This window comes from Canis aureus, chromosome 6, assembly GCF_053574225.1.
Source record: "Canis aureus isolate CA01 chromosome 6, VMU_Caureus_v.1.0, whole genome shotgun sequence".
In the NCBI taxonomy this organism is placed as follows: Eukaryota; Metazoa; Chordata; class Mammalia; order Carnivora; family Canidae; genus Canis; species Canis aureus.
The window spans coordinates 31,158,041-31,734,756 of NC_135616.1; the positions used below are offsets into that span (position 1 = coordinate 31,158,041).

At 35.7% G+C, this 576,716-nt stretch overlaps 3 long non-coding RNA genes and 1 other non-coding gene across 11 annotated transcripts; 1 reads left to right on the plus strand and 3 right to left on the minus strand.

Moving 5' to 3' along the window:
* Positions 1-93,905: 93,905 nt before the first annotated feature.
* Positions 93,906-114,688, plus strand: LOC144315675 (uncharacterized). Its single transcript, XR_013381424.1, has 4 exons — positions 93,906-94,145; positions 103,258-103,445; positions 106,936-107,019; positions 114,453-114,688. It is a non-coding gene; the product is annotated as an uncharacterized LOC144315675 (long non-coding RNA).
* On the minus strand, positions 110,555-419,775 carry LOC144315674 (uncharacterized). Of its 4 annotated transcripts, none has more exons than XR_013381423.1 (4): positions 419,135-419,775; positions 332,027-332,233; positions 262,334-262,426; positions 257,980-260,264 (listed from the first exon to the last, which is right to left on the minus strand). It is a non-coding gene; the product is annotated as an uncharacterized LOC144315674 (long non-coding RNA). The 4 variants fall into 4 exon arrangements; XR_013381421.1 differs by having other exon boundaries at positions 257,980-260,301; XR_013381422.1 differs by having other exon boundaries at positions 257,980-260,331.
* LOC144316587 (U6 spliceosomal RNA) lies at positions 302,592-302,693 on the minus strand. Its single transcript, XR_013382533.1, has one exon. It is a non-coding gene; the product is annotated as a U6 spliceosomal RNA (small nuclear RNA).
* A 22,645-nt stretch (positions 419,776-442,420) lies between the features above and the next one.
* LOC144315676 (uncharacterized) lies at positions 442,421-539,252 on the minus strand. Of its 5 annotated transcripts, none has more exons than XR_013381426.1 (11): positions 539,109-539,252; positions 533,542-533,660; positions 526,310-533,215; positions 525,867-525,910; positions 523,263-523,358; positions 469,032-469,197; positions 459,327-459,383; positions 458,135-458,277; positions 450,108-450,331; positions 446,355-446,436; positions 442,421-442,723 (listed from the first exon to the last, which is right to left on the minus strand). It is a non-coding gene; the product is annotated as an uncharacterized LOC144315676 (long non-coding RNA). The 5 variants fall into 5 exon arrangements; XR_013381427.1 differs by lacking the exon at positions 442,421-442,723 and adding an exon at positions 443,047-443,305; XR_013381428.1 differs by lacking the exon at positions 442,421-442,723 and having other exon boundaries at positions 445,410-446,436; positions 526,310-533,081.
* Between the last annotated feature and the right edge of the window lie 37,464 nt (positions 539,253-576,716).

Sequence of the window (576,716 nt, forward strand, 5' to 3'; positions counted from 1 at the left end):
CTTTCATTTATAAATAAATAAATAAATAAAATCTTTAAAAAAATAAAAATAACCAAGGCCTTTTTAATTTTAATTGGATGTTTATTATTGGGGGGATCTTTGTTGTTCACTTATCGACCACTATTTGGGGATTTGTTTCTTTTATTCCTATAATTTATGCTTTTAACTTTAGTGATTTTCCCTTTTCCATTTTTGAGTTTATTTTGTGGGTTTTTTTTTTTTGAGTTAATTTAATAAGTGCACCTATTTTCAATTTTTCTTCTCTCTTGCACATGTTTTTTTTTTAATAAATGCACTTGAAACTGTAACTGTCTCTTCAAATATCACTTTGTTGAATAAAACAGAAATTTCATGTTTATTTTGATTATTTTCCAAATAATGGTATTTTCATTGTTTAATTTTTATTCCCAGATATTTGATTTTTTTTTAATGTCTAACTGTTATCCTGAACAAAACATGCTGATATCAAATGTTTGGTATTTGTTCAGATCCCCTTTATGCCCTTGAACTCATTTCATTTTTATGTAAGTTCTATGTTTGTTCTAAGTTCTATTTGTTTAAATTTCTACAATATCTTTACTCATTTTGGATCACTTTAACTGTGAAATTCTTATTTTCTATTTTAGTTTTTTAAAAAATATTTATTTATTTGAGAGAAAAAAAGCAAGCATGCTTGCACAGTGGTGGGGAGGGGCAGAGGAGGAGAGAATCTCAAGCTGACTTCCCATTGAGCTCAGGGCTTAATCTCACAACCCTAAGTTCATGACCTGAGCCAAAATCAGGAGTTAGCTTCTCAGAATTCAAATGACTGAGCCACCAGGCACCCCATTTTTTACTTCTCAGAATTCAAATGACTGAGCCACCCAGGTACCCCATTTTTTACTTTCAATTTTTATCCATTTCTCTTAGAAGTTCAAGGTTTTTCTTTTTATCCTCATATTTTGAGACTATTTTGTTAGATACCTAATGACTTTTGATTTTAATGTTACTTGTGAGTTGGAGTTTAATAAACATCAGCTATTTAATTCTACTCTTTTTAATACTTCATATAAAAATAGTATTTTGTATATAATTACAGTCCTGTTTTTTTTTCATTAATAGACTTTATATAATTTTATTTGTCTCTGCTCTTATCTTTAGCCCTGCCCACCATTCATTCTAATTTCATCTAGAAATGAATTCTATGTAGCTACTGATGTGCCTTTGAATGAGCTTTCTATTGCATTATAACAAATTACCACAAACTTAGAGGCAATGCAAATCTATTATCTCACAGTTGTATAGGTCAGAAGTCTGGGGTACTGAGCTGGGTACTCTGCTTAGAGTCTCACAAGGCTGAAACCAAGGTTTTGGGGGAGCCTATGCTACTTCCTGGACGTTCTGAGGAAGAATCCACATCTAGGTTCCTTCACATTGTTAGCATTTATTTCTGTGGTGGTAGGACTGAGGTTCTCATTTCACTGGCAGCTAACAGCCAGTGGTCATTTTCATCTTCTAGAGGTTACCATCCCCTTTCCCTTCTCCTCCTTTACCTGGTTTATCTGCAGATCTCTTTCATCTTCAAAACCACCAATATTGGTAGAATACTCTTCACACTTTGAATCTTTCTGAACTCCACTTCTGCCTTACATCTCCTGCTTATAGCTGGAGAAAGCTCTTTGCTTTCAAGGATTCACGTGATTAGTTTATAGCATCATAATACATCTGCAAAGCAACTTTTGCTCTGTGACTAAACATATCTACAGATTCCAGTGATTTAAGGTAAACATCTAAGAGAGGTCATTCTGCCTACCAAAGCCCTTTAACATGGAAACCACATACCACACCAAAATACTTATATCACTATGACAGCAATTCCTTCATGGGTCCTATAATTCTAATGTTTCAGTAAGTTAATCAACTACAAATACCCACAAAATCTAGAAGCCAAGGACCAAGTATGACTGCTCCAAGAAGCTATGTGCAAATTTCCTTAAATATTATTATTTTTGGGATGCCTGGTGGCTCAGTGGTTGAGCACCTGCCTTTGGCTCAGGGTGTGATCCTGGAGTCCTGGGATCTAGTTCCACTTCGGGCTCCCCGTGGAGTAATTATACAAATTATAATCTTCCCTTCCATTCCATGATGCTATATTATTACACGGTGAATTGGTAGAGAACGCTATAACTTCTATGGCTTTGGGTGAGTTATTTAATCTCCTTAAGTCTCATACTTCTCAAGTAATTTTATAATAATTCGTAAAGAAATGCATAAAATAATGTATGTGAAGCATGCAACATATTTTGTGATGCATAGGAATTGCTCAATAAATGATAGCAATTGTTATTTCTTGGTCTTAGTAGACATGGATGGCAGTCATCTTTGTTTCTGGTTCTACTCCAATATTCTCATTTATTTCAAGATTTTTTGATCATTTGAATGGGTATTTAGGAGGGAGGAAGTTAAAATTTATGGTTTAATCAGCCACTTAGAAATAGAAACCTTGACTATACATTTTAAGAACATAAATCCGTAGCTTATTAATTATTATTTTAATCATATGCCTTCTGTTCTTCTAAAATGCATCTAAGCAGTTAAAATCAGGTACCATGTATTCTTTACTTGTTATTCTCCACCGTACTTGGCATAGAGGTAGGGATATAGCAGGGTCTCAATGAATGTATGTTGAATTAAACCACAACCAAAGCAGTTAAAACATGCTAATTTTCCTCCCAGCATTCATACTCGGGTTCAGTCTCAAACTAGATGAATAGTGTAGTAGAATCATTATCTTCCCAGGACTGTTTCTCGGAGGCATGTGAAACATATCAGAGTTTCAACTCTGTTCCCAAAAGACAAGTGTACAGATCACAAAACACATTCACTTGCCCTTCTAGTTGTCAGCCTATGCAGAGGATCTAAGGATGGAATAGGCCCCAAAGGCAAAACTATCTTCTCATTTTCAGTGGCAACTAGGGCCAAGGTTGAAGCAGATTAACGGAGGTGGTACAGGGCTAGTGCAATTGTCCTCTGGAGAAAAAGAAATTCATTTCTAAGACTTGTCAATCACACTCATGAAAGCTGTATCTGCTCCTGTTAAAAAGAGAAAATCAACCTATATAATTTTCTGATATTTGGTTTCAGATTGACCAATTTTCTGTGAATTTTAATGTATGTACTTCAACCCAATAAAGTAGCAATAGCCTTAGGATAAGGCTTTATTGTGTGTGTAACATTTTATTTTTGTACTATTTCATACTTCAAGAAAACTTTCAAGAATAATACAGGGAATTTGATTACACTGGTTTTATTTCTCCAGAATAACCAGTTGTTTTCCTTTTGCCTCATCTGTTTTATTATTCTCCTTCTGTCTGCATGTGTGTGTATGTGCCCATGTATACATGTACATGAATTTAAAAACATTGGTATCATAATCCTTTACAACTAAATATTTACATTTAGTTTGTTTAAAAAGTATATTCTCTTACCTTACCAATGTACAGTTATCAAAATCAGAAAACTTAACATTAATCACTTTATCTAATCAATTATCTAATCCAGTCTATGTTCATTATTTTTAAATATAATATAATATTATTTCTTTTGGTGATCAAATTGCCCTAGATTTGACCAACACAAGACCCTTCATTCAATCCTACTTCTGTTTTCTTCTCACATCTTTAATCTTCTTGAGCTCTTTCTTAACACAGAATTCATTATCTTCCCATTTTATGATGTCAATCCTTTCTCCAGGAGTGACAAATATGATTCCCACTAACCTTACTATTTTCATTTATTTTCTTAAGACCAGATAAACCTAAAGTAGTTTCTGAATTGCTGAACCATACCATCATTCCACTGAAAAAATAAACATACAAAATAGAGTTCAATAAGTAAAATATGAATATCAAAAAATGCTAATATATTTTGTAAAGTTGACATAAAGTGAAATGCATCAGTCTTGAATGGATAATTCAGTTTCAAAAATTCATATACCCGTGTAACCCTTATCTAGATAAAGCACATTCCCATTGCCTCATTAAACTGTCCTGGAATTCCTTGATTAACCTTACTTGTACATAGTGTTCTATCCTTTTCATATATTGCTATATATAATTGCTAATATTTTTTTAGTTTGCATCTACATTTATAAGATATATTAATGAGTAATTTCCTTTTCACTTATTTTGATATCAGGCTTATGCTAGTTTTACAAAATGAGTTAAAAAGTGCTACTACCTTCTACATTTTCTGAAAAAAAAAAGTGTCATTAAATTGCTATTATTTCTTAAATATTTAACCAGTAAAGCCATCCTGGCCTGGGGGATTCTTTGGGATATTTTTAATGATTAATTTACTTCATTTAATAGATACAGAGCTATTGATATTTTCTATTTCATCTCATGCCAAAGTGTAAGTGGTGCTTTCTTAAGAATTTGCTCATTTCGTCTAATATTTCAAATGTATTGGCAGAATATTAATAATACTTGTACTATATTATCTTTTTAATGTCTGTAAAATCTATAGAAATATCTAATTTTTCTCTCTTGTTATTCCAATTGATCGTCTCGTTAGCTATTAATCTTCAAATAGACATCTTTTGATTCAACTTCTCTAAATTATCTTCCACTTTATTATCTTCTGTTCTTACATTTATTGTATCTCTCTACTTTGGTTTTAGTTTACTCATAAGGTGTAAGCATTGATAATTGATTTATCATAATTGATTTATCATAATTCTTCTTTTAATCAGGATATTTAAAATATAATTTTTCCTCTAAGCACTATTTAGCTACATCCTGCAAATTCTTTTATGTTCTATTTTATCATTTGTTTGGAACATCTAATTTCTCTGTGATTTCTTATTTTCATGTAGGTCATTTAAAAGTGTGCCATTTAGTTCAAATATATTTGGGAATTTTGTTTCCTAGGTTTCTATGACTAGTTTCTGATTTTTTTCATTATAGTCAGAAAATATGCTTAGAGAATTTCAAATGTTTCAAGTATATCAGGCCTTCTCCTGTGGCTTGGCACATGATATATCTTGGTGAAAATAACATTTGCACCTGAAAACAATGTATATTTTACAGTTACTTTCTGATGCTTTCAAAAACTATCAAATAGGTTGTAGTGTCTAATTGTGTTATTCACATCTTCCATCCTTACTGATTTTTGTGTGTCTAAATTTTCTATATCCATCACTGAGAGAGGTATGGTAAATACTTAATTCCTGATAAAGTAAACTTCTATTATTGTTAAATATTTCTCTTTATCTCTTAACAATAATTTTTGTCTAGTAGTTTATTTTGTCTGATATTAACATAGTGTATCCAGCTATTGGTGGGCATAGTAGTGGCTCAACAAAGATGTCCATTTAGTAATCCCCACAGACTGTGAGCATCCAAAGGGGAATTAAGATTGTGGATAGAATTAAGGTTATTAATTAGCTGACCTTTGACGATCAGATTACACTGAGTTACCTGAGTGGGCCCAATGTAATTATAAGAACTCATAAATGAAAGAGGGAATTGAGAGGGTCAGAGTCAGAGAAGGAAAAGTAGCAGGACACATGAAAAAGTCAGAAGGATTTAATTGCCTGCTTTAAAGATAGCAGTAGGCCATGAGAAAAGAAATGAGGACATTTTCTAGAAACTGAAAAAGGCAAGGAAATGAAGTCTCCCCTAGTACCTCTAGAAGCAATGCAGCCCTGCCTATACCTTAAATTTAGCCCAGTAACACCCACTTTGGACTTCTAACCTCTAGAACTGTAAGATAATGCATTTGTATTATGATAAGGAACTAAATTCATAATAATCTGTTATAGCAGTGGTAAGAAACTAATAGACCAATCTTCTTATGCTTACTATTTTTATGGTATGTTCCTTTTTATCTTTTTATTTCTAGCCTATCTGTATCATATCTGAATGCACATAGATGAACTGGTTTACATCTAATTTGGCAATATCTGCCTTATAACTAGAGTTTTTTAGCTTAATTACATACAATGCAATTACTGATATTGTTGGATTTAGTTCTTCAATTTTCCTATTTTTTTCTAATTCTTTTCTTCCGTTTATCCTTTATGTTTTCTTTTGGGTTAAACACATACTGTTTTCATGTTCTATTTTAATTTGCCCATTGGATTTGAGCTATAGCTCACTGTATTCTCTAGTAGTTGCTCTGAAAATTTTTAAATGTATCCTTAAAAAATAACACCAAATTTAGAGTAAATATTGTAGAACTTTATGTATTGTAAAAAACTTGTAACAGTATTGTTGCAATGATCACTCCTTTCACTATTTTTGCTGTTATATGCATTGCATCTACATATGTTGGAAAAATCATCACTCACAAGAAAGTGACATATTTTTTTCCTTAGAAAGTCTTATGTCTTTAAAGAATTCTTTAGGCTGAAAAGAAACATTATCAGATGAAAACCTGAACCTACAGAAATGTATAAGCAGCACTAACAATGACAAATATGCACATAAAAATGAAAAAATATATATATTTGTTAATCTTTTAATTTCTATTCTTCTACTGGATCTTTTTTACTGACTTCTCTACACAAATTTGCTTGGTATTTTATTCTGCTTTCACAAGTATGCAAAGTCTATCTGGGACTTTTTCCCCAGACATTGTAGTTTCTCCAGTTCTAGGAATTTCCATTTGGTTCTCCTTTTTTATAGTTCCCATTTCTCTTTGAAATTCTCCATTTAATCATTCATTAAAGTATATTTTCATTTAGTTCCTTGAGCATATTTATAATAGCAGTGTTAATTTTCTGGCTCAATAATTTTAATATCTAGGTCATCTCAACATAAGGCTCTAACAATTGCCTTTTCTCTTGACAATTGGTCACATTTTACTGTTTCTTTATATGCTTAAAGATTTGGATTCTATATTGGGAATTTTGGAAGGTATGTTGTAGAAATTCTGGATTCTGGTATCTTCTAGAAAAATTCTAATTTTTATCCAGCAGATGGTTAACTTGCCTGTACCTAAACTCCAAACTCTTTAATTCCTTTGGTGGGCAGTAACTTAAGTCCCTATTCATTTATTCGAGATGTTATTTTCTGCTAGGCCCCTGGATTCTTCTCTGTGGGTCTGTCAATGAAAACTTGCTTATTGAATTAGGCAGAGTTTTCCACAAATTTTGAGACACCTCTCTCTGTAGCTTCCATTCTGGGATTTCCCCTGTCAATTTTCAGACACTCTGGCAGTCTCAGATTTTATCTTCTAACTCCTTATTCCAGAAAGAGAGTAGCTTTCTGCTTGAGCCTCAATTATTCAATATAGCATAGAAATGTATTCTCAACTACTTTGATACAGTCTAAATTAATGACTACAGAATCCTGATCAAGAAAACACAGAGCCTACACAATCAGATAACATCATTCTTTTAGAGATGTTGGATAGTAATATGGCCATTTCAGCAGGATTAAGCATTTTACAGAACTGGCTCCAGTCTTCCTATATGACTTCACTTTAATATGTGCAATAATTCATAATGAAATGAATTTTAATACCTATCAGGAAACAAAAATGAGCTGATACATTTTTATAAAATTGAGTTTGTTAATTTGGGGAAGAGGATAGAAGGCTAGAAAAGACTGCAATTAAGAAATTGAACGGTTAGGGAACAATGTCAGATAAGAAATCATGTTACTTGCTCTTAAAACCTGCAATGTAGTGTCGTCATTGAGAGCAAATTGCTAGATTACTTTATTCCACAGGATGCCAATAACTAGGTAATTTACTCTGTGGATATACTGTAATTGCCATGTAATTAGAATAATTGCATTTTGGGGGCAGGATATGCACTTAAGTTAGGTTATGATTTCACTCAATAGTCAGCCTGTGCAATTTAGTTTTCAGATGTTGAAAACTTAAGATTAGGTCAAAATTTCTTTTTATCTTTAGCTTCAGACATTTTTCTCATTGCTAAACTGATACCATTTTGCAAATCTTATTGTCCTATTTCCGGAGTGTCCTCCCCTCACTGGAACAACATCAGCCTTTCATGGTTAATGCAACTAAGTTTCTACCTATTTTCAGCTATTCTTCTAGGTTCCATTTATGTTTCTTATCCCAAAACATATCTTTTTACCTCAATCTCTTTCCTGAGTTCCAAATTTAAATATTCTAATATCTTCTCAATGTCCTCCCCCCAAAAATCTAATATACATTTCAAAATTAACATGCCTAAATTCTGGATTCCTCCTTAGGAAACTCAACGTGTCCTTCACAGGTTTTTCCATCACAGTAAATGTATCATTAACCCAGATGCTTGGACAAAAAAATCTGCAGGTTATTGTTGATTCCTCCACCTGCTATTCCTTCATATCTGACAAAAAATACACATGTTCCGAACCTGGGAAATTTTTGCCTCCTTCACTACTGCTTCTTTAGCTCAAGCCACTATATTCTCCTTTCTTGATTGCTGCAATAAGTCTTTTAATCTTCTTCTTGTCTTTGACATATCCCCTCTACAATAAACCAATGATCTAAATAATATATAAATTATATCATAGCACTACCTATTAAAACTCCACCATTTATTTCCCAAAATGTTTAGAATTAATTTGTAATTTTTAACAAGACCTAGAAGTCCCTCATAATCTTGTTTCTACCTATTTCTATAACATCATATCCTTATTATTTACCTTTTGACTCTGTAAAACCATAGTCCTCTGAGTATTTTTTTTTTGTTTTTAAATGCTAAACCAACTTCTACCTTAGAGCCTTTCATTTCTTTTTCTGCTGATTAAAATGCTCTTACCCTTCATATTCTTTACTCCCTTGCTTCATTCAGTTTTATCTTAAATGTTAACACATTAGAGATGTCTTCATTCCAGCCTACCTGGTTCCATCCTCATCCTACTGTGCTCCATCACCTGTCTCTTTTATTTTTCTTCACATCATTTATCACTTGAAATGATAAATGAATAAACAGTATGTATTTGTGTAAATATATAGATACATAAATAAATACAGATATAGTTTGGAGATTTTTTTTTTACTTGTTTCTTCTCATACTCCTCACCTAGAATACGAATTCTACTACAAACCTGGAATCCTGTATCCATTACAACTGTATCCTCAGTTCCAATACGTGTATCTAACACATAGGAGATGATACATACATTTTTTTAAATCAGAATTAATTATATGTCTTGAGCCAAGAGATCTAATAAAGATAATAGGCAAAATTATAATGCCATTCCTCACATAAAAACCCAGCATCACTACCCAAATGGAAATGAAAAATGACCTCAGACTCATCTTACCAAAAGTGAAGGTATGATTTGCATGAACCATTCATAGGAAACACACTTTCTCATAAGACTTTTGTAGTAGTCAATTATATATTATATTTTAAGTAGTTTTTATAATTACAAGTATAAAAAATACAAATATAATATGTACTGTATTTGTGGGAAAGGATTTTGGAAAATGTAAAACTTAGGAGAATCAAAAGGAAGAATTTTAGTTATAATTTCATGATCTACAATGAGAATTACTTGTAAACAATGCTACAAATATCCTGCGTTTTCTTTTTCATGCAGTTTTTGTGTATTAAAAATTGTACCACTCCACACACAGATATTTGCTATGCTTTTTGCATGGAATTTTATATCATGAGCAGTGTCTCATGTATTTTTTAAAGTTTGAGTTTTGATTAAACATGTTATCTCATCTTATGGATATCATATACCCCTGTGTTTCTGCTTCTTCACTGGGGGGTATTTAGATTTTTTACCAATTTTCATTTTAAGCAATAATAGAAAGAATATTCTTTGAGAAATCTTTGTAAGAATATATATTTGCTAAAACACTGAAGTTGTGAATATATTCTGAGCGTCTGATACGAAGTACAAACATACACCTGTACACAGACACACTACAATTTTGCAATAAATTTCACATTTCTAATATGGGAAAAAGAGGGACAGATCTCATGACTTGGGTTTGTTTGATTTTTAAGTGACTTATGATTTTTGTGTTCCTGTTAGTGGGCTGATGCATTTAATTCATCTTAGCCCAACTCATCTGGTGTCTATAATTTACATGGAAATTTGCCAGTCTGAGTATTGGAACAATGGACACATTTCCTTATGGTCCCTATTTATCTTCAATATAGATGCCTATACCTTATTTGTTACAAACAGAAATGGAAATCTTTGGTCATAAGACAGTTTTCAACACTATTTCTATCTTCTTTCCCTCTATGAAGCTCTAATTCATTTACACATAGGAAAATGGAAATGGAAAATAATTGGTCTGCTTTCCATCTATAATCTCAAAAAAACAATGACTTTCTTATATTTCTTACATGTGCTGAATGTGATCCCAAAGTTTTTAGACATCATTTCCTAAACTTTATAATGTAACTCTACCTTTAGGACTCACAACTGAAAGGATTCAGACAATACATTTTGTGTATGATGGCCCAGAATTATTTTCTAAAAACTCTATCAAGTTAATGAGAGGATACACCAGTTTTATGCTTTTCATAATGTTTCATCAGTAATAGCATTTGTTTATTAATATATCAATATTAGCCTAATTATACATGACTCAACATAATTTGGAAGTAAATGAAGAACTTAAATTTCAAGAAAATAATATAAAGAAACCCTATTTAGGTAAAATTTATGTTTTATACTGTGGATTCCTCTAAAGAAATAGACATTACAAGGGAATCTGTACCCAATCTCTGAAGAAGCCAAGAGATTATTTTGAAGCAGAAACAAAAAATCATCTTTCTAGACATTTGAGAATCTGTTAGGTCTTTAAGTTTTACTTCTTCAGGGAAGGTTTTAACAGATTGCATTTATAACACATTGCTGATGCTAGCAGTTGTCTCTGTATATGATGTCCATTTGTCTCTTCTCCAAGGCAAGCTGTAGGCTTTGCTTCATCAGGGATAAGTTACGCAAGTTTGGGGGCTCCCTTATGTTATGTTCTGGTTAAGCTTCTTTCTCATAAATATCGCAAATAGATAGTTTCTCCAGTGTGTCCCAACTACACACAATGGCTATCGAATTAGGCTGGGTATTATCCAGGATTATGGAGAATTGTGCTTTTCTTTTCCCATTCTAGGGCAAAGCCTAACCAGGGCACCTTAAACCAACTATTTCCATGGGTCTTGTCTTTTCTAATTGATTGTTTTGAGTATCTGAGTAAGGCTCTAAATTGGCCAAATACTGTTCTAGTGATTAGATTTTTATATCACACACACAGAAATAGAAAACTGGACATTTCCACCTTATTTCAGTTAAACATCACATGAATCCAGTGAGTGGCAGTGGTCAAAACCATTGAGTTGATTTTTGCTTGACAGACTGACTTGATTATTTTTTTGAAATTGAAATTAATCCAATTAAAAGCAGATTCCATTGCCTCTGGCACATTAAATTATTATTTTTTTTCCATTTTTTATTTTTTATTTCTTTAAGAAATCTATTTAAATGTCCCTATGGAACTGCTATGTTTGGGGTTGCATTTATTTTTTTTGTTTGTTTGTTTTTTTTTTTTTTTTTTTTTTTTTTTTTTATTGGTGTTCAATTTACTAACATACAGAATAACACCCAGTGCCCCTCACACATTCACTCCCACCCCCCGCCCTCCTCCCCTTCTACCACCCCTAGTTTGTTTCCCAGAGTTAGCAGTCTTTACGTTCTGTCTCCCTTTCTGATATTTCCCACACATTTCTTCTCCCTTCCCTTATTTTCCCTTTCACTATTATTTATATTCCCCAAATGAATGAGAACATATAATGTTTGTCCTTCTCCGACTGACTTACTTCACTCAGCATAATACCCTCCAGTTCCATCCACGTTGAAGCAAATGGTGGGTATTTGTCATTTCTAATAGCTGAGTAATATTCCATTGTATACATAAACCACATCTTCTTTATCCATTCATCTTTCGTTGGACACCGAGGCTCCTTCCACAGTTTGGCTATAGTGGCCATTGCTGCTAGAAACATCGGGGTGCAGGTGTCCCGGCGTTTCATTGCATTTGTATCTTTGGGGTAAATCCCCAACAGTGCAATTGCTGGGTCGTAGGGCAGGTATATTTTTAACTGTTTGAGGAACCTCCACACAGTTTTCCAGAGTGGCTGCACCAGTTCACATTCCCACCAACAGTGTAAGAGGGTTCCCTTTTCTCCGCATCCTCTCCAACATTTGTTGTTTCCTGCCTTGTTAATTTTCCCCATTCTCACTGGTGTGAGGTGGTATCTCATTGTAGTTTTGATTTGTATTTCCCTGATGGCAAGTGATGCAGAGCATTTTCTCATATGCATGTTGGCCATGTCTATGTCTTCCTCTGTGAGATTTCTGTTCATGTCTTTTGCCCATTTCATGATTGGATTGTTTGTTTCTTTGGTGTTGAGTTTAATAAGTTCTTTATAGATCTTGGAAACTAGCCCTTTATCTGATATGTCATTTGCAAATATCTTCTCCCATTCTGTAGGTTGTCTTTGAGTTTTGTTGACTGTATCCTTTGGTGTGCAAAAGCTTCTTATCTTGATGAAGTCCCAATAGTTCATTTTTGCTTTTGTTTCTTTTGCCTTCGTGGATGTATCTTGCAAGAAGTTACTATGGCCGAGTTCAAAAAGGGTGTTGCCTGTGTTCTTCTCTAGGATTTTGATGGAATCTTGTCTCACATTTAGATCTTTCATCCATTTTGAGTTTATCTTTGTGTATGGTGAAAGAGAGTGGTCTAGTTTCATTCTTCTGCATGTGGATGTCCAATTTTCCCAGCACCATTTATTGAAGAGACTGTCTTTCTTCCAATGGATAGTCTTTCCTCCTTTATCGAATATTAGTTGCCCATAAAGTTCAGGGTCCACTTCTGGATTCTCTATTCTGTTCCACCGATCTATGTGTCTGTTTTTGTGCCAGTACCACACTGTCTTGATGACCACAGCTTTGTAGTACAACCTGAAATCTGGCATTGTGATGCCCCCAGATATGGTTTTCTTTTTTAAAATTCCCCTGGCTATTCGGGGTCTTTTCTGATTCCACACAAATCTTAAAATAATTTGTTCTAACTCTCTGAAGAAAGTCCATGGTATTTTGATAGGGATTGCATTAAACGTGTATATTGCCCTGGGTAACATTGACATTTTCACAATATTAATTCTGCCAATCCATGAGCATGGAATATTTTTCCATCTCTTTGTGTCTTCCTCAATTTCTTTCAGAAGTGTTCTATAGTTTTGAGGGTATAGATCCTTTACATCTTTGGTGAGGTTTATTCCTAGGTATCTTATGCTTTTGGGTGCAATTGTAAATGGGATTGACTCCTTAATTTCTCTTTCTTCAGTCTCATTGTTAGTGTATAGAAATGCCACTGACTTCTGGGCATTGATTTTGTATCCTGCCACGCTACCGAATTGCTGTATGAGTTCTAGCAATCTTGGGGTGGAGACTTTTGGGTTTTCTATGTAGAGTATCATGTCATCGGCGAAGAGAGAGAGTTTGACTTCTTCTTTGCCAATTTGAATGCCTTTAATGTCTTTTTGTTGTCTGATTGCTGAGGCTAGGACTTCCAGTACTATGTTGAATAGCAGTGGTGAGAGTGGACATCCCTGTCTTGTTCCTGATCTTAGGGGAAAGGCTCCCAGTGCCTCCCCATTGAGACTGATATTTGCTGTGGGCTTTTCATAGATGGCTTTTAAGATGTCGAGGAATGTTCCCTCTATCCCTATATAGGACCTGTGAGCTTGAGCTCTACAGGGGAATGGAATAGTATTAGCAATTTATGAGAAAACATGGTTGTGTGTTCAATACAATCCTAACCTCTTACTAGTAATATAGTTTAGAATCCTGGAGAGTCTTTTAATTTACCAATCTACCAAATGTTTTTACATATGTTACTTAATTTCCAATAATCATCACCACCACCACCACGAAAAAAGCCATGTTCATGTGTAGATAACTAAATAAAATACTAATCTAAAAAAGAAAAAAAAACCTACTAAACAGTTGGTAAGATGTGAAGAAACAACAAGCTAGTTTATAGTACTACAAGTATCAGCGTAATTGGCTTTTAATTTTAAATAAGTTCATTATTTTGTTTAGTTTTCTAATTTATTAAGATAAATTAAAACTATAGTAATTAATAATCTTGAAAAGTTAAAATAACTTCAGAATTGGGGGCAGCCCAGGTGGCTCAGCGGTTTAGTGCTGCCTTTAGCCCAGGGCCTGATCCTGGGTCCCCAGGATTGAATCCCACTTCAGGCTCCCTGCATGGAGCCTGCTTCTCCCTCTGCCTGTGTCTCTGCCTCTCTCTCTCTCTCTCTCTGTGTCTCTCATGAATAAATAAATAAAATCTTAAAAAAAATAACTGCAGAATTAGAGATACATAGATAAAGTATGTATCTAGGGAAAATCATCAGCTTGAAAAGCAGCAACTGAGTCATAGTTGTGTCCCTTTCCCTGCCACGTAACAGCAATTTGCTAAGTCAAATTCATCAAATATAGAAAATGGATACATTCATTAGGTTTTATTCATTTTTTTCATAAAAATATTCTTTTAAAATGTTCATGGCAGTGATAGAAAATTAACTCTGGATTGAAAACATAGGTGTTAAGTTTGAAAGGCAGAGTTATAAGAAATTATATTCAGCCTTACTATTTTTCTTCTGCTTTCTTTTAACACCTCTTTTGCCCATGACTAGCTCATAGCTCTACAAAAATCATCATTACAGTAGCAGACAACTCTGAGCTAGAAGCATATGGATAACCTAACTCCTGGTGCAGACACAATATCAACAAACAACCCCTGGAAAATTGGCCTAACTATGCACTGTTTCTCCTGATATAGCACAGGGTCCCAGACAACATCCCTCCTGATGACATCCCCAGAGCTCTATGGAATAGGATAAGCGTATCACGTATGCCAATCAAATTAATGTGTGAATACATAGAAATATTACTCATAGAGTTTCTAATTGGCTCTTGATAATGCTTAGCTATGAACTCTCAAATGTGCAGAGTGATTGAAAAGTGCTAAAATTAACTATTTTCATCCAGCTACATGTCTCCAATTCATTCATAGCAGCACGTGAACTGCACTTCAGATACATCATCATCCTCTGTGATGAAAATCAGTAGGAAAGATGCCACAACAATCTAGTGTGGATAAGGTGAGAAGGGTCACTCAATGACCTAGAAAAATAGTTACTACACTTGAGAGAGGTCCTATCCACCGGATAAAGAAAACCAGGAGACTAATGCTAAGGAATTGACCTGAGATACAAATGTCTCTTTGTAGTTTAAGAGACTCCATCTAAACATTGCTATCCTATCTAATAGTATGCTATTTATTCTTTGTATGTTGGGTTATTATTTTAAATCAAGGATGGTATAATCCCTCTGACCAGCCTCAGTGTATGGCAGCCTGAAGCCAAAATGTTTTATTCATGAATGCTGTCTTTTTTTAATAAACGATAAAAATGTGAAACAATAAAAGTGATATATACCTAATAATGAGTGAACCAATAAACCCACCAGGCAACTTTGCTCTGCAAGTGGAAAAATTGACTTTGTATAACAAATTGCAGAATTATTAAACCTGTTTGAAACCCTTTTTATATCACACCATTTACTTTAATTCTTACTAGTTTGACCATTATCATACATTATGCATTTTTCTTTGTACTTTTTGGGAGGGGGAGTGGTGACTAAAGTATACTCCTGAACTTTCAAGGCCTCCAAGCAAGTTGAGGGGAAGGCCCTCACCAGCTGGCAAAGGGAGAGGAGAGGGAGGCACCGGGCTGTGGAAGGCTCTTCTGACATCTGGACTGACAGAAACCTCCAGTTTTCCTCTGGAAGGATGCTCTTCTCCAGGCAGGGTGGCAGAGAAGCAAACATTAGAAATAAGCAGGTGCTTGCCTCCAGTGGCTTCCAGAAGGTTTATTGTCACACGTGCCAATGGAGATTCTTCTATAATTAAATAAATAATTAGGGATAATACGAAATCCCTGAGATTTTAAAGAAATTCTGAGAAACTATGTAGGTTTAAAATCTATACTAAAAAGTTAGCTACCTTGCAAAATTTTGCAATGGGGAAAAAGAGAAACACTGAAAACTTACAGTGTCAACACACTCTGAGGGAGGGCTATTAGCAATGCAAATATGAAACTACCTAAACTTGCATTGATGAATTAGAGTGAGAGAGGTATCACAGAAGTGTTGGCTGTCTGTTAAAAATTTTACATGTTTTGAGAGATGTAGATCCTATCCACCTATTTTCAGCAGCATTCTCAGCTTGAACCTCAGTTATATACACCCTAGGTTTTAGATTTTTGTCAGATGCGTGGCACAGTGAGCACCCCTGGACTCACCCACCAATATAGAGGGAATCAAGGGCAAAATATAGGGTAAAGTGGGGAACACATAAGATATGTCTGTTTCTCAGATTCCCAGAATTGTGGGATAAATGGGCTATCATAGGAGAGTAGAAATAATTACAAATATATATTTCATTCCCTCTGGGCATTGTCAGCATACAGTGCAGTGACATCAGTGCCTATAGCCCTGAAGGACTTAGTCCTCTCACTTCAGGCCTGGAAGAATGATACCTGCTTTTGTGGGTGTTCCTGTATTGCAGTCATTCTGTGCAACAGGAGAGATGCACTGTACACCCAGAGTGGGAAAAGTAAAATTGGCAAGATGACAACAGGCTGGTTTTGCAAGGGCTTTCTATAACAGTCTTGAGATTATCATTGGAATCTATACTTATTCCCATAATATTGTAGCCCAAGAAACCTGTGCTGCATACTCATGTGGAATGGAGCCCTGGAAGGATGAAGTAACTTCTAAAATGATCACCTATCTGAGATAGTGTCATGTCTGAACTACAATTCTGCTCTTCTGATTTTATAAGACTTTTAATATATTCTTCAGGCTCGAGTTTGTGTATAGGTGTATTCTAATGCATTGACTCATTCAATCATTAAGTATATATTATCTACTATGTATTAGACTCTCTGAACCTGGGAAATCAGTATTGGCATCATGTGATTTATGTTCTAGTCTGACTGACAACAAAATGACACCACCACATGATGATATAATATGTTAGGCAGTGAAATTTTATGTGCAACAAAAGGTAAAGCAAGAAAAGGAGTTTGAGTATGCCAGAAGGATTATTTGTGATAAACTAATCAGAGAACCTTTGTTCAGGAGGAGAAAATTCAGCAGAGACATGAAAACAGTGAGAGAATAAATCTTGCAATAATTTGGGTGAAAAGACTAACTAGTAAGAGGGAAGAGCAAAGATAGTGGAGGAGGACAGGGCTCAATTTACCTGAGAATCAATCAATAAGAAAGCTGGTGTGAAGGAAGACATGAAAGTGGGTGGACAGGGCCAGATCATGCTGGGCACCCTAGGCAATTGTTCAGGGTTTGGATTTTATATTAAGTGTTATAAGAAACCATGGCAACTTGAGGGCAGGTCATTGAAATGATCTGCTGTGCAATTTAAAGGGATTACTCTAGCTACTGGTGGAGAACAGAGACTCAGGGGCAAGGAAGGGAAGTGAAGGGACCAGTCAGAAATCTAATACAAAAAAAAAAGAAATCTAATACAGTTGCTTAGTAGACAGAGGACAATGGTGACTTGTATTAGACAAGTAGCTATGTAATGGGTGAGAAGCAAATAGATTTGGGATGTGTAATGGGGAAAATGAGTCTACACTGTTCACTGTTTTATGTGCAAGGTGGTAGGGGTAGAAAGAATCACCTATGCAACTAGGTGAACTGTAATGCCATTTATTGAGAGAAAGATAAGTGTTGGGGGGTTAGAGTACGTAAGGTTTGTAAGATTTATCTTAGATATGCTGTGTTTCTGATACTTATTTGGACATCTAAGTTACTCATGTACAAAAGGGTTGGTTTTCACACATAAATGGTAATAGGTATCCCTATAATATTTTATATTATTGGCAGAATCATACATTCAAATAAAGCCAACCTTAGAACATAATATTTCTTACCAAATACTCTGGGTATTTCAGGAAATAGAATCCTCCATTTCTTTAGTAACATAAGGAATGTTTTCTTCCTTCCGTCCTTTCTTCTTTCTTTTCTTTCTTCTTTCCTTTCTGTCCTTCCTTCCTTCCTTCTTTCCTTTCTTCCTTCCTTCCTTCCTTCCTTCCTTCCTTCCTTCCTTCCTTTGATTGATTGATTGATTGAAGATGGAGGCAAGACAGATGGGAAGGAAAATATTCAATAATGTGCTGCTGCTTCTGGACACAATTCCCAGTAGACTGTCATTATAAAAATATGGAGAACACAAGCCTGTTCATAAACCATAGATACCAGTAAAAATTAAAGAAAAAAGTTTCATGTACTTTTAGCTTGCAGGTTTAGATATATTGTGGCTGAATAGCCTTACCATGTGAGTATTCAGATGTTGTGACTTCACTGGCATTTTGGTGATACTTAATTACCATCTCTTCTTTTCTACACACAGTTACAAACCCTATCCCAAAATGTTTGATGGCACCGAGGATACTAAAACCAAGGCCCAAAGAGCCCTGGTAAATACACAACTCTCTGTATATAATATTGTTTATTGTATATAGTATATTTAACTATAATTATTTGTTTACTAGTTCATGAGTTTCATTAGAGAAGAGAATTTATGCTTTCATCCAGGTGTCCCTAGAGTTCATCATAGTGACTAACATAGCATGTGTTCAATGCACAGTTTTTTGTGTACACAAATAAAGAGACTTTAATGAAAGAAACCAAACTTCAATGAAAGAATTAGTGAAAAGGAATGTAACATTATAATTCCATTCCAAGTAAAATATGAACTTATTTTATATTTTAACATTTTTTAAGATTGTATTTATTTGTAATTTATTTATTTTTAGAGAGAGTGAGGGTGGGGGAAGAGCAGAAAGGGAGGGAGCAAGAGATAAGGGGAAAGAATCTCAAGCAGGATCTGTGGTAAGTGCGGAGCCCCACACTCTATTCAACAATCCTGAGATCATGACCTGAGCCCAAACCAGGGGTCAGATCCAGGTGCCCCATATTTTAAGATTTTTAAAATAAAAATGGAACAATTCAAGTAGCTATGATGGTGACACAGAATTTGTTCACTGACATTAATGAGGATTTGTATTTCAGCAAGACCTAATGTTGAGGGCTCATAGAGAAAAAAAGAAAAAGATTTAGTATCCATAGATAATAGGAAGAATTTTGAAAGTACAATGTGAATCCATATTTGGTAATAAGAATTTAGACTGCATACATCTAATAAACATGTTTAAAATGTAAGTGGGTACAGAAATCATTTAGATAAGTTCATGGTTTCTACCAATATTGTACATAAAATTTCAAAAACATGTGCCATGTGTCTGAGATATGTCTTTAATAAATGAGAATAATTTCAGAGAAAATAGAATACCAGGCCTTCCCAGATATATAATCCTTCTCTGAAGGGACATTGGATCTGAACCATTGTGTCATTTTTCCTTTTCTTATGTAACACAGACTAGCACTTCATTCCTGCCTTATTTTTACCAATAATCAGTATATTTCCATGTCTCGTGCTTTCTGAAAGATCCATTTCTTAGACCCCAGTTACCTCTTCCTCAACCAGCAGCATCTTTGAGTGAAAGAAGATGAGATATTTTCCAATTCAGTTCTTTTTATATCCTTTGCAATCTAATATTTCGTATGGTGCAGGATAGGTCTGGGTTTTCAGAGGAAGGTTTGTAAAAAAAGATAGTAGCAGATATAACCACATTGTACACCAGCCTAGGAGGAAAATTTACTCATTTCACTTTAAGACAGTCATTTTCAAACAGCTGGGGGAGAGAAACACAAACACCTTCATTTTAATAACTGCCTTTCAAAAGTATTTATTTAACTTTTCTAGAGAGACGAGTTGAGGATGATGTTCGTTTTCATGAACTACTGAAGATTTAAGGGTCTGAATCTATCCTTTGGTAAGTTTTATTCTTGCTTCTCACAGTCTAATCTATTTCACTATGGCCACAATAGGGATATCCTGTGGCAGAGACAGAGCTGAACAATTTAAGGCAAGGACCTTGCCCCTAGACAGACATGGTTCAGCACCTTGGACCAGCAGCTGAAGTGATTTGCATGTATTTTCCTCTGGCTGTAGTGGGCAGCTGGCCAAATCTTATGCATATTAATCTGTTAATATTGCATGGTACATACATCTTATCATGTGCAACAAATAAACTTAAAAATTTTCGTTCAGCAAGCAAAGAAATCATCCTACTATACTCTTTAAGGACTAATGAAAAATACTAAGTGATAGATTTGATTTCTGAAGTTGTCAGGAGTGGGAAGGTGTTGGGGAACTTGCCCTTCTGGAAGAAGGAGGATATAATGCTCTTCTGTTAGAGCAAAACAAAATACTTTATGGTTCTCAAAGTTCCCAGGGGGATCACCATTAAAGCCTGGAAATTATGTTTTATCTACATCATGAGAGGGGAGTAAGGGCAGAATGGTATTTAATGCTTTCCCTTTCAGGAAAGTTTGTAGCATTTCGAAGCCTTTGGTGTCTCCAGCTTAAACTAAATCAGTACAGCCATAAAAGTGTACCTCCTCCCCCACAAACCTTCACACTGCCTGTTTTAAACCTACTGCAGTGTGTAACATGGAAAATTTAAGACATTTTATGTATTTGGACAATGAGTTTGAATGCAGATCTTTATAAGACTAGAAAGGTACATGAATTAATAACCTTATAATTTTATTGTCTAGGTAAAAAAGTGGAGGTATGGACCATGGCAAGAAAATTCATGACTGAACTTTAAACCACTAATCAAGGGCTGTCCCTCTCACATGAAAGCAAAGCACAGGCATAGCCTATGGAGAAAAGAATATGTTGTTATTTGTGGTTTGATTTCAGCACAAACTTCCTAAAACACTTTTATCTGTTTAAACCACATTTCCCTGAGTTACTTCACACCAGTGACACAAGAGAGAAGTTTGAGGGAATCGTGAAATGTAGTTTTTCCTTTTATTAGGAAATACTTCTAACATCTCGGAAAAAGGGGTTCCATTTAAGAGAAGCTAGGTGTCTTTCTGTTCTCCCTCCCAAAAATCTGCCTTCCTGTTCCATTTAGATGTGCCTAGCCTTCTCTTTCCCTGCCCTGCCATGTGACACTCAACGACACATCCCACGTCTGAGTTTTCTTTCACCTTATCTTCGCACACTTTTCCTTATATTGGTTCCCCTCCATGGAGTTCTCTTCTTCCTTAAATTCAACTGACCTTTCACTTCTCTTTGAGGTTTTCTTAATCATAATCAAAGGTACACATACCCAATGTCTGTTGACTACCCTCTAAATGTAGGCCACAGTGTTTATTTGCAACATACTTAATTGTAAAACATGATTCTGAATTATATATGTACTAAGTGTAGACATTACACATACATACATTATACATAATATAGTATAGAAATACATACAGAGAAAGGGAGACAGTTAGAAAGACAGTTCTTCCTTTGTATTCTTCATAGCACCAAGTTCAAGAAATAGCATGCAATCATACCAATTAAGCCTCTGTTACCAAGCCAAGGGTTTCTCCTAACTAAGCATCAGGGGCATTGGTATATTTATATGACCCAGAAAATGAAACGAAAATCTAACAAACTCATACATGCAGAACATATTTTTCTGTGATATGTTATTATTTGAAAATTGAAATGGGAAAAGTATTTAAGGTTAAATAACATTGAAATTATGTAATTAATGTATTGTCTCAAATAGTAGAAGGTCAGAATGTTAAATATACTAGTCATCACCACCAAATCACAATAGCAAGAAGTTACTGGGAAGAGGGAAACATTAGGATTACGGGTGTGAGCTTTTCTTTACATATAGCCCAGCGGAAGCTATAAAATGTTAGAAAAGGGATATATGTTGACATTTATAAATCATTTACGTTTTTCTCTCACACTGTATCAAATGGGATTATAGTGCTTCTTGTGTTGCGACATCCATACCCAAGGAAGCATATAGCTAACAAATGTGCTTATCCGCATATTTACAAAGCACTAGACAGTGTGCATGTATTTGTGTACATGCACACATGCATATGCGTGTGTGTTTGTGATTGGGAGTGAATTTTATTTCTAAATCTTTATTTACACAAACTTGAATTTTCCCCAAAACAAAGCAAAGTCTCATTGTGCAGCATCTTAGGCTGTTAATCTTACTGGCAAGAAGAGGAACCATGCAGAATTGGAACAATCTTGGGGAAAATATGGAGCTTGAAAATTATCAAGCTGGTCTGCAATGCGAAACAGAGGACAATGTAAGCAGGGCTTCTGTCAGATGATATCTTCCACTCCACAGAACATGTTATTTAGTTCAATTTTTTGAAGCAAATTATGGAGAAATTGTCAAATATGCCATTTGCCTTCATTTCATAACAGTAGAAAACCATTGTGAGATTAGATGGCTTCTATTCACATGCTTTAGTCACCATCACAAATATCCTAAGACAGAAACATCCATTTCCTTTTGAAAAAGATGCTTTACTGGAAGGATATATTGGAGGTGGAATTCTACTGGAACAGTCTTAGGAAAGTGTTTATTTTTATTGATTTCTCTGCAGCCAGGAAATTCAGATACCTGTAAACACTGAAGAACTATTTGGGCATTTCTGTTCAAAAGACCTTAACGATGTTCTTTGACAAGACTCAGACTCATTTTGCAAAGAGAGATATGAAAACTTTTTCTTCATTTGCTAAGAATAACCTTACTTTTGTAAATCTTGGATTTATCCAAATTAGTTCATCAAAATTTGTTGTCATCAAAGTAATGTTAGTATGGATTTTTTAAAGTGATATGTCAATTTGTATGTCAAAGATCATATTAAAATTTTAACTTTTTTGCTTTGGTAAATTTGAAATTCACTTTTGTGTAATTGCATCTGATATTTTACCTTACTTGCATAATTTTGTTATATGCCTTTTTTTCAAAAAATGTCCATTTTTTAACAAAGACAAGAGTTAGAGAGAATATATGCACAAAACTAAAGAAAGATAACATTTATGACATAAAATAAAATAGAGTTCATAATCTCACATGTCATAAATGCTAATACATATTCATAATTTTTAAATAAATAAGTGAGAAAGAAAAGGCAGTTCTTCAGTAAAGTCAAGTTCCATATATAAATGTAAAAGGAAAGAGGGAAACAGAAAATCACCATAAGATAAACACCACAAAAATTGTCAGACGAGTTCCACTAAAGGATCTAAAATTAGTGGATTGTTAAAGGTAAAAGGATAGACACATTCTCAGAATATTTCCCCCAATTTATTCACTGAGTACAGTGAAAAAATGGTAATACTACAGTAGAGAAACCCAAAACACACCAGTTTAATCAAGTGAACACAGTTAATATTGCCAGTAATAAGACATATCAACATCACGAATTTCTTGATAACTGTGTATTGAGAAGGACACAACTTAATTTGGGGGGTATCACAGCTAAAAATACATGACTTCATCCCAATTATGATAAAATATCAGATACACTCAGTTTTAGGAACATTCTACAAACAACAGTTTGGTACTTTTTAAAAGTGTTAAGATAATGTACGTCTAAGGAGCCATTAGAAACTGGTAGAAACTAGGGAGGAATATTGGTAAATGCACTGTGGGGTCCTAGAGAGACTCTTGAAGCAGAATAAGGACAGTAAAGGAAAAACTGGTAAAATTCAATTAGGTTTATAGTTTAGTTAATAGCATTATACCAATCCTCATTTCCAGATTTTGATAATTGTGCAATGGTTATATAAGATATTCCCATTGGGAGAAGCTGGGGAAGAGTATAGGAACTCTGTGATTTTTTGCAAGTTTTCTTAAATTTAAAGTACAGCTGGCCCTTGAACAATGTGGGTTTAGGGGCAAAAACCACTGCACAGTAAAAAAAAAATACATATGTAACTTTTGATTCCCTAAAAACTTAACCACAGATAGTCTGCTTTGACCAGAAGCCTTACCAGAAACATACACAATTAATAGATGTTTTTATGTTATTTGTATCATATGCTGTGTTCTTACAATAAATCGAAGTGTATAAAAGAAAAGAAGAAAACGTTATTAAGAAAATCATAAGGGAGGGAAAATACCTTTACAGTACTGTGCCATATTTATGAAAAATATCCACATATAAGTGGACCTGTGGAGTTGAAACTCACGCTCTTCAAGGGCCAACTGTAGCTCAAAAACTTAAATTTATTTGAATTAAACTGTCAGTGAAAAAAGTTTACCATTGTGTATGTCTGTATGTGTGTATACCATAAACCATTTACCAATAGATAATATTTTTTGGTTTTCATCTTACTTGGGAGAAGTTCTTATCTTTCTTTCATCAGATTTTGAAAGTTGATCTCATGTTTTAAAAATCACTTCTCTGAAGACAAGATAATTGTGTTCAACGTTTGACTTTATAGAACAACTTTTCACATTCCCCAACACCTTCTGATCTTTCCCACAGCTCTTACCATTCTTTAGGTGATTTACTATGTCTGACCTTATGAATTATTGAATGAAACCCAAGGAATAAACTATGGGTTAATTTGTATTTTATATCTTTAATTTCCCAGAATAAGGGTCTACAAAAAATACGTGTTCTGAGAGAAACACGTATGTCACGTTTGACATGTCTGCATGTCAAAGGGATGTGGATCCAGAAGAAATGGTCTTAGCATTGCAAAGCAAGTAAATGTAACTACAGATGAGAACTCCTCACTTACAATACTGGCCCTACTTTCAATTTGCTATTTAACCAGCCAATCTCTTGGGCCTTTCTGTTTTACTATGTAACTGCCAACATCTTGTAACTCTGCAAAGCTGCAGTTTCCTGTCTATTAAACAGGAATAACACCTAATATGCACATTATTGTGCATATCAAATGCAAGATATGGAAAAAAGCACAGTCCAGGGAAATGGCAAGTGATAAGTAAAGCTCTTTATATTTCCATTTGGTATCCTTAAGGACAAAGTCAGAGACAAAATTAATTAAGGATGGCAAGACTTTCTAACCACTCTTCGGGTACATTTGACAGTAATTGGTTGACAAGCAAGCAGTATGGGTATATGTCAAAAAAGGAAAGATGTTTAAGCTCAGGGTTGAGTTTTCTGAGGCCAACCTGCTCCTGGAACAGGTAGGGGTGAACTAGGTGCTCTGCGGTAGTCAAACTGTCAAAATGACCCTTATTGAAGTGGCTGCCATGGCAGGCAGTATCAGACTTCTCCCTTTTGGTCTTTTCTCTATCAGAATCAAGAAATTGACCTAGACTCAGGCTACCGCGTCATCATCACTAGATCATCATCATTGAATCTGTTGGGTGTCATCACTGGCATTCTCCTTGATGATAATTATCCTCATAGTCTATTCTGTTGTCTGGTCAAGTAGTACCTGACCAACTGTTGTACAGTCCATTAAGACTTCCCTAAAGCATTTAACACCCTGAAAATACAAACTTGATGACAGATATGTACTCTTCCACAGAGGTTTAGGAGCAGCCTTTCTTTGATACTTTTCCAGTAAACAGAATCTCCTGTTTAAAGATCATGAAACGGCTGTTTAGGAGATGTGGAAGGGTAGAGTTAAGCTGTCACTGACAATACTAGTATAATACATGATTCTTGGGGATCCCTGGGTGGCTCAGCAGTTTAGCACCTGCCTTTGGCCCAGGGCGTGATCCTGGAGTCCTGGCATCGAGTCCCGTGTCGGGCTCCTGGCATGGAGCCTGCTTCTCCCTCTGCCTGTGTCTCTGCCTCTCTCTCTCTCTCTGTCTATCATGAATACATAAATAAAATCTTTAAAAATAAAATCTTTAAAAAAATACATGATTCTTTTATTTTGCCATGTCTGCATGTCAAAGGGTAGAATCCACGATATAGGTCATGAAATACTTACATGCATCTGTCTTCTAGTCCCAAATTCCTAGGGAGATAACTCCCATGCCCAGAAAGGTGTGGACTGGATGGCTACAACAGCTAGGGTCATGCTTTTGGCTAGGGTAGTTCAAGAGTTTCTGAGTTTTGCCAGTCTCAACTCAAGAATACCATTGGTTTGGGGCACCCGGGTGGCTTAGTGGTTGAAAGTCTGCCTTTGGCTCTCAGGTCCTGATCCCAGGGTCCTGGGATTGAGTCCTGCATCAGACTCCCTTCAGGGAGCCTGCTTCTCCCTCTGCCTATGTCTCTGCCTTGTTCTCTGTGTCTCTCATGAATAAATAAATAAAACCTTTTTTTAAAAAGCCATTGGTTCTCTTAACCTTTCTAGAAGATTGTGGGTGGGTTAGGTAGTGTAGTTTTTGAGTAACAGGAAAAGCTACAAATTTATTCTGTAGTAGTTCCTAAATAATATGTGCCTCCATTAGCTAAATAATAGTTTGTCTGCTTCAAGTTGAAATTATAAAAGAAAGCAGCATTTTTAAATGGTGAGGGCTACAGCTTTTCAGCAAGGAAATATTTCAATTTAGCCATAGCTTAACATTTGAAGTACTTACTAATACGTGGATTAATTGACAAAAGTCAGGTAAACCAAAGTCATAAACCCTGTGCAGCTTTTCACTGACTAGTCTGTCTTTCTGAGGCTTAGGAAAATCCCCCCAAAATGGCTTTTAATTATTCCTACGACCAAGGTTTAAATTCAATTGTGAGGACATTCTAGGCTCATGACCTGAGTGGATTCATAAAAGGAATTGGAAGATAGAAGTAGTAGAAAGCTTGTGATGAAAATTCTCAGGAAACAGAGAGGGAATAGGCAGTCCTGAAAAAGTATAGTGAGAACAAGTACAGGTTATGAGAAAGAGTGAGGTATACAAGGGGGAGGGGGTGTGGTTTTAATGGGGAAAAGTTGTCCCTTGTTTAGGATCATCAAAATCTTGTCTAACATCAGCCAAAGAGTCTTGTAGAGAAGCTTATTTGGACTTGGAATGTTACTTAGAAAATTAAAAATTTTGCTCATTGGGCCACCTGTGCAATTTTATTCCCCCTTTTTTTCTAAGATATCTCTTAAATGAATAATATTTGCTAAATGAAACTCTCTCCAAAGTGACATTGGAGACCCACTTCACTGGCATTCTCTACATGGCACTGGTGACATTCTGCCATTTAGAGAAATAAGCACAAGACTTAGAATTGTAATATTACATCTAGAAAGCAGTTTTCTCAGAGGTGGAGGAGGTTTACATTAAGAAGAAACCATGAGAGCTGCCCATACTCAGTGGAAAGTAGTTAGTTGCTTGGTGTGTTTTGTGTCTCAAGCTCATGAAATAAGAGTTGCCTCTAAACAAAGATTTAACAATCTATATCCCACTCCTCCCCACTAGTGGAAAATCAAAGGGAACACTCTCTGTGGAATGAGATTAAGCTCTTGGGATGAATAGTTAGAATGGAAGGAGAATCTCATCCAGTTTTATTGGTGTTCAACAGCAAAGGTTTTTTGTTTTGTTTTGTTTTGTTTTGTTTTTTGTTTTGTTTTTTAATCCTCAGAGGACACAAGTTTGGAGAAAATCACAAAATCCTCAGCCTGAGAGTTGGTTGGAACAACAGATTCATACCTTGAGACTCTCTTCTCCTTATGACTGTACAATATTTAAAGGAACAGCAAGCAGAGGCAGATTACCAATGATGTAAACCACACAGGAAACTTCCAACACATGCAAATACCCAGGAATGAACAAACAAACAAAACAGCAGAGGAACTCTTATTCAAGGAGAGTGGACCTAGAGGAAAAGACTGACTGTTTTGGACAATTGAAGGAGCAATTGCAGCTCAAGCAGCCTGGGTGAGTACCACTCCTGTTCAAGAGCCCAAGTGTGCATCACAGGTAGATATAACAGGATCCAAGTATGGCACTAAGACAACTGTCAAAGACAAAAGTAAGACCTCAACAAAGTTAACAAAGGCTATATATGTGTAAACATACTGCCAGGGTACCTGTCTTCCATCACTTTCATTTCAACAGGGGTCCGAAAGTGTTACAAGGGATAGTAAGCCTTACAGGATAAAAAGAAGAAATATTGAGACCATCTCTGATTGGCAAGTGTTCCTGGCAATGGGATTTTCAGAAGTGGGGAGATTTTCTCATTGGTGTTCTGGAACATGTGGTTGCCCATGGCTGACTGTAAGAGAGCAAGTGAGCAGTTTGGGGACATTTCAAAAGAGGAAAGATTGTTTAATGTTAGGACAGAGGGTTTTCTGTACCCAACCATTTTGTGAAAAAATTAGGGGTTGATGGGATGCTTTTTTTTGCACTGTCATAATTGTCTTCAATTAAGGGGTGGCTGTGATGTCTGGTAATTTCTCAATATCCTATTACTGTAATATTATATAGAGTTACATAGAAATAAACATTCAAAATCTCAACTCCTTCACTGAGGATAATTAGAAAATGCATATTTCTCCTTCTTCTGGCCATTTTCTTCTTTTTATCTGATGAACTTTTATATCCTCTCTAAATTAAAGTTGTCCTTTGGATTAGATTTTATATGAAAAGAAAATGCTGATCTGATTTTCAAGACATCTGATTAGATCTTGCCCATATCTAGGAGTTTGTACAGACTTTTCAAAGAGCAATATTACTGAGTTCTAAGAAATCCAATGGCCACAGCTACTTGCCTGGATGCCTTCCAGCCCACTTCCAATTAAAACCAACCTGATCATAAATAAGAGACTAAGCTTTGCTAATGTGCTCACTAAATACTCCATCTTAAAATGATGTACTCTGGAGGCTATATTTCTTGGACAGCATATGCCTTTCCTGAATGATGAAGCCCCCAAGTATAATGTCACAAAATGATTTATTCATAATACTATTTTACATTTATTATCATTTTACAAATTTACTTGTTTTTGCTGTTTTCCTAAATAAACTGACACTTGCATAAACCCTTTCCTTTCACAATGTTTAACATAATACCACCTATTCCTGGCAACAATATATGGGGAGAAAAATAGTGGGTTTTTTTTGTTTGTTTGTTTTTTCTCCCGTATTGATTTGATGTGATAATTGGCTTTTTTTTTCCCCCCCTTACTCAACCTGATAAAATAGATGACTACCTTTAGGATTATTTGTTTTCTTCTTCTTTTCTTTCTTTCTTTTTTGGGGGAGATTATTTGTTTTCTTTAAAATATATTCTGCTACATCATGCTTTTAACTCTTAACAGTTGAATTCTGTTTCTCTATTCTGTGTCTGGGAACTAAGTTTCTACAACCAAGATTGGAACAGAAACTTCCTCAGTGACAGGATTTTATTGAAAATGGGCAAGTGCTTATAGCTATTATATTTTTCCTCACAGAGAACCACAAATTCTTATTTACTAGCATTTCATTTTTATGGTTTAAGGTTTGGTTACCTTTTAAAAATACAAATACTACTTGGAGAAGTAATGGTTTAAGAGGAGTCTGGGAACATACCTCATCCTTTCTTTGTAGTACTAGAATATTTTCAATATGTCTCTAAGTTTCCTCAACTGCAAAGAGGGTGCACACAATTTGTCCCTATGTAATAGAATGGTTGGCCTAACTAATGCATGTAAATATACATGATTCATACAAAATTTTTTAGGACAATGGCTGACATGTAATAAGTGTTTATGGTGGACATGAACACTATTCACTGGTATTTCTAGTTCTCCTTCTTCCCACATAAACAGAAGACTGCTTATCCCTCCCTGAATTTAGGTGTGGCTGCATAACTTTCCCTGGATAATAAAATATAAACTCAAGTGAAGTGTGTCTTTTACAAGCAGATATATCTTAGAATAAATGCAAGAGTCTCTCTTCATAGTAATCACTAGAAAAAATATATATATATATATTGGAATGCTCTGTGCTATAGAACCAAAGTGATGTGGAAAGCTGAGGCAAGATCTGGAGGTTGGCTACCCTAAAGAGGTACACAGCCCCAGAGCATACTGGGAGTGAAGAATTTTTTTACTTAGGTAACTAATATTTAGGATTGTTTGTTCTCACAGCATAACCCAGCCTACAGTAACTAATATTATAATAAATATAAGCTACTATTTTTATTTACACAATAGGTTTTGGAAGGGGAGAACAAATAGAAAGGGAAGGACTTGTGGATAAGAAAAAATATAAGGAGAACTTAAAGTCTGAGGCCTTCAAATGTGAATTTCCTTCAAGTTAGAATAGCTTCAAATGTTCCTGTCACTTCATTTCTTTTTGAATTAAGTCACTTAATTATTAATCAATCAATCAACAGAAATAACTGGTTATGTTATGTGCAGCAAACATTTTCCTCTGTCCTTACTAGATTTTTTTTCTCTACTTATTTTCACTAAAATTTCCTTCTTCTATCAGGTTACTTCATTGCTTCCTCTCTGTCTTTTCTTCACCTTATACATATTTGTAGGGGAAATCTACATTTAATTTTATTTACAGATGAAGAAAATAATGTCCTACTCACAAAACAGCAGAGCCTTACTAGTAACAATGACACAAATTTCAAACACCTTAATCTGTTACATAAGTTATTTCAAAATCAGACTCCCCACTTGCCTTTCAAACTTATTTTCAACTACATCCATTCCAAGTCTTCACTTGAACTCACAACACTTGACACATGTTATCAATGATAGCCAACTTCTATTCCACTTCATGTCGCTTATTTTAACATCTTATATGGTCTCACATCTAATTTTACTATCTAAGTAAACTATATTAGTATAATATTACATTGCATGCCTTATTTTGCCTAACACACTATCTTAAATTTAACAATTTTTTAAATTTAAAAATGTATTCCATATACTTACTAATTGAATGAACAAATGAATGTTAATTTATAAATAAGAGAATGAATGGATTTAAGGTTTCTCAGAAAGTCCTCTAACCACCATAAAAACACTGTATTTTGTTACCAAGTTATTTCCCTGATTTGAAATTTAAAACATCACTTTCCTTTCTTTTAAATTACAAATGATTGTGGGGCAATATTTAAATAAAAGACACTGCTGAAATGGCCAAAGGTAGGAAAATTAGTAAGTAAAAAATCACTGAGATCACAGAACTCACTGAGAAATAAGGTAAGATACAGTTCTTTAAATTTCAAATCCTAAAGTCACAGTGATTCAAACTGAGGTATGTTCATTGGTCTATTAGTCAAATACCTGTGTGTTTAGCAGCATGGCACATAGAACCTAAAGGTTTTTACTCCAAACTTGTGTCCTTTCAGTGACACAATAACTTCTGTAATTGTCTTTCCTTAAATTTATAATATGGATTATATTTGACAAACCCAATAATTCATTTGATTTAAAAGAGCCCTGAGATGTTAACAGGAAGAACTGTATTCCCATTTTACAGATCAAGAAATAGACACAATGAGATCAAAGCTATCTATCTGAATCCCCGCAGGCAATTTCCACCAAAGATCTTGATAGTTGCAACCATTCTTCTACAACAAGCTCCTTATGTGTTCTAAACTGTCATTCTGCTTGACTTTCCATGAGGAATTATAATAAACTCAGGGCCAAAAGGAAAGATTCAGCTAACAGAAAAGCAAAACTAAGCATGAAGGCTGCCCATCACGACCATTATTCTATTATTTCAGAAACTAACTGGAGGAAGGGTCAAATCTAAAGTATTATATTGTATGTTTAATAGTACTTTAGGTATATCTGTGAGAAATGTTTGACTTTTAGCTGTAGGCCATCCAACAGAATCACTGTGACTGCCTCTCTACCTCATGATGAACCAATGTAAACTCATTGAATAGCTGGAGCAAGACAGAATGAGTAAGGCAGTTCTGCTGCAGCAAAAGTGATCAAATACAATCTGAACACAATTGTGAATAATCTCTTTTTCTTCTCATCAATCATGCAACTGTTCCTCTCTATTAGCTCATGTAATTGAGAGTCAAATGTATATGCAAAGAATGACTATTTCAACACTGAAATTCAGATTTTCTCAAGTTACACTGTTTTGGATAGAATAAAATAACCACCTAGAGTCACCAACACATGCATAATAAAGAACAGTCAATATCAATTTGACTTCATGACTCAACTTGGCCTTCCAGAAACCTTTCAATCTGAAGTATTTAAATAGTCACTGCTTCTAAAATCACATGAAGGACCTGGAAGTATCCAGTCCATAGTTGTAATATAGACTAAAGAAGAAAATATTTTACTCTGAACATGTTCTAAAAGTATTAACTTCAGACCATAGGCATTTAAAAATATGTGTGACTTTTGTTTTCAACTTTTCTATCACTCTATCTGTCCTCTTACCTTCAGGCTATGAGATTTCAACTTCTTGTGTTTTATTTATTAAAACCACATTAACACTCTTTTAGTCAAGCACATTATGAGTAAAAAACAATAAAACCCTCATAATACATGAAAATTATTAATTATAATTTAGTCAAGAGAACTATACTTTCAACAAAGATTCTTCTGTTTCAAATTCAGAGAGATTTATTTATGTTTTCTTGATTTAATTGGCAAGTTCCACAGTGCTTCAAAAGTTGAAAAATGAAAGGAGGAAAAAAAAGAGAAAGCAACAGCTCAAGGATGGTTTTGCATAACTTCACACAACAAGCAGGTGTTTGTAAGATCAATTTACAACAGGGACCACAGTACCCACCTAGTTTGGATGACTTCCAACCCATTTCCAATTAAAACTTACCTGATCATAAATAAGAGATAAAAGCTTGCTAACCAGTACAGTAAATAATAGATCTAAAAATAATGTATTTGGGGCTATGTTTAGAGACAGTAAATTAATTCCCTTTAGGTCAGAAAGTGTTAGAAGGGGATTTGAGGTCAGGATTCCCAGGAAGCCAATAGAATGTTGCCTTTTTCAGCATTGACTCTGATATTTTACAATATGAACTGCTGAATCACTACGAAGTTTACAGTGTGGGCTGTACCTGCCAGACACTGCAATGAGGTGGTTATTTTTCAGCCCCTATGAAAAGTTCAATAAATGTAGTTGCCTGGCAGTAAACAGGTTTGTAGTGGGCAGCATGATATACTATGGTCAAGCTGGGCAGGAGGCCTGTACATATTGACTGCTATAGCCAGGGTTCCTCGTATTTTTTATTTCCTATTCAAAAGAGCAGTTCGTATCATTTTCATGGGAATGCTATTAATGACAAAGACTGGGAGAAGAAATATAAGTGGAAAACCTGCCTTCCTCCATACATTGGGAAACAGTCTTGGAAGCTGGAGGAACAATGAGTATCATGAGTATCACAAGGAAGGAACAGAAGGAAAGGGAAAGTCTACAACATTCACATCCTTCCTATTATGGATGGAATTGTATCCTCTCAAAAGATATGTTGAAATCTTAACCCCAATACTTGCGAATGTAACCTTCCTTATTTGGAAATAATTAACATAAGGATATTAAGGTAGGCCTTAATCCAATATGATTGGTGTACTTATAAGAAGAAGAAAATTTGGACACAGACACCAAAGGAAAACAACTGCATGAAGATGGGGACAGATCGGAGTTATGCTGCCACAAGCAGAACCAAGCCTGGGTCCACTAGAAGGTGGAAATATAAAGCAAGGATCCTCCCTTACAGCCTTTAAAGAGAGTAGGGCCCTATTAATGCTTTTGTTTCTCACTTCTAGCATCCAGTTCTGTGAGATGCTAAATTTATGATACTTTAAGCCATCTATTTTGTGCTATGTTGCTATGGCAGGCTTAGGAAACTAATGCAACTCCCTTTAATATTCTATAGACTCTAGAAAGACTGGCGTCAAGACCCACCCAATTTGGCTGGAGCATTTCAAATCATATTTCAAACCAGAAGACTTTGGCTCACATGGTGACACTGCTTTAGAAACACTGTAACAACAGGTCCGCAACTGATATCCCAGCACTGATATCTTTATTGAAAGACTTGTTGCTCTTTCATCTTTTTCCAAAAGGACTTGACAATTGAAGGCAAAGAATCCAATATTCTCATATCAGCCAGAGTATTATCTTGAAAACATAAACTTGTACATGTTTCAAGTCAAAGGAATTTAAGATGAGAAACACATTACACAGAGAAACATGTTGCAAGAGCTAAAATGCAAATCAGAGGACAGTGAGGCAATCCAGTAACTGGCAACAGTGGAAAATTGCTCAGTACTCTAGGCCTGATAGGACGAGCTGGTGTTATTGAAGCCTCGGCTTGGTAGGAGATGGAGCCATGGAAAAAGTGAAAAAGGAGACAGACACAATGACTGCTTATTTCCTGTGGTTCTTGCTTCCCGTTGGCCAAACCTACTCATTAGACAGCCGAGTTTGGAAAATGCAGTTTGTAGGCAGATCCTATGATAAGAATGAAACAGGGAAAAGGCAGAGATTGAATCTGAAAGCAAGTGAGCAATGAAGGCACATTCCCTCTTCTGTAATAGTCTTGCTGGCTACTTAATTTCCACATAATTTATTCAACAAATATTTATTGAGTGCATATTATATACCAGGTATTGACAATTTACAGTCATCAGGGGAAAAAAGAGAGAGAGAAAGAGAGATAATATATGTTCTCATGGATTTTAATGTCTATTATAGAAAGTAGACGTTAAAAAAATAAATGCCTAATTATATGGTGAACAAACTTTATGACAATTAAAAAGAAAGGATACTCTGGGAATAGATAATTTGGAGAACCTTATGGACCTTGGTGAATCAAGAATGTCCTCACTAAGTAAGTGATTCTGAAATATGAATCTAAGGTGTCCCATCAATGGTTCAGCAATTTTATGTGTCAATATTATGTGTCAACTTGATAGGGCCATGGGGCACCAAGATAACTAGTATTTTTCCAGGTATTTCTGTGAGAGCTTTTTTATATTAGATTAACATTTAAATCAATAGACTAAGTAAAGCAGATTACCGTCTTTAATGTAGGTGATCCATATCCCTCCCATTGAAAATCTGAATAGAACAAAAGGCTGCCCCCTCCCCTGAATAAATTCCTCCTGGTTGACTACCTTGGAGCTGGGACAGCAGTTTTTTTTCCTGCTTAATAGACACAACCAGAAACACTGGTTCCTCCCAGGTCCCAGCCTGTTGTCCTTCAGATAGGAGCTTATACCATCAGCTTTCCTAGATTCCAAGTTTGCTAACTTGGAATCTTGGGAATTCTCAGCCTCCACAATCATGTGAGCCAACTCCTTGATGTGTGTGTGTGTGTGTGTGTGTGCGCACGCGTGCATGTAATGGAGGATAATCAGAAGAAAGGCAAGCAGGGGCAAGCCACACTCCTTGCCCCTCATCCTAAAAGGAAACTACACTTACAAGGAAAAAGACCCCATCCTGTTACTCTCTGCCCTTCCCCGTGTAAATAATTACCTGATAGGTAGATAAGCACATGGGCAAAAACCTGACTGGGTGACAGGTGCCATCGAGGGTTCATCAGATTAAAACAGCCCAACAACAATCTCATAAAACCCCTAGATTTCAAACCTCCAGTTGCAACTGTCTCAGGTCACCTTCCTCTTGGAGAGCTTGGTACTATTGCTCAATAAACTTTGCTTTGCTGCCCACTACTCTTCCATCTGGTCTCCCTCTTCATTCTTTGAAGCAGCATGACTCAGACGCACAAGATGATACTGATGAAGTACAAAGGGCCAAATCATGCAAGATCTGTTGGTGGTAGTTAGCAATCTGGATTTTATTCTACTCATAACAGTGAAACAATTTAATAGTTTAAGCAAGAGAGTGAGGTGAAATCAATTTTTAAGAAATAATTCTGAACAACAACAAAAAATAATTCTGAATGCATTAAGGAAAAAGGATTGTACAGGAAGGATGTAGGAGTTGAAGCAAAGAAATAAAAAAAACAGGTACTGCACTTGCCCAGGTAGAGAATGATGGTGGGTAAAACTAGGGTGTAAAATATGGACAGAGTAAATAGAGCTGCAACATATTTTCAAGTAAAATTAATAGGATTTGATGGATCCAAATGAATCTCATACAATCAAATTCATATAGTCATAGAGTTAATATATAGTAAACATTTTCACAATGCTGCAAAAATTCTAAGGTTACTAGTTCCTCACAAACTCTGATGTGATCACCTGTGAGAAAGGTAGATGTTTTTTTGTTCCACAGGATATAGTTCTCCAGTTGATTCAGTCTATTGAATCAAATCATTAGTCTTATCAGTTGCTTTTCTTGAATCAACCAACCAGTTGACTGCATTTTGTTTGCAAATTAGATTTTTAAATAAATATTGGCTAGATCTCAGTTTTTCATATAAATTATTTTAAGCAATATATTTACATGTATTGAAATTCTCTGTTCACTGTTATATGAAGAAACATGCATTCCCATATAATTTGACCTGAGAGGTAATAAAAAACATGCACTTCAACAACTCAGTGGAAAAAAGTTAAGATTAGTCTACATAAGAATAAATAAAATTTTAGAATTTCTTTGAGATGAATTACACTTTTTAAAATATTCTTATATTGATTGACACATTTTCAATTGAATATCCTTTTAAAATCTATCATTTTGCTAAATGTTTTCTATTCCATTTTTTTTAATTTCTTTTTTGTCCTTTCCTATTTTTTCTGAGGTCAACTGATCATTCTTATTATTTACTTTTATCTTTTTTATTGACATAAATGTGTTTTTCCTTTTTTTTTTTTTTTTTTACTCTAGGGATTACACATTTTTAAATTAACCTAGGATTACCTTCAAGTAATATACTGCTTCATGTGTGCTCTAAGGATCTTACAACAGTGTATTCCAAATTCCTACCTTAGGTTCTATGCACTATTGCTGTCACATATTTTGATTTTACATATGCTACAAACAATAATAGCTACTATTTTTGCTTTAGATGATTATGTTTTAGGGTATTTATATAAGAAAATTAACTTTTTTCCATCTCCAATGCTCTTTATTTCTTGTATGTGTCATTCTCTTTTATCATGTTTCTTCTTCTTGAAGGACTCCATTTAACATTTCTTATATAGTAAGACCATTGGCACTGAATTCTATTTTTGTTTCTCCGAGCAAATTTTCATTTCTCCTTTACTTTTGACAGATATTTTTGCTGGGTTGAGAATTCTCAGTTGACAGCATTTTTGTTGTGTTTTCTTTTTCATTTCAGCATTTTAATTGTCTTATTTATTTATTTTATTAAGTAGGCTCTATGCCCAGCATAGAGCCCAACACAGAGTTTGAACTCATGACCCTGAGATCAAGACCTGAGCTAAGATCAAGAGTTAGATGCTTTTAATTATAATATGTTGCTTCATCATCCTCATATTTGCCTGGATTCTGATGAATTTCTGACAATGCTTTGTGTTGTTCCTCTGCAATGCGACCTTTTTCTTCTGTTTACTTTTAATATTTTCTTTCCATGTTTGAGTTTTTGCATTTTGAACAAAACATGCCTAGTTATATGTGGGGGAGAGAGAGACCATTTATTCTACTTGTAGGTCTCTGAATTGTTGGATCTATGGTTTGGTACAGTCATTAGTTTTAGAAAGTTCTTAGCCATTGTTTCTTCAAATATTTCTTCTGTTTTCTACCTCTTCTTCCTATAGAATCTATCTATCTATCTATCTATCTATCTATCTATCTATCTATCTATATATCCATTTGATATCCATTTGATATTGCCCCACAATTATAGGATGATTTCTTCTCTTTGTTTTTACTCTCCCTTCTCACCTCTTCTGTGTTCCAGTATGGATAAGTTATATGGACTTACCTTCAAATTCACTTAATGATTTCATCAGTTGTGTTGATGTGTTTCATCTATTGATGAAGCCACCAAATACATTCTTTGTTTTTGTTAATATGTTTTTCATTTGGGGAACTTTGATTCTTTTTTAAAGAGTCTATCTCTCTGCTGCAGTCACCCACCTGATGGTTGTATCTACCTTGCATTAGAACTTTTTAATATTTTTATAACATTTACTTTAAATGTGTCTGTCTGATTATTTTAACATGTGAAACATATCTGATTCTGGTTCTGGTGATTATTTTATTCCTTGAGATTGTTTATTTTCTGCTTCATTGCATGGCTGATTTTTTTTTTTTTTTTAGTTGAAACTCAGACATCTTATATAAGACAGTAGATACTCATGTAAATCCTTTATCTAATGCTTGGAGATGAACATGACTTTCCTAGGGCTACATCTTCTGTGTGAACATGTGTGCCTATTTTAATATAGTCACGAGTTAGGTTGTGTTTGAGTTTTTCTGGCCCTATTACTACCCTCAGGGACCATGGGGTTTATATTTCTCTAGCAATTACTTATGTTTAGGGCACTGGCTGCATTCATAAATTATTTTCTCAATGTCTGAACCTCACTCTTAGCTTTGTGTATTCTCCTTTGTGCTCTGACCCTGTGACCCTCTTGTATCTCTCCCAACTGTATTCTACATCTATCTTTATTCTACGCTTGTTAGTCTGGTGGAGAAGTGTGGGAGAGGGGGAAGTTCTCTAACGCTTTGATTAAGCAGCAGTCTTAGACAAACACTATGTCAAGGTGAGGCTCTCACAACTTTCTTGCCCTGTGGAACTAGGCTAACACATATTCTAGTTCATTCTGTAGGGAAGAGTTTTTTCCCTTATTCTTCTGCTATAGCTCTTGTGGGTTTCCATCAGTGTCTTAAGACTTTTGCCCTTGAGGAGAGATACGAAGTGTTTCTTTAGTGGCTGCTGTTCCCCTTCCCCGGTCAACCCCACATACCCCAAGGGGAGCTGTTCCAATATTCTTGCTGAAGTTCTTCCTGACTTCCTGGTGAGATGCGTGGAATAAAAAGTCTTCAAGAGGAAACAAAACACCCTTGTATTTGTGATCCATGGGGACTTCATACTCTCACTCTCTCTCATGGCAATTCATTAAAATTGTTAGCTAAATTGGCCTATTTGGTTCCCAGTAAGCAAATATTCAAGATCCGTTTCTCCTGAAGCACCTGTCTTTCTCAGATTTTGGGTTAGTGAGGTGCCCTGGCACCTGAGTTCTCCAACGGATTCAGAAAAACTGTTACCTTGCAGTTTGTTGCTCAGCTTTTTTCTTGTGTAAGGGTGGAAATGAGGCCCTTTCTAACTCTATACTTCCAGGATAAAACCAGAACACCAGATACCTTTTTAAATATTAATTTATGGGCAGCCCCGGTGGCCCAGCAGTTTAGCACTGCCTTCAGCCCGGGGTGTGATCCTGGAGACCCGGGATCGAGTCCCACATCAGGCTTTCTGCATGGAGCCTGCTTCTCCCTCTGCCTGTCTCTCTCTCTTTCTCTCTATCTCTCTGTCATGAATAAATAAATAAAATCTTTTTTAAAAAGTTAAAAAAATAAATATTAATTTACCTCTCTGTGTGTCTCATAAATAAGTAAATAATAAATGAATGAATGAATGAATGAATAAATAAATATTAATTTGGAGGACAGCTGAAAGGGTTTGTAGGATCTTTTTTCAAATAGTTGGTACCCAAAAGATTCAGGTTTCCTGTGTTCATATTTGAGAAAGCCAGAAATCACACAACCAGGTACTAAAATCTTCCCCCAAACACTTGCTTTTCCCTGTTCCCTGGTTGCTTATCTCTCTCCTCTCGGAGATGATGCAATGCTTGTCAGTCACGGTAATGGGGAAGAGAAGAATGGAGAGAGACTGTTTATCTAATGAGAGCAGAACTGCTTTTGCTTTGGCATCTTTCTTCTCTAAGATACTGTTTTGTTTTCTGTCATTGCCTGATGACCTTGCAGTTCCTCTGATTTTCATTCATGTGCCACACACACAATTTTGAAGTGAAGGCCAGAAAGGGTGTAGAGGTCAAAAGCGTTTTAGTAACAAAAAATTTATTTTTACTAGGAGTTTTCTCAGTTAGTCACAGACAGGAACACAAGGAATACTGCAGATTTGGTCAGATAAGTACAAAAACATTGAGGGCCTTATTTCATATTCTTTCCTATGAATAGGAAATGGAAAATGACTGGACTAGTATGGGTAAGGGACCAGTATTTGTCCAGTAAAGACTGGACTGACTCTGTGTCTTCTATGTTTTCTCAACTTATCTGCTATGGGATTCCTGTCATTTGAAAATTCAGTTGTTTAGGTATAGTATGGTTTATATTTGTGAAAGGGAACTGGATTACTTCATTAGACTTATTGTAAGCCTCCTTAAAAAATATTATTGACATAGAAACTTTTTCTTTAATGTGAAGTGGGAATCTGGCCAGAGTTGAAGGCAATTTACCCAGACCCTGATTTTACATTTGGTTTAACCAGCTGTATGACCTCAGAAATTGAATTAATCACTCATTAACTCTGCTTCAAAACTGATCAAATGAGAAGAAAGTATCTATCCTCTCTTTTTTGTCTCATACATCTTATTTCCATGATGCTAGCAGTCTGGTTGAAGAGTAAAGTTTGAAAAACAAACCCACTTCAACAAGGACACTCACTGATTTATCAATCCAAATTCCTATTCAGTGAATCTTTAAGTTATGGGTTTTTTGAGGTATTAAGGCAAAATTTGCATTGATTATCAGACTAGATTCCAGTTTATTTTTTAAAAATTTCCATCAGGGAAATACAAATCAAAATCACAATGAGTTACCACTTCAAACCAGTGAGAATGGGGAAAACTAACAAGACAGGAAACAATAAATGTTAGAGAGGATGTGGAGAAAGGGGAACCCTCTTGCACTGTTGGTGGGAATGTGCACTGGTACAGCCACTCTGGAAAACTATGTGGAGGTTCCTCCAAGAGTTAAAAATAGACCTGCCCTACGACCCAGCAATTGCACTGCTGGGGATTCACCCCAAAGATACAGATCCAGTGAAATGCCGGGACACCTGCACCCCGATGTTTATAGCAGCAATGTCCACAATAGCCAAACTGTGGGAGGATCCTCAGTGTCCATCGAAAGATGAATGGATAAAGAAGATGTGGTTTATGTATACAATGGAATATTACTCAGCCATTAGAAACAACAAATACCCACCATTTGCTTCAAAGTGGATGGAACAGGAGGGTATTATGCTGAGTGAAGTAAGTCAATTGGAGAAGGACAAACATTATATGGTCTCATTCATTTGGGGAATATAAAAAATAGTGAAAGGGAATAAAGGGGAAAGGAGAGAAAATGATATCAGAGAGGGTGACAGAACATAAAGACACCTAACTCTGGGAAACGAACAAGAGGTGGTGGAAAAGGAGGTGGGCAGGGGGTTGGGGTGACTGGCTGATGGGCACTGAGGGGGGCACTTGACAGGATGAGCACTGGGTGTTATGCTGTATGTTGACAAATTGAACTCCAATGAAAAATATACAAAAAAATTTTAGAGACTCATAACATGGAAATTTAACTACTTTTTGGAAAATCTCAATCCCAGGCAAAGGAAAAGCTAAAAAAGTAGCATAAATCAATAAAAGGCAATGCCCTTATTATCAAAAACTTGCAGTTTGGGAAAACTCAATGAAAATCTATAGTTGGAAATACAAATTGCTACACCTATATTGAATTTTCATAAGCAATTCAGAAACAAAGGCAAATTGACCCTAAAATAATCTCACCATACTAGACACAGTCATTCCAAAAGCATTACAGGATTATTACCTTCTGGTCTAAAATCTGGTTATGAGTCTTTATGTTCTGTCTCCCTTTCTGATATTTCCCACACATTTCTTCTCCCTTCCCTTATATTCTCTTTCACTATTATTTATATTCCCCAAATGAATGAGAACATGTAATGTTTGTCCTTCTCCGATTGACTTACTTCACTCAGCATAATAACTCTGGGAAACGAACTAGGGGTGGTGGAAGGGGAGGAGGGCGGGGGGTGGGGGTGAATGGGTGATGGGCACTGAGGGGGGCACTTGACGGGATGAGCACTGGGTGTTATTCTGTATGTTGGTAAATTGAACAACAATAAAAAATAATTATTTAAAAAAATCTGGTTATGCCACTTAATCTTTTATCTTTGATGAAACAAACTAATATTCAAAAGGAAGAAACGTGAAAAATGGGTGTAAATCATTTGTATTCACAGTATTAAGGAATGGCATTCACAGACAAACTTCCTGAGATAACCATGCTTTCTCTCTAGAATATCCACTATAAAGAAAAACCTCTCCTTCACTTTGTACCCAAACTGTGATTGATGGGTATGCCAATCACTTCATGGTGCTTGTTGATGTTTGCTGTCATGACTGAAGCTCTGTGAAGTTTGTAATAAAGTGACAGGAAGGATTTCAGCTTGTTGGTGGTTTTCCTTAAATAAGGTGGGATCTAGTGATAAATGGGACTTAAACTAGAGAAAGCACCATGAACTCCAATGGGAATTCCATCAAACCAAGTTAATATCCACACTGAAACTGTACTAAGGCCAAATTCTCAGGATGAGGAACCTTTTGGCATCTTTTGGTTGAGGTGAAATATTTTCTTGGCATTTTAAGAAATTTGATTCAGAGACAAGTACCCCATGATCTTTTTATATTCCAAAAGACTTATTTTCTTGACAGTCCATGCCCATTACTTACTGTACCAATATTAAATTAAAATTAAAATTATTTATTATCATTTTTATAATTATATTTTTTATAATTATTAACCTATTATTAACTGAATACTTATAGAATTTCAGGGACCTTGGTAAATGCAAATAAACCATTATCAGTGTCATAAAGTATTTACTATCTAATAGTTATAATCTATATATAAATATGTGCTATGACACAAACACACTTCTATGAAGAGTACAGAATAGGATCCATTAATTCTTTCATGGAAAGTAGAAATATTTCCTGATTGGTCAATATTTGACATAAATTATAAAAGTTTGGAAGAGTTCTCTATACAGTACATAGGGTGTGTATATTTGACCTGAAAAAAAACAATTTAAAATGTGTAGGCCAAAATTTGCATGAGTGAGGAATGATATGCTAAATTGATGTGACGGGTATATATAGAGCATAAAGGTTTATTAACCATATATAACTGTGGTTTTCTAGATTTAAGTGTTAAATTTCATTGTCAAGTCAAATATTACATTCTTTGTTCAGAATTGGGGTCTGAAAAAATAATGGGATGAGCAAAGAGGATGAAAAGGTAATCTAGAATTAGATTGAGAAACATCCTGACTTTAATTCCAACAAGTTTTTAACTTAATTTTGCAGTTACAGGCAGAATCAATGAGGAAGAGCTGTTGCCTTAATTGCTACTCTTTTCTGATATGAACTCCCTGCTCTTTTAAGTTCCATCAATGAAAAAAAAAAAAAATAGCACCTACAACTCCAACCACTAATATATTTTTTTTTCCTCCATGGCTTTGATCATATTTTTTCTCCTATTTACAATGGATTTTTCTCTTCTCAAGTAATATCAAATCCTACTCATCCAGTAGGACTGAACATCCAGTTCAGCCGGAAAGCTGGTATCTTCTTCATATTCCTCTTCCAGAAGGTAGATCCCATCACCAGCATGAGCACTGACCAAAGTGTAGCTGTGAGGAGTATGGATGGAACTTAGACATGTGAACTGAAGTAAATCTATGCCTACGGAAGATGTGTCTCTGGCAACACAGTCCAGGGCCAGGAATGAACAGAAAAAGATGTAACCTGCTACAGAATATGGGCTGGTGTGGGCTCTTTCCGAGTCTAATATTCCAGCAGACCAACAGGGACTCTGAGAATCCCAAACTCAGACTTGGCCTTTCAGTTTCTTATGAATGTTTAGAACTTCTAAATGCTTAGATACATGATACGTGGGGTCATTTACATGACTGTCCTACTCCCTGAAAATATTATGTTGTTTCTGTGCACAACTAAACACATGTAACATTTATTCTTACCCTGTTTTATATGATAATTTACCTGATTCTATTATAAGACTCTATTTCCTCAAATACAGTTGATGTTCTTGGAAGATGGAAACTATACTGTTCAGAACCCAGCAAAGTCATATCCATATAATTCTTAATCAATAACTATTTTTACTGAACTAAGAAAAATATTTTACTGGTCAAGAGCCTAAATTGTACAATTGTACACTATGTGGATGCTTTATAGTACTGGGAACTTTCCTTCTGTTTTATACATACATTGGAACATTTCTTATAAAGACTGCATGCAGAAAAACTACCTATTTGTTTAAAAAATAAACATAGCTTCTCTGTTATCTTAGGGTATTGAAAGAGTGGAGAGGAATCTTAATAGAATGAATCAAGGCTTCTAAGTGTCAGGAGAATAGCACTTAGATTAACATTCTTTTCATTTTGATGGAATGAACATTTAGATTAGTAAAGACATGGTTTTTATTAAAATTCAGCCTCATTATTCATAATACATCTTCAGTTTCTATTAGTTCCATTTTATATAAAATAAGAGGAGCTAGGTACCTCTGTAGGGTCATTTCAGGGGTATTTTGAAGGACTCTTTTCAGCAGTATGTCTTACAGTCTAAAAATTTACTAGTATATCTTTCAGTACCTTTTCTCTGCTGTCTTCCATAAAAATACAAACAGGCAAGAGAAAAATACACTATAATGTTATTGTTCCCTTGGCTTGGGGGTGCTTATCATATATTCTGAGTATCTTGAGGAAATTAGAGAGCAGTGTGCTGGAGTTGCAGTTACAAAGGCAATGGCATCACAGGATATAAGCAAATGTGATGGTAAGTCCAAGTCATCATGATAGATCTGGTTTCAATCTCTGGGACATAAATGAACAAGTAATAAACATGTCTAATAATTAGAAGATAATTTTCTACAGCTATGACACAAATCCTATCACACATGGTTGATGGTATTATAGGGACTAAAAATAGACATAGTGCTTTATGATTAACATAACCAAAATATGATTTCACAAATGTGAACAAAACAGGACAGTTGCCTTTCCTGTTCTAGGGGTTACACTTCTACTACTGCAGCCTAAAATTAGAAATCTCTCTCTCTCTCTCTCTCTTTTTTTTTTGTGTGTGTTTTTTGTTTTTTTTTTTTGTTTTTTTTTTTTGTTTCCTTGCCACCATAATTACCTGACCCTCCAAGGTTTTCACCAATGCCCCCAAGTAAAGATTGGCTCTGTTCCAGTTCCCAAGATAATTATGTTTAAGGAACTTTTCCAGTTATTTTTCCACTGCTTCTCATTTGCCCAAAAAGACTTAATGTGATCTCTCTTTCACATCTAGGATCATAAATGATCATACTAAAGGATTTTCAATTTTAAGACAAAATCTCATACACACATACTTTGATTCTTTAACGTTTCACTTAAAATTCACTGACACATTTTCTTCGACATTATGCTGACTAATTTTATATGTGAACTTATAGAGGCAGTGAGGCCCATGTTCCCTGAAATAGCCAAGCTGTTTTTCACCAGGGTTGATAGTTTATAGAAAAGTCTGTAAGCCTTGATACAGATTTATACTCAGCCAATTATGCTAGATGGCTTTAAACACTGGAAATCTACCAGAGCTACCACTGAGTGATAAGTAGACCTGCTGTCCTGCCTTATTTTGTCCATCATGCTAGACATAAGACTTTTTCATATGTTCTTCCTAGTCGCTTGGAGACTAGGGGTCTGTTGTTTCTCTAAGAACATAACTGCATTTTCCCCAGTCCCCTACTCAGATGTGTTACTATAGTTAGTTTCTATATTCATTTCCTATATCACTACCTTGTCCGAGGAGGCAAGTACCATGTCAGGTCTCAAATACCTCCCCACCCTTCCCTGACCTAGCCTCTTAGAAACACATTTAGAAGCAAGCATAATGCATTATGGGTAAATCCAGAGAGCAGTATATATGTGTTTTTAAACTTTATTTTTTAGAGCAGTTTTAAGTTCACAACAAAATTAAGAGGGAAGTACTGAGATTTCTCATATACTATTTGCCCTCACACATGCATAACTTCCCCAGTTATCAATATCCTCCACCAGATGGAATATCTTTTATCAAAGATAAGCCTACACTGACACATCATAATCACTTAAAGCCACATTACAGTTCACTCTTGATGGTGTGCATTCTATGGTTTTGAACAAATGTATAATTACATATATCTACCCTTATAGTATCATACAGAGTATTTTCACTGCCTTAAAAATCCTGTTCTTTATCTTTTCATCCCTCCACACACAACCCCTGGCAATTACTGATCTTTTAACTGTCTTCATAGTTTTGCCTTTTTCAGAATGTCATCAAGTTGAAATCATACAGTATGGAGCCTTCTAGATTGTCTTCTTTCACTTTGTCATATGTATTGTTTCCTTTATGTCTTCATGGCTTGATAGCTTGCTTTTTCGTGTGTGTTTAATAATATTCCATTGTCTGGATAAATCATGGTTTATCCATTCCCCTACTGAAGGACCTTTGGTTCCTTCTACGTTTTAGAAAATATGAATAAATAAACATGCAGGTTTTGTGTGGACATTACTGGATAATATGGTAAGAGTATGTTTAGTTTGTAAGAATGAGAGCTTTTGTGGCTCCACATCCTCTTCAGCTTCGATGTTGTCACCAACCCTGATTGTGGCTATTCTAATGGATAGCAGTACACTTTCTGAGAAGTATATTTTGAAAAGCATGTTGCACATTCGGTACATATTGAGAATGTCGTAAACTAAAAGGCTTTTTTTTTTTTTTTTGAAACATTGGCTTTTAAGCCTTCTGTATTTATGCTGTGTTCTTGTAATTTATTTTTTTATTTTAACTAAATGCATTTGCTGTGGCTATATTTTGCTTTGACCAAGATTACCAGCCCCTCAAGAAGTTTTCTCTTCCTATATTTCTTTTTTCTTTTCTTTTGTTTTTGTTGTTTTTGTTTTGTTGTGTGTTAGATCTATTCTCCATCCAGACCACTGTAGTTTACAGGAAGGGGGGAAATACCCATAAAAAACCCAAACTACTATTTTAATTCTTTGTGTTTTCTGTTCCTTGAAACAGAACCCATTCTTACCAATCCTTATATTCCTTTCCCCTTCTCTTACTTCTGGTTTTGAGTAGGCTCTTTTTTGTTTGTTTGTTTCTCTTTTTTTTTAATAATAAATTTATTTTTTATTGGTGTTCAATTTGCCAACATACAGAATAACACCCAGTGTTCATCCCGTCAAGTGCCCCCCTCAGTGCCTGCCACCCAGTCACCCCCGCCCCCTGCCCTCCTTCCCTTCTTCCTATATTTCTATTTATCCCTCCTACCAGGCCTCAAGTCTAGATAAAATATGATACTTGGACTTAGACTCAAGTTACATGTCTACCAACTGACTGGCTGTGAATCTTCAAGAAGTTACTTCTCATCTGTGAATTGAGTTTTCTTTTCTTTAAAAGAGGACTAATACCACAAACTCCACCGGGCCTGTTATCAAGGGCCATATGAGATAACATATTCATAACACTGAACAGAATACCTACTTAATGACAGTAAAAAGCATAATGAGCTAACAAAGTTATAATAATCAAAACAGCTTATTTCCCAAACTACAAAATATGCATTATTCTTTTAATTATAGATATAACACTTTATGCTTCAGCATAAAGGGGACTGGAATATATAACCCCAAATCATATTGGATTAATTTGAGCTGAAGGTGACTGAGAAACAGCAGACATAGGAAAAGCTCTTTAGCCTCCTCCTAACTGCCTAAAAACAGAACATAAAATTCTCTTCCATAAAGGAAATCTCCATTTATAAAGGTGTCTTCTTCTCCTGTGCCAAAAAAAAAAAAAAAAAAAAAAAAAAAGGAGAAAGAACAGAAGACAACTTTCATCATCAGAGATGAAATGGGTTTGCATGATGAACTTTACCGAAAATACTGAATATATTTACCATATATTTTCAACTCATTTTCCACACTTTGTTCAAATGGTATATAATTCTCTGGGCTAATGGCTTCTTTGTGTTTTCATTTTTGTAATAAACCCCTTTTTCCTACTAATCTGCCTTTAATTAGTTTGATTTGTGGGCCCCACCCACTTAACCAAGAGGGTAGAGATAGAACATTTTCCCTTCCCTATAGTAACTAGGATTTACTTTTCTCTTAATGGGTTATGTGGTTTCTACTTCCTAAAATTCAAGTTCTCTCCCTTGACTTCAGTGCTTGCCCTTTAACTTCTCAATCACTGTTATACTACAAATTCCTGCACCTTTCAAGGTAAATAGCAAGCTTTGTCCATCCTAGATTTCTTCTCCCATCAGTCTGGGCTTAGTTAGCCTTCATCTAGTCTTTGTATACAAGGTTACTAAATTCTGCAGGGAGGGGAAAGAGTGTGGAATAGAGACAAAGTAATCTCAGAAAGACATTTTAGGGTTGTAAAACCACAGATTGGATATCATATTTTAATTAAAGTCTAGTTTTATTTAGAGTCTTCTTATGGTTTCTCTAACAAACACTAAATTTATAGTGCCAACATTTCCATATTTTTTATCCCTAATTAATGTACTTTATATCATTCATTATGAGAATCCTGTATGAAAACTTCCTGCAATAAACAGGTGTGTCTGTATGAAATCTGTATGAAATATGAACTTGAGTCTTCCTCCGTCTGCCCCCCATCCCTCATGCTTCCCCATCCTGTGTCTGTTTGAAATATAAACCTGAGTTTGCCCCAACCCGGGTTTTCCCCCCATCCTGAATTATATCTTGTCATCATTCAGAGGTTTTGACCAAGTCTGCATAAATTACTTTGTCTTTCCTTACTCGTGTATATCTTTTTTAAAAAAGAGTATACAGTGTGCCTACTCAGCCTTTGAAGATTATTTTCTTAAGTGAGCATTAATGAAAGGAGAATGCATCATTCTTCATCAGCCGATGGGCTGAAAATTGCTGATGGCAAATGTTGTTAATAAAAACACATTAAATGGAAGGAATGAATTTGGCAGTTAAGTGAATGATTCTTAGTGGAAGGGAGGCCTTATTTGTTGGATGACTAGAGAAATTAACATTTATCATATACAGACTGGCATCAGAAATAAACCCAAAGAGGGCTGCTTTTCCCCCCTTCATTATACTTATAGATGGAGAACAAAAATATCACCTGGGAAACAGCTAACCCAAATTTCATTTTTTGTCATTGTTGTAGCTGTTTGTTTCAAAATGTTTTCCCCAGGAGAGCTAGCAATCCCTCCCTATCCTGAACTATCAAGTTGCAGACTACAAGTTTTCAATGGCAGCCAATCTGGAGAGTTGCATATATCTACCCCTAGACAGCTGCATTATGGAACTAAAAGAACTGCATCTAAATTCATGAGCCGATAAAAAGTAATCTGGCTAAAGTCTTTTTTTATACCAGAATATACAATGATAATCACACCCCCTTGAATTACAAATGTTCCATAACCATTCAAACTGGTACTGAGTTACTGACATTATTTGAAGTAATGACATAATAAAACACATTTTAAAAGACAAACCCATAATTTACTTACTTCTTGCTTAAAAAATGTTTCAGAAATCTTTTGAGATCATAATTGATAGAATACCATGATTTCATAGACCATCAAAGACTTGAATAGGTTTTAATAAACCAGAAGAATAAAAGTAGCTCTGGCTTGCTTGTGAGCTATATTTATTCTACCTTCTTCTAGCCTTTTTAACATCTAAAATTACAGCTAAAAATTCATTAAAATGTATAGTGACCTGAAGCTTTTTTAATTAACTAAGTTTTTTTTTTCTAGAGGGAATGCAATAAATCACAAATATCTCTATTCTCTATTTAAAGTAATTTTTTAGAGTAATATTGTAGAGGGTACCTAGTCCAGGCAAATTAAGCATCATAAAACACAGAAGCATCCATTCAACAAATTGGAATGCAAGACAGTTGACAAAATGCATTTATAATTCCCCTTATATTCATATTTTCATGGCTAGAAATTCAAACTTTAGTATTAAATTATTTTTGGAAATAGCAAGTCATGATTTTGTCACTAGCCAAAGATTGTTTGGGGAATCTTTCAGTGGCTATAATGATTTCATTGTCTGGTTGAGCTGATTAATTGTGCTGAAATATACTTAATAATTGTGATTTCCAGGGATTTATTTTATAGTTTTGAGCTGGGAGTTTAATTTCAAACAATTCTCTCCTGTCATTCCAAATAAACCCAACGGAGCAAAATTACCTTCACGAGGTCTTTAATCCTTGAAGCATAGGTATGGTTACAGTGAATATGTGTCATGTTCATATGCCTCAACTCAAAGCAATATAAGGGAAGCACTTGACACAGCTGAACCTCAAAATTAAAATCTATGATGTTAAAACTGGAATTCAAGATCTGTCGTTAAAAATATGATACACATATAAACAAAATAGGCATATGGGGAAAGGCAGCAGATCCATTGAATAAGGACAATTAAAATATGAGGAATCAGATTTCTGCTCAAGCTCTTCTTTGAGCAGTACCAAAGCAATAACTAAGGCTTAAGAATGTTCAAAAACACCTGGTTAAATACCTCTTGAAAGAGGAAGGAAACAGACATCAAGGTAAATACACCAAGGAGTAAGACATTTAGAACCAAAATGAAATGAGTAAAATATGAACTTAATGGGGGGCAAGAAAATAGGTAAGATACAGGAGAGACCTCAGATGGAGCAACCATCAATGCTGTCATTTACTTTAAGGAAAATAAGCTTTCAACTTCCATTAATTTATTACAAGGATTATATGTTCTACTGACTAGACAAAGACCATTTGGAAGAAGCAGAAAACCAACCCTTTTCACCTAAGTAATTAGAAAAGCTTAATTTCAGCCATAAAGCTGTAGACTGTTTACTCTAGATTTCTTTGAGGAATATGAAAAACTTTACCAAAAATAGTTAAACATTACTTACTATAAGCTATGTAAGTAATATAATTGAAGGTAAGAAATAAAATGGAGGCCTCTAAATCTAACCACAACCGGAAAGCATAGGTATGTATGCCAGGAAGCAATCTTAGAGACAAACTAGTCCAACTCTCCCATTTTACAAACAAAGTAATTGAGCTTAGCCAATGAAGTGTGTCTTAATATCAGAGATTAGAAGGATTAGAAGTCATTTGGGTCACTAATAATCATGAAGTTTACAAATAACATCACACTCACATTTTCATACTATAATGAAATTGCCCTCTGATGTAGGCTATCTCCCTACAAATAAATCATAAAATTTGTGAGTTTCCTAAGCACCTATCTCCTAGTTTTTTTTGCATTCGTCATAGCTAGCAATAGGTCCAGTGATGGGCATACAATGGAATTCTTAATTTCTTTTCTGTGAATGATTTGAAGGAAGACAGAGGACACTAAAAAATAGGTGAAAACAGTTCTAGGATGTACTTAGTAGGAACAAAACACCAATTGAGAAGGAGTAAGGAAAAAAAAATAAAAAAAAATAAAAAAAAAAGAGAAGGAGTAAGGAAAATAAATATGCTCATTAAATATAAATATCAGGCTCTGGTCTAGTGTCCCAATGTTCTAAGCAGAATTAAAAAAAAATAGATCACATTGATTTTTAAACCAAACACTTTGCATCACAACCTCCTACCTAACTATTCCCCTTCTAGCTGTATATTTATCAGTCAGAACACATTCTTAGAATGCAGTATTTTTTTTCTCCTGTGGGAGTGGAAGTTTGTAGGTCTCTCTGATCTCCTTTTTCTGGCATGAACACATGGGCTCTCTGGAGACTGTCCCTGAGAGACAGAAGCAATGGTTGAGAGCACAGGCTCGGGAACCTGAATCTGCCTGCAAAGTGCAGCTTGTAACAATCTCGCTGTGCACTCTGGGACATGTTACTTTAAACCCAGTGCTTCAGATTTTTCATCTATAAAATGAGCATAATAACAGTGCTTACCTCATAGAATTGGTGTGAAGAATAAGCAATTTAATACTGATGAAGTTCATAACACATTGTAAGCCTTCTACAAATGTTAGCTGGCATCTTCCAAGAACTCCTAAAATCTTCTGGCACTCTAAACGGTAACTTTAATTTCTGAAAACTTAGACTTACAAAATAGCTTTTCTATAATTTTCAAAAATTTCAGCAACTGAGAAGACAGACTCATATCTTCAAATATCTTGGTCCATTTATCAAGAGACAGAAGGGCAGAAATCATTTAATCGAATACTTTGTTTTTTTTTTTAATCAAATACTTTGTTTTTGTTTGTTAATTTGTTTTTGCCAGATGAAGGAACAATTCCAAGGACATTCATGACTTGATTAAAACCACCCAGTGGATCCGTAACAATGCTTCCTCCCATAAGATACAGTTTCTTCTCATGATCATAGTAAATTGCTGAATCCAGAATTCAGTTTTATTAGACAAAGGGATCGAGTAAAATTCATGAATCGAGTTAAAATTAGATCTCTAGACTTTTAGGAGTTACAGAGACTGAGTTTTAATTTTATGGTGTAAATATAGAAAACCCTTAAAAAGCTTAGGTCTTTCTGTCTACCAAGTGCATTGACATGCTACAGCCAATTGAGAACCTCGCATGGACTTCACTGCATAAAGAATTATAATATTTCTTGGGTAGGGTTTTTGCGTACAAGATACAGAGAATAAGAATTCTTTACACTTAAGGAGAAAACACTGGGTAAGGATAAATCGAAACCCCATTCAATCCTACACAGATTGAGAGTTCTGTGGAATATAGATCTGGCACGGACAGAAAAGGTGAGGATTTGACTCCAGAAAACCTGACAAGGCAGGAAGCTTTTTTGGTACTGCTACAAATAGAAGTATTCCCAAATCTACCCATTTTTATCCACAGTTTGAGTCTCCTAAGATAAAATGGTGTTATAGAGAGAAAGACTAATGTAACTCTGAAACTTTCTATCTTCTCGATTTCTATTGAAATGCCAGGTTCCAGGATTCTGTATTGGAAATATTTCTATTTTGGGGTATAAAGTTTAACAGATGCTTAATAGTTATTTACTCATCACACAGAACTTTGCATGATATAGAAAGATGAGAGAAGTTTAGGTCAGTGGGCGAAGCACTGTGCAAATAAGAAATCTGAACTGTCATTGCAGGACTGTTAGAATTAATAATGATACTGGCAACAATTTCACAGCTTCTCTGGGCTTCAGTCTCTCACTCTAGAAATTGAGGAAGTTGGATTACTAAAGCCCATTTCAACTCTAATATGTTATGAAAGTTAGAGTGGATGGAGCACACTGTAAAGAGCAGTGTTATTTTAAGCCAAGAACTCTATCTCAGGCCTTCAAACTAAATTATTGTTTGACCTTAAATCAGTTATTTAACTTCTACAAGACTCTTTTCTTCTCAATTGCAAAATGAGGTGTTTGACTATTTGATCTCTAAAGTTTCTTGTAGGTGTAAAAATCTATGATTCAATTCATGACCCTGTCCTCAAGGAGCATTCCATCCAGTTAGGGAGACAAGATATATACATAAAAAGGTCAATAGCAATATCAGCCAAAAATAGAACAGATGTCACAAGGCAATGGATGCCTTAATGCCAAATAAATGAGGCAGATAGTAAGTGATATAAATGTGAGGCAGGAGAGATCATTCTAGGTTGGAATAGTAAGACAATTATTCATAAGAGTCAGTCTAGCAGATCCTTAAAGGGTAGATTAGGTCTGCTACAAGCAGAAGCTGATGTGGGACTGGGCATTATAGTGAACAGAAGCCTAAAGGTAAAAAAGAACATCCTGAGAGTGGGGAAAAAAGACAATGAGATGTCAAAAAGGGAATGGTAACGTGGTCAAGGAATTTTTTTAAATGGTGCTTTAGAAGGAATCATCTGAAAGTAATATGCAGGATGGATACTGCTTTCACTTCTTGATTAAACAATTGCCTATTGAGTAACTATGTGAAGCTGGATTTTGTATGAGACCAGGTACAAAAGGTAGAAGTTAGAACTTCATTTGTCAGTATTATTGATGACACCTCTTATGTGCTTCATGCATTATTTCTTCCAAATACTTAAAATTAATTTTTACCTACAAGGATTATTCAGTCCAAATGTAATTTCCAGCTAACTTCAGACCAATACAAATGACAGATTTTCTGAAGCTGGAGAAGTCTACTGTTTGAAGCAAACTGTACTAGGAATTTACATGCAAGTATTTGTTTGACAAACAAAAAGGTGGTGTAGCCCTGAGGTTTATGGTTGTGATTTCACAGCCAGTGGACCTGAAGCTTTATATCACAGGGAATGGAATAAAGTGGTGTTTTATAATGTTGGTAGAAAATCACAGTGTCTGCGCTTGATTTCTTGAAAAAAGTTCCTTAGACCCATCTGGGAGGAGTGCAACATATTCTTTGAATGCCATATGCTGAAACAAGGTTGTCGCTTGGGCAGATGCTTCATAAGATAAAAGTATTTTATTCACTCCTCTCAGATAATTTGTCTAATACATCTCTGGCTCCAAACCAGGCCCTTGATTCAATAACCAACCTCAATCAGAGATATCAAAAGTCTCCCCCTGCCCTAGAGTATAAATTGAACTTTCAACCTCAGAAGCTGTCCACTCTGTTAACAATGTATTCAAATTGCAAGCAAGCATTTAATGAACGCTGAGTTTCAGAGCAACAGCATGAAGGCTGGAAGAGCCTTAGGAGTTGCTGAAATAAAAGGGCTTTTCTCTTAGTTTCAAATATCAGAAGACTTGAACAGAACATGGCATCTTAGCCATCTGAGCTTTTTAAATGTGACATTGGCAGACGTACAATGCTCAGCTCTGTGGTACCTGAATAATTGAGGCTTTGAAACATCAAAGTGTTGACACCTTCAAACACTCAAGTAGCTTTATTTGAAAGATTCTTCTCACAAAAGAAGACTAACTCTGCCATTTGAGATCAATGCATTTCTCTGAAACACAGTGTCCCTCCTTTATATTGTAATAAACTTGTTTACCACATATTGACTAGCTATGTCCCACTGCAGAAGATATTTGATTAAATACATTTATTTGTGATAATATAATACCCAGCAGAATTAAGAATGACTTAGAGGGGGCGGGGGGCACGATAACAGCATTACTTATTTTCTAAGCAGTGAACTTTCTCAGATCTCATGTTATTCAAGAAGTTAGAATGAGTATTGGAAGATAATCAAGTTCACATTAAGGATTATATATTCAACAAAAACGATAATAATAACAACATGATTCTACTGATTTACTTTTTCAGTGATAGCCAGTGAGAACTCACTATATCTTGGACATTGTACTAGGGTCTGTAAATACAGAGAAAAACAAGATACAGTAGATATTGTTCAAATTGAGCTTGGACTGTATTAGAGGATATTAAAAAGTACATAGAATACATCACCCAGCATAGTAGTTTCCTAAGTAGCTGGGTATAGTGATGGGGGAACTACTTGGTTCCCTAAGAACCACAAAGGAACCCCACAGATCAGGGCATCTGATAGATTTCCTGGGAAATAAAATCAAAGCTGCAGTATAAGGATGAGAAAAAAAAATCTAAGAAAAGTGGAAAGGCATAATTAGGTGGTAGTTACAATCTTTTGAAAATGTGCAGAGTTGGTAGAGAGATGAAACATTGCGCCACAAAATATCAGAAGGGTTAGGCCATCTATTTCAAAGACCCAGAGCAAGAGATGAGGCTGGAGAAGAAAAGGAAGGCCTATATCAGAAATGCTTTTGTATATCATGATTAAAATTTAGAGTCATTGCAGTTCTTTAATCATGGTCAAGGAAGAGATTGGTTTTCTGTATTTTTAAGATAGGAGATCTGAGCACATGTAAATGTTTAGGTGAAGAATTTGGCAAAGAGGGAGAGAGAAAAGCTCTAAAAAAATAATGGGAATATCTGATGAACCCAGATGCAGAGGAGGGATAAGGGAGAAGTAGAGGTAAGAGAGGAGGAAAGGTAAGAGATGAAGCAAGAGAAGAGGAAATCTATCTGAAAGTGTTTTCACCATAGCAAAGGCCTCAAATACACAGCTGTTCTTTAATTCCTTGTACAAATACTCTGCATATGTACCATGTGCTGAGTACTATCCTAAATGCTGGGAATACAGTAGTGAACAAAGCACACAAACTTGCCTCCCTTGGGGTTTTTTTCTTTTTTCTTTTCTTTCTTTCTTTTTTTTTTTTTTTTTTTTTTTGAGTTACACTCAAATGTAGATGGTCAAAATCTTTGTGGAAATGACTGAGAGGCAAGCTTATATCTTTTCCATATAAGAAATTGATATTTTTTACCAGGAGCTCTGGGAAAACACTCTACTACAGTTATCTAATTTATAGGATACTTAACATAGTGAGTCAGGCTAGTGGGAGAGGGATTTGGAAGAAACAATGTGATAGCAAGAGGTTAGTCACCAACTCTATGTGCAGGACTAGACCTATGTTTATAGTGGGAAATATTAAAGAGAGCCTTTAAAAGTCAGCTGTTTCCCTTACAGGAGCCATAGAATTTCTTGCCAGTGGCATTCAAGTAATTGCAAAGTCTCACTGCTTATTCCATACAAAAGTTAAAATCCATTTTTGTTATGTGCACTAGTATATGAACAAATATGTATCAGTGCAAAAAAACTGAAGAGTGTTTTGATAAACTTCAGAAAGCTGTTCTGAGAAAACTGAACACTCACATATTTGCCTATTTCATAGGCACCTTGAAGCTAATGATAGGACTCCAAGGGGCCTATTGATCCCAAGGTAAGAACTCTAGACCTATTGCATGATGGCTGCTTTTCTGGAAGAAGAAAAAAAAAAAAGAAAAAGAAAAAAGAAAAAAAAAGATAAACTAATTACCACAGGATTAGATGTAAGCAAGAATGGATAAGATAAGAGAGAATGTGAGGAAATGAAAAATGCAATAATAGAATTAAAATCTATAGCCAACATAATAGAGCACATTCACATCTAAATAACTCAAGGCACTGCAAATTCATCATTCCCTGGTTCTTTTTCAGGAACATAGCCAGTTTCTCTTTTTGATCTCCTGATTGCTTTAATTAGCACAATTATAAACTGCCCAGATCTTACTGTTACAGGGAGATTTCTCGATGTTGAAGATACGCTCTCTTAGACTGCAGTAACACAATGAAATTCTGAATTGAGGGTATGTTCTAACACAGTAAACACAAACAAACAAAAATCACAAAGAATGTTTTTCTTCTCAGTGCAGAGATCATTTTCATCAGTGTTTAAAAATAAAAATACTGGGACCCCTGGGTGGCTCTGAGGTTGAGCGTCTGCCTTCAGTTCAGGGGGTGATCTCAGGGTCCGGGACCTAGTCCCACATCGGGCTCCCTGTTAAGAACCTGCTTCTCCCTCTGCCTGTGTCTCTGCCTCTCTCTCTGTCTCTCATAAATAAATACATAATTTTTTTAAATTAAAAAATAAAAATATTAAAGACAGAAGAATTTATAATTCAGCTTGAATTTCAACTTACTGACAGAGATGTTTATATTGTTTTCTTAATTCAAATCTAAATCACAATTCAGCTGTTCATAAAAATAAAGCCTATTCACACAGGCCATCCAACTCCTATAATCATTATATCCATGAGTCTAATATCTTCTTAAGCCTTTTACAGTTTGCTAATAATTGTTGCTCTGAAATTCCTCTTGCTTCTCTTTCTCTTTTCAATTTCTGTCACCAAAGCTTTGGTTCAAATAAAATATGGTCTCTTTCACTAAAGACTAAAATAGGGCCCTAATTTCCCTTTTTACTCAGTTTATGCATTGAAGTTAATCTTCCTATAGCACTGAAATTAATTCTATTTGTGTGTGTGTGTGTGTTGTATGTTTTTATTCTCTTTGTTAAATTTGTGGGAGTGGAATTGCTAGATCACATGGTAAATGTATCTATTGACTCTATGAAAACCCATTAGTTGTTATGCCCCCAGCAGTATTACAGAAGAATTCTAGTTGCTCTACATCCCAATGAACATGTGTTACTGTTAGTCTTATTAATGTTTGGTGGTATTGATATAGGAGAGCTAGGTTTTTGTCTCACGGAGTTGAAGAATGAATCTTGTGGACAATGGAGAGTGAGTAAAGCTATAGAAGTTTATTAAGCAAAGATGCAGAGAAAGCTCTCAGAAGTGAGAGAGGTCCTGACAAGGTTGCCTCCGAAGGCTTGTAGGGTGGTCTTTTATTGAGAACCTAACCAAGGAACTCATGGCCTTGAGATTTCTTTGTGCTGTCTTGAGTGAATGACATATGTCTGCTTTTGGGTCTGCTGAGTTTCTGTGATTGCTTGGTAACCATCAAAGGGAGATACTCCCTAACAATTTTGGAGCTAGGGAGCCAGCCAGGTTTATTTGTTTATTTGGTTTGGGTTGTTATTTTTTCCTCTGTTTTTGCTGCCTTATCTCGGTTCCCTTGGGATGGGTAGGAGCCTGACTCTGGGGCCTATCAGTGTCCTTGGGGTTTATGGGAGCCCAGAGATTTATGGGAGCCTGACTCTGGGCCTTTCTTTTATCTTTCCCTGCTTAGCTCCATATGCGCCTAACTCAGTATCTTATTGTGACATTAATTTGCATTTCCTTGAAATGACATTGCACATTTTTTCACATGCTTATTAATCCTTTTTCTATGTTATCTTATGATATATCTATTCAAATCTCTTCTTTTTCTTTCTTTTTTTTTTTTTAAGTAGGCCCCAGCAAGGAGCCAAACATGGGGCTTGAACTCATGACCCTGAGATTAATACCTGAGCTGAGATGGAGACTTGGACACTTTTCCAAATGAGCTACCCACACGCCTCAAATCTCTTATTTTTTTTATTACGTATTAGTCTGAGATATACAATACAGTGATTCAATATTTATATATACTATAAAATGCTCATGATTGGTCTAGTTACTATCTGTCACCAAAGTTGTTGCAATATTATTAACTATTTTCCCTATGCTGTGTATTACAGCCCCATGTCTTATTTTGTTACTAAAAGGTTATACCTTCACTTATTTCATCTATCACACCCATGCCCCACCCTCTGGCAATCATCTGTTTGTTATCATATCTACAAATCTGTTTCTATTTTGTTTGTATTGTTTCTTAGATTCCACATGTAAGTAGAGTCCTATGGTATTTGCTTTTGTCTGACTTACTTCATTGAGCATACTATTCTCTAGGTTCATCTATGTTGTTGGAAATGGCAAGATTTAACACTTTTTTGTGGCTGAATAATATCCTATTGTATATATATGCCACATCTTAGATTTTTTTTTTTTTTAGATTTTATTTATTAATTCATGAGAGGCAGTGCCATAGGCAGAGGGAGAAGCAGGCTCCATGCAGGGAGCCCGATGTGGGACTCGATCCTGGGACTCCAGGATCACACCCTGAGCTGAAGGCAGATGCTCAACCACCACCCGAGCCACTCAGGCATCCCAGATTATTTTTATTTAAAAAATGTGAATGCTCCCAAATAATTAGCCTTTCACCATAATTCCAAAGCAACTTTTTAATCCTCTTTTACTTCTCTTTGAAATGGACCCTACAGATAAGATTACATAGACAAGGCAGAGCTCTCCTACCCTATCCTTGCTTCATACAAGAACAATTGTTTAGAATGCATTTCCTCCATCTCCCGTACAACCATATGCGGGTCTCATAGATAATACTAGTCATTTCTGCTTCCTAAAACATATATCAAATTTTACTTTTTCCAGGAGGACTCCTTGAATCATCCCAGTTGAAATAACTCCTTAATTTCTAAACCATTTATTAAATACTACCTTGCCTCGAGATACAGAACACAAGTGACTGTCTTTAAATATTATTGCAATTTTTAATCTATAATTTTTATACATTGCATGTTTCACTGAGAGGATTTTTTTATGCATATGCTTCTTGAGGCTTTTCCTGCTTCCATGTGATGACTATGCTGATGACCATTCAGACGACAAAGCAATCAGGCTAGGCGCTAGATCTCTGGTAAGCTATCTCAAGAAATAAGAGCCAATCACATGACTTTGGCCCTTTACAATCCAATTCTTTCCCACTAGGTTTTAAGTGCTGAGTTCAACACACTTTTCTTGCTGACTTAAAGTACTGATGGAAGCATGGAAGCTTTATTGTAGTGTCCTACCCCAAGGATGTTATTGGCAGACAGATGGAATACCAGTAGATTTGCCAAGAGTGGCACGGGTTGTCATTGTAGCACCAGGGTGCTATTATATATTGCCTACATGAACTAAGTGTTTTCTTAATTGTGGTGGGAAATCAGATGGTAAGACTTTTTTTTTCTCTCTCTTTTTCTTGGTAATAACTATTCCCTAGTACACATTATATTATAGCTTATGGGCTTAAATGCTGACATTAATCAACAGTTTTGTTTGTTTTCCTGGAATAAAAACTATTCACTAAAGAATTGACTTTGCAGTTCTGGAGATTATGGACCACATTAGGTCACATTTGGTGACTTACTGTATCTTTAGGGTTGGGTGATTTTGTCATTATGGTATTTTACTTCCATTCATGACAAGCTGAAGATAGTATCAGTATTATTTTAAAATTAGGAAGATCTCTGAATAAATAATATATGTTACTAACTACTTCTAAAAAGTTAAAGTTCATTAAAAACTAATTATATGCCTTGTGGAAAAATAAAAAAATAAACAAATTATATTTCAACAATTAGAAATGTTTGTGTTTTCTTTTTTCAAATAATTCTTTTCTCTGAAACAAGATCAGACCTGAAGTAGAAAAGAAATATGAAAGCCAGCCAGTTTTGGTAGGCGTGTAAATTCAGAATATTTTTCTCAGTAACATTTTAAGACTTCACACTGCCCAACCTGAATATGAGTTAACTGTGTAGTCATGTATAGCCTTTCTTTTATGGATGTCAAGAATGTAGTGCTGTCACCTGAATGATGTCAAGGTCAGATCAAAGATGTGGATATTTTCGGAAGGCAAACTGCACAGTAAAACCCTAATACTGGAGAAATCATTGTAGGAATATTTACAAAACACCTGTCCAAGTAAATATCACTGAAGGGAACAGGGTTAAGGCAACAGTGCATTTTCTTAAAAGATAAGTACTTGTGCTTCTGCTTAGAATTCTTGACCACTACTTTTTTTATTTTAAACAGGTCATGGCACCACCACCAAAAATAACATCCTCAAAAATCAATTCATTAAATTTCAAAGTGAATAGAACTCTTTCTTTCTTCCTTTTTCTTTCTTCCTTTCCTTTCCTTTCCTTTCCTTTCCTTTCCTTTCCTTTCCTTTCCTTTCCTTTCCTTTCCTTTCCTTTCCTTTCCTTTCCTTCCCTTCCCTTCCCTTCCCTTCCCTTCCCTTCCCTTCCCTTCCCTTCCCTTTTTTCCCCTTTCCTTTCCTTCTTTTTCCTTTCAATATAGGATATTCCTTAAGGTGGATAGGGTTAGCCTATGGTGGAGATGGGAGAACTGACCAGGTGTCAAAGTTCTGCCCCCTATGTTTTTCTCACCCTTCCATTTACTCATTTAGATTCTCTTGATAACCTTTGGAGATCATACCTTGAAGAAAGCTTTAGGAAACCTAGAGTACACAAAGTGCCCTCTCTCAAATACCTCCAAACACTGTGCTCAACAGAAGAGTCTCACAAGAGCAAGAGTTAAATTGAATATATCTGCATAGGGGAATTTTTATATTTCTACATTTGAGAAGTAAAATTTTCTCTTGAAGTATTATTTTATGTGTATAAGGAGAAACTTTCAGAAAACAAATTGCGTAAGGCATCTAACATCCCAGTAACTACCATCTTTCATGGTCTCCTTTTGCGAGCGGCTGACAATGTTTTGTTTTGGGGGTTTTTGGGGATCTGTAATTTTTTAAAATATTAGGAAAAAAAACTCATTTTCAATATTAAAGAATAGTTAACATAGGCCAACAAAAATAATAGTTCATTAGATGTTTCCACTGGAGATAATAAAAGAGCCAGAACCTCCTTCTCATCTCCATCTTCTCCCCACAACTTTGCTAGTTCTTTGGTCTTCGCAGAGGCTCAGTTATATCAAGACATTTGCTGGGGTGCCTGGGGGGCTCAGTCCGTTAAGCATCTGACTCTTGATGTCAGTTCAGATTGCAGTCTCAGGGTCATAAGATCAATCCCGGAATCCCCTGTTGGTTCTATACTGGGAGTGGATCCTGCTTAAAGATTTTCTCTCTCCCTCTGCCCCTACCAACATCTCCCTTGCACCTCACTTGCAGGTACATGCATACATTCTCTCCCTTAAAAAAAAAAAAAAAAAAAAAAAGACAACTACTTAGTCGTATTCCTGATTAAGTGAGCAGTGTTAACCTTGGGAGCCCTGGGCCTGAGTCTGTTAAATACTAAAACATACTACCATCATGTCAAAGGACAAAGCAATGTGGGTATTAGGTAGATGTCATTTGGTGGCATACTTGAGAAGGAATAAAAGATGATTCCAACATTTTGACCAATCCATATTGTTTGAGTATCCTGAAATTTACATTTAACTGCATTTTAAAAAGCGTATGATACTATCTGGCCCACAGAGATTAGACAATCCTGATCTGGGCTGGTTCTTACATATATCTATCCACTGAGAGTATACTCTGTCCATTTTGAAGCTGTCCTCCATACATTAAGTAACTAGATTTCTATCAGATACACTGATATGGAAAAACCCAAGGGAATATTAGCCAACAAACAAAAATCCTGAGAGCATCAGCAGGCAATGATTAGAATGTTTCATGGGAGATACTATTTTTTTAAATGTCACTTTTATTTAAAGTTGGAAGGAATGGTACTTCAGCTCAATGTTATGATAATTATCAATCCAATCACTGCAAATAGCAATCTGAAGATATGTCCCACCTGAAATCATTACACTTCCCTGCAACAGAAGTAACAGTCCCCACCTCTGTGTTCACATAGTACTACTTATGTACTAAGTTTCTAATGGTATATATAAAAATAATACCTTGTTGTAGTTATTTTCTATTGATGGCACAGGCCATTCCCTATTTTAATTATTCTCCACTGTGAATAACTTTAAAAATAAGTGTATGAGGGATGCCTGGGTGTCTCAGAAGTTGAGCTCTGCCTTTGGCTCAGGGCATGATCCCGGAGTCTGGGATGAGTCCCAAATTGGGATCCCCACAAGGAGCCTGCATCTCCCTCTGCCTATGTCTCTGACTCTTTTTCTGTGTCACTCATGAACAAATAAAAAAAAAAAAAGTACATGATAACATTTTGTTGGGCGTACTTGAATTGCAATAGACTGAGTCTTCTCATGTCAAAGTGAAATGGAGACATAAAAACCAATAAAATCCATTTTGACTCCTAGTATGTCTAAGATGTATGCTAGTATTTCATCTTAAACAATAGGTGTTTCCATAGAGGATGTGTACATAGGTTTCCTAAGACCTCCTGCATGGTGATGTGGTCAATGGAAAAATCTGAATCTGGAACAGGAGGACTGTCTACCCAGGTGGCTAGCAGATGTCTAGCTAGCATGCTTTACCACAATTTTAAAAAGACAGAAAGAGGCAAGATTTCTAATGAAAAAAAGAATAGCTTCTGTGGAAAACTGAATTGAAGCTGTTTAGCAGAGGGATAGAAAAATTATGCCACAATCTAATAAGGGAAGCAGTTAAGCCATCTGTGGGTATGTGTTAACCAGAACAGGCTGGGCAGAAGGAGAGGCTGAGGTATATTGCCAAGTTTTGAGACACAAGTGAGGTTAAAGTAAGATACAAGATCTGGAACCAGTGGTTTTCCAGGTGAACCGCTACTGCTGATCAGTTGAATGATATTAGAGAAATTATTTATTTTTCATAGGCTCAGTTCAACTGTTCATAAAATATCAGGTTTATGTAGCTGGCTTCCAAAATCACTTTTAGTTTTAAAATAATTTGAGTCTCTAACAAAGGCAAGATGTTTTCTACATCCTTTAAAATTCATTCTGAGAAATAGTGCAATCTTGGATAAGTCAATTAGTTGAGTTTCTGGGAGAAAAAATTATTTCTGGGGACTAATTTACAAATTGTACTTCATAAGAAAATGAAAGTTATGTATCATAATGTGTTTCCCTTTTTTTACTTTAATTTCTAAGAAACTTAGAAATTAGATTAGATGTTAGAAATTTTATAGCAACATGAAGCTTCCAATAATAGTAAGAATCGCTTCTCAAGAGCTTTCTTTTGCTTCTGGAGATAGGATTTTATATTTTAAATGTACATGTTTTTCATTTTCTATTTTATTTAGCTGCAAGACACTTTCATGTTTATTAATATGCAGAAGTGTAAATAAATAAACAAATAATTATTTAATAATGGTTCTAGAAAAAGAATGATTAGAAAAAATTGCCACATCTCTAACATTAATTTCTACAACTTTCCAGTGCTCGCTTCGGCAGCACATATACTGATATACTGATTTCTACAACTTTTCTATATTTTGCCATTTTCATTGAGATGCATTGTCTAATATACTAATAAAGTTATGTTTTTGTAAAGGATCTTAAATCCACTATCTGACTCAAGACTATTTATCTCCAAGACACCATGAGTAAAATCAAAGCTCTAAATTACAATGCCATGAATCACCTGATGGTATCTTCTTAGAAGTGTAGGGTTCAAAATATAAGATAAACAATCTTCAGATGGGCATTTTATAAATCTAAATCATCTTGAAAATGGGAAAATTTGGTATTTGCTAGAGCCCCAGGTCCTTGCAAACAAACTTTCTTCGCACACTATATTATTCCCCCACTTTATAGTTCTATTTGGTTATTTAGTTAAGAATTAAAGTTAACATGGGCGAAAGGAACTGACAATTCCTTGTTGCTAGTTCTTCTGCTGGACTTACATCTACTTTTTCTTTTTTTTTTTTCTTAATTTGGCAATTGGGCTTACAACCAACAGAGATTCTACTCTTACCTCCATTAGCAAATCCTGACTTGCAGAAATTGCATGCTATGGAGATTATTTTGCTGGATTCAGATTTTTAATTCATTACACACTGATTTCTCCTAAGAATTTTAGGTTAACTTATTTTGAATACCTTGATATTCATAAAACTATGTTTTTGTACCCATTTGTCATTTTGACCATTTCATTAAATAATGCATAAAATATTTTTGAAGCTAACTTTCTTAGAAAATATTATTTTAATAAAAATCATGTATTCAATATACTTTGATCTAAATGATATGTGTGCACAAATAGAGGCAACTGGATTTATTAAAAAGCTAATGATTGGCCTTATTGGATATGGCACAGGAACCAATGTTATAATGCTAAGCATGTAAGATGAAATGAACATGGCCACATCAGGGACAAGGTGAGATTAAATTCATCATTTCATATACTTAGCATGGCTTTTTAAATGGTTTTTAACTTACATAATTTTCACAAGTAAAACAGAAATTCCAGAATCAGAAGCATTCTGCTCCAATCTACAGTGAGAAGGGAGGCCTCTAGATCTTGGATTTTTTAACCTTAATAAGACTTCTTTTTAATAAGATTTTATTTATTTATTCATGAGAGACAGAGAGAGAGAGAGAGAGAGACTGAGAGAGAGAGGCAGAGACACAGGCAGAGGGAGAAGCAGACTCCATGCAGGGACCCTGAGGTGGGACTCAATCCTGATCCTGGGACTCAGGATCCCTGAGCCAAAGGCAGGTGCTAAACCGCTGAGCCACCCAGTCATCATCCTTAATAAGACTTTTAAAACTCGACTCATAAGTAGTGCATTTGGCCTTAAAGATATCAGGTGACTGATTAACACAAAGGTTTTCAAAACTGGTTGATTTGCCAGTTCAATCAAAAGGGTTGATCAGGAATCCCCATCAATCTTATCTTCTAAATTTCAATTTCACCTACAAAAGGCAAAACCATTTACAATGTACTGATTGAAATTACTGGACAATAAGAAATGTCCAAATATAATATGATCTATATATGTACATGATTCTTCTCCCCAAATAGAAGAGTGCCAGCTAAATTAAACACTTTCTTTTCCATCCTGTTAATTTTGAAAATATTCACTGGATTTTCATGTTTCTCAGATTTAAAGGAGATTTATGAAAAAGAAATGGAAGGTGCTCATTTTCAACAGGGTTGATATTATTGATTAGCTGATAGTCAGTCCTGAGGCATTATTTTCATTGTGCAAAATAAGCATAAAAATACTACAAGCAATTAATTGCCTGCTTTTCGTATCATGCTTTGCAATGGCCTATCAGCCTTTTATTAATATTAATGAGGAGAATTAGCACGGAAGATCAGGGAGCCACGATCGCGCCGAGAACCTGTGAGGACCCTACGGCTCTCATGCTTTATTATTTTTTAATCAAAGTAGCTGACTTGAAGGCACAAAATTAAAGAACTGAGTCTTTTATGATTCCACAATGATTCAAATTAAAATGATCTATACTTGCATAATTCCCGTGAACCATTTTGTGCTTGTTAAAAACAGTTAAAAATTGCATAAATTCATGATTTAAGGGCTATGGTTTTCTTTTCTTAATGAACAGTCCACTTTATGTGTTTCTCCCAACTCACACATGTGGACATAATAAAGCAAAAGAGGGTGGGCAGAATGAGCAAGAGAGAATTTAAGCTTATGATTTACATTAAAAGAGAAATGCTCATTTGTTACTTCTTCCAGCTCACTAGAAACTCTTGGCATTAATACACGGCATTACTGAATGTCCTTGAAAAACGTGTGTAAAAGAAAAGTGCTGGGAAAGCCCATTTTTCAGAAAGAAGCACAGAAGCTGAGCCATTGAAGACAATGGTTCCAAATCCATTCTACTCAGAAATTTAGAGCCCAATGGAGGAGCTTGATTGCACCTATAAAAATTATTTTCCTTTCAACAACCAAAAATTAAAGTCTCTAAAGAATTTATATATTGTTTAATATATTGGGCAGCCTGGGTGGCTCAGCGATTTAGCACTGCCTTCAGCCCAGGGCGTGATCCTGGAGACGCGGGATCGAGTCCCGTGGTGGGCTCCCTGCATGGGGCCTGTTTCTCCCTCTGCCTGTGTCTCTGCCTCTCTCTCACTCTCTCTCTGTCTGTCTCTCATGTATAAAGAAATAAAATATTTTTAAAAAATAAATAAATAAAATAAAATATTAAGGTCCCAGGACAATGTTACGTAAAAATTATCATGCTATACATAAGTTTTAAGACTACTGACTTATATTAGACAAATAATATAACTGGAAACACAGAAAGCCATTGATTCTTTTAAAATCATCATAGCAGAGCACCTGGATGGCTCAGTGGTTGAGTGTCTGCCTTTGATCCAGGTCATGATTCTGGGGTCTTGGGATAAAGTCCTGCATCAGGCTCTGTACAGGGAGCCTGCTTCTCTCTCTGCCTCTGCCTCTGTCTCTGCCTCTCTTTCTGTGTTTTTCATGAATAAACAAAATCTTTAAAAAACATCACCATAGCAATGTAGATATCTGAATGTGAACACTATGAAAGACTATATATTCATTTTAAAAGGATAGGTCCACTCTCTATTAACAGAATTCAGAATTCAAAATCATTCATGAGCAAGAAGTTGCTGTGGCCAAGTTCAAAAAGGGTGTTGCCTGTGTTCTCTTCTAGGATTTTGATGGATTCTTGTCTCACATTTAGATCTTTCAACCATTTTGAGTTTATCCTTATGTATGGTGTAAGAGAATGGTCCAGTTTCATTCTTCTGCATGTGGCTGTCCAATTTTCCCAGCACCATTTATTGAAAAGACTGTCCTTTTTCTAGTGGATATTCTTTCCTGCTTTGTCAAATATTAGTTGCCCATAGAGTTGAGGGCCCATTTCTGGGTTCTCTATTCTGTTCCATTGATCTATGTGTCTGTTTTTGTGCCAGTACCATAATGTCTTGATGATCACAGCTTTGTAATACAGCTTGAAATACGGCATTGTGATGCCCCCGGCATTGGTTTTCTTTTTCAATATTCCTCTGGCTATTCTGGGTCTTTTCGGATTCCATACAAATTTTAAGATTATTTGTTCCAACTCTGTGATGAAAGTCCATGGTATTTAGATAGGGATTGCACTGAACATGTAAATTGCCCTGGGTAGCATAGACATTTTCACAATATTTATTCTTCCAATCCATGAGCATGGAATGTTTTTCCATCTCTTTCCATCTTCCTAAATTTATTTCAGAATTGTTCTGTAGTTTTTAAGGTATAGACCTTTTACCTCTTTGGTTAGGTTTATTCCTAGATACCTTATGGTTTTGGGTGCAATCAATTATAAAGGGGATTGATTCCTTAATTTCTTTTTCTTCAGTCTCATTGTTAGTGTATAGAAATGCCACTGATTTCTGTGCATTGATTTTGTATCCTGCCACGTTGCAAGATACAGCTATGAAGGCAAGGGAAACAAAAGCAAAAATGAACTATTGTGACTTAATCAAGACAAAAAGTTTCTGCACAGGGCAGCCCCAGTGGCACAGCGGTTTAGTGCTGCCTGCAGCCCAGGGTAAGATCCTGGAGACCCGGGATCGAGTCCCATGTTGGGCTCCCTGCATGGAGCCTGCTTCTCCTTCTGCCTGTGTCTCTGCCTCTCTCTCTCTCTCTGTGTCTCTCATGAATAAATAAAATCTTTTAAAAAAAGAAACTTCTACACTCAAAAAAATAAAAGACAATCTATAGAATGGGAGAAGATTTTTGCAAATGACATATCAGATAAAGGGCTAGTATTCAAGATCTATAAAGAACTTATCAACTCAACACCCAAGAAACAAAAACTCCAATCATGAAATGGGCAGAAAACATGAACAGAAATTACTCCAAAGAAGACATACACATGGCCAACAAGCACATGAAAAAATACTCCATAGCACTTGCCATCAGGGAAATAGAAATCCAAACCACAATGAAATACCACCTCACACCAGTAAGAATGGTGAACATTAACAAAACAGGAAACAAGTGTTGGAGAGGATGTGGAGAAAGGGGAACCCTCTTGCACTGTTGATGGAATGCATACTGGTACAGTCATTCTGGAAAAGAGTGTGGAGATTCCTCAAGAAGTTAGAAATAGGGTACCTGGGTGGCTCAGTGGTGGAATGTCTGTCTTTGGCTCAGGTCGTGATCCTGAGGTCCCAGGATCAAGTCCCACATCAGGCTTCCTGCAGGGAGCCTGCTTCTCCCTCTGCCTATGTCTCTGCCTCTCTTTCTCTCTGTGTTTCTCATGAATAAATAAATAAAATATTTTTTAAAAAGAATTTAAAAATAGAACTCTCCTATGACCCAGCAATTGCCCTACTGGGTATTTACCCCAAAGATACTGATGTAGTGAAACTCCAGGACACCTGCACCCCAATGTTCATAGCAGCAATGTCCACAATAGCCAAACTGTGGAAGGAGCCATGATGTCCTTCAACAGATGAATGGATAAAGATGTGGTGTATATATTCAATGGAATATTACTCAGCCATCAGAAAGGATGATGTGGATGGAACTGGAGGGTATTATGCTGAGTGAAATAAGTCAATCGGAGAAGGAAAATGATCATATGGTTTCACTCATATGTGGAATATAAGAAATAGTGAAAGGGATTATAAGAGAAAGGAGGGAAACTGAGTGGAAAAAAAATTAGAGGAAGACAAACCATGAAAGACTCCTAACTCTGGAAAACAAACAAAGAGTTGTGGAAGGGGAGGTGGGCAGGTGGTTGGGGTAACTGGGTGATGGGCACTGAAGAGGGCACTTGAGGGGATGAGCACTGGATGTTATACTATATGTTGGCAAACTGAATTTAAATTTTAAAAATGTAAAAAAAAAGTTATTTGCAATTCAAAAAAAATTCATGACCAATCTCTTTTATAAGACTAAAACAATATGAAACATATAACATATAACAATAATGAAATAATTAATTTCAAGGAGAGAGATTTCTCATAGTGGTAAAAAGGCAGGAGTCAGTGTTAAGTTTAGAGTCACCAAAGGGAAGTTTCTATGTATCCAAAGAAGACCAGACTGCATTAGAGGAAGGAGAGCTCCAGGACAGAAGGTGTGTTGGAAATGGCAGGAGGTAAGTATCAAATTAATCTAAAAGAAAATCTTCCTGATAAGTGTTTCTCAAAGTTTGGTCTGGACCACATTGTCAACCCAAAGAATAAACTAAAATAGATTATTGGACCCTTACTTCAGACCTATCAACTGTGATCTCCAGAAATTTTGTCTTTGCATTCTAAATAATTCTTAGATGGGAAATCAGAATGGTGATGTTCACATTAATATATATATGTATATATATATATTAATAATTATATATATAATAATATATATAATATATATAGTCCTCCTCTGCACACAGCTGTACCTCAAAAGCCATGAGAAACTTCCCAGGAGCCCTTTACCACGAGGATTTTCTTCCTCCTCCTCTTTGAAACCCTTCCAGTCTTCTTTACCTTACAGCAGCAATCCAAAGAGAACATAGCTGCAATGCCTGATTGATCTTGACTTGGTTTTATATCATTTTATATCAACTTTTATATCATTATTTGCATGAGTATTATAGATGCCATTCAAATTACTCTTGGCTAGAAGTTCAGTATGTGGACTCTATACTGGCAAAGAGATTTGTATTATCCAAGACACATCATTGTTAGATGTCTCCAAGGATAAACTATATTCTTACCTGGAGTTCCTTCTCTTTCTCCTGTCAAAATTGCATCTGCTTTACCAGAGGCTCATTTTCTCTGGGTGAGCTCTATATAAAATAAAATTTCATTTTGACATTTTACATTTATTTAAGAAAAATTAAAAATATATATGATATCTCATGCTGTGAGAACAATGCTTATGTTGAACTACACTCAATGAGAAATTCCTGTCTTAACTGAACCCTGTTTAATCTTTCTTCAACCAACATGCTCCAGAAATTTATTCTGTCTTTTCTTGCTCCAAAGGTCAGCACCCACTTTCTGGTTTAGATAGCTCTTTAATTGTGGTGAGAAGTAAGATGTAATGTCCCTAATTCTGCAGTCCTTGTCCACTAACATTATAACTGAAACTTCATGCAAGTAAAAAAAAAAAAATTACTACTAACAGAAAACATATTTATAACTGTATGTAAATGACTTCATGTGAGTGGTAGTGAATGGTCTAAGGACCAAGGGCAGCTACCAGAAATGGACAGTAGATACAAACTGCGCAGAGTTGACACCATGATATAGAAGGGATTTGTATTTGTCAAGGCTTAGCACAGTACATGGTATATGCTCAGCAAGCATCACCTGCTACTATTGCCCTTTATTATTACAGTTGATGTTTTCATTAGTGACTTCTAACTTCTAAAATAACCAGTGCTTCTTACTGCCATCAAACCTATAGACTAAGGTCCATCACCCACAGAATTACTGTGAGGTTCTCTCTAATACTGTCTGCCTGTCCCACCAAGTGAGTTTTACACTTACCAAAACTAATTTGTGTTGGTTGCCGAAAGTATTTATGTCATCAGTAATTTATTAATTTGTTTAAAGTTTCTGCAGTATGTGTTTAAAAAATAATTCTAATTAGAATCTTTAGAAGAAATGGATAAAGTTCAGAGAAAAAACATTAGAAGTAACAGAAAATGTTATATATATATGTGTATATATATATATATATATACATATATATATATGTATATATATATATAATAGATTTCCAGCTCAAACTATGCTTTGCAGTTAACTAATGAACATTATAATAAGAGGGCTCCCATTATATTATCATCATCATGAGGACACTGAAAAACCTGGATAAAGTAATAACACAATGGACAGGGAGCTAGATGGAAGGAGACTAGAAACAAATGCAGATTTGTGTGCATGGCCACCTTGAGTTTGCAAAACCTCTCTTTAAGAAAAATAATGTTAGCTTGATTTTAATTATTCTCAAAGATAACATTGTTGTTATTTTCCCTAGATACTTTTCTTATAGCTCACTGGACTTAATAGTCACGTTGCAAAAAAAAAAAAAAAAAAAAAAAAACCACAGAGAGAGAGAGAGAAAAAGAAAAATCTTTTTTAAGTTACTTTGTTAATAATACTGCAGGCAAAGATTTTTTAAAAATGTTTTTCTTGTTACACTGTCTTTTTTAAACCTAGGAAAATGTATTGCATTATGTTGTATTGCATTGTACTGTATTGTATGGTACTGTATTGAAACTTATACTATTGGATTTTCTTACTCAGAATTCTTACCTAAAGTTACAAGTGAAAACGTGCTTCAGACTGATTCTGAGATGAGAATATTCATAGTTTCTTCCTTTAGAATATGGTAGGTGAATTGGGAGAGTGAAAGAACCCTTAGCAAATCTCATGTGCGAAATTGTAGTGTGTCATTGTCATCACACTTAAGATTTAAAACCATCTACATTTTAATCAGAAGTGAAAAATTGCAACGGGTATTCATGGGTCTTCCCTTGCAGGGAGAGTTTGGTACATTCCGTCCACTCCCAAGGTGCTAGGTAATCTATAAAGACTGAAGAGTCTGCTCAGACTAGGCCAACTGCCTAATGCATCTGAGGGCTGACAATACAAATAAACTTCATGATAAACACACAGGGCCTACCTTAATTTTTCAAACTGCATTTTGCATTTTGATGAGGAAAACAAAATCTGAAAGTGAGGGCAAAGCAGGGAGAGCAATGGTGGTGTGCATGCTACATTTTTCATCTTAAACAGCATGATTTACTTTAGCCATTTCTGGAGTAACAAATCCTGTAACTGAAATTCATGCTGGGAATGCCTTACAGAGTTGCAAAGGCAAGTTGATTTTTTATCTTATAAAGCTACTCTGGTTAATTTGGTCTTGATAAGGGATGGAGGAAAGGTAGGATATCAGGTGTGGGTAAAATACACTCATTTCTCTATTTGAGGTTCCAGCCTTGAATTTCATTGTATATTCAAAACCCACATGTATTTTTCACATGCTTGAAGCATTCTCTTGGGTGGCAGAGACATTTTCTTTTGCTAACTCTACAACAAGGACTTCTTAGTGTTTAAATAACAAGTTATATTCTGGGAAATACTACACCAAAATCAGAATCTCATTTGCACCCTTTCTACCAATTACTAGTGGTGATAATTATTATTATTGTTAAAATAATAGTTAATAACATGTGAGTAAAAACACCTAAACTACTGCCACTCTAGAATATACCATGAACATTTTCACAATCCTTTCACACATCCTCATAAACCTCATAAATGATTTATTACATATGCTGTTACTATATGGATTAGTTGACTTTATTTCTTTGCTTACCTTCACAGAAATTATCTTCATATACTAGGTGACAATAATTTACTATTATATGTTCTCCACATAATATTTATATGTGCATTTATGTATGCAGACAGATTAACATGCACACATAAACAGAATTTTTTCTTTGTTAATGTTTATTCTATCAAAATGAAATCTCCTACTTGCATCTTTCTTTTTTTAATAATATGTAGAATTTTCTCTCAACAGGTTGAAATCTAATTCATTCATTTAGGCGACTGAATAAGATTTCTTGGTAAGGATTTACCACAGCTTAGTCAATCCTTTTTTTTTTTTTTTTTTTTTTAAACCTTCATTTTGTTGGCAAAATATTGTCACTAATGGAACTTTTTATTTTTAGGAAATAGATTTCCAGGAATGAATATCTAGGCTGAAAAATATCTGTATATTAATTTTAAGAAATGCTGCAAAATTTCATTTATTCTCTTAGCTTTCTCCATCACCCTTATCAGCAGCTTATGTCTTCTGTCCTTATTTATTTTTTATCCCATTGGAAGAAATAATTCTATGAGAAGTAAGGTTGTATCCATGCTCATTGCTGTATCTTCAGCGCCTGCTACATATCAAGCATGTAATTAGTGTTTGTTGAATGAATAAATCATTATTTTAGAACTGCTAAAATCATGATGATTAAATATGATTTTTAATGAAGGGTCTCTCCTTTTTATTTCTGATTTAATGAAAATGGCATTGTTCTTCCATTTAAAATAACATTTAAATCATATGATTAAAAACTCTTTATAAAAACCAGCATGCTTTTCTTCGGTTCCTCTTTGCTTAGAGTTTTTTGTTGTTGTTGATGTTTTAACGAGGAATGATGGATATCATGAAACAACTTTTCAGCATTAACTACTTAATTACATTTTTTCTATTTGAATTTACTTATGTATTACATACACTGATTGATTTCCTAATACTGAAGCATCTTTGTGTTCCTGGAATAAATATCATTGAAATATAGCATTTTTATATATACTATTGCATTAAGTTTATTAATAATTTATGAAGAATAATTCCCTTCATACGTATAATTAAGATTGTTCTAAAGGCTCTTGTTCACTTGATTTGGGGTTTCATTTTTGTTACGTTTTTAGATTAGAATTGTACTGCCTTAATAAAATGACTTGACAAGACATTCATCTTTTTATAACCCAGAATATTTTAGATATTGTTGGAATTATATATTCATTAACACCTCATAGAATTCACAGTGAAACCACCTGGCCTTTGGCTATTTTAATGGTAGATCTTAAATCAACATTCCAGTTTCTGCTAAAGTAACTGTTGTATGTAAGTTACCTATTTCTCTGAAGTTAATTTTGATAATTTTTATGCTTCTAGAAAATTGTTGACATTTCAAAAGTTTTTAGAGTTATTGCCAGAGAATTGTATGTATCCCATTCCATACCTTTAGTTTTAATATCCTTCTACATTCCAAATTACATTATATCTAACTTTTTTTTCTCTCTTTTTTTCGAAAGGAGGCTAGGAAGTGATTATCTGTTGAATTATTCTTTTCAAAGATTTACACTTAAATTTATACACAAATACAGACATATATATGCATACTTTTATGATTCTAAATAAAGCTTTTAATATCTAAAAATCAGTTCCAGAAGCCTAACCTGTGTTTTGAACACTGGATTTCTGTATATCCCTATATATAGAGCCTATAGGAAGTATAGGAAGTCTAGACCATTAGAAGTTCAAAGACACACTATATGAGTGTTTATTTAGTGAGACAGAGCTGATGTACATTCTTGGTTAAAGTATTTGAAATCGCTTGACCAGCATTTACATTATTGGGAGAGAAACATTTCCTAGATAGTATTATCTTTTATATATCCTAGACAAATAAACTATTTCACAAACTCAGCTTCATGATTCTTTTCTGCCAAGAATGCTAAAGAAGATGGGGCATAAGTGACATAAATTCACCTAAAGTTGAGTGAAAACACTCTAGGTGTTTTTACTATACATAATCTCAAAGAAAATATCATGCTTAATAACATATTCAATTAAATGCAGAAGTAACGTCATACATCTCCATAAAAATTATCATCTCATTGGAGGTGTGAATGTTGATATGATGATTCCCAAGGTCATTGTGTCAACTACTTTAAGTGACAAGATTTAATAAACTTACTGCAGTGAATTAGCTCCTATCTAGTTTTAATTTTGTCAAGAGATGACTATATATGCCAAATGATGTACAGGGTTTATTCTGGGGTGGAAAAAGCAGCATTTAATTGACAGATAAAAGGGTATAGAAAAGGTAATTTCATTTTCCATCAGTAGAAGTAAGGTTTTATTGTTGAGAATTAAATTAACAGCACATGAAATTGGCTTTTCTTGAGTTCATATTTTTTGAGGAAAAAAAAAAGAGGGGAGCACCCCCTAACCAAAGTAGAGCTATAAAGCGCCCACCAATGAACACAGTTATTGCATTTTCTTTATTTATTAAAAGGGAAAACTATAAAACTCCTATAAATGTGTTTGTAAGGTTTTTTCTTAGGGTCTGGCTATTTTCTACTTCTGTAGTACTAGGAGGTTTTGCCTGTGAATGCAGCCTGATTTCTTTCCACTACTCATCACTCATCTTCAACTGTTTTTTTGTAAGCTTTGCCCCTTCTTTAGCTGAAACATGTTGCTTACTCTATGCTATGGTTTTCTAAGCAGATGGTTTGTTTACACCTTACTTAGAGAGGGGGGATATCTCTTTGGTCCTGCAAAAGTATATGAGAATATCAATTTGTGAGTATTCCATATGATTACCACCAACAGTTAACCAGGAACTGAGGCAATGTAACCCATGAGGAGCACCATACTTAAAAAATGTAGAAATATATTGTGGAAAGTATTGTGGGTTTTTTTGTGGGTTTTTTTTTTTTACTTTGTTTTCTTTTACTATATGGAAATACAATAGTAAAATCCTCCAGAAAAAAAATTGAAAACAAAATTGTTTTTATAGTGCTAATTTTATACTCTTCATAGCTTCTAATGAAATTAAAGGTGAATGTTTATTTTTTTTTTAAAAAGCAACAGGGTATGGTCAGTGGAAATGGACCAGTTAGGGACCTTCAAAAATTCTTTTCTTCACAAAAAAAAAAATGAGAAAACTGACCAAAACTGTCAGAATTAACTTGTTTCAGAATTCTAGAAATAACCAAAGTCTTACAACTGTCTTACAATCTGAGGAACAGAATTCAAAGACACCTACCAATTTTTATTAAGAGCAGCAAGCCTTGTGTCATTTCAACATGTTCTTTTCCTATTCCTCCCCCCACCCCATCCAGAACACTGTAACTTTGAAAATCAATAGCCTGTAATCATGGTAAAAAACCAGCAGCAACCAAGAGGGAGTAGAACTGGCATTAAAACTCTTTCAAAGCTTCATTTCCAGAGAAGTATTCTTTGACCCAGCTGGTGATTCTCTGAAAGACATAACTTGCAAGTTTGTCTTTATTAACCTGTAATAGAGCTCTCCCAATGTGAGTATCTTTTTCCCTATGCATCTGTCAAAAACAATTAGAGACAATTGATTCACTTTGAAAAAGTCCAACATATTTCTGGGTATCCAGAAAGCTGTGCACATACATGTGCATGTGCAGAGCTATGTACATGCTCAGAAAAGACGTGAGAGGGCCCTAGCCTATCAAAAAGCCTATTTATCAATACCATCACTTTTTTTCACTGCCTTAGGGGCTAGATTTGAATATAAATTTAGGGTATAAATTTGGGGGCACAATTATTCAGAATGTAATATATATTCAGAATAAATACAAATTGGTATGTATGTATGTATGCATGCATATATGAATGTAATTGGTTCATGAAATTATGGAGGCTAAGAAGTCCCAATACCTACAGTCAGCAAGCTGAAAACCTGAAAAGTCAATGGTGTAGGCCCAGTCCAAGTGCAGAAGACTGATATCCCTGCAACATCAGTGAGGCAGAGGAAGTTCCCTTCCTACTCAATCTTTTTGTTTTTTTAGGGCCCTGAATTAATAGGATGAGAGCCACCCACATTAGGGAGGGCAATCTGCTTTACTCTATCTACCAGTTGAAAAGTTAATCTCATCCAAAAACACCTTCACAAGCACACCCAGACTAATGTTTGACTAAATGTCTGGGAACCCTATGGCCCATTCAAGGTAACACATAAAATTAACCATCACAAGCTCCATAACTAGTCATAATAATCAAAGTGTTAAAAGACAAAGTGTCAAAAACAAAATATAAAGAATTTTGAAAGCAGCAAGAGAAAAATGAAAGAAAATCTCAAGAAAATTACCAATTAAGTACTCATCAGAAACCATGGAGATCAAATGCAGTTGGAGGTCACAAGGTGCTTAAAGACATATTCAAAGTGCTGAAAAGTGAGTATGTCATAAACTAAAAACGATATATGGTTGCAAATATACATTGTCTACTTAAAAAACCCTATCTTTGGCCTTTCTGACAGCATTAGGCAGAAGCTAAGCAAGCTCTAAGGTGTTAATAAGGGAAATGGGGAATTTCCATCTCAAAGTACATATTAGTCATCTTTACACATCATAAAGCCAACAACATATTCATTTTATTATAATATATCCATTTGCTTTGACCATACTAGATCCTTATAGAGCAAATAATTTTGATTTATAATCATGTTGTCTTTATTTGCTAACAGTAGATCATAACAAGTAAACTCTTCTTTAGTTTTATTCTCTAATCCTATTTTGGTGAGATAGTACCAAAGCTGAGTCTTAGATCATTTTAAAAATTCATGAAGAGTTACTTTATATTGTTAATTGAATTTTTTCAATTATGATTTCTCTTCCTCTTTGATTTAGAATAGTGATTCTTATAGTCACATCAGTTACAAAGTTATCCCCCATATTCCCTAGCCCAGTTCTCCTCTTCAAAGTTAGATCAGAAGGAGAATGGATGTTCTTCAAGATGCAATCTCAAATTTACACAGATCATCAAAGCATTTTATTTTCTTGTATTTTACTCCTTTAACTCATCAAACTCACTTTTAATCTACTCACATTTTTTAATAGAATTTTAGCATTGTGCTCCATTGTGCTAGGAGAAACATTATTTTATTTGTAAAAAAAAAAAAAAAAAAAAAAACTCTCATCTTTCAGAGTCAGTGCCTGTTCTTAGATTTGTTATTCCATGGTGAATTGATCATTCTAGTCTGCACATTTTCCCTATAGGCATTACATCCACATTCATTCCCTTTCAATAACTAGGTTCAGGTACTGACATAAAAAAAGAGCTGTGGGTCTATCCTTATGGAAGTTATAGTCTAATTAGGGAGAAAACAACCAGTATACTCAGGCAAGTGAGTGTTGATAAGCACCAAGAAGGAAAACAACAGAATGCTGTGAGGCATAGTAATAAGGAACCCACTTACTACTGAGTAAAAGAGTAAGTCCTCTAGAGGTAAAAATGAGCTGAGGTTTGAAGGATAAGAAAGATCCAATTAGGCGAACAGTGAAGGATGCTATGATTGGCTAGCATGACTTAGAGCTTCAATTTTACTAGTATGAGCTTCAATCATCTCCATGTTATTTTAAAGTCCAGAGTAAATGCTGATTTGCTTTAGAATTTACAGATCAGGATCTCACTGTTAGACATATCATTGGCAGGGAACATGGCTTTTCTGGTGCCAGGGAGGAAGTAAGAAGGTACATCTCTAACATTCTCTTTAGGAAAATGAAGCTACTTCTATCTTCATAGTGAAATACAGATATCTCAAAACTGTAGAAAGATTTGAAAGGTATTCTGTCAATGTTTCCAAAGAAGAGAGATGAATTTTTTTAAGAAAGTCACTATTAGCCAATCATTTACCTTTTTTCCCCCCAGGTAGCTTGCATTTTTAAGAAAAATTTTTTTTTTCCTAATTGTAAGTTGATGAGGTATTTTCTTTGTACCAAGATACAATAAGTGGTATAATTATTATTTTTTTTTGAAAGGGTAAGAGAGGACATGATTTAAGGTGCAAAGCTTTTGGTTTTCCCATGAGAATAAACTGAGGTAATTTGTTCTTTCATGTTCTTTAAACAAACAAATAAACAAACAAACAAACATCAAGTATCTAAATCTCATACTTAAAAAAAAAAAGATTTTATTTGTTTTTTCATGAAAGACACACAGAGAGAGGCAGAGACATAGGCAGAGGGAGAAGCAGGCTCCCCAGGAGGAGGAGCCTGCTGCAGGACTAGATTCCAGATCCTGGGATCACATCCTGAGCCAAAGGCAGATGCTCAACCGCTGAGCCCCAGGTGCCCCAAGATTTAGATATTTGTATGATGAAGCAACTGGGTACAAGTTCCAAATTAGCAGTTCCTCCTGAAGTCACACAAATCTGAAAAATATTACTATAAAATTATTTTTCAATGCATATTTGCGTAACTTTGGAACAGTAAAGATTTGTAAAAGGGGAGTTACAAGTTCCAAAGCTAAAATATCTGAAAAGTTACAACAAAAAGAGATGTAATTTCTCCCCAACAGACAAATATTTTTCCGTCATGATAGAACAGTAAATCAAAAGAAAGACAACTTTCATATGTTGGTGGTAAGAAGCTAACTCAGTACATCTTTTCAAGGGGAGACACTTGGCAATAATCAAGTTTAAAATGGCTATGTTCTTTGACCCATAATCATATTTTCAGGAACTTATTCTTAGGACATTTTAGATATTGCTAAAAAATTGTGGGCAAAGATATTTATAAATATGTGTTTTATAGTCTCATAAACTTGGGAATGAATTATACCCATATTAGAAACTGCTTAAATACATTATGGTATATTCATATAATATAATGCAAGTGTTACAGTAATATGATTAAAGGTGTTTATTTTTGTTAAAAGTATTTATAACATATGTTGGGAGAAAATTAGTTCATAAATCATGGTAAGATGGATTTAGGGGGTTCTGATTAAAGATTGGACATAGGAGGATCCTAAACATACCTCCTCCATGAACACATTGAATCTACAGTTATCTATGGAAAAACTCTCTCTGAAAGAAACCCAAAAGCTAGTTGGTAACTCCTACACATTGGGAAAATGAGAAAAAGAAACCCACATCAAAATGAGTAAGAAAGGCTGAGACACAATCCTATCATAGACTCCAACCCTGGCAAGGTGACCTACAAATAGGAGAAAACACAAGTCCCAGACTTCTCCTGAGGAGCAAAGGTTTTGAAACTTATATCTGACACTCCATCTTTTAAGACCGACCTCTAAGAGATGGGCCCCAAAACATCCATCTTTGAAAGCCAAGGAAACTTGCGTCCAGGAAATCCACCATGCTTTATTGAATTTAGAAACAATTCTTAAAGTGCTCATGTGGACTCAGTGTGGTTAGCCACAAGGCATGACTCAGAGGAAGCTGAAACTCACCCAGTCTTTCTGTTTATCTTAAAAGCTTTAGCCTGAGGGTCAGGGATCTAATTTAACACACATCTAGGGGCCAGCTGAAATATTCTCCAGAGATTGCAGAGACCAATCCATGCCATCTTTGGACTCTCCCTCTACCTTACTCCAGGTTACCAATATCTCCCAGAATGGAACTTATGCACACATCTGGGGCCCTGGTTTTTGCAGCTGCCTCTCAGGGGACACCCCTTGACCTCCTGGTTCTGATAGCAGTAGGGCTATCATTACAGGTCCACATTTTAAAAATGGGAAAAAATTACTTCCTAATCAGCTACTCCCCATCCCACCAGGGGGTACAGTGCAGAGGGAGCGTACAGAAACAATCTTTCCATAAAAGAAGGCTATTAGCTGATTTTCACAGCTGTGACCTGAGGGGCAGATTTCTCATTGAAAACACCTCCGGGGGCTGTCTTCAATCTTCTCCAGAGACTGGGAAGGCTGGTGGGAACCATCTTCATGCTCTCTCTCTGTCCCACCCTAGTGTCTCTGAGAAAGGAACTTGTGCATACATCTGGAGCCCTAGTTTTTATGGTTGTCACCTAGAGAACATCACTGGATAGCCTGGCTCTGGTGGCCAGTGGATTTGTATTCACAGGTTGAGCAGGTTGATTCAAACAAAGAAACCAGTTCTTAATTGTCAATCACCTCAGGACTCAGTGCAGTGGGAGTAGACAGAAATGCCCATCTCCCAGTCTTCTCCTGGAAGAGGTATATTTGCATACTTTATTCTCTTTTACATACTTTGAAAGTTGCTGCCTGACAGCCAGCCTTCCTCAGCCTGAATCTAAGCACTGAAGGAGATAATCCCCTTTGGAGCACTGACAAGTCTTGGCACATCCTTTACCACTGGGGGCTACTAAGAACAAAGTCAGTTTCTTGGAAAATCTCACAGGTTTGAGAGACAACCAAAAACTAAGGCAGGGTTAAACAATAAGTTACATTTCTTACATGAGGCCACTCCTTCAAGACTGGGAGAGTTGGCTGTTTTATCTAATGGATAGACACCAACAAGAGTGTCAAGGAAAATAAAGTAGCAGAAGAATAACGTCCCAAATGAAGGAATAAGATAAACCTTGAGGGGGAAAAAAGATCTTAATGAAATGGAGATAAGTGATTTACACACAATAATGGCCAAAAAGATACTTACCAAACTCAGGAGAACAATACTTAGCAAAGTTAGAATTTCAACAGAGATAGAAAATGCAAGAAAGTATCAAATAGAAATTATAGAAGTGAAGCATATAACTGGATTGAAAATCTAACAGAAAGGTTCCACAACAGAATAGATAAAGCAGAACATAAGATCAACAAGTAGAAAACAGAGGAGCAGGATTCATCCAGTCAGAGAAGCAAAAGGGAAAAAAAAATAGACATCAAGTGAGCCAATTTTCTCATGAAAGTGATCCCATAGCATACAGAGACAGAGAAAGGGGCACCAAATTTATTTGACAAAATAATAGCTGAAAACTTCCCAAACCTGGGGAAGGAAATAGATGTTCAATTTCAGGAAACACAGAGAGTTCCACAAAAGATGAACCCAAAAAGATTTCCACCAAGACACATTATCATTAAATTGCAAAAATTTAAAGATGAAAAAAGTCTTAAAAGTAGCAAGAGCAAAACAACTTGTACACATAAGGGAAGCTTAAGGCTATCAGCATATTTTCAGCAGAAAACTGTAGGCCAAAAAAAAGGTGGCACAATATATTCAAAATGCTGAAAGAAAAAAAAAAAGTGAACAAAGAATACCTGGCAAAGTTATCATTCAGAACTGGAGAGATAAAAAGTACCAAGCAAGACTTTTTTTTTTTTTTTTTTTTTAATTTATGATAGTCACAGAGAGAGAGAGACAGAGAGAGAGACAGAGAGAGAGAGAGGCAGAGACATAAGCAGGCTCCATGCACTGGGAGCCCGATGTGGGATTCGATCCCGGGTCTCCAGAATTGCGCCCTGGGACAAAGGCAGGCGCCAAACCGCTGCGCCACCCAGGGATCCCAGCAAGCAAGATCTTAAGGAGTTCATCACCACTCAACCAGCCAAAACAAAACAAAACAAAACAAAATGAAAAAAAGTTCAAGAGATTTTCAAAGCTGAAACAAAACAGCACTAATTAGTAATAAGAACATATGAAATTGCATATATTGCTGGTAAAGGTAAATTTTTAATAATCTTCAGAATTATCTAATGTTGTAAAGGTGGTGATTAATTACAAATCTAGTATGACAATTAAAAGTCTAAAGTAGTCAAACCATGAGAAACTCAACTTAGGGAAACAAACTGAGGGTCACTGAAGAGGAGGTAGGTGGGATGGGGTAAGTGGGTGATGGGCATTAAGGAAGGTACTGCGATGTGGTGAACACTGGGCATTATAGCCATGTGGTGAGCATTGGGCATTATATTCAACTGACGAATTATTAAAAACTACATCTGAAACTAATGATGTAGTATATGTTGGCTAATTGAATTAAAATTTAAAAAAAGACTGAAGTAGTAAACATAATTATAAATAAAATAATTTGTTAATGGATATAGAAGACAAAAAATAAATCGTGACTCAAAAACATAAAACATGGCAGGAAGTATAATAATGTAGAGATTTAGAATGCATTCAAAATTAAGCTATCAATTTAATATAAACTCTTATAAATACAAGTAGTTTTATGTAAGCTTCATGGTAATCACAGGAAAAAACTATAGTAGATACACAAAAGAGAAAGAGAAAGAAATCTAAGTATACTACTATAGAAAATAATCTAATCATAAAAAGGAGAGAATAAGAGAAGAAAGGAACAAAGGATTGCAAAATATCCAGAAGACAACAGAATAACAATAAGTCCATACCTATCAATAATTACTTTAACATAAACAGACTAAATTCTCCATTCAAAGGATATAGAGTAGCTGAATGGGGCAAGGAAGGAAGGAAAGGAGGAAGGAAGGAAGGAAGGAAGGAAGGAAGGAAGGAAGGAAGGAAGGAAGGAAGGAAGGAAGATGCATTTATATGGTGCATCCAAGAGATTCACTTCACAAAATGAAAGTGAAGGGACAGAAATAGATATTCCATACAAATGGAAACCAAAAGAAGCCAGTATAGCCACACTTATATCAGACAAAATAAACTTTAAAACAAAGAGTGTAATAAGAGACAATAAAGGGCATCCCATAATGATAAAGAGATCAAACCAACAAGAGGATATAATATTTGCCAATATTTATGTATCAGTATAGAAGCACCTAAATATATAAAGCCAATATTACAGAAGGAAGGAATAGAAAGGGAGGAATAGAAAGCAATACAATAATACTATGGGATTTTAATATTCACTTTCATCAATAGATAAACCATTCAGGCAGAAAATCCCTAAGAAAACATTAGCCAAAAAAAAAAAGAAAAAAAGAAAACATTAGCCTGAAATAACATGTTAGATCAGAAAAACTTCACAGACCGTTACAGAACATTCCATCCAAAAACAACAGATATACATTCCTTTCAAGAGCACATGGAACAATACGCAAGATATATCATATGTTAGCCCACAAAGTAAGTCTTAATAAATATAAGAAGACTGAAATTATATCAAGTCTTTTTTTTTAACCACAGTAGTATGAACTAGAAATCAGTTATAAAAAGAAAAGTCACAAATATATGGAGATTAAACTACATGCTATTGAACAACTAATGGGTCAAAAAAGAAATCAAAAGATTAAAAAAAAAAAAACTTGAAACAAATTAAAATAGAAATATAACAGACCAAAACTTGTGGGATGCAGCGAAATCAGTTTTAAGAGGGAAGTTCATAGTGATAAATGCCTACATTAAGAAAAAAGAAAAAACTCAAATAGCTTAACTTTATACCTCAAGAAACTAGAAGAGAAGAGCAAATGAAGCCTAAAGTTAGTAAAAGGAATAAAATAAATATGAGAATGGAAAAAAATGAAATATAGCCTATTGTTTGAAGAATAAATTCAGTAAACAGATTAAACACTTAAGTGTAAGACCTGAAACCATAAAACTCCTAAAAGAAAACATAGGCAGTGTGCTTCTTGACATCAGTCTTGGGAATGATTTTTTTGAGATTTGAGACAAAAAGCAAAGGCAACAAAAGAAAAAAATGGGACTTTATCAAACTGAAAAGCTTCTGAATAGCAAATGGAACCATTAACAAAATGAAAAGGCAACCTACTGAATTGGAGAAAATATTTGCAAATCATATATGCAGGGTTAATATCCAAAATATATAAAGAACTCATAAAACTCAATAGCAAAAAAAAAAAAATCCAATTGAAAAATGGGCATTGGATCTGAATAGACATTTTTCCAAAGACGATATACAGATGGCCAACAGGTGGGTAAAAAAGTGCTCAACATCACTAAGCATCAGGGAAATGGAAATGAAAACCACAGTGAGATATTATCTCGTACCTGTTAGAATTAATTTATCCAAAAGATAAGAAATAACAAGGTTGGTAAGGTTGTGGCAAAAAGAGAATCCTTGCACACTGTTTGGTGGAAATGTAAATGGGTGCAGTCACTATGGGAAAGAGTATGGAGGTTCCTTGGAAAATTAAAAATAAAACCATGTGGGCACCCAGGTGGCTCAGTCAGTTAAGCATCTGCCTTTGGGCTCAGGTCATGATCCCAGGTCCTGGGATCAAGCCCTGCATCAGGCTCCCTGCTCAGCAGGGAGTCTGCTTCTCCCTCTCCCTCAACCCCTCTCCCCTTTCCTGCTCTCTCTCTCAAATAAAGAAAATCTTTTAAAAAATAAAATAAAATAAAAATAGAAATAGAACCACCATATGATCCAGCAATTCTACTTCTGAGCATTTATCCAGAGGAAACAAAAGCACTGTCTCACAAAGTTATCTGCACGTCATGTATGTTGCAGCATTATTTACAATAGCCGAGAGATGGAAATAACTAGAGTGTCCACTGATGGGTAAATGAATAAAAAAATATATATTTCATATGTTTCTTTCATATACATGAAAGGATATTAAACGACCATAAAAGTAGGAAATCTTGCCATTGTGATAAAATGGATGGATCTTGAGGACATGATGTTAGGTGAAGTCAGATAAAAATATATACTATATTATCTCACTTACATGTGGAATAAAAAAATAGCAACAACAAACCCAAGCTCATAGCTGTAGAGAACAGACTGGTGGTTTCTGGAGGTAGAGTTGGTAAAATGGGTGAAGACTGTCAAAAGATACACATTTCCAGTTATAAAATAAATCCTGAGGATGTAATTATTGTACAGCATGAGGACTATGATTAATAATACTGTATTGTATATTGAAAGTTGTTAAGAGAATAGATTTTAAAATTTTTGATTAAAAAAGGAATTTTTAACTATGTGTGGTGATGTTAATGTGGTTGATGAGGTGATCATTTCACAATATACTATGCTTATATTGAATCATTATATTGTACATCTGAAACTAATGTAATGCTTTTTGTCAATTATTTCTCAGTGAAGGTCATTTTTAAAAGATAAATTTAATAGATAAAAATTGTAGAAAAATTCCTAGAATGAAACATTCACACTAATGTGTGTGTTTATAAATACATGTGAGATAAGAAGTAATTTATTTCTTCTATGTTTTGATAGATAACATGATATCTATGTTTTTTATGATAAAAGATTTTTATGATAAAAATTTTTTATGATAAAAGATTTTTCAGTTAACTTTCTTTTTTTTTTTTTTAGTTAACTTTCTAATGTAACTTCCAATAAGAAGTAAAATGACACCACCAAATATAAGGTTAGGATGCTTTCAAATTTTGCTTTCAAAGTTTTGACTAAAGGTTTTAAGTGCTAGGGATGCAAACTTTTAGAGTAATATTAAGAATATTTTTTAGAAAAGAATATTTTTTCCTGTATTTCCAACTTCTGAATCATATTCATAGGTTAAATACTTATTTGTAGCATTTTATGACCAGATACATGAAAGAAGTATTATTCAGGATTTAGTTAAGCCTTACAAAATACCTACAAGATGCAGTTTTCATATGGAAACAGATTTGGAAATAAAAAATTATTGTGTATTGTTTTCTCTTATCTCTGTGATGTTTCCTCAGGTGGTATCTATCTTGGTTTTATTATTATAAGACTGTAATGTCTGTACAAATGTTTATACCTTTAGTGCTAGTTTCATGAGTGATTTTTTTTTTCAGTATTATCCCATTCAAGGTGAATTCAGAGATTATTCAGGTGCATTGCATTTCCCAGAAGGAAGTGGGCATTTGAAGATTGATTGCTATAATTTTTTTCTTAAAAAATAAAATAAAAATATAAAAGTTCCATGATTTGAAGAAATTTTCAGAACCATTTACTTATGATCCAATGATTGTCTCCAGTGGCTTTGTGGAATGCTGCAAACGGTACTTCTCTTTATCTGAATGTTTAGACTGGAGAGTGGACAAACTCCTTTAAATATCTTTTCACAGATGGAAAAAACCTACCAGATGAGTAACTGCAGGTAACATAATGTATATTTTCTCTTAACCCAAAATTTCTCTGGTATATTAATACAGCATCTTATTATTTTTTACCATTGTTTGAGGGCTATTAAATAAATGAGATTTATACAACAATTTCTAAAGCTAACAATGGAAACCAACAAGTTCAGGTGCTTCAAATCCTGCATGTGTGTAATATCCTTTAAGACTTCTAGCAACCTCTGCAGGGGGTTGAGGAAATAGTGTTTCATTTACTGCTGAGGAAACTTCGACTTAATCCAAGATGAGTCACGGTGAGAAAGTGGGAAAATGAAATTGCAACCGGATAGGCGATTTTTCCTCCATTATTTTACATCTCTCTGCCTATCTATCTGAAAAATCAAACTTCCCTCTAAAAATAGAAATTACCTTCTTCATTAGTGTTCAGAAATCCCTGAGGGATTATTTTTGCTTTAGTTGCAGAAAGTTGGAGGGAACATCCTTGAAAGCAGAGAAAGAGATGGGGAGGGACTAGCACATTGAGATTCTTTGCTGGCACTTTTCAATCTATTTACAGTTGCTTTTCCCCTTGAACTGTCTGGCAAATTGTTGATTTTATTGTCATTGATATTTGTTTCATTTTCCCCTCTGATTCTTGTTGTAAACTGCATATGAAATAAGAAGCAAGAAAACAAATAGCTTTGGTGGATGGTCTATTCTTTAGTCAGTATGATTCATACCAGAAAATTTCAGATGAGTCCATGGTTTTAATCAGTGCTGAACTGACATTCATGTATAATTCTAACTTCCTCATTTTCTCATTTGTGTTTCATTCACATTGGGGCTGAATAAGGTAGGAACACTTTTCAGAGGTGTGGATTTTTCTTCCTGATAGGATTTCAGACATAGAAGAGGATTACTAGATTTAAGCAGATGGATGCTAAAGCTGAATTATAAGAGAACCAATGACACTTTTGAGGGTCATCTATTTTGTAACTAAAAAAAGAATAAACCTCATATGCTGGTATAAATTATTTTAATTGTTTATATTTTTTAGTGAAAGGACATATTTTTTAATGTTGCAATTGATTAAATACAGAGCCATATCATTAGACTTTTAAATTGTTCATGATTTGATGTGCTATTAAAAATCATGGACCAAACCATCAAATTCTATCTTGATAACTTTTCATGAAGTCTTCTTACTAGATCCTATGAATCTTGGATAAGCAATTAAAACACAGTTAACATAAGCGGGGAATAGCTGGGAAAGTATTAAAATATGGCATTCAATTTTAGATCTGAAATGAACTTTGAAAATGACATGGCTCAACATGATATCTTTTCATAAGAGGAGAAGCTCAGAAAGCTCAAATGACTTATTGAGGTCAGAGAAATCATTTGTGGAATGGGTGGGAATAAAGCCCTCTTCATTGCATTTCATATGTAGAGCTTTCTGCCACTTCCTTGAAACGACTAGTATTCCCATCTATTCTCATCTATGTGTAAACTTCTGAGCATGACATTTTATCATGTAACATTGATCCAAAAAGGAGCTTAAATAATTTTGTTGTTTGACTCTTGTATTCACTAATTGTATGACTTTGAACATCTAATGTAACAATTCTACACTCCGTTTCCTCATTATATAGGATATAAAATAAGATACAATAGAATTTTGGTGAAAATTCAATGAGAGAGCTCCCCAAAATAGCCTGGCATATCAACTGGCATTAAACTTGGTGTTATTTAAGTTGTTATTGTTAATAATGATTATATTCAGACTGATAGAAGCACATCACAATGAGGAACTGTCCATAAGGAAAAAATATATATATATATAGGAGAATAAGTCTGCCCAGAAAATGATCTTTTTGAAAAAAGAGTCCATAAGTTTGAACTTATATGATTAAAATGATCTCCATGGATGAATGCTCAAAACATATACAGCCAGAGAGTAGAAACAACCCAAATGTCTATCAATTGATAAATGAACAAACAAAATGTGTTATATACATAGTGTGGTATGTTATTGAACCTTAGATATATTAAACACATGAATAAGACTTGAAGACATTGTGCTAAGTGAAATAAATCAATCACAAAAGGACAAAGTCTATGTGATTCTGTGGTATCTGGAGTAGTCAAGTTTATAGAGGCAGAGAGTAGAATGGGGGTTGCCAGATGATGGAAGAAGGGAAAAATGGGGAATTGTTTAATTACTATGGAATTTCAGTTTGGAAAGATGAAAATACTGGAGATGGATAATGGTGATGGTTATACTACAGTGTGAATGTACTTAATACCACAGAATAGCATATATTTTAAATGCTTAAAATGGTAAGTTTTATGTTTATTTTATCACCATTAAAACAAACAAAATAACAAGGAAAGGAGGTTGCACTGAAGTGAACAAATTTGAAGGTCTGTATAGTAGAGATCTTAAATTACTGATTAAAGAGCTGCAGTATGCAGTAGCAGAATAATGGGTGCATGAGAGAAATGTGCATCCTTCACAACATACTGGTTGTTATTATTATGATTATTAGTGCACAGAACATACATAGAAGTTATCATGGTTCAGAAATGCTAGGGCGTCTCATATTTTCCAAGCCAAGAACAAGGAAAAGGTGGCCAGATCAGTGGTTGATCACCTAACTAAAAAAAAAAAACCAAAAAAAAAAACCAAACAAACAAAACAAAACAAAAAAACCCCAGAATTTGAAAGAGCGGAGTAATTATGGTTGTTCAGTTTTATTCAGATATTGAAAAAGAAGAAGAGTTGAAAAAAAATTACTTTCAAAGCTTTCTATGTATCAGGATCATGATGGTTACTTTATATAATCCGAAGTCTATGATAGATTCAGGAATGCTGAATGTTTTTAGGAATGGAATAGGTCATCTGTCAGGAGCAAATATTCAGCCCAAAGTTTCTCCCTCATAGTCTAATACATAGGCTAAGTATCTACCATTAGAACTTGAAATGTGTCGTGTGTGTGTGTGTGTGTGTGTGTGTGTGTGTATGTGTAGCATTATCTTCTAAAAGGACGACACTATAATTTCTTATGAATTTATTTATTAGTAGCCACTTACGGGCATGAGTTTCTGAAAGAGGTAAAAAGAACTACCTAGTTCCTTTCAAGAGGGCTAAGAAATGACACCTTAACACTACTTCTCCTCTGCCTATAGACTGAAAGCCATCAAAACTGGATAGGTCAGATACTAAAGGACACAGTTCTGGAAATTAAGATAGGTTCACTGATGTGGTCCACAGTCCTAGCTGGAGACCAACTGGCAAGTGTGGATGATAATTACTGGGGCAGGCTACCCAGACAGAGCTCAAAGGGAGAATCTCATAAGTCTGAGATTTACCATTTATTCTCTAACATTGCACACTTCACTTAATTTCTTTATGCTTCAATTTTCTCATGTCTGAAAGGAGGATTTTAATAGTACTTAACTCAGAGGGCTCAAGGGAAGATTAACCACTAAAATAAGTAAGACATGGTAAAGTCATATAATGTGTAAATACATTAATAAAGGTTATTGATAGGGACGCCTGGATGGCTCAGCAGTTCCTGCCATGATCCTGGGGACCCAGGATCAAGTCCCACATCGGGCTCCCTGCATGGAGCCTGCTTCTCTCTCTGCCTCTCTTTCTCTGTGTCTCTCATGAATAATAAATAAAATCTTAAAATAAATAAATAAATAAATAAAATAAAGGCTATTGATAGTAATAGCTAATGGCAAAATATTCAATAATAATATATTTATTAATATCAATTATAGAATTACTATTACATCTAATAACAATAATTATATTGATTATATAGTATTAATATTCATAAGGCATATTACTTTTGTGTCAGGCATAGTGCTAAATGTCTTATAGCTATCACAGTATTAAATATTGCCAACAATTTATAAGGTCTGTATTATTATTTTTATCTCCTCCCCCTCCATACTGTGAGTAGGACATAAGACACAAAGAAGATAAATAACCAAAGGCCATTAAGTGGCACAGTAAGTTTCCAATTCAAGTGGTCTGGCTTCAGAGCTCATGCTCCTAACAGAGACATATATGTTCAATGAATGGTAATCAATGGGACTAGTTGTATCTTATCACACCAGCAAGTCATTAATTTAAAGAGGAAGGAGCATAAGGCATATTAGCATATGCAAAATGTCATCAATTGATTAATTTCTTCTACTTCTATTTTTAGTTTTAAAATTGCTGTATTTTATTTCTACTAGTCTTTTTATAAGAACAGTAGCTCTTTGATACTACTACTAAAAACAGACCTGTTCTTATATACAAAAACAGGATATGATGCCCACTTGGTACAACAGGATTTCTCCTAAATACCTATCAAATTTAACTTGTAAATCCAGATCTCAAAATTGGGAAGAATTGGGGAACTTGTAAAAAAAAAAAATGATGTAGAGGACAAGTTATTAGCACAAAGAATGAGAAGGCAGGGAAAATGAAATTATTTTACCTGCTTCAAAGTTATCTAAATTGTTGAAATAGATAGGCTTACAGCAAATTCTCTAGACTGAAAAAACTACAGGTAGGCAAAATAATTCTAGGATAGAGAAAAAAGGTTATGGCATAGTTTTTGGTTTGGAGAACAATCATCATTACATGTGGTTGCAACCATGTTTCACCAAGCCAAAATTCCTACTCCTATAGTGGGAATAAGGCTTAGCTTTAGGAAGGGATAGGATTAGTGTTCTTCCACATAAAATTATATGTTTGAAGAGATCTTCTTGGTTACATAACATTATAAAACAAAACAAGAATGTCACTCAGGATGTTAAATGACCTGTCCCAAGTCACAGAGCCCATGAGTGTGGTCTTAAACATCCCCAACTCCTTTTCCTTCTACATATCTACTTTTACTATATGTCTCATTTTCACTTTACCAGTTTACCAGGGAGCAGACATCAATCATTGAAAGGTGCCGCATACACAATTTTCTATTTCAGAAAACTTAATAAACCATTATCAATGAGGTGGCTGTATTTTTGTTTCCCATAAACCATTACATTTTTAAGAATAGAAACTGATCTACATTATAGTTCTCCCTCCATTACTTTTTCTTAGACCAAAATGCTGGCAACTAGAAAGCTGGATGCAGCATCTATGGGTAGTCTTTATTTTATTTTACTTTTATTATTTTTGGTTGTCAGCCCTCTTTATTTCATTTCATTTTAAAGATGTCCCAGAAATGGTCATCTCATGGACTACCACAATGTCTTCTGGTATTCTATTAAGTGCATCCTTGCTAATAATATCATGGGGTCTTCTTTTTATTTTATTTTGGTTTTCTCTCTGTGTTAAGAGGTTTCATGGCAAAATCTAGCAGATGTCCCTATCAACTTGCAAATCACTATGTTAAAGAAGCAGAATCTATTAATATAAGAATGCACAAGACAGTCTTAAGACAATCTCAGCAATGCAGATGGTAAAAAAAAAAGGAAAAAGAAGATACCATGAAAACTTTCAGCAAAGTATATTTATATATAAAACTGAAATTACTATGAAGAGTTATTAAGAAACAGAAAACACATCTTTGGGAAAACACTGCTTATATTGTTGAATTGCTCTACAATTTAAAGTGTAAATTTGTTTTTTGCTTTTTCATTCAAAAGAAACCATTTGGCATTCTGTGTAAAACATAAATGTGTTAAAAATGTGTGGCAACATTCATTAAAAAAATATAAGGGAATAAAGGTTAGGATTAATTTCCCTTTTCTCTTTTTATTTGAGGGCTATCACTAGGGCATTTCAGACGGGTTAAACCAGATTCAAAAAGCTTTCACCAGTTAACACAAATGACTAAGAACTCAATCAGCCCATATCGTTTAAATACATTCAATAGAGGAATTAGACTGTTCATTGCGTTATAATTTATAGGGTTTTTGTTTTTGATTACATAAGGGAAATGCATTTTTTATGCCTTAAAAGCATTCTTTTGTGATGTCAAAAATGTATTACATTATCGTTCAAAAAGTCGTGTTTCAATTTGGTGGGGGAGTCTAAGATCACCAGAGTGGAAAAGATAACAAGTAGATTCTTCAAAGTCTTACCATTTGTGATTTTTTTTCTTCCAAAGCTCTTTTCCTTGGTTACATAATGAGTGCAGCTCTGCTCAATGGCATCTTCCAGTTCTTTCTAAGTGTTTAAATCGTATATTTAGTATATTTGTGGAAAGGCAGTTTAAACAGGATTAAAATAAGTAGTTACTATTCCACACAGGCATAAGGAAATAAAATTATGTTGAAAATAAAGTTTTTGTATTTTTTCTTTTATTCTTTTACATTTGGTGGTAGTATAAAAGTAATTCAATCTCTACTTGGATAATACCTGAGGTAACTATGTGGATCAGCTGTTCCATCAAAGATGATTACAGGAAATAAACTGCTAAAGAAGAAAAACAGCTTTTCTTATAGTAAAGTTTATCAACACACTAAAGAAGGATAATTTTCTGAAGAGAAGGCCCCTTGTAACTATTTTCCCCCTCCCTCAAATGGCAGCCCATTTCTCTCCTAAGCAAGCCCCTGTGGCCCTGTCTCTTCTGTTTATTCCTCTGATTGCCTTACACACATTTATCATACTCTTAACGAAGACAATAAAGAATTGCTGCTTATTCTGAAAATATTGTGAACTCCTTATCAGTCAAAAGGAAAAGGACACTTTCCTTTCACTGGGAGTTTGCTGTAGTGACTCTTTTTGTAGGTCAGCCTAGGAGAGGAAAGCTTTCTTTTAGATTGTATCCTTCATTGTTCCGAGGAGAGCTCAAAATCGAGATACAGTTATCATTCTGAGAAAGGAGATACCTAAGTCATACATATCCCCTCCCTCACTCTCTTCTCCAAAGGAAAAGATTTGCATACACATGTTTCCTTCTGAGCTTTGTCCAAGGCTGCTTTTGACAGATGCTATCTGGAAAAGTGACTGCAGAGGGAAAAAGAGTACATTAATCAGGCATTGCCAATGTGGGCTGGGCAGAGCAGAACTCTTCACTTCTGAAGAGAAGATGACCCTGGGGAAACATCTGCCCCATTCCAGCTCCTGAAGACTTCTCTAGATGCCTTTAGAAAGAAATTTGCTCTGTAAATGCTGGTGAGTAATGTATATTAACTATAGTTGTACTTATTCATTCAAAATTAATTTGACTATAAATGCTCTACATATTGTGGGGTTTTGAGGCACAGAAAAAATAGTATGTATGAAATTGTTTTGAGATATAATTATAAATCCACAAATATAAAGAGTTGTTGTCCTTAGCAAAGCAGCTTGAACTAGTCTCAAAAGTCCTAGCTAGCTAGCCCCACACTTCCAACTGATCTTTAATATAAAAATATTCATATACATGTTTATATGTGTAATATTTGTTTAGCTAATAATCTCTCTAAAATCGCATCCTGTTATCCTGACCTGTGTGAAAACAGAGGCAGATGCTATCTTTTTATTGAAATTACACAAATAAATCTACCTATGCCTTGCTTTATTCTAATGTCACATCCTGCAAGTACATACTTCTAGTACAGTACTTGTTACTGTGTCACAACTAAGCTAGTCTTTACACTAGTGCTTTTCAAATATCTTAAACTGTGCAATTTTCAAATGATATCTCATTCAGAACTCCAAAACATAAAACATAAATAAAATTGTTTCATTAGCAATAAGTAGATTTAGAATATGGCATTTATTTTTTAAAGACTTAACCATTGGGATCCCTGGGTGGTACAGTGGTTTGGCGCCTGCCTTTGGCCCAGGGCGCGATCCTGGAGACCCGGGATCGAGTCCCACATCGGGCTCCCGGTGCATGGGGCCTGCTTCTCCATCTGCCTATGTCTCTGCCTCTCTCTCTCTCTCTCTCTCTCTGTGACTATCATTAATAAATAAAAATTAAAAAAAAAAAAGACTTAACCATTGAAGCAATGCTACTGTTTGGTAAGGACAAAAACTGCAACATTTTAAAATCAGTTACTATGGGAGGACCTTTTTTTTTTTTTTTTTAATTCTGTCTCTTGAACTAATAATTTCTAGATGTATCTACTGAAAAGCAACAATTCATTTGCCTGTTTGTCCTCCAGAATCTGGCCTCTTTCTTCAAGCTCCAACATGAATCTTTTCTGTCCTTACAGAGCCATTGGATGGGTCGTTCTAGGCAGCATATTTAGCTCTCTCTCTGTCCCTCGGCTCATCATTTTCCCTAATACAGAGAAAGCAAAACCTTTAGATTTGACCTTTCTGACATGGCTATTGTGGTGCCTCATAATATTAGTAAAAGAAAAACAAACATTTGCTGAACTCTTACTGTGTACCAGGAACAATGCTAACTGACAAATAACGAATCTTTCAATTAAAAAAAAAAGTTATATCAGAATATGAAACGCTTATTTTATTACAAGTCTTATTATATTTTTATTCTATTAATAAATGTGCATTAGACATCAGTGACCCATTTATAGATAATATGAGATATGAACCTGAGAAACCATATTCACAAGGTAAATCAAAAAATGCTCTTGACTCTAGAGGGATCATTTGTTGGCTGGAGAAATAATTGGCCTTCACTGGGTGTAATCCGTCAATTCTCTCAAAGAACTGGTTAATTGAAGAAAATTTCAATTTGTCAATCTTACAAATTCAGCCATACTTAAGGGCATGAAAATCACATCAGAGTCCTGCTCTTTGCCCCTCTGCATCCATTTATCCGTGCTAAAAAGGGGATATAGAGATGTTGTCATGAAAATCCATGCAAAACTTCCAAACAAATCATACAACTAGAACATTTGCAGTCATGTTACTTAATAAAATGGCATTTGTGTACATGGTTATAAAGTACACATATATCTTTACATGCCCATATGCATATACATACTATATATGTACTATATGTGTTAATAGGTGTGTATATAAGTATATACATTGTGTTTGTATGTGTATATATAAATATATGTATATGTATGGAAGATATCTATATCTTCTATTACTTGGCTGGCTGCCTTAGGACACATTTTGCTAAATGAACTCATACTTGCATTGACATTTAAAATATATTAGTGTATAGAATTTTCCTCAAAATTAACATAGAATTTGAAATAGCAATTGACAAATTAAGTGAAGAAATATCTAGGATCTATTTATTCGCAGAAATAAACTTCTATTTATTACTGTTCCTCCTGGTGAGCAGAAGTGGGGGAAATATTTATAGAAGATAACTGCAACCTTCAAAGTGTCTAGCTATCAACATGCATTAGAAAATGAAGAAGGCTTTATTCAAGGTAGGGTATACTCATCAAAGCTCTCAAGTGACTCAGTTATGCTGTTAAAAGCTGACAGGAAGAACCCCAAAGGTAAGGTAATTATTTTATAGTCTCATGTCCCCTGTATGTGGACAAGTTGTGGGAAAAGCAGAAATATACTCTTTATGAGAAGATCAACTCAAAGATAAAGTTTTCTTCCTAAAAAGTGACTTTTCCAAGCTGCCTTGATCCAAACAACTGGCATTTGGTGCATTTTGAAGATGGATTGGCAGCTGTGCCCCCACAGCTGTGAGAGTCTGACACACTAACTCTCTAGCCAGCTACCAGGAAGACAGATACTGTCATTTGGGGGGGGTGGATCACCCACAGATGTTTGGAGGAGGAGAAGTGTCTACATCCTTTGGCAAGCTCATCAAAATCAACCTCTTACACACAGGCACAGAAAGAACTGGAATCACTGCCCAGCCTGTCATCACATTACCCAGAAAACTTTTAAAAAACCCTTTCATTCATCCAGAAGTGGAAAATAAATAGCTTGAGATGAAATCTTTGGTCTTGGAGCAGATGGCACCATATACCTCCCTGTGAGGGAAACTCAACACACCTGGATTTTTGAGCCCCAAAGTTCCTTAAGAGCAACTGCATCCTATAGAAAGCCAAAATCTAATTTTTTTTTTCACTCTAGAAGTATTCCAAATGCAGAATTCATGTTTGCTTATGAGTAAATTTTTGTTCTCTCCTTGTCCTATTGTAGTGGTACAAAACCTATTTGACACACATGTAGATACTTGAAATCTTTTGTTTGTTTAGGATGGCCTTGTCACCTAAAAAGAATGATATTGTGAACCAAGAGATCCACTCCTAAAGAGATAATGTAGAAAATTCTTCATTAAAAGGAAAAGGCCAGAAACATTATTTCCACAGCCTGCTTAAGTTCATTAATAACAACATATAATGGTCACAAGTAAAAACAACACTATACTAAGAGCATCCAGCACCAGATTTTTCTTTCCCTAGTGACTGCAGACCTAACTACCTCTTTCTTTTAAATGTTTGAAGTAACAAATGACTTCAAGGCCAGGGGCCATTTTGACTAGCAGAAATACGGCACTGTAGAAACATGTCTCCTTAGTCTTTTTTTTTTTTTTTTTTTTTTGTCAGAATTCTTTGTTCCTGCAGACAGTTTGCTCTTACCCTTCACCATAACCCAAGTATAACTATTCCACTCTCAACTCTACTATTCTTAGAAGTTTCTTGCCATAGCTAGTTGAGCTATTTCTCAGGCTCAACAGAAATTCCTGGAAGACAGAATCTGACTGGCTCAGCCTATTTAATGCATTAGCTTTTCCTATGTCAGATATTCTCTTTCACTCCAAACAGAAGTGGCCAAGAAAGGACAGTCATATGTTACAAACATGGCAACAAAAGTCTATTTTATGAGTAGTTTACAAAGGAACAATGTGAGTATTGGGTAGGCATTCTAAAAGTTTCATTATCAGCTACTTTGTAAGCTAGGTCAGCAAGTAGTAGGATAAGCAAAGAATAAAATTTCTATTGCTTGTTTTGCAGATTAGGGACAGAGTTGTAATTATTGTATGTATATTCAATTGACTCATCTATCTTGTCACTATTTAAAAATCTAGACAATTCTACCCATAGAGTTTAATCATTCAGAATTTACACTCTGGTCAAAGTTCAGATAAATGGTATTATATCCTTATGTCTTCACACCCTGTAAATGCCTGAAATATGGGGTTTATGTTTGAACAAACGAGTTAATAAAACTTTTGAATGAGTATATGTGGTCATACAGGCATTGAACCATGATATTCTAAAAAACTCGAAAGAAATTCTCTTCCAAATGGAACACCGGAGACATTTCTTTTGTTGTTGTGGTTCCATCCAGCAGTAACTATGCATTTTTTTATTTTGTCTGCTCTGAATTTAATTGCAATTTACTTTTATTAAGAGAATATGTGCTACTCTTTCATTTTCACTTTTTGAATATGTGTTGTTATAAGAGGGATCATTCACACAACTGGATTTTTTACTTAAGTTTTCATTTAGATATTGAATATGTAGAGATATAGTATGATTTCAGTCCTCTTCTTTTTGTTATTGGCATCTAAAGGCCTAAATCTGACTTGTTTCCTTCAAATAGCAACCAGTGATCTGGGCTTCAGTGAGTATATGAAATCAAATTTTCAACTGTTTGAATTTACTTTTTCTGTAAATGATTATGACTTAGGTCTGTGTTGCCTATTATCAATTATAGTTTGCAAGATCAAGAATATATTGTTTCCTGTTATATTTGAAAATGTACCCCAATGCTTTTAAATGCTCAACTTGGCCAAAATACTGTAAGCAAAATAAATGAAGTGGAAACTTCCTGTCAATCGAGCCATTTTATCCCAAAACTGAGGCATTTTTGAGCAGAAGTTCTCATCTAAGGATAAAATGATGGCCAAAGGAGCTTGTTTTTTAAGTATGACTCTTTCTGGAAAGTTTAATGGATGATGAAGAGAACAATGTTTCTGCTTTGAGAAATAAACAGTACATTAAACTAGCCGCCTCAGCATAAATGATACTTTGTATGTGTCACTTCATATATGTGTCTTTCCTATTACCTAAATATAATTCCAAATTACTCAGATTGATGTGACATTCCTCAAACTGGTCCTCTTCTACATTTACAACTTTGTAGAGAAGCCAGTCTTTTCATTATCCTACCTCTCAATTTCATTCCAGATTTGAGGCATTGCTCATCACTCTGCTCCTCATTCTACAGTGAATCCCCTAAATGACCCACTTAAATGATTCCAGATTTCAGACCTACCTCAATTTTCAGTCTCTCTCTGAATGTATTGTTTCATTATTTTATTTTATTTTACTTTATTTTTTGCCTTTCCAGAGAGAATTAGTGGTACTCCACTGAATACCATTAATTCATAGGATTAGTAAAGAGTATATGTATTAGTGAATCATTTGGTATGATTGTTATAAGTATCAAATGCCCTTTTATAGAGGCAAACATGGGTTCTTTTTTTTAAGATTTTATTTATTTATTCATGACAGAGTTAGAGAATGAGAGAGAGAGGCAGAGGGAGAAGCAGGCTCCGCAGGGAGCCTGACGTGGGACTCAATCCCTGGTCTCCAGTATCACACTCTGGGCTGAAGGTGGCACTAAACCGTTGGGGCCATCAGGGCTGCCCTAAACATGGGTTCTAATTGGAAAATGGTATACCAGAAGAATTAGTCTTTTATTTATTTATTTTTAAAATTAATTAATTTATTTATGATAGTCTCAAAGAGAGAGAGAGAGAGAGAGAGAGAGGCAGAGACACAGGCAGAGGGAGAAGCAGGCTCCATGCACCGGGAGCCTGACGCGGGACTTGATCCCGGGTCTCCAGGATCGCGCCCTGGGCCAAAGGCAGGCGCTAAACCGCTGCGCAACCCAGGGATCCCAGAATTAGTCTTTTAAAATGGGCATGGTTCATGAAAGGCAAGTTTCCTCTCTGCACGTCCCCCACCGGCATTGCAAGCTATTTATTAATTAGTGTTTATATCAGATAGTGGTTTACATTGTAAAATACTAGCATGTTTTGAACTAAGTGATCATTTTTTAAGCTCATAACTACTGTTTATGTTTTTGGCAAATGTAAAGTGCTTAGTTATTAATACAGAGAGGAATGTTTTAAGGGTGATCAATAAGTTTTTTTAAAAATAATTTTCTTTGCCTGAAGGGTTCCCTACAAGGACCTTAGCTCAATTGTTTTGTTACTATACTTTGCTGAGTTAACTATTACTCAATAGCTTGGAATTACCTCCTGTCCTCTATTCACCTAGACCAAATTCTCCTATCTTTCAAAGTTACATTTACTTCTCACATCTTCCGTGAACCTTTTCCTAAATACTGAAATGACTTCTTGATTTTTTACAGTAATTTTGGGCTTTACAAAGGTTTATTTATTTTAGAATTTTGGATCTAGAATGGATATTAGAGATTATCTAGTCCCGTTTATAATTTTACAATGAAAAAACCGAGACCCCCACATTTCCTTCTGTTCTATGCCTGCTCTGCAAAATTCAATGTTCTTAATATACTTCAGCTTTAATTTTTAAAAATAATTATCTACCATATTTTTTTTCTAAAATGCTTTTCTTTGAATATTGTTATCATTCTCTTTGTGATACGTATCTTTTACATATATAAATTTTACATATCTATGCATGTAAACACATATGACAAATGTACATATATATTAGATACATAGATGATAGGTAGATAGATAGATTAAAGCTTCTATATTATAGAAGAAATTACTATACTAAGAAATTTCCCTATCAACTTAGGGCTCCTATTAGTTTGGTTAGCAATGAAAGTCTCACATCTCAAGAAACCTCTCTCTCATCCCAGGAAAACTGGGATTGTTGGTCTCCGTCCATCAATGATGGGCTTCGTCTTCTTTGTAAATAATTTTAATGCCCATAATACCTCATTAAAGTATTGTACAGTATTTCACTTAACCATTCTTCCAATGCTAAATACTCAGTTTTTTCTAAGTGTCAAATAACACCCAGCTTTTTATATTTTCCTGAATCTGAAAACTCTAAATTGAATGACATGGACAATTCAAGGGCAAACATGTTCCCCTAGGCCTGAGCTAATAGAGTAGGGATGAGACATCTGCGGCTATTGAACAATCAAAATGTCACTAATCCAAATTGGTATGTTCTGTGAGATTTCAAAGACGTAGTATTATAGGAAGAATATAGGATACCTCATTTATATTTTTATACTGATTATGCATTGAAATGGTAATAGTTTAGATATATTACATTATATAAAATGTCATCAAAACTAATTTTACCAGGCAAAATTATAGAAATGGAAGATAAATTAGTAGTTGTAGGGGATTAGGAATGTGCAACACAGAAGTGAGGAAGAAAATGGCTGTGGTTGGAAAAAGGGAAGCAGGAGGGTTCCTGGAGGTGATCTACCTGGTGTATCTTGACTGTGTAGTGAATATATGAAATGACATGTGATAAAATTGCAAAACTCTATTTTTTTTCTCTCTCTCTCTAACACACACACAGATGAGTACAAGTAAAATTGGGAAATTAAGATTAGATTGATGAATTGCATCAATGTTAATGACCCAATTGGGATACTGCACTCTAGGTTTGTAAGATCTTATTTGTGGGGAAACTGGGTAAAGAGTAGAGAAATCTCATTCTTAAAACAGCATGTAAATTTATTATCATCTCAAAACAAATTGTTTAATTGAAAAATCATTTTACTTTTTTCTTGGTATATTTTTGATCTGACTAGAAAATTTAGAATTTCACATGTGCAATGCATCATACTTCTGTTGGATAAATGCTGCCTTAGAAAAATTGTGTAAAAAAAAAAAAAAAAAAGAAAAATTGTGTATTTACCACCAGTAATTACTCAAATATTTTGTTGGACTAAGTCACACTTTATTTACCATTCAACCATATATATATATATATATATATATGGTTGAATGGTAAATTCAACCAAATATATATATATATATATATTTAATAATTCCCCTCCTTATTAACACATATATACATTGTGAGGGGGTATACCATAAATATTATGGTGAGAGTTTATTTGACATGGTCAGTCCTTAGTTTTTATGCCAATAAATTAATAATTGTTTTAAATTTGGTTTTCTCCTAAAAATTCTAGAAAAGGGAGATCCTGAAATTATCTCTGTAAACTTACACCTAAGCTCCATATAGCCCATCTTATGTCTTTATAATTTCAGAGCCTCATTCCTGTCGAAAAGACTTATGTTTACTCCACCTAAAAAAGTTCTCAAGATTACCTGATCTAATGCTAAACTCCAGAGAGTCTTCATTCCTTTCAATACAAAAAAGAACAGGATACTATTCTGGGAAGGCTCAAGTCCTGCTTTGTGAACTGACTTATTTATCTAACCTAATGACATTCCTGCCCCAAATCTTCTTGTCTATTTTATTTTGAGGGCCTATCACTATGGAAAACTAATCTCTTTGGTGTATAGAGTCCAATAGCCTTCCTCATTAAATGGCCATATGTCTCACAATTATCTCACAATATGATCCTTTCCAAATTTCCCATCTACTAAGGGCTTAACTGGTTTGCCTTTTTCTCACCAGTATTCCTATTAGAACTAAACAGGCCTATCTTTGCAAGTTAACTATCTTTCCTATCAAAGAGATTTGGGGATCTTATTTATATATTTTGGTTGAAGTGAACTGGCCCAATTCTTTGACTGCCATTTAGGCATAATCCATGTTTTTATATAGTCTTAAAATGTGTAAAGATTGTTTCCTCTCAGACTTGATACAAAGATAGCTCACAGTCTGTAAAATTATTATTTTGAACAGCATAATAGCATCCTAAATGCAAAGACTCTATTACATTATTTGACTATAAGAGACATAAAATATTATTCATAATCTCATCTTTGAGGTATTTTAATCACTTTTCCTTTTAACAATTGTAAGGCAAAACCAAAGAAAAAAATAAAACATATCAAGAATAAACAAACAGAACAACAAAAACAAAATGCTTTTGACAAGAGAAAGGGTAAGCAGATTATATTTACATCAGTTAATCAGATCCTAAGTTTATAGAGTTCTAATTTGTATTAACTTTACAATAAGATAGAAATGAATGAATTAAAGTTTATATTACTCCTGTAAATGTATATACAAGATTTCAAGGTGTATTTGTCAAAGCTATCTTAACTTGTCAGCTTTCTGACTTTTAAATACTACTTGTACCCAACATTGATTAATTCATTTTAGATATTCAACAATCTGGGTTGGTAATGACACCCTGGTTGAATAGGGAATTTCTTCTCCCATCAGCCAGAGCAAGCAAGTACCCACTTGGCTAGGCTGGAGTAAAATAAACCCAATGACATGTATTGTGTTTGAAGGTAAGATGTTGGAGCCACAAGAATGAGTACATAAACAAGGAGAAGATGAATGCTGTTGTGCCCAAGATTGCGAATCCGAGAAACCACCAAGGAGCCGACACTGATGCAAGTACATGAGGGTTTATTAACAAGCTCGAGCTTGGGTCCAAGTATACTCAACACAGCAGAGCAGGGACTTGGACCCCAAGGTGGGTTACAGCTGGGTTTTTATGGGCTGGTCTAGGGGATTTTCAGAAGGGATGGAGGAATTTTTTCATTCCAATATGAGGAAAGGGATGGGGGAGTTTCTTAAGATCTGTTTTCCTTCCAACACAGGACTTTCTGTCCCTGTCAAGGGCATTTTGAGCTCTGTTTTCTTTCTGATATGGGACTCTCTTTCAAGGGTGTTCTGCGGTTTTTCCTGTAAAGTTCAGCTCTTATTCACAGGGGCCTGAGATGGCTGTACTTGTGCTAATGCTAAACTTGAGGTGGAATGGCCTTCATTTTCTCGGCCTCCACAATGCCATGAACACCTAAATAGGAGGAAGGAAAAGATGGTATGTGATGGGGTGGAGGAAATTCACAATTGTTGAGCACCACCTGGTGTACTAGGCACTTAATTCTTTTTTTTTCTCGTTTAATCATCTCAGTTAACACCACAAAGTAGACAATGTTATATTGGTTTACAAATGAGGAACTAAATCTCAGGTCACACACAAGACCCAAATAGCATTTAAATATTTGAACTCAATTTTTGCCTGACTCCAAAAGTTGTCCTTTATCTACGCTACTACAAGGGTTTGTGGGAATATTGCTTTCAAGGTCACTCTTTAAGAAAGAAAGAAGATCCCTCTCCATTCTGGCTATTAAGGAAGTGGCAACAAGATTATACCCAGATCACTGGAAGAAGTAATTTTACCACACATGGGACTGTTTAATCTAGTAGTCAGACAGCTCCATCAGCAGAAAGAGGCAGAGGCAATGACTTCAAAAGGGTGGTAGTACATTCTGTCAACTTTTCCCTTACTCAACCTGCTAGTTATACTGATGGATGTTTTGTCCATCCCAGGTGGTGGGAACTGGGGAAAACAGGTATCAGCAAGCTCTACACAGTAGACTCTAGAACTCACCATGCCAGTGGTAAAACCCTGGCATCTGCAGGGATGTAACAATCTTCTACTTTCAGCTTTTCTTGTTTTCTTGTGTACTCTTTTATTTTAAGAGTGGAGATTTTATCATTCTGCTTAATTTCATAAGTCTCTTGTCAAATCTGATCATGCTTAGCCCCTGAAAAAGTCATTATTTGTATTCATAATAGATCTACAGCATTTGCCATGGTTTAAGTATTATTTGCCATTTGGACTTCATTGTCTGTATTCAATTCTCTCAGATGTTAACACTTAATCAAGAAGAATTCACAGAATGTGCATACTAGTTGGCTACCATTAAGGGCTACATGTGTAACTAGATTAATTTCCCCATTCATCATCCTGTCCCCATTCAGCCTCCATTTTTTTCCCCCCTTCCCTGCTCCTATGGTTGACATCCTAACATTCCATACAGCTAAGCCTACCAAGACAAGGCAGGGTCAAATGGATTGACTCAAAGTATTGTGTTCAAAAGGGACAAGAAAGAAGACTGACAGCAGTTAGATGTAACTCCCTTCTGTGTCCCGATGTAATACAGCAGATAGATTGCCATTGGCAAAGCCACGGGCAAAGTTGTTAAATTTTTGTTTTTAAGTTTTTAGGAGAATTGATCTTAAAGTCTTCCAAGTGAAAACTCCTCAACAATCTAATGTTTCTTCTCTCTCTCTCTCTCTCTTTTTCTCTCTCTCTCTCATATATTTAGGTGCAGATTTCAACCAAGAGACATGCACTAACTTTATAAATGTAAAGAGTCCTTAGAGTACAGGTTTTATTTTTTTTATTATTATTTTTTTAGAGTACAGGTTTTAACAGTACCCACATTGTTGTGAGGAAACACTGTCTGCAAGAAAACTACATGTGGCATTCCATAGGAATCTCATGGATATGGCATGCTTTAATTTCAGTCCATTTTCTTTCTCGTTTCTTGATGTTTTGGTTCCAGTAGTAGTCAGAGTTCTCCAGAGAAACAAAACCAATAGGATGGATGGATGGATGGATGGATGGATGGATGGATGGATAGATGGATATATAGATAAGAGATTTTTTATGGGAATTGGCTCATTTAATTCTGGAGCCTGAGAAATGCCATTGCATGCCCTCTGCAAGCTTGAGAACCAGGAAAGCCAGTGTATAATTCAATCTAAATCCAAAGTCCCAAGAACCAGGGAGCCTATGTGTATCTCCTAGCCCAAGACTAGAAACTTTATTTTATTTATTTATTTATTTATTTATTTATTTATTTATTTATTTATTATTTTTAAGACTAGAAACTTTAGAATGTAAGTCCTGGAATCCAAAGGCCTGAGAACCAGGAGTTCCAGTTTCTGAGAGCAGAAAATTATGAATGTCCCATGTCAAGAAGAGAGAGTTTGCTTTCCACCATTTCATTCTATTTGGGCCCTCCATGGTTTGGGTGATGCCCGCCCATATTGATGACGGCAGATATATTCTTTAATTCAGTCTATTGATTCAAATGCTAATCACGTCCAGAAACACCCTCCCAGAGACAGCAAGAAATAATGTTTTACCAGCTATCCAGGCATTCTGTTAGCCTAGGCAAGTTGCTATATAAAGTTAACTGTTCCAGTTCCCATGCTATTGTTTGTTTCTTATCACTGCTTCTCTTGATCTCCTATATGCAATTAGCACTCTTTTGCCTGCTTTCTGGCTTCTCACTTTGTCTTAACCCCTTTGATATGATAACATACCCCACAAAACCTATGGGCTTGTAGTTATCTTAGTGCATCTACTGTATTACCCAACTCTTTCTACTTTTGTAATGGACAAGCTGAAGTAAATACAGCGAGGAATGGTTGGGAGGAAAAATGCATCCAGGACCCAGGCTCCTTTCTTCCCACTAGTTTGAGCTTTCCATTGATATTTTCTTCTTCCTCTTTCCCCACCCCTTCCCCTTTGTCATCCTCTTCCTTTCTCCTCCTTCCTCCTGTATCTTTTCCCTCTTTGAAATAAAGGTAGTTATAAAGTTCTCAGGGTTGAATTTCTTTTCTTCATTCATTCAGGACAGTCTTCCTATCTTAAACAAACAGATAGTCTTTTTTTTTTTTTTTTTGGCTCTGTAAAATGAATTATTTGAATGAGAGTCCATAATGAATTTTTCTTGGTCTTAATTAGATCATTAAACCAGGGGTTGAGATCATAACATGTCATCCTAATGATATCTATTTAATCAAAATGTCCATTTGTTTTCATTACACCAAGTTTAGAAAGCAATTCCAAAGTGCTTTCCAGGGTGTTAATTGGTCTTTTAGGTTTCTTTCTTTATGTGGAAATGAAGAATGTGCTGCAATGGACAAGAAAAGAATGATTTTATTAGGTCACTCAATGATTCTCCTTTCTTGTCTCTCAAAATCCTTCTGTTCTTCAGTGTTCATCCAAAGTGTCAATTTTTCTTAGAAATCCACACTAGAGTTGTCTATAATTTTTAGCACCCTACAAAACCCCTAGGACCCTATTTATCTACCAATCTGTAAATGAGCTAGTAAGGAAAAAAAGCTCCCAACAGAAGAAAACTTCTTAATGTCTCTTTCAGAAATGACCACACATGGCAGCAGATATGTTAGCTATCCCAGCAGAGAAAAGGACCACATTGGCTGACAAATGAACTTATGCTGAGGTGAGTTTTGGTTATCTTTGTGCAGTAAAACAAGAAATATGCTCTAAAACAGAGTTTCTCAAAGTTTGAACCCAAATCAGTAGCAACAGCTTCAGCTGACGGCTGGTTATAAAGTCCCACATCAGACCTGTTGAATCAGAAACTCTGGAGATTTTTTCAGAACGCAGGCTAGAGTTTGAGAATACTGTATAAGAATGCACTACCTGGGATCCCTGGGTGGCGCAGCGGTTTGGCGCCTGCCTTTGGCCCAGGGCGCGATACCGGAGACTCGGGATCGAATCCCACATCGGGCTCCCGGTGCATGGAGCCTGCTTCTCCCTCTGCCTGTGTCTCTGCCTCTCTCTCTCTCTCTCTCTCTCTCTCTCTGTGACTATCATAAATAAATAAATAAATAAAAATTAAAAAAAAAAAAAAAAAAGAATGCACTACCTGGGTCGTAAAGTGTTCCATATGCTACACCTATATATAGTGGCAGGCAACTTCTGCCATGGCTCCTTGTGATCACCGATTCCTCGCATTTATACCCTTGTATAATCCCCCCTACCTTTGCATATCAGCTGGACTTAGCCACTTAGAATAAATGAGAGTATGGCTACAAAAGTTTATAACTTTTATTTTGCCAGTACTCTCTCCCTGTTTTTTCCTCACTTGTTTACCTTCATAAAGCAAGCTGGTGAGTCACATGTGGTGAGGAACTGATGGCAGCCTCTGGACAATCACTAGGCAGGAACTGAAGCTCTCAATCCAATAGTTTACGAGGAATTCAATCTTGCCAGCAACTCTGTGAATGAGCTTAGAATGAGTCCTTCCCAATTTGGCCTTCAGATGGGTCTGCAGTCCTGTATAAGACTTTGTCATTGATCTTAAAGCAGAGGACCTGGCTTATCTGTGTCAAAATTCCTAACTGACAGAAATGGTCAGATAATAAATTCATGTATTGTTTAAAACTGTTAAATAGTGAGGGGACTTGTTGTATATAGTAGATAATTAACAGACACAAGCACACAGATATACACATATTCCATATATGATTTATTCATAATGTAATTCAGCTTAATATATATTTAATGAGTACATACAGCATTAAGCATTTGGTTCTCCAGTAATTAGGGTAAAGATATTAAGAAATATTACCTACTCTTTAAAAGAAAATATTTCATTTTAAGAAATAGAAAATTTTACTTAAATCGCATACTTAGGATAGTAAAATATAAAACAATAAACAAAGCTAAATAGCAAAAATCTAATGGCATAAACAGTAAAACTAGGATACCCAAGTATCTCAGGGTCATGAGATTGAGCCCTACATCAGGATCCATACTCAGCACAGAGACTGCTTGTCCCCCCTCTTTGCTCTTTCCCCTACTCTCTCTCTCTCACACACACACAAATAAATAAATAAACAAAATCATTTTAAAAACAGTTATGTGAGAGAATTGTTTTATCTATTTTCAGTAAATAGTCTTATATGGAACAATATCTATGAGCTAAGGATTTGATCTTTATGCCAATCTTACTACATATTTATCAATAATCCCATTTTTCAGATGAAAAAGAGGCAATTTAGACTAGAAAAAGAACTTATCCAAGTTGTTTATATAGCAGAGCCAGGTTTCAGATGCAGGATGTCAGACTCCAGAACTTACACCCTTAACTGGCAACATTTTCACTCCATGATGTAGAGGTGGAATTTATCTTGTTACCTACATCTATATGTTGGGACACAGCTGGGAACAAGATATGTATATATATGTGTTTGTATATATATACATGTATGTGTATAAATAATGTACACTTGGTATTTTTTTAAGAATGAATGAATGAAACAATAGGATCAGTTTGAGACCAGCATTACCAGCAAGAAAAAATAATTCTTGTCTCTTTGCTTCTCTATCCAGAACACTTTTCACCTACTTCTTAGATTTCTATGTCAGGAAATAATCTTACTGCTACACCACAGAGGCGTGTACTCAGCTGAAAGTTATGATGCTTCATTCAAGGTTAATTCAAGGTATCCTCTAAATATCAGTTCATCAGTATGGTTCTCAGGTATTGGTCTACATTTGAATCACCTAATAAACTTGTTAAATTTACAAATAGCTAGACTTCATCCTTGAGGTCTACATCTGAATCACCTTGTGAACTTGTTAAAACTATAAACATCTAGCTCCAGCCCTGAAGATTCTCATTTTATAGTTCAGTAGTAGGACCTGGGATCTGGAATTCTTTTTTAAATGCTCCCCTAGAAAATTCTGATGGACAACAAAGTTTGAGACTTTTTTTAAGATAAAAAAAAATGCTTTAACAGATCTACATAGGCAATTGTTTCAGCTCTAAGGCAAAAAAATATAGGCAAATTAAATGGATATGTAAATAAAGTGGGGGAAGTCGTAGTCTTTCCTGTTGTAGTCATTATATACATACCATTTTCAGGACCAAGTTACAGGTTCTTTATAATCTTTCATTGAGATATAAAATATACTGAAGATTAATTAGAGAATATCAGATTGCAAGATTGAGAGAAAAATGCCTAGTTTTAATTAGGGTTGATTATATTTGGTATCACTTGCACTAATTGAAATACACTGGTCTTTGTTAACTAGGTCAGCCAGAGGTCAGAGAACAGGTGGTTGAGCACAATTTCAAAACCACCTGTTTAATATTTGGCTCTGCAATTTCCCTGAAGTTGATCAAAGTGGGGATATTGTCATTACCCAAAGATTATTTAGAGAGATTGAGCCTTGACTGATGAAAAAGAAACTAATTAGAAATCAGCTTCCAATCAGGAAAGTAATAGTTTAAATAAGAATGGCAAGCAGTGGACTAACCTGATGAAACCAGACTCTTGCCATTCTTCTTGTCCCTCCTATAACCAAAGTTTTTGTCCATATTTTAATTTAATTATCTCCTTGCTCTATTAGAATGCCCACTTTTGTTTCCTATTCCCATTTTTTCTCCTCCTTTTTGAATAACTGGATTTAACACTGCTATAAATATTTTAAAATTCAAATAGATTGCATACGTTGTTTGTTCTTATGCACATGTAGATTTGTCTTCTTTAATACCTTTAATAGGTTATTTGCACAATTTTTTTCTTTATATAACTCATACAGCTTTGATTGTAAGAGGTATTGGGAAGATCTCTAGTCTGGAATTCAATATATAATGAACACTAATGTTCTCTTTTTTTAGTTTCAGTAACTACATAGGGAAACATTTTGAGAATTAAATATTGTGAAATATTATGAAAGTTTAGCATATGGATATCTCAGCAAGAGTTTGAAAATGAAGTATAAGAATGACTGACAGAAGAATATATTGAAGATTTGTATCTTTTTACACTGGAATTAATACATTTTTTAAAAAAGTATTATACATGATTAAAGTAGCAAATTATAATAAATTTTTTTCTAAAGAATTAGAACAAATTGCAGTGATGATAATACTATTTCACTTTCATCAGCTTCTGAATGTCTTAAAAATAATCACCATATTTTATCAAAAATTGCTAAGCTCTAAGCAAAGAAACCGCTTGAAAAAAGGAGTAAACTTAAAAAAAAAACTTTTAATAGAAAATCATATGGTAAATTCCCATTATGGGAAATTGGAAATAAGAGAGAAGAGTAAAGAGGAAAATAACAATTACAGGGTTATACACTTGGATAACAACTTCAGCATCTGGCATCCCATCTCAGGGCTGAAGATTGATGACTCCTACAAGGAAATCCAAATGTAAATGTAAATTTTTCACTTTATTTTCCCCCTTTATTGCTGACATAATTAATTCAACAAATATTTATTGAGGACTAGCCAATGAAGCTATTATATAAGAGAACCAACAGTAAAAACCCTGCCCTCATAGCACTTACATTCAAATGAATTAAAGGTAGTAAGTTTTATATAGATGAACTTAATAGATTATCTTATTCATCTTTTAGGTAAAGTCTCTGAAGCAGAGTAACCAGCCTAGTCAAGGAAAAAGTAGTGTACCAAACTAGTACAATAAAGAAGATGGTTCAAGAGACCTTGATATTGGTAAAGCTCATGAAATTCGTATGAAGAAAGGGTATACTTACGGTAAATGATGAGAAGATAGTATACTAATTCAAATCCATTAAAAAATATCTTGACAGGTATTAATGAGCTTATATGGCTTTTCCATGGCCAAAGATGTAAATGAACCAGCATCTCTACAAAGAAAATTAGGGTTTATTGGCTGCCAAATAATACTAATGTATATTTAACTAAAGTATTTTGAGGCAATGTATAATGAGGTCTGGATGGAAATGAAGGGCTGTGGGAAATATAAGTGGAATATAGAATGTGACCTCTGATATAGAAAGTGTTCACTTGCACTTTGATTCAATGTATAGGCACAATTATGGATCAACATTTTGTTTGTTTATTGAAGGAGCTCTGAAAAGGCCAATTGTGCTGGTCAGTCAAGCCTTGCATATTTTAGAAAAGGGGTTGTTTATAAGCTTGTAAGGGTTGATAAAGTCACAAGTGGTGAAGAAAAACAATTCTTGGTTCTGTTGATGAGAGCAGAAATAGGAAACTCTAGGAGGATACAAGTGTTAGAACCTCTCCTGTTGAAGGAGAGAGAGAGAAACAGAGAGACAGGGAGGGGTGAAGAGAGAGAGAAAGAGAGAGAGATCCAGAGAAGAGACAGAAGTGAGAGGGAGTGGAACAACATTTTTTATCTTACATGAATAGAGTCTGACAATTATAAATTCAGATATAAAGGACTCCCTCTTAAGGATTCTTTTGGAAGGTGGCTGATGTATTGGAGGTTATGGGTCTGGAAACAACTTCCCAATCTTCTTCATTTTATTTTTCATTTTTGGCCCCCATATGCAGACACCTATCATCACTGGCTTTTATAAGGTCTTCATTTTATTAATTTTATCTATTATGCCTTATCTATTATGTCTACCTAATTATCTTCCAATACACATATTATGTACCTATTCTTCATTTTCCTATTGAAGTCTGTATTGGTATGTCTGTGTATATTTTTAAAAATATAGTGTATATTGATTTTTTCAAAATGTGTAAATGATATTGTGCATGAGATCTCACTCTAATTTTTGTTTCAAATACTCAATACTATATTTTTAATATGTATCCTTGATCCTGTATATGTCTATTTTGGGACTTCATAAATGTTTCTGTTCTGTAGATCCCTTCAGCAATCTTAACTCTTAGAATAATCTTTCAGAAACTCTATGTCTCTCTTTTTTTAAGATTTTATTTATTCATGGAAGACACAGAGGGAGAGGCAGAGACATAGGCATACTCCCTGCAGGGAGCCCAATGCGGAACTCCATGCCAGGACCCTGAGATCATGACCTGAACCAAAGGCAGATGCTCAGCCACTGAGCCACTCAGGTGCCCTGAAACCCTATGTCTTTAATAACTGTGATAAACATAGTCATACACTGGATTGCAAAATAAACCAATTAAACTGAAATACAGTTATCAAAATACTAAAACAACAAACGTGTGGTATAACAATATATGTGCTTATTTTCTTATATATCAAACAATATAATTCAGTTGCCAGTTTAAAAACTACCGCATTCCATTATGGTGATTAGCATACAAAATGTCTTCAGATGTATGAAACAAAAAATTTGTAAATAAATGTGACTTCTGTTAGTGATAAAGTCAAGGTATTGCTAACAGAACTGTGGTTTCTTGACTTCATTCTTTACATAAAATGCTAAATATCAGTTAGAGATTTATGAATTTAAGAAGTGTTTTTTTTCCACCAAAATTCATTGGCCCCTCAAATTCTATCTACCATAACCCGGGTTAGCAATTCTTGTTCCAATATACTGATTCTATTTCTACACAATCCATTTTCCTGATTCATTCCCTTCTTGATGAGCACCTAGGCTGCTTCTGACTTCCCAACTCCACAAGCAATATTGCATTTTATTCATCACAAAGATGTAGTTATATTTGCAGTTATGTAATTATTATTTTTGTATGAGGGGTCCAGTTCCTCCACACCCTCTCCAAACTTGGTATAGTCAGCTTTTACAATTTTAGCCATTCTAATACATATGTAGTAGTATCCCATTATGGTTTTAAGCTGCATCCTCCTAATGACTAATGATGTTAACCATCTTTTCCTGTGCTTATTTGCCATTCATATGTATTCTCTGATGAAATATTGGTTTAAACCTTTTGCCCAGGTTTTCAATTGTTTTGTTTTCTAATTGAATTTTGAGAGTTCATTATATGTTTACTCACTTTGTATTTTATAAAATAATTACACATATAAATCCAGTTCAATAAATATTATTATATATTATCCTACTTAATTTCCCCCATAAGTCTAAGAGTGAATTACCTTGACCATGAGGAAAAAGGAAATTCACATCTCATGTATCGAAACCACAAAATTCCAACAGCCTAAAAGCATTAATGTAGGCATATCGTTGCGCATAGTATGTGCTACTGATTTTTTATTGAAATATATATGCATAGTATTTTAAAATGCTAATTATCTCTGGAAGCAACATTTTTGTGTGTGTAGATAAAATTGACAGTTACTAATTTTAGAATAATATCAAAAATGGCAAAGTAAGTTTACATATATACACACATGGTTATATATGATAAAATATACTACAATTAAAAATTAGTAGTAATGGAACTTGACAATTTTTATTTGGTGAAATTGGGACTTGTTTTACTTATTCAAAAACCCAAGATTAATAAGTGGTGCTGAGGGGTGCCTGGGTGGCTCAGTCCATTAAGTGTCTGCCTTCAGTTCAGGCCATGATCCCAGGTCCTGGGATAGAGCTCCATGGGCTCTCTGCTCAGCAGGGAGCCAGCTTCTCCCTCTTCTGCTCCCCCTGCTTGTGCTCTCTCTCTTTCTGTGTCAAATAAATAAAATCTTAAAAAAAAAAAAAGTGGTTCTGAAATATCAAATATCCAAATGCAAAATAATAATTATTACACCTCATATCATACAAAAACTTAACTTTGTGTTTCCAAAATCTGCTGTTAAAAAAATGAAAAGATCATCCACTGCCTCAAAGAGAATATAATATATATAATGTTTATTTAATTAGATTAATATATGTAACTTTTCATAAAATATGAAGTGCTATATACACATATAGTAGTTCCCATAGAGTTTCTGACTCTGACAGAGATCATAAAGGCGGCCATTGCAAGGAACACAGGGCCTAGGCAGCTGTTAGTCAACCTTTGGGGCCTGGGTAAGACAACTAACAACTTTAACCTTTTAATCCACTTCTAATCAACTTTTAGTTTTAGCATAATTTAGAGCTTTTCAGAGTGTTGAAGAGATTCTCTCAGTCTCAAGACCAGGTTGTCTGACATGGAGGGTGTTCCTGGGTGTTCTGGGTCAGAAATGTCAAATCAACGTCCTTTACTCTGTTTCCGTTTTTCAGGAGAGCCACTAAAGACCTAATTTCCAATGAAGGTAGTGAAACTGATAATTGCTGAAAAAGAAGAAAATGTTCCTCTTTGTTTTAGGCTGGTATTACCATTACTGACTTAAGCATTATGTACTTAAAATAAAAGAACAACAAAAACCTTGAGCTCTAGGTCCCAGGCTTATCTGCCCACCTAGACATCCAGTCAGGCATTTGGAGAGTAAGGTATCAACTTGATGTGGGAAAAGAAAGTAATCAGGATGACTATTTCTGGTCTAACCTAATCTTGACCTTACTACCATCCCAACCTGGGATCAGTGACATCATGATACCAACTTTTGGGAAAAAGTAAAACTCAAGACCAGAAGGCAAAGTATGAGAAAATGAAAGCCAGGCCTGCAAACTATCTGTTTCATTTGGCCTCTGACTGAATCTTCACTTGCTATGAAGTGGTGGCTTCAGGAAAGGCTCAGAAATTCCAGCACTGATGGTATTGGTCACCTGGTCTAGAAGACCAGAGCTACCTCACCTCTTCTGCTTATACTCTACAAGCCAACTGTTCTTAAAACTAGGCCCAGAGTGATCATAGGAGGTAAATAATCCACTCACTGTAAGAAATAATTCTCTAACCACAACCCTACCTTCTGGGAAAAAATCCTGCATGTTGTTGATGATCCCAGACCAGCTGCCGCCTTAACCCTCTCCTGTGTCTTTTCTCTCTGATCCTTGGCTGACACCTGTGTTAGATTTAGAACCCCACATTTTTCTCCTCACTCCTATCTCCCTTTGCTGCCTTCCTTGATGAAGATTTGCTTCTTATTTAATGCTTCTAAGTTCGAACAGAGTGCCTGGCTTATTTGGCTTTTTAACCCCTCTTAGGAAGAAAGCCCACTGCATCCTTTGAGTCACCCAGTGCCTCTGATCACCCTCTCCTGGATGCTGAATGACTCTTAGGTCTCCCCCAGCACAAAGGCATGAAAAGAATATAGAGAAGTGGGACAGGTAGATGTGAGCTTCTGATGCAGTGTGTGGTGGTTGAGGAAGAGAAGGAAGAGAAATTAAATATAAAACTGACAGTTCAACAACACAACACTGGGCTGACTTTACCTTGAGGTCTCTAATTTCAATACTAACTCTAATAACATCTAAAGCAGAAAAGTAGAGTTTAAAGAGTCTTTAGAGTTCCTGTATATCTATCTTTTAATTTTCAGATTAAAAACAGGTTCCAAATATGTCTAAGTTTAAACATGGAAACTTAGTTTATTTTCTGCATCATTTACACTGTCATTAAAAAAGTAAATGAGAGACAGGACAACAAATTGTAAAGAGAAATATCTCTGGAATAAGAACCAAATTTCAATTTGAGCTCTGTTCAAATGACTTCAACTTTCTCATCTGAAGATAGGAATAATCAAAGAACCTTAAAAGATTATTGTGATTGTTAGTGAAATAAAATATGCAGGTGCTTGGCATGAAGTCGCCTCAGTTCTCCTCTCCTCAAAATATATTCAAGTTTAATATCATAATGGTACTCCTATATCTAATTATCAGGAATTGCTCTGGATTCTTATTTCTTATGTATCTTGTCTTTCAAATCATATTTTAGTGTCTTAAGGGTAATAACCATGTCTACTACTTAATATCTCTCTTTATAATATCTAGCTCATAATGGGTTCTAATTAAATATTATTTTCCATTATCAATATATTATATATGAATACCAAGGAGTTATTTGGAATAAAAGCATCATTTCTTCATACACATAAAATCATGTATTTGACATTTTCACTAATATTCTGATAGGAAGTGTCAATCAAACTGACACAAATCAAGCTTGCTCCCTTTCTTTCTGAAGTCTTTATCTCACTGTTCACGTCTTTTTTTAAAGGTAAAATCATTTTAAGCCCAAATCTGATATCCTCATTGTTGAATCATGGTGGGGAAATATTTAAAAAGGGTAGCCAGATGGCCAAATCCAGGTGTGACAGAGAGATTTGGAGAGGTTCTGATGAGAATTCAGTTAAGGACCTTCAAATTAGTCTGCTAGCACTTGGGAAATCTTCTAAAATCACTTCATATATATTTTTCACCTTAACTCTCTATCTTTCTAAAGACCATCTCAATATTGGGTCAGATTACGCATATTAAGGGATCTGTAAAAGCCATGCTAATTTAAACTGCAAGCACTGTGCATTACAAATGACCCACACCAGTAAAGCCTCTAAATCTATGCATATGTGACTCATCAACTTCCAGAAAAATCGGGTCAGGAAATGCTCAGTTTAGAAATTAAGTCTCTGCAATGTAACAATAGCCCTTTAGATAGAATGCTTAGTGGTATCATAGGGCTGCAACAGATTTTAGAGTTCAAGTCTTTTCCTTAACTTGCATGTAAAACCTTTCCGAGATAGTCACTGTTGTCCTTTTATGGATTATCAGAGAACACTCTACCTCCCACCCTTGGTTTATTATGTATTATTCTGTTATCATGCTAGTTCTATATTCCTCCTTTGATTAATGCTATCAGAGTAACTGGTGAAGAAAAGAATACATTCTGAACTGTAATCTGACATTGAAGGTCTTTGGCAATGGGACCCCAAAGCATCTTTACAATTTCATTCATTAAATATTTAACTGGCAGTTATTACAGGCCAACCAGTTGCTACAAGTTGCTACAGTCCAGTGGAAAAGATAGATGAGTACTCAAGAAAATACAATACAATGTCAGCACAAACAGATAGAAGATATAATTGAAAACAGTGTTAAAAGAACCCAGAGGAGGGAACCTAATGAAAGCTAGGGCTTTAGGGAGAGAGTTTAAGATAAAATATCAGCCAAACAGAATCTTGAAGGATGAGTAAGAGATAAGAAAGGGTAAATGGCATATATTCCACTCAAAGAGAAGGACATATATAGAGGAAAACATAACAAGCACATTATCTACTTTGGAAATTGCAATGAATTCGGAAGGGTTATAATATAGATTACAATGCTTAGTGTGTCCAACAGTGGAAGCTTAGCCTAAAACAACAATAATGATTTGTTATCTCACAATCTGTAGGTGAGAAATTTGGAAGCAGCTTAGCTGGTTGGGTGTTTTGTTTTGTTTTGGTTTGGTTTTGGTTTTTTTAGCTGGTTGGTTTTGATTCCAGATCTTCTCCTGATGTTGCTGACAAGATCTCATTCAGGACTCCTGTCATCTAAAAGCTTGAATTGGCTGGAGGATTTGCTTCTGAGATGGCTTACTTATGTGGCCATCGTCAAGAAACCCTCAGTTCCTCACTTCATGGACTTCTTGATAGAGGAAAGGCACAACATGGCAGCTGAATTTCCCAGAAACGATCCAAGAGAGCAGGAGAGAAGCTGTATTATTGTAAGCTACTCTCAGAAGTCACACATTATCATTTCCATGCAATCCTGTTAGTAATACAGGTCGCCCATTTAGTGTGATAGGGGACAGCAAAAGGCACAAATACCAGAAGGTGGGCCATCTTGGAGGATAACTGCCACTCTAGGAAAGGTGACTAGTCAACAAAACTCAAAGACAACCTACAGAATGGGAGAAGATATTTGCAAATGACATATCAGATAAAGGGCTAGTTTCCAAGATCTATAAAGAACTTATTAAACTCAACACCAAAGAAACAAACAATCCAATCATGAAATGGGCAAAAGACATGAACAGAAATCTCACAGAGGAAGACATAGACATGGCCAACATGCATATGAGAAAATGCTCTGCATCACTTGCCATCAGGGAAATACAAATCAAAACCACAATGAGATACCACCTCACACCAGTGAGAATGGGGAAAATTAACAAGGCAGGAAACAACAAATGTTGGAGAGGATGTGGAGAAAAGGGAACCCTCTTACACTGTTGGTGGGAATGTGAACTGGTGCAGCCACTCTGGAAAACTGTGTGGAGGTTCCTCAAACAGTTAAAAATACACCTGCCCTACGACCCAGCAATTGCACTGTTGGGGATTTACCCCAAAGATACAAATGCCATGAAACGCCGGGACACCTGCACCCCGATGTTTCTAGCAGCAATGGCCACGATAGCCAAACTGTGGAAGGAGCCTCGGTGTCCAACGAAAGATGAATGGATAAAGAAGATGTGGTTTATGTATACAATGGAATATTACTCAGCTATTAGAAATGACAAATACCCACCATTTGCTTCAACGTGGATGGAACTGGAGGGTATTATGCTGAGTGAAGTAAGTCAGTCGGAGAAGGACAAACATTATATGTTCTCATTCATTTGGGGAATATAAATAATAGTGAAAGGGAATATAAGGGAAGGGGGAAGAAATGTGTGGGAAATATCAGATAGGGAGACAGAACGTAAAGACTGCTAACTCTGGGAAACGAACTAGGGGTGGTAGAAGGGGAGGAGGGCGGGGGGTGGGAGTGAATGGGTGACGGACACTGGGTGTTATTCTGTATGTTAGTAAATTGAACACCAATAAAAAAAAAAAAAAAAAAAAAGGAAAGGTGACTATCTAAAGAAGTGAGTGGTTCTCAGTGTAAAAGAAAAATATTATTTGATACAACTGCAGATTATTTTTCCATTTCAAATTATCAAGTTAACTTCACTATTACATGCACTCTTTTTTTAACTATTATTTTTTCTATTTCTCTCAACTAAAAGTCCTTCAACTTCTTCCCCATTTCCATTCTCCAAATCCTTATATTCCCCAGTCAACCTCGTAAGCAAATTCCTCTTTGTTATTTAATCTGAGAAGTCACTGTGATCTCCTCTAACTCTGAGCCACCCTGGTACTTTCACTTATCATGCATTTATTTACAAATAGTTATTCAGCATTGTTTATATGTCAAGCCCTAAACTAGGGTGTATGGACACAGCACTACACAAAAAGAAAATTCCTCAGTTTATGAATCCTATACTCTAGTGATGCAAAGGAAAACAAATAATAGATTTATGTAATAATTAAGCTAGAAATATATACTATGACAAAAAATAAAGCAAAGTTATGGGAAACAGTTGAGTAGCAATGTGTATAGATAGACTTGACAGGATATACACCTTTGAGGAATTAAGTTTTGAGAAAAGTCCAAATGAACTTAGGGACAGGAAAATGTTTAGAAAAAAATAACAACAAAACAAAACCTGGTGTATGCATCTATTGTTACCTAACAAACCATCTCCAAACTTAATGCATTTACATTTTAAAACAATCAGTTTTTGCCCACAGATCTGTAATTTGGGGAGAGCCTTACTACAGTGGCTTGTCTGTGCTCTGCCAGGGTCAGTTCAAGCACCTTGATTGGGGCTGGAAAATCCATTTCCAGGATGTTTTACTCACATGGTTGGCAAATTAGTGGTGGCTGTCAGTTGAACTTTTCAGTTGGGAGTCTTAGTTCCTTTCTACATGAGGCTATTAGTGGGACTAATTAGGCTTCCTTATGGAATGCTAGTTAGGTTTCAAATTCAAGTATTTAAAGAGGTAAGAAATGTAAGCTTCCAATCTCTTAAAATCCATGCCCCACTGAAGTGGCAGTGTCACTTCCACTACATTCTTTTGATCAGTCAGAGGCCACTCAGATTCCAGAGAACGTAACATTTAAACTGCTATAATTTTTTGTATATTGTTATTTATTATTTCTTATCAAGAGTAGTTCCCAAACTAAACTATAACTTTCTTAAAGGCAAGCACTAGCTTATATTCTGTTTAACACAACACTGGAATAAAAGAGTGTTATAAATTTCAAAGGCATATAGGATCAAACATGACTGTATTGAGATGAACATTCTTAGAAGTATTAATTTTTTTAAGATTTATTTATTTATTCATGAGAGAGAGAGAGGCAGAGACATAGGCAGAGAGCGAAGCAGGCTCCTTGCAGGGAGCCTTATGTTGAACTTGAATCCCGGACCCAGAATCACGCCCGAGCCAAAGGCAGACGCTCAACCTCTGAGCCATCCAGGCATGCCAGAAGTATTTATTTTTATTGTCTTACTTCAGCTCCATCATTTGAACAAATATGGGAGCATAGCACCAGACAAACAATTCATTAATTAAAAGGAGGACAGAGACAATGGTTGAAGAAGCACAGAAGTGAGATCAGAGAAGACAAATTTTAAAAGTGTTATTACATATCTAGAGAATGCCCTATTGAGGTTATGTTGGGAAAACAAAAATAGGTATTTTGAAAAGGGAAATTTTAGTTATATAGTTACAAAGTATCTCTACCAAATCTGCTTTTATTTTTATTTTAAGCGAAAGATTTATGAGCCATATGTTTTGTCAAAGTAGCACTATACTTGGAGTCTTAAACTCAATGACTTCTAAGGCTATTTTAGCTTTAAAAGTCTGATTATGAGATGTGGGTTCAAGTTCTCACTATACCACTGAACTTCTTTGAGATATTGGGAAAAGACCTTCACATTATTTGGTCTACAATTTTTTTTTTTATCTATAAGGAGAAATCATAATAGAGGGCTACCTTAGGGAGTGGTATGAGAGACAGATTGGAAAAAGAATTAATACTTTCTCTATCCTTTCAGATTCACCTTCCTCAGCAAGTCCACTCTATGGTAATTGGTTGAGGATGAAATTAAATAACTCAAGATTCAGGGTTCTCCAAAGACTGACCCATCCTTACCTGCCTTACCTATGTAACCCTATCTTTTACATTCTCAAATTAAATGTTCCATTGTGCCTATGCCCATGTATCCTGTGCATATGGGACAATGTCCCTTTTGAATCTAAAATGTTGTACCATACAATTACAGGTAATTGAAAAGTTTAGGATTGAAAAGGTCCACAGAGATCACTGTCGTATCTCCCCTTGTTTTACACATTAAAACAAAGAAAACCCAAAATAACGATAAACAAATACAAACAAAACAGAAGCTCAGAGATCTTGAGTTGCTCAAGGTTGGAAGTTTAGAATTTAAATTTCTGAATTCCAGGAATAGTGCTTTTATTATTCTATCATGCTGTCAATCTGTATTTCTTGCTAGAGTTCTATGTAAATCTTTCCAAATAATAATAAATAAGTAAACTAAAATGAAATGAAATAAAACAAAAAAGGTACATCATCTAATTCCTACTTGACCTTTTAGTTTAGAATGCACTTGTAACAAAATTATGGTGATGACCCTTCGGCTTCAAACATACGTACGTTTATGGCAGCACCTACTGCTTTACCACCTCTCGTCAAATTGACCTCAGATAATATCTGGCTCTCCTTTATTTACAGTCCAGCATGAATGTGAGCTATTGGAATGTGGCATCAGGAAGAAAATATTTTCCCCACAGTAAAGTAATTCCTTTAAGAAAGTAAACAAAAGTATATTCTAAGTGGACCCTTTCCTAGAAAACATAAAGGCACACCACTGTTGGTGGACATATATTTGGTCTTCCCTCCATGATCAGTGTCACAAAATAAGAAACTATTTCATTTTGAATAAATCTATGTTCCAAGCTAGCTATGTACTAAAATTTTACTTTGTCAGTATAAGGGTATGTGCCTGATGCATATAGGACTCCTGAGTGAGCAGATAAAGTAGGAAAGAGGAGAGAGACTTAAGGGAACTTTTATTTCTGACAATGATCTTACAGATACTAAACAAATAATACATAAAGCTGTAAGACCTACTAAACTCATCCAAAGCTCAAACCTGCTCCTGCTTGAGGCTTTCATTTCATCAAGGCACATTTACAAGCACAATCATATACTGCTTGAGTTTAAAAATAAATTCTCAATCATGTTAATGTTAATGATATGTTCTATAATAACTAACTTCCCCCTGTGGACAAGTGACCTCACTGATGCTCGAATTTCCAATTTCAATTATTGCATTTATGTATTATTTTTAATCACATTTTAACATACTTCCTCTGCCTCCCCTCCCTGAGCATTGCCATTATGAAAGTCTCTCTTAGGAAAAAAATAGTAATACAGTATCAAACCTAGAATTTATGATTAACCATTAAACATGATTCAATCATTCTTCATTGTTATTTTGTTGTTGTTTTTGTTTAATGGATGAAGATATTAAGGTCTGGAGAAGCTACCTGGACATGCAAAGTCACATGGTAAGATACAGGAGACATGGAACCAGAAGCCAGGCCTGGGCTTCGGTTTTCAAGACAAACTATAACTACTCACAGCTTATCACCCAATTTAATTCAGCTGACTTATGCCCTACCAGTCCATTCTGACTCCACTTAGATTTTATTTCATCTTTTCAATCAATATCCAATATTTATAACTCCGTGATTGACAGTGGCATCATACCAGTGGGCTAACAGGCATGAACACGGTTCCCAAGTCTACTAGGATTTTGCTATGTCCTCTATGAAGATTAAAGAGCAGATCCCATGGTTTCCTGAGACTCTCACATTCCTGCAGCTACCCCCATTCACCTTGTTCTTGCCGTTTCTCCATCACCAGAAGGCCCACCTATTGCCTCACCTGGCTCAGACACTTACTCAACCTCTTTTTCTGTCATTTATACAACCCTCCCTTGATGGCAGTTGCTGGCAGCTTCTTTTGCTCAAGGTATTTCAGTCTGGAAAAAATTAAAAGCATGGAAGAGTGCCTTGAGCAACAGTGGCTGCTGTTAAGTGCTTTGGCAGTTTGTCAAGATTTAGCCACCTGCCTGGAAGAAGTTTTATTCACCAGCAAATGCCACCCCCTCTGTCACCTCTCTGTCTGCCTCCTCCAAAACTCAAACACTCATAAACACTGAATCATTTCTGTATTTATTCATTACGATCTTCATGAAAGTCAAAGGCATTTGACTCAAAAACCACTATGGCAAAAAACCAGACATTTTTTAATCTCCAATTTATTTTCTTCCGGATGACTGCTTTCCAGCATTCCTTCAAACTCGGAATCATCGTTTGCCAGAACACCTGATGGTTATGTAAGGACAAATCCAAGTGCAAACAGACTCATCCTCTTTTCAAATTCTCCTCTCTTCCCCAATGAAGTTAAAAAAATAAATAAATAAAAATAAAAACACACTAATGGAAAATAATTTAACTGAATCTTAAGATATTTTGTAAAGAAATAATTTTGACTGATGCTAAAAAATCCTCCCCTCTTGCCGAACTCCACACAATAATTTCGTTTATTTTTTTGAAAAACAATTTACAGAGGAGAGGTCTCTTTTTAAAGATGTAGATTCTTGAAGGGAACTATATGAAATTTCAAAGAAAAGGGCAGACACAGTTTGGAGCCTAGAACTCTTGGGATTTTTTTTAAAGAGGGAGTAAACAATGGACCCCAGCATCTGAGGAAAGTGAAAGTAATCATTTTAGAATTGGGCCACTCTGCAACCCTGAAAAATTAGTTTTTGCTGTGTGGAACACAACAAACATTCTATGCCAACACCTCAAGTACTTACAGAACTGGTTCATTAGTACAGCCACATGAGTTACACCAGTTCTTTACTGGGTCATCTATACATTTGTATTCATGGTGATGGTCTCATTGGGACTAATTTCACAGAGGTAGGAAAAGGAACAATAAGAGAGGTGTGGTCTAAATAGTAAGTTCTATGGCTTATGCAAGGAATAAAAGAAAGGAACGGTGATGTTTGAAATCAGGCCAGAAAAGCAAAGAAAACAATATTCTGCTTCCTTTAGTGTTTACCTTTAATCCTATTTTTTACCTTGTTTTTATAAATTCCTTGAGGAAAGAGAGCACACAATACATTCATTTCATAATTCCCAGTTAAACACTGACAACTTCCATGCCCAATATCTCAGTGGTGGGTCAAATTTTCTGTAGCGCGTATAGAACTGCAGAAGTAGAAGGAAGCAAATGGATAGAAGAATACAAGTCCTTTGTTCTCCAGGAGAAACCAGACCTCCAGGCAAAAGGTCTATGGCCAGTTTGTGGCAGAGCAAGGACAGGTACACGAGTCTAAGCTTCATGCTTGTCCAGTGCTAGTCTGACTCTGCTTTCCTTCATGGTGGGCTGTATTTGACCCGACCCAAACTACATGCTTGTAGCTGCAAGTGTTTATATTTGACTAGGTAGTCTTTTTTTTTTTTAAGATTTTATTCATCCATTCATGAAAGACACAGAGAGAAAGAGAGAGGGAGAGGCAGAGACACAGGCAGAGGGAGAAACAGGATCCATGAAGGGAGCCTGACGTGGGACTCCATCCCGGGTCTCTAGGATCATGCCCTGGGCTAAAGGCAGGCGCTAAACCGCTGAGCCACCCGGACTGCCCTAACTAGGTAGTCTTCTATCTATTGTGTCTTCCTTCATGTTTCTGCTTTCCTGAATCTTGTGAAACTCAGAGAAAGCCCCATCTCCTTCCTCAATTATTCCATCACCCAGTTTTCCATCCCAGCCATCATTCATCTAATGGCTAGGGATGGCCTATGCCTCCCTGATAGAAATTATGACTGCAGAAATCCCCACTACCCACTGGCTGGTGCCAGCAAAGAGAGAGTGGCCTCCCTTACATCTTTCTTTTCCCTGCCTTTTTACCTCTACTGGGAATCCCTCCTTAATCTTGCTATGATTGGAAAACATTTTGAAATATTTAAAAAAATTATATTTTATTTGTCTTCCACATTCCTTCCTTTTTCCTTTCCTTCACTCAACTAGTTCTCTGATTCTACTGTTATCATGCTCAGGGTGAAAGGCTAAGATAGCCTACAGCTGTTTCTACCTTTTTTTTTTTTTTTTTGAAAGGTTAAATCCTTCAGAAAAGCTTTAATGTTTTCAAAAATCAAGTGACATAGGGGTATAGTCTGAAAGAAGCATTAAGAAGGGATGTGAAAAGAGAATCCTTCCCCATAATAGAAAGTTCTCCCTAGCTGGTTTGGAACTGGGGAAAGAAAATTCTGGAGGTCCCAGAGCAACAAGCCTCTGGTCCTTAAATCCAGGCAGCATTGCTGGTTAATGGCAAGACCCTCCAATTAAAAAGGCAACTGGGTGTGTGGGCTCTAGGCACAGCATTCTCAGACCTATTCAAAACTCTGGTCTCAAGCATGGATTGGAGGCAACATAGAACCTGAGGACCTAAACAGATCAGTAACAGTGGATGTCCCTGAGGTAATCTATATAGAATGATGATGGGGTGTCAGCATCTCTTCAAACCTTCAATCTACACATCAGATCTTAGACTCTCATCCTATGCTAGGGACATTTCAAGAACAACTAAAATAAATTTTCCAAAACCTGGTGGAATATAGAATCATATTTAGAAATGAAGTTGAGTTAAAGAAAAATAAGAAAAAAGATATTTTCTTATATACCTGAGGTGGTACTTTGAAATGTATCCCTCTGTCTTACCCTGCTAGATTCTAGAATCAATTTAGGCATTATAGGGGCTGAACTAACTGTGGTGAATGATTAGGACCAAAGAGAGGCTGGACAGAAATAACATCCCTTGAACAAAACCTTTCTTAGTGTAGTGGTTTCAGGGTATCCTTGTCTCAACACTGGTCTTCTCTCAACACTGGTCTTCTCAGCAGCATTCTGAGGCCTCATTCCTTTTGAAGAAACTGTCATCACCTCATCACCTGTGAAGCTCTTTGATCTTGGGCAGTGCCTCAGTTTTCTCATCTGTACACAAGGGTTAAGAATTATACTTATGGTTTAAAATTATTTTGAATATTAAATGGTTAATACATGCAAATTATTTAAGGCATCATGTGGCACAGAGTATGTAATCAATAAATATGAACTGTTACTATTATTTTTTATATTAGTGTGTTATCCTCTCAGTTCTCTGACTTACTGGATAGGAATGGCATGACTGGTTCTGTTTGTTCTTTGAAATGTAAATTATTCTGCATAGATTTTGGCTTTTTCTCTAGGGTTTAAGCTGCAACATGAGAAAATACACTGAGGGAAGAGGAGATGGGAATGGAAGTAGAAAAGGAAATAGCCTTTTCTTCTGTATCTTCCTCGCCTTCAAATAAGTAGTTAAAAAAAAAAAAAGCAAACAAATCTTAAAAATTCTTAAAAGAAGTCTGCAATCCTTTCAGGGATATGCTAAAAGGAGAGAAAAGTTGTGAGGCCAGTCCTGGGGGAGAGTAAGAGAAACTCATCCTTTTCTTAGGGTACATAAATGAAAAACCACTCTGTAACCAGGGACTGGCCAGGCCAAACCATGACCCCAGGGATTAATACAGACCAGAAGCCCCAATTTCTCAAAATTCATCAACATCGTGCTCTGATACTTCAGTACCTACCTCTATACATCTCTAGGCCCTGGCCTGCTGAAGCTCTGAGTAGAAATGAAAGAGGCCCCAAGGACTTGGAGTTAAGATAACTTCCTACCCACTACCCCCTTCTTGGAGATGCAAATTTAAATTCTGAATGCATTAACCCACAAAAACATTGGTAGGCTTTGTATTTAGTTTCCATAGTGTTATTAGGACATTACTATAGTTCAGCTACAGTATGACTTAAATAGGCTTTTGTAAGTGGCTTGGGAACTAAAACACCATGTCTAAACACAATTCTACAGGAAAAATGCCTCCCAACTTCAAAAATGAACTTGTAAATCAAATTTCCTGTCAATGTATGAGAAGGAAACTATTGGTAATAGCATATGTTATGCTTTTATTTGAATGTGTCCTATAACTCGAGGTGAAATGCTAAAGGGTAGATTTCTCCAGAACCTCTTTATAATACTCCACCTATAAATATCCTCCAGCATTTATATGCATGGCCAACATAGTTTTTTGTTTGTTTGTTTGTTTTTTTACATAGGTGTTCAATTAATATCAGTTGAAACTGACTCATTAGGCCTGCCAGAGCTGGCTTTTCTAAGAGACTGCTCTCGGAATCACCTAAACAAATTTCCTTGTTAACTAATTTGTTTTGATTGAAATTTATTTTTCCCAAAGTTATTCTTATTTCTAATATCCAAAAGGAGACAAACACACACAAAAAAACTGTACCCCATTTGCAAGAAACTACTTGCTTGAATAAAAGCAAATGGCATGGGCAACAACAAGTCTTATGTTATCTGCATACTGGCTGGTGTAAGAGACCACTAGGAATTACCTCTAATGATATTTCATTTCCTGCTCTTTTGTAAAAGGGCAAAACCATCATGGAGGTCACTTCTGACAAACCTGTTTGTTTTTCCCTTCTCAATGTTTATCTCCACAATTGAGACCCAACCTCCCCTCATTTCCTCCACTCAACGCCACCTCTCCTCCGTACCCTTTTCCTCCTCCTCTTTCTTTTTTTCTTTTCCCCCCTTTGAAAACTCTAATGACTAGAATAAACCAAAATGTCAACATTTGCAATTCTGGAGCTTCATTTAAGCAATAAAAATAATAATTAAAAGGGTAAAACCTTAGAGAGATTTCTTCATTTTATATGGTTTGCCAGTGATGATACACATTCAAAAAAGCCAGTAAAAGAATTAATTAGAAACAGCCAAAGCTCAACAAGCTCTGCAAGTTAATGAAGCAGAGAGGAAAATGTCATCTTTGAGACCCAGAGCTGCATTGGCTTGGATAATATCCACTCCTGCCTTACTCTCCTAACTAAACCTCTTTTAATCTCTCCTTGAGAAATCAATGCTAATGACACGGATTTACCAAGAAATGACAGCAGATAATACCACGAGAGCTGCTCCTGTTTAATGTAACTTAGTTCTGATGGGAACACTCAGAGTTTCATTCTGACAGCAAGTTGTTGTTTTGCATGCTCCTTATGGGACTGAAAATAATGGAAGAGCTTTGTTTTATTTTATTTTGATTCCTTCCATTGCGAGTTTGTTTTTTATATTGCTCCCTCTATCCCTCTTTCCAAAGCAGCTTTTTCTTCTCTAGCCATAAGATTCCCACTCCTGCCATCCCCATCCACATTCTACAATCCAGTCTTATTTCGTCTAGCTTCCTTCGGAATGCTTCTCTTGTGGCCACAGGTGTCATTGTAGCATATACAGTTTCTTCTCCATGTCTCTCATGCAAAGGGTAATTTATGTGCATACACCTGTTTATTTGTGTTTCTATTTCATGTATCTGTTTGGTTGCTGTGGTCAAAATATATATGATACCCCAAAAATACGTGTAGAATACACAGTTCACATACATTTAATGAATATCAGTATTTTATTTCAAAACATAAATGTAATGTTCATACTACATAGCAGTGCTGGTCTTAAGCACATCATACTAACAGAGACATATTCCACAGGGTATTTACTGCACCTGTAAAGAACTGGGAGCCATAAAGAAGTGAATGTTTCTATTTTGCCACTTACTAGATAAGTGACCTTGGGAAGGAAATTCAATCCTTCTTGATGTTTTCTATTCTGTAAAAAGATATGAATAATATGTATTATGCATTTCTCTGTCCATAAGAAATAATGAGAAAATGTAAAGTGCTTGGCATATATTTGGTCCCCAATAAACCTGCTTTATTTCTTGTTCCCTTCTCTAATTCCTTCTTTTGGAGTTACCAAAATATACTGTATTTCACTTTTGCATGAGAATCTATCAGTCTTTTCAACACAGCCACTGCAGCCACATAGACTTCTTTTTTGGCATAAATGTGGTAGAAGTGTCAAGCATCCCTCTAATGACAGAGATATCAGAGCAATTTGTCCCTATTCCTCTTAATTTAAAGCTCCACAAATGAAAATGATACTTTCATGGACAGATTAATTAGTGAAAATATAATATTTAGTTCTATGGCCTTTCTAAAGGTATGGTCAGGTATAGCTTTAGGTTTTGTAACCTAAAGCTTACATAACTGGGGGAAGGGGTTTCTCTCTTAATAGAAAAAAATACAAAACTGGATACAATGCTATGGATGAAGTTCAAAGTTCATTTAGTTTCACAAAAAAAGAGCAAATCACACAATTCCCTCCCCCACCACACACACCACACCCTACAGGCACATTAGGTGAACCCCTAAAATTTAGTGGAAATTCAGAAACTGGTGGCAGGAGGAGAGTTAGGGATGTCCTTAGTGTATTAAGATAAAGTTTCTATCACCTAGTGAAATGTGACCTAGAACTTTCCTAATATGAATTCAGTATGGTTTTAGAAAAAGAAAGCAGAAAGCTACATTTCTAGAAAAACTGAATGTATAACCAGAGATTTATGAATACACAATAATTTCAGATGTTTCTATAAACACAAAGAGGAAACAGATAGAATGCCACTGATGGAAAGTTCTAGAGAAATGGTGGTGTTGGGGGAATGGTGACCCTAGATTGGGATGAGGGAGAGTAAAGTTGAGACTCTTTTTTTTTTTTTTTTTTTTTTGAAGTTGAGACTCTTGAAGGATGAGAAGAGTCAGCTATGCCAAGAGGCAGAAGAGGAGGCCTAGCAGAGGAAATGAGTAGCACAGAGACCAGAAGTCTGGAAAGACTAAGGAATGCATACAAAGAAAAAGGTTAAATGGTATCAGGTTAGTTTAGAAGAGTTGTATCTCAGCTATTCAACAAAATGAAAACTGTAATGTAAGTATCAAAAGACAACAATGTCCTTTATCTGTATCTGTTTCTTTCATTTAATTCTGTTAGAGTCTATACATGGCTTACCTTTCTATTACAAAGTGAGTTAGTGAAAAAACTGATAGTGGATTTTGAAATTTAGGTGTACAACTTTATTTATAGCGAGTACAGTGATTACCTAAAGTCTACAAACTCTTAAACTCTAAACTAGTTGTCTCAATAAATACACATAGTTTAAATAAATTCTCTGAAAATTGTAACATGTTAATTGTTGGCAGACATCAGTGTTACTCAATTTCTCTCTGACTTTCAGCCTTTTAGTTATACCTTCCTTCACAGATTATACAGCCTAAAATTCAAAATTCAAATGCCAAGTTCCTTTTAAAGGAGGCTAGGTCCCTTCCAAGACACATTACTGTGGTTAACTTCTCTTAGCCAAATTTGGAATCAGGAGTTTGATGCTTGGAACATCAACACACGAGAATAGATGAGTTACAAAGATGAGTGCTGACTTCACACTGGAACAGAATCTACTCTATTTGGGGGTGGAGGGAGGGACAGAGAGTGAGGAAGAGAATCTTAAGCAGGTTCCACGCCTAGTGCAGAGCCTGACACAGGGCTCAATTACATGACCCTGAGATCATGACTTGAGCTGAAATCAAGAGTTCGCTGCTTAACTGACTGAGCCACCTATGCGACCCTATATTTTAACAGAATTTAAAGAGCTCAGAGGATAGCAGCATAAATATTATGTGGCAGAGACACTTCACTGTCTACCAGTTTCATTTTTCCCTTTTATGTTATTGTGTTGTTGCTAGTTAACAATTATCTAGCCAGGAACTGCAATTCCCAGTCCCCTTACTCCTATTTCATGGATTGAGGAGGGGTTGACTGGTTTTTGTCAATAAGATGTATACATAGGTGATATAACCTGAAGCAGGTTAACTAGCCAATATGTCTTCTCTGTCCTAATTTAATGGCAGAAAACAAAGGCCCATTAGATGCTAGAGCCATCTTGGACAGTTACATGAGAAAGAAATAAGTGTCTATCGTGTTACGCAGCTGAAATTCTAAGATTTGTTTGTTATAGCATCTTACATTGGCCAATTAATACATGAGGTCCTCAAAATTATTGATCTATAGTAAACTCTGTTGACTATGTAGCCTACTAGAAGGGTAAAATTACATTTAAGAATTTAATTTTATTTTTGTTTTCTCTTCTCAAATGATGAAGGTGGCAGAAAATCTTCTGGACATGGTTGAAAGTGGCTCTCCCTGAAAGTTAAGTATGAAATTTATTGGAATTATTTTAGAAGACTTTCTTAGAAAAGTAAATTATTCCAAGTTCAAATTCATTTAAGTTAGCCTCCCATAGAAGGACAAGGGAGTACCTACACAGAACAAGGAATTTAGAAGTAAATCTTGCTCCTCTTGAGAATGTGAATTGATAGACAGGGAAAAGGATGACTATTAATGGGTTTCTGGTGTGGTTGATAGTGGACCTGAAGTGACTGCAGTCCCTAGGGCCTGGTTGTGTCCAGAAGATACAGAAATGTAAGTGGAAAGAATGTAAAGAAAATATTAGAACTTTCTAAGAGCTGCAGTCAATGCAGAGCACTTGGTTGACTTTAGCATGAGTAGGATCATCCTCTCTGGAAAGCCATGGCAACATGATTGGAATATCTGCAGTGGCCCAGCACAAGCTGGTAAACAGTGTGCAATCAATTTTTAACAGCAATACCATGTCACAGCAATAAATTCTGGCAGTGGTGGACTGATTAACTTCTAGCTCTCTCCCAATTATAAAGTGAAAACCATACAGTTTCTTCTTAGAACTGTGTGTCTCCCATTGGATGTTGCTAATAGTCAATAGGGAGACACTAGACTTTCTGCCAATAAGATGGTTGGGCAATTAAGCCATTCATAGATGTCTTTTATAAATAAAATGTGAAAAGAATCTTTAAGATTTTATCTATTTGGAGATTTTTCAACACATAATATTCCTAATATTTGTATAACTTCTTATAATTTAAAAAGGATTTCACAGGCTTTCTTTTATTTGACCTTCTTGGCAACTCAATAAGGTAGATATTATCATTTCAATTTTATTGATAAGGAAACTATGGTTCTTTGAGATAAAGTAACTTGCTCAAGATTACACTAAATTAAGAGGTGAAGACACAATTGAAATCCTGAATCTTATCTAACCTGTAATCTTAAACTTTCTCCTCAAAACTATGATGTAACCAACTATAAGCCAGATAACCAATATTTCAAAATTTATTCTTAAATCTTTTTTGTAAGTGCCTTATAGCTGTCTCTGTGAATCCTTTACTCCATTATCTCCTCTGATTCCTAGCATAGAAGAGGCTATAACATCTTTACTCTGATTTCCTGCTCTATTTGTTTATTTCCAAAAATATGGCTAATAGCTAACTGCATTGATTTAAGAATTTTATTTAAGTGGAAAAGTATCTTCTATATATGCTCACACCTCCCCACATACATACCACAGAGATACTTGATTTAATACAAAATAAGCTCATTGTTTGAATTCTAAATTGATAAATGATTGACAGTATTTTACTGAAAATAAACAATGACTAAATACTTATGTCCAGCCTCTATTATAATAGATTCAGATACAACTCATGGAGCTGAACATGGTGGCAGATGAGATAGAAAGCAAAAACATTTTTTTTTTTAAATCACAGAGTTTCCTTTACCCTTGCATGAAGGAGAAATCAAATCGCAAAGGAGTTTTGTGCCATTTAATCCTGAAAAAAATCACAATACTTTGCAATATTCAAGTTTACTCCTTGAAAATTATTTCAGTGCTTTAGCCATTGCCCTGAATTCTGAAATTAGAAGAGATTATCTTCTAATTCCCTCACAAACTAAATAGCTAAATAGTATATATTTTTCTCACGTGGTATGGATGACCCAACCTCTGGGTGAGGGAATGAGAATATATAAAGAAAAGCTGGATTTCTTTTATGCCAAAGGGCCAATGGGGATATTTTTTTTCCTTACAGAAAAAAAAAAAAAAAAGTTTTATCCTGTATCAGCATCAGAGAATGGTCCCCATGCAGCAATTTTCTCAAATAGTGACCCTTTGGGAAATGATGGTCATGAAACTAATTTACAAAAGCCTGAGATAAATATTAAAATAGAAACACTGAAGGTTTTAGCCTCCTGCAGGTTCTAAGAAAGTTGGGAGTAAATATTTACCTTGACTTTTCTGCCATGGAATTACTTTGTGAATCTTACCATGAAGAAGATGACTTTTTTCCAGTTATTCTCAATAGCATTTCTCTCAGGGTGATCACTGCCTTTTCTTTTTCACACTCTAATGTTATATTGAAAATGCTGTAAGCGTGCTCACATACTGTTGTGAATTCAAAGGGGTACTTATGCCAAGAAACAAAAGATATTCTCTTTCCCGATGGCTTCCACTACCCTTACTTGGAAAGGTGATAAATTGATCCTTTATGAAGGCTTCATTTGAAAAAAATTAAAATGTGGAGATTTATGTGATAGGGGTTGGGAAGAAATCTTGGTTTTATAAAATGAATCTTTTCACCTGAGTCTATAGACAAGAACCCCATCAACTGTAAGCAAAAAGTCCAAGTTTGTCAGAATGCTTTTTCTATGTGTATAACTTGACAGACACCTAGGTTAATGGATTTTTTATACTGAGTAGAGTGGCTGTCTTTTAGTTTGGGGCAGCAGTGTACTGTCTCTGGGAATTTGCTCAATCTGTTCATATGCTCATCACTTACATCTTTGCTCAGAAATGTATAGGATTATGGGTCTACTGTGCATTTGTTTATATGAGTAGTATTTTATCTGCTGTGTATATGTGTGCACCTATGTGTGTTTACCTGCCTATTGGGCCTTTACCCTTTCTTCATGATACCTGATGGTTCCTCAAGTTGTGTCTCTTGTGGAAAGAAGTTATTGCAGCGTTTCAAAGAAATGGTCACTTTCTAACCAAACCAAGCATGTAATAATACTGCTTTAATATTTAAGGTAGTCAAGCATGCCAAGGTAGCTCAGTCAATTAAGCATCCAACTCTTGGTTTCTGCTCAGGTCATGATTTCATGAGTCTTGGGATCAAGCCCTGTGTTGAGCTCCACACTCAGCAAGGAGTCTCCTTGAGATCTCCTCCCTCTGTCCTTCTCCCTGTTCATACTTGCTCACTCTCTTCTTCTCTCTCTCTAAAATAAATAAATCTTTAAAAAGAACATTTAAGCTAGTCAGTCATCAGGTATTACATATCCAAATATGTATCTCTTTTCTGTCCAGAGAAGAGAAACTTCCTCCAGAAGAAGTTAACTCTTCAGATAACCCTTCTTCAATCCTCCATATTTTTAATCTTTAGCTTCTTATCTTCAGGCACATACTGTCAGCATTGCAATGAGTAATAACACAGACAAGTTTCTTGACACAGCTGCCCTTACTTTTTGCCTAATATCCTACTCACAGCTCTAAGCAAAGCAACATGTCATTTAACTGAATGACTCCACAAGGAGGACCTGATATCGAATTTCCAGCCTCCAGAACTGTAAGAAATAAATTTCTGTTGTTTCTAAGCTACCTAGTCTATGGTTACAGCACCCTAGCAGACCAAGGCACTACCCCAGTGAATGGTCCTTTATCCATCCAAGTGTCCCAGAAAAAACCCTGATGACTCCTTAATCCCCATTCCCTACCAATCACACAGTCTTGTTTCTCAAACATCTTTAGAGCTCTACCATATATCTAACTCTCTCCATCTCTACTATCAAAACTTTAACTCAGATCTCCATCATCATTCACTTGGATTGCCATATGAATTAAGTATGGCACACTAGCTCTATGAGAACAGGTCCCCAATTTTCTCTTTGCTCTTACTCTCCGACCTCATTCAATTCTCCATGCAAACTGTCCTGCATGAATTACCACAGATACAATATTCTTTTCCTCACTTCTGGGTCTTTTGGATTTTTTTTGTTCGAAATTGGATTATCTTTCTATCCCCACCACACATAGCATTTGTTGACTATTCATCTCTAAGATCCTGCTTACATAGCACATCCTCTGGGAAGATCTTCTGATTCCTCCATAAATGCCTCTGTGTCAGATTACCCTAACTTTATATTGATCAAGTTTATTTACTTGGCTATTTTTTTCAACTGAAATGCAAGTTCTACAGAGAAGGCCCTACTGCCCAGCAGAAAACAGTACATAAAAAAAGTATTGAAACAATCTGTATAAATGAATGAATACTTAATATATGCTTATTATTTCATTGTGTGTCTATAAATATCCTTTGTGTACAGGTCAGGAAAGCGAAGTTTACCATGGCTTAATGTGGCTTAATGCTATACATCGTTTAAGTCTCTTATTATAGTGCCCTTTATCTCCTAATATGGTATATAGCTGATAAACAACACTAACGTATCTCATTTGAAATGACAGACTTCTACGAAGCTGCCAGTTCTGCAAACCTTCACAATACACTCATGTACATATGTCTGAGATTGGTGATTATTTTGGTAACAGAATGATAATTACCATAGTCTTCAATATCATCCTTAACCCTCCTATCCCACCCCTATAATTGCTATTTCCACAAAACTCTTCAAATAGCTGTGTTACTACTTGAAGATCTACATATAGGCACAATTTTCCAGGTGATTCCAATAAGAATAGATGGCCTCTCCTTTTCCAGGACTGTTTTTTTGTTAATCATTGAAAGATAGGCTGTCTGCAAATACCTGCAGTTTGTTCATTTCATAGTTTTCCAGATGGAACACCCAACCACTTTTATCTTCTGTGCTTAGATGTAATCAGGGTTATTATTAAAGGATGTTTACTAGTACAGTAGGCTCTGTCTCAAAGAAATCATTTCAGTGAGTACCAATATTCTCTTGATATCCACACTTTTTTCTGTATATTAATCAGTTTAACTTATCACAGAATTTTCGCACTTGAAAGAACTTTAGAGATCACATATTTTAATTATTTTTCCTCTTAGTTTTTTTCTTATTTTAAAAGTAAATAAACTAAAAGCTTCAGAATATAAATTGCACACCTGTTAGTTCTTGAAGTGAAGTTTAGAACACTCATTGGTAAGATTGAAAGTTTTATGGGGACATCTATGACACCACATCAGATTGAATGTTCTGAGTAACATTCAATCGATTGACTATTTACCCCTCCCTCCTTCTTAAAATAAACTTTTCCCTTGACTTCTATTGACTACATTTTCTGATTTTTTTTCTCAATCTTCCTGATTATTGCACCCTAGCCCCTCTTATAGGATTCTTTTCTACTTTCTAACCAAGAAATTGGTATTACACATTATGGAAGGCCTGGTTAAGTGTCCTTTTGTCACTCCTGACTGCATGGCTTATTATTCTTTCAGTGGTTTTGAGCTTGGCAATGGAAATATGGTCCATTCAGTTACACAAAGAAATTGGAAGGTTTTCTTCTACATCTTTATTTTCCTTTTTCCTCACATCTAATACATCACTGACCTAATTGATTATTGGTCCTAAAAAAAAAAAAACCTAAACAGATTATCTAAACAGATAATCTCCATTATCACAACTGTATTCCAAGTCACCAAAGTATATTTCTAGGACTACTGAAATCTCTTGGTTGACATTGTTTCACCTTCACTTTTGGCCTTTGGCCATCCATTTCCACTATAGAGGTCAGAATAATCTTTTAAACACCAGCTCCCTTCACATGCACAAATCATATGCATTCTCCCCCCGCCTCCCCAACCCCCGCACACACAAATGCATTCCTATACTACATAAGCTTAAAATCTTTAAATGACTTTTCATCATCTCCATAATATAAATCCAAATCCTGCATATATATTTCAGTCAATTCAGTTTTCCCCATATCTCTCTCTTGCCTCACTTAAATTTTCTCCATATTTCAGCTGCTGTATTCTTCTTTAATGTTTTAATAACACATTTTATTTTCATGATTCAACTTTTTTTTTACATGCTGTTCCCAGTGCTTGCAATATCTGCCCTTAGCCTTATTTCTATCATCTCTTATTTCTATTTGGCAGTACAGCCATTATGCTCATTAAAAACTTGGTATGGAATCAGGCAGACAACATACAAATTTCAGTTTCACCATTTGATAGCTGAACAATTACAACTAGAAATTATTACCTTTTTGTTCTTTAGTCTCCTTACTTGAAATATGAGAATAATAATTACTAACCAGTTCTTAGGGTTATTGTGAGAATTAAATGGATGAATTCACAGAAAGTGCTCAAAGGAGTGCCTGATACTCATAAGCAGTCAATAAAAATAGACATTAGTATTATCACATTCAGCATCATCGTGTATCACCATTTTGAGTGTCATCACCTTCATCACCCAGGTACAAGAATTTCCATTAGAAACCTTTCTTGACCTCTAAACCAAATCAGGCTTTCCTCTTTGTATCTCTGCTTCATAGCTCTTATCACAGTTGATGAAAGGAAAGGCATATTTCTCCCTTATCAGTCTATATCCTGTATGAAGTCAATAATCATGCCTTAGCACATTTAGAGCATTTACTGGATACTCAATAAATATGTGTTAAATGAATGAGAATAAATAAATGTCATACTATCTAAACACTAATAGTGACATACATTGTCAAACCAATGCTTTATATATGTGTCCATATCTCTAACACTATGATATATCTGGTCAATATACCTCAAGAAAGTTCAAACAATGTTAAGTGTCAAAGATTAAACAGAGAATCACTGATTACATGAGAACTAATGGTCTTAAAAAGGGTTTATACTCATCATTCATCAGATTATAAAAGTAACAGAAGAAAGAACTCTGGAAATTTCAATCAAACCAGAGTGTTAGAGTATAAAGAAGAACTCATACACTAATCTTAAAATAAAAATAGAGTAGATGATGGAAATACTATTTTTCAGGGTCTAGTAAGCATATGAAAGTCCAAAAAGTAATATAAGCCAAAAAGTAATATAAGATAAATACACAGATTTAGAAAATTTTCAGGTATATCCATATATAGATATATATAGTAAGCACCACTGATACATGAAAGAAAAGATGAATATTTAGAAAGACAGTTCCATTATAAAGGACAGTCTCACACTCTCACAAATCGTGCTGGGATTGTCTGACAGTGTTCATTAAGATTTCTTCTTTGCATACATACCTCAATTTTTAAAAATTACAATATGCACTCCCCACATGTGTATTTATTTATTTATAAAAGTCTTATGTAAAATATTATACACATTATTGAACAGATTCCCAAATAAATAGAGTGAGTAAAAATCGAACTGATAAGTTTTAATACTTTATTTATATGCCCTAATGTATTGCAAATTTCCTGGGCTTTGCATGCTGTATTTTAACAACTCCTGGAGAGGCACAATGGAGCACTAGACTGGAATGTGCCCTGATATGATCCAGAATTACTTTTTTTTCTTTACCATTATCATTGCCACTTCTCAGCAGAATCTTTTCCAAAGATGTTAATTCCTTCATTTCTTTCTTAGCTCTTTTCCCACTTTCTACATGTCTCTGATGAAAAAAGTCATTTAAACTTGAGAGCTGTGGTACGTTTTATTCAATATCAGGAATTTATTAAAAAGTATCAAGCCTGTACTTTCTTCAAATTAAGATACTCCTTGTGGTTCATTTCCAGTGATAGGTAATCCCCATCTCAAATCACTTTGCCAGGAACATTGGTATTTGATAAATACATTTGCAGGGAGTAGTTATCTTCAAACTCCACTCTCATCAAGCATTGTCCCACCACAAAATATGATCAAAGATTAAGGACTCTGGGGACTCATGGGCTCTGAACTCATCAGCCTTGAATCCTACTATAAATTATCCAAATGAGGCACTTGGCAAGATCCTTAACTTATTGTGCTATTCGGAACACCTCCATTTCAATTAGAGGTAACCATGATACATGACAGCAGAGAACAAAACTAATAATTTCACTGATGTCAGGAAAGGTTATAAGACTTGAGGGAATTACAGCAAGTGTTTCAAGAAATGCACGTTCACAGCAGCATTCTTTGTCCATGTGTCTGCTTCCTGTATAAGAAGCTTTCATTTTAGTTTCCTTGTTCCTATCAGATAGGTTCAAAGAATAACCATACATAGAAGTCTTGTTGTCAGGGAACACTGGTATGCTAAGGACTAGGAAAATAAATACTGAACACCCAAATTCTAAACCCCCCAGGAGACCAGATGTGTCTTCAATTTTAATCCTGACTCTGGCATACAATATGTAGGCAGAGGAAGCACCCAACTATAAAACTATTTCTCTGATAGACATCAGAGAAAGTAAAAAGTTTCAGGGGTCGCAAATATCTACTCCTCCTGCACAAGTAGAAATCTTGAAATCCCCACTTAATGTTATATCATAACATTTTAACTGGGTGAATCTGAGCAGTATATCACATTGGCTAACATAATAATTTCCTACCTTTTAATACTGTCCTGAATATTAGCTTCCATGAATTTTTGAGATTTCCCTAAACAGAAAATGGATCAATTCCTTTCTAAGATCAAATTGTGGGATTTGAGAAACTACACATGCCACATACCAATAGAAAGCAATTTGATTCATTAATTTTGGCATAAATATGGAAGTCAAGGAAACCTATTTTCTTGTCCTAACTGAATTATCAACTTTATGACTTGGGCCTCTTTTTTTCTTGACTCTGATTTTAAATATTAAATTCCCTACTCTTCCTTCCAGATAGTGAATATTTTAAGAATTTAGTCACTTTTTAATTAATTCAGTAAATATGCAGTCAGTACCTACTATCTAGAAAACATTTTATTAAAACATTTTATTAACATTTTATTCTTTAAAACATTAAAGAATAAAGAAATGAAAAAGACATTCTTTCTTACATCAAAGAGCTTTTGCATACTCTAGTAGAAGAGATGTTATAACAAATAAACAGAACTAACATCCCCTGATATGACTTCACCTCTATTGTATTTCTCCCAAAAGTCCATAATCGAGCCTAACCATAAGAACAGTATCAGACAAACCAAAATTGAAAGACATTCTATAAAATATCTAATGAATTCTCCTCAAATTGTCAAGGTCACAGAAATCAAGGGAAGATTGAAAAACTGTCACAGGGGATGCCTGGGTGGTGCAGTGGTTTAGCGCCTGCCTTTGGCCCAGGGCGCGATCCTGGAGACCCGGGATCGAATCCCACGTCGGGCTCCCGGTGCATGGAGCCTGCTTCTCCCTCTGCCTGTGTCTCTGCGCCTCTCTCTCTGTGACTATCATAAATGAAAAAAAAAAAAAAGAAAAACTGTCACAGACCAGAGGAGACTAAGGAGACATGATGAATAAATGCAATGTGGTATTCTGGATTGGATGCTAGAACAGAATTTTTTTAAAAAGACAATAGTGAAAAAACTGGTAAAATCAAATAAGATCTGGAGTTTAATATACCAATAATGTTTTCCTAGTTTTGACAAAATGCCATGGTACTGTCAAATATCGACATTAGGGGAAACAAGGTAAGGGTTTTATGGGAACTTTCTGGTACTGCTTTTGCAACTCTTCTGGAAATGTAAAATTAGCCCCAAATAAAAAGTTTAAACAAAATAAAAATCACAAAAATAACTATAGTATGATGCAAGATATGTCAATTTCCACAAGAACAAATTTCTGTCAGACTTTGGAAGTGAGGGATATGCATCTGAGTGAATGGAAGATGAGTGCTTTTATAGAGTTTGCAACATCTATTTTGGAAATTTACCCCAATCTTATCCCACCTATCTCTACAAACTCAAACTACCTCAGGGATCAGTTCTGAGTATCCATCGTTAGACATAATGGGAAAACGTTTTTGTAGAATGAAAGACACAGAGACTCTGTGTTCCTCTGGCTACAACAGGTATATAGAAGCAATGGGGAGAGAATGTTGTGGGAGAACACACTGTACAGGCAACAAGGGAGTACTCTTTCTCCAAAATATTTTCTTAATAATAAAAGATGATTAAAAATGGATATTTTTTCAAATATTTATTTATTTAGTTGAGAGAGAGAAAGAGAGAGAGAGAGAGAGAGAGAGAGAAAGTAGGGGGGAGGGGCAGAGGAAGAGTATTTCAAGTAGATTCCTCACCTAAAGTAGAGCCCCAGTTGGGGCTCGATCTCATAACCCATGAGATCATGACCTGAGCCAAAATCACAAATTGGATGCTCAACCAACAGAGCCACCCAGGTGCCCCCAAAGCTGATGTGTTTTTTATTATCACCATCCATCAGCAATTTTAAACAATCTCCATAATAAAATATTTCTCTCCTTTGGGGTGGATCAGTTTCACCACCAGCCTCCTCCGAGCTTTTATATTCCACTGCCAGGCAGTTATATCTCTGTAATAGAGGCTGGTTCCATTTTGTCAAGTTTGCCTGCTGACAGTTATTATGCTTCACCTTTCCTCTTTCTCTTATGTATCACATTTGGGCAAGCTGATGTAGAAATCTAGACATAGGCACTCACTTCCTTGGCATAGGTGAGAAGTTAAAATCATGCAGTCTTCTGCACATCCATATAAACCCTCATCCCAGCTACTTTTCCCAAACAACACAAAAATCTAAAGTCAATTTTTTTTAATCTCTCAACTTTCAAGTCTTCTTGAGAGCCACCTTGTTCTCCTCAGAAAGCCTCATTATTTGGGGGAATTAACCTTTTCATTCTTTCTTGGTATGTGTGTGGTGGGGGAGGAAGTATCATCAGTCTTGATAGTGGGAACATTTTATATAGGGGTTTATTTTGTGTAGCTAAAATAGACCCACAGAATCCAGAACTGGTAACACCATTTGAGACATAATATACAGAAATCTCTTGAAGTGGAGATTACGTTGGCCCCTGCCCCCCCAAAAAAATCTATTCCTGTCAGCCTCCTCTTATTTTCTTTAGAGTTTGCTTCCAGTCTTTGTCCTTCCTTTGGTAGGCTTCCCTCTCTTTCTATTTAGTCTTTGCAGGGCCCCTGCTTCATCACGCCAGGTCCCCTGTGTGGAGCCAGTAAATCCCATTCATCTTGAAATCTCACATTTTTCGAAACAAACAAAACTTTACTTTTCCTAGCTAAAACTGATTGCTTGCTATTATATCATCCATTGCTTTACTGTGCAAAACATTCTCTCCTCTCAGTGTGAAGACATGAAAGTGAAGGCTAGGAAAGTGGCAGAACACTCTAAGTCCTATTGCAGAGGATACGCCATCGCAACCTCTTGTACCCCCTTAATTCCATTTGGTTTCCAATACCAATCAAAATTACAAGAGTAGCAGCCAGTTTAACTCACCTCCTGACCCTTACAAGGTATTTGAGGAACGATTCATATACAATGTCAGGTAAAGAAAGAGGCCTTTTTTAGTGTCACTCACCAGTTCTTTGGAAATTATAAGTCCTGTAACATAGGTGTTACATAAAGAGTAAAAAGGAGTAAAGAAAGGTAGAAAAGAGTACATCTATTTTAAAATTCAGTTTCAATCCTGAACCAGATGGTACAGGTACAGAATGATGGAGAGGTAAGTCCTGAAAGATTGATTCCATCTACTTTTGGTGTTAGTAATATGAATTTTATTTTATAGACAATGAAGATGTACTGTTTTTGAGGAGGAAAATCAGCCTCCTGAAAGTAAGTTCTATCCTCTTGAGATTTTTTTGTTGTTGTTAAATGAGTAAATAACAATGGGAGAAGATTCGGAAAATTTTTATAGTAATAGAAGGAATAATAGCAATAGAAATGGGGTTTCAGATATAAGAAACATTGAATGGGTAGAATAAATAGAACTTGGTAACTAATCAACATGGCTTCTAGGATATAAGCATGACTAATTAAAAGAAGGAAATAAGGCAAAGGAAGGGATTGCTTTGAATATTGGAACACTGGAAGTGAAAAATGTGATAAATTGGTAATAGATGTCAAAGTCCTCTAACTATTTAGAAGCATTTACAAATATGAGTTATCATTCTTGCATCTTTCTCATCTGTATATTATATGTTGCCATTGTGCATATACAACACGGGGGAAAGATCTGACTTCATAACAAATAGGTGGACTAGTAAATACATTTTAAAGACATTACATTCTATTTGGTAACTGCTAATGAAGTGCAGTTTTGCTTCATATAATGCTATGGCAACACTAAAATGCCCTACCAAACTGAGATGTGCATGCCCAACTATAGCAGAACTAGTATCTTTTTGTCCTTTGGGCTTATGGTCCTCTAGGACTAGGACTTTTGTTACAATCCAAAAAAATATGAAAGAACACATTTCAGCACAAAAGTAGCTCTTTTCTTTGCTCATCAATATCACCAGCCATTGTAGAAGAAAAATTGAAAAGGAGATTAATCTCTGGTTCTTGGAGTTGTGATGTTAGGCCTTTCACGCCACTTTACAAAAGTTCATGAACGATTTGGTCATCACAACATGCAGGGAATTACATGACTCTTTTATTGGATATATATATATCAACTGACCTAGAGAGGAAAGACAGTGTCTACTAGTAGAGTCAACACAAGGAAGTTTTAAGCCAGTTAGATTAAACTGTAATATATATACATATATATATATATATTCTGTGCCTTGAACGTAAGGCTGGTTTTTTTTTTCGTATACACATAAATAACTAAAACATATCTTTGGTAGAGAAGATGTAAAGAAGATAATTTTTTGTTTCATATTTTCACTTGGAAATGGAAAAAGTTTAAGTTTTCTACCAGGTGACTTAGGGGAGCATATTACACAATACAATATTTAATGATGCACTTTTTTTTATTTTTTATTTTTATTTATTTATGATAGTCACACAGAGAGAGAGAGAGGCAGAGACACAGGCAGAGGGAGAAGCAGGCTCCATGCACCGGGAGCCCGACATGGGATTCGATCCTGGGTCTCCAGGATCGCGCCCTGGGCCAAAGGCAGGCACTAAACCGCTGCGCCACCCAGGGATCCCTGCACCTTTTTTTAAAAAAGACTTTATTTATTTGAGAGAGAGAGAGCATGCACAAGGGCGGGGGGAGGGGAGTGGGAGAGGGAGAAACAGACTCCTCTGCTGAGTAGGAAGGCCAACATGGGGCTTGATCCCAGGGCCCTGGGACCATGACTTGAGCCAAAAGCAGATGTTTAAAAAACTGAGCCACTCAGGTGCTCCAATGATACACTTATTATACAATTTAGCATCTTAGTTTTATGAGTATTAGAATGGCAGGCATTTTGCTTTGTAATTCTCTTCAACCTTTTATAGTACCCTCCTCTACCATCATGGGACTGGTCAAGAGAAGTTTTTGCTACATGTTTGGTAGAGAAGATGGATTAAGCAGTCATTTAGCCTCTTTTCCAGATTATTACCACTTCAGTAGCAAGAACATTATATCTGAGGACTTCTTGTATACCTACAGTTTATAGAAAAGATCACAATAATGCCATTTTATTGATTAAAGTTGCTTCAATTTCATTTTGTTGTTACTGAGACAAGTTTAGGCAATGGACTGATATATTACTAGTTACCAGCTTTGAACTGCTAATACAAGATGGTATCTAAAGAAGTACTGGGAGAAGGAAAAGGAGAGAGCTTTGCAAGTCTATTCTAAAATGGATCTAATATCAATAAGATAAGTGTCCTATCTATCAAGTTATCATAGAACTTAAGACACACCATCAATTAATTAATAACTCTTCAAGGAAAAGAGAAACACCAACACATAAATCAAATATAACAGTTTTGAGACACTGCCAGTGTTCAGACAACTTGTCATTTTAAAATATCTCTGAATGAGCTTTCCATGTTATATTGGCTCCACAACCTTATCTAGGAAGATAATACCAACATATTACCAGTTAGTAACAATTAAATTATTATTTTTTATTTTTTCAAAGCCCACTCCATTTCTTTTCCTACAAATACTGACCATATTTGACTGTCTGAAATCTACTAGATTTGTAAGACAAATTCAGGTTTTGTAACTGATGGTTTTGACCTTAGTGATGGCCTTGTGTTAGACTTTCAAAAAGTAAACTAGGGTCCAGAGCCAGCATTATTAAACCCTATATCAAAGCACAGATGAGCAAAAATAAATAAATAAATGAAGGCTGAGGCAGCCACAGGGCAGGGGGAAGGCATAAGTTGATGGCATGCTTTTCTGCATCTGGGCTACATTCAAACTCTGCTTAGTTCTGCTCACTGCCACATGCCACTGTGCTTTCCCGTCCCCCGTTCACACAACTATTGCAAATGGTATCATTTTGCAACTAATTTACTCGCTTAGTTTTGGCCATTAGTCATTCCCAATATCCTCAATCTGCAGGTAATTTTCCACATTATTAGTTACCCACCTGTCTTATTAAACTGGACTTTCTGAAACCCTGTGTGCCTGCATTTTCTGCACCTTTAGATCAAGCAAATAATTGCCCGTACCTGGATGGAAGAATTTAATAGGAAGATTATAGTTGATTCCAAAAGTTAATAACTATAGCATCTGGTTTCCCTTTTTAACATTTAAATGATAAATTCAGTGTTCATGGAGAGAGAGAGAGAGAATAAGAATGAGTCAGCTCACTAGAGTCTAAAATCTTCTTAATCTTTTGTGGTTAGGTTAAATATAGATGGGCAGAAGGTAAGTTTTAATCTCCTCACTAACGTACTTCATCTTTGACCCTAAGGGACCCATCTTGATCATATTAAAAGAAAGAAGCTCTTTTCATTGATAGGAAACTTAGCTCCCTGATAAGGAAGATGGCCAAGTCTTCTGTTTTCATGCAGCGTCTCTGATGTCTTTGGTTGCTCTGAATGAGAGACTACAGCTGCTTTGAGACGTCTTCAACTCATTTTCATTCACATCTCCATAAAACCATCTGCACAGGATGCCTTTTTAAATATTGCTGGGTGAAACTCAGAACATTATTTTCTAAACCAGGTCAGGAAAATCCAGCACGAAAAACCCAAACTTTCAGCACTGAGGGCCAGGATTGCAATTTGCCATGAGTCTAAGGAGAGTGCCTCATTTGCAATTAAATTGACATTCATTTTTATCAAACATAAATGTGCCTGGCCACAATATTTGCTTGGAGTTATAAGTTTGATTTTTAGCCTAAAAGGAGTTCCATATTTGCCCATAATGAAAACAGAAAGCCAATGTATTTCCGTGAATTGTCACACATGTTTTTCTTAAACAACACAATCATCAAACTCTGAGGCTCACGGGCCCCAGTCTGGGATACATAAAATAGAGAAGATAGCAATTTCACAAACTTCATATATATGGTACTTTCAAGTCTATTTAAGCATCAACTTAAATTTCAGAAGTCCTTGATTTTCTGTATCTTCCTTCTAGACTTTTTCCTCCTACCTCTTCTAAAGAAAAATGTACCCTCCTTTGATAGTGAGGGATACTTACCAGGAAAGGGAACTACTTAACAGAGGAGAACCAATAATGATAGTGCCTTTTAGGATTACAGAATTTAAATGAACACCAACAATCCTATCCATGGCTCATGTAAAATATAATTATTTTTCCCAAGTATTGATTGCTCCTCTGAATTTTCCCAGGTCTTATTATCTCCACTGATGATTTGGTTTTTATCATGCTAATACCTTTAATTGTCCCTTTACATGGTTCCATATCTACCCAATTAGACTGCAGACTTACTGTACCCAGGAGTCTATTTTTGTAAATAAAGTTTTATTGGAATTCAGACACAATCATTCATCATATATTATCTATGGTTGCTTTTTTTCTGCAATAGCAGAGGCTATATGGTCCCCAAAGCCTAAAATATTTACTTTCTGGCTCTTTGCAGAAAAGAAGTTTGTAGTCTTTGGCCTATACTATACTAGAATACTATTCTTTCAGCCGCCAGTGAAACACTCTACCCCTAGCCACTCAGCATGTTCTAAAAACACATTTTAAGGTTCTAATACACATCCATTCTCTAAGATATATTTGTGACCACATAATATTAGATATTTTATTATGCAGAGAAATTGCCTCCAAAGTTTAGGGAATATGGCAAAGTTTTCAATCTAACCCTCCTCAAATTGGGGACATGGTTCCCAGAATCAGAAGTGCCAATTTCAGTGTACTTTCCCAAATCTCTTTCCCTGAATCAGATATCCATGTGACAAAGGGAAGGAGGGCAAAGGAACATTATCAGGATGGTTTATAATCTTAACCTTTGATCCTAGAAGATCTCTAATCTTGTCCTTATAAATTATTGACACTTTATCAATTCAGTCTCCATACGTGAACATTAAAAAAAAAAAAATCAAGTCTTTCATAGGACATCTGGTCCTCTCTTCCAAACCCCACCCATGATATGTCCCTTAAAGCTTGGACATGTACATGTAGGATAGATTGACACACAGTGCAGAATCACACCCACTGCCTTATTTATAAATATCTAGCAGCATTTGTTTGTTTCTTTAGAGATATTCCAACTCCACTGGGGTGGAAAAAGAGAAAGGAAACACAGATGTTTCAACGTTCAGATCCCTTTCATCCAAAGAGAGTTTCTAAACTGAATGTGGACATTTTCCCAACAAAATTCACATCACCTGTGTGAACCTCTCAGGAATAAAATTCCAAAAGTGAGATAAGCAGAGCCCTTATGGCACTAATTGCCACACCCCAGGGAAAGCAGCTGCAATGTTCCTGATGCCAAGAAGAGGTGGGGAATAGAAATACTGAATTTTAGCCTGCGTTTTTTTTTTTTTTTTTTTTTTTTTACATCTGATTGTTGGCCTCTATTCATTCGAATCCATAAAGCATCAAAGTTTGAGTTTTCTGCCTCATAGGAGTTCGTGGCTAATTCTTTTTTAATTACTAGACTTCAACACAACCAATATTATAACTTAACACATTTGATCTGAGGTTGTTGGGGCATCTGATTACTTGGTTGAGTGCATCACATGAAAATCATTAGTTACAGGACACTGTTTAGATGTTGTTACGCGGTATGGTTTTGTTAATTGATAGGTACAGACATATGCCTAGAGTTTACAGAACTACACTGTCCCTTCCCATAGTCATAGGCTTATGGCAAAATGTGAGAACCAGGGAAAACCAAAAATCTGCTTGTCTTCCCAAAGGTACCTATGTAGAAGCACCCCCCCTTCTTTAAAATAATGCCATCCTTTATTTCTGATTCTCATTCCTAGAAATCTGGTGTTTTTTTTTTTTTTCCAACTTCTTAAACTGAAGCAACCTGTAGCAAAGCGGCCTCTGACATCCTGCCAAGAGCCAAAACTGAGCAACTGTCAGCCAAGAACTGGGAGAAAAGGAACAGAACTTCAAATGAGAAAGCAGTTGTCTGGAGCCTCTGGGAATCCACTGGCATGGAACCAGAGGAACTAAAATCCACAGGTCTGTTTCCTGCATAAACAGGTGAAGACAGGGCTGGGAGAGGTGTGAAAATAGTTCTTCAGCCACACTTTATAATGTATGGTTCCCAAGGTGCCCTCCTACATCTGTTCTGCATTTTGGCAGGAATGCATGCCAGGCACTGACATTCTGCAGTAGAACAGGCAGGTTATATAAGGAAAAAAGTAGTGAAATCTTGATTATTTCCTTCTTCAAAGTTAATAATATATATTTCTTTTGAATTCTTTCATTTCATTTTATTTTCAAATGAATTTAAATATAGAAAAGTAAACTATTACCGTCAAGCTTCTATTGGGTGGAGATTTCAACTTAAAAAAATGTGAACTTCAAAAATGAAATTAAATATACAATAAGGCTTTGGATTTACATATGTCCTAATATCTATAGTCTTTTGGGAAAATATTATGATGTGATGGGAAAATGCTTTCCATTTTCTTTCATTTATATCATTCAGAGAGAGAAAAGACAGAGAAACAGAAACAGATACAATACCCTATGCTAGAGTAGTATGAAAGGTTATACAAAGTGAGTAATTCATGGCCTATGTTCTCCAGGATTATACTTACACTGAGCAATGGGAAGTTCCCACTGAAAACACTACATGGAACATAGTCACCAAAGGAGCTACTAAAATAATGTGGCTGAAAAATTAATAAAAACAAACAAACAAAAAGCCATGAACTAAGTAAGGCATTAGCAGTAATTTGGGGGAAGAGAAAAACATTTTAACAATATTTTATTTTGTTTTCCCATCACAGAAACAATACATGTTCATACATATTCATTGTAGAAAAAGTAGATGATAGTGTAGAAAAAGTAGATGATAGACATAAGCTATATAACAAGAGAAATTTCCACATTTTACCACTCGGTGTGTGGTATGTCTATGTGTATCCATTTTAGAATTTATGTCTAAAATATAAATACAAATGAGCAGGAATTGACAAACTTAGAATTAGATATGCAGAATGGGGTGGAGAGAATTATCAAAGATGATTTGTTACTATCATGTCAATCTGAGTATTAAACAACACAGATAAAATCAGTAGGACTTGCAAGCATGTTTCTGTCCTTAGTATTACAGGACTGCAATATCTATAACCCCTTCTTGAAGAAATAACAATATTATTAATGTCAATAATATCTAATACATTTGAATATGTTCTATGTGCCAAGTGCTTGGTTAAACACTTTCCCACATTGTTCTGTTTAATCTTCACAATGACCACATGATATAGATGTTTTTTTCTTCACTCTGTGGATGAGATGAAGCATCCAGGGCTCAAAATAATTTAAATAGGGATATATGACTAGTAAATGGCAAGCCTTTATCGATATGTGGTTAATACTACTCTAGGATCCAAATTCTGAACTGGTAAGTTCTAAGGCCTAAAATCAATATTATAGTTTCCTGTTATTTTCCTTTCTTTCTTATTTTTTAAATACTTTTGGGTAATTTTTCCCTGGCTTCATTGTAAGTTTCTACATTTCAGTGCCATATTATATATTTGTTCTCTTCTTCTGTATTTCTACCATGCCTGAGAATAAATATTTTGAAGGATTGCTCTATCACTGGCAAAAGTTTAAACATGGGTAGGATAACCTCAGAGAATCAAAGAATTTTAACTTTAACATTTTAACTACTGGATAAATGTTATCATTAGTTAGCATTTTACTCCTACTGTTATGTAGCATGTACTGCAATTGAAATCTAAATTTTCTGGCAAATTCAATCAACAGAAATATTCAGAATACTTAATTCAAGGCATAGAAGCCAAAGAATTTTGAAAATAATTTGTTGTCACTGATCATATTCTATTGGTACCCTTCCGAACTTTATTTTGTGTTAGCCAACACAACCCAAAACTAGTAAAAGACTGAAATGAAAGCATTGTCTCTCTTCTCTGAGTCTGTTAGTGCCTCTCAGGTATGAGGGCACTGTCTGTTTAGACACAGTGAGGCTTCTGTCCAAAGGTATTAGTGTATAACCCTCTTCAATCTATTTTTAAATTTATGGGAATACAGTCAAAGGGGTGAGACTATGTGAGGTCAAACACCCCATTCTGATGATCATTGCATTGGTGGTCTTGCTGACTATATACCCAATGGTGCCCAAATAAGCTATGATTAGATAGACAAGGAAGACAAGCAAGTTTTCCAGATCTCTTAAGAACATATTTATTTTGGCATAATCTCACTGTTAGGCTCTCCTTCTTGGATGCCAGCTGACATAGGTGGGCCCTTCCCTTTGACTCATTACCCTGAAAATAAAATTGCCATGGCTAAATTCCCCCACAGGTTACTCATGTCAGTGCCTTGACTACTCCACATCTAAAAACACGTCTTGCCATCCAAGAGCCTGTCACCTCCTACCTTGACGGCAGCTGCTTGTGTTGGGAGCACACTATTTAGTAGTGAGATTCTGATGAATACTGGGAAGAACAGTGACAAGCCTAAGTGCTGTTTTACACCCCATTTAACCAGGGGAGACACATCTGTTTATTTTCTATCAGTGGAAGCACAAGCCTTAGTCTTTGTGACAAGGTCATGAGTCCAGCCCTAGGATTCCTTGTGGAGAGATAACCAAACTTCTCCAGACACTCAATAACAGAACGCCAACTGCGAGTTCTTCAAATAGAGATCCAAGGACACAATTGTGTCTGGCTAAGATGGAACAGGCCCAAATACAGAACAAGCATGAACAGTCCTCTTTTGTCTGCAGGCTCACAGTCTGTCCTGCTGTTAGCCCTAAAGTTCTCATTTGGCAGAAAGCCATGCTCCTACTTCATGAGGCCAGTATTTTTCAAATGCAGAGAGGTATACCACTGACTACAGGGAGCAAAATAATACATTTCCTTTTTCCATATTTTGTTCAAATATGTGTTTCTCAAGAGTCATCTCTTTACAAAGTGCAAATAATTCTTCACACTCAGAGCTTAGTTATCAAATGGACTTTCATGATGCTTCACAGTAATGCTCTGTACCTATAGGGACTCTGAAGTCAAACGGCCTGAATTTAAATCTGACCTCCACTACCTTCTACATTTGTAGAATGTCTGTCATGTTTGGCAGGTCACTCCACTTTCTGTGCCTTAATTTCGTCATCTATAACACAATAAAAATAATAGCAGGTTAGTATGAGAATTAAACAAGAAAATATTGGTGACAAGTTCAGAACTATTCCTGAGATAAAATTAGCTTATAAATCCTAGTTTTTTAAAATTATTGATAAGTTTTTGTCTGTTATGTTTACCTTCACAAGTCACTGTGAGTAAAGAAAGTAGTCCAGTCTAAATCCACTATGATTTGAAATAAAGTACAGCTCAAATTAGTCAAAAATATTTTAGCAGAGTAAGTTTCAATTATTTTTTTCTTTCACTAACTCTATCTTACCTGGTTCTTCTGTAACATGAGACAATGTATTCTGAATTTAGAGAGGGTAGCAAAGCTACCTTAGCCAATCAAAATTTTCCTTGAGAATTTCCCCATTTATCTGGTTATTTCTTTTGGGGTATGGAGTTTTATGATATGAATTACTACTTGATTTAAGAATATCAGTTTAAACTCTACCAATTATTTATAATATATGTGAACAATTAATATTTTTGCTATCAAATTTTGAAAGGAGAATTAAAAAGAGTATGTTGTTGGTGTTTATATTTAGAGAAGAAATGGAAGCACACAGAAATGGGACATAATCCTGTGACAGAAAATTGCACAATACAAAATTCTGGATGCAGTCAATTTTTCCATGAAAATACTTACTAAGTGCCTATTCCAGACACTTGTCATAGTACACTGCCCTCACAGAGTTAAAGCTGGTTACTGTACTCGAAAGGACTATTTTTGTCCTGCTGTTTCACTACAGGATTAAATGATGCAATAATATCACATTCAAGTGACAGAATTCTTCAGGGCCCTTTCATCCAAGGATCTGAGGTGCTTCATAAACATTAATTAATTCTCCTAACACCTATATGAGGAAAAAAGTTATATTTTTTTGTAGTAGTTAGACATGCTAAAGAAATGCCACCAGCATGTAGACAGAATCTAGGCTACAGAACAAATCCAATCCTTTTGTATTAAGTAAAAATGTTCTCTAATTGGGTCCATGGTAAGTAAGGTGAGGAAAGGGACAGAGATGTTAAATGCATCACAGAAAGGAGCCACAGCAAGATTCACAAACCCAAGGATCCAGCAACTGAGCTGAACCTTCTCAGGGTACCCTCAGTGGCAGCATCACAGAGGGACAATGTATTGAATCAAAAAGAAAGTGAAAAAAATAAAATTAAAGCACATTACAAAACAGCCTTTCCATAACCACCAACAGTCCCTATACTTCATATATCCTGATTATTGCTATTAAATATATCCAGAAATGTTTTCCCTCTTTTAATTCTTTCCTTAGAAAAGACGGATTTTGTGGTGGGGATAGGGTGGGGAATTCTCTTGTCTTCTTTTTCTTCATCCTCTTTCTCTTTTTACCAAGCTCTACCATTTGGCATCTCTGTAGTAATCTTATCTCTTGGTAGTAACTGATCAGTACTTAAGAGTTTGAGAAGTTTTCCTTAGAATCTTTTATGTATTTTAAGACAAGCTCTCTTAAATGAGATGTTTGATTTTATAGAAAAACTAATAATTGTCTTTTCAATTGTGGCAGAGGTGATTAGTGCTTCTACATAAATTGATGTCTCTTAAATGAACAAATAGAAGTGTTATAGTTCGGAACTACCATCTATAACTTTGCTTGAATCAATTTCTACCAGGCAGGACTAGAAAAAGAAAAATAATTCTTTCTCAAGAATGAATGAATAGGCTTCGAAGGACAAAAATACATATATACCTTTTTCTCTAAATTTGAAGAAAATAAAAAATAATATTAGGTTTGTATTTTCTTTAATTTTATATATATATATATATATTTTTTGTTTTCATTTGAGAGAGAGGAAGAATTTTCAGAAAAGATCAGACTAAGAATAAAGACTCCAAGTTTTAGCTCACTCTGTCTATAACTAGTTATATCTCAGTTTCCCCATTTGTTCAATGTTATTTATATATATCTTACAATGTCAACATAAGAACTATAATTTACAGTATTCATATAAGAATAAAGATCCTATTAATATATATGTAAAAGGCAGTATTAGATGGTACAGTCATAAATTAAATCTATAACATGCATTTTCAAAAATTAGGAGTATGTCTAGGCCAAATAAAAATTTCAGGCTTCATCCTGAGTGCAAGAATTTATTAAACAAAAAAAAAAAACTTTTTAAAATCTAGTTGCTGTTACTCAGCTTTGAAGAAAATCTTAAATTCTATCATTTATTGACTACCAACTATATGTCACACATTGTGCTAAATGCTTTACATTTTAATCATCACAATTCCCCTGCAAAATATACACAATAATTCAATTATATAAATTATATTGAATAAATTCAGAAAGGTTTAATAACTCCAAAATTACCAGAAATAAGTTGTGATGTCAGAATTAGAATCTAACTCCTTTCACAGAAAGTCCATGTTATTTACAAATACTCTGAATGACTACTACATTTATTTTTCAGATGAAATTCAGAGTTGTACATTCAAGTTCTTAAAAAGCAAAATAAGCAAACTATTTATTTGACTGTAGTTAAAATTTCCATTCACTTTTAAATAACTGGGAAGATTTCACTCTTTATATAATTTAATCATTCCACTTAAAAACATGATGGACTTATCCACTGATTCAAACATTTTTTTTTATCTTTATATTCAAAATCAACTTTTTAAATTCGTTAAGCTTTACTTGTGGCCTATGATATAGTGTATCTTGATCAATGTTATCTGGTACCTCAAAACAATTTATATTCTGAATTGGTTTGGTGGGATAGTCTACAAAATGCCAATTTAATGTTATGAATTGATACTGTTTTCTACATTTTTGCTGATTTTCTATATAATTGTTCAATTGTTGAGAGACAGATGTTGATATTACTTATATATTTTTGATACAAATATAATATTACATATATATGCATATAATTATGGGCTTTTTTTATTTTTCCTTTTAATCCTATCACTTTTAGTTCAACATATATTGCAGCTATGTTGGTTGGTGTGCACACATTCATGCTATATGTTCTTTGTGGTGTATATGTGACAGCATTCCAACCAGTCTTAAGGGTTAACTTTCTCCAAACTTATGCATTCCTTGCTTGCTGACCTAAGCGCCTTAGTTTGTAGCAGAACTAACCTACTTTCCTTGAGATTTTGCAGACCACTGGCTTTGAGGAATGAAGTACCAGACTTTCCTGAAAGATAAGTCCTGACCCCATTCAAAAACAGCCACCACTGATGCCAGCAAGTCTGTTCAGGCTCATGTGAACATATGATTAACCACCTCAGCACCAGCTTCTTCTAACTCCCATAATTTCCTGCTCTTTCCCTTTTTATCTTATTAATTTTTTTATAAAGATTTTATTTATTTATGAGAGACACAGAGAGAAAGAGAGAGATGGAGGCAGAGAGAGAAGCAGGCTCCACACAGGGAGCCCAATGTGGGACTCGATCCCCGACTCCAGGATCACGCCCTGGGCCAAAGGCAGGCACTCAACCGTTGAGCCACCCAGGGGTCCCATCCTCTTTAAAACTCTCCAGCTTTACCTGGGCTGGGAAGATGGTCTTTGGGACATTAGTCTATCATCTTCTCAGGTTGCCATCTTCCTGAATAAAGCAACCTTTCCTTTCCCACTATCATTTGTCTCTCAAGTATTGATTTTCCAGCAGTGAGCAACCAAACCCAGGTCTATAACATATATACATTTTTATACATTTAGGATGGCTATATTGCCTTCTTAGATTGACCCTTTTATCATTATATAATATTTCTCTCTTTCTATGGTAAATTTATTTGCTTTGAAGTCTACTTTATCTGATGATAATAAAACCACTCTTCTTTTGATTAATGTTTGCATAATAAATCTTTTTCCATTCTTTTACTTTCAATCTGCCTATATTCTTATGTTTGAAGTCAGTTTCCTCTAAATCATATATAATCAAGTTATGTTTATTAATCCACTCTGCCAATCTCTGTCTTTTAATTGGTATATTTAGACCATTTGCATTTAATGTGATTGTTGGTATTTGGGGACTTAATTTTGCCATTTTGTTTTGTTTTGTTTTCTGTTATTTTTCTCCCTCTAGTTTCTATTTTTCTGTTTAATATTTCCCACCTTCCTATTGGGTAACTTGAACAATCTTCAGAAAAAAAAATGGAAAACAAAATGTAGAAATCTATAGGTTTATGTCTTTTGTCAAATATGGGAAGTTTCAGCCATTATTTTTCCTATGCATTTTTCAGCCCTACCCCCTTCTCTCTTTATGAAACTCTGATAACATGAATGCCATATGTTTTATAATAATCCCACATGTCCATGAGACTCAATCTATGTTTTTACCCAGTTTATTTTCTTTCTCCTATTCAGACTGGGTAATTTCTTTTACTTTCTACTTCTTTTATTCTTTCTTTCCTTTCTGTAGCCTCCATTCTTTCGTTGAGATCATACACTGAGTTTTTTATTTCAACAATTATATTTTTCCAGTTCAAAATTTCCATTTGTTTTTTTTATAGATCTTCTATTTCTTTTCTGAGGCTTTCAATTTTTTCCCAAGCATGTTCATAATTGCCCATTGAAGTATTTCTATCATGACCACTTTAAAATCTTTTTTCTGATATGCTAAAATCTCTGTCATCTTGTTGGAATCTATTGATTGTTTTTCTTTTTCTTAATTCCCCTTTAGTTTGAGGTCTTCTTGTTCTTTGTATGATGAGCAATGATTTTTTGTTGCAATCTGGACATTTTTGTATAATATCTAAAGACTCTGGTTTTAGGTGAATATCCCTGACACCACTCTCATAGAAGTATGGGAGTATTGTCTCACTGGAACAGGAGAAGCAGAAGTAAAGGTCTCCCCTCAGCCTCTGATGAATTATTGGTAATTTGATTCTAGGTGGGTCCCTTTTAAAATTCATGCCCTGTATAATTTTTGATGTGTACGACTGCTCACTAGACTCTCAAGTACTAACAAATGTTCATCTAATGTAGTTGTACTTAAATGATAGAGGATCATATTCTAATCTAACTTCCATGTTTTTTGGCAGTCTGACTCAACAATTTATGCAAAAAGTGGTGTCTCCTACATTAAGTAATAACAGGCTCTTCATATTCCTCCATTTCCTTTAATAATCTATTTATGGGACTACATATTTCCTGGAATGATATATTTTATCCTCTTTTCCCACACTGCTACCTGTGCTGGTTTTCAAGTTATTTCCTCTAGATGGGGAGTAAAAGGTGACAGCAAGGGAAAATCAACACAATGGACACTGAGAGAATAAAGTACCAGAATTAATTTAATACCTGCCAATTTTTCCGTTTGGCACAAACTTTGCCTTTCTGGACTAAGGACAATGAGTTTGTGAAATACTATTTTTCTTCATATCTTCTTACTAGTAGACATAGACACTTTATTTCAGAAATATATCATAGGCACCTCTGACTATAATTCTTAATCTAGTTTTAGCAGTTCTCACAGTATACATGTTTAACTGTAATGCAAACTCATTCATTTTAGGTGAACAACATAATAATTCAAATTCTCTATATATTATGCTATGCTCACCACAAATGTAGCTACCACCTTTCATCATACAAAGCTATTACAATATAATTGACTATATTCTCTATGCTGTGCCTTTTATTTCCATGGCTTGTTCATTCCATAACTGGAAACATGATCTCCCACCCACCCCCCATCCATTTTGTCCATTCTCCCATCCCCTACCCCAATGGAAACCGTAAGTTTTTTCTCTGTATTTATAGATCTGGTTCTGCTTTTTGCTTCTTCAGTGACTTATTTCACTTAAGAAAATACCACCTAGGTCCATCCATGTTACTGCAAATGGCACAATCTCATCCTTTTAATAGCTGCATTCCTCTGTGTATGTGTACATGCACGCATGTGTGTATATCACATCTTTATCCACGTGTGTATCATAAACTTTTAAATTCTTCCCCAATTGTATTTCATAGATTTGTTTTGTTTTGTTTTGAAGAGCAGCTGCTGCACAAAGCACAATTAACCAAATGCCATTTTTAACTTAAATAACTGCTGATGCAACAAAATGTCATGGGATGCTGATAAGGAAAAAGTCATTTAAAGGCCATCATATTTAGGAATGAAAGGTCTCATACCCAGATCAAGGGCAGACGAAGTTAAATATCCAGTGAAGTTAGCTAGTTGTTCAGGAGAACCTTCTAATAAAGAGAAATATTACATCATCTTTACTAGATGGAATATGAAAAAGGAATATGCAAAATTAACATGCTTTGACATTGGGGTTAAATCCCAGAAACATGAAAAGGAGTTAGTCAGAATGTTACCTAAGGACCTCAGTCATGTATATGATTAATGCTAAAACTCAAGCAAACCTTAAAAAAATCTTCAACAAAGGATTACAAGCAAAACAAAACATATATAGAACACTTTTCATCCCTTTAATTAAAACAAAATGCATTTTAAAAAGTGGATGAGGATAGCCTGGGTGGCTCAGCGGTTTAGCGCCTGCCTTCAGCCCAGGGCGTGATCCTGGAGTCCCGGAATGGAGTCCCACATGGGACTCCCTATGTGGAGTCTGCTTCTCCCTCTGCCTGTGTCTCTCATGAATAAACAAATAAAATATTTTAAATAAATAAATAAATAAATAAATAAATAAATAAATAAATAGTGGATGAAACTATGACTACAATGTACTAAGATTGACAAGAGTTTGAAAAGTTCAAATAAAAGCAAACTAAGGGAGAGGGCAAGATGGTGGAAGAGTAGGGTCCCCAAGTCACCTGTCCCCACCAAATTATCTAGATAACCTTCAAATCATCCTGAAAATCTACGAATTCAGCCTGAGATTTAAAGAGAGAACAGCTGGAATGCTACAGTGAGAAGAGTTCGTGCTTCTAACAAGGTAGGAAGACAGTAGGAAGAAATAAAGAAACAAAGGCCTCCAAGGGGGAGGGGCCCCGCGAGGAGCCGGGCTGAGGCCGGGGCAAGAGTCCCCAGGACAGGAGAGCCCTGACCCGGAGAAGCAGGAGCTGCACCAACCTTCCCGGGCGGAAAGGGGCCCGCAGGGAGTTAGAGCAGGACCCCAGGAGGGAGAGGGGGATGCCCTCAGGCTCCCTGGGACACTAACAGACACCTGCGCCCCAGGAAGAGCGCCCTGAGATCCCTAAAGGGCTGCAGCGCACAGGGCGGGACCAGGAGCAGCTCGGAGGGCTCGGGCAGAGGAAGAGGCTCCGTGTGGAAGCGGCTGCACAGCTCGGGGAACAGCTTGGAGGGGCTCGGGCAGCGGCTCCGCGGAGGGGGCTGCGGGCGGGGGCGCTAATCCAACAGCGCAGGCCCCGGAGCACTGGGCGCCCAGACACAGCCCAGGATCCGGCCTCACCCTGGGACAGGCAGAGGCCGGGAGGGCCCAGAACAGCAAGGACGCTCCTGCCCCGAGCTGAGCAGATCATGCCCCCCCCCCCCCCCCCCGCGAGCCTCCAGGCCCTGCAGACTGAGAGCTCTGTAGTTACTGCGGGAGCTGACTCCAGGGCTCCAGAGCTGGCCCCGCCACTGCGGTTGTTCCTCCTGGGGCCTCACGGGGTGAACAACCCCCACTGAGCCTTGCACCAGGTAGGGGGCAGAGCAGCTCCCCCAAGTGCTAACACCTGAAAATCAGCACAACAGGCCCCTCCCCCAGAAGACCAGCTAGACGGACAGGGGAAAAACAAATTATTGACCAAGCAGCACTGGAAAGTTCCAGGGGAAGTCAAGGGACTTACAGTATACAGAATCAGAGGATACAGAAGATACTCCCCCTTGTATTTTTTGGGGGTTTTTTTTTTTTGGTTTTTTGGTTTTTTTTGCTCTTTGATTTCTGTTTGCTTACCCAACAACTTTTTTCCCCTTTCTTTTTTTTCTCTTTTTCTTCTTTTTTTCTTCCTTTTTTCTTTTTCCTTTTCTTTCCTTCTTTCTCTTCTTTCTTTTTCTCCTTTTCCCAATACAACTTGTTTTTGGCAACTCTGCACTGAGCAAAATGACTAGAAGGAAAACCTCACCTCAAAAGAAAGAATCAGAAACAGTCCTCTCTCCCACAGAGTTACAAAATTTGGATTACAAGTCAATGTCAGAAAGCCAATTCAGAAACACTATCATAAAGCTACTGGTGGCTCTAGAAAAAAGCATAAAGGACTCAAGAGACTTCATGACTGAAGAATTTAGATCTAATTAGGAAGAAATTAAAAATCAATTGAATGAGATGCAATCCAAACTAGAAGTCCTAACGATGAGGGTTAACAAGGTGGAAGAACGAGTGAGTGACATAGAAGACAAGTTGATGGCAAAGAGGGAAACTGAGGGAAAAAAGACAAACAAAATACCATGAAGATAGATTAAGGGAAACAAACGACAGCCTGAGGAAGAAAAACCTACATTTAATTGGGGTTCCCGAGGGCGCCGAAAGGGACAGAGGTCCAGAATATGTATTTGAACAAATCCTAGCTGAAAACTTTCCTAATCTGGGAAGGGAAACAGGCATTCAGATCCAGGAAATAGAGAGATTCCCCCTCTAAAATCAATAAAAACCGTTCAACACCTCGACATTTAATAGTTAAGCTTGAAAATTCCAAAGATAAAGAGAAGATCCTTAAAGCAGCAAGAGATAAGAAATCCCTGACTTTTGGGATTCCTGGGTGGCTCAGCGGTTGAGCGCCTGCCTTCGGCCCAAGGCATGATCCTGGAGACCTGGGATCGAGTCCCACATCGGGCTCCCTGCATGGAGCCTGCTTCTCCCTCAGCCTGTGTCTCTGCCTCTCTCTCTCTCTCTCTGTCTCTCATGAATGAATAAATAAATAAAATCTTTAAAAAAAAAAAAAAAAAGAAATCCCTGACTTTTATGGGGAAGAGTATTAGAGTAACAGCAGACCTCTCCACAGAGACCTGGCAGGCCAGAAAGGGCTGGCAGGATATATTCAGGGTCCTAAATGAGAAAAACATGCAACCAAGAATACTTTATCCAGCAAGGCTCTCATTCAAAATGGGAGGAGAGATAAAGAGCTTCCAAGACAGGCAGGAACTGAAAGAATATGTGACCTCCAAACCAGCTCTGCAAAAAATTTTAAGGGGGACTCTTAAAATTCCCCTTTAAGAAGAAGTTCAGTGGAACAATCCACAAAAACAAGGACTGAATAGATATCATCATGACACTAAACTCATATCTTTCAATAGTAACTCTGAATGTGAACAGGCTTAATGATCCCATCAAAAGGCACAGGGTTTCAGACTGGATAAAAAAGCAGGACCCATCTATTTGCTGTCTACAAGAGACTCATTTTAGACAGAAGGACACCTACAGCCTAAAAATAAAAGGTTGCAGAACCACTTACCATTCAAATGGTCCTCAAAAGAAAGCAGGGGTAGCCATCCTTATATCAGATAAACTAAAATTTACCCCGAAGACTGTAGTGAGAGATGAAGAGGGACACTATATCATACTTAAAGGATCTATCCAACAAGAGGACTTAACAATCATCAATATATATGCCCCGAATGTGGGAGCTGCCAAATATATCAATTAATAACCCAAATTAAGACATACTTAGATAATAATATACTTATACTTGGTGACTTCAATCTAGCTCTTTCTATACTCGATAGGTCTTCTAAACACAACATCTCCAAAGAAACGAGAGCTTTAAATGATACACTGGACCAGATGGATTTCACAGATATCTACAGAACTTTACATCCAAACTCAACTGAATACACATTCTTCTCAAGTGCACATGGAACTTTCTCCAGAATAGACCACATACTGGGTCACAAATCAGGTCTTAACTGATACAAAAGATTGGGATCGTCCCCTGCGTATTCTCAGACCATAATGCCATGAAATTAGAACTAAATCACAACAAGAAGTTTGGAAGGACTTCAAACAAGTGTAGGTTAAGGACCATTTTGCTAAAAGATGAAATGGTCAACAAGGAAATTAAGGAAGAATTGAAAAGATTCATGGAAACTAATGAGAATGAAGATACAACCATTCAAAATCTTTGGGATACAGCAAAAGCAGTCCTGAGGGGGAAATACATCGCAATACAAGCATCCTTCCAAAAACTGGAAAGAACTCAAATACAAAAGCTAACCTTGCACCTAAAGGAGCTGGAGAAAAAACAGCAAATAGATCCTACACCCAGCAGAAGAAGAGAGTTAATAAAGATTCGAGCAGAACTCAACGAAATTGAGACCAGAAGAACTATGGAACCGATCAACAGAACCAGGAGTTGGTTCTTTGAAAAAAGTAATAAGATAGATAAACCATTAGCCAGCCTTATTAAAAAGAAGAGAGAGAAGACTCAAATTAATAAAATCATGAATGAGAAAGGAGAGATCACTACCAACACCAAGGAAATACAAACGATTTTAAAAACATATTATGAACAGCTATACGCCAATAAATTAGGCAATCTAGAAGAAATAGACGCATTTCTGGAAAGCCACAAATTACCAAAACTGGAACAGGAAGAAATAGAAAACCTGAACAGACCAATAACCAGGGAGGAAATTGAAGCAGTCATCAAACACCTCCCAAGACACAAAAGTCCAGGGCCAGATGGCTTCCCAGGGGAATTCTATCAAACATTTAAAGAAGAAACCATATCTATTCTACTAAAGCTGTTTGGAAAGATAGAAAGAGATGGAGTACTTCCAAATTCGTTCTATGAGGCCAGCATCACCATATTCCAAAACCAAAGACCCCACCAAAAACGAGATTTATAGACCAATATCCCTGATGAACATGGATGCAAAAATTCTCAACAAGATACTAGCCAATAGGATACAACAGTACATTAAGAAAATTATTCACCATGACCAAGTAGGATTTATTCCCGGGACACAAGGCTGGTTCAACACTCGTAAAACAATCAATGTGATTCATCATATCAGCAAGAGAAAAACCAAGAACCATAGGATCCTCTCCTTAGATGCAGAGAAAGCATTTTACAAAATACAGCGTCCATTCCTGATCAAAACTCTTCAGAGTGTAGGGATAGAGGGAACATTCCTCAACATCTTAAAAGCCATCTACGAAATACCCACAGGAAATATCATTCTCAATGGGGAAGCACTGGGAGCCTTTCCCCTAAGATCAGGAACAAGACAGGGATGTCCACTCTCACCACTGCTATTCAACATAGTACTGGAAGTCCTAGCCTCAGCAATCAGACAACAAAAAGACATTAAAGGCATTCAAATTGGCAAAGAAGAAGTCAAACTCTCCCTCTTTGCCGACGACATGATACTTTACATAGAAAACCCAAAAGCCTCCACCCCAAGATTGCTAGAACTCATACAGCAATTCGGCAGTGTGGCAGGATACAAAATCAATGCTCAGAAGTCAGTGGAATTTCTATACACTAACAATAAGACTGAAGAAAGAGAAATTAAGGAGTTAATCCCATTTACAATTGCACCCAAAAGAATAAGATACCTAGGAATAAACCTCACCAAAGAGGTAAAGGATCTATACCCTCAAAACTATAGAACACTTCTGAAAGAAATTGAGGAAGACACAAAGAGATGGAAAAATATTCCATGCTCATGGATTGGCAGAATTAATATTGTGAAAATTTCAATGTTACCAGGGCAATTTACACGTTTAATGCAATCCCTATCAAAATACCATGGACTTTCTTCAGAGAGTTAGAACAAATTATTTTAAGATTTGTGTGCAATCAGAAAAGACCCCAAATAGCCAGGAGAATTTTAAAATAGAAAACCATAGCTGAGGGCATCACAATGCCAGATTTCAGGTTGTACTACAAAGCTGTGGTCATCAAGACAGTGTGGTACTGGCACAAAAACAGACACACAGATCAATGGAACAGAAGAGAGAACCCAGAAGTGGACCCTCAACTTTATGGTCAATTAATATTCGATAAAGGAGCAAAGACTATCCACTGGAAGAAAGACAGTCTCTTCAATAAAAGGTGCTGGGAAAATTGGACATCCACATGCAGAAGAATGAAACTAGACCACTCTCTTGCACCATACACAAAGATAAACTCAAAATGGATGAAAGATTTAAATGTGAGACAAGATTCCATCAAAATCCTAGAGGAGAACACAGGCAACACCCCTTTTGAACTCGGCCACAGTAACTTCTTGCAAGATACATCCACGAAGGCAAAAGAAACAAAAGCAAAAATGAACAATTGGGACTTCAACAAGATAAGAAGCTTTTGCACACCAAAGGATACAGTCAACAAAACTCAAAGACAACCTACAGAATGGGAGAAGATATTTGCAAATGACGTATCAGATAAAGGGCTAGTTTCCAAGATCTATAAAGAACTTATTAAACTCAACACCAAAGAAACAAACAATCCAATCATGAAGTGGGCAAAAGACATGAAGAGAAATCTCACAGAGGAAGACATAGACATGGCCAACACGCACATGAGAAAATGCTCTGCATCACTTGCCATCAGGGAAATACAAATCAAAACCACAATGAGATACCACCTCACACCAGTGAGAATGGGGAAAATTAACAAGGCAGGAAACCACAAATGTTGGAGTAGATGTGGAGAAAGGGGAACCCTCCTGCACTGTTGGTAGGAATGTGAACTGGTGCAGCCACTCTGGAAAACTGTGTGGAGGTTCCTCAAAGAGTTAAAAATAGTCCTGCCCTACGACCCAGCAATTGCACTGCTGGGGATTTACCCCAAAGATACAGATGCAATGAAACGCCGGGACACCTGCACCCCGATGTTTATAGCAGCAATGTCCACAATAGCCAAACTCGAAGGAGCCTTGGAGTCCATTGAAAGATGAATGGATAAAGAAGATGTGGTTTACGTATACAATGGTATATTACTCAGCCATTAGAAAAGACAAATACCCACCATTTGTTTCAATGTGGATGGAACTGGAGGGTATTATGCTGAGTGAAATAACTCAATCGGAGAAGGACAGACATTGTATGGTCTCATTCATTTGGGAAATATAGATAATAGTGAAAGGGAATATAAGGGAAGGGAGAAAAAATGTGTGGGTAATATCAGAAAGGGAGACAGAACATGAAGGCTCCTAACTCTGGGAAATGAACTAGGGGTGGTGGAAGGGTAGGAGGGCGGGGGTGGGGGTGAAATGGTGACTGAGGGGGGCACTTGATGGGATGAGCACTGGGTGTTATTCTGTATGTTGGTAAATTGAACACCAATAAAAAACAAATTTATTATTAAAAAATAAAATAAAAACTTAAAAAAGCAAATTAAATAATTAGAGATATTAGGACAATGTGACATAAGATAAATAAATTTTCATTTTTCAGTTTGAAAAACTGAATATTAAAAGAAACAGATTTAATTTTTATTTTTTTAAATTTGTTTAAAAGATTTATTTATTTGTTCATTATATATATATAGAGAGAGAGAGTGAGAGAGAGACAGAGAGAGAGAGAGAGGCAGAGACACAGGTAGGGGGAGAAGTAGGCTCCATGCTGGGAGCCCAATGCAGGACTCGACCCTGGGACTCCAGGATTGCGCCCTGGGCCTAAGGCAAACTAAACTAAACTAAACTGCTGAGCCACCCAGAGATCCCCCTGATTTAGTTTTTAAACTACAAATGGTACTTATATTATTCTATATTTTTATCATTGACATAAATAATACAAAGATTGCATTTAAACACAAATATTTATTTAAATACAAATAAATGTGTCCATTTTTATACCTATATAATAATAAACCTAATTCCTTTCTTTACAGGTGTCAGTGAGAGGATACATAAGTTAATTCATTTATTCATTCTACAAATAGGTACTGCATACCTATTGATTAGGTGCCGAGGATAGAGGGATAAATAGAACATACCCTGACATTATAGAACTTACTGGCAATAAAATAAATGACCATACCAAGAATCAAATATTATTTCAGAGTGTGAGAGTCACTCTGAAGAAAAATAAAGCAAGTAAAACCGAGAGAAATGGAGAAACTGTTTAAATATGATGTGGCACAGGGCCTCATGAGGTAATAGTTGAACAAAGACCTGAATAAAATATAGTAAGAATAGGATAGCTAGAGAACAAAGAATGTGAAGGCCCAAAGTTAGGAAAATGCTTATACTTAGGTAAAGGTATTTTGGCTGGATAGGAATGAAAGAGAAGGTAGTAGAAAACACTAGACATGAACTAGGTCAGGCTGACTGAAGTGAGAATCTTGGATTTTAATCTGTGGTGATGAGAAACCATTAGTGGTTATCTACAGGGAAATGACATGCCAAATATACTTTTTAAAGGATATCTCTGACTGAGGCATGAAAAAAAATATGGAGGAGACTGATTACAACCAAGGAGACCAAATATTATCAAATTCTGAAGAATATTGTCAGTGTCTTAAGCAAGATGTGGTAAAAGTTGAGGTAAAAAGATATCAGTGGAATAAACATGATATAGCTGAAAGCATCTGTTGATGTTTAGAAATGTTCTTCAAGAGAAAGAAGAGTGGAAGATATCCCTAACATTTTTGGCCTGCACACTCAAGAAAAATTCATTCTAAAATGTTTGAATCAATGCTAAGTTACAGCATCAAGGATGACTATTAGGTAAACCACAAATACCCACCCAACACTTAATTATAACAATACGGGAAGAAGATAAAAACATTCTCTGCCCCCACCCCTCCAAAAACTCAGAAAAACAAGCCCTGCTGTGTAATAACCATCAGTTTCCAATTTGCGAGGATATTAAACTATATTGAGTGAGTCTCACCCATTGTGGTGAGTGTCAGATATGGTAGATTATTTTCAATATGTTGGAGAGATATAGAATAATTTAATTTAAAATGTTGCTTTTAAGTAAAATTGACATATAACCTTTTTTATATATGCCAACTCTCCTTTTACAATGAATGCTGTGTATAGAAAGCAGCAATGTTTTGCATTTGATGATCTATCAGGATAGTGTTTCTCTCCAAAAAGCCATCTCTAATATGTATGGACAGGATATTTATGTATGCTCAAATAAATAGATATATATCTCAAATAAATATTTATTTGCATACATAAATACAGCTTATTTTACATAGATTAAAGCATTATCCTAGAGGGCTAATATCATGACTGGAAATTTTGTGGGGGTTATTTAACTTTCTTATGTACTTGAACATTAGTCTATAGACCGTGTATTTGTCAGCTGTCACAAAAATATATTATTTCTAAAAATCAGTCCACAGTGAAAGGCATGGATAACCTTGGTTAAGCCTTCTCTGTGAAACTCCTGAAAGAGGACTCCCTGAACTTCACTGATATAGAGTAATCATGGTATTGAAAGAGAGCATTTTAAAAGTCTATGGCTTCTAACGGTGGAGTGAAAAAACATTTGTCAATTCTGGAATCAACTTCTTATTTTTCATTTTCTGCTTTAAGTAAGTAGTGACATTTGTTATCTTCCTTAATTAGCTCACAAAATCATGGGCACTTCTCAGATTGTTTCATCTAAGTGCAAACATTTGTTATTTATATTTTTTGCAAATGAACTGAATTTGTGTTCTCTTAGATGCGTGAGGGTCCTAGTTAAGACACCAAGTTTATTTAAAATATTCAAAAGCAGAAGTATCATGCTTCCTTTATCAAATGATAAGAAAATGTTAGATATATTTATATAATGGTTGAACTGGAAAGGAACTTATCTCAGAATCTAACTCCATTTTCCAGAGCACATATTACAAATGCACCGTTAGTGTCCAGTTGGATTTTATAACTTCTTTTTCTTCCCAGCTGTAGAAACTGAGGCCCTGTGAGGTTAATTGAATTGTTTAAGTTTACATAATTATTCATTGGCCAAGTAAGATTATGTAAAATCCAGGTCTTTTGAGTCCAACTAAAGTGATCTTTAAAATTTATGCTTCAAATTAATAAATAAGCAAATAAATCCCAAAGATTCCTTTCCAACAAACATCTTACAATTTTATCTATTAAAAACAACAAAAATATAAGTGAGAAGAATAGGTACAGATACCTATGGGAAAGGTACAGATTTTAATCAGCTTTTGGAGACATTTAAGTAATTATCTTTACAAAGGCAAGGGAATAGATTAACAGGATAGTCATTCCCTTTGAAGTTTGTACTCCCTGACTACAATTTTTTTTTTCTTCTATGTTTCTGCTCTATCTGGTTGATTAATGCATCTGATATTATATTGAGACCTTCCAGAAATAAGAGACAGTGCCCGTATAACTTGTTAGTTACTATTAGGTAACTACAAACTGTTTTTGCCAGAACCTGTTTGATGTAGTGTGAATGAGAGATATTTCAAAGGCTTGATTATGACCTTCAAAGGACCTTTATTATTTAAGCTATAAGATGTGACAAAGAAACGATAGCTAAAAAAAATCAACTAAAAGGAAGAACATATGCAATGACTAGATTATGGTATAGGTATATTTAGTGGCAAACTATTTCAGGAAATTGGTTGATTTATCAGAGTAGATCAGGTTAGACATGGATTCACAAGCTCATTTCAGTTGACATTTGAAACAAGAACAGGTAGAATTTATACTGACAGAAAGTGAGGAAGCAGTGGTTCTTCAGGAGGAGGGGGTCAAGCACAGGAAAACATCAGAGTGACTATGACATGTGCAGGATATAAAAGCAAACTACCTGTTGATTTTCCCTAAGGATTCATATTGAAGAGCAAATGAGATCTTTGCTTTACATAGGCATCATATCATCTCAAGAAACCAAAGCCCATTCAAACTTGTTCAATAAAATGAGTTTTTTTTTTATTTTATTTATTTGCTTATTCATATAATGGACACTGAACTTGCAGCTTCGGAAGTAGACCGAAACTTCATGTGACGTTGATTATGGTCCCAAAAGTGATGATAAGTAGTCATTGATGTATGATACTGATGTATGTGATGATGATAATGATGGTGATAATAAAGTTGATGACAAATATTTATTGAAAGCTTTCATTTACTGGCTCTTTCAAAAGTATTTACAAACATTTTATTTACTTAAATTTTAGAACAGCCTTCTGGAATATATACTTATTTTTCTCATTTTGTAGAGAAAAAAAAATTGGGAAGGCTGAAACGTAAAATTGCTGAATGCAGTTGTTAATTACCATTCTGTTCTGCATTTGTGAGTCGTTTATCTCAACCAACTACCTACATGGGACTGCATTTCTTTATATTTTATTTCACAATATAAAAGAAATCTAATGAGTTAAAAGCTAACCAATGGGTAGAGTGACCCAAAATTTCTCACTTGACCAGTGCCAGAGTACTCAGGCTTTCTTTGTGACAGGCCCTGTCTATTCCTTACACAAAAGTTACTGCCTCACCAACGATGTTTCACCTCTTTAACTGAACCTTTATAGCTAGGTGTTGCCTTTTTCCCTCGTATTGAAAAGTTATGCCTTTTAGTTAGAGTGTTTAGTTCATAACATTTAATGTAATTATTACTATGGTTGAATTGAAGCCTATTGTTTTTTGTTTGCTTTCTGTTTGTTGGCTTTGTTCACTCCTACCCCTTGAAATTATTGGAATAACTTTTTAGAATTCCATTTTAATGCAACTACTGCCTTTTTAGCTCTCCTATTTTCATTATATTTTTAGTGGTTGTTAGTGATAAAACATACATCCTTAACATTTCACAGTCTATTTAGAATTAATATTTTTTATTATTTTGCTTAAAATATAGAAACTTTAATCCATACAGATCTATTTAATACCCATTAGGCATTGTGTATGCTATTTTTGTCATAGATATTATTTCCATATATCTCCATAAACAGCACTAGATAATACTTTACTTTAGTCATTTGCATTTTTAGAAATTAATAATTTTACATTTGCATACTCATATTTATGAATTTATATATATTGATTTACAATATATACATAAAATTTTTCTTATTTTGTCCTGAAGATCCAAGTTTCCCCTAGATCCCCAAGTTTCCCTTTAGTATTCACCTTAAGGTAAGCAATTCTTTTTTTATAGCATTTCTTCTAGGCCAGTCTGCTGTTACAAAATTGTCTGTTTTCTTTTGAAAACATTTTCATTTTTCTTCTGTTCTATATCTCCGAATATAGAGTTCATGGTTAACATTTTTTCCCCTCAGAACTTTAATGTTTTACTGTCTTCCTGGTATCCCTAGCTTCTAGTTTCTGATGAGACATTTACAGTCATTTTAATTCTTGTTTCTTGTATGTGATGTCATCTTCTTCCCAGTTATTTCAATATTTTATGTTTATCACAGGTTTTCAATCATCTGACTATGTTTTGTTTAGGCATGGCTTTATTATTATTTATCTGATTTGGATTTTACTGACCTTTTAAAATCTATAAATGTATGTCTATTACCAAATCTGTCAAGTTTTTGGTAATTATTTCTTCAAATATCTTTTCTTCCTTATGTCCCTTTCCTTTGTTTCTACAACTATAGCTTAAATTATGTGAGGTATTTTTATATCATCTCATAAGAACCTGACAGTCTTATTTGTTTTCAGCCTTTCTTCACTAATTTTCTTCAGATTTGAGATCACATATATCAAATATATATATCATATATATAGATATCAAATATATGTGTATATATTTATGATATATAGGATCTATATATCATATATATTTGATATCATATATGATATATATGAAATATATATGATATCATATATATATATATCATATATATTTCATATATATCATATATATATATATATATATTTACTTCAGGGTCATTGACTCCTCTTTCATCTCCATTGTGTTACTGATCTAATCTAGGTGATTTTTTAATTTCGTTTTTTTCTTTTAAAAATTATATTCTTGGGATGCCTGGGTGGCTCAGCGGTTGAGCATCTGCCTTTGGCTCAGGGAGTGATCCTGGGGTCCCAGGATCGAGTTCCATATCAGGCTCCCTGCATGGAGCCTACTTCTCCCTCTGCCTGTGTCTCTGCCTCTCTCTGTGTGTCTCTCATGAATAAATAAATAAAATCTTTTAAAAAATAAAAATAGAAATAGAAATTATATTCTTATTTAACATATTTTTTGTTTCCTTTATTACAACGTATTTTCCTTTATCTTATTTAGCATTTTTATCATAGCTTCTTCTTGTCTGATAATTCTATCATCATCTCACAATTGCCCTTTGTTGATTGTCGTGGCCTTTGAGAATGAGTCACATTTTCCTATTCCTTATGTTTTAAGTAAATTTAGATTATATTATGGATATTATGACTACTGAATTGTAAAGATTCTGTATTCTGTTCTAATCTTTCAAGACAATGTTATTTAAACATTTTTTTTTTTAGCAATTAACTTCAATGTATAACATAGTAATCAAAATCTGCCTCATCTAGACTGGGCGATTCAAATATCAGTTAAATTCTTTCTATTAGCTATAAGTTCCTTTGAAGTTGCTTAGCTCACTCATGATATAGGGATTAGCCAGATATTTGGACAGAGTTTATTCAGACTTTGGGGCTCTGCTTTTCTGTTTACTTACTTTAAGATTTTCTCCTGACCCTAATGTTTTGATATCCATGTTAACTCTGGCCCTGAACCTGCCAGGGTTTCTTGAGACCACAAAAACAGCAGGTTTTCTATAAGAATTTTATCCACTGTGGGCCATAATACTCCATGTCTGAGGTCTGCCCTCACACTAAAGTTGTAACAGTGAAAAACTCATACCATGATGTCCTTTTCTTCTAATTTTAGATTGTCACCAAAATTAGTCTGTTTTTGTTCATTTTCCAGAGCCTCCAAGTAATTCTCTTTGTATGTTATTCAGTTTACAGTTGTCATCTGTGGTCTGTTAAAAGCTGACACCATTATACTGAAAACAGAACTCTATTTCTCTTATATTTGAATCATGTCTTCTGATCTATTCTAGCAAAGTAAGTGTATTTCCTCAGGGGCAGAAAAATAAAATAAAATAAACCTGCTTTGCAAATATTCTTTAAAATCTATTATTTATCTTTGGAATTTGGGTTTTAAAGCTCAACAGACAGAAATTAACTTTCTTGGTCATTTATTTGTGTGATGTTCTGTGGTGGCCTGTCTTTTCTTACAGTCATGGATAATAACATTTGTTTTAAAAGATGAGAGTATTAGGAGAGAAAACTGTATATGAATAGAAATTATTGACATTGAAAACCATACCCATTAAAATGTATCAAAATATTTCTACTACACAAGTGAATATGTGATGAGATTAGAATTCAATGGTGGTTATGGAAATGTAATGAATGGAAAAATATATTAAACAAAACAACAGAACGGAATTTTTCATAAAAATGTGTTGATAAAGAAGAGGATTTCACAAATAACTCTAAGGATTTGCTTCCAGGCAACATAAAATAAAGTTAATATTCACAATGATTGAAGCTTCTGGGAGACACTCAAGACATTGAAGGAAAAATATTTTAGATATTTTCTAACAATGATTTTGACCTATTAGAACATGCAGATAGATATAGTTTGTGGGCAGATGAAGTAAAAATCTAGCGTAAAGCCTTTGTCCTGTAGATCTTAAAAAGTGACTAAGTTGAAAAAACCACACTGTTTTTACCATCATGAGCTTTTTAGAGGATAAAAATTTAGGGAAAGAGTAAAGAAACAAAAGCAAAAGATTGAGGTAAGGTGGAAAGACTGCTATCTGTGAATTACGATCTTTTCTATCCTATATACTTGCCTCTACAACCAATGATGCATGCTTCAAATAGCTATCTTCATTTCTCTGAGCTGCAGTTTACCTATCTAAAAAATGATCATGTTGGGTCACGTACTTTAAAGGGGGGACAGAGAAGCTAATATTTATTGAACAGCACTACTCACTACGTTTTTGATACAATTAAAAAATAGGCCTGGGTATTTCTTTTATTTTACCCTTAAAACAAAATATCTTTAAGGAAAGTATTATTCATTCCATCTTATACAAGAAAATATTGACACTGACGACCTAAGTAATTGGTTAGATTACCAACAAATAAGGAAATGAGTCCCATAAGGACTTCATGTATGCTGATCATAGTTTCCTGAGTGCCTTCTTCCATGTAGCTTTGCCTGTCCTCTATTCAAAGCATAGCCAGTTAGAATGAAATCACAGATGCTAAGGAGAAAAGCTAAAAGAAAAGCTCAGATTTGCAAGCCGAGATTTATCAGTCTCTGTGGGATTGGAATCACCCCAATTTAATATGATCCACAATTTCATGTATTTCTAATTAAAATATTAAATAAGGCAAGATTTAGCATTCACACCTTTCCCAAATGCATATATTGCCATTTGACATTACTCTGACTTTTCTTTCTCAGTCAATTCTTGGTTGAAGTGATTTTTTTTTTAAATCCCAAATAGCTTTAAACTAATTTGCAAGCAAACTTTTATAAAATCCTGTATCAAATGATGAATTAAAACCAAATACATTTCATACAGTTTCCCTTTTTCATCAGTTCATTTTGTGACCCTTCACCTGATACAATTTATGCTTCATATATTCAGTCTCCCCTTGGCTTATAACATGATTTTCTGCTTCTCCCCCCACACACATCCTCTAATTCTTAGCTGCATTTTGTTAAATAAAATTGGATAATAACTTCTTAATTTGTCGGTTCTCATGCCTGAAATTCTTTTGCAATTATTTTTTTAAAAGGAATTCCTAAAAATTCTCTTTCATCCTAATAGAAGCTGATTTGCAAAACTGATTCCACTAAATGCATCCAAACAGGTTGGTGTGACCTTTCTCATTGTGAGGTTTCAGTACACAAGAAATAATTTTTTAAATTTTTTTTTTTAATTTTTATTTATTTATGATAGTCACAGAGAGAGAGAGAGAGAGAGAGGCAGAGACATAGGGAGAGGGAGAAGCAGGCTCCATGCACCGGGAGCCCGACGTGGGATTCGATCCCGGATCTCCAGGATCGCGTCCTGGGCCAAAGGCAGGCGCCAAACCGCTGCGCCACCCAGGGATCCCCAAGAAATAATTTTTTAAATATATGGATCCAAAGTTGACCATTCTTCTGTAGGTTCATAAGCCTTTTAATAGCACCTTTGTTCTGCTTTTTTTTTTTTTTTTTTTTTGGTAAACAAGTGGATGTCTTTAATATTGTTCATTGTCCTACTTATTCTCTGAATTAGATAATTCTCAAGAAGATAATAAAAATGCTTGCTTTGATGTTCAGGCCTGATAATTGCTCTTCATGATTTCTAAGTTTCAAGCCATCACTGTTTTATCAGAAATAACTCCAGAATTTATGATTTTCTCTGTCTACACTCCTTCACACCATGCTCCATTGCCCACCTGTCTTCAATTATTAATTATTAATTAATAATTAATTAATAATTAATTAATTATTAATGCATTTTCCTTCTTTCAATCTCCTCTAAATTTCCCTCCACCCAGCCCTTCATATGGATGGCTTTCCTGAATTTGCTTTGTTCTGTCCTTTGCCTCTCTTCATTTGAGCCAGGGGATGAGTGATTCTGCAATGCAGACATGATTCAGCAGATGTGTATACATACATAGAAGGTATGGATGCATGAGACTGAGTTTGATGGTGGGGATGGGATCATGGTCTAGTCAGTAAGTTCAGGCTCCAAGTGTCTGGAATAAGGAGTCAAAATAGAACCTTCTCTCTGGAGAAATATAGGAGTGTCTAATTGGAGGAACATGGGAAAATGAAAAGGAGAGAAGAAATAGGAGAAGAGTAGATAGAAAGATTCATGTTAAGCTGTTTATTTTTTCATCAGTTTGAAAGGTGACCTGGTAGGGAATAAAGAGGGCTAAAACAACTGAATAGAAAGAGACAATAGGCAGATATTTACTCCTTGAGTAATTGCAGTTTCTCAGTTTGCTTGCTGGTTGTTGTCATCTTCATTTTGAGAAGCTGTAAATTCTCAGAATATCAGAAGCATACTATATTTGAATACAAATATAATGTATATTTCAATTTTTAGTCTGTTTAAGTAAAATAACCTGAACTTTTGCGTACCTGGACCCTTATGCCTTTTATTAGTGGTAACATTTAGAAATGAATATGTTGGGCCCTTTTAAACTAGTTCTAAGACTTATGGAAATTCCATTTTGAAAGACAATTTTCTAACATGTAAAAAATCAGGTGAAGCAAGTCTAAGTGATCTAAAATTATTTAAAGTTGTGTTTAATACTAAATCCATTAACTGTATATAAATTTAGGATATATCCAAATATATACACACATACCTATGTGTGTGTGTGAGTGTGTGTGTGTGTGTGTGTGTGTGTGTGTGTATGGATTTAGGGAGATAGAAACCTTACTTCATGCAGAGATTATATATTTACAATGCTAAATTTTACTTTTAGAATGCAGTATAAGGGAATTGTTTGATTAAAAAAATGATTTTTATCTACTTGGAGGGCTTAGCAAATTAAAAAGTTTAACTTCAAACAAAATTCAAACAGAAGCAACTATGATCTGTTTTCATCCTGTCTGTATGTGATCCCAAATCATCAACAGATGAAGCTTTTTTATTTCTTATAACTTTCAAATAGCAAAAAGAAATAAAGTTACCTTTCATTTATGAGTTATCATTTTTCCTCTCTATATTTTGACAAATAACATGACAGAAAAATGATTAAGTTTCTCCTTTTGCAATGTGACTTATGTGTTATTTATTGTCAAAATAAAAGTCACTTTGTGAATCAAAGTTTTTAATCTTTTCCCCCCCTCAATCTCAAAAAAATGTTTTGTCGGGAAAATGGTTTCGGTAAATACCCCCCCACCCACCTAATGACAGGTAAGTCCTTTTAAATGACTCATTGCTAATTAGTTCAGAGCAACATTCCAAAAGAATATTTTATTTTTGGAACCTCATTTTATTGATTTTCTGCTCCAGTAGCGTGACTAATGCACATCACAGTTAGAGCTCTGCAAAATGTTTGCAGCAAAACCCCAAACCAGGTGATAATCACCTGATATTTACCTGGTTTCTTTACTATGTTATCAACCAAATCATCAGGCTCAATTCCTGAAAAGGTTCTTGGCTTTTACACGAATTCGTGACAATACTGGGCATTCTTCTGTATCAAGATCATTTCTCTTGGAAATTCCCAAATTCAATCTCAAAATGAAATGAGATGCTATGGTTTTGGCTGTTCTTTGCTTTTTATTTTTGGTTCACTGATGCCTGAAAGTCAAAATGAAACTGAAGTACAGGCCCTTGGGAGCCCAAATGAGTAATTTAAATGAATATCAATGAATTCAACATGCTGAATTTTAGCAGCACAGGCATTTCCAGAACCACAAAGTGTCCATAACTTACTCAGGATGGCAACTGGTTTTTTCAAGATCAAGATGGAGAAAAGCAAGTTGCTTTTCTTATAACAAGCTATGTCTATAGGAGTCTTTTTGTGACTTTATCACAAACTTCCCATTTGTGGTCATATATACTGAATAGTTCAGTAATTCAAAATCATTCATTTTTCAGGACTGCTGCTTACCTTGCCACACAGGAAATAATGTTTAAATTTATCAGAAAAATTACCTTGTGATACTTCTTTCTCCATATTTACTCTCAGTTAAAAAATCAATAAGCATTTACATGCCTTTTATTCAATTTATCGCCCCAAATGTTTACAATAAATGAAATGCATAAATAGTTTATTCAAAATATAATGATTTTGAAAACAAAATTAAATGTAATAGCTATTGATTTAGCAGCTCTAAAACTATGTAACTTGGGGAAAAAAACAAAATTGTTAGTAAAAAGCAAAATTGATGGCTCTAATGAAAGCTAATGAATGCTGTGACTCCTTTGGGAAAAAAGTGTATATTATATAAAAATATACACTATTTCAGCGGATTCATAGATTCAAGGATTATAAATGATGATCTTGTAAAGAAATCTTTATTAATTATGAAATTAATTAAGGTAGTTTATAGTCTCTATCCTATCAATAATTTTTAATAAAATTCAGCATTAACAGCAAACAAAATTTTTAAATTAAATATACTTTTGACTTATGAAACTTTTTATTTATTTATACTTTTGAGTTACGAAGCTTTGACTTATGACTCAGTGTTTTAAAATAGAGAAAATGAATCAATAGTGCTTTGATAGGGAAAGTTTACAATTCAAAAATTTTATACCCAGCTGAATTACTTGCATGAGTAAAGGCATTAAAAATAAATATTAAATGTGTAACTATTTAAATTATTATCATTCATTACTAATTTTGAAAAATATTACTAGAATATAAGCTTTAGGCTAGAAGTTCCCAATCTTTCCCAGAAATGACACCCTATTATCTCAGCAATTTTTCACAGTACCCATATCAAAATAAATACCTAATAGTTCTGTTTATTTATAAATTAGATTAAATAACTTAAGTATTTATGCCTTAAAACTTAGAGATGTCTGAAAAAATAATATGCATAAATTAAATATAGTAATATTTTTATCTCACTATTAAATAGCCACCATTATTTACTAATGGGATATTTTCACCTATTGGGTACTATGCAACTTTAAAATGTTAGAATCAGATTGCATAATATCACTACTCTTATACCCAGTGAAATCATTTTTTTGCTTTTCATCACAGCATCTGCTGAGAAACCCAGTTTTATAAAGCTATATATGTGATCTAATATTGAAGCTATGAACTACTTTGATCTGACAGTGTTTAACAGATGCTGCTGTATTTCTCTGAAAATTTTTAAATAACTGAGGTGTCCCTGTGAGCTAGCTGTGGCAATGTGGGCAGCACAGTACACAGTTTTGTAACCAAGGTTTTAGGGAAATAAATATTAGAGACTCAGAAATGTAGAAAGTCATTTTTTAAACAAACATAGGGTTATCCCTTACATAATACAGACACTAATTTCAGATGTCCCATTAGATTTAGGCTTGTTAGATACATTCTTTAGTATAGAAGTAAAACTGGTGGTAAAGAAAATGTTAAACAGCTTCTTTCAGACTATTTTTGTCATTATGTACTTGTAAATCTAAAAAAAAATTACATAACTTTTATAATACAAATAAATGTATTAAAAAAAACTCCCCATAAGTCCAACATTACATATACCAGTGTTCAAACATGCACAGAAAAAGTTCCAAGAGTAAATGCATCAATACTTTAAAATGTAATTCTCCCCCTGTGGTAAGCTGTGGATGGGGGGGGGGGTGTTAGGATTTTTTCTTCCTTATATTCTTTCCATATTTCTAAGGTTTAATAATCTTCATACTTTCCTTTGTAATAGAGGAAAATAAATTTGTTTTAAAATAGAATTGGGAAATATTAATAACAAAAACAGCTTTAATTAACTGGGATTAATAACAAACATTCTCTGGAAATCAAGAAAGATTATAAAAGGATCAGGAAAAAAAGTAGCTAAAAGGGAAATCAATTTATGGACAAAACCTCAACTGCAGAGTAAGCAATAAATCAGTGCACCATTGGGCAGCCCAGGTGGCTCAGCAGTTTAGCACCACCTTCAGCCCAGGGTGTGATCCTGGAGACCTGGGATCAAGTCCCAGGTCAGCCTCCCTGCATGGAGCCTGCTTTTCCCTCTGCCTGTGTCTCTGCCTCTCTCTCTCTCTCTCTCTCTCTGTCTGTCTCTCATGAATAAATAAATAAAATCTTGAAAAAAAAAGAACTCCCTTTCATGCTTTTTTTCAAAAGTATTTTAAGTCAAATAAAACTATGGAATGTACCAATCTCCTGAAAATTATAAATCTTTTAAAATCTTTTAAAAATCTTTAAAAAACATATTAGTGCATTGTGTATGATAGTTTTCTGATTTTGTTTGTGGAAACTAAATTGGTACATTCCATAGTTTTATTTGACTTAAAATACTTTTGAAAAAATGCATGAAAGGGAGTTCTTTTTTTTTTAAGATTTTTATTTATTTTATTCTTGAGAGACAGAGAGAGAGGCAGAGACACAGGCAGAGGGAGAAACAGGCTCCATGCAGGAAGCTCAATGTGGGACTTGGTCCCAGGACTCCAGGATTACACCCTGGACTGAAGGCGGCACTAAACCGCTGAGACACCTGGGCTGCCCAGGGAGTTCTTTTCTACAAAATAACATGGATATGTGAGATGTTATCATCTCAATAAGTTTAGGAATACGCCTTTATCCTCAGGTGGTAAGGTAAAAGAAGTGCACATCCCACCTTGTCATCAGGCAAGATTTGCTATATTGTGCAGAGACTAAATTGAGTCAGTTGCTGAGGGTACAATTTTATAATTTCTCCAAATTTTAGAATGTCATGGCTTAAAATTAGCCCTAACATCTATCTTAAATATCCTTTAGGACAAACACTACATCCTCCTTATTCTGCCTTTTGGCCTGATTAGAATATCCTGTTTCTCATCTGAGGATGCTATTAAGATATTCAAAGAATTATATAATGAGACAATTATTTTCATCAAACTATTTACAAAAAATGATGTTTGCTTTTAAGATATATTCAATTAAACTAATGGGGAAGGGGAAATGAGCAAATTCAGCAGGGTCAAATGTTAGGTCTTCAGATTTATATCTAAGTGAAAGGAGTTTGGACATGCAAATAGAAACCAAATTTCTTTTTGCTCATGGAGCTTCATTCCTTGTATTGTTTTCCTTTATTTGATATCGTAATGTAAGTAATGTTTGCTATGCAATTTGCTTTCATTTTAGCTTTGATTTTTTCCCCCTGGGTTTCTAATTTCATTTCCATATGTGGATTATTTTACCACCAATTAGTGCTAGATGACATGAATAAGGGTTCCTAAAAACTGTTTTCAATTCTTTTTGAACTACATGGACACATTAGATGGCAATTAGTCTGAATTCTACCCTCATCTGCTAGTCCCTTATCTCATCTTTTCTTCATGGAACAATTAATTACCTGTTGAATAGCCAAAATTTAAAGCAAAAGAAATAAAAATAATAATTACAAAAATTGCTAGTGAACCATAATAAAATCATTTATTTCTTTTAATATTTGTTAAACATATACAGCGTGCTCAACAAGGGTTTATCTTTATAATTATCTTCTAATGATTCACTATGGAATAATTATATATCTTTATATAATGATATATAAGATATGTAATATCTTATATATAAAGATATATAATATCTTTATATTATCTTCTAATGATTCCAGAGTGATATTACAAAATTAATAGTAATTAGTTTATTCCCAAAGCAAAAATAAATAAATAAATAAAAATATTATCACCACAAGGCTTTCAAAAACCAATTTATAATCTTCAGGAGTATTTATCTTGATTATCTGGAAAATAATAACACTTTTAATAATCACTTTAACAGAGGTGCTACTTGCTCCAAATCTGCTTTCAAATATATTATTTTATCAGAATCATAATAGATATCACACAGCTAATATTATTATTTCCATTCTATAGAAGAAAATATAAGGTAAAAATTTAAATGACTTCTCAGGAATCCCATCACTTAAAGTGTGTTCAAGTGTTAGCTGATCTTCAACAGAGTAGCCAGTACTAGAACAAAATTTCATTAGGCACTTTTTTAAATTGTTTGCTTAGACTCTATTTCCTCTTATCAGTTTTCAGCTTCATAAGGGCAAGAAACATGTATATTTCATTAATTAACAAAAGATGAAAGGTATAGTGGCTGTTTAATAAAATGTTTTGAATGAACCAACAGAAGTTTCTAATTCCTGATCCAAATACTTATTTTGCGGGATCCCTGGGTGGCGCAGCGGTTTGGCGCCTGCCTTTGGCCCAGGGCGCGATCCTGGAGACCCAGGATCGAATCCCACATCGGGCTCCCGATGCATGGAGCCTACTTCTCCCTCTGCCTGTGTCTCTGCCTCTCTCTCTCTCTCTCACTGTGTGCCTATCATAAATAAATTTAAAAAATTGTTTTTTAAATATTAAAAAAAAAAAACAAATACTTATTTTGCTACCTCACTATACTTTGATCTAAGGAGTAACACATAGTACCCACAGTCTGTTTCCATGTCCTCTCCCATTTATAAAAATTCTGGATATGGGATACTTGGGTGCCTCAGTGGCTGAATGTCTGCCTTGGCTCAGGTTGTGATCCCGGAGTCCTGGGATCAAGTCTTACATTGACTGGGCTTCCTGCAGGAAGACTGCTCTCTTTCTGCCTATGTCTCTGCCTCTCTCTCTCTCTCTCATGAATAAATAAAATCTTTATTAAAAAAAATTCTGGATACCATAGTATCACAGGGTGAAATGACCACCAGACAACTTTATTCCCTCCCAGTCTGACATGGGTCTCCTTGCAACTTTGTCTTTTGTACTTTGCTTTTGATTCTGCCTCAGATCAGACAGTATCAGAGACATACTAACTTGACTGCAAATGGCTAATGTCTGTTGGGCAACATTTTGATTGATGTCATCAGTAGGAGGAAAATGTCCAGATAAGCCAAGCATGACAACTGTGGAAGAATAAAGCCTGCAGCCTTCACCCCACCATAAGAATGAGGATCCTTGGACAGCCCGGGTGGGTCATCGGTTTAGTGCCACCTTCAGTCCAGGTCCTGATCCTGGAGACCGGGGATCAAGTCCCATGTTGGGCTTCCTGCATGAAGCCTGCTTCTCCCTCTGCCTGTGTCTCTGCCTCTCTCTCTGTGTCTCTCATGAATGAATAAATAAAATCTTAAAAAAAAAAAAAAAAAAAAAAGAATGAGCATCCTGGAGACCAAAGCAGATTCTAAACCATACCAGTGAGATTCCAGTCTCACATTTCATGTACTGAAAGTGATTGGAAAGATCACTCTATTTCTTTGAATTAGTTTTTCACTTATAAAATGAGGATGATAATTGCTATACCTTTAATTAGATGGTTTTTTGAAGAATTATATTAGTATTCATATAATGATGCATAATGTGATACACAAACCCAATGTTATGACTTATCATTAGGATTTTTTCCTCCTGATTCATAAATGAGAATGGTATATAGTTAAGTTTCTGTGATGTGTTTCTATTTGTGTATACAGGCATACCTTGTTTTATTGTGCTTTGCTTTATTATGATTCATACATACTGTGTTTTTTCATAGTTCATGATTTGTGGCAACCCTACATCTAGAAATCCCTTTGGTGCCATTTTTTCCAACAGCATTTGTTCATGTTGTGTCTCTGTATCACATTTTGCTAATTCTCACAATATTTCAAACTTTTCTATTATTATCATATTTGTTATGATGATCTGCAATCAAGGATCTTTGATGTTACTATTGTAATTATTTGGGGGCACCACAAACCACACACATATAAGACAGCAAACTTAATCGACAAATGAATGTGTCCTGATTATTCCACTGACAGGCTGTCCCCCATCTCTCCCTCTCTTCAGGCCTCCCTATTCACTAGGACACAATAATATTAAAATTAGGCCAATTAATAAATCTATAATGTCCTCCCAGTTGAAAGTGAAAGGAAGAGTTGCACATCTCACTTTAAATCCAATGCTAGAAATAATTAAACTTGGTGAGGAAGGCACATTAAAGACAAGACAGGCTGAAACCTAGGCCTCTTGTGTCAGTTATTCAAGTTGTTAATGCAAAGGAAAAGTTCTTGAAGAAAATTAAAAGTTCGACTCCAATGAGCACGCAATTGATAAGAAAGTAAAATATCCTTATTGCTAATATGGAGAAAGTTTTAGTGGTCTGGACAGAAGATGATCAGACCAGCTACAACATTCCTTTAAGCCAAAGCCTAATGCAGAGCAAGACCCTAACTCTCTCCAATTCCAATTCCATGAAGGCTGAGAGAGGTGAGAAAGCTGCAGAAGAAAAGTCTGAAGCTTAGCAGAGATTGATTCATGAGGTTGAGGAGAAAAGCCATCTCCATAACAAAAAAGGTACAGGGTGAAGCAGAGTGCTACATCAGCACTTTGATGTAGAAGTTGCAGCAAGTTAAACTAGTTAAGGTAATTAATGAAATAAAACAACACTGCTTGTTAACCACACTCAAAAAGTTTAGAAAAAAGATAACTAATGAGGATGGCTACATTAAACAATAGATTTTCAATGTAAATGAAACTGGTTTATATTAGAAGATGATGCCATCTAGGGCTTCCATAGCTGAAGAGAATTATTCTAAATCTACTCACTCTGTGATCTACAAATGGAAATGGAAGAACAAAGCCTGAATGACAGCACATCTATTTATAACATGGTTTACTGAATATTTTAAGCCCACTATTAAGACCTACTGCTCAGAAAAAAAGATTCCCTTCAAAGTCTTACTTCTCACCAACAATGCACCTGGTCACACAAAAACTTTGATGGAGATATACAGCAAAATTAACGTTTTCATGCCTGCTAACACAACATTCATTCCTCGGCCCATGGATCAAAGAGTAATTTTGATTTTCAAGTCTTGTTATTTAAGAAATATATCCCATTAAGGCTATAGCTGCCATAGACAGGGATTTCTCTGATGGATTTGGGAAAAGTAAAAACCTTCTGGAAAGAAGTGACTTTTCTAGATATCATTAAAAATATTCATGAGTCATAGGAAGAGGTCAAAATATCAATGTGAATAGGAGTTTGGAGAAGTTGATTCCAGTCCCCATAAATGACTTCGAAGGGTTCAAGACTACAGTGGAGGAAGTAACTGCAGATGTGGAAACAGCAAGAGAACTAGAATTGGAAGTGGAACAGGAGGATGTGACTGAATCATTGCACTCTCATGATAAAACTTGAATGGATGAGGAATTGCTTCTTATGGATGAGCAATGAAAGTGGCTTCTTGAGATGGAGTCTACTCCTGATGAAGATGCTGTGAAGACTACTGAAATGAACACTAAGGATTAAGAATGTTATTGACTCGAATTTTGAAGGAAGTTCTATGGTGGGTAAAATGTTAACAAACAGCAACACACACCACAGAGAAATCATTTGTGAAATCATTGTGAAAGAGTCAACTGATGCAGGACACTTCATTGTTGTTATATTTTAGGAAATTGCCACAGCCACCCAACCTTCAGCAGCCACAACCCTGAACAGTCATCAGTCATTAACACTGAGGCAAGACCCTTTATCAACAAAAAGATTATAACCTGCTCAAAGCTTAGATGATTGATTTTTTAGCAGTAAATTATTTACATTAAGGTATGTACATTGCTTTTTAGACATAATGCTATTGTAAATTTAATGTAAGTATAGTGTAAACATAACTTTTCTATGCACTGCCAAACCAAAAGTTCATTTGACTCATTTTATTGTATTACTTGCTTTATTGTGGACAGGATATAAACCCATAATATTTCCAAGTTATGAGTATATATTAAATACATTAAATATAAAATATTTAATATATATTTAATAATATATAAATATAATATATTAATATTTATACAAATATATGTTAATTAACTTTAAGCTATCTCAAATGAATTGATGAGATCTTTGTAATTTTTTCTATGCCTTGTAATAATTTGAATGATTTGCAAAATTAGAACTCTTAAATCTTTCTGAGTTAGGTGGTCATTAAAATGCCAATTATTTAATAAAACATTTCTATATTTTAAAAATTCTAGTTAGGATTTTTACCTCTTCTTGAAGCAGTTTATATTTTTTATGGAAAAAATCACCTAGATTTCAAATTTATTAACATAAATTTACATGTAATCTTTTGTAATTCAATCAACTTTATGGTTAAGATAAGCAGGTAGGTAGGAAGATATATAGGTACGTAGATAGATATACACATTTGATATTCATGGACATACTTAAATTCTTTTTCACAAAGTAGTTTTATTAATCAAATACACTTTTTATTTTATTGACAACTCACTAATTTTCATTATTGTCATTAATATTCTATCATTTTATTTTGGTTAATTTTGTTAATATTGTTATTTTGGTTAACTTGTTATAAAAGCTTATATTGATGCTTAGTATATTTATTTTCTAACCTTTTTTATTAAAAGTTTACATACTTTTCTTGATTAAATCTTCAGCAACACCTCTAAGTTTTGTCATAAAATAGCCAGGTTATTTTGAAGGAAGAAGTGGTTAAAATCATTTGGTGGTTATTATCTTGTTCATTTCTATCTTTGCAACATGACAATCAGAGAATTTAGACTATCAGTTCTCTACTTTTGAGACTGTATTGAAATTCCCAATTTGACCAAGTACATGATTTAAATCTTTCATATGCACAAAATAATGCATTTCTATTTCTATGTTGACTATCGAGTAGTTACATCTAATAATTGAAAGCATTGTTTCAGCAATTAAAATTCTATATATCCATACTTATGTTGTTTCTTTGGTCTTTTAAATCCTTAATATGAATTAAACTTTCACTTTGATCATGGTTCTGTTAATTTCTCTTGCATTTATAAAATATATTGTCACCTCTATTTTACTGATATTTTGTGTAGGCTATATTACTTAGTGTCTTTATTACAAATATTATTATAATAAGCACTCATTACTTCCATCCCTAAACTTCTATCGACTTTACTTCTGGAAAAAAAAAATTTACCCTCATCACAACTATTTAATTTATTTCATCTTATAGCTGAGATTTACTGTCTCAGAAATCCATCCATTTCACTATCATCCTTTCCACCACCATCCAGTATTTTTCACATTAGTCCAAAACAATGCTCCAAACCAGGACATTTGTCTCCTGTTCTCATATATTATGCTTCTAGTTTGGTATAACTGTAGATATCCAATACATTAGCCAGTTCTATTATTCAGCCTTGCCATATAATCTGAGTTGGATCTTTATCTACTCCTCAATCTCTTAATTCATCTATTTCTGTACGATTCCTCATATTATATATACCAAACCTTTTCCGATCTTCTCAGTCTTAAACCTCATCTTTTACACATTTACTTTCTAGATGTCTCAACTTCTAAACTTGCTAAGGCTATTTATACCATCAAAAATTAGCTTCCTTTATTCCATCTTGTACACCTAAAAAATCTCAGCATATGTGTTACTTTTGCCCCTTTCCACTTTAGCTGGGAAGGGGGAAAAAAAAAAGAAAAAAAAAAAGAAAAGAAAGAAAAAGAAAAACAGTTAATCCCTTTGCTCATTTCTTTTACCTTTAAAAACTATCCCACTCCTGGGATGCCTGGGTGGCTCAGCGGTTGAATGTCTGCCTCTGGCTCAAGGATGTGATCCTGGAGTTCGGGATCCAGTCCCACATTGGGTTCCCTGCATGGAGCCTGCTTCTCCTTCTGCCTAATGTCTCTGCCTCTCTCTCACTCTGTGATTCTGTGTCTCTCATAAATAAATAAATAAAATCTTAAAAAAAAAAGAACTTTCCCACTTCTGATTCATTTTTAAGTCTCCCCATCTATGCTGGATTTCCTTAGTATGCTTACGACTTATGATTCTATAATTTATGGCATATTTATTTTATTTATAGAATATTATTATTTTATATTCTATTATTTCATTGTTTAATTGTGCTCTGTATGTTTTCTCATTTGATCAGAAACTATTTCTGCTGTTCTCATCACTAGGATGTTAAGATTAGGCCATTGTTCGTTCTAAACTCCCCAATTAATTAAATTACCCAAACTTACATATCTTTTTTTTTTTTTAAGATTTTATTTATGTATTCATGAGAGGCACAGAGAGAGAGGCAGAGACACAGGTAGAGGCAGAAGCAGGCTCCCTGCAGGGAGCCAGACATGGGACTGGATCTTGAGTCTCCAGGATCACGCCCTGGGCTGAAGGTGGCGCTAAACCGCTGGGCCACCCAGGGATCCCCCAAACTTACATCTCTTTAAGCAGACTCTGGCTCATATCTGTACTTTCTACCTTGGCCCTTCTATTGTCTTATTCCAATAAAAGCTCTTCCCCACTGAAGGAAAAATTGTTAAAAAGAACATTTATCTAAAAGTCTGAAAACTGGAAATCAGAATGCTTTTTTCTTAACATAATTTGTGATTTTGTCCAATTATTTTCTTATAAATCAAAAATATCAATAAACCACAATGTCACATTAGGCCTTTGAGAGGGAATTCAAAATAGTAAAATGCTGTAGAGGTATATTATTTTCTAACACAACTACTTTCATAGTTATTTGCTCATTTCTTTAAAATAGTGTGTGTGTATGGCATGTATCTCTAACTTGTAAATAAAACATATGGAACAATAGCATTCATGGCTTGTGAGTCCTTCAGCAATAATCTCTCTGCCTGACCTATGTGGATGACAAATCACTTTTGTAAATTTTCTTTCTTAGTAGACCCTCTCCCATTTTTTCACATGCACACCAACTCAGATTTCTTACTGTATTCACCAAACTATTTATAATTATCTGTTCCTGTACCCATTTTGCACATCAGATTGGGAGCTTCTTGAAGACAAAACAAACAAACATTCTTTTTAAAATTCAATTTATATTCTTAGAATATATAATAGCAAATGGTAAGTGCCAATAAATGTGTTGAATAACTTTTAACAGGCTTATAGCCAATCTTCCAGGTATGAGGAAGAAAGTGAAAGTGTTGTCACTGTCCAAGAGTAAAAACTCTCACTTGGGGGATCCCTGGGTGGCGCAGCGGTTTGGTGCCTGCCTTTGGCCCAGGGCGCGATCCTGGAGACCCGGGATCGAGTCCCACGTCGGGCTCCCGGTACATGGAGCCTGCTTCTCCCTCTGCCTGTGTCTCTGCCAGTCTCTCTCTCTCTCTCTCTCTCTCTCTCTCTCTGTGTGTGTGTGACTATCATAAGTAATAAAATAAAAATTAAAAAAAAAACTCTCACTTGGGAAATGAAGCACTTTCCCATCAACAGGGTACTAAGCTAATTATCTCCTTGGTTCTTATTAGCTCCCTGCATAGCACTACAACTTCCACTTCACTGTCCCACTGATGATCTAAAGTAAAATAAACTAAACTAGGGTTATTTTTAATCTAGTCTTTTTTTTTTTTCAGTTTAACATCTAAATAATGAAACTACATCTCTCTCAAAAACCAAACCAAACCAAACAAAACAAGGAAAGCATCTCATCACACCTCAGCTCCCTCCATAGAGCTATAGAATGCCCACTGAAATTGTGTATGAATGCATAAAACCCTGCCGGAGGGTATATAGATTTTTTTTATCTTGATTCCTTTTGTTGTGTTTTACAAATTGTTCAAGGCCCTGTGGGCCCGGTTTTTGAGAAAAGAGAGACTTTTGAGTCTTTCCAAATCCTCATTTTGCAGTAGGGAGAGCCTACCAGGAGATTTCTTCAGCAAAATCTCCTTCATATTTGGCCGACTGGGGGTGCACTATCCCTGGGCTCTGGCAATACAGTTTATAAGGCTGCTTGTGCCAGTCGAGGTTCAAAAACAAAGCTGTGGGTGGAAAAATACCCAAAAGTTTCAAAGGCAAAAGCTGCCGTCTGAAGTTTTCTAACATTTCTGTAGGAAGTAGTGAGGGAGTAATGCTGAGAATACCCTGCAAATTATACAAAGGCGACTTGAAAAGCTCCAGCATGTCAGTTTTCAAAAATCCTCCTGAGGCTGCGAGACTGTGAAATTCTCATGTATGTTGATTTATGCAGTGATTTGCTTTGACCCCAGGGAAAGCTGCTTTATGGTTTGGACATCTATGCCTACCCACCTTCCCACCTATCTGCAAGAATCACCAAACAAACGTGCAAAGGGAAAATAAATGAAGAGTAAAGGGAAGCAATCATAAAAATAATAACTACTCAATTTGAAAGTTAAAATATATTTTTCTTTATCTCCATCTGAGCATTCCATGCACAGTAGGCCAAATATTCTATCATAAACTTTGTTCAACGCTGATTATTTTTCTATGTACGGGTATATACTTAGATTTAAAAAAAAAAAAAAAAAAGACATGGACAAAGTGAATATTCCAGTAGAGACTGAGAAAGGTTTTGCTTGAACAATCTTCCTCTGTCCTCTCGGCCTACACAAATCCTAACTGTGCTTCAAACCCAGTCTAATTTTCCTATTTTCTAGAACATTTTCGACTACTCTAGTTCACAAATTGGCCATCTTTAAAGTCTCTATGTTGCCTATTACCTGAAACACATTTTGGTAAATAATCAAGTTATGACTAGTGAATATTAACTGCACTTTTTATCTTTGTTATTTTTACTATGACTTGCCTTAAAATTACATTTTAAGGCTTCTTGGTTATAGGATTTAAACTTCTGTAATTGAATTTGATTCAGTTTTTTGATCTTTAATTGAAGGCAGCTTTTAAGCCTCACTCCTCTCTCCTCCTTATTCTACCCTACATCAGAACAAACTGATAAGAAAAACCAGGTGCTCTCTCTTTTTGTACCAGCAAGAAATTCAAATCATAAAGCTCCTGCTCATATGCAGGAACCATCATTTGGGTTCCACCCCTTAATTATAATACAAACCGCAAGCCAGTCTATTTCCTTGCTAACTCAAGCTATTTCATACCAGCTTGGGCAGTGCATTCTGCTCTACTCAGGGAGCCTCATTATGTAAGTTATAAACATTTTCATAATCTCTTAGTGTGTTTCTGAAGACATCGGGAAAATATATGGCTTGAGTTTATCCTCCCTATGTAGAGTGATTACAATACCTTCCCTGGTATCTAGTCTAAGGACAATGTATAAAAAGAGTGTTCAATAGAGTGTTCAATATTTACTTGTTTAATGCCCAACTGAAAGGCTTGCTTTCCCTTCATTTTTCTTTAGCAAGCTGGAACCCAAATTGTGATGACGGGGTATTAGTTATTCACCTCATTCTTCAGGTTACCCAACTGCTAAATGGACAATCAAAATATACTTTTTAGTATTTTCTTTGAAAGGGATCATATAATAGAAAAAAATAACTAGGGCAAATATTCAAAATATGGGCTTCTCATTATGATAATGATTTCACTACTTCTGCCTTGGACCAAGTACGTGCTCAACACCTCTTAATGCTCCTTGCCCATCTCATAGGATATCTTCCCCATAAGCTTACACTTGGGATCTGAATCTTTCAGTCACCACTCCCAGAAGCTACTGGCAATCAATTAAAGAGCAACAAGATAGAAAATATGTTTGCCATGCTGGGCATGGCACCAATTTTGACATATAGTAAAACAATTTTGTATATAAGAGCAAAGACACTGGGGATCCCTGGATGGGTCAGCAGTTTAGCACCTGTCTTCAGCCCAGGGCATGATCCTGGAGTCCCAGGATCAAGTCCCACATCAGGCTCCCTGCACGGAGCCTGCTTCTCTCTCTGCCTGTGTCTCTGCCTCTCTCTCTCCCTCTCTATGTCTCTCATGAATAAATAAAAAAATCTTAAAAAAAAAAAAGAGTAAAGATACATGAGATGGAGCTTGAGATTGCTCACCTGTCCACTTCAAAATGTATCTTTTTTTTCAAGATTTTTATTTATTTATTCATGAGTGACAAGGGGGGGTGGGGGGCGGGCAGAGACACAGGCAGAGGGAGAATCAGACTCCGTGCAGGGAGCCCAATGTGGGGCTCAATCCCAGAACCCCGAGATCATGCCCTGAGCCAAAGGCAGATGCTCAACCGCTGAGCCACCCAGGCATCCCAAAATGTATCTTTATTAATAGTCATCCTTTATACTTACCATTTAAAAATATTAAATATATATTCATGTATTTAGTTATTTATAACCTGTATTTTTTAAAATAACTTGCAGTGTCCCCATTATTATTATTTTTATTGCTAGATCTTCACCCACAACCCCATGAAATAGATAAGTCAGTTGAATTTGACATACATGGCTGCTGAGAATCACAGAAATCATGACTTGTCCAAGATCAAACTGGTAACTTTCTGGTCTTTGATTCCTAGGCAACACTGCTTTCCATTATATAACAGTTTTCTCAGCACCAATGTCCATATAAAAAGTGTGGTATAAGATGTGCATGAGATGTCTGATATGTAAGTTATATGGGAAGAGTAAATCATATAGCTATCTATTTTCTGTTCATATGATTTCTATGGCATCCAATTTCTCTTGATATGAGTACTCTCATCATTTGTCTAAGTGCTTATTAGCATGAGTCTTAATAGCTCCCTGTTGAACTGGATGAGTATGTCTTATGCAAAAACAAACAAAACCCTATACAAAGATTCACATTAGAGATAAGTTCCTTTCTTAAATTTAAAAAAAAAAAGTTGTGTGTGTGCATATTTCTTCTTTAGGAAGCTATAGAATTGAAATAGAAGGAGGATGAAGAGAAAGAGAGAAGAGAGAAAAAGGGACACACACAGAGGCGAGAGAGAAAAAGAGAGGAAGACAGACAGAGAATGAGAGGGAGAGATAAGGGAGAGAGAAGAATGGGAGAGAAAATTTGTAGTACAGTTTTGTCTTGCAAACCTTTTCCTCTGCCTTCCTCTCAGTTATCAATGGGAAAGAGACTGATAAGAGTGATTGAAGTAATCCTAAATCAAACCTAAAAACAAAAAATAATAACAAAACACACATTATGTTTTTTTTATTTGGGTCACTTAATAACTTTATATATATATATAAATTTCACAATGAGCAAAGGAAGTTACATCATATTAATCCCAGGAAAGGAAGGTTATCTGATTGGTAAATTTGTTGACAGGGCTATGCAATCATCCTAGATTAAATTTTCTGGTAATCCAGTAAACCAAGTTCTGGGTATACATTATCCTTAGATTTATATGAACTCCCGGGGGGTTACAAATCAAAAGGCAGATACCAACTCCCTTTTGTCTGTTACTCTGGTATCCAACCATCTTGTCCTCCTTCACACTGAGCTCATCTGGCCTCCATCTACTGCCAATGACTGGAACTATTTTCCCTGCTCAATGTATGCACTGGATTGGTTCGTGGTTTGGAGCAGTTGGCTAATGATAATGATAATGATTTAGATTGCAGTGGGCAGTAAATATAAAATTTTTGATCATTAAGTGGCTTCATGAATGTAGAAGATTATTTACTAACTATATGGGGAAGGGAAGGTGATTGTATCAAGCCAAAAAGTACATGCAAAGAAAATGAGAACAGAAAACAATAAAGTAATGGGTTTTATTCCTAGAATATCAACAGTGGATAAAAACAAAAGGAAAGAATAAAAAAAGAAACCTGTTTCCTTGGCAGGAAAATTATACGTATGATGTAAATATGAGAAAGCCAACACAGTTCAAAATGATGCAAGGAGTGAATTACAGAACTCTTCTGGGTCAATGTTTTGACTATTAATAAAGGCAGGAATACCCAGAGACTGCTGAATCTACTAGCCATAATCATTAGATTATGGTCTCTTTATTTGGAATAAAAACTATACACTTTTAAAACTATGATTATCAGGTAGGCCATGTATTTTGCTGCCTTACCTACAGAAAGGTTATATTTGCAGAGGATATTAGATCCAGAGATATGGCAAATGTGACTGATATAAAGTAATAAAACAAAACAAACAACAATAAAAAACCCTAAATAAAACAAATCCTTGATCTTCATTTCCAGATCTGAAATGCTGAAATATAAAGCTAGGGAAATTACATTTTTACATTTTCTGCATTTAAAGCAAAATGTGACTCTAACTAATGTGACTCTAACACCTGTTAGCACCTGTTTGTATTTCACACACATGAATCGCCAGGGCCTTACATGTAGAAGATGTCCAGTAAACGTATACAGGTGACAATGCTGTCAGATACAACTTTTAGGATTAAGTTTACTAATATCTTCAGGACTGCAAGGATTTCATTCATCACTTTTTAAAAGATGTGGCAGATTTAGGGAAAAATCCTCTGCAGGCAAATGAACCAGCCTCGAGACTCAGGATGTAACCTCAAGACCCAGTGATACTATTATACATTTTCAGAGAAGAATCTTAAAGCTGTCCTTGCTGTTTCAGAATTCCAAAGTAAATACTCAGAGCAACATCTCATTTAACCCCTACCCCCTGACCTTACTTAGAATCTATCAATTGGGGATGCTCAAGGGCATCCATCTAAGCTACTAGTTCTCAAAAATGCAGTGCTTCTCAGAAATGCAGATTACTGACCCCGCAGCAAGAGACCATAAAGGATCTGCCCAAGGTGAATACGATGTGACTAATTCATGCTGAAACAAACATCCATTGAGACTCTTTATAAGGCCTTTTGAATCATTCAGGCAATTAGAAAAATAATAATGCTATTGTCCACCCCAAAGATTCTAATGTAAGGGGCTCATGGAGCACTCCTCCCATCATCTTTTTTTTTTTTTTCTCTCCCATCATCTTTTTAAAAGTCCCTAAGGTTGTTCTAAAAGGCAATGAGGATTGAGAATAATTTCCCTAAATGTCCATGTCTACTGAGAGCCAGCACTCCCTCTCTCTCTCTGGAAAGAATGTCATTATGTAAAACCCAAGAACATCTATCTCTGGAATCAACATCCTTAATTGGGTAGGTGCTTAAATAATGAAAAGGCCTGCTGAGGTGTAAGGTGCCCCCATGAGAAAGCAGCCTTGAGAAACCAGACTCCACTATCACAAATTAAGCCTTGGGGAACTAGTGTGACTGTTGTCCTTGATCTAACCACACCTGTACCCTCTCCTGCCACTACTGAATGATCCTAGGCCTGCTGACCACACCCCTGACCTCTCTACTTTCTGTTATCTTTGTCTTCAAGGTTTCATCTTTGCACAAATCCAGGAGGACCATTAAGTTATATAGTGCCAAAGGTTCTGCTCAGGCAGAGGACTTTTATTTTATTTTACCTCCTATATTAGTCCTCTCAAGCTTCTACGTAGAAATTCTAACCTCCTTAGCAGGTCTCCTATAGGCTACTGAATCCATCTTGTTTCAGTCCACCAGGGGAGGGAAGGCTGGCCAGTCTTTCCCCTTCTAACTTTGTTTGACCTACCATAAATCAGGTCATCACTCCTTCACCTAAACCACTGCTAATATATCTAACTTTGTCCCTTTGACTTCAACTGCTCTTCCAACCTACATCTCTTCCATTAGTCAAACTTATTAAAACACCATCTTTTATTACATCTCTAGCTTTCTCAAAAATCATTGAGGCCCAGTATAATTATATTTGCTAAAGTCACATTCTCTTTGTAGCCTGGGAGTTGATAGTCCTTTTATGGAGACACATTCTGTTCTTCCAACCAAGCCTTACCTGAAAAAACTGTGCCCTCATTCCTACTGTCCATCAGAAACACTGAGGTTCATCTTTCCTCACTCAAATGCTTGCCTCTTGAATCACATTCTTTCCCTTGTGCCTGATAAAGTGTTTCTAACCCTTCAAGACTCTGGTCATGGTCCACCTGCTCCGTAACACCTCTGATCCCATTTGTCCACAGTGACTTTTTAAGTCCCATAAAACTTGTTTTCTTACCATTTATTTGACTTATAATATCGTATTCTGTGTTCAGTTCTCTGGACTTGGCCCTAGTGATTTGCTTGATCCAATGTTTTGCTGGCACTAATACATACTGAGGAAGGAATTTCTAACTCACTAATTGGCAAAGACTATATAAAAGTGAGGCCAATAAAGTTCTGGGGAAATTTGTAGTTAAAGCTAAGGGAAAATGTTATGGCTATATGATAATATACTTTCATCTGTTATATTCAAGCCCCAAATGGAGAGTCTAACCAGGAAATGTGTTTTTCTAAACAACGGAAGCTGACCTTATGCAATTACCTCTTCTTTCTCTATGCCCACACGGGGGCCAATGAGAGGTTTGAGTTCAAACACACAAAAAGTGCTTCGAAATGTCACTTGTTCGCATCTGAGAAAATACTGCCTTCTTTGCCCCCTATCAGTGTAATCAACTGTAATTTCAGATCAATATCTTGCCTCACTACAGATTGCTTTGTATATCCAGTCTTCTTCTTGTTCTTTTTCTGCTTCATTACTTACCTCCCTCACCTACTGGTATTAGTTGCTCCAGATACTAATGCAATTTTCCTGGCAGTGTAAAGTAGATTCAACTCCTTGACAATCAGATCTGAGTTTTCCAGCATGTTTAGAAAACATTTATTTTCTGGTTATTTGTTCTAGACTTTCAAGTACATTATTTAACTCAGAAAATAGGAACTCATCTTCATATTGAGGTAGGGATGTCGCTCTAAATTAAAAGATTTCTACTGATCCCTGAGGAGTCAATTCAGGGTAAAAGAATATCTAACTCTACCATTTTTAGGACATATGGAATAAGTCAAAAAATGGGTTATCTTCTCAAGTTTTACTGTGGTCTTGAACTAATTTGGCATTTTCTTAATACTAATATTGTCTTTCCTGGGATAAGTTATTCCTTTTCTTCCATATAACCAAGTCTTACCTGTAAACCAAGATCAACTCAGTTCTGCTTCCTTCACGAAGCTTTCCCTGATTACTCCATCTTTCATTCATTTTTCTCTTATCACAACCTCTGTAATTATTATGGGACTTTTCTCAATCCCAGGGTTTAACATCTGATCATGCGGCCTTATCTTGTTCTCTGTTAGATACTTTATGTCTGGTTTTCCATCTGAACTATGTTTTGCTTATCTAATAACCATTAGTCACAATTCTATCAAATCAGTTTCTATTGATTTTGTGCATTGGTACATTATTATACTAAATTAACATTATTATGCTTTATATTTATTTCATGCCCTTCAAATAAATAGTACACTCATTGAAGGCAAAAAATAGTTCCTTCTTTTTTTTAAGGATTTTATTTATTAATTTGACAGAGAGAGAGAGAAAGAGAGAGAGAATAAGTAATCAGAGCAGCAGGTAAAGGGAGAGGGAGAAGCAGGCCCTCTGCTCAGTGGAGAGCCCGATGCAGAGCTCAGTCCCAAGACTCTGGGATCATGATCTAAGCTGAAGGCAGACATTTAACCAATTGAGCCGCAAAAGTGCCCCTAAATAGTTGCTTCTAAAATATCTCCTCAATCCTACTGATTTTTCTCTACCTCTGCTGCCCTGTTTTCATCTAGACTACATCATCTCTCATCATGAAAATCACAACAGTCTTCTAGAAGGTCTACCTATATCTACCTCCTACATTCACTCTTGTCTCTAAAGGAGAATTCAGAAACTGATTTGACTCTATCCCCTCCCTGTTTAAAACACTTGATGGACAACATGAATGAACCTTAAACACAATCTAAGTGAACTAAGTCAGACATAAAAGGACAAATATTGTATAATTTACTTATATGAGGTATCTAAGGTAGGTAATTCCATAAAGACAGAAAGTAGAATGGAGATTATCAGGGGATGAGGGAAGGAGGGAATGGAGAGTTACTATTTAATGGGTACAGAGTTTCTGCTTAGGATGATAAGAATGTTCTGGAAATGGATAGTGTTGATTGCATTGTTGATTGCAACATTGTGAATGTGCTTACTAGTACTGGAATACACACTTAAAGATAGTTGAAATGCGAAAGATGAATGGATAAAGAAGATGTGGTTTATGTATACAATGGAATATTACTCAGCCATTAGAAATGACAAATACCCACCATTTGCTTCAACGTGGATGGAACTGGAGGGTATTATGCTGAGTGAAGTAAGTCAGTCAGAGAAGGACAAACATTATATGTTCTCATTCATTTGGGGAATATAAATCATAGTGAAAGGGAATATAAGGGAAGGGAGAAGAAATGTGTGGGAAATATCAGAAAGGGAGACAGAACGTAAAGACTCCTAACTCTGGGAAACGAACTAGGGGTGGTAGAAGGGGAGAAGGGCGGGGGGTGGGAGTGAATGGGTGACGGGCACTGGGGGTTATTCTGTATGCTAGTAAACTGAACACCAATAAAAAAAATTAAAAAAAAACAAAAAAAAATAAAATAAAGATAGTTGAAATGGCAAATTTTATGTTATATGTACTTTATTACAATATAAGTTTATTAAATAATTAATTAACAACAACAGCAAAAATTCAGAGTTCTTCCCAAATTTTTATGATAAAGAACATACACCTTGTCATAGCCTTAAACCCTGGATGCATTGGGCTCTAATGTATCTCTACAGTCACCCTCTATCTCTATATTAAAGAGTCTGTGGATCACTTCTGGTCTGTCAAATATGCCTTGCTCCTTCCCATCAAAGAAGCTTCCCACATAATGCTTCCTGTCTCTGGAACACCATGAACATCACTGTTCTGAACACCACCAGCTCTGGTGTAGCCAGGACAAATCTCAGTTCCATTAATGCTACCTCAAAGAAGATTTCCTGAGTACCCATTCTAGTTAAAACCCTCTATGATTCACTCCTTGAGCACTATGTCATTTCCCTTTGTAGCCCTGGTCACAGCCTAATTGTATTTTCAGTGATGTATTATTAGTACCAGTACTCATGAGTAATGACTGGTTCTTCCTCTAGATGGTAAGTGTCAAAGACTGGGAGAGACATCTCTGATTTGCTTCCATGTAGTGTCTGCCGTATGGCAGAAGCTCATATAAATATATATTAAATGAATGAAGCCAAAGATTTTATCATGTGCTCCCTCTTCTTTTTGTGGAAGCCCTAGCTGTTATTGGTATGAGAGCAAACAGATTACTTTTGCTGGATCTTATTTTTCAAAATGTAAAATAAGAAACAGTGAATAAAAATTTTCTTCTAACTCTAAAAAGTGAGCTAAAGAAGTGTTTTATTGGGAGCAGAGTCTGCTTCTTGATCTCACTTCTGAGGCAAAAACTACAAAGAAAAGAAAGGACATTCCTAGCATGTCTGCAACCAGAAGTTTGTGCACAAGGCATATTGCTCTCAATAGTCATAATTGTAAAGTGTTAACAATGGCTACAGCAATGCATAACACATACATATTGCTTATTACATGCCAGGAACTCTTTTAGTCGTCATGACAATGTTGTCAGGTTATTGCCACTAGTAATTAGTAAAGCTGAGATTTAAATGCACCAGCTTAGATCTAAGTCTGTAAGGGAAAAAACATTTATCTATATATCTTTTTCCATTTAACAGTGTTTTGGTATATATGAAAAGAATACATAAAATGAGGCAAATCTATTTGAGAATGTTTTCTAACTCACCATGTAATTCCATTGCATTTTAAAGAATTATTGCTTATCTAACTCAATTATGAATTAATCTATTGTTCAGAAATAAATATTAGAAAGTGTATTAAATACCTAACATATGCCAAGCAACTGTAGGCTATGACTAAGGCATATATATAGCTCTGTCTTCAGTGAGCTTATAAAACAGAGTTGGACAAATTGGATTCTCATATGTGAAACAGTTAGAACATATCACAATATATTTTAAGGTATGACTAAACGCCACACGCAAGGCACAATATATGGAAGGTTTGCAAACACAACCTATGGTCTTAGTTTTATAACTTTGCTTGTGTATAATATCAGATTACCTATGCAACATGTATACATTTCTCTGACCTTGTTTCAGTAACACTGCACAAGTATTCATGCCAAAAACTTAATTTTTAAATCCCCAAGTACTCAACAAATATAAAATATTGCCAGTATCACCCTATTTACAGGCTGGCAAATCCACTGTGGCAGTTCTATTTTCTACACATCTACATTTTGAATTTTGATATCCATTCTTGCATTTCCGAAGATCAGGAAGCAAGTGGCAAGACCTTTTCCACATTTCTGAAATAAAGTCATCCACAATTAAAATGGTTTACTGGAAACAGATGGACTTCCCGCAGAGATTAACCCAATTATCTTTGGTTTAAGAGCCAGAAAGAGCCATAAGACCATTATCTTACAAGACAAGAATTTTATCGTGATGCCAATCTCATTACATGAGTGAATGGAGGTGTTTAGTGATAGTTTTCCTGCATAAATATTCTTAATAGATTTAGTTTTTCGAACTCTTGGCTGATCGTTATTCTCAAATAAAAGAGCTTGACAGATGAATGGTGTTGTGCATTACAGAAGGCCAGAGACTCTACTACATGTAGTTTCCTCTGCAAAAATAGGGGAACCCTCAGACAGCAAGAAAAGCTATTATACACCCTCTTAAAAATATTTAAACTTGTGTTACTACCTACATTGTTCTTAGGAACAAAGTTTCTCAGATATTTTGCATTTTTTTTTGTATTTGTAAAATACAAATATTTTAACATTAATAGGCCAATCCTAAAACTATCTGAAACTTTGAGGTGCATCAAGAAAAAATTCCCTTAAGGAAAGTTAGAAATTTTGCTCCCCCCCTATTTTTTTTTTTTTTTTGAGTGGGGAGTAGGAGTATAGGTGCCAGTTGTTAAAAAATGAAAGGCTAGGCTCATAAAGAGTACTCTTTATGTCTGTCTTTAGGTACTCAATAAATATGCATATTTATATATCTGATCAAGTATATATGAGGCAGGAGAAAAAGCCTGTGTTTTATATCAAAAGGGAGATTTGATTTGTCTATACTGTGACACGATGAGATGACCAAGCATGAAACAGAAGCAACTCTGCATCTAGCATTGATCCTTCAATAGGGGAAAAAGAATGTACTGGCCCTTTAAGAACCAAGACATGAATGAGTTTTTGTACCATTAAGCTGGCGACTTCTAGTTGTGATAGTACTATAACAGGCAGAATTTCAATGTCAGCATTTCTAAAACTGGTGCTATTAATACCAATTACAGTTTTCTAAGCATCATATAAGATAATACCTAAATATTTTACAAACTTTAAAGTGATACTATAAATGGTTGATGTTAATGGAGAGATAGATAATTCTCTTCTTCTCCTCACAGAGAGCTGGCTTATCTATTAGGTATAGTAGGCACAGTGCCTTAGGTACACGACACTTTTAGGAGCCAGGAAAATGTATAATTGCCATTTATTTTGAATCAGAAGAAAAATGAATATAACAATAATAAGTACACAATAATGAATCTGTTCTGGGTTAGTATATTCATCTTACACCAACAGAGTCAATAAATATGATACATATTATTGGTTGATTACTTATTTTTTTATCAAATGGAGGAAGAGGCTCACAAAGGCAAACTTACTCAGGGCACATAAAAGTGGGACCCTGTTCTCACTCTATCTGATAATGATTTGTATATTTGGAGCAGTCTCACTTTTTTTAAAAAAGATTTATTTATTTATTTTAGAAAGAGAAGAGTGTGTGAGCAGGGAGAGGACCAGAGAGAAAGGGAGAAGATCTCAAGCAGGCTTCCTGCTGAGTCGGAGGCTTGATCTCAAAACAATGTGGGGCTCGATCTCACAACCCTGACGTGAGCCTCATGACCTGAGCCAAAATCAAGAGTCAGACACTTAACCGACTGAGCTACCCAGGCACCCATACAGCAGTCTCACTTCTGAACCTCTCAGAATTTTTGCATTTCTTTTAGTCTGGGATGGAGAAGAGTAAGGATGTGAAAATTCTACATTCATACCTGGAGTGAGGGCAGAAAAGACACACCAGCTTTTCCAAAAATGTAACTAAGAAGAGTTTTCCCTGAGATGGTCTGATTGTTCTTATCTCTAAGTAACAGTGGGACCAAAAGCATCATTCATTCATTCTTTTTTAAATCATGTAACTTTCTTAAAAACACCTGACCTTTCCTGCTGAAGGATTCTTCAGTTGTTTGTCTGAAAATTTAAATGAGGTCTAGATAGTTAATGATAGTTTGATTTTGATTCCTTTCTGATTCCATGTTGGTTTTACTGGAGGTTTGAAAGGAGTCCATGAAGTTTTCCCCATACTATCTAGTATCTGTCCGTTATCTACTATCTGCTCTCTGCTATCTATCCATCCATCTATTCATCTGTTTCTCTTGCTCTCTCTTGATTTATTTACCTACCTATCTATATGTGTCCATCTATCGTTTAACTATCTATTTTACTTTCCTTTTTTATTTTATTTTTTAAAGATTTTATTTATTTATTAATGAGAGACAGAAAGAGAGAGAGAGAGGCAGAGACATAGGCAGAGGGAAAAGCAGGCTCCATGCAGGGAGCCTGACATGGGACTCGATCCCAGGTCTCCAGGATCAGACCCTGGGCTAAAGGCGGTGCTAAACCACTGAGCCACCTGGGCTGCCCACTTTCCTTGTTTAATGTAGAATAATATGTAAGAAAATAAGAAATGTTGCACAATAGCATTTATAGATGTTTTCTAAATATAAAAAACTTATATACCCCCCCAAATAATACTCTATAACTTTAAAAATTTAATAGATGTATACACTTTTAAGGTTATAGATGAAACACATGAATTGGGTAATTCCTTAGGAGATGAAAGAGGGGACAGAAGACAAAGGAAAAAATCAAATAAAATATAACAAGATCAGGTTCTTGCATTCTTGGACCATAAATAAATGAACACAGTATAATATAATAAGTTTCAGTGTCTACACTGGGTCTTAAAGATAATAAGGAAGAAAGAGATAGTATTATGAGTCAGAATGGGTAAAAATTGCTTCAGAAAGAATGCAGAATTTGAATTGTATCTTGAAGGAGAACTGAAATATGTGGGCATAAAAGGAGGAACAGGATATGATTCATGAAAGGGAAGACCAGAGCAAAATCTGAGGGGTGGGTCAGTGTAAAGAAGGTTTGGGGGGGGAATTACTATATGTATTGCCATTCCAAGTATGAAAATGGAGCCCCAGGTATACTGCGGACAGTGAGAATGGCATTAGAAAGAGCTTGTCATCATTGTGAAACCACAGGGCCTTTTCAGATAGAGCTTTTGTGGACAGACACATAGATAATGGGGATGTTAAAATGGGCCATGTCTCTTTTCTGAAGGAAAAAGGAAAAAAAAAAAAAAAACTGCAATCCTTCCTCTCCTCTTGCTATAACAATTCAGAGAAAGAAAAGAAGTCTATCATTCAACTGATTCCAGGGAAAAAGACAAGCAAGGTCATGTCCTCTCACACAGGGAGATAGAGCCGCAGAGAGACCTGGTCTGTGATCTGCTCCCCATTAGGGTGGTGTGGCTTCTCTTAATAGGGCCCTGATCGTTTTTCAAGTAGCAAATCTGTCCAGCAGAAGGTGGTGAGCTATTGTTATCATTTATTCTGATCCATGGAACCCAGTTGATAAAAAGGTTAGAAATGCCACCTCCAGACATGTACTACATCAGATGTGCTTAAAACTGCAATTCAGACGGAGCTCCAAATAGTTTCTGCCTCTCCTGTCATCTCCTGGGCAGGAATAATAACCTACAATAACAGCAGCCTTTTTTGCTTCTAGGTTAGTACTAAAGGAATGAATATAATTTACAACCTATTTAGAAACATGCACATCTACATACAATAGCAATATAATAAGACGCCTATAAAGATATTGAACTGATCAATATAATTAATACAGGATATTATGAGAAATGAAATAATCAGGAAGAAGTAAGAAAGAAGAGACTATTATTTAAATTTTGCAAATCATATGTTTTATTCTCATCCTCTTATAATTTTTTTCTTTAAAACACTCAGACTGACCTTTCCTAAACTTTAAGTTATTAACTACTTAGATATATATCCCACTGTACACAATCAATATATTTTCAGGTATTAATTAGTATTTTCTAGTTTATATACTCATTCTCTTTCTCCCAAAACATTCTGTAAGTACAAGAACTTGTTCTATAAATTAACTTTATTATGATTTCTGGAGACAGGAGTAGGCAAAAACTGAGGTTTACATAATATTTTCTTTACAATATCACATATTCATTTCATAAGAATTTATTCCTAATCTATAATGTTGTCTAGGTAGATTTAGTATGACTATTATGCTGAATTCTGCACTATCTTGTCATTCCTTGAAGAACATACTCCAATGGCTGACACTAGACCAATAAAGTAGAATGGAGCTATATAAGAGAGCAAGCAATAGATTGAAAGCTTGTGAACACACACACAACCACCTGATTAACAAGAAAACAATCAATGTAATCAGACTGCCCAGTTAACTGACACTTTCTGCTTGGAATTATTGCTTCACAAAATGTCAATAAAAAAGCCGACAAAAGAAAAGAAATACAAGAATAAAAGAGAAAGGAAATAATGTTCTGTTGTGAGCACACAGTTTGCCCAATCTTGGACACTTTCTCTATTCTGCAGAGATGTGAACTGGATGTTGCAAGCACTAATCCTCAAGCCCAGTGGAGTCTTTAGTCAACTAGGATTCAGTTACCTTGGGCTGACTGGTCAACAAGGCCTCACAATGAAATCAGATTCTTTAGGGAAAAATATACAAAACAACAGCTGAAATCCAGTTTAATCAAACAAATAACACAAGCCCCTAACCAACCAAAACAATATAAACAAAACTAGGGCAGCCAGCAAGGAAAAACATTGAGAATAATAAATAGGGTGGAAATACTCATCTGTAATGTATAAGAACTGGATGCCTCCTCTGTGATCCCTGCCTAACTCTAGAGAATTCTCTTTCTCAGGAGATGGATCCTGCTAATGTACCCCAAGGAGTTTTCTGGGACAGAACTTCCATGTTTCTGACTCCATGGTTTTGTTAGTGATGGTGGTAGTGGTAGTTTGTCTTGGTTTATGTTTTGTTTGTTGTTTCTTGTTTTTATTTTTAATTTTTATTTTATATCTGTTAGAATTCTATATTGCTGGATTCTACCCCCAGAATGTTAGAGGGCAGAACCCCCAGCATGGAGGTGATGTTGGAAGCTGAGGAGCTTTCAGATGCCAGTTGATTTCATTAGTTTTATTAGTTTCCACAGGAAGTCAGTCAATTCCTACACTACTCTGGCTCACCTCCACTGGAATCTGCTAGAATAACACAGTTTTATGCCAGTTAGGTTATATATAAGATTGATCACTTAACCATGGTAAAGCTTGTGAATGCAAACTAGAAACCTATTATGACAGGTTTGTATTGAGCGTGTAGCCTAGAAATCATAAAGGAAGAGACTATATATACCCCCAAGTTATAATGAGAATGTTTGATACTGTTTTTCTTTTTTGTGGGTGTTTAAGAAAACATACAGGAAATAGTAAATCCAAGGTTTGGGGCTCAGACAACCTGGAGAAAACCAGCAACAATGAGAGAAGAAAATCAAGAAGAGCTGACATGTTAACTCTATTTTGAAGTTGATATCAAACTGAGAAATGCAAAAATAAACTTGGAATGAAGTTTAAGAAATTACAATGGGGGGATGCCTGGGTGGCTGAGCGGTTAAGTGTCTGCCTTTAGCTCAGGGTGTGATCCTGGAGTTCCAGGATCGAGTCCCATGTCAGGCTCAGTGCATGGAGCCTGCTTCTCCCTCTGCCTATGTCTCTGCCTCTCTCTCTCTCTCTCTCTCCCTCTCTGTCTCTCTCTTTCTCTCTCTCATTAATAAATAAATAAAATATTTAAAAAATTACAATGGGAATGGAAATCCTGAGGCAAATTTAGAAAAAAATATAAAGTTTAATTTGATCAGATATGTGAAAGGAGGAAACTTGACATGCAGCTTAAAAGTTATGTAAAACTCATGTATGTTGTCTTAGAGTAAAAAGTGAATCAAGCTTACTTCATTGAATCCTTTACTGAATCAAAACTGGAGTAGAGTGATAGAGACAAGACCTAGTTAGTAAGGAGATGATAGTAAGAGAGCCTCCATGGCCTCTGATGAAGAGATTATTCTGTATGAAAACCTAGTGATACCTAAATCATCAGTTAAAAACAAAACCATCAAATAACATAATTTCCACCTTGTGTGTTGGATGAAGGGGAAAAAGGAGCTTTGTAATGGCTATGAAATAAATTAAAATTTTATTATATTTCAGGTATACTTTAAAAATTTTATATGACTAGTTATATTAATTAATGTTTTCCATAAAAAAATGAGACATATAGTCCTGGGGCCAGAAGAAAGCATCAAAACAATTTTTTTTTTAAGATTTTACTTATTTATTCATGAGAGACAGAGAGTGAGAGAGAGAGAGAGAGGGAGAGAGAGAGAGAGAGGCAGATACACAGGCAGAGGGAGAAGCAGGCTCCATGCAGGGAGCCCGATGCAGGATTCGATCCCAAGTCTCCAGGATCACGCCCTGGGCTGAAGGTGGTGCTAAGCCACTGGGCCACTGGGGCTGCCCAAAATAAGTATTTCTGAGTTAGATTCTTGGCTAACCAATGACACCTTCTACTTCCTTGAAAAGTCATGTAGATGGCTGGCCTCCATTTGTGATGAGGTAATAAGAACAATAATACATACTTAGAAAACTCTCACGAGTGTTTGAAGAACTAATTAGCTAATATTTGCCAAGTACTTTGAAGATGGGAAGTGCTAAATAGTATTACTATGCCATGCTTGTTGAAGACTAATGAGCTCAGAGGGAGATGGCCCCACCAAATACAAGCTTTCTGGGAAAAGCATAGCATCCTTGCTCCTCTCCAAGTAGGATATGAGAATAACATGCATAAATCATCTCATCAACCACCTGAAACATGGTAGGTGCCCCTGAAATTGTAGCAATTATCACCATCACCATCACTATGCTCATCACCTTTGCTCTGCAATCAATGTCCTACTGATGCTGAAATGTGTTTGAATCCAGCTGTTTAAATCATCAATAAGGTATGTAAGAAAAAGAGCAATATTTTTTGAAAACAGAGAAAAGAATTTAATAAATCAACTTGTTTTATCTTGATAATATCTAATAAATTTATTGCTTTCTACACTTAGAACCCAGAGTTCTGACAAATAGGGCTAACTGATCTCTATGTTGGCATCCTGTGGATGCAGCCTGAAGCATATTTTATTCGATAGCCCATATCATTTTTGGTAAGATTTTAAGTATTTTAGGAATTAGTCCTATGCTGCTATTGTTCATCACTTTAGAAGAGTATGGACCCAAATTCAATTAAAATCAGATGCACAAAGTGAAGAGAAATACAGATTACTGGTGTTGGGAAATTACCCAATCTTCATACTGTTAGGCCCTCTGCAGCCAGATGACTGATCATATCACACATTGCATTGATTACTGACCACAGATTTCTTTATGTCTCACAATCTGACTATTCAAGGCACTCACTGTTTGTTTTTTAAGCTTACAATACTCTTAGGTATAAAATATATATTTTTTTCTAATTTGCCATCATTATCTTCTTGTGCCCTTAAAAAACTAAATCTATTAATTCATATTTTTTTTATTTCTTTCTCTGACATTCTTGTTTCTATCCCCTTTCTTTCTCTGTTTCTTCTTATGCTTTAATGTATACATTTCCTAAATATCTATCCCCATTCCAATTTTTGTCTTTCTGAACAGACTATATAAAAAATGTAATCCATTCTTGTAAATTTAAAATCACCGCTATGGGAAATGCTACAACTCTAAGCTATTTATTGAACTACATATCTAATACTCCACAAGAACTCTTTATCTAGGATGCTTTGCAAACTTTTTCAACTCAATATACTTAAAAGTGAATATATAATTTTACCTGCAAACTTTTTCTTGCTTACACATTCTCCTTCTATGTAATGATACAACACTCCTTTCAGGATCTCAGATGTAAACTATCATCTTTGTATCATTTTTATTTTTTCCTTCTCCTTATCTATAACTCTGTCTCCAATACTTTCAGCCTTCCTAAAATATTTCCCACTTATTGTCTGTTTTCCATTTTAACTACTTGAGTAACATTATTACCTCTTTTTTTTACTTGTGTCCTTTCAGTGGTTTCCTGACTGGTAAACCTACTTCCAACCACTGTGAAGTTCTATTCATCTGACACTTTGCTCTCATATTAATCTTCTTCAAGAGGGAACTTTAACTGTGTTGTTTCTTCTGGCCCAAAAATGCCATGGACTTCTATTACCTTTGTTCTTACTTTGCCCTCCATAAACCCTTTGCTGTAGCCAAATTAAACTCTTTTCTGTGTCCTGGAAATTGCTAGAGTGTGGCCACTCTGTGCCTTTCTCTTGGTGTTCTACTTGCTTAGAATTTTCTATCCTCTTCTACTTCTCAATTCATACTCCTTCTTCAAGATCCTGCTCAAGGGCTGCCTTCCCTGAAAGTCTACCATATCTACTCATTGGGAAATAAGGACTCATTTTTCTAAAAAGCCTGCTGGCCCGCATTGGCTAGTCTAATGTAGCCACAGTAGTAAATGTCCTGTCTTTTTGGGGGGGATGGGGGGTGGGGGGGTGGAGGGTCTGGATTTTTTTCTCCCAGGAGTATTGACTGCATATACTTCTCTTCAGCTGCAGTTATATGATTTAAATGCAGAACTAGGTTTTGGTTGGGATTATAAAGTGTAGACTTTAAAGCTGTTTAGATCTAGGTTTTGAAATTTAGATATATTTAGCCTAATTAAAAAGAGAGTGTTCTCTTGAGTAAGCAGTAAAGGCCAAATATCCAGAAAACAATGCACATTTGTTTGAATATACTTATTCTCTCTGTGAATGTACCTTTCCCAGTGCTCTTGCCAAGACAGTGATAGTAGTAGTGGTGGCAATGTTATGGAGGGAAAGGAAAAGGAAGAATGGGAGTGAGATGTCAGGTTATTTGGTTCAAGGTAAACTTCTTATTTCTTCTTGGCTTTCTGCAATTTAGTATCACCCTAAAATAACGAATATCTCTGGCACTCATTCCGAGGCTCTGTTGTTATTTCTTGATAACACTGAGTGACAAGCATGTGATACTGGGAAAAGATACAATTGGTGTAGATTAAATGTTCAATAAATAATTGCCAAAAAATTAATAAGCTTCCCCATTTATTTTTTACTGCGGTTAGGGCAAACGCCAGCAGGGTCTGGAAAATGAAACTGGATTACCATAAACTGAATCAACTTACCCCCAAAACATCTATTTTAGATGTGCTCTCCTTTTTGGAATAGGGCAATGTAGCTTGATCTTCAACTATCTATTCTTCTAATACAGTTCTTCTTGGTTTCTCATTTGTCCCAAACATCATAGGCTCTTTGCCTCCTTTACTTGGCATGGGAGTCTCTTTTACCTCAGGAACTTTGCAAATCTTTAGTTTTGTGTCATGATCTTCTTTACCTTAGAGTAATTCATTCTTCCATAGGACATCAAGAAATTGTGTATTTATATGCTATATATAATATATATATAAAAATATATACATGTGTGTATACATATGTTCATATACACAACACATGTATTAGAATTTCACAAAATTCTATGTCTGAAATATCTAAGGAAGCAGAAGTGGGTCAGTGGGTGATTGGTTTCTCCCACCACTATCAGAAGGGCAGCCTAACACACAGGTGGTAAACCGAATTTTGAAGGCCACTGAGCATTCAGTATTTGTTCGATTTATCATAATTATAAAAACACCTGGATCCAATGATCATATACTCACCCACAGAATCTGGTGGGGGAAGAAATGCTTCTGTCATCATTTGGAGGAATTTACACCAATCTTAAAATATTTTATAACACTTAAACCAACTCTCTTGTTTTACAGTGATGAAACAGGGCCTACGTTGTAAAATGACTACCTTAAGGCCAAACAGCCCATTAGTAGCAAGTCAGGAATACCGAACAGGATATTATCTTGAAAATGCAGGCCTGTACTATTATTCTCAAGGCAGTTTATTAAGTGTAGAGTAACCATATAGGGTTGGCTATGATCATGTGATTCCAAACACTAGTATCTTTGAACTCTTTCTAATTAGGACAGATGACCTGGGTAATGGTCATGCACCTGGGCCTTTCTTTGCATGTACTATTAATGACACCTGCATTTCCTTACAATCCTTTTCTGCCTGATGTATTACAAGAAATTCCCCAAGTCCTAGATCTAATACCCTCTCCTCTCTGAAGGCTCCCTAGATTTCTAAAACAGTATCCATCCATCTCTCATGGTTTCATAGCCCTGCTTGCCCTGCTTGAGACTTCTAGAATGATACTGTGTCATTGTGATTTGTACTTGTATCCGATTTACTAATGGATTTTCAAATCCTTGAGATGAGAGGCCTTGACCATCACATATACTCATTTCTGCAACTAAACTCTGGCTGGTATGGAGCAACTTCCCAAAGTATATTTGCTAAATGAAAGCATTAAATTATTTTTTAAAAAGAGTTTATTTATTTATTTGACACAGAGAGAGACAGCACAAGAAGGGGAACGGCAGGCAGAGGGAGAGGGAGAAGCAGGCTTCCCCCTGAGCAGAGAGCCTCATGTGGAACTCGATCCTGGGATCATGATCTGAGCCAAAGGCAGATGCTTAGCCAACTGAGCCACCCAGGCACCCTGAAAGCATTAAAATTAAAAATGAGAATAATTAAAAGAAATTTTTATTATTCTATTATTCTGCCACATGGTTTGCCTGCTGCACCCATATACACACACTATAAATCTAAGCCACTTATTGGGAACTACTGGTGGAGGAGTAAGGGAAAGAAATTCCTCCTTCCTTCCTTCCTCCCTCCCTCCTTCTTCCTTCCTTCCTCCCTCCCTCCCTCCCTCTTCCTTCCTTCCTTCCTTCCTTCCTTCCTTCCTTCCTTCCTTCCTTCCTCCCTCCCTCCCTCCCTCCCTCTTTCTTTCTTTCTTTTTCTTTCTTTCTTTCTTTCTTTCTTTCTTTCTTTCTTTCTTTCTTTCATACTTCCTAGAAGTGGATCAGCATGAATGCTAAAATATTAGAAGGGCACATCAAAAAATCTTCATTTTTTGACAAGTCCTTTGCATTTTCTGTTTCTCAGTTTCCCAAAGTCTCAAATGGGAATAATGCTAATGTCTCAAAGATATGTAATGAAGGAGAAATCAGATATTATATACACGAGCCATTTAAAAATATAAAGAAGGAATGTTCACTAAGCTATTATTAAGGTGACTAAGACTTTAATGATGATAACGGTATTCCAGAAGATTAGAAAAAGGTATAGATCTGAACCTCTAATGCTACCCTTTTCATTCACCACTAAAATTTCATCAAATGGTTTTACTGAATGTCAGTGTCCAAGAATTTCTGGTTTCTTTAATTATCAGCTATCCCCACCACCATTTAATATTTTATCCTGTTCAGGGCAGCCCCAGTGGCTCAGCGGTTTAGCGCCACCTTCAGCCCAGGGGCATGATCCTGGAGATCCGGGATCAAGTCCCACATCAGGCTCCTAGCATGGAGCCTGCTTCTCCCTCTGCCTGTGTCTCTGCCTCTCTCTCTCTCTCTCTGTCTCTCATGAATAAATAAAATCTTTTTAAAAAATTGTTAAAAAATTTTTTTATCCTGTTCAAGCATTGCCTTGTGAACATGTAGAAGTTGTCTTTTTCTACAGCAGACACTGGTAACAATTTGGGCTCTGTATAGGGCTGTAAATTCCACCTTTGTCACTTACTTGGCTTTGTAACCATATGTAAGCAAAAACAACAACAACAACAACAACAACAACAAAAAACAACTCACTAAATCTTAGACACTATCTGTCAAACAGGATAATAATCAAAGATAATTTATAGGGTTCTTTTTATAGTAAAATTAAATGTTGATGGTTTTGTATAACATTTGGCATCAAAGTAAGTAATTAAAAGAAATTTAATAAATTAATTGTATATAACTATATTTATAAATATAGGAACATATAAATATGTATAGGTATATACATATATATTTATATAAATAAATATATAAATATGAATATATTATTTAAATATAAATATGTACTTTAAATATAAATATATAAATATTTACATTAAATTATAAATAAATTTTAATGAAACAAAAAGATATTAGTTATCTACAATCTTTAGATATCTAGAATATCTTCTGTCATCTACCAACATAATAGAAGTTTTGATATTATAACTTAACATCTTTGAAATACGTGCATAGTGAGGAAAGCATAGGATCCAGAAACAGACCCAAGTCCAAACACCTGCTCTCCCTCTTGCTAATGTATAAACTGGATGATAAGTAGAAATACACACCACAAAACATTGTTCAGATAAAATAGGCAGTGTATGTAAACACTTTATACAACATCAGGGATACAATAATAATAATGCTGATAAAACAACAGTAATATTTAACACATATGTGGTGAGACTTATGACTCTGACTCTAAATACTGTACATATATTAGCTCATTTATTCCCTACAACAACCCATTTTACAGATAAAGGAACTCAGGAACTGGGAAGTTTAGTGATTTGCCTGGGGTCTCACAGACAGCAAGTGGGAGATTCACATTCAAAACCAGGTCTTCATACCCCAGGGTCCATGTAGGCAGTGAATGCTATGTTGTTATCCTCCCAATAATGGTAACTATAATTGGGATGAAACCTTCCTGCAATATTCAAATATTCATAAGAGGGCTAGCACCAACCTAGTTCCAGTTCAGGTAAAGCATTCTGGAGAGTCTCTTATCAGTAGGCATTAGATGGACCTGAAGTAGAGAGCTGCCCAAATGCTCCAGAGTTAGGGAGAGATGAAATGGTAGGTGAGGGGTTTACAAAAACCTAAAAGCTAACTTTGAGTGTATTCTAATTTCCCTCTCTCTTTACTACTATTAATTCCACAGATTAGAAAGTAAGTGAGAGCCTTTCAGACTGGGACAAAATAACTTATCAAATTGGCCTACAAAGCCATGCATCAAGCCCCAAGCAGCCTGACTGCACCCCTGAGATATGACCATGGACACAGTGGGACCACATCATAGTCACAGGCTCTTGCCTTCTCCATCTGCCCAAGACTCTGAACAGTTTGTGGAAGAAAAGTGAGGGATGTAGGAAGAAAAGGCAAGAGTAGGAAGGTGGCCACAGACTACTTAGAACATTGCCTGCCTCAGTTTTTGTGGCTTTTATGATCCCCTATTCCTGTAATTAAAATATTGTTCCCACAACAAAGGGCCCAGGGCAAGGCTCTGGCAGCTGAACGTGCAGTCTACGAGAGCACAGCAGGCTCTATCTCAGCATGCGCTCAGGTGGCACTGCAGGGTCAAGGTCCTTGGACCCCTTGCCATAGGGTCTAGCACATAGGTCACCTTCTCTGGTTTGCTCCAGAGAAGCAGCAGCAGTGTGACTACTGAGGCGGCTTCGACAATAGGCTACCCATGGATAAGTGCAAACACTGGTCTCCATGATTAATATAAATTTTCAAAATACTCAGTTCTTGAGGGTGAACACATTATTAGTGGTAAGAGCAGCCGGAGGAATAATAAACTATTTAATTTGAGTTTGCTTTTAGGTTTGAAGCCCATGCACTAACACAGTGTGTTCTTACTAATATCTCTCGCTCAGGTTTTCACTTCTTTAGTGGTGACCTGCTATTCAGTCTATTAAATCTCCTTCCTAAATCCCCAAACTCATTCAAGGCCTCCATCACTTTCTCCCCCCACACTCCTGTCTTCAAATCTACCTTTTTAAAGTTCCTTTTCCTCCATTTGTTCTCTAAACAAAACTCCGCAGCCGTTGTCACACTTCCTTTCCAGATGCTGCTAACAACAAATTATTCCCCACGGGTTTTAGCTAGGATTTCACCCCTGTTGCATTTGGCTCTCAGGACACATTTGTTGAACTCAAAAGCCTTTTAACTGCCTTTTTTTTTTCCCCTCCTCGGGGAAACTCATAACAGCACTCTGTTTCTCTCCCCAGAGCAACTGACAGGCCCCAGAAATAATGAAACATTGAAAAAAAAATCTATCAAGCAGAGCTTTGATAGTTGCCCTATTTGGTCACTGTCTTTAACAACAACTTCATATTATTTTTATTTTCTACTTTTTTGCTTCATTTAAAGATCTATATTTATATTCATCTGGTAAATAATAACGATAGGATACCATCTGATCAATACTGAACATACAGTTCAGTGATCCTGAATTTAACTTCAACTGAATAATGATTTATGTTTTAAAAATCTGAGTATCTGTTTATATTTTACAAATACTCAGCTGTGTTTTAATAAGTCTGTTTTCTGGGGCAGCCTGGGTGGCTCAGAGGTTTAGCGCCGCCTATGGCCCAGGGTGTGATCCTGGACACCCAGGTTCAAGTCCCACGTCAGGCTCCCTGCATGGAGCCTGCTTCTCCCTCTGCCTGTGTCTCTGCCTCTCTCTCTGTGTGTCTCTCGTGAATAAATAAATAAAATCCTTAAAAAAAAAATAAGTCTGTTTTCCCCCTAACATCCTCATAGTGTTGTGAATAGACAGATAACTCCACAAAAAGTTTGTTGTTATTCCTGTAATTGTTATTATGTATTCATTTTGCTTTATTGTGTTATTCTGCATTTTAGGTACAAAGGGAAAAAAGCCACAATAAAGAAAGAACTACTTACTTGTATAAGCAATTATTGGAAATACAGAAGGTGCTGTTCATGTTCACCTTCTGTTGTCATGGATCTGTGCAGCTCCTGTTACTTAGCTTTTATTTTCTGATAAAAGCCACGAACATCCTCACTCTCAAAATTTTACCATGCATATTAATTTGCCTATAACTTGGGGGAGGGCTAAAGCACAAAACCCAACTGGAGACATAATATGGATCTGTGGCCACTGGCTTAAGGATTCTGATACAGCCAGATATAATCCCTGTTGAGTGACAAATTCAGGGTCTAAAGTCAATATGGTCAGATACCTCGCTTTTTCTCTAAGGTTAAAATATTCAGTCATATATGCATGTGTACAATGGGAAATGATAGTATGGTTGTATCTTAAAGAATATTTAATTAAAATATCTGTAACCTAAGCCCCAGAGATTTCCAGAAACGATACATTGTTGACCTCAGCAGAATGGTTCATATAAAGATTCAAAGACTAAGAATGAGAAATTGGATGTCGTGTTCTATATTCTTCCTTTCTTTCTCTTTAATGCAAGACTCTGAAAAAAAAGAGCTGTGACTTCCATGGTCAGTGTTGGCTATTATTTCCATTGAGCCCAGAACAGAGCTCTGTCACAGCAGGCATTCTGTAAGTGTGGATTAACTGACACAAACTAGGAAAGTAAAACTTGTCAATGGTCAAGATAAAACAGGCAAGTTAATTACCAAAGGGAGTAAGTTAGAGCTTCTAGCAGTACAACAGAGCAGAAACTTGCACAGGGAGTCCCTGGCTGCTTTAAGGACTATTAGCCTCTGTTCCTTACTTTGGGTCACATAGAAGCAAAAATAGGGTAGGTACTCAGCCTACTTTTGGCACCCCAACTTTGAAGTTTATCTCAATAATCTTTTTCTAAGGGAAGAGTTCAGATTTCCCTAAAAAACTCTGCAACTTGATACGTATTAATTATTACTTATTCTAATGACTTCCCAGCACCAGAAGTTATAAGACAGATTGAATTAATATAAAAACAACTTTAAAAACATTAAGATGCTTTAAAATATCTTGACATCTCTCTCACTGGAAGCATTCAAATAGAGCATAAAAACCTTGTTAGGGATGAAAAGAAGTCTGTGGTAAAAATGTGGGGTTCAGTAACCTGCAAAATCTTTTCAAAATCTCCCAATTCTATAAGCCCCAATTAGTTCAACCTGAAATCTGAATCTTCTATGATATGATTCACAACTCCTTGTAGCTCCACACTACAATGGAAATATGTAACCTTCAAAAGTCCTTCCTTCATCCCTTATTTCTGCTTCATTTACCTGGAAAAAAAAAATGGCTCGTAACAGCTGACTCCAAAGGAAATGGCCTAGAATACAAGGAACAAGCAAGGTTTTTGAAGAAATAAGGGATAAATGGAAAGATCTGGATTATGCACTCAAAATTTACTTAATGAACAAATGATTTTACAAACCCTCTGAAACGTAAAGTGCATTAGAGGATGGTAGTTTGATATTAATATGCTCAGAATCAGGAGCCCATAAAAAATATACTTATTTTATCAATTTATAAATTGATTATAAATTAAGTAATTACTAAGGACTTTATTAAATGTTAGGTCCCTGGGACATAGGGATGATTTTGACTAGGGTCCATCATTAAGATATCCATAGTCTAGTGGGGAAGAAATATATGAAAAAATTTCACTGGAGTATTATGTGCTCACCATGGTATCCCAAGTGGTGGTAATAGTGTATCTGACATGTAATGGTTGCTTAAAAAATATCTGCTAAATGAATGAAATGATAAAATTAGGTACAAACATGGTCTTGTGGAAGCAGTAGTAAGCCTAATTAAGAGCCAGAGGTATTCTTTAAAATGGAAGTAGCCTTTGAACTGAATCCTAAAGATAAGCTGGAGTTTGATAATAGAAGAGAAAAAAAAAAAAAAGAATTCTGAGCCAAACGAACACTGTGTGAAAAGCCATGGGAGTTTGAAAGTACACATGAATTAAAATGACAGCAAAAATTTCATTAGAACTGGACCATCGATACAGTAAGGGCAGAGGCCATAGCTAAGGTTAAAGGGATAAGACAAGGTTACCTGGTGAGAAGCCTTGAATAATGTTAAAATTGGATTTTTAGTTGAAATGCTGTGTAGAATTGTTTGCACATGATTAGGAGCTGCACTGGTCACAGTGAACAGGGGTTAAATCTGTCTAATGTAGCAACATGGTGGCCATTACAGTTATATTTGCTGTCATTTGAGTTCTCTCCAGACCATCTGGGCTACACTGAAATTCCAATCAGCATAAGGATCTCATTTATATACTAACAATATGGAAGTGTGCTCGGATCCATTGTATCAGATTTTGACTCAAATCTTGTCATTGTGATTTTATGAAAACAAAGCTGGAATATGGCTATCTCTTGTTCAAAAACATGAAGGGGTCTCTGTGGCCTTCTGAGTACACTGTAAACCCCTTGATATGGCTACTCCTAAATAAACCGTTTGTCTCATTCTCACCAATGACCCCTATGTATCTTAAATCTGTACACCACTTCTTACTCCAATGGTGAAAAAACAGGTGTCAAGGGATAATATATTTCTCACATATAAATCCTTCTGTAAACTCCCCAAATCCCACAAAAATAATCTTTTTTTTCTACCCCAGTTTATATAAACAGGTACTTCTGTCATGGTTGTTCTGTTAAGCCACCTAGAGGCCTTCTGTTATAAACCAAACCACATCACTGAGGACAGGTAAGTAAATGTGCCCACCACTGTTTCCCGGACAGTGGACAGTTATTCCTAAGTATGAATAAAATTAAGTGAATATAGAAAGTCCAGATCCAGACATATGGATGAGTCATTTTAAAGAAGCAAAACCTGCCTTTTGGACAAGATATACACACCCAGAACTCCCCTGAGCCCCCTGTCTTTTTCTTTTGTTAGGAGAAAAGTACATTCCTGGTTTAATCTCTCTAATTAAATAGCAACTTCTTCCACGGCTCTGGAGGTGGTTACATCCGAAAGCAATAAAACCCAGGATTCCTTCACTCAAAGAATCCTCCTAGTTATCTGTCTTCTAGGTCACATATCACAGGAGAGACCCTTAGGGCTGAATTTTTAAAAGGCAACCGGGCTTTTTCCTGTGAAGATGACAGGTGTGTTATGTATTACATTGGACAATGACATAAGAATTTCCAGCATGAAAGACTCCTCCTATCCCGTTCTACCCTCTTGAAATGATCAAAGGTTTAAAGAATATTCATGTCCAATCCCTTAATGGTGCTGAGGCTGAAATATATGTGGAGATACCCAGGAGATTTTTTTAAAGTGCTGCGAGTAAAGTTCTCACTGTCAAAGCTTGGTAAAGCTTGCGTGTGGGATGATATTCTTGAAGTGAAGAAGAAAGTTCAAGATTGATATTGGCTCCCCACAATTGCCAGGAAGTTGAAACTTTTTCTAAGTTCTCAGGCATTGTTCCTGGACTTTTACTAAGATCTACCCTCAAAGATAGTTTCGAGTTTTTCCTGGCTTCTAAGAGCAGGCTAGGATTCCCTTTTATATGCTCTGACATGCACTAGTTTCCAAGCCTAGTATACTCAGATTGTAAACTTCATGAGGGTAGAAATTCTTTCTACCTCGACTGTCAACATCAAACACGTGGCATATGATAAGTGCTTTGAAAAATGAAATGTTAAACAAATTAATGATGTAGGTAAGTTTTCCAGTTAACTATAGCTATTTCCAGCATGGAGTAAGAGGTAAACAAATAATTTTTTTTTCCTAATAGAATCACTAGCATGACTTTTTGTTCTTCCTATAACATGAAAATAAAAGTGCATTACCACCAAAGCTATTGAGGGCACACTTGGACATAAGCTACACAGTAATTGAAAGGTCCTCACTTCTGAATGACCAAATGATTTACATAAAGCTTTACCAATGTATTATCTCTTCCCCACATCTGATTTTTTAAAGTTCCCAATGGTTCGATTTAGTCAAGGTTTTCTTATAATTCAGGACACTAGAAATACCTTCAACTCATACATATCCAACTGAGCATCTGACATAAATCATCACTGATCATAACCCAGCTCTACTCCACACATATGAAGCTCAAGGGGCTGGCTGGTGATCATGAAAAGCCAGGCTACAATTTTCCTTCTAGGACCTTGAGTGGCTGCATCTTCTTCATCTGTCTATAATTGCTTTAATAGAGTTTTTTGCTTTATTTTTTAAACACTTGAAAAGAGATGTTCCATATGGAATTTCTCCCTATATTTCTATATTTTAAGAAGTTTGAGAAATTGTATGGATTTGCTTATCTACAGATAAAGCTTCTACTAAAACCTAGACAATTGAATCAAATAACACAATTATTTATTGTATGTAGAGAATGAAATGAAAAAATTAAAAAAGCAAATGTTCTGATATATTCGGGGATTATCTACCAGATGAATCCTCTGCACCTTTGGAATCTCTATCAATAACCCTGATAATAAGAATTATAGAACTAGATTTAGGGACAGCCTGGTGACTCAGAGGTTGAGCATCTGTCTTCAGCTTAGGTCATGATCTTGGGGTCCTGGGATCGAGTCCCACCCACATCAGGCTCCCCACATGGAGCTTGCTTTTCCCTCTGCCTATGTCTCTGCCTCTCTCTCTGTCTCTGTGAATAAATAAAATCTTTAAAAAAAAAAAAAAGAACTATAGAGCTATATTTAGAGAAAATGGATTTAAAATTTCAGTTTTTGAGGTGAGGAAACTGAGGAATAAAGATATTATCAAGTTGAACAAAATTGCAAAGTTACTTCTAGCTTAGCTGGCACTTGAACTCACAACATCCAATGGTTATGAGGCTGTGGAAAGTTCAAGGAGTCTTTACCAAATGCCCTTGTATGAAATGCTTACCCTTGCACTGAGGCCAGTGCCTCCAGGGTGACTACCATAAGACCCTGCTTCCTTAGGCTGCCACATCTTCTCTTCCTTCCATTCCTTGGTACCCTTTACTTTGCATTCCTGTCATGCTGGCTTTCCACTGTTCTTGGAAAATCCCTAATCACTTGGCTGCCAGACCAGCAACATACTCTGCTTAGAACCTACCCTCAATGCCTCTCTTGATCTAGTCAATGCTTGGTCGTTACTGAGATCTCTCTTATTTCCAAACACTTCCACATCATGGTATAACTAGAAAATGATAAAATGAGCAAATGAACAGTCAAAAACACTAAAGTAAAAAAAGGAGAGTACTTACAGTTGGGGTAATTGTCTCTGGATCTTTATCCAGCCTGAGTCCTATCTAGTCACCCTGAGGGCAAAGGATAAAATTATGGCCACATCATTTATACTCCATAGGCCAGAGATGGGAAATATTGCTAACTATTCACCCATCTCTACCAGGTCAAAAACAAATTATACTGTCTCATGGCTTCTTATACTTCTTTGTACTTCACAGAGTCAGGCTTTTACCTTTAGACTATTAGTCTCATGGTGGCAGGGCCACCGTCAATTTCTATACACTATTTTAGCTCTAGAAAACTTTATATTCTTAGTAATTAGTGAATAAATTAATGAAAGGTCAAAATACCTAGGGTCCTACAATGAATTAGATGGAAGATGTGGGATATACACCCGGATGTCTAGATTTACAGACAATATCCTTCAAACTATACTGCTTCTATACAAAAAATTTTTAAACATTATTAGGGAAATAATGAAATACATAGTTTTGATGTGATTTTTTATTTTTTTAAGATTTTATTTATTTATTTGAGAGAGAATGTGAGAGAGAGCACAAGAAGATGGAGGGGCAGGAGGAGAGAGAAGTGGATTCTGCGCTAAGCAGGGAGCCTGATGTGGGGCTCATTCCCAAGACCCTAGAATCATGACCTGAGCCAAAGGCAGATGTCTAACCTAGGCACCTCTCAATGTCAATTTTTAAAATCTGATTATTCTTCAGTTACTTTGGAATTTAGATAACCAGAAAATCCCATCTGGGATTTTCTACCTCCAGCCCTCAATATGTACTTGTACAATTTAGTTTTGCTTTCTCCTGTGTCCCATGCAATGTGCTATGCTGTGCATCTATAGAAATGTGCGTCATGAATAACTCGCTGGGCATGTACTTCTGTCCATCACTAATTGGACTTTATTGGTAGGACCAATCACTAAGCAAGTGTGATATATACCCCTTCCACCAAATCTGAAGACTGGCTTTATTGGAATTTACTCTCAGAGCTCTTACTTAGCCCCAATGTGAAGTATGGAAAGTTTACTCTTTTTGCCCTCTCTACCCTCCCTGCTTTTTTGCACTATCATTCTGTTGAGGATAGATCCTCACTGGACCCTAAACCACTCCATTCCCATTCATTCTATCAGTACTCTCCTGCTCTCTAAATCTGACTATGACTGCAGAAAGAAATAGAGTGTATTGTAGATGACTGATTAACATAAAACAAATATTTTTAAAGAACACATTAAAAAGATGATGCTTAATACAAAGATGTAAAATGGACTGAAATCTACTGTGGATCTGTGCTTATTATGGAGACTGGTTTAGGGATTCATTTTGGGGTTTAGGGTTGCCTCCCTAATGCCTCTCAAATCAAACTGCACCAATGGCTGACTACCAGAGGCCACATCAGTGCTATGCATGTCCTAGAGATAATAGGAAATCTTATAGTGTTCCCCAGACTCTTCAAGAGAGCTCAGATCCATTGTATTCCTTCTTTGTCTATTGCTTACTTTCAAATTCTCTTTTACACTTTAATTAAGCTCCTTTTGGGCTCTGAGGAGTTAAAGAGCTTTGCTAAGGAATAATGACAGAAACGAGTAGAAAAGGAAAAGCTCCTTTTGAAGAGAACTTTTTCTGCTTTTTTTATTATCATTATTCCATCGGAATCCCAGCTGTATCCATACTCTGTGTCTACATATACACATGTGGGAAAAGGGCAAAGATAGATGTTGGCATGAGCAGAAAATGGTGCTCCCTGGGGCAATGAGACAACTTTAATAAAGGCCATTATGTTTAGGGATGAGCATATGTGTGTGTGAGAGAAAGAAAAATAGAGACAGAAAGGCTGCAAATGGAGAGATGAAAAAGATTAAGACAAAGAACGAGAAAAGGGGAAGGAAAGAGGAGAAAGGACAGAGGGAGCCAAGGATTGGGGAGAAGACAGGGAGAGAGAGAGGTTAGCACTAGCTCACCTGGGATGCCCCTAATGGTAAATTTATAATACGGAGATGAGGCTGCTGAATGATTTACTGCTAATCCCATAGCAAGAGCAGGAGGAGGTGAAGGAACAAAGGTTTACAGTCCCTTTGGAGATTTGTTTCATCTGCACATCAGCCCACAATTAATGGCCATTTAGCTGTTGTTCTCCTGCTGGACACTGGTGGATTGATTCAGTAAATAAAAGTGACAGAGCGATGTCCCATGGAGGCAGGCAGCAGAGTCTCTGCACCTGTTATTTGTGAATCTCCGCTTGCCAGGTCGTTGACCTTTAGAAGCTGGTAGAAAATTAATAAGTTAAAGCACAAAGCTGCTTGCTTAAAAAAAGGGGGGGTGGGGTGGGGTCTCCAGAGGACCCAGGCAGTAGTTAGGCTACCTTTCTTAAGAATTGGCCAGTAACCTCTGAAGAATTATCACCTCTCAGTCTTCAGACCAGCAGCCTCCATGGGAGGTGAGACTACTGTCAAGCACCTCTTAGCCAGTTTCACTAAGTGATCCAAAAAGGCTCAGGAAAACAGAAACATTGAGATTCTCTGGGAGTGGAAAACAATAGTTCATCCTGCCAGTTTAGGGTTCAGCCTGCCCTGTTCTTCCTTGAGGCAGTTTGGGGGCAATTGGGGGTGGGTGGTGAGTGGCCCAGCCAAACTGGGCCGGCACATCTGAGCAGCTGTGCTTGGCATGGCTATCTGGTGAGCAAACAGCTGCAGTGAGTAACTGATCATTTGCAAATAGTTAATGACAGATTTGTCCTTTGTGTTCACTGCCATAGGAGGGGAGGAAAATAAAAGAGAGGGAGAGTCAGGCCAGGGGATTTTATGACTGCTGCTACTGCAACTGCTGTTGTTATTGTGGTTGTTTCAAAAGTGATAGGAAGGTCAACCGAAGTTAACAGGGTTTGCTTCTTTCCTGGACAAGCTGCCTTTAGACCATAGTCTGTGGGCAGACCATGGTGATCAAAGCACATGAAACCTATAAGGCCTAGATCAGGATGTATCAACCTGGTGTACTTTTGTTTTCTTCTTTCTTTATTTCTCTCTATTCCCATATTTTTTGTAACTTGGCTTTTGTTTTGTTATTTATTTCTCAGTAAATTACAGTCATTTAGCAAGCATAATTAGCCTTTGTTTGCCATGCTGATGAGGAAAAGGCTGGATTTAGTTAAGTGAGTTACTGAGCATTAAATAGCGCACTTGAACTCACCTATGGATGTTAGTTGAGGGATTATAAAAGACACCTGCCATCATATGTCCCTAAATAGAGTTGTAGCATTAGCAATGCATTCATCTGCATTAAGGCAATTTAGGTTTAAAGAGTCTTCCTTTAAATGGTTCATTCTACCACCATGTAACTTCCCTTGTTTTGTTGTAGTGCATCTAACCCATCAGCAGGGCCTCGAAACCCCATCACCAAAATATGTGTGAATCTGGCCACTTCCGTTTCCACTGCCATCAAACTAACCAAGCCATCATTGGGTCTTCCCTGTATTTTTGCATTATGCTCCAAACCAGTCTCACACTTTTACTCAATTTTTCCTTTGCCGTCCTCCTCCACCAGTAACCAGAGTGATCCTTTAAATCAAATCAGGCCACTAGCTGAAAACCTTCAGCGGTTCTCCCAAGTACTTAGAATAACATCCAAATTACTTACCTTGACCTGCAGCCTGAACCTTAACTCTTCTACTCCCTCATCTCAACCTACTCACTGTTCTCTAGACCCTTACAGGCTTTCTGGCTATTCTTTTAACATGAGAAACTTGTTTCTGTCTCAGCAGCTTTGACCTTGCTATTTTCTCTCCCTGGAGTTCTTTCCCCAAGGTGTCCACTTGGCTGAATCCTTTTCAACATTCATGTCTCATCTCAAATATCATTCTAGAGAAAAGGCCTTCCCTGACCACCCCGCATAAAGCGGATTTCTCCCTGCAGTTAGTGTTATAATGCCCTGATTCTCTGAGTATCCTCAACACTGAGAAAACTACACTACACAAAATGAGGCCCAATATGTCCTACGTAATGAAGAAATAGGAAAACTATTCTATTACAGTTAACAAAACTGGCCCTGAAGGATGGAGAAAAATAATTAATCCTTTTGATAGCAATCAGGGGAAAGAAGGAGTCTCTAGGATATGAAATTTATCAGAAGGAGGTGGGTGTCAAGGGGGACTGGCCATGTACCACATTTCTAGATAGGAAACCTAGAAGTCCAGGTGCCTTCAAGAGAAATTATAATGTGTAAGAGGAAATAAAAAGTGAGAAGCAAGGAGAAATAACATGTGAGAATCACTAACTTCTTTTTGAGTTTTTACGTTGTTATTATTTTGTTTCATTTTGTGTGTGTGACAAAAATAATGTATATTCAAACACTAAGTGTTGAATGGCTTCTCAGTCCTTCTTACCAAGCCAGAATTAACAATTTCTAGGTTATGAAAGGTGTAAAAAATACCCAAATTGTTTTCCAGACTTTTTCAATCCCCGATTTCCCATGTTCTTTAATGGCATTATCAACCAACAATCTAAATGGGAATAGGCTCATAAAACCTGTCCCAAGCCAAGAAGAATGGGATCATTTCATGGCTTACAAGTAGCTCAACTGCATCATCTACCCCAAAGTGCCCTTAAAAGTAGTTGCGAGATCCTGGCTTTCTAGTTCAATGATGCCAGATGGTTTATAGAACCCCAGAGAAAGTGAGAAGCATCTCTGTAAGCCTCAGAGCCTAATACCTGGTAATTATCAAGGCTAACTCAAGAATATGTATAGATGGAAAAGTAATTTTTTAAAATCCAAATCAGCTGAGGTCTGAGCTCATAAGAAAACAGGGTAGGCAATTATTTGTTCTATATAATATATGATGTATATTAAATTTTTCAACTATACCATTATCACAGACACACTGATAAACTACACACTCACACACCCACACATACCCACATCAAACATCCTTTATTATCATAGTATGATTTCCCCCAAGAATGCTGGAAATCTGAAGGCTTTGATTTGGCTTGAGCAATGTTTAAAGGCTTTATCAACCACAGATTATCAGGGAGTTATTTTCAAAGTAGCTGAGGTAATATGCAAATACAGTGAGCTGAGATGAGGAGATGGGACCTAGTGAATTCTTCAGTAAGAAAACAGATTCCAAAATATGGCAGGAAATAAACATCCTTATAGTTTCTACTTTAATATGTATGGGGTAAGATCTAAGAATGAGCATTTCTAACAAGTTTGCTAGTGATGCTGATATTGTTCTTTTCCTGGTTTCAGACTTTAAGAATTGCTGGTCCTAAGCTCTCATTTGACAAATGAAGTAACTAGAGCCTAGAAAGATTCACAGTTTCTGGAAAGATTCAAATATATGTTGGATAAATACTTTTATCCCAGGGATATTTATCAACCACTCATTAGTGCCAAGGGAATGTTCTTTCTACCCTTCTCACTAATAGAATGTGGCACAAGGACCATCCAAAATTCTGAGAAGGCTATTAATGCTTTTGCTAAATGCCCCGCATGGATACTCAGAGGACTTTCAGGTTAAGTGGGGAAGAACTGGCACCCAGTAACTGGCCTGGCCTGGCCTCCTACCACTGACTCATATGCAGATGAACATGGCTGTGCTCTGCCTGGTCTGGCTCCAGTACATTCTCCTTTCTTGGATGCCCCAACTTGGGCTAGAGAATTTGGGTGACAAAATAAACTTTGTTTAACTTCCTCTTTGAATATATTGTCTTTGTTTTTTATTATAGAACTTAGTCAGAAAACTCAGCTACGAGCAGAAAATATGACCCAGACCCCCAGATGTATGATCATTTCCCTCCTTACACAAAACTGCAGAATGACTTGCTAAGTAGCTGGGCAGCTTTGGGCACTTGTATTGGCCCCCAGTAGAAAGAATATAAAGGCAAGGTTGTGGTCAGCAGAGCTCATGCCTAACTAGGGAAATTGCATCCAAGAAGGCTTCACTGTGGGGTTTCCTATTAGGATGGTTCCAGACAACAGGTCAATTATTTCTCACTCAGATGCTGAAACCAGAGGAAGGGGGAGATCAAAGGGTTACAGCAAGAGGTTAATGACTGAAATAAGTTTAACAAATAAAGAGAAAAAAAATGTTCTCTGCACACAGCATGGAGTCAACCCCTAAGAGTCACTTTAAGAGTAGGTCACAGAGTCAAATGCTGCAAAGCCATGCTGTGGATGGGCTGGGCAATTTTATAATGAATAATGGCATTTCTATAATATGATGGGTTAGAGCTGGAAGCTGAGGGCTACTAAGATCAACAGTAAGTACTGACCCCACCACCCGTGAAAGAGTCTTGTTTTTTTGACCAGAGTGGGAAGCTCAGTCAGTATTCATGCAGGCTTATCTCCAGATCTGCATTAATCTGCTCTCATTATCCAGGCTTCCTTTCTGATTAGTGAGAGGTCAAAGAATCTGGACTTGGGCATGCTGACTATCTGGCCTACTGACATGGTTGGCAGGGGCAGCACAGCCCTCAGACCTAAGTTAGAGAAAGTCCTGATCAGTGTCCTCATGGGCTTTACAAGACTTCACTGACAAATTGCAGGGTTAGGATCTGATGATTGGAATAAGGTGGGATTCCTTAAACTCATTCGAGCAAATGAGTTTGCATGAGATTCCGACACAAGTACTCACATACTTTGACACAGAGAGATGGACTGGAGTGGAGTGTGTATGTGTTTATGTGTCTCTGTGTGTATGATGGGATTGAAGGATGAAGAGGTAGTCTGGTGAAGGACACTTTATCCGGAAAGAATCACTTGTACAGCATTAGAGGAATGAAAAAGGTGATACTGCTTTTGTTTTTGAAAAGCAAATGAAGCCTTATGCATCCATAGGAGTATTGTTCTTTAAAAAATGTGAACCTGAGAGGATATAGACTTCTCAATATTCTACCTTGTTCCAAAAATAGTCAGAATGCCTCTTGGGTGTAGCCTTCAGAGGTGGCAATATATTACCTTCAAATATTCCTTTTTATAACAAAGTTTCAACTCCTTTTGAAAAATAAGTGAAAAAAATCTGTTTATCCTATCTCTAAAATTTGGATGAACTTGGGCAAGTCACTTACTTCCTGTATGCTTCTATTTCCCCATCTGTAAAGTCAGAATAAAATATTATCTGCCTCCAAGAGTTTTGGGAGAATTAAATGAATTAATATGCTTTAAAGGCTTCAAATAGTGCTTGTAATATAGCAAAACAAAACAAAATACTCTGTAGAAAGTTAGGTAATACTAGAATTGAGACAGTTGAAAAATATACAGGTAATGAAATTGAGCAGTACTTTTTTTTTTTTTTTTTTTGGGAAACAATGAGGCATATGTTATGAGGCACAAACTGTTGGTATTTATGTGTATATAGCATCATCATCCACCACTCTCTCCACTATTTTTACCAGAGTCCTTTCTTCTGACTTAACCATCACTTTACAGGGTGAAAAATTTCCTAGCTTGGGGGAAAGTACCTCCCAAGTTTGTAAATTTACAGAATACTCTCTTCAAATTTATTCAGGAAACAGCTTCATGGGACGCTCAGGATTCAAATTTTTTCCCTTTTCTCACAAATAATTAAATAACTTAAAATTCAGGAGGAAACAGAAGTTTATTGTTTTTGCTTTTCTTTAAAAGCCATGGGAGTTAAGCTGACCCACTATTTTAAAACTTATTTACCATGTAAAAAGGAGCTAAAGTCATGGTCCCCATTTTGTATAGCGAATTCAAAAGAATGTTCTCTATCTTTAACTACGGGCATATTCCTAGGACAGAGGGCTAAATCACAAAATTTCGGTTATCCAGGCTACTAAATAACCTTAGTAAATAAGAGGAATTTAAAACCAATGCAAATCTCATATGCAGTCAGCTATTTTATATACATGTACATACACAGTTTAAAAAGAGAAGTAAAAATAAACAACTTAGATGAAATTTGGCTGGCTTTATAGTATACTCTGACCTAATCTCCTGCAGTAATAACTTCAAATCCAGCCTAATAGAATAGCATGAGTAACAGCATTTTATCCCAATTAACTCAGCTTGGCACTAAATAAGCTTGGGTATCTTCTATAAAATTTCAAATACTTCCTCTTGACCACCTGCACACATTCTCATGATTTGCAGTTATTTGATTTTAATGTTTTTGTTTTGTTTCATTTCATTTTATATTTTTGCTTTCTAATAGAGAGGGATGAGAAGTATGGAGTGGGAAATTGTTCCAAATATGTCCCAAATCTCATTCCCTTTGTATAGCTCTGAGTTTACTCAGTGGGAGAAACAATTGCTGAGGGCTGCAGAATTGATTCATGCATTTGCTAACCCTTCTTCTTTCCTTTTTAAAGCTAATACATGAAAATTTGGCAAACAAACCTCTTAAAAAATTTAAAAAATGATTTAGGGATAAAACTTTTGGGATACAGTAGTATCCTTCATGAGAACGGAAGTCAGTATCCTTGAACCAAGCAAGGAAACAAGCTATAGGAATCCACACAGTAAGAAATCACACTAATGACTTTTCCCAATTTAAAGAAATGTCAAAGGCAAACATATAAATGGAATGCAATCAATATGAATAATAATAAATAACTATCATGGGTACTGAACCTTACATCAAAATTTTGTTTTAGGATTCTGGCATATTCCAACATTTAAATAATTCTAAAACTTTCAAAACATGATAAACAGGGGTTAATTAAAGTACCCCCTCCCTTTTTTTTCAGGAGGTTGGAGGGTGGGTAGGTATTACAAAAATGAAAGAATAACACAGACAAAATACATTCATATGTCATAACATGCTGGCAAATTTTCAAAAAATAATGTCTATATATATTTTAGATTGCATATGTTTATTTAATAAAAGATATTAACTAACCCCTGTGAAGCTGATTCACTGAATTTACAGTTAACCTTTCACTAAGTATTTGAAGAAAGATGATTAAAAAAAAAATCCAGAATGCTATTGTCCTGATGTCTTTTCAAAGTTGTACTAGATTAGATTAACAAAGAATAGTTACCAAAAATGCCAGCAAAAAAACAGCATTTATATACCTAATGTTTAAATTTACCCCTCTAAACTTCTAGGAGTTTACTATTGTTTCTGTGAGCTAGTTTATTATGGAATGGATCAACATGGAGAAATTAGAAAAAGAAATGGAGAACAAAGAACAGAATACTTTCCGTTGCCTCCAGTATTCCCTCTCTGCATTAATAAAGCAATATAATCCAGTGTGGAAGAAATGAACATAGGTAGTTTGGAATCTGAGTCTTGACACTGTATTGATTGGTTATGTAATTCTAAGTGAGAAAAATAACTTCTCTGTGTCTTACTTTAATTCTGCCTAGTATGTGCATTTGGAACCTAACATTATTACTGTTTCACATTTTAATTATGAAACATTTTAAGAATATAGAAAAGTACACTAAATGGCATTTCAGTCATAGATATTTAACACATATATTTAGCAAATGTTAATCTTTTCTTATATAATGTGCACATCATAAAGTTAATCGATTTTAACTTTACAACTCAAAAATTTTTAGCAAACTTGCAGAGTTATGTAAACATCACCAAAATCCAAGTTTAGAACATTTTCATCAACCCCAAAGCATCCCTTAAATGCTTTTCATAGTCAATCTCCATTCCCAGACATGCTTTCTCTGGGCATCTCATACATGGAATCATACAGCAAGTGGTTTTTGAATCTGGCTTTTTCTACTTACTACAGAAATCAGCAAACTGCAGCCCTCAGGCCAATCCTACATGACTGCTATTTTTGTAAATAAAGTTGTGTTTCGAATAGCTATACCCATTCATTTCTTTATCTATGGCTACTTTCCTGATAAAAGGTCAGAGTTGAGTAACTACAGCAGAATTTTTAAAATATTTCTGCAACAATATTAATATTTGAGATTTGTCATCAGTTTTATCTTGTGTTCATTCCCAATCATGTTTTTGTATTCAAGATATAAAATAATTACTTTGTATAAGAATTTGGAAGTATTTATTCTTTTTCTCCTCTCTGGATCATCTAATATTTATAGAATTGATAGCATTTCCCACTAAAACTGTTCATGGAATTTGTGGGAGATGTCTTTTACAGTATAGTTTCTCAAAATTTTTTCTGATTATTTGTCAGTTTAGATTACTCCACTGGGGTTAGTTTTTGACAATTATACTTTCCTAGAACAAAATCCACAGTATAAGTAGAATCGCACAAAGAATTAGTGCTAATTTTTTTACAAAGAGTTTCCCTTTTGTAGTTTATTCAAACTTCCTCTGTTTAAGTTGTATATTCTCTTATCTTGTCATTATTTAAACTGAAGTTTTGTATTTGGTTTATTTATTTTTTTATTTTTGGTTGATTTTTTAAATGTCATCTTTTTATGAAGTTATGGCATTTAAGCTTTATATTTTTCTAGTCATAATGTCAGCTTTTGTTTTTAATATATTCCTTCTGCTTCCTTTTTGTTTGCCATTTTGCTCTTCTACAAATCTTTGAGTTGTACAGTTAATTTATTTTTTTACTCATTCATATATTTAATGCTAGGAATTTTCTGCTAAGAATTACTTTAGCAATATCCCATAGATTTTAATATGACTATTTTATTGTCATTATTTTCTAGAAATTCTGACATTTAGTTTTTATTTTCCTTTTATCTACAGAGGGTTTCTTTTTTAGGATTTTATTTATTTATTTGAGAGAAAGAGAGCACAAGCAGGGGGAGTAGCAGAGGAATAGGGAGAAGCAGAATCCCTACTAAGCCCACCAATCTGGTGCTCAGTCCCAGGACTCTGAGTTCATGACCTGAGTGAGTCAAGGGCAGATACTTAACCAACCGAGCCACGTAGGCACCCCACCAGAGGGTTCAATAGAGATTTTATATAGTTTTAGAAGAAGGGTGTTGAAAATTTGCTATTAATTACTATTTTTTTTCTGATTGCTATTTTCATTTTTAATATATTGAGGCTTTCTTATGGTATAAGAAGAGCAGAATTTATTTGTAAACATGTTCACATATGTCAAAAAAGAGATGTACTCTATTTTTGGACTTCCAGGTTTGCTATATATTTAAATGATATCAGAGGAATTAAGTTGAATGGAAAATGATTTTAACATGAGAAAATGCATTGTTATAATTCAAAACATGAAAAAGTTTAAGGCAAATGACTATAAGATAAGGAGATACAGAAAACTATTTTGATAAAATACAAATACTTTCATGTAAAACAACATCTATCTGTCAATATAGCAGGAAACAAATTCTTAATATGGCAGAGGGTATTTACTATTTTCAGCTATTTTATTTTATTTATTTTTAAAGATGTTATTTATTTATTTTACTTCAGAGAAAGAAAGAGTGTGAGCCAGGGGAGGGACAGAGAAAGAGGGAAAGAATCTCAAGCAGACTCCACACTGAGTGCAGATCTTATGACCCCAAGATCATGACCAGAGCCAAAACCAAGAGTTGGATGCTTAATCAACTGAGCCATATAGGTACCCAATTTTCAACTATTTTAGATACAACTTGCTTAATCATTCTCAAATTTGTCATTATTACTACATGTGGGTGGGGTTTTTTGCATCTAATAACATATATTTGATACAATAATGTCTTCATTAGTATAACTGCTTTAATTCACCCTTAGTTTTGAGTATGATTATTTAGTAGAATTTAGAAATGAGAGGGTCACTCACAATTTTAAAGATTTATTCTAATGCAAATTATCTTATCACTTAATTGCTGTCTCCTTGTAAATAATGTTTGTCTCTGATACATGATAAATTTTCAGGATTTCTTTTTTTGTTTGTTCCTTGTTTTGTTTTGGTTTAGTTTTTGCCTTCACAATTTTTACTCTGCAATTTTACACTACTATAGTGCATGAGGCAAAACAAAACAGGGTTGCCTGCATGGCTCAGTGATTGAGTGTCTGCCTTCTGCTCAGGGGCTCAGGTCATGATCCTGGGATCCTAGAATCAAGTCCCACAACGGGCTCCCCACAGGGAGCCTGCTTCTCCCTCTGCCTATGTCTTTACCTCTCTCTCTCTCTCACGAATAAATAAATACAAAATCTTTAAAACAAAAACAAAACAAAACAGGGATGCCTGAGTGGCTCAGTGGCTGAGTGTCTGCCTTTGACTCAGGTCATGATCCCGGGATCTGGGATCGAGTCCCACATCAGGCTCCTTGGGGGGAGCCTGCTTCTCCCTCTGCCTGTGTCTCTGCCTCTCTCTCTCTCTGTGTCTCATGAATAAATAGATAAAATCTTAAAAAAAAAAAAGTCACTTCATTAAAATAAAATCCCCCAAACCAACCTTGGTATCCACCCAAATCTATTATTTCCTGTTTCTCTAGAATAATACTACAGCCACACACATGGATAGTTCATATTTCCCAGCCTTTCTTGCATTTAAGTGTGGCCAAGAGGCACATTTCTCTACAGTAAAACAGCTTTTAAGAAAGTAGGTATGGTAATGTACAGCATGGTGACTATAGTTAATAATACTGCATTGCATATTTGAAAGTTGCTAAGAGAATATATCTAAAAGTCCTTATCAAAAGAAAAAAAGTTGTAGCTATGTATAGGAACAGATGTTAACTAGACTTTGTGGTGATTAACAAAAAAAAAAAAAAGAAAAAAAAGAAAAGAAAGAAAGTAGGTATGTCTTCAAGAACTTTCTCATTCCATTGCCTAACTAGGGATGGCAATAGGTCTGTGGAAAGGTGCAAAATGGCAGGATTAAAAGTCTATAAATTGCCACAGCGCAGTCATTCATAAACTTGACTACCCATCCTAGATGGTTTTGTGAGGAGAAATTTCCTCTCTTATAAAGACACCAGTCAAATTAGACTAAGGCCCACTCTAATAATCACATTTTAATCATCTTTTTAAAGGCCCAATCTCCAAAATGCGATCACATTCTGAGGTACTGGGAGTTAGAGCTTCAACATACGAATTTTGGGGGACACAACTTAGCACATAACAGTCATACACAGAGGGAAAACCATGAAAAAACAATGGAAGAAGATGGCCAAGGAGAAAGGCCTTAGAAGAAATCAACCCTACTAACACCTTGATCTCAGACCTCTAGATTCCAGAACTGTGAAAAAGTAAATTTCTATTGTTTAAACCACCTAGTCTTGGGTACTTTGTTATGTAGCCACCACTGACTTACAGGAAGAAAGTCAGTTTTGGGTGAAATCATAAGCAGATTACCACTATAAACAACAAGAGCTCAATACTGCTGGGGGACCGCAAAGGAGGTATTGTTGAACATGACTCAAAACATGGGGCATTTATCTACCAAGTGCATACCAATATAATACATATTGAAGTTACTCACAAGGACATTAGTTCCTTGACACTTGCAGCATTTTCTGCATGTGGTTAGGTACACTGTGGGAGCCAAGAATGCCCTCAGGCAAAGAGCCAGAGGAAATTGCAATTAAAAAAAAAATCATCCACATAAATGAATAGTGTTTGTGAAGGAGATATAACAAAGGACTGATGGTGTAGGCTTCACCACTCTCTAAATGTTTCTGTTACATTTGAGTAAATATTTAACTATTACCAAATCTGTTTTATAATTCTTACTATAGCTTTTTTTTAATTTTGTTCGTTATAAGAATAATGTAACTGACAAGGAAATTTGGTTGTTTCTGTGGCATGCAAAGTAAGAAAGTAAAATCAATACTCTCTCCAAATAGATGAAATATACTGAGTACCCTTATTTTCACAAAGGAGTGAATATTCTATCTAAATTTATAAAAAAGGATAAACAATTTTTACAAAGAAAATAACATACAACATAAAATAATCTCATGACATAATATACCTTACATATATTATATATACAGTAAGAATATACCTAGAATATATCAAGTAAGAGTCTGGGGTGCCCAAGTGGCTCAGTTAGTTAGGCATCTGCCTTCTTTCTGCTCAGGTCCTGATCTCAGCATCCTGGGATGGAGCCCCCATCAGGCTCCCTCCTCAGGAGGGAGTCTATTTCTCCCTCTCCCTCTGCCCCTCCCCTTGCTCATGCTCTCTCTCTCTCTCTCTTGCTCTCTCTTTCTCTCTCAAATAAATAAAATCTTTAAAATAATTTTAAAAATACTAAGTAAGAGTCTGGAGTAGGTCCTAAACATATGTATAATGATAAAATAAAAATAGGTAGCTGAGGGCAGACTGGGTGGCTCAGGGGTTTAGCACCACCTTTGGCCCAGGGTGTGATCCTGGAGACCCGGGATCAAGTCCCACGTTGAGCTCCCTGCATGGAGCCTGTTTCTCCCTCTGCCTGTGTCTCTGCCTCTCTCTCTCTCTCTCTCTCTCTCTCTCTCTCTGTGTCTTTCATAAATGAATAAATAAAATCTTTAAAAAAAAAAGTAGCTGATATGAATCCTCAACTGCAAATAAACTACCAGAAAAATGCTAGATTCATATTAAGGGAATGAAAATGTGGCAAATGGTATTTTAAAAACTAATGTAAATTATGACTGATAACTTATACTGTTTTTTTCTAATAGCAGGCAAAATAGCACCACTACTAATAATAGAATCAAAGCAGGGCCAGTGAGGACACTGACAAGTCCCTAGGAACTTCCCATACAATATACAACTTATGAACTATTTATATGAATATCATTCCAACCATACAAATTTAAACGAGGCAAGGCTAAACATATCTTTTTTTTTTTTTTTTAAATTCATGAGAGACACAGAAGCAGAGACCCAAGCAGAGGGAGAAGCAGGCTCCCTGCAGGGAGCCCCATGAGGGACTGGATCCCAGGACCTCGGAGTCATGAGGCAGAAGGCAGAAGCTCAACCACTGAGCCACCCAGGCAACCCCTAACCATGTCTTTTGATTTGACAACTCCTGCCATGTATTTTATCAATAGTAACTTATCAAATAAATCTAATTATTTCTAGCATCTCTCTTTTTACAAGATGAAAAAGCAAATTTTTATTAGTTTTCACGAACCCTCTGGGATATCTAAAAGACAATTTTAAATGCAAAAAATATATCATTTAGGCTTTTATTTGGGAAAGGCAAAATATTAAAAGTTGTCAGGAGATTTGATCATGGGTCGCTGTGGAGTAATACTTCATTGCCCATTTAACCAAAGTGAAAATAAAATTAAAAAAAAATCAATAGGATTTTTGAAGAACTACAGTCTTTCTTAAGTGAGGAACTTCTGTTTACCTAAATAATCAAAGATATAATAAAATAAATATAAAACATAGAAAGTTATTCTAGTAAGACACAGAATCTCTGTAATCTAGGCAGATGACACACAAGGAAAAGTATATCTTTTATAGCCTCTTTTAAGGGTAGACCAATAGTACAAAATTATGTATCTATTCTACTAGAGAGAAAACCAAATTCTAGTTTTGCATTAGTATAATATTTGATACTAATGCTCTTTTTGACAGTGTTATAAATAAACCCATCAAACCATGGCCAGCTTTGACCATAGTAAATAAAACCTGTCTTTTTACAAACTGTATAACTTTCTATGTTTATATACATCCCATACAATACAAAATAAGCATATGTGTTTTGAGATCTAAATATGTATAGGCACTCTTCACAAATAAAAATGAAGCAAAAATATATAAACTTAAAATTATAATTAACAGTTAACATTTAAGTTTTCTATCTTATAGGGATAAATTGAATATTGATTTGTAGCTCAATTTGGTATTAGTTCAAGTTTTTCAGTTACCTAAAATAAACATCTTCAAAATCATCTTCAAGCTGACTTATTACAAAACAAGCTGTTACTGAAACAAAATGTATCAGAATAATGATTTTATTTGGTTTCACAAATTTACATTTTTAAAAATCTTTAACATTTAATAAAAATAATGCTAGCTTATTCAATCAGTAAACCTATGCAAGTTTAGAGATGATAAACCAAAATAAAAAATAAATCTTATAATTACACTTAAGCCTGACAAGTCAGGGAAGGTACAGCTGTGGTTACTATGTTTATATTGAACTAGTCTCATTTGCCAAAATTTCATCTAAATTATATAAACTTAATTTCTTAAAACATTTTTGAGTCAGAGAAGGTACAGCTGTGGTTACTATGTTTATATTGAACTAGTCTCATTTGCCAAATTTTCATCTAAATTATATAAACTTAATCTCTTAAAACATTTTTGAGTTATATGAATTATTTTTATTTTTCACATTGAGAGCATTGGAAGTTTAATAACTTTATTTTGTGGAAAGTTTAGGAATGTTCAATTAACATTAATATTTATTTCTATACTAATTAGAATGGAATTCCTTTAAAAGATTATATAATTGACTTAGTGAATACTTTAGAGATATATAGTATATGAATATAATGAGAGGTAAAGGTCTTCTGAGTTATAGACTTATAGAGACTTATACAGACTTGTAAAGAGTACAAAGAGAAAGTCTATAATTTCAATTCTAAAATTTAGCCATAGGTCAAGTATAAACCCATGAATACAAACTTATCCATCCAGATACACATTTCCTGGTGGGCATAAAATTCTTAATTTATCTGAACTCAAAGAAACAGACAAACAGTAAAGACTAACAAACCCAATTCTCTTTCTCCACAGCAGATTGAACACCTTTATAAACTGTCAATCTATTTGCAAATATTGCTAAATGATTAGGTAATGAAGCCAAAAGATGCTGGTGACAGAAATGAAGTGATCAGAAGGAATAAAAATCAATTCCTTATCATGAAGCAAATGAAGAAAAGTCAGGAACACACGATAAAAAGCCTGGTTTAAAAAAAAAAAAAAAAAGCCTGGTTTAATGTTGAGCCCCAGACCACCAGTCAAAGACAAAGCAAAAGGACTCCAAGATGCCTCATTACCCGGACTGAGTAGGGCTACAAAGCCAAGGGGCAAGCCTACCTGAATTCTGGCACCAAATCGAGACAAACTGCAACAGGTAACTAAGGAGATCTTTTTATTCAGGCTATTACAATAGAGAGAATATTCATTAATGAGAAAAAAACTTCTCAAAGAAAGGAAGCCCTTTCTGGAGGCAGTAGTAAGAACAGATAGGTCTTATCTCTGAATATGTAAGAGCAGGGTAGTCCTTTGTAGCTACCTATGTCTTAGAACACAAAGTGGGAGTATTCCTTGACAACCGCTCTTTTCTGGGAATATGAGTCAGTTGAAATTCAAAGTTGTTGGAGTTTTCTTTCTTTCTTCAAGTATCACTGAATTTTTTATTGTGTGCCTTTTGGGGTGATATTGTTTATTCTTTGTAAGTCCTGTATGTCATGGTATATAAAAGTTTCTTGACACAGAAGTTTCTTACCTGTATCAACTTGGGTCCAAGAGTTTTATTCATCACAGAACAATTTTAAGATTAATTTACTGGCTTCGGTTTACTCAACTGCATAGGACACAGAAACTCAAAGCAAAAGCAAAGCAATGTAATGTCCTGTGGTGTCAATTTCTTATCCTTTTTTTCCCCTCCTCCTTCCATTCAACTTCTAAGATAAAAAAATAAAATGCAAACTTGCTTGTATCTTTGTAAATTTACTTGTATAGAGTTCTCTTCTACAAGTATTCTGTCAGTGGTATTCCCTGAGAAAAAAAGTTTATTAAGGAGTACTAGAATCAGCACTGGTTGAAGGGAAGAGAAGAATGAAGGATTATGCAGAGGAAGGACTCCAACTATGCATTCCTTTCAGAAAAGCTGGTTGCTCCTATAGGAGTTCTGGAGGTGGGATGATTCCACAGATTTGTTCTTCAATTCAGTTGAGAAGCCAGGGGCTCTCTGCTCTTGTGCACAGCCATCAGATATGGGTGAGCCCAGGAAAAAGGCATGAGTTTGAGAGAAGTATCTCTCTTCACCTGAGGAAATCCTCAGAGAGGTCTGATAGGTGAGGGCTATCTGCTGTAGCTGGAAAAATAAATCTTTGATTCCTGGGAGGATCTCAATAGCCCAGGGCAGTGTCCACAAAGTATTTTCCCAAAATTATGGACAGAATTTGGAGCCCTGGGATATATGCAAAAGATTTAGTTTCATAAAATCCCTCTGCTCTGGTTGAAGCTCCTATTTCCTGCCCCTTGTCTGGGAGTGTTAAAATCCTAGTGTGTAGCTTTTAAGCTCTATAGTTTACTGCAAATGCTAGGGAATGTCAGCTTTTCCATAACGCTTTCGTCTTGATTTCTCCCTTCAACTTTAGCATCTTGGTATTTTTCTTTCTTTAGAGCCCAGCTCTAAATTTATATTTCATTCATAGTTATTTTACAGTATCTTTCAGATAATTTTATTACTTTGTGCTCCCAGAGTTCCAAAACTCCATCTTGCTCTATCGACTCTATGTCATCAACTCTGTTTCTTGGTAGAGATTGTATTTGTTGCCTGTGACTCACTGCCTGTATTTTCAGTCAGAGAAACCCTATCTTCATCAGCTTTATCCACCACGGTGATCAGTTTTTCCTTAACATAACAATGTTTACCTCTGATATGTTATTTTAATTGTGAAATGCTCCTCAAATTTCCTTTTTTCCCAAAGGATTGCCTCAGAAGCAATGGGCCCCATAAAGTTCAGGAGACATAATATTTTAGAGATTTTTACCAGCATTAGAAAAACCAGTATTAGAAGCTTGTATGTTTGACCTTAACATATGCAATTATTGCTAAATAGGAAATCTCTGTAACATGAACAGCACTTTTAGGTAAAAACAAACTAACAAAACACAAAAACAAGGCCCACTGATTTTGAAATCAAGTTAATCCCAAGTCATAATCACATTTATTATCATTTATTCTTTGTATATACTGTTATGTATGACACCTGTATTTGCCAATAAAATCCATAATCCTAGAGAACAGATCATGTATTTTCAATTTTCCTTAGTCTCACCCACATTATTTGGGACAAAGCCCAAAAATATGTGAGTATTTAGTCCTTAAGGAGTCACAGAAGGATGTAGAGAGGTGAGAGGGAGAATGCCAGAGTGAGAGGTTGCTAGCTTCATTGGCAAGCATCTTGGCAACATCTTAACTGGGGAGCCAGCTATGACACAGTAGATTTAAATAGAGGGACATAGGTTTTCATCCCAGCTCTGTTGTGCACTAACTGTATATATAACCTTGGGCAAGTACTTAAAGTTCTTTAATCTCACTTTTTTTTCACCTGATAAATGCAGTTAATAATACCTAACTCACGAGTTTTATAAGTATTAAATGTGATACGAATATAAATCACTTATAACATCTTGACAGAATTAAGCATTGTAAAAAACACACCAAAACCATGTTTCCCTCCCTTATAGCAGTGTTGCTCCATGCATGCCCCTAATTGCTGCACCGGAATCAACTCAGATGCTATTAAGAATTCAGATTCTTTGACATCCTCTCATTTTGTATCAAAATCTTTGTGGATTGAGTCTGGGGAATCTCTTATCCCCAGGAATATATCTCATCTCCCGCATAGAAACTCCAGCTAAATCAAAATAGTGAGATCTAGAATAAAAGTTTATCTGTTTTGGGTAAAAGAGAGAGAGAGAGAAAGAGAGAGAGAAAGATTGAGAGATGTGTACGCAGACAGCAGAAGAGGTTAGCAGGAGACCCATGACCAGTGATCATCTCGTGATCATCTCTGCAGGACCAGAGAGAAGCTCCTGCTATGGCTTAGCTCATTTGCTAAACAGCCCTGCCCAAGGCTGAAGCCTGGTCTCTAACAATCCCAGGCACAATTTGGAAATTAATATGACTGGTGTTCCAGGGGACTTTAAACAATTCTGTTCCACTGTGTTATTTTGGCTTTTTGAAAAACTTATTATTGGAAAAATTCTTTATGGATGAAAGACAGGGAAAGAAACTGCAGAGAAAAAAACTGAGTATTCTGGAATGTGAGAGAATAAAGTTTTGCTTTTCTTCTTTACAAATAGTGTGAAACTATCCAAACCATTCTGTCTGGAAGTGACGCTGCTTTGTGTTTCTGGCCTTTATACTATCCAGGGTAACATTTTCTATTATGGAATATCATCCTGACTGAGCTCACTCTTCCACAACTTTGCTTTTCTAACTATAGACTACAATACACCTAACATCATGGCTTTTCTTCAAACTATAGTAGGTTATAACAATGCAACACAAATATTAGTGTGCTATAGTCAAGCCGAACATTACAGCCTATCTCTAAGACAAGGGATAATCATTCCTGAACATGAACAAGGGAGGAAACAGGTTTCTAATTTCCTGGGTGTTAATAACTGTTCATGGGTACTAAATAATTAAGGAGCAAAGAATCTGATAACTTACTCAACAAGAGGTATATTCAATGTTATTAAAAGTCAGCCCACACTCTTACTCTGCACATAACTCAAGACAGGTGCAAAAGAAGACTTAACATAAACAAACAAACCCCAGCCCTGTTCTTGGAGCTCTGTCTTGCCTGATTAATCACTGGAGATCTGGCCCTCGCATACAATTGCCAAGAACCCTATAGCAGCACAAATCATCCCATTGAAATGCAGAATAAGCAACAATCAGATTTAGGAGGCTGATTCCTTCTAAGCCAGTGGACAGTGACAATAAGGGTGGTTTTGCCATGCTGAGAAGCAAATAATCTGCTGCCCACCTCCTACCCTACTCTCCAAATGTGTTTATATCACTAATGAAAATGAGTCCAGAGGCTTCCCATGGGTCAACATTTCACACATTGGAAAAACACTATACAATTCAGCTTGAGCGACAACTCTCCTCAGACATCACACAGGGCTGCTGGAATAGGAGTAGAAGCTTGCAGGTCAAGAGAGGCATAAATTCTTAATGCCCCAGGAGTCCAAGGACAGAATAGCAGGGGCAGTTTCATGTTCAATTATTTATCAAGTTCATTTATAAAAATAAACCCAATATCTAGACCAGTTGGTGCATATGAGTAGCATGTTTATCAATAAATAATATGGACAATTCAGCTCTTCACGAAATTTTCCTCCCCTTATAATCTTAAGGATAAAATCTGCCTCAATCTGGCAGCATACATGTCTGATGCCATATATTTCTGTTTTATGAATAGTGCCCCAAGCCACAAATATGCATGGAGTATAAAATCACCACCCATATATGAAGAAAACTTATTTATTCTTCTAAATTAATCTTTACATAATAATAATTGTACAATTAACAATATTAATATTATATTAATAAATACTTACATAAGTATATTTCATGTAATATAAACAGAAAAATATATCAACTATATGCATATTACATGGATACCTACTCATGTACATTTCTAATCCTCATGGTAACATTATAAAGTAGGATATAGTATTCCCATTTTACAGATGAGGATTAAGATATTAAGTCTTTTGTACAAAATCAAATAATAAGTGAGTAATAAAGCTGAGATTAGATCCAGTACTTCACATTATTTAACAAGAACTTGTTTTTGGTATCTTTAGCTGTAAAGATCAAGAGAAGGGCCCTTATATTTGGGAGGAGGGGTCAAGTATCATATTATTCTCATAATTAACTTGTGAGTAGTAATAATAACAATGATTTATATTCTTTTTTTGTAGTTATAAAATAGTTTTACATATAACATTCATTTATTTAAAAGGTGCTGAGTACCTATAGTGTGCAAAGTACTATGCCATATGCCAGATATACAAGGGGGCAAAGAGATGACCTCCTCGTTTAAGGAGAGTATAACTTAATGAGGGAAGAAAGGTAATAGTCTGTGTAATAAGAGCTATGATAACTATGATAGTTATGATGAGTATACATAGTACTAAACAAGCAAAGATAAGTAAGTGTGCAATAAATTATCTAGGTGATCAGGAAAATCTTCCTAACACCTTATACTAATTTTTGAAACACTAGTAGACACTAGATAAATAAAAGGAAGGATGTGGGGAGGAAAGATAAACAACTTGAACATAATGTATAGTTTGTGCCATACAGGTGTGGAATAGGATAATGTATTTATTCAATTGCAAGTGAGGATATTGACTGGAGCAAAGTTTGCCTATACGGGTGAAAGTAGGCAATGAAACTGTAACCAGAAGCCAGATTTTTTAAAATGTGATTAGTGAAAGGAGTTTGGGGTTTGAGCTTTGTCCTGAGGAGACTTTGATAGTATGTATGTATGTATGTATGCATTTATTTATTTATTTATTTAACATTAATGGGGTTTAAAGAGATTGTGGGACATGGATAGATGTCTGCTTTAGAATGATCGTTAGGACATTATTGTACAAAACAGGTGATGATCTGAAAGTGCAGTGAAAGAATTGTTTGAAACAAGGAATCAAGACAGAAAATTATTATATTCCCTGCAAGAATAAAAGTCTTTTTTAAGGTAGTGCAGAGGGATGCTAAGGAGAGGATAGGCATCTGATAATCTTAGGGCTGTACCATCACAGTTGTGAGTGAATGGTTGTGGAAGATTGAGTAAGAGAAGGTATTGTCATAAGCTCTGGCCAAGGAGACTGAAAGAATGGTCACATCCTATGTTAATAAGAACATCAGGACATGATTTTGTGAGGTTGGGAAGTCAAGTAGATACATTACTGTCATTTTACATGTAAGGAGACTAAAATCTTGGAAAATTGAAGTTAGGGTGGTCTATTCTACTATGTCGTTTCCATTTAAATGTTGTCAATAAAAAGTGAAAAGAAGACACTTAAATGACAAAATGCCTATAGAGATTTGTTTATGCTCACAAGTCAGTGGATACCTTGTGATAAAGTCAGCATCACAAACTTAAATTACTTCTAAGAATCTATAAGATACAAAGTATAGTTCAAAGAAACATTAACCAATTCTAGAATTGGTGAACATCCTTATTCATCTGAAAGTAGAGGTAAAATACATTTAAGAAAAATCCAGACCTTACCTTTATTAGGAGGGAAGGAGATGGAAGTGGTACTACAAGCCATTACAGGCGTTTAATCACATCAAAGATCTCCTTCCTCAGCTTTGGTTGCACTTTTCCTATGAATTTATATATACATACAAACATACACACCTATTTATATTTTTAAGGGAATTAAAGTAGAGATGATTTATCCAGCTAAGATAAACTGATGCTTGATCCAATTTCCTTAATTGAATAATACGAATAGTTTAAAAGTTATAACACACTATTTTCATTCCTTGCCTTTACGACTCTTGTGATTTTACTGAAGAGACAGAATGAGACAGGTGAGCAGAGTAGAAAGGCAGAGGCTGAGACATTTAGTGAGGTTGGCATGGAGTAAAAATTGGTTTCACTTAGGAGGCCTTATAATTTTAAGCATGCAGCATCCAGGAATGACCCTAATTAGAACCTACTAAGGTGTCAAGGAGCCAGGATGAATTCCGGAAGGTCATCATTGTTTCCACGGACTATTTTTGGTAAGATTCCTTTAGCAAGAAGCAAGACAACTCAGCAAGTAGATATTATTATTTGGTATTTATGTGTTAAAAACAAAGAAAGGTCATTCCTAGATGAGGAAAATATAAAATTCGTTTCCTATATGTTCTTTTTCTGAATCAAAACTTCTTCCTTTTTATTTTGAATTTATACATAGCAAATGATTTTCTTTGGCTGTGCCATTCTATAAAATTAAAACATGATCAGATTTTTGTGACCACTACCATAATCAGGAAGCAGAACAGTTTCATTAACCAAAATAATTACCTCTTGCTGCCCCTTTGTACTCAGTCCCTACCCAAAGGCCTAATACCTGGCAACTGCTAATCTGTTCTCTATCCCCATAGCTTTGTCTTTTCCAGAATAACACATAAATGGAATCATGCAGTATATAACATTTTGAAACTGGATTCTTTTAGTTAACATAATGCTTCTGGGATTCACGCATGTTGTCACATGTATCTATCCCTCATTCCTTTTTTTTTTTTTTTAAGAACAGTTTTATTGGTTTCCAAGACCACATAATGACTTTATTTAATGTGTACAAGTCACATTTTTTTGTACAGGTTTTTGCATGAACATGAATTTTCATTCACTTGTATATGCACCTATAAGTTAAATCTTGGGTCAAATGATAAATATAGGTTAAATTTTGTAAGAAAGTGGCAAACTCCTTTCCAAAGTAAATACACCATTATACATTCCTAGTAGCAATGTATGAGATTTCAGCTACTTCTTATCTTTGTCAACATTTGGTATTGTTAAGGGGTTTTAAAACCATGATAAAAAGTGGTAGAATGTATGGTTTTTACTTTTATTTCCAAAATGACAAATGACGTTGAGCATCTTTTAATATGCTCATCTCTCATTTTCATATATTCCTTGGCGACTGTCTTTTCAAACTTTTTGCCAATTGTTTATTAGACTATTTTTGAATTATGTAGTTTTAAAAATATTTATATGTAACCTGAGTACAAGTCTTTTGCCTGGTAGAAGATTCACAAATATTTTTATCCAATATGTAGGTAATCTTTTTATTCTCACAACATCTTTTGCAGACAAGAATTTGTTATTTGAAATTTTGATGAAGTTCATTTTTTAATCTATTTTTATGTTTTTCTTCTGATTTCATATAAGACCTATTTATCTAACCCAAGATTAAAGATATTATTTTCTTTTTTATAGTTTTTGATTTATATTTATATATGATCCATTATGATGTGAGTTTATTTTTGTGTAAGTTTTGAGTTATAGGTTAACATTCTTTTATTTCTTTGTTTTTTCATATGAACGTCTGATTGTCCCAAAATAATAATCAAGGAAAGTCTTTCTTTCTCTATCAAATTGCCTCTGCATTTGTCAAAAACAATTGACCATATTTTTGTGTATCTAATTCTAGAACTCCATTGGGTTTCATTGATCTTTGTGTCTTCCACAGAGCTACATTGTCTTGATTATAGAAGCTTTATAAAATAAAGATAGGTAGTATGAGTGCTCTTATTTTGTTCTTTTTCAAAAATTCTTTGGACTATTATAAATTCTTTACTCCTCACATAAATTTTAGGGTCAGCTTGTGTATAGCTACAAAAAAAATCCTTATTATTGTTATTATTATGATCTGTAACATATTTATATATAATAGAAATAGAAACTTAATAGAAATAGAAACTATATCTAGAAATAATATTATCTTTTCCTTTTAATTATTAGTTATACTATACCAGAAAAGGATAAAGTCCACTTTGATCATCCCTCCCTCACCTAAGCTACCTCTTTCTTCCCAAGATCGAACTATTGTTTTCAACTTTGTGTGCATCATTTAGATTATCTATGCATTTTTATGCAGATGTATATGCCACATATATGTATATCTATACACATCATCACACATTATCACATATACAATTATATAGTATTCTTCAACTTGCTTTCCACTATTCTTCCACTTGCTCTCCACTATTCTTCAACTTGCTCTCCACTTCTAATATTGAAATCTATCTATGTGAATATACGCTCTAATATTGAGCTCTATCACTTTGAATATATCCTACAATATGGCAATCAGACCGTATGCATATATACATATAAGTTATACGTGTGTGTGTGTGTATATATCAGTAGTCTTTCTAAGGATTTTTAATCTCCTTTCTTCTGCTATTCAATAGAGAAGACATTAAAAGAGAACATACTGGAATTTCTGTATTTCATCCCAGAATGTAGAGACAGGAAAGAGCGTCACTCCCACCCATGTGGCATAATGGAACTGGACTAACTTCAAGTTAAGGCTTTTCCTAAAACCACGGAGAAACAATCATTTGTGCCCAAAAATGAAAGGAGAGATCTTTCCCAAGTGAAGAGATTGGAGGACTTTCTTACCTATAGTAAGTTTAACCTGACATTAGTAAGACAATTTCAGCTATCATATTTGACAACTTTGTGAAGTCACAGTGTGGGTTTTCAGAAGAGTGTAAAAAGCCCTAGGGCAAAGATAAGTGAAGAGTCACATTGTCTTGCGGGCTCTTCCTCTAGGAACACCCACTGTGTGCTCAAAGAAAAGATCAGAAAGAGCCCTAAAGTGTATTTATGTAGTACAGACTTAGAGAAAGAGAATAGCAGCTTGGCTGGAGGAGCAAGAAACTCTCCTTGTATTATTTTCAATCTCCCATACAGAACAAGTATTGTTATGTGTGAAGGGAAGAGCAATAAACACTGCTAGACTTAGGGCACTGGTAAATCCTCTCTGCAGTTCAAGAAATGGAACAAGTAGAAGCTCCTTACTCTTGGGAGAAAAAAAGATTTGTACACTTAGCCCACCAGAAATATTCCTGCTAAAGTAGGCAACATGTTCAGAACATCCATTATTTTTTGTTAGATAGATTAGTCAAAGATATGGATGAGACAAATTATAAGCTAATGAATTGGGAAGGAAGAAATATAATCGACTGGTGTGCCAGAGCCCATCCATACCTGGTCACCCCAGGTCTCTAGAATCAATGGCTAAATTTTCGGAATTGTCTAAACTGTTTATTAAACCCGTGGGTAGTAGAAAATCAACCAGATCTGAACTTACATCATGAAATTTGAAAAAAAAAACCCTACAAATCAGGATTCAATGTTTGTTTAATTTCCTGATAGTTAGTGATAAAGTTTTGTCAGCATACCATTCAGTAGAACTAGTTCTGTTTAGAGACAGTATGATAGTATATCTAGAAAATATAAGAAAATAAATGATAAAATATATAAATAATAACTGAATTGTGTAAGATGGCAAAATATAAAATTAACCTACAAAAATAAATAGCCTTCTTATGTAAAAATAATAAGGAACTAAAATATATGATTGATAACAATAAATTAAAAATCTAGGAATAATAAAAAAGTAAAACTTATTTGAAGAAACTTTGAAACATTACTGAAAGACAGAAATATAGACTTGAATAGAAGAAATATGTGCTTTTTCTTCAATGACTTTTGATTCCCCCCAAATTAATACCTAAAATTAATACAAATTTAATAAAAATATCAAATCCTTTTTTTTTTTTTTTACAGTAAATTGATTCTAAAGCTTATATTAAAACAAACCTGGGAGTGCCTGGGTGGCTCAGTCACTTGTGCAGCCAACTCTTGACTGTGGCTCTCAGATCATGATCTCAGGTGCTGAGATCAAGCCCCATGTTGGAGTCTGCCTAAGATTCTCCCTCTCCCACTGCCCCCTACTCTGTACTTGCTTGCGCTCTCTCTCTCTCTCCATTAAATAAATAAAGAGATCATGAAAACATAAACACACACACACACACAAACCCCCCAAAAAAACAAAAAATTCTTTAATATCTAGGAAAACCCTGAAAAATATGAGCAATGAACAGGACTAATCTTGTTATATATTAAAATATTAAATTTTCCTAAAATTAAACCAGTGTGTTCCTGGCACTTGGATAGGACAGGTCAATAGAACAGAATCAAGAATCCACAGGTCGATTTAAATACATATAAGTATTTGGCCTATAGTAAAGATGGGGTTTTAAGTAATTGGGAGAAATATATAGTCTTATCAAGTAATACTGTTAAGTAGCCATTAAAAATAAATAAGATTCTGGGGATCCCTGGGTGGCTCAGCGGTTTAGTGCCTGCCTTTGGCCCAGGGTGCGATCCTGGAGTCCCGGGATCGAGTCCCGGGATCGAGTCCCATGTTGGGCTCCCGACATGGAGCCTGCTTCTCCCTCCTCCTGTGTCTCTGCCTCTCTCTCTCTCTATCTATCATAAATAAATAAATAAATAAATAAATAAATAAATAAATAAATCTTTAAAAATAAATAAGATTCTTAATGCATACACAAGAATAAACTCCACATGGATGTACAATTAATATTAAAAAAATAAGTTACACTCAAAAAAACACAAAAATATTAAGTTAAAGGGATACATGTACCCTGATTTATAGCAGTATTATCTACAAAAGTCAACATATGGAAACAGCGCAAGTGTCCACTGATTGACACCGAATGGATAAAGAAGATGTAGTATGTATATATAATGGAATGTTATTCAGCCATACAAAAGAATAAATCTTGCTATTTGCAATGATATAGATAGAGCTAGAGAGTATTATGCTAAGTGAAATAAGTCAGTCAGAGAAAGACAAATACCATTTGATTTCACTCATATATGGAATTTAAGAAACAAAACAAATGAGCAAAAGGAGAAAAAAAAGGAGAAAGAGAGGCCAATCAAGAATATTCTCCTAACTATAGAGAACAAACTAATGGTTACCAGAGGACAAGTGAGTGGAGGGATGGGGATTAAAGAGTGAACTTGTGATGAGCACTGGGTGAGCTATGGAAGTGTTGAATCACTATGTTGTACACCTGAAATTAATATTACACTGTATGTTGCCAGAACTTAAATTAAAACTTAAAAAATAAAAGTTACGAATACCAGAAAAAAACAAGAGTGACTTGCTTATAACCAGGGTGCGGGAAAAGGCCTTTTAACTGAAAATTCAGTTTGAATGTTAAAAAGCCTTAATTTAATTACAAATCAGTAAAAACATATTTGCATGGAAATAAAACAATGTGAGTGAAGCCAAAAGACAAATGACAAAGTGAAACTGAGATAAAATATGCACTGACAGATTTACATTGGAGATATCACTATGAACTAATAATTTAAAATTTTTTTTGAAAAAAGTTTACCATGAGCAAACTGAGCAGCTACATATTCATTTCTGAATACTAGTTTTCACTAAAAGAAACTAAGGCTTCAGGATGCCTAGGTGGCTCAGTGGTTGTTTGGCTCAGGTTGTGATCTCAAGGTTCTGGGATCAAGTCCCACATCAGGATCCCCGGAGGGAGCCTGCCTCTCCCTCTGCCTATGTCTCTGTCTCTCTATCTGTGTCTCTCATGAATAAATAAATTTAAAAAAAGAAAAGAAAAGAAAATAGGTCTTCTTTGAGAAATGTCTGCTTCTATGTAAAGGCTGGAAATGTCAGAAAGCAAGAAAGTGATCAGAAACTAATGGAGACATATCAAAAGAGGTAGATACTTTCTATATCTGTGACAATTTGAAGCATTTAAAAATAATAATGATGGGGCAACCCAGGTGGCTCAGCAGTTTAGCACCTGCCTTCGGCCCAGGGTGTGATCCTGGAGACCCGGGATCGAGTCCCACGTCGGGCTCCCTGCATGGAGCCTGCTTCTCCCTCTGCCTGTGTCTCTGCCTCCCTCTCTCTGTCTCTCATGAATAAATAGATAAAATCTTTAAAAAAAAATAATGATGGTAATGCTCATAAACACACTAAATATATCTGAAATCATATATGTAAATTGCACATATGCTATCAAAGAGAAAAAGAGATTAAAAATGAAAAAATGAAGGAGAGTTCTGATTTTCAAAAGTTAGTAAATGTAAAACAAATGACAAAATTAGAGAAATCACTGTATGGCACTTACCGTCCCTCTACCCATAAAATTAATTCTTTTGGGCCTGACATATTAATAGACACTAAAACCACTAAAAACCATTGGTTATTTGGGAAGAACACTTTAACACAGTCTCAAAATATAACTCCACAGATTCCTTTTAAATTACAAAGAACATGGTATTATTACCCTGGGGATCTCTGACAGATGCTACTTTTAAAAAGTAATCAATTTAGGTGTGATCTGTAGCAGGAAAAAAGAGAGGAAATTACAGGCCTTCTAATGTGATAAAATAGGAAGTACATCACATATATGAGGACTTTGTTTTAAAAATATTTAACCTTGAGATGCCTGGGTGGCTCAGTGGTTAAGCATTTGCCTTTGACTCAGGGCCTGATCCCAGGGTCCAGGATCAAGTCCCACATCGGGCTCCTGCAGAGAGCCTGCTTCTCCCTCTATGTCTCTGTCTCTGTCTTTCTGTCTCTCTTTCTCTCTCTCTTTGAATAAATAAAATCTTAAAAAAAAATAATTTAACCTAGATGTCAGAATGAAGAAACACTCATTTCAGAGAAGTTAAAAGAACATTTTGTCAGAATTCTTCAAAAAATAGCAATGTTTTAATAAAAAACAAAAACTACTGGGGTACTAGTTGAGATTAAAGAAACATAAAGAAACTTGACAACCAAATATAAATACATAGACCTTGAATGGGTTCCAGATCAAAAAGAGCTATATAGGGATAGCTATATAGGGTGGCGGAGCGGTTTGGCGCTTGCCTTTGGCCCAGGGCACGATCCTGGATATGCGGGATCGAATCCCACGTCGAGCTCTCGGTGCATGGAGCCTGCTTCTCCCTCTGCCTATGTCTCTGCCTCTCTCTCTCTCTCTCTCTCTGTAACAATCATAAATAAATAAAAAATTTTAAAAAAGAGCTATATAGGTATAAATGGCATTTTTTGTACTATTGAAGAAATATGAATATAAAAAATATATTAGAATTTGTGGATAACTTTGAATGTCTTACATACAACAATATTAGTATAGTTATGTAGAAAATTATATTTGGACTTAAACAACATAATAAAGTATTCGGGATAAATGATCTTGTGATTTATTTTTAAATAATTCATCAAGAAGAAAGAGAAAGATAAGGATCACAAATGTGGCAAAACCTAAAAAAAAAAAAAAAAAAAAAAAAAAAAAACAAATGTGGCAAAACCTAATAACTAGTGAATGTAACTAAAATGTAGATGGTTGATAATTGAACTGCCTTTTCAATCTTTTTGTCATTTTGGCATTTGTCAAAAAAATGCAATTAAATATTTTAAAATAAAAAAATATTTTAAAATACATCTCAGTAGGTTTTTATCAGAAATTTAAAACAATAAAAACACTTGAATTAACAGACTGAAAGACATAACATATCCTAGAAATTACAAATCACATCTTCACAAAATCCTGGATTCAGGGGTAAAGAAAAGTTCTTTGAAAATCCTGACAGAAGATAAAGACAAAACAAAGGCTTGTTATCAGATAATAATATTCATCCCTATAAAATAATGGAGCAAAGTCTAGAAATTCTTTAGGAGAAAAAAATAATAATCCAAAATTTATACATAAACAAAGATACAGGAGCAGCTCATGCTGGCCCTGTATCCCCAGACCACCTGCTTCTACTGTGCCCTGATCCACAGACCCCCATAATGGCCCCAGGATGACTATTCAGTCCTGTTTGAAGATACCTCCTATGTAGATGGTTACTCCCCTCCCCTCAATGTGGCCCAGAGGTACGTGGTGGCTTGTAAGGATCCCAAGAAAAAGTGAAGTGGGCTGGCAGACTCAAGATCTCCTGCTACCCTCACAGGGGAATGCAACAAAAGATTTTGTGGCAAATAAATAATGTTTCCCTTTGAAAAAAAATAATATAAAGGCAAAAGATAAGCATATTTAAGATTCAATATAATTGGAACAAATACTTCCTGAAGAAACTACCTGAGCATAAAGGTGAACTAGCCAAGTAATAATAGAAACAATGGCAAGAGGGCTAGGGCTAAGTATTGAACTCTAATTAATGTAAAAAGCAAAGACTAACACAAGAGTGGGAATGATCATTGTACAGCATAGTATACAATTTTAATATCAACAGAATATAAATTTTAAAAATGAGTAATAGGAAGAGAAGATTAAAAAACAAAAAGATAGTACAAGTTTTCCCAAGAAACTTTTTGTAAGCCAAAATGGCATGAAGAGAAGAAACAATTACCATTAATTTATATGGAAAAAGTCTTGAGCATTCCCAGACCCAAAAAATAATCTCTATTAGGCTTTTCTGATATTTTAGGACATATTTTGTTAATGGATGCATCAAATCAATCGAGATAAAACATACATGCTCACAGACACAATTCAAGCTCTGGAAGCTTGATGCTGAGATGCTGAATGTTCTTGAGGAACAGAGCTTAGTGTGGCCACTCTTGCTGGTTAAAATGTGAGCTGCCTCTATAACAGCTTGCTGCAGAATAAATGTCAAACACTTGTTTTGCTTTTTTTCTTTATTTCATAAAAGGAGAAATCCTTTTAAGATTTCATTTGGTTAGCAAAAATAAGCACCATATAGACCTTTCATAAATGTGAAGTTGTGTAACACAAACTTTCAAAAAGTAAGGATATGAAATATGAGGGTCAAAAAATGACATGACAATTATAAATAGATATATTGGAAGATATAAAGAAAACCATAAGGAATACTATAATCAAATAAAATTGGGTAGTGGAACAGAAAGTAGGAATAGAGGATCAAAATTCAAACATTGAAATTTATCAGAATAAGCGCAAACATACTCAAAAAAATAAAGGAAACATAGACAACTAGTTACTAAAAAGATGCAGAACACATCTGCACACCAAATAATTAGTAAAAGTAGAATGAAAAAATACAAAAAATTATGATTAAACATCCGTGGCACATCATTAAATAGAAATGTCCTAAGTTTTACCATAAAAAATAATTGTTACAACTGATTATAGAGTATAATTCTTAGAAGTTATGAATTCAAGAGATTCTGCAAATCTTAGGACTTTGGAAATGTTAAAAGACAAAATCATGGGCAAAAGGCTACTCACAAATGAAAATGAAAGTAGTGAATAGAATCATTCTATCAGGGAAATAGAATTTAGATAAAAATAATGTTATAAAAAGATGGAGTATGCTTTACAATGACAAGAGTACAGTACACAAATAAGATTGATCAGTTATGATGATCTGTATAAGAAATAACATAGTATCAAAATTCATAAAGCAATATAGAGAGAGACAAAAACACATTAGATAATTTAATTCACCTCACGATTCTCGAAAGATAATAAAATAAGATCAAAAGAATGATATAAAATCAAAATAACATATTAATATAGTAGGTGTAATTATCTTGAACAGCACTTCTTTAAAATTAGAAAATACAAGTATTTTTTTTTTTATTTTATTTATTTATGATAGTCATACAGAGAGAGAGAGAGGCAGAGACATAGGCAGAGGGAGAAGTAGGCTCCATGCACCAGGAACCCGATGTGGGATTTGATCCCAGGTCTCGAGGATCGCGCCCTGGGCCAAAGGCAGGCGCCAAACCGCTGTGCCACCCAGGGATCCCAGAAAATACAAGTATTAACATAATAGTGAAAAACTGACTCATATTAAACCACAGGGAAAACTTTGAAGTTCTCAAAAATAGAAATAATACAGAGCTTATGCTATAATTAGAGCTCAATAAAGCCAGCAGTTCATAACAACAACAACAACAAAAATGTATACCATATCAGAATGTTTTAAAAAAAAATCTTAAAAATTCCCTCAAGGGAATCAAGGAATAAAAACATTAATTTCATACCAGCTAGAAAATAAGAAAAACAAACATATTAAATAGCAGAACCTATAGGAAACAGCTAATAAATATGTATGGTGATGAAATTTTAATAAAAATTAACTTAAAGTGGGGTATTAATCTGCTTGCATCCATGGAAAGATCATATAGGCAGAAAGTCAATAAGGCTACAGTGTCTTTTAATGACACATTAAACAGATAACATTCCATCCAAAAACAATACACATTCTTTTGAAGTGCACATGAAACATTTTCCAGAATAGATCACATTAGGCCACAAAACAAGCCTTATTAATTTAGGAAGATTGAATTATGCTATGTATCTTTTTCAACCACAGTAGTCTGAATCACAAGGAACAAACTGGAAAAATACAAATATATGGTGGATCCATAAAGCAATCAAAGATATTTAAAAAGAATAAGATAGAGACAAATGAAAATGCAAACAGAATGGTTCAAAGTTTTGGGGACACAAGAAAAGCAGTTTTAAGAGGCAAATATATAGTGATACAGACCTACTTCAAGAAACAAAAAAAAGTTTGAGTACATAATCTAATCCTACACTACATGATGAAAAGAAGAACAAACAAAACCCAAGGCGAGTGGGAAAAAGAGAATAGTACAGATCAGACCTGAAGCAAATGACCTAGAGATAAAACAAAACAAGAGCTGGTTCTTTGAAAAGATAAAGAGAATAAACTCTTGAATAAACTCTTCCTCCATAAAGGATAAAAGAGAAAAGACCCAAATAAAATTTCAAAAAATGAGAGAGAAGCAACACTTGATATCACAGAAATACAAAGGATTATGAGAGAATACTACAAAGAATTACATTCCAAGAAGTTGGAAAACCTAGAAGAAAGGTGTAAATTCCTAGAAATATACAGTCTTTCAAAACTGAATGGAGAATAATTAGAAAATCTGAACAGACCAATTACTAGTAATGATATTTTAAAAAACTACCAAGGATCAGACAGACTCACAGGTGAATTCTACCAAACATTGAAAGAAGAATTAATACCTATTCTCCTCAAGAAGAGGAATATAGAATACTATTCCAAATAATAGGAGAAGAAGGGAAGCTTCCAAAGTCGTTCTATGAGGCCAGCATTATCCTGATAAACAAAATCTGACAGAAACACCACAAAAGAGAAAACTATAGGTCAATATCAACAATAAACATAAATACAAAAGTCCTCAGTAAAATATTAACAAACTGCATTCAATATTCCAATAAAAGATCATACACCATGATTAAGTGAGATTCATTCCCAGGATGCAAGGAGGGTTCAGTATTTGTAAACCAATCAATGTGACACTGCAAAAGATTAAAAAGTTAAGGATAAAAATCCTACAATCATCTCAATAGATGCAGAAAAAGCATTTGACTAAATTCAACATCCATCTATGATAAAAAAATAAGACCTCTTATCAAAGTGGATTTAAAGGGAACATATTTCAACAAAATAAAAGCCATATATGAAAAACACACAACTATCATTATACTTGATGGTGAAAAATGAAGAGATTTTCTTCTAAGGTCAGAAATAAGACAAGGATGTCTACTCTTGCCGCTTTTACTCAACATAGTACTGGAAAGTCCTAGCTACAGCAATCAGACAAAAAAAAAAAAAAAAGAAAAAAAAAGAAAAGAAATAAGTAGCCTCCATATTGGTAAGGAAAAAGTTAAAATGTCACTATTTGCAGATGACATACTATACATAGAAAATCCTAAAGACTCCACTAAACAAACAAACAAAACAACTACTAGAAGTAGTAAATGAATTCAGTAAAGTTGTAGGACACAATATCAATACCCAGAAATCAGTAACATGTCTATACACTAACAACAGAGTAGCAGAAAGAGAAATTAAGAAAACAATCCAATTTACAATTTTACCAAAAAGAATAAAATATCTGGAACAAATTCAAGCAAGAAGATGAAAGACCTGCACTCTGAAAACTTTATGAAACACTGATGAAAGAAATTGAGGATGATACAAACAAATGAAAAGACAGTCCATGCTCATGGATTGAAATAATTAATATTGTTAAAATGTCCATACTACCCAAAGCAATCTACAGATTCTATGCAATCCCTATCAAAATACTATAAATTTTTCACAAAAGTAAAACAACTGGTCCATTTGTATTGAACCACAAAAGACCTCAAATAGCTGAAGCAACCATATGAAAGAAGAACAAAACTGGAAGTATCACAATTTTAGATTTCAAGATATATTATGAAGTAATAAAAAAAAAGTATGGTATTGGCAAAACAGTATGGTATTGGCAAAAAAAAAAAAAAAAAACACACAAAACAAGAACAACCAAAAGTAAATATATTCCATAGATCAATGGAATAAAATAGAGAGCCCAGAAATAAATCTATGCTTATATCATCATTAATCTATGATGAAGGAGGCAAGAATATACAATGGAGAAAAACAGTATCCTCAATAAATGGTGTAGGAATGCTACTGTAAAAGAATAAAATTGGGCCACTTTCTAACATCATACACAAAAATAAATTTGTAATGGATTAAAGACCTAAATGTGAGACTTGAAACTATATCAAGTCTAGAAGAGAACATAGGCAATAATTTCTCTGACACTGAACATAGCAATGTTTTTCTAGACTTATCTCCTAAGGCAAGGGAAGCAAAAGCAAAAATAAATTATTGGAACCATATCAAAATAAAAAGCTTTTGCAAGTGATGGAAACCAACAACAAAATAAAAGGCAAACTACTGAATATAAGATATTTGTAAATGATATTTCCTATAAGGGTTATCAAAAATATATAACAAGCTCATATAACTCAATACCAAAAAGAAACCTGATTAAAAAATGGGCATAGGACCCGAATACATTTTTCCAAAGAAGACATACAGATGGCAAATAGGCACTAATAATCCGGGAAATGCAAATCAAATCACAATAAGATACTACCTTACACCTGTGAGCATGGCTATAAACAAAAAGAAAGAAATAACAAGTGTTGGTGAAAACAAGGAGAAAAAGGAAAGAACACTAATACACTGTTGGTGGGAATGTCAATTGGTATAGCCACTGTGGAAAACAGTATGGAAGTTCCTCAAAATATTAAAAATAGAAATACTATCTGAATCAATAATTCTATTAGATATTTACCCAAACAAAAGGAAAACAATAATTCAAAAAGATATATGCACCCATATGTCTACTGCAGCATTATTTATAATAGCCAAGATATGGAAGGAATTTATGTCCATTAATATGTTAATGTATATGCACAGACAGGAATATTACACAGCTATAAAAAAGGACAAGGTTGGGCAGCCCTGGTGGTGCAGTGGTTTGGCGCTGCCTGCAGCCTGGGGTGTGATCCTGGGGACCCAGGATCCAGTCCCACATCGGGCTCCCTGCATGGAGCCTGCTTCTCCCTCTGCCTGTGTCTCTGCCTCTCTCTCTCTCTGTGTCTATGAATAAATAAAAAAAATCTTAAAAAAAAAAAAAGGACAAGGTTGTGCCATTTGAGACAACATGGATGGACCTAGAGTACATTATGCTAAGTAAAATAAGTCACACTGGGAAAGACAAATACCATACAATTTCATTAAATATCGAATCTAAAAAAAAAACCCACAAATGAATAAATAAAAACCAGAATCAGATCTATAAATACAAAAAAAAAACCTGATAGTTGACAGAAGGGACGTGGGTAGGAGAATAAGCAAAAGGGTGAAGGGAAGCAGGAGATGCAGGCTCCCAGTATGGAATAAATAAGTCATGGGAGTAAAAGGCACACACAGCATAAAGAATATATAGTCAGTGATATTGTAATAGCATTGTATGGTGACACATATACTTGTGGTGAGCACAGCATAGCATATAAACTTGCTGGAAAAAAAAAAAAACAACTTGTTGAATAACCATGTTGTACACCTGAAACTAACATGACATTTTGTGTCAACTATACTAAAATAAAAAAATATTTAAGCATTTATTATATAAAGTCTTATGAATCTAATTTTATGTTACAAATAGAAAAAAAAATCTCATGTAAACAGAAAAAAAATTAACACAGAATTAGAAAACAGAAAATCAATATCATTTTGGTCTTTAGAAGCCTTAATAATTCAGACCTTTCAACAGACTTACTATTGGTGTTTTGGGAAAGAGGTCATTTGTTCTATGAGGTTTTGTGATGCTAAATGAAGAACATTTAGCATTACTGGCAGTAAGAAGAAAATATCACCTCCAATAGTTATTGTGACAAGAAGTCCTACAAATTTTCAAAGCCTTCTGAGGGAGGGAGTTCTTCAGTTGAGAACATTAAGATAAATATTTTGATAGAATAATGAAGATCAAAGACCGAAAGCTAATGTATTAACAAAATAAACATAAATTTAAGGAAATAATCAGAGACACAGAAACCAAGATAAGAAAAATTAATCCAGGGATCCCTGGGTGGCGCAGCAGTTTGGCGCCTGCCTTTGGCCCAGGGCGCGATCCTGGAGACCCGGGATCGAATCCCACGTCGGGCTCCCGGTGCATGGAGCCTGCTTCTCCCTCTGCCTATGTCTCTGCCTCTCTCTCTCTCACTGTGTGCCTATCATAAATAAATAAAAAATTAAAAAAAAAAAATTAAAAAAAAAAAAAAAAGAAAAAAGAAAAATTAATCCATGTGTTAGTTTGAGTTTACCCAGGAGATCCTCAGAGAAGGTTTCTAGTGCAAGTAGTTTATTTGAGAGGTTCACAGCATTAGTAGCATAGAGAAAAAGCAAAGAGAAAACATTCTATAAAGAACTGTCATTCAGACAGCTATCAATGTGGGGTGGTAGCTATAGCTTAATCTGGGAAAGAGTTTAAAGCCCAAGCTTCAGATTTACTTCACACATGGGGTGAGGGAACTGAAATATATACACTCTGACACCTGTCAATCATTGTTTAAATGGTGCTCCCAGCAGCTATTAATTTCTAGGCATTTCTAGGCTGCATTACACAGCTTAGACAAAGCTTAATGCAAAGAGATGCAAATGATGACTAGAGAAGTCTTGAGGAATAGAGGCAGGGTACTGATTGGCTGTACAATAGACTATTTTGCTCAAATCTGCATAAGAATATGAATAAAATGGATTATTTTCAGGAAAAATATAAAATTATTAACGCTGAACACCCAAAATAAAATCTAAACAGACCACTTGCCAGAGAGAAGGAAAAAACAGCCAAGCAATTTACTATCCCCATTACCAACTCCTTAAAAACAAAACAAGAAAAACAGACTTACATTTCAAAAGGAAAATTTAACCAAATCTTTAAGGAACCAATCTTTAATTTAAGCAATCTTTAAATTGGTTAGTAATTTAACCAATCTTTCTTTAAGGAACAGATAACACCAACATGATTTATAAAGAATACAGAAGATGGGGCAGCCCGGTGGCTCAGCAGTTTAGCACCGCCTACAGCCCAGGGTGTGATCCTGGAGATCCGGGATCGAGTCCCACGTCGGGCTCCCTACATGGAGCCTGCTTCTCCCTCTGTCTGTGTCTCTGCCTCTCTCTCTCTCTCTCTCTCTCTCTCTGCCTCTCATGAATAAATAAGATCTTCAAAAAAAAAAAAAAAAGACTACAGAAGAAAAGTATGGAAAGCTTCCTAGTAAAGCAAAAGAAGGTATCAGTGAATGAAGATAGATACTGGTGCTCTGGTAGCTTCCTGGATTCAGTTTCCTAAACATGACAATCTCCCTAAATAACCTATAAATTTAACTTTATAATAATTTAATCGCAATTAAAAAATATAGCACATTAATTATCAGAAAAACTAGACAAAAGTAAAAGAAAAATAATACAGAAAATTTAAAAGCACTCATAGCCAGGAAAAATATGTAGAGAAAATGATTTGTGACTGTCATAATATTGAAACATCTTATAATTAAAATTGATTGGTATTAGTAGACTAGGCAGACAGAGAAAGAAATGGGAACACCTAGAAATATACAATCATGCACTCACATACATTAATATACAAATACAATTATATACATATATATAAGCACGTGTATACATAGCATATACATACCTATAAGGACATAATCATGCATGTATAAATAATTACAAATGTGTACTGGCAAATGTTTAACAACAGATTCAGAGAGGAGGAAAAAATGTCTCGATTTGTGACATTTTTATGTAAGTAAAAATGTGACAATTTTTATGTAAGTAAAAATTCCCACCATGGCAAATTCCAAGCTATAAATATGATGTTACCGAACATAGAACTGGAAAGAGATGTGTAGTAGCACATTATAATTCCTATCTTCTATTGATGTAAATAACCTCAAAAGCATTAATAATAGTAAAATAATTAGAAAGAGATGAATTTTTAATATTTATTATTTTCATTTTTACTTATTTTTTAGTTACTTGTTAAACTTTAGGCCAATATAATTTATTTTTAATAATGACTTTGTTTATAAATTGGCTTTATAAATCTTAGAAATTTAATAATTTGCTTTTGGGAACCAATACAAACCATGTTCAGCATATCACCACATACACAGAAATTTAGGATGGGATGATTCTGAGGATAAAATGAGCTATTATACAGATAATGTTAAGGGTAGGCCTGGCCCATAGTAAATTTCTTATGTACTAGCTTTTACATTAGTATTTGGTGTACAGTAAAGACGGCATCTCAAATTACTAGAAAAATAGATTATTCAATATATGGTTCTGAGATAATTGACTACTCATCTGAAAAATAGTAAGCTTGATTTCTATTTCAAGGTAATACCAAAAAAAGCCTAAATGATTAAAAATTTAAATATACAAACAAACATAAAAGTATTAGAAAAACATAACAGCTTTTTTTACTGTGTCTTTGAGATGTGGAAGAAATTTGAAAGTACTATCTCTCCAGAAGCCATAAAAGGAAACGCTGATCAAATTCATTTACATTAAAATCTAAATTTTGTGAATAAATCATATACAAAGAAATAAAACAAATTATAAAAATATTTCCAATTCATTGCAAAGAGGTTAATTTTCTTAATATATAAAGAGATTTCTTTAGTATATATGCTGCTGAAGTAAGCACTAAAGTGATTTTTTTAAATTCAGTAGGTAAAAGTCCAACAAACCATTAAAAAAAAGGGCAGATGAAGCAGTTCAAATTCACATTATAACAATGATATACTATTCATAATCTACCCAACTGGAAAACAACAAAATGCCTTATTACTCAATGTTGGTGAGATGACCAGAAAATGAGTATTCTTATAAATTGTTGGTAGAGTATAAATTGGTATTCTTTATACAATGCAATTTGACAACATTCAACCAAATTTTAAAAAAGAAAAAGATGCATGCAGTTTGACCTAGCAAATGTAATTCGATTAGATTATCCTATAGATACCTTGTTATAATATATAATTTATAAGATATAAAATTTATGTAAGAATAAAATGAATGTCCTTTGCACGCTGTTGATCATAGCAGAAGATTAGAATCACATAATGGAATTCTATGTATTTCCTAAGAATGAAGCACCTTCCCATATAATTATACAGAAAGATCGATAAGATTTATTGCTCAATATAATCAATTGAAGTTCCAGATAGTATACATGACTCGCTACTATTCATATACATATACATGTTCATATATATATAAATATGTTTATATATATAAAAATTTTAAATAAATTAAATGAAAGAAATCTGGGTGTTATTCCAGGTATTTTCAGAAGTATTTGTATCTTGCTTCATAAATGCAATTTACCTTGAGAAAAAAATCTTACTTGAAAATTCAGCATTGCTTATCCCCTTTATGAGTAGGAATTTCTTATTATTATTGTTGACCAAATACAATGGTGGTGGTGTCCTAATGTTCAGAAGGCATAATTTGGTTTGGGGACAGTTCAACTTTTCTCTTCAGAATTCTCTGTGCAACTATTATGAGTGGAACTGGTTTAAATTAAATATTACTGAGAGGCAAAGAGAGATTTGATGGTCTCCACAAGTATTCTTACTGTGTAAACTTATATTTTGTAGCATAGATTATATACTTAGAAGTTTAAATTCACAGGAAAATAAATTATTTCAAAACTCTATCACTACTGGTGAATGAGAAGGAACCCACATCTGGTGAATTGATCAAATGTAAATTGCAAGCCTAATAAGCCCATTTCTATTTCAATCATCATGTAAAAATAAATAAGTAAATCACATCATGTAACTAAGAGATACACCATCACAGTAAAACCCCCAACCCCACACACCCAGATATAAAATCTACAGTTCTTTCCATTTAGTAACCAAGCAGCTAGATTTAGAGCTAACATAATTCCCAGGTATGGAGAAAAATTCTCAAAGGTAGTTATTATTATTAATTACATTAATAACACTATTTGATTCTCTTCATACGCTCATTTTTCTTTATTCTCATAAATGAATTTTTAAAAACCATCTGATTTTCTCGGGCACCATTCTATCAAAACGATACATTACTTTGTGGAGTTAATGAAAAGCAACAGTTCCAACAGATGAATAGGGAATGTCCAACAAATCGGAATGGACAAGCTGGTTTAAGCAAAAATAAGAATTGTCCCAATCTTATTTTTATCCTGGTGAATCTTAATTAGACTTATGGAAAGCTGCATTACTGTTAATAAGGATTAATGTCATAGTGATAAGCACAGCATACAAATCAATAAATGCCGCCGTATCAATATATGAACAGAGACACAAATAGCCATTTCAGTTCCTAACAGTGAACTCATTATAAAGTTAAATATTTGCTATGCTAAGGATTTGAAATACCTTGAGAAGGAGGGAGATTCAGACTTGTACTAAAGGGCAGTACAGTGAAACTTCACAGAAAAATGTAACCCTTAAATGATTTACAAACTTGCCCAGAGGGTTATTTTGCAACTCTGACACACTTTGGAATCTTGTGCTTAGGTATTTTGGGAGTAGAATGATGATTAGTCAATCAAGCTAACGAGTTTTTATTAAGTATTACTACAGATTGGCTACTGAGTTATTTTCCTCTCTGAGAGAGTAGAATAGTCATTTGAACTTCTAGTATTGTTAAAAAGAAAAACATAAAACAATTTATAAAGTGACATGTATCATTTAGGGTTAATTTTAGATTCAAGGAAAAAGAAATGAAAAAGCGTGGCTTAAACAAGAGAGATATTTCTTTTAAAAAGAAAGTAATCTGGGGGACTAGGAGTTCCCTGTAGTAGAAGGAATCCAGGAGCTTTCTAGATCTCTGCTCAGTCATCCCTTTGATTTGGTCTCCAACTTCATGGTTCTGGAAGAGTCCTGTTCCTGGTAGTAGACAGTGGGAGGAAGTGGATGGGTGTGTCTCTTCACTTTATGGAATTTCCTTGAAGTTACATACACTACTTCTCCTCAAACCTCATTGAAAAATACATAGTCACATGGTCAGATAAAACTGCAAAGAGATTGGAAATGTAATCTTCACCTGGTCAACAATGTAAATAAATAAAAATTGAAGACTATATTACTAAGGAACATGAGAATGCCTATCAGTAAAAAGCAGCTTTATGTATATTTCATCAGTTTTTCCACTAACATCCTTTTTTCTTTTTTTGGTTACAGGATCCAGTGTAGAATATCACATAGCATTTAATTATCATGTTTCTTCAATCTCCTTGAATCGGTGACAGTTTCTTTGTATTTCCCTATTTGTCATGAATTTGAATACTTACAAAGAATACTTACTGGTCATGTTATTTTGTAGAATGTCCTTACATTTGGCTTTGTCTGATGTTTTATCTTGATTAGATTGGGGCTATGGATTTTTGTGAAATATATCTGAGAAGTGAAGAGCCTTTCTAACTGCATCATATCTGGAAATATATATAAAAATGCCTTTTTCCTGGTGATTTTACTCTTGATCACTTGGTTTTGGTGGCATCTGCTAGATTGCTCCATTATAACATTACTAATTTTTCTTTCCATACTCTATTCTTTGCAAATGAGACGCTAAGTCCAGCTCACAGCACAAGACAGAGAACTAAATTAAGCTCCAGGTTCTGAAGGGAGGAATATCAAATAATTTGTGAACACAGGTAAACTACCTCAGTTATTAATACACATTATAGGAAATTACTTTAAAGATATGCAAATTTCCTAACTCCCCTTCAAGTTACACTTACAAATTTTAGCTTTAATCAGTGGATCTTGCCTGAAGTAATTATTACTGTGATGTTCTAATGATATTTTCTATTTCTCTCATTCCTTATACATTTATTTATTGAAATTCTTCTTGGAGGAAGGTTGTCACATAATAATTATTATTTATTCAATTATTATTCAATCATCAATTTATATAAGTATATGTTGATGTATATTTGTTATCATCCAGTGCTTTATTTATGTTGTTCAAATTATTGTTGCTTTAGCCATTAGAAGTTCTTTCTGTTTCAGAATGACATATAAGTGGAATTACACAATATATAGTCTTTTGATTCTGGCTTCATTCACTGTGAAAAATGCATTTATGATTTATGTGTTTCTGTATGAATCAATAATTTGTTCTGTTTTATTATAGTAACATTCTACTAAATGGATGTACCAATTTGAATACTCATTCATCTGTTCATCTGAATAGAGAAAGTTTCCTTCTCCGATTTTCTGGAATAGATTATTTAGAATTGGTATTATTTCACCCTCAAATATTTGAAAGAACTTCATCACTGAATCTATCTGGATCTTTTAATGTATTTTTTAATATTTTTAGCTGCAAATTCAATTTTGTAAATAGACATAGAGAATATAAGGTTAGTTATCTCTTCTTGAGAGAGATTTCATAGTTTGCCTTTCAAAAAAGTAGCTCATGTGATCTAAATTGTCAAATTATGTTTATAATATTGGGGCACTATTCTCTCATTATCCTTTAATGTTTGTGGGATCAGGAATGCTGTTCTCTCTTTATTTGTTAATATTGGTAATCCATGTCTAGTCTCATTTTGTCCTGATCAACCCAGCAATAGATGTCTCAATTTTGATTATCTTAAAACAACACAAGTTTTGGGGTGTCATACATTTTCTTTATTGACTTTCTCCTATCTGTTTTATTGGTTTCTGTTTCATCTTGTCTTCTCCCTTCTTTCTTTCTACTTCCTTTGTTTATCTTGTCCTACATTCTCTAGTCTCTTAAGGTGGAAGTATAAACTACTGATTTTAGATATTTTTTTTCTAAAATAATTCAATTTTCACAACAGCTTACAATTGCTGTCATATACTTGATGTTAGTATTTTTATCATTACTGTTTTTAGTATTTTATCATTCTAATATCTCATTTCTTTTTATTTTGCTAAATCAGCTATAAATCTTACTACTGTAATATTTATGGTTGATGCTCCATTTCCATTTAGTATTTTCTTTTTGTGTTTGGATTATGGCAATTTTATTATATATGTTCATTCTATTTATTTCTCTTGAGGTTTGTAGTACTTACTTAATTCATGGTTGGAAGTTGTTTTCACTTTCAAGAATTCTCAGACATTTTGTCTTCAAATGTTGCTTCTGCTTTCTCTCCTTTCTTTTCATACTGAAATTGAGTATATGCTATACCTTTACATTGTATATCTTATGCAGTATTACAATGTTTTTATTTATTTATTTCATTTCTGTGCTTTATTTTGGATATGTATAGCTCATCTATCATCCACTTCACCAATTCTCTCTTCTGTTGCATCTAATTTCTCACTTACCCCATCATTTAGTTCCCATTTTTAGTTACTTGTGTTTTTTAAGATACTTACTTTGATCTTTTTTTGTCCTAATTTCTCTGAAAAATTCTTAGTCTATGATTCTGTGTTCTTGCACATAGTAAGCATGATTAAAGTCATATATAACAATCCCATTATTTAAATTACTACATTTCTCTCTATTGTCTTTTATTTCTTCTAGCTTTAGATATTGTTTCACCTCCTCAAACACTTGATTATTTATGAAAAAAAAAGGGATAATTTCAAGAATCAGATAACATCTTCCTCTAGACATCTCAAAACATTTGTATTTCTTATTTTTTTAATCTTATAGATAGCTAGCAATGCTGGTCAATGTGAATTAAATCAAAGATATTTTTTCTAATCTGGATTCCAATTCCTGAAAGAGATTATATCTGTTCTATATTCATTCTTACCACATAGACCCACAGACCCACCCCTCACTCCACAGTGCCCCAAACTCTAGTTTTGGACCCCAGTCCCTTTAACTCATCAAGTTTCTGTTCAGTCTCTCAGACTTTCAGTTTCCTATGTTTAGTATTGGTCAAAACCTTAAGAAGTAATAGCTTCAAACACTTGTTTCTCCTTGCTAGATTTTCTTTGTCTCCTAGATCTTGGCACTGTAAATTTTCACTATTTTGACAGTTTCCCTGTGTCTTTAAATGTATGTCTAAAAAAATATTTTGTCTAGCTTTTATAGCCGTTAGTGAAAACACTGATCCAAATTATTTAACCCACCATTATTAGAAGCAGAATTTTACATATAGAAAGGTACAAATATATAACATTATTTTTCTTCCTAAGAAAAATTAAGTTTATCCTTTATCATACAAGGTAATAGTCCACATATATCTCAACCCCACCCCTTTTCTCCCACTCCAATCTCATGTTAATATCACATGGGATTTTAGTTACAGAATTTTATGAAAAAAAATAACCCTAAAATTTCTAGTTTTATTAAAAATAAATTATACTCATTTTTTTAACTATTGTTTTCTGTAGCTTGTTTTTCCCTTATAGTTTTCCTTTCTAGAATCTAACATTAGTAATTCTTAGAATTAGAGAACTCAAGACAGGGAAAATCTGTCAATTTTTATCTTCCTTTAAGTAATTTTGTTGTATCCTTATACTTGATCAAATAACTTAGGGGAATGTGTCTACATTTAAAGTTTTTCTTTTAACACTTGAACTATAGATACAGTTATATTTATATATATTTACATATATTTTATATTATGTATTTTTGCATGTACTTTATATAAGTATTTTTATTTCCTCTTTGATTTTCTCTTTTCCATTTTATTGGTTTCTATTTTTTTATTTTCTTCTTTGACTTTGAGGTTTTAAAATATGATTTGGCTATCAGTGGCTTTTTTATTTTTTAATCTTTAATTTTTAAAAAATGTTTAAAAATATTTTATTATGTATTTGACACAGAGAGAGAGAGAAAGAGCAAGTGCACACAAACAGGGGAAGTGGCAGGCAGAGGGAGAAGGGGAGGGCAGGGAGCCTGATGTGGGGCTCATTCCCAGGAACCACCACTGACTGAGCCACCCAGGTACCCACTGGTTTTTGTTTGTTTGTTTGTTTTTTATCACATGTCACTTGGAAGTCCCTGTCAATTAGGCTACTCCTATCTTGATGCATTTCTTGCCAGTTTTCAGTTATTTCTTTCTTTCTTTTTTTTTTTTTAAGATTTCATTTATTTAATCATGATAGATCCACGGAGAGAGTGGGAGAGAGGCACAGGCACAGGCAGAGGGAAAAACAGGCTCCATGTTGGGAGCCCGACACAGGACTCGATCCTGGGTCTCCAGGATCTGGCCCTGGGCTGAAGGCGGTGCTAAACCGCTGAGCCACCAGGCTGCCCTATTTCTTTCTTTTCTTATGGATATGTATTAATATTGGCATTGAAATGTATATCCTTAACTTTTTTGATATTTTTTTATCTCTCTATTCCTACTTGATTCATTATGTGGTATCCTTTCATCTTGGCTACTGTAACTTGAGATTTTCCTTGTTTTATTTGCTATTCCTATTCCATCAGCTTAATAAAAACATGGAAGTTTAGTGGCTGTGTCCTTCTACCCACATATTCAGGGTTTTGATGTTGATGTTTATACCAACTATAGTATCTTTTAATTATAAGGTATCAAAGTGGTTATTTTTAAATTACTTTGCTCTTAATTTATATATGTTCTTCCCTTTCTTATCACCCTGTGTATCTATCACTTCTCATGCTTAGTTTTACTCATTTTATTTTATTTTTTTTAAGATTTTATTTATTTATTCCTGAGAGACACAGATTGAGAGGCAGAGATATAGGCAGAGGGAGAAGCACCCTGCAGGGAGCCTGATGTGGGACTTGATCCTAGGACCCCAGAATCATGACCTGAGCCAAAGGCAGACACTCAACCACTGAGCCACTCAGGCAACCCTAATTTTACTCATTTTACTTGGGTACAGTTTTTTCTCATAATTTTCTCTTTCTATTTATCAGTTGTTTTTAGATATCTTTTGGTTCCTCTTTGTGAGCTTATGCATGCACTAAAGCAAACCTTTAAGAATATCAGTTTCCTCTTATGAAGTCTGCCCGGACCATGGAATAAAATCCACTGGCAGGACAAGTGGTCCTAGCTGAGTTCAAGAATATTGTGGAAAGGACTGAATATTATCATATGGATGCCTGCACTGGTGGTTCTTTAAGATCGTCTGCTTTTCCTACTAGAGAATCTCATCACATAAGGCCTGGTTCCAATGCTGTATCCCTAGCTTCTGCCAGACATCATGAAATATTGTTAAAACTGCTTTTCTTTCGTGGATAAACAATACTTTGATCTGCTTTAACCTGACTGCAACCACTATAGTATCTCCACTTATATTAGCAGACTATTAGGCCTCTTGTATTGAAGGCCCCTTTATCTTTTCAAGCATATAAGGAAAACTTATAGCATGGATTTAGTATTTTATCTTACAACTGACTCATGAATCTATGGTGTTCTCTTATGCATAGCTTTATTAATTCCCACTAATTTCTAATCATATTGCATACTAAATCCTGCACCTTATTGTTAATTATAAAATTGTGCCATTAGGCTTATTCATAGTTTTATATGGTAAATATTTGTAAAATGCTTGTCTGGTATTCAGTTTAGGGGCTGTACTCTAATTAACCTGACAAATTCTTAATATACTAGTTGACAATTTCATCTTCCAGAAAGGCAAGGAACTGATAAGAAAATTATGGCTCTAGCCCTAATTATGCATAGTATGGAAGAATAAGTTGGGTGAAAGGGAAATGATATGGACCTTGGGAAAAAGTGATCAAGATAACTAAGAGCATTGATAGCCAGGGAGGAAATACAGATTTTATGTTAGACTGACAAAGGCAAATTGCAACTGTTCACATAAATGGTAGGTAGCTTAACATATCTTTAATTTAAAAACAAAACAAAACTGAATAGGTAACAAAATTCTCATGGGTAGATTTACAATTATTCTTAATAGTACAGAAGACCCCTTTTTAAAATGATACTGACAAGAAGAATGAATTGGGAGTACCTATGAGGATAATGAAGTTCTACTGGCAAAACATTAAGGTTTCTTTTTTTTTTAAGATTTTATTTATTTATTTATTCATGAGAGATACAGAGGGAGACAGAGAGAGGCAGAGACACAGGCAGAGGGAGAAGCACGCTCCATGGAGGGAGCCTGATGTGGGACCCAATCCCAGGTCTCCAGGATCATACCCTGGGCTGAAGGCGGCACTAAACCACTGAGCCACCAGGACTGCCCAACATTAAGGTTTTCAAAGAACACATGCTCCACACAGCAAGAAGAAAAGCAACAAGATAATTTTATGGGAAGGTAACATGTATCTGTCTGATATATGCAGATATGTGTCTGGATTTTGTCTTAAATGTATATTCAATGATGTTGAGAAAGATAAGCTCAAAATAGAGTTTGGGTTAAAAATTCTTGGATCTCCAAAATTTGATCCTAGCTATATGTTCAAAGCTTGAACTTTTTAAAAAATGATAAGCAATTAAAAAAAAGCTGATTAGAAATAAAAAATAAACTATTGCATAAGGGTGAGATAATTTCATTGTCTCTTTTCTAAATATAATTTTAAAATCACTTTGTAAGGCATATCTGCCTAAACTTTATCTTATTTTGATGTCTATGCTTGTTTGTGCCTTTTATTTTTTATCTGAATTGGATTTTATTTTCGATCCAGTGTATTTATTTGAAAGAAGATCAATTAGTATCTACCTCTAGGTAGATACTAATTTACATTTGATTATTCACAATTCATGTGTTTTGGTTAAATTTTTCTTTTGAAATTTCCTTTTATGGGAAGGCTCAGTGCTGAGAGCTACTGTGACCACTTACAGAACACAGATGCTTTTCTTCTGTTGATAGCTTTATACTAACAGAGTTTTGAGGCTCATCTATGATTCCTTTTAGCATTGCCTCTTACTTTCCATTTTCACTTTCTTCTAATACAATGAATGCCAAGATTTTTAAGAAGTTGAGTGTTTACAACTGTAACCATGTTTTTCTAGCATCATCAAATTCTATTTGGTTACATACTGGAGCACTCACAATGTGGCACCAAAAACAAAATAGATGTATTTGGCTTTTCAGTGTATTAGAGAAAGAGAAATGTGCAGAAGCCTATTCTACAACTTTTGTTGACTGAGTTCTCACTATTTAGGATTTACTGTAAGGAGATGGATGCTTTGTCATTTGTTGGTGATCTGGCTAGAGCTTATTTGAAATGTCTCTCTGAGCAGAATCTTTTATCTACTCTTCCACATTATGGATCCTGGGAAAGGCAAACTGAAGAAAAGGTCTATTTCATTAATGATTCCTGCTTATATACTATGAAATAAAGTCTCCTTTGATGTCATCTTTTGCCAATTTTTTTCTGGAAACTTCTATAAGTCAAGGATTTAAAGAGGCAAGTTAGGCTTCATGCATGACAAGATTCTTTCTCTCTTGCCTGATTAAAATGAGAGAAAGAGAGAACCCTGAGAGTATTTTTAATACATTTTCCCCTGACACTGCATAAATCTAGGAACATTTATATGCTAATCAAATCAAAATAGGAATTATTAGTGACTGGAGAGCCCCAACATGGCTGTTATTTTCCCATCAACATATGATAACAGCTCTGACGCTGAATTAAGGAGCTGAATATTATATAAGCCCCAAAAGGTTATAGTACATGACAGGTTTAAGCAATATTAAAACCAAGAAACACTGCCCCACCTATTACATATTTATTCGGTATTACAAATTGTAAATATTTAAAAATACACAAAGATACAGTGTGAGTAAATTCTTAATGTTTAATGAAATTATTCATGATATACAAAGAGTCAAATAACTCAACAAATACCATGAAGGTTAATGCATGCGAATGAATCTGAAGAGTCCAGCAATGAGACTAACACACTTTGTCCTTTCCTAAGATGATCATAAAATGGAATTAAAGTAACCTGATTTTCATGGTTAAGGATATCTCTGGGGATAAAAGGAAGCAACTTTCACTGAAGACCTACTAGCAGCTAATCAAGATCCAATGTCAGGTCTCCATCTCATGGGCTGGAATCCATTGATTCTTTGTATTATTCACATTTTAATACCTTTTAAAGAGAGGAACATGGTACCTTTTTAAAAATCAATACATTTAGCTTGTCTTTTGGTAATTTATCATTTATCACCACTTAAGAGGTCAGTTGCTAGTTGGGAAGATCTATCATATACTCTCAGATGAGCTAATAGATGAGAAATTCAAGAAAAAGCCAACAAAAAGAGCTGGTGTAATGGGTCCAGTGGGGACATTTTTATTTTGATTTCCAAGGTTTCTAGTGTTCTTATTGATAATGATCACAAATCATAGTGCAGCAAGTCTAAATTTACACTTCTCATTTTTAATGCTGCAATGCCCACACAAGAAAAACCTTGTCTGCAGTGAATGGGTAAGAATTTTCTTGGCACACTTAATTTGCATCTACATTCAAAATGCCATTTTCAAGTTCCTATCCAAAGTAGCAATAGCAAAATTGCTCTAATGTTTACAGAGCCTTAAGGAACCGAGGCAGACAAGACAATTGTGAGTAAGGTTTCAGCTAATGTCTTGTGAAAAGTCCAATATTTATAACACAAGAAGAAAATTACTGGAAAAAAGTATTTGTTAATAATGGAATGTTAAACTATCTCCAGAGAGCTTAATTGCTAGTTTCATCTTTCTTTTCAATATTTAATCAATCTGTCCATGAATTCATGGAATATATATATATATAAAATCAGAATACTAATTTTTTAATTAAAAACTAATATTTATGTAAAATTCCACTTTCTAAATGCAAAACAGTTACATTGGAGTTGCATGTTTTTCTGTATTTTCTAAGAAGATGCATCCCATATTATTCAGTTAGGTATGTTGTTTTCAATGTAATAAAATCAATATATTTTCTCTTAAAAGAAATATTATTGATTAGCAAAAGTCTCACTTAATTGGAGAATAAGTTTAATTTCTTAATGCTAATCAGATAGGAATTTCTTAGGTTTCACCAAATGGGTTTTTATGAATCTTTTGAGACACACTTTTCTTATTAAAAGAAGACAGAGATTTGGTTTTATGTAACAGACTTGACTGGTTTGGCAAAAGTTATCTATCATTTCCTAAAGAAACAATAAAATAAAGTTTTTCAGGTGGGTTAATGTGTATTTAATGTAGATTTAATAATTATTTGATTACTCATACTTGGGTAAATACAATTGGAAAGACCTATTCCCATCTCATTTGATGACTTCTTTAGCTCCCTATGTAATGTACAAATAAATGGGTACAAACAAATATATACATGAAATGGTGGGATTTGGTCCAGGGCCAGACTAACTTGAGTTTGAATTTACTTGCAGAAACTACCAATCATAAAGAAGCCAATTTGCTTAATGACTCACAACCGTGGGTTTCTGATATACAAAGTAGAGGTAACAATACTACCTCACTTACAGAGCTGAATTAGCTAAATTATTAACAAGTATAGGACCCAAAGTATAAGATTCTATTTTTAACAAGTACTTGTAAAAATAATGCAGTAATTGTCAATTACGTGTGCTAATACTTTGGTAATGATCGATACCTTTACTAAACAATGGATTGTGAAACTTAGTCATACTGCTTGTGGACTCAGCAACATTAAGTTGGTTCTACAACGCCAAGTTGAATGGAACATGCAGTCATAAAGATCATTTTTTATCCTCAAACTTTCCCTAAATCCTGAATATTTAAACCAAAGTTATTCTGTATAGTCAGATAAATACTCAGAATAATTTTTTCTAAATGTTGCAAAGAATAATCCTGTCATGTTGCGAATGTTGTCTGTACTGTTCCCCACTATACTTCAATACCTAGCAGAATCTGAGGTACGAAAAGGAAGCACTGAAAAATATTTGTGGTATAAATTAATTGAATAAAGAATTTTTATTCAAGGGTTACTCAACCAAGGATGTGTTCTGTTTTTACTTAATATTCAGAGTATAAATCAGAATGAGATTAAAGTCCAATCTTTTGTGGGGCTCATACATAAACAAGAATGATTAAAAACTTCCAATGGGGCCAGTAACACCTATTAGATACATTTCTGAAAAGTTAGCTCAGCATTCAGAGTTCTTCACAATTTATCTTTGCTAAATTTTTAATCCTTATCTCCTACCATTGTACCATATCCAATGCATACTATTTTATCAGACCAACATTCATTTCCTCTGTGACTTTAGCCATGTTTTACTTAGTACACAGAACACTCTTCTTCATTCATGTATATAGAAAAAATGCTTTCATAATTCAAAGTCCAGATAATATATCATTAGTTCTGTAAAGACTTTCTAAATTCCTGCTGAAAATTAATCATTCCTTCTTCTGTAATCCCATAGTCATTTTTACCTATATCTGATTTATTTATTATCACATTTTTTTATGAAGAGTTTTATTTGTAATTGGGATGTAGTCCTAAGCTCCCATAAGGTAGGATCTTTGTTGATATGTTCATGTTTGCACATTTTTCACTTAACATACTTAGTGTTATTTAATTTTGGTTAACAAAGTTTTTGATTCACTGATTTAGACTGAGAAAGAGGAGGCAAGTAGAAGAGAATGAAAAATGAAGTAATACTTCAACATACAATTCTAAATACTCAACTAAAATTCTGGTTGCTTGCAGGATGATTCAAATTCAACCTTTTTCAATTAAATTGTGAGTTTTAGTGGGTAAATAACCACTCCATCATAATTTTCAGCAACAATCTGATGGGATTGAAATGTAAATCGGGGCATCCATCACACTTCTGCTGTTGATGGCAAAATATCCTGCACTTCTGGATTTCTCAGAGTAATGGATATGTCCTTGTCTTTCTCTTTACTGAAGAAAAATGTAGCTTTGATCTGAAGAATATTCTCAGCAATTGACTGTCATTAAAATTAAAAATAGTGATGAAAGAAATGAGCAGAAATAAACAATGAGCAATTCACACACTAAAAACAGTGACATAAGGTGGAGAATAATGGAAATGAAAAAAAATATATAATGATGACTGGTTGACAGATTGCCGTCGTTTTACTCTCTGGGGTTTTGTCACAACCTTCAGTAGGGAGATAACATTGAACATCTGGTGGACAACCAGTGCGGAACCTCAATGAAGCTGAGCGTGTGCAGTAGAAGAGGAATGAGCTTGGGGCTGTGGCTCATCTCACACATATCTAAGAAAATAAAATGAGCCAAGAATAGTACTAAATAATAGCAGCTACCTTCTAGGAAAAAATTTGAATTGTGATATACAGCTCTTTCTCTGGCACTAAATGCAACAAAAACCAACTGAAAAATTCTACTCTTATTTTTGTCATATAACAGCTATCAGACCTTGGGCAACATTTAAATTCAATAGCCTTAGTTTTCTCACATATAAAATATGGAAAATAATAACTCTCAATATAATAAGTTCTATTGAATCAGTTAAGATGATATCATTGCCTATGTTTTGCAAACTGATAAATGAGGATACGATAACCATTGCTTTTTTATTTTTATTTTTTTCATTGCTTTTTTTATAATTATGTTATCACCCAGTGTTTTGTTTGAATTTATATATTTATGTATTTATTGGTGTTTAAAAACTAGTCTTCTATATTAAACATTCTTCAGGTTATTTAGTGGCCTCAGCTGTCTTTATATCAGCAACTTCAATTTTACTCCAGGATTTAGTGATTGATTTTTCTGATCCCTTCTAGCTGCCATTATCTATCATCAGTTGTATCCTAGTAAACATTTAATAAGTGGCTTCTCTGTCTCTTGGGGAAAAACATTGATTGTAGCATTTCATGATTTCTTTGGTGTAAACTCTCCCACTGTGGCCAACTTCAGGGTACCCACATGACATCATGTTGCAGACTTGGAAGACTTGTGCACAATCATTTCTTACCAGCTGGTAAGAGTTAGCTCTAGCATACCACTATCTCATACTCAAAACAAACTAATTTCTCCTAAGACTCGGCGAAAAATTGGGAGCTTACCTAATTTCTTTCTTAACTTGCTGTCTCTGAAACAAATAAACTCAGGTTTTTAACAGAAAGTGCTGATAAAAAAAAACTGAAAACCAGTGAGAATAATAAATAGTTTGATATTAAATATACCAAATAAAAAAAAACTTGATAGTTGTGTCTGAATTTCATTCAAACATAAATTAAACCAGGCTAAATTTTGCTGAAATACCTGGAGCCAGATGTTTCACTCAGTCCCCCAAAAGAAAAAGACCCTCAGTGTTTTTGCTGCTTTGATCACTCTGTATCTCTACCAGTCCTAATTAGAGCAATCTGTTTAATGAGAAATCTGTTTCCAGGCAAAAAAGGAAACTAAGCCCAGTATTGGCATTGAGTGGTTCAGAAAGCATAGAGTTCTGTTTGACCTCTCAGCAATTTTCACTGAGAGAGCCTCAGGAGACAGAACCTAGAGAGAGGGGCAGCCTTCTAACAAAGGAAACGCCCTCCCGTGCCAGAACAACAATGAGCCTCATCTTTAAGCCATTCTCATGCATGGTTCATTCTATTTTCTACCCAGTAACTCCCTAATACAACTTGATCTGCCCTCTCTCCTAACATAACTAACCCTGACCCTCCTAATACAACTTAACTTGCCTCCCAAGAAGAGAGTTTCCTTTACAAACTCCAAATATTTCTACTCCAGAATTTAGGTGGCTCATCTTGGCTTTTGGTAGGATTTTTCACCTTTATCATGGCCTCTTTTTAATATAAGTCCTGGATTTTTTTTTTATCGTTCCTATTGGACTTCTTTTTGCTCCATTTTCTTTTGAAACTTAAACATTTCCTTATGCAACATATTCAAAGGCCAATTACGAAGGCTGACTGTAGCCTGGGTATATTCTCTCCAGTGCCTTCTTTGGCAGGCATGATCCATCACTTTTGCAGTTCTTTGCACCATATTTTCCTTAGGGAACATGGAGTAGATGCCGGAATCTTAAATTCTTAAAGATACTCTTTAGGAAAGCCCCATTATGATTGTTTTTCCTTTATTTTCAGGACAAATATGAATGGTATAACATGCATCTAGGGAGTAGCCAGAACTTTCTTGATCTTTTGAGTTCGTTTCCTTCTCCAAGCTGAGCAATTCCAACATACTTCTTCTAGCGGCTGCTAAACACCATCACATTAGATGCAACAGAAAACAACACAAGAATACATTTCCCCCCTCAAGAGTGATTGAAAATTTGCTTTATGCAAATAGCATCTTGTATTCAGGACTAAATGGCAAATATATTGTCGGTTCAGACTTTAGAGAGTGGAGCAGAGGAATGGCACACCTTCTCCTGATACTCAAAGACTAAATGGCAACAGACTTTCCTGAGGTAAGTATGCTCTGTGGAAGCCTTTCTGGCTCACTTCCCACAGAACAGCCAATCAGAAATGAATCACAAGACAGCTTTGCCAAGAACACAACAAATCACATCCTCTTTTTTATATTTTTGAAATGAAACTAACACCTTGGTGTAGAAGGTAAAAATCTTAAGGGATACAACTTTTTATACAAAAGTATCAAATATCCCACTGAGTTTACCACCTCCCATTGAGATACATGGGAGACTGTGTTTCATTGGAACAACCAAGAATGTGGGGATCCCTAGGTGGCTCAGCGGTTTAGCCCCTGCCTTCAGCCCAGGGTGTGATCCTGGAGTCCTGGGATCAAGTCCCGGGATCAAGTCCTGGGATTGAGTCCCACATGGGGCTCCCTGCATGAAGATTGCTTCCCCCTCTTCCTGTGTCTCTGCCTCTCAATCTATGTCTCTCATGAATAAATAAATAAAATCTTTTAAAAAAAAAAGATAGAATGAATGTAGTAGTTAAAACAGCCAACTTTTCTTTTTTTTTAACTCTTTGTGGTCTACTTCTTAATCTAGATAATGAAAAGGACAAAGATCTTATATCACTTTTCCTTCCAACTTAACACTTTCATGATTTTGCTTTAACCATTCAATACTTAAGCATTTATCATATCTAATATATTTTTAAATTTTGAAGCCTTGAAGCTTTATGTTCACATATGTTTTCTCATTGGATCCTGGCAATAAGCCCTATGAAGAGACTTGGGCAAGCACTAATATGGCCACTTTAACACAAGAGGGAGCCCAGAATCAAAAGCCACTGATGCTAAATCCAAATTCTAAGCTGCTTTCTATAGTTCTACAGTTCAAACTATAACTGGGTTTTAGGTGTTTACTCATCTAACATACTGATTTTGCTGACCAACCTCATGTGGGAGGTTGTTTTTAAGCTATCTAGTACTGACTTAATTATTTTTCTACATGAAATTTTGTACGTTCATTTGACTTTAACTTTGAGGCAATCCCATTTTCTGAGAGCTGGTAAAATCATCCACAATATACACTTTAAATTAAGATTGCCTGGGGACAGTGAAAGTTGATGAGCTTTTAGAGAAACTTGGGAAACTTGTAGCCATAAAAGTAGTATTAAGGGAGCATCTTTCTTGATCTAGAGTACAGTGAAAAACAATAAAATGAGAATGGTGTGTTTTCTCTTCACTGCAATCATAAGATGTTATGTCTATTCCCTCTATAGAGTGGATGAATGAAGAAGATTGATAATATATTTTAAAATGTTTACTCACTCAATAATCAAAGGAAGGGAAATTAAAACACCAATAAAATAATATTTGTAACTTTCAAACTGATAATCTTTAGAGAAAATGACTATGTCTAATATCTCTCAGACTGTGAGGAAAATTTATACTATTGGGCCGCCTGGGTGGCTAGGTTGGTTGAGTGCCTGCCTTTGGCTCAGGTCATGATTCTGGGATCCAGCCTTGCATCCTGCTCCCTGCTCTGCCAGGAGCCTACTTTTCCCTCTCCCTCTGCCTGCCCCGCCCCTTGCTTGCATTCTCTCTCAATCTGTCAAATATATAAATAAAATCTTTTTTTAAAAAACCCTCAAACAAAACAAACAAAAATAAAGAATCACCAATTTTTAACACAGGTGAAAATTCTAGAAAGAAAACAAGTTCTACCTAGTAATTTCATATAGCAGGTTTTTAATAATTAATTTCTGATTGACTAATTATAGTACATTTCTACCCAATTAGTCATCTCAGAAATATTTGTTGAATGTATGTACTTGGAAGGATGATACATACTCAAAACCATCAAATAAATACACAAAGTAATAAATAATAATTACACATGCATGATATGGGTAATAGTGTTCTAGGTTTTCAGAAAAAGAAAAAAAAAGAAAAAAAAAAAAACAACACAGGACAATGGCCAGAGCAGGCTTCTCTGTCTGAGTGATACTGCTATGCTTTGTACGAGGGTCCAAGGGTACAGAGTGAAATAAAGAGGGAATTCCAGGTGTAACACAGCTACTAAGGAAGTAATATGGGGATATTAGAGACACAGTACACAGTTAATTTGAGTGAATGAAGCATTTGAATATGACAATGGATAGGACATAAAGAACTTTTCCTTCAAACTTACTCACACACCATCATTATCCCACCTCTAATGTGTTATTGATGAGATTTTTAAAATTCATGATAAAAACATGAGCACCTCGATTCTTCTAGTTTAGTTTATTTAAATCATGACCTTGAGTAGTTTCATAAGTGGAAACCTAATTCATTTTATTTTCAGTAATTGAATCTTATGTTGCAAATTAACTGAGTGCCTTTTCATTTCATCTGTTCTTAAACTAAAAAAATACATATGGCAAGGATATCAGTGAAGAGCTATTTGAATGGCCAGTTATTCCTAAAAGAGCTCGATGAGTTCAAAGTAACTATTGCCACAGTGTATCATTTATGTTTGTATTTACTTTCTGCCCTGGACTTGATTGTATTTAAATACTTTTCTTATCTAAAGTATGGGCCTCAATACTTTCTTTAAATATACTTCAGATTATGCAATAAAATTAAATTCAGCTGCCCAACAGAATGAACCGTAGTGCAAGAGAGAGTACTAAGGCTCTTGGTGCTAAGGGCATTGCTGTCCCCTGGAAAATGAGGTTATTTAGAGCCATGCATTCTTCCCTGAAATGCTACTGCTGTAATTATCCATGAGAAGCCTTTTGTTTCAAAGATTCAGCATCTTTAAATAAGTATCGTTAAATCTGTAGTTTGTTTTGTTTTCTTATATTTTCTGAATCCTCCAAATGACCATACTCATAAAGAAAATAATGGCAGAAGCTGTAATGTGTATAAAATAAGCCTATTCTTTAAACTCTCAGGTACAGTACATTTTAAATTATCCACAGACCCAGTCCACTGTCATTTTTCATGAATTTCAAACACTTCCAGCTTGGTTACTAGCAGCTTTTATATAATCTCTTCTCCTAGATCATTTCTTATCATCTGTCTGAGGAAACCGTATTCTTCAAGACAAGAGTGATCTCCTCCACCTACAACCAAAGGCTTTTTGACACGAGGATTTCTTATAATATCTTTCCTTCTTGGAAATTCTTTTTTTCTCCTTTATTTTGGTAAGAACTATGCATTTTCAATTCAGAGGCCTCTCTACTCAGCTGCATCCAATATTGGTAGAATCTATTGTTTATAGATACCCAGCTCTTCAGGAATATATAAGAACAACTTAGTGTGGTAGTTTCAACTTTGCATAGTAATGCACTTTATCTATAATTAACATTATAAAACTTCTGAATCATGATATATCTATTATATCTTAAATTCTGGGTAGCTGTCATGTAATCTCCATTGAAATCAAGGCCTTGTTTCCTTTATTTCCTAAATTATCTGTGTGTTGTCTCTGAGGAGATCTGTCCATTTTTGTGACCTTCTTTCTTTCTTTTTTAAATATTTTATTTATTTATTTATGAGAGACACACAGAGAGAGGCAGAGACCTAGGTAGAGGAAAAGGCAGGCTCCCTGCGGGGAGTCCAATGCAGGACTCAATCCCAGGACCCCGGGATCATGACCCCGGGATCATGAAGGCAGCCACTTAACCACTAAGCCACCCAGGTGCCCCTGTGACCTTCTTTCTTGCCTTGTCTGCTTATAATTCTGGAGACAGTAGGTTCATTCTGCCCTCTAAAAAAATTGTGAAGGTTACTTATTGTTACATGGTAAACTCAGTGACTTAATATAATCCCAATGCTTCATTTTATTTATGAATTTTCAATTTGGGTAGGTTCAGTGGAAATGACTCATCTCTGATTTACATGACATCATTTGGGCAGTTTGAGGCTGAAGTATCTATTTTCAAATGGTTCATGCACGTTTCTGGAAAGCTGGTATTGGCTTGTCCACTGAGAGCTAGGCTGGAGTCTTTATTCTTTTGCAAATGGGCTTCTCCATGCGGTTGTTAGAGCTTCCTTGCAACATAGCTATAGTACTCCAGTCCTGTGATCTACAAGTCATCTAATCCAACATATATAGCACATAAGGAGACATAGAACTATAGTAGACCCTCTGACTGAGAAAGGGATGAATTAGGACACACATAAAAGGCATTAGCTCATAGCATTTCTGAAACCTAGCTAGGTACATGCTCTCAGTTCACTGATTAGTGCTCAGTCTTGTTCCCTGGAAATGATTCACCATGGCTCTTGGCTCTTCACTATGAATCTTCCTTTACTTTCTATCAAAAATATCCCATCTTTGCAGGTAAGTAGTTTCTTAGCATCTTTGGATGTAATAAATTAGGGGTCTCCAAATCTCTTTTCATTCTGTGTTATCTCTTCACTTTTTAGTCCATGCTAGTTAACTGATTAGTTTAAAAACTGGCAGTTTCTGTGGATCATACTGTAATTCACTCCATTCTATAAAATTTGTCAGTGCAAATCTCATCAACATAGACTGTTTATTTTGCACCCCAATGAGGCTACTACTGTTGGGACACCTTTAATATTCCTATAAACGCCATCACTTAAGTACAAGGCACAAATTCAAAAATGTTAGAAGCTGTATTAGGTATTCCCTTAAATATTTCTGAGGTTAGGGGAAAAAAAATAAAATATCTTATAATCATGTCATGGAAGCTTTTATCATTAGGCCATCCTAATCTAGTATTACACTGGGTTTGGTGTTTGCCCTAAAGTCATTTCTGACTTTGAGAGTCTATTTTCTGGTAGAGATCAGAAATGGGAAGCATTTCTATTTTGAGCCTTAAACTCCTGGTTCCTTTATATCTCCTCTAAATTCTGCTCAATACTTAACAGTCCCTTCAATTCTCTCCTCATAGTTTATCCTAGGCAGTTAGAAAAAGTCAGTCAGCAATTTCTTTTAAGATTTTTTTATTTATTTGAGGAAGAGACAGAAAGTAAGAGAGAGCAGCAGATGGAGAGGGAGAGGCAGACAGAGAGGGAGAGGCAGACTCACCATTGAGCAGAGAGCCCCATGTGGGGCTTGATCCCAGTATCCTGAGATCATGACCTGAGCCGAAGGCAGACACTCAACTGACTGAGCCACCCAGGCACCCCAGCAATTTCTATGTTATGTTCTAAAAATCTATCCAGTAAAATCCAGGAGTCCATTAGGTCTCCTCTGTATCTCCAATGATGCCAGAGGCAATAGTGTTGACAAACATTTGGCCACTTCATAAAGGGGAACCTCTTATCTCTAGCCTCCATTCTCCATGTTTTAGGTTTTTGGTACAGTGGTACTCCATTTCCAGGAACCAGTTCTGTTCCAGTTGTCTACTGCTTTGTAAGAAACATTCTCAAAGCTTGACTTTAAACGGTGATTTTACTTTATCTTATCATTCTGTGGCTCAGGAATTTGTACAGGGCTCAGCTGACACTGAGCTGACAGCCAGGTTAGCTGGTGGGTAGCTAATGGCTTCACTCACATGCTTAGCATCAGAGTAGGGATAGCTGAAAAAAACGGGCTGATCTGAACCTCTCTCCCTTTCCATTTAGTCTCAAGGCATCTTTAAGTATTGTCTTCATCAGAGTAATTGGACTTCCTACTTGGTAGCTAAGAACTCTAAAAGTGTTCTCAGAAACAGTAAGTAGTTACCTAAGGACTAGGCCTAGAAATTGGCACAGCATCACTTCTGCTATATTCTTTTCGTGAAGCAGTCATGGAAACTACCCAGATTCAGAGGCTGGGGACATAACCACTGCCCATTTCTCAATGGGAGCAATATCAAAGAATTCATGGCTACCTTTGCTCTACCACAAGGAATATGCACATACCAATATAATTTCTAACAAAGGTTTTTCAAATAGGATTGATTTAGCTCATACAATTCGCCATAAGTTTACAAATAAAGGTGGTGGTCTGGGCCATGCATTTGCATGTGTTTTTATTGGAGAAGATTTAGAATATATTTTCATCACTTAAGTGTTTTCTTTTTTTCTGCTAAAAAAATGACAAATTTTTGAAGGAAAAAAACCATAATTCTTAGATGGTAACACTTGGAAGTTTCTATTTTATTTGATTTTTGGACATGTATCAAAAATTATCCTTAATACACCTTTTGTTCTTTGTCTCTTTCTCTTCATGGCTCTCCATTGACTATAGGAAAACTTTCCCAATTTTCTTATTCTTAAGGTCCATATTCATTTTCTCTGATCATTTCATTTTTTACGCTTTCACCTCCTATTAGTTTCTGCTAAGGCTGACAAACTTCATATACTATTCTTTGCTGCAAGCTAAGAGATCTTTCTGTCTCTTCCTGAAACTTTTGATCTGCTATGTCTTGCTTTGAAACCATCAAGCTTGCTGTTTTTATATCTTAATTGGTTTTCTTAATTTACCCATATTTATTCCCTAAAAGATGGCAGGATAAATTTTTCAATTTCCTCCATTCTTACAGATTTCACAACATTTACATTTATAGTATACTAAAAAAAGACATATGTCTTTTCATTTCTAATACCTCCTAATAAGGCTGCATTAACTTTTACTCTGTCTCTTAACTTGAGCATGATAACTACATAGCAAAGAAAAAAAAATGTAGAGCAGAGAGTTACATTTTTTTTCTTGTTTAAAAAAAAAGGTTTGCCTGACCAAAGCTTTATTTTCAGATGTTATTGGTTTCTTTTTTGTCTTGAACCTTAGTTTATCAAATCTAGAAATTGTGTGGGATTCTTGACCTACCATAATCCGGAAATATATTTAGACAGGGCAAAATGCTTCGGAAGAAAATAAGACTATGACCTCCTCTGAACTCTGTCCTATTTGTAGAATAAAAGCAAAGAGCAGTGCAGAAATGCAGAAACACTGACAGGAAACCGCTGAAGTAAACCTCAGCTCAAAAAAACTTTTCTATAGATATGGAAAGCCCATTTTAATGTTTTTTTTTTTTTTTTTCAAGTCTCCTATGGGTTACTTCATTGTAATCCAGTATAATATTGTCAAGGACCAAAATAAACTGCTTTATGATTATTATATCCAGGCTGTGAGATTGGGACTAGAGAAAGAAAGGGGTTGGGGGAAACTAAACTAATCTTAAAAAAAAAAAAAAAAGGGCAGCCCCGGTGGCGCAGCGGTTTAGCGCCGCCTGCAGCCTGGAGTGTGATACAGGGGACCCTGGATCGAGTCCCGAGTTGGGCTCCCTGCATGGAGCCTGCCTGTTCCTCTGCCCCTCTCTCTCTGTGTGTCTCTATGAATAAATAAATAAAATCTTTAAAAAAAAAAGTCAAATTCCCTTTAAGGATTGCTCTCATTGGATGAAAATGGGAATTGAAAGAACGGTCACTATTTCACGAGACTATTTTATGTTATCTCTTTTCCCTGATAACACACTTGTGTACACACACACACAGACACACTTACACACATACTTGACATGTTTAAGCTAAAGAATAAGAAATGTTTTTATCATATACATCAACATTAGAAATTAATTAGAGGGATCCCTGGGTGGCGCAGCGGTTTGGTGCCTGCCTTTGGCCCAGGGCGCGATCCTGGAGACCCGGGATCGAATCCCACATCAGGCTCCCGGTGCATGGAGCCTGCTTCTCCCTCTGCCTATGTCTCTGCCTCTCTCTTTTTCTCTCTCTGTGACTATCATAAATAAAAATTAAAAAAAAAAAGAAATTAATTAGAGTATGCAAAGGATACATTGCTGAATACTGGGGATATGCTATTGTCAGAGTAGAAATTAAGAGAGATTTGTTGAGCATTTGCTGAATGCCCAACCCTATGCCGGGCATGTTCATTTGTGTTACCTTCATCATAATATGGTAATATCAGAGTATTATTTATTCGCTAAATAAATAATATAGATCATAAGTGAAAAATCTATAGTCAAAAGAAGTTTATATTGATGAATACTTACTCATAAAATATAGATTTTATAAGAAGAAAATAAAGAAGTGCAAAATATCCAACTGAAGGGAATGACATTAGTTTGGACCCCACATAACCCTGCTAGAGATCAAAGGGTACATTTTATTTTTTAAGCAAGACCAGGGCCAAGAGAGATGCCTGTTCACATTATGCAACACAAGATCTCCTTCTTCTGGAACCTAAGGATATTTTCTTCTCTCCCAAATGAGCTACTAAGGCAATGATCTTCAGAAGAAGACAATGTAATCCCAGGAGAATTGTGTTTGTCGGGAGACAGGAGACTCATTGAGGTAACTGCTTTGGGTCTTCCTAGTGTCAGGATTCTAAATCTTACCTTCATTTCTACCTACAAAAGTTACTTTTGTGCATAGTCATACTTTTCCTTTATTACATAATGTACCCACATAGGCTTTTATTTTTACAGATGCCATAGGGACTGCAGTAAGAAAATGTTAATATAGTGCATTATAACACTTGAGGAGTAGAAAACTATGGTCCACAAGCCAAATCTGCTGACAGTTTCACACAATCCATTAGAATATTTTCTACATTTTCAGATGGTTGAAAAAATCAAAAGAATAATAATATTTCATGACACTTGAGAATTACATGAAATACAAATTTTAGAACTCAAAAGAGTGTGTGTGTGTGTGTGTGTGTGTGTGTTTTAAACAAGGCCATGATCAGTTGTTTACCTATGTCTATGACTGCATTTTTATTACTACAGCAAAGTTGAGTAGTTGTGACTAAGCTATATAGTTCACAAAGCTGTATTTGCATATATTTACTATCTGGTCTTTTACAGAAAAGTTTGCTAACATTTGTAAGGCATGTTCAAGCTATTCTTTCAGAATTGAAAATGTTCCTACACTAATTTGCATTGTCTACTGTAGACAATGGAAGGCCTTAATGAATTCTTCACTAGACTTGGGTTAAGGGTCCTCTCAGACATAGAACTAATCCTTGCATTTGTGGACAGCCTCTGTTGGCAGTGACTTTGGGATCTATATATTTGCCAATCAGATGAAAAAGGTGAAAAATTGGTTTGGAATATAATGCAGACTGCTGTAAAGTTTTCTTTTGAATCTGTACATATTGACCAAAAGAAAACAGATCGATGAGGATTGTAAATTCAGGGAGTGGAGACATTATCAATAGTTTTGCAATAAATTTCCCAGAAACATTGATGTTGGTGAAAAACAAAAATATTTACTTCTAAAGATGAAACAAAACAAACACACAAAAAAACCCTCTTTTATTTGCTGGTTTCAAGGTATTGCTCCAAGAAGCTTTAAAACTCCTTGTTTGGGGTAGCATACTTTTATCCAATGGCATAAAGAGGATGCTTTCTCTTAGTTCAAAAGTGACTATATCCATTTCCCTGAGTGTGCTGCCTCCTCAAATTGCTTCTAATTCATCAATCCTTGATCTTTAGAATTCTTTTAAGTTATTTCCCATAGGACTGAGGTTCTGAACCTAACTTCCTGAAATAATTTGCCTATTGGAAAGATGTCCATGGGATGCTCAGATAGCAAATAGCCACTGAAGTCATTTTGGAATTTTCAACTGATATGTCAAACACTTTTGAAGGGACAGGCTGCCAAACAATCTTAGAAAGTAGCACTGCCAGGAATCCAGATAATATCAAGGTGACATTTGTTAAGTACAGCAAAAGTAGTACAATGAGTTCGTATATTAACCACTTATGAAGAGAATGTTGTGATGTTGTATTTCCACCTCTGAACAAATTCAAAAAAGTGTAAGCCCAAAAATTATAAAATAAATCAAATCACTACCATATATTATTAAAATATAGAGATAATGAGGGATAATAAAAATTATATCATATTTCTATCTTACTCATCATAAATTAGCTAGATTATCTCTCAGTTCCATCAACTTATCCCATCATCTTTCCATTGGTTCCTGCTCTTTCTTCTGCCTGTAATTACTCACATTTTTCCTTTTCTATTATATTCAACAAGATGTACCTCATACAATTGGGAACAGCTAGAGAGAAAAACAGAACCAAGTGGTAAAACAAAGAAGCAATAGCTCAGGTCAGGTTCTAGGCACAGGTAAGACACTCAATAAAAATGATCTTGAGTAAAAATTTTATAGTAAATAGAAATAGAGGTAAGAAGACAAGTTTAGGCATAAGGAGGGATTAGAGATGACCACAGAGTCAGTTCAGAAACATTATCAAGAAAGACGAGAAGGAAACTAAAGACAAACAGATTTGAAGTTTACACATCAAGAGCGCAGATTCTCCTTATGTAAATTCCCCGTACGGGACTGGCAAATTCCAATTAATAAGTTTTGTTGAGATCTGCCACATACTTATGCTGAGGCACTTGATAAACATTCTATTTAGTTTTTTTTCCTAATAGTCTTGACAATTTTCTTTCTTCTGATATATTATAAGATGCTCTGACATTCAGGATGGCTGACAAAGACAGGTGTAAGATAACTCTTATGCAGGAAATGCTTTTTAGTTGAGTTAAAGAACATAAGCTTGAGATCCCTGGGTGGCTCAGCGGTTTAGCACCTGCCTTTGGCCCAGGACGTGATCCTGAAGACCCGGAATCAAGCCCCACATCAGGCTCCTTGCATGGAGCCTGCTTCTCCCTCTGCCTGTGCCTCTGCCTCTCTCTCTCTCTCTCTCTTGAATGAATGAATAAATAAAATATTTTTAAAAAGAACATAAGCTTGTAGTAAGACTAACTCTGCTACTTAGGTTTGGAAAACTATTTTCCATTGGAATATTAAACTTAAGAAGAAATATTTCTCATAATTAGTGTACTGAAAATTATAGCTATTATTTAGTAGACTCAATATAGTGGTCCAGAAATTAAACAATGTATCTGAAACTACACAAAAAATGGTGAAGCAAAGACATTTTTGTCTCTTCATCAAATTACCTATAACAGAAATACTATTTGAGAACCACTCTCCTTGGGGCACCTGGGTGGTTCAGTGGTTGAGCCTTTGACTCAGGTCGTGATCCTGGTGTCCCAGGATCGGGTCCAGCATCAGGATCCCCACAGGGAGCTTGCTTTTCCCTCTGCCTATGTCTCTGCCTCTCATGAATAAATAAATAAAATCTTAAAAAACGAGAGAGAGAGAGAACCACTCTTCTTGTTAGATTATAGTAAAAGTGATTCCACAGTCTATGAGACTTTCAGAGTCTGAGTCATGTTTCTATGACATATAGGCTAAGGAGGTGCTGGAGAGGTGGCTATAGTTTCAAGGATGCTTCTGACCTTGAATTACTCTTTTTTATTCTATTTCCGGCCAGCACTGCATCTTCAAATTTTGAAACGGGGTCAAGTACACTAATTTGCAAAAATATATCAGAAGCCAAAATCCATTCACATCAAGCATCCATGAGATGGTAACTTGTTTTTCAATCAAGGGAAATCATCTTGCTGGCTTTCCTCACCCTCTTTCATTTTCATTTCTCCACCTGTTTCACTGAATAAACCATCTCTTAGCTCCTGTTCCTAAAGATACATATCAAAACACACTTTTATAAGAAGGAGACTGTCAAAAAAGTAAAATGATTTACCTACTTTAAGATACTCTGAGCTTCAGGTTTTGAAATCCCACTACTAGAAAAATAAAAAAGAGAAAGAAAAAGAAAAAGAAAACAAAAATATAGAAGAAATCAATATGTATAAGAAACAAAGATATGGTCGCGATCTCAAACCATAAACAATGAATATTTATTTATATAACATGTGAACGTGTCAAGTGATCTATGCTTCCATTGATTTTGAAAAAGAGTCAGATGTCTGTAAAATCAAAATAGTTCACTCTCCTGGTTTCTACAGAGAATACTGTTCAGAATGGTAGTGCCTCTTCATTTGGGTGAGCTGGAAGAGAATGAAGTATTGTCTTAAAAGGAATTGAGATAGGTGAGATGAGCCAACCATACAGCTGAGAAGTAGCAGAGCTAGAACTTAAACCAAGTTCTGTGTAGCACTGAGTATACATTCTTTTGCCTGCTGTTTAACTCTTTAGTTGTCTACCCCTTTAATGTTTAACTCTGCCTAACTCTCTAAAATGGTGTTAAGAATGATGGTGGTGATGATGATGGTGATGATAATGATGGCAGTGGTAGTGACAAGAGGTGACAGTAAGAATTTAGTTCACAAATTTGACTGAGATTGTAAAATCTTTTTCTTTAATGTAGAATTCAATGAGGTAGATACTACTGTAGTCTTATACTTTGTGGATGAAAAAAAGTAAGGCTTATAAAGATTACATACCTTTCAGGATCATACAACCACTAACCGGCAGAGCCACTTCCTGATTTCGAGTCATCCTGACAACCAAAAGGCATCTTTCTTAACAGTATGTTAGGCCTCTACTTACAGGTAAACCTTCTTTATTCTGATGCAAGTAACAGCTCATCCTATCCATTCAAGCTACCTAAAACTTATATTGTCATCTCATATCTCAAAAGCCTTTACTAATTCCATATCTTGAAAGCCTTTACTAATTTCATAGTGTCAGGGATCCCTAGGTGGCGCAGCGGTTTGGCGCCTGCCTTTGGCCCAGGGCGCGATCCTGGAGACCTGGGATCGAATCCCACATCGGGCTCCCGGTGCATGGAGCCTGCTTCTTCCTCTGCCTGTGATCTGCCTCTCTCTCTTTTCTCTCTGTGACTATCATAAATAAATAAAAATTAAAAATAAAATAAAAAATAATAATTTCATAGTGCCAGAAAAATTAAGAATAAATTCTACAGTTTTAAGATATTTCACAATCTAAACTTGTGCTTTCTCTTCCTGCCTACTATTCCACTGTATATGCCTTCTGATATAGTCAAGTGGCCTTTTCACTGTTTCCCCAGGGCACTGTCCACATTTTTAGCCTGTCTGCTTTTCCTTACATCTCATATTTTATTTAGGATATTCTCTATCTTTTTCTTTTTTTAAAAAATGCTACATGTCTTTAATAATCTAATTTTATAATTTCTGCCTTTCAGGGATTTTCATAGACTATTCCACCCTATTATACCATCCTTAAAATCACAGCATTTAATATCTGTTACTCTTTAGATCCACTTACTTCATAGAGCCTCAGGAATTATAAACATCTTATAGTACTATTTAACTTTAAGAAATATATAAAAATTCAATTCATTTTTCAATTAGAACCTGATTGAGGGTGGAGATGCTATTTTATGTGTCTAGTCTTCCCTGTAGCATCTAGCACTATGGCTTTTTGCCAGTGAATACAGTATAATAATTTGCTGATTTAATTTTATGTATAGAATACATAAGTTAAAAATTTGTAGGAAAAATCTATAGTTCCAAATTTACATTTGTTAGAAAATAAATATAACAATGCATTTGCTTGCTTTCAGCAGCAAATTAATTCTGAAAAAGAAAAATATGTTATCAGGATTGTGATTGTATTATATCCTTATAATATTTGTAGCAGACAGCTTCTGGCATGGCTTCAAATGATCTGATTTTAGATATTCATGTCCTATGCAAATCCTCCACCCCTTAAGCATGGGCTAGATAGGATGTTCTGTTTCTAATGAATAGGATATGGTAAAAGTGATATGATGTCACTTCAGTGATTCATTTATATAAGACTGTGACTTTCATCCTGCTGGTAGACATGCTCTCTCTCTCTCTCTTTTATAAAGATTTAATTGAGAGAGAGAGGGCATGTACAAGTGGAGGAGGAGAGAGGCTGGAGAGAGAGAAGCAGAACCCCCACTGAGCTCCCAGGACCTGGAGATCATGACCTGAGCCGAAGGCAGATGCCTAACCAACTGAGCCACTCAGGTACCCCTAAACTTGCTCTCTGGCTGGCTTTGATGAAACAAGTTGTCATGTTGTAAAGGCCCACAGAGCAAGAAACTGAGGTCAGGCTTTAGCCAATTGCTAGGAATGAAATGAGGCCCTCAGTCCAACGAATTGAAACTTCCTAAAAGTCAGGTCAGTGAGCTTGGAATTGGTCCTTCTGCAGGTGATCCGCAGATAAGAACCTAGACCTTGACTACAATACTGCTAGAGACCATGAAGCAAAGGATTCAGCTAATGTCTTCCTGCACTCTTGGCCCACAGTAACAGAAATGATACGTGTATATTGTTTTAAGTCATTAAGTTTTGAGATACCTTATTCATTAAATAATTTTATTTCTTTCACATACAGTTGCATGGCTTAACTTCCATAAAATCTATAACTGAAACTTTTAAATTTTGATTTGTTGCAGTCCATATTCTCTGCCTGAGCAGAGTATTACCAGTCATATATCTTGATTCTATGAGTAAGAGAGTTTATACTTGTTATATCTCATTTCAAAGTTAGAACAAAGCTGTGAGGTAGATGGATAAGGGGAGACAGATGTCTATATTATTGTTATTTTTAGAAGACATCAACACTAATAAAGGTTTAAGGTGAATAGAACAAAACGAAACATATGTCTACTAGAGTGAAGGTGAAGGTGAAATTATATTTTAAGGTACTCACATCCTATAAGCAATTGCCTCTTTCACGAATGTTTATGGTTTCTCCTACTCATTAATGGAAAAATATATAGAAATAAAATGGACTATAATTGTGTGTGTGCACTGGATAGCTAAAACATCATCATCATTTTATTTGAGAATATTGCATTTCCCCCAACTGTAAGCATCCAGCCTTCCACTTTCCAGGGAACTGAAAGAATCAAACCATTTGCAGCATGCTAGGCTGGGTGAATTTGAGATTTCCACAAATGATTTGATCTCCTGAGACTAACCCAGCATTGTTGCAGATAAAGGCTGAAATATCTGTCCCCTCCCTGGGTGACTATATAAAATCACAGAGGAGTCTCTGCCTCTCTCTCTCTCTCTCTGTGACTATCATAAATAAATAAAAATTTTAAAAAAAGAAAAAAAAAGAAAGCTCTCTGGAACCCTCAAGGACTCCTTAAGTACTAGATAATAAGGAGTAGGTACTAGTGTGGAGCTGGCCATGTGAGATATGGACAAACATAATGTGCTTCTGCAGTCTTACATTTTTAAAGGGCTCAAACCCACCATTATCATCCCCTTTCAGCATTATTCCTTACTCTTTGTCCTGGGAAAACTGTTTCTAAAATAATAACCACCTCCCCACTTCCCTCCTCCCAAAATTATATCTTTAATTCAGATTTTGTGCTTTTTTTCTTTGTCTTTTCTTACGTTCTTTAAAGGCAAGACCTATAACATATGTGTTTTCTATACTGGATCATGCCCTAAATTATTTATTCAGCAATTATTTTATACCTAATCTCTAGCACTCAGAGAGCCTTTCAGATGGACACCGGAATCAAACTTGGAAGGGTGGTTTTGCCAGTACTTAAAACAGGAGCCTTAGGGAGGGGCAAGATGGCGGAAGAGTAGGGTCCCCAAGTCACCTGTCTCCACCAAATTACCTAGATAACCTTCAAATCATCCTGAAAATCTATAAATTCGGGCTGAGATTTAAAGCGAGAACAGCTGGAATGCTACAGTGAGAAGAGTTCGCGCTTCTATCAAGGTAGGAAGACGGGGAAAAAGAAATAAAGAAACAAAAGGCCTCCAAGGGGGAGGGGCCCCGCGAGGAGCCGGGCTGAGGCCGGGGCGAGTGTCCCCAGGACAGGAGAGCCCCGTCCCGGAGAAGCAGGAGCTGCACCAACCTTCCCAGGCGGAAAGGTGCTTGCAGGGAGTTGGAACAGGACCCCAGGAGGGCGGGGATGCCCTCAGGCTCCCTGGGAGACTAACAGACACCTGCACACCCAGGAGAGCGCGCCGAGCTCCCTAAGGGCTGCAGCGCACAGGGCTAGACCCAGAGCAGCTCGGAGGGGTTCAGGCGGCGGCTCCGCGGAGGGGGCTGCGCAGCCCGGGAGCAGCTCCGAGGGGCTCGGGCGGAGAAAGAGGCTCCGTGCGGAGGGGGCTGCGTGGCCGGGAGCGCGAATCCAACAGCGCAGGCCCGGGAGCACTGGGCGCCAGGACACAGCCCAGGATACGGCCGCTCCCCAGGACAGGAAGGACGCTCCTGCCCCGAGCTGAGCAGATCAGCGGCCCCGCCCGGAGCCTACAGGCCCTGCAGACGGAGAGCTCTGGAGTTACTGCGGGAGCTGACTCCAGGGCTCCAGAGCTGGCCCTGCCACTGCGGTTGTTCCTCCTGGGGCCTCACGGGGTAAACAACCCCCACTGAGCCCTGCACCAGGCAGGGGGCAGAGCAGCTCCCCCAAGTGCTAACACCTGAAAATCAGCACAACAGGCCCCTCCCCCAGAAGACCAGCTACACTGACAAGTTCCAAGGGAAGTCAAGGGACTTGAAGTATACAGAATCAGAAGATACATCCCAGTGGGTTTTTTTTTTCTTCTTTTTGATTTCTGTTTGCTTCCCCCACCCTTTTTTTTCCTTTCTTTCTATTTTTCTTCTCTTTTTTTCTTTTTTTCTTCCTTTTTCTTTTTCTCTTTTCTTTCCTTCTTTCTCTCCTCTCTTTTCCTCCTTTTCCCAATACAACTTGTTTTTGACCACTCTGCATTGAGCAAAATGACTAGAAGGAAAACCTCACCTCAAAAGAAAGAATGAGAAACAGCCCTCTCTCCCACAGAGTTACAAAATATGGATTACAATTCAATGTCAGAAAGCCAGTTCAGAAGCACTATTATACAGCTATTGGTGGCTCTAGAAAAAAGCATAAAGGACTCAAGAGACTTCATGACTGCAGAATTTAGATCCAATCAGGCAGAAATTAAAAATCAATTGAATGAGATGCAATCCAAACTAGAAGTCCTAACGATGAGGGTTAACGTGGTGGAAGAACAAGTGAGTGACATAGAAGACAAGTTGATGGCAAAGAGGGAAGCTGAGGGAAAAGAGACAAACAATGAAAAGACCATGAGGACAGATTAGGGGAAATAAACGACAGACTGAGGAAGAAAAACCTACGTTTAATTGGTGTTCCCGAGGGCGCCAAAAGGGCCAGAGGGCCAGAATATGTATTTGAACAAATCCTAGCTGAAAACTTTCCTAATCTGGGAAGGGAAACAGGCATTCAGATCCAGGAAATAGAGAGATTACCCCCCTAAAATCAATAAAAACCGTTCAACACCTCGACATCGAATAGTTAACCTTGCAAATTCCAAAGATAAAAAGAGAAGATCCTTAAAGCAGCAAGAGACAAGAAATCCCTGACCTTTATGGGGAGGAATATTAGGGTAACAGCAGACCTCTCCACAGAGACCTGGCAGGCCAGAAAGGGCTGGCAGGATATATTCAGGGTCCTAAATGAGAAGAACATGCAACCAAGAATACTTTATCCAGCAAGGCTCTCATTCAAAATGGAAAGAGAGATAAAGAGCTTCCAAGACAGGCAGGAACTGAAAGAATATGTGACCTCCAAACCAGCTCTGCAAGAAAATTTAAGGGGGACTCTTAAAATTCCCCTTTAAGAAGAAGTTCAGTGGAACAATCCGCAAAAACAAGGACTGAATAGATATCATGATGACACTAAACTCGTATCTTTCAATAGTAACTCTGAACATGAACGGACTTAATGACCCCATCAAAAGACGCAGGGTTTCAGACTGGATAAAAATCAGGACCCATCTATTTGCTGTCTACAAGAGACTCATTTTAGAAAGGACACCTACAGCCTGAAAATAAAAGGTTGGAGAACCATTTACCATTCAAATGGTCCTCAAAAGAAAGCAGGGGTAGCCATCCTTATATCAGATGAACTAAAATTTACCCCAAAGACTGTAGTGAGAGATGAAGAGGGACACTATATCATACTTAAAGGATCTATCGAACAAGAGGACTTAACAATCCTCAATATATATGCCCCAAATGTGGGAGCTCCCAAATATTTAAGTCAATTAATAACCAAAGTGAAGAAATACTTAGATAATAATACGCTTACACTTGGTGACTTCAATCTAGCTCTTTCTATACTAGATAGGTCTCTAAGCACAACATCTCCAAAGAAACGAGAGCTTTAAATGATACACTGGACCAGATGGATTTCACAGATATCTACAGAACTTTACATCCAAACTCAACTGAATACACATTCTTCTCAAGTGCACATGGAACTTTCTCCAGAATAGACCACATACTGGGTCACAAATCAGGTCTGAACTGATACCAAAAGATTGGGATCGTCACTGCATATTCTCAGCCCATAATGCCTTGAAATTAGAACTAAATCACAACAAGAAGTTTGGAAGGACCTCAAACACGTGGAGGTTAAGGACCATCCTGCTAAAAGATGAAAGGGTCAACCAGGAAATTAAGGAAGAATTAAAAAGATTCATGGAAACTAATGAGAATGAAGATACAACCATTCAAAATCTTTGGGATGCAGCAAAAGCAGTCCTAAGGGGGAAATACATCGCAATACAAGCATCCATTCAAACTGGAAAGAACTCAACTACAAAAGCTAACCTTACACATAAAGGAGCTAGAGAAAAAACAGCAGATAGATCCCACACCCAGTAGAAGAAGAGAGTTAATAAAGATTCGAGCAGAACTCAACGAAATCGAGACCAGAAGAACTGTGGAACAAATCAACAAAACCAGGAGTTGGTTCTTTGAAAGAATTAATAAGATAGATAAACCATTAAGGCTGGAGCCTTATTAAAAAGAAGAGAGAGGAGACTCAAATTAATAAAATCATGAATGAGAAAGGAGAGATCACTACCAACACCAAGGAAATACAAACGATTTTAAAAACATATTATGAACAGCTATACGCCAATAAATTAGGCAATCTAGAAGAAATGGACGCATTCCTGGAAAGCCACAAACTACCAAAACTGGAACAGGAATAAATAGAAAACCTGAACAGGCCAATAACCAGGGAGGAAATTGAAGCAGTCATCAAAAACCTCCCAAGACACAAAAGTCCAGGGCCAGATGGCTTCCCAGGGGAATTCTATCAAACGTTTAAAGAAGAAATCATACCTATTCTACTAAAGCTGTTTGGAAAGATAGAAAGAGATGGAGTACTTCCAAATTCGTTCTATGAGGCCAGCATCACCTTAATTCCAAAACCAGACAAAGACCCCACCAAAAACGAGAATTACAGACCAATATCCCTGATGAACATGGATGTAAAAGTTCTCAACAAGATACTAGCCAATAGGATCCAACAGTACATTAAGAAAATTATTCACCATGACCAAGTAGGATTTATCCCCGGGACACAAAGCTGGTTCAACACTCGTAAAACAATCAATGTGATTCATCATATCAGCAAGAGAAAAACCACAAACCATATGATCCTCTCCTTAGATGCAGGGAAAGCATTTGACAAAATACAGCATCCATTCCTGATCAAAACTCTTCAGAGTGTATGGATAGAGGGAACATTCCTCGACATCTTAAAAGCCATCTACGAAAAGCCCACAGCAAATATCATTCTCAATGGGGAAGCACTGGGAGCCTTTCCCCTAAGATCAGGAACAAGACAGGGATGTCCACTCTCACCACTGCTATTCAACATAGTACTGGAAGTCCTAGCCTCAGCAATCAGACAACAAAAAGGCATTAAAGGCATTCAAGTTGGCAAAGAATAAGTCAAACTCTCCCTCTTTGCCGATGACATGATACTCTACATAGAAAACCCAAAAGACTCCACCCCAAGATTGCTAGAACTCATACAGCAATTCGGTAGCATGGCAGGATACAAAATCAATGCCCAGAAATCAGTGGCATTACTATACACTAACAATGAGACTGAAGAAAGAGAAATTAAGGAGTCAATCCCATTTACAATTGCACCCAAAAGCATAAGATACCTAGGAATAAGCCTCACCAAAGAGGTAAAGGATCTATACCCTAAAAACTATAGAACACTTCTGAAAGAAATTGAGGAAGACACAAAGAGATGGAAAAATATGCCATGCTCATGGATTGGCAGAATTAATATTGTGAAAATTTCAATGTTACCCCGGGCAATTTACACATTTAATGCAATCCCTATCAAAATACCATGGACTTTCTTCAGAGAGTTCGAACAAATTATTTTAAGATTTGTGTGCAATCAGAAAAGACCCCAAATAGCCAGGGGAATTTTAAAAAAGAAAACCATATCTGGGGGCATCACAATGCCAGATTTCAGGTTGTACTACAAAGCTGTGGCCATCAAGACAGTGTGGTACTGGCACAAAAAGAGACACACAGATCAATGGAACAGAATAGAGAACCCAGAAGTGGACCCGGAACTTTATGGTCGACTAATATTCGATAAAGGAGGAAAGACTCTCCATTGGAAGAAAGATAGGCTCTTCAATAGATGGTGCTGGGAAAATTGGACATCCACATGCAGAAGAATGAAACTAGACCACTCTCTTGCCCCATACACAAAGATAAACTCAAAATGGATGAAAGATCTAAATGTGAGACAAGAGTCCATCAAAATCCTAGAGGAGAACACAGGCAACACCCTTTTTGAACTCAGCCACAGTAACTTCTTGCAAGATACATCCACGAAGGCAAAAGAAACAAAAGCAAAAATGAACTATTGGGACTTCAAGATAAGAAGCTTTTGAACAGCAAAGGATACAGTCAACAAAACTCAAAGACAACCTACAGAATGGGAGAAGATATTTGCAAATGACATATCAGATAAAGGGCTAGTTTCCAAGATCTATAAAGAACTTATTAAACTCAACACCAAAGAAACAAACAATCCAATCATGAAATGGGCAAAAGACATGATGAGAAATCTCACAGAGGAAGACATAGACATGGCCAACATGCACATGAGAAAATGCTCTGCGTCACTTGCCATCAGGGAAATACAAATCAAAACCACAATGAGATACCACCTCACACCAGTGAGAATGGGGAAATTTAACAAGGCAGGAAACCACAAATGTTGGAGAGGATGCGGAGAAAAGGGAACCCTCTTGCACTGTTGGCGGGAATGTGCACTGGTGCAGCCACTCTGGAAAACTGTGTGGAGGTTCCTCAAAGAGTTAAAAATAGACCTGCCCTACGACCCAGCAATTGCACTGTTGGGGATTTACCCCAAAGATACAGATGCAATGAAACGCCGGAACACCTGCACCCCAGTGTTTCTAGCAGCAATGTCCACAATAGCCAAACTGTGGAAGGAACCTCGGTGTCTATCGAAAGATGAATGGATAAAGAAGATGTGGTTTATGTATACAATGGAATATTACTCAGCCATTAGAAACGACAAATACCCACCATTTGCTTCAACGTGGATGGAACTGGAAGGTATTATGCTGAGTGAAGTAAGTCAATCGGAGAAGGACAGACATTGTATGTTCTCATTCATTTGGGGAATATAAATAATAGTGAAAGGGAATATAAGGGAAGGGACAAGAAATGTGTGGGAAATATCAGAAAGGGAGACAGAACATAAAGACTCCTAACTCTGGGAAACAAACTAGGGGTGATGGAAGGGGAGGAGGGCGGGGGGGTGGGGGTTAATGGGTGACGGGCACTGAGGGGGGCACTTGACGGGATGAGCACTGGGTGTTATTCTGTATGTTGGTAAATTGAACACCAATAAGAAATAAATTTATTATTAAAAAAAAGATATATACTAGAATTGAACAGTAAGTAACTGAATGGAGGATGGTGTGAGTTAGATTTCTCACTGTCAGAATGGAAGTTTACAGATAAAGATAAACAAGGAGAGAAAGCTGGAACAACCCATATGGTAATGGATTAGAGTAGGACACATCAGTATTATTTATGTTCATCTTAATATAAATAAAGGTGTATTATATTAAAAATAAATAAATAAATAAATAAATAAATAAATAAAACAGGAGCCATGATGCTGAGAATTTTCCACTTTACACCCTACTCAGAAAATTGTTAAAAGATTTAAATTCTGGGTTGGACCTCAGTTTCTTACTTACTGCCTGAATTATGATAATCCCTGCTGCTAGCTATACCTTTATTTTATGGAAGAAATTGTTCTTTCAAATGATCAATTTTTGTACATCATCACATTATTTATTGCTCTGTGAAAATCGACTCTTTGGAATAATTTCCTTTGGAAATCCTATCCGATGAACAATTATTTCCTATTTATTTTGGGTTTAATGATCAATGTATTAGAGGACTCTATCTACTATACAAACAAATCCTCACATATAATAGTTTAACAAAATAAAAGAGTAATCTCTTACTTAGGTAGGGGACTGATGTAGGTGTTCCTTGTCTGCAGGTAACTCTCCTCTGGGTTGTGATCCAGAGATCCAGGATTCTTGCAGCTATTGGTTCATCCTCACCCTATTGATTTGTGAGTCCTGTCTGAATTCCAATCAGTGGTTGGTATGAGAGATAGGGAAGAAGGCATACCTCCATTTCACTCCTAACCACATGGTTACTCATTTCCCAGCAGGGGGCTGGGAAATATCTCCAGCTAAACATTTGTCTCCAGCCACAACTCATTAGGGAAATAAAATTGTGGAATGGGAAATACAAATATTTAAAAGTCACTAGCTCTCTGTTACTCTCTATCAGCTCATAATTTCTTCTGCCCTACAAAGAATAGAAATCAATTATATGCATTCTTATATTGGATTATATTTAATTTTTTTGGTGGTTGGTTGTTTCTGTAGGAAATTAAAAGCATCTATAGGGCAGGAACCAGGATTTATTCAAGGTACCTCATAAAGTCTTGGTGAAGGAACTTTCCATTCCTGATAGAGAAGCTCCACCCTTCTAATCCTTTGTACTCACATGGTGTGCCTAGGCTTCAATGGCCAAGTGGCAGCCTTGAATATATTATGGCTATTCCATTCACTCTAACGAGAGAGTTGCATTCTCCTCAGAAACCATTAGTTTACTCATAGTAGTCTTCAGGTATTCTGGCTAATGATTCCATGGCTCCTAGAATTCTAAGACCCAAGTTGCCATGAGCATCTACTCAAGTTGTCAAAAGTATAGGAATGGCACACAAAGTCTTTATGTTTATAGTAGTTGTGGTTTGGTTTGGTTTTGTCTTCTAATGAAACACATGCATAAACAAGGCAAAGGGAGATTTCTGCATTAGGATCATAAGGTTACTAACAAACATACTTTGCATTTGTAGAGTGCCTTTTACTTTTCAAAGCACTTTCATGGTGTTTATTATATTTATATTTTGAAACTATCTGGTGATATAAGAAGACATGTATTATTATCTCCAATATAGCATGAAGACATTTTAGCCTAATGTGGACAAATCAGTTTTTCATATTAATATAAATTTGTGCTGACACTAGTACTAGAATGGATGTTTTTTAGGTTCACAAACCATTTGTTTTTTGCAAAATGCAATAGATTATAAACTCTTTGACAGTAGGGATGTGTGTGTTTCAATTTTCATTACCTATTTGTACTTTGGAAAAAAATGACTAAAGAATCTGTGTGTATGAAGACAGTGGTGTTAGTGACTACTGTTTAGCATATCTATCATCCATTTGATTTTTCACCTTTTCCCCTCATGGGCATCCAGTGAACATATCTTCTCTTGTAATACTTTAACAGGTCCAAGGAGGACATGAATTACAATACTATAAATATATCCAGTGTTATCTATAACCCAGAATTTTCTTGATGCACAGGTTTTTCTTCTTGACCTGAATGTTAAGATCAGAGATGTGTCCTAAATATTTTAGTACCCTTTAGAACCTTATTATAAAAGTATAATACAAATTGGGAAGTTTTCTCTCTTCTCAAATTGTAATGATTTTTTGCTTAATGAGTGCCATGTGTTTACTCTTCCTTTGTGAAGTAAGACTTATCTTTAATGTTCTAAATTTAAATTGAGTTTCAAGAGAGCTTCAGCTTGTTAATTAGTCTTCCAGGATTCAGTGGTCAAGGCTGTATTCCCTCAAGCCAGTCCCTTCACCATTTTAGAAGCAGTAGTTGTATTCTCCTCTCAGCCTTCATTTTCCAGACTGAGAGTCCCTAACTCTTTAGACTGTTCCTCTGAGGATAAGCTACACACATAAATCAGGTTTCCAAGGAAGCTAAAAGAGGTAATTATTATTTGCATTTTGGGCATTTAAAAACTCAAAGCTCAGAGGTGAGGATACTTAATTCTAGCTACTTCACCAGATTATAAATTTCTCCTGGGAGCTCAGCTCCTTCTGTTTATTTTATCTACATCTTTACTCCTTAAGATTCCAGTGATACAACCATACAAATAACCCTGACTTGAGGGCTCTTAATAAAAAATACATTAGGACCCATCAATTTACTAATCCCAATTCTAGTTTCTAGGTCCCTCTCAGTCAAGGAAAGTAGACTTGTACTATTGTCTAGGGTATTACTTTACCAAAAGGAGACTTTTTGGCACACTGAGGTGATAAATTTCCTTTACCTTCTACATTACAAAAGGTATTTTCATCTGAATTATATGGATTCATACCCACCTCTCTTAGGTGAATAGGTACCATCCAGGTATACTGAGAATAATCATCTTTCCCAACCTGAACGGTTTCCTATGGTTTAGTTGCTACCAAAGGACAAAGCAGAAGTGCTTTTCAAGGTCTTTTTTAGAGTTTAAACCAAATTTAAACCTTTTTTTTTTTTGTTTCTTTGGCCTCAAAGTTACATTTTAATTACAGTGCAATAATTTGAGGAAGACTGGTAATAGGGAAAACTTTTAGACCTTTTGTTCTTTAGTGCAGTCAAGGGAAACCTCATTAGAGAGGATTTTCTTAGTTAGCAGGGCTTCGAGGTTAATGAGCTGTGAGTGATAATATATAGTAGTAATCCCTCCTGGCAGTAACAGGTTGTATTTTATACATTCCTTAATCTCAATAGGAAAGGAGGTGATGGGAGAGGGTGAGAAGGAAACCAATTTAAGGGGCCTGGGGACGTTCTAAAAATCCCACTCCTGGTATGAATCATAATTGAAAACTTCACATGTTTAAACCTGAGAAGCTAAAAGATGAATGGGTAACAACAGTTCTCCATAAACTGATTTTAGTGACAAAATGGTATCCTGTTGAGATTCCAAAGATGGATTGAATGAGGTTCCCCAAATCTGGCATCACCGAACTAATTTCCTTTTGATGTCACAAGACAGAACCAGCAAAGTTTAGTCATAAATCTTGGATCAGTTTGATAGAGATGATGTACAGTGAAAGTACATGGGGGTGGTGTTTATAAGGGGATATCCTGAGCTGAATGTAATTTTCAGGGTACAATTTATATGACTTAATTCCACAGAGGGTTAGCTTTGAAATAGACTGAGATGCTTCAGTAGATGGCCTTATTTTACGAGCCAGATACTGGTCCTTTAGAACTTTTTATGCTCATCCCATTTGGTACTTTCTTTGTTGTTGGGAACCCTCTAGACATCAACTCAGTTCATACCTTAAGTTTAAAGAGACAGAACTGCCTTTCCAAGCAGAACTCAACTGGATAAGCCACAATGTAATCATATTTGTGTGACATTAGATGCCTTCACGTAGACAGAAAGGGAAAGAAGAAAGAAGGAGGTTCCCTTTCTCCTCCTTTGCTAGGTTTGCTTTCATAGGTTTGTATGTTAGAATTGCCATCAATTATTTACATTTTAACAAAATAAAGTTCAGAATCCTTCTCCTGACATCAAAGGCGATGCATGATTTGATATTGTCTAATTGTTACATTTTATTTCCAATTTCTTTCCTCAACAAATTCTATTAGAAACAAGCTGGAAAACCCATTTTCTCCCAAACATGCAAAGCCCTTTTCTACCTTCACTCATTGGGTTACTGCTGCTTGGAATGTCTTCCTTCACTTCTAGTTATCTGGCTCCTATTCTTTAAGATCTACTTTTTAAAGTAATCAATCAATCAAACAAACAAATACACTTACATTTTCCATGAAATTGACCTTGTCACTCGATTTAGAAAAAAAAGAAAAAAAATTCTCCCTTCATTATCTCCCTTCATTAAAAGAACTATTCTTGTGGATATGTATGAAAATATTTTGAAAGAAAAATTGAAAGTGCTTTATAAGTCAAAGGCATATCTCAACTTACTAGTATTATAGCTCCTTTTTCATAAAATAAATGATATTTTAACACTGAAAATTAAAAAAAATCATCTCAGAACAAAAGACAATTTTATGAATCCAACAGATTTTACATTGTGAAAAAAACTTATTTTCCTCCCTTTCTTATTTTATCTATCTATTTATTAGGATTTATTTATTTATTTATTTATTTATTTGATTTTACCATAATTGTATGAAGATGTAATTACCCTCCAGTCTGCTGCACCATCTTGGATGAATTTCTTAGTGAAGAAAATTTATCAAGCTGAGAAATTACTGAGAACATTCATCAGTGTTTCTCCCTCTTGGTATGTTTTGGAGAAACCCTGCCAAATGCCTATTCAAATATTTGAAGCCCTTTGTTGAGGTTCCCCATTGACAGAAAATTTCCTGCTAAGAATGTGATTAGACAAAAGCCATATTCTTTTTCTAGCTCATGGCTAGGCACCAAAGATACCAAGAACTTTCTAGATTGAAATACATGTCTACTTTGTTCTACTCAGGGAGACTAGTGAGTGTCAGGGTCTCTTAAGCCTCTCTACCCTGCACTCCAGCTACTCTTACTCAAATCTGAATGCAGAGCTGAGCCTAAATATGCTATGCTTCTTTATCTTTTTAAGACCTAAATTTCAAAATTAATTGCTGGTCGTCTACCATCTTACTTGAAGTAGCTTCTTTCTTTAAAACACAGAAACCCTTCTTTATAACTTTCAAGAGTTTATATTAATCCTGAGTTCTTATCTCTGTTTTTCCATGTTGATTTGGGACTTTTGGTGATGTCTAAGACACTCAGGACACACCTGTAGGTGACTATATCAGCAGGAGTTGGATCGATTATTTAGTCATTTAATTTTATAACCTTTCTGTTTTGTTCTCAGTATTTCCTTGGTCAGGATTTGAGACAATAAGCATTGATTGTTCCTTTGAAAGGAAAATTATAGAATAGAAAGTATATATAAACCATTTTTCTATAGTATTTAGTGGGATACAGTTTTTGAGATGAAAATCTGGGTGGTTAGGGCAACTTCTGCCTTTTTCCTCACAATCATAATTTTGAGCTTTTTGGTGTTCAAGAATAAAACTTCAGGTTCAGTATGCTTAAATTAAATAACATATTTTACACAAATCTTATATTCTTGATTTAGAAGTTTAAGTCCTTAAGAGAGGACTTAAATTTTGGCAATGGGATAGAATTTTGTTATCATTGCAGGGATGTCCTTAAAGAATTGTTATTTCTTCAGCCACTCTTGGATAAAGTAGTTACCTAGCATTTTGTAAGAAAAATTTTAAAAATAAGTTCCAGAACATTTCCTAGCAGTTAATGTTAATAAGATATTGCTCCTTCAGTAGATCAACAGTAGAATATTTTTACTGGGAACTCTATATTGCTGAGCACAGTGAGAGTAAACTATGCTGGAGGCCACACTTCACCAGAGCTCATGAGGGTGGGAAGTACAAAACAGAAAAGATAGAGAGATGTATAAAGCTTCCACATGACCTTAAAAAATGTGTATGTTCTACCTATAATCCTATTCTTTAGATTCCTGTATCTGCTGCCATATCTCTCATTACAAATAAAATCTTATAGATATTCCATACTCAATATATTTTTTCTTTTATTTATTCATTGAGTTTGAACACTGATTTTAATGTTCACCTTAACCTGAAGTATAAGAATAAATATGGTTGGAAAAGGGAAAGATGCAAAAGGTGAGCCCTTGGTGCTATTGGTTCTGGGCCAAATGCTTCAGCTTCATCTTTAAGCTTTTTTCCCCTCCAGTGGCAATAAAGCTGTTATCAGAATGGTTTTCTTGGTCATAGAGGAAATGATCCTATAATATTGCCTGAAACTAATCCATTCTCAATTTTTTTTTATATTTACTTTACTTAAATTACCAGACTTAACAATTAATCTGTTCTCAAATTCCATTTGGAATTATGTCTTCAAGTTTTCTGGATTAATTCTAATTTTATTTTATGTATTTGTTTTTGAAAATACTGCAACACTATATATAATGAACTTGAATTACTTGAGTCCTCTTTGATTCAATCCTCTTACGTACTAAGTGTCTATCTATTCTGTTCTAAACCACTTGACAGGTACTATGGGGAAGTAAAAGAAATGTTAAATGTAATGATTATTCCTTAAAAACAAATATGGTCTTGAGTCTAGGTTTTAGAGAGGATATCTCCTTCTCACACTCTACTCATACTAACCTATAATCAATTCCTTTTATACTGCTCTCCAGAATATTTGTTACTTCTCTACAACTCTACCACTGCCATGCTCCTTCAAACCACTAACATACTTTGCCAAGACAAAAGAAATAACTTCCTTAATGTCCTACTTTCTCCTATACCTGCCTTCCCTGCCCCATAGTATATTTGTCCCCAAACAGCCAGTTATCTTTAGAAATTTCAAGTTAGATCATGGTGCCCCATTGTCTTACACTTTCCAGTCATTTAAATTAAAATCCAAACTCCATTCTCTGGCTCCATGCTTATTCCTCTGAGTACATATCTTACAACACTACCACTTAGCAGGAACAGTGTCACTTGGGAGCAAGTCAGAATCTCTGGGATGGGGCCCAGAAACTGGTGCATTAATAAGTCCTCCACATGATCCTGATGCATGCTAGAATCTGGGATCATTGTCTCACAGCCCTTTTTCCTTTGCTGGGTATGCTCCAATGCTACAGGATTTCTTTCTGCTCTTTGAATCACTGAATTCAAGTCTGTTGTCAGGACCTTTAACTCTCTATCTGTTTGGAATGCACCTACCCCTGGCTTTCTCCTTGTCAGTTACATCCCTACTAAATACTATGCATTCAGAAATGTTCCCCTGACAGCATCATTTAATGTTGTCCTCCTCACCCCTTTCTTCTACATTAGGTTCTTGTTTTCTTTTTTAAAAAAGGTTTTTATTTAAATTCCAATTAACATACAGCATAATATTAGTTTCAGGTATACAATATAGTAATTTAACACTTCCATACAGCATCTGGTGGTCATCATGACAAATGAACTCCTTAATCCCCATGATCTATTTAACTTTTCTCCCCACCTACCTCCCTTCTCAGTTTGTTCTATATAGTTAGGAGTATGATTCATGTTTTGCCTCTCTTTATTTTCCACCAAAATATGTGACATTTCATGAATTTGTGTGTCATCCTTGCACAGGGGCCAGTCTTTTCTGTATCATTTCAATTTTAGAATATGGGTTGCCAAAATGAGCAAGGTTCTTGTTTTCTTAACAGTGCTTCAACTCATTTCTTTGTTTACATATCAGTCATGATATTAGACTGGAACTCAGGTCCTAAGACAAAACACAAGATATTCTAAAGTTGGGTAAGGCTATATACAGCACTTGTAATAGGAAGTTAGAAAAAATTAGTTTGTATCCTACCCTGTGATCTTTTCAGCTCCAGTGTATAAAGTAAGTTTAAGAGGCCCAGAAAAGGGCTGTGTGATAAAAATTTGAGTGTGGAGATGCTGATATGTTCTGGGTTTCACTCCTTTTATTAGGTAAGGACAGTCATGTTTTTCTTACCCTCTGGCAGAGGACCCCACAGAATCCTCTTTGAGAGTTGCTATGTGTCCCCTACAGTAAGTGGCACATTGGATTTATGTCTGAGAGAATCTCAAGTGTGAGAGATAGGCTGATTATCTATTCTGACAGCAAAGTGAAAGAAAGGAAAGGTGGTTGGCTGCTTTGGGCAATCTGTGCTCCTAGACTTTGAAGAGGAAAAAGATGCATGATAAGCACTTCCTTTAGGCCACATGGTGTTCCCTTAATCCCACCCTAAAGTTCTATGAGAAAAGGCAAAAGAATATAGTAGAAAGAACCAAAAGGCCCTTGTGAATGGCCACAGGCTACGGAAGATGCTTTGAACAACTAGATGTAAGAGAATTTATCAACCACATAAAGGGAAAAACAGATCTCCCAAGAGTCCACTTGCACAAGAGTCAACTTTACCAACCAACCTACCTAGCCAAGACAGAATGAACTATGTCACATTATTCATCAGACGGAGTCTCCACTCACCATTTTGCTTCTCCCTTCCTAGCTCTGATCCTGGAAGGATCAGCATAAGTCAAAGTTAACAAACTAGAAGATGAGTAAGATGCAGACAGCATCTTCGGTGTAGATGCCACTCTTCCTCCATTGTGAAGGACTTGGCCTGTAACCTGCTAGGTTAGCAAAGAGGAGTAACCCTAATATTGAATAAAACATAAGGCTTTGATTCTATATATGATCATGTCATCTTCAAAGAGGTATAATTTTAGTTCTTCCTTTCTGATTTGCATGCCTTTTTTTTCTTGCCTAGCTGTTCTAGTTAGGACATCCAGTACTATGTTGAATAAAAGTGGCAAGACTGGCATCCTTATCTTGTTCCTGAACTTAGAGGAAAGGCTTATAACTTTGTAACACTGAGTCTGATGTTAGCTGTGGGCTTGTCATAAATGATTTTTATTATGTTCAAGTACAATCCTCCTATATGTTGTTGAGAAGTTTTAGTATGAAAAGATGGTTTTTTCCAATGCTTTTCCATCTATTGAAATGATCATTTAATTTTTTTAAAGATTTTATTTATTTATGAGAAACACAGAAGGGACATAAGCAGAGGGAGAAGCAGGCTCCTCACATGGAGCCCGATGCAGGACTTGATCCCCAGACTTGGGATCAGGAACTGAGCTGAAGGCAGATGCTCAACCGCTGAGCCAGGTGTCTTTGATCATATAATTTTTATCCTTCATTCTACTAATGTGGCATATCATATATATTGATTTGTGTATACTGAATCAGCCTTGTATCCCAGGGATAAATCCCACTTGACCACAGTGTATGATCCTTTTAATGTACTCTTGAACTTACTTTGCTAGTATCTATGTTCATTAAGGATATTGGCCAATAATTTTATTTTCTTGTAATGTCCTTGTCTGACTCTTGAATATATATCAGAAAGAAACAAAATTAGTGTCTTGAAATTTATACCCCCATGACTACTACAGCATTATTCATGATATCCAAGATGCAGGAATATTCCAAATATCTTCCCATGTTAAATTAAATGGATTAGAAAAATGTGACACACACACACACACACACACACACATACACACACACACACACCGAGGAATGTTATTCAGCCATAAAAAAGAAGGAAGTCCTGCCCTTTACAACAACATGGATGAAACTGGAGGGCATTATGGTAAATTAATTAAGCCAGATAGAGAGAAGCAAATAAAGCATGGCATTACTTATATGCAGAATATTTTTAAAATATATAATAATAAAGCCAATTTCACAGAACCAGAAGCCAGATAGAGAGAAGCAAATAAAGCATGGCATTACTTATATGCAGAATATTTTTAAAATATATAATAATAAAGCCAATTTCATAGAACCACAGAGAATAGAATGGTGGTTCCCACTGCCTGGGGCAGGGGGGATAAGGATATATGGGTCAAACAGTCTACAGTTTCAGTTATAAAATGAATGTTTTAAAGCTCTTATGTACAGCATGATGGCTATAATACTGTATCGTATATGTGAACTTTGCTGTGAGTAGACCTTAAGTATTCTCACCACACACACAAAAAAAGAGTTAATTATATAAGGTGATGAATATGTTAATTATTTTTATCTTGGTAATCATTCCACAATGTATATGCATATCAAATCATCATGTTGTACATTGTAAATACATACAATTATATTTGTCAATTATTCCTCAATAAAGTTAGAAAAGAAATTTAAAAGGTATCTTTAAGGGGGCCTTTTATTATGTGAAAATCACCCCCAAATCATGGAAATTTATCTACATTTCATTCAAGAGTAAGAGACTATATTTAAAGGGACACAGAGAAATATAGTCAATATGCTTTCCAACTACATTAAGAGTAGGATTTGTCCAACATATAGGTTGTACTTACTTTCTGCTCAGCCATATTACCAAGAAACAGAGATCTCATCTATTATTGTTCACTGAAGTATTTTTGGCACAAGATCATGTCTGGTATTAAGGAGAACTTAATATCAGTGAATGAATGAATAAATGAAAGAACAAATTAAAAAGAGAGAATACAACTGGTAGACTGAGGTTAAATTACAACTCTGCTGTTATGTTACTGTGATAATTACTAAGCTTCAGTTAATTTCTTAATAGAAATTAAATAAAAGCACCCACCTCTGAGGTGACTGTAGAACTGAAATAAAATAATGTGTATAAAATGTTTAGCACAGTATCTCACCCATAATTATTATGATGATTACAATATTTTATTTTAGAAAATAAGATAGCTACATGTATAATATTATGTTAAGACATAAAAGCAGTAAATCTTGTAGTGATTAAAAAGAGATGCCAGATTCAAGTCCTGATCATTTCCAAGTAGACAGAATTTATAGAGTTGGAGCAGAGAACAGAGATGTTTAGAAGGACTTATAAGAAACAACCCAGGTGTCTAGGAACTGACACCTGGGTTCATACTTTTATCATGTCGCACCTAATTAACTCATCAGCCTCCTAAGCAATCTTGATATCAGCCCCTTCAATTTTTTCCCTCAAATATTGCTTCAATAATGGCACTCCCATAACAAAAAATTAACAATGAAAAAAGCAAAAAACAAAACAAACAACAGCCAATCAAAAATGCCCCCCAGAAACTCTCTCTGCACAGAATGAAGTCAAAAGTCCTTATGTTGGTGTTCTAGACCCATTGTTACAGGCAAAACATCCAACTCAGGTCTTATTATTCCTCACCAAGAACGTTCCTTGAGTCCTATTCATCTCTTTACTGCCCCTTGAATATATGACAAACATTGATCACTTGAAGTGTCTGTTCATTTTGTATTTTCTTCAAGGAAAGTGCTTCTCTACTCTCAGCCTGTTCAAATTGCCTCCTTCTTCAGAGTTCAGCTCAAGTCATTCCTCCAGGGTTCATGCTCTCCTCCCTCTGGAAAGCCATTTCTTTAATTGGTTATAAAGTTCTTTTGTTCATTTATCACATGCATTGGGACACCCTGTTCATTGTGCTCTCACAGAATCCTTTCATTTCTGTAGCTTAGTTATGTACAGCTTATTATTATTTTTTACACATTTATTTTATAGCTATTACTAAGAAGAATATAAATGCTTTGATGATAGACACAATAGCTTTTACTTCTGTGCATCCTGCCCAGTAACTAATACAATACTGTACACCTGATCTGTTTTACAGAATTCTGCTGTGATGTGGATGTTCTGTATCCTAATAGCTTATAGTAGTGCCAGTGTTCAAGTTGTCACTAGGTCTTATTAAGGAGACTGATACAGCCCTCCCCTTGAAACTTTGGGTCACCTTGAGGGAAACCAGAGGAGATATATATCCCACAATCACCCCAGCCACAGTGAGCAGCACCACCTTAAACTATTGACTTAATCCTCAGTCAGTATTGAGAATATTTTTTTTCTGGCTAATTGAAAAGGAGTTTGTTACTATTCTCTTTATAACTTAATTGGCTTGCAAGTATGAAAAAAAATGGGAGTTGGATGAAAAAAAAATTTTGTATTGGTCACATAACCCCACATAGGCTCTAAGATAGACAAGGGTGGGTAAAGAGGGGTTCAAGTCATTTGTATTACTCAGAATGAATTCTTTAAACATCTCTGATAGAACCAGTTGAAATAAATTTGGAAATAAAGTATAATATTACCACAGAGTCGTATTGTTGGTGACAAGAGAGCTAAAAAAATAAAGAAAAAATAACTGGCTGGTAATATTTTAAAGGGTAACCAATGCTCACCAGCAGCTGCAGTAAGACATTAAGTAATAGAGCACAGTAATGTTAACTGCTCTCCTGGTAAGAGTGGTAAATGAAATAAACCCCAGCATCCAGGGTATCATTAATCTATAGTGAATAATGGCAGTGGTAGTGTAAGGAGATTAAAAAGGGCATTGTAAACATTTGTGGCTGTATAATATACAAATTAAAAATGTGAGAACGCTTGCAGCTGCATAATCTACAAATTAAAAAGTGTAATAGCATGGCATTAATTACTGGCTGATCAATTCCCCCATAATTGCTGGCATGTAGATGAACAATTATAGGTCCGAAATGTTATTTGAGAAAGAGACATTGACCTTGGAACTGTAAGGAATGATACTCTGTTATAAGGTAATACAGGATCCTATCAAACTCAGTTCCAATATTTGTAGCAGCCGCCAGCTCAGCGCAGGGCTGTAATCACCACACTATTTCTTTCGATTATGGTGCCAGAGGGGTTACACATTGTTTTCTCTTTTTGAACAGAAACACCCAGTGACCTTCAGCCTTCTGAAAATGGGACCATCAGGCCTCATTTCCAAGTTCAAACAGTTTTAATAAAAATGAAATAGCAGGAGATAATGTACTTTACCCTTCTAGGCCAGAAGAACAGTTTAGAAAGTTGGAAAGACAAACTTCGTTCAGATGCGAACATTCCAACTGGGATTGTGGCTGTAGACCTAAATGTTTCCAGACCAATCATTTTCAAGTTTACTACCAATAGTTAAGTAATCAGGGACTCAAATATTTGACTGATACTGGAAACCAGAACACTTACCTCCATCGGTTTGCCCCCCTTAATAACAGATGACACAACAAAGCTATGCTCTTGTTGACGATTATAGTTACAGTGCCCAACAAGCTAAGTGAGTTGAGGTTCAGCAGAGCAGCTGCTGTATCAGACATGCAGCTTCAGCTGAAGCTAGCTCCATTAGAGCCCTTTCTGACACTGAATCACAACTTCAAATCCAGGAGTTACCAACATTCTCAATCCCCTTCATTCATTTACTACATGAGGCAAGCTGGGTTTTTGCTCATTGTCCTTCTATTAAAACTGCCTTCATCCAGATGACAATAATTGCCAGTTCCAATGGACATTAGATGTCAGACATTATCTGACCTTCTTGTGGAATTCAACTCCACTGGCCACTCCCTTTATCTGTAAACTCCCCTTTTTGAGCTTTTGTTGACCCTTTTTCATGGCTGCCTCAGTTTCTATACATTATTGGCTTCAGTGACACTAACATTATCAGCTTCATTCCTTTTCTTTCTCTCCAATCCTTCCCAGTGCAGTTCCATCTACTTCTAATATATGTGAGGGCAAAATCTCTGGTCCAGACCTCTCCGGGTCTCACAGTCTGTCTACAGCCAAAACCCTACTAAGCATAAAGAAATGGGGGCAGCCTGGGTAGCTCAGTAGTTTAGCTCTGCCTTCAGCCCAGGGCGTGATCCTGGAGACCAAGGATCGAGTTCCACATCAGATTCCCTGCATGGAGCCTGCTTCTCCCTCTGCCTGTGTCTCTGCCTCTCTCTCTCTCTCTGTCTCTCTCATGAATAAATAAATAAAATCTTAAAAAAAAAAAAAAGAAAAAGAAAAAGAAAATGGAAGACTCAGCCCATCAGATCCTGAATGTCCACCTTCACACCACTTTAGCCCCATGTCTAAAATTACCCATCCTCCTGTTCCCCTGATCATGACTGGCAACCACAGTGCCGTGCTACTGCATTTTTTACAGCTCCCATAGCCCTCATGCCAAGTTGGTCATTACGGCCTGTTTATATCATCCTTTAATTTTTTCTTAAATCTTTCTCTATCATTCTATCATTGTTCTCTTTGTCTTTTTCCCAGTGTTTTTATCATAGCCTTATAATTTCTTCCTCCTGCACTCTTAAGTACTAACTGCCCACGACACACATCTTTTAGCTCATTCCCTATAGGGCCATCCACAGTTATCACTGACCCACTTGTAACTTTTCAACTGCTCTGTACTTTTACTGAGTAAAGCCAAGCCTTTTATCAAGACCTCTGATTCCTCCATAAACCAGTCCCTGATTAATTCTCCAATTGCATGTGTTACTGCTTTCTAATCTTACATGTTTTATCCAACAATTAACTACAATAATAAACTCTTTCAACAAGGCCAGCTTTATTAAACCTCCAGGTCTTTGCACATACTGTTCCCCCACCTGGATTCCCACTCTCCGCTCTGTAATCTTAAATAGTTTTCATGGCCATTTTTCAAGGATCAATTTAGAGATTATTTTCCCTCAGAATCCTTTGTTACCCTCAATAGAGCCATCCTTCTCTCATTTTCTTATCCCTACAGATACTTTCATTACAACACTTCTCAAAAAGTGCTGTTTGTCTAAATTGGCCATTCCCCTTCCCTTATGTCTTTGCAAACATGCTTCCTATCACAAAGCCTGACATCTGCACTCAGTAATTTTTATTTTATGAATTGTACTGAGTTGGTAAAACCGAAAGAAATGCTTGAAAATTAGAAATAAAAAGGTAGACAAACTGCTCTTCCCTTGGGAGTACTTTGCTTATATTAAAGCAGTTGCAGTAGAGATAACAAAAACAATAATATGCTATCACTAGTAATAGTATATCTAGTCATAGTAATACAAGTGCTAATCACTTCCTATAAGCCAGATATGCTGCTTCTTTTTTCTGGCATGAATTATCACATTTGATCTTGACAACGGATAAGGTAGCTGAAACTCTAGGTTAGAGAGTTAAAAAAAATTAAAATTAAAAAATTTAAAAAAGCCTGTTCAGTATCACCGTGTTAGAAAGTAGTGAAGCTAGGAGTTGATCCATAGCTATCTGATTCCAGAGTCTGTTCCTTTAACCATTAATTATCCCTCCTCCTTGATTCCCCCTTCTCAGTACTGGTTAAATTATATTTTCATTGAGTAGCTCATTTTTTATTGAAAATACCAAAATAATGTGTTATTTTGGATTTGTTTAGACCCAGGACAGTTATCTCTGTATAAATATACTCCTAGCCTGTAGATTTCCTTTAAAAAAAATCTTAAATACCTCAAAAAGAGGCTGACCTCAATGAAACTTTCATTTGAAGCATTTTAACAATCACATATCACACATACACACCAAACAAATTTTCAAATAATACCAGCTCTTTCTCCCAAAGTAATATTCATCAATTTCTCCACTTGACTATTCCATCTATTCAATACAATTATGGAGACTTGAAATACACAATAGATATTGATTCAGTTTCTCATATAGAGACCATTTAAAAATAAGAACTGGGGAGGACATTTTGAGTGAAACCATTTACATAAAAAGTAAAATCCTGGCATACAGCTTGAGGTCAGTCTTAAAAGAAGCCAGAAGACACATAAAATTAAAGAAGTATTTTCAGAAACTTTTAATAGACTCTCCTCTTTGAGCTAATCAAAATAATTAGCATTTCTATTATTCCTTTGGAATCTCACTATAGAATTCTTTGCTAAAGAAAGGAATTTAGTGGTTTAAAAAATGATTAGCATTTATATTATTAGAGGGGCAACACATTAGAACATTATTTCCTACCAATTAGAATTCAGGGTTATGAAGGCTAGCCTTCTACCACCATGCTAAAAGTTTGTGTAAACTTACTCACCATGGAAAGGGATCCACTGTGGAGTTAAGGGCACTGAACATACAGAAGAAAAGAAAAATAGAAAAGCAAAAGTGAGAAAAGAGTGTTTTTAAAGTATCAAAATGAACTTAGTCTGAGGGGGTACTACCCAGAGACTAGCCTTCAGTGAGCCCTCAGAATGGCCCCAGAATGTAGCTCTTTGGGACCAGCCTCACAATCTTCCTTCTGCCCAGAGAAACAGAGTATTAGTAAATCTAAAGAGTAGAAGAGGAAGAATGTCAGACATCCAGTTCTTTATTAGTTTCTCCATGGGAAATATTTTAAAGAGAAAAAAATGTCAAATTTAGAAAAATAGTGAGTTGCTTAAAAAAAAAATCTCAGGGACACCTGGGTGGCTCAGCGGTTTAGCACCTGCCTTTGGCCCAGGATGTGATCCTGGAGACCCAGGATCAAGCCCTACTTCAGGCTCCCTGCATGGAGCCTGCTTCTCCCTCTGCCTGTGTCTCTGCCTCTCTTTCTCTCCCTCTCATGAATAAATAAATAAATAAATAAATAAATAAATAAATAAATAAAATCTTTTAAAAAAATCATCAAGTAATCTGATTATTAGAATTAAACACTTTTTTTAAAGATTTTTTAAAATTTATTTATTCATGAGAGACACAGAGAGAGAGAGGCAGAGACAGGCAGAGGGAGAAGCAGGCTCCATGAAAGCCTGATGTGGGACTCGATCTCGGGACCCAGGATCATGCCCTGGGCCAAAGGTAGGTGCTAAACCGCTGAGCCATCCAGGGATCCCTGAAGTAAACACTTTTTATTTAAAAAAATCTGTTTCCATGAACAAACTCAGTTCAACTGATACAGTATAGACACAGTTTCCATCAAGAAAATGGTAGGTCTTCATTTCCATGCATCACTGTTTTTGGTTTGTTTAGCCTTTTACACTAGAAATACTTACAAATACCTCTATAAAGTTCTCTAGTAACTCTCCATGTTCCCATACATTACTCAGGTTGCTAGAGAAAGGTCCAGACTGTCCTCTTTCCCTGCCCTTAGCCAACTCAGATACAAAGAGCAGGTGCATGAACAAGAATAGATCAGGGTCAAAGTCATGGAATGGAACAAAGGATCAGAGTTATGGTCCTTCTCTCTTTCAGGGTACTATCCTTTGGCTCCCTTTTCCAACTATCCCAAATCAGGGCAACATGGAAGGAGCCTTCACCTCCTTCAGCAATAGGGAACATGAGAAAAATCTGGGAAAGACTGCATGTGCTAGGGTCTTAACAAATTTTTTTTCCTCAAAAATTGTTCTCTTCTGCTCTTCTAATTTTTTTTAGATCACTTTTTTTTTGTTTTGAGGTAACTCTAGACTCCTAAGAAGTTGCAAAAATAGTACAGAGAGTTCCCAAACTTCCCCTGATAACATCCCACATAACCAGGTACATTACTGAAACAAGAAAACTGGTTATTGGTATAATACTATTAACTATAGATCTTATTTGGAGTTCACCAGGATTTACATATATAAGCTTTTTTGGGTGGGATGTATAGTTCTATGAAACTTTACCAGATGATAAATTTGTGTAATCACCACTACTATAAGGAAAGTAAAGTGTTCTATTTCTTTCTTTAAAAAAAAAAAAGAAAAAGATTTATTTTAGAGAGAGAGAAAGTGGGATGAGAGGTAGAGGGAGAGAGAGAATTTCAAGCACAAACTGAGCTGAAGGTGGAGCCCAACAGGGAGCTCAATCTCACAACCCTGAGATCATGATGTGAGTCAAAACCAAGAGTCAAACACTTCACCAACTAAGCAACTCAGGTACCCCTAAAGTGTTCCATTTATATCACAGAAAAGAAACACCCTTTAGTTATGTATCAACAGTCAAATCCTTCCTCAACCCTAACCTTAGGAACTGCTGATGTGATACAGTATTCCCTTCCTACCTCCCTTCATTTCTTTTTTCCTTTAGTCTTTCCCGGCCACCATAATCTCTTCCCAGGTTGCTAAAATTGCCTCTCCATTGTCTTTTCTCTTTCTTCCAGCACCCTAATTCCCACACTACAATGTGACAGAACCATTTAAAATACATGTGATCCTGTCATACCACTGTTTTATATTGTATCTTTTTTTTTCTTTTTTTTTTTATTGGTGTTCAATTTACTAACATACAGAATAACCCCCAGTGCCCGTCACACATTCACTCCTACCCCCCGCCCTCCTCCCCTTCCAACACCCCTAGTTCGTTTCCCAGAGTTAGCAGTCTTTACGTTCTGTCTCCCTTTCTGATATTTCTCACACATTTCTTCCCCCTTCCCTTATATTCCCTTTCACTATTATTTATATTCCCCAAATGAATGAGAACATATAATGTTTGTCCTTCTCCGACTGGCTTACTTCACTCAGCATAATACCCTCCAGTTCCATCCACGTTGAAGCAAATGGTGGGTATTTGTCATTTCTAATAGCTGAGTAATATTCCATTGTATACATAAACCACATCTTCTTTATCCATTCATCTTTCGTTGGACACCGAGGCTCCTTCCACAGTTTGGCTATCGTGGCCATTGCTGCTAATATTCGATAAAGGAGGAAAGACTATCCATTGGAAGAAAGACAGTCTCTTCAATAAATGGTGCTGGGAAAATTGGACATCCACATGCAGAAGAATGAAACTAGACCACTCTCTTTCACCATATATTGTATCTTAATGACATCTTCAATATTTTCAGGATAAATTCTAAATTCCATATTCCTTTTTTTAAGATTTTATTTATTTGAGAGACGGAGAGTATGAGAAGGAGGAAGGGCAGAGGGAGAGACAGAATCTCAAGCAGATTCTGCATGGAGTGGGGCTCCACCCCACAACCCTGAGATCACTACCTGAGCTGAAAGCAAGAGTCAGATGCTTAACTGATGGAGCCACCCAGGTGCCCCTGAATTCCTATTTCTTCTTGGTTTGGCCCTTCTCTACACCTCTTCCATGATTTCTTATTACCTTCTCTTTTCGTATGCTGAATTCTCTAACCCTACGGAATGTCTTCCATTTTCTCAATTGGATTATATTTTCTCTGAAACTTCTAGCTCTTGCACATGCCAACTACAGTTCAAGGAACATGCTTCTTTTTCTCCTTTTATCTGAGTGATTCCTATCTTACTCAACCTCTACCTCTCAGCTTCAGTTTATTTCCTCAAGAAATTGTTCTCTCATCCTCCAAGTTTGTGTTAGGTACCCCTTCCATCCATCCTCATAAGATCTTTCACCTTTCCTGGCATAGCATTAATGAAACTTCATATTCCAAGTGGCCATTTAATTGTGTGTATTCTTTATTTTGCTGTAAACCTTAAAGGTGTGAGTGTGGCTAGCCCATTCATAATCCTATCCCCAAAGTCTAATCCAGTGACTGAAACACAGAAGGGGTTATAAACGTTTGTTGAATGCATTAATGAGGAATGTATTTTGTCTAGTCCACAGATGAAATGAGGAAGCATAACTGGGCAATAAACTGTGGGAAAACATGTGGGATTAAAGTGTTGATAGGATGGGCAATGGAGGACAAAATTAACATTTTTTCCACCACTGTATTTTTCCATGTGCTAGTAACTAATTACATATGTGGTGAAAATTCCTTACAGTTATGATGATCTCTGCTATGTCACAATTTACATCACCATCTCAAAATGCTGAATAAAAGCATAATGTAGACAATGAAAAATAATTCTTCAACTGTACCCCATTTCCTGTTGTGAAGGAACACTTCAACGAAGCTTACCTTCTCAACTGCTGGTAAAATAGCATCACATTTGTGCCAGGTTGGAGCAGAATGAAACCCACACATCACTAAATTTGTGAGCCCAGTCCTCATCCTCAATATGAGTCAATAAAGTTAGAAAGTCTTTCACTTCAGAATACAAAACACCTCATTGCACATTTCATATTCCATATTTCTAGACTAACTTATTAGAGATGCATATACCATTTGCTGTTGCTTTGTGACACTGGCAAATGCTTTTAAATCTTCTAAATGTTTTTTTAAAATGTGTGAAATGTGTTCTTTTCAAGGACGTGAAAGTGAACTGAGGCCAAGTGGCAGTGGGTGTATTGGCTATAAATCTACTCAATACATAAATATATGCATATTGAATTTTTCATCACTAGGCCAACTATAAAATATCTACCTTGTTGAATGTGTTATTTGTAATGTGCAAAGTTCACACTGCTAAGAGAAGCATAACTTTTGCATTCTTATTTTGTTCTGTGACATGCAAAAGCGAGTTTATTTTTCCTAAAACATAAAACTAGACTTTTGTGAATATTATACCACATAAGGTTAAGAGCTAGGTATATATAGAATATTTTGACTATTTAAGAATAGATTTTGGTACATTATTTTATGTCAATTATGAAGATTTTTTTTTAATTTTTCAGCATGCTTGGAGTATATCAAATTATATTGTTCATTTAATCATCTGAATGACTGTAATAGATATGGTGATTATTTTTTAACAAATTTAATGTAAAAATTATCTATCTGTACATGCTATACATTACATCTACACTCCCCTTCATATATGTCTGTATAAATGCTAAAATTTGTTATATTTAGACATTTTATTAGACAAACTGGTCTACTATGGTTATTTGCCACTTGACTCCTTATTTTTTTTTTTTTCACTTGACTCCTTATAAAAAGAAAAAAAAGGCTCTTATTTCAGTTAAGCAGATCTCCAAGAAGTTATCTCCTTTTAAATAAGTAAAAAGATAAAAAATCAGTGAGGACAGCACTGTCCTTTGGAGAATGGACCTTGCCTTCAGGTTTTTGTAATCTACAACTGATTTAATAAGATTTATTCTTTTCATGATTTATGAAACACTACTTGTAGTTGAGAAATAATTCAGCATTATTCTGGACAGGATATGAAGAATGACTTTTTTTAGCCTTTAAAAGAAGCCTATTCTGCTATTCTTTTAGGCAGAGAAATAAGACTGCTAATCTTAGGCACTATTTCTCTGCAGATGGTGCTGGTCAGATCTTGTTCCTTTGGATGAAAATGTGAATTTTATACCTTTATTATAGTAAAAAGATTGAGCTGCAACTTAAAAAGGAGTATATGTTCCTAGGTAAATGGCAAACTGTTTGACTTTACTCTGGACTGCAGTACTTGCTGGAAGCAGTTTTTTTCATAGCTGGATATGAAAAATAAGAAAGACTCAAAATGCATAAATTGTAGCAGATGCTTCCTTAACTTACCCTGGTGAAATAATTTTGATGGGTGGTTATGAATTTGTAAGTAATGTTTACTTCTGAAATGCCATAATTGCTTTTGGAACTATTTGAGGCATTTTGAATTGTATCTGTTTTTATTGTAATATGGAATTGTATTGCCATTTTATGAAGTGGCATCTTTTTGATGCATGGAAGTTCTGGATACATTTGTTATCCATCATGAGGAAACCAGATAAGTAAATATTACAACTATAACTGAAATGCTTCTTTTTTACATGAATAAATGAAAACCATTTTGAATTTGAAGGCAGAAACACTCTATCTGCAGACTGACAAATTGCATATTTGTTTGGTTTCAAAAAACTGGTGTCTGGCTTCTATACTGTGACTGAGAGAAATGTCTGTCTCCTGCATGACAGAGCCTCTGAGATGGAGGAGCTCTGCTCTTCGTGGAGGTAGAAGAGGTCAACTGAATGGACCATAACGAAAAAGGGTCATTGTCTATATAATTACTTTTGAATGGAGTAAGAACACAGTCTTTCCATATGATATCTGGTAGCTTATCTATATACTACACTCCCAAACCCCTCTCAGTTTCTATAAACATTTACTTAACACATAACTTTGTGTAAAATATTAAGCATTAGTTTGCTGTTAAGATCTTTGATCATTCATAATTTATAATTATGTCATCAATCTACCTTTAACATAACCCCGAAACACTGACCATATAGAGTAGTATACATGTGTTTTAATCTAAAGATTAAACAGACAGATCTGGATTTCTAAATAGCTAAAAGAGCACAACTGGCCTTTGGAGAAAGAACTACCTCGTGGAAAACTGGTCAAGCGATTCAAAAGAATAATCAGGTGTTTAGCTTCTGACATGTACTAGAAGTAAGAGCTTTTCTGGGAGGCACACTTCAAATTAATTACAAGATATGAATTATATCCAGTATAATGACTTGTTCTTGTTAAGGAATGTTTAGAAGATATACAAAACAAGTCATATAATGCAGACATTTTTATTGTCAGGTAAGATGCGGATCAGATAGATGACTGCCCACAGGGTTATTTAGAGCAAACGTGATGGAATACATTTGAAGATAGAGAGACCATCTATATCAGTACTTCTCAAATTTCAGTGTGGATATAAATCTCCTGGGGAACTTTAATAAAATCCAAACTCTGATTAAGGATTTCTTGGTGGGACCCAAAATTATGTAATTCCAGCAAGCTCCTCAGTGACGCCAATGGCACTGGACTACTGACCACACTTAGAGAAGCAAGGTAAAATAACGTTACAAAGAACCCAGTGAGTAGTGAAAAATGAATTAAGGGAATCTGACATAGAAACTTTGTTCCATTTTCTTTGCTACAATTCCAGTGTTTATCCACAGTCATAATTTATCTCTGTATTGATGACAATATCAAATCCTTATTCTTCAAGTGCAATGGCATCTTTGTTATACTTCCTCTTAGGTATGCCTTTATTCATTCATACAAAAACATAACATTTAAAAAAATTTCATTACCATTTTCAAAAGGAAGATCAAGGAACTTATTACAAACTATATAGCCAGTAAAAATAATCTAGCATCCAGACACAATACTAGAGAATCATTAAAGAGCTGGCTTGCAAGTGCCTAAGAAAAGGCAGCCACAAAAGCAGGTCCCCCTGAGCATTTACTAAGCAAATGTCATATTCCAGTAGCCTACTTTCTTTGGCAGTAGACGTAATAGGTCTAGATTTCCACAAGACATTTGACAATTTCTCCATCATTGAATTTAAGAATAACATGTAAAAATATAAATTAAATACAATTATTATTTGAAAAACCGTATCAAAATGAGGCTGATTAACCAATTGAGGTACACTGGGTAGAAGTTTCTAAAATTAGACTACTGGGTTATGTCTGTTCAATTTTATTTAAAGTTTTGCTAATGTATTAGATTATGATTATAATAAAGAAGATATTGGGATCAAAAATTTTTATGGCATTGAGCTGTGAGAAAGAGCAAAGATATCAACAGGCTAAAGTAACAAGTCCTGCATTGAACCTATGTATAAATAACACCAATTATTGCTTTTGTCTAATAGTCCCTAAGGTCAATAATAAATTTTAATACGTTAACACATAACAAATGCATAACTAATGAGAAAAAATGATCAGGTTCTCAGACAGGTCTTTGTCTTCTAAAATCTAAAAACTATTCTTTATACGGAGAGGGAATATTAAAGAGCTGAGCTGAAGCTTGTTCATGAAGTGCAGATATTAGTGACAGATAGACAAAAGAGGGAAGAGACAGTGCTTGTTTAAATTAGGTAAAATTAAAAAGAATATACTGAGGAAGGCTGTAGAATCAAAAATGTGCATGGACTCTAGAAACAAGCAAGAGACTATTTACGAAGAGGTGTAAGGGTACACTGGAGTGAAACAAAACAGCATCTTGAAAAATTATAATATTCTCACATGTTTAATATCACTTTATAGATTTTACTTTCTATGAAGAAGTGAATTATTTTCAAATACAGCTTATATATATTTTTTGTTTTTACAAACTCATAATGTAAATCTTCAATAAAAGAATGAGAAACTAAGTGAATAAATGACACAGCTTTTTTTTTTTTTCTTGAAGAGGTGCTTGTTAGACAGTAGAAGAGAACTCTTTAGTATTTCAGTCTCAGGGTTAAGGGCAGGGGCTTGTAGTTCAGGAATCTCTTGCCTCACCATCCCCAGATCTGGAGATCTTCATCCCTCTGTTCACACTTGCCTGAGCCTTTTGACTTATTCCAATTTTTCTCCATATCCTCACTGGTCCCATCTTGGCTTTCTTTGTTGAATATAAAGTAAACTGGATTAGGAGAACTGAGAATGTGTGTGAGTGTGTGTGCACGCGCACACGCGCACACGCACGCACACACATGCCTTCAGAGTGAAGTACAGCTTCGAAGTCACAGATGGCACATTAGAAAAAAGAAATATAGTAAAATGAGTAAAATATATTCTCATTCACAATTTCCTAGAGGCCCCTTGGTTGTTAATTGAAACTTTTGTCTACTTTATTGAACAATAAAAGTGGCAGCAACTACTCCCAGGTGTCCTTCAGTATTAAAAAGAGGATAAAGGGTTTCTGGCAAAGGTGACAGAAATTAATGCGGTGAGCCCAGCTATCAAACATTCTGATATGTGAATTGCCTGATATTTCTATAATGCTGTCTTATGATTGGAAATGTTATTGCTTCTATTGAATCAATAGAAAATGTTAAAGCTCCACAGAACCCCAATTACAAACTAAAGCTGGAAGGTTAACATCTGGGAGCAGCAGAGATAGAAACAATCTCTATTGTCATACCTTCCTGACAAGTAAATGTCAGAAACATAACGCCTTCGCCTGGTCTCAGCACGGAGCACATGTAAAAGAGTGATTGTAAGGCTGCCTCAAGTCAAATCGCCTGTCATCTCAGCTTTGACATGGAATTACTTTTGTTTTATGCATCTATTAACCTTGAACTATCAGTATTTGTTTTAATGTTCCAGGCTGAAGTGACCTAAGTGTTCTTCTCTCGTGCAGAAGAGCTCTGTAAAAGGACAGAGCATATGGCCCAGGTTGGGACTGGTCTTTATGGAAAGGCAGAGTGAATGCATCAAAAAGGACCATCTTTCTCCCAAATGGTAATACCCTTTTCTGAAGTCCACCTTTCAAAAGGCAGTTCCTTCGTGTTTTATACAGTTCTTCTGTCCCTTAGAGTCCCTAGAGGAAATGTAAACATCACACATTATGGAGAGGATCCCATATGATCAGTGATGATACAGTAATCGCATCATGTATTCAGAAGGGGTCCTTAATATAGTCAGTAGGAGAGGGGGCAGAAAGAAGAGGTCTCAGTTTCTCATGGTAGAAGACGAGGCAGAGAAAGAGATTAAGTATCTTGACTTTGATCTGAATTCTGATGTCTTCACATATCATATCTCTTTTCATTCTTCTCAGACCTTATATATTAAATGCTTTATATCTCTCACATTACCTTGTCTAGCATCCTTTAAAGAATAGCCATTTCATGTACCTTTTTATTATTATACTTGATAAGTAGGGCAGTTTTATAACTGGTTCCAGGCCTTCTGTTCTAGTGCCTTTTATCATTGCTCCTATTGTTCTTGTTGTTGAATCCTGAGACAACTTCAGTTTCATCTGATTCATGGTACCAAATTATGAAGTAAGACTTTTTTTTGCATTTTTTTAAATCCACCATGGTGCATTTGGTGCATCCGATTCTAATTCTGGGTTCCAGAAACCCTGTTTTGCCCTTGATTTAACACTTCACATACTCAAAAGCATATCTTGAGCACATTTTGCTCAAAGTTTATTGTCAGGGATAAGCCTAATTTGGGGGTGGGAGGTTAGTCTTCATTTTTAAATTTTTTTTTAGGTCTGACTTCTTCACCTGGACTTTTGGGTTGGATGCAACCCAATATTCCTATGGATAAAGTTATGCAGTGGGAAGTTTTATCTGAACTAGATCCTATTTTCAACACATAAACTCTCTATAACAACCAGAAAAAAAACTGAGTTTTTCTTAATGCAGTCCCATCAACTTTTTATTAAGTCCACTTATCTACCTTTAATATTTGAATTCTCAGCTCATTTGCAAAAAGGGATGACTAACATATTTTGCCTTTCCTGGTTTAGGACCCCATCTTTATTCAGTTCCTGAAGTTCTGCTTCATTACTCATGATGGCAGCTCTCTTGTTCTCATCAACCACAAATTCTGAGCACCAGAGTGCCAGGGCATATGATCATTCTCTTAAATAGCAAGCATTTATATGGCATATACTATGTGCCAGCCACTGCTATCAGCACCCAACACCTATTATTTCATCGGCCTTCCATAAGAATCTTATGGGACAGAGAGTCTTATGGTCCCCATTTTATAGATGAAAAACTGAAGCACAAACATGTGAAGTCTGAAGTCTTAGAATTAATAAGAGGTAGAAGCTAGGTTGAACCTAGTCTGTTTCAGAACCTGTAATTTTGATATTCTGCTACACTGCTACCCCATTAGCCACCCAAGGAGCTTCAGGTTTAAAAAAAAAAAAAGGTAAAGTAGTTATTGAACACTTAGCATAAACTGGACTCTTCAAGAATTTTATATTAATGTTTTATTTAATGTTCACAAATCTTATTTTACAAGTATAAAATGAAGTGAAATTATTAGCACCTGGACACACAGTTACTAAAACTGATTCCAAAGCCCAAGACCTTTTTGATCTAAGTGAAGAGTCAGTATATTAATATAGATTTAAAAAAATGACGTTTGTTGGTGTACTCATTAGTGATGCTATGTGACATCACTAATAGAGATTATGTACTAAAGCAATTTAGGATATTTGCCCTAAAACCTAGATAAGTAAGCAAAGCCATAGCAGCCTTTCCCAACAAACTTCATTCCTGGATACCATGACACAAGTCCTTGCTGACTCTTTACTTTAATAAGCCTCCATTTCCAGGAATGATTAATTTTATAGGAAAGGTAAGCATTGCATGGAAAGAGAAGGGAGTTTTTAAGACAATTGCATTGAAAAATATGGCATCTCAAAGTCAAATTAGAGATGTGTTTAGTAAGCTCAATTTTATAAAAACAGATTTCAGCATTCATATTGTGACAATATATTTTAGAGTCTTGATTGCCCTATAATCAGACCCTATATTTATATTTCTTTTTTTCCTTTGTGAGAATACCAGCTTTTGTGAAATGTTTCAGATGAGCTCAATTCTAACAGCAAGGTGGCTGACACCAACCTCTACTGAACCACAGCAACATAAAAATCAAATTGTAAGTGATTTCATTTTTCTATGAACAACTATAAAAATACTGTCCATCAGTCTGGAAAAATACTGTCTTGGTGAAATAATGCCTGTGGCCCAGAAATGAATAATTACTGTAGCATTTATTCAGCAAAATTCTCCTTGAAGTTAGTAAAGTTTACATTGAAGCAAACTGGAGAACTACATCTGATCATGACAATATTTCTCTGTTTCAAGCAAGGGGATGTTTAGGAAGATGTGTACTGCCAAGAGTAACTGGATGAGTGTATCACCAGATGAGGCAATTTTAAGACCTGATGGCTGGTGTAAATGTAAAAAGACACAGTGTTACTTATATCACAAAGCTCTAATTCACATTTATGCCAGCAGACTCATGCACAAAATTGCTTATTTTCTCCATTATACCAGTGGGCCTTGGGAATCAAAGAACTCTAAGTCTTGTGGGCAAGCTTATGAAAACTCAGAATTCCAAACAGTTTGAGGAAAATTGTTTTCCGTGGAAGTCACAGTGAAATAAATGCATTGCTTATCTGTTTTCTCTCTTCTAATTCAAGTAGAGCACTGATTGTGAGGTAAAGTATTGCCAGATGATCAAGTTAAAATCCATTAAATTTGTGTTCAAGCTATGTAAAATATATACAAGTATATGTACAAGTGTGGATGTGCATTTATGTATCTGTATACACACACACACACACACACACACGAGAGAGAGAAAGAGAGAGAAAGAGAGACACCACATAGGTGTCTCTGTGGGGTAGTAGATGTAGGAATGTTCGTTACTTAGACTCAACTGCCTCCGAAACCTGCTTTAAAAAAAAAAAAACTCTGCTTTTTAATTAGGGGACAAAGGCATACACATGAACAATCAGAGGACACTACAAAATAATATGTAGCTGCATTATATATATATATATATATATATATATATATATATATATATATACAGGCAAAGACTTCCTATTTCAGAAATTCATAAAAAGTATCTGATCCAAAGCCTTGGATAATAAGATGTGTGACACAAAAGCCCAGCCAATTATTATTCCTACCTCTGTGCTTCTTTGCACAGTATATGACACCCCTACCAGTATAATAGTTGCTTAGGAAGAAAAGAAAAGCCTAATTACATAAAAGTAATTGTTCAATTTATTCATTAAACCAATATTTATCAGTTATTGATAAAAAGGTGAGGGAGATTTTTAAAAAATGAATACTGCACAATCTCTTCCCTCAAAAAGCTTACATTTTAGTGGTAGAGACAGACAAGGAACTAGAATCCAGTGTCCAATACATGTACATTGTCTCAAGCACAGATTGCTACATTATTTAAATACAAACTTTGGGATCCCTGGGTGGCGCAGCGGTTTGGCGCCTGCCTTTGGCCCAGGGCGCGATCCTGGAGACCCGGGATCGAATCCCACATCGGGCTCCCGGTGCATGGAGCCTGCTTCTCCCTCGGCCTGTGTCTCTGCCTCTCTCTCTCTCTCTCTCTCTGTGACTATCATAAATAAAAAAAATAAAAAAAAAATTAAATACAAACTTTGCACTAGATACATCTGATCTCCACATGAACATTATGTTTATAAAAATAACAACAATAAAAGAATAAAATGAAGACCCAAGAGAATAGGGCTTTGCAGCATCATTTCTACTGTGAGTAGAAATATCCTCTATTTGTGGAATATCCTCATGCAAAAGATTTAGGGAGGACTGAACTTCTGTGTTATAAGAAACACAACAACAACAACAACAACAAAAGAATTCTTTAAATAATGCCTTGCTTATTGTAATATGACAAGCTTGGCTCAACAATATAACAGCCAAGAAATGAGACACTAGATAACAATTGGATGAATGATGGTATCATGTTCTCTCCTTGAATACACAACTTTGTAACAGTTAATGTTACTAAGGTTCATTCCTTAATAAGTCATGCATGGCTTTTTCTTTCCTTTTCAATCTCTAATATTGTAATTTAAACTTCACATCTGTTTGCCTTTGTTTTCTCTGGGAGAGCTCTTTGATAACAAGTTCTGTTTAATGTTATTTGGAGTTTTATTCAGATCATAATTACAACCCAACTTCTGAGAATGCACATGCAAAAATATCCTGATATATCAAGGACTAAAAGAGATCTAGATACAAAACCCAATTTTGCCAAGTATAAACCTGTGACTGTGGCCAGGAGATGATGTAAACCTGTTTCTTCATGTGTTTAATGAGGAATACAATATCCACCCAATAAAGATTTTGTGAAGATTACACAGAATGACATCTGTAAAAAATCCCAGTAAAACGTTTTGCCCAAGAAATGATAGGCCTCTTTCTTTGGCGTCCCACACATTCTTACATACACATGAAATGGAAGTGTATTGCAGTAAAGGTCACCAACTTCTGACACACATGCTGGGCAGTACTCCATCCCGGGGTGTCATACACCAAGAACACAAAGTGAGCGATACCCTCTGGAATTGTGAAGCAATAACCCTGAATAGGGCTTGTTGGATTCTGAATTATTGAAATCAGCAATGGTCATTTAAATGGCAGAACTGGAGCTTGGTCTAGTGATATGAACAACAAGTTGGCATATTTTCATTTATATAAGGCCCACTGACAGCAAATCATACACCTTGTGTATTATCAGTGCCATGCACTACTATAGTGGTTTAGAACAAAACCTCCATTTTGATGAGATGCGGCTAGATGGGGTCAGTTTTTGTCATAAATTCCTTCTTATATTTTATCCCTTCAGCAATTACACATAAATAATTTCCTGGCGCTTTAAATCTTACTATCTTCTCTTCCTATTCCTAAACACATGTTATATACATTCCTTTCTTCTCTAAGGCTTTTGTGTCACACGTATTGTTATCCAAGGCTTTGGGTCAGATACTTTTTATGAATTTCCAAAATCAGAAGTCTGTGCCTATATATATATATCCCTTTCTCTCTCTCTATTTATGCTATTTTCCGACTGATATATATTCTTTCACATCTCTGTTTTTTCTCAAGTCTTTCAGGCTTTCAAAGACCAGCTCATTTACAAACTCCAATCTCATTGGGTGCCTTCTTCCTTCTCATAGAAGCCTTAGAGAGCTTCAACCTTGATGGAGTCACAAAACTCTTTTAAAACATAATCATTAAACAGAAGAAGCCTTCTCATCCTACAGTACAAAATCTTATTATACACACCCTTCCTGGGGGGAGGGGGGGGAGGGAATCAGCTTCTCTACATTAAAAAAAAAAAAAAAAGCAAAAAGAGAATGGTAAAATAAGAACAAAGGAAGGAAAACATATACCCTGTCTATCCCACTAAAGGCAAGTAAGTATCTTAAGCATCTCCAAAAACTAGCACAGGAGTTGGCACAAAGTATTTTTATTAGGATATGTAAAAACATATAATCATCAAAATCAGGTATGGAAGAAAACTTGCAGACAAAAACTTGAAATCAGACTTGAATTATGACTCAAGGCCATCATACTAGTTTGTGTCAATGAGTAAATATATTTCATTGATTATGATAATGCCTAGTTTATGTGCTACTTTGTTAAACTAGAAAGTCTTTAAGGGTAAAAGGGCCTTGACATCAACTTCTAACTTTCCTACGGCAATTAATCCAACTATATATATACCATAGACATATAGTGGTCCTTGCACAAGTTCATGTTGAAAGAATGAAAGGAAAATCTGATCTTATATATTGTTTCATTCTTTACCATAAAATTTATATATGTCATCTTGAAAATATGAACGGAGCTTAATATGAAATGTTACAACTTGATTATAGGTATCAGACTTTGTTAAATTATTTCTTACTCTTGAATATCTAGATAAAATGAAAATGCTAGTGGCAGGCAGAAAAATTATGACATCTAAAATTCATTTTCTATCTATTGTCATATTTATTGCCATTTTCAATGAATGTAATTATTTTTAAATAGCTTACACCATTTCCATATGCATCATTGCTGAAATGCAGAAAAAACAGCTAGCATCATTCAAGGATGGCCTTGGGTACAATTTAAGTAGGAAAAATATGTCACTGGCCATCTTTCAATATTCCCTTTCCATGCTCCTTTAATCCTTCCAGAAATAGCCCTTTGTTCACATCTAGCACCTGTTAGGTGCTTAATGGCTGTTTGAAAACCAGTCCAATACTTAGTAATGCCATTCACCTGAACATGATCTCCACCATGGGGCAACTAAGGTGCTGTGTTCCATAGGGGCAGTGAGTTAACCTCAAGTCAAAACAGAACCATCTGCTCTACTGTCCTGCCAAACTAGAAACTGGGACATTAAGAAGTTTTCCCTATTGAAAACTCATTATAAACACTTGTCTCCAGATTCAAATCTGTATCAAGAGATCTTAGGAGCTAGAAAGCAGCTTGAAAATTCTAGAGATTCCATAAACCAGTTTAAAGAAAAGATTTTTTTTATTATAGATATTACTACATCTATATCCCAGTGGCTTTAAACTTTAACAATTACCAAAACTGAGCTCACTCTGAAAACATGAATAATATTCCTATGATTGAAAGCAACCAAGGCTTATAGTAACTTTAAGGGCTATTAAGCAAGTTCCTATATGAATCCAGAGAGTGAATTGTATAAGCATTTAGAATGTGCTGATGATAAAGGGATTCATAAAAGTTGTTATGCTGATTTTATGTTGATGGATGTTTGAATATAAGGTGAGTTATTAACCAGAGGCAAGTGAAACTAATGTTTAAGTGTTATGATATATGTGTAATTGAAAGTGAGTTTTCTTGGCAAAATGGGGAGCACAGTGAAACAGAAAGAATGAGTGAGTTCAAATAAAGATAATAATAGAGATAAATCCATTTGCAATGCCAGTACAAGTAGCCAAGTTTCCCATAAAGCCAAGAATGTTAACCCTTAAAGGAATCTCATCCAAAAATATTTGAAGTGTTATATAGATTTAGGTGGATGGCATTCAATTACACTTCTTATCTGCACAGTCTTCTTTCTTCCTATTCACCATGTGTCTTTTCCACTCTTTGCAATCTGTGTCTTCTCGCTTGCCTCCTTTTCCTGCTGCATATTAGTAAAACTACTGAGTAGGTCATTTACCTTTTATTTGAATGCTGTCCTAATTACTAAAAAACCAGAGTTCTGTATCTATACTATGGCAATTTTCTTAGCATTTGGACACTAAAAGCTTAATCCAATGGCCCCACAATAGAACCTTGGACCTAACAATAGTTGAAAAGTAGAGACACAAAGATCTATGGACACATTTCTCATCCTCTTCTTCTGTTTCCTTCCTTCATGGTCTTGTTCCCTTTACTGTAAACTTTCACTTCATCACAATACCAGGAAAGGGAGTAGGGAAGAACTGCCCACCTGACGATAGATATCCAAAAAGACATTTTATTTAGACTTACTCTTCTATGCTGGTCATAGTGGTGCTGTCCACACTCATCATTCACATTTTCTAAGTACTTTTCACGTTATTATCCTATTCACCTAATCTGTGCAAGTCAATATACATAATTTTGCTCCACCACTCCCACCCTTGCTTTTATGATTAGAAAAATAAATATCAAAGCTGCAGAGGGTATTTTTCTCCTTCTTTCATATTTCATGCTCAAATAATCTAGTATTAAAAAAGACTAAGGGAGTTATTTTTTTAACAATTTGAGCAAGGCTTGATGAAATAAGTGCGGTAATCAATGAACTCACAAAAACACTGAGATAGTGCTGTTTTTATTGGTTGGTTAGTTGGTTAAAGCCAAGTAAGCCTGTACTAAGAGAGAAGAAAAAGAAAATCTTAAATGCACTAACACTTGAAAGTAACTTCAAAACATGTTACAGAGAAAGCAGAATCAATGGATCTCTCTCACGAAGGTATATTTACTCTCAACTTACACTGTGGAAAAAATGTGAGGCCAGGATATCGAAAGTCTTTCAGCATTTAACCAGTTTAAACCCCCCAAGTTAAAAACAACATATGGAATCTAAAAAACAAAACAAATGAATAAACAAACAAAAAACCAAAATCAGTCCTATAAATACAGAAAACAAACCGATAGTTGCCAGAGGGAAGGAAGGTAAGAAGAAGCGCAAAATGAGTGAAGGGGAGTGGAAAAAACAAGCTTCCAGTTATGGAATGAATTAGCCATGGGAGTAAAAGGCACAGTAGAGGGAATGTAGCCAATGATATTGTAGGACTGAAAAGGAACTATTTCAGGCTTTTATACACCCTGGATGAATACTTAAAATGCAGTTGGTATTTGTAAGGAGTTTAGGACCAAACACTATATTTTGTTGAGGTTGAACGGCAGCATGGTGTGGGATAGGCAGCCATTTCAGCCTCAGAAGAACCAAGTGATGTTCTAGCTCCACCATTTAATATTTGTAAGGCTTTAGAAAATTCCTTCTGTGAATCTCAGTTTCCTCATCTAAAGTCTCCAAATAGCTTTCTTTTCCTGCCTATCACCCACCCAAGTTGTTCTAAAGATAAATTTTTAAAGTTTGTGTTTTGTTTTGCCTTATTAATTTTTTTGATCTTATTGAAAAACAGGAAGCAAGGCATTATTACCATCAATGCATATGTGCTTTGCTTTATAATATCTTAGATTTATTCATATGTTTTTGGTCTCTTAAAAATTCAAAACATAACTTCAGGCTACAATGGCTCAAAAATTGTTTATTTTCAGGAAATGGAAAAGGCATACACTTAGAAGTCATAAAAAAATAGAGATGGGATGGGACAGAAAAGAAAGTACCTGAGGTCTTCTGGTAGCTGAAGAAAAACCATGCCTTGTGTTTGTACTATGTGAATGTAGCAAAGCAGAACTGTAAAGAGAAGCCTCTGTTTCATGCTTAAGGTATCAATTTGAGTTGATAAGAGAGATAAAGGCTTGGTCCAAATTGACACACTTTCAAAACCTCATCCTGAGTGTTTTCTAATCAACCCAACAATCTCTTGTCCTTAAATAGCATTTTATCTAGAGTCTAATGGTCACTCAGGGCAAAATTATCTGGTCAAGAACAGAAGCTATGAAGACTATGTCTGGTCCAGAGTAGATAAGGCCTAATGTATACCTTACAAAAACAACTAACAATAAAGGTAAAAGGGGGGATCAACAACCCATGACCTTTTGCCCTAAATGACTTTAAGTAGTGACTTTACAAGGTTTTACTTTTAGTGAATTGATATTTGTAAAGTAGGTTTCATGAGGAGCACCAGACTTAAGAATGCCCATTGAAAGCTGTATTAACTCTTCAAGCTACCCTAGTCAAGAACTATATGCTGGTGAAGGAGCTATGACATAACAGGTGGTAGACTAATAGAATGTTGGGGAAAGTATACTATGTTTTTCAACAGACACTGTAAAAAGAATCTGACTACTCTGGTACATTTCAGTGAGAAAGTCCTCTCATTTTCCTATATTTCTGGATCCACTGTTAATCATTTTTATTCTACCCAGAGCAGAATGACCTTAAATAGACTAGGGGGAAAAAAGTACCATATTTTTGCTAGCAAAACTGAGAGTAAAAAACCCTTTAATTAAGAGAACAGACTGTGCTAGTAATAAATTTAGCTCAGACTAACTGTTGTTCTCCCTGAGAATTACTGGGCTGTCGGTAAGCTTGTGTGGGCACATATGTAGGCTTCAGGGTTATGCCAAAGCTGGTATCCATCAGAGATCTTATTCAAAGATTTCTTCACCATGGGACTAAAACAGTGGCCAATTTAAAGTCAACTGCTATTGTTATAGTTCCAACAAATTCAAATGTTTATCATAACAGTGTTATTTGAAAACAGCATATAGCCAGTCATGGCTTGAAGTAAGTGAGCAGTCGATAGTAGAATTAAATTCTTTTCACTGCAGGTGTTTTATTGCTATTATCTTTATCAGCCTCATCACCATCATTATCATCATAATCATCAAGCTTTTACTATGTCCTGATCTAGTGAAGATAAAAGAAGAGTAAGTAACATCCTCTGCCTCTGAAGAGTCTATAATTCATTTTGATGAGATAGCACATATGCATAGAAGACCCAGGAATAATTCTATATGGAATGGTATCAAACAAAATACATAGTTTATAGAAGAACTATCACTGGGAACTGAAGCTAGCAATGGTCAAGCTTACATTCATCATTTATGCATCCAACGAACAATATTTACTTACTTTTATCAGTTAGAAATGTTTTGCTGAAATTAATGGAAAATACATGATTGGTTAAAATAAATAGGATTTTTGTTATTCTCCCATAATAAGAACCAATCGTAGGTCTAAGTATGCCATTAAAACTCTGATTCTATCAGTCACCATATTTTTTCTGGGTTGGCTTCAGTCTCACAACTACTACCTCTTATTAACTAGATACTGCTGTAGATCCTGATAGAACATCTGCAATCAAGGCAGGGTGAAGTAGTAGGAGCCGTGGAATAGTAGATCTTCAACAGTGAGTACATGAGAATGAAATAAGGAAGGGACAAAGGTGGAAAAGAGATGGAAAAAAAAGAAGATAAGGAACTTAGAATAGGAGTTAAAAGAGAATTATTTCAGCCAGCTGGGCAGTATAAGCAAAACATTAGATGGAAAATAACAATGATGTGTTTAAGATAAGTTAGAAGGAATGTCTACTGCACAACAGGAGTATTATAGGATACCAACTTACGTAAAATTATTTCTATATTCCACTTTATATAAGTGGCACATCTGTGATCTCCAGTTGAAGACTACTAGGTAAAGATGAAAATAAAATGAATGATTCAACTATGAGAACGAACCACATCTAAGGAGATTTTAGAATTTGATTTAAGGATAGAGTCAGGGGTGGCAGGCAGGCAGGCAGCAGTTAGAAATACATAGGTTTCAAAATAAAAACTGGGCACCTGGGTGGCTCAGTTGATTAAGTGTCTGCCTTCAGCTCAGGTCATGAGTGCCAGGTCGCGAGATGAAGCCCCTTGTCCGGCTCCCTGCTCTGTGGGAGTCTGCTTCTCCCTCTCCCTTCTCCTCTCCCCGACTTGTGCTCTCTCTCATGCTCTCTCAAATAAATAAAAATCTCTAAATAATAACAATAGTTAAAAAAATAATAAAAAACCCAACATACCACATAGATTTCAAGATTCAAAGTAAATAATGGGATGAGAATCCCATTCTCATAAGAAATACTAAAGTCCCAGAGGTCAAGCCAAGGCATATTGATGAGGGGTGATCAGGAATCTGATTAGAGTTTTCACAATCAAAAGAGTTTAAGAAGGGGATCCCTGGGTGGCGCAGCAGTTTGGCGCCTGCCTTTGGCCCAGGGCGCGATCCTGGAGACCCGGGATCGAGTCCCACGTCGGGCTCCCGGTGCATGAAGCCTGCTTCTCCCTCTACCTGTGTCTCTGCCTCTCTCTCTCTCTCTCTCTCTCTCTGTGTGACTATCATAAATAAATAAAAATTTTTTAAAAAAAGTTTAAGAATAAGTCATTTTTACCTACTCAAAAAATATATTTTTTAAGCCCCTTATCTGTAGGTGAAGGTAAGAGCAGCATATTACCTGACTAGAACTGTCTCAGTAAGTACAGTGTGACATGGACAGATTCTAATATAACCTATAGAATTTAGTCAGCAAAACTGTTCTCTAGGTTTGTTTGTCTGCTTTTTAATTTAGAGTCAGACAATATGTTCAGTCTAAATTCATTTTCAAATGGGCCTAATTATTCTCCACCCTATGCCTTATCTTATTTTGAACAAATCTTCTTGGCTCACTTTATACATTTATAGAATCTGCTAGAAATCCTAGACAGAGGAGTATATATTAAGGCTTATATGAAATCGGTTCTACTCAACCATATCTAATAATTCACTAGTGTCTAGTAATGCTTTTCTCTGTTCTATAGAGATGCAGTGACTTTTCATTCAGTCATTTCTTGAAATCTGTTAGAAATTGAGGGTATTAAAAATATGTATTACTTTTGTTCAATGGCTAAGATGTTTTCCTTAGTCATCCCAGTCCTCTTCTACCTTCAAAGACACACACACACATACATACAGAAATCTCATTGCTACCCTTATAGTGTAAGCAGGCAATTTTTCATTATGTACTCAAAATCTTAGACTACTTACTTGTCAAAGTCCACTGCAAGGCATCTTCTGAACTTCAGTAGAAAAACACTTCATTGCCTCTATAAAAGAACTTTTCCATACCTTACCAGAATATCCTCTATGGTGGTTAGCCTGCTTCTGAGATTCAAACCTGTCAGTAAACACCATTTCATACTGACATATCCAATGGAGGTTATAATTTTTCTTTTCTCACACAGAAAAGATCTCCTAGATGGAAAAAAATAATCACACAATTTTCTTCTTTATTCTAGAACTGTGTCAGTTTTAGTTTCATAATTATATTTCTGTTAGTCACAGTAGCCTAACTTTATTTATTTTGTTACAGTACGGTTCCAGACATTCTAAGAAAATCTCCAGGGGAAAAAAGTTTCAATAAAAGCCATGGGACAGTCAAGTGTGTTTATGTTTTTCTTATCTTTGATTACCACATATGGACAACATATATTAGCTCTCTTACTGAAAATTATGTCCCCTTCACCTGGCAAATTAAACCGGAAAAAACTTTTATAAGAGAACAAAGAACTAGGTGAAAGTTAAAGGTAAAAAAGCATCCTCCATTCTAGTTCTAAAACAGTGCGGTATTAGTCACAGTCCATTCAACCTACCACATTTACTGTAGGCCAACTCCAAGTCTGGAATTTCTAATAAATCTAATTCAAGTTACAGAGGAAGAACCTTCTAGACTTTAAACCTCTCTGTATACTATAAAAGATTCATAATCAGATATGAGCTTCTCTGTTATTGTTAACTGAACTTTTGTTATTGTTTTAGGAAGGGAAGAAAGTATTTTTTTTAACTTCAGAACAGAAGACCTGAGACAGGGAGCTGCTTTTTCTATTACCATGTAATAGCACTGGGAAACTTGTTTAAGGGCATGTATGTGCTTGATGATAGTTAAGAGATAGGATAACTATAACCAAGCAAACAGATGTCCTTCCACATCCTGTGTTACTTGAAGGTGTAATACTTTCCCCTGGGTATAGGATAGTAGGGACTTCTTCCCTAAGGCATGAAAGAAAAATAGGTGCCATAAAGTAGTCAGTTAATTTGTATTGACCAGCTACCATATGATCAACTGTGTTCCATAGTTCAAGATATATGAGACGTAGGTAGGGAGCGGGGATGAAGGTAGATACATGAAGTAATGAGAGGGGGAAAAAACAATGTAAAATGAAGTTATCAGAGTGCTTGAGCTTAACTAAATCATATAATGGAATGGCATGAGCACAATCATCTTTTAGCAGAGATCTTTGGAAATTCTATCATGAAATTTAACTTCCACTCCTATCCCATTTAGTCATCCTACTCAAAACTCACTAAATACAACCTCAAGCAAAGAGGGCTGAAAGTAAATATATCAACAATCAGTCTGAGCTGAGTTTCATAAAAAGAAAAAAAAATGTCCTCATTGTTAATTAATTCACAGCATGAATCAAATATAGACAGTATGTTCCCCTACAATGTATTTTTTAATATTATTTACTGACAAAATGGTCATGTTTTGGAGATAGTTGCTCTGGAATGGGCACTGCATTCAGTGTTTTTTTACATGTGTTATTTCACTTACTTTTGATTTCTATAAGGTAGTTTATTGTAGTTGAAAAAATAGCATCAGGCGATAAAGTAACAAGTCCAAGTTCATACAGTAAATAAGTGAATAGAATGATTCTGAATCCAGACTTGTCTGACTCTAACTCATGTGTAAATGACTATATTCTGCACCACTCTAAAACAATTAAAATGGTTCTAATTCTGTAATTATATTTATGGTAACACAAATTTATATATAACAATAATATTAGGATACTGGCTCTTTTCATTTTGTCAGTAGTTAAAGCCTAAAGTGTGAAAATAAAACTTTATCTACTAATACAATTTTCTGAATCTAAGGGTTTCATCCAGAAACTAACTGCCCAAAAATGTAGGTTAAGATTAAGAGGGTATATCATGATATCTTTCAAACCCAGGCATTTTCCTATTATCTGTCTATCCATTCATCCATTTATTTCAACATTCATTTCTCATTATGATCCTATGTCTTAAACTCTGTGCATAGAGTAACTCCTAGATTTTTTTTTCTTAGAAGAATTTTGATCCTAGGAAAAAAAAAATTGCCCCCAAAGCCAAAATCACATGCAAATAGCATATTTCTCTAAAGAAACTGGCAATACAGCTTCACAGAGTTTAGGGAATTAACATTTCAGAGTTGCGTCCTTTCTCTGAGGCTAATTACACTGATAAATACCTGAGATTAAGATCCACACTTCGCTTCTTTCTGCCCCTTCTCATCTGCTCCTTCACAAATAGAAAGTTAGTCCAAATAGAAATAAGATTTGAGGGATCTGCTCTATTGTCATGTTAACTTCCAGTTACAATTTTTAGCCAAAGTTTCCTCATGAATGAGAATCTGCCCAATAAAGTAGTATAAAGTATAAATATTTTCATTTTTCTTTTTCTGTCTCTTAATCACCTTTCTCTCTCATTAAAAAGACTTCATCTTTCCTTTTTTTTTTTTAAGATTTCATTTTTCTGTTGTCCTATCACACACTGCAATGCTTCTAAATGTCAAGCAGAGATAACGGTCATTATAAAATATGTTCTCACTAATGATTATGACTATAGCTCATGGACTACCTAAAATGACAGCACAGGTTTTCTGAAACCATAAATTATATAAGTTGTTCAGAATTATTTTTTTAAAAAATTCTATTTATTTATTCATGAGAGACACACAGAGAGAGGCAGAGACACTGAGGCAGAAGCAGGCTCCCTGTGATAAACCTGATGAGGGTCTCCATCCCAGGACCCCAGGATCATGACCTGAGCCCAAGGCAGATTCTCAACCACTGAGCCACCCAGGTGTTCCTGTTCAGAATTATTTTGATGCTCTACTATTCATTGTCTTTCTATCCACAGCCAATTGAAACAAATAAACAAAATCTACATACAATAGAAATAATCAGGTAAAATAAAAAATTCTTCAAGAAATAGCGACTAATAGAAATATGTCCCCCTTTCAGTTTGCTCCCCAAAAAATTGCCTCAGTGAGTCCTTTTTTAAAAAATTTGAAATAGATCTCTTTTCTTGGTCTATAAAGCCATGAATGAAGATTTGTGTTTCTTATGATTGCCATGAATTTGGAAGCTGTCACTGCAACTGGGAGGGCCAACTGTGACTTTGCAAAACCATATTTAAAAATCTAACCAGGGATCCCTGGGTGGCGCAGCGGTTTAGCGCCTGCCTTTGGCCCAGGGCACGATCCTGGAGACCCGGGATCGAATCCCATGTCAGGCTCCCTGCATGGAGCCTGCTTCTCCCTCTGCCTATGTCTCTGCCTCTCTCTCTGTCTCTCTCTGTGACTATCATAAATAAATAAAATTTAAAAAAATATAAAAAAAATAAAAAAATAAAAAAAAATAAAAAAATAAAAATCTAACCAAAGCCAAGAATTTCTCTAAAAATAGTGAGGAATATTTAGGTTCTGAGAGAGAGGTATGCTCAGGGATTAAACCAGCAACCGGACTTTTCAGCATCCCAGTCACAAAATTACCTTCACTTATTTGTCTAGAAAAGAACAAGAGAGGGCAAAGAGAAAAATGAGGAAGCAGGCTACTTATTTCACTATGCTGGGAGGCTCTCAAGAAAACAAACAAACAAACAAAATGAGTGTTAAAGATTAACCATGACTGTAAATAAAAATATATTTTTCATCTCTCTGAATAGATTATATTAAGACAATATTTTTGTTCAGTCACCAGTCTTTTCTTCTGTTTCATGTTATCAAAGAACCAGTTTCTCTTGGGAAGTCACTCTAGGCTATTTTCTGCCTGAAACTAGTCAAATAGGAACAGGCGCTTCCCATAGTAATTGAGAGAGGAGATAACGGAAACATTTTCTATTTACCTCAAACTTCACTCTGAGGCTCTGGGTACACACATGAAATAATTGTTATTCCATGGATTCCAAGCAGTGTGTCGAGGTTAATTGGAGTGCCACAGGAAAGGCTGCATATAAGACCAGGCCCAATTTATCCAATGTTACTGTGCATCCCTGCAAATCACTTAAATTGGCTTCCACAGTTTTCTTATCCTATAGTATCATTTTTATCAGTTTATCAGTTTATACCAAGCCCTGATTGTGAAATATCCTATCTGTATCTCCATTTTAACACGTTATTTAAGTCTCTGCTCAACTCCCTTTTTTTTCAATGCATAAAAGATAGAGGGTTTTTCTTCTAAAACGGAGGTTGGTTTGCCCAAAATAATTTATTGAATAAAGTTATACACTTCACAACTTACACCAACATTAAATAGAATAGGTTAAATATCCAAATATAAAACGCAAGCCAAAACAAAGCTATGTACATAGCTGTGTATATAATCTTAGGATAAAGAATATCTTATTTAAGCAATGACATAAAAATGGATACTGTAAAGGCAATATTGTATAGAACTTAATAAATATACTCTCAGATATCAAACCATTCTAATTCTGTCTCTATAATTGACAAACTATATAACTTTAGGCAGGCTACTTAACCCCTGTAAGCCTTAATTTGCCTCTTGTAAACTGGGGGTAATAGTAGGACTCTCGTCATGGAGTTGTTAAGAAAACTAAAGGAGACATGAATGTAAAGTATGCAGCATAGTGCTTGGCTAATAAAAAACACTTAGTAAATATTATTACTGTTATGTTTATAAGGAAAAAAATATTGAATAAATTTGACTATATATCCACACAGAGGAAATTAACCTGAAAGCAATGCATAAATACATATGGCTGCCAATGAAGTAATATTCTTAAACATAGAAAACTCTTAATAACCAAGTAAAAATTTTGAACATCCAGTTGAAATGATTAAAAAATAGAAAAGACATAAAATAAGGAATATAAACTTTCAAAATTCTTGAAAGATTATTAACTGATAATCAAAAAATGTAAATTATAAGAACAAACCATTTTCACCAATTAACTTGGCAAATATGCATGTTTTTATGTTATAAAAATAATTTTGGTAATTGAGTAAACTACTTTTAAATGATATGGATAGACATAAATTGATACATCTTTTCTAGTAGACAATGATATGTTTTCTTGTCTACACATTTCCTTTTATTAATAGTTTAAATGTTTCTTTAATTAAAAATAGAATGCATTTTAGAAACTGAAGTTATCTCTATATGTGTGAAATATATATGTATGCAATATCTATACATATCTACACACATACAGTATTTCTCAATATAATTGTATGTTGTTTGAAAGAACATATTTTTAAGATGGAGCATCATTCTAAATCACCTGATGAACTCTTATTTGTGGGAAGCCAGTCAAAGGAGTAAGAAAGGAAAAAAGGTGAAACAAAGGGAAGGAAAATTATTCTCAATGATTATTTATAATTTTTATTACATATGGATTTATTCATTTGCTTATTTATTGTTGCTTTTAAAAGTTTAATGTATCTTTAAGCAAGATGCCCTAAGACAGAAGAGGTAATTATGCCTGAGAAAGAAGATTAAGAGAGAACAGTTGAAGAAATTGAGAAAAAGAAAGGAAGAATTTGGAATGGGAACAGTATGACAAAAATGGAGAATGATCCCCAGAGGAGACAACAAAGGAAGGAATCTGGGGTGGTGGGAGAGGTTGAGGCTTTAAATAGAGGATTTTATAATCTTCTGCTACATATTTAGTGAATTTGGTTCCCTTTCTCCCAGGGAAAACTTTCAGAAATATTTGGCTGAACATAACTAAATATCTTGGTAAGTTTTGGCTTTGGTTAATCTTAGTAAAGGGTAGAAAAAAGAGAATAAATAAATACACTGCCAAAATAAATGCTGACTTAACTGACAGGAGATCACCAAAACTGAGAAGGGAATGAAAGAAGACCATAGAATTAAAATCCCCTGGGAGTTTATACATTGGAATTTCCATAGTTCAGAGGATAGGACTGAAAGAGTACTGAACACCCAGAGAGCTATTACCTAAATTATTCAGGCAGGGTCCAGGTATCATAAGAAGGTTTAGTGTTGCCAGGCATGCAAACAACTAATCAATTAACAAAGAACTGCTAACTTTCAAACAAGGCAGAATGCAGTATGTGCTATGTATTTATAGTGTGATGGAGAGGCACAATACTTACAAGAACACTCCCCATTTTCTAGGTCAATTCTGAAAGTAGAGAGAAATTCTGATAGAAAAGAAAGCAGATCCAGGAGCTGTACCAGCTTAAAGATGCTGTCAGCTAGACAGATAGGCTGACAACAGCACTTTAAGGACAGGCTTATGCCAAATGGATATGGTCTAAAACAGCGTTGTTAGCTTTGGTCTGAAGAGTAATTAAAGGCTTGAAAGTAACCAAGGGAGTATATAGAAAGCCCATCTCTGAGGATCTTTCAATATGGGGAGGGTTAAGAAACTTTAAGGTTAAAACTTAAAATTCTAACCAACAGAGAGTCTTCTAATTCACAGTATTAAAACATAGAGGTAACCACACTCTTTCTGTTCACTGAAATGTAAATACTATCAATCTCTCATCCTTGCCAGAGAGGAAAGTAGAGCTGGGAGGATACGAATGGCAGAACACGAGGGCACAGAAGCTCTAAGGGACCACGAAGATGGCTGGGCTACCCTGTGTGGAGTTGATGTGATTAAGTAGAAAATTGGTGCCATTGGGTTCAATCTCAGCTCTGCTACAAGCTCTGTCTATTTATTTTGCCTTATTAATTCTCTAATGTTAAACAGGAAAATGATATCCATTGCTCTGCAATGGGTATAATGGTGAGAGTTAAACGATATGCAAGGTGCCTGGTACAAACCAGTTGTTCAATTAATAGATGCTATTACAAACTGTGGAAAGAAGGAATGAGCATACAGAAAGAAAAATTTTAGGGCCTTCCTTGTAGCTTCTGCAGGAGACAGAGTAACCTTTTGAGGTTACTTTCTGCTCTTTGATCCTCAGTTTTTTCACAAAGGCAGTACAAAGGGAGCCTATTCTTCCCTTTGCAAAGACAAGGAAATAAGTGCTTTAAAATAGGATATTTCTATAGCTTTCAAAACATAAAACAACAAAGGAAAATATCTTCATCATTTAAGACCTAAAGCTTTATCCACAGCAGTCAGACCAGCGTGCTGTTTCTCCCCATATTAATCTTGGAAGATTCAGACTTAAGAAATATATTTTAAAAAGAAAAAAAAAAACATTAATATATCTATTTGCTTTGGAGCAGTAATCATTTTGGCCTTTCCCTGAATTCTCCTTACCTGCTCCCAGCACTGCTACCTGTTGGCTCTTTCTTGCCTTTTGTTACAGTTCTTTCTTCTCCATGCCCTGGCGTTTGTCTGAGACCTCCTACATTCTTACTTAGCTTCTTTCTCTTGAATCCATGATTTCTTTTGGACTGCAGACATTCTATTTTTATTTTACCTTAAATTCCCTTGGCTAATATCACTTGTTCAGCTGCTTAAAGGTACAGAAGCAAACCCACTACTTGAAGAACAGAAATCGTGTGTGTGTGTGTGTGTGTGTGTGTGTAAAATGTTAGAAATTGATAATGTTACATATTATGTACTATCCTTAGAATCAATGTGAAAATAAAATTTTGGAATGAAATGATCCTTCAGATCTTTGGTAAAAACAAAATATTTTTTCAGCATCTGTTGGACAAATATCATTAATATCTCAATTGTAAAATTTTCCCATCCATCTACATTATTATAAGTCCCTGGATTTTAAGACCTTCTGTAATCTGTCTGTCATATGTAACCTCATTCTTTCCTTTATGCATTCCTTTTTTTCTAGTCAGGCCATATTCTCAAAGAACCTTCTAGAAGCAAAGCTAATTTCTTAATTTCTGCTTTTTGCCTTCCCTTACCCCACTACTTTGAATTGTCCATATGTCTTTCCATTTAGCCACTTTTATAAATTTTAGACAATGTATTTCAGGTCATGCGTCCTCCATAAAATTTCTCCAATACAGCCAGCCTATAGTTCCTTGTCCTTAACTGACCTCATACAGCACCACATGCTCAAGATGATTTCCTTATACTGGCACATTATCCACCTTGGCATAAAGATAGGCTTTCTACCTGGTAAGAACCCAGAAGTGAATAAATCCAATCTTCCACTCACAGTGGCATGAGCATGACATTGGCATCATATAAAATTGGAATTAAAATCCACCTCAGCCACTGACTGCTTCCTTTAAACCTTCTGATTTTTTCACTAATGAAATAGTAATAATGCCAGAGTACAGGATTGTTTTGAGATATAAAAATAATGTATAACTTATGACCAAATAGTTGTTCAAGAAATGTCAATATTTTGTATCAATATACCTACAACTGCAGACCCCAGGTGTCTGCAACACTACCCTGAGGACAGCCACTGTATTAATCATTACACAATATAAGGTAGCCAAAACAGAGTAAATCTTGGGGTAAAATCAAATACTCTGGTGCTTCTACCACTCTGTTTCTGATTATATTTTGGTCAAATGGAGTTCCTACTTCTGATCTCTATCAAGACTATGTTAGGACATCCTCTCAAATGATCAAGCAGTTCAAATGCTGCTGCTTTTCTATTACTCCTGCTTCAGGAATGCCTTATCACTGTTCTATAGCTTATTTTATCATGCCCTTCAGACTAGAACAGTGGTCCTCACCTGGGATACACATAAAGAATTTCTAAAGAGGTACAAGAACATGGATAGATTTTAAGAGAATCAATTTCCAGATCCTCGATGGATGATGAGCCTCAACTAGCTTCTCTTTTCCTACCTTCATCTCAGTCATAATCTGATTCACTAACCTAAGCAAAAAGCCAGCAGAGCATAAAACAAGGGGCAATTAGGTAATTTTTAAGATCAGGTATTGTAAAAAAAAAAAAAAAAAAAGATCAGGTATTGTAATTGTCCCCCTACTTTTTTTCTGGAGTTGCCTAATGTGAACTACTAAGTTCACAGTATATATATATACTATATGGTATATAACGTGTTATCCCCAACCTAGTGGTTTAAAACAACAATTATTTCTCATGATTCTATATATTTTGTTTCTATCCATCTTGGTGGGGTTTATTCAGCTGATGAGTTGGCTACAGAGGGGCTCTGCTTAGATGCTGGAAGGGCTGAGTTTACTCTCTCCATGTGGTTTTAGGACCTCTTTCTACATAATCTCTAATTCAGTAGTCTAACTGGGGCTTCCTGACTTGTTGATGAGAGTATTTGAAAAAGGCAATGAAAGAAGCTTCAAATCCTTTCAAGATTTAATCCTCAATATTGAATACATTTCAATATGGAATACATCCATTTGATGGTCAAAGCATCATATCCAGTCCATATCCAAGGGGAAGAAAATAGAGTTTCGTTCTTAATAAAGGAAATACAAAGTAATACTGCAGAAGAGCTGCAGGATGGGAGGGATGATTATGATAATCATTTCAAACCAGCTACCACATGCCTCCAACCATTTCATTAAATAATGTTTCAAATTGTGCACTACTTTTTAAATAAATGATTCTTTGTAAAAAATTTTATTATATTTATGCTTTGATGAAGTATCTAATAATAATCATAATAATAATATATCCCATAAGCATAATTTTGACACTTAGAACACTTCGGTTAAAGAAATATCTTAAAACTTCAACATATGCACATTTTTTCACTTCAAAGAAATATGGTAACTTGAGAAATAAAATATCAATCGGGGGATCCCTGGGTGGCTCAGCGGTTTAGCGCCTGCCTTTGGCCCAGGGCATAATCTCGGGATCCCGGGATCGAGTCCCACATTGGGCTCCCTGCATGCAACCTGCTTCTCCCTCTGCCTGTGTCTCTGTCTGTCTTTCTCTCATGAATAAACAAATAAAATATTTTAAAAAATGGATGATGTAAAGTTTCCAACTGTTAACAAAACTCATTTGTACACCTAGATAAATAAACAATGGTGAGTATTAAAATCACCTCTGTAATTATATTTAATTGAAAAAGTTGTAAGAATGATTTAAGTTTTATTTTTTAATATTATTATTTAAAGTATACTAGGATTTACACTCTTTTTAACTAATATACAATGATAAATTTAGAAGCAAACTTAAAATATCCTTTTAAGGCATATATAATCAAACCAGTGTGATGATCTCTTTGCCAGAGCACATTACCAATTATTGTTTAGTCGATTCCCTTGCTTTTAGGTTGTCCTAACACTCACAGGTGACCATTTTTTTTAACACTCAAGAAATCTGGTTTCCTTCTGGAGCTATCTAACATACTCAGTCATTTGCATAATATAATTCAATCATTACACAATAATCATGTTTCTTTCTCCTCCAACTTATCTCTTTATTTCTGAAATTCTTAACCTTTTTTGTGCCATGAATCCCATTAGCAATTTAGTGAAGGCTACAATACCTTCTTAGAACAATGGTTCTAAGTAATAAAAAAAAAAAAACTATAAGTTTATACAGGAAACCAATTATATTAAAAATACATCTATAATATATTATAAAAGCTAAATTAGTGATGCAGTACTATGATGATTATTGCATATACCATGCAATTTAGCAGCAGGTCTAATAACTACTATAATTTTGAATGATATTTCAAGGTATTTTTGACAACATGATGTATTGTGAATATATCTGTGGTGTCTATTGTTGACAGCCTCAAGAACTGTTAATAATTCTGTGGTTTGTAGTCTACTATATAATTGAAGGAAGTGATAAAATTTATTTACAAATTAATGAAGAGAATTATATAGTATTTTCCCATCCAAATACATAATCCACTGAAATCTACATATGAATCTTTTGAGATGTTTTTGGACTCCAGGTGAAGAGTCTCAAAGCTTTAGTGTTTTAGGTTTGATCTCCCCAGCTAAATTGGGATAGTTCTTCCGAAATCCCACAAACATGTAGGTGACAATGGTGTTTCTAGGAGATGCAGAATGTTTACTTAGAGAAATTGTTAACGGACTACTAAGTTCAGAGGACATTTGGTCATTTGTCTAATACTAATCATCTGTATTTATCTAGGTTATAATTTTTTTAAGGTTATGATATTTTATTTTTTAAACATATCAGAATGTTTAATATGCTAATTATGGGTATAATATGATGCAATGTGACAATTATACCTCAGTGCAGAGGCTTGATATTACTCTATTATTAAGGATATAATTTTTTGTTTATAAATATACTTTAAATTCTAGAACTAGAAATTGTAATTTTCTTCTACTTATGGTTCGTGGTTGTTAAAACTAATAGTAATGACAAAATGAATTTTTGTTTAAGAAAAATAATATTTAGCTGAGCATAACTTACCTGTTGGGTCTTTTCCTAAACACTATTTATGTGCATATATACATATATATCTTTTTCCTCATTTATCCTCAGAAGATAAATATCATTATTACCCTCACTTCAGAGATGAGAAATGGGAGAAGGGGGATTGTACAAGTCAAAATTACTGGACCTAGACTGCAAAAGTAGAAGTCCCTAAACTTAGACTCAACTTTTAGATCTGTCTCACACTGAATTGTGTGTTATACTATTAGTCTATCTGTGTTTTATTTTTTATTTTTTTAAAGATTTTTATTTTTTTATTCATGAGAGGCACATTGAGAGAGAGAGGCAGATACACAGGCAGAGGGAGAAGCAGGCTCCATGCAGGCAGTCCAATGTGGGACTCGATCCCGGGACTCCAGGACCATGCCCCAAACCAAAGGCAGACGCTCAACCGTTGAGCCACTCAGGCATCCCTGTATCAGTGTTTTAATCTAAATATTTATCCATTTTCAACAAATACTAATTATATCTTAATTCATGCCAGTACGTTCTAGGTGCTCAATATGAATATCTATCTAATTATTGATCCACTCACCTTGCTCTCTGTCACCCATGGATATGCTTATACTATTCTGTATGCTCTACTGCTTGATTTTCAGGCATTTTGCTTCTTGACACCAACAGAACACATTTTATCTGAAACTTGTATCATGTTTCTAGGATATGTTTAGGGAATGCCGGGCCCCTGAACGGAGGCATAAACTCTAGTCTAGTCAGTACTTTTAACTTCCCCCTAGCCCTATAAGTACATGTCTTCATATTTTATGTATTTTATTATTATATGTTCACTGGATAAAAAATTAAACAGCCTCTCCAAGAAAAGAAAAGGTAAAATCAAAAATGGAAGGTCAACTAAAGATGAGAAATAAGATATACTGTCTTTGGCGTGAAAGAAGACACCTGTGACCCCACATTTCCCAGAAAACACACTGTGTAATCATTCATTCATTCAAGTTCCTACTTCCTACTATTTTCTATAACTGAATATGATTAAGTGTCTAACATACATGAATGTTCACTGCTGAAAGTGACATTCCAAGACAACTTGTGGACAAAATTTTCCTTTGTTTGAAAGCTAAACTCTGCTACATAGAAACATAAGTTACAATCCAAATTTAAGTTAAGTGGTATGACCTACTGAATTTGCCACTAAAATAACAGTAGATCTTCAGATAGACTCTCCCTTTATGTTCAACCCTTATTTTAGGATTATTCTCAGAATATCAAAGATATTTGTAAGGTATTTGGCCTTACATATAATCTAATCCACATATATTGTTTCCTGTAAATTCCTTCTTTAAACCTCTAGGCAGAGAGGGGGAGGAAGTGCTTAATGACCCTTCTTTAAATATAAATAACAAATACCACTTGCTGCTCTTCTTTGAAGAATTAAAATTGATTTTCTCTTTCTGGATGAGAGATGATGTGGCTTGAATGAACACACAGTGGCTTCTATCACAAATGATTTTGCAAAATTTGCTCTGAAGGAAACAAAACATGGCTGTAGCTGAGATACTTTTTTTTTTTTTTAAAGTACTGAACAAAATTCAAGCCACGAAAGGGTACAATCTTCTGACAAACAGAAATTATGTTGGAAGGGCTTGCTTTGTGGGTCCAACAAAGTTCTTCCAAAACTCTTGTTCTGAGGTTGCAATAGGCAAGAAAGACCCATGCAACTTTACAACAGCGTAAGTCAACATTTAATGTGGTGACTGAAGTCTTTGGTGAAGAAAGTCTAACCCAATTTACTGTATTACGAGGACAATTTATCTGTAGGAAATACAATTCTTTCTTCTATTCTCACAAGTTTTAGGGGTTTGGGGCTGAGCATCTCTGTCCCAGAAGTAAAACCGCCAAGGAAAATAATAAATGTGGCCAAAGAACCATCTTAGGCCAGAGACCTTGGTTTTGTGAAAGCCACTTAGAAACAGACTAAGAAATACAGTTCCTGTTCCATCAAAAGACGGTGATTGCCCAAGAGACTTTTAGGATCAATAACATTTCTCTAATTAACAATACTATGTCTCTTCCTTTTATGTCACAAAGTTCCATAAATTTCTAATTCTATGTATAGCTGAAATTGTAAAATATTGAACATTTAGGCATCTGATGAAAACTTAGGCTGTTCTTTTAATACTTTTACCTTTTTCTCCTTTTTTAAATTTCACTACCTTAGTTCCATAATAACTGGTAAGTGAAGGGGAATAGCATTTACATTGTTACCTGAAAAGTACAACCATACATTGTGCTTTGCCGCAGTGCCTCACATTTGGGGAAGGTTTTTATCACTGAGTACAAATACATTTTAATTGTTCCCTGAACAAAGACATCCCAACCAAGCTCTTTGTCTGGGTGTGCACCGTTGTATTTCTGAAGTATGAATTCCTGGCAAACAGTGCACCCACCTGGCACCAAAGAAAAATTACATAACAATGAGCATGCATTCCACCTCAGAGCAGTGAGTTACACTTGTTACCTTAACACTGCATTTTCTGCAGTGCATGATCTGTGGATGATAAATGGTGTCTCTCTCTAACAGACCATGAAGCAAAGGTATCCAAATATGCTTTGTGTCCTCTTTCTCCTTCTTTTTCTCTTTTTTATATTTCTCTTTTAATATTAGGAATTATACGCAATTACTTCATTTCACAGGTGATAATATTGAGGCTCAGAAAGGCTAGTAAATGGCAGAAGAGAGCCAGAATTAGAAACCATGACCTAAAGACAGCTTTGATCCACAAGTATTGAAGAAGGGTCAGAGCAACTTCTCCTGAGGCTCTGTTAGAGTCAGTAACATTTCAATGAAAAACCCATTCAGTTAATTCTATAATAGACACTATAAAAATGTAGCAGGTAATAGCAAAAAAAGAAAGAGCAACTCTCACAGATATATGGAAAGGAGAATCTTTCTTTATTCTTCAAACTGGGTAATACTATTCTCGTGGAATTTCACCCATAAAAGTTGATAACTTATTACAGATCTAGGGGACACCTTCACACTCCTAGTGACTCTGTACATGTAAGACTAAAGACATTGAAATAATTTTTTTCTTGAATTATATTTTCATTGAGATACAACAGTTTCCTATGCATATTCTTATACTATTTGTAGACTGACTTTCCTACTTTAGATAATCTTTATTTCTTACTTATAAGAATGTTTGCACTGGTTAGTTTGTGGTTTTTTGCACACCCATGCACATACACACACACACGTGTGTGTGTGTGTGTGTATATATATATATATATATATATATATATATCAGAAATTCAAAATGCCATCAAATATTATTCCAGTTTTAAAACTTTTTCTAGGGGCTCCTGGGTGGCTCAGTGATTGAGTATCTGCCTTTGGTTCAGGCCTTGATCCCGGAGTCCCAGGATCAAGTCCCACATGGGGCTTCCGCAGAGAGCCTGCATCTCTCTCTGCCTATGTCTCTGCCTCTGTCTTGTGTCTTTCATGAATAAATAAATCTTTAAAAAAAAGAAACATTTTCTAAACTGTATATTTTCTGTATAGAAACCATCTTAGCAAACCTCTTCACCAAGTCTTTATTTTTGTCACTATCAGTAAAAATGGCTTTATTTTAGTCTATCAGTTTCATAGAGAGCTTTCTTGGCTAAACTTTATTTTTTCAAAACAAAAAGAATGAGGGATTATCTTCCTAAAAATATCCTCGAGGCCAGACTATAGTGGCTAGTGGAAACACCCTCCAGACTTCTTTCATAATGCAGTTCCCCAGCCAGACAGTCTGGCTAAAGAACAAAACATTCTTAAACAACCAGTCATTGTAGCTATTATGATATGCTCCAACCTCAAAGGTAATGAAATTGAACCCTGTTTTCAGCCCCAAGTTACAGTTAGGATGGGATAGAAACAATTCTCACATATCTCTACACATACAGACACCCACCCACACAAGGCAGGAATAATAGAAACCGAGACTACAAGCCATGTAACAGGTATAGCAAAGTCAGGGCTATAAGCATGGCTTTCTATTATTCAGAGAACAATCTGAACATTCATTCATTTTGATTATACCAGTAACTGATGCTGCTACACAACTGCAAGTCTGGTCATTCTGATTCCAAAAACTTTTCAATACAAGAGGAAAAAATGTCAATAGGTTTGAATAAAATATACAAGAGGGGGAAATGGGCAATTTTTTTAGTACTTTATAAACAAAAAACCTGTAAGACCTATCAAGAAGTGGTATAAATATGACATAGTCTGCTCCATTATGTCTAGTGTTTATTCTTTCCCTAAAGTCTTATCCCTATGCTCACTATTTCGATTTTAATTTAGACTCCCTCTTATCTCCTCAAAATATCTTTCATCCAAAGATCAAAGTTAATTTTTATTATTAACTCTCCTTTTATTTAATTGGCATGTGTAGGACAGTGCCACAAATATTTATTAGTGCCACTAATATTTTAATTTTGTAGTGGGGCTTTACAGTTACATCGGTTAGAGACTGGATTTCTTAATCATATTCCCTTTCTGTTTGGGGTTTTTCCTATCCTATGCAGTGTTAAAAGGCTACAATTCATGCCAGCCTATCATAGGGTCATACCCACTGTGGGCATCCAAGGAACTCTCTGGACACCAATAAAGATTAGATGAATAGGCACAAAGCTATTGAAAAGGTCAATCCGTATTCATCACACATTTTTGTCCAAGTTCTTTCTTTGGTTGATGTTCAAGAATAAAAGGATAAATAAAACAAAACAAGAAACAGAAAAGGAAAAGCTTTCTTAATATTTTCAACTTTTTCAAGAATAAGTTGTTTTGCTTTACTGTTGTTTGAAAATATGTCATTTTGTGAGATTGATCCAATGCTGGATAAAGAATATGTTCTGAAAATCTCTTTTAGAAAGATTTATAATATTAACCTCAGGCTATTTTAAGTCCCCGTCGATCTTTATGAAAACAGCCAAGAGATCCATTTGTTTTCCAAACAGTAGAAAGTCTCTGTTACCTTTTGTCAACCATGATTGAACAAATGACTTTGGGTCAAAGTGATTCAGTTGTGAAGTGCCTGGGGTCCTGCCAGCCCCCTGGAATACAGACTCAAAAAGCGGTCACTTCGGACCCGTGCTGCCCATTGCAGGCAGGGGCTAAGTAGTCCTATTCAATTTTTCTGGGACTAACACCATTATGGACCATCTTAAACTCAGGATTAATAAGAACTAGTGCAGTAGCTATATATCGATACATGGCCAGCATGTCTGGTCAGGAACTGAATGTTCTATCATACCAGTTAGTCTGATTTTTCATTATTGTTTTCTGTCTACAAAATTATGTGAAAATATCAGCAAAATGCTCAGTTTCTTGATTGTTATTTATTTTCCTAAAGGTTTTAAGATCTGTCCAAGACATTGAACTAGGATAACAGATATCCTATTTAGCTAGTGGGAAGTTAGAATCTAAACTCTACAGTCTTATTCAAATTCAAATCAGTTATGCCATACCTCTGTTCTCAAAGAACTTCTGTCAAGTTTTACCACCACTAGGACATTTTTCTTCACTTAAACAAGTTGGTGAGCTTAAAAAATCATTAATGGGCCACATTTATATAATGACAACGAGCTTCTTCTTGATTTTATTCTAAATCCTTGCCTTCTACACCACCCACCTTCCAATGAGCACCCCTCTGTGAGTGTAAGTGTGCACACACACACATATACATGTATATATATACACATATATATATGTATATACATATACATATATATATGTGTATATATATAATCATTAATGGGCTGCATTTATATATACATATTTATGTTTATACTTAACACATACAAACATCTCATTCTGGCTACAGCCCAGCAGCCTGCTCAATTAAGGATTTTTATGAAGTCTCTTTTTGTGCCCATATTCTATTCTATCTTCACTTGGTTCTTGTTCCTAACATGTCTATATGAGTTGGTATCAAGACTACTTAATATATGCCAATGATGAAATTATTTTCTCAAGACATGATCAGTTTATTAATTTGTTTAATGCATTGTATATTTATACCTGACTTCAGGAAGTTCACAGTCTGGATTTGGCATTTGTCTTTGGGTGCCCTTGAGTATATTTTTCTTTTAGTATGTTACATCTGGATGTGTTGTGCATTTTTGATTGTCAGCTCCCAGAGGACAAGGAACTTGCCTACTTATCTTGCTCTGCAGAGAATCACACACATATCAGTACTTAGCAAGTCTTTTCTCCTGCTGCTACTGATGATGATTAATAGCATTCTTCTCCAGCATTCTCCAAACCCTTACAAAATACATTAATTATTTCCACATGTACCAAGGGAGGAAAGAAAGTATCATTATTGACATTTAAAGGATGAAGAAAAAGAAGTACTGTGTATTTAGGTAAAGTGTCCAGAGCTTTACAATAAATAAGCAACAAAAATCAAATAAAACAAACTTGGCTGTCTTTTCTTCCAGTTCCTAAGATTTCCAATTCAACTCAATTTGATTTAACACTTTAATGAGTTTTTATGCAAAGTATTTTGTTAGGTGCTGTAAAGGGAATGAGTAAATATGGTCTGATCTCCTACCTCAAAGAAGAAAAGTATGAAGACATACAAATAAGTAACAATTAGAGAACACTTTATTTCATTTTAGGGTGGATATAAGCAATATTGCCATATAAAATATATACTGTTAGGATATGAGGAATGCAAATAGGAATAAAATATATTCTTTACAGGTACTCAAAATGCAGCAAAAATGGTAGGAAAAGTGGAATGTTTTTCAGTTTGTGTAGGTCTTATTTAAATGCTAAAGAAGATAGAAAAGATAACAGCTGTTTAGTAGGAGACGGATCTGAAAAGGCTTAGGTAAGAAGGTGGCAATTGTAGACTTTGAGACACATTAGTCTGGTGACGGACTGCAGAATATATTGGAAAAGAAAGAGAAATAAAGGTAAGTCACTGGGGAAGGGGTATCAAGTCTCAAGTGGGAAAGCATATTAAGCAGCTATTGTGACATTACGGTGAGAATAGGGAGGGCCTACATTACAGAACTAGTAATGAGATTAGAGAAAAGAGAATGAATTGGACAGAAACTCAGAGGTAAATAAATGTGGAGAGGGAGGCAAAGAGAACCAAAAGTCACCAAAAACTTCCTGCAAATAATAATTAATTGCCAGGTTAATTATGCTACATTAAGGTCAAGAAGAAGGAAGTATTGTTAGGAAAGGTCTGGAATAAAGTCAGACTTTAAATTTAATTCTGAATGATGCCTAAGGGCAGATGATGTGGGAATTTTCATGGTAGTCCTCGGTATTTCCTTGGTACAAGTAAAGTCTGTTCTCTATTTTCACTGAACCACTGCACTGTCTTATGATATGAAGAAGTTTGTTGATTACCTTCTAATTTATCGTAGTTTCTTAAATGTGTTCTACAGTCTCCCATTTTTTTGATTATTTTACTTTTTTCACCTTTTCTTACCCAAAACTTCTCACAAGATAATAATTAGACTACTTTTTCACTCCCTCCAATATTCAAATGTCTCTTGAAATCTGGCATCCTTTATGAGGCTTTTTATAAGCAACTGATAGAAATAGGTCTCTGATATTTTTTGAACGTTTGATAAGGGTTAAACTCTGTTCCAAGCTCTTTATAAGTATTAACTTTTTTCATCCTCACAATAGTTCATTGAGGTAAGTAACATTAATAGTCTCAATCGAAAAATGAGACGTCTAAGCAACTTCCCCATGGTTTCACAGGTAGTCTGTGTGTGACAAAACCTGGACTTTTTTTTTTTTTTTTAAGATTTTATTTAGTTGAGAATGAGAAAACCAGAGACCGAAAGCAGGGAGAGCAGCAGACGGAAAGGGAGAAGCAGGCTCCCTATCATGCAGGGAGCCAGAAGCAGGGCTCAATCTTGGGACCCTAAGGTCATGACCTGAGCTGAAGGCAGGTGTTTAACTGACTGAGTCACCTACGTACCCCAAAACTTGGACTGTTAAACATAAGAATGCACTATATTCCTAGCAACACAAAACTGTAAATAAGAAAAAAAATTTTTTTTAAGATTTTGTTTATTTATTCATGACAGACACGGAGAGAGAGAGGCAGAGACACAGGCAGAGGGAGAAGCAGGCTCTATGCAAGGAGCCCGGCGTGGGACTCGATCCCAGGTCTCCAGGATCACACCCCAGGCTGAAGGCTGCGCTAAACCGCTGGGCCACTGGGGCTACCCAAGAAAACTCCTTTTATCATCACAATCAAGTTTGGTTGTAATAAAGGTAAACTATTTCTTTCTAAAGATGGAGCTTTGGTGGAAGGTTACAAGTGTGGGAATCTAGTTCCACAAAACATATGGGGAGTTAAGTGTCCATTCTTTGAAATGGTCAAGAGCCAGAAAATACTGAAAGGACATTAAACAAGTACTGGGACCACAAAAAGACAACTGCTTAACAATTGGAATAGGCTGGTAAGAAAGCATCAAATAAGGATACTTAAAAAGATTTTCTTCCAGCTATTCCCCAATTGCTCCATGAATTTGCTCAGGATTCAAATTCTTCAGTAAGATGACTATAACTTAGTCATTTAAACTATTTTTCACTGGACCTCATATATAGAAAATGAAGACTAGGTACTCAACAAAAAAACTGGGCTGCTATTAGGGAAAAGCAGAAGATGTTGAAAAAAGAAAAACTGACATAGTCTTTTAGCAACTAAGTCTTCTTTCCACATTTATAGTTGTAATACAGTAAAAACTGTCCAAATTATTTACGATATTTACAGCCAGAACAATCAGGAAGCTCAGAAACTATGTTTTATGATTCAATGTCAAAGTAAACTATTGTTTTCCTTACATTCCTTAGATTATTCTTTACATCATTCATTTCTTTAATTCAATTGATGACTATGATGCATATTAAATGTATCAAGAATTTTTACTTTATAAGTTTGCTAACTGAATATCACTTTCCATATTTTGGGCCAGGATATCAACTTCAGCATATTTAAAGTAATTGAAATGATCTTAGTGGGTCCCCTTACCACAATGAAATCAAATAACAATAACAGAAATTAAGAAGAAAATCTACAAATACTTGGAAATTAAATAACATACTTCTAAGGAATCTATAGGTCACACAGGAAGACTTAAGTGAAATTTAAAAAAAAAAACATTGAACTGAATAAAAATGAAAATATAACTACAGAATCAAAACTTGCAGAATGCAGTTAAGACATTACTGAAGAAAAAAATTATAATACAGTACTCAGTTTATAAAAGAGGAGAGGTCTTAAATTAATAATAAAAGTTTCCACATTAATATTTTTAAAAAGGAAACGAATCCAAAGCAAGGCAAGTGAAAGAAATAATATTAAGCACAAATCAATGAAATTATAAACAGAAAAATAAAGAAAATAAATAAAACAAAAAGCTAATTCTCCGAAAAAAAAAATCAATAAAAATGACAAACCTGGGATCCCTGGGTGGCACAGCGGTTTGGCACCTGCCTTTGGCCCAGGGCGTGATCCTGGAGACCCGGGATCGAATCCCACATCGGGCTCCCGGTGCATGGTGCCTGCTTCTCCCTCTGCCTATGTCTCTGCCTCTCTCTCTTTCTCTCTCTGTGACTATCATAAATAAATAAAAATTTAAAAAAAAATGACAAACCTCTAGAAAGACTGACAAAAAAGGAGAGCCAAAACAAATTACCAATATCAAGAATTAATTAATGATCATCACTGTAGATTGCAAAGACATAAAAAGGATAATAAAGGAATACTATAAACAAGATTATACATGTAGATTTGACAACTTATATGAAACAGACCAATTACATGCAAAGTATAAACTACCAAAACTTACCTAATTAAAAACAGGTAATCTGAATAATCCCATAGCCATTAAAGAAGTAAAATTATAGGGATCCCTGGGTGGCGCAGCGGTTTGGCGCCTGCCTTTGGCCCAGGGCGCGATCCTGGAGACCCGGGATCGAATCCCACGTCAGGCTCCCGGTGCATGGAGCCTGCTTCTCCCTCTGCCTGTGTCTCTGCCTCTCTCTCTCTCTCTCTCTCTCTCTGTGACTATCCTAAATAAATAAATAAAATATTAAAAAAAAAGAAGTAAAATTATAATTAATAAACTCTTAAAATGGAAATCTCAAAGCTCAGACTGTTTCACTGGAGAATTCTACTATACTTTTAAAGAATCGGCAGTGGTACATGATCTCTTCCAGAAAAGAGAAGTGGGGGGTTTCAAACTTAATTGTGTAAGGTGGTATTACTCTGATAACAAGATGAAAGAAAAAAATTTTTAAAGACAACTGTAGCTCAATATCCCCCACGAAGACAGATGCAAAATTCTCAACAAATAATTTAATGCAGTGATATATCACACCAAGCAGGGTTTGTTTCAGGGATGCAAGCCTGATTCCATGTAAAGTCAGTTAGTCAATCCATTTTATTAAAAGGCTAAAACAAAAAATTCAGAAGTCTTAGCCAGTGCAATAAGGCAAGAAAAGGAAACAAAAAACATAAAGATTATAAAGGAAGATATGAAGCTATCCCTATTGGCAATTGACATGATGGTCTGTACAAAATACCTCAAACTATTAAAACAACAACAACTCCAGAGCTAATAAATGAGTTTAGCAAGCTCATATGATACAAGATTAACATAGAAAAATCAATGGTATTTCTATAAACTAGCAATGAACATTTGGAAACCCAAAATAAAACAAAATTCCATATTCAATTCAAAATAAAACACATAAATATAGATTTAACAAAACATGATCAGGACTTGTATGCTCAAAATTATAAAAGATTGCTGAAAAAATCATATAAATGGAGATGTACTGTGATTGCCAACAACTTAAACATTATATATATGACAATTCCCTAAAATTAATCTATAAACTTATTGTAATTCCTATCAATATCCCAGTGAGATTCTTCATGTTTATAAGCTTATTCTAAAATTTGTATGGAAATGCAAAAGAATTAGAATAGCTAAAACAATTTTGGAAAAAAAATAAAGAGAAGGAATCACAGTACGAGATTTTTAAGATTTACAAGTATTCAGGACATGGTGCTATTAGTGGTGAAATGTCACAAAGATCAATAAAACAGGAGATAAAATCCATAGCAGTAGGTCAAAATTAAAACACCAACTTAGGGACGCCTGAGTGGTTCAGTAGTTGAGCATCTGCCTTCAGCTAAGGTCCCGGGATCCAGTCCTGCATCGCTCCCTCCAGGGAACCTGCTTCCCCCTCTGCCTATGTCTCTGCTTCTCTCTCTGTGTCTCTCATGAATAAATAATTTTTTTTAAAAACCCAACTGATGTTTGACAAATATGCAAAAGCAATTCAATAGAGGAAGCATACTCTTTTTAATAAATGGAGCTGAGACCATCAGATACCCACAAGCAAAAATAGAAAAATAAAAATTGAATTCCAATCTGAACATCACACCTTATGCCAAATAGAACTCCAAATGGAGAATAGATTTACATGCAAAACTATAAACTTTTGGAAGAATACATAGGAAAAAAATCTTTGGGACGTAGGGTTAGGTAGAGTTCTTAGATATTACACAAAAAAGAAAAGCCATAAAAATACACTCAATTGTACTTCATCATATTAAAAAATTTTTATTTACAAAAGCCCTGGTTAAGAGGATGAAAAGTCAAGCTGAAGATTGGGGAAAATATTTGCAGACTTTATAACTGACAAATGACTCATATCTAGAGCATATAAAGGACTCTCAAAATTCAACAATAAAAACAAAGAAACAACAGCAACAAAAAACCCAAATGGAAAATGGGTAAAAGACATGTATAGTCATTTTACCAAAGAAGATATACACATGGCAAACAAGCACATTAAAGTATGATCAACATTATTAGATATTAGGGAAATACAATTTTAAAATCAAGAGAAAGTATATCAATACATATGTATTAGAACACCTAAGTTTTTTTTTTAAGATTTTATTTATTCATGAGAGACACACAGAGAGAGAGAGAGAGAGAGAGAGGGAAGGAGGAAGGGAGGCAGAGACACAGGCAAAGGAAGAAACAGGCTCCATGCAGGGAGCCGGATGCGGACTCCATCCCTATCTTCAGGATCAGGCCCTGGGCAGAAGGGGACGCTAAACCGCTGAGCCACCCGCGCTGCCCAGAACACCTAAGATTTAAAAAAATAATGATAACACTAAATGCTGGTAGGAATGTTAAACATAGGATTTATCATACATTGCTTGTGGGAATGAATACAACTCCCTTGTGCCAATACAATTCCTTTGGAAAATAGTTTGGCACCTTCACCTTAAATATATATTTATACTTATATACACACAAAAGTATGTACGGGAATGTTCACAATTACTTCACCTATAATAGACAAACATTGGAAACTACCCAAATGTCATTCAATGGGGGAATGATTAAACAAACTGCTACATCCATATCATGGAATAGAATGAAGTAATAAAAGGAACAAACTACTGATATACATGACAAATTGAATATGTCTTAAGGGAATGATGCTGAATGGAAAAAAAGAAAGGTCTATCTCAAAATGTTACACACTATATGATTCCACTTATATAAATCATCCAAATGTCAAAATTATAGAAATGGAGACTAGAAGAGTAGTGACCAGAGGTTAATGATGTAGGGACAGTGGGATGTATTTGGGTATAAAAGGAGAGCATGGGATTCCTGGGTGGCTCAGTGGTTTAGCACCTGCCTTCAGTCCAGGGCATGATCCTGGAGTCCCGGGATCGAGTCCCACATCGGGCTTCTGCATGGAGCTGGCTTCTCCCTCTGCCTCTGTCTCTGCCTCTCTCTCTCTCTGTGTCTCTCATGAATAAATAAATAAAATCTTTAAAAAATAATAAAAAATAAATAAAAGGAGAGCACAAGGGAGATCTCTGTGGTAAAGGAGCAGCTCTGTCATAGCTAAATCTATATATCTGGTAAAACTTCACAGAAACATATATACACACACCCAAGTTCATGTATAACTGGGGAAATCTGAGTAAGTTTTGCAGGTTATATTAATGTCAACTTCCTGGTTTGATACTGTATACTATCTATGTATCCTAAGATGTTACCATTAGGTGACAGTTACCTCTTTGTACTATCTTTGCAACTTCCTGTGAGGCTATATTTATTTTCTACTACTGGCAACAACAGCCAGTAAAACATTAAATAGAAGTGGCAAAAGTGGGGGCACCTGGGTAGCTCAGTTCGTTAAGCATTTGACTCTTGATTTCAGCTAAGGTCATGACTACAGTGTCATGGGATTGAGCCCCACATCAGGCTCCATGCTTAGCATGGAATCTGCTCATCCCTCCCCCTTCCCTCATTTGCACACTCTGTCTCTCTCTTTATAAAATGAATGAATGAATGAATGAATGAATGAATGAATGAATGAATAAACAAATTTGTTAAAAAAAGAAGTGGCAACAGTGGACATTTTACATTGTTACTGAATCTAGAGTAAAGCATTCATTTTTCACCAGTATGTACAAACTCAGCTATAGGTTTTTCATAGACACCATTCATCAGCTGAGGATGTTCCTTTTTATTTCCAGTTTTTGAGAATTTTACTTTATTTTTTAGAGATTTTATTTATGCATGAGGGACAGACAGAGGCAGAGACATACACAGAGGGAGATACAGGCTCCCTGTGGGGAGTCCGGTGTGGGACTTGATCCCAGGATCATGACCCAAGCCAAAGGTAGATGCTCAACCACTGAGCCACCTAGGTACCCCCAGTTTTTCAGAACTTTAATTATGTATGGCTTTAGGGATTTTTTTCAAATGACTTTTCTGCATCTGGAGGTGATGAAGTACTTTTTGAACTTTGTTTATTAATATAATTTATCACATTGATTTTCACATATTAAGCCAACCTTGCATTGCTGGTATATAAATCAGATTTTGTCATGGTATATAATCTCTTTTATACATTTGTTAATATTTTGTTGAAGCCTTTGTATCTATATTCATTAGGGATATTTATCTACTCCTTTCTTTTGAAGTTTCTTATATAGTTTTCTTGGGGATAATGCTGACTTTTTAAAATGTGTTTGGAAATTTTCCATCCTTCTCCATTTTCTAGAAGAGTTTACAAGGGATTGATACTATTTCTTCTTTCATATTTGGTAGAATTTATTATGAATTTTGGTCTGGCCTTTACTCTGTGGGGAAAGTTTCAAATTTTCTTCTAAGAACTGACTGGATTGCATCTCATATATTATAATTGTATTTCATATACACTAACTTAAAAATATTTGCTAATTTCTCTTGTGATTTTTTTATTTCACTCATTGGTTATATAAAAATACATTGTTTTTTCAAATGTTAAAGTATTTCTCAATTTGTTATTTATTTCTAATTTGATTTTGTTACAGTAGTAAAATATATATTATATGATTTCAATCCTTATACATTTGTTGAGACTTGTTAAATGGTCCAAGATGGTTTATTTTGGAGAATATTCCAATTGTACTTGAAAAGAATGTATATTTTGCTCTTGTTGAGTGAGATAGTCTATAGATGTCATATAGTCCCAAGTAATTGATAATATTGTTCAAGTCTTTTATGTCCTTGTTAATTTTATGTATTTTTGTTCTATCAATTATTAAAAATAATGTATTTAAGTCTCCAACTATTATTGTTTAATGGGCTATTTCTCTTCTCATTTCTGTCAGTTTTTCTTTCACATATTTTGGGGCTTTACTGTTAATTATGTTCATTTATAATGATTATATCTTCCTGGTGAATTAATATTTTTATCTTTATGAATATCCCTCTTTGTCATTATAATTGTTTAGACTTTGTCTCATAAAGGCTTTAGCATTGCTCCTGGCATTTATTAGACAGTCTATAAAGAGTAAATAAATAAATAAATGTAATGATATAATTATTTAATAAGAATTTGCCACTCTATACCAAGAACTATTCTAGGCACTAGCTTATTAACTATTATTTGATATCAGCTTTGTTGCTGATACTTCATGTCTTTATTCACATACAGGTGTTTTTCTATATTTATTTGTTTACTATGCTGAGTATCTCTACTGACACTCTACAAGAGTTCTTAGCAAGTAACTTTGATGTTTGGTTTAGGTTTACTAATTTTTTTTTAATGAATAATGATATACTAGAAACTGTGATTTGATTACCCAATATCCAAATCCCAAGAATCTTTATTTTATTGAGGAAGCTATGAGATTTGGTAAAACACTACATTTTTAGCTTCCCTTATAGCTAAGTGTGGACATGAACAAAATTCTGACTAATTAGATATAATCAGAAGTTGTAGGATTGAATTCTAACTGAGACATCTTAAAATAGTTCATAAACCTCACTTTTATGTTTTCCTTGTTTCCTTGCTATCTGTCTGGAATATGAATGTGATTAGTTATCTTGTCAGTCTACAAATGGAAAAATATGTTTGCCAAGGAATATAGGGTATAAAGACAAAAGGAGCTTGGATCCATGGCACCTTAGTGCTAAGACCTAACTTTAGATTTTCTATTCATCACATGCACCAAATATAATTTCTAACTGATACAAACGATGACCATGATGTTGCTGATGAGGAAAAAGCTCCTGTTTAGGTCTGCCCAACTGACATACGATAAAAGAGAAGTGAAACATATATGATATCCTAAATCTTGCAGGTTCTGGAACCATCCAAATCTGCGGAACATTTATTTCTCTCCCAAACATTCTCTTTTGTCAAAGGGCTACAAATGGGTTTTGGCATAGCTGCAGAAACTCATCTTTTCGTACATTTAAAGGCTATGTACTTGGAGACCCAGAATAGAGTGACTAAGAATAGTGGCCCTATACAGGATTGCGAGAGGAGGTCACCTTTTCCAAGGCATTATTCATGGAATGCAAATTTACAAAGAAACATACTCACTTAAAAAATTTCCTAGATATTCTGACCTTCAGTCTTTGTTGAGCACCGATTTTCCCTGAATATTTGCTATTGCCAATGCACTGCATTTTGACAGTGATTCCTATGACCTTAAAACAGCCTTTACTGTCCTGGAACTGCTGGCTACTCAGCAGATACTGAATCTGCCCTCATCTCTAGATGCTCTAATGATGCCACATCTGCACATTCAGCCAGCTCTGCTGACTTTCTTTCTTTTCTTTTCCTTTTTGGCTAGCTAAAAACATGGCTGAGTTCATTTTTTCTATAAAGGTCTCAAGAATGACTAATTTTTAAAATCTATTTGAACTCTTCCTTAACTGCTAATTGAACTCTGTGTGCAGGGAGGCCAGAGGTGTGCAGTGAGGTACAGCCTCCTCACAGTAGCATGTAGAATCAGCCTTTTACCACAGTCACTGAATACAGAGAGCATATAACTATCTCAATGCCTCAGAGTTGGGGCACTGGAGCAATCTGCCCTCCCTTATCTTAAAAATTGTCCTCTCAACTTGATCCCCCCAAAACAGGCAGCATTTCAATAAAAGCTAACTACTACCTTAGCAGATGAAAAACTTGGTTAATTCTAATGAAAGCAGGGGAGTGCTGTTGACATTTCTTACTTCGAGCTCTTGCATGGCAATAAGGCATAAGGACTGATTTATCAAAGAGAGTGTGCCCATCAAGCATGAGCGAGACAGAGAGGGAAAGTTCACGTTGCACAAAATGAGCTGCTAATTTCTTTTCCATTTCACTGACAATGTGCTCTATGAGTTCAGAGCAGCTGGGATGAGAACAATGGATGTTCCCAACCTGTGCTCCATTTAACTTCTGCAACTCTACAAGGTCAAATAGCAAAAGAAAGAGAAAAAATATATATCTGCCTCTTCCTCACTCTCTCCCCTTCTCTCTCCCTCTCTCTCTCCCTCCCACCTTCCTTCCCCCTCTCTGCCTTATAGCGTGGCAAAGCTAGGAGACTAAAGGACTATCTTAAAGACACAGTCTTTTTTTTTTTTTTTTTTAAGAAATTCGTTTCTAGCCAGAGTTTCTATTGGCAAAAGTTTAAATGCTATTTTATTGTCATTACTATATTAAATTCATATGGTTTACATAAATTCTGGTTCATTATTGTGAGTGTGTGTGTTGGGGTGGGGGGGGAGTGAGCATGAGTACTCTGATTTAAAGAGGTGTGTGCTATGTCTGTTGCCTAAATCCTCACTGATTAAAAAATGAATTTCAAATGATTTACTGTGTACTGGCTTTACTGCCATTATCAGGGAATTTAAAACCTTCTTTTTTTTCTTTTTTTCCAACCAGCAATGTACCAGATAGCTTTACTCTTCATTATGTTTCCCTATAACCCATACCAAAAAAATGGTAGAATCCTTTGGCACTTCTCTGGTCTGATTAATGTAACTTGGATTTCAATTAGCACTGGTTTTTGGCACTCTGATATTAAGGGATGAGAGGGAGAAGAACTAGGAATGTGAGCTAATAAGCATCAAGAACATCTGGCCAGGAGTGTAGTTCAGAAACCATCTCCCACTATTAGAATTCAAATTTGACCATAGTACATATGGCATTAGATGTCTGAGAAACTGAGTTCTCTTTCTTTTTCTTCATAGGTTGACTTTTCTTATGTTGTAATCCCACTTGACCTGAAATTTAGACTAACTTCTCTGTTTCACGGCCCAGCCTTATCCCTATTTACCTTCCCTGGTCCATTTGAGAGGTATGGACTGGATCTCTTGAGCGCTTTACTTTATCTAAGCATACAGCTACCAATCACAGCCTGTATATACTGAACAACTCAAGTGTTTAGGTAGCCCTTTCCTATACAGGGACCATGTATGACTTTTCATTGTATTCCAGGACCAAGAACGATTCCTGACATAGAACAGTTTCAAAAGTGTGTGCTAACTAAGTGTGGATTTTGCATCCAGCTGTCTTTCTTAGGCTAATCATTTGCTCACTATAAAATTTGCTTTCAGAAAGGCATATAGGCCTATTTAGAAGAAATATTTATCTTAATCTTAAATTTGTATTCCATTCATTCCTGTACCATATTTAAGGTAAAAGATTACCCATTATAAAATGATGTTATCAAACTCTGATTAATACATTTGTTTCCCCCCTATGGTAAACACTGGTTGTTGTTCAGTGCTTTTTAATATTTATAATATTTAATTTAACAAAGAGAATAAATTGATAAATTAAACCAGTATTTCTAAGTTTTATGTCAAACTATAAAATGGTATTTAGAATCATTTATCATCTAAGACCAATGATTTGGAAATAAATTAGACTGGAAATATACTGAAAAGCTAAGCACAGTCTTCCAAGAAGTATATCCACTATCTTTTTCTCCTTTTTTAAGAAATTGCTTTTGTCTTTGTGCCCTACTTGAAATGAGGATGAAATGTTCCCTTAAAATCTGTCTACTAGCATGCAATAGGAATTGCACAGTTAATCTCTTTGTTCTTATCGAATGAAACTTCCTGACCTTGAATGCCATGTCTAAATTGATAATCTAAAATTAAAAAGAGACTTCTAGGGATGCCTGGGTGGTTCACCAGTTTAGTGCCTGTGTTCAGCCCAGGGCATGATCCTGGAGTTCTGGGATCGAGTTCCACATCGGCCTCCATGCGTGGAGCCTGCTTCTCCCTCTGCTTGTGTTTCTACCTCTCTCTGTGTGTCTCTCATCAGTAAATAAATAAAATCTTTAAAAAAAAGAGAATTCTCTATATATGTGTATGTGTATATATATAGATATATATTTTAGCAATAAGTAATATGTATATCATAGATCTCAGTAATAAGTAAATATAGAGAAACATAATTTATTCTGAGAAGATACTACAAAGAAGAACTGCTATTTAAAAGTTGAAATTCAAGTTTAAATCCTGATAGAGCCTAGAATATGATTAGAGGAAGGTAAAAATGGTAGTAGCAATCTAAGAGAAGAGGGTTCACTAGAGATAGTAAACATAAAAGCTCTAAAATGTGGATTATATCTATAATCTAATTCTTCTTTATGTATATGATCTCTAATTCTACTTTTGATAATGTAAGCAATAACTCTAGTACCTTCAGAAAGTTTCCCAGTCCATTCCACTCCACCCTAATCTCTTAATTCATCAAGTTATTATAGTACATGGATTTATATTGACCTCAATTGGGTTCATGTCTGTAATTTACTATGTAATTTCTTCTGAGACTCCAATTCTTTTCTTTTTGTTTTAAAGACTTATTTATTTATTCATGAGAGACACAGAGAGAGAGAGAAGCAGAGACACAGGCAGAGGGAGAAGCAGGACACCCGCAAGGAGCCTGATGTGGAACTTGATCCCGGATCCCAGGAACACACCCTGAGCCAAAGGCAGACACTCAACCGCTGAGCCACCCAGGTGTCACTGAGATTCCATTCTTCATCTACAAATGTAGCCTAGTAATATTTCTCTGTGTCAGTTAAGTTTCTGTCGGAGAAGCAGAACTACTATGAGTGATATAGAATAAGGGATTTATTATAGGAATTTAACTTTATGCCACTCAGGAGCTGGCTACACAGTCTATTCAGGGCTATTATTTCTGTTTTTGGTTCTGATGACTGACATTAGCAGTTTGGAAGAAAGGATATAAAATAAGAAAAAGAAGGACAGAGCAGGAACCCACAGGATATGATGGAATTCACATTGCTACCATCTTTAAGTCTCCCCTTTGATGATACAGGTTACTCACAGGAGAAGCTGGTACCTTTTTCATGAAGATCTAGGAGTCAGAAAAGGGAACACATGATCTGACATTAATTGAAATGGTGGTGGACCTGGCTGCTATCCTAGGCTACTCCAGCAGATAAGCAACATTATGAGCTCAAACAGTACTAGAACTCCTATACCAACCTTATGGATGTTAAAGGAATATGGCCACTACTTCACTTCCACCTTTCAACTCTAATGAAAACTGTCTCTTGTGTCCTATATTAACTTAGAACTACATAGGAAATTCTGGACAACGTGGACTCAGCTTAGCTAACATGACAAGGCAAAAATCCATTTAAACATCCCGTCAACTCAGAGTGATGCTGGGTTGTTTGACGAAACAAAATGCTTATAATTTTTAAAACTTTGAAACAAAAGTGGCACAAAATCATATTATTTCTATAATGTTTCCTCTTTACAATGAGCTGGTCATTGTTTTACTTGCTGGGATCTCTTCAATATAACTAGCAATAGGATAAATGGTAGATTCCTGTGCAGTATGATTTGACAGGAATCACTAGACCTGAGTAATATAAAATTTCCAATTAAATTGTCAACTACAAAAGGATGCAGACAACAGCTTGGTCTAATTAGTATATTCTGATGATATTTAGCACAGATCCAAACCAAGAAAGAGGAAAGAAGAAAGCAATGAGAGAAAGAAGAAAAGAAGGGAGGGAGGAAGGAAAGAAGAAAGGAAGAGAGGAAGGGGAAACGGAGGGAGGGACAAAGGAAGACAAATATGTCACATTAGAGTTACTGAGTCAGAAATAAGGGAAAGGTGTTATAAAGCTAACAACTGTTGTATTTTTATCCCATAAATGTTCTCGAGAATAGAACTTCCCCAAATCTCTAGCTGCAAATTAAAATCCATAAACAAAAAACAACTTCCCAATTTTCTGGAGCTTTTAATTACAGGTTAAATCAAGAACTATAAACTTATATAAGAATAAAAATACTATTGAGGCAATAATAGTACAGCCTATGCAAATGGACTCAAGCAGAAGTCGCTTTATAAAAAAAAAGACCAATTTTAATATCAGCTCCTTGATTTTTTTTAATAAAGCACATAGATTTCAAAGTGTATAAGAAAGCCTTAGATCATGATATTTCTTTCCAATTCTTAAATCAAGGAAGTTCTGATCCATTTTTGATAAATGCCAATGTATCGGTAGGATTTTGAGACAATAAGAAAAGGATTTGGGCTCTTTTTATTTCCCTGAGATTAAAACCAGATAAACTGCTGCAGAAGTCACCTTGAAATGCCCAACTGAGTCAAACTGAGTTTAAGGAAAATTTGCAGCTCTGAATGTCAAGGTCAAAAAGGATTTCAGTCACCATTTACTTTCCAGGTTATACTTACCTTCTCTTCTAGACCCTGTCTTCATAGCAGGATTCTCCTGAGCACCAGCAACAATTATGTCCCTTTCTTCACAGACCTGAAGCCCCAGGGTTTGCTAGAGGTCTTAAGTGGAATTCTCTAGTGAGAAGAAATGGAACTACTCTCTTAACCCAGATACTACAGGAAGCCTGTAGGCAGGAATGGTATCATGGCATGTTATTACCAGCCCAGCATACACATTTCTGTGATAAACTACTGCCTGAAGTTACTCCAGTTTCTTCTTTCTGGAATTCTCATTTGCAGCTCAAGGTAGCTCAAGACAGAAAGTATAAATGTATATGATAAAAGGAAGAGTACTATCGAAGGTAAAGGGAAGTCCATCCAACTGTATGATTTGACAACACTTAGTCTGCCATATGCTTTTTAAAAATATTAGAATTGTGAACAAATGAACAGGAAGAAATACACTGGACTATAAAACTAAGGTGGACAAAAGAAGAAGATAATCCAAAAAGCACTAGCAACTATTATATTCAAAAACCAATAGAGGAAGTCTGTTCAAATTACCATATGCAATAACATATCATACAAGAGGAAAGATTATCAAAGAAAACTAATAAATGTGTATTACTTACAATAATTCTCATTGCATATATTTAAAATCTACAATTCATTGTAAGTTTCATAAGGGCTGGAACCTTGCCTGTTTTGTTTATTAATGAAAATTAGTGCTACTAAACATTTTCAAATAAATGAATTCAGAAGAAGGAAAAAATTCCAAACTAAACACAATGGAAAGCATCATATTGCCATTAAAATATGAATTGTTATTTGGAAAAATAATTTGGGAGAAAAGTAAGAACACATATTTATCTTTTTAATTCCTTCTAAAGATATTTCCTAAACATCATCACGTTATAAGCACTGAACTATGTGTTGTGTGAACAAGAGATCTATTCCTGCCACCACTGAACTTATGAGGAAAATACACAAAACATGAGAACAAACAAAATGAACTTGAGGTTCTAACATATGTAACTAAGTACAATTTTTATTTATTTTTTTAAGATTTTATTTATTTATTCAAGAGAGACACAGAGAGAGAGACAGAGACACAGGCAGAGGGAGAAGCATGCTCCATGCAGGGAGCCTGATGTGGGACTCGATCCCAGGACTCCAGGATCACGCCCTGGGCCGAAGGCAGATGCTCAACTGCTGAACCACCCAGGTGTTCCCCAAGTACAATTTTTCAAGAAGGCATAGTCTTTATAAAAATCAAGAAGGCATAGTCTTTATATCAAGAAGGCATAGTCTTTATAAAAATCCATGAAACTGTTTTTATAAGAATTGCTACTTGACTCTTAATTTTGACTAGAAGAAGAAAGCAGAAATGAGAATATATCAGTTAGTTATTGCTCTGCAGCACATGGCCACAAAACTCATGCATCTAAAACAATGTGCATTAATTAGTGTTAATAAATCTATATGTGGTATGAGTGACTATTCATGTTACAGGTGTGTTCATTCATTTATTCTCAACAGTGCATTAAGTAAGCACCTCTCATAATTTTGGTATATCTGGCAGTCAGCTAGCTCTATGTTAACTCATGATGGCTCACCTGGAAAAACTGAACTCTCCTTTTAGGTCTATCATCCTCCAGTAGACTTGTCCAAATGACAGAAACAAGGTATGAGACAGAAAGAGCAAAAGCACATAAGATCTTTTTAGTCCCTTGCTCAGACCTGGAAGATTGTCAGTTCAGTCAGCTGCTTTCTATTGACCAAAACCACACAACTTTAACTCAAATTCAAAGCATGGGGAAAGAAGGACAATATCATGATGGAAGAAACTACAGAGGTACATAGGAAAGAGCAGGTTCTAATAGAGGAAAGAATTCAGCCTATCTTTGCAATAAATCAACCACAGATAGAAGTAAGATAAAATGACAGAAATACCAGAAGGAAGTAACCATACCATCAAAATATAATAAAGAGGGAAGCATAATAATGGTCATGACATAGCTTAAGGATTTATTTATTTGTTTGTTTTTTAAAAAGATTTTATTTATTTATTTATGAGAGACACAGAGAGAGGCAGAGACATAGGCAGAGGGAGAAGCAGGCTCCCTGAGGGGAGCCCGATGCGGGACTCAATCCAAGGGACCCAGGATCACACCCTGAGCTGAAGGCAGACATTCAACCACAGAGCCACCCAGGTGCTCCCATAGCTTGGGACTTAGTAAATAAATTCAAGTCAGTAAGAAAACATTGCATCCATTTTCCTTCTATGTAAAACTGTTTATTGCAATCAGAAAGTGGAAACAACCCTAAGGTCTATCAATGAATGAGTGGACTACAAGATATAGTCTACCCACACACAGGAGTATCAGTCATAAACAGGAGCGAGGTGCCAACACATGGTGCCCTATGGACAGACCCTGAATACACGATGCTCAGTAAGGGAACCAGACACAAAAGGCCACATGATATGTGACTCCATGTGTGTGACATGCCCAGAACAGGCATATCCATAGAGACAAAAAGTAGATTAATAGGTGCCCAGGGAAAGGCGGGGCAAGATGGCAGAGAGTAGGGTCCCCAAGTCACCTGTCCCCACCAAATTACCTAGATAACCTTCAAATCATCCTGAAAACCTATGAATTCGGCCTGAGATTTAAAAAGAACTGCTGGAATGTTACAGTGAGAAGAGTTCACGCTTTATCAAGGTAGGAAGATGGGGAAAAAGAAATAAAGAAACAAAAGGCATCCAAGGGGGAGGGGCCCCGCGAGGAGCTGGGCTAAGGCCAGGGCGAGTGTCCCCAGGACAGGAGAGCCCCGTCCCGGAGAAGCAGGAGCTGCACCAATCTTCCCGGGAAAAGGCACTCGCAGGGAGTTGGAGCAGGACCCCAGGAAGGGCGGGGATGACCTCACACTCCCTGGGACACTAACAGAGCACCTGTGTCAGCACACACCCGGCTGGATCCTGGAGCAGCTCCGAGGTGGCTCAGGCGGTTGCTCAGTGCGGAGGGGGCTGGGCAGCCCTGGGAGCAGCTTGGACAGAGGCTCTGCACAGAGGCTCCATGCAGAGGGAGCTGCGTGGCCAGAGTGCAATTCCAACAGCGCAGGCCCGGGAGTACAGGGCGCCAGGGACACAGCCCAAGATCCTGCAATCCCCCGGGACAGGCAGAAGCCAGGAGGGCACAGGACAGGAAGGACACTCCTGCCCCCAGGCTGCCCGAGATGAGCAGATTAGTGGACCCGTCCCTGGAGCATCCAGGCCCCTGCACTGAGAGCTCCATAGTTACTGCAGGAGCTGACTCCAGGGCTGGAGAGCTGGCCGTCACCACTGTGGTTGTTCCTCCTGGGGCCTCACAGGATAAACAACCCCCACTGAGTCTCACAGTGGCCTCACCGGATAAACAGGATAAACATCTTTCACTGAGCCCTGCATCAAGCAGGGGGTTGAGCAGCTCCCCCCAAGTGCTAACACCTGAAAATCAGTACAGCAAGCCCCTCCCCCAGAAGACCAGCTAGACTAACAGGGGAAAAACAAATTATTGACCAAGCAACACTGGAAAGTTCCAGGGGATGTCGAGGGAGCTACAGTACACAGAATCAGAGGATACTCCCCCTTGTTTTTTGTTTTTTGATTTGTTTGCTTCCCACCCCCTTTTTCTCTTTTTTCTTTTTTTTTTCTCTCCTTTTTTTTTCTTTTCTTCTTTCTCTTCTCTCTTTTTTTCCTTTTCCCAATACAACTTGTTTTTGGCCACTCTGCACTGAGCAAAATGACTAGAAGGAAAACCTCACCTCAAAAGAAAGAATCAGAAACAGTCCTCTCTCCCACAGAGTTACAAAACTTGGATTACAATTCAATGTCAGAAAGCCAATTCAGAAGCACTATTATACAGCTACTGGTGGCTCTAGAAAAAAGCATAAACGACTCAAGAGACTTCATGACTCCAGAATTTAGATCTAACCAGGCAGAAATTAAAAATCAATTAAGTGAGATGCAATCCAAATTAGAGGTCCTAATGGCGAGGGTTAACGAGGTGGAGGAACAAATGAGTGACATAGAAGACAAGTTGATGGCAAAGAGGGAAACTGAGGAAAAAAGAGACAAACAATGAAAAGATCATGAGGATAGATTAAGGGAAATAAATGACAGCCTGATAAAGAAAAATCTATGTTTAATTAGGGTTCCCGAGGGCGCCAAAAGGGACAGAGATCCAGAATATGTATTTGAACAAATCATAGCTGAAAACTTACCTAATCTGGGAAGGGAAACAGGCATTCAGATCCAGGAAAGAGAGAGATCCCCCCCTAAAATCAATAAAAACCGCTCAACACCTCGACATTTAATAGTGAAGCTTGCAAATTCCAAAGATAAAGAGAAGATCCTTAAAGCAGCAAGAGACAAGAAATCCCAGACTTTTATGGGGAGGAGTATTAGGGTAGCAGCAGACCTCTCCACAGAGACCTGGCAGGCCAGAAAGGGCTGGCAGGATATACTCAGGGTCCTAAGTGAGAAGAACATGCAGCCAAGAATACTTTATCCAGTAAGGCTTTCATTCAGAATAGAAGGAGAGATAAAGAACTTCCAAGATAGGCAGGAACTGAAAAAATGTGACCACCGAACCAGCTCTGCAAGAAAATTTAAGGGGGACTCTTAAAATTCCTCTTTAAGAAGAAGTCCAATGGAACAATCCACAGAAACAGGGATTGAATAGGTATCATGATGACACTAAACTCATATCTTTCAATAGTAACTGCGAACGTGAATGGGCTTAAAGACCCCATCAAAAGGCGCAGGGTTTCAGACTGGATAAAAAAGCAGGACCCATCTATTTGCTATCTACAAGAGACTCATTTTAGACAGAAGGACACCTACAGCCTGAAAATAAAAGGTTGGAGAACCATTTACCATCCAAATGGTCCTCAAAAGAAAGCAGCAGTAGCCATTCTTATATCAGATAAACTAAAATTTATACCGAAGACGGTAGTGAGAGATGAAGAGGGACACTATATCATACTTAAAGAATTTATCCAAGAAGAGGACTTAACAATCATCAATATATATGTCCCGAATGTGGGAGCTGCCAAATATATAAATCAATTATTAACCAAAGTGAAGAAATACTTAGATAATAATACACTTATACTTGGTGACTTCAATCTAGCAATTTCTACACTCGATAGGTCTTCTAAACACATCTCCAAAGAAACGAGAGCTTTAAATGATACACTGGACCAGATGGATTTCACAGATATCTACAGAACTTTACATCCAAACTCAACTGAATACACATTCTTCTCAAGTGCACATGGAACTTTCTCCAGAATAGACCACATATTGGGTCACAAATCAGGTCTGAACCGATACCAAAAGATTGGGATTGTCCCCTGCGTATTCTCAGACCATAATGCCTTGAAATTAGAACTAAATCACAAGAAGAAGTTTGGAAGGATTTTAAACATGTGGAGGATAAGGAACTTCCTGCTAAAAGATGAAAGGGTCAACCAGGAAATTAAGGAAGAATTAAAAAGATTCATGTAAACTAATGAGAATGAAGATACAACCATTCAAAATCTTTGGGATATAGCAAAAGCAGTCCTAAGGGGGAAATACATCGCAATACAAGCATCCTTCCAAAAACTGGAAAGAACTCAAATACAAAAGCTAATCTTACACCTAAAGGAGCTACAGAAAAAACAGCAAATAGATCCTACACCCAGCAGAAGAAGAGAGTTAATTAAGATTCGAGCAGAACTCAATGAAATCGAGACCAGAAGAACTGTGGAACAGATCAACAAAACCAGGAGTTGGTTCTTTGAAAGAATTAATAAGAGAGATAAACCATTAAGGCTGGAGCCTTATTAAAAAGAAGAGAGAGGAGACTCAAATTAATAAAATCATGAATGAGAAAGGAGAGATCACTACCAACACCAAGGAAATACAGATGATTTTAAAAACATATTATGAACAGCTATACGCCAATAAATTAAGCAATCTAGAAGAAATGGACGCATTCCTGGAAAGCCACAAACTACCAAAACTGGAACTGGAAGAAACAGAAAACCTGAACAGGCCAATAATCAGGGAGGAAATTGAAGCAGTCATCAAAAACCTCCCAAGACACAAAAGTCCAGGGCCAGATGGCTTCCCAGGGGAATTCTATCAAACGTTTAAAGAAGAAACCATACATATTCTACTAAAGTTATTCGGAAAGATAGAAAGAGATGGAGTACTTCCAAACTCATTCTATGAGGCCAGAATCACCTTAATTCCAACACCAGACAAAGACCCCACCGAAAAGGAGAATTATAGACCAATATCCCTGATGAACAAGGATGCAAAAATTCTCAACAAGATACTAGCCAATAGGATCCAACAATAAGAAGATTATTCACCATGACCAAGTAGGATTTATCCCTGGGACACAAGGCTGGGTCAACACTCGTAAAACAATCAATGTGATTCATCATATCAACAAGAGAAAAAACAAGAACTGTATGATCCTCTCAATAGATGCAGGGAAAGCATTTGACAAAATACAGCATCCATTCCTGATCAAAACTCTTCAGAGTGTAGGGATAGAGGGAACATTCCTCGACATCTTAAAAGCCATCTACGAAAAGCCCACAGCAAATATCATTCTCAATGGGGAAGCACTGGGAGCCTTTCCCCTAAGATCAGGAAAAAGACAGGGATGTCCACTCTCACCACTGCTATTCAACATAGTACTGGAAGTCCTAGCCTCAGCAATCAGACAACAACAAGAAATAAAAGGCATTCAAATTGGCAAAGAAGAAGTCAAACTCTCCCTCTTTGTCAATGACATGATACTCTACATAGAAAACCCAAAAGACTCCACCCCAAGATTGCTAGAACTCATACAGCAATTTGGTAGCGTGGCAGGATACAAAATCAATGCCCAGAAGTCAGTGGCATTTCTATACACTAACAATGAGACTGAAGAAAGAGAAATTAAGGAGTCAATCCCATTTACAATTGCACCCAAAAGCATAAGATACCTAGGAACAAATCTAACCAAAGAGGTAAAGGATCTCTACCCTAAAAACTATAGAACACTTCTGAAAGAAATTGAGGAAGACACAAAGAGATGGAAAAATATTCCATGCTCATGGATTGGAAGAATTAATATTGTGAAAATGTCAATGTTACCCAGGGCAATTTACATGTTTAATGCAATCCCTATCAAAATACCATGGACTTTCTTCAGAGAGTTCGAACAAATTATTTTAAGATTTGTGTGAAATCAGAAAAGACCCCAAATAGCCAGGGGAATTTTAAAAAAGAATACCAAATCTGGGGGCATCACAATGCCAGATTTCAGGTTGTACTACAAAGCTGTGGTCATCAACACAGTGTGGTACTGGCACAAAAACAGACACATAGATCAACGTAGCAGAAGAATAGAGAATCCAGAAGTAGACCCTCAACTTTATGGTCAACTAATATTCGACAAAGCAGGAAAGACTATCCACTGGAAAAAAAGACAGTCTCTTCAATAAATGGTGCTGGGAACATTGGACATCCACATGCAGAAGAATGAAACTAGACCATTCTCTTGCACCATACACAAAGATAAACTCAATATAGATGAAAGATCTTAATGTGAGACAAGATTCCATCAACATTCTAGAGGAGAACATAGGCAACACCCTTTTTGAACTTGGCCACAGTAACTTCTTCCAAAATTCATCCATGAAGGCAAGAGAAACAAAAGCAAAAATGAACTATTGGGACTTCATCAAGATAAGCTTTTGCAAAGCAAAAGATACCGTCAACAAAACTCAAAGACAACCTACAGAATGGGAGAAGATATTTGTAAATGACGTATTAGATATAGGGCTAGTTTCCAAGATCTATAAAGAACTTTTTAAACTCAACAGCAAAGAAACAAACAATCCAATCATGAAATGGGCAAGAGACATGAACAGAAATCTCACAGAGGAAGACATAGACATGGCCAACAAGCACCTGAGGAAATGCTCCGCATCACTTGCCATCAAGGAAATACAAATCAAAACCACAATGAGATACCACCTCACACCAGTGAGAATGGGGGAAAATTAACAAAGCAGGAAACCACAAATGTTGGAGAGGATGTGGAGAAAGGGGAACCCTCCTGCACTGTTGGTGGGAATGTGAACTGGTTCAACCACTCTGGAAAACCGTGTGGAGGTTCCTCAAGAGTTAAAAATAGACCTGCCCTAAGACCCAGCAATTGCACTGTTGGGGATTTACCCCAAAGATACAGATGCAGTGAAACGCCGGGACACCTGCACCCCAATGTCTATAGCAGCAATGTCCACAATAGCCAAACTGTGGAAGGAGCCTCAGTGTCCATCAAAAGATGAATGGATAAAGAAGATGTGGTTTATGTATACAATGGAATATTACTCAGCCATTAGAAACGACGAATACCCACCATTTGCTTCGACGTGGATGGAACTGGAGGGTATTATGCTGAGTGAAATAAGTCAATCGGAGAAGGAAAAACATTATATGGTCTCATTTATTTGGGGAATTTAAAAAATAGTGAAATGAAATAAAGGGGAAAGGAGAAAAAATGAGTGGGAAATATCAAAAAGGGAGACAGAACATGAAAGACTCCTAAGTCTGGGAAACAAACTAGGGGTGGTGGAAGGGGAGGTGGGCGGGGGGTGGAGGTGATTGGGTGATGGGCACTGAGGTGGGCACTTGACGGGATGAGCACTGGGTGTTATTCTATATGTTGGCAAATTGAAAACCAATAAAAAATAAATTAAAAAAAATAAAAATAAAAATAAAAGTAAAAAATGTAAAAAAATAAAAAAATAAACCATGTCATTCTAAAAAAAAATAAATGGTTGCAGGGGCTGGGGAAGGATGGGGGCTAAGGAATATCGGGTTTCTTGCAGGGAGATGATGAAAATGTTCTAAAATTAAACAGTGGTGATGTTTGCACAATTTTGTGAATAAACCAAAAGTCACTGAATTGTACAAAATAAATAAACAAATAATAAAAATAAATGTTTATTTAGCTAAGCACTGTTTTAAGCACTAGCCATACAAGTAAAAAACAAAACTTTTCCTCTATTTTTCTTTGGAGAAAAAGTTAATAAATAATTATAGATGAGATAATTTTATATAGTGCTAGAAAGAAAATCAAGGAGGACAGTAGAATGGTAGGTGCCTGTTTGTGGTATAATAAGGTTATTTTAGCTAAGGGAATCTAAGCAATTGTCTTTAAGGAAGTAACGTACAAATGGAGACTTAGATAACAAGGATGAAAAAGATTTGTGAACACATGAAGTTAACACAGAAATCAATCAGTACCAAGTTACTTAGAAAAGAAAGGGCTTGGCCCATTCCCAAGAGAGAAAGTGGCTTGTGAGGCTACAGCTTACTAAAGTGACATAGTAAAAGAGGGAAAGGTGAAAACAGTTATGGCCTTGGGAACCAGCTAAAGACTTTTTGGCTTTTACTCTAAGTGTAACAAGAAGCCATTAAAATATTGTCATCAGGGCAGCAATGTGATCTGACATAGGTTTTAAAAGAACACTTGGTTTTTATGAGGTTGAATTAATAGAGAGGCAAAAATGGAAGTGGAAAGACTACTGTAGAAGTACAGGAGGACAAGAATAATAAAAGGAAGGCCAGTAAGGATCTACCCTACAGTGAGAATTGGTGGTAGCACAGGCTACAATTAGATTTTGTGAGAAGGAGAGAAATGGTCAGATTCTTGAATTAGAGTAGAGCCCATTAGGTTTGCTAATTGACTGGGCAGGGGCTAAGAAGAAAAAGAAGTGTTAAGAATGAAATATTCAGATAAAGTTTAGATGTAGGCAGTAAAATGGAGAGGTTAAGTCAGCACTGGGTAGATGACTGATTCTCAGGGAAAGACTAACGAGAGAAATAATTTTAGAATACTTTAATAAAACTGGATTTGGATAAAATAAACTGAGGAGACATTGTATAGAAAAAAGAATAAGTCTGATGAAAAAAAGCCTAAAATACTTTGAAACTTAGATGTAAGTAGATAGAGGAAAATATCTTTCTTCCTAAGCAGGGCAACTGTATCAAATATTTCAGAGAAGTTGGGCAAAAAAAAAAAACCTTAAGATGCTGTGTGAACTTGAGTATCAGGCACGAGCCTGCTGGTATACAGATATCCTCTAAAGTTAGTGGGCTGTAGCATCTGGGGAGAAAGAAAAATCTCATTTGGATCATAAAGTGACATTTAACTTCAGTTTTGCTTTTGGCTGAAAGTGAGTTTCCAATAAAGAGGGGAAAGAGATTTAAAAAATGATATATTGTAAGAGATTGTCTTATGGAGATTAAATTCTGATAAAATACTTGCAAATCCTCCTGATGAAAAGAAAAAGTCTCTAAAAACATTCATGTGCATCAGGGGATTTTGATTTTAGGTTCCATTTAAGAGAAACAGGAATGAGATTTACCCTCCCAAATGAAAGAATCAAAGAAGCAAACAAAATATAAGAAACAGTGGTTTTCAGGATATCAAATATGAAGCAACAAGCAACAGTAATGACTAAGAAACAGAAACCATATGAGTGAAGTGAGCACTATGATTGCCTTAGCTTATTGCTTTGAGAGACGTCTCAAGAACTTCTCTCCAAAAGGTATGTTTACAAGAATAAAAAGATAAGCGATAGACATGGAAAAATAATTACAATCACATATCTGATAATGGACTTGTATCCAAAGAAAATAAAGAACTCTCAAAACTTAATAAGAAAACAATACAATTTTAAAAAACATACAAAATTTTTAGCACTTACTTTCCCTTTACCAAAGATTTATGGATGGCAGATAAGCACATAAAAAAAAGATAGGACAGTCAACCTCACTGGTCATCAGGTAAATTCAAATTATATCCACAATGAAATACCACAATACACATATTACAATGGCTTAAATTATTGAAAATGTTGGCTAGGATGTAGAGGAACTGGAGGTCTTATGTGGTAAGCATATAAAGTGGTACAACTACAAGGAAGTGATTGGTTCAATCCTTAAGTACAAAGATGTTATGTTAATAAATAATAAAAAGTAAAACTCCTTATGTGATTTGTGACCTCAGATAAATAAAAAGGAAAGAAAAAAGTCAGAGACATTGGGAAGAATGAAGTGAATTCCAGAGTTGAAAGCTTAATTCTTCCATGTTAAAGCATTAGGCCTAATTTGGTCCAACAGCCATGGGTAAAAATCCTTACTACCAGGCCTACCTTATGCAGATCACTAAAACTCAAATCTGCAGCTTCTTCATCGGAAACATAATACTATAGTCTAGGCATTATAAAACTTAAACAATATGGTACAAAGACCTTAACATGCATGGTGTTTGACATGTAGCCTCCATTCAGAGATGTTAACACCCTTCACTTTTCTGTCTCTCTTAATGTGCTCAAATTGCCCAAGTCACAATATTAGATTCCAGGATCCTGTGTGAAGTCTCTAAAGAGTTCTCAAAACTAGTGAGCCTTAAGAAAATCATAAATAATGCCTAGTCTTTAGGAAAACAATAGCAGTAAGTGTAATATCTCCCAACCATAAAAGGGTAAACACAATATTAAATTAGATCATCTTCTAAAAGAGGGTATTAAAATTATGCCATAAAAATACCTTTATAAATAAAATTAAGCCATTTTGAGTAAATAAATGTCCAACTAGTTATCTTAATGGCTTAATCGATTATACCTTAAAGATATGATTTTTGATCAATGCCAAATAGTAGAAAGGTGTGAATCATCATGTTGAAAAGCTCTAGTCTAGATGTTGTCAAGAACAGCATATTTATTAATTATTTCATTGAGAATATTAGGTGTGATATGATGTGGCAAGTGTTGAAATTAGGTACCTGTATACCATTCTGACCCACAGAATCATCTTACCTGTGAGGCATTTCAGAAGAACAAACGCCCTAAATTTATATGCAGTGGTAACTAATACATTAATTGTAGGTATTTATGTTATAAACATAAAGTAGAAGACAGACAGAAAATCTAATGATTTAAATGACAAAATGGATGTAAGTCATTTTTATTCTAAAGCTCAAATGCTTACCAAAATCCTTACATCAAGACCATTATGAAATTTAAAGATATATTGAATTTGCAAAAAATAATAATTGTGAAAGCAGAGCATCCAAAAATCCTCTACAGTAAAAATGTAAGAGTTATTGCACTTGGATTGAACTAGCTATTGGGTAGGGAGCCATATTCCTGTATCATCAAATGTGGGAAAAAACACCAAACATATTGAAACTCTATTTTGTTCCCTTCCTCCATCCTATACTTCAACCAGCCTTTCTCCAGACTTAAACTGAGAAGTAGCAGAGGAAAGAGAGAACAAAGTCACAGTTTAGGAGCAATTTGTTGCAGTCTAAAGAAATTTTCTGAAGTCAAACCTAGCCCAATAAGCAGGTAGAATAAACCACTATATATTTGATGTAATTTAAAATATCTCCTACTTCCTAAAAATTATTTCCTCTATTAAGCCACCACAGTGTCTGGAATTTTTCCAATTAGAATTTATGTTTGTATATTAATGGTTAGGCTATAGCAATGAATCTCTCAAAGATCCCTATTAAAAGGCAAATTACATGGAAGAGATAATAGGCTATGCCTTGGATCTGGACACAGATGTGTTTATACAAAGCCAATCCTAGAAAAAAATAAGTTGTACCATAAGAAATTTTTGAGTGAAGAAAACTATAAAGGAGAGAACAGGAACTTTGAAGGTACCCCAAGACAACAGTTGAGTAAAAAATAACATTGAGAGTCCAGGACGGTGGAAGAAGCATCATATCAGACCTCTGAGAAAGAGGTTCTAAAGGGAGAGAGTAGAATTCAGCACAAGAAGTGGGAAAACAACAACAAAAAATGTTACCTATATCATAATGCAACTGCAGTATTTCCATTGTTCTCACATAGGTCTTTGACATTCATATGATTGCTGAGTCACTTATAGTACTCTATTGTTTTACTCAACAAGAATTTATTGAACACCTACTGTTTTCCAACTATTTAAATCAGATTCCCTTAAAGCTGATTTTATGACAAGAAATTTTGAGGAAAATAGCAAGGATGGAAATAATATAAAAATATACATTTGTGAGAAAATTAACTGAGGTTCAATACTTTTAGGGACTCTCTGAGAAACTGTGGATTATGCCTTTGAATCACTCAGAGGCCAGGAATACTGGGCCATATTTCTAGGGATGACTTTTGCCCAGTTAAATCCCTGCACTTCCAGATCATGCTTGTTAGTTATGAATCCAGATCCTGTGGTACCAAAGTATACTGGGATTTGTCAAGCCTTGTTACAGATGATCTAAGAGATGGGAGTGGGCAGCAGCAGTGTCTAATACACTGGAAATTCCACATTTATGGTCTGGAAGAAATAATCAAAAAATAGTCATAATAAAAGCCCCCCCAAAATAATATATAAACTGTGATTCAAGTCCATACAGAACAGGCAGGAACATATTAAAAGAATGATCAAATAAACTAAAGAGGGCTTCCTGAAAGAGGTGAGATATGACCAGCTTTTAAAGGTGTCAAGATGAATTAACAGTCTTAATTAAACAGTAGAGGTGGAAGACAAGTATCAATATACTGGCCCAGTATACTTCATACTAATTTGGAAATTGAAAGAGAATCTGTTGGATCTTAAAACCTTTATAATTGCCCCATCTTAGACTGTGAGGTCCAAACAATATCTTAATATAAATAGACAAGATTACAAAGTTCCAGAACTGAAAAAAATCAAACACACAAAAAAAGGTCTAAATTTTAAGCACTGAGTCTTCTGATTTTTGTTGTACTTTACAACACCTTGTTGGGAAACCTAAGTGTTACCTAAGGCTTTCCCAAAATCAAAATCAGACATCCTTAAGACCATCAGCCTAAAGTGTTTTAACTTCATCCTAAAAGTAATTAAAGAATACATTAACTATATGTTCTAACGAGATTTCTGAATGACTCAGGGTGAATTTGTCTTTGGAAAGGTTGCTTGCTTCATTAAAATGTGATTTGGAGCTCTGAACAGGATATTTTTCTCCTAACAATATTCACACTTTTGTTGATATATGTATATGAATATGTATATCCATATTTATTAGAGCAGGTAATTCTCTGTTAAACTTTTTTCTTGCTTTTTTTGTAACCTATATGAAAATAAGAAAACATGCTAACTTTCATATTATGCACTAAATAATGAAATATTTTTATAATTGCCTATTTTAAGTTATGTTGTTACACAACATTCCAATAGGTATTATCAGTTTTAGATTTAAGATACTGAGTTTCAGATAATCAATCTTTATATAAAATACCTTTTTCCAGCACTCCTGACAGTATCTTTATTCTTGGTAAGCCTAGTTGTGTTTTAATTGTAACTAATATGCAAAACATTAGAATAGGAATAATATTTTAAAAAGTCCAAACTATTCTATCCTAGTTAGTATAATCTATACACAATTTCTTCATTTACATAATATTAATTGAGATATTATAAGTCAGATTCTTGGCAATAGCTCAAAATTCTAATTTTTATCTTAGCATAAGACAAAATAAGACAATATATGTACAGTTGTAATACATTTGGCACATAAAATGTGCCACATGTACCATATGTACTCTAGTGTTACGTAGTTTATTCGGGAAAATAGAGGACGCTAACCTAGGCTAGGTTTTGGTTATAGGAAATGCCTAAAAATTTCTAAGTGTCAAGACAAGTCAGAGTTGCATTTTATCTGGATATTGCTGGCAGTTTTTCTGATGATAAATTGAAGGGTAAAAATTTGGAGACAGAGGAATATGACACAAACTGAGTACATGAAAGAAATAATAGGAATGAGGGCAAGAGAATGAGTGAAATAGATCATAGAAAGTACTTAAGAGGAAAAATTAGCAGGATTTGATAACTGATTATGGCAAGAGTAGAGGCATTATTAGTGGCCTGAAGAGTTTTAGGATAAAAGTCACAGCCACAGAATGCCTGGGTGGTTCAATGGTTGAGTGTCTGCTTTCAGCTCAGGGCATGATCCTGGGGTCCTGGGATTGAGTTCTGCACTGGGCTCCCCACAGGGTGCTTGCTTCTCCCTCTGCCTATGTCTCTGCCTCTCTTCTGTGTGTCTCTCATCAATTAGTTTTTTTAAAAATCCAGAAAAAAAAGGTCACAACCACACATGAGTCTAAAATTGTTAATATGAATTACAGTGGTGAATGTTGATATATACAAGTAGATGAAAAACTACATCCCAAAAGAGTGCCTTTAGGAGGCATTATATAAGTTTGGCATTAGTTTTGTATTTGGACCTCTACATAAAAATATTCAGCAGATACATACATATCTGAAACTTTGAGATTTAAATCCAGCAGTATAGATGAGCACTCCCAAAGAAAACTTATAGAACAAGTGTCCTATCTCTAAACTACAAACATTCAGCCTCCAGGCACCATATTATAGGTACAATTTTCTCTGTCATTAAATAATTTTTCTCCCCTAGGGATGAAGGCCACAGAATTCATAAGTTTATGAATTCATTTGTGATTACTTTTTCTCTCATCCCTCTCACCCAATTCATCAACAAATCTAGTTGGTTATACTTCCATATATATGCCATGTCTACCTACTTCTCTCCATTTCCACTTTGACACTTTATACATCTCCATGTATTTTTATCTGTCATAGTAAATACTGCATTTCCTTAGAAAAATAACCAAGAACAACTTAAATGCCTATCAACTGATAAATGGGACAAACAACTACACACACATACATACATACACACACACACGGAAATATTAGCCAACATTAAAAAGAAATGAAGTACTGACACATGCTACAATATGAATAAACATTAAAAGTATTATGCTAAATGTAAAAAACTGGTCACAAAGGCCACATACTGAATGTCAGAAAAAGCAAATTCATAAAAATAGAAAGTAGATTAGTGAGGGGCTAAGGAGTGGGAAAGGGACAACAGAGTGATGCGCGACTAATTATTATAGGATTTCTTTTGAGGGTGACAAAAAAAAGTTCTAGAACTAGATAATGATGAAGACTATACAACATTGTGAATATATTAAAAACTTATACTTTAAAATGATGAATTTTGTGGCATATGAATTATATCTTAAAGCAATCAACAAGTGCTCTTAATTTGAGAAGAAGGGTAATGAAAACCTTCACTAGGGTGATAACACTAATGAAAGAGGGGCAATAATAATTATATGGCAAAATTTTCAGGAAGAAATGAAACAACTTGGTGACAAATTGAAAATAGAGAAAGGGAAGGAAACCAGCCAGTACAATTGCCTTAGTGGAACGAAGTAATTTGAAAAAGAATCCAATTGTAGGGAGAAGATTAATTCAGTTTCAATAATGTTGAGATTTGCACGAATATGTGGTTTTTTAAGTGGAGATGCCCTTAGGCAACTGAACATATGGGACAAAAGTTCAAGCTGCTGGAGTCACAAAAATGAGAGTCATCAACTTAGAGGAGGCAGTAGGAGCCATGGGGATAATGCAGAAAGATGAACAGGAAATTAGGGCTGGAATTCTTGCGGGAGTATCCTTCACTTAGGGGATGGTCTTACAAAGGGATCTCAGAAAAAAGAAAGTGAAGAAGATGGCAGAAAAGTGCCTTAATAAAGAAGATAAGAGGGAAGAGTTGCAAGAAAGAATAATAGCAAACACTGAAGAGCTGTCAGAGTTTGGGTGAGAGAAAACAAAGTGAAGCTTATTTCATTAAGTTATATAATTAATGAAAGGTAAGAGCATGTCAAATTTGGATTCAGAGGAGACAAGGGAGGTCTTAAATTGCTTTGAGATTGGACTTTTGAAATGATTTTTACCTAAGAGAGACACTATGCAAGGCCATGGAGAAAGTAAGGTGAAGGGAAAAATCACTTAGAACATAAACAGAGTGCATAGAACACCAAGCTGGAGAAACGAATAGAATGGACAAGGCAGACAAGAGAGATGACAAAAGTGACATGACTCAACACATTCTTAAGAACTGAGTTTAAGGAAAATTGTCTTATCAATTGTATTACAAATTCTCTAGTGGGTAGGGCTTGAAGAAACTAATAGAGGTGGGACACGGAGATGGAAGTAGCATATTCCAGTTGCAAGATAAGCACGGGTATGATATTTGGCAATGTACACCATAAGAACAAAGTCAAGATCTCAAGTGCAGAAGCAGATACGATGTAATTTTCTTTCCATCAACTACACATATTTTTGGCTACACATTTAGCAGAACATTGATCTTACAGAAGACATTTTGTTGATTTCTGCCTCCCTGATGTTAATAGTTTGTGAATGCTTCTGACAGTCCATCTTTTTCCTATTTCCCCTCTACCCTATCCCACATGAAAAGACAGTCTGTCAAAAAGTAAAAATGATTTTATATTTACAAGGCAAAGGAACCTTTAAATGACCTTAGAGGTTTACATGAGGTAGTCGCAGTTCCAGGATGATCGGTAAGTTTGCTGTTGACAGATACCACTTGATGGACTGGAAATCAATTTGATTAGATGTTTTTATGGATTATAGTGGCCTTGGCTAATTACAAAAGATTGTCTTCCTAGATCCCACAGTTTTCAGAGCTGACTTTGAGCAGATGTACACAGGATTAAGCTGCAGGCTTGACAGTTTTCCCTAATTATCTGTCGCAAGGGTAACTCTTGGATCATCTTGACACATGTCAAAAACAGTCTGAACTTTTATTTCTTAGGCCACACGCCTTTTTGTCACAGTTACCTATGTTTAGGTGATGAGGCTGATCACATTATAATCAGTTACCTGGACTTGGAAGAGTGAAAGGGACTGTAAATATGAATAAATGGATATAAAGTTTTAAAAATCTACCTAACGCAGATGTGATCATTGACAGGAAGGAAAAGAAAATGAGTTTGGGTAGATTCATTCATTCAGATACAACTAGAAAATGTGGGTTGGTAACATGATTTAACTAAGATGTCTTAGTAAATGAAGGGAAAAAAGCAAAAAATAATGTGTTGTATGTCTTGATCAACATTCTTTACCAGGCCTAATCTATAGGTAGATCTCATGAAGATATAGGTTCACCATCTGGAAACTAAATTTTGTCATCTCTAGGAAGATTTTGACCAATGTGTAGTTGAAGTAAATGTTCTGCTTTGCATAAAGTAACTATCTCAAAACAGAAAGCAATCCTTTGAAATGTAAATTATTATACATCTGCTAATTTACGATGGTATTGCAGCTGAGATAAATTAAAATTCAGATACGACTGAATATGAGGAAGAACCAGTCCCTGAAGCATGAGTTAATCTGCACATGGGTAAGATAGCCTGCATAAGACAATTTTATGCGGAAACAATAAGGTAGAAAGAAGAGGATAAGGATGAAGGGACATAGAGGAAGATAGCTAAAAATTTCATCCTTATTTTGGCTGCATCAATGGGATCTGAAGCTTTGGAGAGCAAAGTTTTAGACTGAAGAAACTGAAATCACAAAGATTTATGTGACATGGATCCAAATATCTTTGCTGGAGCCCAGTAGCAAGATATATCATTGAATGGAGATGAAGATTCTTCCTTGTCCTGTCCAGAACCCAGCATAAGCCTGGAAACATGAGAGGTTTGGGAGGTCTAAACGAATTCCTGGGAGGAACTGCTGAGTAAAGTGGAAAGAAAAGGAGACAGTGATACTGCTAGAGCAAGAAACGACATTCATAAAGACAGACTCTTTTTATATATGGCTGGCATGGCAGAGTGACTTTGTTGAGGGTTAAAAACTTATGTTATCATTCATTCAACAAATACTTTTTACAGTGCATGCTATGTGTACTCTTCATTTAGGTATTAGGGATTCATAGTGAAAAATAAAACAGACAAAACTCCCATAATTCTGTGAAATTTGAGATACTGTGACCTATTTTGCACTAACAATCTTGTGATATTGGTGAATATTAGGTTACATTAACAAAATGTAAAAAACATAAATTACATTATTATCCCACTGACTAAAAAAATTATATAATCCATACTTTAATCCAAAAAAAATAATCATTCTTCTGAAGAATTTACTCATTGAAGAAAGGAAACTTATTCACATGATATGTTAGGTTCTTATTTAACAGTAAGCTTTTATAATTTTTGTTCAGATAATTACTTTTAGAACTAAAAACAGAATTTACAACAGAGGCCAGTGAAAAGAAAAAAAATATTTAAAAGCTTATGAGTTATAAGATAGGCTTCCTTAGAAGGGACAATGGTTTCATTGAGCCACTTTGGATTGTTCTTTCAGATGCTACATCATAAAAACAGATGACGTGTAGAAGAAACTACAACCACTGGCCCATAAAATGACTATAATCCCATCAAACACCAAGAACAATTATAGACCAAACTTATATCACTAGGCCTATCAAGTCATAATTTGTATATACCTATTTTAGAAACTGCATCATTTAACCTCACAAAGGTGTTAGGAAGATTAACTAACTAGATAATTTCACAAAGTGCTTAGATAATAAAAGGTAAGGGGATAAATGCCAAGGATTATTGCTTTAGACCCTCTGCCAATGCTAAAAGACCAAAGTTAATGTTTTGTTTCATTTTCCACTGTCTAGGTAGCTCAAGTTCATTAGTTCCAAGAATGGGGGCGTGGGAGGTAAGAAGTGCCTCTCCAGGAAAGAGAGAACATAGATTCACATCCCAAGGGGAGTCAAAGTCATGGGATTTTTCAGAGTATTTCTTCATTTAAAAGGTGTCAGAAGACAATTTTCCATGAGTTTTTCATACTTCTTCATGTCTTCCAAGTAGAGATCCTTATTTGAATTGCCTTTATTTATTTTGAATTATCTTTTCAAGGAGGTTTATATACTCAAGAGTCTAGGAAGAAAGAGATTTTGTCTCCTTCCAGAGCCAAGGGCAAGTTTGCTTGCAGTCTTGAATGATAAAAATAGTCTTCCTCTGGAGTAAAGGGTAGGCATGTTTATTGCCCATTTAAAAAGATTTGGATTTTCTATATTCAAGGTTCCTCTCCCTCAGTGTAACCCATCTGGATCTCTTTGTGTCATCTAGCTCTCTGTGTCATTCTGTGAGAACTGAGGCTTAGGGAACTGGTGCAAGAAAATGCTGATAGTCTGGCTCCTGCTACTACTCTAACAAAGCTTTTTGTCTCTGACCTTGGAGTCTCATGTCTTCTGATAGTAGCCATGAAACTGTGGCAGGCTGGATAAAAATCTCAAAACCTTGACAGTTTTTGAATATATATACATATATTATTATACATATTTATACATAATTAATCCCTATATTATATTATTAGTATATACTTATATATAATTAACATATAATGACATACACAATATATAATACCTATTATTTATCTATTTTTAATGAATATATATTCATTGAAAATAAGCATCTTATGTTGGTAAGTCTGTGAAAGAACTTGAGATTTATTCTCAGCATTATCCTTAGACCCCTGTAGAGAAATAATCATAAGTCAGGGGAAGTAATTTTAGAAGTTGAGCAAAACAACATGTAGCCATGAAGCATTATTCTATTTGATGTGGGGGATTAGCTCATCAAGGTCTGGCTCAGTCACGCTTTCCTCATGCCATTCCATTCATTTTCCTTCTCAACCTTGCACAGTTACTCACTGAATGATTGTTACCATGACCTGTTCCTCTTTCACCCTAAGGCCGATAGACTGTGCTTCCCAAAGCTCATTCTCTGACTCCTGATTTATGACTCTAATAGCATTTTACTGAGAGGATTTATGGCAATTCGTGTCATTATACAAATTATACAAATTGCTACTAATTGATGTAATGTACTATAAAGAACTGAAAGCATGAAGTAAAAACTATTTGAAATTCCCTTCTACATGTTTCCAATCCTTTTCACTTAATTTTTCCATTCAAGTAATATAAATGTATACTTTTAGAAAAAATAGCATTCTGTTATCCAAATCCACCTTATCCACTCTTAATTTTAATTATTTACTTACTTTTCTTGTTAAAGTACCTCTTGTTTATTAAGGATTTTTTTTATCTAATAAAAGTCTCTAAAATATTCAAATCTGCTACTATATCTAAAGTGAGAGAAGGAAAGATTGAAGGTTGAATGTCACAATGAAAAAGGAAAATTTTATTCAGGGTGATTGGGTATTGAGTGAAAAAAATCAAGGCATTAAGGAAATTAGGCTATGTGGGACTTCATCTCATGGATGATATGAGTAAAATTGAAGTTCAATGTCAGATATCTCCTCATTTCCATTTTCTCTGCTTCCTCCTTATATTAGCTCTGACTGTTGACTTCCAGGACAGACATGTGAATTTGGATTTTGGTCTACCTGTTTTATGTTTACTGATGACAGCAATAATTTGGAGAGGTAATCCAATTACAGTGTCTCAGAATAGTCCAGGATCACCTTATGTAAATGCAGCTGTTCTTTTGTTGCTAGGTAGCCTAATGTTGAAATGGAGGTGAAACAAGAAGACATAACCAGCCAATCAAACAAGCATCAATGAATATCTACTTCACAGTACAGGTCTAGAAGTAGAGGAGATTTAAGAGAAAAATATTGAAAGTGGAAGAAAGGGAGAGAAAGAGCTTTTGGAGAGAATATAGAATATAGTAAGGAAATAGAGAGACAAACATGGTTGCTCTGTTTATTATTTCTTCCTTACCCAATTCTACTTGTCATGACCCAGTTCATCCAACTTTACAACATGCTGCCTTAGTCATGCCCCTTCCACTTACTACTTTCAAAGCTTAATTTCCTCTGCCTAGAATCCATAATCTAGTCTCACCATACCTATGAAATCTTCTCCTCCATAACTCTCCCAAAACTAACCTCTGACAATGAGATTGGCTTGACTAAGTCTATAGAGAAGATAGCCTACTAACTGTCCTTCAAAAATTTTCTTTATCTGCTTCATATTCATCAATCAAAATACATATATCCTTAGGAATAATAACAAACCAGATTATATTAAAAGAGATCCTCTCCTAAGGGCAGGATTGGTTAGAAGGAGAGAACCAAGAACATTAATGCATCTAAAAGGGATAGGGAGAAATGAAAAAAAGACAAAGTATGGAAGTGATAAGGATCCTCACAAGGCTTATTAAACTGGAGAATGTAAAGCTCATCTTAAATCTGCACTTCCTACATCAAATGTAAATACAGCTATAGGACTAGTAATACCAATATCTTACGAAAAAGAAAAAAAATTGTTTATATTTAATTTGGACCCCAATGCCTACGGTCTTAAGGTACCTGTGTTTTGGTTTTATGAACCATTAGATATCAATTTTATTAAGAGTCTAGAATTGCTACTTAGCAACAAATGGTACCCTCAACAACAACACTGAGATGCTATGGAGGCTGAATATATAAAGGCTTAGAAAATGGAACAGTTCAGAATGAAGCCTGAGGCAAGCATTTTGATTTTATTGTTTATTGGTGCTTTATGTTAATAGTAAAATTCCTTAATATTCCCAAAATGTTTCTAAACTGAGTTGACTTCCTAGTGCATGATTTCTAAGAAAGAACAGAGTTATGAACAAGATTTGGGGATTCTTTGAACCACCTTTAAGTAACAAAATTTGTATATGGTCATGAAGCTTAAGCTTGTTCTTCCCAGAAGTAAACCCCATCCTTTAACACTGCTCCCAATCTAAATAGTGTGAGAATGAATTGTAGAACAATGGTAGTTGATAGACATGTACATGGCCACAGGTACAGAATAAGGAAGCACAGAAGTTAGTTTAAGAGAGACAGATCATATAAATCACACAAGATTCAGGGGTTTTCTCCGTTTTTAGTAATTATGGGATTTTTAATCCTAACACTTGATATTCTGGGCCTTATATTTCTTTATTGTAGGGGTCTGTTCTGTGTATTACGGGATGTTTATGAATATCCTTGGCTTCTATCAAACTAGTTGCCAGTAGGGCCCTGTCCCCAATTTGTGAAAGCCAAAAATTGTCTCTCCATTGTCAAATGACGGGCAAAATCGCCCTGGTTGAAAGCCACTGTTGTAGGGCTACTCAACTGAATCTACACAATTACTAATACAACCACTGACATTTTGAAGGATTGACTGTGTGCCCTTGGTCAACTCATCTTCCATTTCTGGGTTATCCTTTCCTCTTCTGTAAAATTAAGTACTCCAAAATAGTTTCTAGTTCTAAGATCAGATGAATTTCTATTCCAAGGTGTTCTGTACATTTTCTGGTTGCAATCAGAAGATTCAGTAACAGGTTTGTTATGAGCTACCTGAAATAGATATAAAATTTGTATTGTGGAGTCATTTCTTTTCCAGTATAACTTGGAGTTGAGAAGGAAATAGTAATTGACAATGGCATTTACAGCTTTTTGGATAGATTATGAACTACAACAGTACTAACTTCTTAGATGGGGGAACATAAAATTTATTCAGAATAGTAAGACTCATACATATAGGAAAACATCAAGTCAAGCAAGGAGTCTATGAACCAAGGAAGGAGAGCTCTGCCAAATTCTATCCAACTCCCTTTCATACGTCAAGCCATCCATAAAATAAAAGCGTACATCATTTTTTTTTGTTTTTTAATAAATTTTAGTCTCAATGTGTATTATGTTATTCATGGTCTTCCATTCTCTAAAACATCAGCTAAATCTGTCTTTTGGATTAAAAAGATAAAAGCAAGATTATGTTATTCAATTCAGAGAAAAAGAAGCTCCTCAGGACCCTACCATATCTCCAAGGCCTGACTAAGAAGGACACAGAATAAGAAGGAAAATAAAGTAAAAGATCTGTCATTAAGAAGCTCAAATCCACTTAAAGTGATAGGATTAACCCAAGGGACTCAATAACAAGTGATAATAAGACATAATATATTTAAGTAAAAAATCGTACTGAAGTATCATTAGGAGGACCTCAGAAAGAGATGCTACATTAGGTGAGAGGCAAAGCTTATTCCACCTGACATGCTATGCTTGAAAAAGAGGCCTAAAACATATTCTTAGATAACATCTGAACATCATTTTGTATTATATATGATCATAAATAAAGGTAAAATTAAAAATGTATACATGTGTGTGATGGGGAACTGACATACTTTTAAAAACTTGCTTTAGGAAAGCTTTTTATTCTCCTTGTGTGTCTAATACGTGTGTGTGTGATTTTTTTAAAAAAGATTTTATTTATTCATGAGAGACACAGAGGGAGGAGAGAGAGAGAGAGAGAGAGAGAGAGGCAGGCAAGACACAGGCAAAGAGAGAAGCAGGCTCCATGCAGGGAGCCTGATGTGGGACTCCATCCCAGGACTCCAACGCCCCGGGCTGAAGGCAGGCGCTAAACCACCAAGCCACCCAGGGATCCCCCTGGTGTGTGTGTGTGAATTTTATTTTTAAAATTTTAAAATTTTATTTTATTTCATTTACACTCAACTAACATATAGTGTATTATTAGTTTCAGAGGTACAGTTCAGTGATTCATCAGTTGCATATAACACCCAGGACTCATTACATTACATCCTCTCCTTAATGTCCATCACTCAGTTACCTCATCTCCCCACCCACTCTCCTCCAGCAACCTTCAGTTTGTTTCCTATGATTAAGAGTATCTTTTGGTTTGTCTCCTTGTGTATGTTTTACTGAGCTTTATTTTGTCAGGACATGATGATCGGGCCTAGAGGCCAAAAAGAGGAAGAACTTGGAATGTAGGAGTCCCTGGGGAAAAAAAATGAGTTACCAATGAAATGTTTCTTCTCAGATCTTTCTGTATTCCACATGAGAGCTGCTTACTAGGGACTAAAGCTATTTATTGGAGAAAGCCTATTGTTATATTGTTTTGTCCTTAGTAACACACAGGATTAGCTTTTGTTAACCAAAAAAATATAGAAGTTGGCTTCTAATACATTTTAAAAATTAGGACATTTAATCCATACATCTAATATTTCTACTTTTCGTCCCTTTTCTAAAAAGATTTGATTAACTGAAGGCACATAACACCAGACTTTGATGTTAAACATTGTGCTCCTCCTACTCTAAAGTAATCATCAATTTAGAAGTTCCTCTTGAAACTACTAATCGTGTCTTTGAACTTTGTATTTATGGAATATCCCAGGCAAAGGGGGTGACAACAGTTAATATATCTCATTAGGTAGCTTTAAAGATGAATCGTTCTCCCTCATACAACACCCAAAATACATTACCCTCTGTTTGTTTAAATGGCTTTAATGTTCATGTCACAATCAGATAGACTAAGTTTGAAAGTAATTTTACAGGGGTCAAAGGGGTATATTTGTATACTAAAGCAATTAAGAATGAATTAAGTGAACTTAGAATATATATTCTTTCACTGAATATAATTTGGTGATGTTACTTCTATAGAGATTCTGCTTCTGCCTTGCTTCACTTAATTGCTCTGATACTAACTGCATGACTTGGACAAATCACATCATATGTCTGAATCTCCATTTTCTCATTTTAAAATGGGAGGATTAAAGTAAATAATCACTATGACCCCCACCCCTACCTTATCTAAGAATTTTAAGTACAAATTTAAGCATTTATTTTCATCAATCTTGAAATTTCTTGAAATTCATCAATCAAGAATTTATACATAGTAATCTTACCACTTCAAATGCATTGTTTGAAATGCTAATTAGGTTTTCAGAGCACTTATTATTTCTTCAGTTATAATTATTACTTCTATGAATATCTTACCTTTCCAGTCCAATTTTAAGTATTTTAGGGATGGGCCTAATATAATGTACACTTTATATATTTGCGGTGTCATGATTCATAGATAGATATATAAATGGCATTTTGATTTAACTGGGCAATTGATTCCATAATAGGGCATCTCTAGAGTCCAGGAAATGGAAGAAAGGAACTGACATTCATTTAGCACTTACTATGCAGACATATATGTAAGATAACATGTTTGTTTTTTTTAGATGGAAGGAAAATAAAAATAATAATAAATAGCATATGCAGAATTTACCACCTAAATGTCTGATTCCAGGTACCATACATATTTTCTATTTAAGATACCATTCTCTTTTTCAGAAATAACATTCCTTGACCTTACAATTTTGCTTCAATTGCTTCATTTTACCAGTCTGAATCTAGTGCCATGGCTAACTAAAATTTATATGCCATTGTCTTTCTCTTCTTTAAGATACACACATTCATATATACACAAGTACATATGCAGCACACTCACACATTCACTAGAAACACTTGGATAGAATTTACTCCTGAGGGAAAGAAAAAGTAAATGAAAAACAAAGGTCATTTCATCTACTCTGCCTCTTAATCTCTCTTCATTTTATCATTTTATATTCATCATATCAGAAACCACTTGAATCATTACTAAAGAAAAAAACTCATCGTGAAAGCAAAACTAAACAATGTTTGTTAATGATAACTGACCAGCTCTTGAAATTCTAGAGTATAGAGGACACTTGAGAACTCTTAAGCTGAAGAATACAAGGAAAGAAGTAGAGTTAATTAAGACATCTTTCCAATTAAAGAAACAATTAAGACCTTGCGGTAACCACTGGAAATGGAATTCTGAACAGGGAGTTTGCAACTTACTATGATGCTGGTAGGTACTTGGATACTGACCAATGCAATCATAAAGGCAACCAACATCATGGGGTAGGTAATTCTATAATTAAATAAGAATTTAAGAAGAATTCATCCATATTCTGTCTGTGGATTTGGTTCTTCCATGGTGAAATCCCCTAGGTCCTGACACCATCAGTTATTTTACTGTGGCCCTCAAATTGTGCTCATGTTTTACTGATCTGCCCAATTTCTTTATCACTTCTACCAGCAACTACATCTGGCCAGAGATTTTCATATTCCATTGTGAAAATAAGTCTTTGTTTCAATTCTTAGATTCCCTAGCCTGCAGCTTACTTAGAGCAATCACAGAGTTATATGATATTTTTGCAAATTTTGCTTTGCAAATAAATAAAGAGGCAGACAGGAATACAGCAGAATTGTGAAGTCTAAAAGGTTGGGACAAAGTTATATTTGGTTCTCAGTTTGCACATAAGCTTTATCTCATCAGTGATACTAAAACTTTGATTCAAACTCTATTCTTGTCACTTTACCTACTCTAGATGATGTTGAAATTTGAGTACTGAGCATACACTTAAGAATTTTCTTCTAAAAAACACATTGGTCTTAGTATCTGGATCTAATCTCATTTAATACATTAAAAGCCTAAGTAATTTATCTTACAGGTATTGATAATTTTGTCTATAAAATAAATATAGGCAGCCCCTGTGGCACAGCGGTTTAGCGCCGCCTGCAGCCCGGGTTGTGATCCTGGAGACCCGGGATCGAGTCCCACATCGGGCTCCCTGCATGGAGCCTGCTTCTCCCTCTGCCTGTGTCTCTGCCTCTCTCTCTCTCTCTCTGTGTGTGTCTCTATGAATAAATAAATAAAATCTTTAAAAATAAAATAAATAAAATAAATATACTAAAATGTATGTTCCTTCTCCTTCGATCTCTAAAATGCTAAGTATCATTCATTCACTCTTAATTATTACTAAGTATCATAGGTTTTTGTTTGTTCATTTGTTTTGTTTTACATAAACTAAGTATTGTCCTTCATCTTTTAAGATAACTTCAGAAGGAGGTGCTTAATCACTGAGATGTCACTGCTTAATAATGTAGATCAAAAAAAAAAAAAAAAAAGGTGGGGGGAAGCAAGTAGAATATAAATGGCAAAATAAACATGCCAGAATCAATAAGTATGTTTCTCCAAAAACCTGATTTCAAGCTGCCTACTCATATAGTTCATTTTTAACCTCAAAGACAACCCAAATCCACTTATGTATCCAAAATTCTAGTTTCTCAATTCTTTGGCCTCTTCATTTCCAATGAGCTTTCCATCCATATGAGTCATTCACTCCCACTGTTAAAATCTTGACCTATCACCAATACCTATGAAATATGAAATCCTAGTATCTTACTTTCTGACCATCAGCTCTCTCATTCCAGATCATTTACTCTAGTCCTTTACATTCAGCCACTCAAATATAACTTTTCCACTTCCTGCCATCCCAATCACATCTATATTGCTATTCTTAACCTATGTAGGTTTTGTAATCAAACAATATAAGCACACACTTGTAAATACCTTTCACATTTCTGTCCTCTGCTGTATAAACCTTACTTGAAAAAGTCTTATTACATCTAATGAACTGCAATTCTATGTGTATACCTAAAAGCTGAATAGAATTATAGAAGATCACACAACTCTGCGGATTAATTTTATTTGAATTTATCAACACGTCAAGATAACCTTACTACATTTTCTTAGTAATTTATTTCTCATTGTAAAAAACTACTATATTGTATGTCCTATTTTCTTCTTAAATATCCAAAGCCCTCTATTTAGTCCATCTTTCACAGCTCATGACATCATCTCATTTTTCATTAAGAAAGTAGACAAAAAGAAAAATGACCTTATCTATCCATCAAGTGGTCCATCACTTTACATACATCTCCACCTAGATTACTTTGTCTTCTCCCTCATTATAATGAAACAAATGTTGCTGCCTCTGTCTAAAGCCAATCCATCCAGATGGGACATGAATCCTCATCATCTTCTAGTACTCAAGGCCTAATATTGACTACAATTCTACTTACCCACTTCTATTATGTTCCTCCCTTAAAACAGGATTTTTTCCCTTACTTATAAAAACATGCCTAAGTGTAATATTTTTAAAAATCCTCCTCTGAGTTCATTTTCTTCCCATCCTCTCTACCTCAGCCTCCGTCTCCTCTAAGAGTGAAATAAATAAAATGTTTCCTCTACTCATAGTCTCCATTTCCTCACCTCCCATTCTTTCTCTATTACCTGACTTAAGTATCCACTACTCTGTAAGTAGCTCTTAGTGAGGTCACAAATGACTTTGTACATATATAAGTGATAGTCTTCTATTCTCATTAAAACAAATTTGTTCCAACATTTGACACAGCTGACCATTCCCTCCTTCTTGGAATACATTTTTCCCATAAGTATATTAGACATTGTATTCTGTTTTGTTTGTTTCTCTTATGCTTTTATTCTTTCTCTCTTTTCTTCTCAAACTACATTTCTGCCTCCTCTTTTGCTTAGCAGCTTAATCTTAGAGTGTCCTATCTAGGCTTAGGCTTTGGCCTTTTTCCCTATACATAGTCTATGCTTAAATGAGGTTATCTAACTCCATAAACTTAAATTATGTTTCTGTAATGTTGAGTCCTCAAAAATATTTTCCAATTCAATCGTTTCTTTGAAAATTAAACTAGCATGTTCAATGAATACACAGCACTTCCTTTTGGATATAAAGGATAGTATCCAAAATCAATACGTCTAATTCAAAACTCTTAAATTTCACTCCCAAAGCTGTTTTTTTTCCCTGTCTTTATTAACTTAGTATGTGCTACTGCCATCTACCCTACTGCTGGGACTCATTATTAGATGCTTTCTCTCACTGCTCCTCCACCATCACCAAGTCTTATCAACCTATTTATAAAGTATATCTAGAATCTGTTCAGTACTTACCATGTACATTACTATATAACTCTCACCCAAACTACTACCACCGGCCATCTGGACTACTGAAATGGCTTTCTACCCAGTTTCTTTGCTCTTCTCCATAGTCAATTATCTACTGGTTTTACACAAAAGCCAGAATAACCTTTTGAAGGCATGGAACTGAATATATAAGCCACTCCCCAACATATTAAACCATCCAGTGGCTTACTATTTCAATTAGAATAAATTAAAATTTTCATCCATAGACTACATAGCTTATAAAGTCCTACATGACTTGGAAAATGTCTTCCCATCCAACTTGTCTACTATTCTTGTTTTCTACTCTTCAGTTAGGCTTTCCTTTTGCTCCTAAAACAAATATTTTGGGACCATTTTATTTGCTTCCTTTTCATCCCCACCCAAGACGTTCTTCCCTTGCCTTCTGCAGTTTTGCCTCCTACTTACTCTGAAACTACTTTAAATGCATTATCCCGGAAAAGGCCCTTTCTGATTATATGATTAAAGATAGCTAACAATCACCATTTGATTCTATCTCTCATATTTTTGATTGACCATTATCTGTCTTCTCACACTAGAATGTAAACATTTTGAGGGCACAGAAATTATCTTTCCTATAAATCTAACTCTTCGCTAGAGCTCAGTGCATATGGGCTGGATGAATGAATGCATAGCTTGCTATGAAAATGTACAAAATGAAGAAATCAGGAAGTTCACAAAGTCATCTAAGCTGGGAAAGGAGACAACATGGCAGAATGTTACCATTAGACAAAGGTGACCAGTCAGGGAGACATGAAGTGTGACATTCTCTGTGAAAAAGAAAGTTTTCAGTATGGTCTGAAGAGGTTATGTACACAGTGGAGTAGATTATCCAGGAAAATGTGGACTCAGTTTGAAAAGTCATAATGTGATATATATGTTTTCACCTTACCCTCAAACGTTGGAACATAAGCATAGCTATTTACATAGAGTTGTCACATGATAAGTTTTAAGCATATAAAAAATAACTAGAGTAGTTGTCATGAGAAAAATTGAAATTTCAAGATTTAGCCAAGACGGACACCAGTTAGGAAGCTTTGGCATTGGTTTAGAAGGAGGTGGAAAAGGGCCTGAGGGGAGGCTGAGATGAAGAGGATAGAGGATCAGCTCCTACTTCAGGTCCTCATTTGAGTTTCAAAATGTTCCCATGTGAGTTTACTATTCTCTCCAAATAATAATGATCTTAATTTCTGATCCTGTGAACCTAAGAGATATCCCTGGCTGATGATTAGTTCACAAACTTAAAGATCTCTAAAAATCTCAAGCTGAAACTATAAATTTGACCCTGCTATTTACCTGACTGTACTTTAGTTTGAAAAGTCCCACTAAGAAATGAAAATGATTAAGTACCATATATTAATTATTTCAAAAGAATAACTGTGTACACATAGGAATATACATTGTATTCTATATACATGTGTGTATGTAAATATTTAAGGATCCACATAACCTGTAAGTATCTAAATATCAACTGGTATGAATGTATTACTTTATGTGTATATATAAAGAATATTTATCCGTGAATATAGTAAATTTATATTGCAGAAAAATACATATAGATAGGTCAAACAAAAGTATTAAAGAAAATACTCCTTTCCATCCAAGAACTTTTAAAAGCTTGAATTTTGAGTAAAATGAAAAATTTGTTCTCTTTTAAATGGATGGGGAGGAAGACAGTTTAAATCTTACGTGAACTAATCTGATGGGAGAATGAGATATGAGACTTGGAAGGTGTGAGAGACAGGAAGCTGGAGCCGTTGATTGTTGTGCAATGACAAGCACTGAAACTTTGCTTTAGATTATTGAAAAATGTGAAATTCTGCCTTGTGTAATTGAGCATGAGAAAACTCATTTCCAGCTTCTGTAGGTGTTTAAATTGCATTTAGAGTATGGACATAATTGTGTTTATTTGCTCACCTAACTATTCACTTAAGACTTGTAGGTCCACAGAGTACTAAGGAGGAGACTTGGGGGTAACTGATGAGAATTCTTAACTACATTTCAGGTAGAATTATATGGCTATAATAACATGTTAAAGATTAATAAAACAGTTTAAAATAGTAATATATTATCCTCTTAAGCACACTGTGAATTGATGCCCATTTTACAGGCATAGAGAAGAGGGAAGCTGGAAATAAGCTGAAGATAGGAATGGACAATGAAGAATACCTGCTGTATGCTTTCAGAGTGTGACTTATTTTTCTGGTCATTTTAAACTGTTGTTCAATCCCAACATGGGAATAAACAGCTTTGAAGGGTTTCTAAAGTAAGGACACATAAAATGTCTGCTTTTCAGCAGTTGGCAAATAATAATTCCCCTCTTAGAAAAGCCTTCAGCAAAAGAGCAACTTAGCATATAGACAGTCTCCCAGTGACCTGCCACTTAGCTGAGAATAGGTCGGGGGGAAAAGCATCCATGCCAATGAAACCTGCTCAGATCTAAAACTTCCACTCTATTAATTCTTTTCTTTGGCAAACAGAAATGAAAGGCAGAGGGAGAAAAAGCTGAGAAGACAGTGAGGTCTGAGAAACAAAGAGCAGTGTCTCTCTTTATCCAGAGCTTCGCCACAGCCTCCCTCATTTCCTGGGTATTGTTATCCAAGAAACCAGGTAGAGTGCTGTGCAGGCAAATACAAGATTATCTCAGACAATGAGTGGTAGTGCATCGGAGTTAATCTATGTGCAATGGATCAATAGCATGATCCTTAAGATAGAGAAGTGGCCAAATCAAATGGGCTTTCTGTTTTCTTTGTTATTTGGGCTTTGAAGCTCTATTTTTAAAATTTCACTTTGTCTTGCGTCTTAAAGGTGTTCATGCAAGTAAAAGACCACAGTTTTAGTCTGGGCTAAATACCCCTGGGTGTAATAAAGGCAAGTCAGTGCTAATTTGTAGCCTGCCTTTTTTGGGCACAAAAGCACAGTTTGAGATAGACTGAGTTGTACAGCACTTGTTAAGTATCAAATAGGAAGTGATTTTTTTTTTTTTTTTTTTTTGGTATTCTTTGGAGGTGTATTTGGACTTTGAAAATATTTCCATTTTAACTTCTATAATCCACCTCTCTTTGGGGTACTATCCTTAAAAAAGAACCATATTTATATCATGCACTCACCCTACAAATGGTGGATGAACCTTATCTAGATTAAGCAAATTTAATTTAGACTTTATGGCATTTACCATTGACAGAATTCAAATGAAGAAAATATTGTGACTCACTTTATGTTTCTCTACATCTCTTACCTTAGAATTCATCTTTCTCTAGTTCCGTCAAGGCAGATCAAATAACTTGTGATCTCTAATCATTTGTTGGCATTCCTAGAGTTCAAACCATTTTGAAGAAACCCTGAAATTTTGCATTTATTCACACAATCTCCTCTAAATCTTCTTTGAGAGATAATAACTAGTTCATTTAGGGAGGTAAAGGGGAACCATATCTATTACATGTACAAAAAAGGTTGTTAGTCTTGAATTAAAGTAGAAAGTCTCTAGGAAGGCCCTCTTGGTCTGAAATTTTACAAGAATCTTTTATGTATGAAGTCACTGGGCGGAGAGACAATAAACTCCACTCTGTCCAAGGATCTGCCATACCACTATGTATTCACTAGCAAAATGTTTCAATGTCTTAAAGGAAGAGATTTAGCCATGACTTTTAACAACCTATTTAAACCTTTAAGAAACTTTATTTACTATAACAGGAGAGTATTTCAAACATAATATTTAGGTTTTTTTTTTTTTTCTCTGACAGCAGTGGTTCTCAAAATGCAAACTCCTAAGCAGCATCAGCATCACTTGGAAACCTGTGAGAAATACAAGCTCTCAGCCCCAGTGCAGACCTAGTGAATGAGGAACTCTGGGAGTAGGGCCCTGCAAATAGTGTTTTAACAAACTCTCTCAGTAGTACACTCAAGTATGAGAACTGTTAGTTTATAGCATAGGGACATTTTTAACCCCAGGAGTTGATTTATGTCTGCTTTCATTTCAACATATATTTCTTATACTATCTGAGGTATACACTCTCAATGGAAGCAATATTGCCCCGAGGTAGTGAAAATTGTTTGAGGTGAAGACAGGTAAAAAATCTTAGATATAGTAGTTATCATTGCCCTTAAAAACCAACAATACATAAACAGGCATAGTGTATCTATGGTCTTAAATTTTTATGACAGAGAAAAACAAATGGGAAAAAAATCTAAAAAGTGTCCTTAGGGGGTCAATACTGGACAAACAAACAAAAAAAAAAGATGAAGAATCCCTAATCTGAGGAAATCTCTAATTAAAACAAAGTCTCTCCCCAGCCCCTTCTCCTCCAGATTCCACAGATAAGATACTAGATTTTGGATTTCTGCCAAGAGTGTATTTAATTTAATGACAGGTGATTAATTGCAAAGTAAAGACTTCCTTACATTACATATATTAAAAAATCATGTATATATATATATATATATATATATATGTATACACACATACACACATGTATATACATGAACATATATAAAAAATAGTCATTTTCCAGATTAGAGTAGCAAAGATTCAAAAGACTGAATTATAATTAATCCATTCATTCATTCTAAAAGAATTTGTTGAGTGTCTAGTATATAATACAAGCTATTTCAGGTACTAATATTTAGTAGTGAACAAAATGGACAAAAGTTCCTACCCTCTTCAAGCTAACATCCTAATAGGGAGATACCCCATAAACAAGACAAATAATTAAAATGTATAGATTTGAGGGACTTCTGAGTTGTTCAGTTAGTTGGGCATCTGACTCTTAATTTTGGCTCAGCTCATGATCTCAGGGTTGTGAGACAGAGCCCTCACGTCAGGGCTTGGAGCCTGCTTGAGATTCTCTCTTTGCCTCTCCCTCTGCCTGCCCTCCTTGCCTGTGCATGCTCTCTCTCTAAAGAATAAATAAATGAATACATAAATAACATATAGATTTTTAAATGATGACTTGGTAAGGAAAAAGAAACAGAAGGCTCAATGTTGGATGGAGCATGCAGGATGAGCAAGGAAAATTCATTGAGAAGAAGATTATTAAGGTTGTGTAGGGTAGGAAGGGAGGGCTCCATGGAAGAAGCAAGAGTTTTAGACTCACATCAGTGATGGCAAGCCAGTAAACAAGAGCTGTGGGGAATAAATAAATAAATAAATTACAAGTAATGGAAAAGTCTGATGACTGTAGATTTTATGAAAAGTAAAATAGGTGATTATATTAGAGAGATACATTGGAATAAAACTGCAGAAGTCTTCAAAACCCAAATAATTGTTGACCTTTCTAAAATCAGTTAATATAGAAGATGGCTAAGACATGAAAGAAATATGATTCAAATGGTATGCTGGTTAAATAAAAAGGAAGTAATAGGAGGCAAGATGTATTAGAGACAAGGTAGGCAGAAAGAGGAGTCAAAAGTCCATCAGAGTTTATCAGACTATAAACTCCCTAAAGAATAGGATCTATGTCTACACAGCAGTTAATTTTCCCCAACATCTAGGTTTTAGGTGTCCAGTAAATATTTGCACAAAATTGATCTATTCACAAATATTTAAGGGCTAGAACTAGTATTCTGGCAATGAGGAAAACATAGATAGAAGAAATCTTACAAATCTAGTATTGAAAAGATTCCGTGAATGAATGTGTGGGGATCCCTGGGTGGCGCAGCGGTTTGGCGCCTGCCTTTGGCCCAGGGCGCGATCCTGGAGACCCAGGATCGAATCCCACGTCGGGCTCCCAGTGTATGGAGCCTGCTTCTCCCTCTGCCTATGTGTCTGCCCCTCTCTCTCTCTCTGTGACTTTCATTAAAAAAAAAAAAAAAAAAAAAAAAGAATGTGTGAAACAAAGAAAGGGACATTCCAATGACTTGAGTCTGGTGGAGAATTATGAAAAAAGTATGATTATATTAATTGAAATTATAAACCTTGAAGAGAGATAGGGGAAAAATATATTTATGGTATCCTAATTTTGAGATTGTTTTAGGACATCCAAGGTGGAAGCTTTATGGATGTGGTTGGAAAGGAATTCCTAGAAAGAGAGAGTTTTGGGATTACTTGTCATTGTAAATGTGGTTGAAATTATGAGGTTGCGTGGCATGTGACCAATTGAAAATTACTCTCCTATCACTTGCAAAAAGTTTTTTTTTCCTCCCTGACCTCAGTTGTAATGACAAAATAATACCTTCCTAATTTAAATTTTAGGATTAAGACTTTACAATTTCTCATAAGAATGGAAGATCCAGGATCCAAACATTATCAACAAAGTCATAGTAGATTACATAATAGGGAAAAGGAGATAAGAACAGAAATGTAAAAGTATCAGAAAACTTCCCTGCCATTAAAGCCAAATAGAAAATTTACAGAAATGGAGATGATTGGGAATATGTACGCCAGAGACAAAGAAGGGGGAACAAAGTCAGGCCTCAGGTATTTGGTTACTTAACATAGAGCTTTGTGAAACTATCATCAGTTGAGTGGTGGGGCAAAAGCCAGACATAAGGGTGCAACAGAGCCTACAGCAAGATGTGAAAGGCCTCATTAATCATTCCACTTGCCTTGGCATACATCCATTATCCACCTCTCTGAAATCTTTAAAAGTCATAATACATTTGCTTAGTAAAGACTAAGAAAGATACAGGATTTCACTTAAAATTCAGGACATCTACCCACCTGCCTTAGTAGTCATCAGAGACTGAGTTTGGGGTTCTTAAATTCCAAATAGTATGCTCTCCTTCATTTTGTATCATCATCTTCCAATGACTTTTACATATAATACTCAATAACCCCATAGTGATAAACAAAGTGCATCTGAGTGACACAAGATGGTAACTGCTTTGGAGGTCATTTTCCTAAATTCATAAAGATTTTGAATGATCCTTCAATAGGTCATGGCTAGTATCATGTAAGCAATTGTTAAATATTTTTGTAGAGGAAGAAGTTAATTTAAAGCACTTGTGATATTCAATGACACTCAGGACAACTGTGACAAAATTCTAACACAGATGTACTTATCTTATCAACCCATATTATCTTTTCTGAGGTCAGAATAAGCCCCAGGCAAAATTATGCTGCCCTAAAGGTTCATTTTTGATAGCCCCAGCTCCCAGTTTTCATTACCTCCCATCCTACCTTTGCTGCCCTTTTCCTTTTTTTTTTTTTTTCTTTTACCCTTCCTTTCTTCTTATAATTTTTTTTTCTTTTTTTGGCTTTAGGTGGCTATGTGCTTCCAGCTCACCGGTAAACCATTCCAGGGAATTTTTAGCTGATAAGCACTCTAAGTATTAGCTCATTGAGGATATTTGCATTTCAAAAGGGAACTCAGGAGGACTAAACACTTTGAGATCCAAAGTGGAAAGGTACAAAGATTTAATCTCAAGCATTGATGACATTGAGGGGGAAAAGGGATTTGGGAATAATGAATTTTGGCACCACTAAAATCATGATATAGGTGTCCCAAGTCTTCCTGAACAGTCTGTTAACAGACTAGAAATTATTAATAGGGGAACAATATTTCACTCTCACCTGACCTTGAAAACGATTGAGGCCATCTTTCAATAACAATTCCAAACAGCTTGGCTGAGTTTACATAAAAAGTAATTTTCACTTCTGGAGTTGTCTATTTAAAAAAAATTAATTTTTTTTCTATCTAATAAAAGAAAATCTATAACACTACCTCCTCAAAGATTTAGACTTCTCAGTACATTAGGCATTGGAATATATTCAACAAAGTCAATGGTATCTCTTGTTTTACTTTTCAAGGAGTTTCTGGCTTCTTAGATATCAAGGAAATTAATTTTCATCATGAATTTCCTGCTTCATCAGTAAGAGCCAATCATGTACAAAGCTGATTTGGCATCAACAGAAAGTTTTATAGCTTTAACATAAAATCTTCATGTTGTACTCATATCTTTTGGAAAAAAAAAAATTTCCTTAGATTTATTTTAGAGGCAGTGCAGCATAGTGGGATATTTGCTTAACAACACCATTACTAATTCGCTGTCATTTCTTGCAAGTCACTAAGCTTGTGCGGACCTCAGTTTCCACATTTATAAATATAAAATTATCCCCACCATAAAAATAAATGGGGAATTGGGATAAATGCTCTCCAAAATTTTCTTCTGCCCACTTACCTGTCACTTCCCTGAACTCTAGGATTTCTAACAATTCTTCATCTAAAAAAGAAAGAAAGCTTTTTTATTTGTTTTAAATTCAATTAATTAACAATGTATTATTGGTTTCAGAGGTAAAGGTCAGTGATTCATCAGTCTTATGTAACACCCAGTGCTCATTACATCACATGCCCTCCTTAATGCCCATCACCTAGTTACCACATCCCCAACACCCCTCCTCACTAGTGACCCTCAGTTTGTTTCCTCTGATTAACAGTCTCTTATGGTTTGTCTTCCTCTCTGATTTCATCTTCTATTTTTTCCTCTGTTCCCTTATGATTCTCTGATTTGTTTCTTAAATTCTACATATGAGTGAGATCATATGATAACTGTCTTTCTCTGACTTACTTCACTTGCTCTGGTTATCATGTGCCATTCTCTTATTTGCTTGTTCATCTTTTGTTCAGCTGTGCCTCAGAAGCAGTTTGTGTCATCTAACACAGTTCTAAACCTAGATCAGAAATAGTAAAATAATTTCTGGATCTCCCAGTTAAGGCTAGAGCTGTGAAGTAAGAGCACTGTTCTTAATTTAGTCCTCTTTCTAAAGTGTCTTTCTTCTGGCACAGACCTCCTTGTCTCTAAGAAAGCAGAGCAGAACCTAGATATATTGTGACTGGGTAAATTTGTTATGTCATGCCTGCCTTTTCAAATGACCTTTATCTCATTATTACCACCCCTCTCCCAAGCGCTTAGGGTCCTCAGGGTTTCTCCCTTCATGTTTCCCAGCCCTTACTCCCAATTTCAGGTGCTCACTCACAGACAGTGCTTCATCTAGGCCTGCCAGTGTACGAATGATCTCCTTAAGGGGACTGCCTGTGTGTTCCATTCTTGCAAGGACCCTCATTAATTATCCTAGGTAAATGGAAATATGTTTCTAATATAATATAAATAGTGAATTTCAGAATAACTCTTATTTACTCTCCCTCAAATACTAAAGTAGTAATCATGTTATCACTTCAACTCAAATGATTCAGTTGCCGAAAGACCTAACAGTGTGGCCTGTATATTTTTTGAGGCAAGTATTTATTTACACAGGTTTATTGTAGTAGTACATGTGGCATATAGCCCTCAAGTTCTCTTCTAGGTTTATTTCTTAAAACTCTATACAACATCCATACCCTTCAGTCAAACTAGACTAATCACTGCTTTCAAGAATAGCTATTATCCATTTAAAAGTCGGTTCTCTCATATACTCAAGTTTAAAATACAGTTAAATGTAATTTTGCTAAATCTTTACTTTTATAGAATTTTGTTTGTATCTATCTCATAGAATTGTGAGAATTCAATGAAGTAAGTGGATGTAAAGCACTTAGCATAGTGAAATGGTAACAATTATTAGATTGTTATTCTTCTCTTTTCATCCCTTTAGCACAGAGAGAAATATATTACCTATTATTCAAATTAATAATGAATTGAATTAACCTAGATTAACATTTGTTAACTGGTCAGCTCAATAATATAGAAAACAGCACTCAAAAGAAGGAAACAACAATAGTCCAAATAAACATTGACTAAGTCAAAACAAATGTAGGGATTTCAGTAGATCTCTGGCAGATGCTATGGAGAAAGCACTCAAAGAAGTGACTGTCTTTCCTATTTCTAGATCAACTTTTTTAATGGAATCTTTAATAACTAAAAAAAAAGTATTTTAGATATAGCTGCTTTATTTTTGCAACAGTTTTGTGCCTTTACATTTTTACAGAACTCAATCAACTTTTCAGCTTTTCTTTTAAAATCCTTTCCTTTTCCCATTAGTCTGTTAATAATTGTTGCTTTCCTGGCATCCCCATTTTGTCAGGTTATTATGCATTCCTCAGCATTGTGAAAAATGAAAAGTGGAAAAATCACATATTTTTCAGCTGACTTAACACTGCATAAAGTGCTGAAATTATTAATTGAACATCTTGATTATAAATTAGGTGGAAATAATGTTGAAGAAGCAGCCCCTAGTCATATAGGATTATTATTAGGGCTACACACTGAATGACTTGAATTTCATTCTGGTAGTAGTAAATATATTAATACCAGTGAATATGAGCTCATAGATTTTGGCTGAATATCAACCAAATCAAGCAAGCAATTGCCTCCACAATTTTGAGGTTTACATCCTAAAAACACGTGATTACTTTGCCCCTTTAACTGCTTAAGAACTATAGCAAGAGTTTAGAGCCAAGCTAACAGCTTTCTCCCTTCTGGAAACATTTAATCCAAAATCACAACATTTTTAAAACCTCAGTAAAATTCACTCCACTAATTTCAAAGAGGTGGTAATCCATAATGAAGCTTGGTGGATATTCACCTTTAAATAGTACCATGGAAAATGTGCCCATCTTGGGCAAGCTAATAATCATCCACATTTTAACAAGTGCTTAACTTGCTAAAGATAATAAAACAAGTTCAACCTCAGATTAAAATATACTAGCATATCAACATTTAATGTTTAATTACAAGTTTGTTTTATCTGTTATTTGAAGTAGTCCTGGAAAGATTTCTATCTAACAATATTTTGCATACTATTTGGGGTAGGCTTAGTCAAGGTAACAAATCACAAAATTTTAGTGTTAAACAATAAACTTTCAGTTCTTGTTCACATAACATTTCTTCATGGGTGTTCAGATTATCAAGGGAGCTCATTTTCACATAGTAGTAAGAATCCTGTAATAGTTTTATGTGTCAGTTTAGGCTATACTACCCAGTTATTCAATCAAACATTAACCCACGTGCTGTTGCGAGGGTACTCTGTAGATGTGATTAAAATCCACAATCAATTGACTTTAAATAAAGGAGGTTATATTCCATAATGTGGATGGACTTAATTTAATCAGTGGATAGGCCTTAAAGACAAACTAGGTTTACCCGATGGAAAAAGAAATTCTGCCTCAAAACTATAGCATCTGGGCAGCCCCAATGGCCCAGCAGTTTGGTGCCGCCTTCAGCCTGGGGTGTAATCCTGGAGACCCAGGATCAAGTCCCATGTCGGGCTCCCTGAATGGAGCCTGCTCTTCCCTCTGCCTGTGTCTCTGCCTCTCTCTCTGTGTCTGTCATGAATAAATAAATAAAATCTTAAAAAAAAATTTTTTTTTAACTATAGTATCTGATCCTGCCTAAATTTCCAACCTGCAGACCTACCCTACTAATTTCAGACTTGTCAGGCCCCACAATCACATGAGTCAATTCTTTGAAATAAATACCTTTAGATACTTTTCATTCTTATTTGTTCTGTTTCTCTGGAGAACTCTGGCTGATACTATTACTGACCCTCTAACTCCATCCACTTGGTGGCTTGCCACTGTCCTCTTTTAACTAGCAAAGGAGAAAGAACATAGAGTATGCAAAGAGGAACACACCTAAAAGCTTTTACAGATTTGTAAATGGCATATACCATTATCTGTTTATGGCCTAAATGCTGGAAAAGCTAGGAAATAGTTCCTAGACAGGGCCCCAAAATAGAGAGCAGATTTTAGTGGACAGCAAGTGTGCTCTACTAAAATTTTCAATAATATGATTTCTAACATATATTTTTAAAATTGCATTGTAAGTAGTTTTTATATAGCTTATTTTATCCTTCAATGGAGCATTGAAGGTGAGTCTCACATTTGGTTGGAGAAAAATGAAGGGAAGATCATTGTAGGTTGCAGGGATAGAGGAAGTTTGAAGAAAAGGAGAAGGGTAGAATGAAGAGGAAAGAGGAACCTGTATCATGTGAAGAAGGGATACACCTTTCTGGAAACTGATCTATCTGATCCTCTTTGCCCATCTCCCTCTATCAGTGAATCATTATCTTGGTGAGCCACCATTACAGATGGGAGTTGCATAGTCCTCAAGTATGTTTGAACAACTACAAAAAAAAAAAAAATGTATACACTGATCTAGATCTTAGAGTAAGTAATGGAATGGAGAGAAATGAGGCTAGAAAGGTAATACTCACTTCAAATGCATGCTCAAGAATTTGAATTTTCCTCTTTAAACAGTGAGGAGTTAATATAAAGTTTTTATGCAAGGATTGATGTGATCGATGTCAATATCAGACATTAGATTTATCAGGTTGTTTTATTTAAAATAGGTGGGATGAGGGAGAGACATGAATTGGGCAGACTAGTTAAAAAGAAGATTGTGGTAATGGTATAGGGCAGAGATAAATAATGCTTTGTAGCAGGTGGCAATGAGAATTGAAAGAAAAAATAGTAGAAGTAATACATGGCAGTAGAATGGACAGAATTTAATGTCTCATTATATATAGGAATAAGGGAAAAGTATTCAAAAATATTACCTAGGTTTCAAACTGTGGTGCTAGGAGGCTGGTGTAGCCTAACTAAAATTAGACATATTTCACCTATTTTCTTATATCAATTAACTTTTCCTGAAGAGATGATCAAGGTACTAGATCCTACTTGTGGCACACAGAGTGTCATGGGAGCTGAGAGGAGGGGGTGACCCTTACAAGAATGCCCAGTTTCCTTTGACATCTTCAGACCTCTTGTAATACTATCCCCTACTTCATCACTGCAGAAAGACATTTAATGTTCATTAAGGAGATATAAATAGGTTGCTCCCTTATCAACCTGGCAACTGGGTCAATTTCACACTGAGTCATTAAATGTCTTAAGAACTGGTAATCTATCATGTTTTAATGACAACTTTAAAATGGTATTTCAAAACCAAAAGATTTATATCCCATTAAGAGATGATTGTAATATACTAATGCAAGACTTCACTCACCCATTGAGAGCTGTATTTTATGAAGGAAGTGGGGGTGGCTAGGTAACTACCTTGCAATATTAAAAATAGCTGACCATTTTGCATATTTAGTTTAGAGCCAGCATTTTACTTAATTTGTATTTTGGCAGACACATAGGTAGCCAATTTGATACCTTTACAAATATCTGAATGGGCTATTTTAGCCCATAAATGTGAGCCCCAGGAGCTCGGCAAATAAGCACAGCCAAAAACAAACCAACGAACAAAACACCAAGCAATATGCCAGTTGTTAAAAAGGTAAATTAAACCCATATATCTATCAATGATGACAAAATAGTTACATATGCAATTGATGGGAAAATATGTATCATTCAATAGGTTCCCATCTTTTCTCCCAAGGGATTATATTGGCTGAAGAGAGACATTTTCATTGCTAGCTATCCCTATTCCTCTTGTCTTTGTTCAATCTTGGTAATAAAAAGGGGGATCATTTTAAGAAAAGGCTGTCTCTATATATATTCTGGTAGTAAGAGTTTTCTAGAATTCCATAATATTTGCATAAATTATTTTTATAATAAATCTCTCTCTGTTTTAACTGTTCTTGCCACTATTACAATTACTCTGTAGCTTTTATTTTACTTTCTTCTATCAAATCTTTATAATTGCACACTAGTATAATTTATCACATTGATGAGATTTATTCTGAGATTTCAAGAAAATTAGGATTCTTCTTTTTTCTTTCCATTTGTCTTAATTCACCAAGTGAATTAACAGCTGTTTTGTTTTTGTTTTTGTTTTCTTATGCTATCCAAATCACTGGGTTATTCTCCCATGTACTAATCTTTGCAGTCTCTGGTGTTTCTTGCTATAGGTGCCCTACCTCTTAAAGGCAGAACAAGGCTTTGAGGCTTTTCTTCCTGTGTCCTCCATGTCCTCCACCCAATAAGCCTAGATTAATGATTGCAGAGTTTTGGTGCCTTTAATATCATGTTTTCCTAGAGTCCAACTATTGGATCAAATGGTCAGGCAGTCTGTGATATTCCAGAAGATGGTGCCATGTTTACCACAGTACCTGTAGTGCTGCCTCATAGGAGCTATTGTCACTCCAGTGTACTGCAGTTCAGGTTTCTCTCTTCCACTCTTTTCACTCCATGTCTTTCCCTCACAAACAAGGGTATTGGCTAAGATTTAGAGGTTCTCTGGACTCTTCCCTTAAAGATCTGATTAAATATGTAAATATATCTTTAATGTCTTGCTTGTTCATCTATAAATATAAGAAGAAAGTCTGAATACAATTTGAACTACTTATGTAAATTTCTGGACACACAAATAAAAATAAATTTATTTTCTACTTGTTTTTTCTTCTCAAGAACTTTCCCTCTTTCCTAGATTCTGAGGAAATGAATAAAATGATCATACTTCATCTGAAAAACATTTGGCTTATATTTAAATTATTTACATTTCTGCAAAAGGGAAGCTCCAGCAATTTAGCAATCTTTAACTGCTATTTTCTTCTGGCTTATATATGAAAATCATAGTAGAAAGTAACAGATTGGTTTCATTAGATGTCCTAGATTGTGGGGACATAGTTGCAACTCAATATTTGTAAGTTATAAATGGAGGGGGGGGAAATTTACATTTCAGAAACTAACAATAAGACCTTGGACATCTAATCTAATATAAACTTTAACTTCCTCACCTTTAAAATAATCTATTAAAATGTATTCTAATTGCAGTATTCAGTAAGTCTATGAGTTATTTGACAGATTAATGATGCCACCTAAAAATTTAATGTCATTTTCATTAAAATATGTTTCTATGTTATATTGTCTCAAACTATGTATGAAGAGAATTATTATCCCTTTTTTTATACAAAGGCAGTGGGCCAGGGAAGTGAAATAAATGGTTCAGGCACATAACTATCTAGTATTTGCAGGAGATGTAATTCCTTTTTCTCCTTCTGCTTTTTGTTTGATTTACTTTTATATATCAGTCTGTAAATTTACTTAAAAAAGTAAACAGCAGAAAAAAATTTAATAGCTGTGATTTGTATGTAATTCATAATACTGATTTAGTAATCAACTATTTTATGCATCACAGCTAACTAGGACCTCTAGTGTTTAGACTCTAGTAGAGATGTAAATGATTTTTAAAAAAAAAGGTGATAGGGCCAAAAAAAAAAAAAACACCCAACTTCTCATCACCATTTTCTATTTGCAAATGTGTGATCAGAAAGAAAGGATTCTTAAATTGCTGAATAAGAAAACATAAAGAAAACATAAATTTTAATTATGCATACAAGATTAAGCAAAAACCCTTTATCACTAAGGAACAATGCTTCAGGTAAGTTTTAGAATAATAGCTAATGTGCTCAGCTAAATTTGGCAGTGGAGAAACTGATAAAAGTCACAGAACACAGTTACTCTTTCTTATAATACCTCATATATCTTTACCTCCAGATTAGAAACTAATGACATACATATATATATATATATATATATATATATATATATATATATAGCCCTTATATAATATATATATATTTTATATATAAAAAGCCCTTTTAAAAATCAATAAAAACAAAAGATAGATAACATAATAGAAAAATGGGCAAAAGCCTTGAACAATTAATAAAAGAGAGGTTTGCTTTACTAGACATCAGAGAAAAGAAAAACAAAAACTATTATGTCATGCCACTAAAAACTTTCCAAAATGCCTAGGATGTAAGATAGGCCTACTGAATATAGGTAAGTACGTGAATCAACTTGCATTCTCATATGCTGCTGGTGAAAATGTAAACTGATATAATTTTGGAAAACTCTTTGGCAATATCAAGTAAACCAAAACTTACACATATCTTATAGCCCTAAATTTCACTCCTAGGTATATATTCAAAAGAAATTTATGTGTATATTCACAAAATAACATATAAAAAGTGTTTACAATGACACTATGTGTAATAGCCCCAAACTAAAAATAACTCAATTCTCAATTATCCATTAAGAGCAGGATGAATAAATTGTGCTATAATTATACAACAAAACACTATATAAAACAGCACTACTACATAATCACAAGTAATATGATATCACAAACAAAAAGAAGCCAGACACAAAAAGTAGATTGTATGATCCTACTTATGTAAATTTCAAAAACAAGCAAAACAAATGTATGGTATAAGAAGTCAGAATAGTTGCTATCCTTGAAAAGAAAATGGTGAATAGGAAGGAGCCTGGGTGGCTTAGTTGGTTAAGCGTCTGCTTTTGGCTCAGATCATGATCCCAGAGTCTGGGGATTGAGCCCCACATTGGGCTCCTGCTCAGGGGAAGTCTGCTTCTCCCTCTACCCTTCATCCTGCTTGTGCTCTCTCTCTCTCTCTCTCTCTCAAATAAATAAAATCTTTAAAAAAGAAAAAAAGGGAAGGAATCTGAGGAGGCACCTGGGTGAAAGTGTCATTATGTTTTTTATGTAAGTTCTGATTACACGACACTTCAAATTGAAAACATTAATCAAGCTCTCATATAATTTGTATCTTTTTCTATACATGCTATATTTCAACAAAAAGTATATATTAATTTATATGAATGTGGGGATCCCTGGGTGGTTCAGCAGCATAGCACCTGCCTTTGGCTCAGGGTGTGATCCTTGAGTCCTGGGATGGAGTCCCACATCGGGCTCCCTGCTTTTCCCTCTGCCTGTGTTTCTGCCTCTCTCTGTCTCTGTCTCTGTCTCTGTCTCTGTCTCTGTCTCTCTCTCTCCGTGTGTGTGTGTGTGTGTGTCTTTCATGAATAAATAAATAAAATCTTTAAAAAATAATAATAATTTATATGAATGTATGTGTGTGTATATGTGTTGGTATTTTTTCCGGGTATTCAAAAGTACACATTATTGGGTACTTCCATCTTTAACATCAACACAGAGACATTTTTTTCTTTGGGATGTAACTGAAGCGTAAGCTGGAACTATGATGCGAACCCAGAATTATGAGTACCCTTACAGTTTCATATTTATTTTTTGAGAGCTAGGGTTTGAAATATCCATTAATTTCTTCCAGATACATAATCCATCGCCTCCCTTATCAGTTTTGCTTTTCTATTCTCCATCATTTACATGTTTTTGGTTGTTGCATAAGAGGACAACTTTAACAATGTAATTTGTTGTGTAAAATACACAGTTGAGGTTTGTCATAAGAACTTTTAATGTTAAAAAAAGAACTTTTAATGTTAATTGATACAATTTAAATAATCTAGTCATGAAAAAGTTAATAATGGGGAAGAAAATACAGTTAAAAATAAAGATAACCAGGTATTAGAGACTTCCTGGTGTAAGTATGTTACACTACCTAAACAAGTACAACTTTCAAAAAGACCAAACCCAAATCTAATTAAATCTCTTGATTAAATCTTGGTTAATTTTTAGAAAATGATGAAGATACAGAAAATCTGAAACATGCTATGGGAAATATAATCATTAAAATTCAGACTGTGGGACAACCTATAGCTCAAAGATTCAGTTTCTTAAATAATTTTCAATGGAAAAAGAAATAGGGCCAGTCTACATATTGGGAGAGAACTAAAGACATATCAACTATCACAGTGAATAGACTTGTCTTGAATCTACATTAAATAAAATTTTAAATATTTATTAACATAACTGAAATATACAATAGGAAGGACTTACTAATTTTTTTAGGTAGCATAGATGTCTGGTATTTTATATATATATATATATATATATATATATATATATTTTAAGATTCCTTATACTGTAGATATTCATACTAGAATATTTACAAATAAAAAATATATAATATCTGGGATTTGCTTTAAAAGAATATGGGATGACAGAAAGGAGGAAACACAGAATAAATAAAACAGTATTGGATAAGAGTTGATGAAAACTGGGGCAGCAGTTTAGCACCACCTTTGGCCCAGGGTGTGATCCTGGAGACCGGGGATCGAGTCCCACATGGGGCTCCCTGTGTGAGGCCTGCTTCTCCCTCTGCCTGTGTCTCTGCCTTTCTCTCTCTGTGTGTCTCTCAAGAATAAATAAATAAAATTTAAAAAAAAAAAAAGTTGATGAAAACTGAACACCGATGAAGTGCTCATGGTTACTAATTATACTATTCTTTGTTCTTTTTATTATGTTTGAAACTTTCTATGATAAATTTAAGGAATAACAAATAAGTTAAAGCAGAGAGGTATATCCTTGAGTGCATTTGAACTTATATGACATTTTCTAGAAAGATAATTATAGCAGCAAAATATGAAGACAGATATTAGACTATGGAACAAATATAAAGATGTGAATCTTTGATTCAGAAACATCACATTTTACAAGTGATTATTCATAAAAGCTAAAAAGTGAGACAAGAGCAGATGAACACACACTTGGTTGCAAAAGCCAAGAACAAAACAACACATTCCTCCTTTTATGCCTTTGTGAATTAGTCACAGTATCAAGTTGTTGGAGAGGCACTTTAATTTGATACCTTTTGTGCTTTGGGGATACTTTTACTGGGTTAAAATTGCTGCTGTTAGAAAAATCAGTGTCAACCATGGAGTTATGTTGACCCTATGGGCAAAGGTGAGATGAGAGGGTCAGGCTGAGAAATGAAGACAAGAGGGGAAACGTGCAAGGAGTGGAGCAAAATGTCAGAGAAAACTTTCTTTTTTAAAATGAGCTGGATTTTTTTTTTCCTTGTGCCCAGGAAGTCATGTTATGCTTTGTCTCAGGAGAGGAGTAGAGAAGCGCCTCTTGCTGCCCTCTGCTAGTATCCTGATCATCAGTGTCAACAGAGTAGCCCTGCTATGCCTTTAGTAGCAGCAGAGAAATTGAGAGCAGTTCCAGATCTGCCCAATTACAGTTTATGGAGCCTGGCCCTGAGAAAGCAAAAGATCAGCACTTTCTCCTTTCATAGTCTGTAAAGGTTCACTCTCTCTCTCAGACACCCTGCCCCTTCCAAATCAAAAGATTCTCAATAAATCAAAATCAAAAGATTCTGGTTCTGGTTCAAGATCTGTACTTTTCCTCCCAGAATTTGAGTCTTTCATTTGCAAATGAGAGACTTGAAATATATTATCTTGGAAGTTTTGTTTAATTCTATCAGTCTTTAAGTTTACATTCACGGATCACCCCTGGTAAGTGTGGACAAGTTTCTTCACGGCTCTTCTGTTTAAGACTGATTACAGAGGGAAGTAGAAGAATAAACCCTAGGATGATTCTCTTATTTAAGCTGTACAAAATTTATTTTGGTTCTGTTCTGTTTTTGTTTGTTCACTTGTTTGCTTTATTCTTTTTTATATATAACTATAGATGTTCTTTGGGGAGAGTAGGTGATTTTTTAAAATAGGATAATAGACTATGCAACCCATCTTAACTTGTGACTAGAGAAATAACCCTCCCTATTTATTCCAATGCTGGGTATTCCCAGATGTCTCATCCCTTGCAAATTCATCCTATGCATAGAATTACATATCTTACATGCATGTCTAATCACAACAATCTCTTGCTCAAGCACACCTCTGGTTCCCCACTTCCTAAAGAAAAAAAAAAAAAACAACTCATCTGTGTTTTTTTTTAAACTTTCTTTTTATAGAAATTTTCACAACTCATGCAGCAATTGGTATACTTCACTAATTTGAAATACAGAAATCATAATATTGTAATTATTTATTTCACATGGTTTTCTTTGTAGGAAGTGCCCTGTTGTTCTCTTGAGACCTCTTTATTTCTGAATTACCCAAGTACCCTAATGGTTACTCAGTCCAAAGGAGTAATTACAAAGGCCAGGCTTAAAAAAAACAAAAACAAAAACAAAAACAAAGGCCAGGCTTAAAAGGATACAACTAAGATGTCCAAGTAGTACTCTTATAGCAAGATTTTGGTTGTGCCAGCTTGTATCATTTTTAAACACAGGTCATATACAGAGGGCTCTGGTTAAACTCCTACAGTTCAGGATTCTTTTAGCCCATAAATGAGCTACAAGATTACATTCATGTTGCCCAAAGCCCAGGTTTTATGACAAAAGAACTAGGCACAGAGTCCTCAAGCTTCATGTATATGTTTTTTCAGAATTAGTTCAGGCTCATGAATTCTGAGTCCAGGTTAACAGCCTAGATTCTGTTCCCTCACTGTGAGTTCCCCTTTAAGATCTTTCCCTGCCAGTGAACATTAGGCAAGTTCACCCAGTAAACTCTGACAAGTTTCTTGAATTTTAATTCTCATAGAGAGGAAAGTGGTATTTAGCTCCATCCCTTCCTCACCACTGTCCTCAGTTCCTTAGGAAAAAAAAAAAAATTGTTCCATCCCTTGCCCTGAGCTCTGTACACCAAGATCACGATTCTTTTTATACACACACACACACACATACACACACCACCACCAAGATCAGGATTCTTTTTATACACACACACACACAGACACACAGTTAAGATCCATTTGTACCCTTTATGTAAGGGAGTGCCTGCTGGCTTTGGATTTATACATTAATGGGAGGTCATTCAAGTGTGTCTTTTTATTGCAAGTGTGTCTTTTTAGTTTTCCTTTTAGTAAAGGACATCTACTCTAAGGTCAGTGTGGGACCCAGGAAATTTAACAAAAACCCCTACCCCTGGACAACCAGAGCAGGACTGACTATTTTGTGCTGACCTGCTTATTGCTTAGGGTACTGCCCCACCCTAGTCAAAGACCAGGGCACACCCTAATCGGAAATCTGCTCAGTGATAGGCCAGATCAAATGGATACTTTAGGGTAAAATGTAACTCAATCGGCCACCTGCAAGTGTCCAGACCAGCATGACCGTGCAACTTTCTGCATATCCCATTGGCCACTGGCCCCTATAAAGCTGCTAAGCCTCTTAGTCTCCGGTCCAAGTCCCTGCTCCCCTGCATAGGGTATACTTGGACCCAGGCTCGAGCTTGTAAATAAACCCTCCTGTGTTTGCATTGGTGTCGGCTCCTTGGTGGTTTCTCGGATTCACGATCTTGGGCACAACAGTCAGTAGATACAAAGATTATTTGTATAATGTTTTAAAAATATTTTTTATCCAGCAGTTATTATAAATAGCTATTTCTGCAATTATTATTTACTAAATGTCTTTCAAGTAGATTAATAGTGGTGTACATACAAGAACAGTATTATTCTTTATTAAAAGAATTTATTAATTTATTTGAGAGAGGAAGAGAGAGAAAAAGCACAAGCACAAGATGGGGCAGAGGGAGAGGGAGCAGCAGACACCTTGCTGATCAGGGAGCCTGACTCAGGGCTTGATCCCATGATCAAGGATCATGACCTGAGCTAAAGGCAGACGCTTAACCAACTGAGCTACCCAGGAGCTCCAAGAATAGTATTATTCTTATTCTTACTTACCAGCACAATGCCCGGGCATTAGATACATGCTCAAAATGTGTTTATTGAATAAATTAAGGAAGAGCATATAGATCCGAAAGTGTTCTATGACATATAAACTATGTATCAAAAGATGAAGAAGAGTTAGCAAGTAGAAGGAATAGTATACACAAAATACTAGAAATCTCTAGAGTGTAGAGTTGGATGGAAATGGGAACAACAATGGTTTGTTATGCCTTTGTTCTTGGAGTCTCACACGATTGTCTGGTTTCCCTTTCAGGGCCCTCTCCCCCAGGAATGCACCCACCAAGGTCCTAGACTCTTCTTGGCCCTCCTCAGCTCCCTGCCTGTTTCCCGTAAGGCTGTACATAGTCCTTTTACTTCCTTGTAGCTTGTGAAACTAGTTTATAATAAACTCTTAAAAATATTGTAAAAAAAAAAAAAAAAAGAAGAAGATCATGAAGATACTTACAAACTTTATGATGGAGTTGGACTTTATCCTAAGGTCAATGGGAAAATTTTACAGAATAAAAAGAAGAGAAGTGCATTTTGGAATATTATTCTGGCTTCAATATGGAGGATACATGGAAATAACCAAAACTTGAGTCCACTTTATTAATTTAGGTAAGCAGTCTTGGAACCCTGAAGTAAAGCAGTAACAGAAGAGTAGTGGAAAACTATATATTTAAGGGTAGAACTGACAAGAGTTTATAACTGATTATATGTGGGGATGAGGAGAACAAACAAGGTGAAGTCAATGTTGCGATTTTTGCTTAGACACAACTCAAAGGATCCTGGTAGCATTTATAGTGACAAAAGAAGAAACATACGAGAAATTTGGAGTGATAAGGGAAATATTGAAGTCCATTTCAGACTTTAGTTTGAGACATACAAGCAGTTGTATCTATGCGTATGAAGCTCAGGAAAGAGATCTAGTGAAGATGTATATTTGGTGAAATTCAATACATGGCACAGGAATGGCTAAATTTTTATCTACTCTGAAATATTACAGGATTTTTCTAGAGTTCTGAGTTGAAAACAGAATTTGAGGCAAAATTCCTTAATAGTGAAAAATATGTGTCTATTGATTAGTGAGGTTTCACATGTATATATAGAGAAGAATGGAGGCATATTGGTAGCTTTCATTTAACCGGATCTGGGTGGTAACTGATACCATGGGATATACATATATAAAATAAAAGTGAAAAGGAATTAGGGTGAAATTCTAAAGTACTCTATTATTTTGGAAACATAGAGAAGAATTCTGGTTCTGATGATTTAGGCAATGGACTAGAAAGAGTCTTTTGTTACCAATTTATCATTACTGCAAACAGAGTAAGATTAGAGTAGAAAAACAAAATGTTAAGAAAATGTTTTGCTATTTTTATCTTCAACTGCCCTCCTTTTGTGACAATCACATCCCAACATTCTAACGCTTGGAGGAATTAAAGAATCACTAAATAAGGTTGCATCAATTCTGCATAACATTCTATACTGACTGCCATCAATATGCTGCCACCTTGGTCCTGTAAGGAGGTGTCTATGAACATGCCACAATGCCTAGGTCTCTGTCATTCTACTTGCCTAAAAGCTGCCTTTGTACCCTCCTCGATATCCTGGTTCTCCTTCCTTTTGTTGAGCTTTTATTTTCATCATGGGTACTGCTTTTTTTTTTTTAAGATTTTATTTATTTATTCATGATAAACAGAGAGAGAGAGAGAGAGAGAGGCAGAGACACAGGCAGAGGGAGAAGCAGGCTCCATGCCAGGAGGCTGATACGGGACTCGATCCCGGGACTCCAGGATTGTGCTCTGGGCCAAAGGCAGGCGCTAAACTGCTGAGCCACCCAGGGATCCCCATGGGTACTGTTTTGTCAGCATGGTGAGTAAGCCATATTATTAGCTACCACATTTTCCTATTATGGGACACTAGCTTTCCTACTTTCTTAGACTTTTCTATTAATAAATTAATTCAGTGAGGGGTGCCGGGGTGGCTCAGATGGTTAAGTGTCTGCCTTCAGCTCAAGTTACAATCTCTGGGTTCTGGGATGGGGCTCCACATCTGGCTCCAGTTCAACAAGGAGTCTGCTTCTCCTTCACCCTCTGCCTCCTCCCCTGGCTCGTGCTCTCTCTCTCTGTCTCTCTGTTTCTCTGTCTCTATCAAATGAATAAATAAAATCTTTTTAAAAATTAACTAATTCAGTGTATATTTATTATCTCCTGCATTCCAGGCCCTCTATCTCTTTGTTTATTATTTGGGTACACCAGTCCTGTGCAGTAAGTGAAAGAGAGAGACAAATAATCCAACAATTACAACATTCCTGTAAATGTTGTCACAGAGGTGATAAAAGAGAATAGATAAATGAGAATGTTACTTGTTTTCCAGAATCAGTGAATGATTTCCAGAATAGAAGTCAGTGGACTGAGGAAGAGAAATAAATAGGGATATTTCTAGCTTATTTTCTGATTCCACTGATAGACCAATTAGATTCATAGAATAAATTTTGACTACATTTAACTGAAAACTCGACAGTATATTAAACAAAAACTTGTTTATGTATCTTCTCCAAATAAAAGGAGTTTGGAAGGGTCAATCTAGGACTGGTATGGTGGCTTCATAGTTACCAATGACCATTCTCAGTCCTTGGCATCTGTCCTTGAGTTTACTTCACACTTCAATATGGCTGCTGAAGATCCTATTGTCATCCTACTGTGATTCAGGCAACAAAAAAATGAAAAGAATAAAAGGGAAAGATAGATGCACCTCCTGGAAGAGACACTGTGGAATATAGGAGAGGGGTCAGTTGATGGGGAGAGAAAAAAAGATTGTCCGGGAGGGAAGGAGCAAGATAGTCTCCATAATAGTAATGCTGTGATTTCAGAAAGAACAGTATATACAAAGCAATATAACTCCTTACAGTAAAGTAACAACAAAACCAACAAGTATATACAACATATCATAAAAACTGAAGTATGAGTTCTTTGATTAGAAGGAAAATAATTATATCACTGACGCTATTTAATAGCTGTATTTTTCCATATTTATTTCCCCCTATTGGAAGGGGTCCATGAAATCCTCATTCACTTAGATTTGGAGTGTATTTTGTTTCTGAACTGAAGAAACTGTTTGAAAACTTGGAGAGTGTATTTATGGATTGCTTTGCCAACCTGTAGTGGCAATAACTTTTGAGACACTCAGCGGGGTTGACTTTGTCAAGTGTAACAAAGAATATTTCAAATATTGGGGGCTTGGCAAAAACCTTCAGTGTGATTTGCCAGGTGCTGTTCCATCAATTTTTAACACCCATTTTTTTAAAAGACATTTAATCTATACTTATTTCTTACTGCTTTATTTCTTAACTCATCAAAATGTTATATTTCAAGAGCTCTTTGATGTGTATGATACCTTTGGGCTCTCTCCCCCCAACCTTCTGCTAAACAGGAAGTTATGTTAGCCAAGGGGAGAAAGGCAGGAAGAAAACCTTTGAATTTTGGAAAGGGTGTTGGTTCTGGTTGCAAAAGCCTTAAGGTTTGAATCAGTGCTGAGCATGATTGAAATTGTCATCTTGAAAAGGAGGAATTGATCATGAATGGATTTTTTTTTTTTTTAAATATACAATCACATATGCAGTGAGAAGATATCAAAGATTATCTAATCCCATCTTCTACTGAAGGACTGAATTCCTCCCAACATGTTATGGTCATGGCTCGGTTTGAATACCTCTAATAACAAGAAACTCAATGCCTGCGAAGGTCAACGTATCTTTTTTTCCCCGAAAAATCAAGTGGTTATAGCTTTCATATCTTTTTCACTGTTGAATTTTTTTCATCCTTCTTCCTGATGTGCGTTCCCAACATCTCTCTCCCATAGGTCCCCCTCTCTTACCTCATGAAATAGGGTCCCCCTCTCACCTCATGTTTCCAGCATTCTTCTCTCTGATGATGTGATCCGAGCATGCTCCTCTCAGACAGGTGTCTCCAGCATCTCTCTCTGACGACCTGTTCCCAGAATCCCTCTGACTAGCGTGACTGGCATCCTTTCCTCTGAGGACGTTCTCGCAAATCCTCTCTCTGAGGGAAGCTCCTGGCATCCCCCTCAGACGGAGAGTTCGGAGTTCGGGAAGCCGCCTCCTCCAGCCTCTTCCCCACCCCCCACCCACCCCCCTCGTAATGTGTATTTTTGGCATCCCTCCCTGAAGGAGCCTTCAGTCGTCCCCCTCTCTGACAGAAGTTCCCGGCATCCCTCTCTGAAGAAGCATTCAGTCGTCCCCCTCTCTGACGGAAGTTCCCAGCATCCCTCTCTGACGGAAGTTCCCGGCATCCCCCTCTCTTAAGTCGTTTTCCCAGCATTCCGCTCTGGCGGTGTGTTTTCAGTGTGCTCCTTTGAGCGTGTTCCCAGCATCCCTTTTTCGCTCTCTCGCTTTCTTGCTTTCTCTCTCTCTCTCTACAGTAATCTCTGTCCTTTGGTTTTCATATGCCTCGCTGAGCCGCACAGAATCCACGCATTTCTTCTGCTACGTTGATGGTCTTTCAAATGTTTGAAGGCAGCTATGGTGTCTCCCTGGTTTTCATGTTCTTGAAACATAAAATGCCAAAGTCATTGAAATACGAATGTGGCAACGTTTTAGTCTCATCCAATAACTAGAAGAATCTTGTCCAAGCACCAGTGTTTGTCAATATTACTCTTGAATTTTATGCTCCGTTATTAAATAATATACATGTGCCACCCACTAAAAGAGTTGAAAGAATGCATGCTTTGTCCTGGAAATCATATTTCTATTTATGCAGCCTAAATTCTCTTAAAATGTTCTCTCTCTCTCTCTCTCTCTCTCACACACACACACACACACACTCTACATATACCAGGAAAGGAACTAGAACTATATGCACAACATATGACATTAAGGACTGCTTTCAGGATTTTAGACCTAAAGTGGATGTTCAATAATTAGAAATGAATGGTGAATGAAAACACAGCACACACACACACACACACACATACACACACACACACATTTTTTTTTTCTAAGTCTGTGGACTCAGATTCACAGCAGTTTACCATATACTACAATTATAGCAGGTTCACTACTTAGTATATGAAACAAATCAGCTTAGGTGTTTCAGAAATTTATAATGGAAGGGCAGTGGAGTTTACAGAAACCTATGGTACTTAACAGGGTTTATTTATCAGATTTTACAAATGCTACCAGGAATTCTCAAACACAATCCTATTTTCTTGATCTAAATGTATGCTAACGAAATTCTGAAGTTACCATGTTTAAAAAAGAAGTGTGTCCTTAGTTTTGATTCACAAATATCCACTGCTGAGATAATTTTTAGCATCCTAAATTGTACACAGAGAGCCTTACTGAATTTCCTCTGCTGAAATTATTCCCTTTCTCTTAGATATTACCACAGCACTGTATGCATTCTAGTTACCATTAAGTCAAAAGTGGTGCAAGTGGCAGGATCCCTATCTTACAATGAAAATGACTGTAAATAGAAACGAAAACTTTGAATCCAAATACCAGTATTAATAACTAAGTAACTGTATACAAGTTACTCTGTCGTACTAGCTCAGTTTGGTTTTTTTGTTTTGTTTTGTTTTGTTTTGTTTTGTTTTGTTTGTAAAATGAGAAGAGTATCTACTTCTCAGGAGTGTATGCACATATGTGTGCCTGTGTATGTATGAGGGAAGGAATTAATAAAGAAAACACATGTCAACACTTACCTCTCAAATATTTGGTGAGAATTATGTTGTCTACTATAATGTCTGGCCCATACTTGGTTTTTAATATTTATATTCTAGCTCTTCATGCCCAGCGATTAGTTTGTGTGGATTTGGTAAACATCACTGTTTATCTAGCAACCTGTAGAGAGTCACCAACCCAAATACCCCCTTTGGTTATTTGCTGAAAGTTCTGAAGTAAAAGCAGCATAGTCCTGATCAGAGCTCCTCTCTTACAAACAAAACAAACCAACCAACCTAGGGTTAGGCATATATTCCCATCTTCTGTATTTACATTTTGTACTTCTATCTTTCCACACACACCCCCTCCTCAGGTACTCCCAAGGTTTTGGGGAAATTAAAATCGGACACCCCTAGTAATTCAGTAATGTTTGATTAAGAATCACTCCTTAGTCTTAACCTTCAATATTTACATGCTATTGTAAATATCTGGAACCAATTTCATTAAAATTTATGATCAAAATATTTACTAGCATTATTTTTTTAAAAAAAAACTTGGGAACTCTAACATATGACAAAAAATCTGAAAAGAAAACTATGGCATATAATAAATAGAGAGGAAAAAACTGTCACATTTTATATGATACAATTATCTTTCAAAAAAGCTAAAATAATCTATGGTAAAAGCATATTAAGGTGGACAAATATGAAAAATATATTAAAATTTGTATTTATATGAATTAGGAATAATCAACAAAAGTATAATAAAATCATATTTGAAAGTACATACAAGGGATCCCTGGCTGGCTCAGTAGGTGAAGCATGCAACTCTTGATCTCAGGGGTTGTGAGTTTAAGCTTTGCATATAGAAATTACTTTTAAAAAATTGTTTTTTAAGTCTTCAAAAAAAAAAGTGCACATAAAAAACATAGCTAAGAAAAAAGCTTAGAAATCAAGAAATCAGCTAGAGATTATCTAAAACAGAAACAAAAAACTACTGACCTTGACTGAGGGATATAAGTATATCCTAAATAAATTTAAAATACAATGTTATAAAGATGTTAATTCTTCCAAATGAAAAAATTCTCCCAAATGAATTTGTATGTACAATGCAATTTTAATCAATATTAAGCAAGATTACTTTGGAAGTTGATAAGGTGATTATACAATTCATATGGCAGGATACCAAGGATAGTGTGGAAAGAAGAAATTTTGACTACTATATATTAAGTGCTATTATAAAATTATAAGGTTTCACACACTTATGTGTGATGTGGAAAAAAACAATGAAAGACCTGGCATATGGGTAGTTGGGATAACAAAGATATCGAATAGAATACTTATCTCTGCAGAACATGAAGGGGAAATCAGCCCAAAAGTATTATGAAAGTAGAGCAAAAACATTTAAGATTTAGTGTGGGGATTGGGGAGTGTGTAGATACATTCCAAAAAAAAAAAAAAGTATTTAAAGCAAAGTGACTAAGCTTTAAATTTGCCAATATTAGGGATGATATTTGAATTCCACAGGGAAAAAAAATAAAAATGATTTCTGGGACAGAATGAATACCCTGAAATGGAACAGAATATGTTGTCTACTGAAAGACAAGATTAATTACAGACAAAACAGAGGGAAAAAAATGCCCACTTTCATTTATAACCTTCCAAATTATGCCTCTTACATGTGTATACCAAATTCTCTATAATAGGCATATATCTCTTTCATTAAAAATGTAATGAATGTTATATAAAGGATAATTCTGGGGGTTCCAATCAACAAAGCAAATCTAATTAGGAATTTTAGACTTTCACAAATAGAGAGATGAAGAAATACCTGTTATGTTCATAAAATAGTATCAAAGGGAGATAAATAAGGACTTGTCAAGCTTTTGCAAAACTGCAGAGTTGTCAGTTTTGGGTAAATGAATTAGAGGAATGAATAAAAGGAAGAATGCTTCTCTGATACGTGCATTTATTTATTAGGCTATCAGAGAGAGCTAATCTCAACGGATTCACTTAGTAGTAGAAATTATTGCAGAGCAGCAAGCTTACATAATCCATTATGAGTCTGAATTTTTATCCAACCACCTAATTAAAAGTTCTTTCCTTCTTAAACTGCTTAATGAGGGTTGTATCATGACTTCTGGAGTGAGTCAGAGGTTTTCAAGGATTTAAGGATGAAGTAAGTAAACACAGAGCATGAAATATCCTTAACCAACACACAGTTTCAGAAGAGTCAAAATAACACAAACGTTGTTATTTATCGCAATAAAATGTAGAAGCATTGACTACTACCATCACTGTTCTCTCAGGAAGCTGCTCTTTTTTCCTGAACTTTTCCTCTCTCGGACATATATTTTTAAATTTGCCTTTGCCTATTATTGGCATTTCCTCCTCTCATTCCATCCCCCATGGACAACTACTCTAATAGCTAAAGTATAACTTTTTGTTGCTAAATTTTCTTGCAAAATGTTTATTGTTGATATATGGGCAGAGTGAATAGTATATATTCTGACAAGTGAATATTATATATTCTGCTATATAATACACTCTCAATCAGTTACTTATATCCCTAGGCATCCATGTTGCTTGTGAATATCTAGTCCATTGTATCTAACTGCATGTATCTAACCCCACCACTTTTTAAATAGTCACTCCCTGGGTCATGGATGCTCTCCAACCTCCCACCACCCTGTAGAATAATATTGTGGTGAGCATCTACTTTGCACCTTTTGGAATGTGTGCAGATTCCTTTGGAATATATATCTAGGAGGTAAACTGTTATCATAGAGTGTACAGCTAATTCATTGATTAATTTCTGCCAGAATGCTGTCTAGAACAAAAGCACCTGTGTACACGTCTACTCTAATATTGCCACACCCTGGCTTTGTTTCCAAAATGGCTGGGCTCTTTACAAGTGGGGACTCTCAGGTCTCAGCTCCCTGTCTGTCACTGAGTGGAAATGTGTCTGTAGGCTTCTCTCCCCCTTTAGGAAATGACTTCAGAAGGGCAACAGGGTTGTGGAAAGGCTCCTAGGGCTCCCAGATCCAGGAGGGTGGAATGACCTATCCCAAAGAGAAAGCTTTGTCAGATGAGCCACTGCCTGGATTTCTTTCAGGTCCAAGACCAAGGCAAGAGTGTCTTAAGTTGTTTCTGGTTATACTGTCCCTCTATTTGATTGCAAAAAGTAAATGCTTTGCTTGGGGCCCAGGCTGCCTAATGTGGGGTCCTCTCTGAGAAGCTGTGCAGTATCTTAATGAAACCTGGGACCACTAAAAAAAATAAATAAAAATTTAAAAATAAAAACAAGTAAAGCAATATCTATATGAATATAGTGCAAAGGTGCTATATTGATAGGTGCAAAGTAATACCCTTTGGCCATTTTTTATTGTACTTCTTTGGTTACTAATGAATTTGAGCATTTCTTCATATGCTAATATCTTATAGGATTTTCTCTTCCCATACTGCATATTGCTTCCTCTGTCCAATTTTCTTTTGTAGTTATTGTATTTTTCTTGTTTATTTCCAGGAAATCCTATGTATTCTAGGTATCCGTCCCCTGCTATTTTTAGAAGTAGAAAATGTCATTTTTCCATTTGTTATCTTTGCAAACGTATCCATAGTGTTTTCCATTGAATAAAAGCCAATTAAAAAAAAAATCATAGTTCATGGTTTGGGAATTTTTAATGTCTTTCCCAATAACAAGATCACAAAGATGTTTTTAAGAATTTAAAAGTTTTACATTTTGTGTATGTATTTAGTCCATCTGGAGTCCATTTGTAAATGGTCTTCATTAGGTATCTAAATTAATCTCTATATAGTGAGGCATAGAAACATCATTTATTTTCCCTATTGATTTAAGTAGAAATTTTATTACTTTTTAAGTTGCCAAAGTTCCCATACACAAGTGTTCTGTTTCTAAAGTTTCTATTCTGTTCTCTTAGACTATTCTTCTATTTTTGTTCTAATATCACATTAATTTACATTGCTATGTCATTGTAGTATGTCATAATTTCTGTGAGGCAATTTCTCTACCCCAACTTATACTTTTTCAAAGTTGACTTTATTCTTTTATATGAATTTTAGGGTGAGTTTATTAAGTTCCTGAAAAAAATCCAATTGAAAATTTGATTGAGATTGCTTTTAATACATACATAATTCATTAGAACCAGCATCTTTAAAAGTTAAATCATTTCATCTGAAAGTATGGAACTAATTTTGATTATCTTTTATGCCTTTTATTGGGAAATTAAATTTTTCTCCATAAGAATTATATATTTTTAAATAGGATAAATTGTAAGTGACTGATAGTTCATGCTGCTTTTATAAAGAGTACTTTTGTACACTGTTTTCTGGCTAGTCCATCATTATAAAAGAGGCTACCATCTCCAATGTTATGTTAAACAGTGGTGACAGCATCATTTGTATATTGTTTCTAATCTTAAGAGAGAGCATTCATATTTTGTCTTTTCTTATTTTGCTTTAACTTGGTAGCATAAAGCCCTTGCCAATTAAAGCATCCATTCCTATTCTTTGCAAAAGTCACTTTTTAAATCATAAATAGATACTGAATTTTCTAAGTAAACATTTAATTAAAGTATAACATACTTTTAGAAAAATGGACAAAATCACAAAAAAATGGCTTAAGAGTTTTATTTATTTTGTTTTCCTTTTAAATTTTTATATGGAATAATTCTAGGTTTACAGAAAAATTGCATGGATAGTACAGAGAGTTCCCAAACATTCCTTTAATTTTAAGATCTTAATTATTATGGTACACTTGTCAAAATCAAGGACCAATATTGCATAACTATTATCTAGTACCAACCTTTATTCAAATATCAGCAGTTTGTCCATTAATGTCCTTTTTTCTATCCCAAGATGCAATCCAGGATGTTCCATTGCATTTAGTTGTCGTGTCCCCTTGGTTTCCTCTAATTGGGGATAGCTGTTCAGTCATTGCTTGTTTTTCATGATCTTGATGGTTTTGAGGAATATCAATCAGGTAGGTATCTTGTAGAACTTTCCTTAATTTGGGTTTGTCTGATTTATTTTCTCATGAGTAGACCTGAGTTATGGTTTGGGGGAAGGAATACTACAGAGGTGAAAATGTCTTTCTCGTCACATCACATCAAGAATATATAATAGCCACATGCTGTCATTGGTGATGTGCCTTGATTACTTTGTTAAGGGTCTATTGCCAGCTTTTTCCACTGTAACTCCCTCCATTCTCCCTCAATTCTTTCCATACTCTTTTCTACAGAAGGAAAACATGAAGTACATCCTATACTCAAGGTAGGGCCACGGATTAAGCTGTATTGCTGGTAGGTAGTATTTACATACATCTCCTGGAATTCTTGTAAGGAAAATTTGTCTCTTCCTCCATTTATTTATTCAATCATTTAATTATATCAACATAGCCTCATGCACATTTGTTTTATACTTTGGGTTATATATGAAGTTAGTCTATGTGGTTGCTGGTGATTCAAACTGAGCTTTGGCCTGGGTCCTTTCAACATGTTTTATCCTTTACTTATCTTTAGTGTTTTCTTACTTTCTGGTCCCAGAAGCTGGTCCTAGTTCATCTAGGCAGTTAATGGCAAATGGCTAAACACACTGCATTTTGGGTTTGTCACTTTCCCACATTTAAGAAACAACAGATGTTCCCTGTGGTTTCTCTTCATCTTTCAGTTATTTCCTCCATTGATTATAATGTGGGTTTCAGGATCACAATAAAATGCTTCTCTAATTACATTTCATTCTTTGCTCTCCAGAAAAGTAAAACCCTTAAGACATGTTAATGGTCTCAACTGTAGATTTGAGCTCACCCCTAACAGCAGGGCCATGCTCAGAGACTTGTCACTCTCAGCGGTGGCCTGTGTGAGGTAAGAACTGTAGACAGGACGCTGAAGTGAATCATTTCCATCAGAGGGTAAGGTGGACTTCTGCGAAAGAGGTGAGATCATCATATTCAATTTCGATTGCCTATATTTCCTAGTAATGATGACATGATACTCATCTGAGATGCGAAGCATCTCCCAATTGAATGTGTTGCCCTGTCTGCCCAGAGACATAGTGGGCATGTCTTCCAGGGAGAGAGCTGACAGGGAGCATGGGTGACTTGAACACAAATGTCCCACCAGGATCTCAGCAAAGAGAGGAAAATTAATTTTGGCAGGGCTTTTCATTTTCTTCTTTTTTCTCTTTGTTACTATTTTTGAAGGGGTTGGTAATGAAAATTAAGTTCTCAAATGAGATAGTTTAAATAGCGTAAAAATGGGCATCCAAATCCTATTGTGACTCACAGACACCTGGATAAGCAAGAACAACAGAAGAAAAGGAGGCAAAGCCTTCAATGACAAATGTTTCCCTTTACCTTCTTCTGTTTTATCATAAAAGTTTAAGGAACTCAGGTTTTTCTGACTTTTGGTGGTTGAACTGCTCCATCCTCTCAATTCCTAAGGCATTTGGCATCTAGGTTACACCACACAGAAGAGTATAGTTGTTTTTAAAAATGTTAAAGGTAAAAAAATAAATAAATAAATAAAATAAAATAAAAATGTTAAAGGTAAAAAAAAGAAAAAATGCAAACGACTAATTTGTTTAATTTATTATAGCTATAACTATGCATTACCCTTACCACTACTTCAAAGGGTGAGTCTTCAGTATAAATCAATGACAAAATTTGCCTAACTTATTTAGATAAAACTAATGAAGATTTTATTGAATTTTAATAGCTTGGTTTCTTCTATAATGTAGTTCTATCATTGCAGTATTTTTAAGTAAAATATAATAATTAAAGAAAATGATTATTTTAAAATTTCCAATAAAAATTGTTCACTCTTTCTTAATCATCCACCATTCCCTAATATCTTTTGCTGTGTACTGCTGAAAAAGAGTAACTCAAAATAATTATGGGAAAGATTTTATATCTTTCCTTTAAGGATACCACTAGTATCCTCAATTTCATCTTTTGAAGACCCTCTAAGAGTTTTGCTTGCCCACATACATCTCTCTTCTGATTGCTGAAACATATTGAGGACTAAAATGGTGATATGTTTACTACATAATGATTAATACCTTCCTTAGCACATACTTCTGATTTTGTCACCTATAGCTATGTAAGGGTTTAATATGCATAACCTTTTTTTCCGTAACAAGAATGTGGATTTTTAGCATTGATTATCTATTGGACATGGTGCTTTTTCTTAGCACATTAATGGAAGTAGATTCTGCAGTGAAACCCATGGGGAGATGGATTAATAATTTTTTTTAATGTAAAGACAAACTTAAGAGTAGGAACAACAATTTCTTATGAAGGCAACATATGAGTTTAAGCAGGAAATTAATCCATTTTTTTTGAAATGTATCTGACATTTAACAGCGACCTAGCATAGAGGGCCTCTCTGGCAATTGTCCTGATTCAGCCAGAGCCAAAACTTAAGCCACCCAAAGGAGCATGGAAAACTAAGACCCTGAGGAAGAGAAGCATCCTCAAATGATTAGAAAAAGAAAGAAGCATTTTTAGGGAGATTGGTTACAAAGGGAAAATACAGGGATGCCTGGGTGGCTCAGGGGTTCAGCATCTGCCTTTGGCTCAGGGCATGATCCCCGGGTCCAGGATCAAGTGCCGCATTTTTTTTGTCTTCTGTAGGTTAAATTTTTTTAATATTCAAAACATTTATTATGGTTTTCATCTTATAAAAATGTATATTTTTAAAGAGTTGGGAGATTGTTAAATACTTCATGCTAGGCAGACCTTGTTATTAAGAACCCCTCCACTGTAGTAACTTCCTCCAGTTCATACATTCACAAGTGCAGGGTACATATATAAATATCCACATGCACACATCCACATACACTGCCTCAAGGGCTGGGGAAGACTCAAAGTTATTGGCCATACAACTGGGCCTCTGGTGGACTCATCCAAATGGCTCACCAGAAGAGCAACTGGCTCAATTCCTTCTCTCCGGTCTCTCCCTTTAACAGAGACTGAGAACCCGAAGTCATAGAGTTACATCCGACTTATAAAAGCAAGAGGCATCTGTCTGAGGATGAGGATAAGCAAAGTGGGAAAAAGGATGAAGCTAAGAACACCAAACACTTTTAGCTGGAGTTGTCTGTCACTGCAAGAGGTCAAGGGACCTAGGGCAGCATCTACGGTTGAAGGAAAAGGATGGTGCTCCGCATGGCTTAGAGTTCCTAATAACAAGGGTAATACAGTAACAGGAAGTGATAATTTGGGGGGCAAGGAAAGGGCAATAAGAAAAAATATACATTTGGAATTTTTACTTTTTTTTTTTCTTTTTGCCTCTCTACACTGCTTCTCCCTCTGCCTATGTCTCTGCCTCTCTCTGCGTCTCTCATGAATAAATAAAATCTTAAAAAAAAAAAAAAAACAGAAAATGCAGGATGCTAAGAGGAAATGGAAAATTCGAGAGCTTTCTTTCATGTGGAGCACTCTCTGGAGGCCTAGGGTCTGAAGATTTATATTATGTGGACTTCAAAGTGGGGAAAAATATACTCTAGAGAACGCATTTAAGCAGTTGTGGGGGAAAAAATCCTTCTATTTACCTCTTATATAAAACATCAGGAATGTTTTAATACATTGATTGACATTGATGCTCTGTTTTGGTATCTGCTAAAAAGGATTCTGAACCCAATTCAACTGTGTGGTATAGGAGCGCTCTTCCCACATCAATAATTCTCTGTATACAAGCAGTGTGCCCCATAATTCAACTGAATTCCAATATTATCTACATGGAGATAGCTCCAGATCCCACAGGTTAAGGGTTCAGTCCTCTGAGTGAGTCCTCCCAACATCAGAAGCCAATTGAAGGAGCAGGTTATCACCTGTGTTGCTGACTGACTTGCTATAGACTGGAGATTACAACAACCCCTGCTTTAGGTTTGATTAATTTGCTGAAGTGGTTCACTGAACTCGGAGTAACATTTGACTCACGAGCTTACTGGTTTATTATAAAAGGATATAACTCAGAAACAGCCAGGTGGAGCAGATGCACAGGGTAAGGCAGAGGGAAAGAGCATGGAGCTTCCACGCGTTTTCCTAGGTGTATCACTCTGCTCAAATCTACGTGCTCACCAACCTGAGATGTCTCCAAACCCCATCCTTTTAGATTTTTTTTTTTATTTGGCAGTTTCATAATATCGGCATGATGTATTAACTCATTGGCCTTTGGCAATTGATTCAACTCCCAGCCTTTCTCCCCTCCCTGGAGGTCAGGGAATAGGATGAAAGGTGCCAAGCTTCAAATCATCTGATTGGTTCTCTTGGAAACCAGCCCCATCCTTAAGTGGCCTAAAGTAACCTCATTAACATAACAAACAACACCTCTGTTACTCTCCTCACTTAGAAAATCCAAGGGTTTTAGGAGCTCAGTGCCAGAAACAGGGACAAAGACAAAATGTATATTTCTTATTATAAATCACAATATCACACTATGTAAGAAAGTCATATGTCACATATTGCATGTGAGACAAATGAGAGAATTAAAATATCCCAGAAAAAGTAGTTCTCAAATTGTGGTCTCCAGACAGCTTGGGGATGGAGCCCAGCAATCTGTATTTTAAGGAGCCTTCTAATTGATTCTGATGTTTATCACCACCATCATCATCATCTTACTAAACATATATTCAACATTCAAAAAAGAAATAAAAAGAGAAAAGAATGAATCTAGGCTTACTAGCCTCTTCAGAAAAGGGAATTAAGAATTCAGTAAAATTTCTTGACATTTGTAAATTTCCAACATTTATAATTTTGTTTTAAGGGATATCTCTGGAGCAGAGTCAATCCCTGAGGCATGGCCAGCAACAGGATCAAAACCAGACCTTACTGAAGATATATCTGGGTAGAGCATCCCAGTGTTAACCAAATTATTGATATTTTCATGTTTATATCCTGCTTTAGTTCTTTGGAATCAGATTGATAAAACTTTGAGCATTAATTATTCTCTCTTTGTAACCACTCTAACTCCTTGAAACTGCTCCCTTCTCTTTTTAATCATTTGGATTAATTAGCTTTTCAGACTCCTGAAGATCTTATAAACTCCATGTTCTACCTTTCCTCACACCTTCCACTTCAACAAGTTACTTAACTTCTCTGGGTCTCACTCACCTAGCCAAGAAAATGGGATAATTATATCTATCATAAAATGGTGTGAAGATTAAGTAAGATTATTCTTTCAGTAATTTAACACAATGCTATATACAATTATGGTATGCACTTAAAAAAAATTCTCTTACTGCCCTTTCAAGAATCTGAAAAAGTATGAGATTCATTTGGGTATTGCTGAGCTTGAAGTGATATATAAAATTTTAAAAAAGTGAAATGTTCATATGGTCTATGCTGTACAAAGTTGGAATAGCTTCAACACTATGGAGTATTAAAGACAACTGTCTATCGTCTGCCTGCAGAATGGCTGCCATAACTGAGCTGCTAATTAAGCTCATAGTGGCACATCATAAGGAATAGATGATGCTTTTGGCCTTGGGGATACTTCATCTCATGTAGTAGTTGGACATTTTAAAGTGATTTTTCTTAAATAAAAGAAATAGAATATTGCAGATAAAGTTGAAATTCCTTTTATTACCTTCTCCTCAGGAGTAATCACTATCATAAATTTGCTATGGATTCTTCCACTCTGTTTTTACCCTTTTAATATATGAATGTACACATAAACTCTATTCTATATTGCTCTGTGTGTTTTTAAAATTATATAATCTCTATTGTACTATATGTATTACTTGGCAAATTAATTTTCACCTAATATTTAGGGATCTATCCTATCCATGTTAGGTATATGTTGCTTATTTAAAGACTAGCCATATGGAATTTTGGGCTTCCAGCCCAGTTTACAGAAATGAAAGAAGAGTCACTTTAACCCTTGCAACAACAACGACAAAAAGCCAAACTTCAAATTCATGCATTTTTCTGAATCCTTGGAGTTGGAGAGCAAACAACTGTTCTAAACTCTAAAAAGAGTTGATGTCTATGTAGACAGAAGTGATATAAGCCAGTTCTCATGCTGGGCAGAAGCAATAGATCGGTAAAGAGTTAAGCTAGGAGAGTTGATAACTTGGTGAAGGCCAAGCATGAGTTGATGGGACAGTGTGAAACCCTGAAAATAGCAGGAATTGTGAAGTCCATACCCTCTTATAGGTTTTTTCCATAGATACCACCAGACAAAGTTTAAAAATCCTTAAAAAAATTATCTATTATAGTACAGAGCTAAAAAAAAGGGGGGGGCAGCCATTCAGGAGGGATAAGAAATTCTGCCTAGATCCTTCTCCATCTCTAGCATAGAACAAACCCTCAAATTGTGAGGGAAAAGACAAGTGCTACTGTTGTAAAAACTGCCCCCCCAAATCACTGTAGCTGGGAATAAAGAATGGGGGATAAAAGAGAGGGGGCAGGATCATGAGCTGGATCAACAGCTACATGTGAGGGAAAGGTAGAACTGAGAAGGCCATACCCTCAAGATCCAGAGACACAATGCTTCCTTGTCAGAAGCTTAATCAAAATAATGAGAAACATACTCCCTCATACCCTCTACAACCAAGCTACCAACCTTCAAAGACAACAGAATACTGCTGGAAGAGACACAGGAGAGGAAAAAGAATGAACAAAGAGACCTACTCTGAGACATAGCACAAAAGAAGAGCTAATTATAACACTAAATAGACATTGTTTTTGTAAATCAACACCTACACAAATTGAAGCCTGTGGTGGTACACAATAGTGAATAGCAACAATAAATCTCAAACCCAGTCCAAATCCTATCTAGACTAACTTAAAGCCTGCATTCAAAGACTAGCAGAACTTCTGCTGATTTCCAGGCAGAAAAACCATTAACCTCAGTCTCTACTATTTTATATAATATGTACAGCTTTCAACAACAAATCATAAGGCATACAAAAGGCAAGGAAAACATGCTGAGAAAATAAAAAAAATCATCAGAACTCGACTCAGATAGAACAAAGATATTAGAACTATCTGACAAGAAATTTTAAGTAAGTATAACTTAGGTGTTAAAAGCTCTAATGGAAATGCTGGACAACATGCAAATTAGAGGGTTGATTTCAGTAGAAGAGACAGAAATTATGAGAAAGAGGCAGAAGGAAGTGTTAGAACTGAAAAACATGGCACTAGAGATAAAGAATATCTTGTGGGGAATCATCTGCAGATTCCATAAAATGGAGGAAAGAAATCAAAGAAGCTGAAGATAAGGCAACAGAAATTATCCAAACTGAAATGTAAAGAGAAAAAAAGGAATGGAAATTTTTTTTAAAAAAAGGATAAAAGAGTATGCGAGTAGTAAGACATTACCAAAAACTCTAATAGACAGAGGACTATACTTTCAGAAGAAAACGAAAGAAAATAGGTCAGAAGAAAATATTTGAAAATATAATGACTAAGAATTTTCCAAAATTCATGATTTTGAAAGCCCAAAGAACACCAATAAGGGCAAAATAAATACCACCCCAGCCTCCAAAAGAACTTCCTAGACATACTTTATTGCTGAAAACAAAAGACAAAGGGACTATCTTGAAGACAACCAGAGGAAAAAAAAAGAACAATATACTTAGACAAGGCAAAATTTAGAGCCAGCTTCCTGTCAAAAACCCAGCAAGAAAAAAAACAAAAACAAAAACTAGGAAGTCAGAAGACAATGGAATATGTTCTATTATCACTTTATTCTCTCAATTTCAAGTTGACCATGAATTTCTTGATATAGGAGAACAGAACTAGGCCCTTTATTTTTCTTTTGCTAGTTGGTATGATGTTAAGTTTTGTCACTAAAAGGCACCAGAGGAAGTACAGGAGGAAGTAATTCTGGAACTCCAATGAGTTCTTCTTAGTGGGTTCTTGCTGCATCCTGTGATCATGTCCTGGAGTATAGGGGGCTTCTCCAGCACATAGCTACTGAAATGGATAGTGATAAGCAACATCTAGCAGCCTGGAGCTTCCCCAGTAACTCCCTTATGTGGTTTAATAGCAAAGTGCCTTCAGTGAGATACAATGCTATGAAGAGCCTTTCCTGGACCACCAGAGGCCATACTTCTGGCAAGGTCCACATACAGGATTTCCATCACATTCTGCCAGGATAGCACCACAGCTACTTCTCTAACGTTCAGTGAGCTAACATTAACATATTAACAGTGAGCTAAAGTTATAACCTTCCCAATAATTATATATCTGAGTCTTAGGAATAGGCTCCTCTTTGGGTGTCCTAAGAGTTAGAAGAGTTAGAAGCTATTCCTTATATTTGTTATTCCTATATAATTCCTATATAAAATATACCTTATATTTGTTATTCCTTTATAATTCTCCTAATTCTTTCTAGCCAAGTTTGTTTCTCTGATTTTTAGGTTACTAATTATCTCTAAGTTAATAAGTCTTAACAATAAATGTTACTTGTTCATATTACTGTGTGGTTTCTGTCTTGTTAATTCTAATATGATATTGCATAGAATCAAGTGGCCCTCCTGAGTAGCTTTCCTCCACAAAGGTCTCCTTCCATAGTCTGTCTCTTCATTACAGTCTTTCACTTCCAGGTATTCAGAGAGACACAAAGAAACAGAGACAAACAGAGATAGCTCAGAAATAGTTTATATGACTTTTTCTCACATTTTATGGTTCCAATCTAGATGCCAAGGAGGCTGAATAAAACAGTTTATCTATATTCCTAGAAAGGATAGGCTTGGTGAGCATATAGCCAGTCGCTTCAACAACATAAGAAATTTCCTATGCTCTAAACCACTCACAAATCTTCCCCATCCTTCACCTTATTCTCAGTAAATGTTACAATCATTCACCTCTTTATCAAGCAAAACTGTGGTCATCCATAATGTCTGGTTCTCTTACACTTCAAATCAGTGAATTCTGTTACAAAACTATCTTCATCTTATCCAAACTGTGTGAATCTCTGCCCTGTATTATTGCAATGAGCTAATTCCAAGTGGCCTCCCTGCTGCCACTCTTTTCTCTACAGTATATTCTCCTCAGGGAAGCCAGAGGCATCATCTAAAACCTAAAAAGATCACGTAATCATTCCACTCTCATCTCATTAGTGGTTTCCCATCTCACTTAAGACTAAAATTTAAATCCTTTCATAGCCCACCAGTTCTTACATGGTCTGATCCCCAGCTACCTTCCCTAGCCCTTCTTCCCCTCTGACCATAAAGAGGTTCTTGCAGTTTTCATCTCTAGGTTTCTTCTCTTGTTTCCTATTCCAGGAATGCTCATTCCTCTGTTATTTTAACTGACACATTTTCAATATTCAGACTTAAGTTTTATCATCTCAGAAAATCCACCTCAGTCATTGGTCTAAAATAACATCTTCTATTTTGATTGATTGAGGTTTATCATACCACTAATCATTGCCAGACATTATTATATTAATCTCTTAATGACTAGATTATAAGCTCCATGAAACAAAGACTTTGCTTTCTGTTTCTTCACTATAAAACCAGTATGTCTAACAGTTCTAGGAAATGAAGGACTTAACAAATATTAGTTGAATGAATGCATTCATGTTAGATTTGGAGAGAAAGCATCTGTCAGTCACATTTGGAGGATAGATATATGGTAGAGAAAGAAAACAGCACTGAAAAAGCCTTAAAACTTTTATGAACAAGGAAACAATGTACAACATAATTTGGAAACAGTACAAGTCTCAGTGAGCGGGAAAATCAAATGTGAAAGTACTAATGATAAAACATGAGGAACAGAAAGTAGACAGGGATTACTTAGAGAACTGGAGAGTTTGGATTTTATTACAAGCAGAGTAGGAAGCCATTGGAAGTTTGGCTATAGTAGGGAAGCCACCAGGTCAGATTTATGGTTTGGGACTATCATTTGGCTGCTATGTAAGAATAACTTAAAGGAAAACTGAAGGAAAATAGACACCAATTTTATCCAATAGTCCAGGTTAGATATGACTGGCTTGGACTAGGATGATGGCAGTTGGGATAAAGAGAAATAGAGGGGCACCTGGTGGCTCAGTTAAGCAACAACTTTTGATTTCAGCTCAGGTCTTGATCTTGGTGTCCTAGGATTGAGCCCCATGTTGGGCTCCACGTTCCTCTGGGAGTCTGCCTCGAGGATTCTTTCCTTTCCTCTCCCTCTGCCCCTCACTCACCCCAGCTCACACTCACTTTCTCTCTCTCTCTCTCAAATAAATAAATCTTAAAAAGAGATAAAGAGAAGGAGAGAGAAATGGAAAGTTCAAAAGATGCTTCAGAAATAAAATCAACAGAATACTGTTTTGCCATTATTTTTATTTTTTATTTATTTTTTGGCTTTGTTTTGTTTTTGCCATTGTTTTTAATGTGGGTATTAAAACAATGTTCTGTTGATCTTCAGATAAAGAAAAGGTAAATTTCATTTCTCTACTTAAAAAACAACAAAACAAAACAAAGCTCATTTTCTAGTTCTTGCCCTCAATCACAGAGAAGATGCTAATAACCAGTCTCTTTAAATTTGATAAAAACACAGTCTAGGTTGAAAGTAAAAGTTGTTTTCTTGGAGTGCCTGGGTGCTTAAGTCAGTTAAGTGTATGACTCTTGATTTTGGGTCAGGTCATGATCTCGGGATCATGAGACTGAGCTCTACAGTGGGCTGGGTGTGGAGTTTGCTTAAAATTCCCCCCTCCCCACCATCTTTCTCTCACCTCCCCCAACCCCCCCCCAAAAAAAAAGTTGTTTTATTAAAAATCATAAAAATGAACATTGTCAACGAATTTGTTAATTTAAATGAATGCTGTCTGGTACATGTAGTAGGTCAAAGAAACACTCTTCCTAAAGACTACCCAATACTGCATATCTTGTTACCTAAAGTGTTCTAAGGCAGAGCAACATTCACAAATCTTTGAGAGTAAAACAGATAAATGCCTGCCAAACACTAGGAGCTATTTAAATATTATTACACACAATGTAATTGTAACAATTCAATCTACTGGAAAATGCAACAACCAGTTTCTCTGCTTGGTACAAGGAAAGGGAATGTGAACTATCCTGGATGTACAATTTTTATCTCTGATATTCTTCTGCCAAACAACAAAGAACTGCTACTACATAAAATGTAAGGGAAATATTTTAATGCAATTTTACATTCATAATTGCTGTTTTATTTTTCCTCAAATATGGATCACAAGACCATATAATTTACCTTTATAAGTATAGAAGTATGGAAGACTGTATCTTTACCTTTGCAAGTATAGATAGGTGGTTAGAGCTAGGAGGGAGTGGTATAGATTTTGAAGCCAATCCCATCATTTGAAATCAAGCATGGCTTCAATATCAAGATTCTCCTTTCCTGTACTTCCAACAGCTCCCCTAGCAAAACTAGCTATGAAAGGTGTGGTACCCATGGCAAAATTAAAATGTGAAGTCCCCTGTTAAAAAATTATTAAAAATTTCAAAATAGCAACAGGAGAACATTAAACCCAGCATGAAGCCCTTCTGAGCACAGGGTCCCACGCAAGCCCAGCCCTCAAAACCAGCCCTACTCTCATATGTGAACAAAAAAGTTTCTAATTTTGACCATTTTTTTTTTTTTTATGAATGACAGCTCAGATGAATTTTTCTTTCAATTTAGATAGTTCATCCTATAATTCTGTTTCTCCAGCCAGGCAGACTGTGTCCCTACCAACATGAACTGATATAATGTGACTGACCAGAATCCTGGCATTTCTTCATCTGACTCACTATAAAAGCAAACTTTAATAGGTTCTTATGAATTACATCATGTAAAAATACTTTCATCTCTTTAACAAGACTCCGGAGTAGTACAAATTTGTCATTGTGAGTTATCCACAACCTCTTACAAATCATTGGAAAGAAATATGCCATCACTGCAGGTTCAGTAATTTTAATGACCAGTCACTCTACCTAAGACATTGGTTGATTAAGGGGCGTAGGTATTAAAAGTCAGATAAGGCAGTGTTGTATTTAATTTGCTGATCAATGCAATTAAATGGCTAATCTAGAAATCCTTTGTTATGCCAGAGTTGGTGATGTCATGGGCTGCTGCAGTAGTTTACTGAGGGCCTGGTGAAGGTGTCCTTGGTGGTAACATCATTTCCTAATACTGCCCTAGCCACCAGCTTGAGCTCCTCCTTTTCTCTTCTCTCAGGGCTGCTTGTAATTTCCAAGATGACCTACTAGGTTCTGCTTCTACCTATACTCCAGGCTCTACAGCCTCATTTCTCCCTGCCCTTTTTTTTTCTTTTCCTACCTCATCATACTTCTCCACCCAACCCTCATATTAATGCCATGCACACCACTCATCTGAAGGCACATGTACACAAACACACACACACACACACACACCAGTCCTGCACTAAATTCTCCAATCTAACCAGAATTATGAATGTGGGTAGTTGAAAAGCAAGGAGTCATAATGAAATTCAGATACAGTTTTCACATATTCACAAAGGACAGCTGGTGGGTGTAGCTTTTATTCAGCATGAGATAGAGTAAAGGAAATCAGCCTATGGAATTATCTTTCTGCTACTTTATTGTTGAAACCCCAAATAGCAGTTTTGACCACTATTATTTTCCTATAACAAGCTTCATTTAACGAATGTAATATTGCCTTTGAAGCCAGGCCTATTCAGTGTGAGATGAAGTGGAGATGCATCAGTTACTTAGTGTCTTTGAGTATCATTGATAAAATGTCATTTTTTTAAGTAAAATTATTCAGCAGCTTCGACTATGCAAATCTAACTAACCACACTTTTCTATCTTCTTTTTTTAAAATAAAATTTTATTAATTTCATCCTATTTCTGAGCCATTCTGTCCTTCACTTGCAAAAGTCAATCTCTGTGATCCATAACTGAAATTTCTTCTTCTTCTATTCACCATTCTAAAATAATCATTTTCAATCTATGTTTATTCCTCTTATTCACAAATAGGCAAAAAAAAATTCTGACTTTAAAATAAGTAAATCATTAATAATCCATATGAGAATTATGATACCTGATAGTATGCAGACCAATTCCTTACAAGTGAACCATTTTTAATCTTAATTTGTATCCTAATTGCTTAAATAGATTTGCTTGGCTCCATTATGTGATTTTTTACCCTTACTTATGCAAAATATCTTTTGTATATATTTATGTGTATCTATCAAATAAAAGCCTTTGAAAATGCTAAACCACAAATCTAATTACATCATTATTTCTGTAGTCATGCATATATATACACATACATCCTCAAAACAAAATGGAGAATTAATTCAATCTTACGTTTGCTTTGGTTAAATCTGAGCATGAAATATAACATATTTTTCATATCTCAAGTTCTGCTAAATTCCTCAGTTTTGACAGAAAATGGACAAGTTCTATTTTTTTATTTCTAGAACCAAAATACAGAGGGTGGGGCATTGTCAGATGATACAGAATTTATCATGATGTTGGTTTCTCAAAATTACTAAACTGATAAAAATATTTATTTGAGAAAATAAATAATGAAGGAGTAGAAAAATCTCCTCTTACTTTCTTTAGGATCAAGATCATGTTTTTAATTGATACTCCTCTGGTTTCTGTAAGAGAAACTTACTGTAATAGATGAAGATGCTATTGTATAATAAATGCTAATTTGTCCTGTCAGCTAGAAAGGTATGAACAAAAATTTTGTGTTGCTTACCTATCAAACATTCATGGAAGTTGTCTTCTGCTTATATTCTGACAACCAGTACTAAAGATTCTGGTGATATTTCAAAGTTGATTGATTGATTGATTGATTGATTGATTGATTGATTTTAGGAATCTCCACAACCAGCGTAGGGTTTCCAACTTATAACCCTAAGATCAGGAGTCCCATGCTCCTCCAACTAAGCCAGTCAAGCACCCCTGATGGTGATATTCTTAGTGAAATTTTCTTTGCTGTTTTATCAACTAATTTCCAGCACATCATTATAATTGGATTCAATAAACCAATTGAAATAATTCATATTTCAATTTAATATTGTATCAAACTTCCTTTGTGGAAACAAACTCATGGTTTAGGAGGCCTATCCCAATTTTATGGCTAAATATTTGGGACTAAGGTAGGTAAAACAGTTAAATATTCCCTATAATATTTGCCCCATATTTAATTATTATGTTTGTCTACTACTAGATTGTTAATTAGGATATTTCCCAGATTTTAAGTTCTTGCTATGGTATGATATGTCAGAAAGAACCTGCTTTAGTCCATTTGAGCTAATCTAACAAAATTCTATAGACTGGGTGACTTATAAACTACACAGATTAGTTGTTTACAGATTTAGAGGCTAGAAAGTCCAAGAGCAAGGTGTCAATAGATTTGGTATCTGGCGAGAGCCAACTACCTAAATAGCTTTTTATTTTATTTTATTTTACTTTATTTTATTTTATTTTATTTTATTTTATTTTATTTTATTTATTTTATTTTATTTGCCATTACTTCACATGATGGAAGGGGTGAGAGAGTTCTTTCCTTTATAAAGGCACTAATTCCACTCATGAGGCTCTACTATGGCTAATCAACTCCCCAAGTCCCCACCTCCAAATTCTGTGACCTTGGGACTTTGGATTTCAATATATGAATGAGGGGCAGGTGGTCATAAACATTCGGACAATAGCAGACCCCAAGAATTAAACAAAACAAAACAAAACAAAACAAAAAAAACCTGGTGCATTCTGGATGATAGCCCAGAATCTGTGCTATGACCAAGGGTATCATGTAAACTTTCTAATACTTAGGCCCCATCTCTGACAATAAGACCTGTTGGTACCCACCTCATTAGTTGTTGGTAAAGAATATCCAACTAAAGAAATCACATCATGGTTCTCTTACCAATTCTGAACCTAATATAAATGTCTCCAGAGGCCATTACTAAAATATGCAGCAGGGAGAAATGGTGGTTCAGGAGAAGGGGACTTAAGCACTCTCATTATCTCCTCCCTCCAAATATCTTATTTCTCTTTTTCAACTTCAGGCCAGTTGGCTCTTCCTCTTTCTTCCTTCCTTCCTCCATCTAAAGATTCTCCATTAAATACATCAGCACAATATCAATTCAACCAACTGCCTGAGCTCTTAGAATAGGAATGAGAATGATCCCAAGGCCAACTGGTGCATTAATAAGGAAATTAAATTAATCATAAAATCTTCTCAAAGTCACAAAACCTGGGTTTGAATTCTAGCCCTCTTATTAGCTGTGCAACTGTATGTAAATCATTTATGCTCTCTTTGTCTCATTTACTCCATCTGTAAAATGGTAGTAATAAACCTACATTATAGGGTTTTTGGTGAAACGTAGTAAGTTAATGTATTACAAATGCTTATAATAGAGCTTGACACATAGTAAGGGCTCTGTGCTAGGCAGTGTTGTTATTATCACTTAGTACATGTTATAGAGCATATGCCATTTGGTTGAGACCATGACTGTTGAGAATCAGGGCACAGAAAATGGGACAAATACAGAATTTGTACAGACCAACTACTTGTTTTCAAAACAATGGGTAATTCACTTAATAACTATGACAAACCTAAGTGATAATTAATATCATGGACTATATTGGTGCTTTAAAACTGGACGTAAAGATGAGAATTCAAGAGCTGAAATCAAAATGTTAGGTCTTCAAATTTAAAAATCCTTGACTTTCTACAGATGGTGAATGAGATATAGAGCTAGGTACTGTTGGCGATAGAGAGGACTCATTCTCCCTAACTCTGTTCTGTAAACATTTCCATCAAATTGACAAAGCCTTAAAGACAATACAGACATTAATGAGAATTAACATACATAACATATTAAATGCAATAAGTATAAATATAGAACTAAGAACTTTAATAACACTTTCTCATTATAATTGTGTGAGTGGTCCTTATCATCTGTACCTCAGATTCCAGGAATTATATCTCTTCTGCTCAACACTACCAGACCTGCATGATGATGTAGTTATAAAACACAAAATATGACTTCCAAAAAATACTGGAATACAATGAAAATCTTTGTGGAAGTGCCTTAAAGGCATATCAATGAGGCAGTTAAATTCCTTAAGGACAAATGCCCTAAAGATCTTTTCTACCTTTTTTCTTAAGCACTCTCATAATCTCCTCCCTCCAAATGTCTTATTTCTCTTTTTCAACTTCAGGCCAGTTGGCTCTTCCTCCCTCCTACTATTTCTAATCTGAACCAGCATAGTTTTTCTCAGCATTTTACATTTTCTCTTCCAGAATTTTCCTTAGAAGATAGAAGAGGAAAGGCTGTGAAAACACAGGCCTGTATGGAACAAAGTGTAGAATGAATGAAGGCTTAAAAGCATAAATTCCATTCAGCAAAGACATATTCTGGTAGTTTGGCTTGGATGTTTGGAAATGAATTAAAACCCAATGCCTATCCCAGATAAGAACAGAATGCAAAAGTGGAATAAGCAGGAACTCAGGAGATTATTTTATATTACAAAAAACCTGAAATACAGAACTAAAACCTTATTAGTGGAATTTATTATTTTAACTCAGGTTCAGATTCAAGTGATTTTTACAGAGCTCCTTGCAGTCTCCTGGCCTCTGTTCTTCAGAGCATTCATCTTTCTCAGATGTTTTACAGAGTCCCCACCTCTTCCTTTAACAGGCACAAAAATGCAAAATTGCTCTTTAATGTTTCAATCGTGATTATTTTTCTTTTCCTTTTGGGTGTGTTACTATAAGGGAATCATTCTAAAGTTCTCCTCATCGATGCTTTTCTTTTTAAATATAATAGCCACAGATTACTTACTATTGCAGCTTGTCGATGCACCTGAAACCCTGCTTCTCTCCTAAGGCTCTACAAAACAAAACAAAACAAAACAAAACAAAACAAAACAAATACAACATTTTATGTTAAATGGCTAAATTGTTACTGAGTTTAATGCAGAAATTAATTCAGGTTTTAATTTTTCTCATTATAAGTCATTATAAGTCCCCTCCCTAGAACAATATATTATATCTGGAGACTCCTTAACAACCTTAAACCAAATTCGAGAAGAAGGAGGGGGAGAGAAGTTTCATAAAGAGATAATTTTAAGACATCACAAAATGACCAGTAGGCAGAGAAATGCTTTTAGGAAAACAAGATTTCTCACCTCATGCACAAAATGTTAGGGCCAGAATTGAAGAGGAAGAGTAGCTCAGCTTCCTAATTACTAGCCCTTGGGCCTTTACAAATGGAGAAAAATGGACTCCCCGAGGTTCCTCACATTTGGTCCTTTGATGGAGTTTAGTTACAGAAACCTGGATGCTTAGTGCATCCTGAATGTTTGTTTTCATTTAATTTTCAGCCAAGACACTGGACATTGATTTCCTCTTGCGTTTTATTTAAAGTGAATTCACAACTGTGGATGGGAAAACCAGAGCCAAAATCTTCGCCCTGAGCATAAACCAAAGTAAAATCAAAGCATTTCTGAGAGTGTGAGTTGTTCTGTTAAATTTGCTTTAAAAAAAAAAATCATCAAGCAATTGCACTGCTGAAATGGATCAGACATGGAGGCAGAAATCAGACGAGAAACTCTCGGTGTGCGAACTTGTGCGGTATAATTTTCACATCAAAGAGCTTCAAAATAGGATTTTTGCAAGTATTTTAACTTTTAGCTAGCTGACTCAAATCCTTTCTAGAAGTAAGCAAGTTATAAATTATAACTACATAAATAAATATATCTCATGGTAGTATCCAGCTATCACCCAGTTCAAAGTTTGCCTACCCCATTCTCATCCCATCCTGTGCAGTTAGGGTCAGAGCTCTTCACATCATAGCGTTTTTCCTTCACAAAACTGAATGGGTATGTGGAAGAAGGACAGGCATGTGCTTGAAGGTTTTGAAAAGGGGACTGAAGGGCTTAGTAACAGTGATAGTTCAGTGTGAGGAGATGGTCAAGCGTGTGAGGAGATGAGGCCAGAAAATGTAAATTCAGATGAGTTTGAGGAGAGCTTCTGTGCTACTATAAGGACTTTTTCCTGTGCACAATGCCATCCTAGAAGCTGGATAATTTACAGTTGGTTTATAGCTTATTTCTGTTTCGAGTTATCTGTACAAGCTGCCTAATTATTCTGACATCAGTTTATTCATCTGTAATGATGGAATTTGGATTAAAGTTCTATGTGTCATGTGTATTTATATATTATAATGTATATAATACATTATATCTATTATGCACCTACGTGTGTGCATACACACACACACATTTTGAAGGAAAAAATAAGTAAATGCTAATACAACTATAGATTTCAATTCTTAATAATTACTTGGAATGCAAACATCTCTGCAGTGTCTAAGCCTTTTAGCTGCATCTTACACCATATGGTACCATTCTATTTATGTAATATGTCCTAAGTTTTCTCTTGTTTAATATTTTATTTATTTATTTATTTGACAGAGGGGAGAGAGAGAGAAAGAGTAAGCACACAGCAGGCAGAGGGAGAGGGAGAAGCAGGCTCCCAGCTGAGCAGGGAACCTGATGTGGGGTTTGATCCCAGGACCCTGGGATCACAACCTGAGCTGAAGGCAGATGTTTAACCGACTGAGCCACTCAGGCACCCCTGTCCTAGGTTTCCTTAATCCCTTGTTCTTCCTCACTTTGTGCCCCCTCTCTGCAACAATTCTGGTCTCATAACATCCATTAAAGTCAGAGCTATTCCTCAGATGCCAGCATAAACTCTCTCTCCTCTAAGAAATCTTCCAGATATCCTCACAATAAACTTAGAATCACCTTTCCTCAAATTCCCAGGGTATATTTTCACTCTCTGTACCTATTCTGTCTTTACTTAGAGCTCCTTATGAGTCATCATTCCTTACTAGATTATCAACTACTACAGGGAGGAAGAGTTGCATGCTCATATTTGTTACTTTTCCATATACTTTCCCTAGTAACTCCAAATTATTTTGTAGATGGAAGCTGTTCAATAATACTCTGGGAAGCTGTATTGAATGCATAGTTTGGATCATGTGATAGAGAAAGCTACAGTGTTACTTATCAGTGCTTACACACATAAAGGGCTTCACTGAAATTAATTTTTATGCAGTAAATAGGAAAATATAAATAAACAGTGGCTACAAGGGCAAGAAAAAAAATTCTTAACAGATTGCAGTAGGGAGAGGGTGCATATTCTTTTCCAGATATTTCTCAAAGGTCTGTTCCCATTTTATGAACTGATCATCCTGTGTTTTTTCTATCATGGTGCATCTTCCTTATGAAATATGAATTCATGCAGGATAGCACTTATACAGAGTAACTAAATGAGAAATCTGAAGGTCAGTCTTCTAGAACCAGATTTTCCTCTCCATTATAGTTTAAATTGGGCATTAAACTTAAATTCTTGAACTACCATGTCCTCTCTATAAAATGGGAAAAGGAATGCCTATGCTTTCCATTTGATAGGGTTCTTTTAAAAATCAAGAGATGAATATTCCAAAACAAATCACAGATTTTATTCCAACCATTTTTTTTTTTTTAGTTCCTGAATATGTAGTGGGGATCAATCCTCCATAACTGTGTACATGTTGTTTTCTGTATATAAAAGTCCATTCTCCTCTTTTATGTGATTAATTCTAATTTTCCTTATAAAATGCAGCACAATGATTATCTTCTCAGGAATACTTCGTAGATGCCCATACTTGCTATATGCTCCAACACAGCTCTTCTTGTGCTGAATCATAATCCTTGATTTAATTTTCAATATCCCTCATGATGATGTAAAATCTTAGACTGCAGGAACTAAAACCTGGATAACCATGAAATCTTTAACACATTGGTGTTCAGTAAATGTTTATTGGCTGAATAACTTTGAATGACATCTCAGATCTGATCCAATCTCCTATGAGCTGGGTACAGTGATCTAGTTTTTAAGTTTGTGAAAGTTGTGATCCGGTTTCATAAAATTGACAGTGGTGAACCTTGAATCTGAAATCTGGTAGAGAGCCCAATTCATATTTATTTATAAGGGTATCTTGCCTCCAGAAGGTTTTCATTTCTGTATTTTGTTCTATAAACACTTCACAAAATATTTCTCAGGAATAATAGCAGGGGAAAAAAAAAGAAAAGAATGAAAAGAAGAAGCGTGGGCATAGGGCCTGCTTTGTAAAAAGGCACGCTCCACTTGTTAATTTATTTTTCTTAAATTTCTCCCTAATCCTGTTTCAATATGCTAATCTCCCTTGTTTCTTGATCAAGCCTGCTTTTGAATTGTTTTATATACAATAGCCTCCCACTCTGGAGAGATGACTAAACTTTAATGGCTGTCTAAGGTCCCCCTGCATCGATGTACTTAAAGACACAGAAATATGGGAACAGAATAGGCCATAAAGATAAAATACATTATTAAATGGCATTATTGTCATTGTTATTATTCTCCCATCGAACAAGGAGATGAAGAGCTGAATTGCACACCATATGGTAATTGCTTGGAAGATAACCACAACTTACGGTCACACCTTCAGCATCCAATGACATTGTTTGCTACATTTCAGGTGCCAGTGTGGCAGAAGGCCAACCCAGGAAAGATGAACTGGCAGAGAGAGAATGACAGACATTAGGCATAAGTACTTTTCATGTCAAGCCTTTGGCATGTTCATTGTCGAAAAAATCTGTTCTCAGAAATGCCTTCCAAAATACGCAAGTTATGCTATGAAGGCATATGACAACTTCTGCCATCCAGGGATATGTTAATATGGACCATCCTGGGAGATGCCAACTCACAGCCAAGATAATGGGTGATTCCAGATGTCTGTCCAATCCCATTCCTAGTGCCCAAGGGAAGTTTGGAAATTTTTAAAAATGAACATTTATATGGAAGTTTTTAGTGTGCAATGACATTCTCTACCAGTGGTCAATTTTGAAAGAGAAAAAGAACAACTTGGACCTTTACTTTTTAGTATGTACAACCTTCCATTGTTAGGACCTAATTTAAATCATAGATTTGAATTATCTCCCTTCCCAACCGTAAGAAGGTGAACTTTTTCAAAAAGGGAAGAGTCTTACTTTAGATGATTTAAAAAATATCTTAGTCTGAACAGTGTCGTTCGGCTTATTAAATGCTATTTTCACACATTATTTTATTGAGTCTTCCCAAGAACATAATCCCATAAATATCATTTTACCTTTTTTATCCAGATTAACCATCTTAAGGAAACAGCAAAATGACTTGCCCCAAGTCACTCAACTGGGTTTTACTGGGAGTAAAACCCAAATCTATTTCCCATTTTCAAGTCAAATGATCTTGAGTGATCTGGCTTATGTCAGTGAGCTATCATTTATTATCATTTTCTTCTGGGGAATGAATTTGGTAACTCTAATATTGTTAGACTTGGGAAATAACAAATGGTCTGCTCTTTATAAATTATAAGATATATCTATGGGCTCACATCATATCAGCTTGATCGTTAGAAAAATAAATAAGAATGATTATCCCATATTTCAAAAAGTAAAATGAAGTGCTCAAAGACATCAAACGTGCCCTCCCACAACTATTAACATTAGCTGATCTCTTTGACTTAGTTCATATGCCTGCCCTAAAAGAAATCAGCAAATCAAACTCTCTTCTCTACAATGAGTTAGCCTTTCAAGATGTAATAGGACCTTAAATGTAGAAATACTTTTGGAATTTATTCAGAACAGTAGAAATCTCAATCCAAAAGCACAGCTGAATATTCATGGAGCGTTTTTATTTATCCAAACTTATCCTTGGAAAACACAATTTTGGAACGATAACCATAATATCTTGGGCAGCAAAATTATCTTATATATAAACGTTTGCTTCTGTCATAGCTGTTGTTGTGTTATATGTACACACAAATACACACGTGAATATGCATATATGAGATTAAAAATACTTTTAGAGCTCTAATTGTATGAATCTTTCACTCTTTTCTGGCTATGAAAACTTTCCTAATGAAGAAAGAAAGAATGAAGTGTCTCTGTACTAAAGGAATTTATTGACTTGCCACTGTGAACTCAGTCTTGGTAAAGGCACTACGGTGTTTAGGGAAAAAAATAAAAGGTGCTTCTTAAGGATGGTGCACTGTAGTAGGGAGAATCAAGGCATACTTAAAGAAATAAAACACATGAGTACATGCTGAATAGGGCCCTACAGTTATTTTAATAAATAACAAAGAGTAGTAGTAGATTCATTAGTGACTATGCACACATAGGACTAACTCCTGACAAGCTACTGAGGCCAGACACAAATTGCCCTCCAGCTGCCTGGCCTTTGGGATTGAAGGGGCCATTCAGTAGCTGTTTTCCCAAGTTCACAGAGAAGACCAGGGGAGTACTGCTTCGAGGTCTCTTTAAGCTTTACTCCTTCTTTGAGCTTTGTGCTGGACTCCTACCCAAATTCGTGACACTGAAGCTCTAACCCTCAATGTGTCTGTATTTAGAGATAGGGCCTATAAAGACATAATTAAAATTATATGATGTCCTAAAAGTGAGGCTCCAATACAATAGGATTGTGGCCTTGTAAGAAGATGCACCAGACAGCGCCCCCTCTCCGCCACATGAGGAAACACAGTGAGAAGGCCTCTGCAAACCAGGAAGAGCACTCTCACCAGGATCCAAAACAGCCATCAGCTCATTTTACATTTGCCAACCTCTAAAACTGTGAGAAAATAAATCTTTGCTGTTTAAGCCACCCAGTCCATAGTATTTTGTTACAGCAGCCCAAGCAGACTAAAACAGGCTTCATAACTGAGGGCACCACAAGGGCCTCACTGACTCATCGCTCCTGTTTGCTTACTTCACTCCCACCATATCAACCACTTTCATCTTTCTCATATATGTCAGGCAGATTGATATCATTGGCCACTGTGTATGCTGTATGCCCCATAACCAGTACAGGTTACTCCCTCATCTTTTTCAAGCCTTTTTGTAAATGGCGCCTTCTTAGGAAGATTTCACTGACTTCCTAAATTGCAACCCCCTTCAATACTCCCTCTCCATTTTCTCTGCCTTTCTCCTTTTGTCCGACTTATGTACTATATATTTTACTTATTAATTGTGTCTATTTTTTCTCTTTTCTCACTGGCATGAAAGTATCAAGAAGCAAAGATTATCATTTTGTCCACTGTAAAGGCCTCAATATCTGGCACACTACACGTGTCTGATAAATACGAATCACGGTGAATATAATGATATCATAGACCTTGTAAAATCCAGAAGGGATAAGAAAAGGTTAATAAGGGTTAAAAACCAGTGTCAAAGGAACAGATGTGTGTTATAGTATATAGTTAATTCCCTGATTCAACAAGCACATACTTAGACCTAGTACTAGAATTAGTGACCTTTAGAAGTTCACAATCACAAAGGAGAGAGAGGAAAGGGGGATGAGAAAAAGAGTAGAAGAGAGAACAAACAGAAAAGTAAGGAAATGAGAATAAGTTTAAGTATTATTTCTTCTTCTCAATCACAAATCAATTAAAAGATTGTCCCTTGACACATTATTATTTTCTTTTTATAATTGTTTTAAAGAATATACATTGTATATGAACAGAATGGCAAAGAGAAGAGAAAGGGGGAAAGGATGAAACAATAAAATTATCTTTGGATCACCTATCCAGTTTAGATTTGTTTCTTGATACATATGCAAAACCATAGTTAAAATGATGGTAAACAGTATTGGAGGAAAGGGGGAGGGAAGAGAAAACTATATTATATAGATTCAGAAACTATCAGAATGGTCAAAATTAATGTAAAAAGATCAAAAGCAAGAAAAATGGAACATCTGGTATACTGTCAATAACTGTGGTCTCCTCCAAATGCATCTCAAGAAATATAACTTCCAGAGTGAAAGTAAGATTATAAAAGAGAAGTGGATGTTCTCAGAATTTCATTTTATTCACTTTGGAAGGAATAAATTAGGATTAGCATAAACATATCTAACACACCATATACTCTCCTTCTCCTTGATATATATTTGTTGTTATTCTTTTAATCCTTGTCCTTCTGGGAATAGAAAGCTTTATGGAGATATAGCAGAAAGAAAAGCTGCTTAATGGAGCACACTACAGCAAACATTATTGATCAATTTTGTTTTACTTGCAAGAATGATTGAATGTGCAAGTAATTCAGATGTCATTTTGTAGCCTGAACATTTTATTTTCTAGAACGTGTGTTTTCTCTGAGAGAATTTATTTGAGAGAAAATAAAGAACCAGAGATGATGTATTGAACAGGAAAAACATACCATTTGACAAGAAGATTTGTCTAGGTCACCCTCTTGATTTCATGGTACCATTTTGTATTATCAGTGGTGAAATTTTGCCAGCTCAAGGCTAAAGCAAAGATTCTCTTCCAGCATCTCCCATTTTCCCTTCCTTCCTAAATTCTTTATTCTATTCCATCAAACCACTTCTTTCCGTCTCCTGGTGCTTTGAACTTCTCCCTCAAAACTTGCTGTAATATAAAGATCTGAAAAAAAAAAAAAAAAAGATCTGATAAACTCATTTGTATTAGGTTGTAAATAATTGATAAGCTTTACTTAAAGTGTGGACATTCTGACGACACCTTATCCATCTGCAAATACACATGCAACCATCCCCAAACATCTATGTATTGTGAGGAAGATAAAGAAAGTCAGAGTAATGTTCCAGTAATAGGCCAAATTGTGCAGAGAGAAGTATGCCTTTCCCTCTGCACATGTCAGGTTAGTGGAGACTGACTTCCTGCTGCTGCTGAAAGGAAATTATGCAAGAATGCCCTAACCCATCTAAGAATATAACCAACCTGTCTCTTTTCTTCAAGCTTTTAAAATTCCAAAATACTTTATCTTTGTGCACAATATGGAGACAATTGTTTGAAAACAAAAAAGAAAAAATTAACATCGAAATCATGTCTGACTTTAGATTGAGGCCAAACAGGTAATCACTAGGAATATGGCTTAAAGGAAACTCACTCAAAAACATCTTCCCTGCTTACCAAATTATCTGCTATCATCCCATTAGAAATTGTTCCCTTCAGGTTACAGAATGGTTTCTAGTTAAATTGAAAAACTTCCCTGAAATATGAAATACAGGAAGTCCAATCAATGATTAGTACTTTATGTGATTGGGGTTCGGTCCCTCTTCCAATACAACTAGCTAATATCGACTTCCTCAAAAAAAGAAATCCACAGATGAAATGTGCCTGGAAGGGTGATGGTAATGAGAGGTCTAAGACAAGTGGTGTCCTGGGTTCAGCTTTACAATCCTGAGTATTTAAGGAAAAGTATTGGAACTCCAGGAAGAAGTGCCACTGGGACAAAAGATTCTAACAGAAAGCAAGTGAAAATGTTTGCTGACACTCTGATAGTGTCTGAACAATGATTGTCATGATTGAGGCATTATCCTTGTCATCAAAGATTGTTTCCATAAAAAATGGCCAAGTTCTTTGATACTTATATGGACTGATTACCATGAAAGCCCTGAACTCATTATAGGTCAGGAGATCTGGGTTCAGTTATTGGCTCTCCTTTACTAATTGTGAATCCTTGAACAAACCACGAATTTGTAACTGTTCTGAAGCCCAGTCTCTTCATCTAACAGTGGGGTAACGACATCTTCCCATCAGGTAAATTGTATTGTTATAAATAAAGTCTATATTTTTGTAATCTATAAAGTAGAATATAGTTAGGAGCTATTATGACATGAAATAAATCTTGACTATTTGTTTTATCGTGTGCCAACCCTCAAAACCCACCATTAGGGTCAAGAGATGATACTGGATATCAATTATTTCCTAAAAGTTAATAATATGAGGCAGGGGAAGAGAGAATCACAACCATAAGAGTACAAGAGATTGAATAGTTTCCCTGGATGGAGTTCCTCATCAGTGAAAACTTTCCTGGTGATTTAGGAATTATCCGGTCTTAAGCAATGGAAATGATTTCAATTTGCAATAAGAAGGAATTGAGAAAGTTTTCATAAAAAGTAAGAGCATCAGGATTTCTTTGGGGTTGTCACAGAGATTTATATAAGAAGTACAGAAAACATGGAAAGAAACACTGCACCTTAGAAGGTTTTGAATTCAGTTTATGTTTTAATTTTATCCTATACGCAGGAGAATTCTCTTAAACAAGACTACTGAACATAAGGTACACAAGATGGTTTGAAACAGACCAAGGCTGGAAAGAAATAGGGAATACAGTGTGGAAGCTCCTGTAATTGCTCAAGAGTGGCCTAATAACTATTTTAATTTTAATAGGGGGTGGGATCATGAGGAGTCAGAGTTGTAGGCAGAGAATAGCAATGAGAATGGAAAAGAGACTTGATTAGATAGAAACTGAATTGACAGAATGAGGGTAATGAAGGAGCAGTAATTACATAATCAGGAATGTAGTACTCTAAGTAGCCATAGTACCATTCTTCTATTTCAATTCTCCGTTATATAGGTGGTAATAGTGAGGATCAGAAAGTCTAACCAACTGCCTGTGTAGTAGGACAATTTTAGGTACGTTTTATGCTTTACAGTTTATGATTTTTCTACACTTCAACAACAACAACAATTCCCATCCTGGAACAAACAAGAATAAAGAATCACATTTAACTGAAATAAGGTCATACAAGGACACTGTGAATGATTTACATGACACAGGCCTATTTTAATGGTAAAAGAATATTTAGGCAGAAGTTGTCCACAAGCAAATAGAAATGATAGATTAAAACTCAGATAAGAGATTAACAATAAGAATATGTCAATGAGCTTAATGTAAGTAGGTTTTGGATTCCAACCCTCAAAAGAATCTCACTGGCATTTTAGAACAATATGAACTCGATCATGACAATGTAAAAGGAGGGTGGTGTACAATTGGCTGGAATGTTGGACTTGTTTAAAACAAATGACTATTATATATGTGCCCAGTATGGATGGATATAGGACAAATTCCTGAAGGTCCTGTCCAAGTTTTGACTGATGTATGAAGTGATCTGAGAAATAGGACTTGGAGTTGGTTGAAGGTGAGACAATGTAGAGGCAAAATCATGGGACATGAGAGAGAATATCCTATTCAAGAATTTCTCAAGAATCAACATGATTGTTTTTCCAAAGTGAAAGTATCAGTGAAAATAGAAGTAAGATCACAAAAGCCTTGGTACACCATGAACCTTTTTCAAGTGGTTATCTCATTTCTTTCAAAGAATAATAAACTCACAGAGATTATATCTTATTATTTTGGGGGGATTGTATTCCAAACCTAACATTTTGCTGCCCATGAAATTATTCTTTTAAAATGTTTGTTGTCAATTTGGAGAAGAGGAACACAAATTATTTCAATTTCACAATCTTTAATCCTCTTAATTCTTTAGAATAACTTCTTCAAAATACCATGATTTTGATGATTTGATAATTTATTCTATTTGGGGCCTGGTATGGAAACCACATTTTTATCACTTATGTATTCTGTTTTCTAGGTTTTATGTTCTGTCCCTAGGGGAACCACTTTGCATTGATTTCTACCATATTTTAATGGGTATTTTTAAAATTATTTCACTCAAGGGAATTCAAAATTCTATTCCTAGGTGATATTTATATGTTTTATCTCTTTGCTAGGCTATGAGTTCCTTGAAGTATTTCTCTGTCTTTCATGTTTTCTACATCCAGATAATTGCATAGTGCCTGGAAATAGCAGGAATTTAATAAATGTGTGTTGAGTAAGAGAATTTAAGAAACTATGGTATCTCATTCTGGAATAAATTACAGAGACAAATAAGTGGTATAGAAGAGAACCAAAGGATGACCTAATTAAAAATTAAAGAAACATTTGTTGATATTGTACTCAGTGTAGAGGCTGCTTTTAGGCAACAGACTTGAGCAATGGAAATCTGAGCAAGGTGAAAGGGCCCAGAGTGACCAGGCTCATTAAGCTACTACTCACCTTGAAATAGCTATAAGCCCTAAATGACCAATTACAACCAGGCACAGTTCCTAAGATTACCAAAACAGAAAAAATTCCATATGCCCCCATACTTGCTCATTTCATCCTGTAACTATAGCCCCTCACCTCCACCTCCTGGCAGTCTCTCCTTTGCTGTCCTGCCTGCTGCTCCCTTATAGTATGTTTAATAAACTCTATCTCTTTTGTTCTGCCTTGTATGAATTCTTTCACTGCCTGCACTCTTGGCCTCTACTCAATCTGAACACCCCAACTCAGTCTTGTACAGGTTACCAGACCCATTAAGAAACCACAGTACAATATTACGGGCTTCCATTAAGCTTAACATTTTGTAAAAATTAACAAAGAAATTTAGGAATATTATGAGGGCACTGGGCTATATATTAGTTCACTATAAATTACAGCAAGAGGTGCCTGGGTGGCTCAGTGGATTAAGTGTCTGCCTTCAGCTCAGGTTACAATCACAGGGTCATGGGATTGATCCCCACATCAGGCTCCCTGCTCAGCGGGGAGTCTGTCTCTCCCTCTGCCTGCTGTTTCCCTCTGTTTGTTCTCTTTCTCTCTCTCTCTCTCTCTCCCTCTATAAAATAAATAAATAAAATCCTTTTAAAAATTTACAGTGAAAAGTAAGTGAAAAACTTAAGTAATAATCAGAATGAAAACATTCAGAATAACACTGTTTAACCTGAGAAAGAGGTTGTACCCCTGGGAATTCGTAGGGGAATGTTTATTTTAATAAAGGATTAAATAAGAGGAATCTATCTGAAATTCAGTAATTTCACATATTTTCAATCCAACTGATAGATAGATAGATAGATAGATAAATAAATAAATAAATAAATAAATAAATAAATAAATAAATAAATAAATATCAGGAACTGTTATTTCCCCAAATAACTACTTAGGAGTCCCTGAACTTCAATTTTTGCCTCCATGAGCCCACAGAAAATACTGTTCAGCTTCCTTAGCCACTCAGTTTTAGAAATAGGAAAATGACTGGAGAGAAAAGGCAATGTCAAAAGCAGAGTTCACTTTTCTGGGTTTTATTTTTCTCCAAAATATTGGCTCCCAAAATTGTTGCTAACTTGGATGTTCCTTAATGTTTTCCTACAGGCTTACTCTTAATATTTTGTTTAACATTTTTAGTTGTTCTCAGCAGGAATCATAGTCCAAAATATCTAGCCTTCTATTGCTGGAAGAGATACTCCCCAGATGATATATTTAAGCCCTTGAATTTCAAAGAATTCTGGTGCCAAGAGTTCCAGGGACCAGACTCAATGCCTTAGGATAAGGATATCCTACCTTTGGGATAAAATAATTAGTTAGTGGCACTGAGAGAAAACTAATTATCTGCAGGCAGAAACTTCCCCAAGAGCCTATCCAGAATTAGAATTTACTTTCACAGCCACTGTCAATAAGTAGTAATTCTACGTAGATCTCACAAATTCTCTAACTTTAATTCTGTCTTTGGCAGAAAGACCTTTTGAAATCTAAATTTTTTATCCCTTCTCCCCCATTCCAGGGAATAAAACCATCCCTGAAGGCAAATGCTTTGTCCTCAGTGCCCTTTTGTCCAGGGTTCTCTCTCAGGCCTTTTGTTCCATCTCTGTAGCTCCTGAGTATCCCAGACCTTTCAGGTCCTACACTTTCCCCCCACAGATTCCTTGTTCTGGAATTTCTTCCTTTCTTTCTCTCAAAAGACCTTATTCTGCCCTTAATATTTTGGGAAGTTTTGTTTTGTTTCCATTGGGAGACCAGAATTTTCTTTTTCCCAGAATTTACTATTATACACATTGCAGGTGACTAGCATCTTTGATGCCTGTACACTAAGTACGAGTAGCAATTCTCAGTCATTCTTCATGGTAGACACTTTGAAACTGTCAACCTTTCTAACCTATCTGCAGGCATATTTTAAGATGATGTACTGTTTAGGGGTTGGAAGTGGAGATTATATATATTTAATTAGACTTTTTAAAACGCATAGATTTTTAACTGGGATTTTAGGTTTGCTTCTTTCTCAAAATAATAGCATTTTGAAACTCTACATAATGGAAGAGGAAAAAAAACTTTCAAGGGTCTTTCTCAAAGTTTTAGAGTGATATTATACCCTATTATTCCCAGTACTTCTGCAACAGTTTTTATATAATCCCAAGTAAATCAGCCTTTCTTAATAGGAAGAAAAGGTGACACACCATTGCTAAGGCCAACTTCTTGATGCATGGATGACTAGTGGTCTATGCTACCAGAATATGCTAAGCTTGCAAATATGATTCTTGCCTTTCTTTTTTCTTTCACATTTCCATTTATAAGTGTATATAATTTGCTTGGTAGAGCACACCAAAGGGTGTTTCTTGGCCAAATTCCCAACTGTTTAGAAATACATCCAGTTTCCAGAAGTTTAGATGAGGTCACATAAGGCACTAGATTGGTTTAGTTTAGTGGTCAAAATAAATAAGTAAATTTAGTAAGGAAGTACATACATTCAGCTTGATGTTCAATTTGTTATACATCATGGTTATATGAACAGAAAAGTAATAATTTAAAGACTATGTACCACTGGCCAAAATGGATAAAAGACTCAGCAGAAAAAGAGATTTGCTTTATCAGCAATATTATGTTTCCTCTCCCTGTACTGAAAACAGCTCAGTGCTAGCTAGTATAAAGTGAAAAATGGCCTTGAAAAAATAGTTAAAGATGAAAAATATAGCAACATTGTACATAGAAAATAAATAATTTTATTACAACCTAAAGAAACATGAATTTAAAAGGATTACTTTCTATTGGCAATGTAAGAAGGTAATTGGAGGAAGAAAAACAAATTCTTTTTTTCAATGTCAATCATAAAAGGAGTTGCTCACAGAGATGAATACAATTGAAATTTGCCAATCTGAACTCAGAAATGATAATGAAATTTATACTAAATTCATCATAAACCTCACTACCTTTTTAAGGTAGAACTCACAAACAACATTTTATGCGGGTTTTTTTGCAGGGCATGTAAACATTATATATTTATTATTGTACATTAATGCTCTTAGATGGTGTTGAGATAGGCATCCTTTCATTGCTATATTAGCCTGAATTTTGACTAACTTCCTTGATAACCATTAATTCAAGTTGCAGTTGTATGTTTACTCTGGCAAAGTCACTCTACTTCTCATTCTGCTACTGAACTTGTTATTCTAATGTTTCCTAGACTAAAAACCTAGATTGCAAATTTGTTATATAAGTGTGTAATCTTAGAGTAAATAATCTTTGAATCATATCATGGTCTGAGGTTCATCTACTATGAATGGAAGAAATGCATGTGCACACTTAGTGATATTTACTTTGGATGCTTATAGACTTTAGATTGAGTCTTTGATTTTTAGAGAATGCAATATATTGGATAAGAAAGATTTAGGAAAGTGGAAAAGGAAGGTTTTCCTTTCTAGTAATAGTAGACTAGGTAATTCAAATCAATATTCCAGGTGACTACAACTAGAAATACTGGATAAAATTTAAATGTATATGTAGTATTTATGTGGGGTTTGTGTGCATGTGTGTGTAAAAATCAAAAAGCATCAGATAGATAACAAAACTGTGAGAAATTTCAACTTGGTACCAATGAAAGCAGATAAGGAATTTGATTCCTGCACTTGTGTATGCTTTTTCTTTAGGTGAGTGTAGGTTCCAGAGATGAACCTAGGAAATAAAGGAACACTTTTTTGACAGTCCAGAGAAGATATGGATATAAATATTGATATCCAGGACATTCCAATGAGAATGTGAGGATTCCTCTTTTGATTGGGATCCCACAAAACAGCAGCATCAAAAAAATAAGTGTGAGCCCCAAAATAGTAAGGTCCTTTCAAAGACTGCAGCTCATGTTTCATATACCTCATCTTCTCAAATTAGACAAAAATGGCCCCATATTTCTAGTACTCCTTGGTGTCTAGCAAGAGCAAAGGCAAATCACCTTTGGAGAAAAGCATCATCTTAGGTATCAAATATAACTGTAAATGTTTTTCCTAATGCCATCTCCAGCATACAATTAATAACAGCAAGTCTCATTTGGAAATGTAAAAATAAAATGTGAACTATATTCAGAAAAAAACTATAGGGACACCTGGGTGGCTCAGTCCGTAAAGCATCTACCTTTGGCTCAGCTCATGATCCCAGGGTTCTGGGATGGAGCCCCACGTTGGGCTCCCTGCTCAAGGGAGAGCCTGCTTCTCCCTCTGCCTCTGCCTCTGCCTGCCACTTCTCCTGCTTGTGCTCACTTACTCTCTTTCTCTCTCTCAAATAAATAAAATAATCTTAAAAAAGGAAAAAGAAAAGAAAAGAAAAATAATGTAATGGGGTACCTGCGTGGCTCAGTTCATTAAGCATCCAACTCTTGATTTTGGCTCAGGTCACGATCTGAGGGTTGTGAGGCCAAGTATGTCACTGAGCTCTGCAATAGATGTGGGGCTTGCTTGAAATTCCCTCTCTCTCCCTCTGCCCCTCTCTACAAAAAAGAAAAGAAAGAAAAAACTATAATAAAACATTTTCACATGCTCTATATATTAGAATTATCAGTGATGTCTTTATAATATATGTCCCTGAAATGATGGAGAATTTTTTCAGGGAACTGGAAATTTAATAATAAATAAATACATAAATAAAATCCTCTACCTAAAAAATGCAATAACTGAAAGCAGAAACAAGGAATGAGTTTTATGAAAGATTGGACATAGCTGAAGAGATAATTAGTGAACCAGAAGATAATATCTAAAATAAAGAATACAGAGAAAAATAGATTGAAAATACAATACAAAAATGCATGGAGAATGTAGCAAGAAAGCCCTACTTATTTCTACTTGGAGTCCCAGAAAGGGAGGAGAGCACATGGAGCAAAAGTAATATAATGATATGTACAAGTAATATAAAGATAGAATATAACAGATAATGACTTTGAAACATGATTAAAGACAACAAGCCACCCACACAAGAAATCCTAAAATCCTTAATCAAGATATAGATCAACATCAAAACTCAGCAGATTTTAATTGTTAAAAATATAAACAAATAGAAAATCTTAAAATCAGCAGATTAAAAAGGCCTTTCCAAATAGCATCAATTAAGCTGGCATCTGACTTCAACACAAACAGTAGAAGCAAAAATATAAGAAAATACCTTTAAAGCAATAAAGGAAAATAATGTCCAGACTAAAATTATAAATCTAGCAAAGCTTATCCTTCCATAATGAAGAACATTAAAAAATAGGGATTAAAAAAAACTGAAGAAAAAAAAATGATCATCAGAATTGAACTTATGAAAATAGAAGTTTTTTGTTTTGTTTTTGTTTCTTTTTTAAGATTTTATTTATTTATTTATTTATTTATTTATTTATTTATTTATTTATTTATTTATTTGACAGAGAGAGACTGCAAGCAAGGGAAGTGGGAGAGGGAGAAGCAGGTTCTCTGTTGAGCAGGGAGCCCAATGTAGGACTCGATCCCAGAGTTCTGGGATCTTGACCTGAGCCAAAGGTAGACAGATGCTCAACCAACTTACCCAGGTGCCCTGTTTTGTTTTTTGCTTTTCAGAAGAAAAATCATTCCAAGTGGATGGCTAGGAATTCAAGAAGAACAATGAAACTGGTAAATTATACTAAATATTGACCTAATAAAACAACAATAAAAATTACTGAGTTTAAAATATAGTAAGTATTCTGTAGAATACATATTCTTATGTACACATGAAATTATTCTAGAATTAAAACATATACTGGTCTAAAAAGCCAGTTCCATTAAAATTAAAATGACTGAGGATCAGGAGTGGCAGGGTGGCAGTCAGTTAAGCATCCAACTCCTGGTTTTAGCTCAGGTTGTGATTTCAGGGTCATGAAATTGAACCCCTGCATCGGGCTCTGCACTCAGCACAGAATCTGTTTGGAATTCTCTCCCCTTCTCCTTCTGCCCCTCCCACTTGCACTTGCTCTCTCTCTCTCAAAGAGAGAGAGTGCACACAAGCAAAGGGATCAGCAGGGAAAGAAGCAAACTGAGCAGGGAGCCCGATGTGGGGCTTAATCCCAGAACCCTGGGACCATGAACTATAAGATATAGATTTGTCATCTACAAGGCATCCAATCCATGACACTTTGTTATAGCAGCCCAAATTAAGACAATATTGACTGATAATTCTGTTTTAATCTCCAAACAAAGTTAACTTCAGTTAACCAACTAAGAAAAGCTGAGTTTAAAGATAAATTTTTATGATAAATGGAAAGCAAGGAAAAGAAAAATCATCTGAAGGAGAATCACCATTTCTCCCTAAAGCCAAAGCTGATTTAAGATTAAAAAGTCCATGCCTCTTTTTCCTGGTCCCCAACATAGGCCTGCTTAGACTTCCAAAGTGGAATTGGCTTTAGGTCTGTATTAATATTGTGGTAATGTAGAAAAGTCACAACAGACAAGGGAAATAAAAATATTAAAGAAGCATATAATACTAAAAAAAGGAATTACCTTTCTTACTGAAATCACTATTGCTAGTCTTTGGGCCCATGGTGTATTCCTTAGAAGCGTTACAATTTTGACTCCATTAAAAAAGAACAATTAATTTAGAGGTCGACATTAAAATTAGGTGTTGTTACAGTTTCTGCCGCTGCATGACAAAATGGTCCCTCCCCCCAAAAATGATGAAAAGTCACCACTTTATTTTACTACAAATCTGTAAAGACTTCAGGCAGGACTCAGTGGGGCCAACTTATCTATGCTCCAGTATGTTGATGTCATCGTTCAATGGTTGGAGGCTGTAATCATTTGGCAGTACACTTATTCATGTATTGGTAGTTGATGCTGGCTATTAGAAGGGACCTCAGCTAAGCTGCAAGCTGGAACTTCTACTTTTGGCCTCTCTCCATACAACTCTACTCTGGGCCTGTTTACAAAAAATGACTACTGGATTCCAAGAGTAAAAGTCCCAAAAGAGTGAGAGAAAAGTATGTGACATTTATTCATGAGGTAAGGCCATGCTTTGAAGCTTAACTAATATAGGTGTTTAATTGATTTAATGTTACAAAGCATCACTTTTATTTCCATCGTACTCTATTGGTTAAAGAGGTAACAGAACTCTGCTCAAGATCAATGAAAGAGAATCACAGACTCTATCACTAAAAAGGAGGAATGTCAAGTTACATGGTAAGAAGAGTACTTGCAACAGCAGATATTGTTGTAAGCAACATGTTACAACATGTTGGTATGAAGATAGAATAAGGAATCAAGCAATGCACTCTAATGTCATGAGCCCTGCTATTTACATATCCCTCCAAGAAAAGAGAAGGCTTCTAACTCTCAGTTCTCCTTTTAAATATTGATCAACTCACTAAAAGTGATTATTAATTTAACTTAAGCTAGAAAAAATTTCAGCATTACTACTAGCTTAAGTATTTGGCCAAAAGTTAGCATGTGGCTTCAAGGTCACTGGCTCTTCATGCTCAATGTATTCCAAATTTGAAGGATGCTTGAGTAAGCTAGTCAAAGATGGAGCAAATCCAGGGAGAAGAAAGAGCCTGTGTAGATTCTCAGGATGAGAGACAGAGAGGAGAACAGGGAGGAGTCAAGGAAAGATGGCCAGCAACTGTGAGCACAAAGAGTGCGGGATTATGCAGCTGAATCCAGTAAGTTACTCAGAGGCTAGGACAGTCTAGGTTAATGACATAGGTCTTTATCCTAAAAACAGTGGAAAGCCACTAGAATATGGGTGAACATTAGATGACATAGCTTGAAAAGATCATTTTGGGAAAAAACTAAGTAACAGATGAGATTGAAAAGAGACAGTATGGAAACAGAGTGCCCATTTAAGGGGTATTTGTAGTGGTCTGGTGAGAAATGATGGCAACATGAGCCTGGGCAGTAGCTGGGGAGAATGAGGGAGGTAGCCAGATTTAAAGCTGCTCATGTAACCTGATCATTCTGGGCTAAAGAGATCAGAAGAAGTTTCTATGTGAATATGAATACTGAGTTGAGTTTTAAAGGACAGTAAGAATCAAATGTATGTAACTGGGTATGAAAATTTTAAGGAAAGCAGCTTATGAAAAAAAATGCACACTGGAATGTGCTCAAGCTATGTTCTGGACATTTGTGTTCATGTGACTTGAAAGACCTTGAACATTAGCCTAAATCTAAGACAGGCTGTAAATATTAACTTTAAAAGACTCTAGTACAATTTGGTTAAAAGTATTCAATGATCATAATTTTTGTATAATACCAAAACACTTAAAACTAGGGTTTTAGAATTAAATAGAGCAAGCTTTACTCCCCAGTTCTATTATTTACCAGATCTGGGGCCTCGGGCAGTTTATATAATCTCCCTAATATATATATATCCCTTAAATCTAAGCTATTTTGGGGAAGATTAAATGAGATAATGCATAATTAATGCAGTATCTGGCATGTAGTACCTGTTCATAAATGTTAATTATTACTGTTGTAACTATGAGCACACTTCCTACTATTGCTTATTATCTTAAATCATTTACTTTGGAAGCTTATAAAAAGCAGAAATAATATCTCATTCACATCAGAGTTGTCATAAGAGTGTCATCAGAGATGGCCTTTGCAGGAGGCAGAGTTTGAATTGGGCACAATGTAATGACCATCACATCACTACATAGTAGGCATCAAACCTACCGCAGGTAACAGCAGATGATCTGTACCTGCAGACTCTACCTTACTGCCCCCTGCCATAACGAGTCACACTAATTCATCTTAATTTCTTGTCATTTCCCTTCTCTTCTCCAGAGCACCATATGGACCCAGTTAGTCTCATGAGCATTCATTCAATTCCATAAATACTAATTAAATATCAGTGCCCCTGGCACTATGAGAAAATAAGAACCAAAGTCTTGATTCCTGTCCTCCAAGAAACCATGAAACCATTTATTCATGTTCAAAAGCAAACCACTGGAAAACAATAAAATACAGAAGACCAGGGGTAATATTCAGTGGAATACCATGAAGAGAAATGTAGAGATGTGTAAATACCATGTAGGTCCAGTGAATGGACAGAAATTTTATGCACCTGAATCCTAAGATTCATAAAAGAAAATAGAGAAAGAATGGTTTGAAAGGGAAAGCTGTGGGCACAGAAGACATTTCCTATTCTCAAAAGGCCATTAAAGGTCTCAGGGCAAAAGCAAGTTGAGACCAGACAAAAGCTGATTCACACTAGTGCCTTTAGTGAACCTTGAACAACACATCACACCAAGAACATGGAGAAAGTTCATGTAAAATTTCTGTGATCAACTTTGGATATGTTTGGGGAAATGAATTTGTTGTTGCTGCCTTTGGCAATTTAAGGAAGATGACTGAGACCCAAGGAAAAAGACTGCAAATGACTTTCTAGCCCATAGCTTAATAATTTCAAAGAACTTTGATGTTTGTCAATATTCCAAGAAATATGTATTAAAACTGTAAAAGTCTTTGGGTGTTCTCAATTTTTTTAAAGTAAATTTTTCTTAGGGCTTTCTGAGCAGTACAGAACAGACACGATCCCTTTTCCACAAAGATGGCTGCCTCTAGCGCCTCACACAGAAAAATGCAATTAAATGAAAATCTAATTTTCAAGTGCATCTCGCAGTTTATTCAAAGTGGAGAATAACTCACATTATGAGCTTTCAGACTCCAGGCAGAGCACATTAATGCTGCTTTCCTTTAATAATCCATTTCTAAAACTTGATTTTTATTTTATTTTATTTATTTATTTTTTTAGAAGAGCTTGGGGATACGAAGAAGCCTATAACTAATATGACCAGACTTAACTCCTCTTTAGAAAACCTGACAAGACCAGCAGATCCAAAGCACAATTGTAGAAAGAGAGCTAATCTCCTCCTTCCTTTCTGTTCATAGCTTTTACCCTGATAGGATAGGATCTGATTTAAACTCTGCCACTTTAAATCAGCTTTCAATCTTGCATCTAACTCTTCTCCTGGGTTTTAGTGCCATATTGCAATGTTAAAGTGTAAAACTCTGCATCTGCCGAGGCATTTGGCTGGAAAAGCAAGTATGTCAATGGCCGTCCCTCGCTGCCATCACACATATGGAATTTCTGTGTTCAGCTCTGCCATCTGGTCGTTAGGCCTAGATTCACTCTTCATTGAATAAGGACCATCTACCATATCAGCACCTCTTACAATATGCTATCTTTTTCATGGTGTTATTTTATAGTTCTTCTCTGATGGCATTTCCTCTTCCCCAAAACCCATTTTTTCCCCCACAAATGTTGTACAAAGAGCAACCTTTAATGCCATCTGAGAAAAAAAAAAAAAAAAAAAAAAAGCACACACAATGCAATTGATGTAATTGGAAGAAGAGTAATCAAAATTTCAAGTAGTTGCAAACACAGTGGTAGGATTTTCATAATTACGAACACTGTAGAGTATACCCTGAATGTGTACAAGATAGTCTATGGACATAAAACAGCCTTAGCCAAGAAGAACCACTTACCATGATGAAGAGTGTGGGTTAATTGTCCTTGCCATTCCATTTCCCTTATTTATGACAGTCATTACCATGAGACTGGATGACACTTTCTTTTCTATCACAAGGATATGGCCCCAGGATGGTATACAATTTCTGTAACGATGTGCACTCTGTTACTGCTAAACTATTCCCACCTTAGAGATACAAGTACCTGACCAGTTCATTTCCTCCTCAAACACTTCATCTTGGGAGGAAAGAACAAAGTCCTAACCTGAAAACAAACATCAACTTAACTTCAAAAGTTTAAAGAAAAACCCTCAACAACCAGTCAACATGAGTCACTAAATAATCACAGATAAACTGGGCTGGAATATCATTAACCTGATCATTAGAAAACAAATCTAAAATCTGTAGCCAGATTCTGTGAAAAAGAAGATGGTGGCTTAGGGCGGGCTTTTAGGTTAACTCTATAATTGAGGCTTAGATTTTCTTTTCTGAAATCTTTCTAAACTCTGGCCCCAATACCACCCCATCCCCAACCACCAATCTCACTGCATTTCTCATCAAAATTTAACCAGTATGTGTTTCATTCTATCAGGAATTTGCTTGGATACCTGCTTAAACTTAATTGCACCTACAAATCACCTGGGGTTCTTGTTGAACTACAGAATCTGGGGTGGAACTCATGAGTCTGCCTTTCTAACAATCTCTTAGCTGATACCAATGTCACTGGTCTGAAAAGGATGCTTAGGTTTATCCAAATGTCAGTTGCTCCCATCCCTATCTACCTTACATCAGGGAGAAAGCAATTTCATAAAAGAAGACTTTGAGCCATGTTAATTTAACTTGATAAGCATCTTCTACATACCAGGTATGATAAATTAGCTATTTTTCAACATTTAAATCTCATAGGCTAAATCTAGGTAATAGTTATTATCTTCCCATGTATAAGTGAAGAAATGAGAGAGATATTGGCAAAGGCAGGATTCAGCCAATTTCTGCCTGAAACCAAATCATGATCTGTTTATTCCATTCTTCCTTACTGAGTCACAATGTGCTATTAGAAGTACTATGTCACCCAATCCAGGACTCCTCCCATTTAAAGAGGACCTTCTAGGACTTCTATGCATTTTATTATTAGTTTTTAAATTTCTGCATGCCTGAAACTTAGTACAATACCTGTTATAATCAAGGCATGTTTGTTAAATGAAATAAATGAGCTCACAAAAGGCAAGATTCAGGGCAGCCCCGGTGGCTCAGCGGTTTAGCGCCATCTTTGGTCCAGGGCATGATCCCGGGGACTCAGGATCGATTCCCACATCAGGCTCCCTGTGTGGACCCTGCTTCTCCCTCTGCCTATGTCTCTCTCTCTCTCTGTGTCTCTCATGAACAAAAAAAAAAAAAAAAAAAAAAAAAGATTCACCCATAAAGAGTGAGAGATGGAGTATAAGAGCTTTGAGCAAATGTTCTGCAGTCACAGAGGCTAAGTTCAAATATCTGCTTTTCCACTTATTGGTCATGTGAATTGGGCCAAATTAATTCTTTGCTTTCAGTCTCAATTTCCTCATCTGAATAGTATAGAATTATTACAAATTGGAGAGAGTTCTTAGCACTATGCTAGTACACATTACAGCTTCAATAAGGGATAGTTTTATTTATTTGTTATTATTATTATTATTATTATTATTATTATTATTATTATTATTAAAGTAGCCTTGTTATGGAATAGTCCACTGTAAGGTGTAGAAGGAACTAGAGCTCTGGTTCTCAAATTTAGTATGCACTGTAATCCACTGAGGAATTTTTAAAACTACTGATTCTGGAACCTATATTAGAGTTCTATTTTTTTTTTTTTTTTTTTTTTTTAGATAGAGTTCTAATTTAATTAGCATAGAGAGTGGACTGTACTGGGCATCAGCAGGTTTGTGAATTCTCCAGATGATTATAATATTTTTAAATTATGATGCTCATGCTGCATTCCAAGATTAATTAAATTAGAATCTCTATAGGTGAGACTCAGGCATTTGTACTTTTTAAAGCTCCCTAGATGATTGAAATCTGGAGCCAAGTTTGAGAACCACTGTCTCAGATAAAATTCTCCAGTGGTTTTAAAACCTGGCTGCACATTAGAATCATTTTAGGAAACAAAACAGAACAAAACAAAACAAAAAACAAACAAACAAACAAAAAAACACCAAGAAAAGTGATAATGAGGGCCCATCCTACAACAATTTATATCTAATCTTTAGGGGTAGGATTAAATAATTGGCAGTTTTTAAAAGTTCCTACAGGTGATTTTTAATATACTGGATTTCAATGTGCTGGATTGAGATCCAGCATTCCAGTCATTCTTCAACCTTTGCATATATCACAACCATCTAGAGGGACAATTAAAACTCAGATGACTGGGTTCCACCACCAGTTTTGAATTAGGTAAATCTGGAAGTGGGCATGGGCATTTGTTTGCATTTCTAAGAAGTTCTCAGGTATTGCTGATGCTGATGGTCTTATTAATAAAATAATAAGCCATAAGTGCATACAGATATAAATAAAAAATAAATGTGGAAATTTTATGAAGAACAAAATATACTGTTACACAGCAGCAAGTCACAGAACTTATGAGTTGCAAAAGGGGAACAAATGACTTTACTTGGAGAATCCTGGACTATATCACCTTAATTAAGTGTTCATGAAGTTATGGAACAAATACCACCATTTGATAGAGTAACAATGAGAGGCTGGCAACACTATCATGATTTTCCTGCTAAGAAAGCAGAATCTGAATCCAATCATACAAACAAACATCATACAAACCTAAGCTGAGGTCAATTTTACAAAACAGCATCAAAAAAAAAAAAAATCCTCAAAAGCATCAAGATCTAGAAAGTCAAATACATAAACAGACAAAACCTAAAGAACTCCTGCAGATTAATGCAGATTAAAGAGATATAACAACCACCAGGCCCATGATTCTGAATGGATCTTTTTTTTTTTTTTTTTCCAGAGAGAACATTACTGGGGCACTTGTCAAAATTTGAATAGATCTGAGGAGTGGATGGCAAAAATTTTACCAATGCTGCGGTGCCTGGGTGGTTCAGTGGTTGAGTGTCTGCCTTTGGCTCAGGTTGTGATTCAGGGGTCCTAGGATCGAGTCCCACATTAGGCTCCCAGCAGGGAGCCTGCTTCTACCTCTGCCTATGTCTCTGCCTCTCCCTGTGTCTCTCATGAATAAATAAATAAAATATTTTTTAAAAATGTTACCACTGCTAATTTCTGATTTTAAATACTGTATTGGAGGATGACCTCATCTACAAGCACGGCACTCTAAAATATTTTAGGGGCATGTGATATTGAGTTGTTAACTTACTATCAAAATGTATAGGAAAATAAAAACCTTCTTTTCTTGTGCAGTAACTGAAACTTTTCTGTACATTGTGAGCTTTTAATCAAAAATAAATTTGAAAGAATTAAGCCAACTTTTACTCTGCACAGGCCTTTTCTGGAAACAGGAATGCCAACCAAGGCTAGAAATGAATTTGCATCTTAGTAGAAACATAGAAAAAATTACTCCCTGAAAAATCCTAATCAAAATTGGCTTATGCTGCTTTTTTTAAAATGGCTCAACATTAAACTCCTGTGATTCAGGTGTCCTGAAGTGTCTTCCTTTATCCCACACTCAAGTTTCAAAAAAGTTTACTTGGGCTTGAAGTAGTCCTTGTGGCATTTTCTATGACTCCCTTGCATGTTTCTTCACAATTGCTTCATGCCTATAACTTGGGATATTTCTTCACATTCCTTTTCTCTAGTCTCACATTTTACTTTTTTTCCCAAATATTTGTAATTTCTGCTTATATGTCACATATTATAACCTTTCTATGTGATCAACTTGATATTTCTACCCCACAACTGTTTTTTCTCACCTGGTGAAAGCATGAACTTCTTTCTGGCCTATTTGCTTTTATCTTGGTCTTGATTCTCACCACTCATGGGGATTCTCTCAAATAATGAATCTCATTTTTACTATTCTCATTATTTGCTCTATTCCTTTTAACCAAATCATATTTATTCTTAATCCTATGATTGCAGTCATCTTTATTCATTTGTTCTTCTATTCATTTATTCATTCATTCCACAATGTGTGTTACACACTTTTAAAATGCTAAAACACTGCTATGCACTATAAAAGTATAAGAAACATCATGGTCCTTGGCTTTAAACAGCCCATGGTCTAATTGTAATTCTGTAAGGCAATGGAGGGTGAACAATGCTATCTGTGTTGGTTGTTCTTTATGATTCTATGGCAGTTGGTACATCCTATGTTGAAGGGAAGAGCTCCACAGTGGAAGTTACATTTGAGTTGTTCTTGAAATATAATTGAGTTTGAGAATTATAGAATGAGAGTATTTATACCTCTTCAGAAAGGAACGAATCAGCATGAAGATTCACATAAAACTGGGCTTCTGATATGGTTTAAAATAAGGGAACAATGGAGGACAGGAGAATCAGAATCCAAGGCTAAGAGTACTAGATAAAGCCTGTCCTAGAGAAAAGCTAAGGTGTTCCTGAACCCATTAAAAAAAAAAAAAAAAAAAAAAAAAAACAACTATAAAATAAGATTTTAAACTGAGGGCTGATACAATCAAGTTTATTTATTAAAGACTTTCGTGGAAAATGGATTGAAAATAGAGTGAATGGATTCAGTATATATATTCCAAGTGACTGGTAATCTGGAGGGAGAGAGAAGATGCAAGCCTACAAAAAAGGCAGTGATGTAAGGAAGAGGAATAACGCAGCTCACCAGAGATGTTCAGGAGATCCTCTGGTGATCAGCTGATGACTCTAGATACTCCTCCATTGCTTCTGAAAACATCTGGGATTGCTTTGTGGATTCCTTTGCTTGAGATTTGTTTTCAAAGTTGAATTTTGAAAGCTTAGAAGGCTTGCTATGGATATGCTTGAGGAGGCTGTGTAAAAAGGAACACGAATATAGCATGAATGCTACTGAAACCAAAGACAGACAGTGAGTGCCTGAGCCAGAATTGCTATGGTAGGACTGAAGAAAAGCAAAAGGACTCAAGAAGAATTTAGGAGAAAATAAATTCTCCTAAATTTCAGTGTACTGAAACTCATAATTTATTCATGATTTATTAAATGTGGTGGGAGCATGAAGTCCAAATGAATTTTGTGTTTGGCTGTGGACTGACAATTCCTATTTTAGTGTCCAGAAATTAGGATAGAAAATAAATGAGAAAAAGCCAGGTGAAGGAAGGTCAAATAATTAATTCTATTTCGAACATCTGAGTTTTAGCCATCCATAGATAGCCAAATGAATATATTCAGGTGGAAAGCAGATGTATATGACAGAAGACTGGAGAATATCTGTCTAGGAGATTTAGATTTAGAAATCCTATGCTATCAGTGAGCACTAAAACCATGACACTAGATGGAATTTTCAAGGGATAATGCATGAAGAGAGAGAAACAACACTAGCGTGAAGACAAAACATAGAGAAACCCATGTGGAAGCATTAGATAGAGGGGATCAATAGCCAGAGATGTTATCAGAGACCAAAGAGGAGTGCCATGAGACCTCCACACCTTTTTTTCTTCCTATCAGTACTTCCCACAGCATCCAGAGTAATCTTTAAAAATAACAGACACTCAAGGAGGTCAGTCCTCTGCCTAAAACCCCTCAAGGCTCTATGACCTTTACAATAAAAGCCACTCCCTTTCCCAAGCCCACAAGACCCTACATAATCTGGCTCCTGTTTACTTCTTCAGCCTCATCTGCCAACTCTTGTACCCTTTCCCACACCCAGAACCTTCTTTGGTTCTGCATCTTCAGTGCCTATACTTACACTGTATTCTATGCCAGATGAGTTCGGCTCCACATTCTTCCCCAAGTGGGATCATCATGGTAGTGTATGTTTTATACCACCATTCCCTTCTCAGAGAGGACTTCCACTGCCAGATAGAAGCTGGTCCACTACTGTCAAACTCTCCTTCAATACCTTGTTTGTCTCTTTCATAGAATTTACTACAGATAGAAGTTAGCTACCAATTCATCTACTTATTTATTTGTGTCTTTTATATCCACTTGAATATGAGTTCCATGTGGGAAGAACTTTGCCTTTCTTTTTCTTTTTTTTTTTTATTTAAATTTTTTTAAATTTTTTTTTATTTATTTATGATAGTCACAGAGAGAGAGAGAGAGAGAGGCAGAGACACAGGCAGAGGGAGAAGCAGGCTCCATGCACCGGGAGCCCGACGTGGGATTCGATCCTGGGTCTCCAGGATCACGCCCTGGGCCGAAGGCAGGCGCCAAACCGCTGCGCCACCCAGGGATCCCTGCCTTTCTTTTTTATTTTAGTATTTGCATCAGCTAGCACAGAGCCTATATATGTCTACCTACATATGTATAATTTTTTTTTTTTTTGTCGCAGACATGTATTTGTTTTTAGCACACATCCTACCCTGTTGAAGGGTCTGCACTAGAGGAGTGAGGGGCACCAGAGTGAATATTATTCCATCTCTCTCATAAAGAAGGTTATAACCCAAATAGATGGAGTAAAAATATACAAAGGGTGACATTAAAATCTTTTTTTTTTTTAAGATTTTATTTATCTATTCATGAGAGACACACAGAGAGAGAGAGGCAGAGACATAGTCAGAGGGAGAAGCAGGCCCCATGCAGGGAGCCCAACGTGGGACTCGATCCCGGAACTGCAGGATCATGCCCTGAGCCAGAGGCAGATGCTCAACCACTGAGCCACCCAGGCATCCCAGGATGACATTAAAATCTAAAGAAATGTGGACCATTAAGAAAGCACTATGCTTCAGAAGTGTTAGTTAATAGTGGGAAGTCAGGAAGCTTTGCTATGTCTGGACTTTTTCAGTTACTATATTTTTTATATATATTCTTGGACTCATTTTTCTGACAGTGAATGTTAACTTGGGAGACATGGAGCATAAGGAAGAAAAAGAATTAAAAAAGAAAATTTAAAAGCAAATATTTGCTATTTTTTTTTAAGAAAGTTGATGTGTTTCCCAGAATTTAAACCTGAGTGATTTTATTTCTTTTATAATCTTAAAATCATGTGACTGGAAACCAGGATCTGTAGGTGTGGGTCGGGTACTACTTGATATGGACACATTGGGTGGACTTAAATTGCTCTTCTCCACCCTCCAGATAAAAGGCTTCTTATCATAATACCATTAAAAATAAAAGGTGAGGGGCACCTGGGTGGCGCAGTGCTTGAGTATCTGCCTTTGCCTCAGGTCGTGATCCCGGGGTCCTGGGATCAAGTCCCACATCAGGCTTCCCACAGGGAGCCTCTTCTCCCTCTGCCTATGTCTCTGCCTCTCTCTCTGTGTCTCTCATGAATAAATAATAAAATCTTAAAAAAATAAATAAAAAAATAAAAGCTGTGAAAGTAGTTTTAAAAGTGTAAGTTTTTTAACTTGAAAAAGCCATTTAATTCCATTAATTATTTAATTAAAAATCAACATATCTTTATTTGACACCATGTGACTGCCAAGTTATATAGTAGTTTTTAGAAAAGAAAAAATAGAATAGATAAAAACCTTAATCTCAAAGAATTGTAATTCATTCATCTGTCAACAAATATTTATCCATTAAACATTCAGCAAATACTAAAAACTCAGCTGGAGATAAGACATATAAATGGAATTGCTAGAGAACATGAAATAACATAATCAAGCATATATTTTAACAGTCATGTTTTAATTGTTTTAGGAATTTAGAAGAAGGGGAACTCTTCCTTGGGCCTGACTTTCCTAAGAGAGCTCCATGGAACAAGACCTGACATGGATATTAAAGAATTAACAGAATTTGAGTTGACAAAAAAAAAAAAGAGACACATATTCTATTCTGTGTCTCTTAAAAAAAAAAAGACACAAAATGAATAACATAAATGAAAGCTTCAAGATAAACACACATATCATTCCATACATTGCAGTGCATATAGTGAGTATTTAATAACTATTAACTGATTAGACCAAAGAGTAAGTGTTAGATCAGTTAGTAGAAAACCAAACGTGAGGCTAATCTGAGCTTGATCCAATAGACAATGTGGAACATATACAATATTGCTTCACACTAACCTTAAATGTCTTTGAATCTAAAAGTTGAGATATATCTTTGATTAATTGCCTATTGCACTATTGCCACTTTCAATACACTTCAAGCATATTTTTTCTTTATTCTGAAGGATAACCTTTGATTTCCTTTAAATTAAAAGTCTATAAACTAAGTTTTAAATTATTAATTTCATTGTTTATACAAATATAAAATTACAACCAAATTTCATTATTTATTTAAAAATGATGTGATATGGAATTACACAGGTATAAATTTCCACAAGTATGTAATCAAATATATTTTAAAAAATCCTTCCAATGGATGAAATTTAACTTTCCTTTATATTATTATTAAATTGATTTGAGTGAGTCTAGTATCTCAACAACTTTGAAATGATTGCTTTTCAGTGCTGTTCTCATTTGTTAAAAGACCTGTTTTTCTGCAATATTTTTTCTTCAGTATACATTTGCAAAATCCATTTAACATTTTTCACCTTTATTCCCCTTTTATTATCATTATCTCACACTGTTCTTTTCATTTTTCTACATGGTTGTTCCTACATTTGATTTTGTGACATATGCCATTAATATATTGGCTTGAATTTTCAAAGCATAATCTCTAGACCAACAGTTTTCTAATTATTTTTCTAGCCAAGAAAGCATTGATTTGAACAGAAATCATGTGCTTACAACTAAAATATAAAACAAGTAAATGGAGCTGTTTTGTTATAGTAGATTTAGGTGCTCAGCATCCTACACATGTTCTCTAGTCTTCCTGCCTCCCACTGCTGTCCCCAAGAAAGTTCCTAAGATTTCCTAGAATTTTGTTGACCACAGCTGGAAAGGCCACTATGATAGATGCCAGTTCTCATTAATCATTGCCTTCATTTTCAATCTATCACTGAGCAAGTGGTAATATCTTTGGTTAAGAAACATAATCTGTATGCTTTCATTTCCTCCGGGAAAATAAGGCAGAAAATTGTTAAGTGTACCCTGCCCAAATACCAGCCACTTCCGCCCCTTCCCCTGGTCAAATATACATAGGTTATAGGTATTTTGTTTGGTTTTGTTCTCTAAAATAAATATTAAGATATGAATATGTAATAGAAGTTTTTTGTTTGTTTGTTTTGTTTTGTTTTTGTTCAGCATACTTGGACTTATACTTGGTTAAATAATAGAAAAACTTGAGATAAGCTGGGAATCCTGGAGGAGATACTTGTATTCCTGGCACATTTTAAGTATATACGCAGGTATTCATTTGCTAATTTTTCAAGGTAGAGCCAAAGGGTTTTCTTGGACTTTTGAGTTTTCTGACCAGAGTTTCACCATTTTCTTTTCATGTATACCACACTCATTATTCATTATTCACAATTACAAGTGCTAAGTCCTTAAAATGAAAGGTGACTAGATTGTTTTCTTACAGCATCTCTCCCACAATTAATCAGACAGTACTTTTTTAAGACTTGTAGTTATAGATGACAACTGGTATAGTTAGGACTTAGCACAAATTCAGCAGACTCTGGGTTAGTAATGTAGTGCCTATCCAGAGAAAAGATATGTTTTGCCACCTATGGTGAATGGCAGTAATGGCACAAAACCCCTCCTCAAACCGTGGCAACCACTTATCTTTTTTTTTCTATCTTCATGGTTGTGCTGTTTCTAGAATATTTTATAATTAGAACTATATAGCATGTAGTCTTCACAATGGCTTCTTTCACTTAGCAATATGAATTTAAGTTTCCTCCATGTCTTTCCATGGCTTACTAGTTCATTTCTTAGAGTCACTGAATAATACTCCATTGTGTAGATGTAGCACCATTTATTTATTCACCTATAGAAAGGCTGGCATCTTAATCTTAAATTACAACCAATAAATCACTTATATTTTAAGATTTACTGCTGTCCAACACTAATACCAAAGTCTATTCCCTTTAAAAAAAAATCTGTATAAGAATGATACATTCCATACACACACACCCCAAAATCATATACAATCTCTTCTTTTAATTTCAAATATATTTTGAATATAAAAAACAGATTTCAATAAGGATTTTAAGCTAATCACTCTCATAAATAACAAAAATGTTTGATCTTATATTTCATCTGGCCCTGAGAATTGTGAGGAAACAATACATCTCACAAACATAATTAAATCATGTATACATCCAAATAGTAATAATTGAGTATTTGCTATATTCTTGTCTCTGAGCTAATAGAGATATATTGGTGAAAAGTAAACATTTTCAATCCTCACAGTCAGGAATTTGTATGACTAGAATGTTGATGATAAAGGTAGTGTTAATTAGAGAAGTTCTTTTCTATATTCTTATTCTTGGTTGGAGTTTTATTATTGAAATATGATTTTATGGAAAGATAGGCAAAGCCACATGATTGAACTTGTTCACCCATCACTTTTCTTTCAAAAGGAAACTAACAGTTTGCTGATCTCCTTTCAGACATTTAATTGTTTTATGTTTCGTAACTATGAATATTACTGAATTCCTATACGATTTTTGGTTCTTCATTTTCTTCATTTTTTAGAAGAGGTAGTTATTAAGATTTCTACTTTTCCAATTTGATTTTGTGAGGCACTAAATCTTTATCTTACAATTCAGAATTTTTAAAGCTGCTTATACGGCTCTTCTTTGTAAGTTGGCCTTTAGAATCATAAAAAAGAAAGAACGAAACATCACTTTCACCCTCAATGTGTGATGAACTCTTCTGGATTTTTCTCCCATATCTTAACTCAGACAATTTCTTAGACTGTGGGCAAATTAAACCTGCTAAATAACTTTCTTCTCTCGTTGTATGCCTTGGATTTTAAATGCATGTGGCATAATCGGCACTAACAACGCATGTTCTCTGCACCCCACCAATTCTCCCAGCACATCTCACTAATTCATCACCATCCAATCAATAATGGTCCCTGCTGAGAGGGGGTGAGAGAAGGATGCCTTTCTTTTTCCCATAAATATTTGAAATTGACCTAATTATAATGTCCTGTGCTTGGATGCAGTGATGCAGTGAGCCTTTCATTTAGACGAGAGAGATACACAGGTGGAAAAGTACCCAGTTAGGCAGATTAAATAGAAATGTTCCACTGAAGTGTGTAACTGCAGAAACCATCATCGGCTTCCATTCCACTTGCAGAAAGCGAGTACTATTAAAGGAAGCTGATACCAGATAGAAATCAGCTATATAGCATTTGCTGCCTTTCCTTCCTCTCAGCCTTCTTTTCTTTCCCTACTCTTCTCCCTTGCTATTTGCATCCCTCATCCCCCCCTTATAGAAATTTCCTTGCTCTCTCTCACCTTTCTCTTTATTCCCCTCCTTCTTCCTTCCTCCTTTTCTTTTATCTTCTCTTCCTTATCTTTACTCCTGGATCTGGGAGCAATATAACCAGAAGAGTGATTTGGGATGGTCAATCTTGCAGCACTAGGATGTATGAACTTCAAGGGGATTAGTTTGTATGTGTGGATATGATTAGAAAAATATTGCAATTTTCCAGGCAAGAGATGTCTAGGTTCTGAAGTGGTGGTCATGGGAAAGGTAAAGGGAGGATAAATGTGAGAGGTGTTGTAAAGACAGGCCTGCCAGCTTCACAGTTACAGAGGAGACTAGAGCATACCTTCAGAACACCCAGGGAATTATTTGCACATCATAACCGTGAATTTTTCAACTGCTAATTCGGTCATTGCAATGTGAACTTCAGCAATCTGCCCTTTATATGCATAACAATATCATAAATAAATCAGGGGAAAGCTAATGAGAAAATATATATCAAAGAGCCAAGTAAGCTCCATGCAGAAAATCAACAACAGTTTGTAATTCAGTTCAATCATGTGCTGGGTAATTGCATATTATGCAATCCAAAAGCATGTGCAATTTCTATTGTAAAATCAGATTGAGTCCTGAATGTAGGCTATCTGTGAACACAGACTTCTATGTAGGGACTATGGTGAGTTTGCATGTTTAGATGTGCTGAAATATACACTTGGAAAAAAAAAAAAAAAACCTTCTCTCCCGTGACCTCTTTGGAAAAATAATACCATTGGGCATCATGCCTTGGAAACCCACATGGCACGGTTAATGAAAAGCCAGGAGTTTGGAGAGAATATTGAATTTGAAAGTCTCTGAGAGTGTTCCCCAAATGGGTTGTTAAGTCCCTGTGACAGAGAACATTAGTGCTAGATGATGACAGTCATTCGATTCTAAACACAAACCATATTGTCTGTGATTAAAGGCAGATGCCGGAGGAGGGCATCCAGGGCATTGTGGTCAGAACTGCATTAGAACTATCCCTTGGCAATTTCAAGGCTGTGACAAGAAGTAATAATAATAATCATAATAAAATAAGACAAAATTTGAATTCATCCACATACTGAAAGGTAGTTGTCCATGACTTTTCTGAAAGCTTAAAGTCCAAATTTTCTTCATATTTGGGAAAAGATACAAAACCTTTATTTATACATATTTTTTCATGGATACAAAGACTACAAAATAAACAGCAGGCCACAAGACGTCCAAACCAACTGTTTGGAGTATATACATGAAATGAGGGCCTGCTTGCCTGTAAATCTGTGTTATGGTCTGTCTATGTGTATTGTTGAATAGAATTGAGGAAAAGACTGGCGCTTTTGTCTCTTTAGTATTTTAATAAAGTATTTTAATACAGAAAAAAGTACAACTATTTTCCTATACTGATGAATCCTATTCCGATGAGTTTTTGTGGTATTTTTGTTGAAATAACCTTTCCTTCTTTTAAACTCTTAAAACACCTTCATTGTTTCACTTATGGAACATATCACATTAGATTTATTAGAATTATTTATATACATCTTGCAACTCTCCTGCTAGATGATAAATCACTTTGGGGGAAACACTATATCTATCTACCATTGAATACTTATTTATAAGTCCAGAATTTTCTATAAGTTTTAAGTATTATCCCATCTAATATAATAGCCAGATCCAACAGATAGACTGTTTTCTCAATCTTACAGTTGAGGCAACTGAGGCACAGAAAGTTTAGCCTGCCCAAGGGCCATGGCTAGTACTTTGCAAAGCTGTGATCTGAAACCAGTCACATTAATATCAGAGCCCACGCATTGAATGAGAGGCATGAGGAACAGAAGACAAAGCTTAAGTCCCCCTCCAAAGTAGGGAGTCTAATTACACCACACTACATTGAAAAAATTAGGTACCACTGGGCTTTACTCTGTTTAAGGGTGAACCAAAAGGGTTTCTCACTCCCACCTCAGCACATACACTCGGGAGGCTACAAAACAGTGTGTATTGCACATGAGAAGATGAAAAGAGAAACACCCTTAATTCTTAAGAATTCATAATTTTAATTTGCAGTGCTGAGATTGCAACACAAATTCATATGTTCTGGGTGTGAAGCCACAGATTTAGTTTAATGTGTCTGATGGTCACATGTGGTTGCCAAAAACAGATAAACGTGCTTCCTGAGAACACATATTCATCCTAGGCTTCGAATAATCAACATAATTTTCTAAAAGAAATGAGCTTACTGCTCTCAAGGAATAAATACCATGAGTGAGGACCAATAGAAACAACAGCCAGAGAAAAGTTGATTTAGAATGATCAAAAACACAGATTTTAAACAACTGTTTACTATATTTACATGAATAAAATATGAGGCTAAAATATCTATAGAGAACAAAAAAGAAAAAAATATCTATAGAGAACAGAAAACGATTAAAAAATGATCCAGATTTAAAAGGAAAATAGAACTTACGAAATAAAAATATATAATTAAAATTAAAACCTCCCTAATGAATTTAACTGCAGATTAAACATAAATGAAAGGAGAATTAATTTAACAGAAAATAATTTGAAAAAAAAATATTTATTCTAAGTAGTAAATTTGTTGGCATAACATTTTTTTATAATTGTCCCTCATTGTCCTTTTAACATTTTTAGGTTCTATTGTGATAGAGCCTCTTTTGTTATTAATATTTGGAATTTGTATTTTCTCTCTTAATCAGTTTAGCTAAGATTTTATGAACGTTGTGGTCTTTTTGAAAGAATAAATTTTAACTTTGTTAATTTTCTTTATTGTTTGTCAGTTTCCTATTGTGTTGATTTCATTTCTCATGTTTATCTTCTTTTACTTTGAATTTATTCTATTCTTTTCTTCCTACCTTCTTTTTAAAAAAGATTTTATTTATTTTTTCATGAGAGACACAGAGAGGCAGAGACATAGGCAGAGGGAGAAGCAGGCTCCCTGTGGGGAACCTGATGTGGGACTCAATTCCAGGATCCCAGGATCCCAAACTGAGCCAAAGGCAGACACTCAACCACTGAACCACCCAGGTGCCCCTCTCTACCTTCTTAAAGTGAAGGCTTACATCACTTTAGATTTTTTTTCCTTTTCCAATAGAAAAATTTTAAACTGTATATATGCCTGTAAGCACTGCTTTAGCTCATCTTACAAATTTATCACTCAGTTCAAATATTTTCCAATTTCCTTTGTGATTTTATTTTGACCTAAATATTAATTATTGCTAGTTTTCAAATAATTGGAGATTTTCCCCTACTGACTTTTGTATAATTTATTAGTCAAGAAACCAACATGTATCATTTTATTTCTTTTAAATCTACCAAGACAGGTTTGGGGAGCTAGTGCATAGTCTGTCTTGGTAAATAGTCTTTGAACACATGAAAGATAGGCATTCTGCACTTTGTTAGTATATTGTTCTACAAATATCATTTAAGTAACTTTAATAGTATTGCTCAAATCACCTTAGTCCTTCCTGATTTTTTTTTCTCAGTCATTTTTTCAAGGGCTGAGAGATGTTTAAATCCCAATGATGATTGTGGACTTATCTATAACCAATTCTCTCCATTTTTGGTGTCATGTATATTGAAGTTTTGCTATTGGATATATAGGCCTGGATGTTTATGATTGCCATGTCATCCTCTTGAATTGACTCCTCATTATGAAAAATCCCTTCTGTGCTAAGTACTCTTTATCTTGATGCCTATTTTATTTGATATTAATGTAGCAATTCCATACTCATGTCTTTCATTTCTCTCCCATTATGTTTCTGTTTTCCTTTAAACCTTTCAGCATTTTTTATAATACCTATTTTAAATTTATTTCCCGCAAATTCTATAATTTCTGTGATTGTGGATGTGCTTCTATTGACTGATTTTTTTCTGGCTATGGGTCACTTTCTGTGCTTCTTTGCATATCTATTAATTTTTCATTGGATTTTGGACATTGCGAATATTATGTTTTTGAACACCTTAATTTTATCCTATTCCTTGAGATGCTGTTGGTACATGTTGGTGGACTGTTAGGATAGGGAACTGTTTGTTCTCCTAGAGGCATTTTGTTAAAGATTTATTAGAGTGACAGTAGATTGTATTTTATAATATTTTAAGCCATTTATCATTTACTTTTTGCCTTTGTAATCAAAGTTTTATTGGGACACAGCCACACCCAGTTGTTTGCATGTTATCTACAACTGCTTTCATGCTAAAATGGCAGAGATGAGTAGTTGCGATGGAGACCATATGGTCTGGAAAGTCTTTGTAATATTTACTAAAAAGTAAACAGCCTATTTACTATCCAGCCCTTTACAGATACATTCTTTTCCACAAAAGGAAAATGAGGCCTAAAGAGATTTAATTTGAACAAAACCAAATTAAACACAGATCTGTCATACACTAAAAGTCCTATTTCAGTAACCACCGTTATCTGCAGTTTCATTTTTCATGGTTGTCAGCTACCCATGATCAGCCGCAGTATGAAAGCAGATGATCTTCCTTCTGACTAAATGTCAGAAGTTCAACAGTAGCCTAACACTAGGTCACAATGCCCATATTATTCACCTCACTTTATCTCATCACATAGGCATTTTATCATTTCACATCATTATAAAAAGACAGGTAAGTATAGTAAAATAAGATATTTTAAGAGGCTACATCACATAACTTTTATTACAGTATATTGTTACAATTATTCTATTTTATTATTAGTTATTAGTTAGATGTGGTTTATGAATAGGAAAAAAACAGTATATTTAAGGTTCATTACTGTGGTTTCAGGCATCCACTGGGGGTCTTAGAGTATATCCCCTGTGGCTAAGGCAGGACTCCTGCAATTCCTGTAGTGTATGACTTAAGATGAATACTTCTATTTGGACTTTGGTTCAACGAATATTGTAAAAATGTTGAACACAAAGAAGTGTAATCTGATAAAATAATATATAAAACGCTTTCTCTCTAAAGAATGTTTTAAAGTGTTTTTCTTTTATTCCACTTCTAGTCCTCTAAATTTATCTTTTATCCTTTGTGAGAAGGCTTCTTTGATGATCCCTGTACAAATTTACTTAACTCTTAAAGTTTTGAAAATAATGTCACTCAATCTAAACCTTTATCAAAATTTACTTAGGTTATATATGTATAACCTCACCTCGAGGAGTCAAAACTCTTTCTCTATTTTATCTGTGTCTTCACAATATATACTGAAGCTATGGCTATAGCTCATTAAATAACTTAGAAGTATGCATTCAGATAATTAACTATCAATCAAGAAATGTTGATCATGCATCTCCAATAATTTAAGACTTGAAAAGTGCTGGTAGAAATATAACAATGAGAAGGATAAGCATTGTTTCTCCATTCATGTAACCTTATAGTTGAATTGGTAAGAAAAACATTAAACAAATAAATGAATTAGGACTCAGAGAAAGCTAAGCCACTTTGTTTCATTCTCATTAACTCCCATATATGGCAGACAGTCTAAAATCTCCTATTTCCCATTGCAAACTCCCCCCCAAAACTATCTCCAACCCAACAGTCTGCCTTGAAATATGCCTCCCTCACTCTCAGTGGCAATAAATTTCATTTCCTTTCCCTAGAGTAAGTCTGCTCTCTGCAATATAAATCAAGCTTGCTTCACCTACTTCTCCAATTCTCCACTTCACCAAATTCTACAATCAGCAGAATGCAAGTTTAGAAGGTGATGAGCAAGCAAAAATGGAATTTGCTTTGGTGTGTGAAAGGAGATGAGAAGACTGTTAATAACCATACATTAGAGAACTATTTTACTCTGTTTTTAATTAATTAAATAATCCTGAGTATGTTGATTGCTACAAAGGAGAATAGAGAACTTTGCGAATGAATAACAGGTAGATCCTACTTTAGTCCCAAGGTCAGAAAATACTTATTGTTAAGAAGTGGTGCTAGATGAAAAGAAATGTTTAAATGTTGAAAATACAGTTGGGCTTAGGATCTGAGGCTAGATGTATGAAGGTGAGTATCATTAACATAATAAAGGATTATTTAAACCATAAGAATACATTTGATAACCTAATAAGAGAGCATATATTGAAAAAAGAAGGAGGCTTAGGGAAAGAAGGAAGAAATTCCAGTATGTTCCATTTGGGTAAAAGAAAAGAAAAGAGTAACAAAAACAAATAGGCACATCCAGAGATATGTGAGCAAATGAACAGAAGCCCACGGAAACCAAAGGGAAGCACAATTCAGTAAGGGAGGGGCCAGTGGTGCAAGCATAATTATGTATGCCAAATGAGCAACACAAATACCTTTACCCACATATGCAAGCATATACTATCTCTTTCCTTTTACTTAGTTCTATATTTCCTTTTTTAAAAAATATGAGATTTGGGGGGAAACTGGGAGAGACACTTTAGTGATTATTCCTTTATATTATTTTCAAACAAAACAAAAAAACTACAGAAGCAGCACTAAAAAAAAGACTAGGAAGCATGATTCTGAGTCACACCAAAAGAAAAGTAAAATAGAAGTTTGAGGAGATCCATTTTAGAGACTAGGTATTCTGTATAATAGGTACAACATGTGGCCAAATGAATTTTTGTTTTGGTTAATGATGGTGACTGTGATATTAAAGAGTTTTGGCAGTATGGGCAGCTGGGGATATTGGCTCCACACATTATCTACACACAAGCATATTCACAAACTATTCTGGTCTGTTTCTAAATAATGCTTAGCAATGGGAACATCTAAATTATATAGACCCGATAAAAGTTCTGGGTATTAATTCCAAATTTGATCATCTGACAAAGTAAACCTATTCCTTTTGGTGATTATTATTCCATCTTACGAACCTTCAGTTAGAAACTGATATTACATTGATTCATTAAATTTTATCAATCTAAGTGTGATCAGCTAGCTATTTTCAATGTTTGCTTTTTTTTTTGCTAGTAAGACAAGTTATGATAGACATCAAATATATAACTAATATTTATGGCAGAAAAGTTGAAACTTGAGAAAATGCTATTAACTTATTTGCTTCTGAAAGCTAACAAAACCTGCTCGTAACTGAATTTGGTGGATGAACATCTGGGTCTAAATTACACAACGTGAGATTTCTTTAAGGAAGCATAGCTTCCTTAAATACCATTAGATTGGCCAAAATAGCATTGGCCAAACATATTGGTGTTTTTAATTTAGTTTTCAGAGGGCTTGAGATACTTTGTCCTGTATACTGAAAAATAGGACCTCATTCTTATACACAGAGGAAAAAAGGCAGAGACTGAGTTTCACTGATTTCTTACTGGGTTGTCTTCTGTGGGTAGATTTCCCAAGTCACTATCCTGAACAGTGCACAATTTCAAATAACTATCCCAAATTGCACTTAAGGGGAGATGCAGGATACGTGATCTTAAACAACTGTCACAAACTGCACTGAAGAGTAGGCGAAGGGTATCATGTGCTGATCTCTTAGCCTAACTTTCATGAACCTTTTGCATCCCATTCTCTCATCCCTATTTTCTAGCAGTCTTCTCAGATATGCTTCATCCAGTGTACCTGCCCTTCACTTTGCAAGTAGGCATCATTCCAGCCTACAAAGTAACAAAGAAGTTCCAGTGACTTCCGTGAAAGCATCCATTGCCTTTGTGGCTTTCCATTTTTTGTGAATTCTATAGCTTGAGGTGTTAACTGTTCATTTTGTTTAGCTTCTGCTGGCTCCAAAGAAGAGCTCTATTGACTCTGTTACCTGCAGCCTCTCCTGGGTCTGAGTGGAGATGGTGGTAAGTTTTAGCTTCCATAAGAAGTGTTATTCAATGATTCTGAAAATGTCTTATCTTTTGTTGCAGGGAAATAAATATTAAATATAGCCTAAAAATAGATAAACCATCATTGTTGGTGACTGTCTTAGAAAAGAAAAGAACCAAGATCTCATTTAATCTTTTGCTATTCATAAGCAGAGCATACAGTGTCTGGTAGATCAGGATGTGAATGTATTAACTGTACAGTCCTAACTTAGTTGTCTTCTGTTTTCCAAACCTCCCCATCCATTGCATTCCAATTTTGTGACATAATAACAATAATATATGTTAAAGTTGTTCAGAGAAGGTAGGGACTATAAGTCAATGTAAGTTTTAGGGAAGACGTATATTTGAGTTCATTCTTAAAAAAATTAAGATAGACACACACAGGAAGAAGGCCAGTAATAGCACACAGATTCTCAACTAGGTACAAATGTGGTCTAATTTCACAACAATATCATTGGACTGAGGTTTCACTTTGAAATGTGTGAAGATTCGGAGCCAGATGACAGAGGACCTGCAAAGTCAGACATGTTTCAAATTTGATGTCAAATAAGTTCAGTACTGTAGTAACCTTGTAAGAAACGGAATGACAATAATAATTGTGTTTAAAGGAGAGTAGCTTTCCTCTATTTCCCCCTTTGAGGCTGAATGTTTATTTACTTTGTTTGGTTTTAATTATTTATGTATTTACTTATTTTGTAATTGATTTTATAATTGTCTCAAATACCCACTTTATTCCACTGCGTGAATGCCCATAAAAATCTGCAGTGTAGATCGGCGGGGTTTCCTTGATGGAGCTACTGAAGTTACCATTTACAGATGCCTCCCAGCAGCCTTAATGACTGTTGCCAAGAAAATGCTCAGCCATCCCCCAATAGCAGCCACAGGGCAAAGCCAGAAAGGTAAGCTGTGCTGGTATGGAGAAGGTCTAGCTTTCTCAGAGTCTGCCTCACTAGCAAAGCAAAAACTTCCGTGCCAATTCTGAAATGAATTAATTAGTTGAAGACCAATCTTGGGTGAACTTTTCTTTCCTTCCTTCTCTATCATTTTTTTCTCACAATAGTGCATGTGGTGAGACCCTCAGGGAGCAATAAGACACTTGGATAAGCCAGTTGTAGATTAAATATAGACTCCCTGTGGCAACTCTTATCTCCTGCCTTCCCTCCTGCTTGCAAAGATGCAGAGACGGGATTATTGCCACAGCTGTGCTTCCTAGAAGACTAATCAATGCAGCTATAAGAAGGTCTGAAATGCAGCAGGATTTTCAATTCTAAGGATAAAAATTTTTTAAAGGTGATGAAGAAAACTGTTCTAAAAGTTATAATGCTGTTAAATCCAAAAAAACCTTTGAAGATAGAAAATAAGTCTAAAAATTGGCCTATTGTCCTATTTTGGGTGCATATCAAGCTGGGATTGATAAGACCTGTCTACAGGAGACTGAAAAATGAAGCTAAGTTCCCAGAAAACATTGATTCCTTACAAGAACTTTGTTCATTTAAGCAAAATTGGAATTGGGGCATGGTTACATTTAGAACTTATAGCTATACTGCTAGGGATGTCAAATTCACCTTTTCTGCCTCTTCATGAATTCTCAGTTGGGCCCAGACACAGAAGTAATTAGGACAAATTTCAAGTTAGCTGAGATACACAATCATAAAGAGAAATAAAGAAAATGTAAAGGAAGCTCTGGGGAGAAAACAATCTAATTTTTTACATATTAGCAGTAAAGATTGTTCTCCCATGTAGTTGTTTGTCACCATACTTCTCTCGATTTTGGAGATCAGATCCCATCATCTGATAGCATTGCCCACTCCTCAACAAGGTGGGATGAGACCATCCTGAAAGGATGGCAGTACAAACCAATCATGAGTTTGAAGATAGTGTATAGGTGGACAATAAGTTAACCAGTTTGCTCTTCTAGTCCATGTCAGTCAGTCAACATATATGTATTAAAAATCTCAATGTGCCAAATGCTATGCTGAACAAACTAGACTTGGCCCTATATTCTTGAAGCTTACTCTAGAGTTGAGGATGTAAACATTATACACATAATTATAACTGTAATAATTCCAATCCAAGAGAAGCAGAAGATGCCAAGATCTAGAGCTAGCAGAAATCCAGACCTATTGAGATGGGTTGTTAGGCTCCCTATCTCTCCACTTTGGGAAAGGGCAAGGGGGCGGGTACCAGATGATTGGGCCAAATACTGAAAACAGGATGACATCTGACAAATTAATGATGGATCAGTGTAACTTCCCGTGTAGACATACATGGAACAAGACAGCATGGTGTACTCAACCTGGTGATGGGGCAATTTAAAAATTTCCCTCCAGTGATGTTTTTGCACCAGACCTCTGCTTACTGGAAGATGTAGAGAAAGGAATTTGGGTTCTTCAGAGTTCACTCTCCAGTTTTTTCTCCCCTTTGCACAATTTGTTTTGATATTGTCAAGTGAAACTATTTCTGCATTGCTATGATTAGGGTATACTGATAAAAATGTGCAGCATATATCTTGGCAAAACTTTTTAAGTGAATTTAGGATCCCACTGGTTTTAATAAAAATATACGCATTCAGGTTTTTTTTTTAATTTAATGAAAGACATTAATGAGAAATAAAATGTTTTATACATTTAGCAAAAGACATTAATGGGGAGGAAGAGATTCATTATGACACTGCTCTGTACCCAGAGGATGCCATGTGAAGGTTGTTCTCTGGGTGACTAAACAAAGGGGCACACTTACTTTAATGGCCATATTAAAATAGCACAAGGGTAGAATATTGAATAGAGAATCTTTAGAAGATAAATTGTGTAAGTTCTCACTTGGTGTTTAGAAAATGTTGGTTTATTTTTTTTTCTCCTTCTCTCTTAGTTAGGATGGTGAGTTTTTACCCTTCCTAGCCTTTCTAACATGAATTCTTCCCAACAAGGAATCTAAAGAACAGTATGAACTGAAGGGATCCTATGAGACATTTTAAAATCACATCTGAGAGCCCTGGAAAGAAATTTGGATTTGCATTCTAAATATTCCTGATCCACTTGTTTGTTGCTTGGCTGCTTTATATTTTCCAACGTCAAAATCAGAAGAGCCAGACACTCATTATTCAGAGAACTCTTCTGAATTCCAGTTTATGGATGAAATAGACTGGGCTAACACATATAAAATAGAATGAAATCTATTCCCGGAGGCTAATGAACCTTTGTTTGCTATTTTAATATGCTGTGCTTCCTGGGTCAAATTAATCTCAAACGTGTGTTAGTATAAGATTGCTAAATGTAGATCACTCTAAAGACATGGGAGGCATTTGAAATCCAGATAATCCTAGCTTATAGACATAAGAAACATAACCAAAGAAAAATAAGGGATTACTTTGAAGTCTACCCAAATCAAGTTCTCTAGCTCTCCTAAACATTGTCTACATATATAGATCACAAGGAACAGCAACATTCCAAAGAATCTGGACACCAGAAAAGGCAGCTCCTATAAAATTCAATGCTAACTTACTGAGATTTACCAAAAGGAGGAAATATTACTTTTTTTCCTTTAATGCGGCTATGTTGACAAGAATCCCTGAAAATTTTTAGAATTTTAACCATTGCAAGTTCAGTACATATTTTTAGAGAAAACAGAGCCCATCATATGGGTGAGCCCTCAACAAATCTGCTCTTTTAAAAAAATATATCACAGTTTTATTAAAATATAGTTCACATATCAAGAGAGTCACCCTTCTAAGGTATACGATTTAGTGATTTCTAATACATTTACAGAGTTGTGCAACCACCACCACTATCCGACTTTAGAACATTTTCACCATCCCCCCCCACACACAAAAACTGTACCCATTTTAACTACTACCTATTCTCCCTTGCTCTTAGCCCCTGCAACTATTAAGTTGCTTTCTGCTTCTGTGAATTTATTTATTCTGGGCATTTTATATAAATGGAATCTTATAATATGTGGTCTTTTGAGCCCAGCTTCTTTCATTGAGCATAATGTTTTCAAGGTTCATCCATATTGTATATCCATGAATCAGTATTTCATTCCTTTTTTTATGGTTGAAGAATATTTAATTATACATCACTTTTTTATCACTTCATCAATAGATGGATACTTGGGTTGTTTTTCTTTGCAAAGGTATTATATGGATATATGTTTTTATTCCTTTGGATTTATACTTAGAAGTGGACTTCCTGGGCCATACAAAAACTCTATGTTTAACTTCTTGAAGAAATGCCAAAATATTTTCCAAAGAAGCTGTACTACTTTAAATTCCAATTAATAGCATATTAATTGGAACTGGAATAATATAGTAATTTTATTTCCCAACAACATACCCAAGTTTTTAATCTAATTTTGTTGAAAGCATTAGTCTTCCACGTCAAAGGAAAAGATATTCCTTAATCTGTGCCTGGAATTCCATCACTCATCACAATGCTTTCTAATAATTCCAACATACCTACCCTTGCTTTATTGTCAGGCTCTCCCATACTTCTTCCTTCCTCTTACCCTACAAATATGCTAACATGATATGAAGATAAAGGAAAAGAGAACATCTTGACCTCTCTCTCTCAAACTCTCTGACCTAAAGGTTAAAGAGGTGATTCTTAGTTTTATAAATTAAATAATTACAGCATTTCATAATATAAAAGTTGATAAATAAATATCAAAATTCTCCATCTTTCCCAGAGTCATTACTCTAGATATTAAATCCTAAGAGCCTGCCCCAGAAATCTATCTCCTAATGTTTCTTTCTTAGTTGAAGCTATCATCTTTCTCTCCTGGGACTACTATAACACACTGGGTTGTTTCTCTACCATCAGTCTTCCACTCTCTCCAATTGCTTTTCCATATTACTTTTAGAGTTACCTTCTGAAGCACTTTTAATAGTTTCTTGTTATTGGGGCACCTGGGTGGCTCAGTCGGTTAAGTGTCTGCCTTTAGCTTATATTGTGATCTCGGGGTCTCTGGATAGAATCCTTTGATGGGCTTCCTGCTCAGTGGGGAGTCTGCTTCTCCAGATACCTCTGCCCCTCCCCTTGTTCTGTCTCTCTCAAATAAATAAATAAATAAATAAATAAATAAATAAATAAAGTCTTTTTAAAACATAGTTTCTTATTAACAACAGGAAAATATCACAACTCCTTGCCATAGGATAAAAGATCCTACTTTGCAATGTACTCCATTCACTAAATGGCTTTCCTAACAACCTTTGCACCCTGTGACTAGCACCCTGTGACTGAACTTCATGGAAATTATCATTGATCACAAAACTTCCTTTTGATGCTGTCTCTATGCTCTTACCAGTATCCCAACACTGCCTTTCTATGCCACTGCTCTCTTCTTAATGTTAACTCCATTCTTCTCCTGGTAAGTCCCTACTAATTAAATGTTTTCTTCTCTGTCAATATTTCCATTTCTCAACACAAGGGTTAGAAGCATCATTCTCTGAGTCTCCAAGGCACTGTGATTATTTCTCCATTTTAGCTCCACAAGACATTGCATTGCAATTCATTTTGGCTTACATATTGTGTTAGATTTTTTTTCTATTTTTATACCCTTCTTTTCCACTGACTTATTTATCAAGGCAAGGAAGCACGTTTCATCAGTTTTTAGATCCCCAACACATAACAGAGTGCTTAGCATATAATCTATTAGTTAGAGTTTAACCAGAGAAGCAGAACCAGAAGGATAGATGAATGGATGGATGGATAGATGGATGGACAGACAGATAGGTAGATACTGATTGATTGACTGATTAATTGATTATAGGCAATTAGTTTACACCTTATGGGAGAGAGATTACTATATAGTCTTCACAAGGCTATCTTTACCTCCAATGTTGAAACCCAAAGTCTGAAGGGCAAATAGTTGATAATGGAAGATTATGAGCAGCCTGGAACCTGATGAAGATTTGCTGGAACTCATCAGGATAGACTGAACCCTGTGTCTATCTTGTAGACTGTGAACTTGGTGAAAAGGATATCCTGTAGAAATCAGGGCTCTAACTCATAGAGATGAACACAAACATAGTTAGTCAAGGAGTCAGAGAAAATAAAGGAAGATGAAAGGAGAATGCAGAGCAATTCAGTGTTAGCCTATTGCTCCAAAAACAAGAAGTCAAGCGGCTTAAAACAATGTACATTTGGGGAGTCTTGACCTAATTTACCTGATTTCTTTGTTTCAGAATCTCATAAAGGTGTAATCCAGGTATTATCTAGGTCTGTGGTTTTATCTGAGGCTCAGCTGTGGAAGAATATGCTTCCCCACCCACATGATTGTTGGATGAATTCAGTTTCTTGTTGTAGGAATGAGGGCTTCAATGTCTTGCTGTCAACCAGAGGCTCCCCTCTACCCCCTACACAGTGTCTTCTGTTTCTTGCCATGTGGGCCAGCAAGAGAGACTACAGCGAGATGGGCGCTTTAATTTTATGAAACATAACCATATAATCACACACATGTAATCATGAACATCCTATCACTTTTACCATATCCTATTTGTTAGAAGAAAGTCACAGACCCAACCACACTAAAGGGAAGGGAGCACTACACGCGAGATGGGAATAATGAAGAATCATCCTAGAGTCTGTCTGCCACAGTATCTGTTCTGACCCCCAATGATCCATGCCCCTCCATATGCAAAATACATTGGTACTCCCTCAAAGTCTTTAAGAGTCTCATCCCATTACAGCATCTGTGCATAATTCAGAAGCTCAACGTCAAAATCAGGTCCAGGTGAGGATGAGACCTCTCGAATACAGCATCTGGCATGTGATAAAATTTAATCCCAGCTTAATATTAGGTTGAACACATTTTGAGGATCAGAGGCAGAATTTTCTAAAGTTCCTTGAGGAGGTCTAAGGATGACTATCTCACCTACTCGGGTTTGAGTTCCCTCAAAGTGGGACCCTTTGTACTTAATGTAACTTACTCAATGACTTACAGGTAGTAGCAATTCATAATGTTAATCAATTAATGATCACAAAAGGCCGATTTACTATGTATAGTCAAAAGACATAGCTGACTTGAAATTATAGCTGTACTTCATCAGTCCATTTTCACTTAATATTCTGTTATATTTTTCTTGCTTGGTTGACATCTGATATTTACTGAATTTCTTCTCTAATATTCAAATCCCAACCAAGGTTTAAATGATGAGAAAACACCATGCTCAGTTGATTCCTCAGAAGTGCCATTAAATTCTATATTTTGAAATATATTTTCCTCTAAAGGTTCTATGCCTCTTTCTGAAAGAAGGTATCAAATTTAGTGTGACTTTGTATGAGAAATATCATTTCCAGGATTTGAATGTCTTGCTCTGATTAGTTTACAAGTTAAATCAGTTTCTAGAGAATATCACATGTAGGCATGAGATACATTCTTCATTAATCATTTATTAACCCCAAATATATTTGCTGAATGCTAACTCTGGGCCAAGACTTGTGCTGAGCCCTAGAGATATGGCAGTAAATGGATAAGAACTCCTTTCTCACGGAGTTAAGATTGTAATAGAGCAAAGAAACAATTGAGAAATGCACAGGGAGATGTCAAAAAGGCAATTGTATATGCAAAACTAGACTAGATATTGTAGAAGAAAATTGGTCTGGGTATACATACGTATACATTCAGAAGTCACCAGCATACGGATAGTATTATATGTTACAAGAATAGATAATAAGTCTTTGGTTTACCTTTCCTAGGAGCTATGCTTCCTTCATTTTTGTATGAAATAGCACCTATACAAAATGATAAAACCTGAAAAGCACGCCAAGTTAAGCTTAAATAAATTGGGTCTACATGGAGTTTGGTAAAAACGTGTCTACTAATTTTCCTTTGCAATATGTAATTACGGTAAGAGTCATAGTTTGGTTTCATTGGGAAACAAACTTTGAGGTAGAGATTTGCATGCAGGTGGTTTACTGGGGCATGTTTTGGAGATCAATACCTATAAGGGAGTTGGGAAAACAGAAATGGGCAGAAGGCAAAGTGTGATGTGTTAAATTGTAATGTGGTCCAGCAGAAGCCTCTGCCAGTCCCACCTATAGAGAGCTTTGGAGCTAAGAAGCTTCTCAGAGTTTTCCCAAATTGTGTCAAGAGGGAGAGGTCTCTGTACCCCCACATTAACTAGTTATTAGATGCAAACTCTTTCAGGGAAGAGAAAATAACCTTGGCCAAAGGAGCTCAACATACCTGACAGTCTACGTGGGGGCAGGGAGGTTCTCAGGGAAAAATAACAGGCCTGCTAAAATAAAAGAATTAAATACAAAGTATCAGGAAGATATTAATAGGGAATTTGTATGAAACTTTCATATAAAATGTTTTCACATTTTTAATGAGAAGCTCGAATATGCTTCCAGTGGATATAACTTTTTATATTAGATTATATAGTTGTAATTGTTACATGTAGTTGCTTTTTAATAATGATCTTCAGATTATTCACAGTTGCCCCTGATGAGGAACTGTATGGTTAGTGATAGAAATGTTAAATCACATTTTTTACAACTACAGAAAAATTTCCAAGAGTTTAGATTGTATTTACATATTGCAAAATAGTTATTTTTCCCATTGACAAGTGTAATGCTGAATTTTTTCATGAAAATGTGAGTGGATTTCAAATACAACTGAACTTTTGCCATGAAAAGAATTTCAAAAGAATGGTGAAGGTTTAATTTGCAAAAGGTGCATCTGTTTTTAGTAGTTACCTGGCAGCTGGTCTGGTCATCTCAGAAAGAGCAATAGTGGGCCCTACCTACAACTGCTGTTGAAGCAGGTGCCCATGTGGTAGAGCACATCCTCAGTTGTGCTCAACATACTCTTAATCACAAGGGACAGTGGGACAGTGGGGACACAGAAGGGCAGTGGGACATATATTCTGAGCCCCATTTCATTGAAATCATCTTCCCAGAAGCCCTAAATATGGCTGCTCACTGTAGGAAATAACCAAACAGTCCATGCCACCCCTTTCCCCTGAACACTCACTAAAGGGCTAAAGGAATTCCTATCTCGTGGCATGGTTAAAAAGTCACTGAGAACTCTAAAAAAACAAAAACAAAAACAAAAAAGTCACTGAGAACTGAAAACATCATTTACTGTCCCTGTAAGACTGGGACAAGACATCAAAAAAAGGGGGGGGGGGGCAAAAGTTAAGTTGATTCTCATTATTTATAGCAGTTGTGTTCTAAAATGTTTAAAAAACACTGAATTAGTGAATACTGAATTGTTCCAAGGGGAAATACACAGGTTTCTGCAAGTCTCTAGTCACTATATTTTTATAAGCTAAACAATATATAACTTTATTTTTTTAAAAGATTTTATTTATTTATTCATGAGAGACACAGGGAGAGAGAGGGGCAGAGACACAGGCAGAGAGAGAAGCAGGCTCTATGCAGGGAGCCCGACGTGGGACTCGATCCCGGGACTCCAGGATCACACCCTCAGCCAAAGGCACATGCTTAACTGCTGAGCCACCCAGGGATCCCTATACAACCTTATTTTATGTATGTTTATATTTGAAGATTATATTCAATAGTATGCACACACACACATTGTGTATATATAGTTGATTCATTAATATTTGAATTCACAGCCAATAGCACTATATCTCATGCCTGAATAAAGTTTCTCCAGCACGTGCACTTTCTCCGTTAGGCACAGCACAGCTGTGTTGCACTTGGGAACACCAGGCAGCACTTTAGCATCATGCTTGGGGGCCATTTTGAAGAGCAAAATCGTTAACAAAAAGCACAAAAATATGAAAAACGTGGCACTAAAAAGGCCACAAAAAAGGTATTTGATTATGATACAAGAGCAGAAACAAGAAGGCAGAATGTTGCCTTGTTCAACCTCAGCTGCTGTTGTCACTCTGCACATGTCGACAAATGACCACGAGAGCACAAGAAGTATTGATTTGGGGCTCACAGATAAACTGTAACTGGTAAACAAATGTGTGAACACAGAAACTGTGAATAATGAGAATCAACTGTACTTACTCCTCAAAAATAAAACATCAGGGGCACCTGGGGGACTCGGTTAAGTGTCCAACTCTATCTCAGCTCAGGTCTTGATCTCAGGGTCATGAGTTAAAGTTCTGCATTCAGCTTCATGCGGGGCATGAAGCCTACATGAATGAATGAGTGAATGAATGAATGAATGTCAAAGGAACTAAAACAGTTTCTTGTCCAGGCTCCCTTGAAGACCCTCATCTCACTGGGCCCACTATTCCAAAACTATTATGTCACCATCTCCGCCCAATCCTAGCCAGTTCACCATTCTCAGAATCACCCAGTCAAGGCCCTCTAATATCTTCTATTTTTTGTTGTTGTTGTTGTTTTGTTTTGAGACACTATAAAATTAGTGTTTCTCCTTACCCCACAGTAAGTCTAACAAACTTAGCTTTACTTGATGAACTGTTTCATTCTTTGTGACCATCTTCCAATGAGCCTAGAGCCAGCACCATTTTCTTCACAACAGTGTTCCAAGGAATATGAGGTCATAGCAAGTTTTTCTATGGTATGTGGGACCAGGAACCTCTAATAGATTCTTTAAAATTATTTAAATCTAAATTGAATTGAAAACTATGACATTTGAGTAACTACTCCCCCGTCCCCAGACACACACCTCTCTCAGTGAACAGTTATTCACTGGAACAAGCTATTGACTGCCTTATTCTTTTTCTTTTGGTTTAAAGATGAAGACAATTAAAAATACCTGTGGTGGAAAATTAAAATAGTGCTCAGCAATGGAGGCAATGTGCTTAATTACTATGAGATGGGAGATAGATGGTAAATGATTCTTGTGTCAATTTGAAGACATCAGCACTCATATTTCTCACATGATATGGACTGTGACCTAATCTCACATTTATTCAATTAAGCCAAGGAGTAAAACTCCAAAATGTTTTTTTTCTTTTCATATCTGCCAAATCAGCAAGACTTTTTGATTTATTGCAATAATTATTACTATTACCAGCCCAAATTCAAAGGGTCAAGAAAAGGTGGGGTGATCTCAAAACCCTACATAAAAACTATACTAAGAATATGGACCAGGGACACCTGGGTGGCTCAGTGGTTGAGTGTCTGCCTTCAGCTCAGAGTGTGATCCTGAAATCCCTGGGATGGAGTCCCCACATCAGGCTCCCAGGAGGGAGCCTGCTGCTCCCTCTGCCTATGTCTCTGCCTCTCTCTGTGTGTCTCTCATGAATAAATAAAATCTTAAAAAAAAAAAAAAAAAGAATATGGACCAAAAGTAAATAGCAAAGGCCCTAGTCCTATTCTAGCACTAACACCAGGCAAGTCACTTGCATAGTAATGTTCATACCGTAAAGAAATAGGATTAGATATCACTGAGGTTTCCTTCACCTCAGACTTTCTATGATTCATATTAACAGATTATATGACTCTCCTTGTATCCGTGGAGATTGGTTTTCATACATATCCTCCTTCCAGAGAAAATGGCCGTGTCTGCTACAGTCTTGTTTACTCACGGCCTAGGACTATGAAAACTAGAAAATCTGCCAAATGCAGGTGTTGATATCTACTTATTATCAATGGGGGCCATGGGCATGTTTCAGAAATAACTAGAAATCTTAAGTCTCCTGAGTTTCAAGATACAAATATATTCCAGTATCTTCAAGCTCAGTAGAATCTCAATAGAATATCTGTTTTTTTCTGCCCTTGGCTGCAATTTACAAATGAGTTAACTGAGGTTAAGAGGAGGAAGCCTAAGGCCAGTTGTCATTGTTAACATTACTACCAAAGAAATAACTTGTTTTTAGAAGAAAGAAGCAAAAAAACACTCTAACAATTAAATAATGTGATCATCATCTCGTTGGTCTGGCCGTCAGCTTGAGGAGAAAGGTAACAAGATTTTCAGTTAAAGGTAACGAAGATATTTTATTTCAGAGTAGAAGTTTTTGGACAGAGCAACTGACAGTGTAACTCCTAGGGATATTCACATGTGCATCATCAACATCTCCTGCTTGAGAAGGCTGTAAGGAAGGACTATCTATTAGGCTTGGAGAGGAAGAATAAAAATAAATCTTAGGTATCATGTCCAAAGCCAATGTTTATGACTACTCCTTCTCGCAGGTTCCTTGTCTTCTTAGCTGTGTGGGGGCCTGACATCTGATCACTGTGGCACTCCACTCAAATATAAAAAATCTCTGTATCCTGGATGACACAATTAATTTTTAGCTTAAGAGCAACTTTTCCGTTCTAAATGGAAGGCTGTCTTTGGGACTAAAGTTCTCAAGAGAAGACTCTATTAACTTGCAACAGTGCCCCATTTGTGAGTGTTTTGTGCCAGTTTAAACAAACAATTAGAGGAAATCAAAGGAAAATGCCACCCAAAAAAGAGATTCCTGCTAACAGCGCCAATAGAGCATCTAAAATAGATATGGAAAGCTAAATCCCAGATACAGGTTGCAAATATTCAGCAGCAGCTTTATGGGCCCCTGGTGTTCGTTTAAATTATGCCAAGCAGTGAAATGCAATCACACTCCAGGAACAGACCTGTGTAGCACCAAAGCTTGATCCTTACTTTCAGCGTTAAATGTGGAAGAGGAACCTTTACCCTCGGGGAACTTACCGCCAACATATGGCTGTTGCCCACGTGATGGAGAGCCTATTTTAACTAGTTCACAAGTATGTTTTCCTTCTTTCCATCTTGTATATACGTCCTGGATGCTGAGAGAGACGGGACTTTATTTAGCTAAATTATTCTGGATTCTTAATAACTATCTGGGTGTTTGTGGTTTTCAGTTTTTGTGTCTTTTTTTCTTCCTCTCAGTTTATTCTACACAGTCATTTGCATCCCACTTCCCCATTAGACAATCACAGGGAAGCTGGAGAGATCCCATCTGTGCTTTTCAGGGGGCGAAATCACACAGCCCTGGGACAGGTGGAGCAGGCAGCAGGAAGGTGACCCCAGGCGCGCAGCAGGTGGGGTGAGCGGCACAGGAAATGAGCGGGCAGCAGGCAGTCTGAAGGGCAGAAAGGCCCACGCTGCCTGCATCCAGGCAGCAAATCAAGCAGAGGTTAGCAGGTAAGGAGGGTGACAGGAGGGCAGACCAGGCATGTGACCAATGCGGAGGGAAAAACAGAAGGCAATTAGCCAGGGGGAGAGGGCAGATGGAGGGCATCTGCCAACAATTATCAGGGGAAAGGGTAGCAGGAGGGTAATAATAGGAGGCAGTTCTGAGGGGCAAGAGGACATTAGGCAGGTGACATGCCACAGCAGTGAGAACACCAGGCACGCCTTACCTAGGAAAGAGCATTGAGCGAAGAAGCCTCCTCTCCTTGGAGCAGGACCAAGCAATTAGTGGGGCAATAAGCAACCGAGCGGTATACTCCAAAAATATGTGGCCTCCAGGGTCTTGGGGGTCTGTTTCAAGTCCTTGCTCCAAGAAATATCTGCAACTGCATGCATTGATCCGTTCTCTGAGGGACCTCAAAAAAGTGCTGTCTGGTGACAATAACAGAGGAAGCAGAGGCAACCTGCAGAGCAGACCACTAGCCTACCAGGCAAAATTTGAAGAAAAAATGGAAATAAAGAGAAATTCCATTTTCTAGGTGTTCTTCTGGGGTCAGGCTCCATCACACACTTCATATATATCTTATCCAATCCTACGGCAACTCTTGCATGTTGCTGGTACTGTATTTGTTTTTTAAGGCAAGAAAATCAAGGTTAAGAGACAATGTGGAGCTGGCCCAGGATTACATAGCTGGTGAGTGGGAGCTGTAATTTCCACTAGAACCTCTCTGACACTCCAACTCTTCCATCTTTTATAACACAATGGTTCTCAAGGATGGAAAGCTCACTTTTGACTACTAGCACATGATGTATCTTCTTTTTAAAAAAAATTTATATCTTCATCTTTAAAGAAAAAGGCTTTGATTTTTCTTAAATATAAATTTCTTCAAGCAAATACATACTACAAAACAGTAAATATGTACAGATTCCCATTAAAGATATAAAAAGCCTCGGGCAGCCTGGGTGGCTCAGCAGTTTAGTGCCGCCTTCGGCCCAGGGCTCCTGGAGAACCCTCCAGCGATCCTGGAGACCCGGGATCAGGTCCCGCATCAGGCTCCCTGCGTGGAGTCTGCTTCTCCCTCTGCCTATGTCTCTGCCTCTCTCTCTCTCTCTCTCTGTGTGTGTCTCTTATGAATAAATAAATAAAATCTTTTTTAAAAAATTAAAAAAAAAAGATACAAAAAGCCTGGCATATCCTTATGTTCCAGAGGCCTTAATTTGGATGGTAGCATGAAAAACTGTAAATAGGATGTTCAGCAGGTCAATATGAAAAGTAGCCTCTTTGAAACATATTGCATTGGTGATCTCTGTATCACTAGTCTCTCTGTTTTGCATGCTCATTGAGCCTTTGTATTGGTTAGAATACTTTTCATAGAAAGCCCTGGTCCAGACTGACATGACTATTAGGACATTTATTTGGCATCACTAGAAGTTCCAAGGTGGAGAAGGATCCAGCACCTCTCTCGCTGTTTGTTCTCTTGCTCTGCTCTATTCCATGGTGCCTTCCTCTCTAGTCCAGCAGAAGGGTGGCCACAGCAGTGCCACATGTTACACCTGGTATTGGTCTGTGCTGGGGAGAGACAAGAACTGTAACATCTGTGTCTCTTTTCTTAGGAGTAAAGAAAAGGACTCAGAAACCCCTTAACCCAAAGCACACTTCTCCATACAACTCATTGACCAAAAATAATTATATATCAGTTCCAAACCAGTTACTTAGAAGAGGAATGGGATTATCGTGATGAATAATTCTATCAGAATCCACTCTTCCTCTGAGCTATATCCTGAAAAAAGGAGATACCTGAACATAATGAACATTCTTTTAGAAATGAAGGTAAAGATGGATGCTGGATAGGCAACTAAAAGTCTCTGTTCTAGTCCTCAATTAATGATTATTGAAAAATCAAATGACTAAATGTGAATGATCTCTGAGCAGGTTTGACTGGAAAAGGGAATGAAAGCACCAGATAGGAATTGTTTCTGGATCATTACTCATCCCACAGTGGCAATGTGACCTTGAACAAATCACTTCATTTCCTAAGCCTTGGTTTCCTCATTTGTAAAGTGGAGAATACCTGCCCCATTTAATTCACAGGGTGTTATGAGAATTAAATATATATGTGTAAATGCTTTGTGTATGACAAAAGGCTACGTAAATGTGAGGCATTATTAATATCCAGAATTTAATCAACCTAGTTATTTTGTCAGTGAAAAAAATATTTATTATTTTCGATGAACAAAGTACAATTTAAATGTGAGCCGTGAAGACCTTGGAAAAAAATAGCAGCTAGGAAATACATAATACTCACAGAGGAATCAAAATACTAAATGTCTAAGATTATATCACATCCTTAAAAGAACACCAAGAAACTTAAATGGTGTCAGAAAATTGAGTACAGATTAAAAAAAATAAATTTAGGTTCCTATATCATATTTAAAAACAAATTGTCAATCAAATAAAAATCAAAATATGGAAATCTAGTAAATATTTTGTGTTAGACAAAATATTAGAAAACATTTATTTTGAATTTCAGGGTGGGAAGGGCCTTCTTAGTTAAGTTTCAAATTTCTGAGGCCATGAAAAAAAAGACTGATATAATTGAATGCATGAAATTTTAAACATCTCACTGAAAAATACGTCATCATAAAAAAAAGACAAATGATAATCTAGGATAAAACGTTTGTAACATTTATGACACAGTGAAGTATTAATATCCATGAAGTACTTTTGAAATAAACTAAAAAGCAATCAAGTATAAAACTGCAACATTTTGTAAGAGTATTAATTTCCAATAAAATACAAAATGACTTGTTCATTCTAAGAAATGACACAAAAATTTTTAAAATTAAAATGAAATCATAATATAACATCATTTTGCCCACAATTGACAAAACGATTTAGAGGCTCAGAACCTATGGAACAAGTAAAGTGTAGGGAAGGATACATTCTGTCATGTAGGTGGGGTATAAACTTGTTCAACTATTTTGGAAGGCAACTGATCAGTGTGTAACAAAACCTTTAAATGCCCAGAGTCTTTGATTAAGCAGTTTACATTATAAGGATCTATCCTGCATGAAGTATTCACAATGTGCACAAGAATGTATATAGCCACAACTCATTTAGTTGTGGGAACCTCAAAATAACGTAAATACCTACTGGTAGGATATTGCTTAAGTAAAAGGCAGAAAAAGTATATAATTTGATGCTCCGATTAAACATATTATGGTAGATTTCCATGTAGTAATATGTAAAGATGTTCAAAGTGTATGGCCAAATGCAAAAGCGATTTAGAGAACTCACAGGGAATCTAGGAATCTATGTTCAAATTTTTTCTTTAAAAATACTGACATGCAGGGGGATCCCTGGATGGCTCGCCTTTGGCTCAGGGCGTGGTCCTGGAGTCCCAGGATCAAGTCCCACGTTGGGCTCCTTGCTTCTTCCTCTGCCTGTCTCTTCCTCTCTCTCTCTCTCTCTCTCTCATGAATAAATAAATAGAATCTTAAAAAAAAATACTGACATGCATTTGCCTATACACTTGCTCGTTCTCCTGGTCTCTCTCTCTCTCTCTCTCTCTCTCACACACACACACACACACACACACACTCACACACACATAGCACAAGCAAAGATATATAGTCAAAGGATTCCAGAGTCCAGAGTGAGAGGCATGATGCAATATTCTGAAATAATGAGGAGGTGTCTCTAAAGGAAATAAATGTAGATTTTACACTTCAGTTTGCTAACTCTTCCAGGTCTTACCTGCTCCATGGACATTGGCTGATTGCACCTCCTCTGGCACTGAATCTAACTATAACTCCAGAATGACACATTATCTTCACATTTTCTGATGTTCAGTTTTCAGACCTTGTTCTCCAAAAACCTCATCTTTTAGACTCTTGCATTTCAGGATGGTACAACACTCTCTAGGAATGCATTATTCTATATGGTAGCCCTAGTCAGATGTGGCTTGATATGTAATTAGTGGACACAGGTAGTAATTTCTCTGACATTGGCCATAGTAACACTTACCTAGTTATGTTTCCTAAGGCAAGGAAACAACAACAACAAAAAACTATTGGGACTACATCAAATAAAAAGTTTTGCACAGTAAAAGACACTATCAACAAAATAAAAAGGCAACTTACTGAGTGGTAGAAGATATTTGCAAAGGATATCTCTGATAAGGTGTTTATATCCAAAATACATAACAAACTCATATAACTCAACACCAAAATAATCTGATTAAAAAACAGGCAGAGGATCTGAATAGACATTTTTTCCAGAGAAGATATACAGATGGCCAACTTGACACATGAAAAGATGTTCAACATCACTCATGATCAGCGACATGCAAATCAAAACCACAATAAGATAACACCTTACACCTGTCAAAGTGAACAGTATCAAAAAGACAAGAAATAACAAGTGTTGGATGAGGATGTGGAGAAAAAAAAATATTTATGCACCGATGGTGAGAATGTAAATCCGTATAGCCATTGTAGAAAACAGTATGGAGGAGGTTCCTCTAAAAATTAAAAATAGAAATACCCTATGGCCCAATAATTTCATTACTGGGGCATTTACCCTAAGAAAATGAAAACATTAATTTGAAAAGATATATGTACCCCTATGTATATTGTAGCCTTATTTACAATAGCCAAGATATGGAAGCAATCTAAATGTCTACTGTAGATGAATAGATAAAGAGATGTGTGTGTGTATATGTGTGTGTAATGGAATATTAGGCAGCCACAAAAAAGAATGAGTTCTTGCCATTTTATGACAACATGCATGCACCTAGATGGTATTATGCTAAGTGAAATAGGTCAGACTGAGAAAAAAATACCATATGATTTCATTCACATGTGGAATCTAAAAAAGCACAACAAACGAATAATCAAAAAGAAGCAGAATCTATAAATACAGAGAATAAACTGATGATTGCCAGACAGTAGGGAAGAGAAAGGATAGGCAACATGGGTGAAGAAAAGTGGGAGAGATATGGCATTAAAATTACAGCACGGGGACTAGAGTTGATGATACTGTATTAGTGTTGTATGATGACAGAGGGCAGCTACACTTGTAATATATAGAGATATTGAATCGCTATGTTTGTACACCTGAAAATAATGTAATGCTGTGTTACATATATATGAATATACTCAAATAAAAATTAATATATAAAATATATGTATGCATATATGACTGCTTCATACTTAAGTTTACTAACTCTCAGGAGTATGTTATTCATTAATAGCCATAATTTTGAGATATACTTCTTGCTTTGGTTATTGTAATATTTCATCCCACTTTATGCTTCTAAGATCTAAATTATTATAAGTAATAATATTGGAAATAAAATAGTTCTTTGTCCTGGGAAGAAAAAGAAATGTGACTAGTAAAAACTGAAATATGCTGTAAGTATAAAATACTTGCCATAATTCAAAGACTTAGTATGAAGAAAATAACATATCTCATTAATAAGTATATACTGATTACAGGTAGAAATAATATTTTGGATATATTGGGTTAAGTAAAATATATATTAAAATTAATTTTACTTGTTTATTTTTTAATTTGCTTCTTAATGTGGCTACTGGAAATTTTAAAATTATTCATGTAGCTTATATTTGTAACTACACTGTATTTCTATTGGACAGTGCAACTGTAGACCCTAAGATAATCTTTTTTATCCCCCCAAGAATATCTAGCTGGGAATGTGCCAGTATATGGAGACTATAGGATTCCTCCCCAGAATCCTACATTTCTCCCTTCATAGTTTCTATCACTTAAAACTGAGATTCAAGTAATAAAGTGAAATAATCTTAGAAACTATGAATCAGGACATGGAAAGTGAGTATAAGTCTATAATGAATTTGTGGTTTCAATGCTCAGTGATTGAGTTACACAAGGCCCATTAATAAATAGTAAAAAAGGGGCCGAGAGGGTTTCAGGATAAGGCAATCTACTTGCTTTTAAACAGGATGAATGTGGAAAAATGGATATGCCCAGCAGGCATTTGGAATGAGAAAATCAAACTGCAGATAAAAGTTTCAAATGGTGATTTCAGAAAGGGAGACATTCATAGTCAGTATATGTTAGAAAACCATCTAATCAACTTGCTTTTAAAATATTCTGTTATCGGGCAGCCCCGGTGCACAGTGGTTTAGCGCTGCCTGCAGCCCGGTGTGTGATCCTGGAGACCCGGGATCGAGTCCCACATCGGGCTCCCTGCATGGAACCTGCTTCTCCCTCTGCCTGTATCTCTGCTTCTTCTCTCTCTCTCTATCTCTGTGTTTCTTTATGAATAAATTAATACGTAAAAAATCTTTAAAAAATTCTGTTATTAAAGCTTAACAGAATTAATTTGGACTAATCTGTATTTAAGATAAAAATGTTATATAATGCCAGGTTTATTTTATTTTATTTTATTTTTTTAACATGTAAAATCATATATGTACTTTTTTTATTTAGTTATGATAGTCACAGAGAGAGAGAGAGGCGCAGAGACACAGGCAGAGGGAGAAGCAGGCTCCATGCACCGGGAGCCCGACGTGGGATTCGATCCCGGGTCTCCAGGATCACGCCCTGGGCCAAAGGCAGGCGCCAAACCGCTGCGCCACCCAGGGATCCCTAATGCCAGGTTTATATTTATCTTAACACATTAGTGATTAGAAAAATTCTTAATAAGTGGCAAAATAAACAACAAAGAAGTAAAATATATATATTTCCAAACATGCCAATGACGTATGCTAGTATAATTTTACATGTTTATATCCAATCACAATGTCATTTTTCATTTTTAATTAAATAATCATATTTAATTTCACACGTACTTAGTGACAGATACTGTACTTGGGTGTGCATCTTTCACAAAACATCATATAGAGCCGGTTCTCAATAGTTTATTGTTTAATTAATCCCTTCGAAATTGGAAAATTATAGCCCAAAGATCATAAAAGAACTTAAGTAATTACAGATTCATTTGCCTCAATTTCACACTATTGCATCTTTGATCCAGTATATGCTAAAATAGTCCAGTAAATTATTTTACCCCAAAGACAATAATTCCTGTTGGGATAGATGATGAATGTTAGTGAAGAAAAGGGTAATATATATAGTTCCTGGGAATAACAAAAATTCCATACCTTCTCTCAACAAACCTGATTTAAAAAATGGTCAAAACCCTAAATAAACATCTCATCAAAGAAGACACACAGAAGAAAAAACTAAACATAATAAAAAATCTTCAAAATCGTATGTCATTAGAAAATTGCAAATTAACAAAACAAAACAAAAAAAAAAAGAAAATTGCAAATTGGGGGCATCTGGGTGGTTTAGTCAATAAAGCATCTAATTTTGGCTCCAGGCATGATCTTAGGGTTGTGTGATCAAGCAGCATCTGGCTCCCTACTGGGCCTGGAGCCTGCTTAAGATTCTCTCTCCCTCTCTCCCCTCTAAAAAAAGAGAAGAAAAGAAAATTGCAAATTAAAATAACAACAAGATATCATTATATGCCTTTATAATGGCCCAAATCCAAAATACTAATAACATTAAATGCTGGCGAGGATATGTCAACAGGAACTCTCATTCATTGGTGGTACAAATGCAAAATGATGTATCACTTTGGAAAGTAATTTGGTATTTTCTTACAAAATTAAATATGTTCTTGCCATATTGCAATTGCACTCCTTAGTATTTATCTAAAGGAGTTAAAAACTTATGTCTACACAAAACTCTGCACATTGATGTTTTTAGCGGCCTTATTAATAAGTGCCAAAACTTGGAATCAGCAAGGTGTCTTTAATTAGGGGAATGGATAAACTCTAGTACATCCAAACAATGGAATATCATTTAGCACTAAAAAGAAATGAGCTATCAAGGCACAAAAAGACATGGAGGAAAGTTAAATGCATATTACTAAGAGAAAGAAGCCAATCTGAAAAGCTACAGACTTCATGATTCTAACTCTATGATATTCTAGAAAAGGCAAAACTATGGAAACAGCAAATTGGAAATTGCTAGGATTATGGAGAATGGAAGGATAAGCACAGAAGACTGTTATGGCAGTGAAAATACTCCATGTGATACTATAATGGGGGATACATGCCATTATACACTTATCAAAACCCATGGAAATTACACCAGAAGTGAACCCTGATGTAAACTGTAGACTCTAGGGAGTAATGATTTATCAGTGTAAATCCATCATCAGTGTAACAAACGCACTGCTGTGGTATAGGATGTTGGTAGTCAGGGAGCTTGTACGTAGGTGGGAATTACAGATATATGGGAATTCTCTGTATTTTCCACTTAATTTTGCTATGAACCTAAGGCTGCTTTATAAAATAATGATTATGTGGAGAAAGGGGAACCCTCTTGCACTGTTAGTGGGAATGTGATCTGGTACAGCCACTCTGGAAAACTGTGTGGAGGTTCCTTGAAGAGTTAAAAATAGAGCTACCCTACAACCCAGCAATTGCACTACTGGGGATTTACCCCAAAGATACAGATGCAGTGAAATGCCAGAACACCTGCACCTCAATGTTTATAGCAGCAATGTCCACAATAGCCAAACTGTGGAAGGAGCCTCGGTGTCCATCGAAAGATGAATGGATAAAGAAGATGGATAAAGATGAATGGATAAAGAAGATGGAATATAAACAACGAATACCCACCATTTGCTTCAATTTGGATGGAACTGGAGGGTATAATGCTGAGTGAAGCAAGTCAATCAGAGAAGGACAAACATTATATGGTCTCATTCATTTGGGGAATATAAAAAATAGTGAAAGGGATTAAAGGGGAAAGGAGAGAAAATGAGTGGGAAATATCAGTGAGGGTGACAGAACATGAGAGACTCCTAACTCTGGGAAATGAACAAGGGGTAGTAGAAGGGGAGATGGGTGGGGGGGATGGGGTGACTGGGTGACGGGCACTGAGGGGGCCACTGGAGGGGCTGAGCACTGGGTGTTATACTATATGTTGGCAAATCAAATTCCAAAAAAAAAAGATACAAAAAAAAATATATATATATATATAAACACAAACAGAAAACAGAAAAAAGTGATCCAGCCAATAATGAGTAACACATACCAGATTTCTCCTCCTACCCAAAACAACTAAAAACTGCATATAATATAGGAATTAATGATTTTGGAGATACTGAACATTGAGGAACATATATCCCCGATTGAATGAAAACAAACAAGATGTGCTGAATGCTTTTCCTGACTTATTGCCTGCACAGAGTCTCTAGGCTAAGATGCAAAAACAGTGCAAGTTTGTGACACTTTTGACAAGAGATGCTTATAAAACTTCCCGATCCCTCAGTTCTCTCAATTCAACTAGAATGAATGGCAGTTCAACCAGAGAAGGACTAGGTGAGAAAACAAGAAGCTTTCCTATTACTTACAGAAGAGGTTTCTACACATTCAAAAAACTCACTGAACCCCAAGTAAGCTAAACTCAAAGAGAATCAGACACATCATAGTTGAACTGTTGAAAGTCAAAGACAAAGAGAAAATTTTGAAAGCACAAGAAAAAAAAAACATATCAAGTACAGCTATACAAAAATGCAATTAATGGCTAAATTCACACCAGAAATAATGGAGGCCCAGAGGCAGTGCAATGACGAAAGTGTTTGAATAAAATGTCAACCAAGATTCTAATTCAGCAAAACTATTCAAAAATAAGATGAAATAAAGACATTCTCAGATAAACAAAGACTCAGAATTCACTGCTAGCAGGTATGCTTGTAAGAAATACAAAAGGAAACATTTCAGGCTGAAAGAAAGTAACACTAGACAATATCTCTTATCTGTAGAAGTACGGAGAGCCAGAAAGAATAAACAGATGTGTAAATACAAAAGTCTATACAAATATATTTTAATAAAGAATAAATCAAAATAAAATTATTTCATTTTTAAAAAATATTTTGTATAGGGGATCCCTGGGTGGCTCAGAGGTTAGGTGCCTGCCTTTGGCCCAGGGCGCGATCCTGGAGTCCCGGGATCAAGTCCCTCATCGGGCTCCTGGCATGGAGCCTGCTTCTCCCTCCTCCTGTGTTTCTGCCTCTCTCTCTCTCTCTCTCTGTCTATCATGAATGGATGAATAAATATTTAAAATATATATATATATATATGTATATTTTGTATAAATTATGTAACACCATATTGTTGGAATTATAACATGTAGATACAATATATGACAATAATAACACAAAGGAGGAAAAAAGGATCTATAAGGAAGCAAAAATACTTTATTTTACTGAGATTACATTTGTAGTATTCTAAAGTAGATTAGGATCAGTTGAGATGCATACTGCAATACTTAAAGCAACCAGTAGGAAAATAACTTGAAATAATAATGCAGTCAACAGAGAAAGTAAAATAGTAAAATATAAAAAATATTTAACACAAAAATAGTGGTAAAAGAAAAACAGTGGAACATTAGAAAAAGAGAAGAAAAATAAAAAGCAAAGAGCAAGATGGCAGGCATAAACCCAACCACAGCAATAGTTATATGAAATATAAATGGACTACATAAAACAAACAAAGGCAGAGATTGTCAGACTGCACAAAAACAAGGCCTAACTATATGCTCTCTATGAGACACATTTTATATTCAAAAACACAAATATAAACTTAAAAGATATAAAAGATAAAACATGAAATCAGCAACTCTATGACAATTGTAGCCATATCAATACTATACAAATAGACTTTAATACAAGAAATATAACTAGAGAAGAAAATATTTATTTTACAGTAATAAAAAGTATTAATTCATCAGTAATATATGTTATATTTATACACTTAACTACAGTGCCCCTAATACATGAAGCAAAATTTTGTAGAATTGAAAATGGAATCAGACAATTCAAAAATAACAGTTTTAAATTAAAATAACCCACTCTCACTTATGAATAGAACAACTACACAGAAGATTAATAAGGATAAAGAAGACTTAGATAACACTATAAAACCAAGACTTCACAGGTATCTGTGGAATAGTACACCTAACAATAGCAGAATACATATCTTCTTAAATAAACATGGAACAGTCTCCAGGATAGACTATATTTTATGCCAAACAACAATAACAACAACAAAAACAAAACACAAAAAACCTCAATAAAAAATTGAAATCACACAAAGTGTATTCTCCAACTACAATGGAATCAGATCAAAAATCAGTAACAGAAAGAATCTTCAGAAACTTATAAATATATGGAAATTGATCAACACCCTCTTATATAATGAGTAGGTCAAAGAATAAATCACAAGAAAAATCAAATTAAAAATAAAAACAAAACATGTCTGAATACAAGATGCAGCTATAGCAATGTGTAGAGGAAATTTACAGTTTTAAATCCCTATATCAGAAACGAAGAAAAGTCGCAAATCAACAGCTTAAATTTCCACCTTGAGAAACTGGAAAAATGAAGAATAAATTAAAACCAAAACAAATTGAAGTAGGAAACAATAAGAACATTATAAAGATTAGAATAAAAATAATGAAATCAATAGAAAAAAAAAACAGAACAAAAAATTTATTCTTTTTAAGAAAATCAACAAGGCAATAAACATTAATTTAGATTAAACAAGAAAATAAGAGAGAAGATAAAATTCCCAAAATTGGAAAAGAAAGCAGGAACATTACTACCAAAACATTCAAAATTAAACATATTTAAAAAGAATATTATGAACTACTCCATGGACAATCTAAACAATGTAAGACAAAATGTACATTTATTTGTACTCCTTAAAGCAATCATTACTAAAATAACTCAAGAAATTTTTAAGAATTAACAGAAGTATTAAAACAACCTACCAAGGCAGCCCGGGTGGCTTAGCGGTTTAGCACTGCATTCTGCCCAGGGTATGATCCTGGAGACCCGGGATCAAGTCCCACGTCAGGCTCCCTGCATGGAGCCTGCTTCTCCCTCTGCCTGTGTCTCTGCCCCTCTCTCTGTGTGTGTGTCTCTCATGAATAAATAAACAAAATCTTAAAAAATAAAATAAAATAAAATGAAACAACCTACCAAACAATTATTTAACACAAAGGAAGGTATTTATTAGAGAAATAGAAGAACATTTTTAAAGTCACAAAAATAGAAAACTACAAAATTACCAAAATTGGCTTAAGAATTAGACATTTTTAAGAAAAGTGTAATAATAACAACAAAATTTTTAAATTTAATTGTAATTAAAATTTTCCCACCATAAAAAGTTCAGGCTCATATGGTTTCACTGGTAGATTTTAACAAACTTACAGAAATTTGAGGGGAAAAGGAATGCTTCCTAGTTCATCCTATGAAGCTAACATAATGCTGGAATGTAAGCCAGACAAAGACATCAAAAGAAAATAAAATAACAGGTTACTTTAGACAATGAATAACCTATAGCAAAAAATTATCAAACGAAATCCCACAATATATGGAAAGAGTTATGCACCATGGCTTAGTCAGATATATATTGGAATGCACAATATTTTAAGATCCAAAAAACAATTAATGTAATACATTATGTTAGTAAAGGGCACAATTCATATGATCATGTTAATAGACACATACACATCAACTAACAAAATCAAACACCCACTTATGAGAAAAACTTTCAACAAACTAGGGAAAGAAGGAACTTCCTCAACCTGATAAAGCAGACCTTTAAAAAAGTCTACAGTTCACATTTCTCTTTATTAGTGGAAGACAATTCTTTCCCACCTGAAATCAAGAATAAGACCAGGATACCTGTTCTCACTGCTTCTATTCAAAATTATCTTTGGGTTCCTAGCAAGTATAATAAAGCTAAACAAAAAGAAATAAAAGATATCCAGATGTAAAAGAAAAAAATAAAATTGCCTTTATTTGCTGTTGGCATAATTGTATCTGGAGAAATCCCACAGAATCTACCAAAAACAAAAACAAACCCAATACTATCATTAACAAATTATTTTTCATTGTTGTAAGATAAAAGAACAGTAATGAAAAACAACTTTACTTCTATATGATAGCAATGAACAACTAGAAATTAAAATTTTTAAAAACTATTTATAATAGCATAAAAATATGTAAATTTAGAATACCTGACATATGTGAAAGACCTACAAACTACCTATAATATATTGCTGAAATAAATTAACAAAGACCTAAATAAATGGAGATGTATACCATTTTCATGGGTTGAAAAATTCAAATGTTATTGTTAAGATGTTAAGTCTTCTAAAGTAATCTATATACTCAGTGCAATCCCAATCAAAATCCTGGCAGTCTTTATTTTTAAAATGACAAATTGATTTTAAAATTCATATGTAAATGCATGGTTCCTAGAATATTCAAAATTACTTTGAAATGAAATAGAACAAAATTGGAGGACCTACCTGACTTCAAAAATTTAAAACAGTGAGGTATTAGCAAGGCAGAAAAAATAAATCAATGGAAAAAACAGTCAAGAAGTGTGTGTGTGTGTGTATATATATATATATATACATAAATCTATATAAATATATATGTATATATTTAGGTTTATATATAAATATTACTATGTTATACATATATATGTATGTATATACATATATATACATACAATTAATTTTCATGAAAGATGCAAAGGCAATTCAGTGGAGAAATGATAGTGTTTTTTAAAAATGGTGCTGGATCAACTGGCTATCCATACATAAAAATATGAGCTTTTATCCATACCTTGTTCCATATAAAATATATGTGTAATCAGAAAACAGACAATCCACTGAAAAATTCAACACTACATTTTAACACTTATCAAAGAAGATATACAAAAAAACCACATAAAATATGCTTAATATCATTATTCATTAGGGAAATGTAAACTGAAATCAAAATTAGATACTACTTCACATGTTAGAAGGTCTAACTGAAAGACTGACCATATCAAGCATTGCCAAGATTTGAATCAACCAGAATGCTCATAAACTGCTGGTGGTTTTATAAAATGTTATAATCCCTTTGGGTAACTTCTGCAATTTCTTAAAATGTAAATCAATTGCCTACCATATAACCTAGCTACTCTAAGTATTTACTGCAGAGAAAAATATATTTTTATAAAGACTTTAGTTTATAATAGCTTTATTTGTAATAAGTCTGTGAATGTTCGTAGCTTTATTTGTAATAGCCCAAAATTAAATCATCCCAAATGATTTTTAAAACATTTTTAAACATTTAAAAGGTAAATAACCAAATGTGATATATCTGTACACTGTAATGCTATTCAGAAATAAAAGTAATGAACTACTGATACATCTAAAGACCCTGGTGAATCTCAAAATAGTGAGATTAAGTGAAAGTAACCCAACAAAACAATAAAGTCCATGCTATATAATTCTATTTATACAGAATTCTAGAAAATGGCAACTACAGTAATAGAAAATAGATGAGGGACACCTGAGTGGTTCAGTGGTTGAGCATCTGTCTTTGGCTCAGGACGTGATCCTGGGGTCCTGGGATGGAGTCTGCAGGGAGCCTGCTTCTCCCTCTGCCTAGGTCTCTGCCTCTGTGTCTCTCATGAATAAATAAGTAAAATCCAGAAGGAAAGAAGAAAGAATAAGAATAAGAAAGAAGAAGAAGAAGAAGAGGAAGAAGAAGAAGAAGAAGAAGAAGAAGAAGAAGAAGAAGAAGAAGAAGAAGAAGAAACAGAAGAAGAAGAAGAAGAAGAAGAAGAAGAAACAGAAGAAGAAGAAGAAACAGAAGAAGAAGAAGAAGAAGAAGAAGAAGAAGAAGAAGAAGAAGAAGAAGAAGAAGAAGAAGAAGAAGAAGAAGAAGAAGATGAGTTGTTGCCTGGTGGCAGAGGATTAAGGAAAAGCAGAAGGGGATTACCAAAGGTCACAAGGAGACTTGGCTGGTGAGGACTATGTTTCTTATCTTGATTTCACAGGTGTATGCATATGCCAAGAATTATCAAATTATGTACTTTAAGTATGTGCTGTTTATCATATGGCAATTATACTACCATATAGCTGTAAAACACAAATATACACACACACTAAGGAGAGAAAGAACTGGATAGTTCATTCACATAATCATCATGGGCAAATTTGTGCTTCAAAGGTAGGAAAAATAAGACCAAAGCAAAAATATTGCATATCTAACAAAGACAGAAACAGAGAAAGAGCAAGAGCAAGATAATATGTGCATTTAATTTTGATGTAGTACATATTATTGAGGTCCTTCTGTCCTTTCTTTTATCTCCCTTAAATGTAATTAGAATAGGTCCAGTTAACTAGAAAATTTTAAATTTAGTGAAGTTCTCCAGCTATGGGAAGTGTACTGCAGTGATCTGTTGCTACCATAAGCAGCTGCCCTGTACCTAGGTAAACCTGGCTTTACCTCAGAAATGAATTAAATATGACATGTAAAATAATATCTTGTATCAGAATATTTGGATGTAAAATATATTACTATAATTAACATAATGAGTAACTGCTTCCAATTTATCTTATTCTTAAATTTTATACTTGCTGAGAGACAGAGACACCTGTCATCAGATATTGGTAGTTTATCCTTGGGATTTTAATGACTTTTGAGGATGTCCTTCATTACATCTTTGGATCTTAGTTTCCCCATTTGTAAAAAAAAAAGAGGGGGGGGGGTATTTCCATGCAGCCAGGATGTGGTTGGATAATAAACTGCTTGATAACTCATTGTGCTCTTTGGCATAAGCACAAAGTGTTATTATTTTTATTAAATATTATTAGCTAGAGTGGTGCTGGACTGATAATTACTTCATGGAACACTTTGCTAACTGTAAAGTGTACATAAATTTATATATCCATTAATATCAAACCTGCTATGAACAAATATTTTGGAAGACTGCCAACATTATTCCTTTTACAGTGTTGGTAAATTTCAATTTATATTCAAACCCAGCCCCTCAAATCCTCAGATTCAACTCTCTTCCATACCAATTTAAATTCTTCGGGTTGAATAAAACAAATTCATTTTCCTCTTCCATTAGAAGAATAACAGCTTATGATACAGTATTATGAGGGAATAACCCCTACTCCTACATTTTATTTGTGGTAGTTTTATATTGTAGTGTTTGGTAAAAAAAGAAATGATTGTAGAAATTAGGGAAGTTGGGAATTAGAATTTGGGCAAGTAAAGAAAAAAGAATTAAATATCACTATGTTAACAGAACTGGTCACACATGTATTGTTGAATTTACCAAAAACAATGTTCATCAGAAATAAATTTTATGGTCATTTCAGAATGCACATCAACAACTCTTCAATCAGAATTGTGAGGGGTCAACAAGCAGTAGGAGGTATGGTCCCCGCTATTAATACACACAAGTGTTATCACACACATAGACCTGTATGTGATCCAGAGGGAAAGTGTCTTACTTATTTTTTTTTTTTAAGTGTCTTACTTATTAACCAATTAAGGAAGCCCTTGGTGCCTAGTAGGCCATTCTGGTCCGAAGACCACTTCCCTTACCGTCACCCACTTTTTATTTTGAAGACTTCCAATTCAACAGAAAAATTAAAAGGCCAATATAATGAGTATGTATGTACTCATTACCTGAACCCAATAATTGTTAACATTTTGTAACATTTACTTGCACTCTCTTGCTCTCCTCCTGTTTACAGGAGCATTTGAATATAAATTGTATACATTTCTAAGCTTTCTTACATGTTCTGAACAGGGGCAGTTACTTCTAGTCATTGATACCAAATTTCATCACCTCCTCCCCCAATGAGTAAAGTTCAGATTTTTCTATAGGCTAATTATGTATGGACACACCTTAAGAAATCCACATAAAGAGATGTGGGTCTAGGCATGTACAGAGTTTCCTTTTCAATCTTTGCTTTCCAGATGGGCACCTAGAATAGGGGTGACCACATAGCTTATTTCCTAAACTAGGACACTTCCGATGGCAGAAGGAGGCACTATTAATAATTACTTTTAGATAGCAGGTGTAAAACAAACTGCCATGGGTATACTAGGACATGTGGTCATTCTACCTTGAGCACACATTGTCGGTACAGTTGCTGAGGAGTAATGTGGGCACTGACTTGGGGGTGCTTAACCTACCTCTAATGGACATAATTCCAGAGGACAACAGGCTCCTCTGTCAGTTGATGAATCTGGGGCACAACTCCTATGTGATTAATCCTCCAAACAATGTAGACTAACTTTTTGGTCTTTTAAAAAAAGAAAGAATTTATTTACTTAACAAATGAATCCAATGCAAATGGGATACGATATATGTCAGCTGTAGTCAGAGTGATGTCCGATAAGTCAATAAGCTGGACTTGCCAGATACTCAAACTTCACCACTGCTGCCAAGTCTCCCAAGTAATTTGTCATGAGTCTTTTAGATGGTAGCTTGAGAGAGGATCAAAGGTCAGGTATCTGATTGCTGGACAACACAAGAGTCTTTTCCCCTAAACCGGGCGTATCTTAGGAAAGTGTTTATGCAAATCCTGTTTGATTTATCCATCTGAATGTTAACTGTGCAAGTCAAAATGACCATTTCTTCTCATCTACTGTCTGGTCTGAGTAGACTGAAAGTCATTCTTTATATTGGTAGCTATCAAGTATGAACATACAGTCTGTTACTAGAAAAAGAAATAATATCAAAATAGGAAAAAAATCACCAACATCAAGGTATCATTAGAAAGGTCAGTTAAAACACACGCACACACACACACACACACACACACACACACACAGATAAAAGACGTGGGTAATTAAAAATAATCTAAATCCCTATGTATTCCACCTCAAGTCACTATCCACTAGTCTAGCCAAGCAAAAGACGAGCTCGGAAGCATGACTGCATGTCACACATATAAAGACTATCTCCTAAGGATTAAAGTTCTCTTGGGTCTCACAGAGAACCTCCTTTCAGGTTTCAGGAATTCCCTGGGCTACTACCCAGACCTCTTGGTCACTAGGGCAAGAGGCCAGCCAGTTAACTCCATGCTCAGGTGAGTATGAGAGAAACAACAGCTTTTCTAATAAAAAAAAAAAAATTTAAAAATTAAAAAAGAGGAGGCAAGGCATTATAAATAATACCTAACAGAAGATGACTGGTAGGTACAATAACTGGAAGTATGGTCTCACATAAGTATCAATCTGAAAGATACCACTGAGTTCTAAGCTCTTCAGAAGGCTTCAAGGAAGAGGTGCACATTGAGCTGATATTTAACATGTAGATAAGAGAGAGATGGATAATAAAGGTAGTCTTTTAAGGAAGAAACACAACAATTGAAGATATGGAAGTACAATGTAATTCCACAATATGGTGAGTGGATAAACTTATATAATATGTTATGGTTTACAAACTCTTATTTGTACCATCATAACCCATTCTAGAGATTAAACTGGACCATATTATATTCCCAAATTATAAATAAGGAAACACATATAAGGAAAGTTAACTTGCTGAAGTTCCTTTGAATTTTGAATGGCAGTTGGATCTAGTAGACATATATTTTGATGTATTAGGTTAAAAAAAGCATAAAATTATGCTTATTTTAATTTTATAGATAAAAAAGTGAAGTTCAGAGAAATCAGCACACAAGTGGCAGCCTCAGATTCCATACTCTAGATTTCTCACTACACCCTATTGACTGAATAAAGAGAAAATGAGGGTCAAAGGATCCATTAAGAAAGTCATTCCCAAAGCACAAATGAGTGGGAAAAAGTTGTGATTTCCTAATAGAACCTTTTTTTAAAAAAAGATTTTATTATTTATTCATGAGAGACACACAGAGAGACAGGCAGAGATACAGGCAGAGGGAAAAGCAGGCTCTATGCAGGGAGCTGGATGTAGGACTTGATCCTGGGACCCCAGGATCATGCCCTAAGCTGAAGGTAGGCACTCAACCACTGAGTCACTGAAGCATCCCCCAAATAGAACCTTTGTCACTATAAGAAGTAGGTGGCATCTCAGGGAGCAGAGATGACCAAAAAATAAAATAAATAAAAATTCCAGGGACACCAATCAGAATTCTAAGTATTCTAGTAGCCTTCTCCAACTTTTAGCCAGTCTTGGATATAAATATTATGTTTGTTACTTTGTGCTTTCTCTCAAGAGTTTTCCTGTGCTTATGGAGTTCTTTCTCCCTCCACTCCACCTTTTCCATTCCTCAGGATCTCGATCCATGAATGCTGCACAGAACCCTTCTTCATTTTTCCCTGACCTGAGCTTCTATGGTACTTGTCTCTGAAATACACATTAACATGCCCTTGTTCTGTGCACACTGAAGAGGGCCCATGTTCTGCTGTTGATCCTTGTGCCAAGGCAAAATAGAATGTTGCTGTTTGGTTTTGATGAGAGCAAACTGCTTCCCAGAAAATCATGCTGTGCTTGTTCCCTGCCCGTTTTACACGAATTTAGGAATCATTTCACTCTCCAAATTCCCTGCTTCCTGACTTCTAGTGATAGTTATTTTACATTTTAAATAATTTTGAGGGTGGACAGATGCATTTTGGAAATGCTTGTTCCATATTTTAACACTCTTTTCAAAAGGGAAGGAAAGCACACCAGTTTACTGCATGTGGGGAATTGAAATCTTGGCTCACAGAGTCTACCTTTCCCTCAGACCTAGAGCACAATTGAATTTTCATCCAGCACCAGCTTTGACTTCAAGCTGGGAGAGCACAGGTGTTTGGAGGCTTAACTCTCTTATTTTTTCACATGTAGGGAATGAACAATGTCTCCTGTGCCCTGGCACCCATCACCATGCCCCTCCTAGCACTGAAAGAACCAATCGGCATGATCACAGTGCATGCTGGCTTCTTTCTCTTCATCCTTCTGATTTAGGCCAGACACAGGCCAAGTCTCTCATCATTTGGCTTTGCTCTTTAAAACTGGCAGAAAGTTAAATATAAGATATTCATGCTTTGTTTCCTAATCACTGTAAAGGGGAATGCTGTTGTCCTGGTGCCACTTGGAACACCAGCTCTGGTCTGTGCACTCTAGAAATCTGCATTGCAAATGGAGTTTCTTGGTTTTGTGGTCTAGATATTTAGAAATGATAAAAATCAGTTGTAATTTTTTTAAAAAGATTTATTTATTTGAGAGAGAGAGAGAGCTCTCACATGCATAGGTGAGGGCAGGGTCAGAGCAATACAAGGAGAATCTCAAGCAGCCTCTGCACTAAACTCAGAGCCCAACTTGGGGCTCTTTTCCAACACTCTGAGATCATGACCTGAGCCAAAATCAAAAGTCGGACGCTTAACCAACAGAGTCACCCAGGCACCCTGAAAGTAATCTTAAAAGGCCCCTTTTAAGTTGTAAGCTACAAAGGTAATGTAAGGGATTGGAATATGCAGTCAGCCAAATGTGGGTGCAATCATGACGATGACATACTATGAGACTTAGAACAAGTTATTTACTTACTGAGGCAAGGTGTTTTTTTTTTCCCACCATATACTTTGCTAAGCACTTTAAAAGCATTTTAAATTTAATCTTCACAAATATCTGTGAGGTTGATATTCTCATACAGATTATGAAATAGAGGTTTAGAGATTTGAGTAATTTTTAAGAGGACTACAACTAAGTATCAGTGAAAATATAAGCCCAAGTCAAAATGATTTCAGAATCAAACCTCTTAATCATTACCCTATATTATTTTCACCAATATGTAGTCATTTCTCCCTGTCCAGAAGGCATAACCCTCCTCTTCATTATGTGTAAGTTTTTGCTGAATATTCATTGTTCATCTTTATGAAGCTCTGGTTTAAAGAAAGCTCTCCTTTATGCAAAGCCATTCACTTAATAACTCTTTACTGAGTAGCTTCTCATCTGAGGTACTGTACTGGGGACAGAATGATGTACACATTGCCATTTTTGTCTTCAAGAAGATTATTATTTACTTGGGAAGACAAGCATTAAGGAATAATAAATATTTTGCAGCAGGTCTACTCACTTTGCTTACTAGAAGGCTTTCCTAATGTAGGCGGGAAGGGAGATGGAAGTATGAAAGGCCTTCTTAGAGGAGGTTCAGAAAGATAGTATAAGAGGAAAATGATGTTTTAGGCCAAGGGGTGTCATGGAGAGGAGAGAAAGCAGAAAATCATCACGTCACCTATCACATTCAGTGAACCATCTGCCTTGTGATGCATTTAACACTCTTTTGACTTAGTTTAGTCACCTTGTTTTCACTATATATATATATATATATATATATATATATATATATATATATTAAAGATTAAAGATTTTATTTATTTATTCATGAGACACACACACACACACACACACACACACACAGAGGCAGAGACACAGGCAGTGAGAGAAGCAGGCTCCATGCAGGTAGCCCGACGTGGAACTTGATCCCCGGTCTCCAGGATCATGCCCTGGGCTGAAGGCAGCGCTAAACCACTGAGCCACCCAGGGATCCCTAGATATATATTTTTTAATAAGATCTCTCTCCCACTATGGCACATAGTTCTTAAAAGAAGGAAAAGACCAAGTCTAGTGGCATCTTTCATCCCTAGATTGCTAACACCCTGCAGGAATGAATAACTGTCCACAATGACTATGGTGGCAGTGGCAGTGGCAGTAGTAGTGGTGGTGGTGGTGGTATAAAGAAGGAAGAGAAGGGGGAGATCATAAGGGTACATATTGAGACAAATAATGTATTGGGACAGATGCAGAACTGTGAACAAAATACTGAACCCTTCTATTTTTATGCCAATGATGAAAAAGGCAGAACAGATACTAAAAAATGTCATCCTCCTGACTGCTCTTCTCTCAGACACAGAGGCATACTTCTCTGAATAGAGTGACTAATGTATTGGTTCTGAATACGTGGCACTGGAGAAAAGATATACTTTTTTTCAAGCCCTAAAAAAAGCACTAGGAATTAAGAGCAGTTAACCAGAGGGAAAAAGTCCATCTGTTACTCATGGCATCATTTCCCTGTGTCTCTAGTCTATGCTTTTTCACTTAGGCAATAAGCTGGGGTGTTTTTTTTTTCCTGCAAAAAGCAAGCAGGGTGAGCAAAAACTCAATCATTAAAAACCTAAGGGACTGAATGGGTGATAATACAAAGCATAGCATATGAGTAGGTGAATTGAAAGAATGTGATTTTTATGGTCATATATTTTGATGGCATTCTGAGAATAAACTCAAGAAACTTCAAATAATGAGTTTTGAATGCTAGATCAGAGAAAGTTATGCTGATTTCTTCTCAGGATCTTATTGCTAAAGAAGATGTTATAAATTGTAGAAATTTGATACCCAATTTGAGCCATGACGACTTATAAACACCAGATTGGGAATCAGAAGTGAGAATCAAATTCATGTGTTTGAGTTATATAGGAGTAGCATCAACCCTGTAACACATTGACTCCAGTTTCACTGGATTCCAGTCTTTCATAAGAATCATTTTATTCATGACAATAACAGTTGCAAAAACATACAGTTTTTGTATGTATTTACTTTTTGCAGGGCACTATATCAAGAGATTTACTCAGATACAGTCAGAGTCTTTCTAGAATATTTTCCTATCTATCATTTATGGCTTAGATTAGGGCTATGGTTCCCATTCTATCTTCTCTCAATTCATTCACTTCAACTAACTTCCCTCTATCTTGAATATTTATGACACTTGTTATCCACATCACTCATTTGACCTTCCAATGTTCTTTGAGTCATAGCTTCTCATGTGAACTAAATTATAAGTTCATGAAGGTCAAAGAAAATAAATTGTGAATATGGTGACAAGATATGAAATTTTACAGAATATTTCCAAAAAGTTAATGCCTATTCACTCCATAAACTTCTTCTTTTTTTTTTTTTTTTTTACATTTATCATATTAACTTTGAAGTCAGAAAATATGGGCACCACACTGGATCACTTCTTACTCCCTAATATTTAATATTGCATATGGCATTGACTAATACAAGGGTCAACAAACTGTCTCCCATGGGCCAAATCCAGATGTACATTTGTTTACATATTGTCTATGGATGCTTTCCTAATACATTACCACAAAATTCATGACTTAAGCAACACAACTGTATTAACTTACAGTTCTGTTGTTTAGAAGTACCACACAGATTTCACTAGGCTAAAATCAGGTTGTTGGCAAAACTATATTCTCTTCTGGAAATTCTAGGTGAGAATTCCTTTTCTTGTCTTTTCCAGCTTCTAGAAACCTTCCATATTCCTTAGTTTATGGCCTCTGCCTCCAACCTTCAAGTCAGTAACATTGTATCTATCTGACCATATTCCTACAGTTACAACTTATTCTGACTTGCTACACCTCTCTATTTCACTTTTAAGAACTCCTGTGATTACGTGGTGCCTACCTGGATAATCTAGGATAATTTCCCTAAATCAAGTTAAATTGGTCAGCAAACTTAATTTCATCTGTGACCTTAAATTACATGTAATATATTCACAGATTCTGCAGGGTAGGGCATAGACAACTATGATAGGCATTATTCTGCCTCCTGCAGATAGTAATTATTTTCCTTCAATAATTGAGATTTTCTGTTTTCTCTAGAAAACAGATGTAATGTTCTCTAGATGCATTATTTCATATATATATATATATATATATATACTCTCTCATATATATATTCATATATATATGAATCCTGAGAGTATTCTGGGAGAAGTAGACCTTAAAAGATTATCAAAATGTGCTTCTGCCTTCATAAAAAGTGTATAATTCATTTCACTCAACCTTGTTTTAGTGATAGTCTCTCAGATGGATTTAGAAACAGTGACCAATGGGGTGAATGAAATAAGTGTAGCCTTTGAAAGAAACAGCTACTGAATGATAATGAAGAGGGAAGATGACTACCAAGTTTCTACTACTGCAGATAATCCAGTATCTGATGTAAGGAAAAACTGTGAAAGATTTTGAAATGGGTGTAATGATTACTGGATATCCTTACTAATGTAATTCTGAGCATATTCTAGCAGACTTTTAAGGATTATTTGAACCTATAGGCGCTTTCATCACCTTTGACTTATAATTCTGCAAACTGTATGAAACTAGGAGCAAGGCACATGAATTTTTCCCCAAAATAGGCCAATTAATTGTGTTCAATAGAAATACAATTGATTTTCAGTTCTGTAAAGAAAACCAAAGCTGGACAGTAGTTAAAGCAGTAAAAACAGATTTTATTCAAGAATTATTGCAAAAGTGGAATACAGAATTCAGTATAGAGATGGGCTCAATTCCTACTACAACAGCCAATTCATAAATCCAGAAAGCAGGATTGGGAAGTGGGTTAGTGGGTGGAAAATGCTAAGAGAAAACATCAGGGGTGGGGGGGTGGGGATTCTGGCTAAAAACACTTGAAAGGATTCTTTTTGAAGCAGACCAGGGTGATCAGATGCTAGAGGTGGGGGATGACAAAACTGACCCAGAATTAAGGGTAATTGGGTATCAAAGGTATCTATAACTGACTCAGAAGATTTTTTTGCTAAAATTGGAGACACATGCTCAACCAGGATAGACACAGGAGCCCAATGTTGAAGTCTAGTTAAGAAGAGGCCTTTAAGGTGCCTCATTAGTTTGGTCAAAGAGCAAATCTTGGTCACTCTTCTTACACAATATGTTAAGCAATCTTACATTTATTAGGCAATTCTTTGACCATTCTTAATTGCCTAAACATACAGATGTTATTCAGATATTCTTTTTTAACAAGTTGTAACACCTTACTGGTATGCTAATTATTTAGTTAATTGGAAAAAAATCTTTGACACACATTTTATATTTCAAGGAGAGTCATGATTTAATTTTTTAAAAAATTACCCTTGAACATAGATAGAGGAATAAAAAGTAAGCTTCCTATGCAGCCTTTTCTCTGTTGTATAAATCTACTATCCATTTTTCAATTGGCTTGGAATTTAGGAACAATTTATTCCAAAGACTGACTAATCAATGATGAACATTTTTGGTTTCCATTGCAATTACTACAAAATTTCTTGAGTGATTTTCAGTAAGAAACTTGTGATGGTAACTGATGTGGTTTTGGAATATAGGGGAGGTTTGGTAGGGTGAGGTCTGGAGCAACGACCAAGAAAGAATTCTTTAGAGTCATTGGTGCAAAATGGTGGTTTTATTAAACCATGGGCCAGAAGGGCTGCTGCCCAGGGCTTGTGAGTGGTGGCTGAATATATACCTGGGAGTAGGAGGTAAGGAAAGAGGAAGTTTCAAAAGGATTTTCATATGTTAAAGAGAACCTACAAGATACTGGAGGCCTTGCCTTAGTCAAATTAAGGTTGTTTTTCCCTCTAGCAAGGCATTAACATTAAGATAGTTGGGAGTTTCCTTCTAGAAGTTAGGATGTTTTTTTCTTGTAAATCACTAAGATATTTTATAAACTGAGGGAGACTCAGTTTATAAAATATCAGCCTATAGGACTATAATCTCTATATAAATTAACTATTTGTTTCTCCTTTCCCTTAGGTTTAGGGCAGTCAAGAGGGCCTGGGGAATGTCACACATATCCCACCTGGTGGTGGTGGTGGGTCCTTTGTGGGGTGTCAGCTTGTGCTTTGTCCTCAGCTAGCCTTTGATTCCCCATCAGTAACTAAATACCTTAAGGTGATGTGATTACCCTTAGAAACATAAACAATGCAATTAAAACTAGATCCTCTAAGAAAGAAATATATCCACAGAAAGATCAATTTTAGAAGGGGGGGGAAGTAGGACACAAAGAAAACATTTCAAACTTTGCATTTTTTGCACATAACTCTGCCCAAGCCCAGAGGTTTCAACCACAACATGGGGTGTAGGAGGAAGAAAGAGAAAAAAAAAAAAAAAAAGAAGACCAAATTTGATGAGAACAGTGAATTTGTGTGAAAAGCTGGCTGGTTTCTTCCCTCTTAAAATTCATGTTGGGGTTTTGCTTAGTTTAATGTGCTTGTGTGCTTCTCTGTGTGTGTGTGTTGTGTGTGTGTGTGTGTGTGTTTTCTTTTTCAGCTTGGATAACAATAACATCAATATTTTCTTTAGGATGTTCCACCCTGGAGCATGGTAGACTGTAAGGCAATTGGAAGTCACACAGAGTGAGGACCCCTTAGGTTGCCTGCAAGCAACTTATCCAAGTGGGAGCCAATGTTACTGTTTCCCTTCAATTATGCTTGTTCTTTTTTGTTTTTCCTTTTCAAGCCTGTTTTGGATTGTAGAACCTTGAATTGGAAACTCAACATTAGCAATTCAAATTCTAAACTGAGCTTTTTAATGCTAAATACTTGTGGATATCATTTGAGAAGATTGTCAAGTTAAACAATGTAGATTTTTCATATATACAGCAAAGTGACTTTGCAGATATTACTCAGTTAAGATCCAAGCCATGATATTCATCTTGTGCTTATGCATAAAATCCAGAACCAGCAAAGTATTTTGTAAATTCAGCATTTAGTTATCTCTTACCCATTAAGAGGAAGAAAAGCAAACATTTCCCCCCTCCCCAACACTTTTATTCATGCCTGAAGCTAAGCAAGGAGGAAAGGAAAAGGTTTTTAGAATTACAAATAGAACCTTTAAATTGTAGAAACTTGCTAATTTCATTTATGAAAGCACTGCCTAACTTCTGCTTTCTCTCTCAGTTGTTATTCAAATCTTTGTCCCTAGCCAAAGAGAAAGAGAGAGAATAATCCTACTAGGAATTTAGTGAGTTTTCTTTTAGAGATCAGACATAAATGCTGCATATTTGAATATGCAAATTTAATAGAACAGATTGCCAAGAAATGAAAAATGGTTGTATGTTTAGCCCTAGGAAGTTAGCCCAGCTTAATAGAGCTGACAAAGAGTTAAGGAGTGCCCACTTGCAAAACTCAAACAAGGAGGAAAGTGCATATAATTTGCTTACCTAACAGGAAGAGCTGCTGAAAAGTGGGCTGGATTGTAGAGGCCTAGATTCTCCCAAATTAGCCATAGCATGATTTTAAAAGGCTTCAACTTCTTCCTAGGTAAAATAAAGAGGTTTTCTTAGGTGATCCCTGAGAGATTATTTCCACCGTGAAAACTTGGAGACTTCTTTCTAGCATATCCAATAAATTCATACTATAGAAAAGGGTCTCTGAAGCCATGATGGAGCACATACAGGTCACATTGTTTAGTGCAGTTTGTATACAGATATGGAAGACATTCACCCCCACTTCCTGTGGTCTTCATTCTTAATGCCATATATTCAAGTCTTGTACAGTTTGCCCTTTTAAGGTAATCCCAATGTGAGTTTAACAAAAGGGGAGGTTTCATCAAATCAATTTATATTTTAGATCTCCAAGGAAGTCTCTATTTGGCTGCTAATTAATCAGGGTTTTCCTCTTTAATTCTACTTCTTTTTTTGTCTGTGATAAGGCTCAGACACCTAGTATTTGGAGGGTTGAGAAATTGAAAATTAGTTGCTCTTTTGGATTTACAGTAATCATTCGGGCAGCTTGTCAATATCAATTTCCAGCCTACATGACTCTAACATACCACTCTAAGAATTTGGTCAAAATTGTCTGTGGATAGAAAATTGGACGAAATAAGCCAAAGATGGCAACGACAAACAAACAAAACAAATCAGTTCGAGGTAGGATTGGGAAAGGAGAATAACAATGTATATTGAACTCAGTTTGAAGATCTAGAAATATAGTCACATGTGTGAAATAGGGCTACGCATTTTGACACCCATGGTATCATTCCAGCCCTGTTTAAGCACTAGGTTTTTGGATTATATACAATTTCTTTCATTCTGCCACTTTGTAGGGTGGTACAATACACCATCCCAAATTATGTCTCTTTGGCATAAGGACTGTTTTGAGCTAATTATTTTGAGAAACATCAGACACAGGAGAAGTTCTAGAAACAGAGACAAAATTATGCATTTGTAAGGGAAATTTACACGCATAAGGGAAATTTCCACTTGTGAGGGTGTCTTCTCCTCCACATCTGAAAGAAAAGGATGGCTAAATCTCTAGAAACTCTTCTCATTGGAGAAGACACTGATCTAAATCTGCATAACAAACCTTATTTTTATTCACAGTACTCTTCCCATAACTGGCCTCTTTTGCCATTAGCTGAAGAATGTATGTAAGCATGGATTCTAAAACACCTCTGAGAGTTACTCATTTTCCTTGGGTATCTGCCATGTATACATGAGGTATACATATTAATAAACTTTTGTTTATTCTTTTCTTGTTAATCAGCCTTTTGTTACAGAGTTCCCAGCAGAGAACTCAGAAGGTTAGAGTGAAAATTACTTTGTTTCTCCCCCTACAATCTATTGTTACAGGTCATATTTATACTTGCCATTCAGCAATGGCCCTTTTTTTTTTTTTTAACATAACAGTAATTGTTATAGTCAACATTTATTGACAGTAATCCAGGTTCTATTCTGAGCACTTTACGAACATGGATTCATTTGACTGAAAAAGTAAATACTATTTTTATTACAATTTGACAAATAGAATTGGAGCCAAGAAAGGTTAAGTAAGTTGCCCAAGATCACACAGCTGGTAACTGACGGATCTGGGATGTGAATCTAGGCACTTTGGCTACATAGGGCCAAGTTCTTAAAACTTAGTTTTGCTTTGTCTCATGATATTAGAAGCTAGAGATAATTTCATGTACAATGTAATCTTTTATAAGATAGTAACTCAAGAAAACTTAAATAGAGGGCAAAGAGCATAAGAATTTTGCAACCCACATAGAGTATACTATTTAATAAGTTGTTTGATTTCTCCAGATAATTCAATTCCTTTGAGTGAAAAATCTGCTACAACAAATGGGTATATAATGAGTAAAAAAGTAAGGAAACTTATTACTAACATAGGACTATGAAGTTTTTGTAAGAAAAATAGGACTGTGCAAAGCAAAATGATTTATTTTCTATATGGATTCATCCTCTTCACATATTACTAATTCTTACTTCCTTTCCATATATATTTGTTGTTTGAATAGTGCTCTTATTTTGACAAAAAAAATGCCATCTATATTGCCCTCAACAATGTTCAATTTATGTGAGTTTAATGGAATGACTCTGCAATGATCTTCACGAATACACAAGGTGGTTTTCTCGAATCTGTAGATGAGCTATTTCCAATTCTACTGAATAGTAACCACAAGGGGAAAATGAGAGTGAACTACAACATGGTGAAAGAGAGCATTGTGTTATATATCAAAGTAATATAAGTATTAAAATATGAGGATAGATCACAGGGAGTTTGAGTTAAGCTGGCTGACTCTCCCAAAAACTAGAAAAATGTGGCTAAAATGGAAAATTGGGAAGAACTTTTTGTTTCCTCTCATTCTGGAGGTCTCTTTGGGCAAAATGGTGCTTTTGATCTACCTATCATCCCACTGATCTATCATCCTTGGAATGGATCCAGTTCATCTTGATCTTGAAACTGGCCAGAGGAGAATAAGTATACATATTTTTATAGGAGACAACCAAATAAGTACTAAGCTCCTCTTTCTATCCCTCTACCTGGCATTTGGACAGCACTTTCCCTTGCTTGAACTTCAAGTCACCTGTAACAACAATAAAAAAAAAAAAAAATTACTTAACTGTTACAAAAATAAATTTCCAAAACTGAAATACTTACCCAAATATCAAAACTGGATTTCTCATATAAAAATCTATGAATATTTAACAGAAACCCTTAGCTTTTATGTATTCATGTATATTTCCATATACAATTTAGGCAGCTAGGTTCTGGGGCACTGAAGAGAAAAAGACCTAATTAGCAGTCATCTAAATTGGAGAAGAAATGTAAAGGAAAATCTAAATAATTCTAGGATTGCATTGCCTTCAAGGAACAAATTGAAATAGAGTTTTAAAACAGTCAAATAAGTTATAAATATGATGCTCTGAAATCCTTCCTTGTGGTTTAAGTTAGAGCACACTCCAGGAAAGCAAAATGCACTTACCTGCAATACAAGTATTGTATTTTATACTGTGTTTGCTTCTCTTATTTTGAGCAGCCTTTGGTAACCCAATGAAATCTTGAAATCTAAGACACTGGAAATACATCAGATTAACACTCAAACATAGGGATACAAAAGCAGTATAATCAATAAACCCTCCTAAGCCAACCCATCAAAGATGCTAAGATCTATTAAATGAATAATATGCATGTAAAAACCAATGTTCCTTCTTCTTGACTGATTTCACACTTGTGTTTCTCTCCACAGTCCTTCTGTCGACTTGCCTTGAGATTTTTCAGGATTCTGGGAAATGTCTTTGTCATTTTACCTCAGTTTATGTCTCCCTCTTTCAAGCTTGTCTCCTTCTCTAGGGCTATACCTCTCTCTAACTCTCCCTCTACTCTAACTTTTATTCTCTTTTCAGAGATTTTAAACCAGTACAAAAAACTAAATAGGTTGGGAAGCACTGACAACCAGTCAGAAAACTTTGAACCCAATCTAAAAGGAATTATTGAACAATCCAGCAGGACTGGTAAAGAAGATACAAAAGTATGATAGATCATACTAGACTAGAGCTCCTCATGTTGCAGTGTGGTCATTCTCCAGCTCATGGAAGAGGTAAAATATTTCTTCTGGACAGTTCTTACAATATTTGAAAATCAATTTTAAGCCACTCCTAGTTTTAAACTATTGAACATAATGGAATTTATATTTTGAATATAAGACTGGGTGTCTCAGTAGATTAAGCATCTGCCTTTGGCTCAGGTTATGATCACAGGATCCTGGGGTTAAGCCCTGCAAGGGGATTCCCAGTTTAGGAGGGAGCCTGCTTCTCCCTCTTTCCTCCACTCCCTGCTCATGCTTCCTCTCCTATCTCTCTCTAATAAATAAATAAAATCTTAAAAAAAAAAAAAAAAACAGATATCATTTGAGCACAACAAAATGAGTGGTAATGGTGGTAGCACTGGCAGGTTTTCCTACTCATGACTCTATGGTTCCCACTTTGTGTACTTTATGGACTCTGTAATATTAAAAATAATTCATGGCAGAAAGTCTCAAATTTTACAATATCCACCAACGAGGGCAAGTGATAAACATAGTACTTAAGTAGCATCAAAGGAAGGAATCCACTACAGCAGCACCAGGAGCAGTGACTCAGAGGTCAGGCCAGGGTGTTACATGGTTCTGAGTAGGGAAAGGGTTAAGGTCTAAGCAGGGAGAGACTGAAGGTCCCTGATTAGGGTTTGAGGGTATTTCAGGTATGAAGACACTGAGACAGAACAAAGACAAACATCAGAAAAATTTAGACCACCCTATCCAAATTACAATTAGGGTTAAAATGTTTTTCTAGGGCAGTCCCGGTGGGTGGCACAGTGGTTAGGCACTGCCTACAGCCTGGAGTGTGATCCTAGGGACCCGGGATCGAGTCCCATATCGGGCTCCCTGCTTGGAGCTTGCTTCTTCCTCTGCTTGTGTCTCTGCCTCTCTGTGTGTGTGTCTATGAATAAATAAATAAAATCTTTTTAAAAAAATGTTTTTCTAATAATTACATTATAAGGGCAGCCCTGGTGGCTCAGTGGTTTAGCGCCTCCTTCAGCCCAGGGTGTGATCCTGGAAACCTGGGATCGAGTCCCACGTCGGGCTCCCTGTATGGGGCCTGCTTCTCCCTCTGCCTGTGTCTCTGCCTCTCTCTCTGTGTTTCTCATCAATAAATAAAATCTTTTTTTTAAAAAAAATTACATTATAACACAGAAAATTAAAAAAAAAAAAGCACAAAAATTGATCAGGCCTCAGAGGAAAAGCTCACTATAAGGATTAACCAGATTTAGCAATATATACTTAAAGATCCCAGAGGTCACAGAGACAAAGACTCTCACACAATGTAGTAGTGTCCTGTCTAGTTCCAGGCCACTGACCTAACCACTGGCAAGTTTCCTGGTAAAATCCTAATAAAAGGCCAGAGATGAAAAGCCCTCATTGGCAATATGGTTGGGACCCCTCTCACTCCTGAGAGCTTTTTCTAATAATAATAATAATTAATTATTATAATAATTAATAAAACTCTATTGTTTTACTCACCTTCCTTTGACCATGAGATTCATTTTTCAAGTCCGTGAGACAAGAACCTTGCTGTCCTGCTTCAGTTCTAGAAATGGATCCAGTTCTTTCCATAGTCATTGCTTCTAGAATGTACCCCAAACCAAATAATCTAGCGTTCTCTAGTAACTCAAATCACTAAAACAACATCCACTCATGGTGATTTATTTAAAGTGTCATGTGGGCTAATGTAGTATGGGCTAGTGACATTTGTACTGTATTGTAGTGTTTCCACTGCTTCAACCTTTTATGTAGGGTATATATGGTCACATTTTGATATTTAAGCTTCCCCAACTCTAAATAATGGGTCTGAACTTCTAAGCCATTCATCCTCTTCGACTGCCTATAGTCCAAAATGCTAAAACTTTATTTACGAAGTTAGCCACCAATTGTGTTTGTCAATAATGGACAATGGTTTTTAAAAATCCATTTTTAAAAATTTAAAATGCCATGTGAATGTAAGATATTGTTATTACTCTTGTTCAGGAATTCTTAAACATCAAATTACTTTTCCAATAACAAAATTTTCTGAGGTTGAAACTTATGAATCAATTAGGGAAATTTTTGTTGTAAGGAATAAAACTCTCATAAACCAAGCCATTTTTAAAAACATGTTTTAAAGTACATAGGAGTTAAGCTCATGGACATACAAAAACGAAAAGCGAAATACAGCTAGGTCACATACACAATGAAATTAGAAAAATCAAGTATAAGAGTATTTGAGTGGGAAAAACACCCTTTACTTTGATCTTTGCTGACCATTTCCTCCTCACCCTAAACTATAGAAATGTTTTTGCTTAAATAACTTTTGTTGTTATTATTTTATTATAATATGTTCTTTATATATCAGTGGGAAATATCACAGACCAAAATGCTAACATGGCAGGAAGAGAGGTCTCACGAACACTAAGATGAAGGGACTACTGTTTGACTATTAATGCCCCCTGGTTAAACTAGACCCAAAGGAGAGGATGACAGCAGTAGTTATGTCAACCCAAGAGTGACAGATCTGCTTGGAGATTCTACCCTCCACCTGTGAAGGACTTTCTGGAGGTCCAAATAATTCCTGCAAGTAGTCTCTGTCTCTTCCTGACTCAAAGGATCATGCTCATGTGTCTTTTCCTTTCTCTACTTTTCTTTCTCTCCTACTCTTTCTTTATTTTTTCAGATTTTTTTTTTTTCTCAAGAAGGGTTTATTGCAGGTCGGGTACACTTGTAAGGGGCAAAAGTCTAACAACGGGAATGAACTACAGGGCCCACCAGTTTAGAAGATGAGCCGGTAAAACAAAACTACTGATTATATACAATTATTAAAAAGGGAGGGTGGTGGGGCAAAAAAAAAAAAAAGGAAAACCTGTCAGCAGCCTTCCAGAATGTTAGTAACAGAGATTGTTTGCGGAGCACCCTCCCGCCCCAGTCCTGACTGTGCCTCGGCTGGGCTTCCTCCGTGTGCGCGGCCAGCTCCGGAGGCCGAGCAGGTGACGCAGACTTATTCAGACTTCAGGAATAGAAGATGCAAAAGGAACAAACATTATGTCAGTGTAATGAACTCATTCTCTTCAGAGTTTTCAATTTACTCTGCACAGGCTTCTAAATTAAGCTGTCTTCTATATGAAGCAAAATCTTAGAAATGTATTGGATAGGATAAAAATCCATGACATCAGGTATTAATGCTTCTCTCCTCAGTCTTTCATGGAGCTCTCGGAGTTTTGTTGTATGGCTATGCCATTCCCTGCCTGCTTACCTATGAAGTCCATATTTTTTCTATTTATGTATGGTTTCTCTGACCTCTCATAACCTTCCCTGGCTTTGTCACCATTTGGGGCCATTTCACTATCTGGTTCTAACATCACAGGAACTTTCTGCTCAAGTATAGACCATCATATGATAACAGTCTATCAAGTTCACTCTCTTAAGGTAGAATATGATGGTACTTTTAAGGTAGAATGGGTACTTTTATTTAATCATTTGTGATCTAGATATATCCTTGGCTGATGGGCATAGGCAACGGAGGAAGCTGTGTGGCCTTTTGACCACTCAGCTGGTATTGTGAATAAAAGCAACTTCTCTGAGAAATAAGTCAGGGAAATAACTCTGCAATATATCTACCATAAGGGCCATCTATTCTAAATTCCCATCTCCCTATTACATATTTGCCAGATGTTCATCTAGCCCCTATTTGAATACTTCCCATGATGGGAAGTTCATTATCTTTGAGGTAGCCTATTGCACTTGAGAATATCACAAATTATTCAAAACTTCAGTTGAGCCGAAATCTACTTACTTATAAATTTGATCTATATATCCTACTTATGCCCTCTGGGGCAGTAAAATCTCATTATATCTTAAAATGACAGGATTTCACATATTTGAAAAAGTTATAATTCCCCTAAGCCTTTCCTTTCTAAACTAAATATTCTAATCATCATTCTTTGGATAAAAGTAAAAATACAGGTAGACCCACATTTTATATATTAGGGATACTGAGAGGGAAAAAGCATATATAATTCAATTTACTCATAAGTACAAAGAGATGTATTATGATACACAGAGCTTTGGTGCATTTGATGTCAGAGGCCCTAAGAGCAAATCCTGATACAGTCATGTGAAGACATGTCATTTAAATTCTTTGATCAATTTTAGAGTTGAGGAAATATAGACAAGATGCTTAAATAATTTGTTCGAGGTTTTATGAATTGTAAAAAAGTGGTAGCATCAGATGGCACAGTACCTATAAGATAGAGTTTAGGCTCCTTAACTTTTCCTATGAGGACTTTTATAGCCTAGATTACCAGTCTCCTAACTTTTCTCTCCACTCTCATCTTTCCTTCCTCCTTTCTCTACCTGCTGTCTGCATTCCTACCACTAAGATCCTATCATAGATTATGTTCTCCTTTATTGAAACGCCATCTACATATGAGGTTGCCTCTTTCTGGAATATTCCTCCCCCCAAATCTTCACCTGAACAACTTTTACTCCTACCTCAATTCCCTACATCATCTCCCTCAGGAAACCTTCTTTGAACATCTAGAACCAAGTTCAGTGCTACTGCTATGTGCTTTCCTGGCATCCCATAGTTTTCTCACTAAAGTACATATCCATCTTTTGTTTATTTACTTGTCTAATGCTTTCATAACCTTCAAGTTCTCTGAGGGCTGATATCCAACTCTTTCGTATACCAAAAGGGCTTGGTTATAGTGTTTAGCATATTAGGCATTCACAATTACCCGTTGAATAAAGACTTCAGTTTGTCGTGTGTGTGTGTGTGTGTGTGTGTGTGTGTGTGTGTGTGTGTTTTGGACAGGACTCTGGCTCCTAAGCAGTAATCTGAGCAATCAGTACATATTACAACGTACATGTGACAGCATCCATATAATATGGCATTAGGCATATTATGTCAATAAGTGCTTTAGACAGGAGGGAAGTGTGTAGACTCATAATTGTGAGAAGCAAAAATAGTACCTTGTTTGTCTAAGATTCCTTAATATTTAGTCTTACTTCTGTTTGTCAAATTTGAGCATATTCCCACCAGTCACCCTTACAGTAACATTTACAGAACAGAGAACAAATGGCTCCTAGGTCCTACTTTTATTCTGACTGTCCCCATGATGGCCCTGAGCTAGTTTCCTCCAGCTGAAATGTAAACACAACTAAGCAGTGCTCTTCTCACGGGTACCCCTGCCTCACTGTCCACTAATTAAAGCCTAGTCATACAGAAACTACCTGTCTTTATCCATTTGACAAAGGCAAAATGAAAGAGTCCCTGAGCTATTTTAATTTCTGATTTCTGAATATTCTACACATGAGAGAAAGGGAAGCAAATGCATGTGTTTCCCTCCAGGCACCTTTCTCAAAGGAATAAACTGCCAGCTTTCCCCAACATTATACATGACTGAATGTCAAAGTCCTTCAATGCACTTATTGTCTGGAAACCACCTGGCCTCAACTTGAAGATGGTCATTCTGAGAAACTGTTCTGACACATTAGTAAGGAGAATAGATGACAACATTATATGACTAGGTTTTCTTGAAATGTAAAATTGCATCATAATCGGCTAATTTTTTTTTAATAATCCACATCAAGCAAAGAGTACTGCCAAGCTGACTCTGGGAAAGTAAATTTGCATATCTGGAAAAGAGTGTGCCTAAAGATCATAGATAAATCCACCCCTCGATAACTGGGTCAACATCCTGAGCCAGCAAAATGACAGAGCTCAATATTTTCCTCTTTCCTAATACCCTCTCAGAGCCCCAGACTAGCAAATAGTGAGGGCAGGGCGGGGCAGGAGATTTCCTGGTCATCTTCTGCTCCAACTGCTAATGCCCTTCTCTGGGCTGCCATGGTTTCAAGGTAGCTGTAGCAGTATATGAAATACTGCTTCTTTAATAGGAGTGACCACATGGTGAGACTGGGTCTGATCCTCCCACATGACCTCAAATATCCAGCGTCTCTGCTACTACCATCCTTGTCTACCCACTTTAAGGTAATCATTCATTTTTACAACAAAAAAGTTCAGATACATTTTCTAAGTTCCATCTGGAACCACAGCTCTTCCCATACCCAAGACCTATTGCCTGGTTCACCAGGCCCCCCTTTCAAGGACAACTTGGCTTCCAGTGAGCTTCTCTTATCTTTAAGTATATCCATATCATGTCTGAGCAGTTACAGATGTGTATTCCTAGAGATTTTGAGGCCCCATGAAAGTCATTAGATAATGAATTTTTCACATGGACTTCTTTAAACACAGTGACACATACACAACTTCTTAGACTTTACTTCCTAAATGCTTAAAATGACACATATATCTTATCCCTGTAATTAGAAAAATCATTGAAAAAAACTCTGCGGAAACATGAAAAGTAGAGAACACAGAACATTGGAAAAGATGCTGAGGAAACATCAGAAGCAGAGAACAGAGTTATCTTCTGCCCCAAATCCCTTTATTCTTTGCTCATCATAACTACTTTCATCCCAAGCCTTCCAATGACACTCTCACATGTGGAACTGCCTACATTTAGGACTGACTTCACCAACGTCCATGTCCCTGTACTCTTTTCCTGGTGGACAATCATCTACATCATACATTTCTATTGACTGCTGAGTAAGTGGTCAAGCACCACTGTGAGTGAGACACTTACAGTTTTGTAGAAAAAATACAGTTGACTCAAATGCTGTGGTTTGGGGGACCACCACTTCCTGGAATCAGTAGCCTCTAAATGTTCTTTCTTTGCTACATTCCAAGGACCAAATACTGGAACTGTTGGTAAAATGGCAAGCAAAGGATAGTAAAAGTAGTAGAGTAATCACACCCTGAAGCCACTACAAGCTCACCCCTCTGTGCTGGCACATATCTATTATAGAAATTACCACTATACTTGAGAATAATAAATAATAAATCCCCTAATAAGTAGAAGTGAATGATTGCTACTTTGTGGTTTAGCAAACCCATAAAAGCAATTAAGCCCAAATGGTCAGGAGAAGAGAAAATTGATGGGAAGTGAATATTCAGAATTTATGTTTTTGAAGTTGGGTTGTTGAGCGGAATGTTAAGACAATAAGCAGCTTTTTGATGAGGAATTTGGTAGAAGTTACAACTAACTTGTCAAACCAGCCAAGAGCTTACCTGACGTTTAGCTTTAACCCAGCATGAAGCTATAGATCCCTCTATATGTGACATTTCAAACTGATTTTTTTGTGTTCCTTTCCCCTCCTAGTAAGTAGTAGTACAATCTTACTACTAAACAGAAATGATCAGGACTTATTAATTTGAGGAATACTGAGGTTTTTCTATACAGCAAATATGAACTAAGACTACAAATACTAGGATAATCAATCTGGAATCCACTATTACCGTATAATGTTATTCATTTTATTACATGAAAATGTTACTACTCAAAACAGTAAGTAATATCTATCCTTGAAGTATAAGTTATGTGACTGTTGTGTTAATGTGATATTAGACATATGTTTGAATAAAGAGCAAGGTTATGTAGGGGGGAAGAGCTCATTCCCACGATCATCAGGGTTTGATCCTATCTCCTCTCCAGAGTAAGTCAGTGTCTCTTGGCAATTCATTTAACAATTCTAGGTCTCAGTTCCCTCTTATGAAAAATAAGGTGCTGCAATATTGATCTGTAAGGTTTCTTATACCTGGGAAATTATGATTCCACATTTCTTTCTATGAGATTTCATATTAATTTTTTTATAAGACAAAGAAGCTCACAATCTAACAAAAAATGGTGAGGATGGCCTTTTAGTTCCAATTTTACAAATAATAAAATTAAAACTCAGTGGATAGCCTTGACTCACCTAGTCAAATAACTAATTTAACACCACGACCATATTTAAAATGGAGATTTCTGGGCTTTTCTGGCACTACTGTGCAGATATACAAAGGCAGATCTACATAATGGGACACTCTTGACAAATAATTTAACTGCTTCAATCATTTGCTTGGTTTTGTTTGCTTTTCCTCTGAAAAATCAAGAGCATAATATCGCTCTGGCTATTTTACCATGTTAATATTAAATTCAAATGAGTTGATATATGGGAAAGAATTTTGAAAGCTATGAAATGTTATTCAAATATATTAACCAGCTACATACTGATGCTGAGAGCACCAACATCATTTTTAACTGAACTGTTTTATTTGACTCTATACATCATCATAACTGGATAATTGGAAATTCTTGCTTCTTTTTTGCTATATAGAAAAAGTAGGCAATACATACATGCTACATATTTTGTATAAGGTTCACTTGAAGTTTTTTGTGTGTGTGTGAAGTGAAAACTCAGATTTATTAATTCATTCAGCATATAATTATTGAGTACCAACTACCTGCCAGGGGCTGTTTAAATAATATAAAGTTAAATAATGCAGACAAGCTCCTGGTGTCACAAAATGTAGAATCCAGAGAGCGACCAAGAAAAAAAATAGTAGACATTGATAAATTCTTTGATTAAAAATAAACAAAAATAACAATGGGATAGTTAAGGCATGATTAGCTGAGATTTAAATTTCAGTAAGAACCTGTTAGGTGAAGTGGATTACATTGTGCTAAATATACATGAATAAGTCACCAGCTGACTAGAGATATCTAAAGAATACTAATGGATTAAAAATTAATCTACCAGAATGATTATGGAAACAGAGAGGTGAGTTCTGTTCCTAATCCTCTTTCACTTAATAACTATACCAATATGCCAACTGATTCACTTTATTGATATACCTATATGGTTTAAAATCCAACAAACAACTAATATAATAAAAGGGAAAAGCAAAATAATAAAGGTCCATACAAAAGAAAAAATACTATCAAAATACTTATGCGAAATAAAAATTATTGGCAATTACTACAGACTTTTATTCTGAGCCTTCTAGCAATGAGGCAAAGGGGAGAAATTCTATGGCATATAAAACTCTCATCTTGAAATTAAAGAAAAATATTTTTGGGACACCTGAGTGGCTCAGTGGTTGAGCATCTGCCTTTGGTTCAGGTCCTGATCCTGGGGTCCTGGAATCGAGTCCTGAATTGGGCTCCCACAGGGATCCTGCTTCTTCCTCTGCCTCCGTCTCTGCTTTTCTCTCTGGTTCTCTCGTGAATCAATAAATAACATCATCTTTTAAAAAATAATAAATAAAAAAATAAAGAAAAATATTTCCTTTCCTCAGCTTTTCCTTCTCAACTCAGAGAACCATTTGAAAAGAACAAAATTTATGTGGAGACCTTGTGCAACATAACAAACAATGCTGTCATAATGGTCTTTTTTTGTTTTTGTTTTTGTTTTTAAGATTTTATTTACATATTCATGAGAGAGACAGAGAGAGAGAGGCAGAGACTTAACCAGAGGGAGAAACAGGCTTCCTCTGGGGATCCTGATGCGGGACTTGTTCCTAGGGCCCCAGGATCACAACCTGAGCCAAAGGCAGACACTCAACCACTGTGCCACCCAAGCGTCCCATGGCATAGTGGTCTTACCAAAAATATGTGTGTTCTACATGTAGCTATCCCTTTACTAATGAAAGCCAGAGAGATGTGATTTAATTATATCTTTATAAAGCAACTTGAAGAATCCTTATGTGGGGTGTGTGGAGAAGATAAAGTGATTTTTGATGTTCATTTTTCTGTGATAACCTGGTTTAATAAAGGGAAGACAATTTAATGGAGAAATTGATAGAAAACAATGATTCTGCAATTTTTTGACGGCTTAAAGCTGGAAGAGTAGAAAGTATGTTGGATGACAGAATCAGGATCCATTGAAGCTATAATATATGAGCTGAATATAATGAAGTAAAATTTAACAGGTCTAATGTTAATGCCTAATGATCTAATGCCTAATGCTAATGCCTAACATTTAATGTTGGAGCCAATATCCAGCTACACAAATCTAGGAATAGTTAGAGATGTGATGGAGTAATATGTAATATGAAAAGAGCTTATTACGAATTATTAAAATGCTAACTATGAATCAACAATATAATAAAACATCTCCAAAATCATAAATCAGCAAAGGTTGAGAGTAACATCCATACAGTATTATGGGATAATAATAATCTCACTTTATTCTTTGCTAATCAAACTTCAATTTACATATGTCACATAATTCTGAGCCCTAAATTTAAGAGAGATAAGCTTGAACTTGTTCAAATGATGGATGTTGGAAAGAATTGAATTCATGACTTAGGATATTCGATTAAAGGAATTAGCAAAGTTTAGCTTGGAATAAGGAAGACTGAGTATATTATAGTATGAAGATTGGTTTGCTTCAAAGAGCTGACAAAGGTTCATTTATTCTGTTTGACCACATGAAGCCTGATGGGTAGAAGATAAAAAGAAGCTGATGTTAGCTCTATATAAGGAAACTTGTCAAAGATACAGTTATCAAATGGGCTGACTTTTGAGGCAGGGGTTCTCTTTCTCTAAAGGTCATTTGAGTAAATGGTGGAGAGGGATTGAGGACTGAGAAGTGGTTGGTCTACAAAATCATTAACATCCAAACTTATCCTGGTTATTTTTTATTTTTTCTACCAAACATAGATGGTCATGCTTTTTTTTTTTTTTTTTTTTAAAGAAAAAGCAAACTTTGCAGGATGAAAGTGAAACCTCAGGAATCTCCAAGTTGAATTTGAAGATATTTTATCAGGAACTTATATGTCTATGACCTCCCAAAGGGAGGTGATTTTAATTTCTGCAACTAACCCTTGGTATTTTATTCTAAAAGTCAGGATAGGTATGCATCAAAGTGGCTGATTAATGTCCTTTATTTATTTATTTATTTATATTTTTTTTATTTTTTAATGTCCTTCTTTAAACAAAACATTTCCTAAAATCATGTGGGTTTGCTCCTGCTAAAATATGCCAAAGTGAGTAAATAAGAATTATCCCTATAGCATCCTTTTTTGGATAATGAACATTTCATTTACTACCCCTGCTTCAATCACCTGGAGATACTGTTCTTTCATTTCTCTCCCAGCAAGCCTGGCTTTCTGTAGGACAACTGTTGGGTAGTACAACAGCTGATCTCAGCTCTCAGAGGGTTCATGCTGAGCAGCTGGTTGGATTTTGCTTTAAACTTGTTTGCACAGAGCTGCTGTGTACAGCTGTTTACCCCATCAAGTTTATCTCCCAAACACAGCACAATATAATTTATTTTTATAGGGAATTCTTCATAATAGGGGATCGCAAATGGCTTCTTAGGGAGAGTCAATCATAGAATAAAGAGGAACAGAAGGATTGAAGGGGAATTGTAAAGTGAGAAAGTGACACATGAGAGGCGAATATTCCAGGGAAAGTGAGAATTCCAGCAGGCAAGAGGAAAGACTGCTGGGGTGGAGATGGGGGGTGGGAATGGGAAAGGTGATGAATGATGGTGGGATAGAGTGAGTCAAAGTGGCAGGGACCCAGGCATCAAAGGAGGGAAGGTAATGAGAAGCACCTGTGAAAAATTCTCACGCTGTATATTTACTGGTTTATCTTAGGGCTGCACTGACAAACACCAAGTGAACAATAGAGCCAAGTTTTTAGGTAATTGACAATGTTTGGTTTACCAAATGTATTTTATCATGTAAGTCAGGGAACACTGACTTAAGGATCATCTAGAATAGTTTGTTAAAAACACATTGGTGGTTGTCAGAAGTGGGGGGGTGGGCAAAATGGATGAAGAGGTCAAAGAGTTAACCCCTCTTTGTTAAAACTTCCACTTAAAAAGAAATAAGTCATGGGATATAATGTGTAGCATGATAACTATGGTTAATAATACTATATTATATATTTGAAAGCTGCTAAGAGAGTAGATTTTAGAAGTTCTCACTCTAAGAAAAAAATTATAACCATAGGTGGTAATGGATGTTAACTAGACTTATTATGGTGATTATTTTTAAATACACGCAAGTTTAAATCATTATGCTGTAGAGGAGTCCCCCCTTATCTATGGGGGATATGCTTCAACATCTCCAATGGTAGCCTGTGATTGGCATAGAGTTCAGATAGTATCAAACTCTATATATAACAAGTTTTTTCATATATATATATATATATCCAATATATATATATATCCATAATAAAGTTTAATTTATAAATTAGGCATAATAAGAGATTAACAATAAGTAATAACACAACAATTATAACAATACCCTATAATAAACGTTACATGAATGTGGTCTTTTTTTTCTGTCTCTCAGATTATGTCATTGTACTGTACTTACCCTTCTTTTTGTGATAATGTGAGATAAAATGCCTAAAATTTGATGAGATGAAGTTAGGTGAATGACACTGGCATTGTGACATAGCTGGCCTTCTAACAATACAGCAGAAGGAGGATCATCTGCTTCCAGACCATAATTGGCCATGAGTAACTGCAACCACAGAAAGTGAAAACCTGGATAAGAGAGGGCCAGTTGTACAACTGAAACTAATGGTTAGTTCACAAGCTCCTTGGGAGCTTCCTGGTGTAATCTGAAACTGGCCCCAGTTTTTGCAGAATAAGGAGAGACTGAAGAAACAGGTAGGCCACTCCAGATTGGAGGTGGCAGTTTTAACAAGCAAGAGAACTTACATATAAGGCTTGTCTTGCATGGCCAAAAGATGAGTACACTTCAAATCTGCCTCCGAAATCTCAAACTTTATGTAGAGGCCTTGACTGGGTTCAATCACATATACCATCCAGATGGTCTCAATGCCACATCACTATCTCAAGGCTATGTCCATAGAGCAACTTCTGGGAGTGGATAAGGCAGTGGAATGCACATTCCTGGGTAGGGGAAAGGGTTGGGAGCCTGTGACTGCTGGGGTCCAGCTCACGGGTCAACTAGTGGTTACATGCTCTTGAAGACTTCTTCCAGCACATTAATATTATATGTCAGTTAGATCTCAATAATACTAACCAAAGACACAGACTCTGGTCCCAAATCTACTGTAGTGGAACTTAGGGGAGACTATAAAACTTTATTTTGAACACTCTGTGATTCTTATGAGTAGTCCAATTTAGTGAAACGATGATTGAGGAACACAATTGGTTGCAAGTAATGGAATAGCCAGCTGACAAAAGCTCAAGCCTGAAGGTATTTATTTATTTAATTACTTGTTTTTACCCCAGGTCTGGAAGTAGTTGGCCACTGACATTAACCCTATAGCTTAGAGATATCATTAAGAGACCGAGGTACATGAAATCTTCCCACTCCTGCATCCTTAGCTAATGACTACTGGCCTCATACTTTGAATCAGAAGCTATCACAAAACGGCCACCTCAATCCAGATCTGGAGTCCTCATTCAAGGCAGAAAAGAGGACAGAGAAAGGAATAGAGTTTACTCCCTTTTCTCAGAAAAGCTACTTTCCCCAAAAACTTCTTCAGTAGTTTCATTTAGGTCCCATTGGAAAATACAGTGTGAATGGACCACTACTAAATTAAAATGAAGCCAGGAAAACAAATATTAAACTCTCTCTAGTAAAGACAAGCAAAGGAGAAGAAAATTGGGAATAATGTTGAGTCAGGCAAACTATAGTGAGTCTACGACATTGATTTAGATCAATTTTAGAATTTTATGGATGAAGAATCTGGGGCTTTCGAGATGATGTGATTTGTTTGCAGCACGAAAAGGATTACAGTAACACTCTGTTGGCTTCGACTCAGTGAATTATCCTCTGAGCTACCTTGACACCACACCTGTTCTATAAAGGTTTTCAATAGTATCCTGCGAAATGAGTTTTTCTGTTTCCTACTCCAATTCCAAGTCACAAGATTGTAAACACATTGTACCTTATTGATAACAGGGATTCCTGAATCCAATGCCAGGTTAATTAAATCACAAGACTGGAGTCAGATCTAGATTTTTTTTTTAAGATTTTATTTATTTATTCATGAGAGACACAGAGAGAAAGAGAGGCAGAGACACAGGCAGAGGGAGAAGCAGGCACCATGCAGGGAGCCCAGTGTGGGACTCGAGCCAGGTCTCCAGGATCAGGCCCTAGGCTGAAGGCAATGCTAAACCACTGAGCCACCCGGGTTACCCCAGATCTAGATATTTTTAACACATGATTATGAATTTTTCAAACTTTTGGATAAGCTGGCTCTGTGAGATTTCACACAGAAAAGGCAGAACCAATCAACAATCTTTATTTTGCATCTATTATTGACCTCAGGAAAATGATCTTCACACTTAAAAGGATAGGATAGACTTGATTAAGAGAAAATCAAAACTTTGGAAGTGAGTTATGGATGGTTGCTTTAAATAATTTCAGAGTTCTAAGAACAAATGAATTACTTAATAGGAAAAAAAGGAATCTGTAAAATGTCGAGGTTAGTAATTTTGGGAAAAGAATCACAGAGAATTAATAAGGTGGTGAAAAAGCAGAAATGGGAAAATATTCCATAAATAAAATTTTCCCAGAGATCAGTATTTAATATTCTTCCTACTTAGAGTTCTAAAAAATATTGACCTGGAACTCTAAGGTAGATTATTAAAAGACAATGTAAAAAGATTTCAAAAAAAGAAAAAGTGATGATTAAGGTACCACTCAAATTCCCTATGAAGATATTACATTTTTCAACAAGCCATCTGTGATAGGATCTATGACATGCTTAGAGAAGCTAAGAGAGAAATTAAGCTAAAAGTAAGGCATGGAAGAGCATGACAAAGAAAAACATATTTGTAGTTTTTTGTTTTCTGTTTTAAGATGACCCCAAGAACTAAATGTTCATATTTCAAGGTATTTGAACTTTTAAAAAAAGTCATCTTATTTTCTGCCTGTACATAATTTAAAATCAAAGCTAAATTTCTCTTTGAATCTTATTTTTATGCCGACTATCATTTCTCATTCCTAAATTGTTTAACTACAATTTTTAAAGTAGTACTTATGGAAATCTTTTTTCTTCTAATACATCTCATATTATAAAGAGAGACTTCAGAATAATTATAAAGCATTGGCAATGAGTGGGGCAGGTGTGCCATAAAATTGGGCACAGTTGTGTCATCTTTATGATATTTTAAACGATTTTTCATTGACTTCATCTTAAAATATGCTATTCTTGTTTGGAGAGCAAATGCTATTTAAAAGCATTCATTGCCTTGTTTTCAAGAATGTTTCCTTAATAATATCTGTTCTGATAGGTTATAGGGAATTAAATTATAAGTCTTTACTCTGACATGATTGTGTTTTATAAATAAGAAAAATTCTGGTGGTGCCTGGGTGGCTCCGTTAGGTGTCGAACTCTTGATTTCAGCTCAGGTCAGTCTTAGGGTCATGAGATCGAGCCCCACATCTGGCTCTGCACTCAGCACATTGTCTGCTTGTCTTTCTCCCTCTGTTTCTTCCCTCCACCCTGCTCACTTTCTCTAAAATGAGTAAATAAAATCTTTAAAACTATACAAGAAAAATTCTGAAATGTATATAGTTAGAAAAAAAGCTAATTTTAAATACCACTTGGTTTTTGTTTTAATACAAATTTACCACATATGATAGGTATATACATATTTTTATTCTTTCTTCTGTGGGTGCACATAGGTGTATGCGCAGGTATGCATAGGAGAGCAAGAAAGTCTTAAAAAGACATATGGATAATACTCGGATAACATGCAGCTTCTTCACTCAATTCAGTGGGGCTATATTTAAAACAATTAGGTAACTATTACATTAATTAAGTGAATGATATATTAACTACTTTGTTTTATTTTATTTTTACTCTCTTTAATGGGAAGCAGTGATTTTCATATTTTTTAATGTATTGCATGAAAACTTAGGCAGGATTAGATCGATTTTGATCAAGCATGTTAACTTTAATTCAGGATTCCACTAATAGGAAGATATATATTCATGATTTTTAAAATACTTAGAATATACAGAACTACAATATGAAAACATAACTTAGTATGAACTCACCATCCAAAGTCTAACTTTGCTAGTGTCTTCATGTTTGTTCTTCTACTTTTTCTGCAGTGAACATAAAACTAACTTCATACCATTAGTAGTGTTTTGTCATCTGCTTATGTCTTTCTTATTTTTATTTTAAAAATAATTTTAGGAGAGATGGGATTTCAGGGACCCCAAAGTGCTAGGGTCTAGCAGAAATATCGGATAAGGACCTCTGGGTGTCAATCCTATTTTCATTCCTTTGATTGCAAGTGGTCTTGCTGGTGCTGACCTCAGATCAAGACCAGGAGGGCCCAATATTGGAAACACCACCCTAAACAGAAGGTATAGAGTTTAAGTCTAAACTCTTCTGGAATGGTACAGAAACAAGGGTATACAAAGTCAGTGGCAAAGCAAGAATTTAGCTCCTTGATCATTCAGCATTAGGACCCTTCCTGGGTGGAGAATGTTTGGCACTGGCTTTCCTTGAAGAGAGCCCAGAGCAAGGGATAAGTTGCACTAAGGCAGGGTATGCTAGTTCCTTGTCTGTGCTATCACCTCATTCTCCTTCAGTTCTGCCTCCTGGGTAATAGAGGACATCCTTAGAGCAGGTATCATCTCTTTCCTCAGTTCTGCAACCCATATGTAATGCTGCACGGTGTACCGAACATGGTTTCGTGAGAATGTAGTTACATGTTTGCCTTGTTGTAGAGATGCATGCTATTGATAGACATTCTGGTAATTTTCAGGGTTTTTTTTATTACAAATAATTAATTGTATGTGAAACTTTCTTGTACATATATTTATGTATCTGCAGGGTAAATTCCTAAAGCAGAGTTGCTTATATGTTTGCAACCCATTTTAAATTTTCGAATGAGGTATGCTCGTTTTAAATTTTGATAGAGACCCTATATTTGATTTGCACACCATCATGAAATAACACAGGTTGCAAGACATTTAAAAGAAGACTGAGAAGACTCAGAGAGTGAACTATTTAAGTGGTACACAGTTAACCAATTCACAATTAATAAAAATTATAAACAAGCTGAAATCTTCCACATTATTATTACCTATTCACCATTAAAGTTCACCATTTATTTGCATTTTAAGTGCATGTATGACACATCTCTAAGCCCAATTAATCAGCTGGCATCTTTGGTTAATGTTGATTTTAGTTAAAATGTGAAATTCCCTCATAATAGCACAAAGCCAGACAAATAGAGAAACATGTTTAGCACCATGCAAATTAATGAAAGGTCATAGGCAAGACCCACAAAATAATTAAACCAGGTTAAAGGAGCCATGATTTGGGAGACTAAGAATTTTAATTAAAACTGTTATTGAGTTCAAATGAGGGGGTTCTGTCTGTAATTAGTGAGTAATATCTTTCTGCATTAATCAACATCACCAAAAACTGCCTAAATTAACACTTTGCTTTTCCTATATTGCTTCAAGTTTGCGGGGTTAGTGGGGAGTAAGTTATATAAAAAAGTAATTAAGATTAGAAGGACACTTTTAAAAATCTTGCTTTTCTACTTGATTTAATCTTGTGTACCATACTTGACAGTGGTGAATTAACACATATTTATTGAATACTGGCTACAAAAGAGTCATGGTTGGAACTACAAAGAAGGTTTAGCTTCCACTTACAAAGGACGTATGATGTGATAGGCACTGAATTAGGCATTTTATAAACATTGTCTCCCCCCACACACACACAGGAATCTTTTTATAGTTGAACCAACCTTTTTTTCAGAAGAAACGAATGATTTACCCAAGGACTTAGCAATAAATTACAGTGGAGATCCTGAAAATTAGATTGGAGAATATGGCTTAGATGTGCAATCCTAATGGACCCTACCATGGAGACACTGATCTGCCCTACTCAGTCACTGTCAGGGGTGGACAACCACCGTCCTTCGTGCCTACCTCATGCCTGACAGCAGACCAGAGCACACCCTCTGACAGCAAGTGGATGTGAGAGCAGGAGAGAACCCTCTGAGGTAACTGTTCACCAGACAAGTAAGGGACTCATTCCTTGGGGAACACTGAATGATAGGTAGGGGGAGAGGGCAAGAAAGTTGCTGTTACATGTCCTTTGAAAACTGGAAACCAAGAATGTAGAAGTACATCACTAACAGATTTTGGATTCAAACTAGGGTACTGTTCCCTGTCCATAGGACCACAATCTCCTCCAAAGGGAAAGAGACATGCATACAGATCTCATTCCAGATCTTTCTGTTACATAATGCACCTCACTTTTGGCCTTGGCTTAGTCTCCAGCCTGGGAGCCCAATTTTACAACTAGTGGGTCTGATGCTGAGGTGTTTGGGGCATGAAAAAAAAAAAGAGCTCTGGAGGATTACACGGGGCTAGAGTTTCAGGATTCTCTTACTGACAAATTATTCTTGAAGGTTTTTTTCCCAGAAGCAACATGGTGCTTCACTTCACATATTGAAACAGTTCACAGGAACTGAAAACAATAAGCTTTTCCCATTCCTTTCGTCCTCTCACCCTCCTTTCCTCCCTTCCTTCCATTTATCCAACAAATATTCACTAAATGTCTGCTATTTGCTGAGGCCGAAACATTTAATATTGCTTAACACTGAGGCTCATCTTTTATGAAGGCCTGTATAATTTCTCATGAATCCTAATATTTCTCTTCTCCACAACAATCTCACCTTTGTTATTTCATCAAAACGTTGGTTTCTTTAAGCAGCTGTTAAATTGTTTGAAACCCTATAAAAAGGATTGTAAAGTGGATTAACATCAGCCCATTTCCCCCTGTTGAAGATCTGTATTAATGCTTCATATGAGTAAAATGAAACTCTAACCTCAGATACATTCCAATTATTTTGTTATTTGGGGAAATTTTGCTGTTTTGCTTTTGTTTTGCCAATGATGAGGCTATGTTGCATTTAGAAAAACAATTTTTGGGACAGATTTTTGAAAAAAAAAATATATACACATATATACATATTAAAATTTAAAAATTGAGGCATCTTATTTTTTGCTGGCACTATCTCTCTGCTTCATTAAGGCTCTATTTCTTCATCCTTGCCCAGGAAAACTGCTCCTATCTCCAAAGGCAAGTTTGAAATTCTATTAAACTTAAATTGCTCAGTTACTGCAGGATTCAGACATGCATGCATGTGTGCTTGTACCACACCCCCCACCTTCCACACTGCCCCCACACATGTATTTTGGAAAAAAAGTGAGAGCCAAGTGGTAAAAAGGCATAATACATAAAAGAGAAAATGAAATTTAAAAAGAAGAGGAGATAACAACCTGAGAAAAGGAGCACCAGAGAACAAGGGTGTGTTAATGCACAGTCAGCTTTTGAATTGAGAAGTCTGAAAGAGCAAATAGCTTCTGAAGCAAATACGCATGACACGACTATAGATTTCTGGATAATTAGGCATGAGAAATGGTAAGTGATATATTCACCTACTGCATTTATGTTCTTTTTAAGGTAACCAGGAGTTTTTCTTTTTTTTTTTTTTTTTCTTTTTTCAGAAGATGGTTTGAGGCATGGGTGAGGATAAAACTGAAAAGAGTGATACAGATTCTTCTAAAATAGTTTTTGGCCAAAAAATAAAAATAAAAAAAGATTTTGGACAAAAACAGGTCGATTAATTTGACTGCTGAAGTGGCCTCCTAAGTTTCACTGAGTACCCAACATAAGGTACAGATTTCTTAAAGGACTCAAGTTACTTCTTTGATTTTTGAGTTTCAGGAACATATATCAATAGCAAGTACAGAAGTACAGAAATATTTATTCTTACATTTCTTTTTTTTTTTAAGATTTTATTTATTTATTCATGAGAGACACAAGTAAGACACAAGCAAGTACAGAAGGAATGGCTGAGAGGATTGGCTTTGCTGTCAAAGATTGGCTGATGTTAGAGTTGGAAGGCTCATTGGTTTCTAGTATGCAGACTCTCACTGCCTGCCATATGACTTCTTCATACACAGGAGCGTAAGATAGGGAGTCCTGCCCCCTTTGTGAACTGGTCATTGGTCTATCATGTTTTTTCCCCCCATTGGTGCCCTGAAAATATTTATTTCAGGCAACTGCCCCTATTTTAGCTAATCTTCTCTATAAACACTCTGTGACACACTACAAAGTAACTACAATAAATCAATCATGCTTTTACAAAATATCTATTAGTATTAATTGACTAGTTCCATCCTTGAAGCAGCTTCAACATTCTAAACGTGTTAGGAGCTCTAGTGAACAAATGAGAACATAAAATCTAGTCTTCAGCAATTTCCGGATTAATCTCTTATTAGAGAAACCAGAGTAGATACAAGACCTAGACAAAAGTGAATGCTGGGATCCCTGGGTGGCGCAGCGGTTTGGCGCCTGCCTTTGGCCCAGGGCGCGATCCTGGAGACCCAGGATCGAATCCCACATTGGGCTCCCGGTGCATGGAGCCTGCTTCTCCCTCTGCCTGTGTCTCTGCCTCTCTCTCTCTCTCTCTGTGTGACTGTCATAAATAAATAAATTAATTAATTAAAAAAAAAAAAGTGAATGCTATGTAGTGGTGAAGAATTTTGGATAAGCAACTGGAATAGTCAAAGTCTGGAATCCTTAGTGTTTCCAAAAAACGTCATCTGGGCATTTTCCTGGGAGGCTCTAATGGTACCCATCCAAAGATCTGCTCTACATGCTTTTGTTCAGAGACAGTAAACTGTAAGTGAAAGTATGTATTATTGATACTCACAGGAGGAAAACTAGCCATTGCTATCTGCTGTCCACTTCTCTTCTCCTGCCCACCAAGTCCGAGCTGGATTCGTCCACTGTTCAAGCCTCCTAGGGACATTTTCTGAAGTATTCCATGCTGTTCTGTCCCTTTCATGGTTCTATGACCTCTCTGCATGGCCGAGATTTTTCCTTATTATAGGGCAGTGAATAGCTCCCAGGGTAGAGTGTTGTCTCTTTTGTCCCCTCCTTTCATTCACATATGGGCATATTCCTTCATTCACTCCCCCAGTGAGCACCCATTAAGAACCTTCTATAAGCAGGTACTAGATTCTTGGGATACACCAGGGAACAAAAGAGATAAAGAGCTGAACCTTTGAGGAGTTTAAGTTCTAGCAAAGGGAAACAGACTGCTAATAATAAACATACTAAAAGATCTATGTAGCATGGAGAATTGAACCATTTAATGGAAAACAAATGGGAGGGGAGTGAGCAGAAGGAAGGAGGAGCAACAGGTTGCATATTAAACAGGGTTGTCAGTAGAGGCCTAATTGAACATCTAAGATCTGAGAAAAAAAGAAGCATTAAGAGGCCAGGAGGGTTGAAGCAGGATGAGCAAGGAAGAGCATCAAGACAAATGAGGTCAGAGAGGGAAGAGAGGAGACACATGATGTAGATGTAGGATTTTATAGCTCTTTGTAAGGACTTTGAATTTTATTTTCAGAATTTGCTTAATCTATAAATCCATATTATGAAATAAAGCTTTGAAAAAAAATCATACTAATTTGCAGACTAATTTTGTTTGTTTATACAAAAAACATATGACATTTTTTCCCTTCTGATTTGTGACATGAACTGATTTCAAAAACCTATTCTCTATACCTGAATTAAAATAAAAATTTTATCTTTTGAATTTAGGGGAAAAAATAACCTTAGAACTATCCTCAAAAATATTTATTCTTAAAAAAATATTTATTCTTACATTTCTTTTTTTTTTTAAGATTTTATTTATTTATTCATGAGAGACACACAGAGAGAAAGCCAGAGACACAGGCAGAGGGAGAAGCAGGCTCCATGCAGGGAGCCCCACGTGGGACTCGATCCCAGGATTCCAGGATCATCCCCTGGGCCAAAGGCAGGCACAGAACTGCTGAGCCACCCAGGCATCCCCTATTCTTGTATTTCTTCAACAACATCCAAGAGAAGGACTGATTGTACTAAATCTATGCCTGACCCCGTCACTCTCTACCTTAAATTCTAACTAGGGTTGTAATGGCTGATGAATGGCTCCACAGCTCAAGTAAAAACAATGGGTAAAAGTTATAAGACCAATAGTCACAGTTAAACACTGGACAAGGCATCTCAAGAGGTCTAAATATGGAATACAAAGCAGGAATCTCCTCAGTAGTGAATATATTTAAACAGAAGCATGGTGACCCTCTAACAAAAATTTAGAAGGACAATTCCTATCTTGCCAAATGGATGGCGAAGACTACTTCTTAAGAATTCTAGAATTTCAACAGACTTTTCTTGAATATTTATTATGAATCGATATTTCTAAGAACATTCTATATAGATTATCTCATATAATCCATACTACTCTCAAATCTTTTAGTCTGGTAAAATCCAGACTACTGTGCCTACTTTATAGGAGAGGCAAATGTTAATGTCCAATTTTATAAAACTAGTGAATTAACGGGGCAGTATATAAATTCATATTGGTTTTATTCTAAATCCTCTGTATTTTTGTTGTTGTTATTCCTTCCATACCAGCTCTTAGAAACCAGAATCTGAAAATAGTCTACAATCTAACCTTTATCTGATTAGTACTTTACTTATTTCCAGAATCCATTCTGCTCAGTAGTCATATATTAAGTTCCTCACATGCTCAAGACATTGTTCTAGTGCTTTGAGACACAAGTGGAAGACAGACATGGAAGATAATCATTGCAAGTAGATGATTAGAGAAGAAGAATTACCCCTTGGGTACTTTGATTTTCATCTTAATTCAATTTCCTAAGTACACTCTCTTTCTTCTTTCTTTCTTTCTTTCTTTCTTTCTTTCTTTCTTTCTTTCTTTCTCTTTTTAACTTCAGTGTCTTTTTTTTATGCTGCCTATAAGACTATCATCTAATTATACAATGGATAAATACCTCAACAGCTTTATTACTCAGCTGTAAATAGAAACACTACTGAACCTACCCTTAATGAAAGCAAACACACAACTAGGACATTTACTCACTTATGTAACTAAAAGAACAGAATTTGAATTAGTCTCTGGGTCACTGGGCCCACCAATTGATATGATGTCATTTCCTGCCTCATGTTCCCTTTCCCACTCTCTCTGATTCACTCCTTTACCCATCTCTCTGCCTGACTTATCTCTACCTCATTTAATTATCTCTTATTGTTAGAAAACATTTCTTAGGCAGCAGGGTCCAGGCTTGCAAGTAGTTAGGGTTCAACTCCTTGACCTGTAAGATAAGGCCTCTTACCGTCCAGTTCTAAATTTTAAAAATTTCCCAAAAGAGGACACTAAGAAGGCCAGCTTGACCTAGTCAGTAGGGTACTATGAATGGTTCAGTGTGGTCATAGAACAAACATGGGTCACAGGATAAACATGAATGCAAGGGCCATGGGATAGGAAATCCCACCAGAATCATACAATTAAGCTTGTAGAGAAACAGTTCCTCCAAGGCAAAGGGGGTTTGGTAGAGGAGCCCAACAATTAAGCAACACATATCCATTACAAGTCTCATATGAGATGCTATCATCTTCATAGTGTCTCCTGAGCCACACCACATGTATGATTTTTGCCCTTCTAAAATCCCTGACATATTAGCCATCTAGAGTTTCAAATTGTCGTGTACAGCTATGTTTGTCCCATAAGTGATACAGATCTTTCACATGAAGTTCTGGGCCAGACTCATCATTTAATTCCCTGAAACTTGTGAAAGAATACTCCTCCTAAAAGGAGAGCCTACCAAGCACATTTTAATGGGAAATAGAGAAAGGAGCTTGTGCTGGGGAAGAAGGACATTAACTCTTTTATTGACCCACAAATTCATTTATTCAAAAATGTTCATTGAAAGGCTACCATTTACCTGGCATTATGCTAGAAGCCGATGAAATAACAATGACAAAACCCAGGTGTTGTCCCTCTTCTCCTAGAGCACACATACCAGTGGAACTAGATTTTTAGAAAACAAGCAAATAAGCACAGAGTGATGAAGTAACTTTGGAATTAAGAAAAAAGATTCCTAGGGTGCTATGTGGGGAGTGACTAAGTCATCTAACTTGGATTGTGGGATGAAGGAAAACTCATTTGGGGAAGTGAAATTTGAGCCAAACCCCAAAAGCTGAGTAGTAAACATGTAGGTGAAAAATAGGAACAAAATGGCCTAGATGAAGAAACACCATTTGTGAAAGCTTATAGCCTTTCAGCATTTTAAAGAAACTGCAAGAGAGCCCATGTGGTTGGTGTTCTTGGGAGTACAGAAGCACACTACATTTCACCATTTCTTTGCTCTTCCATGCAATGAGTTTTTCCAATCTTTCCCTGGCTCTCACAGGAGGGATCTCGACAGCCAGGTCACCTGAGAGGTCCCTGTGGAATGCAGGACAGCGATATTGAGACTGACTGGGGCACCAAGGCTATATATTTGCCAACTTCACTCTATTGCCAATGGCAAAATGACAAGTTCTGGAAACAGCACCAAGGAGACTTCATTTGACAATCTAGACATCTAGTTCATCCCCTTTAGAACTGGGACAAATCACTAACCATGTTTGAATTTTCTGTTCTTGTCTGTAAATTGGGGATGCTTCCTTACAAAGTTGTTTTCAAGCTTTACATAATGTAATGCATGTGACTTTAAAAGATCAAAAACAGTATGCCAAGGGAAATATATGAGACTCAGGACTGGTTTTCGTATATTTAGCATTCAGGTTAAACCCCTGCACATTGCTTGCCCTCACAACAGCCCCACTGATACTCCAGATCTGGAACTGAAGCATAAGCTCTGTGTGTGTGTGCGCGTGCATGTGTGATCTCGTGTTTTGGCTTGTGTGGTGTGGGTGGGACGCATGCATTTGTTTGTGATGTGTATATGGCATGAATATGTGGTGTCTATGGATGCATACGCCTGCATGCATGTATGTATGCCTGTGTGTGTGGCACAAGAAAGTGTAATGTAGGGAGATACATATAGGCTGAAGTCAGGGATCCATTTTCTGGAAGTACCCAACTTCATCCCAATTCCTAGGGGTGTCCTAGAAATGGCACATTACTAAACCCAGAGATTGCCAGCTTCAAAGTAAGCCTTTGCTTTCTAATAGTTTGATAGGAGTCAAACCAGAACCCTCTGGGAAGTAACAGAGGTTGTGCTGCCCAGGCTTAGGGTTGCCACCCACCCTCTTAAAACACTGCAGGTGCCTAAAAGGCTATACCAGGAAAGAGAGGCCATAGGCAGGTATATGGTCTCAAACCTCCACTGTAGCAAGACCTCTTTAGGCCAACCTTGGGCCAACAGAAGCTGGAGAGAGGAGACTAGGTTTATGAAATCAGCTATTATGATGCCAGTCAGAAGAGAAGCAAGTATATTCTTCAGGTTTTCTAATTAATCCCCCTTTACTCAACTGTGTAGGAATCAGCAAACATTTGTAACCTAGGATTCCTACAATCCCTAGATTAGGGGACAGCAAACTGGAAAACTATGCAAGACCTAGAACCATGTGCAGTATTTCTCTGATTGCCTGTCTACAGGGCTGGCATGGAGGAAGAGGGTGTTCCAGGAGCAAGAGTGTCAGGCATGACTTCACACAGTCTCTGCACATACATTGTATTGACTATACCTCCAGAACACACTAGAAGAGATTTTTAAATCTAAAGCATTGTCCTCAAGTTCTATTCACTATACACTAGAGCACAAGTCCATCTTTGTAGGAAAAAGGAGAAAAAAAGGTATAGTTCTTCCTAACAGGAAATTCACAGTGTAATGGAGAGACAAAGAGTGCCAGCTAGATGGAAAAATGATCCTGGATTAAGTTCTCAAATTTGAAGTACAGAGAGGAAATCCATTAAGAACATCTTTATGAATGGGGCTTGAGCTTGGCCCTACAAATAGATGGATTTTTTTAGCCACACTGGCTGACAGTGGGAGAGAAGGCAGAGAGAGATCACTTGGATAGGACAGATTCTGTACTTAGGAAAATATGATTTTTTGAAACAAGGTGTTTTTCTTTTAGGTTCCCTAGTTAACTCTGAGGCTTCCAAGGGCCTACAATAATGATACTTGGAAACTAAAATGGTAAATACAGACCCAGAATCTAAAAAGAAAATTAAAGCATCAAAATCATAAGTATTTCATTACATCTATAAAACATAGAATCACTTTCACTCATCAGCTCTATCTCAACATACAAATGTGATGTTTGATGTAATGTTTGGTATGATGAATGGTGAGACACCCAAAAGAAAGAGTGGCCAGGAACAAGAAGGTCTCAAACAGGCCCTGCTTTAAAGGATAGACTCCAAGGGGTACCCTTGGAGAAAATGTTACTTTTCTAGACATTGTTCTCTTTATCTGAAAAAATAATAAATGGGTTTTCTAAATTGGGCTCTCCAGAGGCTTGGGCATCATCAAACCACAAAGGAACCATCCAAATTTTACAAATTCACAGAGAGATAATTTAATTCAAGTCTTGGAGTAAAGCAGTCAGATTACATAGTATCTGAGGCTTGTAGTGTATTCAATCACTACTATCTTGGAGGGAAACTTACATAGTTTTACCTGAATGTACATGCAGATCCTGCTAACAACAATCTACAAAACCTAACCAGCTGTACACTGTTGTTTCCGTAAATGTTTTGTTATGAAGATGAGAGTTGCAAACAATGGAAAAAACCTCAGTGATACATTTAGAATTGTGCTGAAGCCAAGATTCGGGGACACAGACATATGTCACTTGTCTGCATTGCCTTCACATGTCTATGTGCTCCCACAGCTATTTAACAACTGTTGTTGCTACAAATTTTGTAGCTCCTTTGACATGTTAAACACTTTTACCTGAATTTGGCAGATAGGTAAACCAAATCTAAGAGGTAAAATTGAGTGTAAGGTCACAGAGCTGGTTTTAAAGGAGGAGCCAGTCTCTTATCTACTAATCCTAGTCATTCCCATGATGTCCTCCTGTCCCAGAGTTCTATGGGGTACTAATTCTTTTTGTTAGTACCGTGTGTGTGCGTATGTCCTAATAGGCTAGCATATTTGTAAATTTCTAGGAGTGATATGCAGTATATACTATTTCCCAGAGTTATTTAACTAAATATCATTTATTTCTAGCTACTCCAAAGAACACATTTTGAGAAATTTTTCTCCCTCCATGAAATCTCTATTAATCTCAGAAGAAAATAAGCCCCCACCATAGGCCTTACCATACCTGGCATATTTGATTATATTGTTGATAATGATACACAATCATTTCAAATCTGTTTTCTTTTCTCTAAGAAATTTGCAAAACCAAGTAAGAGATGCCTAATGCAGTTTGTTTAAGAAACCCCGATTAGTGGTTCAGACAGATGCTTTCTGGAATAACAACCAGTGAGCTGTGACTGGAACGCTATGAAATGTTCTGCGCATAAAATGAATCCTTATGCATGGAAAGTCAATATCTGTTGTGAGTGGTTATCGTCTGGTGGTTAGTTTGAAGGGCTGGGAATTAGAGTAGCTCATTCCAGCTGAGGCTCTCACTCCTCAACCAAGAAGCAGGCGCCAAGAAGTTTACACAAACCCAAATGTGTTACGTTCTGGCTTTGTCCCAAGTTAGTACAAAAGGCACAGCCCACACCTTTGGAGTACTTGCCATATGCAAAGAGTAAACTTTGCCAAAAGGGAGCAGGATTTCTCTTCAAAGGCAAAAAATGCTTTATAGAATCCCCCAAAAGAGTCTTGATATTTCATTCTGTATAGAGCAGGGAATATGGTAGCCACTCGATCTACTTTATTAGATTGAGTAATGCTGAACTTCTTTTACTGAGACAAAAAAGTTGCTTTATGCCTTTATATGATTTTCCTATATCAATGGTATACATTTTAGACCAGAAGCTCTAAGAAGGCGGTGACCATGGGGTCTTCCTGATATCAAATCAAATACTAGATTCAGTTTATTCAGAAAGAAGCAGCTAGTCCATTTACATGAAATTTTGGAAGTCAACTGGAGCTATTCCAATCACTAGCTTAACTTTTCATCCATGAGTTAGATAAGTGAGGAACTTACATGCTTATAAGGAACCTATTCCACCAAGACTTATTATCTGTTCAAAATAATTCTCCTAAGTTTTATCCATGGAAATGCACTGGTTATTTACTTATCTTTGCAAACCGTTTAGCTGGTTCTTCTCCTTACAATGGTTCTCTGTCTCTCTGTGAATATCTGCTATCTTGGTGATTATTTCTCTCCCCCTTTCTCTCTCTCTTTTTTCCCTTCTCCCATCCCAGTTCTCTCCCTCTCCCAATTTTTGGTGATGGTTAATGGCCAATCATTATTGGGCTAATAACATGAGAAACATGCCTAGGAAAGTACAAGAAATTTAAGAGGTAATTTTTTAAAGTAGCCACTGTGTGATTCTCCTGTGGTCCTGTGGCCATACCCTAGTATCCTTAGATTCCATGTTTTCACTGGAGGAAAACCTTAGCTTTCACTGTCATTAAATGCAAGAAGGTGTTCTGTAGTGCTGAACCAGACCTGGATAGAATAATGGGAATTCACAGAACCAGAAAGCAGTTGAGTTTGGAGAAACTTTAGGAGACATTTAATCCAGTACACATTGTGTAACAGTTACAACTATGGGATCTTGAGTGGAGACTATGTTCAAATGTCCTGTTATTTTCTAGCTCTGCTATGCCTTTCAGGAGGACTACAATTTTCTTTGCTTTGGCTTCATCTATTAAATGCAGATAATCATAATATATATTTCAGAAATCCCTGCATTGATTAAATTAGTGTTGCATCTGGCATGTGGCAAATATAAATATTAGCTGCTATTATTATTATCACTTAGTAATAATAATCATTGTTATTAATGGTGGATGTAGTAGCAGTAGTAGAAATGGTGCTATTTATTATAAGAGGAAACTGAGGTAGACAGAGGTTAAATGGATTTTTTAAAGTCATAAAAATAAGAGGGGACAGAACAGCTTAACTTTAAAAGTCATGACTCATCTCAAATTTGTGTCTAAATGTCATCTCTTGGCATTCTCCAGCTCTGCCATCCATTTCCCACATTCAGGAGCCATGCCTGACTTGTGTATTTTCCACCTCCTAGGCCTAGGATACCACTGTGACATGGCAGGAGGTTCTCACTACATATAAATGAATAGGGTCACACACTTGTCATAGGGTCAAGGCTAAGGGATGAAATGAATCATGAAGTTGCATCCAGAGGACTTAAAATATATTATACTTCAGATTCTGAGGATAGAAAATGATGATGCTTTCTTGGAATTTTCAGAGTTTTAGAGAAGTAAAGATAATGCACTTCAGACATAAGTCAAAACTAGAAAGAGAGCAAAGGGGCCAAAACCAGTGAAACAACAGCAATACATACATGAAAAGAAATATATAAATTTCAGGCAAGCCAGTATTAAAGAGTTTATGGTTATGTACTGCAAAAATTGCATAATCCATTCATGCATATAAACTTTGTTTAGCTAATGTGATTGTTTTATATTTAAGGCTTTTCTTTTTACTTTTTTCATTTCTCCTAATTTTTGAAAACTTGCTAACAAGGATTGTGTCTTCATTTCAGGTAATTGTTTGAGTTTAACGGTAGCATCTACTTAGGTCAACTTAATTCTAACCAGTATTTTATCTTTTAACATGCTGATAATGAAGCAAAGTAACAAACAGTCAATTAAATATGTTTGAAAAATAATTTGGCAAAATTCTATATATTAATTAAATTGTATTCACTTTTTATAAATACCAAAAAATCTTTATTTACAGTTAAAAGAATAGAAATGTAAAGATTAAAGATTTTTGTTACTACTCTGGGATCCATATATTTGAATAGTGAGACTTTTCTTTTTTTTTTTTTAATATTGAGACTTTTCTATCACTACTTAGATAACTCTAGAACTTGCATTCTCAATAGAAATGAAAACTGGTTCCTGAGGATGAAAAAAATTTTACTCTTTCTATGTATAAAGTGTGGATATACATATAGTACATATATAGAAAACAGTATATTATCAAATGAACTTTTCATGGGGAGAGCAATTCGGAAAACATTTTCTAAAAGGCTCCATAAAGAGGTAAGCTGATAGCCAAGAATGATTGAGAAATGCTGGTCTGAAATGTCAAAACCCAAATCTTATCTGTTCTATCCTGTTTTGACTCAGAAAAAAAGAGCATTTTGCTTCCTAAACACCCCCTCCATCACACAGTAGTTTGTTCTTAACCTATCTTTACTAAGTTTTCCCATGTTCAAAAACAGAGTTTGGAGGAGAAGATATCTAGGTGTGATTCCCACTTAAAGTTCTAGTTGCATATTCTGTGCAACATAACTGATCTCTCCTAGTTTGTGTTTTCTTTAAATCCACACAGTGAAATAATAGCACCCACCATACACGAATGTTAAGAAGAATTAAACAAGGTAACACAGGACAGTCATTTAGCTCAGGGTTTGGCACAGGCTGGGCACTCAGGGTGAGTGTAGCCTTGAGAATTACATATGTTCTAATTTTTAGTCTTGGATTGCTATTTCCACAACGAGGCTGTAACGACCATGCTCTTAAAGCTTAATCAAAACCAATTTAGAACCTTCCCACTGAATGAAAGGTGACTGCATTTCATAATCTGGCCCTCCCTCATCCAATTCTTTTTTGACAATATTTCAATCTAAACACATTACAAAATAAACCGACACATACACATATATATGTCTAGGTACGCATGCAGATGTATATATGTTTATATAAGACAGACCAAGATCAAAAAGCACTTTGGAAAAAAGGTGATTAAAAAGGAAAGTTAGCAGCATTGTTCAAAAAATACTTCGGTATGGCAGAAGGGTAGGATTCACTGCCTGTTTTCCGATTCTGCATAAGAGTGAGTATACCATGAAAAGAGATACCAATCATACTTCATTAGAGCAATACTGCAAAAAATTCGAATTATTTCATCTTGTAATGATTTTTTTCTGTGAACCATATTTACCCTTGGCATGAGCTGGAGCTAAAAACAAAACAAAACAAAACAAAAAAATCCATCAAATATTTATAGGGCACTCAGAAATTTATAGTGACTTCAGAAATGAAAAGATGTTTTCCGATATACTTAACTCCATATTTCCTTTCCTCCTCCGAGATGATTTGTTTATTGTAACTGCCGTTTGCATAGCATTTTATTTCTCTGCTAGAGTGGCAGCTGAATGGTGATACATGAAAGCTGGGAAAGATTAGGAGAGCTGACCGGTAATGCTGGAAAGCAGAAACCAAACTTGGAAGAGCTGGGCTTGTACAGAACTGGACATCATGCCTTCTCACCTAGAATTCTAACAAAATGTACTCTTCTATCAACTGCTTTTTTTAAAAAGCCATAATTAAACAATAATTAAGGAATTTATTTTATTTTAGAGACTTCCATGTTTTATAAATAGCCAAGAAAGAGAACATTTATTATATAGTATTATTAATTGTAGATGATTTGTTGTGACCAGATCAACAAAATGCTATTATGTAGGCCATTCCCCCAGGGAATTAAGAATGACTTTGTTATGCAAAATGCTACCTTGTAAAGCTTCATGCCAGAATCAGATTTTACTATGACAGCACTTTATTCTACATCGCAAGCAGCACAGAGCCCTGCTCTCTGACCTGTACTGAAAACATGAGGGGAAAGAATACTTATTGCCCCCCTTGCTACTCTTAGAGAAAACAAGACTCTGAACCAGGAGTCTCAGAGTCCAGCTTACAATTAACCTTAGAAAATCCACTTACCATATTGTATTTCGATTTTCACACCTGTATAGTGTTGATAATTCCTGATTTAACGACTTCCCAGAGTTATTGTAAAGCAAAAGTGTTGAATAAAAATGGTTTGTCCCAAAGTATGCAGTGACAGACATGTATGAGGAGCTAAAGCAATTCTTTTATTGAGCAATGACATGGATGGGACAAGGGTAGGGCTGGGCTGCCCATCAGAGTTGATATTAAAAATACAAAACAAGAGGCCAAGCTGCAATGTGGATGGAGTAGGTGCTGGAGAGGTGTATCAGGGAGTATCATCAGGACCCCAGCCCTGGCATTTTGTGCCATGATAGCTAGCTCATTCAGGACATATTCTGAGCTTCCCTCGAATAATCAGTCTCTCTAGACATCCCTGTCATCCCTTCTCCTTTGGGTGGGGGAGTCATCTCCTTCAGTGTCTGCCAGAGACAGAAGAGCTTATTACATTACCCTTATTAAATTTCCTTTTGCTCTTCAACTCTCATTGTCTATGCCCTCTCATTTCTATCAGGCTTATAACATTTAATTTCTCCTTTCCTCTGCTATCATTGAGTTCAATTTTCATCCCAATTGTGAGGCTATAGGATGTAGCTTCCATTCCAGTGGGAGTTCTCCATGGGGGCTTTCAGAGTGACAGCCTGACTTATTAATATCATTACCGATTAATCATTTTAAGTGCAAGAAATATGTTCAATACTCCTGTTTGAACTTTCCAAGTATCTATGGCTTCTGAATTAAATGAGACTTGGTTTTACTCCGCATTCATAAAGGCTTCTTTTTTATTTCCCTTGGCCACATCTTCCTAGATTTGTGATCAACCAATGGCAATGAGTTCTACAGTAGATTAAACTGTGGGTTGGTCCTTTTTTTAGAAACCTGAAATAGTTCATCCATTCCTTTGGATATAGTTGAGATTCTCTGGCTAGCTCTCAGCACTCTTGATAACCAGTTCAACAAAATCGTAAGAATTTCTCAGGGATATCTCTACCTTGTCATATTTACTTGCCACTATCCTATTAATTTAGTTAGGATTATTCTGAAGGCTGCCTCATTCCCACTAGCATGTTTTCACATCTTTGTTTTTTAATGTCCTCTCATCTCTTAAAATCCTACTCACCACCTACAGTGCTGCTAAAGTACTGGTCTTCCCCACACAGCTGTGGTGTCTTCTCTCTACACATATTTGTCATACAAAATTCAGTACTATCACTTATTGTCTCAATACATTAGCTAATTTGTCCATTGGTATTGCCTCCCTCACTTTATCTTGTAATTTCTTTGAGGTCAATTTATGTGGAATAGTCTTTTCTCCTGGCTTATAGGTTTCATAGAGTTGGGCAGAGACAGGCACAAGGATGCCAGACACTCATGTGCAATAATCAATGCTTGTGAAGCACTTGCTTTGCAGGCTGGCTTGGCTCCATACCCTTAACTATTAGAGCAGGATGATCTATTGCTGAGCCTATTTTAAACACTTCCACAGAATCAGTAGGCTTGTATATGTCTAGAGCAGGGGTCCTACTCACATCCAAGAATCTTTTTTTTTTTTTTTTTTTTTTTTAAGATTTATTTATTTATTTGAGAGCCAGGGCCGGGGTGGGGGGGAGCAGGTGATGTGTGTGTGTGTGTGTGAGAGAGAGAGAGAGGGAGAGAAGTGGACTCCCTGCTGAGCATAGAGCCCAAAAGGCTTGATCCCAGGTTGGGATCAGGACCTCAGCTGAAATCTAGAGTTGGTGGCTTACCTGACTGAGCCACCCAGGCACCCCTCACATCCAAGAATCTATAGGGTGTTGAAGAATAGGTTTCAAAGATCTTATTAGCACATTAGAAATTAAATGCAAAATTCTGTCCCTTATCCATTGTCCTTCCCACCCACAAGAATTCACAGCTTCGAACCTACTTTCAAAGGAGTCTATGACTTCGAGGGCATTAAGAGCCTTCATACTGAGCCTAGGAGGATACTGCCAAAGCCAACCATTGCACGTGGAGGTGGGGGAGGGTGGCCAATAGGAAGAAAAAGAGATTGGAAAAGAAAATGATTCCAATTTTGTTCCAAATTCTCGCCTTATTTCTTAGTGAATTTAAGCTGTTGTATCAGGGAATGCCTGTCCAGGTCTCTTACAACAGATTTCTATAGTTATCTAGGCAGAAATGTTCTTATTTGCAGGCCCCCATTCTTCCTACAGGGAGTCTTCCTCCCACTCCAGTCCAAGCCCAAAGCTTATCAGCAGAGCTGTACCCTAAGGCTGTGTCCTGGTGGGGTGGAATGCCTAAAGCAAATCCAGAATTAAGGAGTTCCACAGGGAGTAGCCCTGGAGGGGCATTAAGGAAACGGGGCTCACATTTTCCCTCTAGCAACAATCCTGTTTCCCCACCAACCCTTCAGGCTGAGGAGTAAGGCTCAGCGTGAATTAGTATCTCAAAGCAAGCCTGCCAACCAGGTCCACAGTAATTGTCTTTTCTTCTTGTTTTAGGAAAAGAAAACCTCATTTCTGATTTTCCCCTAGACTATAGCTCTCATTCTCCTATCTGCCTGGGCTAATGCACTCCAAAATTGTTTTTTTCTCACACTTCTGATATTCATCCTTTACTTGGTCTCCCTCTAGGTTAACACTGACTTTCTGGGGGTCTAGGATGGGGGAGGGAGTAGATGCATTATGCTGATAAAGTTCTATCTCTCTTTCCTCCTAGAGTGGCAAATCCCAGTTCTCAGGAAGGCTCTTTCACAAGGCTTTTAAACACCTGAACTGCTCCTTTGAGGATCAGTGAATGTGGAACACAGCCTTAGATTATAAAACATGGAAGTAGAGACAAAGTAAAGTTTGCAAAATTGTCCTGTTAAACTTAGATGGGAGGTTTACTCGCCCTTCTTGACACCTACTCCTCCTTTTACCTCTAGTTCTCAAGATCTCACCTGCTTCCTGGTCTGAGAATTTCATGTCTCGTGAAAGGCTGAGCAATTTTCAAACTGCCACCAGCAAGAATGCAGAACATTCCAGTAGAATGTGCTGTTGATTCCTGTGGTCAAATGTACACAATTCCCTTAGGAGATCAATAGGTTAACAACTCCCTGGACCCTCAAATCCAAGTATCCGAAATTCTCCAGGGGCTCTTTGGTTGTGAAATAGGATCACAATTAAAACTTACTTTTATCAAAACTTGTGGTTAGAAATGACAAGTTTTAGAGAAAAGGACAATCTCTAAGAGGATGAGTGCTTGCTTTAACCTATGGCAATTATAGTCAACTAAACTTCAAACACTATTTCTATTTATGTTCCCTGGCCCTATTTACCTCTCTCCCAGCTGTTGCCTGTCTTGAGGACCCATCTGGGCACCTTAATATTACGGCTTGTGATATTTGCAGCCATTTTTCCCTTAAAAGGCATCTTTCCACATCAGGTGACAGAGTAATTTTAAATATGGGCAAGTTTACACTTAAGAGGAAGATAAAGAAAGTAACATGTTGATGGTGAGATAATACTATTGGGTTTATGTGTCTTCTCATTTATTGGATTTGTTTGAATTAGGGTAAATATACAAATTGGATATGAGTTTTAACAAAATAATCAAATTGAAACACATTCCATGAAATGTTTTTTGTTCTTTTGTGGGGATTTTTTTTGGAGGGGTTCTTTTTTTTTTTTTTTTTTTTTTGAAGTATTTACTAAATACTCTGGGATGTTGAAGGAATTCCAAATTTGGTAGACACAGTGAATCTTCCCAAAGAGTTATCTTTATACTTAGAAATAATAGATCTTTATACTTAGTTATCTTTATACTTAAAAATAAATTAATGGCTAAGGCGCATCCCTCTCAAAAGAGTCAAAATTACTTTCAATGAGGACAAGGAGACAGATGAGCAGCGAACAGAGAAAATGCTATATGAAGACAGCAGAGGTCAGGGTGATGCTTCAACAAGCCAAGGGATGCCAACAATTGCCAGTAATCCACCAGAAACTAGAGCAGAGGCATGGAACAGATCCATCCAGCCTTCATAAGAAATAAACCCTGCTGAGACCTTGATCTTGGATTTCAAGCCTCCAGGTCTGGGAGACAATACATGTCTGTTGTTTAAGCAAAAAAAGACCCCCAAAACAAAACAAAACAAAACAAAACAAAAAACAAAACAAAAACAAAACCCCAAAAAACAAAATAAACCTTCTAATGGAATTGATAAGTTCAATTTCAGCAAATTCCTGAACTACATATAAACCCATTTACTAAGTTGATTTATGACCATAAATCATAAATGGCTGAAGCTTCTTGGTTAATAATTATTTTTTCCCTATTAAACTAGCAAAGGAAACCAAATAACTAGTCTCAGAAACTGCCAATAGTTCTATTTCTGACTGTAAATCTCTTTCTCAAGTCTTTACACCTTTGGGAATAGACAGAAGCACAAAAAAGTCAGTATATTTCAATAAATGGGCCAAATGACCCCAATACATTTGGAGGCATATCCTTGTTCATCTCTGTTACTTATTTCTTAATGTCCTTTCCCAATTTCATGTGGCATTGGGACTTAGGTAAGAATCTGAATGGGCAGGTGACCAAAGACCAGAAGTCATCTTTATAATGTGCAACATGTAATGAGCCCCTAAGGGCAAAAAAGAATCCAGAATGAATAAGGTTAAATTTCCTACCATTATGACAAAACAGTGGCTTGGAATTCATACTAAGTTGAATTTTAGGCGGAAAATGTACTATTTCCATATTTCTCAGTTTGTGGACTAAAATCACACCACTTACCCAAGTATCTCTCAAATCTCTGTAAGTGGCAAACTTTAATGCTGCTCTTGACAGCAGAGTACTCATGTTTTATTCTGCCTGGGTCTTTAATTATCTCCTGCCCAAACTCCCATGCAAAAAAGTTCCATGACTTTCCCTCTTCCTCTTATTGCTTAGATATGAAACAATGTCACAGAGGATAACTATGAAGAATGCTGTGAGAGTTGCAACCCTATCTGAGATGAGAAAATGATAAAGTTGTAGAGTAACTGATTCTTTCTCATCCAACCTAGCCGCTGAACAAAACTATTTAGAACAATCCAGTGCCAGGAACTTAGAGGAGATCTGTGTAGGCTCAGTAAGGAGGTTGACAAGAGCTGAGCTGAGGAGAGGCTATAATAGTGAATGTGGCTCCACCGCACCAGACGAGGAGAGGAGAATGCAGGACCATGGTCCAAGCCTACTTTGGGACACGTTGGCCTTAGGGTAATCTGCGGCTGCTTCCTCTCCTTCATCTCCTGTTACTGATTCATTTCCACATCTAAAGCCAGTTTGCTGACAGTCAACAAAAAGCCTCATGCTGATATGAAGCTGCAAAATCAGAAGTTTGCTTTTTTACTCACCTTCCATTTCTACAACTCCATCTGCCTCTGTGTTCTATAGGTTTCTTTAATGAACAAATAAATTTTGAAACACGTCTTAGGCTCTCAACATGTGTTCAAACTTTGGATAGGTACTAACGGAATACAGATAAGAATAGGGCATTTCTGGGATGCCTAGGTGGTTCAGTGGTGGATCGCCTGCCTTAAGCTCAGGTTGTGATCCCAAGGTCATGGATGGGATCGAGTCCCACATCAGGCTCCCTGTGAGGAGCCTGCTTCTCCCTCTGCCTATGTCTCTGCTTCTCATGAATGAATAAATAAAATCTTTAAAAAAAAAAAGAGTAAGGCATTCCCTTCATCACAGGGAAATGAGAGTGCTGTATGCTACTTGACATTATGCCTGGTGCCCATTTTGAAGATGAACAGAAAAGGTGTGCTACCTGGAAGGAAGGAGCAGAAGTTGCAGGAGACCGAAGGGAACAGCACTGATCTAGGGGGTTCCAGGACCTGGTCAGAAGAGGAGGAGCATTTACCCATGGCAGGGGAGTTAGTGTCACTGGGGGGAGAACAAGGAATGCTAGTGCAACACATCAAGGATAAAGGGTGAGGAAAGGTGATGCTAGAAAGGAGAGAATGGGCTATGGGGCTGAGGCTAAGATGATCAAAGCCAGGCTGGCACAAAAAAATGGGTCAAGACCAATGGTTCAGAACTAAGGCTGTGAACAGCAAGAGAGTGGAGTTTGCCTTTTATGTGGTGCCCAGTGTGTGGCCCTGGTGTAAGGGTGGAGACTTGCCACAACCATTAAGGACTGAAACACATCTATAATGTGCACTTAAGGAACAGACCTTGTTACAGGGCAAGTAACCATTATAAATATTAAAGCACATTATTGCAGTTTTTCTAAATAATTTACCAATGGATTCATCTATGTGTCCTATCCAGGCAAAACATCTTGATGATAATTAAACAATTCAAAAACCTTGGTTTACTTGCATGTTTTGTCTTTAGTAATTTTCATATTAAGGCTTACCTGCCAATCAAAAATCGAATTCCTGGGACTTGTCCCAAACTGCTTCATACCTCTCTGCACTGCTGGGTATTTTCTCACTCTGCATTTTACTCTTCGTACCAATTCCTATGTGCTCTAGCGTTTCTCATTTAGGACGTCAACTGACTGATGTCTTTGGATCAGAAACCTTAGCTTTTTCCCAGTCTATAACTGGTCTTACTCCCTGAATGGCTCTGCATTGAAAGCTTGGCAAACAAACTCATTTAAAGAAATATGGTAGCTCAGGAAAGCCCTAGATAGCCCTGCTGAGCACTGCCCTGGCATCCAGGTCAGATCCTCATCTTGATTCCATCATTCTTCAACATTCTGGGTCCTGTCTCAATATCTTCCTTTAGATAGCATCATGAAATCTCTACCCATAGTTTTGATACTCCTTGTTAGATGAAAATGTTTTCTTTCTTCTCATCACTATGATGAGAAAATAGTGAATTATTATAGCAGAAGTATTTTCCACATTTAAAAATCAAATTACAAGGCTATCTTCATTAACTATACCTCAAATCACAAAGAGCTACAAGCAATTCTTTTTACAGGTGGGGCTTCCATGCTTGCTCACCAAATAGTGTATTACCAGGACAGGCACTATACAGTCTTCAGTGCACTAAATTGAAATGGCCTTGTAAAATTACTTTTTCAACACTTTTCTTAGGTAGGAAGATAATATGCATGCATGAAAAGTTAAATAATAATACAAGGAAACAGTATGAGCAACGTAAGCAGTATATGATTAATTAACCAGCAAGCCCTATAAGCAAAGAATCTTATAGTTTAGAGGAGAGATTAATCAAAACAGGGGTGAAATAAAGAGACTCATTAGGATGGTACTATATGGTTAGATCTTGAACCATGGTGAGGACTGTATAGGTAGAGAGGCAGAAGGGACACATTCCGGGAGAGAAGAGTAGGAGACATTTGTGGAGGGGGGGGAAATAGCATGTTTAAGAGGCTGCAGACTCATTTGTAAAAGAAGCTATCAGAGGCACCTGGCTGACTCTGTTGGTAGAGCATAAGACTCCTGATCTCAGGGTATTGTGTTTAAGATCCATTTTGGGCACAGACATTGCTTTAAAAAATTAAAATAAAATAAAAATAAACAAAAAAGGGGTGTCTGCCTGGCTCAGTTGGTAGAGCAAGTGACACTTGATCTCAGGGTCATTAAGTTCAAGCCCCACAGTGTGTGTGGAACCTACTTAAAAAAAAAGAGGGAGAAGAAGCAGCTGTCAGAAATGTGCATCAAATCTGTTCCCTTCTCTTATAAGGATGATCTGACATGAGTGTCTTTAGAAATTCTGAGGGCTCAGGCAGCCCTGGTGGCTCAGCGGTTTAGCACTGCCTTTGGCCCAGGGCATGATCCTGGAGACCCGGGATCGAGTCCCACGTCAGGCTCCCTGCATGGAGCCTGCTTCTCCCTCTGCCTGTGTCTCTGCCTCTCTCTCTTTCTCTCTTTGTGTCTCTTATGAATAAATAAATAAAATCTTAAAAAAAAAAAGAAATTTTGAGGCTCTCCTCTGTGAATGAATTATACTACCTGAACACCAGCGTTTTCTAATTAGGACCATCTCACCAAAGTAGTGTGGTAAACAGCACCTCTGACTCCTACTGCTTCTGTAGGACTTTGCTTTTCCTTTCTTAAATACCTGCTCTCAAATACTTCCTTTCCAAGCAACTAGGGTAGTCCTATTTCTTCAAAGAATCCTTGTTTCTTTCTGTTTTTTTTTTTTTTTTTAATTATTTACTTATTTATTTTTAGAATCCTGGTTTCAATGGAATATTAACTTAATTTTGGTGGCAACTAGTAATGGTAAAAGCTTTGATCTTTCCAAGCTCTAAAAAGATTCATAGGTTTTCTATAAAAATGCTAAAATACTGACTGCTTTTTAAGGAGACTATAAAGGAAACATACCTCATAAGAAATAATTTGCAAGAACTCAATTATATGACATTATTTGATAGAAGTAAGGAAAGAGAATATTTATTCTTTCACTTAGGTAAAACATCAAATGTAAATGTTAGATATACCAAAATAGGGAACTATGATGAATCCACCTAAGAACAAGACACCCTGAATCATGTGCGAGATTTTGCTGAGTAATAAAATAAGACTAATTAAATAGTGCCATCATCAGTGAAAGGCAGACTGAGATTTACTTACTGGATGGTTGAGAACAGGTATGCGGCTTTTCAAAGGCAAATAAAGGTATGGTTCTATGCCTGGGAATTCCATAATATATAGGTAAGAATTTTCAAGGAACAGAAATTCAAATATACCAAGAGTCAGCTTAGCTTAGGATATAAAAATAGTACCATACAGGTTATAAATATGGAAAAATGATACTTCACCAAAAACATTAAAACACTCTTCCATCCTCCATAGGCAAACAAGTTCTACAAACAATTTTTCAGCAGTGGCCTATAAATTTCACGAATTTGGATTGACTAGAAACACTGCCATCAGGATGCAGATAGTTATGAAAACGATGTAGAAGGTGCAGATAGCATAGTCATCGTATAGAAAGGGCTTTCTATCTATTTGGGGAGAATGCAAACACTGCCAAATGTCAGAGAGGGAAATAAATCTTCAAAAAAAAACAGCCCCCTCATCCCCTCTCTGCTCTTGCCCTCTGATTTTCTACTATACTTCCCACTGACTAAATCCAATCAGAAGGCAGCAGACAAAGCAAGCCATAAAAGTCAGTCTCTTGGGCCAATACAGCAAGGGAGAGAAGTACAAAAAATGAGTCTGGAAGGTAAAATAGGGACATGGCATTGCAGGAGTAGGAGGCAGAAGCAACCCACCTCTTAGCAACTCCTATTTTCAGGAAGGTCAGAGAAGCCTTTTGAGAAATAGTACCTTGTGAAGTTGAGACGCTGTTCTATAGGCTGTGAACCTGATCTTAAACAGATAACCAATACATAGTATCCCATTACTCCCAGCAGCCAGGTGAATCAAGAACTTGCTTACAATTTCAGCATCTTTGGACTCAATGAGCTTGGGAGATTGTATTATCATTCACAACATTACCTGTCCTGCCTGGGGTGATGATTTGGCTTTTTGTCCTAATTTAGAGCATGCTTGGTCGTGTGACTGACTTTAACCAATTAAATGTGATTAGAACTGGTTTCTAATTAAGTTCTGGTTGGCAGAAAGAAGCCAAAAAACAGGAGGAGGAACAGGTCCCTTCCCTCTTCCTTCTGCTTCAAATCACATCTCTGGCAGTGGCTGCCTCTACCCATGACTGCATTCCCTTCTAAGCAGCTCATTTTCCATGGCGGCAGCTCTTATTGAATTCCCATAACACTATTTCCTCTCTCCGGTTCTTCAAGTCTAGAAATGATATCAGCATCTCATCTCATCTTCAGCATGCTTCAACCTTGACAATCTCCTTGCGTTCCTCATTTGGTTGATTCCTCCCACCCTTGACTCTCCATGCTTGTATAACACCTCACCTAGAATAGTATGCTTCTCTAGTAGAAACACATAACACTCATTTATGGGACTTATTAAACATAGAGACTCTATCATGCCTGACACTGAAGAACTGAATGCTTACAGAGTTTTTTGTATAGAGGTAAATACTGAACCTAGTAACTTGGGTTGAAATCCCCTTAATTTTCTTTAGTGGCAATTTTCTGAGTTTTAGATTATTTATGTAATTTTATGTTCATATTCTCAAAATTTTCCTGGGGAAGACAAGCCATTAAAAAGAAAAAAACATTTTAGTGTTCTTTGGGAATAGACTACCTGGCACCTGGATGACACTTGAACTATTATTTTAATTTCTAATTCCTGACCCTTCATTATACCATCTTATTGAAACCCAGCCAAAACTAGAAGCATAATTCAAATTTAAGATATAATTTGTTAATTCAGGTTATTTTAATCAATTAGCCAGTAATTCAATGAATTATTTGTGTCAATTGCATTCTGAGGATTTTCTTGATGATGGATGGTAAAAAGGAAGAAGGGTTTCTACTCAAGAGGTACTAACAATCAAATTGAACAAGGCCAATACACATGAAACAATTAGTTAACAGTATAAGATGGTATATGAAAGCATTCTTAATGGGGTGATACAGACTTTAAGAGCTTTGGGAGCTCAGAGAAGAGGGAAATCAATAAAGCATAGAGTATTCCAGGAAGGCTTTAGCGTGAGGGAGCATGCAGTTTATATTTTGGAGTGGAAGGTTTTAAGGCTGTGTTTATCCTGAGGCATTGGCAGTGTCTCTCTAAATATATGCCACTCATTGGATGAAAGAGGCAATAACATACAACAGCGTCTGCTAGTGGTCCATTTCCCATAACACACAGTGTTGACACTGTTGGGGGAGTTTCCCAACTGTCATCCATGTGAGTCAATGAACCCAAATCATAGAAAAATTACTAAATAATAAATCTTCTATGTGTCCTACACACATTATAAGAATAAATGTTAGCAACCTTCCTTTGCAGGACTTTCCTTAAATGTTTCTAATACAAATTACATTACACTGAAATCCTGGCAGGGTATTCATTAGAACACCTCTAAAGTCTGCATGGAGGGCTTAATAGGTAAAACAAGAGATAGGAATTAGCCAGTCATTCTATAACTGAACTCACCATGAATCTTTTTCTAGATTTAGGAAAAATTTCTGGAGACATTCTCTTTGCTACACAATAGAATACTACCCAGACTAGTCTATATCGTGTCAATATTTATTGTTTCCAAAACAACACTTAACTGGTATTTAATAAACATTTATTTATAATGATGATGATAGACATTAATTCAGATTGGAATTAAATAGGAAGTATTGTAAAAGTTGGATTAAATGAGATTTATTGAGCTTCTGCAAAATAAAGTGTTAAACTGAAAGACTTCTTCCCTTTCATCTCTTCATTAGAAAGTATTGACCCACGTTACAATTTCACACACACACACCCCTAATCTTTATTGAGCAACTATTCGAAGCCCTCTGGTCGGCCTTAGTTCTGCTTCAGTCAGGGCAGTTGGATGAGTATAACTGCATCATTCTTTGAATTCTTTAAAGGTGGTAGAATCATCACAGCCACCTTTTGTTATTGTCAGCTTAAAAGTGGGTAGTAAGACAGCAGGTAATATCTGGAGTGAAATGTTCATGTGGGAGTGGTATTTTAGGCAAGGGGAAATTGAGCTGACCATGCAGTGCCTCTGCCAGCTAAAGAGGGATCTGTGCGCCATGTAGCACTGCAAGAAGAGGACAGACAAAAGAGTGCACCCGCCTTCATGGACACAGAAGCCTATGTCAGAAGCCAATGTCCTGCTCTCCAAGAAAGGTAGCAAGTACAATGGCTACTGGACTCACTAATGAAGAGGACATTGTGACAGAAGACAGGGTAAACATCAGTCAACACATATATGTTTGTTATCTCAGACATGCATGACATTGCTTTCCAAAAATCTGATGGAGATATTTGTCTGAATAAGTAATGACCAAGGTCTACAGCCAGAGAATGTGTTTAACAAAACAGAATCTACACATTTCTTTCTTTGTGACCTATCCCTTTTTATCTTAAAATTTGAACTACTAGGGAAAGAAATATTGTTCTTTCTATGGTACTGGGAATATGATCACTGTTGATTTAAAGTTGCAAGTCAGTGATTCAGTGAAGAGAAAGGAAAGCCTCAGGCCCTGTAATGCTATCTGCGGGTCCTAGTGAGCATAAGAAGGTCTTCAGATCAAGGTCAAGAGAGATTACTACTGAGAGTAGTAACGTGAGTAAAAACTCACGTGGCTAAGTCCTATCCCACCTATAGTGTTACCTTGAATCATGGAACTTCAGTTGATGGAATAAAGTTCTCTAAAAAACCTTTTCCCTTGCTTGTTTCAATTGTTCTAAATTGATCTACATCTGAGAAAAGGCATTTTAATCAAATCTAGAAAGAATCTGGAGGCAGAGAAATGTATTCTGAAATGGAGAAAGATGGACTTCCTTTGGAGTTTGTCATAAGATACATTCAAGCCGTAGCTATAAGGAAGCTGCTTATAACTGGTTAACTGTACTTTGATTTTTAGAGAAAGGGTTTTCTACCAGATTGGCCATGCATTTTTTATACATGTGCAAGTGCACAAATATACATGTATATATTATATATAGCATAAGTTAGATGGTTGTATACAAATTAAATACATATATATACACACATATAGCACAGATATGAAGATATATCTCAGTTAAACAGAAAATGATATAATATCAAGGTCAACAATGTTAATATAGGTCATTTATTACATCTCTCACTGTGAAGATGAGCAACAAGAAAGTCCAGAATTTGACTTCTGTAGTCACCATGTCTCTGAATTTGTAGTCACATGCTGCATGTGATACCTACATCATTCTCTGTTATTCTTAATTATGGTAATGCTTCCTTACCCTTTTGGGGATTTTTACGGAATACCTATATGCAATCATATTGATAGTTTTTTGGACCAAGTAAATATAACCACTTGACTCTTTAGTTCTTCACAGTTTCTTCTTTCTTTTTTTTTTTTTAATTTTTATTTATTTATGATAGTCACAGAGAGAGAGAGAGAGAGAGGCAGAGACACAGGCAGAGGGAGAAGCAGGCTCCATGCACCGGGAGCCTGATGTGGGATTTGATCCCAGGTCTCCAGGATCGCGCCCTGGGCCAAAGGCAGGTGCTAAACCACTGCGCCATCCAGGGATCCCAGTTCTTCACAGTTTCTTTTGCTACCTCCCATAGTGTCTTAGCTGCCAATGACTGCTTTGGACAATTTTCTGGTAGTAATCCTTAAGGAATGGACATTGGCTATCTGAGACTATTTCTGTTTTTCTTTCAAACAAGCTTAGTGGAGTATGTGTCTTCTTCACATTAGTTTCCTTGTGAGGACATAGATGTCCCAAGCTTAGTGGAGTATGTGTCTTCTTCACATTAGTTTCCTTGTGAGGACATAGATGTCCCAGTAAGGCTGTCATCACTCAGATCTTCTGGCAATTCTAATTGTTGAGTTACCTTAACAGCCACTTCAGAATCCACCCAAGAATAAATGAACACAACTGCTTCTCCACTTCTCTTCTCTCTAACTGCTATTGTCTTATAATCACATCTCAACTTTGATCAAGCCTCCAACATCAAATATGATGTTTGGATCTGCTAATTTTCATTAATTTGAATTTATTCCTTAAATATCTCAAATTATCTTCCTATATAAAGAAGCAAATCTCAGTATTATAAAACCATTTCTCATTATAACTGAACAGATTAGCAACTTTTCCAAAAATACCTTTCAATGTTCTAAATATCATAAATATATTGTTTAAAGATTTTATTTATTTATTCATAAGAGACACACAGAGAGAGGCAGAGACATAGGCAGAGGAAGAAGCAAGCTCCCTGTGGGGTGCCTAAAGCAGGACCCAATCCCAGTCCCCTGGGATCATGCCCTGAGCTGAAGGCAGAAGCTCAACCACTGAGCCAACCAGGTTTCCCTAAATATCATTAATATTTTCAAACTCAGATGTTTATTACTTTGGTGCCAGTTTCTGGCTAACCATTATATGCTGGAAGTTGTTGGTTTACAGAAAGGTACCAACCTAAATTTTCCATACTATTATTTGGATGGTAGATAATTAGATTACTGTTAAAAAAAAAAAAAAGGTTTATCAGCTTTGCCATTTTTTCTAAGTTAATTTTGCTGAGTTCTCTTGCTAAAAAATGAGAAGTAGGCAGACCAAGCAGAGAAACTAAAAGCTTCTTTTTACTTGGTTCAACTGAGCTAAATCTCCTTAGTGACTCTAAATGTGTACATTCTTTTCTGCATTTCCATGTTCCATGTCAGGCCTCTTCTATTGGGATTAAGATAGCAGACCATCAGCCCTGCACTTCCTAAGTTAAGATACCTGAGGCAGGATCTTCTGAAGATGACTTGTTGAATGGGAATGAACTTACTAAATTATTTTATACATACAGGAACTTTTGAAACCAGAACAGTAATGTATTTCCTCATGAGTCAGGAATCCAAAATCAACTCTGAAGGAAACAGAGGCAGATGTATTTAGATGTATTTAGAAATTAAGGATTCAAAGTGAAGGAAATAGAGTAATTATGAAAGATTTAGGGGCAGGCATCTAAACAGAAAATCCTGGTCCGGCACAGGGTCATCTCTGCGCAATGTAAGAATACAAGGCTATAGAAATCCCTGAATTACTGTGATAAGAAACCTAGCGTGGTCAGATGTCCCATTCGTATTGGCACCTGTTAGAAGGAAAGCACCTGTCCAGCAGTCCCACCACCATAATGCAAGCCATCTCTGCTACCGTTACTGTACATGCCTTTGGTGCTCATCTGAATCACCTCAAAGGAATAAGAAGAGTTGGTTGGAGTGAGAGAATGTCATCAAACACTATCATGCTACCTTGTCCGTTTGTCTGTCTTACTTTTAGACTTATATTGATCAGTGCAGGAGACCTCGGTCAGGGGCTCAGCTGCTGCCGTGCGCTGTCCGAAAACAAACACAGTGCGTCCAGCTGCCTGACGGGGGACTCTGCTAATTGGAGAAGTCTGCTCTGGTCCCCTGTCACCAGTTGGCAGACAGAACAGTCTGGGCTGAAGCTGATTTCCAGAGTCAGGCACTCATTTATCTCAGTGATAACAGGGTATGCGTAGAGAGAGGTGGCAAAGAAAGCAGAGGGCGGCTGTAGTTGGGGTGGGGACAATACGAATGCCCCGGTATCAAGGACATGCTGCGTGTAGGGGCTTGGCGGTTTAGTCCTCTCTCCAAAGTTTAATTAGTCACTAATTATAAACAACTCCCTTTTATTATGGATGCAGTTGGCCAGTGCTGTAATTTTTTTAAGAAACATGTTCTCATCTCAACCAAGTTCCAAACACTAACGTATCAATGTCAGAAACTGCAGTCAAGCACAACCTGTCCCCAAATCCCAGCCCCTTGAAACACGATGGCTCATTAATAACTTAAAAAGGATGATGACACTGATACTATTTATAGGGCCCTGCCAGGCAGGTCTGCCAGCGTTAAAGAAATTAACACGGAGAAATTGTCAACTGGAAAACATTAGTGTTTATCAACAGATCAATCAAACTTCAACAACTGTAAACTGTGCTTTTAGCTAAGTGAAACGTATTGACAATGACAGCCACTTACCCACCTTGCTGGGGAGCCCTACATTCCCATGTCGGCCCCAAACCAGGCAGACTGTCCCCTTGACACTGCAGCCATGCTCCTCCACAGCTGCCTTTTAGGGAAGAGTCGGCCTGCCGTCTTTCCCATATCCAGGGGCAAACCGGAATGACTGGGTGGTGGTCTCAGTTGTGTATTAATTAGTTTTGACTGCCAGTTTGGAAAGTCTCAAGCAGACTAAATTAAATATCAAGGTTAGTGGCTCCAGGAGCCAAATTCCAGATTTATGTATACTTTATGAAAGGAAGACGCTATAATTTAAGGAGTTTTTCTTGGTTCTCTCATCCTTTTAAAGCAATGCTTGACTCTCATTGTTGTATATTTAGAGATGGTGCTATTTTCATTTCTGGGCTACATTGGTGATGATGACATGGCTTCGGAACCTGAACAAAGCTGGAGAGCTCTGATAGGCTGCTGGTGATGTCATCCCTCTGCCTCTAATGCCCAGGAAAAGCACCAGGGACTGACTGTTTTCCTGACTTTTCTTTTCTTTCTTTCTTCTCTTTTTTTTTTTCCTTTTTCTTTTTTCTCCCCACGCCCACCCCCCCAATATGAAATCCCACTTTCACACTAACAGTGCGTTTGGAGTTTCATATCCTAGCAACGTTATCACTAAAGGTAGCCGGTGACCGCTCCACACAGCCTCGCACTGCTTTGGCTTGATACACAGTTCCAGCTCTCACGGAGAGGATTTTGTGCTGCATCACACTGAATATTGCTGCTCCGTAATTTCTTGTCATTATAGCAAACCCTTTCACATGCTCCCTTTCTGTAACCCAGATGATCAACACCTGTCAAATTCGACTACTCGTACAAATCCTAAACACAGGAGCCTAACAGTGGCAGGAGGGCTTGAAAACCAGGGGGGAGAAAGAAAAAAAATACGGCCAGAGTACCTCGCTTCAAAATTATGATAGCCCCAACTTATCCCACAGGGTTCTTCTTATGTTTCATAAAGCCTCACCAACTGCCACCTTTTGTTCTTTTAATGCATACATTCCTAAAACTGCAGGATACTGGAAATGGTGTTTTTACTGGCACTGGAGTGGGAGGCCTGGGGGCACCTGGAGTGGGATAAAAGGAGGGCACTTGGTCCCTGTTTAGAGGGGTTTACTTTTGTGTTCAATGTGTAACAAATGTCATATTCTTTTAAAACAAAACAAAACACCACCAATCCTGCAATGTTAGTTTTGACATCCTAGGTAACACCCTCTCTGAGCTCCACGGTCTCATCTATTAAGTGAGACAATAAAACACACCTGACTGGGAGTTTGTGCCCATTCAGCGCACCACTGAATCTAGAGCACACAGTGCATAATAGGAGCAAAACCGAAATCTGCTCCTGCCGATTGGATTCCATGCTTTGTGATAACAAGCAAATAAAGATAACAAGGGAAGGTAAAAAGTAAACAGGAAAGAAAGGAAGTTGAGAACCATGAAACAATGTCCATTGCAGGCCAAGGAGTCAGGACATTCTCAGCTCCAGTGCTTGCCTTTCCTTGTACCATTGCAACTGGTTTTCATTCTGGAGTAAAATTATACTGCTAGAATCTGAGGAGAGATGGAGGGATACTAAAGTGACTTGACAAACCAAAATTAAAAAAAAAAATCAGATGTGTCTCTCTACCTGATGCAAAAGAGTTTGGAGAGTCTGAAGCAAAACCCTCTCTAATGCGTTTCTGTGTAGGAAATTTAGCAGGTCCAGGAGGCTCTGGAAAAGGAAGCTAGCAGCTGTAAATGGATGTTTGCAAAACACTGTTCTGACTTATGTGAAAATTACAAAGTAAGTATATCAGTCATGGACCTTAACATCAAGGCTTAGGATCCAATTTTAACATCCTAACTTAAATTTATAAGAAGTAATGAAAATAATTGTGCAAAATGCAAATATGAGTTCAAGATAACAGAAGACATGTCAAAAGGCAGCATGTGATTAAGCGTGAATTGCACTGCACCTTTAAGTGTTTTACTGGAATTCAAAAGAGAAAGATTTTACCCCTTAAACAAAATGACCAGAAAAGGATGGGTTAAAGCATAGGAGCTACCCTCTGGGCTTACAGAAGTTGAGTTTGATGTGGATAAACAATGAGAAGAGGGAGGGGATGTTCAAGAGAGCAGGAAAATTGTGAGTGACAGCAGACTAGAAAAGCTGCTGCCTTCAGGAAGTGGCAAAAGGACACAGTGTTTGTAAAGGTATGGAGGAAAATATAGTGAGCAAGTGTGAAGGTTCCAGTTAGGGACAGCTGACCCTGGAGGATGAATCTATGGATTGTGCGTTTAACATGGAAGAATTTGGTGGATCTAAAGGGTTCCATATGAGCAGTATATGCACTGGTTACTTGCTTTCTGCCCCTGACATATCTTTGACATTATAAATTGTTACCCACCTCCTTCTGGAGAGTAAGGCGTGGCCCAGATTCCAAAGACTCATCACTAAATCCAATTTTAACACTTCAGCTTTCAATGTGTTCAGTAATTGCACACTCTAGTATTTGCAGGTTGGTATAATTCTTTTCAGAATGAAACATGTCCTTGTTTCTGTTCATTTCAGGGTCCCATGTTGTTTTGATGCAGAAAAAAAAGGTATTTTACAAATTGTGAAAAAGTTCACTCAGTGTAAACTGTTTAAGGTGTGTAAATAGTGCTGAAATAATGAACATTTTTTTGAATCG